At 41.0% G+C, this 576,716-nt stretch overlaps 1 protein-coding gene and 1 long non-coding RNA gene across 8 annotated transcripts; both read left to right on the plus strand.

Moving 5' to 3' along the window:
• The first annotated feature begins 3,371 nt into the window (after positions 1-3,371).
• Positions 3,372-350,373, plus strand: BMPER (BMP binding endothelial regulator). 7 transcript variants are annotated; one of them, XM_045062867.1, is made up of 22 exons: positions 3,372-4,585; positions 6,892-7,097; positions 21,654-21,818; positions 57,490-57,658; positions 58,395-58,487; positions 99,259-99,372; positions 99,478-99,628; positions 101,819-101,983; positions 106,866-106,951; positions 135,361-135,460; positions 163,849-163,931; positions 167,636-167,726; positions 169,901-169,983; positions 237,423-237,522; positions 242,076-242,185; positions 245,499-245,639; positions 247,771-247,875; positions 251,377-251,422; positions 271,213-271,542; positions 278,273-278,609; positions 338,275-338,405; positions 348,966-350,373. In XM_045062867.1, exons 9-22 carry the CDS (start codon positions 106,937-106,939, stop codon positions 349,145-349,147), a joined length of 1,854 nt encoding a protein of 617 aa, XP_044918802.1. In that variant the 5' UTR covers positions 3,372-4,585; positions 6,892-7,097; positions 21,654-21,818; positions 57,490-57,658; positions 58,395-58,487; positions 99,259-99,372; positions 99,478-99,628; positions 101,819-101,983; positions 106,866-106,936; the 3' UTR covers positions 349,148-350,373. The 7 variants fall into 7 exon arrangements, with proteins under 7 accessions (XP_044918802.1, XP_044918801.1, XP_012916927.1 ...); XM_045062866.1 differs by having other exon boundaries at positions 3,373-3,538; positions 4,491-4,585; positions 57,490-58,487; XM_013061473.2 differs by lacking the exon at positions 6,892-7,097 and having other exon boundaries at positions 3,373-3,538; positions 4,491-4,585; positions 57,490-58,487.
• Positions 350,374-411,622: 61,249 nt separating this feature from the next.
• LOC123394820 lies at positions 411,623-429,197 on the plus strand. Its single transcript, XR_006609546.1, has 4 exons — positions 411,623-411,833; positions 412,011-412,044; positions 424,755-424,838; positions 429,061-429,197. It is a non-coding gene; the product is annotated as an uncharacterized LOC123394820 (long non-coding RNA).
• The last annotated feature ends 147,519 nt before the right edge of the window (positions 429,198-576,716 follow it).

The following is a 576,716-nucleotide window of genomic DNA, read 5'->3' on the forward strand; positions in this document are numbered from 1 at the left end:
ACCCAGCCACGGAGACCCAACTCCCATGTCATTCCCTTGGACCCGTGTGTGTCTCTTAGCCCTCCGCTGGGGTCTCAGTTTGAGCACTTCCCTACCGTCACCTAATTTTTCTCTCCCCCTTGCCACTTCCCCACTGCTCTCTGAGGTTCTTGCAAGAGGCACTGGGTTTTACTTATCTCAGAATCCTCCCAAGACCAAGTGCTCAGGAAGTTACTGTTGAATGAACGAATGAACAAACGAACGAGCATGTGTGTGGCTCTTCCCCGTGGGTGTGCGTGTGGCTCGGGTTGAGATGGTCTGTGGTAGTGGCAGATAGACTCTGCAGAGGGGCCCCATTAATGCTGGGCATCACCCCTCATAGGCTGTTCCGCGGCTGTGTCCAGTAGCAAAAACGCTTCATTTTCTTGCCTCAAGAGACCCCGAGGGTCTGACCACACTGCCATTGCTAGCTCCTAGAGAAATGAAGCATGGCCAAAAGATCCTTGCTTACTTCCTCAGCCCTGGGTTGGGCCCCAGGAAAGGGTGGGCGGGGTGCGGGAAACACCTGTGGACTCAGGCCTCTGCCCTGTTGGCCCCGCTCTGGGGCAGCCCCCCACCCCCTAAGCTCTCGTAGAGCTGGGCTTTGTAGACTGGCCCCCCACACTCTGTGGCTCCGTCCGCATAAATATTGTTCTTTGAGGCACTCCACTGTGGTGGGACAGGGAAGGAAAAGTCATCACCAGGAGACACGTGTCTGCCGTGCCTTTTCCAGAAGACGAAACTCATGCTGGGTAGAGCCAGCATTGCCGTCAGGCTGCTGGGCCCTGCTCTGGGGGAGAAACCCTGCAGGGGGCTCTATAGGGGTCCCCAGCCGCTCCCCTCACCCGCACACGCACTAGTGGCACCTACTGTGCCAGGCCTTCCTTGGGGGCAGGCACGTGATGTGTTCCTGGCACCAAAGAGTTTTGGTAAAATTAAAGGGGAAAAGCCATTTGCTTGTGGCACGTTGCCCAGGCGGATTAATGCAATCCCTCTGAGAGAGCTCTTCCTAAACAACTTGTAATTAATCCGGGGAACTCAGGGCTGCGGGAGGTTATGAGGCCAAATCACTCAGTAGGTTTCAAAAAAAGGAGTTGTTGTCTATGTGTAAGAGTAATGTCATCTTTTCTTAGATAAGCAGGCAAGAAGTGTGCAGGAGCTATCTGTGGGTCCGCTGGGGGTGGAGAGGAAATGCAGTTTCAGGGTAGAATAAAGGTAGTGCTAATGGTTGTCTTCGCGGTCGCTAACTTTTAGTGAGCAGTTGTAGGTGCCTGGCTTCCTGAGCTAAGTACTTCATTTGCATCTGTTCCCAGAATTCTCGCAAGCAGTGGTTACTGTCGCCATTCCCATTTGACAGATGAGGAAAAAGGAGCCCAGAGATGTTAAATAACTGGTCTGTGGTCACACCACACAGTGAGGGTATGTGGAGATAAAATAAAAACTAGGGTACCGTGTCGCTAGATCAGCTCTTAACGGCTCGGTCTTATGTTCCGCGCTGCCATGGGTTGGAGTGACCTTAGCCAGGCCACACACATCTTTGCCCTGTGGTTTAGTGCCAGGTGTTAGAGAGAGCACTGGATTTGGAAAGTGCTGAGGTCATCAGCAGCATGGCCTGACAGGAGTTTGATTTCATTTAATCCTTGAGTTAGGGCCCTCATCGGATAAAGTAGGTATAGTAATTCCTCTCTTACCTATTTTGGGTGGTTAAACCTTATGAGGCATTGAAGGGGTAACTCAGCTGGTTACGCATCTGCCTTTAGTTTGGGTCATGATCTGAGGGTCCTGACTTCTTGCTCAGGGGGAATCTGCTTTTTCCTTTCCCTCTGCCCCTTCCTCCTCTCTCTCCCCCGCTTCGTGCGCTCTCTCTTGGATAAATAAATAAAATCTTTTTAAAAATGTTATGATGTATTAAAACACACAATAAACACAAAAGTACTATTCAACTGTCATGCTTTGTTATAAAATTATCTATTTGTCGTCATGATAAAATGAGAACATTAGACCCAGGTTGTCCAGTTGGTCTTTCTGCAATGATGGAAATATGCTTTATCTGTGCTGTTCAAATGGGAGTCACTAGCTACATGCGGCTACTAAAGCCATTGAAGTGTGAGACAGAGGAACTACATTTTAAATTTCACTTAATTAATTTAAATTTAAATAGCCACATGTGGTTAGTTGGTACTTTAGTGGGCAGCACAGGAGATGGTTTCAGCTGGGAGACACTCAGTCCAACCCTTTTGTTTCATAGCTAAAGAGACTGAGGTTCTTAGTGGTGCGGGAGCTTGCCCAAAGTCATGCAGTAAGTTAGCAGACAGCAGGTCCAGAACCAGGTCTCCTAACACCCTGATAATCTCCACTTTTAAAATTCTGAATATCAATGTTTTAGACCAGGAGATTAGAAAAGGGGATTGATCATTATCAACCCAAAGCTTACATGAAATAAGCTCCTGGTGAAACACCAGGAAGACTGGAGCAATTTTGAAGTTCCCTTGAGGCTCGAGAGGGTGCCCACACCCACTGTGTGAAACAGTGTGTGATGGTGTGATGACACAGTGTGTGATGGTCTCCACTCCACCTTGACCAAGTACAGTTCTTCTTCCTTAGAGTCAACAGACAGGAAAAGCTGTTTGCACTTGAAGCCCATCCTGACAGTGACAGAGACGCCCCTGGCTAAGTCCATCTCGCTGAGGAATGGCCTTGCCAGGAACAGAGGGCGCAGGGCTCCCGTGGACTGTAATGGTATATCTGTGGAAAGAAAGAAAAGGCCTGTGGGGAGCCCGCAGCCCCAGTGCCAAATCACAATGCATAATTGGCCCTGATTTTTTCCATATGTATCAACAAAAACAGCGTTGCTTTCATGGGAGATGAAAGCGACCCCTTTCTTTGGTCGTATTTCCTCTTTGCGTGTAGTTCCCGGGTCTCCACTGGGTTCATCATTCTCTGTGTAAAGCAAACCTAAAAGAGTAAAAGTCAGAAATTAGGGATATGGAAGGACTTAAGGAGAAAATACCTTTCTGTATGTTTGCCATGGCAAAGAGACAGGCTGTTTTCTTCCTTTTCTTAGCCAAAATAAAATTAATTTGTCAAAGTTGTCTTGAAATCATACTCTTAGAATAGCGGAAGCACCTAATTGCTTTAATAGCAGTAGATGAATGTGGATGTGTGAACTACCTTTCCGAAAGGAAGCTCACTCATTCATTCATTCAACACTCTTTTGTTTGTGTTCTGATTTATTTGACAGAGAGAGTGAGAAAGCACCATCAGGGAGAGCAGCAGAGGAAGAAGGAGAAACAGGCTCTCTGCCGAGCAGGGAGCCAAATGCAGAACTCAATCTCAGGACCCTGGGACCATGACCTGAGCTAAAGGCAGACACTTAACCGACTGAGCCATCCAGGCGCCCTCAACGCTCCTTTTGTATTCATCTGCTCAGGCTGCCACAACAAAATGCCACAGCCTGGGAGGACTAAGCAACAGAAGTTTATTTTCTCACAGTTCCGGAGACTAGACGTCCAAGATCAAGGTGCCATCAGGCTTGGGTTCTCCTGACGTCTGTCTCTTGCAGAGACTTCTTGCAGTCTCATCTTGCAGACGACTCCTTTCTCTGTGTTCCCACATGGCCTTTCCTCTGTATCAATGGTGTCCCTTCCTCTTCTTACAAAGACACCTGTCCTATTGGATTAGGTCTCCCCCTATGACCTCATTTAACCTTAATTATATCTTTAAAGGACCCATCTCTAAATAGAGTCACATTAGGGTTCAGAGGTACAGCATATAAACCTTGGATGGACACAGTTCAGTCCTTGATACTTTTATCGAGTACTTTTGTGCTGGGCACTGGAGATACAGGGAAAAAAAAAAAGATATAACAACCTGGCCTCTGGGAAGCTGGGAGTCTTACAGACTTGTACCAAAAAATGCAAAATGATATGCAATTTGTGTACACAAAGGCATCAAGGGAGAAAATCTACTTTGTTTTGGAGAATGGAAGAGGGGGAATTCAGAGAGAGCTTCAAAGACAAGGTGCAGAGTGAACTGAGTTTTGAAGGAGAGCCTGGCATAGGCAGAGTGGCAAGGAAAAGAACAAAGAATATAGAGGGAATAAGCCTGGCTTCTGAGTATTCTAAAAATACTCTCCCCAACTTCAAAGGCCTAAACTTCTATAATTTGAGATAATTTCTTTCATTCAGACATTGCTTCCTAAAGAGGGGAAAAGAAAGAAAAGAATAAACTATATTAGTAGGAATGATCTTAGTTACAAACATCATAAAACCACGATGCAACATGGCTTAAGCAGTAGGGACATGAGCTATTTTGCACGAGCAGAAGATCAGTGGTGGGTTGTTTTCCCAGCATAGTTTGATCACTAACTGAACGATGACATGAAAGACTTGCTTTTTCTCTCTCCATTTTGCCTTCCTCACCAGTTGGTTCCAAACCTGAAAGTTGTTAGTTTCTATTCCATTCTCTCTAAGGTAAAGCTATCGATTGAATGTCAAAATGATGGTTCAAAGACAACAACAGCAGAAGAGGCACTCCCTTGAGAGCTACAACCCTGGATCCCATAAGGGTAAGTCTAGGGGCATACCTTCTGGGCTTAAGAGGGAGTTGTGTTCCACTTGGAGAAGCCAAAGACTCCAGATACTAACATCTCCTCAACCTTGCAAATTTCAACATGACTTTTGCCACCTTTGAAACTCAAAGGATAGGAAGCTCTTGACATGAAGATCTTAAAAAGGTTTTGGTACCTTTTAGGAAACTTAAGAAGATTTTTAGGTTGAGTTAGAAGGAGCATTTCATTTAGCTTGTGCTTGGGTTCCAGAAGCATTCACTTTTCAGACCATAGCAATGATGTATGTTCCAAAGGGAGCAAACGGAGACTTCTGAGTGATTCATAAACTGTCCAAAGTCTGGGAAATGTCTTCATGCTAGAGTCTATTGACATTAGTGTAAAATAAGCGTACCCAAAGCTCTCCTTTCCTCAAGAAAGACCTCCTTTGACCTGCTCTCTCTTCCAGCTGGTCTTTATCTTTCCTCAATAGTTAAAGGTCTGAAAGGATTAGTTTTCATTTGCTGTCACAACTTTTTCTCCTTCTGTTCATTCCTTGGATTCTGTCTACAAATACCAACAGTGATGCCCTTGATATGTTCAGTCACCTTCTCATTCTGTTTGACTCTTAGGACAGCTTTTGGTTCTAGGCTATCTTCTCTGTTGTATGTTTTTTTGCCTCCTGTTATTTCCATAATGCCATGCTGTTCCTCCCACCCTTCTTCTGAATCCTTCACTGGTTCTCCCTTCTCTGTGCACTGCTTACATTGACATGTTCTCCCAGGTTTCTGTCCATTCCTGTTCTCTCCTTTCTTCTCTCTTGGGTCCATCATCTTCTCATCACCTCTAAACTCTAGGTGGACAGCCCTCAAGTCTATGTGTCCAGCTGTGGTGTCTCTCCTTAGCTCCAGAGGTGAGTGTGTTCATCTTCACATGTGTGTGTGGGCCACCGGTGCTTCAAAAACAACACATCACTCCTTACCTTTTATTATTCCTAGCTTGTGTTCTCATCCCTATCTCAGCGAACAAAACTGCTCTTCTTTATGACTCCCCGGCTAGGGACCCTAAGGATCCCTGAATTAAACTTCCCTGGTCAATGAATTCCATGGTACCACCTGTCTCTGAATCCCATAGATTTCGTTGCCATCATTTTCCTGGTATGCATTCCACCTTCTCTGCTCCCGGTACTCTAATTTACAACCCAGGTTGCCAAACATCTTGAAAGAGCTTGATAGTAAATATTTTAGGCTTTGCAAGTCATGCTGTCCTTGTGGCAACTATTGAACATGATAGTAGCCATAGGCAATATGTGAATGTGTTTCTATAAAAGTATAGTCACAAAACCAGATTTTTGGTCTGATACAGTCCATGGGACAGTTTGCCATCTCCTGGTTTAGAGGATTGTTACTTCTCATTTACTTTATCTTATTACTCAAGGAGCTGATCTCTCTGCTCCAGTTTTATTTCCCTCTAAATAATTATTTTTATCTTGCTGTCCAAAGTAAATATTTCTGGATGAATGTAACTTCCTAAAATGCAGGCCTGATTAGACACATTAGACATTAAGACACTAGATAGCTTGAGTATGCTGCCTGTTCAAAGAAGGCTAAGTTATCTATAATTCTCCCTTAACTGTGTTTCCCAGCCTGGAGTGCTCTTCCCTGTCCCCAATGCTTATGAGTGCCAATCTATAAGACCCAGCTTACAAGTTACCTTTTTTTTTTTTTAAGATTTTATTTATTTATTTGACAGAGATCACAAGTAGGCAGAGAGGCAGGCAGAGAGAGAAGAAGGGAAGCAGGGCCCCTGCTAAGCACAGATCCCCATGAGGGGCTCGATCCCAGGACTCTCTGGGATCATGACTGGAGCCAAAGGCAGAGGCCTTAACCTACTGAGCCACTCGGGCACCCCCAAGTTACCTCTTCTAAGAAGCCCTCAATACCTCCGGCCCCAACTCAGAACTCTTCTTTCTCCAATACCGTTAATACTATACCACTCTCACAGTGTCATCTCTTAACAAGTCTCATAGGGAAGTTCTTCTACCTATGCTTATCTACCTTAGAAGGCAGAAAGTGTCTTCTTAGACACTTTTTACTCAACATCCTACTCTAAGTACACTAGTTTCTCTACTTACATACTCTCCAATTTCAGATACAAAATGTACACATTTCCAACATATAGATGCAAAAAAGGTACAATCCAGAGCCAAAACAAGTCTACGTCACCTACCACCACCAAATAGCATTTGGGAATTGGTCACTTCAATCTTAACCACTGCTTGTTCACCAGCCCATAACTTGCATACTGAGTCTGTGATTCATGTTCAGGTTTTTCTAAATGGAAAAAAAAAAAGCATCAAATTATTTTGCAAAAATGAGTATGTTGAAAGGTCTAGGAAGATGAGACTGTGACGGAAATAAAAGGAAAAATTCATTAAAGAAAAATGAAAATGGAAGGAAAATGGAGAACACTGAATGCATGGATTAAATCACTTAACCATAAACGTGATTTGAAAGGACCACAAGTGAACAAGGTAATGTGTGAAGAGTGCAACGTCAATGTGATGTCAATGCAATTAGCTGTAAGCAGTAAGAGGGGAAGAAATGATAACATATTTTGAGGGTTTATCTAGAGCTGGTACTATTCGCTATGGTAATTACTAACTACAACATGATTACTTAAGTTTAAATAATTGAAATTAAATAAAATTTGAAATGCAGTTCCTCAGTTTCATTAGCCACAACTCAAATGTTCCTAGCTACTTGTTCCTAGTGGCCAGTGGACAGTGCAGGTCTAGAACTTTTCCATCAACACAGAAAGTTCTATTGAATAATGCTAGTCTAGGATCCCTGAAATCATGAGTCTCTTAGCTGGAAGTTGAGTGGATAAAGGGTGGAGCTCTGCTTGAGAGTGAACATGCTGGTGGTGAAAATTCATTCAAAAGCAACAGTTGGTTCCACAGAATTGAGCCCATTGGTATATGCTTAGTGTCCCTGTGAAATGGAAGAGAACCACCCTGGAATAGAGAACCTCAGAGACTCAATAGTTCCATGTACTTGTTGAGAGCCTCAAAGCATTACCAACGTTTTTTGCTTTCTTCTAGGTAGAATTTAAATGTATATTTGGGGAAGGGATACTCTACGATACTACATGTCAAACTGAGGGTCAAAGTTAATTAGTGAGTCATAAGTCATTTAGAGGGACACAAACAGACCTTTCTACATGAAATAGAACAGACTGGGAAATGTCAGGCACATCACACATTGTTCAGGCAAATGCTGTTTTGTGAAACTTGTTTCAGTGGTATTTGTATGTATTTCCTAGGGCCCTGAAGTTTGAAAGCCAGTGCTTTTCAGAACATAGATTAGCAAGGGAAGGAAAAATAGGTTTAGACAGACTCACACTCTTTTTTGTGGACCTTCCTATAAAGAATACAGACTTGAACCTCTCCCTGTCAGTCACCTGGGCTTAGGAAAAAGTTGAACTTAGAAAACAGCCTCATTGAATCAACCTGCTTATTCTTTCCTCTCACTTCTGGAAATGGGTGGATTGTTACCAATTCCTAGATGGTCTGCATCCCAGAAGACAGGGTTTTTCTGTTGTTTTGTTTTGTTTTCTTGACTTAGCAGTTAGCTAGCCACTGGGGATTGCCGGAGCTGGCCTGAGGTGGACTGACCCCAGGAGTCAGGGTCAACTACTTAGAAAGCAGGTGTAACGTGGGCATGCACAGGAGAGGTAAGACCAGAAAGTCCAAGATGTGCTTCCTAGCCACACAGCTCAACAGTCACCTTCCTACTTGGCAAAAACAAAAGCTCTATTAAATTTTGAAAGAAGAGAATAATGCTTGTCTTATTCACATATTAATATGATTTATTTAAAAACCCTGATCCTGTTGCCTCAGAATGACTTATAATGCTCTGTTTATCTCTTGGAACGTTGACAATGAGAGTTCAGATTTCTCCCTCTGGCCTTCTAAATGGTCTCTTTTGGAGCTCGTGGGAGCCCAGTGTACTTGCTACCCTATACATTACACAGTAACATGGAAACCTTGATTGCTGACTTAGGCCAATTTAATTAAAAATTAAAAGAAAAAAAAACCCAGTCTATTGAAAATTCCTACAGATGGCCACCCAAATTTGCAGAAACCCTGTAAACTTGATTATTCACTTAAAAAATTGCATTGATTACTTATAATTGTCATTAAAAGTTTGGTTTCAAAATTCTTTCCTCAGGTTAAACATCAAATCAGTTCTGAGTGAAATATATACATTTCCTTGTTCTAAATTATCTACATTTTCCTAGGCAAGAAACTTTTACTTCGATGGGGGTAGATATTAACTGAAATTGTGGAAGTAATTTTCTCAGGGCATTTGGATGGATGAGATATTCCCAAACTCTTTACCCCTGAGCTTTTACTAGACATATACATATGTATTTAAATGTTTAACAAAACCAACTTCAGAATGTTTCTATGTATTTGCACTGAACTCTTCAGTTTTCTCTAGGAGACGCTGTATTAGTAGGGCTCAGCTGCGAATGACAGGCATTATTTGCAAATTGCATTGATCCCAAATTAGTATCTCCCAATGAATTTAGACTCCAGGGCCCTATATTCCAGTGGCCACCTCAACCTGCATCTCCACCGGCACCTCAAGTTCAACATGTCTAAATCTGAGCTCATCGTCTTCCTGCCTACAAGTTTTTCATCTCCAGCTGTATTGCCTGTCTAAGCAAGTGGTGTAGCATTTCCTCATTTCTTAAATCAGCAGCCTTGAAGTGGTCTTGAAGGTTTCCCTGTCATCCATCAGCCCCCCATTAATTAAAAACAATGATTTTCCTGAGAAAACATTAGGGTTTGAGAAGTTCTTCCTCAAAAATGCCTTTTACGTCTCAGACTTCCCGTGGCAGGCCAGACGCAGGGCTCACTGTCTCTCATCTGAATTACAACCACAGCCCCTTAGTGGGGCTCCCTCTCCCGTCCAGTTCCTCTGTATTATCTTCCTAAAAAACTAACAAACATATTCCTAACACTCCATCATACGCCTCTCCCCTGTAAGACACTCTATTATCTGCTGTTGCCTGCAGGGTGAGACCAAACTCCCAAGCAAGGCAAATATCTGCCACATTGGCCTCCTGCCTTTGGCCCCCCTTCCCAGATGTGGTGCTTCAGCCCCACTGAATTTCCCTGCAATCTTGTAGTGAAAGGTGTTTTCCTGTTCTGTGCCTTAGCAATGCCTCTTTTTCTGGAATGCTCATATCTTAGCTCCCCAGAAAGACAATGTTGACCCTTCAACATTAAACTCACATGCTACCTCTTATGGGAACTTCTTGTAATTACTCCATGAAATTTGTGAGTTTATTGATCTTTCTTTTTCTCATTTCTCTATTATAGCACTTTTCTCATTGTATCACAATTATCTGCTAACATGTATGTGGTATTCATTAGGACTATTCTCCAAATGTTTCTGGATCTTCCAAAATCTAGCTTTAAGGTAGAATTGTCCTTCTTGAGGGGTGCCTGGGTGGCTCAGTGGGTTAAAGCCTCTGTCTTCGGCTCAGGTCATGATCCCAGGGTCCTGGGATGGAGCCCTGCATCGTGCTTTCTGCTCAGCGGGGAGCCTGCTTCCCCCCCACCCCCACCCCTGCCTGCCTCTCTGCTTACTTGTGATCTCTGTCAAATAAATTAAAAAAAAAAAAGAGAGAGAGAGAATTGTCCTTAGTTTCCTAATGGTTGGATGGGACCAATGACTAGTTGTGAACAATGAATTGAGAGTGGAAGAGATGAGTGTCATTTCTGGAATGGAGCATATCATTGCCTATGTAAGACTCTTCAGACATTTATCTTCTAGCATGTTGACTGGCAACGTTAAACATGGTGTCTGCTTCATCATCCTAGGCTCCTGGTCACTCACAATGGACATGTAACATGAACAAAAATCTTTGCTAATTTTGGCCAATGAGGTATTGGGACTGTATGTCACTGCAACCTGGTTAAACCTTCCTGAGACAATGTGTGTCATCCCTATGGGACAGTGAACTCCTCAGTAGGCTTCAGTGTACTCTCTTGGCATTCCTATTGTCTTGCAAGTGCATAGTAGGTGTTCAGTGAAATGTTGGTTGAAGGAAAGCATAATAAATATGGCATTAAAGTCCTAGAGATAAATAGAAACCCATTAATAAAAATAAAGTATTTCCATGCTTGTTAAAAAATAATGGCCACTTGAGAAACGTGCTTAAATCCAATTCAGAACTGTTCTTTTTGATAACAGTTTTCATTAAGTTTCCTGTGTAGTTTTGTGTTCTTGCTCCAGACCTTGCATTGCAATGAGGGAATGTTTGTCAAAGAAATGGCACAGGAATAACAAGTTTCATTTGCAAATCTCTGTATGGTTGGATGATTGGTCCTAATGGACCGTCAGTGCTTTTTAAAAAACAGCACTCAATAATGTACACATTGCCTTGATTAGTTGAGCTCTTAGACTGCCCTGAATGTTGTGGAGATCCAGTAACCGCCTTCAGATGTCTGCCTCGTTATCCCCACAGAAGTGAGGGGGCTAGATGTTTTGAAGCAACTAGTTACTGGGATTTGCATTTTTTTCAGTGATGGAAAATGACAAGCAACTGCCCTTGGGCCAGCTGTGAGTTTGCCTTTGTAAGTGACCAAAACTTTGTGTCAAAGCCCCACACACAAGCTAATCACTTGCATTTGGAGCTGCTTCCTCTGTCTTCTGGCAGAAGCTCAACATTAGGAAATTGTGACTAATGGCAAAGGGAAAGAACCCCGGGAGGCTTATCTAGCAGGGGAGGGCTTCAAGGAGATCTTAATAGGAGCCAGAGAAAAGCAAAATATGACTTGATTAACCAAGATAAGATAAGAATGAGCTAAGTGGACAGTCTTTTGAAAGGGGACAAGCACAGAGACAAGGGAGTCCTGAAAGGAGACGTGATTATTATTAGTGTCCCATGGTTATCATTTTATTGCATTGGAGCATGCACAGTTTATGATTCTTCAAACCTGTAATTCGGGCAAGGGGATCCAAAGCCTTTGCAAGCTATGAAGCTTCTCTCAATGTGACCTCTTTCCTTAGACTAAGAAGGGGCAAGGGAAGCAGTGCCCTTAACAGAAGAAGATTTGGTCTTGAAACCAGACCCGTCTGGCTGGTGGTCAAATCCCAGAGCGACTGCCTACTAATTGTGTGAACTTGGGCAAGGCACTTCACCTTGTTATACCTCCACGTCTTTATCTCTAAAATGCTGGGCTTAATAACACCGGAGTGTTGTGGCGATTCAGTGAGATTTTGCATGTAAAACTTTTGCTGTTCTTATGAAGCCCATACTAGATGCTCCAACAAGTGGTAGTGGCTATCCAGTTCTGAAATAATGCTGGGAAGTTCATCACCTACAAATCATGGTCTGCTCCTAAAAATGAATCAGAATGGAGAGTTCCATGAGATGGGGATGAGGGACCAAAGTGAAGCGTTGGAGGTAAAATACCCTCTTTGGACAATGTGGGCTTCTAGTTCCCTCTGAGGAAACTGTCCTGTTGTCTCTACAGCAGGCAGCAGCCGCTCAGAAGTGCATGCCTCCCGCTGATGGTAATGGCCTAGTAATCAAACAAAGCCCACAGTCTTTGCTTTCACAAAGGAGAGGACCGGGAGCTGCTGTTTTTCCAGAGGCTGTGTTTGAGCTTTGTCAGCTGGCCGGACTGAAGTTTATCCTGTGTCCACTTCCCTTATCAGCCGCCCATGGCAGGCACACGTTTCTTTGCTCAGTGAATGGCAGAACTTTAGGACTCCCTGTTGACAGAGGTAATCCATCTTTCTACTGCTGCCATCTTGAAATAACTTTGGAACAGCAGCTTGTCCAGGGAAATGGAAGCAGCCATGACGACTGGGAAGTTTTCTCAGGGAATGAGGAGCACTTACTTCTAACAGCCTCTTTCCGTGTGGAAACTCTGAGGAGGATATATTAAAAAGGTGCCCAAAACATCTGGGCTCATTTATGGGGGGGAAGGGGAGGCATTTTCACAGGAAAGCCCAAAGTACCCAACTCATAAACCGTCTTCACAGAGTCTTTAAAGGAGGTTTAATGAACAGGAGAGCCTATGACAAAGTCAAGACATCCTGCATCCCTCTCGGGCTCTTGGAACTACTTTTGGCGCAGGTCACACACTGTCACCAGAACAGAGGTGGGGCTTCCTGCTGTCCCTAGAAGATGCCTGTGGCCCTGAGCCCACCTGAGAACTCCCAGGCCTCCAGCACCTGCTAGGTGTTTGCAAGTGCTGTGCTATCCGGGCCCTTCCATGTGATCAGCCCTAGGTTTTGATTACTGTTTTCCATTGGACAACAGAAAACAAGAGGGGTGAAGACATACCTTTTCAACTTTAGTTTTTCCTCCTCTAGAGATGGGTCATAGTCTGTATTAAAGATTCCATGTTCGTAAGAAACCAAGCTATCCTAAAGACTGAGTAAAGTGAAAACCAGCACCCCTGTCTGCTTTTTTCTTCTTCCCCACAAAGCCAGAAGTGAGGTTAGGGGACTCACCTATAAAAAAACAGTCTGTCTAGTGTGGCCACAGGAACGTTTAGTCTGGTCAAAGTGGGCATGTGAGCCGTTCCAAGCTGGCTTTCGAGTCCAATCTATGCAGCCTCATCTCATTACACATTCCGGGGACATCATTCACATCCTAGGCTATGTGAATGGCAACCTCTGGAGTCATGTGATTTACAACCTGCAAGGCAGGATGCAACAACCTGAACTTGAGCCTCAGTTCCCACATGACCAATGATATCAACCTCAATGATCTCAACCTCATCTTATGTTCCGTGTACTGCTGTGTCCGTGCATTACTGAGTGGTTGCAGGTTGCTCCTCTCTAATAATAAAGTACACGCATTTTCTAACATGTTCCTTCTTGATTAGGAGTTAAAGAAAGCCAAGATCAGCATTGCTGGTTCACTCTTACTGTGAATTAGATCTGCTGACTTTGCTTTCCTTATTTCAATAGATATACGAGTGAGACAGAGAGAGAGAGAGAGAGCGAGAGGTTGTGAGAAAGTGGTGGAGGTATAGCTCCAGAATGTGAATTATATATAACTGAACATTGTGAGCATTTATCTTAGTGTTCCAGGGATATGAAAGTTATTACTTATGTCTGTTATGATAGAAACAAAGATCTCCAGAAAAGACCAGGAGCTCTTGGGGGCAAAGACTATATCTTGGCCATCTTTTTCTTCAAAGTTTAATATACTATCTGGCACAGAGGAAAGGTCAGTTGACACTGAATTTCAGTATCTACCACCCATACTCTTGGCACCACTCTGCCTCTCTGGGGCGAGTGAGACTCTAGCTCCCACACTTCAAAGAAGGGAAGAAGACTGAGACTGTGAGGTACCCAGCCCTTTCCTTATACTTTGCCTCGGATTGAATTCCTCTACTTAGTACATAGGGATCAGCAGTTTTAAAAGAATACTTTCAAAGAGGAGTGATAACCGTGTTAGATTTGGCAAAATAGTTTGTTCCCTGCTTTTTCTTATGACATTATAATCAATCTTTATTTTTTGTTTAGTTATAAATATGTCTCTCAGGAACGAATGTAGGATGTCTTTGGAGAGAAGCAAGTGGTGGTCTTGGTACAGGTCCTTTTTTTTAAAATGGGAAAATCAAGGCAGTTAATTCCAAGTTATATCGGAGGTGGAGCATTAAAGGCAATTTTCTCTACCTAAGCAGTTTGTGAAACCAGCCCCATCTTGGCTTAAAAATCACATGAAGCCTCTGGCAGTGCTGAAGTTTACAGGGTCCTTGGAGATCACCTAATACAGCCTTCCCTTCACAGTGAAGGTCCTGGGAGGCCAAGTGAAATTGATCCTTGAGGAAAAGTAATTTAGTGGATAATTATCTGCCTTCTGCAATGTGGGGTAGTAGAAACGCGGCTGGGCCTGCGGGTTGGAAAGCTTGGTGGTCACGTCTTTGCTCTTCGGCTTGCTGCTTGATCTCTGGCAAGTTCCTGAACTCCATTCTTTTTGCATATTAAGTAGGGGTACAGTCTTTCCCTATCTAAAGGGTGCAAGGAGAATTTGAGGAGGAAGTGTGTCTTTCACTGTGCTGGCTGCATGGTAGAGTCATTAGAAAGCACTCTCTACTAAGCCTCTCCAAGGCTATTCTTCACCCCTGATGAAATCAGTAATTCTAAATACTCTGGAAAAACCATCCTTCCTGCATAGCCAATAACTGGCAAATCTCTTTCTCTCTCACTGCTACCAATGTACTTGTAGAAAAACTTTTTGGACTTGGGGCTGACCAACATCCAAAACACTGACAACACCAAATGCTGGTGAGGATATAGAACAACAGGAACTTTCTCTCATTGTTGGTGGGAATTGAATATGAACAGCCAATGCAGAAGACAGTTTGGCAGTTTCTTGGAAAACAAAACTTTTTTTTTTTTAAGATTTTATTTATTTACCTGAGAGAGAGAGAGAGAGAGAGTGTGTGTGTGTATGAGCAGGTGAGAGGGGCAGAGGGAGAGAGAGAATCAGGCTCCCCGAGGAGCAGGAGCCCAAGGTAGCATTTGATTTCAGGATTCCAGGATCATGACCTGAGCCAAAGGCAGAGATTTAACTGAATGAGCCACCCAGGCATCCCTAAACATGTTCTTATCATACAATCTAGCAATTACATGCCTTGGTATTTACTAAAATGAATAGAGAAAAATCTTTTTTAAGATTTTATTTATTTATTTGACAGACAGCGATCACAAGTAGGCAGAGAGAGGAGGAAGCAGGCTCCATGCTGAGCAGAGAGCCTGATGCGGGGCTCGATCCCAGGACTCTGGGATCATGACCTGAGCTGAAGGCAGAGGCTTTAACCCACTGAGCCACCCAGGTGCCCCATGAATAGAAAATTTATGTCCACAGAAAAACTTGCACATAGATATTTATAACAGCTTTATTCCGAATTGCTAAAACTTGGAAGCAACCAAGATGTCCTTCAGAGGGTGAATGGAAAAATAAACTGTGGTATGTTCAGACAGAATAGTATTCAGCACTAAAAAGAAATGAGCCATCAAGCCTTGAAAAGACACAGAGGAATCTTAAATGCATATTACTAAGAGAAATAAGTCCATCTGAAAAGGATACATACTGTAGGATTTCAACTATGTGACATTCTGAAAAAGGCAAAACTATGAAGACAGTGAAAAGATCAGTGGTTGCGAGGGGCTAATGGGGAGGGAGGGATGAGGATGGGAGCACAGAGGATTTTAGGACAGTGAAATCATTCTGTATGATGCTATAATGGTGGATATCTGTGATTATACATGCCTCAAAACCCATAGCATATACATCAAGAGTGATACCTAATAAAAATCATGGGCTTTGGGGGATGGTGATGTGTCCACGTAGGCTCCTCAACTGAAAAAATGTACCATTCTGGTGAGGGAGGCTGAAAATGGGAGAGGCTGTGTGTGTTGGGGCAGGGGGTACATAGAAACTCTGGACTTTTTTTCTTGAATTTGCTGTGAGCCTAAATCTGCTCTAAAAAAGAAAACCTTATTAAAAATAAGGTTTACAATTCAGATTTTTCTCTAATTCAGATTAGCCTCTCTTTTAATAATTGCCTTTAAGATTTATAATTTTTTGATAGGAAATGGGTGGGTGCTATAGATCCTTTGATAATTCTCTTTTTTCCTGTCAACGTTACCATAGATCCTTCCTCTCTGATAAACCTTGGATGAGCTTGGTCTTGCAGATAGTTAAGTTAGAGCTTGTGGGTTAGGCAGACACCACAGTGAATGACAAGAAGCACCTATCTGTGGCGCATGGTTTGTACTAGAGTGGAAATGCCTAATACAGAAAAGTCTTAACCGCCAGAGCGTTTTCTACCCAAAGACTTGCAGGCAGGTAGGGCCTGTCGACATGGTGGTGATTGCTTCCTTAGTTTTGTCCTATGTTTTTTGGATCCTCTATTTGAGTCAAGATAACAACAAGATGAATAGCCTCACCTGAGCCTTTGAGGATGAAGTCTTTGCACCTCAAATACTTTGCGGAATAAGTTAGGCTATAAACACATCCCTATGTGAACACACATTTCTGTCAATAGCCCTTGTTGCTCATTTTCTTAGGTTGTTCTTACTGCTAGGTAGAAAAGTTGAGTTGCCATGGTTCACTCAAGGCCTGGGGGAGCTGTATGGCCAGGGCACTAGGAATTTTCATATAAATCTGTAAGACTTGCTCATTTGTTCCTTACACCTCCCTCTTTCCACACCCAAGAGCTCTCCCCTGAGCACCAGAATAGTAGGGAAAGGGCAGGATTAGGTAGGAGAGGGTATGCCTCGATGTCCCCTCTCATCCTGGATAATAACCAAGACACCCATTTCCCGGAGCATTCCTTACCAAGTGATGAAACCATAGCAATCAGGAAGGTAAGATGGTATTGACACCACCATGGTCCCAGATTTGTTCTAATGAGCACTCCATGAGTTCTTGTGGAAGACTTTTCCTGTTGAGTATATTCGGGAAAAACATTCTTGCATCTGAAGCTTTAGTCAGTGCGCATCTTAATGCTCTCTGGGCCTTCTTCCAGAATTTGGGTTCTCAGTGGGAGAAATCTTAGTGCATCAGGTGCAAGAACCCTTTTTTCCCCATCTTCTTTGCATTCACTGTGTCTCTTAATAGTGTGGGAACCTTATGAGTCCAAATGTTTCCCTAACAATGAAAGCTTTAGAAGAATTACAAATGTTTCTCCCCTAAATGCCTGATGCCCGGTTGGCTTGGTGTTACTGGGCAGTAAGGGAACTAGACTTTCAAGAGAGATTTGTCCAGGCTTCATTTTGAATGCACTAAGAAAATGGGACCTATATAAGAATGAAAGCAGCCCCTTCCCCTCAGGAAATCAGGTCTTCTGAAATATGAGTGTCTTCGTTTGTGTTGGCGTTGAGTTTTGGGTGAGGGTTCAGCTAGATTTTTGTTTTCCTTAAAATGTTCCTATCCATAGATATACTGGCTAGTGAAGCCGAGTCATGTGATCCAACTTGGCAGATGTTGTGCTTAAGTCACTAGAGTTTGGCATGAATAAAGATTGAACAAGGATTTGGGATTAACTTCCTTGGTCCCAAAAGGTGAACTAAGTTTTTGAGATTCTTGTTCAAGGGATTAGCATCCAAATTGCCATCTACCATGTGGGTATTTGACAAAAAAAGAGTTTGGATTTTTATTTTTATTTATTTTTTTTTAGTTCTCCCTTTGGTCCACTTCTAAACCCACATAAAAGCAGTTTGGGACTGGTCGGAGCCCCACAGAAAGAAATAGGAGACTGAGATTTTTGGATAAACGTTTTTCCTTTTTATGGAGATAATTTGCAATAATACTGACTTTCAGCATAGACTCCATAGCCTTTATCTTGATCAGAAAACATTTTGAATAGGGTGGTGGGGAGGGGGTGAGCTCATTGCCAGCAGGGACTCCCGCACAGGGACCCTGAATAAGACATTCATTGGCAGAAAAGCAGTGGTAACTGAAAAGGGCTGGGGGGAAGGGTGGAGAGAGAAGGCTGAGTAGGGCTTGGGTTCCTTCCTCCTCAGGGGAGCTATTTTTTGCTTTACATGCAAAGAATGGCTTTGTACAGCCAAGTTGGTCCTGATCTTGTTTACATAAAAGAAATCGAACATTTATTTTGTGCCGGGTTATTTTTTTCTTCCTTTGCCAGTCAGAGGGTCCTGGGCAAATCAATAAACAAAGACCCTGCTCTGTTTTCACTTTGTGGCTGGGGTTTGGACTGGGTAACCCTTCAATGGCTGGATTAGCTACTTCTGTGGGGACTGAGTCTTTTGGACTCGGGTAGATGGGTTGTCAGAGACATACTAACCCTGCCGGGAACCTGGACCTCCACAGACAGTGGGAGGACCTCTGGTTTCTTGGGTTCTGTGGCAGATGTGAGAGGAGAGGGAGAAGAAAACTGTCTCTTTGGCTTCTACAGAAACCAGCTGAAGCCCTGAAGTGGGTGGATTGGTTACTCTAATCTTTGCCCAGTCAACAGCCAGCATTGTTTGGGGGCATTAAATCAAACCAAATGCCTTTAAAAACTATAGCTCTGAAACTTGACTCTGCAAATATGGAATTCCATAGAAGGGCTCCATGCTGAGGGGCAAAAAATATTTTCTTCTTTTTTTTTTCCCCTAAATTTACCTGCCATGAACTTGGATTGACCCTTTGTTCTCTTGTTTTGGGACAACATGAAAAATAAAGGGAAACATGTATTCACTGTAAAAGCATTCCCTTAACCAATGTTCAGCTGGCTAGCTTTTCCCCTTTTAAAGTTCACAACAGTGAACTTTTATGGTAGTTCATCATCTCTAAATCTCAACCACTTAATTTCTTCTTTAGTTTCTGTTAGCTTTGGTTGAAGCAGCATGGTTGGGTAGGAAGAATAAGGGCTTTGGTATTAGACCCGGACTTGGCTACTTATTTCATCTCTTACTAGTAGGTTGACCTTCAAGAAGTCATATAACCTCCATAAGCCTCATTTCCCCCCCTTTAAAAAATAGAAATGATGAGACTTATTTTAGGGAAAATATTTATAAAGATCTTAGCATACCATGGCATACCACAGGCTCCCAATAAATGGTATTCATTATTGGTTTCATTCTTTGAACTTGGAAGTTTGTACAAGAGGGTCTGTGTCATTGATTGAGTGACTGTGGTGGCTCTTCACTCTTCCTTGGGGATCTAGAACGGTCTTTAGTGGCATGATCAATAACATGTCAGTCATTTACAATAATGTATTTGTGTATGTGTGTGTACAAATATATCAAACATACCTCACAGAAAGCCCGCACAAAATGAAATTAATTAAATTAATTAAATTACATTAAATTTGCTTTTTGCCAAATATATATTGTTACCCAAATTAGATATACATCATTACTTTGAGTATACACATGTTTGAGCAAGTATAAAATAGACAAAATTTTAAATTAATTAAGAAGCCTATGAGTCTAAATTCAGCCACTTACTAGCTGTATATATTTGAATAGATTATCTAACTGCTTAACCAGACAGAAAATTATGTGGAGTGCTAATTAAAATTAATAGCTAGTATTTATGGAGGACCTATAATAAGCCAAATGGTATTCTAAGTTTTTCACCTATATCAAAGTCATTTAACAATTACCTAAATACAATTTCATGGGATAGGTACTACTCTTAGCTTCATTTTACAGATAAGACCACTGAAGCTCAGAGAGATTAATTATCTTGCCCAAAATCACACAGATGAAAAGTTGAAGGGCCAAGATTTGAACACAGAGAGTTTGACTATAGATTCCATTATTTTAGCCACTAAATTATTCTCCCTGTAGGAGTGATAGAAAGGTCTGTGGGCCACAGATCTGAGTGTGGGTCCCAGCTGCATCCTTTCCATCTCTGTGATCTGTGTGAGATTTCTACCTAGACATCCTTCTGGGCTTAGCTCAGATAATGTGGTCATGACAACTTGGGTGTAATAAAATGACATGATAAAAATTACATGAAAGGACCAAGTTATAGTGAAGTCTTATGTCATGAAAGAATTAGAATCTGGGGGTGCCTGGGTGGCTCAGTGGGTTAAAGCCTCTGCCTTCAGCTCAGGTCATGATCCCAGGGTCCAGGGATCGAGCCCTGCATCGGGCTCTCTGCTCAGCGGAGAATCTGTTTCCCCCTCTCTCTCTCCCTGTCTCTCTACTTACTTGTGATCTCTGTCTGTCAAATAAATAAATTAAAAAAAAAAAAAGAATTAGAATATGGAAGTCATTGCCAAAGGTAAAAATCATGTAGAGTCAAGACTACCCTTGAAAATCTCTTAAATTGCTCACCATATTCTGTGCATACAGTCTGTTACAACAATGATAAACCATGAGGTGATTGGTTCTCTACAGATTCCAGTGAACGCTCCAAACATTCCGATGACTAGTATTTCCCTACCCATGACGAACAATATTTAGATATTTTCTTTCTTGCTGATCTATAGAATTGAATTCATGTCCTTAAATACAAGCTATGTAGCTCAAATGAGCTGTGCAAATTTTAGATGAGTTAGAGCCACTCCTTGCTGGTGAGAGCATTCTAGTATTTCCCAAGCTCAGAATTGTTATAAGGATCAAATAGGTGATTTAATACCCACCTTTGTGCATTTGTGTTCACCTTGAATCATCATTAGATGATGTTCAGCAATGTTTTCTTATAATCACAACCATCTGGCTCACTGGTTTGCTTGTTTGCTGGTTTGTTTTGATCTGATTACTTTTCTGACTCTCTTTTTCTTTCTGCCCCATAAATACAGTATTCAACGAGGTTTAGGGACACTCCTTGAATCTCTCCTCTTCTGCAACATGATTTTCAGCTTTCACATCCTGTTAAACCTACCACTTATTCAGTTCAACGTCATGCATTTATCAAAGGTCCCCTGTGCACCAGGTTCTCTGTTTTCTGCAACCCTCACCCTCAGGAAGCTCCAGATCTACAATTGCCTTCAGAATGTTTCCAGTTAGAAGTCACACCATCTCTTGATCTCACCCTGTTTAAACCTAAGCTGGGCATCTCTGCCTTTTAGGAGCTACTTCCTGACTTCCTGGTTTCTGTGGCTGGCAGCAACTTCTCCAGGTCAGATGAGCTTGACTTTTCGGCAATGTCGCAGGATCCTCATCTCTCTTCCCTCACACCTGCAGAGGCATTGGATCGGGTCCTGGCTTCCCTGATCCTTCTATTCCTTTTACCTCTAAACCATTGCAGGAGCCCCCCTGTCTCTTGCACTCTGCATCTCTCCATTTTCATTAGCATATGTATGTTTGTGAGACTAATTTTCCTTGAAAGTTCTTTGTACTGCTTCCAAAAGAAATCTAAGTTCCGTCTGGCCACAACCTAAGGATCCAGTGTTATTCATCTCTGCTTCTACGGAATCCTACAGGAATACCCTCCAATCACGCAGTTGTGTTTCTTACTGTTTCTCCAGATGTTCGCACTCCTATTCCTGAATAGTCTGTATTTATTAAGAGGATGGCAGCGCTTCACAAAATTAATCTATGATAGTACCCGCTTATCTGTATTTCCCTTTTCACAGTTTCAATTTTCCACGGTCAACTGCGGTCCTGAAAGCAGATGATCCTCCTTTTGGCAAATCAACGGCCGGTCAACAGCCGTCTAACTTACCTGCCCATGCGCACGTCATTCACCTACCTTCGTCCCATCTGGTGGGCGTTTTATCATCCGCTATCGTCGCAACAGGGTGAGTACGGTACATTGTTTTGGGAGAGCGCATTCACATAACATTGATTATACTATATTGTTATAATTGTTCTATTTTATTATTAGTCATTGCTGCTCATCTCATATTGTGCCAAATTTATAAATTTAACTTATCATAGGTCTGCATGTATAGGAAAAAACAGTATATATAAGTTTCAGTACTAGCCACGGTTTCAGGCACCTACTAGGGGTCTTGGAATGTATCCCCCTCAGATAAGGGGACAACTGAAATGCAAAGAGTGGTTTTGTAAACTAATAATAAAGTTTATCGGGAAGAATAGATGCCCATGAGTAGCAAAAATTTATTTAAAAGGAAGAAGTTGGAGGGGAAACAGAGTGGGAGGCAGTAAATTGTAACATAAAATTGCATTCAAATAAACATGCAGAACCTGTAACAGACTAAGCTAGGATAATGAAATAGATCCCCAATGCAAGGATATGTCTATTTTTAGTATCTGGGGAAAAAAGAAATCCAGCATTTTAAAATAATGTGAATGGGGGATTATCCAATAAATAATGCTACAATAATTTTTACTTAAAAAAAGTAAGTTAATCCTTGACCTCTCACCATACACTAAAACAAATCCAAGGAAGATTAAAAAAAAAAAAAAAGATAGAATATGCTGTAAAAACGCCAGAGGAGCGGTGCCTGGGTGGTTCAGTTGATTAAGCATTGGACTCAGTTTTGGCTCAGGTCGTGATATCATGAATTGTGAGATGGAGTCCTGTGTCAGGCTCCACACTCTGGGCTGACTTGGCTTGGGATACCCTCTCTCCTCTCTCTCTCTGCCTGTTCTCTCTCTCTCTCTCTCTCAAACAAATAAATAAATCTTAAGAAACAAACAAACAAAACCCCAGAGGAAACCTTAGTTCCCTGTTCATGTAATCTGAGTATATGATAAGTCTTTCCACATAACTCCAAGGCAGAAACTATAAAGAAATTTAGATGTGTAACCACATAAATACAAATCATCCATGAAAAGTTATCATAGGGATGCCTTTTAGTTTTTGTTCAGGTGGTGGTCTCAGGGTGGTCAGTGGGGAGACTGCTTGAGAGTCTCTCCCTCCCTTTCCCTTTGCTCTTCTTTCTGCTTGTGCATACTCTCTCTCTCTCAAATAAAAATAAATAAATCTTTTTAAGAAGTTATCACAAGCAAGGGGCACCTGGGTGGCTCAGTGGGTTAAAGCCTTTGCCTTCAGCTCAGGTCATGATCCCAGCGTCCTGGGATTGAGCCCCACATTAGGCTCTCTGCTCAAGTGGGGAACCTGCTTTCCCCTTTCTCTTTGCCTGCCTCTCTGCCTACTTGTGATCTCTGTCAAGTAAATAAATAAAATCTTTTTTAAAAAAAAGTTATAAGCAAAGGAAAAGTAAGTAACAAAACTGAGAAAAATATTAATAAGTTGAAACAAAGAGGAAATTACTATCTTCAATATATAAAGAATAATCACAAGTTTATAAGAAAAAAATTATCACTGTGTTAGAAATAAAGGGACAAAAGCTATAAATAGGCATTTCACAGTGAAGAAACAGAAATGGTAATGCAAATATGAAAACGTATTTCATATTCTTGTAATCAAAGAAATGCAGATTTAAATAAGTTACCCTAAGGGATAAGGCTTTTTTTTTTTTTTTTTACCTTCACAAATGTCTATATTCCTTAATAAATTACAAAAAAAGACATTCAAACAAAATAAAAAGAATAAAACTTGCTACCATGAAATTTGTATAAATCTGTCAAGCATTTACCATCTTCTTAACCCTTGAGAGTTAGGAGAGTACCCCTATCGTAGTGTATTTATTGGGAAAATTATCTGCCAAAAAATACATTGTTAAGAGAAAAAAGTAGCCAGCAAATCTGAATATATGATAAGACATTTCCCATTTTGGCAAAAATATATATGGTAATATAAAATCTTAATGCATATAAAACAAAATATCAACAGGAGTCTCTAGAAACTAGAAATGTGGATAATGAAAAATTTTTAAACTTTATTTTTAATTTTAAAATGTTCTTACTTTTGCTTATCTGTCTTCTAATTTTTCCACCATGAACTTGTATTGCTCTTTGAAAAATATAACAAATGTACATAAAAGTGTATAACTTGTAAACACCAGATTGATGTATTATCACAAAGCAAGCATGGCTGTTGTATTAGTTCCTAATCTTAGCATCCTTTGCGACTGGATATGCTAAGAACCTCTCACATCCTCAAGTGCTGCTTCCTTTTTCCTTAGCAAGTTCCTTCCTCAATTTATCCCTTTCCTTTTGAATTTTACTATAAGCAGCAAGGAGAGACCAGGCTGCATCTTCTACACTGTTTGGAGATTTCCTCAGCTAAATAAATATCTAAGTTCACAGTTTACAAGCTCTGCCCTCCACCCAATCGTAGAAATTCAACCGAGTGTTTTCATACTTTATAACATGGATTGCTTTTCTTCCAGTTTCTAAAAACATGCTCCTTATCAGAAGTACCTTTAATGTTTACCTTTCTTTTAAGAATCTTTATGATAACATATGTAGTCTTAAGAGGTTAGAAGATTTCTCTCCCTTGCCCTTAACTATTGTCTGACCTCACCAGAATCCCCTTTAAAGCCCGTATTTCCACCATCTCTTCAAGGCAGCCTAGGCTTTTTCTACCATGTTCCCAAAACTCTTCCAACTTCTCCCTATTACCCAATTCCAAAGCCACTTCCAGACTTTCAGGCATTAGTTACAGCAACACCTGACTCCTCAGTACCAAAATCTGTACTAGTTTCCTAGAGTTGTTATAACAAATTACCACAAACTTGGTGGCATAAAATAACAGAAAAATGTTCTGTCACACATCTGGAGGACAGAAGTCTGAAATCCATATTCTCAGCAGGGCCACACCCCCTCTGAAGGCTGTTGGAGTGACTCCTTCCTTGCCTCTTTGGCCTCTGGTGGCTGCAAGCATTACTTGGCTCACGGCTGCCTCTCTTCAGTCTCTGCCTCTGTCTTCACAGAAGACTTCCCATGGCCTTCTCCACTCCCTGTCTCTGGGTGGTTTTTTCCTTTTCTGTCTCTTAGAAGGACATCTATCATTGGATTTAGGGCCCGCCCTAATTCAGATGATCTCTCTTAAGATCCTTACCTTAATTACATCGGCATAGACCCTTATTCCAGATAAGGTCACGTTCTTAGGTTCTGGGTGGACATATCTTTTGGAGGACACAGTCCAGCCCACATCACCAATATGGTTACCACCAAGGTCAAGAAAAAGAAGGTCCTTTGATCCCCTGCCAAACTCTACCCCTCTCTCATCTCCATGGTAATTATTATCCCTCCTAACAGGAAAGGTTATTTTTAACCTGCTTAAAAACTACATAAATAGAATCATACACTGTGTTGTCTTTTACATATGTCTTCTCTTATTCCACATGGTATTTATGAAATACCCCTCTTATTGCATATAGCGTGCTTGTTCATTTTCATCGATACACATATATTTCATTGTGCATCACTTTTTTCATCCATTCTACTGTTGACGGACATTTGTGTTGTTTCCAATTTGAAGTTATTATGAATAGTGCTGTTTTGAAAATCCTTGCCCATATTGTTGGTGGTGCACATATGTAAGCATTTTTGAGAGGTGTATAGTTAGGAGTAAAATTGCTGGATCGTAGTGTGTGTTTGCTCGGATTTAAGAGTTACTGCCAAACAGTTTTCTAGAGTGGTTGGTTAAATTTGCACTACCACTGGGATGTGTTTGAAAATTCCAGTTGCTTTACATTCTGCCTTCACTTACTATTATCTTTTTCATTTTAGCCTATCTGCTGGGCATGTAGCAGTATCTCATTATGGTTTTAATTTACATTTCCCTGAAGACTATTGAGAATGAGCACTTTTTCATATGTTTATGTATTACTTTTTCTATATAAATACAAGCATGAAGGTTGTATTGAGAAATTGCTGTCTTGTCATAAACATTTCCGTTCAACCATCCGGGAGTGCTTATATTCAGATAATATCTCAAAAACAAGCTGGTGAGAGAAGGCTCACTGTTGTCTGGACAATAAGTCACTTTTTCTTCTCTGCCAGTTTGCCAGTTTTCTCTTCTTTTCCAGCTGGGAAAAAGTCATGTAGGTGATATACAGGAAGCTTTTTTTTTTTTTTTTTTTTAAACCCGTTAGTAGCAAAATTCTCCTGAAAAATTCTTAAAGTTTTCAAAGCCCTGGATGGCTCAGTTGGCAAAGCATCTGCCTTTAGCTCAGGTCTTGATCCCAGGGTCCTGGTATCGAGACCTATGTCAGGGTTCCTGCTCAGCAGGGAGCCTGCTTCTCCCTCTCCCTTTGCTGCTTCCCCTGCTTGTGCTCCCTCATTCTTGTGCTCTCTCGAGTGAATAAATAAAATCTTAAAAAATTAAATAAATAAAGTTCTGCCCTTTCTCCCTGACACACATCCTACTTCTATAAGAAGGGGTGTTCAGTGTCACAGAAGCCTTAGGGAAGCACAGCTACCTCATTTAGTCTCTGCCTACTTGTGGTTGGCTGTTCTTCTTTACTACAGCTAGTTTCCCGAAGCTCCTAGCAGAGTTAGAGAGCTGTACCTTTTCTGCAACAGATTGTAATGAATTATTTCAGTGACAAAGAATTTGCCTTGTTGAAGAGGACAGGTGTGTCTGTGGATGACCCAAATCTGGGAAAGTCAGTGAGAATGCTGAGTGATAGCTTTGGAACAAAGGGTGATGATGGGCTAACAATTACCAAAATGCTTCCTCTACACGGGGCACCCTGCTAAGCACTTCACAGACCTGGCCTAGGTATTCCTTAAAATAGCCCAAGATAGGTAGTGATGGGAAATAAGATGATTATTCCCAATTCTTCCTTCTCTTTTGGTTATAAAATTATATGTCCTTTCTGTTACCATGTGACTTCGCAGTATTAGTGTAGACGGAGTATAAGCTCCCACCCTATCAATGTTAGCTTTGGCTAAGAGACTTGCTGTGGCCAATGGGATATTAGCAGACCTCAAAAGAGCAGTTTACATGACTTTGGGGCATTTGGCATGGTTTCTTTTGCGACTGTGATCTGCATTTGAAGAGCAAGCTCCAGAATGCCTAGCCCTTTAGTGTAGGTACAAGTTTGGACTTTAGGTAAAGCAGATCTGAATGCAGCTGGAAGCCTGAGTCCAGCCTTCATTGCCAGAATCCCAGCCAATCTGTGGACCCATGAGTGTAAAAATAAATGTGTTGCTGTAAGCCATTGAAATATTGAGAATGTTTGTTATTATTCAACTGAAACGGACTTATAGGGCAATACCCTTTTTCCACCCATCTCCTCAATGATTAAATTTAGGTTTAGAGAACTTAAAACAATACCCCTAAATCACACACCTAATAAGAGAAAGAGCCAGGATTGAAGCCAGGACTGTCTGCTTTCTGAGCCCTCCGCTCTTCACCACTACACGATATCTCCTTTCAAACTTATAACAGTCTGGGGCAATGGACCAAAAGCAATAGCATGGAATTTGATTGGAATGAATACATGGCCCAACATGTCAGTTAAAACAACAACAACAAAAATAGCAGTGAATGATACAAGCGGAGAACAAGCAAGGTGTTCTTTGATTACAGAACCGGTGGTGTGGCTCCACGACTTTAAGCATAACTGAGCAGGGAATGGTGGCTCAGCACTCCGCCAGGTTGTGGAAAACACTGTCTGGAAGAAGGAAGTCAACAATTCTTCCTACTCTGGCTGGTCAGAGGATACCTGGACTATTACATCTGGTTCCAGACAACACATTTTAAGAGGAATATTCACAAGCTAAACTATGTAGATGAGAGTGAACAAGAAGCTGAGAAAACTCATAGCAGTTGTAAAGCGAAGGAGCTCAAGTATTTCACTTGAAGAGGAGAAGGCTTTGGGGGCGGGGCTGCGGTGAATGCTGTCTTGCGACATCGAAAGAACTAATGGGGAACAAGGAGGTCAAGTTAACATTGCCTCTCACCTGGAGTGCTGCCATTGCCTTCAGCACCCCATTCATTCCATTTACCACATGCAACCTCGTGTAACCTTTTCAAAACATGAAAGTTTTGAAAGTCAAAACATGACTTTTTTATGGTTCCATCTCACCAGATACACCCAAGGAATACACATGTACATACCCAGTCGCAGGTACATGCACACACATACATGTCTACATAATCCTACTATCCTCATACAGTTTCTCCTGAACACAGAGCCTGAAGTAAAGCTTTGTTGGAGGTCTGGGACAAAGAGTCATGTAGAAGAGAAGTAAGGTATGGAAAAAGGAAGAAAATATGAGGTGATGGTGTGATTATGAGGCTACCTACAGCCACAAGAAACACAGGTATTGGCTCAATCATCTGGACCTCTCCAGATGGGCTGTGTTGAACCACCAGGACTCTAACAATCCATAGGAGGGAAACAGCAAGTTGAAAGAATTTATTTGATGATTCCTTCCCATCTGTGGATGCATTTCCTGCAGAAGTCAGACAACAGACCTAAGACATGGCGTTTTCTCTGATCCAAGAAGTGGTAGGAGGAGGCAGAGCCCCCACAGGGGCCAAGTAACAGGGCTGGGCCAACACTGTTGACTGACATGCATGCATGTCAGTGGGAGGTGGGAGGGGGAGGGGGGCACTAGACAGTGGCTAGTGATCAGAGTGAGGTGATAGCTCCCACGGCTGTGTCATCCAAGGCTCCCTGAAAGTAAGCAGCCAGGGGTCTGGGAAAGGATTGAGACAGGAATCTGAGTACATGCATTATTGGGTCCAACACACACACACACACACATATACATGCACACACACACACACACACACACACACCTTTTGAGAATAAAGACAAAATCTTTTGCATGGCCTCTGGCTTCTGCACTTGCCTTACATCGGAATCATATGGACCATCTTTTGGTTCCTTGAGTGCATCATGAACCCTCCTGCTACAAATTCCTCTTACCACAAGCTGTTCTTTCTGGCATCTCCTTGGTCCCTACCTGCATTCAAGAGTTCACTCTTGGGGCGCCTGGGTGGCTTAGTGGGTTAAGCCGCTGCCTTCGGCTCAGGTCATGATCTCAGGGTCCTGGGATCAAGTCCCGCATTGGGCTCTCTGCTCAGCAGGGAGTCTGCTTCCTCCTCTCTCTCTCTCTCTCTGCCTGCCTTTCTGCCTACTTGTGATCTCTCTCTGTCAAATAAATAAAATAAAATCTTAAAAAAAAAAAAAAGTTCACTCTTTATTCATTGTTCAGCTCTCTGAGAGAGCTGAGGAGCATTTCCAGCTACCCTTTCCCCTGCCTCTCTACCTACAGCCTAAGTGGCTCCAGGCCATGGAACTATCCTTTCTCTTTCCTTCAGAGTATTTATCCCATACCCATCAGTCATGTTTGATTAATGTCTGTCTCCCCATCTAGACTAATAAGCCTCACCAGGGCAGAGAATGTGTCTCTTGTTTTGGAATTCCCCATTGCACCCCCTTTGCCCGATGCCTGACACCACAACAGGTGCTCATTAAATACATAAATAGTTTCAATATGAAAGAGAAATTGCAGAGGCTTAGTGTGACAAAGGAAGGCCAGTTTGTGCATTATAGTTATTGCAAAGGGGGTGTGGGATGCCTCAGGTGGGTTTCATTTCTCTGTTAGTAAAAATTTTCTGAGATTGATTTATTGATCAGATCAGGGCTGGTTCAGGCAACCTCTAAGAGTCAGCTCTGAGAATTTGTGCTTGAATACCCCTCGTGTTCAAATCACACCCTAGAATAGAGCTTATTGGAGGTGCTCTGACATTCTGTTTCCTGGCACTATCCTTTTTCTCTTTGACTCTCTAGAGTGGAGCATTTCAGAGCATCTGATGCTTCCAGCTGGTGATTCGGGAGCTGCGACCTTGTTGCTCTTTCTTGTTGGTCTCTCTGTTTCTGGTGGTTGGAATCTGTGATCTGAAGAATGGGGCTCCATTTGTAATCCGTTCAGTTTATTTTGCCTCTTTCAGCACCTACATTTGGAGAGGGTGGTGGGTGGGAAAGCTCACAGAATATCGGATTCAGTCAGGGTGGGATGCTGAGTGGAGACGGGAAGGAAATGAGCAGGAGGTGAGAGAGACAGAACAAGGCAATGTGTCCTGAGCTCGCAAAATCTGAGAGGTATCTGCAACTTCTCACAGGCTGGGTCTCAGGTATCCACAGATGAACACACATAGTGTTGCAGAGCACACTTCTGCTTTAATGTGTGGGCTCCAGCCAGCTTAGCATGTGCAAAAAGCAGGAATCACCAAAGGCTGGCCTGTGTAGCGGTGTATCTCTTTAAGAGTTTATTATTTCTACAAAGTTCTAATGTTCCTTGCCTATGGTTTGCCCTGGTGAATGCTTGTTAATGCAGTTTCATTGTTGCCTAGGGAAAAAGAACCCCAGTGACCTACCATAATAACCGCTTTAATGTGGGGCCTCTGCTTTGGGTCTGTGTAGTATCCTTTAACAAATGAGCAAAAGTGGCCAAAGTCGTATTAGGCTACGCTGCCAGAGGTTTATGATAAAATCTCCAGTCACTGCCAGGGACAGTGTGAACCCTGTCAGTCTGAGGATTAACTTTTCTGTAGTAACAACTGAGACCTCTTTTTTTAGGTCTCACTGTATGCCAAGCGTGGTACAGGGGAGTGAGGGTTGGCTGGGGGAGATGCTTTCATATGCATGATTTTAATTAGTGTTCCTAATAACTCTCTAAGGTGGATATTATTATTCCTCCTTTACCAAAGAGAAAATGGAGACTCAAACTCTTTAGATGATGTACCCAAGGTTACACTGGTGACAAACATTGGGACTGAGAGTCCGTTCCAAACCCACCTGTCCTGTACTAGCCTGCCCCCATGGTAACTTAAGAACTTAAAACCAGATGTCCTCAGGCTGATTATTTGTCACCTATTGATCAGTAGGAGCTGAAGCTGTTCCCACTTGACCTGAGATCGTGTGAATAGAGTGAATTAGAGGTGGGAGCCATGAGACTTTCAGCTGGGTATTTTCTACCTTTCCTAGGTAACATATAGAAGGTGTTGACAATTGTTGAAATAAATTAGGAAATTGTGAACCAATCATTTCTATGTTTGTTCAGCTGTCTCTTGTCTGAGATTCCCATTCCAGTCCCGAACCAGAAGTTCTCCTTTGTCTGACAGGTTCCAACATGAACTTTAAATCCCCCAAGTAATAGCCCCTTCACTTGTAAGGAGAAACTGAAAATTGTAATGAAGTATACCAATGATAGTCTCACCTATCACCTTGTTATATTATATGAACAACTAAGATCTGGAAAATGTAGTAAGTTAAAATGTGAATATATTGACAAAAGAGTCCTATACAGTATTTAATAATGAACAACAAATTTGGCAATTACTTGCCTACCGGTTAAAATAAAAAGGGAAACAAAATCAGGTATATGATAGTTTTCATGAAGAAAAAACTATAGAAAATACAGTTTTTCAAAGGAGATAGGATTTCCCTGGCACTTAAATCTGAAAAAAATTTTCTAGGAGATTAAGGATGACACTGTATCATATAGTGACCATTGTCCTCATCTCTCCCCTCGTTCCTGCTAAATTTAGTGGTATTCCTATGGTCTCTTCACTATCACAAAAAGGCAAAATACCAAAGCACAGTACACTGAGAATAATTACTTGAAAGCACTAAAAAAAAAAAAAAAAAAAAAAAAAAAATGTAGTCCATTGGCCCACTTTTATTGCTAGAGCTCCAGTGAATCCAGGATTGAAAGCTAAAATTTAGAAATGACTAAAATGCCTATGTTTCAATCCATCTTCTATAAGTGACATTTTTTTCAATGGAGCGTCAATCAAAAGTTGGGCAAGACAGCGTGGTGTTATGTAAGGAAAGTGGTGGCCTTAGAATTTCTTCATGGGGTGGAGGCTTAAGAGGGACAGTCTGGTTTGCAAGTGGGTGTTGGGTAGAGTGACCAACTTTTTCCAGTTTGCCCAGAACTTTCTTGGTTTGGGGACTAAAAATCCCACACCCCCGGATGCACCTCAGTCCCAGGCAAACCCAAACAGTTAGACTGTGCTCAGCCAGGAGTTTCAAAGCGGCAGTTATACAGCAAGTGCGCTGTTTTTACTTGGATTGTATGTTTATTTAGAAGTGGCTTTGGGGATACTGATGGATACATGTGTTCTGTGTCGCCAAATCTGAATGCTTTTGCAGACTAATGATTGGGTGGTGGAATCAAATCCTTCTGTGAAAACCAAGGAGCCTAAAGAGGACTGGTGACTCAACCTTGCCTTAGGGTGGGTATAAAAAACTAATGAGAACACGCATGGGGGAGTTTTCGCCTCTGAAGTTCTTTACAAATTAGAGAAAACAACCAAGTAGAGTGAAAACGATCATGAGATCTAGAGTTGGACCAAGCCTAGTTAGTGTCCTGTCTTTGTCACTGATGAGCTAGGGGATTTTGGGCCATCCACGTAACTCTCTGAAACTTAGTTTTCTCATCTGTAAAGTGGTCACAGGGATGTTCAGTATCTCTTTCCTCTCCCTTCCCCTTCTCTCTCTAGAATGAGGAGTTCTACTGCAGGTGGGATTGTTGAACCCAGATAAAAATTGTTCTTTAGATAAACCTCAGCTGTTAGAATAATCCCACTGCACCGAAATGAGGAATGGAGAGCTGGACTTCTCAGGGGCCATTCCTAAATGTGGACTGTCTTCTTGCCTGAGATACAATCTCCAAGGTACTTTTAAAATAGAAATAGAAAAATCTTAGTTCAGCCTTCCCTAAGCATGTTTGGATTCCAGAGTCTCTTGTTCAGCCAATAAAATGTGTAGCTATCCTTTCTCCTTCCCTTCCTTTTTTCTTCCTTCCTTTCTCTTTTTCCCTTTTTCTTTTCAGCCAGAACTACTTTTTCTCCACACTAGAAATGTTTCCTTTTTTTGTGCTGATCACCTCTCGTGCCTCCCATGTTGTTAGATTTACTAGATGGAGGTAAGCTATTTACCTTCAGCTGGCTCAGCCTCCTCATCTATGAAACGAAGGATGAAACCAGGTAGTTTGCCAGTGTCCTCACAGCTCTAGCATCCTCTGATATGAGGAATACTATTCTTTTCTTTATTCGGCAGATATTTATTGAGCACCTAGTGAGAACCAAGCACAAATGTAGTAACTGAGGATACAACAATAAACAAGATAAGAAATACCTTTGCTCTCATGGAGCCAACAAAATACAAATGAGTATATAACATGTCAGGGGTAGTAACAGCTAGGAAGTAAAACAAAGAAGGGTAAAATTCAAAGGAGTGAAAGTGATGGGAAGGGTGAGGTCTGATGGTGTTATCCAAAGGCAGTGATTGAGAAAGATCTCTTGAGAAATTGACATTTGAGTAGAAACCTAAATGATGTGAAGAACAAGCCATGTGGATATCTAGGGAAGAGTGTTCTAAATAGAGGAAACAGTAAGTACAAAGACCCTGGGGTTGGTGCATGCATGCATTTTCAAGGAATATCAAGGGGGCCAGTGAGGCTTTGGATTGTGTGAAGGCAGGGGAGAGAGGTAAGAAATGAAGTCAGGAAGTGCTTCAGTGTTGGATTGCATAAGATAACAAGAATAACACAAAAATTGGCTCAGAATCTGTGTCTAACACAGGTTCTCATGTGAACCCTAGCGGAGGATCAAAGGCCATCTGGGACTCTTATTGAATTTCTAGGTGCTGGCTTCTCACAGTCCCTCTTTACATGACACTGTGTCCTTTAGCCTCATCGGAGGCATAAAGAGGACAATCTTCAAAAACCATCAGGCAAGTTAGGGAACTAGAGACACTGAAGTCTGAAAGTCTGGTTTGCTATTCCCAGTACTCCCAGGGACTAGAGCCTGCCCCAACTCCTTCCTTTTACCACCTCCCTGCCTGAAATGGTCCTCAGAGGTTTGGAACATACGTGGTGTATTTAGTAAGAATTTAACAAGTGCTATTCTCTGTCACTTAAAAATTGAACAGTGTGATAGAACGCAAACTTTGGGCAAATATAAGCCTCAATTTTGTTAATGCCTGCAGGAAATTTCTTCTAATTTATTTGTCCCTCCCTTAAACTGGATGTACACTGAGCCTCCCAGCATATTTTTCTGTTATGTAAGAGAAACAAGTATATGAAAATCTGACTGGGCACTTACTATGATAGACTGAGAACCCCCAAACTTTCACCTTTGTGTTGTCCAATCTCTGTTGAGGCACAAAGGACTGTGGCTAAGGCCTCCTACACCCTGCTAAAGTGACATTATGCCCTTCAGGGGGATGTGGAAAACAAAGCCCCTATTTGTCAGAGCAACTGTGAAGGTATTGATAGAGTATTTCTTTCTGTGGAATTGACAGCCTTTTTCTCATGCACCATGGGTCTAGGAGAAACTAGGACCAGCCCCTCTGGCCTCACCGTCCCTAACCATTACATGTTCTGGGAATCCACTGTGTTCAGGAAGAAGATGTTAATAACCTATTTTCGAGTGGCTACAAAGTTCTAGAAACAATGCCAGGTATTGTTTACATAAATCATCTCCTTCAGTCTTGGCACTAGACTGAGGTGGTACACATGATGATCTCCACTTTGCAGGTGAGGCCCTAAAAGTCATAGAGCTCGTAGGTAAGAGGAGTTTTTCCTTTTGCTGCCTCCCTGTTATTCCTCTAGCCAGTATCAGCCTTCACTCTATGGAAGACTGGCTTCTTGACTTACTCTGTTCTGTCCCCAAATGCCAGCTGGATTGGAATGGAGGTTTTCAGAAAGGTGTGCTGGGACAGACCTGAGGTTTTAGATGGTGGTCTTTAAATAAAGGTGAGATAGGCCTGGTGCCACACGTAGCCTGGGCATCCCCAACCAAAGCAGAGAGAGAGTTGGGCCGCCATTCAGTGAGCTCAGGGCCACGCAACAGTGGGTTCTGCCTTCTCACCTCGCAAGTTGCCTCCAGGGATCGCAGGGACCATACCAGGGCCATTTGCTTCTTTTGCTTTCCTGAGTCTCACTAAATCTCCTAAGCAGTTCTTCCTATTGCTCTTCATTCAGAGCTGGGGGAGGCTGAGGCCGGTGGTGGGCCAGGCTGGCTCTGGCTCCAGCAGGAATGGAGGTGGTCTTTGAGTTACGGTTTCTAAACACCCAGATGTTTTAAAAACCAACACTTTCTCTTGTTCGAGTTCACCTGTAGGAGAACTTCTCTGATGAAGTCTGAGCTAAGTGAGCCCTCCTCTTTTGGAGATTGGGTCTGCTCCATTTTTCTTTCTGGACTCTTGGACTGATTACTTTGAGCTGGAACAGGAATTCCACATCCGCCGGTGGAGAGCTCAGCTGGTGTCATCCCTGTCCCCCTGTCCCCAGCTCCGTCAGCTCTCACTGGCAAACAGGGAAACTAGATCCATGTTGGACACAAATGTTACTCAGTTACTTACTTTGTCTCTCTGCAACCCCCCTGGTATTGACACATAGACCTCAGGGACACGGGCAGCAGTGACAGCTCCTGCAGACAGCATGTATTAGCATGGGCATTGACATTGGCCCTGACATTGGCCCTGACAGCCTGGGCACTAGGAAGAGGATTAAGCGATTAGTACTGTGTATGTTACAGCCGTCTTTTTATTCCTTGTGACTTTTCAGTTTTGCTCACTTCATCAAGATGTAAAATGGGGCTCTGAGTAAAAACAGATGCATTTATACATTTTTGGGGCGTCTGATGGGTAGCATATGTCTCAGACATTTGGGCAACGTTGAGACATTATCAGGTTTCTTACACAGAGCAAATTATCTTGCCTTTGCGATGAATGTTGGTTTAAAGGGGGCTTTGAGGTATTTTGTATATATTTAGAAAATGAAGATCTGTTTGAATCTCTAACTTATTATATTTGATGGATCAGTGTATGTAGGTTAGATATCATTTAATGGACTTTATTCCCTGGAAAGTTAGTAAAAGGTAGATTGATCTCAGGGGATTGTGCCCCTGAAATGAGTTTAATATGATAGTTAAATATAGCTCTTTTTTTTTGTATTTATTTTGGGTTTGACCAAATTCTCTGAAATATTCATCCACAAGAAGTAGCCCAAAAGAATGTCAATCATATTTCTCGGTATAATTTTTATGAGGGATGGAATTTTATGCATTTATAGTACAGAAAAGTTTATTAGAGTAATAACAAGTTAGGACCTTTGGTCTTTATTGTAGAGTGTGATTCTTATATTGTAAAATGCTGACCTCTTACATTCTTTATTTTAATTTCTCTTAATTTATTCATTCATTCATTCTCTTAATTTATTCATTCATTCATCTACTCTATGGAAGTGGCAGAAATCTAGAACAATCTAAAATATAGTCTTGGCTTCCAAAAGTCCATTGATCATAGAGCTGTCAAAAGATAGTTTAAAACTAAGTGCCAAATGAACTATGGCAATAGTAGGTAGAGTATAGTTGCTGTAGGGAAGAGTTAGTGATGATGGAGAAGAAGGTAGACAAGATTTTATAGAGGAAGGGAAATTAACATGGTCTTTGGAGAAGGAAAAGTATGCAGCAAAGAAGGGGGTGGCTCTTGTTGGGGTATGAGACCGATTAGTAATTCATATTTAGAGAACCATGTAAGGTTGGAAAGGGAGACTGGAATGCCTGATGTTGAATTGTCACATTTGGGGAATTTGGATTTTACCCCATAGGAATGGAGAGACTTCAAAGGTGTTTTCGAGGGCATGTGAATGAGAATGCTAGTTTGAAAATACATTTGGTAGGGGGTCACAGGATAGATAGACAGGTGGGATGAGATAGGTGGCACACAAACTGGAGAGGAGACCACTGCCGCAATGCAAGCGCGCAGCAGAGAGGCCCCGGACTCTGGTTACCAGAGAAGGGAGAGGGAGAAAGAAAGGAGAGGCTATACAGGAGAGGAAGCAACTGTGCTGAGTCGTTAGGGGAAGGAGTAAGAGCCCACCTTTTTGGACCGCTTCCCTGTGCCTGTCAAACTGCTAAGTACTCTGCATGTATTAATCCTTACAGAAGCGCCTGGGTGGCTCAGATGGTTAGGCATCCACCTCTTGATTTCAGCTCAGGTCTTGATCTCAGGGTCATGAGTTGGAGCCCCAGATCAGAACCTGCACTAAATGTGGAGCCTGCTTTAAAAAAAAAAAAAAAAATCCTTACAGAAACTCTATGAAGTAGGAACTATCATTAGTCCCATTTTCGGATGAGGAAACTGAGGCTTAGAGAGGCCTCAAGGAACTTGATGAATGCCACATTGTGGGGAGTAGAAGCACTGGGATCTGATCCCATGCTCCAAAATCCCAACCGTGGTATATGCCTTAGTGCCTGATACTGGAGGAGATTGGAGGAGTGGAGCGAGAAGGGGAAGAAACTTCTAAAACATATTGGATATGTAACATTTCAAAAGAATTATTAAATTATGATTATTTTCTTGGCCTGGGAAAAATAGCTAGCTTGAAATAGAAATGAATAAATTACATTTTCATATAAAAAAAAGGATACTCTATGGAGTGAAAGCAAAGTTCATCCAAAATGTTCTGTCTTAAAATAGATGCAAAATTTAGAAATGCAATGCATGATGTTTATCTTAATCTTTACTCACATGTTCTCTCATATAGAGTACTGTATAGTGTGAGTTCTGCCTGTGTGTACATGTGTGTAACTGTCACAGAGGGATGTGAGCAAATTTAACCTGGATTCAAGCTTGAAGTGAAAAATGGCTGTAGTTTCAACTTTTAAAAAATTATCTGTTTATTTCACTTTCTCTGCCGATAACTCTTAGTTGAAATGCTGAAATCTTATAAATACAGCACAGTTAACTTAGAAAATGAGCTTAGTGTTCTCGGGGCAGTGCAAGTTGAACAACACATAATTTGGCACAATTTGGTGGGCCTGAGTTTAAGACAAATACAAGACTGAGAGAGCATAGAGGCTTTATTATTTCTAAGTGAGTTCATGTAGTGTACATGGGTTGAACTGATCAGAAACCCCCACGCGGCCCTTTGCCACATCCAAGGCGTTCAGTCTTTATGCTTTCATAAGCTGTATTCACAGCACAACATTTCTCCTTCCCAAATAGGAATGTTGTTGTTTCAAATTACCATCTGTGCTTTTGGCAAAATAGTGAATGCCATCTCCCCCTCCACTGCCCTTCCCCCACAGCCCCATTGCTATCACAGAGAGGTTGGAAGGGCAGTGTGAGCAAGGCAGGGTGTGTGGAATCACATAGCTCTCGTGTTCTGTAGTGTTAGCAAAAGGGTAGTGGAGGGGGAATGTAGCCTACAGCTAGTAAATGGGAGCTTTGCTGTCCAGGCAGTGTGCTCAAATGACCAACTGGAGTACATTTAGAAACAGAAGAGAGAGACATTACTATAGAATTGCTTGAATTCTTGAGAAAAAGGAAGAGAAAGAAAACCAAGATTTGTAAAATATCTTTGCGCCGGGCACCATGTTGTATAACTTGGGTAGCCATATGCCACATCTCTGATTTTGCCTGTTGGCCTAGCATAAGTAATGGGACTCCCTTTACTCTCAGAAGTATCCTGGTTTGGACAATAAACTACATGGTCATCCTATGTAGAATCTGAGTAATATCTCCTTAGGGAAAGTTTCATTTTTCCACTATTCACATCTGGACACTGAGTCTCTGAGAACTAGTTCAACACATACAACTCCACACAACACAAAAAAGATGTGACAACATGGATTATTTCTGCTTCATCATGATACCTCTCAAAGAGTGTTTTCTCTATGCCAAAACAATGGTACTCATCTAATAATAGGGCAAATTAGCTTATTTGAAAGCTATTTGAAAGGGAGCATATTCTTTCAGTTGTTTTCCGGTGGGGAGGAGTTGGATTTATCCTATGCTTCCATGTGCTCTCTCTCATCTTACCCTTTGTGACCAGGGGTAAAGTTTGAGAAACAGATAAGACACTGACGATCATAGTTTAAGATGTAATATGGGCTCATGACCTACAAGAAAGGTAACAGATCTGTACAGGCATTAGACCCAGCACTGCCTCTCTCTACCATGAAGTCAGTGAGTGAACCAACCCAGGGGCCAGAATCAAGTAAGCTAGTATTTTATAGCATCATGTTTCTGTACAATTTTGTGTGAATAAGTAATAAAGTGCATTTATTCAGTTGGTGTTTGGTAGATCTTAGCCAGTCACAGACACCTAAGAGAGTCTTTCAAGCCTTTTGGGTAAAATTCCACTGTAGAAAATAGCACAGGGGTGCCTGCGTGGCTCAGTGGGTTGAGCCTCTGCCTTTGGCTCAGGTCATGGTCTTGGAGTCCTAGGATTGAGCCCTGTTGGGCTCTCTGCTCAGCGGAGAGCCTGCTCCCCCCCCCCCTGCCTCTCTGCCTACTTGTGATCTCTGTATGTCAAATAAATAAATAAAATCTTAAAAAAAAAGAAGAAGAAAGAAAATAGCACAGAGAATAAAGAGCTCTATAAAGAGGGTCTAGAAACCTTGATTCCTCCTCCTTCCCTCAGTTACTAGCCATGTGACCTTGTGCAAATCAGTAGAACTTTCTCGGATTCTGTTTTGTTAAAAAGAAAGAAAGAAAGAAAGAAAGAAGAAAGAAAGAAAGAAAGAAAGAAAGAAAGAAAGAAAGAAAAGATAAGAAAAGGAAAAGAGAAGGAAAGAAAGAAGAGAAAGAAAACAAAGAAAAAAAGGAAGGAAAGGAAGAAAGGAAGAAAATAAAGATATTAGATTATAAGGAGGCCCACCTTTGGGCAGATCCTGCCTATTGCCAGTTTTTGTGAATAAAGTTTTATTAGAATATAGCCGCTCTCATTTGTTTGCATGTTATCTAGCCAGTTTTCCAGCTACAAAGAGCAGTTGGAAGACTGTATAACCTGCCAAGTATTAAAGATTTACTGTCTGGGCCTTTGCAGAAAATGCTTGCTAATGCCTGGCATAAATAATCTCCAAGGACATCTTTGCTTTTTGTAAGCCTCTAACCCCAGGATAAAGAAGGAGAGTGAGAAAGGAGGGAAGGGGAAGTTAGAGGTATAGATCTGAGTCAATGAAAAAGAAAGCAACTTGCAAATAATCCACAAACCAATTGTCCTAAAGTGATAGATTGCAGTGCCCCTTGCTGGCCAGGAGGACCTTTTGGATGTAATGTAGACTCAAAGACCATAAGGTAACAAATTATACAGCAATCAGACTGGCAAACTCCTTTTCAATATGGTGGTCACTGCAGGTCCATAAGAAAGTTTCTATTCGCTGCTGAGTCTTTTGAATTCATAAAATACAAGCTTTAATTGGGGAAACTAGGGAAATTTGGGTCTTTAAACTAGAGTGTAAAGCTCCTTTGGAGAGAAGTAAAACCAAAAGAGGACAGGGAAAGCGTGCTTAAAAAGAACTTGATTATAGGGTATAAAGCCAAAGCTAATAAATAGTGCTGGATGGGCTCTGGTGGCCTCAGACAGTAGGTGAGGATGGTTACTGTTGTGATTGCATTAAATCATATTAATCCCAGTGCCAAAAGCCACTTTGAACGATGAAGTGAGGTGGCCTGCAGTGGTGACCAAGAGGCTCTTCATCGCTGTTCCAGTGGGGCAGGTCTGCTGTCAGCCCTCTCAGGCGAGCTCTGCATCCTGTCTTAGCGGCCCAACTCTGTGTTCAGAGACTTGTAGAACTGGCAGATTTCAGTTTGGTTTGGAGTTTTGTTGTGTGTTTCTTGGCAGGAGGGAACCATCCTCCATCCATGGAGCGTCCCGGATTAATGGCTAAAGTAACACCTACTGGCGGGATCAACTCAGGATGGGGGCAGCCTTTCTGCTGTTGACTCATGACTCCTCTTGACTCACAGCCTCACTCCATTTTGTTGGCTGTTTGTGGCTCCTGCCCTAAAGTTCAGACTGCTTGTTTCATGATGTGAAAAACATACAAAAAAGTACATGTAACTTTCTTTGCAGAGTGGAGCATGTTCTCCTTGGTGGGCAAAACTTGGGGTAGTCAAGGGGAAGTTGTTTTGCACTATGGTGAATCCTAAGGCAAAAAAGAAATTAGATTTGACCCATAAAATCTTGCATTGGTTGCTTTCTTTCTTGAATTTCCTTGAACTTCTGCTCAAAATCTTGGAAGATGGTTAAGATAAAGTCTTAAAAACCCAAATCCAAATGGGGGGCTGGGTTTTTCCTTTTTACCCCAGTGGATTGAGGTGAAAGTTGTCGTGATTTAGGTGTGTTTTCTTCATCTCCATGATAAATCCTTTTGGCAATAAGGTAGGATACAAAAAAGTATGGCTATATGTTCCCGTGCTTACTTTTTTTTTTCTTTTTGGCCTTTCTCTGAACCCATATTGTACCAAAATGTGCTGTTTTTTTTTTTTATTACTTTGTAGAAGGGTGGAGATATTTATTTTCTCAATCTTTTTCTCTTGGGAACCTAAAGAAAATCAACATGTTTCTTGTAAAGTTTTGAAATGGGTTAATTTAACTTGGATCACAGCAATTATACTCTGTTACATATAAAACATTTATATCATGGGTAGACATTGAGTAATGTGAATTTTCTTCATTTTTGAAGGATATAATACACAAACCAAAGGAATAGTGTAGCATCTGTTGAATTGCCTTAGTCCCCCACTTACGATGATGCTAAAAAGTAGAAAAAAAAATAAGAATGAAAAATGAACTAAATTTCAGGAAAACCAAATGATAGGTTCTTCTGCAAAAGGACCTATTAGGCACATGACTGACTCACTATGTGTGGGTGTGAGTGTGCATGCACCATGTGAGCTTGTGCAGTGGGGTGAGAAGTGGGGGAAAGGAGCCCTTGCCAGGCAAAGAGAGGATTCTGGGATTCCGGATGTTAGAGAGGCAGTGGATTCCATGTCTGCCAGAGTGGGCCCATGCTTGCTGGCCTGTGTAAGAGCAATAGCCATTACCTCCGAATTCCAGCCAGGAAATCTGACCTGGTCCCCATGTGCCCTCTCAGAGAAGAGACCAAAGTTTGGAGCATATAGGGGAATAAAATGGACTAGCACCACGGATCTCTGAGTAGAGGAAGGCAATGGGTTGTAGCTCAAAGGCTATTTCCATCCCACCACCTCTTACCTCTTGGCCAAGAATGGCTGGCCCTGGAATGTACTCAGGATCCCCAAATGAAGCCTTATCTGATGAGTGGCTTGATTGCCCTTGTCTGGGGGAAAATTTTTTTTTCTGCAGCATTCTTAATTCAACTGAAATTATCCTTTTATGGGTTACCTTAAAGCCAAGATTTTAAAGATGTCAAAACCACCTGCTAAAGTTAATTATTTTCCAAGTGACATAGACCTCAAAGAAGGAGATTTGTTTTCATCTCACCTTCTCACCCTCCAGGAGTGGCAGCCTATATATGGACTGTGGGAATTCCTGCAGAGTTGCCATTCTGGGAGGAGAGCCTAGCAGAAGTGGTGACCTTGTCATTGGAATTCATTTCAAAATTGACACTCCAGGGGAACTTTCCATATGTCCCACCTCCCAGGCCTGGTGCACACTTCTAAAACATTCAAAGACATTATTTATTACAGTGTCTGACAAATGGTGGCATTGCACCAAAATGTGTAGCTGTGGGTTTTCCTCTTGTTGGCTGTATTTGCAGTGCTGAGCCTCCCAGGCACATGGCAAAGTCTTGCTTTTGACATGAGCCAAGAAATTTCATCTGGTACTGTCTAAAGAAACTGAGAACTGAAGGCTTTTTTTTACACCAGTAGATGTATCCAATCAAATATTTTTGCTTTTACAAAGCTGAAGAACTTATGAGGAGGGGCTATTTTAAGAGAAAGTGACTTGCAAATGGGTCCACTCTCTTTAATTGGACTCTAATTTTGAATAGTACATTATGAAGTTGATGTTTTTTAAAAAAGATAGCACCCGACATTGGTGAGAGGTTGGGAAATGGGCATACTTCTACATTTCCAATAAGACTGAAAATTGTTATGGATTTTTGGATTAAAGTATTTGTATATTGTAATTCAGTAATGCCTCTTTTCATAATTTATCCTAGGGACATAATTAGTAATATACATATAGGTCTCTATACAGGGATTTTCATCATACCATTCTAATGAAAAATTTGGAAACAACAAAATTCCCAATATAAGAAGGTAGGTAAATAAATTATGATGTAAATATTTTGCAGACACACAAAAATCATTTTGAAAGACTTTTTAGAGATGGAGAAAGGAAATATTGTTCCTATATAATGTTAAGTGGAAAAAAGCAGGGAATGAAATGAATGAACTAAAAATCTTTGGTAAATAACAGATGTATAAGAAAAAGACTAGAAGTACATAATCACTAATATATTTTGGTTTCTATCTGGCTGGTGGGATTATGGGAAGTTTTTTTCTTCCAGTTTTCCATATTCACCATGTTATCCACAAGAAATATGCTTTATTCTTATAATTTAAAAATATGTAATTTTTTTAAAGAACTGAGCAGTTCATTAAAAGCTATGACAGAAGTAACATTATTTAACTGTGCCCCATTTTACCCATAAAAATTGAGGCTAATTGTATGAAATGTGTATGATAAAATGGTTCAACACAATTAAAAAATCAGGATTGAAGAAGAAATAAACTTAAATACAGTGTCAAGACTGACAGATAAAAATAGAGCCCATAGGAACACCTGGGTGGCTCAGTTGGTTGGACGACTGCCTTCGGTTCAGGTCAAGATCCCGAGAGTCCTCGGATCGAGTCCCGCATGGGACTCCAAGCTCCACGGGGAGTCTGCTTCTCTCTCTGACCTTCTCCTCGCTCATGTTCTCTCTTGCTGTCTCTCTCTCAAATAAATAAATAAAATCTTTGAAAAAAATATAGAGCCCACATTTGTAGACCATACTATCCTACTTAATTGCATTAATCAAGCTGAGATTGGGTATTTCCTAGTGGCTGAAGCAGAGCCTCTCAGTGGTGTAGAGGCAAAGTTTTGGAGCCCTCAACCTGAGAGACACTAATGTGGGACTTTATCTCTTGTCATCGAGAGATGAGGCAAACATATTTCCTGGCAATATCTCCACTGCAGGGGCCCTAAGACTGTTTTTGTAGCATCTTCAAGGAATGTCAGTGGAGGAACTAAAATGGGACGCAGTGAGCAATTAATATGGGGCCTGTCTAGTTTAGGTTCTGCTAAAACAGAATTTGTCAAGGATTTGGGTGCAGGTGGTTTATTTGGGAGGTGACCTCAGGGAGCAGGAGTATAAAGCAGGGACAGCCCACAAAGAGTTGTTTGTTGTTGTTGTTTTTGTTGTTGTTGTTTGTTTTGGGGTTTTTAAATAATAGCTTTATTGAAATATAATTGGAACATCTAAAGAGAAGCTTAATTCTCTTACTTTCTTAAGGGTATACCATACAATTCACATACTTAAAGCATACAATGCAATGGTTTTTAGTACGTTAAAGAGTGTGTTATTGAGCTGGTTAGCTGGGAAGTCTCAGGGTTCCATCATGCTGGGCCCTCTGAGGAACTGAAGAGAAGGCTTTTCAGAATTGTCCCCCAAAGGAAAGGAGGCTGGGGCATTGTCCTCCTCTGACTGAGGGAAGCCTGTGTGCTATTAACTTCCCTGCCCTCTGGGCGTGCCTGGGAACTGATAGTCACTTTTCTGTTAACTCTGAATTTAACTCCTTTAAGACACTTTACTACTCTAAATATGATTAGCTTTGTTTATGACTTTTAAAATTACTACTAACACCTATATTTAAGCTCTTTCCATTTTGAATTGTAGTTTTCCATTTGTTTACATATCTCTCTGCTATTAGACGATAGCACTTCAGGGACACGGACTGATTCATCTCTGTCACTTTGGCACCTAGCCCAGTCCTGACACAGGTTCTTTGGAAATATTTATTGAATTGATGAATAATTAATAGCTTCACAAGACAATGGAAACAAATCAACAATTCAATTCTGAAATTTTTATTGGTGTCTGCCATGTGGCATCTACTGGGCCAAGTGCCAGGGATTCAAACATGAATAAATCACCGTTTCTTACCTTAAAGTTGCCAGAATCTAGAAGAGGAGATTGAAACATAAAGAAGAATGACAACACAGAGCAGTAAACAAAATCAGAGGTGTTAAGTTGAACCATATGAAATGGCCATCTTTGTAGATGAGAAAAAATTAAATATGGGCAATGTCATGTGATTGAACCTACTAAATATGATGCCAGAACAGAAGGTAGAGTAATTGCTGAACCTCACATGGTCTTGATCAGCAAGGGCTTTAATTCTAAGGCTTGAAAAAAATGGCGAAGATACTTGAATCCCTAGCAGGCAGCAGAGGATCCCTTGGGCAGATAAACTCAAGAAGAGATTACATCATGAACAAGCAGGATGGTTGGTCCATTAATGGAGGTGAGGAGTGAATAAGGATGAGGTTTGAGGCTGTCGACTTCTGAGGAAAGACATCTTTTTATTTATTTATTTATTTATTTTCAAATCTTACTTCCCTAAGCTAGTTGCTATCAAAGTTAATTGTGAAAAAAATCATCCCGTGAAATTCTGGCTCAAGTAATTTGTGGTGTTACCTAATGAGCAAGACATGTGCCAGGTATATTAGTTACTGCCTCCTGTGGAATGAATTACCCATAATGACATGTATTATCTCCCAGTTTCTGTGAATTGGGAATCCAGGAACAGCTTAGCTGGGTTCTCAAGCTACCAGTCTCTCACAAGACTGCAGTCAAGGTGTTGATTAGGGCTGCGGTCCTCTCAAGGTTTGATTGGAGCAGGACCCACTTCCAAGCTGACACATGTTGCTGTCGGACTGAGGGCTTCAGTTGCTTGGCAGATTTTGGAAGAAGGGCACCCCTGGCCCTGGCCGTGTGGTATCTCCAGAGAGCTGTGCACATCATAGAAACCGAACTCCCATCAGAGCAAAACAAAACAGGGCAAACAAGGTAGAAGTCACTATCTTTTATCAACCAGTCCTGAAAGTAACTTTTGTAGGATTCCATTTATAGATTTTGAAGCCAGTAGTGCAGCCACATTCATGTGGAAGGAATTAACTCAGGATGAGAATATCACAAAGTAGGGGATCATTGGAAGCCATTTCAAAAGCTGCCTACTATCCAGACAATTTTCAGAATCTATCGGGGACTTCTGTTTCCTGGTCAGAATCTCCTGCTCCTTGGGTTTTGTTAATACCTTGTCAGTCTTTAAGAGAATGCTGTGACTATCAGGGAAGAGATCAAAAGGCTACATCCAGGAGAACAACAATCTTTGGTTAAGACCAGTCATGTACTTAAAATCATATCATAACATAAGAGAAAGAAATTCTGAGAAAAGTTAAGTTAGTATTCCCTCCTTCCCAACCCATTTACAGGCAATGAAACCAAAAGACCTGGTTGTTCTGAGACAACACAATAAATCAGCGTGAGACAACAGTGTGTTAGGATAAAGCTCAGGCTGTGTAACTTGAGTTATGGTGACCACCAGTTAGTAATGGTGTTCAAGGGGACCTCAGAGTCTGACCATTCCTGAAAGCATGTGCTTCCTTCTGGGCACTAAGTTTTATTTATTTATTTATTTATTTTTTAAAAAGACTTCATTTATATATTTGACAGAGAGAGAGATCACAAGTAGGCAGAGAGGGAGGCAGAGAGAGAGAGAGAGGAGGAAGCAGGCTCCCTGCTGAGCAGAGAGCCCAATGTGGGGCTCGATCCCAGGACTCTGATATCATGACCTGAGTTGAAGTCAGAGGCTTAACCCACTGAGCCACCTAGGCACCCTGGGCACTAGGTTTTAAAAGAGATATTGACAGCCTGGAGATTACATAAAGAGGACTGGCCGGGATTTGGATTATCTGAAGAGAAGGAGTGGAAGAACTGGTGCCTCTTACCTGTGGAAGATTCAAGGCCTCTCTCTCACAGAATGAAGGTGATAAAGCTGAGACTGGGCTATGCAAAGTAATAATAGGGCTCTTTCAGTTAAGTGACCAAAACCTAACTCAAGCAAGCTTGGGCAAAAGCTGGTTCTCACAGTCTAATGCAGGGAGAGCAGAGACAGGAAATGGCTTCAGGATTCTTCATTGTTCTCTGTGTGTCCATCAACTTTGCCATGAGGCAGGACCAGGATGTAGGCTCACATTTTTCATAGCTTCATGGTCATATAGGAAAGTTCTCTCCCAGCTCCTGCTCAAAATCCAAAATCAGTGGAATGCCCGCTCTGTACTGGGCACTGGCCAAGACATCAAGGATACAGCAGTGAGCAAAACAAACATCCATGCCCACGTGAAGATGACATTCTAGAGGAATTGGCCTGGTGCAGTCTAGATGCCCAACCCCTGACCTCTGCAGTCCATCACACACAGTTGCTCAGGGAAGATGACCATCGGCCTGCCTGCCCTTGTTCAAAAACTTGAATGACTCCACTTTCTTACAGTATCTGATTCAGAATCCTCAATATGGTCACAGGGCCCTCTACAATGGGCTCCAACTTACATTTCTACTTTCTCTGTCATGTAGACTGCTTAAAAAAGGAATGAAATAAGGGCCCGCGTGGATCCCCAAGCATTCTCTGTGCTTTTGTTCTCCATCTGTCATCAAATTGTCCGTTAGCCTGGACTGACCCTCTTCCATCTCTGAAAACACAACTGTCTTTTAAGGTCTATCTCAAAGACTTACCTTCTCTATTCTCTCCCCATCTTCTGTCATCCTGTTCTCTCTCTCACCATAGTTTACTTGACTACTATGCACTAATTCATCTTAATACCTCCTGTGATACCTACTAAGCCTGGGCTTGTCTTGTCTCTGCCTTTGCTCATGCAGTTCCCTTCGAAGAATCGTCCTTTCCCTTTTATTTCTGCTTGTGGAATGAAAACTCATCTTTTGCCTACCAGTTATTCTCTGATCCACCTCACCACATAATGTCCCATTTATACCTCTGCTCTGTATTTGACCATATTCTCCTTTGTCACCAAGTGTTCTGAGAAGACAACTTAATCTCCCAATCAATTATAAGCTATTTGAAGGCAGGATTCTCGACTTTTCATTTTTACCAATCTCCAAAGTGTGAAGTTCTGTTCTCTGTTCATGGATCTCATTCAATAAAATGTTTATTGGTTTGAATTTAACTGAGTTGAATATAAACCCCAGGAAAGCTGTACTTTTTGTGGGTCATGTGTCCATTTTGAGTAGTTAGAGAATGTTGATTCACACTAAAACAATACAGATAATTTTGTTTGTTAGTGAAATGTATCTTCACATGTACAGAGCTGACATGTAACACTGGCGGTTTGCCCTGTTACGTTGTTGCTGAAAGACTTGCTTGCTCATACAGTAGGAAAGCTCAGTATGGCACGGTCTGAATCTGAGGCTGCGCCTAGATGTCCTTCATCCTGTGACTGGGTTCTGCCTCTTTTCTCCATTTTCTCAGTCAAGAAAGATGGCCTATTACGGGTCTTACATTGTTCAAACTTTTGGGATGACCCTGAGCCAAATTGATGAGCATTTTATTCATTTATTTGGCAAATGTTTACTGAGTTCCCACTCAGTCCCAACTACTAAATGCTGGGGATGCAGTGATGTTAGGGGTTCAGTTGCCTCCCAAAATATAGGTTCGAATCAGAATAGGACTGTATTTGGAGATACATTTGGTACAGGGTCATTATGGTGGGTTCCCATTCAATATGATTGGTCTCTTTATAAAAAGGGGAAATTTGAACACAGAGATATATATTGAAGGAAGACAGTATGAAGGAATAGTTAGAATATCATGTGGACATGGAGACAGCCATCTGTGAGCCAAGGAGAGAGGCCTGGAACAGATTCTTCCCTCACAGCCCTCAGAAGGAACCAGCCTTACAAACACTTCATTTTCAGACTTCTAGGCCCCAGAATTATGGGATAACATATTTCTGTTGTTTAAGCCACCCAGTTTATGTGAATTTGTTGCAGCCACCCTAGCAAACTAAAATAAGTGGTGAATGAAATGGATAGATTTCCTATAGTCACAGAGCTTACAGTTCAAGTATATTAACAAGTAACCAAATCATGAATATATAATTAAAAACCAAAAGAAGTGCGCTAAAGGAATATCAACGCCCAGTGAACACATAAAGGGAAAAAACCCAACCTAGCCCTGCACATTCAGACCTGAAAGTATGAAGGAAGTAGTGAGTTGCATTCATTTAGCACAGATTCCTAGATGATTCCGGATAAAACTTTGCTTAGGGAAATTCCAGCAGGGAAAAGTATAAACACTGGATCTGCTGGGCTACTGTGTATTTTGAAGGAAGGGATGGAAATCCCATTTCTCAAGCCATTTCAAACGGCGCAGGGGAAAGCACTTTAAAGTCTTTTCTAGGGAGTCTTACGCTGGCTGGTTGATTTCATTTGGATTTTTTTCAGTTCTTTCTCGTGCAGTTCCCTAACTGCTTCTCAGATCATGACCTGACAGGTGAAGGGCTTATAATACCTCCTTTCCATAATCATGGCATGTCTTTCTTTATAAAACCAATCAGGCAAGGCTAATAATTTAAGACCCCCCCCCCGAAATAAAATAAAGTGACATTTAAAGTAAATTAAAGTGATTTAAGAATTTCCACATTCTGAAAGGAGTATAATTGTATTAAGAAGTTCAACCCTGAGGTGAATTTGGCATTTGGCAGCTTGACAGGCTCTTTTCAAATGTAACATTACTTGGTGCCAGAGGTTGCCGAAGCCATTCCCGTAGATGGTCTCAGAAACCATTTTGATTATCTGGTTGAAAATCACAGGCTGGCATATGAGTCATCTAGCCTTTTTGAGTGCGACACCCCAAATCGTGGATACTCAAACTTCAGCTGAATCGACCTTCAAAATCTGGAAAATGTGTCAAATGGTTTCAGAAAGTCAAAAGGCTCGCTTTCCTGCCCACCTCCTCAGAATGGGTGAAGTTTAGAAAACTGATGGTCTCTTTCCCACGTGGGCCCATGTCACTGATCTCCAATCTGTTGGTGACATTAGATTGTCTAGACATAGGTGTCAGTCTAGATTGCCCTCAATGTCATACCGGTCAGGGGCAGCGGAGTAGGAGTAAGCCTCAGGCTCCCTCATTCTGAAACCAAAAGATTTCAGCCTGAGCCCTGAAGCAGGGAGGAGAGCCCAGATTCCAAGCCTTTTGCTTTTCGACACCTGGAGTCTCTCTGCTCTGTCTCATGGGCCCGAATGTGCTCCTTCTTTCTGTCCTCTGAAGTGGCAGCCATCTTTTCTTCTCTAACACTCTGTTTCTCAGCTATCATTGACCCTGAAGGCCTGGAGCCTTGTCTATATTGGACATGTTTCCACACATTCTCGCTCAGATGATCTGAGCAACTCTCTTTTGCCTGCGGCTATATTACATCCTGTGTTCAGTAAGATATGTTGACATAGGGAAACCTTTATACTGTGATGGGCCCAACAAAGTACCAGTCACTGACTCCAGCCAGCTCTGTCCTGTGTCTCCAGTACCTGTGTGGCCTCTGATAACTAAGGATCATAAAAGGGTGGCCCATTTGAGAAGAAAAGCTCAGATCCTCTTGGAATTCAGGCAGCACAGTTTTGATAATGGTTTGGTGAGTGGTAGAAGGAAGACCATGGAGTCTTTTACACTACTGATATGCTTAAAGGTGACTGTATCAGACTGCTGGCATTTAAATGTGGTTGTGAGCCCTATATCTGTATCTTGGACAGCATGAAATCTGATATTAAAAGTTTTGCTTGGGGCAGAATGATAGCACATACTATGAGTCTTTTGAATTTTCTGTAAAAGGCTGCTTAACTTGATGTGCTTATTCTCACTCTTTCTCTCTCCTTTACACACACACACACACGCACGCCCACACTCACGCACACACAGGATTAAAGGGTGGTGAGGGAGACACTTGACCTGGGTGTAAAATTTAAAGGAATACCAAAAAACACACACATCAAGATAAATAATATGTTAAAGAAATGTTTTTAAAAATCAAAATTAATGCAAAAAAACCCCAAAACCCATGATGAATAGAATATAAAAAACTATAAATAGAGGTAGGGTCAATTTTATTGATTTTTCCTTTGCCTTAGTTTCCAAAATAGTGCAGCATGTGCATGGCACTGTAACTGATCCTGTATCTATTTAAATTTTTGATATTTTGTTTGTTATGTATTTTTTTCATAATTCCAGCAAGTTTATTGTAGAAAATAACAAACTTATTCTAAAACTTACATGGAAATACAAAACACCTAGAATATCCAAAGTAATATATTTTTTGAAGTTTTTCTTTTTTTTTAAATTTTCAGCGTAACAGTATTCATTGTTTTTGCACCAAACCCAGTGCTCCATGCAATCCGTGCCCTCTATAATACCCACCACCTGGTTCCCCCAACCTCCCACCCCCCACCACTTCAACCCCCTCAGATTGTTTTTCAGAGTCTATAGTCTCTCATGTTATGTATTTTTGTATTAATTTTTATTTTAAAAATATTGCATTAAAATGATGAAAGCAGTATTTATCTTGATTGCTGTAGTTTTTGGAGACCTCTTCTAGTCCTGGCTGTACAGACATGCTGACAGACAAATGTATACATGCACACGTACACACACACACACACACACACACACACACACTTGCACATAGAACCCTTTCTATAGTTCACAAGGAACATAATATTCTTTGCCTAAAACCTTATACTATCCATTATTTTGTTACCTCTTTCTCATGCTTTGATGAGTTCATATAACAGTTCTCCTATGAAAGCAATTTTGCCAGGAAATATACATGATATTGTTTTCTTTGTCTTAATACCATTTTTGAAAAACATTTATTTATTTGTGAGAGAGGGAAGTGGGGAGAGATGAATGGGGAGAGGGGCAGAGGGAGAGAATCCTCAAGCAGACCCCACTGAGTGTGGAGCCTGACATGGCGCTTGATCCCAGAGCCACAAGATCGTGACCTAGGCTGAAACCAGAAGTCGGACGCTTGACTGACTGAGCCACCCAGGCACCCCTGTCTTGATACTGCATTATCAAGTTGTAAAGAAATCATGTGCTTTGACTCTCAGGTAGAGATCTCTGATGATGTAAACATTTTCCAAGCCCTTCTGTCCAAAACTTACCTTTCAGACATTTGCACAGTGGGAATCCCTCTGGTGCCTTGAACATAACATGTCCCAAAACAAATTCAGCACCACATTGTCCCAAACTTGCAGCAGAGCTAAAGCCTTCAACTTTCACACATTTACCTATATTAGAGACCTGGGATTCACATTTCCTGCTCTCCTTCCCCATGAAAACCTTTTCTGTTCTGCTTTTGCAGGACCTCTTGATTTCTACTGTCTTTCCCATTCCTGACACCACTGCTCCATTTGGGCACCCCAGTCTGCTCTCCTTGTGACAGGCCTGTGCCTCTCTGTTCTGCATCTCCAGACCACCCTTCTCATTGCAGCCAGAAGGTCACCTACAAAAGCCAGGTTGGGAGAGTCCCATGTGCTGGTGAACTCTCTCTTTGCCATGATTATTGGAGGAGTGGTTAAGCTGTTTGTGTCTATTGGCTGTCTTCATATGCCTGGCAGAGTTTAGAGCAGGGAATACAGGAAGCCTGTGTGACCTCATCTCCCACACCTGTCCTCCTCCCTGCCCCATGTGGTGAGACCACACTGCCATCACCACCTGTGGTGGCGATGTGCTGTTCAGGGTGCTGAAGGTCATGAATCACTCTGTCCTCTTGGCTTTAGTGAAAAACTCTCCACATAGAACTCCAATGATTAGAACTGTGTTTAACTTCACTGTTTCCAGAAGCTGATCATTTCTACCTGAAACTGGTTTGGCGCAGTTACAGGTTAGCTTAGGTTTTAGGGATAGGATGAAGATCTAGTAGGAAGAGACCAGTAAAGGAAAGTATTAAGAATGCTTTGTCCAGAGGATCTTGTTGGGACCAGGCCTAGAGCTAATTTTTTTTTTTTTCAGACTATAAAGTATAACCCAACTGAGAATTAAATAGAATTGAGAACAGGTTTGGGGAGAGGTGGAAATTGAAGGCTAAATCTTCAGAACAGGAAACTGATGAGTTGCTGGCTAAAAGATGACATATGCAAGAGCATAAGGAACGGAGCCAGAAATCCAGGAAGCAAGGGGATAAATGCAAATGCAAGGACATCAAGAATGGTTTGAAAGGGGCATTGGGATGATTGCCCAGGTTGGGGAGGCCACAGGTTTTACCTACTGCCTGGGGCACATGCAGGCCTGCTGTATCCGAAGTCTGGGAACAAGAGTCCCAGTTATGATCCAAGGCCATAGAACTCCCCTATTACAGGGCCAGAAAGAGGGATATGTAGTTGGCTTGGGTTGCTTATCTACTACCTATACTCTTGGACCATGAGTTTTCTGCAGCTGTCTTCCCTGGACCCTTCCAAGATCCACTATTGATAAAATATCATTGCCTACTACAGTGGCTCCAGAAGCTTCTCTTGGGAAGGAAGAGGGAATTTGAATGATATTTTGTGTTTGTGTAAATTCCATGGAATTGATGAAAGGGAAAGTTGAAGTTATAGTAATAAGAATTCTTAGCATATTTTGTTATTCTCCACATTCCAATAGGTCAAGAATCAAATCTCATCTTCCCAAATATAGCCATACATTATCTACATTTCTGCATTTTGGCTTGGTCTTAAAAAATAAATAAGGAGGTAATGTTGATTCTAAGTACCACATTTAAGCATTTCTCTTTCAGCATTTTTCTCTTCCACCATTTTTACAAGTCTATTTATTGCCTGGTGAATGACCTACTGATATCAGAAAGAGCAGGGGGTTTCATAGCTGGACAAAGTGGACTGTGCAGCTTGGCTGGTGACCTGAACTCCATCCCCCTTTGAAGGTGTGGGCACAGTTGTGGGCAGGAAGCAAGGCACACAACATTCTCTAGATGTGGTTAGGGGCATGAAGGCCAGATTTGACCAAACATGTGGGTCCTGGGCACATCAGATGCCATGACCTCTTAACTCTACACAACATCACGTTCATTTCTTTAGTCATTCATCTGGTGGTTTAAATCTTTGAATATCTGTTTCTCATATGTAATTTGGAGATAATATGATAAGCACATACTGTGTCTGGCACATAGCAGATACCCAGTGGTAGCTGGATACCAACCAGCTTCCATTTTTACCTTCAAATCTTTTCCTTTTTCTATTCTGACAGCTCCCCTTCCTCTTCTAATCCTAAAAGGAAGATTTCTTATTGCCTATGCGCAGAGTATCTTTCCTTTTGAAACATCACTTTGTGGTGTATTTTCTCCTCCTCATTTTAGAAACCAGAGAGGAACAAGGAGGAAGCGAGAAAGCCATTGTGAGATATGTCTGTGACACACTTTTGTTAATAAGAATAAGAAACCTTGACTTGATTTAAAAAAATCATCTTAGAACTGGGAAGTAGATGCTTGAATCTAGTATGTTCTTAATTAACTTTATTAGGGAAAATGTTTTGAGAGAGATTCCCCAGATTGAGAGAAGTTTAAAAATATATACATATATTTTAATTTGACACCCTACTAGTGTCAAAGTAAAGAGGAACACTTCTATTCTCATAGGCAATTTTAGTAGACATTTGTTTCTTAACTTCTAATATCCAATCCCCCCGAACTTCCTACTGTCATCCCAACCTTCTGATCTTTGGTGGAATACCCTTTTGAATGTGAATTAATATGAGAACAATTCTAAGACTGTCCTTCACATTATGGAATCTGGGAGTCCAGACTCTTCCTCTCTATTGCCCATTGTTATGTTCAAGGGTCAAGAATGCAACCTAAAGGCCAACCATGTGATCTTAGAGCCAGGCAGATGACTTATGCTTGACCAATCAGAAATTATTTTTGGGACTTTGACTATTCAATAAATAACACAATAGAGAAGGAAATATTTCAAAGGCAGTTTCATTGCTGAGGCAGCAGAGGTGTCTGGGATTTGGTGATCCCAGTCACATGGCTTTTACCACGTGGTCCTTTGTGCTCTATTTGTTCCTGCCATTGCCCAAACCTAGTCCTTCAACATCCCTTTGGTCTTAAGAAGTCTCCCAGTTTCTTTCCAAAGTGTGTCATTTCTGCTTAAGTTAGTATGAGTTGGATGGCTATGCCATTACTCTTTAGGTATTACATTGGTGATAGGGAAAAATCAGGTGGAAAGTTTAATCTTTCTTTCAGATCTCTCTTAAAACAACAGTTCTTAAATACTCCTGGATTGTATCAACTCAGTGATTTGGTTGAAGAAGGTGACGAGGTGATCCAGTTTCAGGATGTGAGTCAGTGAGAATGTTGGTTACAGAGAACTCTGGAATCTGGAGCCTTCTGTATTTTATTACATAACTGAAATTCTCAATCTCTAAAGAGATAAAAGTTTGGGGTAATTAGTGTGAATCTTTGTATTGGCTTTATTGACCTTTTAATTATTTCATTTTCCTTTTGCTAAATAAGGTCTAAATAGAGCTTATTTAAGTAAATATTTTAAAAGTAAGTGTAAAATGCCAAGATACTTAAGTTCACAAAATGATATGAATTGGTCCACAGATGGAGGTTATTATGAACATGCATTTATGTTGTATGAATCAGTCCTTGCAGAGAGGAGAGTAGGAGGAAGAAGTCTCAGCAAAGGAAGAAACATTGGTCAGCATTTGCTGTCTTAATGGCATTTGGCTGCCTTCTATTCCAAGCCCTGTCACTCTGGGATTGTGTTGTTTTAGAGAATAAAATATACAATGTGTAACTGAGATGGTGGTGGGATGGGTCCCAATCACAATTCTTGCGGTTTTTTTTTTTTTTTTTTTTTTTAGGATTTATTTGTATTTTCTCTAACCTTCCTTCCTTCCTTCTTTCTTTCTTCCCTCCCTCCTCCCTCCCCTCCCTTCCCTCTCTTCCTCCCCTTCTTTCTTTTTTGAGAGAGAGAGAGCCTGTGTGCAAGCAGGGAGCAGAGGGGGGAGAGGGAGAGAGAGAATCCTAATCAAGCTCCATGCTAAGCATGGAAGCAGACACAGGGCTTGGTTTCAAAACCCTGAGATCATAACCTGAGCTGAAATCAAGAGTCAATGCCCAAATGACTGAGCCACCCAGGTGCCCCTGTTTGTGTGTTTTTAATTAAATTTAAAAAGTTTTTTTTTATTTGAGTATAGTTGACACAGTGTTACATTGTATCAATATAACATTGACACAATGAAACAATGTTTCATTCAATGAAATACAATGTTTCAGGTGTACAACATAGTGATTCAACATCTCTTTATCTTATGCTATGCTCACCAAAAGCGTGGCTACCATCTGTCACCATACAGTATCTAACTATATTCCCTATGCTGTGACGTCTATTCCTGTGACTTACTCATTCCGTAACCGGAAGCCTGTATCTCTTATTTCCTTTCACTCATTTTGCCCATCCCCCTATCCTTCTTCACTCTAACAACCTTCAGATTGTTCCTTGTATTTGTAGGTCTGATTTTGGTTTTTGTTTATTCATTTATTTTGTTTTTTAGATTTCAAATATGAGTGAAACCATATGGTCTTGTCTTTATCAGTCTGACTTACTTCACTTAGCATAATATCCTCTAGGTCCATCCATGTGGTTGCAAATGGCAAGATCTCATCCTTTTTATGGCTGTGGAATATCCCATTATTATATTATATTATATTATATTATATTATATTATATTATATTTTATAGATAATATTATCACATCTTCTTTATTCATTCATCTATCAATGGACACTTATATTGCTTCCATATCTTGATTATTGTAAATAATGTTGCAGTAAACATAGGGGAGCATGTGTTCTTTTGAATTAGTGTTTTTGTTTTTTAATCACAATTCTTTTGAGGGGGTCTCTATGCCGGAATGAGGCCTGGGATCAGAAGGAAAAAACAATTATAATTAAGGTGAATGAACAAGTAATCATTCAACATATATAAATTCAACAGAGAATTATTGAAGCCCTACTCTGGCCCAGACACTGTGCCCAAGCCAGAGGGTATGGAGATGAAATTCGTATACTCAGCAAGCTTAGAATCTCCTTTAACTTGCAAGTGTGGATGAAGTAAATTCATTTCACATAACTCACTTGAGATGCTTGCAGGGCTTAAGGTGCAGAAATCGTTTTCCCAGTCCAGACCTGGCATGCCCTTCAACTCTGACCACAGCTGTTTGTCTACCACCCACTGACACTGCCGGGTTTGCCAATGAAAGTGTATAAAAGAGACCAGATCTTTGTGTATAAAAGAGACCAGATCTCGGGAGGAGGACAGAGTGAGAAGATAATTGCAAAGCAGAATAGAACCAGCTTTAAAATGAGAAAAAGAATGGAATAAAAGTCCATTTCAAAATTCTAATCAGTGAGTTTGTGCCACCTTGGTGATATTTTATCATCTGGGCAAAATGACTGTGGTACTTAACTGTGTGCCAGTTTAAAGTTTAACCTTTACAGTTAAATAAAAACCTTGAAGAAGTTTAAGGCCTTTAGTGGGAAAGACTTACTTCTTTAAGGAACATCTTCTACCTAATTTAAAACATCCCCTCTTTTATGACAGCGTGTACTCATTTGTCAATTCCGAGAGTCCTCCAGAATACATTTCTTTGCAAAGTCTGGAAGTCAGGAACCACTGAGAAATTTGAGCACAGTTCCCACCACATGAGATACTTCTGCTCTTCTACAGGCAGGCATTTCTCAGAATGAAATCTCTCAGGAAATGACCCTACCTTCTCTATGCAGAAAATGAAGAGGAATTGGTTAATGGGATTCTGGAACCAAAACTTCCCTCACAGTCTGCAGGTAGAATACATTGGGCCCATCAGAGGTTTGAATTTGAGAAGCTGGATTGAAGGCAAGGGGTCAGACCAGTGTCCACAGAGCTGGCTCGAAGTGTGGTACACGGGAACAGGTGAGTCGAGATGCATCATATTGGGATTACTATGAATTTCTGTCTTCCTCAACAATGCCCTTCACCATCCAGCTGCAGCAAAACTAGGAAATTCCTCCCACAGCTGGGGAGGAAGGAGTTGCCTTCATTTTCTAAAAAGGCATTAATGTCCTTTTTATCTTTTCTTCATCTAAAACTGAAACTAGAAACCATACCTACTATGAAGCTAAGAGCTACTCTGATTGCACAAGCCTCCAAAACAGTATGCTTTCAACACAGGACTTCCTCTACGAATCTGGTGAGGTGAACTGTGCTTTTCTTTGGGCATTGACAAAGGCATTGAAGAACGTGTGGGAGTGGATTCACTGTGCTTCTTGTGGTACAGTGGGAAGCAGTCACCTTGCCCTCTTCTTTCTCTGCACGTCCACCTCAGTTGTAGGCTAAAAGGATCCCATTGCTTTTCTCCATAGGACTAAACTACAACTTGTTAATAGTCTTAATCAGTGCCTTGGACTGAACCACCGCCAAATTCAAAGGTTGAAGCCCTAACCCCCAAATGTGATTGTATTTGGAAATAGGGCCTCTAGGGAAGTAATTTCCGTTAAGTGGGGTTATAAAGGCCTTGCCTTTATAATCTCACTTATAACCTCACTTTATAACCTCACTAAAGTGGATCTGATAAGATTCATGTCCTTATAGGAAGAGGCATCAGAAACCTTACCCTCTCTTTCTCTCTCCTTGCCACGTGTGGCCCCAGCAGGAGGGTGGCCATCTCCAAACCAGGAAGAGAGCCTTCACCAGAAATTGAACCAGCCAACATCTTGATCTTGGACTTCTAGCCTCCAGAACTGTGAGAAATTTATATGTGTTACTTAAGCCACTAGTCTGTGCTAGTTTGTAATAGCAGCCAGAGGAGACTAATAGAATCAGTAATTATCATATAAATTGACCCTTGTTTCTTAAAAATGACATGTTAGCCAGAGGAAGTGATGAAAAATGACATGTTAGCCAGAGGAAGTGATGAAAGTCTTTTTTAGGCTCTACATTGTCATTGAGGAGACAGGTACTAACATTATTTGTATCTTTACCTATTTGCTAGGCATGTGCTAATTGTTTTCTGTGCACCAGATAAGTAGCTGTCGGTTAGAAGGGTTATATAACTTGCCCAAGGACACGGAGCTAGTAAGTCGAAGGCCCCAGGAGTTTATTACAGGTTTGCTGGACTCAGAAGCCAGGCTGTACCTGTTTGCTCTGCCTTCTGGCCAGCCTACCTCAGGCAGTGCTCTCACCTTTGCCATTTAACACTGCACTTTTGCTGTAGAGATTAAAACCACTTTAAAAAACTGGGGGAGGTTCTTTTGGAGATTTATCAAGATCCATTGTTTATATGATCCCAATTTTACAAGGATACAGAAAGAACAAAAGAAAATATGTATGCCGTATGTTGTATTATAAAAGCCTACAAAAGTGACATCAGATGCTAATGATGGGTCTTTGGTTGGTTGGATTTTTTTTTTTCTTTTCTGAATAGTAAGATAATGATGAATTTTATTTTGCTTTTATTACTTTTTGGAAGCTTTTATTTTTCACTCACAGCTTTTATAATCAGATAAACCATTTTTAACAGTGTAAAACAAGACACAGTCTCCTCCTCCTCTGACACTGTGTGCTCTGCCACTACAGAGGGGTGCCCGATGGCTCCTCGTTTGAAAGCCTGGGCACCAACATGGGGGTTGGGGAGAAGCACAGAAAAAAGTAAATGGCAGCAGCTGACCCCAGATAATCCCATTACAGAGAAGTGGGATTTTCAAGAGTGTCTGCTCATAGAATTAAGAATGCTGACACTGGTTCAGTTCCAAACCTAACTGGAAAAACATGAAAATGGTTACCATCTGGAGCTGTCTGGTGTTAGGCGGTGAGGTGGGGAGGCAGTCTGCGGCCAGGGCGCCCACGGATGGGACTCCCAACTGAGGCATTGCTTTCTTGGTGCCCTTGCCTTTCTCTGTGCTGAGAGGCGGGGGAAGGAATTACACCTTTCTGTGACCTTCAGATGACCCAGTGACTCAAACAGGGTGGCCACGGTTAAAGTGACATTTCCAAATAATGGAATGTTCCATAGAAGCTGGACTGTATCTTTGCAGATCTGTGTTTATCAAATAGTAAAGAACTGGAAAACAAATTCCCTGCCCGTGTTCTAGAGGGTATGGCCTAGATGGGTGGCATTATCCAGGGCTATCTTGGCAATAATCAGTTCATCTTCCCCTCTTACATCTTCTCGAGTACCACTTTTGGCAAAAGAGCACAGGAGAAATATTCTACGCTGAGGACAGGGAAATAGTAGGGCTCCTGTCCCCAGTTCTCCCTCAGTTCACTAAGGAAAAGCTGTTAATAGTACAGAGCTAGGATTTCTTTAGGGGGAAATCATGGTGAATGAAAGCTTCTTGTAAGTGCTAGAATATTCTGGAAGGGACCCTGCTGATTAGAAAGTAAAAGGGCTAATGTGTTTTCTCTAGGGAGACTTTGGAGGTAGGCAGTGACCTGAACACAGCAGTACTTTCTAGAAGGATTTGCAGCTTTTCCAAAGCAGGGCTCTTTTTTTGGGTAACTATTTGTGGAGGACTGTTGTGAAGGAGTGCAATACTTTGTAAGGGTCTAATTCTACAGGAATTTGTCCACATTTGCCTTTAAATTTTATGACTCTTTGAAGGCAGGGATCCTATCCTATTTACCTATTTGCTCCTTCAATACCCATTACTGAGCATCTGTTATGTGAATAGCTCTGTGCTACACATTGAAGATATACATGTATGAATATATCATACATATATTCTTCATATATACAATGTATGTGTATAGTAGGGGCTGCATGGGAATTTATGAGAACATATGAGACAGACTTAATCTCAGGTCAGGCAAGGCTTCCCTTAGGAGGAGTAATTTAAACTGAAAGTACAAGAATGATAAGAGGAGTTGACATTTATTGAGTATTTGCTTTGCACCAGACGATGTGTTAAGTGCTTTGCATATATTATCTCATTTAATCCTTTAAGGTAGGGACAACTATTATGTTCTGTTCTAGATAAGGAAACTGAAGCCTGGAGAATAAATTACTCAAAATTGCACACCTAGCAGGTGTTAGGATATGGGTGTATCTTTTGGGCAAGTTATGTTTATATGTATGTATGCATGTATGGATGGATAAGTGTGCACTAGTTTCTCCAGCACTCTGACTCTGGAGTCTTGGCTTTTGACCTTAATACTGAATGGCTCTTTACTGTGCAGGATGGCTAGTAATAGGAAAAGCCTCTCTTTCTAGTCAGAGGCACGGCTTAGCACGCTGTGAAATGTATAATAACTATGTACATGAACAACTCCAGTAAAGTCCACATCTTATTCTGAAAAAGAACTTGCAACAAGAGGATTGATCTCTTTCACAAATGGTCTTAGTTTGAGCTCCTATAGAAGCAGATACTATGACAAGGACTCTAATAGAGGAGATCCCATGAAACACTGGTGGGAGAGTGGGGAAGTGAGACAGGGAAGAAAAGAAAGCCAAGGTAAGGGCTCATTGTCAAGCAAGTTCCCACGGTGGGAAACTGAAGTTTAGTTCTGCTGTGGATTTCTGGGAGCCAGAATAGAGAACAGCCTTGGGTAGGATGTTCTCCCCCTGAGAGGTAAGGGAGCTAAGCTATTTTTACATCAATACCCATTGGTATGTTTTGGGGAGCTCTTCATGGGTGACATGAATTCTCTTGTGTTTTTGACCTACTGAGTAGCAGCAGAGGCCTTCCAGCAGAAACATCAGTGTATTTCCGGAGAGGCTGCAGTTTGGTCCAGAGGCACTGAGCTAAGAGGGGCACAGAGCCATGGGGAGAGTACTGAGAACATCTGCCTCAGGTGATGGGAGGGAATAATTTTCTAAAATTCCCAGTTCCAGCGCTGCATATGGAGAGAGGTAGGGCCTTATTTCCCAGAAAAATACCAATGCCCTAAACTAGACATACTGTCCTGTGGGTGTCCTTAGTCTCCCAGTTCAAACCCAGATTCAATCAAAATCCCCTCAACCGTGAGTGACTAAGTCAATTCTCTTGTTTTCTTCTTTCTCCTATTCCATATTCTCAAGTCGTGTTTATTGAGATTTGCACAGTGCCTCTATCTCAGGTGAAGTATTACAGAGAAACAGCTAACCGTGTTGGGTGGTTGGGAGGTGAGCTAGAAAAACATAGATAAGGAGATGAAACATGTATGTAGAGGTCACCTCAGATACTTCCAAATCCTGTGATACGGACTTGGCACTGGATAATTAGAAAACAATCTTTCCTTCTTTCTTTATTTGGGGGCGGGGGGCAGGGTGTGGACCACTGGAAGGGGTACAGTTTGAAGCCCGGCATCTTCCCGCACATCTCAAACCTGGTGGGAGGAGAATCTCTCGTCTCTGTGTAACTTTTGGAAGCATTTACTTGGCCTTCATAAAACTGAATGTAAAAGCGGGTCCTCTGTGTGTAGAAAACTGTTACCAAAACAACTCCTGAAGGAGTACCCAAAAGTGATGGGATTGGGGATGGAGGGAAATGGATCTCTTTGCTCACTCACACAGGTGACAGAGGCCTCTTTCTCAGGGAAATAGGGCCCCACTGAAATTAATTGTTTGGGGAAGGAAGGAAGGAAATGTTTTCTTTACCAACCCAAGAACCCTCCACATCCACAGAGAGGAGGTCATTTTAGAATCCTCAAAGGAATTTCTGGAAGAAGAGGTGTAACCACATCTCCATAATCCCTTCTAAGGATAAAATGAAATAAACTCCAGATTTTTGCAAGTAGTAACAGAAGTGAGCAGCCTCAGAGGGTGGTTTTCAAAAATAGAGCAAGGAATTGCTGGGATCTTGAAAGTTTACGTTGGGAACGTTACTGTGTTGCTTGCCTAGTGAAGGTAGACAAAAGGCCCTTGCAGGGTAGTGGTGGGAAGGGGTGGCAAATAGGGCACAGAGAAGAGGTGGTGGGGAAACAGAAGATTATGGAAGCCCTCTGGAAGAACTGGGGAATAAAACAACTGGAGATATGGTGCTCTTACCTGGTGAGAGAAGGACTACATGATTATGTAATAAAGTGTTTAATAATAGTTATAAAGTATATTCATAGGAAATTTGAGGTACAGTTAGGAGGTCAGCAGATCAGGAGGAAGATTGCCATTGAAAAGTTTCTTCTCGTTCCCAAGAGGAATGATTTGCCAATGGGGGGGGGGTGGGAAGGACAGGGGGCATTCGGAGAAGAACCGGGGTCAGTTGGAGGGCAGAGGGAGAGAGAGAACTGCAGACAAGAGCCTTTATTGTGGTTTCTGTGGGAAGGAACAAGCAAAGCAGGGCAAGCAGGCTTAAGATTGGAGATCGAATAATTTCAGTGGATTTAAGGGTGTTGGAGCTGTCCCTAGTTGGTCCTTGGCCCTGAGGTGATTAGATGGACCATGGCTTAGAGTATGAGGGGTGATGAAGGGGGTAGTTGGAGTGTGGGCTCTAGAGTGGTTGGTGTGTTTTTGAAAAATATGCTCATGGGTGAGTTATTTCTGTCTAGGAGTTAGCTAACCCTAGGACGGGCAGTCTCTCCAGGGTCAGTATGGCCCGGATGTTGAAGCATCAGAGTACAGAAACAAAAGACATGGTTAATACAACAAAGGAGTTGGGAGTGATGGGTACCATTTTTTTTTCCTTTTTTTCTTTTTAAGCCTTTCATAAGAGGTTAAAATACTTTACATTTTAAGTCACGGCCCCTAATGGCCACATGAGACCGGCTCTAGTGTGTCTACTCATGAAGGGAAGTGGTTATGTTTGTCCCAGGCCTCATTTAGAAAGGAATTTGAAATCCTTCTCTGTAGAAGGCCTCATATGCATAAGTACAAAACCTTATTCATTAATAATAAACTTCAATGGAAACTTTTAATCATGTTTTTAAGGGCTACTGTTTCAAAGTAATCCAGTAGAACCAAAGCCTTCATTATTTGAGAGATGTTTTTATGCAAAGTCTGTTGATAGCACACTTTGAAAGAGAATTAATGATGAGCTTGGGTGAGTTGGGTATTCAAAAAGATGTCAGGACAAGTCTTCCATTGGAAATATGGAATACAGTATGGTATTAAATGGGGTTCCTGTTCCAGCCCCACATGCTGCAGCTCTGAACTCTGGTTCCCCTTCTCTTTTTCTCTCTTGGAGAGCCCTGCCAATAAGAACCAGCCTGAAAATTACACATAACACTGTGTCACTATATGGCATTATTGTTGCTTCTATTTGTAAATTAATTTTCTAGAATCAGATGGTAGTGCAACTGCATATATAACACGAGGGAGCGTATGAAGAAGGGGTGGGTGGTGAACTACAGCACATAGATTCCTGTGTTTGACCTAAAAAAGAAAGCAATGAATACAAAATGTTTTTCAATAGGGGGAGGCTTAAACCTCAGTAGACTTTGGTTCTTCAGCTTGTTAGGACAGTTTGGTCTCTGAATCACTGAGTGAACTCTCAGGGAGAGCTCAGCTCTTGGATGCGAGAGCACATGCATGTCAAAGCCAGTGTTGGCTCTAGGACCTCAGGGTATCCTGGGGTGATGCAGCATCCAGAAAACGTAGCCAACAGCTCACTTGTGTCCAAAAGTCTAATGCTCGCATTGGAAAAGTCCTCTCAGGTCACCTAGTGCAAAGCAGCCCTCCTCAACTCCAGGCCCCTGCACCCTGCTACTCCCACCCAGTTAGCCTCTGTCTGAGGCCTGCTAATAAGGAGACTCTCCGTAGTAGACTGTGCGTCATGGGGACAGTTTGACTCTACTCTCTCGTATTGGCTCTACACCGCCATCACTGCACTTGCCACTGGTTCCCCCTACTTGTTGACAGTATTTCTAGAAGTGCAGAGTCAACTCTGGTGTGATGTGGTAAGAGGAACCATGCATGCCATTTGCAGAAGGAAACATTCTCATCGTCACTTGTCCAAAGGCAGACATCGTGGGGCGAGTAGAGGGAGAACTATAAGAAGTGCCACTCTGCTCTGGCTATGTCTTTTTGGCCAGGCCAAGTTACCCCAGGACCTAAAGACACAGAAATATAAGCCCTCATCACCTCCAGGTGTTCGTGCTGCCATGAAGGGAACACAGGCTTGATAAAATTTTAGTTTTGTCATATGAAAATTAAAAAGAAATCATTTTCTACTCCTCCCATCATTTCACAAGGAAAGGGCATTATAATACCCCAAAATATGAATACACTGTCCTAAATTTTCTCATGTACTCACCGTTTGGAGAAAAGGTTGGCACAGGTTGCTAGGCGAGGTAGAAGTGATTGACTCCTATTAATTGAGTGTTTACCAGGTGCCACTCTCCTAAGCCCTTACATATACGCTTATGTTTTCCTTTTTAAAGTTTTCTCATGGCTCCAAATGGTCTGTTGGAGTGACCGCAAATTATCACTTCTGTCACCCTGGATCCACTGCTAAGGCCTTGCTTGCCTAGGCATTGTGTAGCTGGGATCCTGAGATTAACCCACGCTCAGCTGGAAGAAGTGCTTGATTGATCAACAATGCCTGACAGTGGGAATGTGTGGGATGGATGGATAGGAAGGGTGGGTATTTTTCACCCCACAGCCATGCAGAAAAGTTTGCAAAGTTCTCAGTGGGTAAGACAATTGCTTTACAGTCCTTGGGGTACCTTTTCAGACTTGCCTCCTGCCCCCTTTCTTTAAATTCCAGTGTTTTGCTTCCCTAACTCTAATATGCCACAAATGTCCAAGGAATCTTGTTAAAATGTAGATTTTTACAGTAGGTCTGAGTCGGGGTCCGAGATTTCACCTTTCTTTCAAGCTCCCAGATGCTGCTCATCCAAGGATCACATTCTGAGTAGCCAAGCCACTTACCATTCATTCCTGAGACCTCCTATGTGTTTTCCATGTACCTTTACTCGTCAGTTAATAAGGGTTACCATTCATTACTTCTAGGTGGGAATCTCTGTGCTACGTTTTTTACATAAATCATCTTATTTAATCTTGACAACAAATCTCTTAGTTAAGTAATAGTATTATCATTCCATTTTACAAAGGACTAAAGCCAGGCTCAGAGGTTAAATAAGGTCCTCAGGTTTAGAAGACAGCAAGGGTCTTGAACTCCAGCCTGCATGACCACAAGTCATACATTCTAAGTCCTTGCTTCTCAGCCTATGGATTAGCAGTATTAGTATCTCCTGAGAGCTTGTCAGAAAAGCAGAGTATCAGGCCCCACCCCAGATCCACTGAATCAGAATCTGCATTTTATCAAGATCCCAGGTAATTTGTGTGCACATTAGAGTATCAGAAGTGCTACTTTTCATATTTTCTCATGCATCTCTCCCAAAAGACAAGGTCTTGAATCACAATTTTACAACACCATTTCAGTTGAGGATTTTTAAAAAATATTTTGCAGTTTAGATCCCACAAATTTGACCCAAAGGACATTTTTACTAGGTTTCTGGGAAAATTTTTGGCTCAGCAGAAATAATCAACACAAAATAAAACTGACAATGCCTAAAGATGCAAGTGGTAAAACTTAACGTCCATGACAACCTGCTTAAAGGTTATATGTTGGGCATATTGGATACTGTGGGAATTGGCTCAGGGAAAAAAATTATACTTGGTGCAAATAATAAACATGAAATAAAACTGTCAACAGCTAAAACTGCAGTGGCAAGATACAGATTTTTAAAACTGATATAATAATCAAGTCTTCTTAAAAAATCAATTAAATCTCAAAATTGGATCCAGAAACCCTGAACTAGTTAGAAACAGTGGCTTCAAAAAGAAGGCTCACAAAAGCATAGATTATTACTGAAATATTTCTAGATGCTATAAAACCCTGATTAATGATTCAGTATTAAGTTTCATTGAATGAAGGAATTAATAGCTGTCTTATTTACTATGTATTCCCTTCATCTAGAACATTGCCCAGCAGATAATAGTATTTCAGTTAAAAATATGTTGCACAAAATCTTTAAATTTACAAGGAATGTAATCTGACAAAAATAATTCAGTAGGACAAAAATGAAAATGGGAAAAAATCTTGAAAAAGTAAATGTGTGGTATAGAATTTGATCAAAGAAGGAAATGGATTTAATGGCATTTGAACCAGAGAATGAATACTTTGCATCTGAGAAAGACTTCATGAGAAGATGATTAATCAGTGTTAGCAAAATTTGGATAAGAAATTCATAACATGAGTCAAAATAGGGCTAGAAGAGTGAGGTCATACCATCCACCTGTTCAAATGGTGCAGTGAAAAATATGGAGCATAGCAGCTGCATGAAGCCCATCTGTATTCCTTTCTTCTGGCAGCAAATCTTAAGTATCCTTCAATGCCTAACTGAAATCTAACATCTTCCATTTGGCCTTTGCTGATCCAAAGTAGGACATTTTGTCCCCATTGTTTTTATCCCAACCATTTTGACCCAAAGACGTGCTGATTATACCATAGAGCCTACTGAAATTCATCAAAGTTGACAGAAGACTTTTGAAAACAATGAATGTATTTTCAGATCAGAACAACCTTGCAGTATTCGAGAAGAATTGCTTATAATTTTATTATCATTTAGCCAAGAAATAAATGCAAACTCTCAGACTGTTATTCGATTCATAATATATATTACTAAAGAAAATATATAAAATATAAAGTGTTATATGATTAACTGCCTGAAAAGTCACTTCTTGTTTGTAATATTGAAAACTATAAAAGTTCACCAAAAATAAAGAACTTGTAGAAATAGTCAATATAAAATAAAATGTTCATGGTTGAACTGTACATGGTAACATTCAAAATGATGGAAGAATAAAACTTCTTTCAAAATTTAGATCTGAATATTTAAACACAGGAAATTGGACTTAATGAAAATAATCACAAGATAAAGTTTACAGTGGAATTCAGTACGTATGCTTTTAAGTATATTCCATAAAGACATAAACTAAATATGAAAGAGTTATATTGTAAAATGCTCGTTAAAAAGTTGTTTGTAATAGCAAAAAATTAGCTAATACTGCTAAATACTGAGTATTTGGGGGAATATTAAGTAAACAGCGTCACCTTCTCTTGATGGTCAATGACTGTTTCCCAGAGCAGCTTCTCTGCATTTATATCTGATCATTTTTATTTCTATGGAAATGGAAATATTTTCTCCATTCTCCTTAACACTTTTGCAAGCTAGCATCTTTGTGGAGGGTTGTGTGTTGTTGCTAAGAGTGAGGGCCTTGGTAATGAAGAGGCCACTGTTACTGCTATTCACCCTGAGGATGCCAAACACCAAAGTGATGTCTAGGCCTTGAGGTGGGGCAGTACCGAAGGATCAAAATGTAATCTTGGTAATTGTCTAGCATCCTGGGATCTAGAGGTCAAGGACGGAGGAGCAAGACTAAGCAATATAAAATACACTCCACAACTTCGAGTAAAAACCTAATATCCTATCTTTCTTGAGACACTTACTCAATCATTCAATGATAGGAAGTGCTGGGGAGTGGGGCTGTAATTTTAAGTTGGGTGGTAAGAGGGGGATCTGATGAGGAGATGGCATTTGAGTAGACCTGAGGGAGGTTGACCGACCATGGAAGGATCTGGGAGAAGACACTCAGGTGGAGGAAAGAACTTCCCTCTGGTATTCTCTTGCTTTAGACTTCATCTCTGGCTCAGTCTTTGGTGTTAATAACCCAAATCTTGCAAATGGACTCTAGACTAATGAAGTTTTAGAATTTTAGAGAAGGAATCCTGGGAGTACAGAAATAGTTTAACCCTTGTTAGAAATTATTTCAAGTCTGTGGCTTTTCGACTGACCAGGAGGTTTTGAAGTCCCACACTTCCAATCTCAGCCATTAGAGTTTATGTTAATGTTTCCAAAACATGTTCTTCAAACTAAACTGATAGTTGCCTTGGTGAAAATGAGTCTTATTCTTAAACAAATTTGGGAAACACAATGTACTCTCTTCCCGATTTGAAAAGCTCTGCAATAAAAGAAACCTGTTGACTTTGGTTTAACCCTGAGCTTTCCTAACTTATTCTCTTGCAATGGCTATTAATATCTCATGACCAGATGCTCAGCAGAGCACCTTGGCCCACACAATAGGGTTCCGTGTGGTTGCAGACTGTCTAGTACTTGTTCTTTCCCTTCTCCAAATGTTGGTGTTGTTAAATTGTAAAGCAGGCCTAGGTGATAAAATTCTCTTGCATAACTACTTGGTCCTGGACACAGAGGACAAACAAGAGAAAATCTTTTTGCATGAGATTGACTTGTTGGCTAACTATTGCTTTAGGAGTCACTTTGGTTGGAAATGTGGCCCTATGAAAGAGGTCAGTCAGGTTCTTCTTGAAAATGAAGTCTTGGGGCACCTAGTTGGCTCAGTGGGTTAAGCCTCTGTCTTTGGCTCAGGTCATGATCTCAGGGTCCTAGGATCAAGCCCTGCATAGGGCTCTCTGCTCAGCAGGGAGCCTGCTTTCCCCCTCTCTCTCTGCCTGGCTCTCTGTCTACTTGTGCTCTTTCTCTCTCTCTCTCTCTCTCTGTCAAATAAATAAAATCTTAAAAAAAGAAAATGAAGTCTTGAAGACTTCAACAGAAACAACATATCTCAATGCACTGAATACAGAAGCAGAGAGAATCTATCTTTATTGAACCTGACATTAAATTTGCAAATGTGTAAAACAATGCCACTATTTTCTCTCTTTATTTTTTGGTTTTGGAAAATCTAGTAGTTTTTCATAAAACTATGTTACTTATGCTAACATGTAATTATTATTATTTTACAGTTAGGTAACTAAGATTTAAACATTTTCTCAGGGTCAGTTTCTAATATGGGAAATATTGCTAGCTATAACCTACATAAACTAAAGCTCTTTCGGGTCCTCAAGAACTCTTAAGAATGTAAAGAAGTCCTGGAACTAAAAAAACCTTGAAAATTGCTAAAATAGGCAAGTCTTTTTTAGTTTCTAAGAAGTTGAACCACTGATTTGAGGCTTGTGAGTACAAAGTTAGAATTTGAACCCAAGGCCATCTAACTTAAACACACATGCTTTTAACCAGCAGGCCTGACTATCCATTTTCAATTTGTTGGTGTGGGCCCAAGATGAGCTGGTCCATCCAGGTGTCAGTTCTATATAACCACATTTCTTATTTTGCTGCATATAAGATGGTTCTTTTTACCATGAGGATATATGTTCTTCACCTTCTTGAAAATAATTCTGCACAGAGGAGAAAGTAACATTCAGCTAGGTTGTCATGCTTATTTAAAACCAGGCAACCGAAAACAGGTATATATATAAGCACATACTAGCTTCTTCCCTCTCCCACCAAAGTAAACATAGAGGAAATATTGATAAACTCTTATTTCCTCCCACCCATGATGGCAATATATAAAGCAAATGCAAAAGTAGTAGGTTGACAATAACATAACATGGTCTCCTTCATAGGATCAATATCAGTAGCTAAAATGTCATAGGCTGTTGCCACCTCAAGAGAGGAGAAGCAATAGCCTGGGGTGTGTGTGTAGTAGTCACACCATAACTGTTAAGCTCTGCCTTTTGGGTTGAATGCACCAGCTGTTATTCCCCAATGCCCTAGTCTGCCTTGATTTTGTTCCCCTCAATTGGAGTCTGAATGATTGTAATGACCTATCCATTGCCTCTATAGAAAACACTTCTGTTCTTGACTGTTGGTTGCCCTCTTGTGTTGTGGGGCCTTGAGTTTGGTGTTAAAATTCATAAGAGGCATGGGGACATGTATCCTTAAAGCAGCCTTAGCATCAAAGGTATTTCTGTGAAAAGGGCCCTTCTCCATTACTACAGAACTGTTTATTTTTCCAATTAACGAAGGATAAGGTGGTTCACTGGGGAATTTTGGCTTGGAGTCCCAAAATTTAAATATGTATGTTCAGTGGGAGGCCAGAAAGACCTTAGATTAATCCAGTTCTTGCAACATCTGGGGCTTGGTTTGTGGTGGGGGTGACTAGTTTAAGTGCTGACTTTGGAAGGAGCCATTCTGTCCATGTTTGGAGCCATGGGCTCAGGTCACAGCTGCAGGCTTTGAATATTTCGTTGACCTGAATTCAGTTGACAAGGTGACAATATACCCTTTGGCATGCCTTGGTATCTACTCTCATACCACTGTTTTATCTTTTCTCTCCTCTTCAGCCAGAAGCACCTCATATCTAACTTGATACTTTGCATACAGACTTTAAGATATAGTCTGTTTTTTGATTTAAGAAAGAATGAGCCCCAGGTGGGTCTTAGGAAGGCCAAGGAACCCCTCAGTGATCCATAATACACTCCTTTCAGGTTAGACTGAATGGTCTTTTCTTCCTTCTCTCTGCTAGCTGAACTATGGAGTTTTAAAGAAAGTATATAGGTAGAAATTCTATAAATTGTGTAGCTCTGCTCTGGGAAATTTTCTGTGTCAGGAACGGGCACAAAAAATGTGGGAGAGTTTATCAGGAGCTGCTAAGATTACTGATGAAGGCAGAGTGAGCGACCACACTCTGAACACTTTTTATTTCCTTCTTTACCCTATGTCCTCCCTCCTCCAGTTTGGAAGTAGTGATGTTTCAAACTCTGCTAGGGTAGGGATGACCAGTGATCAACTGATCATGGGAGGAACTAGACTTTGCCTTGACCTTCAGCAGAGAGCCCCAATAAGAATTTTGAATTTTACCCTCAAATTCATGAAACAGAAATATTTATATCATTTAGTTATTTACAGAATTGTGTATGGTGAAGTGTTTCAGAGGAGATGCTTTTTTTCATTGTGGCATCAATACAGTTTATAACTGATAGCATCTAGTCCGTGATTTTGCCTCCTTCCTTCCATTTCCATTGATGTGAAGGAATGGTTTCTTAACAGAATGTGCCTGAAGGTCTTAACACTGCTGAACACACTGTAGTCTTCTTGGGGCCCATGCCACCTCTCCCCTGGGCATTGTGGAGTCTTGTTTACATAAGGAAACTCAAAGAAATAGAGGATGAGAAAAGCTTCTAGCTTCAAATTCAGTTTAGGTTTTGCACTACCATAAAATACCAACCACTGCCAGAAGGTGGCTTTCCATCTCAGCTCTGAGAATGCACAAATATATGGCGACTAGGCAAAAGTGTGAGTGGGAAGATTTGGTTTGCCTCCCAAGGCCCCACGACTTCCCTGCAAGTGTCCTACTCACTTCTCTTCCTCATTTCACTTCATTTGTTTCTGCTGCCTTCAAGCCCATAAAGTCTTGATATTAGGTACAGTTGGGTTTTCAGCTCAGTGCCAATGAATTTATTTCAACATGTTAACTTTCCTCTGCATTTATCTTGTCTTTAATTATGAGAGGAAGGGTTCTATCCTTTTAAAGGCATTGTGGGGAGCCTAGGGGGTTTTGTGAACCCAGTAAGGAAACTTCTTCAGGAACTCTCTACCAAGAGAAACACCATCTGAAAATGCATAAGCTAACAAAGCTGAGTTTAGGACATCTGCTCTTGGCCCATTCTCATTAACCACCATGTCCCTGGAGACTGGTTTTCCTCCTAATATGGTGAAATATGCCAAAAGCAAGTAAATTCTCCTGTGGGATTTAAAGGATTTAACTGAATCACATGGAAAGTTACCAGATCTTTTCGATGATTTATGTGGTGGAGGCATGGTTCGATTTGGATGAACTTCTTGCTGTATCACAGGAAAAAGTAAAATATTCAATGCATACTCACCAAGTAGTTCTAAGGATCTTGCTTTGAAAAAAGTCAGTTTGTTTTAAAAGTTAGTTTTAAAATGTTTTTAAAGATTATATTTTTGAAGTAAGAGTTATCACATTGCCAATCTTTTTCTTTGATGCTGTAAATAAAGCTATTTTTTTCTTATCATATCATTTAATTGCTCATAAGTGAGAAAAAGTTGTGTAAGTTTGGTCTTAATCTAAGTCTTAACACATTGCATGGAAATGTGAAGTCTCATAAAATTTATACCAAACACTTAAAACACATTGAGATAAATTTTAGAAGCTGGAAACCACCTGGGAATGCTGGGTCCAAGACACGTGTCCTCATTTGGTAAAAAATCTACAGCATCTCTTAAAAGTTGAAGCTCTCTGCCACTTAGAAAGTCATCATTTCCCTTCTCAGCCCATTCTGAAATAGTGGAGCAGAAACAGATTCTTCTGGGTTCTAGTCACATCTCAGTGACTCTAGAAAAGTCCACAGAAAGTCCTCTTCTTAAACCATTTAAATACCACTTCCTATGAAGACCTCAGAAAGTGTGTGCTATTTTTCAACAACCGTGGCAAAATGTATTGCTAGAGAGAAAAAAAATATACAACTTAAGTCTAGCTCTTCAAGACATCTTCAACTGGACAGGCAAGAATTATCAAAGAATCTTACATTATAATAAAGAAAAGAATGTTCTGTTTTTAAAAAAAAACTAGGATGTGGGGGATCCAAATGGAATTCAGGTCACCGTGGTTAGGTTCTGCACTCCTGTATGTGCTGCATGTGTCAGATGCATTGGCAACGCTGTGAGATCACTCAATCTACCTGCTCTGTATGCTTTACTTAGCAAGTCTCTACTGAGCAGAGTCCCTCACACCCACAAAACCATCAGTAGTCCAAGAAGGGTGTCTGGATGCTTCCTTCAGTAAGTGACTAATCCTCTTGGTTTAGAAATGTAGTTCTTAAAATCTTAGGTTTATAGATCATTTTGAGAAACCGATTAAAGGCAAGAAGAAGGGAACATATATCTCATATACACATTGTATTTTGTACTCAGTTCTGGAGTTCCAAGAACTTCAGGGTTAGAACATCACCATGGGAGAAATTACATTAGGTCTACTTAAAGAACATCCATGATAGGCAGCAAAAAAAAAAAAAGAAGAAGAAGAAGAAGAAGAAGAAGGATTCTGACCTTGGACAAGGATATAATTCCTTGTACTAGTGACCAGATGATTCAGCCCATCAGAATAACCGTTGCCCTTGCTTTTTAGTGGTTTATAAAAAGGAGTAACAGGAAACGGCACTGCTGGGAGATTTTCAGAACTGGAAATAGTATTCAAATGGCTCCGGAAACAGATAAATACAATACAGACCAAATTCAAGTTTTAAATGCTATGTAAGCCAGGGAGGCAAAGGAGGGAATGCTGATTATTTGGGGGAGAAAGAGTGGGGAGTGGGATGGGAAGGTAATAGAAAGGGAAGGCCAGATGTTCAGTTGTCAACATCAGTGTTTCTGAAGCCAAGAATATACTGCTGACCCAGGCATGATAAAATGTGCAGGGATTTCCAGCAATGCAGAGTCAGCTGACTCGTTTAAGGAGGAAAACAACAATTTTAAAATAATAAAGTGAGGCTGTAAATATAATTTTCTTATCTGGGACTCTAGTTATTTATATCACAAAATGAAGAGCCACATAAAGATCTTCTTGTTTCTCATCAGAACAAGCTTTAAGCCCAGAGACGGCCTTGACTTCATGAGGTTATCAGAAGAAAATGTTGTGTTTTTATGTGATAGACTGACATGAATTTTATTTAAAAGCCAATCTGACATGAATCAAGATGCTATCAATTATATCAAAAACAATAGGAACCTTCATCTTACTGCTGTTATATGGCAGTACTGCTCTCCTTCCAAAAGCTGACGGGAATGATTTCTTTTGCTTTTCATTTGAGCCACTTTACAAGTTTGTTATTGTTGTTAGAATAAAATATTTTACCGGCAACACTGAGTGAGCTATATGGTGCCTGAATAATGTGACCTTTTATAGGTTTGGCTGCCTGATTGACACCATTTAAAAATGTGTGCTCTGCCCACTGTTGATTTGCCCTTGCAATTACCAAACTGAAGAAAAATGGCTTTTATTAGACATGAATCCAATTGAAACGTTGCAATATTGGAATCATTTACTTTGGGGAGGTTGTGTTGCATCCAAAAGCCTTCTGTGGTTTGTGCACCCCAAGAATGATTTTCTATCCAAGTCATATTTGAATAAAGCAATGGATAACAACATGTCCTGTGTTTCCAAGAAACCTCATCTGGTGCAGGGGCTGGGAGTTCATTATCTTCTCTTTTACTACCCTTCACAGTACAGGCTGGTAAGCAGTTTGTCTGAAAGCTGGTCTGCAGAAAAAAATTTTGTTGCTTTAACCAAGTCATATAACAGAAGTTATCGATTCTATGTCAGGTATTAAAAATTACATCCTGAATAAGGATATTTTCTTTCTTGTCAAAATATACAGTTTGTATTTTTCAATACCCAAGAAGGAATAGATCATCTTCAGCAGAAATAATCCTGCTGGGTGGCTCAGTGGTTTAAGCCTCTGCCTTTCGCTCAGGTCATGATTTCAGGGTCCTGGGATAGAGTCCTGCATCTGGCTCTCTGCTCAGCAAGGAGCCTGCTGGCCCCTCCCTCTCTGCCTGCCTCTCTGCCTACCTGTGATCTTTCTCTCTGTCCAAAAATAAATAAATAAATAAATAAATAAACTAAAAAAAAGAAAGAAAGAATCCTGCTGGGTTTTTTGTTTGTTTGTTTTTCCCCTCTCTATTCAAGATAGACAAACATATTTCTGCATTTTTCTTGGAAAGAATGATTTCATTAACAACAGGTTTTTTCCAGATACAACTTTGGTAACCTCAGTAAATACATGGTAACTTTGTACTGCATCTCGTTACTGATGTGAACCTTTTACAGTAAAACAAAACAAAAAAACAATTTTCTAGGACTAGGGCCCATTTATTTCTGCACCTTAACCTGCCCTGCCTTTCTGCCAGACAAACGTAAGTCCTGTTCCAATCCTCTAAAACTGAAACACTTAACAAAAAAGTCAGTGATCATAGGGAACTTATACTGAGAAATAAAATGATTTTCAATAAAATCTGGTAAAAATCTGGTTTGTGCCAAGTAACGAAGGTGGCAGTGCTTTTATATTGTCTATAATCGACTTTAAAATATTTCAAAATGGACTTCAAGTTGATAAATACTTGTGTTAATTTCCTTCTGTACCTCAAGTTGGACTAGTTACTAACTGAAGCTACCTAACCAGAGGTGGTTGGTTAACATCTAAAAAATTCTAATCAAGAGTCTCCAGGAAGTTAACACAGGGTGTGGTAGGCAGCTTCCCAGTATTTTTCCCTTTATACAACCTCCTCCCCTTAAATGTGGGCTGGACCAAACAGCTTGCTTGAACAAAGAGAAAGCAGCGAAGGGGATGAGATGTCACTCTGAGATTAGCTTAGCAAAGATTGTGACTTCCATTTCCCAGGCATTCTCTGTCTTTCCTTCTAGGCTTGCTGGTGCTGATGAAGCCATTGCCATTTGGGAGAGGTGTACATGGCAAAGAAGTAAGGGTGGCCCCCAGACATAGAGAGAATCTGAGACGCTCAGTCTAAGAACCCACAGAGAAAGGAATCCTGCCAACCAGCATCTGCTTGAGCTAGGGAAACTAGCTGTTCCTTCCTGAGTTGACCTTTGATGTGAATAGGGACCCAGCCAACACCTGGATTGCAGCATATGAGAGGACCTGAAGCAGAGCACCCCACTGAATTGTGTCTGGAGTCCTGACACACCAAAACTAGGAGCTAATAAATGTCTGTGAAACCATCAAGTTTTGGGGTGATCTATTATACAGCAGTAGATAACTCATACTTCAAGGATCTTGTTTAAATCTGTACTAGATGATCTAACTATATACTTACAATTGAATTATGTCCCGATAAAGCTATAAATGTGGGCTAGAGCATTTGTCAAATACCATAAATAAAAGAAATGCATGTATATGTATCTATGAAAGGAGTAGTATATATAAAATGTATGAGTTGTCTAGAAATAATGTAGAGTATCTCTGCCTGTGTGTATAAGAGACATAAGAATATGGTAAGCTCAGAGCCCAGTACTCTTTTCGGTGGTACCTTAGACCTCGGATTCTTGTTCAGCCCTGGATTTGGCCATCACATGGAGGGATCATGTGGCTTGATTTGACTCAGGTTAGCTAAGATCTACTGTTAGAACACTGTGACCTTTGTCTCAAGTATAACCTTTAAGCAAACTACCTGTCAAGGAGTCTGAAGGTTGGAGTTGATAGTTTTCTGAGCTTGCAAGAGCAGATTCCAAGACCTCTTTAGGCGTGTTAAATGGTGCTTGTTGGAGAGGCAGACTTCGGTCAGAGACTTATTTTCATTGTAATGTGTTGCTCCTGAGGGTATGAGAGATCTGTAGTTCTCACCTTTTTGTAATAGGTGCTAAAGAAATCAACCCAAACAAATGGATGACTGAATGACCAACTTGACTCTGGCCATTCTGTAACAGTGCTGATGTGCCAAGAGGTTAATGCATCAGACAACTGACTGACTCCCTTGCATGATAAACTGGCCCCTGTGTGTCCTTTAGAATTTTTCTTTGTTATGGCAAATAATTAGTTAAAGTGGTCCTTCAGCAGAACCACCAGTTAATTTAAGCAAAATTAGGGAAATAGTGGTAGTTATTTTCTCACTCGGCAACCTTCCATGGCATCCTGTTTCCCCAAAACTAAGTCCACCTCCTTTGTCTTGAATGTAAGGTTCTTATAACTTCTTTTTTTCTACCATCTATCATATATTAAATTGGAAGACTTAAAAGTATATAGTTGTATTTTCTTGCTTCTCTGTCTTTGCTCTTTTAATTCTGTTTATCTGAATGACCTCCCCACCTATTAGCTTTGGACAAGTGGTGTTTATTTTATCTCAGGCTCTTGGATGCAAAGATAAAGTATGGTATGCCCATAAAAACGTATTGTTCGTTGTATGAGTTGGCCATATCAACAGGCAATTTTAATATAATTCAGTGAGTGATATGATAGGTTTCCTTGGATAGATTAAGTATAGCTGCCAATTCTTTGTGGCTCCTGCTAAAAAGTGGACTCTTCTTCCTAGCTCTTGAGCCTGGGCTATCCTTGTGTCTTGCTCTGACCTATTGAATGCAGTGGAAGTGACATCATGTCATTTCTGAATCTTGGTTTCCAGAGATACTACAAGTTTCTGCATTGCCTCTTGGAACGAACTGCCATATGGAGAAGCCCCGTTGAGCCTGCTGGAGAATGAGAGGCTATGTCTGTAGAACTGGGGAATCTCAGCGGATAGCAGCACTATCAGTCATGGTTTTTTTTTGTTTTTGTTTTTTAAATTTTTTGTATCTTGTAATGATTTGACATCTTAGGGGTTTCAGAGCTGGTGAGACACTGGCCCTTCCATGGCCACCTAATTCCTAGAGGTGGTGGTCAGCTTGCATGGAGCATGCCTTTCCCTTGTAGACCGCTTGATTCAATGCCAAGCCCCCACCTACCTGCTTATCTCATTCTCACACTCCAAGCCTGTATTTTCCCTGTCCCAAATCACTACAGGGGCAGCTATCAGATAGCTAGGGACAGCCCCCAGTCCCCAGAGCCTGTCGAAATTACTCAAATTTGCCGAGCCTAAATCCCAATAAAAGCCTTGGCACAGGCTTTCTTCTTGCTCCTGCTTTTGCTTTCTAACCAAAACCTGGTCCTTCCTCATGGAGCCCTGCATGGTGTGGCATGCCCCCTTCTCAGGTGAAATGTAAGTAGTAAAAATCTTCTTTCAATGGTATTAACCTTTCTGTGTCATGACTCAGTTATCAGCATAAATTAAAATCCTATAGGTACAAATTTTAGAACAAGCACAGTCAAGCCTTCATATGGCTGCAGCCACAGGAATGGTCTCAGGAGAAGCCAGCAGAGCCACCTGCCTAGCTGAGTCCCATTCAGATTATTAAGTTATGAGAAACTAAGTATTTGTGGTATATAGAAAAAAAAATGTGCTATAGTGAAAAATGACTTTGGGTGGGTATACTCTTTTAAGTTATCACATTCTGATTCCATGGGAGCTATTTCAGAACTCTGTAACTTGTTGACAACTGATCTCAATCCAGCATAATTCTTATCTATAGACATGCAAATGAGTTCTGCCCAGTGGATGGACCAGCAGCCCTTCCCCCCCAAAATTAATGTTATGTCCATTTTCATCGTGATTTAAACATTCCTTTACCCCATATAGACTTATGTTTCTTTGTCTTCTCCTTTGAATCAGTATAACATTTACCTGTTTCCCTCATTTAATTCATGACTTAAATCTTTTAAATTTTTGAATTTTTTTCCATTTTTCATTTAAATTCAATTAATTAACATTGACTTAAATAAAATCTTAATGCTCATTTTATATCTGTATGAGAGTTATGATTTAACCATATTCTGAAAATTATCCCTTACTATAACAAACATTAAGTTTTGAGGTATCGCAATAGATAAGCAAAAGCAGTAATAAATAACTGAATTGATTGCCGACATCCTGTTTGCTTATATTTCTTTGCTACCCATATGACTACTAGAAAATGCTATTTCTTTGTGACACAGATAATAAGCATTTGTATAGGAAAGCTTTGGGATCACAGCCCTGTAATATTCCAACAAAAGGGAGGCAGTAGAGTAATGAGGTTAAGGGCTTTCACCATTTAATATGCTCGAGTTCCAACCCATACTCCGCCTTGTGTCAGCTGCATAAGCTTGGGCATATTTGTTACTAACTCTGCGCCTTGTGAATCAAAGTCGTCCTTAAGGCATTGGATCATAATATGCACTAAATAAGATTGTCTAGTGAACATCTTTGGTTACCCACTTAACATCCACTTCCTCATTTCTGAACAGAGCCCCAGGTTAGTCTAGGGGTCCACATTATCTTCAGCTCCAGAGAAATGTCCAGACTGTGTAAATCAAAGAGTCCATGGCCTTTCCCCGGCATGTTCATTTGTTTAGAAGAGGCGCAAGATGGAGTTGACTAGTCATACAAACAGGAAAGATATGTATCCCATGTTGGGAAAGAGCATTCTTTCCTTTTTTCCTTCTTTCCCCTGCTAAGTGTGAAGCAGGAGGTATATGAACACCTATTGCTATAGGCAATCATCTTGTAACCAAAAGGCAAAACACCCTTGGAATAGAGCTTCTGCTGACAGAAGAGCAGAAGGACCAAAGCTGTAAGCTTAAAGCTTGACCTACAGTCAGGGTTCAGTGCATAGGATCTAAGCAGCGACCTAGGTTCTATTGAGTTGGAGAGAAACCCTCATTTGAATCTGCACCAAAAGGACTCTGGAGTGTTAGCTGGCAAAGACTGGAAGAGCTACTCTATTTCCCGTAGATTGTGTAAGGAAAGTGAAGTTTTATCATCTTACCATCCCTAAATGATTGTTCCTCTCAAAACCAAAGCTCAAGTACAATTGGGACATTGGCCTCTGTATTCATTGCCTGTAGTCATAATTCATTTGTGTCAAAAATACAGTCTTTTTTTTGCCAAATTGTTGAAATTGCAATTTTTAAGAGTCTGGCAAAGAAGCATTTTCCCATCAGAGATAGCATTTTTACTGTGATTTTTGCCCATTACATTATAAAATAATAGTCAAAGTCTTGCTTCTGGTAATAGAGTATCCTTTGAGTATCTGCTAGCACTACCACAAAGCGACACTTCCAATTCAAGTCCTCTTTTTGGGATCTGATAACACAGTTGGAAATTTTTGCTGCTGGCTAACACTTAGCATATTAGATTTAAGCTTCCAAACATTCTTCTGAGTACAGTTTTGCCAAAATGCAGGCATGCACGCATACACACATGTACACAGTGTTTTTATTTTTATTTTTTTTGAGAAAACAAAAACAAGCACATGAAAGAGGAAGAAAGACACTCTTTGACAAGGCACAAAGTCTTGCTTTCTTCCAGCCTTTTAAAAGCAGCAGCCTACTTTCAAGGTGTGGGATAAGATGGGGGTTCATCTAAAGTTTTGTTTTTTTTGCTGAAGTTTTGAACTATAGAAACCAGCTGGAAAATACTTAAATTTAGAAAAATGGCTAAAATTGCATGCTTTGGAGTCATAGGGCTGATTCTTGCATGACTTGTTCAATGATGTATTCTATCTCCTAATGAGATAGTATTTGTACTTTCATTTGAGCAGGTTTTATCTCTTCTCAGTAGTATCCAGGAAAATCACCACAGTCACATGTCGCCTTGGGTTCTACAGTAGAATCTAACCTTTCTACCATCATTCAGTGACTAGAAAGTCAAAGTCCCAGTTAGGGTTAAATGTAAAATCCTGTCTGTTAATACAATTCATTAAGAGACAATTTGCCTATAATAGCTACTTAATGTGTCTGCAGTTTATTTTCACCATAGACAAAATCAATAGAGACAATCGATAAAAAGAATTATCACAAATTTCCTGACAACTCCACGGTGGCAGCAGCTGGGAAGCCACGGCAGAGGGGCAGGCTGCTTTGTTGGCCTGCACTTGGAGGAGGAATGTCTCGCATCTATTGGAAGACAGTCTAGACTATTTATTTCATAGGGATAGCCTTTGGCTCCCCGAGAGAGTTGCTCACAGTTCCCTCTCCAGTGGGTCCACTACACCAATACCTTGATCTCCTCCTATTTCCTGCCCTGGCTCTAAACCCATTCCTATGTGGAGATGGAATAGGCTGAGGCCTTGAGTCTGTATTGTTTTGATGCTCATTCTTGTCAGGCCCATCCAGGAAACTCTTCAGCCACCAGCTGCTAATTCAAGGTAAGGGAGGTTGCCTCATGGAATTACAGCAGAACAAACATACTCTTATTCCTGAATTCTCCATGTTGTTGAGGGGTTTTTTGTGTGTGTTTACCTATTTTATCCATGCTCAAACCATCTGAGTAATGACAACACATATAATACAATATAAATAGAATAAGAAGTCAAGATTCTAGAGTAGGACATAAGGAACTGTTTAACGGCTACAACTGAGTTACACAAAGGGACATTAAAAAACAAACAAACCAACCAAACAAAACAACAAACCACCAAAACACAAAGCTTGCTGCATGGTTCTTGACTAAGAGGAAAAACACACCCGTTTCAGTCATGCCTGGCTACTTCTTCCTTACTCACTGAGCCAACTTATTCAGGTAGTGGAGATGTCCAAGTCTCAGAAAAAATAATCCTTTTCAGAAGGCCCCCAGGAAGCTTATCATGGACCTAAGTTTCCATTTTCTTGGGACCCATTTCTTCAACCCTTTGTCCAGGAAAGTGGCTGTGTTCAGATCAATGACACGTGACCTTAGTGTGGAAGCTTGAGGGGCTGTGTTTTTGTTGCCATCTTGCCGCTTTGGAGGAAGGGCCAGCAGGAGTGCAAAGCTGTAGAACCGTACCACCCTGGGATTACTCTCTCCAGACTTCTGGTTATATGAGAGAATCAGATGCTTTTATTATTGATGACACTGTTGGGAATTCTGTTTATTGCAACTGACCAAATCCTACTGATACAGGTAGGTACAACCATTAACTTGATAATATAGGACAGTTGAGGCCTCCCAGGGGACAGGCTAGTGAGTAGCAATGGTGTGTGCATTGGAATGCTCTTTGTCTGATCCCAGAGCCAGAACATTTACTCCCTTTCTTGATAATTGTTCAACTTCACCTGGGACTCTGTCAAAAATGGAGGTTCTTCTAGTTCACTCCCAGAGATTCTACTCAGTAACTCTGAGCTGGAGTCAAGGGAACATCCATTCTAAGTAAGCAGTGTGGGCGGTCCTGATGCAAGTTCTTTCTGAACCCTGGTTTAAGACTCACTGCCCTATGTTACCTAACTGCTCAGTCAAGCTCACTTTCCAAAGCTCAGTCTTCTTCTACCACTTTGGGCTGACATCACTACAGCGTCCATACTCCCACTCCTACTCCTCACCCTCCGCATAGGAGTAACTCAGACACAGGTCTACCTTAGCATGAAAACACCAGGTCTCACTTTGGGATCCCTTGATTGAAAAGTAGGAATAATTAAGGAGGAGTGAGAGAGGAATAAAGTCAGTGATGTTTTAATAGAAATGCATGGTGACAGATGGGAACTATGCTTGTGATCAGCACAGAGCAGAGTGGGAAGTTTTTGAATAACTATGTTGTACACCTGAAACTAATGTAACATTGTATGTCAACTATACGTGAAAAAGAAAAAGAGGGGTGAGACATTGCTTCCCTTCTCTTTTTAAGCAGTATTTTCTCATTTGTTATATTGGACATCCTAGGTGGCCACAGATTGAAACAACCAGCTCTAAGTCTTATTTATTCCACCACTGGCCAACTCATTACTTGGATGTCAGCTCCTTGACCAATAAGAAAGTGAAATTATCACATGTCTTTTTTTGTGGGGAGCATGTAGGGAAGGTATAGGGGAAGTAATGCACACATTCTTTTTTTTTTTTTTTTTAAAGAAACCCGTGTGGTTCATTGTCATTCATCATAGACCAGTTCCTCTTGGCTTTGCCTGAGAGACACGGAATCCAAACTGAATATTGTAGGAAGCTGTGAAACCAAAGTTTTGAATTTTACTCAAGAATTTTATTTTTAATATTAAAAAAAAACCCCAAGCCCATGTGTCCCATAAAAATAAATGAATGTTTTCACTCTTGAACCAATAAAGCAGATGAAAGTTGGAAGCCACATAATGGTCTCTGTATAGCTCATCCTGGCATGCAGAGATTTGGAGAATCAATGATTTTATGTTTTGCAGATGGGGGAAACTGAGGAAACACCAGGTTCATGTCCCTACATGTGGCTGTCAGCAAGTTGCCTGCCAGGTGCTCTAATTTGGAAGAGCAGCTCTCTTGAGGATTGGAGAAAAGCCCAGATTCTGTAGTGTAGCAAATTCCAGCCTCCTATGAGTTCAGCTACATTTTTGTTTAAGTCCTTTGTGCACCTAATGACCTGTGGTTCTGCAGAGGGTCCTGTTGCATCATGCCTTTGTGCATGCTGCCCTTTGCTGAAACACTCTCTTGCTCCTTTCCATGGAGCAAACACCCACTCGTCCATTGCTCACTCATCACCAGAAATTTTCAGTGCTTCCACATGGCTGTGCTCTCGAGCCCTACCACAGCACTCGAATACCTGATGATATTTGCTTGTTCTCATGTATCTGGCCATCCCATTATCTCCTGCCAAAGCACGCATGGGGCATCTTGAAGTCTGGATCTTGTTTAATTCATTTTTATGTGACCCGAGGTACATAGCCAGGCACAGAATAGATGTTCATTAAATGCTTGTTGAAGGCATAAACTAATGAAGTGATGCAGACAAGGGGTAATGTGGGGGGAACAAAAAGGTGACACCTTCAACCCCATGGTGTTCCCTAAAGGACAGTAGAAGAAAAAGCAGGAAAGAGGATGCCCATTTAACTTTCTAGTCAGCCTTTTCTTAAGAGTTTTGGTCTAAGGAATGTAAACATTCATATTCTTTTCACTGAATATAACTTCTTTCATTAAAAAAAAAAAAAAAAAAAAAAAAACGAAGAAGAAGAAGAAGGAAAACTGACAGTTACTTGGGAGAATGATTTCTGCTGGGCTGCCAGAGACCATGTTTGTGGCTATGATGGGTATTTGAGCAAAACACTACAAAGTTGGCTGGGATCACTTAAGTCTTACCCCATTTGGGGGCAGAATTTTTTAAGGCTTGTCTTCCCTTGGGAGGAAGTCACACCCCGGCAGCTGCTGTCACGCTATGCTCTGTTTAGTCCTGAATGAGAAAACCCTGGGCTTTGGCAACATTGCGCTTCTTGCTCCTTCAGTACAAAGGCTGAGAGTTGAGTAACAGTCATCCAGCAAGAGGGATTTTCCCTTTAGCCCGCGGGTGTCAGCCTCCCCACCAGGGGGCTGGAGTCAGGCCTGGTTAAGGTATTTACCCAGGCCTCCAGGCAAGGCAGCCCACTGTGATATGGGCAGTCCTGTTGATTTTCTTCGCAGGGATCCATAGATCATTTTATCTCTAAGCGACCTCCCCTCACAAAAGCCTCAGGTATTTGAATTTTCATAGTGGGAGACTGGGAAATTGAGAATGACTATTGGTGAAAGAGCCTCAGGAGATGGAGTTGGAAAGTAAGTTCTGAATCTTTAAGTAGACTGAGCTCTGTCCACTTCAGTGAGGCACAGTAGTACCAAAGCCGAAAAATGGGGGTGCAGTGGGGGCGAAGAGGGACAGGAAATGGAATTAACCTTCACAAGAGCCTGGTCTGGTGGTGCTGCTTTATGTGATAATTTCACTTTATACACAGAAATACCCTGGAGCCCTTTTTTATGCTCCAGTGTACACAGATGACAGACTGAGGTTCAAGGGGATAAAGGGACACCCCAAGGCTACATACCTAGTAGATGTAGGGGTGAGGATGTGAATGTGGTCCGTTGGGGTACAGACTATGAATCAAGTATAAGGAGTAGGAAAGTTGTAAAGAAAAAAGAGAAGTATGTTGGGCAGTTTAAGCCTAGGTCATTTTACAATTCTTGAGTATTTTTGATCTGCCAAGTGTCATCCCTTTTAATCGTTACAAAACTTCCGCTTTGTAGGTAAAGAAAGTGAGACTCAGAGATGTCATGCCACCTGTGCCAATGACTAAATATTTCTGGAGCTAGGATTCAAACTCAGGTCATCTGGAATTCTAATCATTGTGATAAGGCAAGGAGGAATACACATAAAAGAACATAAAGGAGCAAGACAAGTTAAGAGAGAGTTTCTGGAGTCTGATGAACCATTTGGTCAGTAATGTCTCCCAGAGTACCAAGTTGGGTAGGGTGAATCCATGTGGTTTCAGAGGACAAGTAACTGGGAGTGATGGCTAGAGGAAAAGGAGCAGAGAACAGATGCCAGCACTTCCTGCTGGAGAGCGTCACCCCCTACAGGTCATAGCACCCTCCCCTCTCCCAGATCTGTGACCAATGCATAAGACATGCCAGGGTATTTTAAGCTCCTCTGGTGGTTTTAAACATGCAAACAAATTCTTTGACCTTTGTCCTTTACCCTTGGGTCTAGGTGGGCTTGTAATTTGCTTAAAACCAATAAAATGCAGGAAAATTGACTACAAGAGTTTTGAGGCTGGGTCATTAACAACCACCCCGCTGCCACCTTTTCTGTTGGGACACTCAAACTTGGGAATCTTTGGAATCTTGAGCTTCCATGTAAGAAATCTGACATTGCTGCTACGCTGTGAGGAAGCCCAGGTCATGTGTTCTGGCCAGTAATCCCAAATGAAGTCCTTACCAATAGCTATAAATCATCTATTAAATATGTGAGTGAAGATCGTTCCAGATGATTTCAGTCTACAGATTTCAAGTTACTTTGCCCCCCAGTCTTTTTATTTTTCCAGTCAGACCCCAGATGTCATGGAACAAAGGTAAGTTATGCCATGTACCCTGTCAAAATTCCCAACACATGGAATCCACATACATAATAAAGTTGTTGTTTTGTACCACCAAGTTCTGGGGTAGATTGTTGTGCAACATTGGTAACTAAACAGCATCTCACTTTATTTATTTTTGGAAGCAGCCCATGTCTCCTTCCTTGTTCCCCATACCAAGCTCTTACTTTTCAATTAGTTGTCAGACACAAGTGCTGGCGGTCCTCCCACAAGTGCATGAGTTCATCTTATGCTTTGATGAGGGCCCTGGTAGACTAGCAAAGATGAGCCAGCGACTTTATAACTGCCTCTCCCCGCCAGTCTCCCAGGCTCCTTCCCAGCCCCTTTTCCATCCTTCACTTCTAGCTGACAGCTCCCCACCCGCTTCCCTGTGCCTCCCCTTTTGGACGGCAAATACCTTTCAGTCCATTCAGGCCCCAGGGCCAAAGCCTCACATCAACTCTAGAGCCATTTATGTAGTTCCCGCCTCCCAATTCTTCACAACCCCAGGGGCAGCACTGGGCTTTTAGTGGAAGTAGCTGGTCTGAAACCACCTTAGTGGGTATGGTATCTCTCTGGCTCAGGTTCTACCCTACTGGCATAATCCCACGGTTGTTACAGTTCTTCAAAGAACGAGATGAGCTCATTTCTCTTAAATTAGTGCCACGTAGGAGATGTCTCATTTTCCCAGCACATAGTTCATTATGGTACCCCAGTGTTAACTCACCATTAGCAGTAAACAGAGAAAGTTCAGCCAGTAAACAGAGAGGAAAGTTTAGAGTCCAAATAAGACTTTTCTTGCTCTCTTTTGTTTGTTTGTTTATTTTTTTTTTCAGAGGTAACTCTGCAGTCTGGTGTCCACCCAGCACTGTGTGCTGATAATGTTTTGTTGGATTTAAAGAGATCAATGTCTGCTCTACTTACTAGTTAGTGTCCTTAGCAGGTTACATAAGCCCTTTGAGTCCTATTTGCTCATTTGCAAAAAGCTGATAATTCCTGTCCAGGTTTACTATGAAGATGGACTGAGTTAATGTTGGTAGCTGAGTTGGCCAGAAATTAGGCTGGTTGAAGGATATGGTCTAAGATCTTGTTAAAATTTTTGTCATAGTTGTTATTATTCGTGGTTACCCTTCAGGAAGTCCCATCAGCTCTGTCTTCCAAGTAAATTTCAAATCCTGCCACTTCTCATCACCTCTGCTGCCAGTCATCCGGTCCAAGCACCTCTGCTTGCATGGTTGCCATACTCTCCCATCTGGTCTTCTGGTTCCACCCCACTTGCCTTTTGCTCCTCCACACAGCAGCCCAAATAGTCCTACTCCATCCCATCCTGTCACTTCCAGGCTCTAAACCCTGCCATCACTTACCTTCCTGCTCAGAGTAAAATTTTTGCCACAGGCTGCAAGTTGGTACAAAATCAGGCTCCTATTATCTCTATGCCTTCATCTTTCTCCCCTCCCTTCTGCCCTTCCCCCCTTTGCTATTCCTTCAACGGTGTACGCCTGCCCTAGAGTCTTTGTACCTTCTGTTTCTTAGCCCATGAATGCACAACCTGTGCCTTTATTTCCTTCAGAGCTTGGCTCATATGGCAGCATCTTGTTGAGTTCTTCCCTGACCATCTTATTTAAAACACATCCACTGCCTTTTTTTCTGCTTTATTTTCCTGCAGTCAGTCATTTTTCAACCTGTATTGACTTACTCATTTATATTTATTACTTATTTTCCTAACTAAAATAGAAGCCCATTGAAACCAAAGATTGTGATTGCTTCATTATTGCTACCCCCAGTGCCAAATACAGTGCCTGACCTACAGTAGACCCTCAAATATGAAGTTGAATTGACTGTAGACCCCAGAAACAACTTACTTGGCTGTTTACTGATAGTTTATATTAATGAAGATGACTGTGTGCATTCACAGCATCATCAATAGTTTTGTTTAAGAGCACTATCACTGTGCTGCCCTTATTTAGTTGGAGAATATGCTGCTGATAAAAGCCTTGGGAGAAAAAAAAAACAGTTGAAGTCAAAAGATGTAGAAATAAGACCCAGGTCTTCTCTTTGCAATTCAGAAGCCCCTGCCATAATCAAGTGTGGATTCTCACTGTTCGGATCAACCATATAATTTGCAGAGCCTAGTGCAAAATAAAAATGCGAACTGGCTCCTTGTTCAAAGTTGTTACAAATTCCAAGACCTCAACAACAGAGTATTAAACCAAGAGTAGGGTCCTTCTGAACACAGCTAACATGAGTATGATGCTGGCCTCACTCATTTTCTACAACTATCTATATTTTTGCATCCCATGAAAGCAAACCTTAGGAGGTTGGTTTACTTAGTGAACTTTTTCACACTATCTATTTAAATTGCGATGAGGCTAGAAAAGTGAAAGGTGTCTGTTCTGCCTGAGATCCACTGATAGTCAAGCTTCAAAATAATCCCCTTAAAAAAAAAAAAAAAGACTTATTTATTTATTTGAGGGAAAGAGAGAGAGCGTGAGCAAGCATGAGCTCAGGGGTAGAGGAATAGAGAGAGAGAGAGAGAGAGACTCTTAAGCAGACTCCATGTGGAGCCCAAGACAAGGCTCCATCTCACCACCTGAGCTGAAACCAAGATTCAGATGCTTGACTTGGCTGTGCCACCCAGCCACCCCAATACACTTTTGTCTTGTCCTGGATTGTGACAACCTCAGTTTTAGAGCAGGAAGATGAAAAGATAGCTGAATTGTTGTCCCTACCCCTTGAATAGGTTACAGTCTTCTGTGAATACAGTGCTAAATGCTGAGGCCAGAAGTGCCCTGGGGCAAGGTAAACAAGGATTGCTGCTTTTCAAAGAGAGCAGGTCATTCATTTGTGGTCCATCTTCACTGTCCTCTGGTCATCAGCAGCAGTCTCCGCATAGTGGTCTGCAAATATGGACCAGCCTGAGGGAGGTCTGAAAAAAATATGGCAAGGGGAACTGAGACAATGGTCCAGGCTTGAGGCAGGCCTGCAGGCCTCCAGGACCTCCAGGGACCAGGCCTCCAGGTGCCATCAGAGGTAACTCAAGCGAATGATGAGGATGCCAGCTGGAATTCACCAAGGCCTTGCTGGTCAGATCAGCTCCTTTCCTTGGGACTTATTTTTTCATCTTTCATAGGAGGACCATATTGTTCAGAGGTTCTTTTTGAATATTAACCAGACTTTAAACATTCACTTGTGTTTTGAGTTTTTTTGGAGTCAGGCATTATAAAAAACCCAAGCTCCTGGACCCCTTTATTCACATTTTCCTGAAAAACAAAGAGAAGCCTTTTGTGTATTTTCATTACAGGTCCATCTTGACCTCTCAGATATTTTAAACGACCTGTTCTTTGGCTAGGAATATGAGTTGGTTGATTGGAGCTGCTTCTAGGCCCCCTATGAGTATTTTTTGAAACCAAATTACAAACATCACAGTTGAAATAAAGAAAATGTTAACAGAAATACATTACTTAAATTCTAAAGTTATTTCTAGACTTTTAGAAAGTTCCAAAGATGAGATGATTTGGCCACAAAGCTTTTAAAAATATTAAATGAAATGAGCAGAAACATTAGTTCCACATTTCAAGGACAATTTATCACTAAACAAACGGATTTGGACCTTTGGAGATCTTTCTTTTACAAAACTTCAAAGTCTTTTTGTAAAGATAACTAAAATAAATATCATACACTATTTTAAAAATTCTGTGTACACTTATATCTTAAGTTGTTTTTTGTGGGTCAGAAGTAACCCATTTGTGTAGGAAAACATGTGACCATTCACATTTACAAAGGTAGGCTTTTCCTCACTCCCATTTTTTGTCTTTGATCAGGGCTGTTTAACATTTAAGGGTAGTTTGGCTTGTGATATTGCTTAAATGTGTCCATTAGACTGTGGGTGTCAGTTAATAGGGAATGAAATGTCACAAGGTACTAGCTTCTGGTATAGTCATAAGAATTTAGGCAAATATATTTGGAATCAAAGGTCCCCCCCCCCCGGCCCCACCTTAACATATATATTCTGGGAATTTAACTTTCTCTCTGGTTCTGTACAAGGTTCCCACACAAGTAGGACCAACTTTCATTTTGACCGTTGTGGTTCAGATATTGTCCAGGGAAGGAGACTGAGAGAGACTGGGACGTTCATGGAAGCCTGGGGTATGACTGCCTTGTTTCTTCACAACCTTAACAACACTGCTGCATTTTTCGGGATGACTAGCAGGGGACAAGGAATTCTTTGCCCTACAGAAAACTCGTCAAGAAAAGCCAGAGTTACAAGGGAGCTGAGTTGGCTTATCTTACTGCCATTGTTGTTCATCTGTCTCCACCAGGCCAGATATCACTGAGAGCCAGGAAGCCAGGACTAGCTTCTGTCCCCCTTTTCCAAGCCCAGCCCCCATTTCTCCCTTTTAGAGATCCACATTCTTTCCTTAGATATGTTAATGCCCTCTTCAAGGAGCTACCTGGGGCAGCCTGCTCAGTCTCCTGGAGAAGATTTTATATCTCTACTTAGATGATTTATGGCTCCCATAGCATTGAAGGCTCAGAAAGTAGCCTGGCTCCCCTACCCCCCAGGCTTCCAAGTTCCGGAGGGTTGTAGGCAGCTGGAACCACTTCTGTGCCCCAGATGTGTCTGATAGAATTTTTAAAACACTCATACTTGGATTGAGCTAGATTCAGGGCTAGGATCCCTAAATAGGCATTATTTGTACCTGATAAAAATTGAGAGTTAAATTGATAAACTAATTGATAATTGCTAAAAAAAAATTATTAGGTTGAACCATAGGAAAGTGCTAGTATGCAATCATTTTTACTTAAAAATACAACAGTTTCCTATAGTTCTACGAATAGCGTAAAATATTTTCAGACATCAATGGAGAGATATTGAAAGCTTTGTTTTGTCATTTCATTGTTTCATGTCCTTAACTTCTTTTTCTGTACCCTGCATTCCTGTACTAAGACCACCCACAGGCGTGCACGAGCACACACCCGCACACAACAGTGACTTAATCTTCCTCTTCTGGGACTTTGGAGAATTAAGAAACGAGATGAGAATGAGGTAACACATTTACGTGAATAAAAAGCTTGGACAGTTCTCATGATATTCTTTTCCTTTGTTCAGGGATATCCACCCTCTTCCACCCCTCCTCTCCCCCAGCTCTGCCTGAAATCATTTTATTAGCTTGAGAGCAAGGAAGGCAACCTCCTCACAACAGGCTTGAGGGCAGGCTGTGTGTGTGTGTGGAACAAGCTCCGATTTTGAGGCACAAAGATCTGGATTCTGCCTTTGGGTTATTTCTTGGTATGTTCGCATACCATATTTCTTGGTAGGTTCACATATACGAGCATACCGTATCTTGGGCATGCTTCTTCACCACCGTGTTCTTAGTTTTCTCATCCATAAGCTAGGGGTCATGATATCTACTTCATACAGTTGAAGGTGTCGAGTAAGATGGTGTATGTAAACAACCTAAAACTACCTGGGATATAGTAGGTGCTCCAAAATTCTGTAAAACCAAGATTAAATTTCCTCTCCCTTGGTGCTTCTAGCCTCCATGCCCACCCATCTACCACATGTCGCTCAGAAACCAAAGAGCTACTTTCGTTGAAGTGACATGTGGCTTGGGACATTGGCTCTCTCAGTGGTGACAAGTCACTGCCAGCAGAATCTCTGCTGCTCTGGGAACGAGAACTTGCAGCTGGGGAGGCACAGAAGTGGCTTTGTGGCACCAGGGACATTTGGGCTGGTCCTTAAGGCTCTTTAGGATTTAGACACACGCTCTAGGCCAGCAAGGTCTCATTAAACTTTCTGCAGTGTTGGAAATGTGCTAGAATCTGTGTTGTTTAGCATGTGTGGCTACTGAGCACTGGCAGTGTGGCTAGTGTGACTGAGGAGAGAATATTACATTTAACTTTAATTAATTTAGAAAGCCACATGTGGCCCGTGGCTACGGTACTGGGCAGGACAGGACTCACAACAGCAACAGTGGAGTAACAGAAGAGGAAAGCCATGGGGGCCAGTGTCGGTGCAGCACGTGCTTCAGCTTGGCTGCCGCCCAAGCTTTGTGAAGGACACTGGTTGTACCGGTAACCGGAGAGGGACATGGAGCAAACTCTGATAGTCAGTGTAAAGAGTTTAAATATTCTTTCCCAAGCCATGGAAGTTAGTGTAGGTCTGTGAGCAAAGGAATGACAGCATGCTGTTCTACATCAGAGCAAATGATCTGGCAGGAGGTAGAGAGGAGCAGTCTCTGATTGGACCAGAGAGAAGCTGGAAATGGAAGCCCCTTGAAAGTGTTACTGCAAGAACCCAGGTGAAGCTCTCACTGCTTCTGGGAACCGTGGGAACAGCTCTGCCTGGATTACCCCGTGTTATTCCAAGGCGGGTACTACCAGGAGATCCACTGTACAGACAAGGAAACGGGCTTACCATCAGTGAAGTTACATATCCTCAAGTAAGTACGGAAATAAAAACTTGAACCCTGGTCTGTTGAATTCCAAAGACATAAAAGAAACTATTTAACTCCTCTCTACCTCTGTTTTAGATCTCCCCAGGGAAAGTAAGAAAGAGACTTGGTCCCCCTCCCCCCCACCCACCCCTTCAGTGTGAAGGGATTGAGGACACAGAGTCAACCCTATAGATCATTAATCTGACTGGGTGTGGCTTTATTCAGGACCTGAGAAAAAGAAACTCTAGCTCTCCCAAACGCACTTCTGAATCTTCTGAATGGGACTCGCTGTTTTGCTGCCAGTCAGCCTCTCTCATCTTCCGCTGCCTTGCCTTGGTGAAAGGAAGGCCCAAATTAAGCCATTGCTGAGCCCATTACCTTGCCTGTTTGTGAGCCAGAAGAGTTCTTATCTGCATTTGGGGGAACTCTCCAGAAGAGTAGAGACTTACTTCCTTTTTGGGATCTCTTCAATTTGCAGGCAATTACCTTATGGCTTTTAAAATTTCTTTTACAATCTTTCCTTAAGAGGCAGCTCAGTGTGGTGTTAAAAACATCAATTTGAGAACAAGGATGCTCGTGTTTGAACCCTGGTTTACAGTCTGACTTTGAGCAGGTTACTAACCATACTACCTATCTCATGGCCTGGTTTTAGGATTAAATGAGTAAAGGTACCTAACGTGCATAGAATTGTGCATGACATTTATTATATATGGTTTACAATTTATTATATATGATTTGCCAAAAACTGGGTGGAGATGGGAGCATGAGTGCCCCAGGGTGGCCAGGGGGAGGAAGAAACCACCCTCAGAAGACCACTCTAAAGTATTTGGGTATGGATCAAAAGGAGCTGATCAGAGAGAGACCAATTTTCTGAGTTAAGTTCAGGCTCAGCATAATAGAGAAGCCAATCAAATGTAAACACACGCAGAGAAGTTACCCTGGGAGGGAAGCGAAAAGGAAATCTTGACAGGTAGTGGAAAGAACAGCTTCTTCTTGCGTGGGAGCAAACTCTTTGCACGTTCATACAGATGACTGGGCTTAACCACACGCCAAGTCGCCCGAGGAGCTTCTTAAATCGCAGCTTTAAGCTGTGCGCTCCTGTGGCCTCAGTGCTGCCACCTACAGGGCCTTCGAGGCAATGAGCGCCGTCGTTGGCTCCCAATCCTCATGAGCTGCTCCCTTTTTACAGGTTTTAAATGCTTCTGCCCTAGATACAACGATTCTGAAACACGTTTCAAAACATTATTTCTAAAAGGGGGGTTAGTGCAGAATAAACCATGGCAAAACTCCACACACAGAAATGTAGAAAGGTCTCTTTAAGCCTGTACCATATGCCAGGCACTTGAGTTAGTGGCTTGGGACATGCTATTGTATTGCCTTTTAGCCACATAAAAGATAACATCAGCATTATTATCCCCATTTCAAAGTAGTTTAGGGAGTCTAATACACAATTGTTCTGAACCTGTGCCACTCACATTCCAGAGTCCATATATATCACATAACACAGTATCCAATAGATTCTTTTTCTACCTTCCCTAAGCATAAAAGCATATACAGTTGAGTTGACCAAAGAGGATCAACAGGCACGAAGAGCTCCTGTTTGCACAATGACAAATGCTGCTTACTTTGAGCTATTGTTTTGAGAATCTGGGCCCCTCAAATAAAGATGCTATGGCAGAAATGTTCACATATGCAAAAGTGAGTTAGGTCTTTATTACCAGGGTCCAAATCTTTGTCCATTTGTGAATTAAACTATGTCTATTCATTCAAGCCAACCTGAATGAATTAATATTGTAGATAAACTACAGAACAAAGTGCCCCGTCTTGTTTTTACCAACGAAAACCCTATCAATTAATTGACATTTGAGCACACTTATGCTTTATTTATGCTACAAAGGTCATGTTTAAATTGACCATCCTATGGTACTAACAGTGCTTATCAAAATTTAATGGACACGCTCTTCAACTAGGGACCTTGTTGAAAGGCAGTTTCTGATTCAGTGACTCTGGGATGGGGTCTGAGTTTCTGTATTTCTAACAAGCTCTCAGATAATACGGGTGCTGCTGGTTCAGCAATCACATTTTGAGTTTCAAGGAATTTGAAGATCTTGATGTTCCTTTGAATCATGAAAATAAAAATTTAATTTATAGCGTATTAATTATATTTTATTGTTTCCTAATGCTTTGAGAATCAGTCTACTACATTTTCCATCTAAAATATTTTATCAACTATAACATTGAATGTACTAGCATATTCTATTCCTTCACCCAGGCTGGCTTATGAAGTGTTCACTGCTACATAAACCTCAAGAAATTTTGTCTTCAACCAAAGAGTAGATTAGCATCATGAAATTATTTTCCAAACTCTAGGGGAGAGTAATGATGACACTAACCTAAGAAAATTTTGTTAAAATTATATTTACCACTTTTTCAGGTTCTTCAAACTGACTCTTCTGCCATCTAGGGAGTTCACTACATGGAAGAGTAGAGCAGTAGACCCAGTGCCTTATAATGAAGAAGCCCATTTTCACATCACTCTGATCTGGGAGTTCATTTATGTTTATGCTTATCAGAGTGGCCAGATGTTGAGTGGCAAAAAGTAACACATTCACATGTGATACAGAGCAAAGACCTATTATCATGCCCAAAGGACAAGCTATTTATAGCAGTAAAGAATAAAGTGACCCATAAATAGACTGCCATTTACTTGTTTGTTTTGTCTAGGGTCCATTTAATGGCATCTGTTAGTGCTACGATAGCTAATGCCCAGCAATTATTTCCATCCTGAACCTCACTGGGGAAGAAAAATGCAGTAGAACTAGATCCTCTGTTTGGAATTGATTTCCCACCCCCCCCCCCATCAATTAAAATATTCAGTAAAGGTGTTCTGTTCTCCCCTACTCCCTCCTGTTTACACAAATAAAATATATACATTTAAATAGCTAAATATAAATGGCTGCCTTATATGTTCTCTATATCTTAGAGAATATAATGTCTCAAATTAGGGTAGTGGAAATTATGGCAACTTTAACAAGAAGAAAATGAAATTATGGTTATTTCAATGAGAACAGAGCATATGTTATGCATATAGTAGTTTCTCAATGAATGTGGATTGACTGCCTTGAACAGCCTTAAGATGGATTGCTAGGTGTACAGAGACTGACATGGATTATGAAGATAAGGGTCGACTCTAGAGTGGGGAAGTAGGCTCCTGGTATCTCTCCAGCAAGACCAGTTTCTTTTCTCCTCTGCACATCTTCCTCTAATGCCCCACGTTATCTACCTTTAGCTTTTGTGCTTTAGATTCAGGTATTAATTATAGTAGGTGATATAGTACTCAGATATTGGTGTATTAACTTTGCAGTTATTACTGTCAATAATATTTATGTTGGCTAACATATATTCAGGGCCAACTATGTGGCAGACTTCAGCCAGAGAGCAAAAGGTACTTCCCCCCCAGCTCACGTTTGAAAAATCCAGAAGAGCTAGGGTCATGTTTTCAGTGCCGGGCCAATGAGTGTGGTCAGAAGGAAGAGTCATTATAATTGGCCCAGCTTGGGCCACATGATCTCCCTGTTTGCAAGAAGTATGTGAGGATGGTAGTCGTGGGGGGGGAGGGTGTAGTAATGATTGTCAGGCTTCAGTAAAACCATATATTTTGAAGAATAATTCCCAAAGAAGGTCCTTGCCCTTCTGGAAAAAAAAATCATTTCTCCTACAGCTTTGGGCAAGTTACTTAATTTACTTGAACCTCAGTTGAAGAGTTTGTATAATGAAGTAGAATTAGATGCTTTCTCAGGGTCCTTTTATATCCCAAATCTCCAGTTTTCAGTTACTTTTTAAAATGTAGCACTTTATAAAATGAATTCACATCCAATTCTGACGAGCAAGCAGGGGTGATGCTATTTCACCCTCTTATTAGATGGAGACACTGAGCCTTGCAAAGTTAATTAATTAGACTCAAATCATTAGAATGTCAAGTGGCAGAACTAGGACTAGATATTAAGTCATTGGATTAGTTTCAAAGAATTCCCTTTGAATGCTTCCCGCATTAGTGAAATTGGTTTTCTTCATTCCTTAATGACAACTAACTAATCTCCTGGGTAGCAAACTACTATATAAATTAAGCTCTAGTTAATGGGATAGTTTTGATGGATTAAAACTTGGGCACTGGAGTTTCTTATTTTGCTGCCTTCTGAGAGATACTGAGATTGTTCATTAATGTGATTATTGTCTTTCTAATGGAAGGTACTGGAGAAGATGGCTTGGGGAAGGAAAAGCTATGCTGAATTCAAGTTGAAAGAGGATGCTTTTAGGAAAAGAGTGAGGGGGAAACTGGGAGGAACTGATTGTCACCTTGTAGCTCACAGGCACTTGATATTATGCCTTGAAGCTGATGGTGGTTAAGTAAGTCACCATTATTTGTTTTAAGATTTCCTTGAATAAATATTTACACCACACAATCAATGAAGTCTAGAAAGTCAATGGGCTGTGTTTTATTTTTAACAAGCTTTAAATTAATTGTATGTCCTCTGTATCTACAAACATCTATGAAGATAACTCTGAGAAAAGCTTAGAGCTCTTGATGACTTGCAAGTCAAGTCTGGCATATAAAATTTCTAAGACCGGGGCGCCCGGGTGTCTCAGCGGGTTAAACCCTTGCCTTCGGATCAGGTCATGATCTCAGGGTCCTGGGATCGAGTCCCCTGTCCAGCCCTCTGCTCAGCAGGGAGCCTGCTTCCCCCATCTCTCTGCCCTGGCTCTCTGCCTACTTGTGATCTCTCTCTCTCTGTCAAATAAATAAATAAAATCTTTAAAAAAAGATTTCTAAGACCAAAGGGGATAATAATCCTTAGTTAAGAATACATAAAAATATCATTCGGAAGCCTTAATGCACATGCCTTTGTTCTGTCAATTAATGAATTTCTCCCCAAGGAAAGAAATATGAATGATAAAAAGATGTTCAAGCAAGCATCTGTTCAAGTAGTCAAAAACTGGAAGTAACTTAGAAGATTAATTAAGAGAATGATGGTACCTTCATAAAATAGAATATTATATAGTTATTTAAAATGATGCAGCCAAAGAATAATTAGTGACAAAAACGTTCACAATAAATTAATAAGAGCATGGGTTCCAGAGTCAGCCAACTTCGATCCCAATTCTAGCTCAACCAAGCACAAGTTGTATGACCTTGAACAATTTACTTAATCTTTTGTGCTTAATATCACACAAACATAAAATGGGGCTAATGATAGTACCTGCCTCATAAGCTTGTTGGGTGAATTGAATGAAGTAATATGTAAACTGCTTAGCACAAAGCCAGTCACTTTAATAAGCCAGTCACTTTTTTTTTTTAAAGGTTTTATTATTTGAGAGAGAGAATGAGAGAGAGAGAACAGAGAAACAGAGGGAGAAACAGATGCCCTGCCAAGTTGGGAGCCCGCTGCAGGACTCAGTCCTGGGACTCCAGGATCATGACCTGAGCAGAAGGCAGTTGCTTAACCCACTGAGCCACCCAGGTGCCCCAATAAGCCAGTCACTTTAATAAAACAACAGTACAACAGGGATGCCTGGGTGGCTCAGTGAGTTAAGCACCTGCTTTCAGCTCAGGTCACGATCCCAGAATTCTGGGATCAAGCCCCATGTCCTATTCCCTGCTTGTCAGGGAGTCTGCTTGTCCTTTCCCTCTGCCCCTGCACCCTACTTGTGTTTGTCTTCTCTCTCTCTCTCTCTCTCTCTCAGATAAATAAAATCTTAAAAATAAACACACACAAAAACAAAACAAAAGCAGTGCAACATTTTCTTTCTTTGATAATCTGTATTTCCTACTTTGGGGGCCAATTATTATGATAATTCAGTAACGAAAAAGAAAATATAAAAGTTATTTTAAAATTTATCTTAAATATTTTAATTGTGGTAAAGTAGACATAACATAAAATTTACTGTCTTAACCATTTTTAATTGTGCAGTTTGGTAATTGTTATGTATACTCACTTCATTGTGTAACTAATTTCTAGAATTCTTCCCTTCTCCCAAAACTAAATCTGTACTCTTAAACAACCCCCATTCCTCCTTCCCCTCAGCCCCTGGCAGTTACCACCCTATACTTTCTGTCTCTATAAATTTGACTATTCTTATAAGTGGAACTGCACAGTACTTGTCTTTTGTGATTGACTTAGGTCACTTAGCATATTGTCCTTGGGGTTCATCCAGGTTGTAGCGTGTGACAGAGTTTCCTTCCTTTTTAAGGCTGAATAATATTCTATTTTGTGTATCTAGTACATTTCGTTTATCCATTCATGTGTTGATGAACACATTTTACCTTTTGGCTGTTGTGAATAATGCTGCTGTGAGTACAAATGTTTAAAAGTTGTTTTTTAGGGGCGCCTGGGTGGCTCAGTGGGTTAAATAAAGCCTCTGCCTTCGGCTCAGGTCATGATCTCAGGGTCCTGGGATCAAGTCCCGCATGGGGCTTTCTGCTCAGCAGGGAGATTGCTTCCCACACCCCCCGCCCCCGCCTGCCTCTCTGCCTGCTTGTGATCTCTCTCTGTCAAATAAATAAATAAAATCTTTAAAAATAAATAAATAAAAGTTGCTTTTTAAGATTTATTTATTTATTTATTTGACAGAGAGAGAGAGAGATCACAAGTAGACAGAGAGGCAGGCAGAGAGAGAGAGAGAGGGAAGCAGGCTCCCCGCTGAGCAGAGAGTCCAATGCGGGACTTGATCCCAGGACCCTGAGATCATGACCTGAGCTGAAGGCAGCGGCTTAACCCACTGAGCCACGCAGGCGCCCCTAAAAGTTGCTTTTTAAAAGAAAGAATAAGTTACCCTGAATTTCCTAAAACTCACTAGACATAAGTAAACTGGCACTACAGCTGGTTGGAATCCGGGATCTGTTCTTTGCCTCTGTAAGTGCTTCAGTCTTTAAATATCAGATTAATTAATACATTTAGCTTTTTATTGGGCACTAATTCTTTGTCTTTAGGTGTAAATTTTTCAGAAGATTGTATGCTCAGTGGAGAATAACAAGGAAAGATAAAACTAACAAGGGCCAGAAAAAGACACTACTTTCCTCTCATGATCAGGAAAGTCAGAAGTGGTGAGTCCAGGGCTCGTTTTGCATTTCATATCCTAGTTTAATCTTCTTTATTGCTCTTCCATGTCCTTAAAGCTGTTTTTGTTTTTGTTTTTGTTTTCCTGAAAGCTCTTTTCATGGAGAAGAGTGGTTGCCGGAGTTCCAGCAGCATCACTTATGCTCAGATTCCAGCCATCAGCAAGAAGGAAGGGAAAAAGGAGGAGTGTCCCCTGGGGTTGTTACCTGTCAGAGAGGCTGAAGAAAGAGGTGTTTATTGCTGGTAAGCCGTCCATGCACTGCACAAATTAGGGGTTACTTATTGAGGAAGAATGGATACTGGGGGACAGCCGGGGTCCCTGCCTGTCTCATTCACGTTACTAGCTCCTGGTGGTACACACTGTTAAGTAGGTGGTGCTGAACAGTTCTTCTCTGAGTCTATAGATAATGCAGAAATAGTTCTGAGGCAGTGGTGATTTTCTCTGTTCTATTGAGGTTTACTCCAAATGAGACTGATTTAAAGTCTTGCAGGAGAGCTCATAAGACCTTGAACAAAATGAGCAAGGCATTAGCTTAATATCCTGGTGCCTGAGGTTTGCGTGGCGATTCCTTCAACTGTATCCTGCACTCCAGATGGACAGATAGGGCTGTAGCTTTGGTGCCAGTAAGGCTGGTGACGGGGTGAAGCTGGTTTGGGGAGTGACTTCCCAGAGAGAATGTGGAGAAGAAGACCCTCTCTCAGAGATTATTCTCTATAAATGCGCAGCCCTGGTGCCTACTTACTGATGGAATCAAATTTATATCTGATTTTTGTAATCTCCAATATCAAGATGATTCCTTTATTAGATATTTTAGATATTGAAGGAAATTTTTAAAATCTTTGAAAAATAGCTCTTTTGCTTTAATTACAAAACTGGAGAATGTATGGCCCTCTAATGTGGGTGTTTTGGTTCATATATATTTAAATAAGGAAGTACTATGTGAGACAGGCACACCTTCCCTCATTTCTCATGGTGTACTATCATCATTGTGGGCAGGGTTGGGGTGAGGTCAGAGGTGGGTGGGAGCCAGGGAAGGAGTGGAGGGGACTTTATATACTACAATATTATTTCAAAAATTAAAAACAACAGTGATTTTGTTATTTGGATGGATTTTGTTGTTTTTGTCTAAAAATGCCTCAGTTCTATAATCTTTACCAAAATGCCCTGCTTTAGAAATGGATAAACTACAGTGACTACAGTCATATGAAAAGAACCTTGAGGTTACAAATAATGGAGAGAATGATTAATTGAGAAAAAGAGCAGATTAATGACTTAGCAATTCAATTTTAATAATGATCATTTAGATTAAATAGGCCAATATCACTGAAATGGTGCTTTTGTCATTGTCCCCACTCTCCACCCCCAAGATAAAGTAATTTCAGAGCCTCTGACTTTTTGGAACGACAGTAGAGTCCTCTGGCAGAAACTGGAGGACTTCTCCCAGCTCTCATGGTCAGGCACCCTTTTTCTGAAGGACCAGAAAATAAGCAAACCAGTAGCAAAGCCCAAAACAGAGTGCAGTTCTTTAACATTGAGTCTAGTGATCTAAAAGCACATTCACTGTATAACTTAGGTGACCTGGGTCGTGGTCTGCTTTTTACGGTCTTAGAACTTGTGTCATTGGTGCCAGTTCAGTTCAGCTGGTATTCGAGTACTTAATGCGTCAATTCTGAATTTTAGTTTGCGTCCTATCTAAAACAGCCCGTGGTGCTTTCCTATAATTCCTATGGTTTAAGAAGGCAGGACATTTGTAACAGAAAAGCCCCATGTCCGAGAATGAGAGGAACTCTGTGTCAATGGGCAGGAAGTTGGTTTATATGATCTCTAAGTGCTTAAAAAAACCCAGAAGCAGCAATATTATTCATCCCAAGAAGAATCCTGTAGCCATGCTGCAGAGGCTGAGAGACTGGTTCATGTGTATTAGACCCTGAATCATCCGAACCCTTTCCAACAGGTGCAGGTGGCAACGGCGCTCTCCCACAGAGTCACTAATAATGCTGCCTGTCCTGACTGCCGAATATGCCTGCAGGAATCGTTTCCTTTCTGCAGAAATGTAGTCTGGTTGTTGTAAAGAATTAGGCACTTATTCCATGGCAGACTTCGTGTTGCTTATCTGGGGTGGAATCTTGAAGCGCTGCCTCTAGATTCCTCATGATTTCCAAGGCTGCCCACGGCTCCTGCTCAGCCAACAGAGAGAACTCTTTGAGTGACTACTCCCCATTCTCTTTATAAACCCTGTGTCTCCTGGCAGTTCCTCTCTACTCTTGCCAGACTGCCCTTCACCTACTAACACTCCCCTTTTGCAAGGCTCAGCTCCTGTGCCACCTCCTCCAGGAAGCTTAATCTCTTCTTTAAACTTCCACAGCAAAGTCTGTTATCGCCTCCTTTTACACAGTAAGGCCCCTTTATCTGCAGTGTCCCTTTTTCTGCAGGTTCAGTGGCCAGGGGTCAGTGGAGGTCCAGAAACAGATAGTCCTCCTTTTGACAAATCATGAGAGGGTCAGTAGCCACCTAACTGACCTCACGATGCTTCTGTCATTCGCCTCCCTTTGACGCATCACGCAGCTGCTTCATCATCTCGTATCATCGCAAGAAGGGTGAGTACAGTATGATAAGATATATTGAAAGAGAGAGCACATTCACATCTTATGATAGTATATTGTTACAGTTGTTCTAGTTTATTATTGGTTATTGTTAATTTCTTGCTGTGCCTAATGTAAATTGAACTTTATCATAGGTATGTATAGGAAAAAAAACCCCACATATATATAGTGCTTAGTACTATCTGTGGTTTCAGGCACCCACTCAGAGTCGTGGACCTTATTTCCCTGCAGATAAGGGGAAATTAACTACACTCATTCCTACCTTCACTTACAAACATGCTTTATCTCCTTCACTAGATCGTAAGCTTCTTAGCAGCACCACTGCTTATCCTGATCAAGTCTAAAATGCCTAGCCTGATGTCTTTTATAAAGCAAAACCCTCTCACATTTATGGAGTACTTTTGGCCCTCCCTAGTGGTTGGTATCACAATTCCTTTACTCTGCTGCCTTTTTGATAGATCTATTTATTTCTATTTTTAGGAAGCTGGGTTGATGCCATTTCTTTTGCTAAATTATATATTTGGTTGGATTTTTTACTGTAAATTCACTATCATAGTTTCGCAAGGAGATGAGAATGTCTACTACCAGAGGCCTGATTTCCTTTTGGTTGGATTAGGTTTTATATTGTATTTCAAAGAGGATGAGATAGTACTTCTTCTAACTGCGAATGGAATGGGCCCTGAGTTAGACAATAGTCTTTGAGACCATTACCTCTTTCTCCTTTAAAAATCTTATAAATAGAGCCAAACACACTGCATTCTTTTGATTTCAGTCAAGAGAGTTTGGGATTTGGATGGCACCACCATTTATTTTAATTGTGAAAATAGACTTATGTGTTATTCAGAGAAGCCTCCGCTGCCTTTTCTTTCTTTTTTGACCCTGGACTATCTCAGCTTTGGGGAGACAGAGACTGTCGGGCAGTTGACAGACCATCATTTGAAGGGGGTGGTGGCAGAATGGTGCAGACACGTTCTGATAAGCCGTTTGGGGAGAAGGATGCTCTTACAGAAGTAGGCCCCAGTGGCTGAAAAGGCAGCAAGGGAAATCACTGGTGGCAGCGGATTGGAACAAACAGGAAAAGGAGACAGGTTTGCCAAAGGCTTCTGTACATCTCTCCCGTTTGTAAACTTCCAAGCAGATGGAAATGTTTTCCAGGTGGTTTTGGGATTTGTCCCTACAGAGAGAGTTTCAGTGCACCTCAAAGCACCATGCCCCTGGTTAGCGAAATCCACACACTTAGATTTCATCATGACGGATTTTGTCTCCCAGACCTCTGAGGATGCATGGCTGGTGCCAGGGAAGAAGACACATTGGAGTAACTCACACGTCCTCTTCAAATTTCCTCCAGTTCTGTAATGTGTGTTTATGCAGATCTACTGCTCAAGTCTGGGGGCAATAAAAGGTCTTCCAGCCTCCCTGTTATTCTGTTTTCCCTAGTAAGGTTGTGAGTAACGTCTTTATCTAAAAACCCCATGCAAAGAAAATCTTTTTAGATTGAGAAGGTAGTGGTTTCATCTGATAATACTTACCTGTATTAATAAAAGTTTTTATTTTATTTTTTAATCAGTATGGATTGGAAAGTAAGATTGGGTTTAGAGGTTTTTCTTTTTTTTAATGATCTCTTTCTTTATCATTAGTAAACACATTAGACACATTCTGATTTTTGAGAAGCTGCCTGGTCATGGCAGTCATCTGGGGGTAAAAAAAACAAAACAAAACAAAACCCTCGTCACACGTAATCTTTCTTCTCTTTTAAGTTTTACATTAAAAATCTGTTTTGAGAGGGAAATAGAGCGTGCTAAGCTAATGACAGCTTTCCCTTCCCTTATTTTTTCCATGTCAGAGCAGTGTGCTCCTATCAGCTCCTTGCTGTGCGGGACGTTGGCAATCCTGCATTCAAACAGGAAAACAAATAAAGAGCTTCCCCGCCCCCAGTCACGGAGGGTTTAAGATGGAACTGGACTAAATGGGTGCAAGCATACTAATTTATTTTCAAAGGTGTATTTTCTGAGACTGCAAACAGTCCACTTTGCCTGGAGACTGTTAGGTGCGTCCCACAGACAGAAGTACTTGGCTAGTCGAAGGTTGCCCTTTGGATCCACCGAGGCGGATCTGTCGGGAGGATCGGCGCGAGGGACCTGGTTTCCATCCTTGGGGGGAGGAAGCCGGCAACCCAAGGTGAACTCCGAGGACAGCTGATTATCAGATCCTAACATTTGCCAAATGTCCCCTAAATGCCAACCTGCGCCTTCGCAATTTGGTTACAAAAATTCTCCTCTCTCTTGCAACCCCGCTTTGAGCAGAAGGTGGTACGGCTTGGTCAGAAAGGCCGCGATCCGGACGGAGGTATCCGCGGTATTTGCGATCCGGCTCGCGGACACCCAGGGCTGCAGAGATCAGCCTGGCTGCGAGGGCGACAGAGCTCTAAACTGCTGAAGTCGCGGGGGTGCCCCCCCCCCTCCGAGATTAGCCGCCCGGCGGGTCCCTCCCTCTTTTGCGAGTGAATGAATGATTAGTCAAAGAGCACCTCCCGGCCCCAGTGCGCCGGAGGTTGGAAGGGAGGAGTCTTGGAGAGACGGTTCCTCTTTTCTAAGGGCGAAAAGCGTTCGCCTCTGTGCTTTTATTAGTCGACCTTGCATGTGGTTTCAACTTCTGTCCTCCCTAGAGTCAGGACGCGGACACAGAAGCACAAAACACTGATGTCGAAGGCGCCTCGCCCCTCTGTCGGCTCAGCCCGGCAGTCCGCTGTCGCGCCCCCGCCAGAGGGAAGCAAAGCTGGGAGTGAAAAGTTGCTGGGCCCCTCCTGCACCCCGTTTGTCGCTCCTTCCCAAAGCTGGGGCACCTGGGAGATAGTAGGGTGGTGAAGCGTCCCCGTGCCCCATTTTCTGCTTTCTCATAGGGTTGGGGCACCCCGGCGTGAGCAGGAGTGGTGTGGCATCCCCTGATAGGGGAGGGATCCCCAGGGAAAGGGAGGAGGCACCGAGCGCGCCGGGCGGTGGAGACACGCCTGCCCGGCTCGGATCTGCACCCCGGGGTTGGCGGCCTCCCTCGAAGGGCTGGGGAGCGGGCTGGACGCCTGGCTGAGACGTGTTCGGGGCGCGGGGTTCCTGCGCCCGGACGCCCCCAGCGGGTTCCGGGAGACGGCCGGTGCGCCCCTGTGTTGGGCGCGGGAGCGAGCGCGCGCGCCGGCCGGGCGGAGAGCCGGCGGGGCCGGCGGGAGGTGGGGAGTGCAGGAGTGGAGGACGCGGCGGCAGCGGCAGCGCCCGGGGCAGTAGCTGCAGCCCGGGCGGCGGCGGCGGGAAGGCTGTGCGCAGTCCGCACCGCAGCCTCTCTTCTCGGCCTATCTCCGGCTACTCCGACATCCCCTTCCTCCCGGCCCCATCTCTTGCGTAGGGTGGCCCACGACTAAGCCGCTGCGAGCAACTCCCTAAAAAAAAAAAAAAAAAAAAAAAGGAAAAAAAAAAGCCGCATTGGAGGAGCCTGGCCGCAGGACCCCTCCTCCCTGGCGCCCCTCACCCCTCGCTCCCCCCCACCCCCCGCTCCCGGGCGCCCGCCTCCCTCCTTCGCGGACTGTCTCCCGACTCGCCGGCTGAGAGCCCTTTTTGACTGCGAGCGGAGGTAGTGGAGCAGAGGCGGCGGCGCGGGACCTGCAGTCGCCCGGGATTCCCTCCAGGTGACGATGCTCTGGTTCTCCGGCGTCAGGGCTCTGGCTGAGCGTCCCTGCCGGCGCTCGCCCGGGATTACCTGCTGCGTCTTGCTGCTGCTCAATTGCTCGGGGGTCCCCATGTCTCTGGCTTCCTCCTTCTTGACAGGTAGGGGAGGGGGCGGGAGGGACCGGCCCTCCCGGACGCTGGCTTGGTACCTGGGAGAGGAGTCGCTGACTTGCCCCGGGGACGGGAGGGTGGGGAGCGAGCACCTTGGCGCCTGCCACTGGCTGGCGGATGGGGATTAAGCGAAGCCCGCCGTGTTAAGGGGTGGGAAGGCAGTGAATAGGTTAAGGGATGGACACTGAAACCCTGTTAGCATGAATATAGGGATAATAGAAATTCTGTTTGAATTTGAGAAATTTCTTTATATTTGTTATTTTCTTCAACGCTTGTTGAGATTTCTTCTCCTCCTGTCAATATCAAGGAAATAATTGCACCGTTTTCCACACATCCTTCTTTCTCACTCTATAAGGCTCCAATATAGCTTCTGTGTTAGGAGTGCTTTTTAAAGCACTGGCTCTCCAGACTATGAATTTGAAGAAACTGTCATATTTTAAAAAAGGTAATGCTAGCAGGATATAATAATGATGTACTTTCAGACAGGTGAAGACCTCAGCCGCTATTCTGAAGGACATACTTTACTGACACCTGGTGCAGAAAAGAAAATATTAAGTCAATTTCTAAGAGAAGAGGAGAGAAGATTGTTTCAAAAGGGATTTAAACTCAAAGCAATTTGAGGCAGATTCATATAAAGGCCTGCTCGTTGATGCAGTCCTGAATTTTGTTTAGCCCTAATGTCCACTTTGAATTTTTTTTTTTTTTTTTTTTGCGTATGGGTTATGTGTTTAGTTGAAATATCTTCATCAAGGAGAAGTATTATTAAAGATTCAGTGAAAGAATTGGATTTGTGCTTAAGCTTTCGGAGAGCAGAAAATCTCTCTCTATATGACAGTCTTTTTTTTTTTTTAACTTTAAATAAAACTATTTAAAATAATTATTTTGGGGGGGAAATTTGTTTTTGTTGCATTTGATCATTTAAAACTCATTAAGGATTTCTGAATTTGGTAGTTGCTTCAAAAAAGGATTAGTGTAAAAAGTTAAATGCTTGCAATAATGCCATTAAGCAAAATTTAAATGGTTTTTTTTTTTTTTTTTTTTTTTTCACTCAGGGTCTGTTGCAAAATGTGAAAATGAAGGTGAAGTCCTCCAGATTCCATTTATCACCGACAATCCTTGTATAATGTGTGTCTGCTTGGTAAGTATGAGGATCAGGTAATGTGAAGTCAGTTGCTCCCTTTGACAAGATGAATCCATTACATGTAATAATATAACCAGATCTTAAAAAGTGTTTTTAGTCCTTATAAAACTGCACTTAACTGTTGAGTTGAGTTCATCTGAATTTCTGAGTTTTATAACATTGGTACTTTCTGTTTCATCAGGCTTAGGATTCTTATTTTTTACATCATCCTTAGAGAAAAAAAAAATTAAGATGGACTTTGTACAGCACTGTCCCAGTGATAATTACTGTTGACACTGTCTGTTCCCAGAATGGCTGTTGGCACCAAATTGTAGGTGCCATCAAACTTTCTGCCTTGGTTCTGTCATCTTTGTGAGAAAATGATGAGATAACATTTTGGTATAAAGATCAGGGATAAGATAATGTGACAAGAGGAAAGAGAGGTGATAGTCACAAAGAAGAAACCCGAGGATAAGACATAATCTTGGATTTCTTTGCCTGTTATACCCTAAGATCTCAAAAAGAGTCTTTATATTTCTGATCTGGAAGCATGAGTCAGAAAGACATTCTCTTCTTAACAGAGAATGATACTTGGCTGCTTAGTTAACACTGGTAGTGGCTAATAGATTCAAAAACATAATTTGTTTCAATTTATTTTAGTTTAAGAGTTAATGATAAGATCAAATGAGTAACCACATGGGGGAGATTAAATTATATAAACAAGAAATTCTGAGGTGAAATAGGTATTCACAAGGAGCAACATTTTTGCTTGAGATTGTTTTATATGCCAATCACCATTGGCAAAGCTTGGTTAAGGACTACACATCACAAAACCCTGCTGGAAAAACATTCAGGCAGCCAAATGCAAAGCCCCAAAGTGATAGATGACTTCGAGTTATCAGATCAGCATGGTGTATGGAACTGGGGAAGGGAGTCTTCTCGATTTAGGTGAAAGCCAAGCCATCTGGGTTTAAACGACCCAAACTTTTTCATGACAAGGAATGAGGTCAATGTTGCAAAATGATAAATGAGTGAAGGTGAATGCCTGTATCAAATGATTAGCAATTTTTGAAGACTAAAGGAATCAACAGAGACAGAAGTAAAAATGTAGTACATTTGCTGAGATGGTATATATATTGTGCCTTAGTAAAAGCTGAGAGGGGGCTCTTTGGATTTTGTTTATGAGTTGCCATGTTAATTAGTGATCCTTCACTAAAGGACCTGTTGAAAAGAAGCTTTGCATTTAAATTTTGTATCCATTGTATATTTACTAACACGGTGTGTGAGTGTGGGGGGGGGTGTAAGAGGAGAGATAACCTTCCCCTTTCACTGATCTTATCTGTATAATGTGAGTGAATTATTTTACCGTAATCTCTTACGATTTCAGGGGGGAAATTCCTGAATAATATTTAAATGTGCTTGGAGCTCCACATGTGAAAATACCATTTTTCTCCTCAGCAGCCTTACAGCTCATGAAGTTTAAACATACAGTTTGCAGACTGTTCCCAAGTTACATTATGAAAAATTCTATACAGAGCAATCCCCCTTCTCAGTATTCTCCTCAGGGTAGAAATTCGTACCTTTCTCTGAAAGCACAGCCTTACTGATAATAAGATGGATGCTAGAATCCTGCCATTTTGAAGCTAAAAGAATGAATTTGAAAAGAAAAGACGAATCAGTTGGAATTCAAGTGGGGGTGATTATTTATCCTGGAAAAGTATTGATTAAGTTCACAAGAACAGTTGGTTCATTTATATCTAACAGTTAGAGGTATCTGCTTTGATTGAGAGCTGTCAGAAATCCTTTCCAAACATGTGAAGTCGTGACTCTGGCAATCCACCTCACTTGTTATTTGCAAGGTGCCTCAGAGTTCTTTCAGGAGCCAAAAGGTTTAGAGGTATAGGATTAGGGGACCCAAGCTATCATAGTGCTTCCCAAACATTTGTAATGACTTGATAAAATTGAGAAGGAATAGATGATTGGCCACTTCTGTATTTGTGTATGTTCTTGTATGTTTCCAAGGGATCCACTGCAGACCAAGGATTTCAAAGTACCCCAGACTGCTGTGAGGTTGGTTGGCATTTTTTTTTTTAAGATTTTATTTATTTATTTGACAGAGAGAGATCACAGTAGGAGAGAGGAAGGGAAGAGATCACAGAGAGAGGAAGGGAAGCAGGCCCCCTGCTGAGCAGAGAGCCTGATGTGGGACTCGATCCCAGGACCCTGAGATCATGACCTGAGCCGAAGGCAGTGGCTTATAACCCACTGAGCCACCCAGGCGCCCCGGTTGGCATTTTTATACTTAGGTTGGAATGTAGCCATATTTAACAGATAGGTAATAGTAGTAGTAACAACATTTATATTGCTGGCACTGATCTAAGCCTACATTATTTCATTTAACCTCCACAAAAATTCTTTGAGGCCTTTTACCCCCATTTTACAGACGAGGAGACTGAGGCTAAAGGTGTCTCCTTGCTTGTGAACTTCATATTTGAGTAGATAGAGCAGGAACTTGCTCTTGGTTTCATCTGCCTCTAGAGCACATCCCTATCATTGAGTGGAACAGACTATTAGCTTAAGGATGTGAGAAAGCAAGGAAAAAAAATTAGAAAGATCACTGAGTTATTTCTTGGTACTGCTTGAGTTATTTATTTTATTCTTTTTTTTTTTTTTTTGAGTCTTTCTGGAGTTCAGTTAGCTAACATTTGTTAATCGTATTATATGAAAGGAAAATCTCGTTATGATTTCAGTTGACCTGCAGGGAGCTTTAGTTGTGAGCTAGTTTTATGTATGTACATTAAGAGGGTATGTAATAGTCAAAACTGTACTTTGGATAAAGAAAATAGTCATATTTAGTTTGTGTTGGTCCAGCCTTTTGGCAAAAATGTACTTAAAGCTGAGCGCAAGCTCATATCTTATTTCATAACATGTACTAAAAAAAAAAAAAAAAAAAAAAAAAAAAAGCTAACCTCAACATATGCTTAAAAAAGATGTAAAATGTTACAGTTGGGAGGAAATAGGTGGCACAAAGTCCTGTATATAATTACAGTGTAAAAGCTTGAAAAACCCCACAAAATCAACTTGGCCTGATTTAAACTTTCAAGCTCCGAAATGTTTTAAAGGTGGAATGAGCTCATTTCTGTGGGAATTTTGAGGATGACAGCGGATGCAGTGGCCACGGCAGGCAGAAGTGAATAATCATATTCTCATTTATCCTCATCTGCTGAGGCCCAGCATCTTGCCAGAATCAGCTGTGATCCAAGAATAACCTGTCTGTTAGCTGGTGATGGATATCGTTTTAAAGTGTAGGAGTCAAGAAGCTTCAGTTCATCTATTCAAGGGGAAGGTGAGAAGTTGGACCACTGTCATGAAAAGGAGGGAATCCGGTGGGCAGTTGAAGATTAAAGATGCAAGTGCTCTATTGTTAGAAAGCCAAGTGTGGCTTTTCCCCACCTTAAAAAATGATCTTTTATGGGGCTGAGGAAGAAAAGGCCCAGACTTACTGCTGTTTTGTATGATTTCCCCCCTACCCTTTCGGCTAGAATTTTCCTCCACAGAATGCCTAGGAAAACACATGGGTTCCTTTCTTGAAGTACAGTGATAAGAGGTGGTCATGCTCAGAAAATGAAACCAAAGCAATTCTTGGGATCTTTTGGCATCTCCAAACCACCAACTGTGCCTGGGAGATGGTACTCCTACTTCTTGTCCCTTTCCACCTAACTGTCACATAGAAGGAAGCAGGACAAGCCAGGGAGTTCGGTCTGGTACTGGAAACCTGAGAAAGCTTTGGGGGCCAGGCCTCAGAAAACCAGAAGTCGGTCAGAGCTTAGTTTGGCATACATTTTGTTCAGCAAAAAACATTATTCTGAGGTTTAGATTTCCTCTTTTAAATCCAGAGGTGCAATGTAGAAATGGACCCTCTGCTCATAAAAAGCAATGTGAAATTTGGTGTTATAAGAAGTGGGGCTCCACCAATCTTGGAGTCAACCAAGTGGTGAGAACAGAGGAGACATTGTCTTCTCTCTTCTACTTTTTAATCACAAAAATCTTCTGTCACTAAACAAGTAGCTACCGGCATCTTCGGTTCTCTGGGGTGCCTTATCTCTATAAAATCCTCATGTTTTTTTTTTATTGTTTAAATTAACAGGCTAGAGAAAGGACATCTATTATCTGAACAAGTGTTAGACACATGTTTGAGAATGAGGGAGATAATATTGTGTCAGGATTCAATTTGTGTGTGTGTGTGTGTGTGAGTGAGTGTGTGTGTGTGTGTGAGAGAGAGAGAGAGAGAGAGAGAAATAGAGAGAGAGGGAGAGAGGGAGAGAGAGAGAGAGAGAGAGAGAGAGAAAGGAAATAGGAAATAGCCCAGATGTGTTGGGATACCGCCCTTAGTATGTGCATGTAGACGCAGATTGCCATAGTTTTGAAAATTGTTTCATATCAAGTTTAGACTTCGGATGCTCACTAAGGAAGTGATTGGGATTTGTTTGTTTATTTTCTGTTTAACAGGTGTTGTGATTAATTGCCTTTCTGTAAAACAGTATGTTCAATAGAGCAGTTTTAGGGAGAGGTAACTTATTTATAGCATTGCACTGGTAAGTTCACCAGTACCAGCTCTGAGGCGGTTATTTCTATCCATGCTTCATTGAGGCTGAGAGAGGTAGAGCAAATGTCCTGAGGTTTTACAGTTCCTTAAGAGACAGACTGGGATGTGAAGCCAGTGCCTTCTCCACTAAACTGATTTGCCTTTATTAGTTAGTTATTATTTAAAAACATCTATAAATACTTCTAAGTGCTTCAGAGAGTTATTTCCACCCCTGCAAAGCTGACTTTCTTTGGGGGAGGTTAGAGTGATTTTTGTCTTGTAGCACATACCAAGTCTAGAATTTGGGGGCTCACAGTTCAGGCAGCTTTTATCTGGCATTTCATCGTGTTTTGGCAAAGAGCTTTGGCACTGGCAGCAGACAGGCCTGGGTTCCAATCTAGGCTCTATCACTCAATGGTGACGGACTTGAGAAGGTCACCTTACCTTTCTAAGGCTTGGTTTCCTCATCTGGAGACTGGGATGAATCTCAGAGAGCTGCCGTGAGAATGAAGTGAGCGGCAGCATGGAAGGCTTGGCGCAGAGTTTGGTGTGGAGTGAGCTCTCTAGAATGATTCATTGTTGTTGTTGTTGATGATGACATGATTGTTTAAATTCTTATTTCCTCACATGGAATAGGATGCAAAGTTTCATCAGAAAAGGAAGAAGAAAAAAAAAAAAGAAGGAGCATGGGGATAATGATGCCAAGCCCACCCATCGTTATGAATGAACAGGGCTAAGTCAGGAACATTTGTGGGCTTTCCTGTCCCTCCAGACTTGGACTGGGCTGATCTAGGCTGCTTCCTTATTGGTCCAGTGGTCTGCGAGCCCTGGTGTAAGTTTTCCCCTTGCTCTCCATTAAATACTAAAAAAACTTTCCATGGAAGAGGGGCCTCGTTTTTTCTGTACAGTATTTACATCTCTATGCCTGTGGGGTCACCTTCACTTGTACTTTTATTGGCAGAGGGACTGAGTTGGGACTCAGGAGCGCCGTAATTCTGGAAAAACTGCCTAGTGGTCTGGCAGCATGGGGATTTTCCTGGCCTGCCTCGTGGAAGTCTCTCAACCCCTTTCCAGACCTGAGTGGGTTTTTGCTGCCCATTTACTCGTGGGCTCCCCTTCCCCATGCCCATCCCATTTTAAACATGCTTCCATTTCATTTGTAGACTCTGGCCTTTCAAGGGTACACCAGCAGTAAGCTGTGTTTTAAGTGAAGGAAGTAATGCTGAAGAAGGGGAGCCCTTCTGCAGACTGGGATATAGATACGGTAAGGCAGAAGAGGAGGGCATAGTTAGAAAAGTTAGGCAAAGCAAAACAATGGAAAATAAAGTCAATAATAAAAATCTGTGGCACCAATAAAAGATATCACTTTTTCGCACCCCCTTCTGTGGCACTTCTATCCTGCTGATGGTATATTGACTCCTTTGTGATAAAAAGAAGACAAATAACACCACCTTTCATGGCACTGGGAGGTCAAGTGTGCTTGTTGAACTTAGTTAAGATCAGCAAATGAGCTGGTTGTATATTTTAAGACCTCTTGATTCCCAGATCTAATTCTATAAAACACTACTCAAAGCACTAGGGATAGCAGGTTATAATTTCAATAATATTATTCTTTCTTCCTTCTCTCCACACTTCATTCTCCCCTTCCATTTTATTTTATTATTTTTAGCCTTTTCTGTGTTTGAAGCATTGTGCTGGTTGGGCACCTTGGGGAGGCAAAGACCAACAGGGCAGATTCTTGCCCACAACCTAGTGAATAAGTTCCACAGGAGAGACAGAAAAAGCAGTAGAATCCACTTGAACGCAAGTACTAAGGGAGGTGCAGTTGCATTCCGACTGGATTATCTGGGACCCTGTTGGGTGGAGGAAATCTGGTCTTGGCAAGGCATTGTTGGAGGAAAGGCAGAGAGGAGTGTGTTTCCGGGGACTGTGGAAGGGCCAAGTCCCAAGTGCCCGAAGCTCTGGTGGAAGCCGGAGTTAGAGAGCTGGTGGAACACAGTAATAAGGAGATCGGTTCCACTCATATAATTGAGAGGATTTCCTGTTTTGGAGCAGCCACATGACACAATCAGATGTGTTTTCTCTAAACGCCTCGAGGAGCTTCTGTGGGCACGTTTCAAGTGCGGAGAGGCTGGAGTTTGGACAACAGCCTCCTGGGATGTGTTGTGGTTAGGGGAGAGCAAACGGCAAGCAGGTGAGAGCAAGGAGCAGGGGCAGTGGGAATGGAAGGAGACGTGGGGGTAAGCCAAGGTTGCTCATTCTTTGGAATTTCTTTCACCACCTTCCAGTTACAGAATATGTAGTTTAAAAGACTCCAAGACACGCCCATCAAGACAGTAGTTCAAACGGTAGAGCGATGTGTGCTAGGCTGTCTCTGCAGCAGTCACTTTGCTAATCATTTGGTGTCTCCAGAGCAGGGTGCTGCCACCTGAACAGAAGAGTTTACTTCCCAGAGCTCCCTTTTCAAAATTCCATTTTTGCTCTCTATTGTTGCATGACTCATTTGGCAAATTATTGCATCTGGTAGATATTACCATGATAGTAGGTGCTTTCAGTGGTAGGACGAATTTATACAATAGTCAAAATGGGGTAGCTCTCCTTAAAAAAGTCTACCAATGTGCTGGGACCCCTAGACTTACAGAGGAATTTTAGAGCCCAAGTTGATAGAACTTGGCAACAGAACAGCTGGCAAAAGTGAGAGAAGGGGGTGAATTAGAGGGAATTTTGAGAGTTCTCCCAGTGGTATAGACAATGTAGGAAGAGAAGAGGTCACTGATGTGGGTGCGTGAGAATGAGTTTAGACCTGATGAGATGGGTTTGATCACCTTCTAGGTAGAAGAGCTCGGTAGGCTCGGTAAGGAAATCAAGACCAGTGGACAGATATCTGTTGACTGTTTGAGTTGAAATACACTTCAACACTTTGGGAAAAATTACTTGTCTACACTGAGATTTCAAAAGTAGGCCTACAAGAGTAATTAGAAGAAGGGTCATGTTTAAGGGAAAGGTAGAAAAGGAGAAGCCCATGACAGAGATTGAGAAGTAGTTATAGGAGACGGAGCAGAATCAGGAAAGTGCAGGTCAAGGCAGAAGGTGTTTGAAGAAACAGAAAGACCAGTGGTATTGAATATTGCAGTGTTAGACTGAAGACTCTAGGAGAGTATCACAGAAAGAACTTTCTCATCATCTTATCGGGCTATTGGAAATAGTCAGTGATGGTAGCCTACCTCCCTAGTACCTGCTGTACGTTTTCACGTGGAATAAAGTTCACCATAGATGGAATTTGCTGGGAGCCCATTTGATAGAAATCCAGAACTAAGGTTGCTGTAGGGATTTTGAAAATTTAGAACAAAAATCACAAATCTTCCCAACTTTGATTTGGAAAGATCTTAGTAAAAGTGAATAAATACCACAGGAAATTTTAAAAGGTACCAAAACAAAACTAATTTCATGGATAAAAGTAATATACTTTTCCAAACATCTTTGGAATGTTTCTATAGTTAAGTACAAAATGGACAAGGCCACATTGAGGCTTTTATTATTATTATTATTATTATTATGAATAAGAGCAACAATTTAAAAGAGCCTGGCTAATATAAAAATCTTACTATTATAAACTTTCACGTTTGTTCTATTAAACTGCTAATGGTGCTTTAAAAATATTATGATATAATTTAATCCCTTAGCTAGATCTTCAGAAAAAATATTTTTTTTCTTCACTAAGTGTTTAATATCTGCTTTGTCATTGAAGTACTGCTGTGGAGTAGCAGCGATGGTGTCTGAAATTATGGGTTCAAGTCTCATGGGGGCCACCTGCTAGCTGTGCATCACTGAACAGGTGACTTGTACTCTCTGAGCCTTAGTTGTGAGTCCTAGGCAGGTCGTAACGGTGTGTGCACCCTTTGGCTTCGCCTCTAAAGAGAAATAATCATGCAGACCCTACTCCGCTGACTGGAGCCATTTAACTGAGGTGATGTGTATGGGTTAAACGCACTGATGTTTGTGAAAGGCCTTTGCTGAGAGTATTAAGGGCAAGAATTTGAATAGAAGAAAGTGAAGTGTATGCCATAAGTCAGTTTTTAGCAGATACTTGAATAAGTATATTTTTTAGGAGCAATAATGTAGTGATTCCCATGTCTACTCCTTAATAGTTCTAAGGCTTTGGGTGAATTGCCCAATATTCTGTATCTCTTCGCCTTCATTGTGAGGCTTTGTTCAAAACTGCGGGTTAAAACATGTAAAGTTCTAGGGGCGCGTCTGTGGCTCAGTCAGTTAAGCATCCGGCTCTTGATTTTAGCTCAGGTCATGGTCTCAGGGTCCTGAGATTGAGCCCGGTGTGGGGCTCTGCACTCAGCATGGGGTCTGCTTGGGATTCACTCCCTCTACCCCTCCCCCCAAGCATACACTCTTTCTCTCTTTCTCTGAAATAAATAAATAAAATCTTTAAAATGACAACAACAAGAAAAGCATATAAAGTTCTTAGAACAGGGTTTGGAATGTGGTAAGCACTCCCGAAATGACAGCCTCTGCCCCTATCACCGTCGATACAGCACTTTTGAGAAGTGATGAAATGGACTGTTCTGATTTCAGTATTTGTCGACACTTGTGAATATGTTTACACATATTCTTCACATATTTACAGAAATGTGAATTTCTGTCAGGGTAGACAGTGGAACTTCAATAGACATGATTGTTACCTTTTCTGATAGAAGATGGGAAATACTGGTCGTATTTGGGCCTTAGCAAGATGGATTGGCTGCTCTGTTTTTCACCTTCAAAGGCCCATCTGCTTGGTTGGTGCCCATCTACAGACAGCTAATCACAACACTGCGTTCCTAGTGAGGCCCGGTTGTCCTTTTCCAGCGCTTGCTGTTGAGTTGGGAAGCGGCAGGTGGGAGGCAGGGATGTAAACCGAATTCTCGCGGGGACCTGCGGAGCCTGGCCCTTGTGAGCCCCTCCATCTGAGAGCATGCAGAGTCCTGCTGTCTGTCCGACCACAGTCATTCACGCCTGCCGGTGCCGTGGGACCTCACCTTCTCCAGGCTAATCCCAGAGTCCCCGATGTGACTGGATTTGGACTTGGGGGCCCTACAGATCCATGCAGCTTTGAATGTTTGCCACCCATGGTCCCGTCACCCGCTCTGAGGGTGGGCATCATTTTCTCTTCACCAGCATGCCCTGTGTCGTGGTGTAGTTATTTGGGTGAATTTACGTCTTACGAGATGAAGTCTGCAAGGCTAAGAACCTTGTCCAGTCATCTCTGCAAGTGCCGTATCTTCAGCGAGCAAGAAGTCCTCAACCTTGGGGCTTGAGTAGGAGTCAGCCTGGAGTTTCCTGTTTATAGTTTGGGTTGTTAACACTTGGGCTAGCTCCCCCTAGAATGGAACTCCAAGTTCCTAAACATGATTCTCCCAGAGAGTTTGTCACAGAAGGTCAACCCTCTCTATAAAAGACATCCTAAATAATCATTACAAAAACACATTTTCCCCTTTGAAAGGAATGTCCTTACATTTGAAAATTAGAGTCCTATAGACATTAAGACCTACTTTGCTTTGTGACAAAAGGAACATTCCCTCTTAGAGAAGTATCCCGCTGTCAAAGGTAGCAGCGTGCTGGACAGTACAGGAGGTGTGAGAGGGAAGGATCTGGGATTATCTCACTTTTGTTTTCAGAAGTCACAATGAAAAAACACCCCCCCATTCTTACCCTGCCGGAGCTGGTCATTTCTTCCCCTTTCAGTGAGGCTAGCTCCGAAACCTTGACACAAGCCTTAATGTTTATATTGGGTTTTGGATGTTAGCTCCCTTGGCTTCTGGAAGCTGAGTCTGTTGAAAATTATGTTTTTCTTTTAAGGACAAAGGCCTTATTGTATGTACATGTCGTGTAGTGTAATGAGGGTTTTTTTTTTTTTTTCTTTTTTAATGTTAGGTAATGGGTGGTTCTAACCCAGGTCTGCCAAATGAGAAGTTCAAAGGTAGGTCTGTAACCTCAATGGCAGATTTAAGGTTGCACACAGGTAACTCAACAAGAGAAAATGAGAGGGTGGGACATGTAGCTTCTTCACCGACCAGACCTTGTTCCCCGATGCCCTTCTTTGTTGGAATAACACATCAACTGATTCTGGGACAGGACCTGCAGCATGAGTGATGATGTCCCAGGGACACTTCAAAGAGAATGACAGTGATAATAAAAATAATAGAGATGACAACCAGCCCATTTTAACTTACAAAAGCAGCCATTTTCAAAATAGCTCTTGTATTCTTGGTCAGATGAACAGATTTTGGCTAGATGGTTTTTCATGGCTGCTGAGGCTGTTGGGCGTAGGCTGAACATCTTATTTTTGGAGCCTGTGTGGTGGGTCTCTCTGGTGGTGCTGCAGGCCCTCTCAGCTGTGGGTGACCTCAGGACGATGAGACCAGGAGACCGGGTCCAACCCACAGAAAGGAGTCAGGAAAACCAGAAGGCCCCAAGCTGTTCTTGTATTTCTTTGGGCCCCAATAAGAGGATTTTTTAGGATCCTTATCTTAATTTTTTTTTCTCTTTCTCTGTAAACATTGCTTTTCTTTTCTTTTCTTTCTTTTCTTTCTTTCTTTCTTTCTTTCTTTCTTTCTTTCTTAGGTTCCTAAGAAACTTATGGACCTCTGCAATGGCATCAAGGTTCCTTTCACCCCTCACTGCTTTCTTTTTAGTGAACAAAGTAATGACATTTGCATCCTTTTTTCATATTTATTTTTAGAGCTTCTTATTGAAAAATACCAGGGGTATTCCTTTGCTATTTTATTTTCTCATTAAGCAGAAGTGTCTGAGGCAAGATATGACAACTGCTCCCTCTTGGGCCAGAGGCACCTGCATTGTGTCTGTGGTTTGTGGTCCTTGAAGCTTCTGCCTCTGATAAAGCCTGGCTTGCCCGGTTTGACTGCCTCTTTCTGTCCCTTTACTTTTCAGAAATTCACAAATCCTGGAGGCTCTCACAGCCTGCTGGGTCTCTCCTGCTTTGTGGATTTATGGTGTAAAAGCAGTAGCGTCAAGACATTTCACATAACAGTGTTTCTTGGTCTCGGGGGGACATTATTTTCTGAATGAGAGGACATGAAAGATTAATCAGGTATTCTCCCGCTTGAGAGCAGCTATGTCAAAACAGTTTAGGGTCTCACCATGTACCTGTGTTTATGCTCCTTGTGGGGAACAGGGCCTATTGGAGTTGAGATGTAGTGATTTCCTGTTTTCAAGCACTTGTGAAGCAATGGTTTGGTGCCCAATGGGACCCACTAGCGGTCAGCTCCCAGTCCCATTAGCACATAGGTGAGCACTGGGATGGAAATTTCTTTCCCCTAAGAGGTGACTCAAGTCAGAATTGGGGGAAAAACTGGATGGCTGGGAAGGGGGCAGGAATATACCCTTTTTTTGAGTTTCATTATCTGGGGGTGTTTTCCTTTGTACGAACTAGCCCTTCTTTTTCCTTACTGGGATGTGCTGGGAAGGCATGTCCCAAAGAGCAGTGGCTTCCTTGTTCTTGTGAGGGCTTGTGTGTATGCATATAGGGGAATAGTTGGGATTTATTAAAAACATACACATTTTTTTCCTGTTTTGTATAAATCATATACTTGGCCAAATTTACACACTATTTGGCCAAGTGACAGACATATACGGTTCCCAGATTTTGGTGTTTGATTGAAGTGTTCATCAAAATTTTGATGTTTGGTGTTGACCTACATAAACAACATTTTTTGTGGTTCAATCTAATTCATACTTTGAGCATCCTAAGGCTTTCTCACTGGAAATAGTTACTCTGACAGGTTATTGCGATGTATCTGAAAGAGGGCCCTTTAAATTAAGGGCGAATTTATATCGGGTTCATAAACAAAACATAAAATGTGGTGATATAGTGAAACACAAACACCTCTCAATCTCGGAACCTCCAGCTCTGAATTAATGGGTTCTCTGCACATCCGCAGATGCCTTCTGATGGTGGAGGCGGTAGAGAGAGAAGCAGTATTCATTCACCTTCATACCAACGAGAGGGAACGCACAACACGGTGTGTGCTTGGCAGGGAACGTGGGAGCTGAGTTGCAGGACTGAAGGAGGAAAATGATTGATGGTCATCAAACTCAGCACATATTTACTGAACATTTATGTTAATAACAGCCCGAGGCACTTTGAGATTGGAAAAACACTTTTTAAAAAAATGAACAAAAAAATTAAATTATGTTCCAGATGGTTTTGAAGTCAGATATCTTATATTGCTCTAGAGGTCTTTGCAAATTGATGAACTTATGTAAGCCACAGATATTAACTCTTGGCTGGAATATTTGATTAATCAGAACAAACAGTATTCCTTAACTGTGACAAGTTGTACACACACACACACACACACACACACAAACACTCTCTGAATATATATGTACTTAATATGACATTAAGATAATGGATCTAGTTTGCAAGCTACCTTCTATCACTAGAGTCTAAAATAAAAGTGAACATGAGATTGAACCAGGAGCTGTGTGGCCCTGTGAGTGGAGTTTTGGGCACTGGTGACAAGGAGCAGACAATTGGGTTCCCGTGGCTGGTGCCACCCCCACTTTGTGGTCCTCACCCAGATACTTTGACGTGACTGCTTGTGTTATCTCTCACTGAAAGGTCAGTGGTAAGGATTTTGCCTTGGGCTCTCAGTTTGTAATGTACCTAAGAACCAGGAGGGAGCTTGTTAAAAATGCAGATTTAGGGGATCCTCCCCCAGAGACTCTGATTCCAAGGTCTGGTGGAGACCAGAGAATCTCTATTTTTAATAATCTCTTCCCGGGACTCTACACGGGGGCTCACTTATGGAAAACTCAGCCCAACTGAGGTTAGTGGAAAGAGAAGGATGTAAAAATAGAAATATAAATATAGGTAAATCCCCCAATGAGGCAACATGTTAAAAAGGGGTTTGGGACAATTGGAGTTTTGTTATTTGTATAAAACTTAATAGTAGGTCAGCTCTCATTTATAGAATATTATTTTCGTGGAGACTCTCACACAGTTCTCTTGCACATTAATAGTATTTATTGGAAGTCTACTTTTTCTCTTCATGTCCTTTCTCTCTCAGGGCTCCTCTAGTCACCCCATCGGAATTCATCATTTGTTCCTCGAAGACTTACGTTGGTCACTCCTTTTATAACCCTTACTCCTGCCCACCCTGGAGTTTTGTTGATTATTTACATGGCTGTCTCTCCTGCTGGACTTTAAGCTTCTTCAAGGCAGGAATCGTGTCTGACTTCTCACTACCACTAATCATCGAGAATAGCACCTCTTAACAACTATTTTATGAGTAAATTCTGTGTTCATAAATTAGGGGTAGCCTGTATTTCAGTTTCTTCAAAGCCACACCGTGAGGTAGGGTAGGTAGATTTTCTCAAGAAACCTATTTCACAGGTGAAATAAATAATTAAAGCTCAGAAAAGTAAAGCAAGGCGAAGCTCACACTGCAAGTGAGCTGGATTTGGGACTGGGATTCAAGTACGCGAGTCCTGCGCCAGCCTGTGTAGACGCCGCTGAGATATCTTTGAGGGAATGTTTCCTGACCACAAGGGTTGAGAAAGCACCCCGGGCAAGGGGGGGAAGTGAGAGACACCCAGCAAATAGCTTCCCTGGGTTTTAAGTTTTTAACGGTCATTGTGGTCCAGTTAGGTAGAGTCCTGACTGGCGCCTTTGGGTGGGGCAGACCGACGCTCTGGGTTGCTGGCAGCCTTTTCATGTGATGGATTCCCACAGGGATACGCTCTGTTTTCTGTGGTCTTTCTGTGATGGGCAGCAGCTGCAGGAGAAAGCTGATGTGACATATGTTTGTTGCTGCTTCAGCAGGAGCCAACGAGATGTAGCAACTGGACGAAACAGCCAGGGTTTTTGGACTGATTTGCTGGGATCCAGCAGCATCTGGAGGCAAGAGGCAGTTGATAAGAAGTGGAGGGTCGGATGGGGTGGGATTTGGAGACACCCCACTGCAACCCCTTCCATTCACAAGCCTCCCTAATAGAAGCTGTTTCCTTCTGCTGACCCTCTCTGTGCAGCAGGTACCTACTTCCATGCAGAACGGAGCTGTTCTGGGAGACTGGAGTTCTTTTCTCTCTCTTCATGCCCCGCTATTTGTGCTGACATCTTCCTTTCCTTGATCAGGGAGAACATAAAGTCGAGCGTTTGCCTTCTCTTAATTCGGGTCACATTGCTACACTATTTCCGTACCTTTAATAAGAATCCTTAAAAAAAATTTTTTTTTTTAAATTGGCCTGGCATTCCATTGTTCCAGGATTTCACCTTTATCATCTCCATCTTTATTATTTTTTACCATGTTATTTTCTTTCTCTGTTATTAGCTCAGCATTTCCATGATGTCACTACTCCTCAAGTTTTCTGTCTTGTTTTTCTCAGTTTCAGTTTCTAATTCTTGGTTTCGGCCTGATAATGAAACGCACAAACAGAATTACAGTGGGGTGGTTGTTCTTCCTACACACACCGTGGCAGCCAGATGCGTGAGGGATGCAGTGTCCAGTGGGAAGCCCTCTGGCACACGCAGAGTTGGATGAGCTGGTGGAAGACCAGGGGGAAGGCCATTTATGATAAGGATTAAGGGGCCAAGAAAAGGATGGCTAGAGCAGCTGAAGGGCTCGCTTAGATCAGAGCCAAATGCCCAGATGGGGGGTTAGTAAATATTTCCCGCTAATGATGATGTGCTGATAATCGTTGTGCCTGGTGGAGAGAATGCCCAGGGGAACTTTAACAGCCTTCCAGTATGTGGGAAGGAAATTCTTTGTGGAAAGGACAGAGAGGAGTATAAATCCTGCAGTTGCAACATATCTTTAGCTCCAGCTTCCCCGCTGGACTGTCTGCCTCTCTCACTTCCAGAGTGAGCCCCGAAGTGGTTGTGGGGTGTTGGCTTCTGTGCTTCTTGGCCAGTGCCTGCCTGTGAGTACAGGCCTCTTCCCTAGATCCCTCTATCCTAGTTACCCTGCCGTAGATGAGATCACACTCCCAGCCTTGAACCACATTTGCTGGGATCAGAAATTGAAAGCAGGGTCTCTGACTGTGGGCTCTATTCATCTCAGGGTTTTAGCTCTAGGTCTTAGTAAATTGAGAAGAAGAATTAAAATAAAGTGTTTCTCCCTTCCTTTTCTTTCCATTATTCCTTAGCATTCATGTTCTCTCCCTCCCACACTCTTCCTTAATACTCAGCTAGCCTTTGACCAAAAGCTCTGGTGGGTCCAAGCCTTGTTGGTCGGGGATATTGGTCCTAGAATTTTCCCCTGGCATTGTCAGCTCTTCTAGTCAGTCAGAATTTTCCTAAACTTGAGGCTGTTTCCTCAGAGATGTAGCTTGGCACAAGTATGGTGTTGATTAGCACTGGGGGCAAGGAGCACCAGCAGTGGCCAAGACAATATCTATTGAGCCTCAAGTGGCTGACAGTGACAGGTCGATCCTGAAGTATCCTGGTTCTAGGTATCCGGCATGGTGGCCAGTGCTTCGAGAAGGTGACCTCTGGTGGTCACTGCATTCGTGTAATAATCTCAGGCAGTGATGTAGTACAGGGGTGTGTGTGTGTATGTGTGGGTGTGTGTGTACTTACATGTGTAGTATTCCCTCAATGTTTGCATGATGGATTTATAAGAATTTTATTTATTTGGCTACTCTTTCCTGGACTTTTTTTTTTGCTGGGTCTTTCATACCTTCTCAAACTTTAAATATTGGAGGGCCCCAAGATCCAATCAAGACGTTTTCTCTATGTTCTTACCCTAGGTGATTTCCTACAGATGCATGGCTTAAAAGCCATCCATTAGCTGAGCGTTCCCACATTCATGCTTCCAGCTCTCTCAGCCTTCAAGTGCAGACTCCTAACTGACTGTGCCCATGGATGTCCAGGAAGCGCCTCCGACTGAAAATGCCCAAACAGAGATCTCTGTCCCACCCCTCCCCCAAATCTAGTTGTTTCTAGCCAGCAACGTCAGCTGCAGTGTTCCATTTTCCCAGGCCATCAGTCATGGGGTTTTTGATTTCTCTTTCTCTTACACCTTATGTTCAGTCTATTAGCAAATCTTGACAGCAAAACCTTGAAAATATATCTGAGAATTTCTGACTACCTCCGTGGTCATTTTGCCTCTGGATAATATATTATTAACAGCCACCATTTAAAAGTATATATCCAGTTGTTTCTGTTATTTATGAAAAACCCTCTGGTGGCTTTTCATCTCAACTCACAACACAGTCTGAAGTATAAGCATGCTGTGCAAGGCCCTCCGAGATCTGGCTCCGGCTGCTGCCTCTGGCCTCCCCTTCCAGTTCATCCCTCCGCCCCTCACTATGCTCCCACCTCACTCCTGGGCTCCCAGCACACATGATTCCCAGTAGCATCTCAACAAGGGGGCTTGCGTTACATGCTTATCCAATAATATTACCTATTCTCATCCCCTCACTCTGGTCTCAGAGTAAATGTTTCCTTAGTAGAAGGTCAGAAGGATTTGGGGGAGGGGTGGGACAGAGATCTCTGTTTGGGCCATCTTCAGTTGGACATGCTTCCTGGACATCCTTGGGCACAGTCAGTTAGGAGTCTGCACTTGAAGGATGAGAAAGCTGGGAGCATGAATGTGGGAACATTCAGCATATGGATGGTTTTCAAGCCACAAATCTGTAAAAAATCACCCAGGTGAAGGTATATACAGAGAAAGTGTCTTGATTGGATTCCCCTCTCCTTAATACACATTGTCATTCTGTGTCCTTGTCCTGCTTCATTTTCTCCACAGTCCTTGTCAGTGCCCATTATCATGCAGAGTTTGGTTTCTTCTCTGTCTCCCAACTAGAATATTAGCCATGGAAGGATGTCAAATCCGATGTTCATGCTCTATCCCCAGGGCCTGAGACAGTGCTGGGTCCAGTCAGCACTCATGGGTGAGAAAAATGAGTGTGTGCTATTTGTGTTTAATTTTTTTATTACATAGTTTGAAGATCTAACTAATTCCAGCCACCAAAATTAAATCAAGAAATTTCATTTCTTCTCCAAATTCTTTTTTTTCTGTAATGATTTGCCTTTTTCATATCTCATGTGATTTTGCATATCAAGTCTGATGATGGGGAAATTATACGAAGACATTAAACGATGAAAAGTTGTTTCCAGTGAACAATGGTATAGTCAGACTAGAATATATAATTAGAAGCAATAACAATTATAAAACGAAATTTTTCCTATAGAAAGCTATTTTTTCAAAAAAGCTCTTACGGCTCATACTTGGTAGCATGATTATAATCAGGTTTGGAATGTAGATTAAAACTCAGTGTGTTGGTATTTTTGTACTTTACCTAAGACATTTTATAGATGTAAGACCAGCAATGTATGTTACATCTTAGAATTTCAGAGAGCAAGGACAACATGGCCCAAACTATTTCCCCATGATAAACGTTCAGACGAACTGGTGTGCCATCCACCATGCTGAGCCATGAGGCTGCACCTATGTTGGAATGTGCTGGAATGTCCTCCATGAAGGAGGTTCCTTTCGTGGGTTGTCACGTCCTGAGGTGCTGACATATGTAAGTCAGATTCTGTTTCAGTGAGATGATTGTGTAATAAAACATTTTAAAGTCTCATTCAGTGGCCCAGATGGTCGTTCAGGAACCAAGATGAGTTGGGTGATCTCAGGGCGTTTGTGGCAGTGGAGTTTGGTTGACACTGACCTTTCCCTCTGAACTCAGGAAGAGCAGTGTGCACCGCTCATGTTGCAACACAGGAGGGGCTTTTGCCGTGTTTATGCTCTGGCCCGGCTCCCTCTTGGATTGTAAGCTCTTCTAGGGCAGAAGATGTATCTGATTCATATTTGCTGTTCCCAGCAAAACCTGGCGCAGCACGCAGCTGCCAGCAGGGCCCAAACAGTATTTGTTAAACAGATTCATGGATTTTTAGTCAGCTAGATTTGAATTTTGCAGTGCGAATGTTTAACCTACAGAAAAAAACAAGTGTAGAGCCAAGATGTCACATTTCTTAAATGGCATTTATTTTCTGTTGACGCTTTATTCTTAGATGTTAAAGATTTCAAGAAGCTGTTTTACAGTGAAATGAGGGTAATAACCATGATTGACCCCTTCTTTTTAAAACTGAGGTGCATATTGTAAATCCCTTTAGCAGCAAGTTTATGTAAGTAATATTTTGTGGGTAGCTAGCCGCTTTCATTTCTTTACAACACTTTAATCAAATGTGGATTATATGCAACATTTGCATTTGTTGATTGTTTAATGAATTTGAAAATGAAAGCTAGTGGATTAAAACTGCATTCTAAACCTATGAAATAAATCTGTGGCTTCTCTAGTTCCTCCTGACACCTGCCCCCGGCCCTTGGGAAGGCCTTGGTGAAGAAAACACACTGCTAATGGCCCTGGTGAATGAGTCAGACCCACTCTAGCTCGCAGAATTGTCTTCATGTGGAAGTGCTGCCTGGGGTTGACTTTTTCCGTTCCATCCAGCTAGAGAGAGGGTCCCCACTTCCCTCTGCTCCCCCGCCTGATGTTCTCGGGCTCACCGGACACCCTCCATAGTCAGTATCGATGTGAGGATGACCAGGAGTAGGAATCTTTCCAGCACCAGACGCATCACACTGCCTTACCGTTATCTGGCGGCGGGACAGTAGGAACCAGCTCTAAAGCCTGCCATCCCAGGGGTCCCTTTGAAAGCCTCTGTGATTGCTGGTGGTCGGGGTCAATTGTGCAGATGTCTTTAAAAGTGTCTCACTAGTGACCAGAAAGTTATTTTGTCAAGATGACAGATGGACTACGAGCAGCCCCTCCGCCTTGCCTCTTCCCTGTGATGTCAGCTCCATTTACTTGTCAAGAGAAGGTATTTTTGTAGCTCCCAGCAGCGCACCGGCTTTCATGGGCAACCTGTGAAAACGCTTCTGTTCCGTCCTGCGAAAAATCTGCTCGGTGGCTTGTTGTTGACCCACGGGAGTCAGGGGCGTTTGAAGACCTGGTGAGTCCCACCCATGGTGCGTGAGGCAGGCAGTAGCATGTGCTGACGAGGGGGACGTCTTTCAGGGCTGGCCACGGGAAGACATGGTTTGCCACCGCCAGTCACCAGGGCCAGACAGAAATGGGGTCCAAGATACTCCATGCCCATATTTCTGACATCTTCCTTTTTGGCAGAGAATCATCTATGTGCACGATTAAAAGGGCTCATTGAGCTCTTAGCCGCTTTGTAGAGCCCAGGAGCCCCACTTTCACACAGCGGGGGACCAGAAAAGGCACTGCCCAAGTCGTATCCCCAGCTGTCCTTCGCGAACGTCATATTGCAACTTTTCTGATGGGAGTTGCTCCGATTTTATTACTATTTTTAAGTCCGTCACCTTCACTCTTCAGTCTCTCCAGTACCCCTGGCCAGCCTGCTGGGCAGACTCCATGCTGTCCCCCAAAAGGCGGGAAGCTGGTTTCTGCCTTCTGCATCGTAGATCTTTCTGATGGTTGGAGGTGGGCTTCCACCATCTGGAGAGGAAAAGAACTCACCAGAAATGCATGCAAATGTTCCTAGAATTTTATCTCCCCTTTTCTTTTTTGTTTTCTTTTCGGGTGGAGGAAGAAGCGATTCATTATTCTTCATGCGCTGAAGGGTGCACAGCGATGTAAAATAATTAAAGGTGTTGGGAGAGGCGGCTGGACCGCTTGTGTTTGAGGCTGTGCAGCTCTGCAGGACTCCAGCCCCCCTCACCCCCAGTCAGGAATCCGTGGACATTTTCTCTGGAGCGCCGGCTCCATCCACATCCCAGCTCTTTGATTCCCTTTCGCTTGGGGAGGGGAGAGGAGTAGGCTAGAGAATTGGGGCTAAATAAAGAAAGGATGCCCACCTTTACTCTTCTCAGTTCACATATCTGGCTCCTGTCCCCTGGCAGGAGGGGACATAGTCTACCTTCTGGTTTTCCATCCTGCTTCTGGGAGCCTGAGTTGTCAGAGCTGCATCTGTGATGGGGCCCAAAGTGCTAAGCCCCTGGCTGCTTCATGTTCCATCCATTACAGTTCCGTGAACGTGGGGCTGCCAGCAGACCCCGTGCTTAGACGATGTACAGTCTAATAAAAACCAGGCAGTGCTACTTTCTTTGGGCTACTATTTTTATTTGGTGGTTATTTCTTTTGTGTTCTGCCATCTCTAATGTTTTGGTTCTTTTTCAAAATATGATTAAACAGAATGAGGAGCTGTTTGACACTGTCCTGTTTTAAATCAGAGTTGTACTTGACTAGCAGGGACATTCTAATGGCCTGTGTTTCTTTGTTCTCAGAGTTCCTTGAGAAGGCAAAAAAAAAAAAAAAAAAAAAAACCAGACCTAAATCCTTAAACGGCATAGGACCCCAAACAATTCCTTCCAACAAACTAAAGCCCATTAAAAAAGAATTGAAATGTTAGGTAAGTTAAATATAAAAAGGCCCTATTAATCCCCCGTTGCTTAAGCTGGCACGTGTCATATTTTCAAGGTACGATATCGGGAGAGCACTGTCACGTAGTGATGTATTAGGGCCATATATCACCAGAACATCGTCTTTGTAGAGGATATGGGTACTAAAAGACACAATTCTGGCCAGACAGAACAGCAGGGGGTCTTACTTCTTTTCTCCACCACCCCGCTGCCCCTCCTGCCATTTTCTTTAATCTCCCTCTGTTTTGTGTTGCAGAGAAGTGAATTTCTTCATGGGATATGACTTGTTGCAAAATAATCGGGGGGCCCCAGTGGGCTTCATAAAGTCTTTTAAATGGCTCAGCTTCAAGAGCAGCTTTGTTCAGTGTTTGCACTGTTAGCTGGGCCGGGGAAGGCGGCATTTGCCAGGGTCCAGGTCTCTGGGGTAAAGGCTCGCTGAGCCTCGACAGGAGGAAGAAAGAATAACACTCCCAGATGTAGTGCAATGAATTGTGTGATGTCCTTGCAAGATGCTCTCACATTAAATCTCCAAATATATGTTCTTGAAGGTATTTTTACCTCTAGACTCTGGGAGTCTGGAGTCTGGAGGCTGCCAGCCTCCCGGGAGAGGCACCCTCCTGCTCAAATCCAGGAAGAAACAGAGGATCTGGAGGCTTTGGATCCAGGTTCTGATCTGTCTTACAAATGACCGGGCCCTCGGAGTCTCAGACTCATTCTGAGTTTTAAGCCAGAGACTTAATCTGTCTATCTTAAAATGCACTATTTTTACTCGTGCGTTCCAAATGAAACCATAAACCGCTAACGTTTACAATGGTCTGAAAATGGGGAGTGCTTAGCAAAGGCAAACATTTAGAGTCCTGGTGAGGAGGAAGAGATGGCTCATAGTAGCCTCTGAAGCAAGCCGTGCAGCATGGTGGTTAAACCACCGCCTCTGGTATCACAAGTCCCGCCTTCAAATCTCTGCCCTCACTAGCTCTGTGTAAATCCGGGTAAGCATTAAAATTCTCTGTATTTTATGCCACTTCATTGTTTGGTTAGCAAAGGATCAGCTCTCTTGCTCTTACTGTGGAAGGGATTTGCCAAAGTGGTGGAAGTTGGAGGTTCAGAAAGATCTGGAAATGCTAATTTACATTAAAAGCAAGGGCCATTTACACCTGCCACCTTTCCTACCGACCTCAGACACCTCTCACTTCTTGTACCTGTCTTAGGACCTCACTCGATTGAGGAAGAAAAGGGGTGTTGGGATACAGTTCTCTTGGCTGGGAAGTTTGAGTCATTTCCCCTATCAAACACCCCTTCCTCACCTTAGAAATGGTTCTGTTAGTTTTTTTTTTCTTTCCATTTTGTTTCTGCTTTCATTGAGCTGAGAGATACGGCTCAAAGCCTCATCATGTATACTAAGGCTTTGTAGTGGACCAAACTGCCTTTCCTTTCTCTCTCTCTCTCTCTCTCTTTTTTTTTTTTTTTCCAGCTCATTCTGTGCAAGAGTTATGGGGAAGTCAATTGTGCTATCAGTAATAAAGAACAAGCAAATAAAAGCTTAATTAAAACAATAAATCATCAATCAAATTTAATACTGCCACTGGCAACCACTGAACTAGCGCAGATCCCCCCACCCTCGCAATGATCATTTTCTCAGAGATTAAGAACAGATTTTGTCCAAAGGAGACAGGCTGGAGCAGGTACAAACTTGTGTTGTCTCCTCTACGGGTGCTCCTGCTCACTTGCAAAGGATTTCCCCTGACTGTATGTTGCAGAGAGAGACTGACTATATTTTATGTCCCATTTATCAAAGCCACCGACAAGCAAGGAACCTGCCCCTTCGGGGTCTTTTCTTTCAGCCTTTGCCTGCATCTTCGTATTCTGGAACTGTGACATTCTGTAGTCAGGTCTGTTTGCCCAAGTCTCAGTGCAGCTCTTGTATGGCACCTTTAACAGGTTACCGTATAACAAGGGCAGGAGACCTGGCACGTCTGACCCAGGTGGCCTCTTGCCGGAAAATTTCCAGACTAGCTCAGCTCCATACTAATCTATTCCTAAAATCTCAACAGTGGAGTAGGAGCTAACCTAATTCTAATATGATACACCCATAAATTTTAATGCTGTGCCTTAGCAACTAACCTCCCCAGCTGGCCCCTTAATCCTGGCCTGGGAACCAGGTTGTTTTCCCAGGTCTACCGCTAGCTAGCTCTTTGAGGGACCTGAGACACTTAACTTTATTGTGTGCCATTCTCCCATCTGCAAATCTTAAGAAACCTGTGAGGGTTAATGAAATAATGTCTGCAGAGCTCTTTAGAAGAAAAGTGCTATGTAAACATGAAGTCTTATTCTTCTGTTTATGAGAAGTTTTATAATATTGCCTAGGAGAAATTGTGACCTGCGTTCAAAAGCACCGTAAAGTTCCCTTTGGCTCTTTGGGGGCTGGAATTGGGTTACAATGGGGAACTTTAAGGAATAGTTGACCCCTTCGACTTCATGTATGGGGAGACAAGAAATTCCACAGAGAACACATGTGCTGATGTTGGATTACCTTCCTCCTTGGGAAGCTTGACCCAAGACATTTGTATTCCTAAAAACAAATTCCTCTGTGAGCAGTTGCGAGAATCTCAAATAGTGAAACATCATTGTGTGTGCACTTCAAATAAATTCACTGATAAAAATAATCTGATGAAGGGGTCACCGTGTCCTATCTGTGCTCACTGACCACAATGGTTCTTGAGTCAAGGTGAAATTCTCACGTGATGCCAGAAGTTACATAGCAGTTTTTGTGTGGCTTGCCAGCATCTGATGTCTTGTTTCCTCCAACACTGTATAAGTTCCTGGACTAGAGGGGAGACTTGTGGCATGATTTCTCACTCCAGCAGCATGGAGTAGTATAGCATAGGTGTCAAGTCCTGGGTTTTTTTTCGGCTGCTCTAGAAATTCCACTGCTCAGTTCCTATACTTCTGAGAGTCGTTGTGGTGGGCATCCATCCTCTGCCAGTAGCTGATGATGAAGGGAACGGATTATTCAGGATTAATATTGGTTCACCCCCAAGGATTTTTTGCATTTGGGAAGGGGGAATTCTTGAGGGCAGCACAGTCTATAAGCCCATCCCCAAATAAGACTACAGTGATGATGTGAGACTGGGGCCTTTGCATCTATGGAGGAGGAAGGGAGAGCCTGCAGGGCTTCTAATTTAAGGAAGAGAGCCTCTGTTAGCTCCTTCATCTCCTCTCTGATGCTACCTGGCCTGTGGACTTCATTGACATACTGAGTGTTCTTCATTGGGCAGAAAGAAGTATGATAACTTTGCAGCCTTCTTGATTTTCTGAAAAAGGATCTGGCACTTAGAATTTGCTAGTTTGCCAAATGACAGCTGTTTGCCTCCAAGGCAGGCTTTGCTTTCATAAGAGACAACGATTGAAGGAAAATAATGCCATCTTCTAGAGGAAGAGACTCGTGGGGTCTGCCAATTTCCCAACACGGCTCTGGAGTCTCAGCAGGCAGGGCACCAGGTATTTTTGTTTTTATTCTTATTTCAAAAGATCTGTGATGCTGTTTCATAGTCTAAAAATAGAGTATCTGCCAGCTGACATTTCTCCCTGATCAGTCTCATCCTATTTGCTGTGTTTTCCCCTCCAGATTTCTATTTTATTATTATTTTTAAAATATAAATGAAAGGTCAGGTAATACTTTCCATATTTCATAATAGGATTGGTCCTGGAAGAATCTTAGAAAAAAATATCTTCAAGACATTGGCTTGAAATCGAACAAAAACATGTCAAAAACATGTTTTTCTAGTTGCAGAAAGCAGACAGGAAAATCTCACAGTGGTGATCTGCTATCTTCTCTATAGCACAGTGGTGATGTGCTATCTTCTCTATAACCCCCTTCAGTGAGAGGTTGTGTCCCTCCACACAAGACACTGAAAAATGCTCCGGAGCCACTATCACGTCTCATGGTCCCAATTTCGAAGCCCAGGGAACTCTGTGCTACCACCTAGTGGCAGACCTCAGACACAGCAAGCTGGCTGCTGGAATTCGGTTTGAACTTGGCTGTGGCTGAGGCTGTGGTTTGGCTCACATCCTTATAGAGCTTTGTTGCCAGCCATGTAGACTTTTTCTTTTTTACTCCCTATGCCCCTCTTTTACTTTTGCATGTTGGCACTTCATTTCATGTGTCTCCAGAGGCTGTGTTTTGGATTTGGATATATTTGGTCTTTCAGAAAGGAGGCAATAATGCAAACACCTTTGACAGCAGGTAAATCACAAACTGGCTGATGCTAGAAAGTGATAAGCACAAGGAGACAGACTAAGGATGGAAAATGTGTAAGGTTTATTACTTTTCTACACCGGCTAGGTCCATTTTTTTTGTTTGTTTGTTTTTTGTTTTAGAATGTTCTGATGTTTTCCTCCAGTGCTTTTCTACCATTCTTTTCTGTTGCTTAGATTTGGGGATCTTCAAACCCAAGTTTGTTCAAGGATGGCAGTCTGGCTTTCAGAGGTAGGATAGACACAGCTACCTATCAACATCCAAAACGGCATAACCCTCCTCATGGCCAGAAAACAGCTGGTATTTGTAAACCTTCCCATGGTTGGTGTTGACACAGCCCTGTGGCGTTCTCCTGCTTCTGTTAGAGAGCTCATTTCACACGTGCAGAACCACAAGGGAGGCGCCAATCTCCCCTGGGGCCTCTGGGCCCGGACATTGTTTTGTTCTTGTGCGTATCCTGAATGCCTGGGAAGTTGCAAAGTGCATCATTTAAACGTTTGCCTTTGGAGTCAGACCTCTTTTTGACTTCCAGATCTGCCTTTTGGGTGACGCGTGGGCAAGTATCTTAACCTTGGTTCCCCATCTGTAACATGGGGGTGATGTGGATGTGTGTGTGTGTGTGTGTGTGTGTGTGTGTGTGAAATAATGCATATGAAATTCTTAGCGCCGAGCCCAGTACATAGAGCATGTTTGGTAAGGATGAATCCGCACCAGAAAAGGTTTCTTGAGTGGAAAAGTGAACCAAATGAGACATGGCCTCGCTTCAGAGCAGAGGACACTTGGCGCACAGTGAGATAAGGAGGCCAGTAGAGATGGACGCCTACAGACATGGCTTTGTGCGCGCCGCTTCTCACCAGAGCCACTGGCTGGAGCCCAGTGCTTTTGTCTCTTGGCAAAATCAGTGAAAGCGAAGCAAGTGGTCTTAATTAACCTGTGCTTAAATTTACTCTGTAGCTGCTGGACTCAATTAAGGAGACAGAGGAATCGGGGTCCTAGGAGCAATTCTCTGTAGTTTTTCGTACTTTCTTCGAGGGTCTGGGAGTCTAAGCATGTGCTTCATATCCATGCCAGCCAGACATCAGGGAAATGAGCAGATATGGCAGTTTGGTAGAATATATATATAAAAAAACAACTCCAAATGTTATTAGAAGGGGGAAATCCCCCACTAAACCTACAGCTAAAGTTTAGATTTGGGGTGTGTATGTGTGTGTGTGTGTGTGTGTGTGTGTGTGTACACAAAAAAATTCCAGATGTGAAGCTACAAAACATCTGGTTGGAATAACTTTTGTGCTGGACTATAGTTACAAGCTATTTATTATGAATCTTGGGATCCTGTTATAGATTTTGACTGGCTCCCAGGTTTCTAATTTAGCAAAGAGTTCCTATATTTAAGAAAGTGTGTATCTTCCTATTTATCAGACCCCGAATTGTGACTCACACCACCTGTGTCCGCCCTTCAAGTTTCGAATTCCCCATGTCTGAGGATTTTTCCCTTCAGAGAGGAGATACACTTGGGGGTGGCCCTTCCCTGAAGCCGCAGCCAGGTTTGCATGAGCCGTCATGACAGATGTTCTGCTTAGAAAGCATGTTCACTTCACAGACGTCTTGGTGTGGGGGCGTCGGTATCAAACGACAGCTTGCAGGAACTGTACTTTGCCAGATGAAGTCACTGTTAATAATGCCAAACAGCATATACACCTGGTCGTTGTTCATGATTACTTTAGTGGTAGTGGAGGGACACTCTTAATTTTTTAAAACAGACCTCTTTAATTTGAATTGTGACCATACTGTGTATTATGTTTGTGATTTAAGAAAAATCACAAGAATCCACTGAAGGCCTGCGACTTGCAGGTGGTCTTGACTCCACCATCCTTAGGAAAGGAGAGGGTGAGGGAAGGAACTTGGGAGGACTTGGAGCTGGGACAAGTGGGTTCAGATGGTACGTCTGCCATCACTGAGGAACTGTGGACAGCTCCCAAACTCATCTCAGCCTCACTGGGCATGAGAATGCTCTTTGCAGAGTCATGGTTCTCAGCCCTGGGTGCACAGTGGAATTACCTGGAGAGCTTGGGGAAGCATCTAGGCCTGGTCCTTAGGGTCAATCAGATCTGAACTCCCACCATGGGGATGGGAGACAGTGCTGGTCTTTGTGAAGTACCACACAGAGTCTTGATTTACAGCTTAGGATGAGTACTGCAGGACTGTAGGGGTAAGTGAGGCTAGCTCCATGAATGCCCCCTTTCCTATCACAGACACCAGAAAGGGGGGAAAAGAAGAGAGTCGATTACTCAGATCTTTCACCTTCTTTGAGCAGTGTTCATGTCTATAAAGTGGGAATAGTAATAATACTTATCTCACAAAATTTTAATAGGAATGAAAGCTGTAGCACTTAGCGTGTAGCATCTAGAAGAAACTTACTGAAGCTCAGATCTTATTAAGTTTTGTGACATAGTATGTTCTGTGCACGTGCATCCAGCCTGTGTATAAACAGGCATATACATCATGTTTGGATCTTCTCTGAGACATTTTAACAGCTAACCTTTCAGGATAAAACCGAAGATGCAAATACTCACCACACTTCATTAGCATAAGTGCTAATATAATGCAGCTGTCCTGTGGCTATAAAACACTGACGACTGTGTCTCTGCTTGGCATGAGGAATATTATTTTTTCTCTTTCTGAGCTGATTCAATACTCAACTTTGTCATTATTTGAGTTGGAACTTTAGATTGCTGCATTTTAAAGCACTCTACTATTAAGGATTGTTGGACGGCTGTGTGCAAATATTTTTGTTCTCACGATGTAGTCCTGGCCCAGGTAGCCCAATGGGCAAAATATGATTTACACAAATATTATCGTTTCTATAGTGTGTACTGAAAAGAAACCTTAGAACAGAGTGGGAGAAAGCTTTACTCTTGGCATGCTCAGTTATCTAGGTGGCATTGGTTTCTAAAGAGGGGACTTTTCATTCCCCGCTCATGTGCGCCTAATCTCAAAAGTCCTGTGTTTCTGGATGAATATTTCTGTTCCAGGGAGAGAGCAGAACGCTTGCATGAGTGTTTCTGGCCAAGATGAAAGTAAGATAGGAAGAGGGAGGCTAGCAAAACCTCAGGCATGTGTCAGGATACAGGGGGTTCTGTTTGGAGTTTCTTTGAAATGTCTCTTGTCTTTTTCTGCCTAGAACAAGGAAGTGACCTGTAAGAGAGAGAAGTGCCCCGTGCTGTCGAGAGACTGTGCCCTTGCCATCAAGCAGAGGGGAGCCTGCTGTGAGCGGTGCAAAGGTGATTTATGTCTCCTCCGCCTTCTCTTCTGGCTGCTGCTTTGGGCATTTTTATTTCTCTTTTTCTCACCTTCCTCTTTACTCAGCTCTTGGCTGGGATGCGAGTGGGTGTTGGAGGGAAGCTCGTGTGTATGTCTGTTTGTGTGAGTTTGGGGAGGTCGGTAGCAACGGGGACTCTGCTGACAGAGGGATGAAAGTATGGGGGACACGTGCAAGTTCAACTTACTTTCCAATCAAGCTGCTGAAGTGTGGCAGAAAAACTGCAAACATGGGAGCAGCACCCGTGGGTGCGGGTTCGCGCAGGCGCACAACTTATTCTGTGTAGAAGTTGCAGCCATTTTCTAGGCTGCACGCCCGCCCTGTCTTCCTCTGCCAGAGGAGTCTTTAAATGAAGCCACAACAAATGAAGTTATCGTTGTGGCCCCTATTAATTTTTTTCTTTCCTTCCAAATTGAATCAAAGTTCCTTCCTTTGCCTTTGGAGCCTCTTAAACATATCCTTCCCCCAACTTTCCCGTGGTCCTCCAATGCCTCCTTCTGAGCCTGCTCTTCCTGGTGTTGCCTCTTGGCCTCAGCACAGGTCTCCCTTCCCCAGGGGTCCAGATGCTCAAGGTCCCTGGCTGTCCCTCATCCCTTCCCCTCTAGGTTTCTGTAGCACACAGAAGTCCACAGAGATACTTCGGTGATGTGCTTTTCCTTCTTCACCTCACGTATATTCAGTGAACTGCTAGCTCCTTGGGGACAGGAGCCAGGGCAGCTCTGACGTCACCTGGCGTGTGTGTAGATATTATCAAACAGAGTGGGGCCCTCTGGAGGCCCAAGAGCACCGCAGCTCAGGATGTAGGCCTGTGTGGGCCACTCCAGAATCCTGCAGTCCTGGGTGCAGAGTGTTTGCCAAAGTTTGAGTCCACTAGGAACTTCAGAACGTGACCTCATTTGGAAATAGGATCTTTGCAAGTGTTATTAGTGAAGATCAGGTCATACTGGTTGAGGGTGGCCCCAAATCCAATATGACTGGTGTATTTACATCAAGAAGAGGAGACAGACACACACACAGAGAAGACAGCCATACTATGAGAGAGGCAGATAGAAATACTTCGGCTCTGTGCCCTGGGACTCGGATTCATTTGTTCTGGGGAAGGGGCTGGGCATCTCTTTTTGTAAAAAAGCTCCCAAGAGTCTGGATGGGGAAACCACTAAACTAGATCTTGACCTAGTACCAGGTGATTTTTATCCCCCAGAAGAGTATACACTTTTGGTGTGTGTGGCGGCGGGGGAGGCTTAAAGAACCAGCAGAAGAACTTTACAGATACCGGGTCAACCAAAGCCCATGAAGAAAATGGTTTTTCAGTGAAGTATAGTTGAATCACAAAGTTACCTTAGTTTGAAGCGTACAGCACAGTGGTTCTCTGTGGTTTGCCACACTCTGTGTTCTGCTTTGTTCACAAGTGTCGCTACCATCACTTCACCATGCAAGTACACGCCATACAGTGCCATTGGCTCTAGCCCCGGTGTGTGCCACTCATCTCCATGACTTACTCGTCTCATAATATTCTAAAGCCCATTTTTTTTTAAAAAGATTTTATTTATTTATTTGATAGACAGAGATCACAGGTAGGCAGAGAGCCTGACGTGGGGCTCGATCCCAGGACCCTGGGATCATGACCTGAGCTGAAGGTAGAGGCTTTAACCCATGAGCCACCCAGGTGCCCCTCTAAAGCCCATTTTTAATGACATCCCATGAGTCTCAGTATTGAACAAAGATCCTGTGAACACTTAAAAACACACTATTACATAAAATCCACATTTCAAGAATTAATGCCCAGTTACTTATTAATAACCATGATTATCATAGCAAATTATAGTCGTTGTTAAAAAAACTAAAAGCTAAAAAAGCAAAATAAAACCAAAGACAGAGATTAGAATTGTGCCATCACAAGCCAAGGAGCACCTAGAGTCACCAGGAGACAGGAGAAGGCAAGGAGGGGCTCTTTCCTGGAGCCTTCACATGAAGTGTGGCCCTGCCAACACCCTGATTTGGGGTTCCTGGTCTCCAGGGTTATGAGGGAATAAATGTCTGTTGTTTGAAGCCACCAAGCTTGTGATAATTTATTATGGCAGCCCAGGAATTTCCACTGAGCATTTCCACATTTCCACTTGAGCAGGTGCAGACTTGGAATCTGTCTCCCCCAGTTCCCTCCCATGTGATGGGGATAGTAGCTGCGTTGGAGGGAATTGAGTGGGAAGGTCTCCATTCAAAGTGCTTAGCACAGTGCCTGGGGGGTAAGCATTTCTCAGTTAATGTAAGCATAGTAGGTGCTCTTGAAATACTTGTTAGGCTTGGGTTAGGGTTAGGGTTAGGTTAACCCTTCTGAAGCCTTTTGGGACAAGGACGAGTAGGGTGGATGATATTTTTTCAGAGCCTTCTCAATCAGCCATTTACCTATCACCCCCTTCCTATGAGTTGGGAGTCAGATGTTTTACCCAAGTGACTTCCAAGAGCTATCAATGCAAGGCCTGAAATGTTCATTTGTCAGCAGTCTCCCAAGCAGATGGTCAGATAAAGTGATTCCAGCGAAAACACATTAGCAAGCCAATGTGTGTCCAGCTTACTGTTGTTTCATCTTAAAGAAGTGCCTCTTTTCATTCTTCATTTTTAAACTGCTTGTTTGTCCTCTTTATCTTTCTGTCCCAGCGAGAGGCCAGTTAGACACCACAGACTGGAAGTGTCGTGTGTGTTACGGGAACATGCCCAAGGCTTCTGGTTCTGTTTGCCTGTTAACTGTGGTACAGAAGGGAACTTTCTGTTGCTGTAGTGTGTCACTGTCTTTCCTGATTGTCCTGCTGTTTCCTGCATCATCATTCTTTCCTCTGATTATCCTAATCTTCCAAGGGAAAGAGATACCCAAGACGCATCCGTTTCCCGAGTGTCTTTTTGAGCTTAAGAAGATAAGCTTCTTCAAATTAAACTGGGCCCAAGAATAGACCATCAAATTCAGTGTCCTGAGATCTCTTTCTGATAGTGGCGTCAGCCTTTTGGGGAAGATCAAAATCCCCAACCTGTCCTGAGGTGGTCATGTATGAGAGAGACTCATGAATGCATCAGACTTCTCAAGCTCTGGTGGTTGATGTTAGAGTTACCTACTTCATTTTCTTTATTTCTGCTTTATCACATAGTATTTGTCTTGTGGATTTTAAGAGACACAACTGTATTTGCTCTTAGCTACCAGTTTATGCTTTTCTGATCAGAATAGTAACATATGCTCATAGAAGAAGCTTTAAAAAATAGTCTGAACTGTGGGAAAGCAGAAAATAAATTTGCTCACAATCACACCACCCAAAAGTTACAATTGTTAATATTTGGAATATTTCTTTCTGTATTTTTTTCCTGTATAAAAGTGTTTATTTAGCTGATATCTTAGAACTTATATTGCATTATTAAAAAAAAATTTCCACTTAACCTCAGGGTATAATATCTTTTCAACTTATTTGGAAATATTGGCCCTTGATGGGTACAAATGATTCCATTGTGGGAAGGTAATACCATTCACTGGGTCATTTTCCATTTTGGGGCATCGAGGTTGTATCTTGGATTTTAGCTTTGGGCAAGATTAAAAACAAACAGCTGAAACCAAAGATCAGGTACAGTGAAGTAAGGACTGGAAAGAGAGAATCAGGAGGAGTGTTCCCTGGGTAAAGAGAAGACATTAGTGTGAACCCACAGACAACTCTGGGTTTGGTTTCCAAAGGAATCTGGATGGACCTCTCCTTAACCCTTTTGTGCCCTTTGTTCACACCGGGGAACAGCAGTAACACAACAAACCTTTAGCGTGCAGCAGAAATTCGGAGACAGTAGCTATGTTTCTCCTAAGTCCTCTTCCAAACATCGTCCTCCATGCCAACACTGTGAGTTTTGACTTTTCTGATTCAAGGAGGGTGACTCAGGAAGGAATTGTATTAATGAGAATTTTGTCAATAATACTGTATTTTAGAGCAGAATGATGTTTAGGCAAGATTGTCTCAGGGTCAAATAATTTTGATTGGATCAGGGACTAATATGCAATTAATTTTCCTTCGCAAAGAAAGGGAGCTTCTGGTTTTGGATGAGTTAACACATGGTAAAGAGAGAGCTGATGGACTTAATTCATCTGTATTTTGAAGGGCATTTATATTCAGGGGTACCACCTAAGGCTCATTCTAAAGCTGCTCACCAAACACACTAGGCCACAGTGTGGTCAGGACTGTTGGAGAGGTGAGCACAGCACGTATCTGACCTGGTGGGATGGGTAGACGGTGTAGATCTACCAGGCCTCCCAGCAGAGACAGCCCTTCTAGAAGAGCGAGGCATGCAGGAAGGTGAAATCCAGCATTGCTAACTGGGTGAAGCAGTAGTGACCTGGTGGGATGGGTAGACGGTGTAGATCTACCAGGCCTCCCAGCAGAGACAGCCCTTCTAGAAGAGTGAGGCATGCAGGAAGGTGAAATCCAGCATTGCTAACTGGGTGAAGCAGTAGTGAAAGCTGGCTCGCTGCTTTGACTTTCCCTTGAGTATTATTTTTTGTCAGTCCTTTCTCTTATCTGATGGAATCATGAGTGTAAGCAGTAATTCTGAAAATGCAGTGGACTGCAGAATCACTTGTTAGATGTAGATTCCTGAGCCTTACCCCCTAATAATAATCATAATAATAATAAACTGAGAGCACCATCCTCTTCATCAAAATAGCAGCACCTGCTACAGGCAATCCTTACTCAGAGCAAGGCATGAAGTCTCCACAGCTTAGGGAGGTAGGTGCTACCATAACGCCATTTTGCAAATGAAAACATGGTAGCACCGAGGGGTTTAGTGACTTTCCCAAGGTCACAGAGCTAGAAAATGATGGAGATGGGGCATACAGTGTGGCATCACCAGCAGGCTTGCAGGCCTGTTGTATCAGAAGCCCTGGGCCTGGGTCCCTGGGTCTACATTTCCAGCTCTCTATTGGCCCTCTCATGGGGGTTAAGGCTTGAGAATCACTGCTACCAGATGAAGAAAGGACAGGAAGACAGGGTGGACCTTTTTGTGGAGGGAATGAGAACCACATACTTACAGGCTGTTGGTTGATAGCTACTCTGATAAACACATCTTTGAGATGATTTTAAAAACTCTTTGCACTTTGTAGCTGTGAGGCCATCATGTTTCTCTGACTCTATGTACTCCTCTTATTTGGAAATTGTATATTACTACAATGACGGTGTAAGAGATAAAGTAAAATAGATTATGGCCAAAAAAATACAACTCGAATGTTTAAGGTTGGTGAATATTTATCAAAACTTGTTCCCAGTTATTCAGTTGTGTAATAAATGGGAGAGAGCTCAATCCCCCAGAATTGCTAACCCACCTCCCATCACTCGTTGGGACTTTTCTCTCTTCCTCTTTCCTTTTCTAGCATAATTATATAATTTTAACTTCAGTTTGATACCTGTTACATTAATATATTTTCATACCAAAAAATTTAAACAAGAGGGAAAAAAGTCATACATATATGCATATACATATATACGTAATTTCATATGTGTGGCTTATTTTTACATAAATGGAATTAAATGTTACATCATCTTTTATAGTTTTTTTTTTTTTAAAGATTTTATTTATTTATTTAACAGAGAGAAATTACAAGTACACTGAGAGGCAGGCAGAGAGAGAGAGAAGGAAGCAGGCTCCCCGCTGAGCAGAGAGCCCGATGCGGGACTCGATCCCAGGACCCTGAGATCATGACCTGAGCCGAAGGCAGCGGCTTATAACCCACTGAGCCACCCAGGCGCCCCTTATAGTTTTTTAAGAATATTTCAACAAGGGTGCCTGGATGGCCCGGTTGGGTAAGCAACGCCTTCGACTCAGGTCATGATCCTGGAGTCCCAGGATCAAGTCCCACATAGGGCTGTGTGCTCAGCATGGAGTCTGCTTCTCCCTCTGACCCTCTCCCCTCTCATGCTCTCTCTCCCACTCACTCTCTCTCTCTCAAGTAAATAAATAAAATCTTAAAATTTTTTTTTTTCAACCATAGTAAGACATAAGAACTTTCCCTTGAAAAGCTTTTTTTTTTTTTTTTTTAATTTATTTATTTGACAGACAGAGATCACAAACAGGCAGAGAGTCAGGCAGAGAGAGAGAGGAGAGCTTTAACCCCCTGAGCCACCCAGGCACCCCCAGTTCATGCTTTTTAACCCTTGTATGGATTCCATAGCATTCATGTAGAGTAATTTATGTAACGTCTCCCCACTGAGAGATGTTTAGCTTTTCAGTTATTTGCTAAGAAAGGAACCAGCTTGCCATGACTATTGTAGACACATGTGTATGTTTCTTAAGGACAGAAACCTGGAAATTGATGTGCCATGGGGGAGGCGTACAAATGCTCAGTTGAAAAGGACATTATTTGGAGGGCTCCAAAAAAACTCAAGACTAGTTTCCATTCCTATTCTCCTCATAGTTTTTAGGTCCTTTCTTCCTGAAAGGTGATGGACGAGAGAAGGGAGAGCTAGTGTTACACCTGGCAACATTTAGACATGTTGGCTGGCTTCACCTTAAAATCCTGCCCTGTCACTCCCGCTGATTCCTCATTTTAGACTGACACATGGATACTCGTATCCCAGTTCTTCCCTGTTCTCCACTTACGTCCTAGTACAGGGTACATTTTCCGTCCTCTTTCTGTGGTTCAATGAGAAATGGTAGCAAGTGTGAAGAACCTAGCTGAGGGCTATCAGTTGCTTTCGTGCTTTTCAGTGTATTCTAGAAAGCACTGATAGTAGTCAACATGTTAAAACTCAAATGATACTATTTTTCACAGAATTTGGCCCAAAGCTGCCAAACTGCAGTTTGGAAGTTGACTAAATTTAGAATAAAGGCTGGATAAAGAAAGGGGGAAATGTTTTCCTTGTCTCGTATTTCTGAGACTGATCTTTCGATGAGAAATGCCATTATTGGTATCTTTGTCATCCTAATCATCAACATACTCTGCATTTGAACCATTTGAAAGTACTCCGAGATTATCACTTATTGTTTGTTTTGATACTTCTAATATGTGGAAAGTATGGAGAAGAGAAGGCATATTATAGGCTCATTCTTTCTTGGACTGTCTCTTAACGAAGTTTGGGCCACATAAAAATCCCATATTATGGAATGTCTATGTTTATGCCCATATTTTATTCTATGTGTGCTGTCATATATTTGGCCACTTCTGTAGTTAGTGTTCATAGCTTATTTATGATTATGTGGGCCTAATTTCATTCCTTTAAATAATTACAGATGTTTATATTTATTGGATCTATGACCATGCCCATTCTTTAAGGGTCCTTCCAAGTTATTCCTTCTTTGTTTGAGCCTAGGCTGCTGATGAGGAGCACACATTTCTGATGATGGACATTGTTCCTGTAGGAAAACACAATCTTTTATACATAGATCACCTTCTGGTGTGATTAAAAGTGGAACCTGCTTGTATCTCCCAAGACCTCTGACTCCAAGGCTTGTAAAAGCCATGGGCTTTGCCTTTCAGTTAGTGTCCTTGACACCTTGTGTGTATGGAATTGAAGATTGGTTTTCAGACCTTAGCCTCATTATTACCTTCAGAATAGTAGTCCTGAAAGGACTTGTTTTTCTGAAATGCAGGATACTGGGTCGGTTGATTTACACTCACCACTTGGTACTCACAGTGGTGAGGTAATTTTGATCTTTCTCATTTTACATATGAAGTAGCTAAGGGCCCAGGGAAGTTAAATCATTCATTTGTCAAGGTGTTAGTGACCCACGGCTCAGCCAGAGAGTGTCCATACCCTCAAGAAGCTTGCTCTACTGAGGGGCAGAGGAATAGCATCCCCTGTGGAAGTTCTTGAGGGAAGCTATGCCAGACCTAAGGGGAGGTGGACCACTTGTGTGCAAGGGACTGCAGAGTGTTCCAGGGAAGGCTTTCCAGAAAGGGCAGCTCACTTGGATGAACAAGGAGTTAATCACATCCGAAGCAAGCGGGCTGTTCAAGGGAAACCTCCCAGGTGAAGGTCATGGTATGCACAAAGACGTGAAATAGTTCTTAGATATTATCAGCCACTCGTCATCATTTAGGGAACTTGATAAAATGCCAGTTTCTGGGCTGTCCTTTAGACCTACTGAATTAAGACAAATCCGGAGTAAGCTTTTGTTGATTTGTTTATTGTTCCAGGAAGAGAGAAGGGATCAGATAAAAATGTAATAGAATCCTATCATGCCCTGAAACAAATAATACATTATATGTTAATAATAATAATAAAAAGAATCCTATCATGACTTCAACTTATTTTCCTCTGAAAAAGATGTTAATATTGAAAGGAAGTTGTAGGATAGATCTTCTTTGAGATAGAAATATAACAATTCATATTTTCAGAAGAATTCTTAGAAAGGTTGTGTGTGTGTGTATCCATGTGTGCGTTTGTGTCCATGTTTCATTCATTCATTCAACAAGTATTTACTGACCTACATGCCAGGTATTTATGGGATGGCACTGCTTACCAAATTGTTTTTAACTCCTATGAAATCAAAATATTCCTTAAAACAGAAAAGTAAGTAAATTATAACTAGTTCTTCTCAAGCAAGTATTTCAGTGTACTTCTGAGATTATATTATGCTAGAGGAATTATAAATTTCATCCAAAAAGCCTAACAAGAGGGCAAAGATTAATTTAATTTGAAAAAACTCAAAATTGTTTGATGAAAACAGATGAGATCATTAAGAGACAAACACAGTTTGGGCAGCTTTTCTGTATTTGCTTGGACTTAGACTCACCATTTAACTTGGGGTTCTTTCATGAACAATAATGTATTTGTTATCTGAATATATGTTTGTTATTAGTGGATCATAAATGAATAAGGTGTGTTTTCAACATTTATGGGTCAAATTCCATCCTCTTCATATAGAACATGAAACATTAATTGTCTGCATTACTTTGATGAAAGATATAAGAGAATAGTCTTTCATTGTCAAGTGGAATTTATTTTCCACAATCTTCTTTTGTCTTTGATTTCTCTGTGCTTTATCTTATTTTTCTATGGGTCGTGATCCCATGGGTTGCATTTTCTTTTTTAATAGTTTAACTTTTATATTTGATTTAAAAAATATCCTATGATGTCTCATGAAATGAAAGAGGCAAAACATAAATATTTGCATACTAATTTCTAAAATCAGGCCAACCATCCTGGGCTCTGATAAATAAAGTTTGGAGTGCACAGCATGCATGGAGAATTTTAAGGGGATTGGGCTTGTTTATATAGACTGATTACTGACCAAAGTAAAAGGGAGCTATGAATAATGGTAAAAGAGTGAACATTATTAACTATAGGCTACCTTTGTATAGTTCAAGGTCAAGAATGAGGGCTTCTTTTGGTGTTGTTTGGAGAGGGACCTGGAAGGTGATCATGTCTTTTATAATACTGCTTTGGGGATGTTTAGAGGGAGGCAATCACTTACCATATAATAGGAATGAATAATAGGAATCTTTAAATTAAAAAAAAAAACTTATTTAAAAATGGTCACCCTCCCTATGTTGACAGAGTAAATTGTCCTATTGTTTAAACATTTTAAGATGGAGGGGCACCTGGGTGGCTCAGTAGGTTAAAGCCTCTGCCTTCGGCTCAGGTCATCATCCCAGGGTCCTGGGATCGAGCCCCACATTGGGCTCTCTTGCTAGGCAGGGAACCTGCTTCCCTTCCTCTCTTACTGCCTCTCTCTCCGCCTACTTGTGATCTCTCTCTGCCAAATAAATAAATAAAATCTTAAAAAAAAAAAAATCCAAACACCAAAAAAACCATTTTAAGATGGAAAGGCTGTTAGCCCTGTGCGAATCTGGTTGTTTTCTTTCTTTCTTTTTTTTTTTTTTCATTTATTTATTTTCAGCATAACAGTATCATTATTTTTTCACCACACCCAGTGCTCCATGCCCTCTATAATACCCACCACCTGGTACCCCAACCTCCCACCCCCCCTCCGCCACTTCAAACCCCTCAGATTGTTTTTCAGAGTCCATAGTCTCTCATGATTCACCTCCCCTTCCAATTTACCCCAACCCCCTTCTCTCTAACTCCCCATGTCCTCCATGCTTTTTGTTATGCTCCACAAATAAGTGAAACCATATGATAATTGACTGTCTCTGCTTGACTTATTTCACTCAGCATAATCTCTTCCAGTCCCGTCCATGTTGATACAAAAGTTGGGTATTCATCCTTTCTGATGGAGGCATAATACTCCATAGTGTATATGGACCACATCTTCCTTATCCATTCGTCCGTTGAAGGGCATCTTGGTTCTTTCCAGTTTGGCGACCGTGGCCATTGCTGCTATAAACATTGGGTTGTTTTCTTTTAACCAAAGTTCTTTTGGCCCTCCTAAGGGTAAATTGATTGTCGCCCAAACAAGAGTGGCTCTTTGCTCAACCTTTGTTTTCCTTTTTTTAGACATGACCAGATTCTGTGGTAATGATTTATATGTGCTTTACCCAGATGCAATTTGCCACAGTTTTCACATTGCAAAAAAGGAATGAGCTGTCCCCGGGGTAATGCTCTAATATTCATTTAAATTATATTGTGAACTATAGTTAGAGAAGATTTTGGAAGGAATGACAAATCCGAATCTTTAGGTTTTTATAGCTTTTTTTTTTTTTATATTTAGCCCTGAGGGAGTGGTTATTGTTATTCTGATGTAACAGATTGGGAAACTGATGTTTAAGGATATGAAGTGATGTTGTTGAAGATCCCACAGTTGCTGAGAGGTGGGGGAGGGGACTTAGACTCCCACTGCTTTTATTCCTGGTATTACATTGCCTGTGAGGTAAGAAGGGAGGAGAGACCTGGAGAATCAGTAGGGCTCCAGAAATGAAGGAGAGAGGGCCACGCTGACCTCCGTTTTCTTCTTTGCCTTTGCCATACCCCTTCTCCCTTCACGGGCTTTTATAGCCTGGGTGGGCCTGCAATTTCAGAGGAAATATGTGGGCTGAGTTTTGTAGAGGCGATTAGAAACAACATGTGGCTTAGGAGGCGGTGGCTTTTCTTACTAACTGACATTTGTTTTGGAACCCCTAACTTTTTTTTTCTCCTTAGTATTCATGACTGTTTATATGGCAGCAGTGCCCCCGTGAGACAATTTAGATGAGCTTTAGTCTTTTGTATGTATATACCTGCTTTCCTAAATTTTTTTTTTTTTAGATTTTATTTATTTATTTGACAGAGATCACCAGTAGGCAGAGAGGCAGGCAGAGAGAGAGAGAGAGAGAGGAGGAAGCAGGCTCCCTGCGGGGCAAAGAGCCCGATGCAGGAGTCGATTCCAGAACCCTGAGATCATGACCTGAGCTGAAGGCAGAGGCTTAACCCACTGAGCCACCCAGGTGCCCTAAAATATGTTTAATAGAGAATGGATTCATACAATTAAAACTACACAAAGCATCTGTGGTCGCAGTAAGGCTTTCTCCCCCTCTTCACTCTGACCAGCTGGTCCCCTTTCCTGGAGATAACCATTAACCTTCCAGAGCCAGCCTCTGCATACCGTGTGTATATGCGTGTTTCATTTTCAAACAAATGAAAGTATCCATTAGCTTTACTTCTAGCAGTTGTAATGCTGAAACCCTAACATATCATTTAAAACATCCCAAGAAACTGCATTGCCTTAGAAAACATTTCACCATTCAGCTACTCAATTCCAAGGCCACTGTTATTTTTACCATGATTTTGAGCTTAGGAGAATTTCTGGAATGTTTCTTGATGAAATTATTAGATTGATGGAATGCCTGCATATATCTTTTAACTTATACAGTGTAACTAATTTTATCTACTCAGCCCCAGAAATTTGAGTGGGGGGGTTGTTTATAGGTTTTTAAAGACAAGAAAAAAAATAACAAGACAAAGAACTAGAGGGCTTTATTTCCTCCCCTCTTTTTCTCTAACTGAAAAATATGTATAAAATGTTATATTACATAGATTGGTTTCCCATAATATAAACCAGGCTCTTTTGGCATTTAAATAAAAATGATCCTATTTGTTTAAAAATATCTTGTTAACATTAAAATCATACTTTACAAAAATCTGTTTTAGTTGTTAAAACGTAAAACAGAGATCGACTTTCCTTGTCAGACTTGTCCCAGCCCATTTATTCAGGGTCTTTGTTTTTAAAATTCTGTAAGATTTTTGGAAAGCAGTTTAAATGAAGAGTTTGTGGTTGCCTTTAAGTTAGAAGGTTAGATTTCCAAGGCTTATTGTGGGCTTGGGTGGATCAGTTTTCAATTTTTTTTTTTGTTGTTGTTGTTAAAGATTTTATTTATTTATTTGACAGAGAGAGAGACACAGTGAGAGAGAGAACATAAGCAGGGGGAGTGGGAGAGGGAGAAGCAGGCTTCCTGCTGAGCAGGGGGCCTGATGCAGGGCTTGATCCCAGGATTCTGGGGTCATGACCTGAGCCAAAGGCAGATGCTCAATGACTGAGCCACCCAGGCACCCCAGTTTTCACTTTTCTAAAGTGGGCAAGTTGAGCATGTTTTCAAGTTGGAGGCGCTGGTGGCCCTGGTCTCCCTTTTGTATCATATGCAAAGTGCTTCAATCAGGTATGGGCCTGATAGCTGTATTAGAACACAGGTGTTCTCACCATTCAGCTACTGATGCATAGTCTGTGAAGTTTCTATTGGGAAATAACAAGTAATGACAAATGTAGTGGCCTAAAATAACACTTATTTATTACCTTAAAGTTTCCATGGGTTAGGCTTCTAACACATCTTAGTTGGGTCTCATAAGTCTCCATTCAGGACCAGCCAGGGCTGGGTCTCCTCTGAGGCTCAAGATCATCTTTGAAGCTCATGTTGTTATTAGTAGAATTTAGTTCCTTGCAGCTATAGAATGGCTTGCTTCTTCAGGATCAGCAGGGCCCATATAGTAGATCATTTTAAAGGGCCCATATAGTAGATCATGCCCACTCAGGTTAATCTCCTTTTTTAATAACTCAAAGTCAAACTGATTAAGAATGTTAATTACAGGGGCGCCTGGGTGGCTCAGTGGGTTAAATCCTCTGCCTTCGGCTCGGGTTGTGATTCCAGAGTCCTGGGATCCAGCCTGGCATTGGGCTTTCTGCTCCGCAGGGAGCCTGCTTCCCTTCCTCTCTCTCTGCCTGCCTCTCTGCCTACTTGTTATCCCTGTCGGTCAAATAAATAAATAAAATCTTAAAAAAAAAAAAAAAGAATGTTAATTACACCTGCAAACTCTCTTTATCTTTGCTAGGCGAGATACTCTAATCACAGGAGTGCCATTCATCACATTCACAGGTCTTGCCTACAGTCAAAGCCCGGAGATTACACAAGGTGGATATATTAGGGGGTAGAAATCTGGGGGTCCATCTTAGAATTCTACCACTCATACTCAGAATCGTTCTGAGATGCATAACAAATAGACAAATCTATGGAGAATGGTGCTTAGAGCTAGAAGATAGCCTACAGATCACACTGCATACTGTTATGCTAACAAATGCTGACTCTTGGCTGTTCTCTTCCTCTGGTCTGGTGTCCACCAAGCCCTGCAGAATCCTGCTCCTGCCTGTCCTCTATCCTTCTCTTATTCTGGACTTCTCCAGAGAGAAGACCTTTTATCATTTCCCCGTGTTCTATGACCGACCGCCTCCTGCCATAGGCTTTTGCACATGCTGTTTTCTCTGCATGGGCTGCTTTTCCATCTGATGTCATCTAGTTAACCTGTACCTTTTCTTCAGTTCTCACCTGAGAACCGACGAATCACTTCCTTAACTCCACAGCCACTTTTAATAAAATTAAGTATCCCTCCTTCTTAAGAGGAGGCACAAATGTGTTTGAACATTTTGATTTTCTGTAACAGCCACTAAACTCGAGGCTTTGTGAGGGCAGCGTCTATAGTAGTCTCATCTGTGATCTCTACCTGGCACACAGTGGTGGCCTACTCATTAAATGTTGGAAAAAGGAAAGTTGGAGGAAGACAGGAAAATTTGGGCCAAATTTCAGCCTTCCCTAGTTAGGACTCATAAAGTCAGCTGCACATTCAGTGTGTTACTATTGAGTCATATGCATCTCAACACATCGTAAGTCCTTTGGGGATTCTGCATGGCTTTAAACAGAGTTGAGTAAGAATTCAAGGGAGAGAATAACAATGTATAAACAGGAACGAAGAATGGATGGATGTTTATAAATTAGCCCTAGATTCCCGTTACTTTACTGTTTCTTCACTGAAATCCATAAAGATTAAAAAAAAAAATCCTTAAAATCACCAAATCTCTGTGTATTTTAATGTGGTACTGACTCTAGTGTGTTTCAGTGTTAACAGACTTGGTGATAACCTCAGTGTAATTTTTGGTAGCTCTTTCCTTGTCTTGTGCAAAGTTACCCAATAATATTATGCAACGATGACTTCAGATTTCCTAGTCACCGTCAATTTGATATGATTTTCTGTTTCCTTTTATCACAGCATATAGAACACACCTCTAATTTAGCTTCGAGTTTTCTGTAGCTGCTCTTAAAACTATTCTGTGACTGCTTGTAACTTGCCTGCCATGAAGAGTAAAACCTCTCTGCACTTGAAGATGATTTTCTCCCTCTTGCTGTCCTATGTTTCACTATAGGAATGAAATCATAGTGATGTTTATAATCTGAAAATGTCTTGGAATCAAAACACTCTGCTCTCCTCTGAGGCTTCTAATGGCATTGTTTCATGGAAGCTATCCGACCAAGAAAAAAAAATCGAGGGGTTCTGAGTGGAAAGTTGGGGTGCATCATTTGAAACTATAGGAAAGAAATGATTTGACACAGAAGCCCCCAATACCTGTCTAGGTTCTCTTTGATTTCCTGCTTGAGTTTGGCAATTGCAAAATTGACAATATGTCTGTATTTGTGACATGTATTTATTTATGATGATGCATGGATGTACATGCATCTATGTCTTATTTTAAAAATGATAATCATGCTACAATTATAACCATTCTTCTTGGGCTTTGATCGGTGACTACTCTCTTTATCTTCAGAAAAAAACTGGCACTTTTTTTTTTTTTTCCTTTTAAGATCAATGTTCTAGGCTTTCTTTTTGAGAGGAGTCTCATCTTGAGAGCTATTGTGTATTTGTTTTAGAAATCTGTCTGCTGGGGAGGCTGACATTTAGCAGTACTGATGATAATGGTGAACAAAGTACATTGGTATGTCCATGAACTTGAGTGCATCCTTCACTCAGATGAGCTTATTTACACTGGAGCCAGCTAATTACGTTTCTAGTAGCTCGCTGGTTAAAGGGCTCAAGATGTTTATCTGCAGACATGCTTGGGCATTGACCAGCTGAGGCTTACCACACGAAGCAGCCCTCTGACTACCTGAGAATGTCTGGGCATTCTCTGAGCCATACCTGGGGCAGGCAGAGGGGTCAGATTTAAAAATGCACTTGGAGTTTTTGACGTTTTGGGTTCTGGGGACTGTGGTATGGCCACCTCGATGAGGCCACGAATGCAAGGGTGACAGCTTGAAACCTCCAGAGGGAAAGCCACATTGAGGAGCTAAATACAAAAGCCAGGGTAATATGTTCAGGCATCCAGACAAGGAAATTCTGTGCTCTGAGGCCTGTGGATTAGAGGATAAGCATAGAAATTCTCAGTCATTTGAAGAATGAAGTGAAACTGGACTAGACTTGGAATTAGATGCAGAATCAGTTCCCAGCACTGTCACTCGTTACTTGACCTTCGCCAGTCCACCTCTTTCTGGATCTTCATTTTGTCTTCTGTAAAACACAGAGGTCCTGAACCTAGATGCGCCTCAGCATTGCCAGGGCTGATGTGAGATATTCAGATTCTGGAGTCCCACTCCAGACCAAGTGAATTGTAATTTCCAGTGAGTGAGGCCCAGACATCTGTATTCTTTTTTTTTTTTTTTTTTTTAAATTGTGGTAAAATATATACAGCATAATTGCCATTTAAAAATGTATAGTTCGGTGGCATTAAATGTGTTTGCATTGTTGTGCAACCATCACCACTGTCCATTTTAAGAACTTCTGCATCATCCCAAGCTGAAACTCATCCCACTAAATAGTAACTCCCTATTCTCCATTCTAAGCCCCCAGTAACCTCTATTTTACTCTCTGTCTCTGTGAATTTGCCTCTTCCGGGTATCTTGTAGAAGTGGAATTATACCACATTTGTCCTTTTGGAACTGGCTTATTTCACCTAGCATAGTATCTTAAAGGTTCATTTGTGTTGTAGCATGTATCATAATTCCTTTCTTTTCTGAGGCCAAATAAGAATTCGTTGTGTGTAGATAGCATCTTTTGGTTATTCATTCACCCAACAGTGGATTAGGTTGTTTCCACTGAGTATCTGTATTCTTAAGTAACACCGATGTGGTTCTAATGTTCAAAAGGCTTGGAAACCACTGGAATTAACGTTCTTCTGGTTATTCTGAGTTTGTGTGTAGGAGGAGTCTTAGGAGGAGGGTGAGATATAAAGTCAAAACTCAAACGATGCGACTGTTGGTGTTCTTAAGTTATTTATCTAGGTATATAAAATAAACAGCCTAACCTCTGATGCCAATCAAATGCCCTAAACTCTAACCACGTATTCTTGGTCTGCTCTTAGGAAGAGAAGAAACTTCACAGATCCAATTGCCTCCAATGTTAAAATACATAGTTCTATGTACAGTGCTTGTTTTCCCAACTCTTTGCTCAGGAACATCATGGTAGTTCAAAATTGACTGTGGTGGGAGGATTTACACCTTGGAAACTGGAACACCCTACAAAATCAGGCTTTTCCCTTTTGTAGAGTTGATTATTAAACATTAGCAGTGCACCACGGACTACATGGTACGTGTTCAATGTTTTTCTTCTTTTTAACACTAACAAAAGAAACACATTTTAAAAGATAAGCCTTTGTTGACAGGCTGAAACCCAGAAATCCATGGTTTTAGGGTTTAGGAAGTGCAGACGATTGATAGTCCAGAGCTCCCCTTCAGCACCTCTCCATGAACTCCATGTTGGATGAGGTGCGGGTTTCTCTGTTGGTGGCGATTTCTCCTCAGCCCTCTTCAAGTATGATCATGCCTGTCGGTGACTGCTTTTCTTGTCAGATATCTGGCAGTCTCTTCTACAGCTTCTGCCCATAGGTGAAGGTCTTTTTCAGTTTTGTCCTGTTTTTAGAGGCTGAATTTTTCTTTTTTAATGCCCTTATCTACCCATGTTTCAAATGTAACGAAGACCTCCCTCAGTTTCCGTGGCAGGAGATCAGAGGGGAGCCACACACAGTCTCCCAGACGACTCTACAAATGTGTTTGGGCTGTTTAATCAGACGTCTTTTCTGCTGGCCACATAGTCCTAAAATCCTCCCACGCAAATGAGGCTCAGCTCAAACCTTCTAGAAAAGAGCTTAGGTAAAGGAGGTAGCAGATAAGAAGAAAAAGATGGGCTGTGAGAATCTGCATTTTTATGGCTTCCCACCCCCAACCCCCAAGGGATGCCCTTAGTCCTTGGACTGCTCTTTGACAAATACTTGCTAAAAGTGTAATTGGCAAACACAGGCAGGCTTCATCCTGCAGAGGAGAGGCTCCCAGGTAATGTGTGCATCAAGCCTGGTTTTTCCCATATAAACATTTTTTTTTAATGGTATAAAAAGGGGCATGCCCCACAGGGGTATTTTGTAGACATAGACAAGCTTATTCCAAAATTTATATAAAAAAGCAAAAGACCTAGAATAACCAAAACAATTTTGAAAGACAAGAGTAAAAGGGGAAAAATCAGTCTACCCATTTTTCAAGACTTACAATATAGCTGCAGTAATAAAGACAATGTGGTAACAGCAGAGGGGTAGACATATACGTCAGTAGAGCAGAATGGAAAGCAGAAATAGACTCACACAAAATACACAACTGACTTTGACAAAGGTGCCAAGGCAATTCAATGGAAGAAGACTGACCCTTTCAACATCTGGTGTGGGAAGAATTAGACATGCACAGGCAAAAAAAATGAACATGATTTAAAATTCATATGTTATATAAAAATTAATTGAAAATTGATCATGAACTTAAATGTGAAACACAGAACTATAAAACATGTACAAAAAGCATATAGGAGAAAATCTGTGGGACCTAGGGTTAGGCAAAGAGTTTTTTAGATTTGATACCAAAACACTGTCCACAAAATGGAAAAATTAACGAACTTCAGTAAACATTTTTGATTTGGGGAAGGCCTTGTGAAGAGAACAAAAAAATCTTGCTAGAAAATGGGAAAGAGATATGAGGAGGTATTTCACAATATTGCATACACAGATGGCAAGAAAACTCATGAAAAGTTACTTAACATCTTTAGCCGTTAGGAAAATGCAAATCAAAACCACAGCGAGATATTACAACTCACCTATCAAAATGGCTAAAGAAAAAAATAGCATGATTAACACCAAATGCTGGTGAATATGTGGAAAATCTCTCACATATTGCTGGTAAAAATATCAATGATTCAGCTACTCTGAACATGAGTATAATGGTTTTTAGAACTAAATACATACTTACCCTATAACCTAACAATTGCTCTCTTGGGTAATTCCAGTAAAATGAAAACCAGTGTGACCTCAAACCTCTGTACACAAATGTTCACAGCAGCTTTACTTATAATAGGCAAAAACTGGAAGCAACCCACATGGTCTTCAGTCAGTGAATGGTCAAACTGATGTATCCATACCGTGGAATGAAACTCGGCAATAGAAAGGAATAAGCTATTTATCTGTGCAAGACCTTCTTGGATGGATGTCAAAGCAATTATCCTGAAAGAAAAGAGCCAATCTCAAAAGGCTGCATACTGTGATTCCGTTTATATAACATTCTTGAGTAACAAAATTATATAGATGGAGAGCTGATTAGCAGTTGTCCAGGCTTGGGATGGAGGTTACTAAAAAGTGGAGTGAGTATACTAATAAATGAATAGCCTGAGAGGGCTTTGTTGTGATAATACTGTTTTGAATGTTTGTTGGTTACACAAAGATGCACATGTGGTGAAACTGCATAGAGACACACACACCCAGACACACAAGAGCACGTGTAAAGCCAGTAAAGTCTGAGTAGGTTCTGTGGACTGCATCAATGTCCATTCCTGGTTTTGATATTATATTATAGCTATGAAAGATATTAACACTAGGGGAGGTTGGCTGAAAGGTGCATGGAAAAGATTTTTTTTTGTATCTTCCTGTGAATCCATAATTATTTCAAAATAAAAGGTAAAAGAAAAATGCGGGTGGTAGATTATTTCTGACAATTTTTCTACAATAAGCCCTAAACATCCTATTTAATCAACCATAAAGGTTACATCTGTGTAATATGCTTCCCAAAGTGTAAAAATAGTGCAATGCAATTCATTAATCACAAGATGGCATTTCATATGTGTGTTGTATATAGCTCATTTTTCTTCATGTTAGTCAGTGATTTTCACTGATGTCCTTGAAATTACTGTGGGGAAACTGAGGGCTCCATTCACGACTCTTTGTGGCCACCATAATTTATCCTGTGATATTGTTGGTGTTTGGCTGTCTTCAAATAAATCTTATTTTCTTAGGTTGCTGCCGTGTGCCCCAAACTGCAACATGTTCTTGTTTTGAAAATTGCATGAATCCAACCTTAGATGTTTGAGTTTGAGCTTTTGATTCTTTATTATGTCTTATTATTTGTTGCTTCAATAAGCCTCAAGCATGACATGGTTGGTAGCCCAAGGTAAAGACCTTTGGAACAGAGTTTAAACATAGACCCACAAAATCAGGTCTTGCCTCTTTGGCCTCAAAACCTGCATTTATTTTACTTTATAATATTAGTTTTAGACATCACTGGAGCATGATTTTAAAGTATCACCGAAAGGGAGCATGTTGTGTTCTCCAGATATCATTTTTGCTCTGGAAGCTGCCATATTCTAAGCTTCCTCTGTGCGCCTGGCGGGAACCAAATAATGAATGGACCATGGATCTTTGAGCAAGATGAAAGGAATGGCTGTATGACCTGGACAAAGTAACTCAGCTTTTCTTGAGTTCTTATTTAAAAAACTAAGGGTAAAACTTTCTGTCCTAGAATTCTTTCTGTGAGGATAAAATGAAATCACATGTGAAAACTCCAAGGACAGTGCCTCACCTGTAATAATTATGCAATGATTTGTATTTTTTCTCTTCGTTCCTTTTCTCTTGTTGGACGATTCTTTATTAATATTTCTGAAAATGTTTTTTGGATCCCACCTTTGGAAATGACCTCTAGTGACATTTTGCCTGCCCACATTAGAAAACCAGTCTGAAAACTTGACAGGAAGTTTTTGCTCTTTTTTTTTTTTTTTTCCATATTTACTCCATATGAGCTCCCGTCAATTCTTTCTCCTTTGTCTGATGAGGAACTGTGGGTGTTGGTTGTTTAACAATGGGGTGCTGAGGATAGAAGGGCTGGCCAGCCATGGCAGACCAATTCTACTGAGAGAGAGAAGCACTCCCATGTTCAGAAGAGTTTATAGTATGTCATTTGCAAATATCTTCTCCCATTCTGTAATTGAACTATTAGGTATCAACCCCAGAGATACAAATGCAGTGATCTGAAGGGGCATCTGCACCCTATTGTTTATAGCAGCAATGTCTACAATAGCCAAACTGTGGAAAGAGCTGATATGCCTGTGGATAGATGAATGGATAAAAAAGATATGAGATATTTAGGCAATGGAATATTATTCAGCCACCAGACAGGATGAATACTTACTATTTGCATTGACATGGATAGAACTGGAAGGTATTATGCTGAGTGAAATAAGTCAATCAGAGAAAGACAATTATCCTATAGTTTCACTCATATGTGGAATATAAGAAACAGCACATGGGATCATAGGGGAAGGGAAGAAAAACTGAATGGGAAGTCATCAGAGAGGGAGAAAAAACATGAGAGACTTAACTATAGGAAACAAACTGAGGGTTGCTTGAGGGGAGGTGGGTGAGGGTATGGTGTAATTGGGTGATCAGCATTGAGGAGGGTACGAGATATGATGAGCACTGGGCGTTATACTCAACTGATGGATTAATTATTGAACTCCACATCTGAAACTAATGATGTACTATATGTTGGCTAATTGAATTTAAATAAAAAAAAGAATTTATGGTAAGAACAGATCAAATGCAGGAGTGATAGGTGATGTGGCTCCTATTAAAAAAGTCGTTGCAAGCACTTTTCTCCCTTAATGCATTGCATATTTCCTTTATTGTGTTAATTACACTAAAAGTTCAAAAACATATTTTATTGCATAGAAGCCCAATTTATTTGTGGCTCATAGAATCTGTTTTATTACCTTAATATCAATGCCAGATATTGTATATACTAAAATCTTACGAACTTACGAGACTGGCTCTATAAGCTACAATTTCCTCACTTGACATCTCCAATAAACACATAGATTAGAAGTCCAAATAAGGCACCTGGAGATTTTGTGTTCCTTTATACTGGTGGAGGGAGTTGAATTTGCAAATCATCTGTCCTCATCCAATATTTCTGCATATTTGGGATTTTATTCATAAAGCCATCAAAAACTAAGTAAAATTGCTTTCTACCATTTCTTTTTCTATTGGTGATTATTTCATTTCAATCACATATATAATTTTCTAATTGGAACACAAAAAAGCCATGAAAAAGAATGTTGTGGGGGGCACACATTACTTTTTAAGAACTCAGTTCATGGGGTTGATTCTTTCTCTTGGGATTGAGGAAATGGTTTGACTATAAAATTCCCATTAGCCAAAAATAAGCAGAATTGCCTGCAGGATTCAAGGTAGGTACAGCCTTGGAGAGTAATAAAAGCCTGTTTTAAATGAACTCCTAAGGACACGATATAAGCCTGAGAATGGCTAGTCAGATTTTATGTTTATCCCTCTTGATTATACTTCCATATGTTTCTGGAAAACAGTGTCTGAAAAGTGCTTCATTAAAAAATTGTATTGGACTGGGGTAATTTGGGGCTTATTGACCAAGTCTAAAGGCTGGGGCTACCCTATCAGGTGGCCTGGAAGCAGCAAAGAATGGCAGCGCTGTCTGCTCTGCTTCCCTCTACCATGTGGCATGAACTGACTTCAAAGACCCCAACTTCTCTTTAATTTAAGTAAGTATGACAGTTGGCATTCTAACCCTCCCCCCAACAAAAGACAAAAAGAAAACAAATTTGGGGGACCAAAATGGATTTTGGAAAGTAAAAGCACCCTCCTGAAAATTAACTGAAGATGAGGCTTGCACAGCCTCGGGGAGGGGGGGGAGCTGAAAAGTCTTGACATGCTTCTCCCTTTTAAGGTTCAGTAGGTACCAGATGCTCAAGGACTTCCTTTCATTATGTTCCATCCTAGCCTGTCTAGTCCGTGGGGGGATGGTAGGGTTAGTCAGTGTTCACAGAGACATACTTTGACATCTAAGTTGCTCTGGAAAAGCTTTGCTTTTTCTGGAAGTGGAATAGTGAATTGAATTGGTCCACCTGCCAAGAGGAGGAGACAGGAGGTCCAGGGAATGCCATCTTTTCAAAATTCTTTTCCTGTGGTTTACAGAAATAGCTGTCTGTTAGTACGTACTATGTATTCTTAGTGAAATTGGACATTTCTTAAGTACCTTCCACACACAAAGTGCTGTAAGGGACCTGGGCAGGGACATTTCAAAGTCCACATACACATGAAGAAAGAACACAGGCGCATATCCTGAGTGGGGAAGTTTCCAGGAAGGCTACCCAGAGGCCATGACCTTGAGTTGAGTCGTGAAGGAGGAGTTGGCCAAGCAAAGGAGAGGCTGGGTGACCTAATTGTCATTGATGGAATGATAGAGATGGAGTGAATGGATGAGATCTGGGTTTTTCAAGAAGGGAGCAGCATTTGCAAAATCATAGGGTGAGATCTTTTGGATATACATGGGGGGTTCTAAGTGCAGCATGACTGCAGTGTGGGGAGTTTGGGGATAGCAGATAAGAGAATGAAAAGTGAGTCAAGGCTGGGCCTGAGAGATCTATAGATGTTAAGAACTTTGAATTTTATAGTAAAGGTCAGTGGTTTTAAATCCTCCCCCACTTCCACCTTCCAGATGCTCTGATCCAGTTGGTTTAGAGAAGAAAGGTTGGGGATAGGTGTCAGTCTACACCTCAACCAGGCTGTGAACCATGAATCATTGAGTGCAAGCACGTGAATGAGATTCTGTGAATGAGATTAAGACCCAGATTTGAAAGAGCACACACTGGTTGTGGAACAGGAGGATACTTGAAAAATGCCCCCATCCCAGCCAAGAGGAGCAGTCAATGGGCCTATTGTAGTAGTTCAGGTGGAAAACCACCAGCACCTTAGTTGAGGTTGGAGTAGAGAATGGACAGGTAATTGAAAGAGAACATCTAGAAGGTATGTGGGTTGTGGGGTAGGAAGGGTGAGGGATAGAAGGGAAGTGTGGTCAGCCAGCCACAGAGAAGTCCTGTAAAGTAAAGACTGAATATCCTTTGGATTAGGTATGTAGTAGGCAGTTGTAGCCAGAGAGAGTGACATTTCAGTGGGATGATGGAGGCAAAAGCCCGATAACCCAGGTTGAAGACCTTGAACCTGCTTTAAGATGCCTTTAGGTTTGTTATGGTCAGGGAAGGTGGATAATCCCAGGGACCTAGATGGAGTTCCAGGAATGAAAGGAAAGGGCTGGGAAGGTAAGCTGGGGTTCTGTTGTGAGGTGCCTGCTGGATAGGGGATTTTATTGGTAATGGTGAGATCCAGTTCTCTGCTTTCAGGCTAATGGTAACCTGACAGATGAGGTTAAGCCTTTTAGGGTGAGAGTTAAGGCTTATTAGAAGGCCAGTGCCAATTTTTATGGTCCTGATGATTTTTAACAGCTATTTTAACAACAGAATGATGAAAATGTGTGGTATTCTTTCTCCCTTGGGATAATGTGGCTGCTGAAAAAGGTCATAACTAATAGGAAAAATGAGTTTTATTGCTTAATTGTGGATTCAGTTTATTTGTGTACTTCCTGTTACCATTACCATGTGTTTTCTGAGTTGACTAGTTAGTTGACTAGGCCAGGCTTCTCTACAAGAGTGTGTATATTTACCAAAAAAAAAAAAAAAAAAAAAAAAAAAAAAAAAAAAAAGCTCTGAAATTCCTTTCCACCCTGAAAATATTTAACATATAAAAACCCAAAAAATACATACATAAGTGAAGTATAGCTAGTTTAGGCTTGTATTTGTATTATTTTAGTTTTATAGAGAAGAGCTATTTGGGGATATGATGGTTTTGATCACGGCTTCTCAGTGTTGGCATGAATGATGTTTTGAGTTGGTTGATCCTCTGTCATGCCTTGTAGAATGTTTAGCAGTGTCCCTGGGCTCTACCCACTAGATGCTTGTAACACCCTTATCTCCCCAGTTGTGACAACTGGAAATATCTTCTAATATTATTAAAGTCTCTGGGATGGGGGATGGGGAGAAAGCAAAATTGCCCTGGATCGAGAACTGTGGATTTGCAATATATATCGTAGTGGTTTTTATCAGAAAATGGCTACATCCTCCTGCTGCAGTATGGATAGTTTTATTGAAGCCTGTGGAGTCTGAGAAGCTTTTATCACCAGAAGAAAACTAATGAATATTTATGAATTCTCTTGTCAGAAGTTTATTTACAAATTTTTAAAGAAAAAGGAGGGGCACCTGGGTGACTCATTCGGTAAGTGTTGCCTTCAGCTCAGGTCATGGTCCTGGAGTCTTGGGATACAGTCCTGCTTCAGGCTCCCTGCTTAGCGGGAGTCCGCTTTTCCCTTTCCCTCTGCTGCTCCTGCTGCTCCCTATACACTCCCTGCTTTGTGCTCTCTCACTCTTACTCTTTTAAAGAAATAAAGAAATAAATAATTTTTTTTAAAGATTTTATTTATTTACTTGAGAGAGAGACAGTGAGAGAGAGCATGAACGAGGAGAAGGTCAGAGAGAGAAGCAGACTCCCCGTGGAGCTGGGAGCCCGATGCGGGACTCTATCCCCGGACTCCAGGATCATGACCTGAGCCGAAGGCAGTCGTCCAACCAACTGAGCCACCCAGGCGTCCCAAGAAACAAATAAATCTTAAAAAAAGTTTAAATTAAAGAAAGAAAAAAAAAAAAGGAAGAGCTACTTTGCTGGTTGCTTGACCATTCCTCTGCTTACCCTATGTACCCACTCTTTTATTTAGTTCCTGAATATGCTGTCATTTAATTTTAATCTGGATCACAAATTTCTCAGTGCAAAGGACATTATGTGCTAGAAAGTGCCCAAATAATACCACCTTCTAAAACTGGGTGTAAAAGTGTGGATTTCATGCAGGACATGGATTTTACTATTGTTTCACACCTAATGCTTTCTAACTCTGACCAAGCCACTTTAATCTTTCTGTGCAAATTTTCTCATCTGTGAAGTGAAGGAGATTAAGTATATTATCTTTAAGTTTGCTTCTAGCTCTAAGGCTGAAATGTTTTGATTGTTTTTTTGGGTTGTTTCCCCTGCCATGTACGACACCCCCCAGTACAGTGTAACCCAAATTGTGTTTTCCAGGTCATCAGTGGTCTGTAGACTACATTGCTGGTCTACATTGAGATAAGTACAGACATAGAGAGTAAACAATTAGAAATGGTAATTATAATTTGACAGAGTCATTTCATGCCTGTTACACATAAAACAAAAAATTGAGCATGTATTTTGTCTTAGTCTTTTAAACTGAAATTTTTAGTAATTCACTTTTATTATGCTTTATGAAGATAGCAGTCCACATTGAATTGGAAGAAGAAAAATAAAACAAACTGGTCATTCACTAGAGGTAGTTTGAGAAGCACCACCTTGAGGTATGATGGAAATATTTTTTTTGCTTCTCTTTCTACCCTGGCCAATAAGAGAGTTACTTCGTATATTCCTCCTCTGGGGTTTCAATAAAGAGAGGGGCAAGATACTGCCTGTCTGCTTTATTAGCAGCATAAAGTTGGTGGCAAGGAGAGTAAGAGGGAATTCTGGAGTAAATACGAGGTTCTCTTGGATGGTACGCATATGTAAGTCTTCACATAGCTCATGTTAGTGTCTCATGTCAAATAACATGTTCATCTTAGAAACACAAAGAGCAGTGAAAATGTCCATTTAAAAATTATTTTAGCCCCACCCCAAAATTATTTTAACCCCAAGAATCCTCTTAGGTATGAATCTATTAGAATATTTGGTATACTGGGGCCCTGTACTAGCTGATGTTGGTGAGGGTAGGTAGAAAAAGGAAGAGATGTGGATTGTAGCTAAAGGGATTAATAGAGATGTTTTCGAGTCTATTCTCTCTTTCAGACTCATTCAACATTTTGGGAAATCTGTTACATGGACTCAGGTGTGGTAGACTGATAAGTGAACAAGGGCTGTTAAGGGATGAGCACTGCACAGTTGGACCTTGGTCTTTGTATGTTAAATTAAGCTGGAGGAGCCAGCCTTCAGACTGACCCTTATGTGAGGGAGAAAGCATAGCAGTTCTCTGCACTGTGGACCACTTGTTCGAATACGTTTTTTCCCATATTGAGTGGAATAATCCAGAGAAGCCTGTCTTACTCCTGGGAACACTTCACACGTGACCTGGCACTGCCATTCCTGCTTGGTCTATATGGGTTCTGTACTGTACTTTCTCCTCCAAAGTAAAAAAGGCAAGATCTTTGCTTGCTCTATTAGCTGCAGAAAATCACCCTTTCTTTCAGTTTTTTTTCCCCCCTTAAATCCAGAGGATGAAAATATATAACGTATTTGGAAACTCCACTGGTAGACTTGGCAGGCGTTTCATATTTACTTGGACTTAACATGAATTGGATTTGGTGCTCTGATTTCCCCGCCTCCATCTCTCGGAACAAGTTATTTATTATCCAAGTGAGTCTGTGTTAGTGGATCAGACATGCACATGGCACATCTATTGTAAGTGTGTTTGTTCAGTAAGATTTATGCTAGCCCAAATTGTTTTATATTGGTTTTCATTGTTGAAAATTTACTGTATTCATTTTTGGTTTGGCGTAAGTGTGCTAAGGGTTCTGTGGTTGAACATTTTATCACTATAACACTTCATGCAAAGGAAATTAAAAAATACATAGTGAAAGCATTTCCCTAATATGTTTCCAATCAGCTGTGTACTTCAGTAATTTGATTTGTAGGAACCAGAGAGAAGAGTATTCCTGTGCTCTTTACAATCATTCATAATTCTCTGGGAATTCAGATCATGGTTCTAAGTTTATGAAAATGTATCTTGAAATTCTCTTCAGTCCTTTATTATTCTGTTTGTGTGTATTGAGAGGGTATTTTATTAACACACCAATATCTAAAAGAATTCAGGGAAGGGGGCGAGGGTTCTATCTCAGACAAGAAAAACTGATGTGGATTGTGGTTGATTGGCTTGCCAGAAGTCAGTCATGGGTACAGAGAGGCAGGCCCTTTTATTTCTGCATTATCTTATGTGTGTGTTTTTGCTTCTGTACTCCTTGGGCTAAGCAGTCAGACTGTGCCTTGTAAATCCCTTTGCCTGGTAGACTCTCATATGTAGTGATGAAGGGCATAGCCAGGTGCACCTTCCCTGAAAGTGTAACACACGGATGGAGGGTGGTATTTGGATGAGCTCATGAAGATCTAGGCTGTGATCCTTGCACCATTATTTCTTTGGCTCTTTCTACAGGGACTTAAGCTAACTGGCTTGTTTCCTTGTTTTTGAGGATCTCTGGCCTTTGACTTACTTCGTTTTTTTGCTAATGAATGAGCATGACTTCCGTTTTGGCTGGTGAATTAATAATCCATACATTTATAGTTTCAGATTTTCTTAATCCAGTTCACTATCTAAGAGTAAAAGCAAAGTGAAATGTGAAATCATAGCTCTCAAACTGGGAGGCAAGACTTGGAAGGTTTCATTGGTGAAGATAGTAGATTGTCAAGGGTCTTAAGTGGTATAGAATTTTGCAATCATTTCCTTTTTTAATTTTCTGCTTTTATTTCCTGTCATATTTTAAAGTCCCCTCTTAACCTTCAGTTTTCTGTTCTTATGAAAGTCTTATGAAAAATCCCCTTGCACAGTGGTGATTTTAGCCCTGGTCCTCCTCCTACTTCACTAGGCATAAATAAAGTCGCAAGGTCATGCGTTTTGGCCAGGAGAGTTCATCAATCCATGCTTTTCCATTTGAAAACATTGTCTGGGAGATTAATCTTCTCAGTAGACAAAGAATTAATGTAAGGGAAAACCAAGTGGATATTTAGAAGGCTTAGTTGTGTTTTGGAGAAAATAGCCAAGGAATATCATGGTTCCTACTATCGCCAGTCTGGCCTTGAAGACCTAACTTCTTTTGCTCCAAAGATAAAAGAAGCACACATTCATTCTTGGTCTTTTTTCCTGCTTTTGTGTTTCCTGTTTAGGTTGCACCTATGAAGGAAATACCTATAACAGCTCTTTCAGATGGCAGAGTCCTACAGAACCCTGTGCTCTACGTCAGTGCCAGGTAAAGTCTATTTTCCTCTCCACTGAAAAGGAATTGGTGAAGTCAAAACAAAAATAAATTAAAAACAACAACAACAACAACATCTGTATAACTGTTACAGTATTACTGTATCCTTATACATATTTATTGTGACCTTAACAAGAATAGATACAGGTACAGAATAGATACTATATAGCACTCACTTCTAGAAACATGCAGTGGAATTGTTCACCATTGTTGAATTGTGCCTGGAAAAACTCTGGGAAGATATATATGTCCTTGGGGAAAATTCATGTCTTCCTGTGAGTCAGCTTTGAGCAAAACATGAATTCCTGTTAGCAGAAAGAGGTATTGTCAGAGGATATATGTTTTCCTTCTTTGATTTAGAAACATTTTGAACTGGAGCCAATCTGTAAGCTTATTTAAATCAAAGCAATTAGTACACTGTAACCTCAATGATTTCAACCTGACAAATTTGAGAACCACCAGTTCAGTTCCTGAGGACCCCATTGTGGCTGGTGCTTGCTGCATCCTGCAAAGGGCGCCGATTCTGTGAGACTCTAGTTGTTACAGGGCTTTAACAGAGCAAGATAAACGAAAGGAAAAATGAGGAATCTAAATGTTCAAACTCCTTTTCTTACCTCTAAAGAAATACTCAGTTAAAAAATGCTCATCTAATCTTGACATAATTTAAAAGCTCTCCATAGAGAAGATTCTGTTAAATCATTTTACCTCTAACCCCATTTTACTGTTCCAGGATATGCTCTCACATTTAAATGGGAAAGAAAGGGGTGTCCAGGCGGCTCAGTCAGTTAAGTGTCTACCTGCAGCTCAGGTCATGATCTCAGGGTCTTAGGATTGAGCCCTGCATCAGGCTCCCTGCTCAGCAGGGGAGTGAGCTGGTCCCACTTCCTTTGCCTTCCATCCCCTCACGCTCCCCAGCTCATGCTCTGTCTCTCAAATAAATAAACACAATCTTAAAAAAAAAATACAGGGGAAAGAAAGATTAATATAATAATGCATATTTCTTTTGGGTCTTATCTCAAGTAAGCTGACATTTAGTTTACCAAAGTCTGACTTTCATGCAGCCACACTGTTATATACTCACAGTGGGGCACACTTACTCAAAAGATCATCGGTTATTTATTTGGCTAAATGTGCAGTTCACTTGTGTAGTAAATCTAAGTTATTTGTGAAAATAAGCAGTAGAGAGAACAGATATAAATAATTAAGTGAATCAATAAATATTTGTGGAATTTTTGCTCTGGGTTATAGATTCAACCAGCTTCATGGGACAAAGAGTTGAGAGCAGTGGATTTTAGTAATATCAAAAGTCCACATTCATTCTAAAATTGGTACCATCCCACCCACACCCTGCTTCTTGACCAGTGAAATTTCCAGTCTGATAGGGGCACTCTGAAAGCCCTGCTTACCCTGTCTTTTAAGCAAGACAACCCTGCTGGAGTTGCCTTTTGGAGTGTAGTAGAACATTTTTATGCAACAGCCAGACCTCTTGAAGATCCTCAAATTGCATGGGCCATACTTTCAGATGAAGACTTTGTTTGAATTAAATGAAAACTACTCTCCGGGAGGAAATATTTTGTTGACTGAATAACACATGAGGCCATTTTCAAGTGTTGATACTGAAACTCCTATCGCCTATCATCTTTGGTCACCAGCCACTCATCAGGCCCATAGAGAATGATGCAGGAGTATCCCATTATTACTGGAAGCGGTCCCGAGGACCAACAGCCCTGGGAGTCAGGAAGTGCTGACTGCAGAGCAGAGCCCAGAGAGGGGGTGCTGCCTACCAAAGATGAACTTTGCCTTTTCGTTCTCCTTCTTTTAAAAAAACTTTGCATAAACAATGAATTCTGGAACATTGAAAGGAAATTTAAAAATAAATAAAAATTAAAAAACAAAACAAAAAACCAAACCAAAACAACAAACAAAGAAACTTTGCCTGAGCCCTCCTAGCTAGTTTAGAAATATCATTCCATTCAGTAGTCATACAAGCAAACCTCTAAGATAGTTATAAAAGCTGTTCCTCTGCTCCTCTAACACCTTCCCACTCCTGCTTCTGTTCTTCCTTCTTTAGGGAGTGAGACCTCCTCTGCCAGTGTGGGAAATAGCCACTTACTGGTACCTGTCGGGGAAGGCCTCGTGTAAGACATCCTCTACAGAACAGCACTGCTACAAACTCATTAAGCTCTTCCCTTCTCAGGGCACAAGATCAGTATCAGAAGAGAGAGTGCAGTGTAGTGAGTACAAAATATGGGCTCTGTCACTCACATAACTTGTTTCTTCATCTCTCTGGACCTCTCAGTCTCATCTCCTGTGATGCGTGGGTCTCCTAGGGTGATGGTAAACATCACTGAAGATGGTTCTGATAGAGACTGCATACACTGGGCAGGGCTAGGTACCAGACAGGTAACAGCTAGTCAGACTACCTGGTTTCTTTCCATTTGAGTTGAATTCTAGCTTCTTTCTTAAATCCTCCTACCAAAAGAGTTTCGATGGTGAAACATTTACCTTTATTTTCCACTTTTACTTTCTTACTAAAGAGAAAAATCTGAAGATCACGGACAGGAAATTCATGCTGGGAACAAACCTGAATCCTCCATCTGGATTGCAGATACAAAAGGGAAATTGATCTTGGGCCATAGCTTTTTGCATTTGCTTCAGTTGTGTAACTAAAGCACAGATCCTTTTTTGATTTTGTAGATTGTGATATTTTGATAGTTCTATCCCCCACCCCCGAAGTGTGATATAGACCACAATAAATTCCTCTGGTAGTGGAATCCTTGGACCTCAAAAATATGAAGACATCTAGGATGTAACATTCCTCGTTGGCCTGAGATAACGTGGTAGCTGATAGGATGAAAAAAGTTGTCTAGTTGTCATATTGTTACATTTTTTTCCGACCTGTGCTACCCTTCCTTGCAAAACAAAATAAAACAAACACACAAATCCATATATAAGATGGGTAAAGAATATGGAGGAAATTCTTCAAAGACCAACTCTGAAAATTAATCAAGAAAATGTTTCAACTGACATTAAAATATCTGAATCCCCAGGCAGTTTGCAAATGAATCACTTGATTTCATTATGAAGATCTAAAGGCTCTATTTTTCCATATATAATATGAACTTTTTTTTTTTTTTTTTTTATAATATGAACTTTAAAGTAGTTTGGTCTAATCTCGTCACTGATGCTTGAGAGCCAGGCTCTCTATGTGAGGCAGAATGAAATTTCTAAGATTGCAGAGCTGGCCTAGATATTTCCAGAAGAGTGGTAAGGAATTAGGTCTCCAGATGCCAGTCTGGGGTATTACACATGTACTCTGTGCCTCATCATTAACAGCTTTAAGTGTAATAACAATTATAGAAAATAAAGCAGTGTTGACAACTTAAAACAATTGTGAATAAGCAGCTAGACTCTGTCAGTTACTGACTGTTACTAGACCTAAAAGAAAGAACTTTGGACCAAAGAGATAGACCACAGACAGGTCAAGACAGGATTTGTGCTCCAAGTTTGAAAGCATCAAGGCCGTGAGCTGGGGAGATGGGACCTCAATGGTGCCACATCCTCTGGACCTGATACCCACCCTCTTTTGCACTTTTGGTGTTTGGGCTCTTCCCCTGATCCCTTGAATACTTTCCCAAAGTGAATCACTCCTTGGTGGGACTTCCGGGCTGACATGTTTGTGGCATTCTGTTTTTCAGGAAGGTGTTGTCACAGAGTCTGAGGTGCGATGTGTTGTTCATTGTAAAAACCCTTCCAGGCATCTGGGAACGTGCTGCCCCACCTGTCCAGGTAACATTCTCAGGAAGGGAAGCCTGCCAGGCTCCCTGCCATGGCACATGACTTTGATATCTCTGTGAGCTCTCTCAAGAAGGCAGGATACTCCCCCTCCAGACTGGAACTCGTCTCGCTTTGTGTCTATACATCATGGGTGTAGAGAGCAAACTCCTTTGCACAGAAATGTCCGGTTGGACTCTCTGGTGTGCCCGGTTGAATGCAATGTGCTGTAGGTCTTGGCATGTGGATGCTCCAGGCTCCGGAGGCCTGCTTTCCACTCTGCAGGGCCACAGGTAACGCTTACTTTGGAAGGAAAGGCTGTGGCTTTCTCTTGCTTCCAGAAATGTCTTTTTACTGCTTCATATTGCAATATCTTGGCTAGAACGCGTCTTGGTGATGAGGTGACCAGATGTTTTCTGAAAACTGAGAGCTGTGTCCCTAAGTGAATTTAGCTTAGGGTTTTGCTCGTCTCAGTTTTCGATGTGGTGCAATAAGTTGGACCTACTGTCTTTTAAGAGGGCCCCACTGCCTAGCTGACAGCAAAGGGATCTTTCCTTTCCAGTGGCTAGAGTGTTTCCTCTTACTTTTCTGAACAGGATTACAAAGGCCTCCTGCATCTTTTCTTGCCCTTATGTATGAGCCCAGGGATTTTGAGGTGAGAGATTTTTTTTCTGATCCTTTAAGCCCCTGGCCCATGCTCTCAGACAGATGTTCTGAGTTTTGGTTTTACTCTGAGTGCTTTTCCTCACTGGAGGCAGTACTCACAACTAGTACTCATTGCTTTTGAGATTAATCTCCAAAGGGCCATCTGTTCTGCAAAACTTCCTGGAGAATGGCTCAGGTACCATGCTGGGATGCTCTGTGAAGATGAGCCTGGCTCCCTTTACAGGCGGCTGCTCGCCTTTACAGGCCCCTCCCCTGCCCTGTGCAGTCTGAGATGCATCTGGACCTGAGTCCCTTCCAGAGAGTCCAGTTTTTTCTCATCTTTAAATGACAATGAGGACAGTTGCTCTCCACTACCTCTAACCTTCCTGAGTTCCCTGGACTGTCTTGATTGAGCCAAACTTCCTTTCCACATTGGGATTTCTGTGAAGCTAACAAGATGAGCTTCTAAGAAGGCCAAAAACTGGTTGAAAATAGAAGAATTCTTTCCATAATCCAGTTATTTTGTATCTATCAAACAGAGTTTGCTTGAGTTCCTTTTGCGTCTGAATGCATTAAATGCTCTGTGTTATGGAATCATACTCTTAAATGCCTAAAGTGTCATTACAAAGTTAGATCAGAGTTCTCTAAGCTGCACATTAGTATTACCTGAGAAGTGCATTGAGATTTGTTTTTTTGTTTTTTTCTAAGCTTCTCATGACATGGGGTGACTGGCCAGCCTGTGTTTTCGGTTGTTTGTGTGTTCTTAAGAATACATCAGTGTCCTGAGTGTCTTTCTGAATTGGAGATACCTCCTGGGCTTTTCATCTTATTTTTAGCCAAACTTGGTGGCTAAACCTCTTTAATATGGCGTAGGGTGGACATCTCTTTTCCTGCCTTCCCCCCTCCCTGCCTTGGTATGTGACCTTCTGGTAGGTCAGAGCCGAGTTTGAATCCCAGCTCTGCTACCTGTCAATTGGGTAAGTTACTTCCTCTCTCTGAGCCACAGTTTCCTCATCTATGGAGACCGCGACAAGAGTCCCTGCTTGGTGGGCTCACTGTGAAGGTGGAGTGAGATCAGGGGTACAAAGAGCCTGGTAGGGGCTGGACAATTCCTGAACATTCACCAAGTGACAACTCTTCATGTCACTTTTTCGGTAGCTTGATTTCTCTCACTTGGCCTTCTTTTGTTTGCCTCTTCCAGCCCCTCTGGGTTTAGGTGAGGCTGGTCCGGGTGGTCATGGTGAGCCCCTTAGAGTCATAGGACTCGCTGTTGTGTAGTGTTCCCCTTGGGCTGACCTGGCTTCCACCATCCTATTTGCTTTCTAGCATCTTCGGGTTTCTGGACACAAGTCAACCTTTTCCACTCCTTTTTTTTTTTTTTTTAACTATGAAAAAATCTTGTCCTCTGGTTAAAGAGAACACTCTGCTAGGTGGAAATGCAGGTGGGAGGTGAATAAGCAAGTTGGATGAGCAGTGGATAGAAGCATAGTGTCAAGCTGAGCAAAAGCTGCTGCCGTAATGCTAAACTTCTCTTCATTTTCCAGGCTGTGTGTTTGAGGGTGTGCAGTACCGAGAAGGTGAGGAATTTCAGCCAGAAGGAAACAAATGTACCAGGTGTTCCTGTGTTGTAAGTACTGCCCTGGATATTCTATGGGTGTTCCTTCTGGTGAATCATAGCTGGGATCTACCACGAGCAGCCCTGATTCTCTTTACCATCTCTTCCTCTCCCTCCTGACATGGAATCGAGGAAAAAGCTCATTACTCTAGGGCAGGTTTCTCAACCTTGTCAGTATTGACGTTCTGGGCTAGGTAGGTTTGTGCTGGGGGCATTGGGAATGGATGTTCCTGTGCATTGTAGGATGTTTAGCATTATCCCTGGTCACCACTCATCAGATGCCAGTAGCACTCCCCTCACCCCTCACTTATGATAAGCAAAAGTGTCTGCAGACATTGCCACCTGTCTCCCGGAGAACAGGATCACTTCTGGTTGAAAAGCACTGGTTTAAAGAGTGAGGGAGAGATGCTGGTTTCCCTCCATCTGCCTTCTTCTTTGGGAGGTTCTGGATTCTCTTTCCTTTTGAGGTAGCCATTGAGTTCTTCAGTGCAGTCACATGGGAAGCAGAGTGGGGATAAGGATAGCTTGCCTCAGTATATTTTTTGGGGTGAGAGAACCTGATAATTTGGTCAGGTTGGTCATTTTCACTGGGGGGATGGGTAGGAGGAAATGGGCGCTAAACTGTAGAGTCAGGGCAGAATAGGGATTAGTGAGACAATAGACTTGCCTTTCTAAGATTTGTTGACTTGTGAGTCATGTACTAAGGATAGTTTCCAAGTAATAGTAATGAAAGAAGGAACTTGGTATGTACCATAATTTTAAAGGGATCTTTTTAATTAATGTATTTCAGATTTGGAGATCATTGTTGGTGATGGTGGTAATGGTGATGATGGGAAGTCTAGTCTTAATCAGTGCTCCAAGTTACTTACTATAGGGAGTTATACAACCATATATTTTTAAAACTTTTAATCCTTTGTAATGAAGAACATATAGTAGGCATATCAGAGTATTTAAAAAAACATACATGGAGAACTCCAGTATCCTAATTTCACTAAAGCAGAATCTGTGGATCATCATGAATCATAACATTTGCCATTTCTCTACATATCTTTTCTAAGATCTTTCCCTTGTCCTACATCACACATTAAAGTGAACATGACCAAGGATGATGGTTTTTGTATAGGGAAGAAGAAGGAAAGGAAGGGAGGAAGAGAGAGGAGACATATAAAAGTTATGTAGTATGAGATGTATAATACCCATAATATTATAATAATATACAAAAATATGAAAGTGATTTCTTGATGAAGATGGATAAGAGTTTGCATATTCAGACTCAACTGTCATGTCTTTCTCCTCTTGCTAATTATGGTTAAATAGCTTTATGTTATTTTTTCACTTAAATAAGCCATTAATAATAAGCCCATTTCTTTTTTTATTTCTTCCATATTGGTAAAGTTTTCTGGTAATTTTTAAAGTAAACTGGGTAAATTGAAGAAAAAAAAAGGCACATTTCAGTAGGTAAATTTTATTTATTTTATTTTATTGGAAAGATATAATTTATTCATTAGAGAGAGGGAGCATGAGAAAGAGCATAAGAAGGGGGAGGGGCAGGCAGAGGGAGAGGGAGAAGTAGGCTCCCTACTGAGCAGGGAATTGGACATGGGGCTTGATCCCAGGACCCTGGAATCATGACCTGAGCCTAAGGCAGACTCTTAACAGACTGAGCAACCCACCCACCCCTCAGTAGGAAATTTTAAATCTGTACCTGCGTGAACTTTCCCATAAAGGTGTGCCAAGATTAGGCAGCTGAGCCTCCTTGGGGAGGAAATTCTGAAGATTGCAAGAGGATGGAAGTCTCCTGCAGTTTTATCAATGACAATCATACACAGTGATCTAATGTCAGGAACTGGAAATGAGTTTAGAAACTATACACACAGGGGTCACAAACTCAAATGTGTGTTTAAGGTATTCAGATTTCCTGTATTTGTAAGCACAAAGCATGTTGACCAAAACATACCTGGGGCCCAAGTTCAGGCCCTTGGAAGTCCTGCTTTTATTTTCAGTTTAAGAAATGAAAATCCAAAGATGTTACTTGCCTGAGCGTTCCTGCTAGTGAATTTTCTCCAAACCTATATTCTATATCTTTTCTATATTCCTGTATTTTAATCTCTTAATTTCTTAATCCCATATTCTTTCCAGTTCTGTGCACTACCACCCTTAGCACATTAGGGACGGTGAATGGCTTTTTCTTATGTTCCTGATGTCAGTCTCGAAGCTAATAGAAGAAGGAGAAGAGAGGAAGGCGCTCTCCCTTGGGGATAGGACATTTGTCTATAGGCTTAGATATGAGGAGAGCCATGAGAGCAGTTTTTCTTTTTGTGAATGCAAAAATTTAAAATGTCAGGTTTGGTTTTTTGTAGCTTGTTATTAAAATAATCTGGTTTTTAATATTCTTTCGTTTGTTACCTTTTGATGTGGTACACTAAAAGAAAAAAAAAGATAATGTCTTGGCAGCAAACAGTCCTGTTTTGAGAGTGGTAACCATAGATGTTTGCTTTAGAAGTAATATGGCAAACGCACAACCCGCCAGCCCTGGGACCACGAGGCCCAGAGTTTGCTGCTGAGCAGCAGGCTTGGAGGCTTTGGCGTGGAAGGTGCGAGAGGGAACGAGCTGTCATCTTTCTGATCGAGGGGGCAAAACTGGACAAATGCTTTGGACAGGACCAGTATGAGGCTAAATTCTGGGGAGGCTCTAGGAAGAGGTGTGGAGTATAGATTTCCCTGTGAGAAAAAGACGACTATGTATAATAACCTATGTGCTTTGGTAAAAAGGAAAGCGATGCTGTCCTGTGAGAGATCTGAATGTATGTGGTATCAGTGTGCACATGTATTTGTATGTGTATGTGTCTGTATCTGTGAGTGTGTGTATCTACATAAATATACAAGTCTATATAATCATGCCTACAAATAGAAATACAAACCCACACATGTCCATGAAATAGACCCTGAGACAAGGATTTGCAAGTAATTCGTTTCTGTGGGAGAGACACAGAACGCTGGCTGAGGAGTGTGGTGATGACATGAGGAGGGGAGGCAGTCAGTGGAGGGGATGTCACCAAACAAATACCAGTGTGCTTGGCCAGAGTGCAGTCCTGCTGGGCAAACCAGAAACCAGTGTGAGATTCGTGCCTCAGAATTTCCTGCCTGAGAGGACAGGGAGAGAAGATATATTTACAGTAACTTCCATCTGCTCGAGAGCGGGGTTGATCGGGTACCATCTGAGGCTCCCACTCAGGGGATGAAGTGACCTCTAGCCCAAGAGGAAGAAACCTAGGTCGGGGCAGCTGGAAGTCCGGCGTGTGCACTCGTGTGCTAAGTGTGGGAGGGTGGCGGTGGGGCAGCAACACAGTCAGCTACGGCATAGTTATTCATGTGTGTATATAGTACACAGACACACACAAACGATACTTTATTTTTTAAAGAGACAGAGTGTGCCCATGTGAGCTGGGAGGGACAGAGGGACGGGGAGAGAGAGAATCTTAAGCAGGCTTCATGCCCAGTGTGTAGCCAGATGAGGGGCTCGATCTCATGACCCTGAGATCATGGCCTGAGCCAAAATCAAAGGTTGGACACTTAACTGACTGAGCTGCCCAGGTGCCCCCAACACATGAATATATTTCTATCTCTGGATATGTTTGTGTATATGTGTGTGCATATGTATTATAGGTATAGATTCATATGCACTGGAAGGTACAACACTGGAGCACCTGTCTTTTCCTTTGCTCCTATTGCTACCTGGTCCAGAATTCCTTTCCTTTCTTTCTTCACCTGGTGAGTGTTTGAGATCTCAGAGTGATGATCACCATCCTTTGCAACTTGTTGAATGCATTGTTTCCCAGATGGTGGGAGCAATGTTTTCTCGTTTGTGTTGCCAAGGCTCAGGGCTCTCACTGGCTAGCTCGCCCGCCCTCTTTTGCTCCCTCCTTCTCTCTCTCACACACACACACACACACATACACTTCCAAGTGGCAGGCTGTAGCATGATTGCTGGTTTATCTTCCTTTAGTCTGTATTAGACCATGGGCTCCATCAGGAGAGAGCCACGTCTCCTAGGGCACATCTTCCTAACCTTGGTACGTAGTGCTGTGAGTGTTCAGTGATGTTAGCATTTTTTTATATTGCTGTCTTGTGACATTACAACCCAGTGATCTCTTCTCTTCCAGTGACAGTTCTGCCCTTTTGAGCTGGCAACCCCTTCTTGCCTGGGAGAATGGTTTTTGTATGTAGAAATCCCATTCTCATTAGATTTCTGTTCGCCTGGGAGACACCCTAAAGAGTCATGTACACACAAAACATCCCTACTGTATGTTAAGCCGTCTCTGATGGATGACTTGCCAACTCTCTGGGGTGTTCCTTGCTCTCAAGTAAATATTGCATGTACCATGTGGCTTATATTTTATATCTGACCCTTTTAGTTACACCCCCCAAATTTGTGAAAATTGGTCTACCCATGTTTTTGTGATGTGGTGACAGGAGCAGACCACCAGAAAGACATTTCATCTTCTTGAGATGGATTCCTTAGATAATGAAACAAATGCCTTATGCATGATTTTACATCCTTGATTTAGGTCAGGACAGTATATATGGCATTCCAGACAGTTGAGAGCATGCTAACATTTGAAGATATCTGGAGAGGATTTCACAACCTCTTGCTCTTACTCATTCCAGAAGCAGAGCATCTAACATTTTTAGGTGTGAATATCATCATGACTCACACAGAAAATGCAGTGCTTTCCTATCACTTGTTAAACTATATAATCCCCATCTACCCATTGCATGAATAAGAGAGCCAAGAGAATTACTTCTCCAGAGTCCCAATACTAATGGGGGCGGGGGTGAAAACTTGAGTTCCTTTGGCTGTTCCATACAGTTGGCTGAGTCCTACGGGAGTGCATTCCTTATGGCATATGTTCAGTGTGATTAAGTCCTACATTCATTTTTAAATGGAAAGAAGATGATTCTTTCCTAATACAGAGGCAAAGAATTATTTATAAAGTATACCAAGCATTGGTTAGAGCACACATCTGTTTCTTTTTGGTTTAAGCATGAGCTTTTACTGCCTGCCTAACTGGACAGCACACTGTTCTGTATGCCTTTGTTCAGTCAAATTTTCAGGGAGCAGGATGGTGGCAGTTGGCACAGACATTTCTGTAAAATCCGATGTCTACAGACTTGTAAGACTAAAGACCAAGGTGCCAATGAGAGATGTTTGTGTTCTCTTTTACCAAACTATTTTAAGAACCCTATGGGCTCAGTGTTCTTGGAAATTCCTCACTGAAGGGAGTAAAGCCCACAGAGTATGTAGGATACTCTTAAAAGAGTGGCAAGTCCTCAGTCTGTAAAACCAGCCAAATTAACTGGCCAAGATCAATTACTTTTGCTGACAAAGGAGTATTAAGTTCAGAGGATTTTTACTAATAAACATGGGTTGTTAATGGGCTGTCTGTGATGAAGGAGCTGTACTTTACTGGCTCTTAGAAGCCATGAAGTCCATAAACACCTTTGCTCTCACTTACACTTTAGATACTGTGAAGTGCTGTCTCCCAGGGAAAGTGAAACTCCTTGGAAGGTTATTTGAAGAGAACAAAGCAAATGGAGATCTTCATGGTTTCTACTCCTCTTAAACCAAATTCCTTAAGATGGTCTGTATAGCCTGGCATGATCTGACCTCTGCCAAGCTCTCTGGCCTCATCATTGGCCTCCCATGTTCTCTCTGCTTTGGTCCCTGGGCAGATCCTCAGAGTTCTCACTACAAAGTATGGACCCAACAGCCGTGTTGGTCTCACGTGAGAGATTGTTGGAAATGCAGAATCCCAGGCCCTATCCCATACCCATTGAATTGAAATCTGAAGTTTAATAAGACCCCAGGAGTATTTACTTGCCAGGTAAAGTTAGAGTAGCACTGGTCTAATATCTCATTGCCTTTACCTGGGCTGTCTTTTCTTCTCTCCTTTCCTCTCTGTATCATCCCACATACCCAGCTAATACCCACTCGTCCCACGATTGGAAGTCCAAGCATTCCTTCTTTAGGGAAGCTTGATCTGATTCTCCAGATGAGATCAGGTCATGTTGCTAAATCTTTTAGAGCAGCCCGTACTTTACTGCCCAAACATTTGAAGTGATTTATAATTAGATTTTTTATACGTGATGATTTTATCTAACTCCATGAGGGTACAATGGTTTGTATCCTTACAGCTTGATACGTAATGGGCATGCACAATAATTGCTGAATTCATGAACAAATGACTCCTAACTTTGCTTTTCCTTTCTTTCCCCATTGCCCCTTTCCCCACTCTGCTACTTTGGTTTCCCCCGGCACATTTAGTCTTTGCAAGTTCAGCAGGGAATAGAGAGATGCACATCATGGTAGATGAGCTCAGAAAGGAAGATGGATTGATGTTCAGCTGCTGTAACACTTATAATAAATTGCTTTGTATGGAATGCGGATGACTTCTCTGGAGATATCTTTGGATATTTTAGGAGCACTTTGGAAAGTGCTCCTAAAACCTCAAAGATTCCTACTACTCATGGCAGCTGGAAAATGCAGTGACAGGAAGTACTTGCCAATGTTCAGGGCAGAGCTTTGGAAAGAGTGATTCTGTACACTCAGAGTTGAACCTGCTCTGAAGTAAGGGGGAGACGTGCCCAACCTCTCCCTGTTCCAGCACGTTCAGCTTCAGATTTCTCTTCCCTATGATAGGAAGCAGTGGGACATCTCCCCATCTCTGTGGTCACGTGATGCCACGGCAATCCAAGTCCCATATTCCCAACCGTACCGCTGCTCCTCTTGCGTGGAGACTTGGGACCCTCCGTGCTTGAACCATCTCACAGGGCCTCTCTGACTTGTTGTAATACATGCAATTTGGCACATTTTAGATCCAGGCTGTCATTACATCTTTCTTGTCCACAGGGAGAAATTTGGCTACATCTGGGCAATAAATTGGAGAATTGAGCAATTGTCAAGTGAATTGGATTAATGTGGGCAGTTTATCTAAATGGTGTGGGCCCCAAGCCCTCACAATAGTTTTCAAAAGTAATCTGAAATATTGGTGTAATTGCTGCAGTGTATTTTGCACTGTGGTTGTACCGTCACCTTGAGGACAAAAAAGTCTTGGTTTTGAACAGTTGTTGAAAAAAGGAGTCTTTTCTTTAGGGTCTGGATAGAACTCGACCACTAGGAGGGGATTCCAACTTGTTTAGAAAAGTGGCTGGGGATATGCTTGGCTTTGCCTAGACCAGGAATTTCTGAATCTTGGTGTTTTATGTTTGAATGAATCTGAGCAGTTGTGATCTGTCAGCTGACTTGTATGGAAAGGTCTATTGTAATGCCATTCTCTTTATATTGAATCCATAAATGTACAAGTATTGTTAATGGCAGTGTTAAATTCTTGCTTCTTTAAAGTATCACCAAAATGATCTGTGTCTAAAGCAAAACCAAGTGTATTGCTTACTGTGTTTATTGATCATTACCTTGACAGAGCCTTAAAATTATGTCTTAGAAGGAAGGCAAAGATGAGATATTTATGAGATTTGGGGGGCATCTAGTTAAAGGTGGGTTTCACTGTAAGTTTTTCACTTGATTTGGATTGGTGCACTGATATATTAATATGATATACTAGTCTAAAATTGGTAGGAACAGTAAGGCAGGGGCTCCAAGGCATGTCTTAAAGAGTTCATGAGCCTAGATGAGTTGTCTATGTTACTAGTTGAGTACTTTCAACGAGTTCCTGAAATCAACAGGAAGCTCAATTTTTTTGATGTTAAAAAGACTGGGAATAATATTGTATATTTTAAATCCTATTTTGGCTCTGCCTCATGTGTTTTCAATCTAAATACTGGATTTTAATCCCTACTATGTCTTTATTTTTTGGTAGTTTCTAAGCTTTCTTATGCTTATTTCTTTATATAATTTATAACTGAAGCAGTCTATAAAGTTATTTTTCTGTGTAGGGAGCCACCATCTTGGAAATGAGCCCAATGGGGAAAATAGTTGGAAAGGAAATTTCTTGTATGACATTTGAACATTCATAGGAAAACACATAGTTTGAAAAGAGATCAGTGAATGATTTATTTGCAGAGTAATTATTGTTAAAAATAGCTGCTTTTACTGTATATGCTCTGTGCCAGATACATATAATGATTTAATGTTAATTTTCAAAATTGTTCTGCAATCTAGGGAGGCCTTAGCCCCCTTTTTCGATGAAGAAATTGAGATTCTGAGAAGTTCAATAGCTTGCCTAAGGCCAAAGAACTAATAAGAATTGAAATCTTGAACTGCTTGATTATAAAGCCACAAGTCATTTCTCTCCCATCTACCCTCCCTCCTCTGGACCAATCAGTATAATTTTGAGATATTATGTATGATTGTAGACATTCGGAAATGGGAAATGGCACTTGAATCTATGGAGTGAAGAGCAACCAGACTTTTTGAGGGGAAATAATGGTGAGTTGAGCATTTACAAAGAACCCCAGTTCTGGTGCAAGAGGTACAAACACAATAAAAGTGTGAATTACACTTCTGTTTCAGAGGCTCACAGGTTTAAGCAAGTTTAAACTCATACCAGATTTCAGCCTTGGGCGTTCAGCCTAAGGATTTGTCACTGTGATGCCAGAGTGGATGAAGAACATGTATCTGTTACCCTCACATCAGATGGAGAATGGAGACACTATGATCTATGGTGCATCTACTCGCCAAGAACTTATGAATACACAAAGAAAATGTGAGAGTTGTTGGGACAGAGCCATTCTCACTGCTTCTGCTTCCAAAGATGGATAGAAATAAATGTTTATCTGATGGGGCCCGTCTATCCCCTGCAGTAGTCACCAACAGCGTCGAAGCAGCAATTTGGGATAGCCCTCTTTGGAGATTATATAGAGGAGTTGGATTCAAGTGGACAAGAAGTTCAGTGGTTCTGTGAGTGGAAATTCATCCTCCTGGTAGAACGAAGCATGTGTTTAATTGTTTTTGAGTAATTGCTTTCTATTGTCCATCTAAGAAACGAATGCATTTGCATAATTGAGCGGAGTTTGGAATAGAGATTGAGAGCTGGTAGGAAAATGAGCTCTGTTGGTTAAACCTCCTCCCATTTATCCTTGCAAAGATCATTCATTTAATTTTTCCTTTACCTTTTATTCTCTTTAAGTTGTATCACCTGATGAGCTGTTTTTATCTCTGAAAAAACCCAGGAGAGAAATTATTTTACTAAATGCTGAAGAATTTCCCAACTATTTAGCCATTCCTCCGTTCATCTTTCCATCCATCATTTGTCTCTACAGCCAGCCAATCATTACTCATTTAATTGACTGTCTTCTATGTGTTAGACACTATATTAGGCACTGAGTGCTCAAAGATGAAGGGGGTTTCACTTTTTCTCTCCAGACAGTTATAGTCTATTGACTTTGGTATATTAAAAATAAACCCCAAGTCAGTCCATCATGCAGCACTTTTTGGTGTACAAAGTATCAAATGATATTATATGATAATATGTGCTAACTATAAGATGGATGATAATTACATAAATTCCAGATGGACTGAAAAATAGAAATAATGGTACAATTCAAAGATAACCATTGTTAATATGATTTGATATATTTCCTTACAACCTTTATTCTTCATATCTACATATAGTTATATAATTAGGTAGGATCATATCTTCTACATTGCTTTGCATGTTGGTTATTTTCATGTATCATCATATTGTGAATATATCTCCATTCCATTAAAAAGTCATTGAAAATTGAAAAATATTTTTAATAGCTACATAGTATTCCATCAGTATACTATGATTTATTTAGCTTTTTTTTGGGTATTAAAAAACTAATACTGTTTTCAGTTTTCACTGATATGAGTGACATAACAAATATCTTTGAGAATTAATCTTTCTTTGTTTCTCTGATTGTTTTCTTAGGCTAAATTCATAGAGGTATAATTAGTGGGTCAGGGATACAGACACTGCTCTGTGTGTGTGTGTGTGTGTATGTGTGTGTGTTGCTAAAATATCTCATGTAAGAGATGTCCTGATTTCTACTTCATTCTGTAGCCCATAGGTGTATATATTCCTGCACCAAAACTGTTTTCCCACTTCAGAACCTTGTTTTCATTGGCATTTGACTTCTGGAACTAAAAAAATTTTTTTATACATCAATTAGTCAATTGTGTTTATTCTGTAACTTATGTTTTTATTTCTCATTTTTCTATAGAGTGGTTCAAGTTTTTTTGAAGCTTATGTCTGTATGAAGGATATTCATCTTCTCCTACTTACATTAAGGTGCATTTTTAAAAACATTGAGAAAAATGCTGTGTGTGTAGTTTGACCTTAGTCTGCATGTTGATTGTTGGATAATGGCAGAGTTTGCTCAAATCCTGTGTGTTCTTCCAATCTTTTCTCTTCAAATCTTGATCCAAACATATTAATAAAGAGAAAAGTGAGTCAACATTGTTAGCTCCCAAACTTAATTAATCCAAGACTTTTCTTGATTTCAGCTCCTCTCTTTCCATCTCTGACCTCTTCATTTTGAGATAGTGATCTTCTGTACCTGTTCCCAGACTGCAGTGAAATTATTCTTTGGTTTCCTACAGTGCCTCCTCCCTACCCCATGGCTCTGCAGCCTCCCGCCTCTCTGTCTCCTTACAGTTTTCTCTTTCTCTCCTGGCTCAGAGTGAGAAAGATCCCTCCTGCTTTCCAGGCCTGTTCTTCCATGGGAGCTCTCGTCCCCATCCTTTCCTACCGTCCCTCCTTCGGTGTTTTAGATTTTGTTTTCTTGTGGACAGGCATAAAGTGCCTTACACCTTTGAGTGCAGTGTCTTGCACATAGGGAACAGTAAATATTTGACTAAATGTCTAGTCTTATAGTTTTTGATTTGAGTATCCATGTTCTTGAAAATGAGTTATATGATCTAGAACCTTCTACCTTCCTACTTGGGATTTTGTTTCAGTCTTGAAGGCAGTAAGCTACATATTCACTTTTTTCTTTTAGTAAGCATAGTGACATGAAGGGTTTATGATAAACCTGTAGGGGAAAGAGAAGGCAATCTAAAACATTAAAAAAAAAAAAAAAAACTGGCAAGGAGACATCTGAGTGTGAAGAGGTAGGGGTGGGAGTGGCTGAGTTCTGAGTCCTTAGCCTCATGGGAGGGCAAGTGTCAGAAAGTTATCTCCCTGTGGTGTGTGAGGACAGGAAAGGAAACATACATTAACAAGAGTGAAAAGAAATATCCCATTTGGTCAACAAAATAGAATAAAATATTAATGTTGTGATACTTTAGACTATTTCCAGACACTTTTGATCTTTTCTCCATTATGAGAACTTAATTTTTTTTTTTTAATTGATACTAGGGTCTTGCTCCTCTCTTTCTTTGTTTCCATGTTCCTGCTTTATGGCTTCTCCTCCCCTCCCTTTGCTCTACCACATCTTTTTCATTCCATCCTGCTTCCATTTTCCCTGTCATTTCCAGTCCCCCTGGAGCTGTCCTTTTGTTCTCATCAGTATCTTGGCATGATAGATAGCCTGTTTCAGTAAAGTAGCATAATTCACTTTCATTGCCATCTTGGTCTCTCCTTGAATAACTGTCCCAGAGTTCTGTGCGTGCTAGATATTCTGGAATTATCTTTTGAATGAGTTGATTACCCATTTTGGCACCTTTTAAATGTCATTCAAATGTTCGATTTGGAGGGTGGCCGTGCTTTTGTGGTCCTGTGAATGGCTTCAATTACCACCGTAATCTTTGAGTGGACTTTTAAATGGTACCACTTGTTTAATGTAAGCAATAATGTGTTTGGATTGCAGGGAGCCACCGTGCTCCCAAAGATTGGGGGATACCAGACCACAGACACACAGAAGAATATTTCCCCTAAATACATCCAACATTGTCTTCTAAAGCCCATCTCTGAGGCTGCACTGAGTCAGTGCGGTGAATCATCCCTTGTAAACTACCTAAATTCTTACTGTGGTTTAGAAGGGCCAGCTTGAAATATTGAGCAGATTTTGCTATTTGGAAGGGGGACAGGCCTCCAGGATCTGGATGAACCTTCTGTGCAAGGAGCACCATGAAATGTATAAACAACCCAGAGTTATATCCAGTGTCAAACATTATCTATCACGTAATTCTATGCACTGCTCTTTTGCCTTGTGCCTCTTCGGTTCTCTGTGATATGCATCAGAATCAGACAACGTGATCGTGATTAACAATATTCTGTTCCAGATGTCCTGTGTGGGGACTTTTTAAACCTCTGAGTATTGCTGGAGTTAAACACAAGGAAAAACTGCTACTCAGAATGAACGGAAAGAAAGGTCAGAGCTTGTCCATGACATTTTCTTTAGTGAGAAGAAAAAGGTACCTGTTTCATTTTTGGTGTGATTAATATAAATTTGTGATGTAGTCAAACACCAATAAAAGCAGTTACCCATTGTACGGCAGTATACTTTGGTTATATTTTAAGAATGAAAATTCAGTAATAGAAAAGCTACTTTTTAATTTCAAAATGAGTATGAAAATTTACTCCCACCGCATCATTCATACTGATACACATCTTACTTTTTTCATGCTTTAATCTGACAAAATAAGTTTTAATATACTTTCACATTTTGGTTGTCGGGCTATGTTGACTTTAGGGTTCTTTTCCCTCACCAATCTGAATTTATGAATGTGATTGGTAGATGACAGGAGTGACAGTTCTTGACATTGGTGGAAAATGTGTTTCTTTTCAGTTTCAAGTTCAAGCAAAGGAGAGGGAGAGTACTCTTGAGAATTTTTGGTTTTGTTATTAGGTTTTCAGCATCCATAATATTCATAGGCAATGGACACAGCTGTCTTTAATAACTAAGCACACTAACTGAAAGAACAGAACGCACGCCAGAAAAGCATCAGGCTGTAAGGATATTTTCCAATGCAAAAAAATTTTCATATATTGAAGCAAGATTTCATTTATAACCAAACTGGATGTTTACTCTGAATTTCTATCAGTTAAGTAAAAGCATTTGACCAAGTGCTAGGAAAAGTGCAAGGAAGTTTTTGGTATTTTAAAAAGTTTTGCCCTTGCTACTATACTGCTCTGGATGGTTTTAGAGCCTGCAGATGTGTTCTGTCTCCCTCAGGGGGCATTGTTGTGGGCAAAGGTCACTGGCCAGGCTGAGGAGAACTGGAATCCTGTCCTGCTTCTGTTACTGGCCAGTTTTGTGACCCAGAGCCTTCCCACTAACCTCTATGAGACTCAGTTTCCTCATAAGTAAAACAGGGGCTTGTTAGAACCTTCTCAGTTCTAGAATTTACTGACTCAGAAAACCTCTTAATTTTCCCAGGAAGCAGGTTATTTGACATACTCTAAATACAGGTTAATGGGATTATTTTTCTAATATAATAATAGGTCCTCACTACATTTTGGATTTTTTTTAAAAAAATAATGCATTAATTTTTAAATTATTCATAGTTAAATTTGCTCTTTGTTATACATATCTGTGAGTTTTGACAAATGCAGTCATATATTTTAAATAGTTAATGTTAGGGACGCCTGGGTGGCTCAGTTGGTTAAGCAGCTGCCTTCGGCCCAGGTCATGATCCCAGCGTCCTGGGATGGAGTCCCACATTGGGCTCCTTGCTTGGCAGGGAGCCTGCTTCTCCCTCTGCCTCTACCTGCCACTCTGTCTGCCTGCGCTCACTCTCGCTCCTCTCTCTCTGACAAATAAATAAATAAAATCTTTAAAAAAAAATAAATAGTTAATGTTATTATAAATTATATTCAGAGATGCAAAAAAATCTACCTATCATTGTAGCTATACCACAAGTTATATTAAAAAACTAGGAAGATAATCTAGTTTTGACTCTTCAGTCATAAAGCTTCTCTGAAATATCAAAACATGTCTGGTGCCTCCAATAAGTCTTGAGTGAGGAGAAAGAGGCTCTCATCCGTTTTGGATCTCATGAAGGTCTTCATTCATGAAATGTATTCATGGATTTTGTTTGCATAACAACATAATGATTAGAAATAGAAGAAGCTTTTCTCTCCCCCCCCTCCCAAAATAACGGGTAAGACAGTATAACAGGATGGTAGTGAGGGCCAGGAATAGAATAGAACTCTAGCGGCTGGGTTCTGTCACTTCTGTTGCTGAATGTGTCAGTTGTAGCTTATTATATGGCCTTAGATTCCTTGCTCAGGGATGGAAAGGCATTTCAGTGGCTTCAACATGTTTCCACATTGGTGTAAACCAAAGTAGTATGAGATTAAAGGTTTTCTGGTAGAGTTTTGAGGTTCTCTAAGGAAAGTTCCTTGGGCTCTTCAGCTGTGTTCGTTCCTGGAGACCTGTGCAGATGTTAAGTGTTGTTCCTTCCCCATGTTAACTCTTGTTTTTTTTCCTCATCCTGGGTATTGTCCAATCGTTGGTACAGAAGACGCTTGAGTTTAACACAGGGTGTGGGGTAGCCATGACCATAGTATTAATAGAGCCAGGGATTAACAAGTAAATTCTGGATATTCCACCCAGGATCTGGCCAATGGGCTCTGGTGGAAGGACATAGGCTTTGGAGTTAGTGGGTAATTCAGCTCTGCTCCTCTAGCAAATGAATATACCCCTGAGCCTCACTTTCTTCATTCATAAAATAAGGGACCCCTTCTTGGCAGAAATTATCCAGGAACATTATGTTTTCTTCCTCCATCTAAATATGGTTGCCATAGCAAATAGGACCTATAAAGCTGTTCCATGCCGGAAGAGTTTTACGCAAAATGAAAAGATAATCTCTTGCTTCTTGTTGTAGAGATAAAAATCAAAGATTTCGAAGAAAATTTAGGGCTTTGGACCCCCACCCCCATGTTTTTTTTCTTGTTTAAATAAAAGAAGTCCCAGATGGCTGTGAGGATTTCATGGGATGGTCCATACAAAGTGTCCTGCCTAGTTACAGCACTTAGTAGATGCCTTCCCTTTCTTGCAGGGCTGAAGAAGTTTTAGTTATAGTCCTTTCAGTGGTAACCTGTTTGAATTTAGGACTTTCATTTATATATCAAACCTAAATATTTTAAACCAGAATTTCCTGTATTGGTTTCCTGAGAAGAAACCGACCAGATAGCTTCTTGGTGTCTGATTATTGCCTTCCTACACAAGGTGGCATGAACAAGCTGCCTCTTTGCCGTGAAATGCCAGTACCTCTCTTTTTGCTCACAGGGAGACAGTATTCTACACTCTAAGTCATTCTTTCTCTTCATTTAAGGAGCTGCTCTGTCTCCTTAGTTACCTTGGGAATTTCTAAGCACTATTCTAGCAGTATTCTAACCCAGCTCTGTCCAGTGAAAAAAGGAAGTGAGCCACACTTGCAATTTTTAATTTTCTAGTAGACACATTGAAAGAAATAAGAAACGGGTGAAATAATTTTAATAATACACTGTATTTAACCCATTGTATACCAAATATTATCATTTCAATATATAAGCATTATAAAAATCTTTATGGAACATTTTACATTTTTTTTTCTTTTTTCATACTACATTTTCAACTTCTGGCATGTATTTCATACTTATTTCAATCTAGCTGCATTTCAAGTACTCAGCAGCCCTGTGGGGAGTGGCTACCATATTGGACAGCACAGGTATAACCAATGCTGAAAGGTACAGAAGAAGCAGATCCCACATTCACACTCGACAGGACCTTCCCTCCTGCCCAGTACCATTACATGCCATACTGATATTCCATTTGCTGTCTGCCTGGTTGATATTGTACCAAGAAACCAGGATGAAGTAAACATGGAAGTTAGTTATTAGCTAGAATAATCCTTTCTAAGGTTTGCCTCCTTTTGCTCTGTGTCCTCCATCGGTATCATTTCTTCTTCAGGGTTAAAGCTAAAGTTCCACCCCCAACCTTATCTTTCAGTGCTCCCCCCTCATATACACCTTTCCAGACACATTAGGCTTCTTGCGATTCCTCAGACATGTCAGGCACTCTCATCTCATGTCTTTTGTATTTGTGGACCCCTCTACCTGGAATGTTCTTTCCCAGATGTCCAGGTCTGGCTCCTTCATCATCTTTAAGGATTTGCTTGAAAGGCACCTTCTTAGTGAGCTCTTTCCCCACCAATACCATTTAAATGGTGACCCTACTTTGCTACCAACTACCTCTGCCATCTGACACTCCTTATCAAATAGATCTTATCTATTTTTTCCTATAGCTTTTTTACTGCTATCTGATAAGCTTGTTTTTTTTTTTTTTTTTCCCTCTATGATTCCCTTTCTCCCTATGCCCTGGTAGAATATAAGCCCCGTGAGGGCAGAGCCACTGTTCATTCATCACTGTATTCCTACTACCTAAAACAGAGCTTAGCACATAGTAGGAATTCAACGAGTTTTTGCTGACTGGATAAATGGATGAACAATACCAAATCTTTAATATTTCTAAGAATGCAGAATTCCAATCATAGTATTTACCAACAGTTGATTAAAATTTGTGAAAGTTCTGAATACCACCCTGACCAAGATAAGTAGCTTAATCTGGAAGATACAATCAAATCATTTATGCGTTAGCTTTTTTCTGGTTTGGAAAGCCCACTAACAGACCCTTATGTTGTTGTCCAGCTCAGCTAGACCCCTGTGGGAGTCTGGTCAGTGACCTCAAACAGACACTGCTCAGTTTTAAATGGTGACTTGTTGGAATGTCGGAGCAGATTCAAATTCAAATTCAAGCGAAGTTCTCAAATGCCTTTCCTTCTTTGGAAGTAGATACTTAGGAATTCTCAAAATTTAGGAACTTTCAACTTGAATATTTAATGGGAGCACATTGGATTCCAGCCTCTATCTTTATAAATCTTCAAACAAATCTTTCCCATTCAGTTTCAGCACGGTGCTTGAGAACGTTGTGAGCATGTGTACCAGGTCAAGGCTGAATGGTAAGAAGGGCTGTTGTTGGCCGGATTCCTGTGGGGAGCAGTGCTAACCATGGGCTTGTGCAGCCAAACAGTGTGATGTGATCCTCTGGCTGCAGAGAGCCCGCCAGACGCCCGAGTCTGGTGCAGTGGCTGCCTGGCTCTTCAGAGGAAAGGCCAATCTAATTTCGAAGCCAAAAAAACTTTCTTTTGTCTTTCACGTTTTTTCTCCAAGAAGGTGAAGTTTTGAAGGCCTCAGCAGGAGGGAAGTCTTTGGTGTCAGAGAGACTCTCAGGATTTTCTAACTTGTAGGGTGGAGGTTAGCAAGGAGCTCTCAGTATCTCTTTCCTTTCTCTCTGTCTGCTCTCAGTCCCTGAACATAAAATTGGCAATGACCATAAATATATTTCACACTAAGTCATTCTTTCTAGCGGTGGAACAGCCTCTTACCATTTTCTTACATGTTCCCAGAGAGGAAATCAAACCTTTGTCAACAGTTTAAGAGTCAAAACTCAAGACTGCAGTTTCTAGGCAATGAATCCTATTTCGACTTCCCTTTACCCTCCTGGGTGCTGGGAACACTGTGGGTTTCATACGCTGAGAATGTGCCATTTGGTGAATGAGAGCTTAGAATTCTAAGTTAAGAATGTCCTGTGGTTAGCTTGAAGTTTGGGAAGATAGTTTTGGATTAAAGCCAACAATCTCAAACTTTAAAAAGGTATGTCATCCCCCTATAAAAAAATAATCAAATATAGGAAGGTTCTTAAACCTTATTTTTATTATGTAATAATTCTTATACTCTCAAATTTTAATTAATATGAAAAAGGCCTTACCATACTTATTCATTTATGCCATTCAAGGGTTTACAAAATATATAGTTTGACAAGAACTTTTGAATTCATTCAGAGAAAGGATATTCTATCCTGGAATCAGTTTCTCCTTTGTTACGAAGAGCCATTCCCTCTGAGACCCTCAGTTCTGACCTTATAATCTACATGGGAAGATGATATCCAGTGTATTGACTGTTTTCTTTCTGACTTCACAGTCCTCATTGAATGAAAAGGGCTGATGTTGAACTATGCATAAGCCTGGGGCTCGGGGGTGATGGAAAGACATGATGGAGGGAAGGATAGAGGCCATAGAGAACTCATTTTATTCTCCAGTCCTTTTTCTTTTCTTTTTTCTTCTAACTTTCTATTTTTTTCTTCTAAATACCTCTTTGGTTTCTCCCACTTCTTCAAAATCTCGAAGATAACCATGGCTGTAAGCAAGTTGGTGACCTTCCCAAACCCTCTGGCAGAGGGTATCCTATCCAGAGCTTTACGGTCAAGATCTGTTAAGAATTTTATATTTGTCTGTCACAACTTGTTTAATAATTATATTATTTTTCTGATCTACTAAATGCCTCATTTGTAATTTTTTTCTGTAACAAACCTATGAATTATAAAATATTCTTAGGTTGAGAGAAAAGATGAGTTTAAAGACAGCTTAATCAAATTATATTTGAAAAGAAACTATGTGGCTCAAATATCCCAAGTTCTTATTGCCCCTGTGACTTCGGCCTATATATATTTTTTAAAGAAATACTTACTTATTTTAGAGAGAGGGAGCATGCAAACCGGGGGAGGAGAAGACGGAGAGGGAGAGAGAAAGATTCCTCAAGCAGATTATGGACTCTGCCTAGGGTTGGATCCCAGGACCCTGAGATCATGATCTGAGCCAAAATCAAGAGCTGGCCACTTAAGCAACTGAGCCACCCATGTACCCTGACTTCGGCATATTTTATTTTATTTTTTATTTATTTTACTTATTTATTTATTTTTTAAAGATTTTATTTATTTATTTGACACAGAGAGATCACAGGTAGGTAGAGAGACTGGCAGAGAGAGAGAGAGAGAGAGAGGGAAGCAGGCTCCCTGCTGAGCAGAAAGCCCCATGTGGGACTCGATCCCAGGACCCTGAGATCATGACCTGAGCCGAAGGCAGTGGCTTAACCCACTGAGCCACCCAGGCGCCCACTTCGGCATATTTTAATGAAGGAAGTGAAGCCATTCATTCATTCATTCACTTATTCATGTAATAAGAATTTTTACTTTGGACCTACTGGAATCTAGAGCCTGACTGTTCTAAAAGCTGGAAGCACAATAAGGAGCTAGAAAAATAAAAATGTCCACCCTCATGAGGCCTACATTCCAGTGGGCAAGGCAGGCAACAACCAGGAGAAAAAGTGAAATATGTATATGTTGAAGAGTGAAAAATGCTAAGGAGAAAAGCAAAACAGAGAAGGTGGAGAAAATGTGTTAGAGGGCGTGGACAGTGATCTTAAATAATGGGGTCAAGAAAAGGGCTCACCTTTTCCTCACTAGTGTATTAATGTATTATACCCCAAACTCTACTGTGTTTGTAACTAATAGAAACATGTCTGTTCAGTGAAAAGAGGAGCTGATAATTAAGAAATCTCCAGAGATTTGTCTAGACCAAATAATGAATTCAATGTGTATAAGTGTATGGATTTCATACTGCTTATCCCTTTATGAACTGTAAACTGACTCTTTGAGTCATGGCCGTTTTAGGGCTTGCTATTCTGTGATTTTTCGAGAAGTTACTGATGCAGAGGAATTTTGAGTAAACATGTTTTTGATATTTTGCCCACAAAAAATCCTTGCACAAAAATGAAGAAAGAGCACCACCATTCTAGAGAAACAAACCTGCCATCTTAAGTAATGGTTGAAACATTACCTATGTACTACTCCCACAAAAAAGGTTTGAACTGAACCTCATTATGAGGAAACAATCAGACAAATCCAAATTCAGTACTGGCCTAGATTCTCAAAAAATGTCAGTGTTGTGAAGGAAAATAGAAATTTGGGCAACTGTTCTAGGTGAAGTACATGAAAGAGACATAACAACTGAATGCAATATGTGAATATGGACTAGATCCTGGATTGAAGAAAATACTTTAATAGACATTATTAGGAAAATTGGGAAGATTTGAAAATAGACTATTTTCAATGACAGTACTGACTGATATTCAAGTTTTCTGAGTGTGACAGTTACGTTGTCGTTATAAAGGAAAAAGGAAAGTGTTTTTAGCCTTAGGAGGTACATGCTTAATTGCTTAGTTAAGGGTAAGGATGTCTACAAATGAGTTTCAAACAGTTCAGAAAAAAGTGTCTCTGCCTTGAGGTATTGCAAAATACTAAAAACAGTTGTTTCTAGGTGAAGGACTTGTGGGTGTTCATTGTATTATTCTTCCAACTTCTCTGAAGGCTAAATTTTTAAAAAATTAAATATTGGGGAAAGAATTGGATGTGGTTGTAAAGTTATTTTTTTGTAGTTTTATCAGCTAACATGTTTCACCATTAGTATAATATTAGCTGTGGCTGTTTTTGTAGATGCCTTTATCAGGTTGAGGAATTTCCTTTGTACTTCTAGTTCACTGAATAGTTTTTAATATGAATAAGTATGGGATTTTATCAAGCAGATCTTGTGCATTTATTGAGATGATCATCTGGTTTTTGTCCTTTGTTGTATAAATATGCTGTACTACATTGATTAATTTTTGTGTGTCAAAACAACCTTTCATTTGTGGGATAAATCTTAGTTGGTCATGGCGTATAATATTTTATATGTTGTTGGGTTCAATTGTTAGTATTTTGTTGATTTTTGTGTCTATATTTATAAGGGATATTATAAGGGATTTTTTGTGATGATGTTTTTGGTTTTTTTGATCAGGATAATAATAGCTTTATAGAATGAGTTGGGAAGTGTTCTCTCTTATTTTTTGGAAAACTTTGTAAAGGATTTATGTTAATTTCTCTTCAAGCATTTGGTAGAATTCAATATTGAAGCTATCTGGACGTGATCTTTTTTTCATGGGAAGTTTTTTGATTACTGATTCAGTTCTCGTTAGAGATCTAGTCAGGTTTTTTAGATCTTTATAGGTAAGATTCAGGAGTTTGTATCTAGAAATTTGACAATTACATTGTAGATCATCTAGGTAGTTGATATACAATTATTCATAGTATGCTCTTATAATCCTTATTTTTGTAAGGTCAGTAGCAATGAGGTTTCATTCTTTTTTAAAATTAATCTGTAATGTATATTTGCTTCAGGGATACAGGTCTGTGAATCATCAGATCATCAGTCTTATATAATTCACAGCACTTACCATAGCACATACCCTCCCTAGTGTCCATAACCCAACCACCCCATTCCTCCCCCCCAACCCCCAGCAACCCTCAGTTTGTTTCTTGAGATTAAGGGTTTCTTGTTTGTCTCCCTCCCCACATCCCATCTAGTTTCATTTTTTCCCTACCCTCCCCCCATGACCTCCACCCTGCCTCTCAAATTCCTCATATCAGAGAGATCGTATGATAATTGTCTCTCTCTGATTGACTTATTTCACTTAGCATAATACCCTCTAATTCCATCCACATTGTTACAAATGGCAGGATTTCATTTTTTATGGCTGCATAGTATTCCATTATGCATATATACCACATTTTCTTTATCCATTCATCTGTTGATGGATATCTAGGCTCTTTCCATAGTTTAGCTATTGTGGACATTGCTGCTATAAACATTTGGGTTCACGTGCCCCTTCGGATCACTACCTTTGTATCTTAAGGGTAAATACTCAGTAGTGCAATTGCTAGGCCATAGGGTATGAGCTTTCATTCTTGCTTTGAGTAATTTGAGTTTTTTCTCTTTTTTTCCCGTTCAATCTCTCTGTGCAATTTGTCAATTATTGTTTGTTTCTCAATCCCACCTTGACTACTTATTCTTTTTATTAAGTAGATATATTTTAGCCATATACATATATATATCTATACATAGTAATTTCATATTCTCTATACATGAAATAATACATATGTATATATAATTTTCATAGCCATTTTCTTAGTAATTTTCCTGCAGATTATAATAAACATCTTTTTTTAAAATTTATTTTTTATTTTCAGCATAACAGTATTCATTATTTTTGCACCACACCCAGTGCTCCATGCAATCCATGCCCTCTATAATACCCACCACCTGGTACCCCGACCTCCCACCCCCTGCCCCTCCAAAACCCTCAGATTGCTTTTCAGAGTCCATAGTCTCTCATGGTTCACCTCCCCTTCCAATTTCCCCCAACTCCCTTCTCCTCTCTAACTCCCCATGTCCTCCATGCTATTTGTTATGCTCCACAAATAAGTGAAACCATATGATAATTGACTGTCTCTGCTTGACTTATTTCACTCAGCATAATCTCTTCCAGTCCCGTCCATGTTGCCAGAAAAGTTGGGTATTCGTCCTTTCTGATGGAGGCATAATACTCCATAGTGTATATGGACCACATCTTCCTTATCCATTAGTCCATTGAAGGGCATCTTGGTTCTTTCCACGGTTTGGCGACCGTGGCCATTGCTGCTATAAACATTGGGGTACAGATGGCCCTTCTTTTCACTACATCTGTATCTTTGGGGTAAATACCCAGGAGTGCAATGGCAGGGTCATAGGGAAGTTCTATTTTTAATTTCTTCTCTTTTTTTTTTTTTAAGATTTTATTTATTTGACAGAGAGAAATCACAAGTAGATGGAGAGGCAGGCAGAGAGAGAGAGGGAAGCAGGCTCCCTGCTGAGCAGAGAGCCCGATGTGGGGCTCGATCCCAGGACCCTGGGATCACGACCCGAGCCGAAGGCAGCGGCTTAGCCCACTGAGCCACCCAGGCGCCCCTATTTTTAATTTCTTGAGGAATCTCCACACTGTTCTCCAAAGAGGCTGCACCAACTTGCATTCCCACCAACAGTGTAAGAGGGTTCCCCTTTCTCCACATCATCTCCAACACGTGTTGTTTCTTGTCTTGCTAATTTTGGCCATTCTAACTGGTGTAAGGTGGTATCTCAATGTAGTTTTAATTTGAATCTCCCTGACGGCTAGTGATGATGAACATTTTTTCATGTGTCTGATAGCCATTTGTATGTTTTTATTGGAGAAGTGTCTGTCCATATCTTCTGCCCATTTTTTGATATGATTGTCTGTTTTGTGTGTGTTGAGTTTGAGGAGTTCATTATAGATCCTGGATATCAACCTTTGGTCTGTACTATCATTTGCAAATATCTTCTCCCATTCCGCGGGTTGCCTCTTTGTTTTCTTGACTGTTTCCTTGGCTGTGCAGAAGCTTTTGATTTTGATGAAGTCCCAAAAGTTCATCTTTGCTTTTGTTTCCTTTGCCTTTCTTTCTATCTTGAAAGAAGTTGCGGGGGCTGATATCAAAGAGATTACTGCCTATGTTCTCCTCTAGGATTCTGATGGATTCCTGTCTCACATTGAGGTTTTTTTTATCCATTTTGAGTTTATCTTTGTGTACGGTGTAAGAGAATGGTCGAGTTTCATTCTTCTACATATAGCTAAGATTTTATTTATTTATTTGACAGAGAGATAGAGAGCACAAGTAGGCATACCTACAGACTGAGAGGTAGGGAGAAGCAGGCTCTCCACTGAGTAGGGAGCCCAAAGCAGCTCTCGATCCCAGGACCCTGGGATCATGAGCTGAACTGAAAGCAGCCACTTAACCAACTGAGCCTCCCAGGCCCCTGTAATTAACATCTTGATTTTAAAATACCTAATTCAGGGGCGCCTGGGTGGCTCAGTGGGTTAAAGCCTCTGCCTTTGGCTCAGGTCATGATTCCAGGGTCCTGGGATTGAGCCCCACATAGGGCTCTCTGCTCAGCAGGGAGCCTGCTTCCTCCTCTCTCTGTCTCTGTCTGCGTTTCTGCCTACTTGTGATCTCTGTCTGTCAAATAAATAAATAAAGTCTTTAAAAAAATGGCTTAAAAAATAACTAGTTCAGATTAATGCCACCTTAATTTCAATAGTATATAAAAGTATTATTACAATATAGTTCTGTTTTCTTCTGCCTTTCTACTGTTATTGTCATACAAATCACATTCTCTGTAACTTATAAACTATCAACACAGTCTATTATTATTGTTTTATACAGCTTCTTTTAAATATAGGGAAAAAGGAGTAAGAAAAAAATATGTATTCATGCTGTCTTTTATATTTATCTGTGTAGTTACTTTTAAGGGTGACCTTTAATCTTCATGTGGGTTTGATTAATGACCTTCCATTTCACCGTGAAGGACTCCTTTCAGTGTTTCTGGTAGAGTAGTTCTGCTAGCAATGAATTCTCTTAGTTTTTATTTATTTGGGAATGTCTTGATTTCTTCTTTGTTTTGAATAAGAGTTGTTCTGTATATAGAATTTTTGGTTGACAGTTTCCCCCCCCTTTTACTACTTGGCATGTGTTTTCTGGCCTTACTGGTTTCCAACAGGAAATCAGCAGTTTAATTTATTGGTGATCTCTTGTATGTGGTGAGTCACGTTTCTTTTGCTAAAATGAGAGAAGATTCTCTCTTTATTTTTGTCTCTCTATAGTTTGACTATTTTATATTTGTGGATTTCTTTAAGCTTGCCCTATTTTGTTGAATTTCTTGGATGTGTAGATGAATGTTTCTCACCAAATTTGGGGAAATTTTGAACATTATTTCTTCATGTATTCTTTCTGCCCTTTTCTCTCTCTTCTTTCCTCCCATTATTTATATTTACGACATCTACTGGTGTCACACATATGTCTGAAGCTCAGTTTAGTTTTCTTTATTCTTTTTTCTTTCTGTTTTTCAGACTGGTTAATGGCAATTGATCTGTCTTCAAGTTCCCTAGTTCTTTATTCTGCCAGTTCAAATCTGCTCTTGAGCTCCTTTAATGAATTTTTTATTCCGATTATTGTTCTTTTCAATTCCAGTATTTTTATTTTGTTCTTTTTTAATGATTTTTCTTTATAGATTTTCTCTATTTAATGAGACATCATTCTCATATTTTTCTTTTCTTTTTGAGACGTGATTTCTTTTAGTTCTTTGAACATATTTATAATAGCTGAATTAAAGTCTAGTAAGTACAATCTTTGAGTTTCAGCAAGGATGATTTATATTACCTGCCTTTTGTGTATATGTGTATATAAGCCACACTTATCACTTCTTTGTATGTCTCATTTTGTTGTTGTTGTTAAAAAATAGACATTTTAAATATTGCCATATAATAGCTCTGAAAATTAGGTTTCCTCTTTATGGGTTTGTTGTTCTTGCTGTTTTTGTGGTTGTTATTGTTACTTTTTGTTTATTTGGTAACTTTGTGGGACTAATTCTGTAAAGTCTGTATTTTTTTGTCATGTGTGGCCAATGAATCTCTGCTTAGTTACTTCAGTGGCCAACTCTTGATTAGATAGAGATTTCCCTGAGTGTCTTGAACCAATATGTCTCCCAGTCTTTGCCAAGGGGCTCTGTGTGTTGGAGCACGCTTTCAATATTCTAGCAGGAAGTTTACAACACTGCTCTGTCCTTAACTTCTTGATTGTGCAAAGCTTCAAGGTCAGCCAGATGTGAGAGATTTGAGCCTTCTCAGGTGTTTCCTGGGGGTGCATACCGTCTTGCATATGTGTGTGGCTTTCTAGATTCCCAGGATTATGTGGGATCTTTTCAAAACTCCATATAGAGAACCATTCCTCAACTTTTCCTTTTACGTTTTTTGGTCAGTGTTTTGTTAACCCCAAATGTTAATACTGCTTTAGGCAGCTGCTATGTTAAACAATTATTACTGATCATTTTTAACAAATGTCTTGAGGATACAATAGAGTGAGCTCTGAGTTGGAGATAAATAAAGACAGATTCTGAGAGTGAAGTTTTTCAGTAAGCTTTCAGACAGATGAGATAGTGACTGACACTTGGGATGGGATATTTGGGGAACTCCAAACCCATTTTTCTCACTCTTGTGAGTGGCCTCACTCAAGCTATTGTAATTGTGAGGTTATTGGCTTTCAAGGCTATAGTAGAGCTGAGTAGAGAGGGACAACATTAATGTAAGTTAAAATGCCATAAAGCTTGCTGTTCTTATTGGGATTTTTTTTTTCTTTAATAAATACTTCTCAGATTGTTGTAAGCCTTTATTCTCTAGAGCTGTGAAAATGATGATATAATTTTTGGTGATTTTCTCATTGCTTTATGGTGGTATGAATTTTCAGAAGTCCTTACTCTACCATTCTGAAATTTATAAACTGTTCAGAACCATTTTATGCTACTTCTGCAGTTCATTTTATCAATTCATTTTATTTAAGTACTAGGGAAGTCCTTGAAGTTAAATCTTTTCTTGTCTCCATAAGTTTTCTCTAAGGTAATATATTTTTAGAAATATAATCACTAGGTCAAAAATACTAATATTCTTAAAATTTTTGTCATGCTTTGTCAATCTGTGTTACACAGATACTCTCTTAATTCACACTTTAGCTCTTACTATATGTAATAAAGATGTGTTTTCCTGCATGCTTAGCAACTCTAAATATTATATGTTATTTTCTATTATAAGGTTAGAAACTACAGAGTTCTAATTCCATTTTTTTCTTATTTAAATAAATTACTGTAACAACTAGGATAATGGCCAAAATATGATCTAAATAAAATAATTTTCCTGAAGTAGTAATTGTATTCTCTATTTAAAAACATATATGTAATGCTAATTTTACTTTCAAAGCCCTAGAAAAATATAGACAAAATATGAAGAGTTTTTAAATTCTGAGAGAGATTTTGGATTATATCTTGTTAAGTGAGGATCAGGTTTTATAATGCATGAATGAACCCCTAAATTCATCATGTATTTTGGCTAGGTTTTACTGGAAAGGAAACCTTACCAAACTCTGTCATTTGCCAAAGAGAAGAGGAAGAATAATAAAACCAGAAAGCAGATAAAAGCAAACAGCCAGAGCTAAATTAATGAGTACTCCAGAAATCAAAATTATTAATCTATGATATTCTTTTTGGGTGATGCTACAGCTGCTGGGAATAGAAGGTGCTAACCCTAACCTTAACCTAAAGTTGGGTCACTGATATATTACGCTTTACTAGCAATTGGGTAGTTTTGACAGATGGACATCACTTAGTCATAAGAAGTTCCAAGTTAACTGATAGTGTTGGTGTATTATTTGGAAACAATGATGTTTCTTGAACACATGTATATTGTAATTTGTCTGTTCTTCTTTGGGATGCAGTCGGAAAGAACTTCAAGAATTGGGTGGCCATAGTTTGACGGTTAGCGCACGGTGGCACATTGAGAAAGCAACGAATTCATGTTTTATGTGATTGTTCCCTTGTTTGAGAAATGGAGAGAAGGCCAGAATGAGGGAGATTTGTTAAGCACATTGACCCTTCCATCTGTTTAAGAGTGAACGAGCCCTTATCTACCAAGATACCTTCTTAATATGATTTCTGAGAATTTTTTCTAAATTAGGTCAGGATTCAATGAGTGGTGATGAAACTGTGCCTGCCTATATCTAATTCATCATATTCCTTAGCATAAATAAAATAAAATAAAAACATAGAATCTTAGCATTGGAAAGGAGATTGAAATAGTCTGCCAGGATAGATCCTGGGCAACTTGTTTAATCATAGATGAATTTCCTTTTCCATAAAATGAAGGGATTTTCATAATCAGTGATACTCAAATCTTTCTATGCCCTGCTTTTAAAGACGTTGGAAAGTTTATACATATTGCATTAAAATTAAAATTTTAATTGTTTTAATATGTTTCAAATACACATATACATCTGTAAGATATAAGATGATAAACTGTGAAAATGGAGTCTCCCACTCACCTCTGTCACTTAGTCTGTTCAGTATTCTCTAGAGGTAACTGCAGTTACTGGGTTTTTGTGTATTCTTCACAAATAGTCTATGCATGTATAGTCATAAATGTCCATTTATATATACGTATTACCCTTGAAAGTGGTAGTATTTTATATACTGTGTTCTATATTACTTTTTCCACTTAATTACATATTGTATATGTTCCAAATCAATGTATTTAAGCATTGCTTCATTATTTTAAATGACTGCATATTATTCCATTTATAGGTAGAGGTAATTGATTCATGGGTATAGGGTAATTCATTTATGGATGTAAGTATATATTCTTTATAGTCATTTGATCTTATAAACAATTTATAATTAATACATATTCGTACATGTTTTATTTCACATATCTAAAAATATTTCTTTAGGATGAATTCCTAGAACTAAAGTTGTTGGATCAAAGTGTAGATTTTAATTATTTTTGGGTACTGCCAAAATGCTCTCCATAGAAATTATAGTCCTTTTTACCTCCACAAACAGTGTGCGAAAGTGCCTGTTGGTCTGTTCCTTGCTAATATAGTATTTTTATTGTTTTATTTTGCCAACATGATTGGTGAAAAATATTATTTCATTGTAGTTTTGATTTGATTTTCTCTCCCTATGAGTGTAGCTTAATTTTTTTTTTATATTCTGCAATTCATCACCTTTAAGGAACCATTGATTATAAGATTCATTCAGATTTCAGAAATGCTAACATATAATAAGCAAACTTAGAATTGATGAAATATGATATTTGAGCCATATATATTTCTATTTTTGTTAAGTATCTTATTATTTCCTCTACTATCCTGTTGATCTTTAGTATTGATGTCTAAGGGCTTTTTTAAATTAAGGAAACTGGCCCTATATCTGTGATATGTATTACATTTTGCAATTTTTCTTTTTTTTTTAAAGATTTTATTTATTTATTTGACAGAGAGAGAGATCACAAGTAGGCAGAGGCAGGTAGAGATGGGGGGGGGAGAAGGCTCCCTGCTGAGCAGAGAGCCCAATGCGGGGCTCGATCCCAGGACCCTGGGATCATGACCTGAGCTGAAGGCAGAGGCTTTAACCCACTGAGCCACCCAGGCGCCCCCATTTTGCAATTTTTCATTGCCTATTCTATTTTTTCATCCAGAATATTTCAGTTTTTATGTAGTTATATTTATTCAGATTTTCTTTATTAACCTCTGGATTATGTGTCATTAAAAGGAAGGACTTTTCCACTCTGAGATGAAAAAAATATTTTCCCCAGTTTTTTTCCTTACTATTCTGATTGTTTTATCTTAATATTATATCACTCTTTTCATAATTTTCCAGAATTTTCTTACTATTCTATCCATTCTTAAGCAGTCTGTTTAGTTCTAAATAGCATCTGGTTGATATATTTATTGCAGTTATGCTTGGGCTTTCCATATTAACCAACGTGTCATCTGACAATAATAATTTTTACTTCCTCTATAAAGTGTGTATGTCTTCCGGTTCCTCTCTTGTACAATTGCTGGCTGGCCTTTTAAGAACAATGTTAAATAATACTGGTGGTACTTGATGTCTTTGTCTTTTTCCTAAATTGAATGAAAATATCCCCATTGTTTCTCTGTTACCCATAGAGTTGGTTTTTGGGTTGACGTACCATCATGTTAAGGAAGTATCCATTCAATTCTATTTTATTAGGAGTGAAATTATATATGAAAATAGAATTCTTAAATGTATTTATTATCAAATTCTTTGAGATTAGACTTCCTTTTTTTTTTTTAACTCTTAAGGACTGGAAAAGGAGATGAAATAGCTCTTCTGAAATGACCCAAACTGCTTCATGAAAGTGCTCTATAGAGGAATGGCGATTGACTTTCCATTTCTCTAGTAGGGGCCACCTTTGTCATTGCATGCAAGATGACTGTTTTAATCATTGTCCCCTCTCCTGAAAGTAGCAGAGTTAGCTATTTAACAACATCATTACTATCCATGTAATGAAATGTAAAACATAAATATAATAAAAGAGTGAAAGAGTGTCCTATGATTGGAAAAATGTGCATCTCTACACAAAGTTTATAAGTATGTGAGAGAAATTATTTTTGGTTACCCTTTCCAGAGAGAAATGTGATGGAGAAGCCTTCTCTAAACTAAGGCTAAGATTTCTACATCTCCTCTTTTAATCTGTTCAGTTAGTTTTAGGCTCTGTTTCTAGAAAATTAAAAATTACCTGACAAATTTTTCTTTAAAAGCCTCACTTTGCTTTTATCTCTAGGCTTGTACTGTGATTCTATGTTGCCTAGTTGCTTGTAGCCAAGAGCAAGAAAATGATCAAGTATTATTGTTGAAATAACCTGATCTTAGAAGGAAGGTGACATTTCAGGTAATTCTGATAAGATGCCATGATTCTGTCTCCCACCTTTACCCCAGGGTCAGCAGGCAAACCGGTTCTTCCACCTGCAAATATTCTTATACATCCACTTTCTCTCACATGTCTTATAAACCGTACACTTCTTCGAGGGTGCCATGTCTTTCCCCCTCTATGACTTAGGACATGCGGTTTCTTATGGTTGCAGTGTTTTCCTTTAATTCCTTTTCTTTTTACCTTTGAAATTTAGCTCAGACGTCATCTCCCAAGAAGCTTTCCCTGGTCATCCCAATTACTTGCTCCTTCCTTTGTATGTGTTTTGTACATAGTTCACTGTTAATATTTATCACATTGTTGTGCAATTTTCTTTGGGAGGCTTCCCTCCATTTTTTCAATGAGAAAATTCAAAAGGAATTTTTTGGGTCAACTTAAATAAAAGTATTTTTTGCGGTGTTGATGGGATAGCCAAAATCTTCCTTTAATGTTTAGCTTATTAATTTAGGTATACCTACATATTGAAAAAAAATCACTTGTTATGTAAATGTTATTTAAGGAATATAGCTGTTCTATTCTCACTTTTTGTAAGAACAATTTTTTTAAAGATTATTTATTTATTTGGGAGAGATAGAGTACAAGCAGGGGGAGTGGCAGAGGGAGAAGCAGGCTCCCCTATGAGCAGAGAACCTGATGCGGGACTTGATCCCAGGATCCCAGGATCATGACCTGAGCTGAAGGCAGATGCTTAACTGATTGAGCCACTCAGGCATCCCCATAAGAACAATTTTATTTGAGCTAATTACATGCATCTTCATCATGGACCTTTGACATCACTAGGGCTACTCTTTGAGTCATCAGTCATGGTTTTCCAGAGTAAACTATCTTCATCTTCATTTAAGTTGTTTGAGATCCAGTATTTATTAAACCCATGAATGATGTTGTTGCAAGTGTCCACTAATACAACATTAGGGATATTAGTTTCTTTCATTCATCTCTGCTGAGGTTATAGTCATGAATTTCACAAGGTAACTACATGCTGTACTACTTTTCAATGTGTTTTAAAAATGTGAACTTTTGCTCTAGGAATAATTAATATATCCTTGTTAATTTTTTTTCTTTTTTATTGATTCCACTAATTGACTTCTTTTATCTGATATTGACTGACATATATTTGAGCGAATGGGTCTTTCTTAAATAGTAACTCAATATTCAGAATAAATTAATTTAGAAAATGCCTTCTAAGTATGAGAGATTTGTGACTACCTGACTTTAAATGGAATCCCTTTTTTTAAAGTATAATTTTTGATAAAATCTTTGGTTAAAAAATTCTATTTATACTGAATATCTGTGGGTTTTTTTTTTTTTTTTTTAGAACAAGATTTTTATCTTATGCTTCTTTTTATCCAGGTACTAATTCTAGTAAGGTTATTTGTTAGTAATCAGAATGATCAATCACTTAATCATTGGATTGTGGGAAGGTAGTAAAGTGAGAATTTTAATGAGAATTGTTTTGAAGTTGGCTAAATCTAGCTTTTTAAATTTTTTAAAAAGATTTTATTTATTTGACAGAGATCACAAGTAGGTAGAGAAGCAGGCAGAGAGAGAGGGGGAGGCAGCCTCTCCGCTGAGCAGAGAGCCCAATGCTCAGTCCCAATGACCCCGGGACCATGACCTGAGCCGTAGGCAGAGGATCTAACCCACTAAGCTACCCATGCACCCCTAAATATAGCTTTTTAAAATTTAAATTTTATTTATTTATTTGACAGAGAACCCAAGTAGGAGGAGCAGCAGAAGGAGAGGGAGAAGAAGGCTCCCTGCTGATGTAGGGCTTGATAGATCCCAGAACCTAGAGATCATGACCCCAGCCAAATGCAGAAGCTTAGCTGACTGAGCCACCCAGGTGCCTCCTAAGTCTAGCTTTGAATTCATGTACAGTATTGACTTCTTGTGTGATTTTTAGGTAGGCTCCTTAAACTCAATGAACCTCAATTTTCTTTCTCTATAAGAAACCTGAGGGGTGCCTGGGTGGCTCAGTTGGTTAAGTAGCTGCCTTTAGCTCAAGTCATGATCCCAGGGTCCTAGAATGGAGCCCTGAGTTGGGCTCCCTGCTCAGTGAGGAGTCTGCTTCTCCCTCCCCCTGCTCATGTGTTCTCATGTTGTCTCTTGCTCACTCTCTCTCTCTCAAATAAATAAATAAAAATCTTTAAAAAAATAGTTGAAAATGTATACTTTACACAATTGTTATGAAATTAAGAATTGTAATATATACACACACACACATATACATAGATATGTGCATGTGTGCATGTGTATGTATGAAAGGTCCTCATTATCTTTCTTTTCCTCCAGAACTTTTTGCTTCTACTGACCTCCAAAGCACCTTTCTTCAAATTCTCTACTTAAGAGGTTCTACAATTGCCTGATGTTGCTGTCTTGCTTCTGGAGACTCATTCTGGCCATCTCTTTTCTACAGTACCACTGTACTTTTTCTTCTTCCATTCTCTAGCCTCTGGCCTCTCAAGAGTGTAGTCTGTGGACAGCAGGGGCAACCTGGACTCTTGTTGGAGTGCTTCTCAGACTTCCTTGTGTATGTGAATCATCTGACGGTTTTGTTAAAATGCAGATTTGATTCAGTAGGTAGGGGGTGAAGCCCCAGTCTGCATTTCTAACCAGCTGCCAGGTGAAAAGATGTGGTTGGTCCATACTTCAAATGGCAAGGACAGGGAATGGTGCTGTATCTTTAAGAATTTATTAGAAACTCATGTGCCTTCCTTTGAAGGTATCACTGGAAGGAAATAAAAAGCATATTTTGCATATGCAAAGTTTCACAATAGACTGAGCTCACTCATCCTCATACCACTCTATGGAAGATGAGTAAAAATCTCCATTAAAGGAAACCCTTTTAAACCAGAATATAAATAAAAGCTTTGCTGCTTTCAGTTGGTCAGGACAAGAAAAGCAAGTTTACACTGTACCTTGAAATTCCACTGGATAAATAGAACAAGCACATTCCAGAGATCTGGGCCCTTGTTAGAAAAGACTGTTACTTTGCTGGGATTTTTACATTGTTGGAGATGTGAAAAATGAAAGCCAAATGCAAAGTGTAGCCCAGAACTCACTGCTTGAAGTTTAAAGCCAGTAATATTTTCTCTGTAAAAATCTCTTTGGGAAGGCTGTCAGATCTGAGTCAGCTAGGGTGAACCCATTTTCCGAAATTTTGTTTCTGGAAGCATTTAATTGAAAGGAAAAACCCCAAGAATGCATCCAGAGTTGAATGTCATGCAGCAATTGGGAGGGCCTCAAAATAGCAACAATGGGAATAAATGAAGCCAAATGAAGTCTGCAAATTATTAGGTTGAAATTGGTAAGGGGCATAGAAACTTAATAAGAGGGAAGTAGGAAAAGTCAGTTTTCCAATACAAACTGCACTGAGATGTTGTACAAAGGAGGATTGGGAACAAGAAACTTCTGTAAGCTGAAAAGATGGCAAAGGCTAAAAGCTCAGTGGAGACTAGATGCCTCTCATTTTAGTTTGATTTCTTATGAGGGATTTTAACCTTAAAAATCCCAGTTAAGAACATTGGGGTGTATATGGCCCTTCTTTTCACTTCATATGTATCTTTGGGGTAAATACCCAGTAGTGCAATTGCTGGGTCATAGGGTAGCTCTATTTTTAATTTTGAGGCATTTCCACACCGTTTTCTATTAGTGGCTATGCCAATTTGCATTCCCACCAACAGTGTAAGAGGATTCCCCTCTCTCCACAACTTCCCCAACATTTTTTGTTGCTTGCCTTGTCTATTTTTGCCATTCTAACTGATGTAAGGTGGTATCTCAGTGTGGTTTTGATTTGAATCTCCCTGATGGCTAATGATGGTGAACACTTTTTCATGTGTCTATTAGCCATTTGTATGTCTTCTCTGGAGAAGTGTCTGCTCGTCTTCTGCCCATTTTTTGACTTGATTATCTGTTTTTTGGGTGTTGAGTTTGAGAAGTTCTTTATGATCTTGGTTATCAGCCCTTTGTCTGTAGTGTCATTGGGGAATATCTTCTCCCATTCTGTAGATTGCCTCTTTGTTTTATTAATTGTTTCCTTTCCTGTGCAGAAGCTTTTTATCTTGATGAAGTCCCAAAAGTTTATTTTTGCTTTTGTTTCCCTGGCCTTTGGAGATGTGTCTTGAAAGAAGTTACTGTGGCCAATGTTGAAGAGGTGGCTGCCTATGTTTTCCTCTAGGATTTTGAAGGATTCCTGTCTCACATTGAAGTCATTCATCCCTTTAGAGTTTATCTTTGTGTATCGTATAAGAGGATGGTCCAGTTTCATTCTTTTGTATATAGCTATCCAATTTTTCCAGCACCATTTATTGAAGAGTTATTTTTTTCCCATATAATATTTTTTCCTGCTTTGTTGAAGATTATTTGACCATAGAGTTGGGAGTCCATATCTCGGCTTTCTACTTTGTTCCACTGGTCTATGTGTCTGTTTTTGTACCAATACCATGCTGTCTTGGTGATCACAGCTTCGTAATATACTTGAAATCAGGCAACATGATGTCCCCAGATTTGTTTTTCTTTTTCAACATTTCCTTGGCAAGTCAGGATCTTTTCTGGGTCCATACAAATTTTAGGGTTGTTCCAACATTTTGAAAAATGTTGTTGGTATTTTTGATTGAGATGATGTTGAAAGTATAGATTGCTCTGGGAAGCATAGTCATTTTGATGATGTTTATTCTTCCGATCCATGAGCATGGAATGTTTTTCCATATTTTCATGTCTTCTTCAATGCTCATAGCAGCAATGTTCACAATAGCCAAAATGTGGAAAAAAACAAAATACCCTTCAACACATGAATGGATAAAGAATATGTGGTCCATATGCACAATGGACTATTATTCAGCCATCAGAAAGGATGAATACCCAACCTTTGCATCAACATGGGTGGGACTGGAGGAGATTATGCTGAGTGAAATAAGTCAAAGAAAGAAAGTCAGTTATCATATGGTTTCACTTATTTGTGAACATAAGGAATAGTATGGAAGACATTAGGAGAAGGGAAAAATGAAGGGGGAGAAATCAGAATGGGAGATGAACCATGAAAGATTATGGACTTCAGGAAACAAACAGAGAGTTTTAGAAAGGAGGGGGTGGTAGGTAGATGGGTGAGCCTGGTGATGGGTATTAAGGAGGGCATGGATTGCATGGAGCACTGAGTGTTAAATGCAAACAAAGAATCATGGAACACTGCATCAAAAACTAATGATGTACTGTATGGTGACTAACGTAACAAAATTTAAAAAAAATCCCCATTAAATGGTAGTCCTCAATTCAGTCTCTTAAAATATCTCACAAAAATAACCCCCAAACCTCAAAGAATATGCTTTCAAGAATTTTGAAAATTGACATAGGCAGAAATCTAATTTGCTATTTCAAAAGAATTGGCATTAATCTCAAGGCAAATGGGGCTTAGTTAAAGAAATGGATTTACTTTTCAGTTTATGACATGGTTAATTTTTCCTTTGTTGAAACTAACTGCCAGAAAAAGAGCTGATGTCCTGAAATTCCTGTTCCTCATTCTCCTATCACACACACACACACACACACACACACACACAGAGAGAGAGAGAAAACCAGACACTGTTTCCTTCCCTATACTTGTGGATGCTCCCATGTAGGAAAACCTTAGAGAGAAATAAAATCAAAGCAAATATGCCAATAAACAAAATATACTATTGCCAAATTGCACCAGTAAAGTATTCCTATAATAATGGTCACAACGAAATAAAATGATCAAAGAAGTATGAACAGCAAGCTTAAAAAGAGTCAGAGAGAAGGACAATCAAAACTGTCAATCATGAGAGTACATCAAATTGGGTTAACTTTCCTCAAAAGATGGTCTCAAATGGAATCAATATTAAAAGTTTACAATCTATTGTTTCTAAAATGTATTTAAAAAATTATTAGCTCAAACTTTCTGAAAGGGCAGTGTCTTTTACTGCCTTCTCTTTTGACTATCAGATTACTCGAATCCCCAGATGAGTCAGCTTGGAAGCCCTCTCTCAATAGCAGGCAGACATGTCTGGAAAGAACCCAAGATCTAGAAATTCCCTGAGCCCTCTCTCCTGGGCTCCAGCTGCCCTTGCTCATGTCTGCTGGTTTATTCTTCTAGTACCATAACAGAACTCAGGAGCACTACCAGCACCCCACTCACCTGCTTCTCTGCAGTTCCCTGTCTCAGCAAATAACATAGCACTTTGTCTACTTGAAAGCCAGACAACCAAGGATGATACTCTGCACCTTCTCCTTTTCCCCACCTTCCACCATCCTCCAAGGCCTGTAGAGTTTGTGGCAAAAATATTTCTTGAATTTATTCCTCTCCATCTTCACTGCTTCCATTCCAGTTCAATCTTGTCAATCACTCAGTTGATCTCCAATGAAGGCTTCCTAACTAGTCTTCTTAACTTTGCTATTTTTATTTTATTAGTTCTGTTTTAATAGGCAGATTTCTTATTTTAATTCTTTTTTTTTGGATTCTTAAACAACTCTTTTGAAATATAATTACATACCATCAATGTATATACCATCAACGGCCATCAACACATTGTCCATCTTGTTCTGTCTAGACCTCCAACTACTTTCTTCATATATACTGAATTATTTTGAAGCATCTTCTAAATGTAAGATTATTTCATCTATAAATATTTTAGTATGTACTTTCAAAAGATAAGGACTCTTTGGAAAAAAGAAGCATCAATACATGATTGCACCTTTAAAAAGCTACCAATAATTCCTTAATGTTACTTGAATGTTCCATCAACATATAAATTTCTCTCTCACTTTTTTTTTGTACAATTGTTGTGTTTGGATTCAAACAAGGTCCATCTATTACAGTTGGCTTATATGTCTTTTAAGTTTCTTTTAAGTTTCTCTTAATTCAGTTTCCATCTCCCTCTTTTTTTGTCATTATAATTTATTTGTTAAAAAAATCAAATTGTTTATATACTAGAATTTCCCATGTTCTAGGTTTTCTGATGGCATTCCCATTGTATCATTTGATATGTTCTTCTGTCCTTTGGAAATTTATAATTCTATCTAGAGGATTGATTAGACATAGGTCTGATTTTCTAGAAAGAATGCATCATGGTTGGTACCATGAACTTCCATTGGGAGACACCCATTAGGTTGTACCTATTTTTGTGAAGTTAAGTTTAGTGTTTGGATTTAGGTGCTGTCAGCCTTATCTATCCATTTTAAAGTTTCTCATCAACCTTCCCTCTCAGAGTTATAGCAGCCAGTGATAACAATTGCCTGTATCCAAAAGGCAGCTGCCATGAAGTTTTATTACAAATGAGCCTTTTAAAATGAAAATCAGATCATATTTTTCTTCTGCTTAAAACTCTTAGAGGCTTTGCATAGCTCCCTCTCCTTCGCCTTATTGTACGTACCAGTGAATCTGATTATAATCAGGTGGTGTAATTTCATTGTCCACAGATTACTGTGCAAGTCCCATGAGGATATGGACTGTGTCTCCTGTTCCATGTCATTGAAAGCTTAGGACAATGTCTGACCAATACTAGTGCTCATGTGACACTTGCTGGGTAGATGAAATGAGTTAATGATGAGCTAAAAAATCGAAGGAGCATTACAGCATCTATAAAAAGGACATGTTTTATGTTTTTTTTTTTTTTTTCTCTCTTGAATGTGGGAGAATATTGGAAAGGCAAGTAGAGACTGAACAAATGAGAGGGATCAAAGTCAAAAGGATCTGGTTTTGGAAGAGTTGCTTTGTTTTTGACAGGTGACAGTACGATCAGAGATGTGTAGTAGTATTTACTGTTTACAAAGAAGGGGCAGCAGATGGGAAGCTTCCTGAAATGCTCATGATGTGTAGGGGGCCAGGTGAGGAGGGATATCCCTGAAATAAGACACGCTGTGCTTTGTGAATGCATGAGGCAGCCCTGGTCTCCTTTCAATGGCCCTTGAAGGCAGTATGTAATGCAATAAATTTGGGTCCAAGCAGCCCATTCATCTGTTGGTCTCTGGAGCCTCCTGGCCACATATTCAGTAGCCTGTTGAGGCCATTACTGTGGAGCATGGACTTTCCTCACATCTGGGGAGACTTGAGCCCTGGAAACACCTAGTCTAGGAATTCTAGTTGGGCAAGTTAAGGTCTTACAGGAAAATGATATTGAGGACTGAAGGTTATCAGGGAACCTCTGAAGACCTTTATAAATGGTTTGTATGTTCACTAAATAAGAGATTCAAGTCAGTACAATAGAGAGACTATCTGTGTATTTTACATCAGCAAGAATAGAATTGAATGATTCATTTTCATTTATCATTAACTTTAGCTTACTGGCATATTTTCGGTATTTCCCTGATATACTAAAAAGTTTGATTTGCTTTCTTATCAGTAATATGCCCTCTAGGAAGTAGCATTTCTATCTGCCTGTGATGTCCTTTTCCCTAGAAAGGAAGCAGAAAGTTGAATACCCATGTGATCTATAAAGAACCTCTCATTTCATGCTCTGTGTATGACTGGACATACTCTGAAAATTCATCTAAATGTGTGCTGAAATGCTTTCAGGCTAAGGGATGAATATATAGCAGTTGAATATAGCATGGAAGATTAAAAACAAACAAACAAACCCAAACTGGACTCTGGAGTCAAAATACCCGAGTTTGAATTCAGATTTTACCCCCAGTGAGCTGTGTGACCTTGGGCAAGTTACTTCACCGCTCTGTGCCTTTGTTTCCTCATCTGTCAAATAGGACAATAATAATAGTACTTCACAGTGTTGGAAGGGATTGAATGATTTCTTAAAAGTGCTTAGAAGAGTGCCTGTTATATAGTGAGAGGTATTAAAATAAAGAGATATTAAAGTAAGAGGTATTAAAGACTGACGTTGTTATTCATGAACTAAATCCATGCCCATGAGAATTTTACCTCTAGGGAATCTGAAGTGAGTGAGGAATGCTCAATGTCCCTAATAGCCTATAGATGCCTGTAGATAAAAGTACCTCCACAGTGACTTCTGTGACAGCACTGTCAACTCTCCTTTTGTGAAATGCAAAAAGCAGAAATGAAAAAGTTCAAAAGGGGACATGCACATTGGAGTACATGAAAACTTTGATTGATTAGAGTAATACCGGTTTTTCTCAATTATTTGGTATTTCTGACCAGAAAGGGGTTCTAGTGAAGATGAGTGAGTTCTCTAATCCTGTGGGGCTGAACAGGGAGGTGTATTTGCTGCATCTAGAACTCTTAAACCCTCTTCCCAGCAATAGGGCTCAAGCAGAGATATCTAAGGGTGTATACCCCATCTTGGGCCCAGTGCTTCTCGAAGTTAACACACATTTTTATGAGCAGGTACAGTAACATTTTGAGCTTTGGTATTTCATTCAGATATGAGATTAGAAAGCTAACCTCTACACTGTACCCCCAACCCCACCCCATGAGAACACTGTTAAATTTTAAGTCTTTTAAAGAAAACTTAGTTAGGACCATGATCTATTCCCAGATTGTATTTATTGCACAAATGAAAACTTCTGTATTGGGCGGTGTTATCATTCATCCCATATGTTTTTTATCCTCTCTCCAGGAAAGTAATGGGATGTTTGCCAGTTACGTACATACATACATATATACATACATGCATACATTTATTTATTTATTTATAGATCTTAATTTTATTTTCTTTTTTTCAGTGTTCCAAGATTCATTGTTTATACTCCATACCCAGTGCTCCATGCAATACGTGCCCTCTTTTCCAATTACCTTACTGAAATAAAGAGACAGCCTGGTTCAAATATCCTTTGATCCCAGGGACATATAAAACAGACCTTTTAAAATTTTTATTTTTCTAGATTTTATTTATTTATCAGAGAGAGAGAGAGCACAAGCAAGGGGAGTGGCAGGCAGAGGGAGAAGCAGGCTTCCTGCTGAGCAAGGAACCCATGTGGGACTCGATCCCAGGACTCTGGGATCATGATCTGAGCCAAAGGCAGACCCTTAACTGACTGAGCCACCCAGGCATCCCTATGATTGGTTTTTGAATAATCATTACCTGTGCCTATCACTTTACTTACTTCTGAATTTTCAAACCTGCCTGTTTGACGCAATGCCTGAAAAATTAAAGTAGTTATTAAACTAGTCTGAAATTTCTAAAATTCAGCTTTCCTTTCTCTTTCAAAATTAGGGCAGTGTTTGCCCTCGTCTCATCTCTGGGACTTTTTTAGCTCTCCATGATTCTGAGATTACCGACTGCATTTTAAGATGATATCTGCAATTTCTTTTCATTGCTGGGGTGGAATTAATTTAGATGTGGACTGACAAGTGTGTCTTTACCACCTTGCATGTATTGGATGTTAAATTCTTCATAACGTGCTGTCCTCGGTAGTTCCCAATTTTCCAGTTTTATTTGCGCAACTTCCTGTTCAGACAAAACAGATTTGTTCATTTTGCAGCTCTGCCAAGTGCAGTCTCCCAGCTTCTAGGAAAAGCAACGGGTGGTTTATCACTTAATACATATTTATTGCAAATTCAGAATTTTCAAGTAAAACGTTAATATTAGTCAATGTTATTGTTGTTTTATTAGAAGCAACAGAAATCAACGTAATTTTAAATCAGAAATCAACTTGATTTTAAACCAGAGGAGATTTGGGAGACTTCACAGGGACTGAGTAAAGCAGGAATTGGAAAATTGTCAGCTTCCCTGTGGAGTACCAGGCACTCCCCAGAGGTCGTCTGTTTACTGTGCTGGTTGAGTAATGTGAGTTAGTTGCTGCCATCTGTGTGGCTCTCTCCTGGGAGATCCAGTCTCTTCTGCTGGGTGCCTCCACCAAAGATATTTAAACTTGTTAACAAAAGCCACTAGTCCTTTCATGAATGAGTAGTGGGGAAGGGAGCTGCTTGAAATCTACTACTTATCTTGTGGGTTCTGGAATCTAGCTGGGGCTGAGCTGCATTGACCAAATTCGAAGTCACTAGTAACCATACCCAGTTTGCTCTTCAACCTTTGTTGGTAGGAGAAAACAGAGAAATATTGGTTTCAAGGTTCACATTATGGGTTGCAGAAAACTAGGTTGCCTTCAAAGGAGAGACTTGAGAATATAAGAGAACATTTCCTCTCTCAGCAACCAAATGGAAATCTGCTATTTTCCACCACTCCCCACCCCCACTGCCCTAAACGATAAAGGGAAATCTCACCTTTAGCACATACTGAGAAGTTTTAGATGGTTCTAGCCTTTAAAAGTTAGCCTGAGCAAGCAGAGATCTAGTATTAAAGGTGGGCTCAGTTTTATGACCTTCAGGTCCTCATTTAGAAAGTCTTTCTGAATCTTACCATCACCTTGGAAAGGCCCTGGCAAAATTCTGCACACCTCGCAAAAATTTAGAGATGAAACTGGACACCAGGACGGGTTCCATATTTCACTTAAAATCCTAAATGTGGCTCGCACTTGTCAAATACTTCCAAGTTTCTGATCCTTTTGATGCAAGTCTGCCTTGGCTTTATCGCAAATACTTCCTGAGATGTTTCATGCTGCAGAGAGCCCGTGTTGCAGTGGAATTTTTCCTTGGAAGTTGTTTTACATTTTCCCTGTAAATCTGGAAGATGAAAGACAGATTCCCAGGAGGTGAAAATCGCCAAACAAAACCAAGAAAGAAAAAAGACAAAAACGATGTGGCTTTATGCCTTGTATTCCTTGTCTCACCTTGGAAATGGTGTGCTGCTTGCCTTGACTCAGAAAGGGTTTGGATGGGTGAAAATACAAGTTAGCAACAGGAAGGACCCCAGCGCCTGATCTGCTTGTAAAATCCTCACCAGTGGTCGGAATGGGAAAAGAAAACTGCAGGTTTCCCGGAGACTGAGGAGCAATAGCCCCATGGATGGATGGTCTGGTTGACATCTAATTTAGTTATTCCATGGAAGAGTCAGTCTTTGGGGGTATGGGTGTCCTGCTTTGGAAAGAAGTTGCCTGCAGGATGGCATCACGGGGTCTAGAATTTAGCTTTGGAGAAACTAAAAAGGAGGATCACTCCCCCACCAACTTCCAAATAGCTTGTATACAATGGAGACTTGAGTTTTGAGCCTTTCATAAATCACATTGTATGGACAGCTGGGGTTAGAAGGAATGTTAGCAGACCAGGAGCCTTTTTCTGGTCAGGGGACCAAGATCAAGGGCTCTGCTACCCGAGGTTGACTCTTGTCTCAGCAGCCCCTTCAGATTTTACTTCTGGGAGCCAAGACCCATTTTTTCTTCCCTGTGATCTATGCCATTTGTACTCTCAGCCTCAGTAAAGTCCTTGGAGGATGAGCTCACGCAGCCTTCATGGAATGCTGCCTGATGTTGCTGAGTTTAGTTTCGTCCTTGCAGCGATGTCACAGGGACAAAGGCATCCTTCTCATATTCAGGGGAGTTTAGGTAGCAAGGATCACTCATTTGGTCATTGATCCATTTCACAAATACACATGGAACTCCATTGCATGCTGGGCCTTGTGCCTCACATGTGGGCACCATCGTGGATAGAACAGAGGCAGCTCCTTCTTCGGGGACCTGTAGTGAAAAATGGAAGTCTATAAACTAGCAATTACAAAACAGTGCAGCAAGAGGCATAAAATGGGATGTAGTTGGCAGCTCTACACATGAGTGAATGGTGCTCAGAGACTAGTAGAAGGTGCCAGTGAGTCTACATAGGAGGGGAACTGACCTTCGCCAGTGGGGGAGGGATGGAGAAAAAGGAGCTGTTCTTCAAGTTTTTCGGAAGTCACAGCAGGCTGAAATCTGGAAAATGAATGTGAATGTGCCAGAGGAAAGAAGAATTTGGAAGGGAAGAGCAGAAAGAACAGTGTGTGCAAAGGCTTAGGGACCAGAGAAACCACGAAAACATCTTAGAAATGGTTTAGGATGAGTGCAGAGGGCAGTGGAAGCAAGAGGGAAAGAGAAGTAGTTAGGGATTTCTTTATCGACTTTCCTCCTGGGAACAGGGATCCCAAGGCCTGAGAGGTTTAAGGAGGGAAAACCTGATCAAACTACCCCCTGGGGGATAGAAAATGGATTTGAGGGTGGAACAGTGGCAAGTGTGCTCAGTTTCTCTTGTCTCCTGGATATCCAGGTGTAGAAGTCAGCCAGGATCTCCAACTTGTCTGACGGTTGAGGCTGTGGGAATAGACGGCAATTACCTTTGGAAGCATATGCAGATAGGCAGTGCTCAAATTTTAGTTTATTTAAGAATCCCATGCAGTGCTTGTTAAAAATGAAAGCTCTTGAGCCCTACCTCAGGGATTCTGATTCTGAAGATCTGGGTGTTCCACAGGAATCTGTGTTTTACCCAAACCTTCTGCATTATACTGATGCATGTTGTCTGTGAGCCATACTTGGAGAAAATAAACCATGAAGATAAAATGAGAAGTCCTTGGAGAGAACTTGAGGGGCAGAAAGATTGAACTGAATTGCCCAGAATTACTTCCTTAGGAAGGTGTCTGCTGAGTCTCAGCAGGTGAGAGAGCCAGTCAGTAATGGGCAAAATGAGGACAAAACTCTTGTCAGTGTACTTTGCAGTCAGCGTGGATCTTCCAATGGGATTTTACATTTTATAAGTCCATTTCCCAACCAGGAAAATCAAATTATCCCTCCTCTCTGAAGAGCACATTTCTTGGGGCGGGGTGGGGGGAGGGGGAGAGCATACACACACACACACACACACACACACACGCTTATGTTATAGGTGTGTGTGTGTGTGTGTGTGTGTGTGTAGAGAGAGACTTGAGATAAATACAGGGTTAGTTTAACTGGCCCTTTACATTTCCAGTTTGTTAATTGCTTTATAAATACTCATGTTTGATGTAGTGAGATATGCTTCACAAACCTTGATGTCGTAGAATCACAAGCTTGTGGAAGAAACGGCTCTTTATTTGGACAAAGCTAATGGAAATATGGGGAGAGGATTTTAAACATTTTTTGAAACCGTTGGAAAAGTATTTTCGCATGACTAGCTCCTTAACACGAGTTCCAGCCACTGATGTTTATTATCTCTGAATTCTTTGGCAACACTGAATGATCAATTGTAATGAAGGTTTCTTTTATCTAATTAAGTGAGACTAATTGGTTTGTGTGCCTTTGTAATAGCATGTTCTTTTTTTAAATTCTGGATATTCCCTCGGTTAAAAGATTTCAATCTGACTTAATGAATTCAAATCTAATCAAAGTGAGCAATTCTATATAGTCATGACCCTAAGGAGAAGTAGTATTTATGGGGCTTTATATATGTCAGGACTGTGCCTGATATTTAGGCGACATTTTGCTTAAATTTTGCAACAACCGTTGGAGGTAAGTATTTTCATTTTCAGATGAAGCAGTTATACCCATACTCACATAAGAATTAAGTGACTGAGCTAGCTAGCACTGGAACTGCAGTCTGACTGCAAAGCAAATTTTCAAGAACTTGTAGAATTGTGACTCATGCATTCATTTTCTCATGCTTTGCTGAAGTGCCGGATTAGCATTCTTTTCTCACTGACTTGTATTGACGCAGTAGAAATGCAAAAGGTGTTTGTTGGCTCCCCTGTTAATATTTTATTCTTATGGACATGGTTATTCCAAGAAAATGCCAGTTTGTCTAAACTATACTTTGTGTTTGGGGCATTCATTCATTCATTAATTCACCCACTGAATATTTATTGAGTGCCAATGACTGTGCAAGTTTGAGATGTAGCAGTGAACAAGAGGTAGGTCCCTTGCCGTTCTTGTGGAATATTGCTGCTCTTGAGATAGGATGGCAGTGATGGGATACCAGTGAGTGATAGGGGGTATAATGACTCTTTAAAAATCTAATGATTATTCTGCTCCATGGTGCTTCTCAGTCATGGCTTCTAGAGTCATCTTGGCATTAATGAAAGCTGTCCAACCTATGTAGAAACTCCCAGAGCCCTATTATCAAATGATAGACCTTTTGGGGATTCTTTTTAAATTACAGGACTCAGGGAGCTGCTTTAATTTTGAAAATACTACAGACTTTTAACTGAAAATATGCTCATTCAGTAAGTGTCACTGTTCCTGTCTCATCTTGTTGAGTGTGCTGTGTGAGGGACTACTTCTAGGGGCCACACCCCATGCTTTGCCTTCCCTTCCCACCCCCTCTCCCCAGGTTTGGGGGAATTCACAATGAAGAGAGCTACTCAGGCAACCTCTTTTTCCATTTTCATGGCATCTAGGGAAGATAACTCTTAAATTCCCTAAGTTTTTTTTTTTTTTTAAGATTTTATGTATTTATTTGACAGAGAGAGACACAGAGAGGGAACACAAGCAGGGGGGGTGGGAGAGGGAGAAGCAGGCTTCCGCTGAGTAGTAAGCCCAATGCGGGGCTCGATCCTCGATCCCAGGACCCTGAGATCATGACCCGAGCCCTGAAGCCAGATGCTTAACGACTGAGCCACCTAGGCGCCCCATGAAAGTTTTCTTAATCAGGAAACTCCAACTCCGTGTTTAACACAAATCTTTTTTTAAAGTTCTACAGGACATATAATGGAGCCTTGTTATAGCCAGCTTTCTGAGATCTACTGCTCAGCCCCAAGAAGAAATGGCCTGCAAGGGTAATTTAGATTTGGCTTCACTTAACAAGATTATGACTGAGTGGACCAATCCCTTTAACATTTGCCAAGAAAAAAAAAAAAAAAAAACACAGGAGAGGCAAAAAAGGATCTATCATATTGGTAAAATGCTCAAACATCCCTCGCCTTTTCCCTGTAATGGCCCAGAGTTTTATCTCAGATACAGTAGTTGTCTCATGCTTTCTGTGGTGATAGTGTGACTGATCACCCTTCTGGGCTTCCCCTTGGAAGTCAAAAGTGAACAGTAATAAAATTCTTGTCACAAGGGTTGATATGTAATCTGAGGGGCTTCGAGCCAACTTGGAATGCTCTTTGAAACTAACAGTAAAATGAATTAAGACTGAGGGCCCCACAGTGAAAAGGTATAACCGAAGGAAGCATGGGCTGCACTTCACATGAGAAAGGTCCTCTCAAGTAAGTGGCTTCACTTTGGAAGCATCCGGTTAATCCTCTTCATGTTGAATGGAAGCCTTCACATTTTCCCTGGTGACACCACAGAAATATTGGCTTAGTGATACACAAATCACGTATCCTGTTTACACCAGTGCCCACTGTTATCACAGTTTGCCACCAACAGCTTGTCCTCAGATGTTGTTGGGAATCCAGACTCTTCCTTCAGAGCATCTCCTTGTTGTAAGGGTTGATTGGCGCTGATGATGTATGGTGAACCTGGGATGAAAAAATGGAGCTTCCTCAGTATAGGAAACAAATCTGGTATTTGTGGGTTATGCAACTTTCTGTGTTCTTTTGCTGGTAGAGGAGGATCACTGTTGCAGTGGTGGGGAAAGATGTTAGTTTTAAAATCTCCTTCTCTTAGCTAGCTGTCCTTTTCCCATGTTTTCTAAACATCCCATGATGTTTAGAATTCATTTTTGACCACTTATAGGAATTTAATGATAAGGGAAGTTTCTGTGAAATTTCTTTCATCATTTAAAGAAGTAGGTAGGCAGTTAAGCTAACAGTAAAAATAATATGTTGGGATATATTTTGTCTTCTATCAAAGTAAATCAGAATTGAAAAAAACAACATCCTTGATTGCTATGGTTTTTTTTCCCAAGGAGTGCCATTTTACTACCACAGATTAATGGGAGTAGAATGGAAACACTTAATCTGAATAAATTAAAAGTCTGAATAATAGAGTATTTTATTTTCTCTATTTGTAATACATTTTCATTTTAATTCAGTTAGTATGGAAGAAAAATCAAATGGTGCTAAAGGTTCATAACAAAACCAATAGTACCCTGCAGGAAACCTGTATCCTTTTTTCCCATAAGTGAACAATTCCAATGCTTTCAGCTGTTCCTTCTGGTATCTTGCTCCATATTACTCAGTAATACATTTGTAAGTCCTCATTTTTGATTGCTCAATTTAAAATATTACTTGCAGATTTCTTGGAGCGATTGGTAAAAATTATTTTGGCCCTTTTGCATGTTTCCCTCTTTATTCACTTATGTGATATACTAATACCACTAATAATACAAATCCTGAACATGGATGTGTTCATTAAAATTCCAGGCTCTGCTCCCGGATTCTGATAGAGTAGGTAGAAGGTGGCTTCCTTTTTATGCAATACGTATTTTTAACAAATGATTCCAGTAATTCTGATGAAGGTGTTAAAGAAGGTATTTAGAAAAACTCTAGCCAAGGGTTTGACTCCTGATTCTTCTCTTGGATTAGGTAATGCAGGATTTCCAGAACTGTGGAGGATATAAATGCATAGCAATTTATAAGCAGTGACTCAAGGGTTCTGTTGTAATGAATGTTAAAATGGATCTGTAGACTGTACACAAATTGTATTTATGTAATTGCCATTTATAAATAAGACTGAAAATGGTTTGCTCCCCCTAAACATAAAGAACATGTACCCCCTAAAATGGTTTGCCAATAGAAGCATGAACTTTAACTTGGCCTTTTAGTTAAGTGATTTATAACATTTGCATTGATATTACAAAACGCTTTCTTTGAGTTCTGAACATGTTCTTGTATTTGTCTAGGGAGTACAGTTGTAGGGAGGAGGCAGAGGACAGGCTCAAAAACTTGAGGTACAGCTAGGCAGAAGGGCAGGAGTAAAACCTTTACAGCTCATCTTCAGATAGGAGGTTAGTGCCTGGGACCTAAGGTGGAGAGAACCCAGGAGGCAAGGGTTGGATCATCTTTAGGAAGTTTTGCCTCTAAGAAGGAAGCAAATACCTCTTTGCCTGGGGTTCAGGGGCAGAGAGAACTGATTCTAGGTCCTGGATGCTAGGAAGAAGAAGTATTCATTGATTAAAAAGGGGCTCATACAAAAGCTTAGCCATAAAGAATGAGCCATGTTGGGTGAGGGTAGAAGGGAGACTAGTACTATTTTCAGGTGATAGGCATGTTTATCTATAAAAGTAGTAGAGTAGATTTAGAAAGTAGTAGGAGAGCTAATGGTGTGTTCATGAGTTGCTCGTGCCTAAAAGGAAAAGCTCTGGAGATAGAGCTGCTAAGAAATTTCTGACCTACCTGTTAGGGTTTACCTTTGTTTGGAACCTGAAACAGGGTTTATCAGTTAGCTTGTCCAGCTCCGGCGAGTCTGGTAGGGCAGGGGATGCCTGAGACTAGGAAGTGTTGGGGTAAGGCTCAAGAAGTCTTGGAATTTCAGGAACAATTCCAGATCACCTACACTGAGTTTAGCATTAGAATATTACTCCTGGGGACGCCTGGGTGGCTCAGTTGGTTAAGCAGCAGCCTTCGGCTCAGGTCATGATCCTGGCGTCCTGGGATCGAGTCCCACATCGGGCTCCTTGCTCCATGGGGAGCCTGCTTCTCCCTCTGACTCTGCCTGCCACTCTGTCTGCCTGTGCTCGCTCTCGCTCTCTCTCTCTGACTAAATAAATTAAAAAAAAAAAAATCTTAAAAAAAAAATTTAGAATATTACTCCTGGCCCAGCCTAGCAAGAAACGTGATCCAGTATCACGTACCTCTGGGCAGATGGGAAGGCAGAGGCTTGAGATTGATTGACCCCATACTTTCTTTTGTCCTTATTGGACTGGGAACTGGGCCAGGGCCATGGCTCTAGGTAGACACTTTTGGAACAGTGGTAAGGTAGAGGACCAGGTAGATTCAAAGGATGACTTTATTAGTCTATGAGACATTCCAGCTGCCATCATTGTTATGAATCACAGGTTCTCCATTGCATTATTTCTTCTTTGTGAGTCAACTTAATGCAAGGATTTCTAGGGTTTTAAAATGAGGGGAATATGGAAACTTCTCATTTATATTTCTTTAGAGAGAGATTCTAAATAAGGAGCTAAAAATGCCATGTTGTTGACTGTAGCACGTCAGGTCTGACAATGACCATCTTGAAAGCACACCCCGCCTGAAGCATATTGGAGGAGGTTTAGCTGATGTCTCATGGCCATCAGATCGAATACCAAGAATTCAGAGTCACTAAAATGAAAATGGGCACTGTGTTTATTTATAAAAGTACTTTGTTGGTCTTCTAGGTTGAAGTTGATGACAGATGTGTTTTTAGAGAAAAAGTACGAACTCTGGAGACACAAGCATCTGCTCTTTCTCAGTCCTGCCTCCTGGGTTTATACTCTATTTTTTTTTTTTTTTAACCCACACAAAAGGCTTTCTCTTTTTCTACTGAATAACTGAAAATATGGGTGTAAATGACTAATATGGATTCTTGACAGTTTTTCTGGAACAAAACTGGTGTTTTCAGACTCTGATTGCCTGTATATAGCTGGCTCTGTGGGTGGTGTTGATTATCCCTCTTTCACTCCATAGCCCATATGGTATTACAGTCCACTAAGTGAACTTGCTGACTTAAGTGATGATGTACAGTGTTTCCCTGGGACCATAGAGTTCATTTCTGTGACCCAAGTGCACTGCTATACATTGGTTTGTTTATCATGGTTATAAGAATTACTTCATAGAGGGAGACCTCAAGAATGTAAAAGTCAAGGCATTTGAGTCAGCGGTTCTCAAAGTGTAATCCATGGACCCCTTAGAATCCTTAAGACTGTTTCAGAGAGTTCATGAGTTTTAAAATTATTTTTATCATAATACAAAGACATCATTTGCCTTTTTTTCTATGTTCATATTTACACTGATGCTGGGTAAAAGTGTTAGAGCCTTAGTGTGGATCAAGGCAATGGCAGCAAAGTGGTCATTGTATTGGTAACCATCATGTACTCTTAGTTAAAAAATTTTTAAAGCCATTTTTACTTAAAACTATCATTGATGAAATTAAAAAATTATTTATTTTTAATAACTCTTACCCTTGAATACATATCATTTTAACATTGGAAGTGTGCAAAAAAAATACTGCTGAATATTGAAATATAGTTGATATCTCTAAAAGAAAAACACTTATGTGTCTATTTGAGTTGTGAGCTGAGCCAGACTTTTTTTTTTTCACGGAATACTTTTCTTTTTACTTGAAAGAATGACTGACAGGCAAATTATTCAGACTTCAGCATTTGGCAGACTTTTTCTCAAAAATTTTTAAAAAATGAGTATGTCACTTTAAAGAAAATAAGTGGCAGTCTAGTGATAGATCATCAGTGATAAAAATTTGAACTTTCATGTGAAAATTAGAATTTTGGGAAACTTGTGTTTACCACTGTGTGCCTGACATATTTCTCATACTTGAAGACTTCTATGAAGACATAAAAGTTGACATTAATAAATGTAATTTCTTTTTGATATTTGATAATGAAATATACCAACATTAGAGACATCTGCTTAAATTGTTATTTTCCAAATGACCAATAAATAGCATTACAAAAATCATGCATGGGGAAAATTTCCACTTAGAGTACAAGATATGGTTTTGAATTTCACATAACAACCAACCTTTAAGATTGTTGAATTTTTGGTACAGTATCAAAGAAGAATATCCACAATGATATGAAATGGCTCTGAAAATCTGCCTCTGTTTCTCAACTACAAATCTGTATAAGGCTGGGTTTTCTTTATACTGCACCTAAAATCACATATTGCAATAAATTAAAATAAAAAGGTAGGAAAATTCAGTTATCTTCTCTTAAGCCAGGGCTTAGAGAGATTTGAAAAAAAGATAAAACAGTGTCAGTTTTCTCACTGACTTTTTTGGTTTGTTTTGTGTTACTCTGGATGGCATAGATATTTTCATAAAAATGTGTTGTCTTTGTTAATATAATGGATTTTTGTCCCTTAAAAATGAACAAGTTTGTAAATTTTCTCAGTTTTATTGATACAGTAAATATTGATACAGTAAATATTGATAGATAGACATAACCCATGTAAACAAAAACTCTTTGATAAGTTTAGTAATTTTTAAGACTATAAGAAGATCCTGAGATCCAAACTTTGAAAACCACTGTTGTTTAAGTAAGTCTTTCCACATATAGCCTGGATTGGGAATCCATGTCTAGTATACTATAAAGCAAATCGTGTTTTTCCTATTTCCCAGTTTTCAGCATTACCTTGTCCTTTGATTGGTGTGTATCTGGCCAGAAATGCCCAAAAGATACCATTGCTGGCCTCTAATCTAGAGGCTCCCAGATATTCACATTGTCTACCCGGGAGGAAGCACCAGCCATGGGCTCCATCTCCCTGAAGGGTAAGAGAAGAACCCGTGTGCAGTTATGGACCCATTTACATTCTCTTTCACATCTAGCTAACTCCTTTTTACAGAAAAATGGACATCCAGCTAGGGCTATGGTGACTAGCCCGAGTGATTCTGTATGAGACCTAAGCTAAAGAGAATTAGAATTTAGAGGAGTGTTTATGAGTTCCTCATAAAGAATATCCTCAACATAGTGGAATATTAAATGAGCAATAAAATGTTAATTATAGAAAGATCATGAAAACTGCTTGCTAGGACTTTGGTGGGGAAGGTAGATTGTATTGCAGTCTATCAAAAAAAGCTGTAATTATTTATTAAAAAAAGACATCATGGTAGGCACTGAGGACACAACCCTTGACTGTGGATATAAAATTATACATGTATGTTGAGACAAAATTGAAGGTCATGGGTAAAAATGAAAATAATGGAGAAGCTACTTCCAACCTCTCACATTAATTAATTAATTAATCTACTTATTTCTTTTGAGAGCGAGCATGCACGCACATGTATGTGAGAGCCTTGGGTAGGAGGGGCAACGGGAGAAGGAGAGAGAAAACTTTAAGCAGGCTCCATGTTCATGTGGAGCCCTACTTGGCTTGATCTCACAAGTAGATGATCCTCTGGCCAGGGATCATGACCTGAGCTGAAATCAAGAGTTGGATGCTTAAGGGACTGAGCCACCCAGGTGCCCCCAAACCTCTCACATTTAAAAAAATAATGTTTTGCTGATATTTTTAAAATTTCAGTATCAGGAAATTAAGGGACTAGAGATTGAAATTCATGCTATTTTGATCCCTGCCTCTTTAAAACACTGGGAGAGGCACTGATCTTTCTTGATTGCTCCCAGCCCGCTGTCCTTGCCAGATCAGTAAAGCTCCTGCCTTGTTTTACCTAGTTTATACAGCTCCTTGACCTCACCTAGCCAGGGCTGTCACAGTCTCACTTGTGGTCCCATGAGGTCACACCCAAAGGGAGCTATAGGGATAAACAAGCCTTTCCTCTGAATGTTTGTTTCTTCCATTACCACCTACTGAGGAATCTATCAGGGTTCTATTTGTTTACAATGTGTCACTTTTTTAGGGCCACCCAGAGACAGATATTGAGGGGCAAGTTTGCTGAGGGGGAGGAAAAAAAAAGAACCCTGAAGAAAGACATGGTTGAAATATTCCTTAGCATATCCTACAAATACCCCTTTTAAAGCCATGGAAACCACAGATCCCACATCATCTGCCTGGGGAATTTGTAACCAGCTATATTTTCAGAGGATGTGGGAGGTAGAGTTTTCATATTATGGTATTTATAAATATTCCAGAAATGCCACATATTGGTAGGGTGACCTGGTTTATGGAATTGGAAAAAGGCCATGTTGAAGTCAAGAATTCTTTTCTTCTATAGTAAAATGTGTAAAAAAGTTCTGAAAAAAAAATAAAGATAATCCTGAAAAAAATGAACAGGAATCCTGAGATAACTTGTATTGACAGTATCCCTCAAAGAAACTAATCATTGTTAAAGTGGTTTTAGGAATCTGTAAAAATATAATCTTAAATTGAATTTGAGGAGCATATCATTTAGTGTAGCACTTATGGGGTTGGAAGGCTTTGGGAAATAAAATTCTTTGCTCAGTGAAGGAATATTGATTGCTCAATATAAGGACTTATTTAACCAAAAATTGTTGCTGAGAAATTTGCCTCAAAGAGGAAAGACCCTATCATTGTAGATACTTAGGACAGGTGTGCAGTAGTAAATTGAAGTGTTCCTAATTATATTGTACCAGAATATGTTCCTGTGCCATGACAAAAGGGTTCTATGGTCCAATAAGTTTGAGAAACACCATACCTATAATCTCCCTGTTGGATATCCATATGCATTAAAGGATAAGTCTTGCAATAAAGAAAGCGATTTAACTTTGTTTTACACAACCTTACTCATTTCTTTGTAGGAGTCATGTAATAGAAACCCTAGTGACTTCTTATAAAGCAGGATTCCACAAAGTACTTGTTTAGGAAATGCTGTAGGAGATAACTGAGTATAAATTACCTTGATATCTTTGAGGGAAACATTTGGCCAATCCAGACAATTCTTCTGGTGCTCCGAAAGAACACTGAGGTAAACGTTGGCATACATTGTTAAGGAATCATTATTGTCTTTCACATCTGACTGATTCCTTCATATGGGAAGATGGACATCCAGCTGGGGCTGTGATAATTTGCCTGATGGATTCTGGGTGCTAAAAGTCACAGCCATCTATTTCATTCTTCCTACTAGACCTTAGATGGATTGTGGCTATGGTGCCTATCAGTGCTGGTTTTTACAGAACGAGCATTAAAAAGATGGTTATGTATTGACTTCCTGGATCTGTGGGGTTGCCTCACTTATTCATAGGCCACACCAGCCCATTTGTGGTCCTAGAGCAGGGAAGGGTGCCAGCATGTATTACATTCTATAGTGAGATGAAATGATTATCCCCACCAACCCCCAAACATACCCCTCCTTAGGAAAACAAACATTTGCAAGTTTATTTTATAAAATCGGTGTAGAACTTACATAAATATATTGTGACAGCAGCTGTCATACTACATATATCAAGAAAGTGCTTTGAAACTTTATGCAAATACACGGGCAATGTATATACTACTGTATACCCCAAAGACTACTCCATGTGTTCCTCGAGCCAAGGAAAACATGAATGTTCTCCAACTAATTCAGGGGAAAAGTCACCACAACCCTGTACCTTTCACAGCCCTGTTCCTGGCCACTGAAACATACTTTGAATGGCTGATCCTAGAGAGAGCAGGGTGGAGGTGGTGGGGGGGGGGGTGCATTTTTGTCAGGGACTTTTGTAGCTCAACTGCTGGGCTGGGCACTTGAAGCATATTCCCTCCTAAGATTTTCACAGTAGCTTCGTGGGAAAAATAGCATTGTTTGGTAATAGAAGAACCAAGACTCAGATTAAATAAATTGCGCAGGGTCACTCATTTATTAATTTATGGAGCTGGCTGGGATTCAAAATTGATTTGACTTTAAATATTTGTTAGGGAGAACATTTAATGAACACTTACTATGCACCAGGCCCTGAACTAAAAGCTTTTTTCTTCCATCATCTTATTCTTTGCATGAACTCTGTGACACTGAGTACTGTTGTTTTCCTACTTTACAGATGAAGAAATTGAAATTTAGGGAAGTTAAGTAACTTCGGCGCAAAGTAATAAACTGGAGTCGGAGGGAGCCCTTAACGCCAGGGGTTTGTTCCTTTGAGTCATGTGGTTTCCCAGTTTTCCTTCTTGATTTAGGATCTGGAAACTTTCCTGGTTTGTACTGAGCTCAAGGCACAGATCTTCTCATGTCTTCATGGACTAGAATTTCATAAGCATTTAAAAAAGTCATTTTCCCTTGGTTCTCGATTCATCACCCAGTATCTGGAGTTTAGTATTGCCACATTAATGGATGTTGTTATTTCTGTAACTCTAATTGAATCTACTTGGAGTTTTGAACATATTTCAATGCATATACCTTATGTATAAATATTAGATGAAAGAAATGACCTCTTTACAAAGATTTGCAGTCTTTTGCCCACAACGTTGGGATTCATGTCTAACTAACTGAGAGTTTCTTCCTCCATTCCCATGTACCCTTTAGAATTGGGAATATTTGAGAATAGAATCATTTAAAATTTTTACTATGAACAGTTTTGGTGCTCACACTGCTCCTTTTATTTCCATGTTTTGAGAACTCCTGTGCTTTTTAAAGTCAAACCCTTGAGAGCCTTTGAGAACTATGGATTTTGAATCCCAATCTTGTGGTTGCTCAAGTTCCCCACCATTGTATGTTTTATTACTGTTGTCATGACTGCAGTCCTTTTCCAGACACCACTGATCCTAGGGAAATGTGCCGCTTGTGATTGCAAAGTTAGAGTCTGTTTGGGAGGGTTTGCAAAAGAGGGAGCAAGAATCAAGCCTAAAGGCCATCTCAGGCCAGATCAGTTAAACAGCTCAAGAGATCATACTCTCTGTCCTAGACAACTGGAAACACTTTCCTTGAACAAAAACACAAAATACTTTTTGTGCATGAATGTTCACAGAGTGAGTTTTTAATAAAATATATATGTAACATAAGTGTAAGTACATTTTCCACCTTAGCAATTTTTGGAGGGAGATGGACACGTTTGGTTTTGGAATCTCATCCACAGAGTCCCTGAACAGACCTTATCAAATAGCTACTTAGAATAAATCAAAATTTTACATCCTGTCTAAAATTAAAGAATACTTCACTTCAAGGGCAATATCCATAGTCTACATGCTTTTGAATATGACAGACATTGTTTTGATCACAAATATATTCAACCAGTCAGAACTAGCAATGTTTGAGCTACTTTTTTCTATCAGTTCTATGAACTTGTTAACCAAACTGTAGTCCTGGTGGATGAGGCTTTTTATAAATAACATTGATCAATTTAAAATGGCATTTCCTGGATTTCTTGGTCAAAAAAGGGCTGGATATTCTGCCTTCAGTATGTAGGCTTTCACTCAATCTGTCTGTATTCAGGACATTGCCATCATCTTCCAGTTGGTCTGGTATAATAAAATGATAGATATTTCTGAACTACTGTCTCCCTGAGTCCTAGACACCCCCCCCCCACACACACCCTGCAGTTTTCCCTTCAACACTGGTCTTTGGTCCACTCACCACTGAAGTCCTGACTGCTATTTTAAATGGGTTGGCTTTCATTTGATTTCTAATTAAAGGTGGTGTTCCACTCTCCCTCTTTTAGCTTCTTAGGAGAGTTCCAAGGAGACTATCCTTGCTTTCTATTGAAGTATTTAGGAAAGTTCTGACAAGCACTTGAACATCTGTCCTAGCTATGGTCTAAAAGACCCAGTCCTGAACTCAGTTCTATCTGTATCAATTTCTGAAATAAGGTACTTAATTGTGTTATTCAGATAGAACTTTTTCCTATTCCTTTCAATAAGATTAAGGATTTGACCTGTCCCATCCTGGTTCTCCATCATTCTTGGGGGAAAAAAAAAAAAAAAGGTCTGTGGTGCTAAGCGTGTTGTTACAGTGTCACAGTTATAGAGCTGAACATAACCAGGCAAGCTTTCCAACCAGCTGCTGCCTCACTGAGGCATCTTCCCCCTTCTGGCCTCTTGACTGCATGATCTGGCCAAGATCACAAGACAGTGCCTCTGAACCTGGTCTGATATTATTCCAAGAGAAGCTTGATTTAATATAACTCATTGTTTCTGTAAGAGGCCAGGCACTTTTTTTTTTCTACCTGACCAATGTATGAATTCATTTGTCAGAAAATATAATATAGCCATGCCTTGTCTATTAGGTGGCTGTTTTATACTGTTTTATACTGTCCAACCCTGGACAGTGATGGCCAGTCCTCCTAGCTGGTCAGAATTCATGATAGAGGAAATATCATTTTCCTGGACTGGGTAGGAGTCCATCTTCTGCTGTGTCTGTGCCATTGTTTCCTCTGTTTGGCACGACCACCATTTCATGGGCACCTGGCTTTTCAGCCTAGCATGGCTACTACTTCCACCCTCTTTGATAGCACATTTCTGCTCATGTCCCAGAAGCCTCTGGTGATAAAGCAGTGTGGAGGGGAAGTGGGAAGGACCAATATCACTTTCTCTTTTGTGTGGTTTACTCAATCATAGGAATCCCATATCAGAGGGGCCTGTACTTGAATATGTCACAGAGGTTCCAATGACACAGTTCTTTTAGGCTTTACTTTCCATGGCTTTCTCCTGTAGGAACAAAATGGGCATCCATGACATGACTTGGGGTGACTCGAGTGACAGATACCAAGTCCATAATGCCTTCCTTCCATAATTAGGCTCAGGAACTGCTGGTTGTGTTGTGCTGTGTCTCTTCCTCCCTTAGGATGGATTTTTTTTCTCAGGAGAAGCTAAACAGGTGAACCTCTGCCTTTCACTGGACTTGCCCAGACATGTCTGAATGTTAGCTTTGGCTCAAACTGGGACCCTCCCCCAACCCCTTCCACAGCTGTTTCCAACAGCCTGTACACTTCTTTTCCTTTGATCATCTTTGGCCTAGATTATGATCATCCCAAGAGCTTGCCAAGATTGGGTTGCAGCCTGTTTGTCTCAGAACACAAACTTTGAATTGGTTGACAAGACCAATGCCCAGGGGCACCACTAGTTTGAAAGCATGGTGCCAGAAATCTCTAGTCTCCCTGGACAGGGTCCCTTGATTGAGGTCAAGGTGTTTATAGGACTCCTTCATATTTTACTTACAACATTTAAGATTTGGTTAAAATTTTAGGAAATTGTCACTTGATACAAAATAGAGAACTGTGTAAAGGTAATGTATATTGAATGAAGATTTTGAAATTTCTCATTTAAAGACCACCGTGTCTAACATATAGATGTTCAAATGTTTGATGAATGGGCAAACAAAAGCCAAAATGCTGTGACTAGCCAATGGCCATTCAGAAGTTAAAATGAAGTGAAAAACTTATTTTTCAGTAGTGTGTTCAAACATACCAGATTTAGGAACGATCCCAAAGACTTGTAAAGTTTAATTTTGTCAATACATTGTGGGGATCCAGATACATCTTACTTAGGACTAGTTCATTTGAAGACCATAGATAATTTTGTGCCTCAGGAACCTCAGAGGAACACAAACATATGTGACTGACTTTCAGCTTTGGCTGACAACCAGCAAGTAGGTGTTTAAGTGAAAAACAAGCTCTTCTGATGGTACTGTGGCCTCACTGTAGGGGTAGCAGGACTGAGGCCTTTGTGGAGGATAAAGGAAATATTCACATGGCGTCTGCCCTCTTTCAACTCTCAGCCAAGTTTGGTGCAAGTGATAAACACAAATGAAACCCCGTGAAAACAAAATGGAACCATGTACAAAGCAGGCAGCGTACATCAGTTGTTTTTGGTAGCCAAACTTAAGTCAACTGAAAGGTTTTGGAGAAATAGTTCATCAGTGATGCTTGGGTTTCTCTCTTTGGGAATCAGTATTGGTAGAGCCTTGCCTCCTTCAAAGGCCTTCCTGGGGCCTCTTCCTCAGCTCATCTCCAGCTTTGCTGCACTGGAGACAACCTGAGGAAAATGAAAAACGTCCTTTCTCCTCCACAATGGTGTTATTTCCTTCCTTTCAGGAATGGCTCATACCTCATGGGAGGTGTGAGTTCTGAATGATTGTTCTTTTCATCTCCCTGGAAGTGGGCCAGACTCTAGATAAAGCGTTTGATGTGTCAGCAGTAGGCTTGTAACAGCTTTGACTACTTACATGATGATGAAAGGTTGAACTTTGATAAAAAATGGCAAGAAAAGGAAAAGGGCTCATTTTCATTCTTTTGCTTTGGGAGGGTGGTGGGTGGCAGTTGAGAAGCGTCCTACCGGGGTGGTCTGTGAGGTCTCCGGGAATCTGAAATAGTAGGAGGCAGTTCTCTCGTGGATTTCTTTGCTTGTTTATTGATTGTTTGAAGGGGGGGGGGCACCCATGCTTACCGGCACGGCTGGGCCAGATTCTCAGGGCCTTATTGGTAAGCCCCTACCTCTCCACCCAGTGAGCCCTGGAAAGGGGTATCACATTCCTCAGGGTGGATCTCTTAGGTTTCCAGCCATCCCTCAGCACCTGCTGGGAGACACCAAACAAGCCAGGCCTGGCGAATCTACTCTGACTCGTGGGGCTTTTCCCCCCACCCCCCGTTTCCTAGGGCATTTGTCTGGAGGTCTCGTCTGTGCATGCTCCCATAGGGTGGTCTTCCCTTCCCGCTTCTAAAATAGACAAAGAATGCAGTGAAATATTTGTGAAAACCCAGAACCAGTTGGATTTGCCTCAAACTATATCCCGGTCTTATCAGCAACTTGGTGTGTCAGTCTTCGTGCCAAAGCGGGGCTTGGGGAGGAGGAAGAATTTCGAAATTTTCTTTTCCAAAGCAAAAACACAGAAAAGCAAAAACAGAAACAACCACCTGTCATTCAGGTGAGTGACCAGACAGCGTTGTGAGCAAGGACTCAAAGAGGAATACAGATGAGTTTTACCCTGAAATTGGAGGCGTAGGCAAACACAGTACAGAAACCTCCTTTTAAAATGGTATTAGTGGGACAATAGTAAACATACTTACATCACCTGTTTATTTAAGAAGCTGATATTTATTTTACAAAATTCTGACCTCTGGCTCTGCATCTTTGTGTGCTCAAAGCCCAGCACTGTCACCATAGCCGGGCTGGGCCTGCTCATAATGCAGCCACTGGGACCTGGTCCCATGTGCTGCCAGTGGGCTTAGGCCTCGCTGCCGTGCCATGCAAACCCAGGGGCGATGCCAGGACAGACATTCTTCTGTAAGTGTCTTTGAAGATGAGGGGCAGCGTAAAGCTCTGTGGAGTGGTCTGTCTGGCTATCAGAGGACACTGAAGTCCCTCCTAGGGCTCGCCAGCACAGGCCAGAGGGTGACCAGCAGAGTCAAACGGCTTGGTGGGAGCTTGAGTTTAGGGGAGCAGTACTCACCAGCATGGCCAGCGTGCTGCTGCTGTAGAGGTCTCTTGGCCAAGACAGAAGCTTTCCCACTTGATGAACTTCTAAGACCTTGCTCTGTAAGCTGTCAAAAGAGTGCATAAGATGTGAAATTCAGATTGTCTGGGTTGGGTATCACCTTCTGAAAGTTACAATGAAATAACTAGAGAATAGCGTAGGAAAAACAAAAGGTGGGTATGGACTTGTTCGGTTCAGCAACCATATGACTAGAATTTAAGTAGAGATTTTTAGCGATCTCTTTCTTTCTGATTAAAAAAAGGGGGGCGGAAACTAGCTTTCTCAATGAGGGAGTGGCTGATAGAGTGGGTTATTGTAGTGTTTCGTGGTCACCTAAGGCCTCAAATATTACGTCTGGGACTGCACAGGTGCAATTCAATGTCATTTCTTTAACAATCATTGTTGAAAGTAGAATAATGGATTCCCAGACCCCCAAGATATCCATGTTCTACTCCTCCCAAAATGTGACTGTGGCCTCAAATGGCAAAATGGACTTTGCAAATGTGGTTAAATTAAGGATTTTGATGTGGGATTATCCTGGATTATCTGGATAGGCCCTCTCACAAGAGGCCTTATAAATGGAGGCAGGAGGGTCGAAGTCAGGGAGAGATTATGAAGATGCTATGTTAATGCCTTTGATGATGAAGTAGGGAGGCTGAGAGCCAAGGAAGGCTGGCAGCCTCTGGGAGCTGGAACAGGGGAAGGAAACAGATTCTGCCCTCGAGTCTCCAGAGAGTACCCAGCCCTGCTGACATGTCGATTGAAGCCCATACTGACTTCTGACTCTTCCAGAACTATAAGATACTAAGTGTGTATACTAAGTGTATACTAAGCCACTGAGTCTGTGTGGTAATTTATTATGGGAGCAATAGGAAGCCAAAGCAATACTATGAACAACAATACAGTCAGGCTTAGAGGTATTAATTGATGGGAAACATAAAAGGAATTTGGTTTAGGCTTGATTCTCGAGACAGAGTATCGTGTCATTGTTCTTTGAGGAGATATGAAGGACAAAGGTTTTTGTTTTTGTCAGTCCAGCGGGGCACTTCTCAGGGATGATGGCTCAAGATTTTTATCAGACAGAGTAGGTATTTTGGTCAAACTTTAATGTCATGTTCTTGACTCTCTTTGTGGAGAATCAAAGTTGTGTTGTATTTTATCACTTGAAAACATAAGCTTATGGGTAGCATAATGTTCTTACAGTAGAAAGTTTCCAGAGCCCTCACAGATTGTGATGTTCCAGCCCGGACCCTTTGGTGAATTCCACTCCATCAACCTCAACCACAAGTCCATCCCTGCCTCCGTTCCTGCTGCTGTCTTCCCTCTCAGGCTGGAGTATAGTGGCCTCCAGCCACCAGCAAGCTGAAGTAGGGTCTGGCTCATGTCTCAGAGAGAACTCCCCCAAATGGGAAATGTGCTCCATCATTCAGAATACATGTCTTGAGCACATGTGGTGAGCCATGACATGCGTCAGCTGCTGGAGGAGCTAATGAGAACAATAAGCCTCAAAACCTAGTTGCTGGAAGCTCATGTCAGTGAGGCATTTAGCAAAATGCAATGCCTTGGAAAGTAGCATCTGAGTCATCTGGGAAAATTATTGAAAATGCAGGTTCCTAGGCTGTGGCACGAGAAAACACTGGCTTAGTACAGTGGTCTTTAACTGGGAGTGATTTTGTTCTCTAGGGACAGTAGGCAGTATCTAGAGACATTTCCATTTGTTATAATAAGGGACAAAGTGTGCTACTGGCATCTAGTGGATAGAGGCCAGGAATGCTGTTAAATATTTTACAATGTACAGGATGGTCCCCTAAAACAGAGACTTCTCTGAATCAAAGCATTATTAATGCCAAATTTGGAAGACCCTGGTCTACTGGGTAACTCTCACAGACACACCAGTGTATTATTATACTACCGTGGTATTAGATATATATGTCAATATCGTGTGTGTGTACATGGGTGTACACAAGTCCATGTGTGTATGCATATCTATAAATAGCTTTCTCTCTAAGTAGGCTCATCACCCACGACAATTTGGGGTGTCCTCTCTCCCGTTGTCCACTCTACTCCTTCTCCCTCCATCAGACAACTCACCCACTGGCCATCTTTGCTTTGATTTTCTATTTTGCACTGGCCAAAATCAAGGGAGGCCAAGTACCAAGACCTTTACCCCTGGAATTAACTGTCATGCTCTGAAACTTTAGCAAAATAAATTTGCAGATCGAAGTGAGGCATGGCTGAAAACATCTTTTTTCTCTTGTGACCTTTTTTTGACCAATTTGCAGTTCAGAGTGGTTACTCTATTCAAGTCAGCTTTGCACCACTGGCTGTTAATATAAGAATTATGGTGCACATACAGACTCTTTTCACTCATGATATATTTCTCCCCTACACTAGCCCTGCCCAGTTTTCTGTCCCCTATTCTCACCTTCTTCTAAAATCAATGGAGGATTACATTCCCTTCAAACAATTGAACACTGGAGGGAAAAATCCCTCTAGAATGTGGCTGAGTGTAGCTGATTGTTTCTAAATGGTTAGAAATGTACTCTTCAGCTCCCCGCCTCCTGTTGGGGAACCAGACTGCATCCTGGTCAGGGGATGAGTGCTACGTCAGATGTTACAGTATGGTTTCCAGCCCTCAGTTCTCAGTGGTCTTTAGTGGTGGGGGAAGAAGCCACATGGCTGTGGTTTTTATCATCTTGCACTCATTACTATATTCAGGAAGATAGATTTTTATTATGCTGTAAGACTGTGGTTCTGGAGTAAACTTTGACACAAACCGATTGTGTTCTTGACTGAATCAGCTAAAACAAAAGTAAGGGGGCAGCCAATAGACTTGGGACAAGTTTCATGTCTTTCTTTTAAAAGCAGCTACTATCAGAGAAGCACTTGGATCTGCAGTTAGAAAAAACAACCACCTCTACAGAACAAAACTAAGGAAAAATGATGGAAATCGTAACTCACCAGTACTGTGGAAGTTCCTAGCATTCCTCTCCTTGTTGACCGTATGAGAATATAGTCGTTAATCCTTGGGTATTTTACCCATATAGACATTTTCAAATGTTTAACAAAACATGGGGTGGGGGTGTCCTAGGAATCCTGCCAGCGTATGAGATGATGTTAAGACTTGCTTTTTGATATATCGGCACCAAGAAACATTTAGGTAGTACCTAACATGTATAAAACCCAAGGAGATACAAGGTAAGCAGAGGCAGACAGCCCTGAAACTCTACCGTCTCATCAGGATCCTGTAGTTCAAAGTGGTTTGAGAAATTCATGGAGATTCTAGGGCTCTTCCTGTGTGGTGACTCTTCCTTTCATTAGAGAAATTTTTACTGAGATGTTCCCTCGAGTCTGTCAACTCTCCTGAAGTATATTAGGCTGAGAGGACTGGTCCCCGCTATCTCTAAAATCTGGTTTGGAGGTAAATCCAGTATTATCCTGCAGGGTTAAACTTCCATGTATGTGTCAAAAATACAGGCATACATAAGAGAAAGAAAAAGATACAGGAAGATGGAGTGGGTCACTGGGAAAGGAAGGGGTCTAGAAGCCTTCATAGGTGAGACGAGGCTCAAAATAGACCTGGAACAAAGCAGGATGTTTATAGCGGTCAATGACGGGGGGAGAGGGAAAGAGGTACACATAAACATGGCAGGCCGCAGATGTGCCTAGGGATAATAAAGCAGATACACTGGACCCCCCTCTCCAGGTTGGTATTGTGAGGAAAGGAGATGGGAGAGAAGATTATGGTTTATCTTGACAAAGTAGACTAACTGTGGTAATAAAGATCTAATGCATCTGAGTATTTTAACGCAGTGAAATTTATTTCTTGCTCATAAAATAGTTCATTGCAAGTGTTTAGTGGATAGACTTCCACATGGTGACACGGAAGTGAAAGCAGGCCCTTCCCATCTTGTATGATCGCCCCTCTATTCCTCTAGTAGAGACAGAAAGGGAGAACACGGAGCACTGAGATGAGAGATTTTTATGGGTCAAGCCTAGCAGCATGTTTTTTATTTCCATCTACCGCCTCTTGGTCAAAATCTATTCATAAGGCCTAACCACGAGGGAGTCTGAGAAATGTAGTGTTGCTCTATGTCAGAAGAAGAAACCAATTTTACTGAGCACATAATTGCTTCTGTAGTGGACATTGAGCCTGAATTTTGTCCCAAATGCAGTGGTAAATCATCCTCTTCAGCATGAGGACACGCTCCAGAAGGCAAGTGAATTTTGTATATTACATTTACCGCTGCCTCCTTAGCATATGTAGGACTTAAATGCATATATGATGCAGTATTGAAATGACAGATGGGTGTTAGAAAGAGAAAGGAATCCTGGACATATTAAACTTTCCAGGATGGGTTAGTGCAGGATCGCTGAGGCAGGGAAGCCTGTTAGCGAGATTGGGATAATCTGTAAGAGCCCGCATTAGTGTAGTTGCAGTAGGAATTAGTACATTTTTAGGAACAGAAATGTACGCTTCTGCAAATTTAACTTCCCTGGTTTACGGTACAGCCACATCTCATAGTTTAACCAGATTCCCTGCTGAGTTGAAATCATAGAAGCAGGTTGTGAGCCGAAAAGGGCTGGCACCTTCTTTGGAGGTATTAATTGGAATGCAGCCTCGCGACTGGGGCTATGCCACAACACTGCAACCCAAATAAAATAAAACTTGACTAAACCAGCAAACCCAGATTGGAGTTCAAGTTGCTTTAATGGGCTCTTGGGAAAGACAAACTGCAATTGTTTTACATATGCAAAATCTGCTCTTTGACCTTAGTGTAAGGAAAATGACCAGTGCCCACATAATCTCTTGGCAGCTTTCTGAAGCATTGGACAAGTTAACTCCTATGCAATTATGCAATCTTTTAAAAAAATTTTAATTTTAAAATATGCTTGAAAAATAGGTGCTGCTCCAACAAGAACAGAGACTATTGATGAAAAGACTATGTTCTCTGTGCACTTAAAGAAGCCAGCACACGGGCAGCCTCGGGTGGCCTGAGGCTTCCGGATTTTCGGAAGTGGCTCGCAGATGAATTTTTTTGAAATTAAAAGTTAAAAGAAGCATTCTGTTCTCCCTCTAGACTGAGCTTTTGTGGTGTATGTAGACCTCAGAGCCTGACCTAGACTCAGGTTATGTGCCTCTGAAGTCTGGTGAAAGGCCTGACTTTAGGCTTATGCAGAGTGGAGTGAGGAACGGCATAGAGAACAACCAGGGATTCTTAGGAGATTTTTAGTGATTCTTGCTGATCTGGAAATAATGTAAAAACAACAGAAGCGCTTTTTGTGGTATTTTTTTGCATGTTCTCTATTGGTTTGGGGACGAATCCAACGTGAAAGTGGCTTAAAAATAATAAATATTTAAAAAGACATAACGTGCCCTACCCTTTTCATCCACTCATACCAAAAAATGAACAGTAATAACAAAACTGGCAAGAAGAGGAGGGGAGAGCAGGAACAATGGATGGCGGCCGTGCATGGGGATAGGCGTGAATATGACCCAGACAGCTAACGTCTGGTGTTATTGCAGAAAGTGTTGGAGAAGGTGTGAGGAAAGGCTGCGGGGAATCTTTCCCTTCTCTGAGGCATGAGTTCCTCATTTCCTGAGGCCTCTTGAGATATAAATTACTGGTTTCAGACAGCAGGTACCTGAGGGTCTACTAGTCTGCTTTCTAGTTCAAATCCCAGAGAAGCCAATCCATTGGAATTCCATTTGCCTAGTGATCTATTGACCAAATCTACTGATTTTTCTTAAAATTAATTATTCATAAATTTGGTAACAATTCATTTTGCACCAGATAGTTTTCACATGAGCCTTACAGAGGTGTTGGATGTAAATTGACTGGAAAGTGCTTTTTTTTTTTTTTTTCCCCTTCCCCAGCTTTCTGAAGATTCAATTACAAGTTGCTAAGGCTGGAAAAACAGATGCCTCTGGTGAGGCATCGAGGAGGGGAAGGGGGCATGCTGCATCTTTGAGTTGTACAGAGGGGAGAGATGCTGACTGCCAGAAGAGGTGGGGGCATGCTGAGGTGAAAAGGAAGGAAAGCGTGTCAGAGAGGAAGAAGGGGTACAGACAAAAGGTTGATATCCAGGATCTATAATGAACTCCTCAAACTCAACACACACAAAACAGACAATCATATCAAAAAATGGGCAGAAGATATGGACAGACACTTCTCCAATAAAGACATACAAATGGCTATCAGACACATGAAAAAATGTTCATCATCACTAGCCATCAGGGAGATTCAAATTAAAACTACATTGAGATATCACCTTACACCAGTTAGAATGGCCAAAATTAGCAAGACAAGAAACAACACGTGTTGGAGAGGATGTGGAGAAAGGGGAACCCTCTTACACTGTTGGTGGGAATGCAAGTTGGTGCAGCCTCTTTGGAGAACAGTGTGGAGATTCCTCAAGAAATTAAAAATAGAACTTCCCTGTGACCCTGCCATTGCACTCCTGGGTATTTACCCCAAAGATACAGATGTAGTGAAAAGAAGGGCCATCTGTACCCCAGTGTTTATAGCAGCAATGGCCACGGTCAAAAAACTAAAACTGTGGAAAGAACCAAGATGCCCTTCAACGGACGAATGGATAAGGAAAATGTGGTCCATATACACTATGGATATTATGCCTCCATCAGAAAGGACGAATACCCAACTTTTGTATCAACATGGACGGGACTGGAAGAGATTATGCTGAGTGAAATAAGTCAAGCAGAGACAGTCAATTATCATATGGTTTCACTTATTTGTGGAGCATAACAAAAAGCATGGAGGACATGGGGAGTTAGAGAGAAGGGGGTTGGGGTAAATTGGAAGAGGAGGTGAATCATGAGAGACTCTGGACTCTGAAAAACAGTCTGAGGGGTTTGAAGTGGCGGGGGGTTGGGAGGTTGGGGTACCAGGTGGTGGGTATTATAGAGGGCACGGATTGCAGGGAGCACTGGGTGTGGTGAAAAAATACTGATACTGTTATGCTGAAAATAAATAAATGGAAAAAAAATTATAACCTAGGCTTAATGTACTGACACAAAACAATGACCATATTATCAAGTGAAAGTAGATTATTAAACAATATGAATGTGGGAAAAAAAAAAAAAAGAAAGAAAGGGCAGAGAACAAGGGGCAGGGAAAAATTCAAATGCTCTGTAACTTCTCCCGTAGGCAGTTGAGCCTTTGCCATTCATTCCAATACCAGCCATCATTTGCCTTCTGCTTCTGATAGAAACAGGTTTGGTTAGCTGAGTGAGTTTGGTGAAATGGTTCTCCTGAATATTGGCTTTCAGCGTATCCGTTTTCAGCAACCTGGCTGCTTCCTCAAATCTGAGGCTCGTTGAGTCATGCTAGCAACACCTTTAAGCAGTGGCAGGAAGGGAAGTATTCTTAGAGGAAGATGTCTGCAGAACTTACAGAAAGATGGGGGTGTGAAAGAAGAGGAAAAGTCTCTGTAGACTCCAGAGGGCTCCTTTGCTTGCTTGGGGTTGGAAAGGGAGGCCAACTTGTCCTGGTTTGACCAAGACTTCCCCATTTTAGTACTGAGAGCCTCCAGCCTCAGGCAAACTGAGACGGTTGGCTAGTCCTAAGAGGGAAAAAGATAAATAAAGGTGATATTGGGTGGGGAGAGGTGATGCTGTAATAGACTTTTCAGGGGCAGTCTTTTAGAGGGTGTAGTTCATGTGGCCTACAGGGAGAGTAAGTGGAGAGTTCGGAGAAATTACACAGATGTGAGCAGTCACCACAGGGACCTAATACCAGGAAAGGCCCTAGGTTTGTTCCAGACATCTCGATTATATGATATATATGCACTTACTTTTCTAAATGTGCTTTTTTTTTTCTCTCTCTCTCTTTTCTTCAGGGAGGCAGGACACAGTGCGTGAGAGAAGTATGTCCCATTCTCTCCTGTCCTCAGCACCTTAGCCACACTCCCCCAGGACAGTGCTGCCCCAAATGTTTGGGTGAGTGACTGTTTTCAGGTCAAAGAACAATGTAATTCCTTCTTGGGAGTTTCTACTGAGAGTCTTCATTCACATTGTTATGTTGGGGGTCTCAGGTTGTCCTAGTTCATGACTTATTAGGAATACTTGCTTCCTCTGATTTTAGGAGTTTATCTCTTTTCTGAGGTCTTTACAGGGCTCTTTCTTTCTTTTCTTTTCTTTTCTTTTTTTTTTTTTTTTATGTAGGAGGAGCAGTAGGCAGAGGGAAAGGGAGAAGCAGCGAGCCCAATGCGGTGCTCGATCCCAGGACCCTGAGATCATGACCAGAGCTGAAGACAGATGCTTAACTGACTGAGCCACCCAAGCACCCCATCTACAAGGGGTTTTTTTCTCTCTTGTCTTCCCCTGTAGCCATAAACCTGGTTTGCCAGACAACCTGGGGTAATAATTCTTGACGGAGAGAGCAGTAATGAAGAAACTGTTTTTCATTGGACATGTGAGGATCAGTAGAAATAATTAGTGTTTTAAAGGCATATGAAGTTAACACATGGAGGAATATAGACCAGTATTACTTTTAGAGGCAAAAACATGCAAGAGGATAACACCAAAAGCAAGATGTTTGGGAAGAACAATGAAAAAATCGCCCACAAAAAAGGAAGATTAGCTATTTCTTTTTGAGCATTTACTATGTCCTAGGCACCATGCAAAACACTTTATATGCTTTTTCTAATTAAATTTTCTGAGGAAACTGTGCTGTATAGGTGTTAAATATATCATTCTGATGTGTAATATTGGTGCTATGATTAGTATAATTGCAGGAGATTCTACCTCTAGTAGAATCTAGATACGACCTCTAGTAGAATCTAGAAGGTGGCACAGCTAGGGAGTTATGGAGTTGGTACCTGAGCATGAGTCCCTGTGATTCCTAAGCCTGTGCTTTAACCTGCTGCTGCTCAGCCTCCCTAGTGATGTGGAGAGTGGCACACACATCGCTAAGTGAAAAGAGATAGCCTGTGATGGAGAGTCTCTAGGGCAAGAGATCCTTTGGCGCTTGTTTATAATCTGTATGACAGCTTCTTACATGTGATCTTCAAGCTTTTGAGTTAGTCAAGGTCAGACTAATATTCAAATATACATGGCTTGACCCCATCATATGAATCCAATAGAACATCTCCCACTGGAATCCCCCAGCAACCCCACTTACATCTCCAGGGATCCTTGAGGAGGCTAACACATTTCCTGGGTACCACTGGCTTGTGTCTCTGTTCCTGCTGTTTGTCTCTTTATTTTCTTCCTTCTTCTCCTCCTCAGATAATAACCTCTCCTCCTTTACCTCTGCTTCTTCTTCTTCTTCCCCTTTCCCTTCCTCCCACCTCCTCCTCCTTCTTTTTCTTCTTCTCCTCCTCCTCCTCCTTTAACATCATTTTGTGCTTCCAGGGACATTCACTCTCCAGTCTTTTCACGTTCTGTGGTGCTATTGAATCAAGGCTCTTGTAGGAAATTTTATTGAAGGCTTGTGGTCAACGAGGAGGGTGATTACACTAAAGAGAAAGATAGCGAACAACATGAAATGGAACCTTAAACTCCCTTTATGCATAAAAGGTCTTAACTATTTTGCTTTTAGGAGAGAGCCACTGTTTGTCTTTTATTTGGGCTTTCGTCTCCTATTCAGTTATTGTCCACACCTTTTTTTGATTTCTCCCTTCTTTCTGTCATAGTTTGATTTTCTCAATTCCAGAACATCCTGTTGATGGATGTTTTTCATTCCCAGCTTATCACAGCCATAGCCTGAGTCTGTTTTTCTGCAACCAAGTTGTCAAATAGAGATGTCTTGTTAAATGAAGGCAGTTTTCTCTTCTTCGAGGGATTCTTCTGCCAAATCTTCATCTAATAATGTGTACCTTCCTGCCACATGTATACACGCATACACGCACAAACACACACACACATGCGCACACACATGCATGCACGCACATAATCCTTTTTAAGTAACTATGAAATGATTACAAGAACAAGGGAGAATTGTTTAGACATGCCTGATTAAAGACATTTCCACTGAGATATGTGCTTCTTGGGTTGCCAGTGTGTGCTTGTACCCCTGGCATGGAGTTAGCTAGTTCACTGTGGTTGAAATCATCATGCCTTTAGTCATGGTGGACACAGCATTCCATCTAAGCAGGAAAGTCTTCGCAGGGGAGTTGGCATTTGGGGTCTGACAATGAAGATAAGTAGGTTTGATTAATGCTTTGAAGCCCGTTACTGTGGATGTGCTGAGTCAGCTCAGAAACTTCTCATATGACCAATGGCTGTTGTATTGAATGCAGATTTTTTTTGTCCACTTGTAGTCATAAGACAGACTACAAAAGGAATGGCAAGTCTTAGAAAACTTGAAAAATCAAATTCTCCCAAATGAGACCTTTTTTGACTGACCTAAATCCCAGTGGAATAATGCAGAAATGGCTTAAATTAGGCTGTATATGGAGTCTCTGAACCACTATTTTGAATGTTTGTTCTTATTTTGGGCCATGATGACTTTGAGATTATGGTAAGATTTTGTGTTCCTTGGGGGTAAAAAGAAACATACCCAAACAACAAAAGACAGAAAAGGAAACATTAGGATACTTTCTAGGTCCTAAAATCTTAGAGTAATTAGATTTTGGCTGGTTGGACACCAATTTGCTGTTAAATATTCCTTTGACCAGGATTCATTTATAACACCTACTCTTGCCTTTTGCACTGCAACCTTCTCTTCCTCTCTTTCTCATTTTCAAGGAAGAGACCCATCAGAGGTTTGTGTACACTGAGCACTCAATGCCCCTCAGAGTGACACAGCCTAGGATCATAATGGAATTTACACTCTTGCTAATAATGATAATACCCATCACCTGCCACTTATGGGGGGTGCTTAATGAATGCTAGGCTCTGTGATTACAGCTTCATATCAGTGTTTTTAGGTAAAAATGATATTTTTATTGGGTGATAATCTAGTTCACATTTGTTCACATTTGTTCACATTTGTTCAGGGGGATAAACTTGTTGAAGGTTCTTTTTGTTCAGTGATCTACTGATGCATCAGTCCACCAATCCATCCATCCATTTGCTCGCCATTTATTCTTTCAGCCATGCCACAGTACTGAGTACTATAAATGTAGTAAAAGCAACAAGCTGTGGGAACATGGGAAGGGGCTGCTCATTCTGAGGTAAAAGGACCTCTGAGGAGGTCATTTGGAGCTCAGCCATGAAGAAGATGTCTTTTGATTGGTGGAGAAAGAAGCAGGACTATATTTATATATTTAGATCCTGCCTCTTCTAAAGTACATGAAGCACATGTAGATAAAAGATAGGAAAAAGGATGGGATGCCTGGGTGGCTCAGGGGGTTAAGCCTCTGCCTTTGGCTCCAGTCATGATCTCAGGATCCTGGGATCGGGCCCCACGTTGGGCTCTCTGCTCAGCAGGGACCTTGATTTCTCTCTCTCTGCCTACTTGTGATCTCTGTCTGTCAAATAAATAAATAAAATCTTTAAAAAAAGAAAAGATAAGAAAAAGGAAAACCAGGTTATCACATTTATAAAAATTGCAGAATTGAAACAGCACTAGTTTTAACTCTTGAAGGATAGAAAAATATCTCTGATAGATTAATATAGAGGACAGTGTTTACAACAGGGAAAAATGCATCACCTTCCTTTTTTTAGTAAATACAAAAAAAGAAAAAAGATATGGCTAGGGATGTTGCTTATTACTAGAATATCCTAAAACCAAGGTGTTATGTAACAGAAGTGATTTTAATGGGGGGGGGTGGGTGGCCAGCACACAGATTCCTGATGCTTCAGGGCCTAGAGAAAGGCTGAATTTCGTATTTTTGCAGGTAATCCTCCAATTTAGTCTGTAAGTTCTCACAAGCTTCAAGAAACTCAGGCCCTGGGTGTATGCATAGGAATTCCCATCTTAGTTGGGTTATCAATACTTGCTAAGTGTAAAATATAGTCCTTTAGCTAAATTTTATCTAATCATGAGAAAGGGTTTTTGGTTATATACTCTAGTATCAGAATTGTAGGTAGAGAGGGTCCTGTATTATTTTGAGGAGGCGTTATTGGTGTCATTTTACAAGTGACCAAGGATCATTCATTAGTGAGTTAACCCAAACATCTAAGTGACATGAATTTAGAATAATGCATTTTGGTGGTGATGGTGGTTGTTTTGTTTTTAATAGCTAAAGGGAAAGAGAGGGAAAGAGAGGAGTTTTGCTCAATGTCAGCTATGAGTCAGTGGCTAGGACTGTGAGCTCCATGAGGGCAGGTCGGCTTAGACCTGATTATCTTCGTCCGCTATGCTGGTAATAAAGATTTATTGAACTTAACAAGATTCAGTGTGAATCCAACTCTCTATAACAAAAGCTCTCTATATTAATGACTTCAGGGGATTCCCTGGGAACATCTGACCCAGGACTGTTTTTGTGCACCTGATTTACCTCGTCTTGTGAGAATGTTTAACAGCCCTGTGATACAAGTTTTGATGCCGAAGTGGGACTTCCTGGCTTCTGTCTTGCTTACACCATGCTGTTGCTTCCTTCCAGGTCAGAGGAAAGTGTTTGACCTCCCATTTGGAAGCTGCCTCTTTCGCAGTGATGTTTATGATAACGGATCTTCATTTCTCTATGATAACTGCACTGCATGCACCTGCCAGGTAAGGTGGTTCTGAGGGGCTGTGGTCCAGCCATGGTTACAGTTGGGGTTTTAGTGTGAACATTATAGCCAAACATGATAATATGTTACTGGAAGGAGGCATTATCAATACCATTTTACTAGTTGAACTCATACTCAAGGTTGCAAGGAAGTTCGAACATAAGATAAAAAATTACAATTCACTGTTATCTTCCCAGGACCTACAAGTTAGCTTCTGTAGGTGAGAATTAACTCTGAGGGGGCAATCCTGAGGTACTTTCTAAAATCAGACACATAAATGTGGCAGTATTCTCTGGCTCTAACTATCCAAGATAATTCTCTGACACACCTCACAGTAAAAATGACTTTAATCACATTGAGGAGGAAAGAAAGGCATGGATTTACAGTTCTTCACAAAGATAAACCTGATAGTTTGGGAAGAGAGTATTTATGCGTTGTTCATTGTACCATATCTTATTTGAGGCATTGCTTATTTTTCTTCCAAAGGCAACAGAGGTCTAATGACTGGTACAGAAGGAATGCCACAGCTCCAGAATTTTAAAGGGATGCACATTACACATTCATTGACTGTGCTTAGGTGGTGATTTATTTTTAAAAACCAAGAAGAGAATTATTCTAATGGGAGATACTAGGATCATTCATTAGTGACTTAACCCAACCATCTGAGTGACATGAATTTAGAATAATGCATTTTGGTGGTGGTGGTGGTTGTTTTGTTTTTAATAGCTAAAGGGCTAGAGAGGGAAAGAGGGGAGTTTTGCTCAATGACAGCTATGAGTCAGTGGCTAGGAATAGAGTTCAGAAGTTCCTGATTACTTGAGGGATGCTTTGGTAAGTAGCATGCACTACTTCCGGGGGAGGGGAGGTGGCTCAACAGGCGCTGAACTGTCTGTTCCCTGGCACTGAACACTGAGTATTTCCTAAGCCTGAGAATACTTTCCTCAGTCTCCTTCCTCTCGTCCGTGGTTTGCACTATCCTATGCTAAGCATTATAGCCATTTCTTCTGTTTGCTTTGGCCTCCATCCCCCAAGCTTTTCTTCCTCTCCAAGAGTTTCACAGGTCAGAGCTTCCTCTTGAGGGTACTGAACCTTTGATGAAACACATCACATCCCCAGTTCCCTTAATTGTAGGAAAGCGGACTGACAACCCGTAATGCTTTCAGTGCTTTAGATCTCATAGATTCTTTAAGAGAAGATTAGGCAATATGCCCCAGTGCTCAAAAAAGTATAATGAGTATTGTTTCCTCAAGAGGTTGTCTTTTGTCAGAGTATGCATTCACAGTCATCTCTGGGAAATTGGATGCTTAAAGAATCAGGCTACAGTCATTTTGGAGAATCAGTGTTATTTTCTCTGTGCTTAGAGCTTCCCTCCCCAGCATCTCCATCCAGTGCCACGGCAGGGGCAGGAAACTGGTTAATAGTTCTCTGAGCACGGTATGGTAGCAGGTCTTTGCGCCTTCAGATTTGACGTACCTGGAGTGTGTCCTCATCTTCTTTCCATTTGATTATCAAACTCCTCTTCATACACAACGGCCTACCTCACACGTTACCTCCTCTTGGGAGGCTTTCCTGACTCACTTATGTAGGTAATTACTCTTCTTTTCTGTTACCTCTATACCTTTACTAGTTTACTGTTTGCGACATTATATTGTAATTTATTTGTTCCCATGGTTCTGTCTCTCCTTTTGCTCTGTGAACTCCTTGTAGACAGAAGCACATCCCTCCATCTCCATGTTCTCCTTGCATAAACTACTCCCAGGCTTATGATCTAATGGGTATCCTCTGTGTGGGTGTGTGTGTGTGTGTGTGTGTGTGTGTAATGAAAGCTGGGAAATCTGCTACCATAAAGTATGTATTACGTGAGAGCTAGGGAGTGCCCTGTTTTCAAGCTAGAAATCAAGACATGCAGCTTGGCAGTGAATTTCTTTTCTAATTTATGAATTAACCTATAAGAATTTCTATGTGCCAGGAACTGTGCCGAGTGTTTTACATATTTCACTTAAATTGCACAGTACATCTGAGGGGTAGGTATTCTCACCTCCATTTTGACGATGGGGACTCTGGGCTCAAGGAGACAGATTTGCATAAGATAACACACTTAATAAATGAACTGTTCTTGTCCAGTGCTGAATCCTATCCATTGTCTGATGTGGTAGAACCTTAGAAATAAAACACAACTAATGCCATTTCTGGAAGGGTTATCTTATTGTCATATTAATCTTAGATGGATAGTCAGTAAGAGTATAGTAGATGAATACCAGGAGTACCTCTTAAAGTCATAAGATTAACAGAGAAGATTAACAGATCAACAGTTGATTTACACAACCTGTTTAAGTGCTCTCAGTGCTAACTAGTAGGAGAGGGCTTGGTCTTTCTTCATTTCCCTGTCATGGGTCTTCCACTAACTCCACAATGTCAGGGAATTGCCCATCTACTTGGGACATTGCTTTCCTCCAACCCTGCCTGCCACCAAGTGTCAGAAATGTTTTGCTCTTACATTCCTTCCAGCTGGCAACCTACTCCAGTGAAACTGCAGCTTGTTGGCTGGGGAACTGAAGAAGTTTACTTTTCTTAAACAGCTCTGAACGTTACTTCAATGTGTTGCTGAATAAATCAGTAGGCACAATTTACTTGACTACTGTGTTCATACCATGCCACTTCTTTAGAAAGCAAGCCATATCCCTTAAAGTTACAGATATAAACTCATCGCTCTCAGGGTGTAAGTGGCCTGTGAAGGTTACATACTTTATTGAAGAGCCCTAGAGCCCAGGCCTGTTTTGGAATTGCTTGTTCAGTTCTTCTGTGAACATAGCCCACACTAAAGAATTTCATCTTGAGGAGGAACGTTAGCTCCTAATGCTTACTTTTTTGATTAGATATAACGCCTTTATGCTAAACCCCTTGAAGGTGGCATAAAGTCCTAGAGGAGACCCAGGAGAGCAATGCTCATGAAGGACTTGCAAGAGGAAAAAGCCAGCAAGAAGGAAACTGACAGGCCCCTAGTGAGCCAGACTTACTTGCCACACGCTGGCTGGAGTGGAACCAGAAGTTTCTTGAACAATGAGTTATAGACTCATGGAACGTAGCGAGGGTACATCACACTTCTCATAGCTTCTTCATTTTCTTGTCCAAGTATCTCATCAACAAACAACATTTTGAAAGGAAAGAAAGATTTATTGCAACAAGTTACAGTGTGATATCTTCAGAATATGTTTAAAAGCAGTTAGTTGTGGGGTGTTAAAAGGAACGTCAGGTGGGATGTTTAATAGAGATGGAAAGCATTTTTAATTTCTGGTTTGCCCCCGGGCCCCCAGGACTCCACTGTGGTATGTAAGAAGAAGTGCTCCCACCCTGGGGGCTGCCTCAGAGGGGAGCAGACGTGTTGTGAAGAGTGCCTCCTGCGAGTACCTCCAGAGGACGTCAAGGTGTGCAAGTTTGGCAACAAGATTTTCCGGGTATGTCACAAGCCAAGCGCCTGAAAAACACTATACTATATGGAAATGTAAAAAGCTCCAGATAAAAAGCAGGCCAGAGTTATCTACATTTTATAGACACATATTTCGTGTGTGTATGCAGATGTAATTATTTATATTGCAATATTATATATACCTATATTTAAAATCAAGTACACCTGGGGCAGAGAGGCAACTATTTGGAAAAATGGTTTTCTTTGGCTTTATTTTTGTTTTACAAAGTATTTTAAGCCTGTGAAACATATGGCCCAGTGTGGTGGGCCAGTGATTGGGACTGAGCTGAAGATGCCCTGCCCTGGTGGTACTGTTATGGGTGCCCTAGTGACCAGGGCATCTCATTCAGTCAGAGACGCTCCATGTCCCTCTCCAAGATCCCGTGGTTCTATAGCTTAATACTTTAAAACTTTTTCACAAAGCTGCTTTTCCAAAGAGAGATTTTTTCTTACTTGGAAGATGTCCAGGTGAGATGTTTATGTCATCCCAACCATTGAGTGAAGATGAGAGCACCTTGGCCCAGCTGAGTTAGCAGGACTGGCCACCGACCCTCTGCTACTCATCGGCGGCTCCCCGTACTTCTCTGTAAGCAGAGCTGCTCAGTGACCACGTGAACATCAGGGTGAAGATTGTTGCCTTTTCCCAAAGGGCTTTCCATCCGGTCTGTTGGGTGGAGGGTGTCTTTCTGTACCTGAAGGTGCCACCTCAGGACATTCATGAGACCGAGACCCATGGAGTCAAGTCAGACATGGGAGCACCTCATGCTGCACTTAGCCAGATTTCCTTTAACGTTGACAGAATTGGAGGGAGAGTCTTGATCCCTATGGAATCAGTAAGAAGACATGTTGTGGCGTGCCAAAAGAAGAGGGTCATGTGTGTGCTGTAGTTACATAGGCTTCTCAGTGCCTCTCATGTGTCCTTTAAACATAAAGGTATCCTCTGTTTCCTGAGTACCCAGATGTAGTAGACTCCCTGTCGTGCTGGTGTTGTGGGCAAAGTGTTTTCAAGGCTCCTTGTACGAAGGGTCCTATATGTAATGAAGCCTAAAATAGTTTGCAGAGAGTCATCTCTGAAACACCAAGTCCTAGAAATGTGCACTCAGAGAATTTGGACTAGTCAGATGCCCTTTACGACAGTCAGTTAGGCCTTTCTCTCCTGAAAAATAAAAGGCCCTCACAATCCTGAAGATAGCTTCAAAAAATGAGGAGGAAGGGGAGAAGGGGCAATCGTCATCAAAATCTGAGCTACTTTCTCTGTTTTTAAGGAAATTTGCTGCTTAGATTTACCAACACAGGAAGGGTTTTATTTTCAGACTCATCTCTCCTGTGTGTAATCTACTTTTCCACAAGTGAGGCCGCACGTCCCTGTGTGTTCTCCAGAGGAATGGGGCTTCTTGGGGCTGGGTATTTGGCAATTGAATATTATAAATTCAGTGAGCCAGATATATTCCTCAGAAAGTCCTCTCTGGGCTAGAAAATGTGTTCCAAGGTGCTAACCAGCTTTTTGGGAGGAGGGTATCAGACAGGCAGGGACACATTATGTTGAAGAATTCTGTCTGGGCTCCACATGTTTGGATGGCTTGCTGCTCAGGTGTCTGCCTGGGCAATGAGAGTCCTTTGAATTAGCCTCTGTTCTTGGCATGTTCTTGTCCTATGTGGTCCATAACTATACCCATCTGGGAATAAACTAACTACTTTTGTACATCTCGACTTCTGGTGTCTGGGAGAGCTTAAACATTTCAGTTCTATCAAATAGGAAAATCAGACCTTTGCTGCTTGATCATGTATGAAAACTCATGTTTGTCTTCCAGGGTAAAACTAAGTAAACAAGGCAGGAACAGCAAGATGCAACTATGACTTGATTAGACACACAAGAATTCTTTTTATATCCTGGAGAGGGGGTACGCGCGTGCGCGTGCGCACGCACACACACACACACACACACACACACACATCCTCCAATCACATAGGTGGAGATAGACACCTCAGGATAATTTAGCCTGATGATGGATCCCTCACTCAGGGTAAGAAATGCTCTCCTTGGCAGAAAAATCCAAGCCTGTTGGATTAACTCCCATCAGCCTCCAGCTGATAGCAGAATCCTGTGCTCTCTCCTGTAGGATGGAGAGATGTGGTCCTCTGTTAATTGCACCATCTGTGCTTGTGTGAAAGGCAAGACAGAGTGTCGAAAGAAGCAGTGTGTTCCCATCAGCAGTTGCCCGCAGGTATGTCTGGAATGCAGGTTGATTTTTTTTTCTTTACCTTAAGATCTCGGGAAACATCTTACATGTGGCATGGTCCCATGCCATCTTCTGAACACAAAATCCAGATCTGTTGATACTTCCAGGTTCCTGAATAGCCACAACACCCTTTGCAAGGCTTACTCCTACTTTTTCTGCACTTCCCACCCGGATTCTAGTCTCACGTGAAAATAGCTCTAAACCTTGCACTTGTCCCAAATCTCCTATTCCTCGTTGACTTTTCCCACATTGTTTTAATGTCTCCAACTCCTGTTAGATCTGCTCTCTTTTTCCTTCTGCTGGGTTTTCCTTTGAACACCATAACCAACCTTCCCATTTTTCTCTTCTCTTTTTCTCTTCTTAAATTAGGGATTTCTTCCCTCAGCAGTTCAAAGCAATATGTAGTTGTTCAGTCATAAACTCCTCTAGGGGTTTCTCCGGTGGCCTAGCAACACCCCCCGACCCCTCTACTGCATTTTCCTCCCCTAACCCTGGCCTCCGTTGTAGCCCCAAATGGAAATAGCGCTCCTATGGAAATATCTCTTTTCAGAAACCTACAGTTCCAGTACTCTGAATAAAGCCACCATTATCTTCTAAAGCACGAGCTTCAGTGAATTCACCTCGGCAACTTAAAACCTCTCAAGGTTTTATGCATTTTGGGAAAATGTCAAACCTATTCAGTACCTTCCAGTGAATGAAAAAAATATATCCATATATTCAGGACATAGTTCTCCCTTCTCTGTTATGGACAGCTTTTAATTTTATTCACATCTGTTATTATTATAAACAAAAAGTTGCTGTTTTTACTTGAGCGCCAAATGAGACACAAAAAACAACAGCTGTTGCTATTGCACAACTGAATGAAGGGGGGGAGGGAAAAAAAAAACCCTAATTAGTCTTGCTTTAAAAAGCCTCAGACAGAAAACTGAAAACCTCCCATGAAAGCAAAAAAAAAAGAAAAAGAAAAAAAAGACACAATAAGTAGACTTGAACATGGTCTGCTTATAAATATTCATTGGGCAGAATGGGATCATATCATTTATGCCAGTCCTTGGGGAACCCTCGCTGCTAATGAACTCCGGTGGCACATGTTGGTAAGAATGGGCTTCCTTATTCTACAAGACAAAAACAGGATGCTTTGCCAGCCTGGTGGCTCAAGTAACTAGCCTCAGCAGGCCTCGGCGGCCTTTCCAGTTTGAGTCTCGCTGCGTGTGCCAGCCTTGATGGGTTTCATTGTCCTGTTGCTGGGGGGAGGTCAACATGCTGGATGGCGGCATCTCCTTAGCCTCTCTCCTCTGTGACTACCTCATCCGTCTCTTCAAGTGCAGACCTCTCTCCCACCTCACCCCCTCCTAGTCTTGTCAAAGCTTGTCCTGCCCCAGGGGCCACCTTTCTGTTTCTAGGCTTCCTTCCAGTTGTTCCTCTGGTTCACACTTTCCTTCCTCAGGGGCCAGCACAAGGACTTTGGAAGATAACTTAGTTCTACCATGGAAATGCTGTTAAATGCTTATTTCCCCTCCCTTGCATTGCCTGGGGAAATTTAAAAAAGTCCTTTTTTTTTTTTTTTTTTTTTTTTAAAGAAGCAGACTCTATTCCCAGCTCTATCCTTCCTGGCTGCTCTTCATCTCTTTTTCCAGAAGTATGTGTGCCTTGTTGAAGAAGGGTTTTATGGTGGGATTTCCTGTCCATCCTCCCTGGCAGACCCCTCCCTCTTTTACCCCCTCCTCCACCCTCCCCCCCAGCCCTGAGGCAAGGAGCACCTTTGAGGAGAAGGGCTGTGAGGGGTTCCAGTGGGGACAGATTGTTGTAACACTGCCGTCTCATCATCACTGATATGCACAGAGACTTTCCCTATAGTCGCAGGACTTCACCTGTTGAATGTTAAGACCACCCCTTGGAGTGGGTGCTATTACTAAACCCTTCTTACCAGTGAGGTCACAACGTGTCCAGAGCTCCACAGCTAGTTATGTGGACCTTGGGAGCCTAGACTTCTTAGCTTGTGCCTGATTTATTCCTTATGTGATTCTGTGAGATTACCAGTTCCACTCAGTTCCAGGAGAAAGGAGATGGCAGTTTCTGCCAAGGTACAGATGTAGGGGATCACATAGTCACCCTTTGTTGGGGCCTTGGTTCTGGTAGCTCTGCCTCCTCTGATAGAGCACTTTACTGCGCTCCCCTGGAGCTACCCCTCCATCGGCCCGGAGCCAAACTCAGTTGGTCTTTTCTTCAACTGCTTTCAGTCACAAGAAACCGAAGGGGGCCTCTTGTGCCAAATAGAAACAGAAAATAGAGCACGCCTGGGTGGCTCAGGCAGATAAGTGTCTGCCTTCAGCTCAGGTCATGATTCCAGAGTCCTGAGATCTGGTCCTGCCTGGGCTCTCTGCTCGGGTGAGAGACGGCTTCTCCCTCTGCCTCTCTCCCTCTGTCTCTCATGAATAAATAAGTAAAATCTTGGGGGGGAAAAAAAGCCGTAGATAATTGAGCTGTAGGCAATGAAAATATGTCATAATGCCCCAAACCAGGGAGGGCTGAGTGTGGCCGAGTTTTAAACCTCATTCAAAGTTCTCATAGCCTTTAATGTACCAGTTTAGGCCTGGCTGATGCAAAAATAAATGAGATGTGGTTCTAGTTCTTCAACTGTCAACAAACATTTTTAAAGTCTGTAGGATTTTTTTTTTTTTTTTTTTTAGGATCTAAATCTATTCTTCAATGCAATTGACCGCTAGTGGCAATTGACCACATTTCTTTTTCTCTGTGAGTCTCAGTGAAAAGACAATGCCATTCTCTGATATCAACCCTGAGAATGTGTTTCCTCCTTTTAATGCCATGCATTAAAAAATTGGAAGAAATGGAATATAGGATATTACACTGTATTTCCAGAAAGGTAATGGAAAATTATTCAGCATTTCAAAACCCTCAACTTCATTGGCTTTGACTGCTGAACAGTGACTTAACATGGATAGCATACCACTTTTCTGAAAGAAGAAATCTGACCGCATTTGTTCTGTAGCACAGATATCGTCCATCTCCATAGGCCTGCGCTTGGGGTATGATTTATTGTTTGGGCCCCTCTGACGAGCAAAGACAGAATGAAGCCTTCCGTGGATTGAGAGGATAACAGATGATTCCCATTTTTTTGTGTGTACGCTCACTCTCTGGGGGGTAGTTTGGATATCAGTGAGAAGGTTGAATCCAGACGGTCTCCATCCTCCCTCCGTGTAAGAAAAATCACACCAATGAGCCCCTTGGATATTACAGTTCTCAGAGGACAAGAATAGGAAAGCTTTCTCAATGACTTTGCCTGGCATTAGAACCTGATACTTCAAAGTTCATTTTTGCCATCATCATCACTGGGCATTAAGTTCAAATACAGCTTGGGCTGGTTTCATTGGTTTAACTGGTATTAGATTTAAAAACAGTTTTGTCCTCAGCAGACCCTGTTTCTTAACATTAAATTTGTTTTTTTTTTCCCCCCCTCTTGATTAGGGTAAAATTCTCAACAGAAAAGGATGCTGTCCTATTTGCACTGAAAGTAAGTTTATTCCTTTGGAAATTGCTATTAATATTTGTTTCACACTTTATAATTCAACAGGAAAAATGGTGGTGTAAGGTTTTGTACATTTTATGTCTCTCAGTATGGCATGGGATCACCCCACTTTCCTCCAGAAACTTTAAGTCAATTGTAACCCTCTCACAGAAGCACAGAATTGAGATGTTTCCATTCGAATTTGTTGCTAATATAAATTTAGAAGTTGAACGGTCTGATGAGGTTTTAAGAAGAACCAGATAGCTTAATATGCATTTAAACTAATAGCCTCTGTAGTCCTAGCAGTTAAGGGGATATCCAGTAAGACAAACACTATACGTAATCTGGGAGGGATTTTCCTTCTGTCATTATTAAACCAAACAGCTACACTTTCTCCTCCCCACCCACCCTCTTTACCATTTCACCTGTGCACATCCAGTGTTCCTGTTGGCAAAGTGAACAGAGGTCTTTAGACTGAAAATCGTTTGGCCATTCTGTTATTTTTAAACTGAGTTTTTGAAGGATCTCTCTAATAAGGCTTAGTCTGAAAGCTGGCTGAGACTGCACTACTTCTCACTCAGATGGAGTATAGCAACAAGTTCAATGTTAGCCCCACATGTTGACATAGGACTAGCAAATTGCCATTTTTGTCCATTTCAAATTCATATGGTTTTGAGACCACTAATATTTCTTCTATTTATTTATTTAGCTTCATGTGTACAGTTTTATAATTCAACATCTGTATACACTAAAAGTAATCACCACAAGTCTAATTACCATCCGTCACCATAAGTTGACTTTCTTCATCCATTTCACACACACCCTCCCCCATCTGCATCCCCTCTGGCAACTGCTAATCTGTTCTCCGTAACTCTGAGTTTGTTTTTATTTTTTTTATTTGTTTCTTTATTTTAGATGACACATAGGAGTGAAAGCATGTGGTATTTATTTTTCTTCATCTGACTTATTTCACTTAGCACAATATCCTCAAGGTCCATCCATGTTGTCGCAGATGCAAGAATTCATTCTTTTTTATGGCTGAGTAGTATTCCATTGTATAAATATACCACATCTTTATCTGGTCACGTATCAGTCACTTAGGTTGTTTCCATATCTTGGCTATGGTAAATAATGCTGCAATGAATATAGAAGTACATGTATCTTTTCTAATTAGACTTTTTGTGTTCATCAGATAAATATCCAGAAGTAAAATAGCTGAATCACAGGATAGAGGAATCTGTATACTGTTTTCCATGCTGGTTGCACCAATTTACACTTCTGCCAACAGTACGAGGGTTCCCTTTTCTCCATATCCTTTCTAACACTCGTTATTTCTTGTCTTTTTGATAATAGCTATTCTAACAGGTGTGAGGTGATGCCTTACTGTGGTTTTTTTGATTTTCATTTCCATAATAATTAGTGATGTTGAGCATCTTTTCATGTGCCTGTTGGTCATCTGGATGTCATCTTTGGAGAAATGTCTATTCTGAGCCTTTGCCTACTTTTTAAATTAGGTTATTTGTTTTTTTGTTTTTGTTGTTGAGTTGTATGAGTTCCTTATATATTTTTGGCATTAACCCTTTATCAGATGTATGGTATACAAGTATCTTACCTCATTCAGTAGGTTGTCTTTTCATTTTGAAGGTGGTTTTCTTTGTTGCGCGGAAACTTTTTAGCTTAATGAGGTCCCACTTGTTTATCTTTGCTTCTGTTTTCCTTGCTTTGGAGTCAGATTCACAAAGATGTCACCAAGACTGATGTCAAGGAGCATATTGCCTATGTTTTCTTCTAGGAATTTTGTGGTTTTAGGTCTTACAGTCAAGTCTTTAAATCCATTTGAGTTAATTTTTGTGTGTAGTGAAAGACAGTGGGATAGTGGTCTGTTTTCATTCTTTTGCATGTGGCTGTTCAGTTTTCTTGCAATCATTTATTAAAGATATTGTCCTTTCTCCATTGTATGATCTTGGCTCCTTTGCATACATGAATTGTTCATATATGTGTGGGTTTATTTCTGGGCTCTCAGTTCTGTTCCTTTGATCCATATTCTGTTTTTGTACAAAAAATATGATTACTAGAGCTTTATAGTATGGCTTGAAATCAGGAAGTGTGACACCTTCAGTTTTGCTTTTCTTTCTCAAGATTGCTTTGGGTATTTGGGGTCTTTTGTGGTTCCATTCAACTTTTGTATTATTTGTTCTAGTTTCATGAAAAATGCTATTTTGATAGGGATTGTAATAAATCTGTAGATTGCTTTGGGTAGTATGGACATTTTAACATTAATTCTTCTCATGTATAAGCATTAAATATCTTTCCATTTATTTATGTCTTCTTCAGTTTCCTTCATTAGTGACTTATAGTTCCATGTACAGGTCTTTACTTCTTTACTTCAATGCAATTATAAGTGAAAAAATTTTTAAAATATTTATTTTTGATGTTTTGTTATTAGTGTATAGAAATGCCACAGGTTTCTGTATATTGATTTTATACTCTGCAACTTTACTACATTCATTTATTAGTTCTAATTATTTTCTGGTGTATTCTTTAGGCTTTATGTATATAATATTATATCATCTGCAAATAGTGAGTTTTTCTTCTTCCTTTCTGATATGGATGACTTTTATTTCTTTTTCTGGCTTAATTGCTTTGGGTAGTATTTCGAAGAAATATTTCTAGATTTTCATGGCTGAGTATGATATTACATGTGGGATTGTTATATATGTCTTAATGTTGAGGTATGTTCATTCTGTATACACTGTTGAGGATTTTTATCATAAATGCATGTTGAATTTTGTCAAATTCTTTTTCTGCATCTATTGAGATTATATTATTTGTATTTTTAATTTTGTTCATGTGATGTATTCCATTGGTTTGTGGTCATTGAACCATCTTTGAATCCCTGGAATAAATCCTACTTGATTGTGGTGTGTGATCCTTTTAATGTATTATTGCTTTTGATTTGAGGATTTTTGCATCTATGTTTATCAGGGATATTGGCCTGTAATTTTCTTTTTGTGGTGTCCTTACCTGGTTTTTGTGTCAGGGTAATGCTAGCTATGTATTTGAAAACTTTTCCTCCTCTTCAATTTTTTTGGACAAGTTTGAGACTAGGTATAAATTTTTTGGACAAGTTTGAGACTAGGTATTAAATTTTTGAATATTTGGTAGAATCCACTACTGAAGCTATCTGGTCTGGATTTTTTGTTTGTAAGGAGGTTTTCAATTATTATTTCAATTTCCTTATTAATAATCTCTCTATTCAGATTTTCTATTTCATCCTGATTCAGTGTTAGAAGATTGTATGTTTGTAGGAATTTGTCTATTTCTTCTAGGATGTCTAGGAGCTCGTTGGCATATAATTGATCATAGTACTATCTTATCACCCTTTATATTTCTCTGAGACTGTTACTTCTCCACTTTCATTTATGTTTATTTCTTTGATTCCCCTTTCTTTTTTTCTTGGCTAGTTTAGCTAAAGGTTTATCAATTTTGTTGGTCTTTTCAAAGAGCCAGCTCTTAATTTCATTGATCATTTTTGTTTTATTTTTAGTCTTCATTTCATTTATTTCCACTGTGATCTTTGTTATTTCCTTTCTTCTTCTAATTTTGGGCTTTGTTAGTCCTTATTTTTTTTAGTTCCTTTAAGTGTAAAGTTAGATTGTTTATTTGAGATTTTTCTTTTCTTGAGGTAGGTCTGTATTGCTGTGAACTTCCCTCTTAGGACCACTTTTGCTGCATTCCATAGATTTTGGTATGCTGTATTTCTGTTCTCATTTGTCTCTAGTTATTTTTGGATTTTTCCTTTGATTTCTTTGATGACCCATTGGTTGGTTAGTAGCATGTTGTTTAGTCTTCATGTTTTTGTATTTCCCCTTTTTTTCTTGTCATTAATTTCTAGTTCCATACCATTGTGGTTGGAAAAGATGTTTGATATGATTTCAATTTTTTTTTAGTTTATTGGGACTTTTGTGGCCCAGCATGTGATCTATCCTGGAGAATATTCCATGTGCACTTGAGAAGAATGTGTATTCTGCTGGTTTGGGATGATTTGTTTTGTATGTCTATTAAGTCCATCTGGTCTAATGTGTTGTTTAAGGCTGATGTTTCCTTATGGATTTTTTTTTTTTTGTCAGAATGACCTATCCATTGATGAAAATGGGATATTAAAGTCTTCTGTTATTATTGTATTACTTTCAGTTTCTCCCTTTAGTCTGTTAACATTTGCTTTATATATTTTGGTGTTCCTATGTTGAATGCATATATATTAATTTAATTAAATCACTTATATAAATAAACACAATATTGACATAAAAATGTTATATCTTTTCTCTGGGTTGACACTTTTATCATTATGTAATGCCCTTCTTTGCCTTTTATCATAGTCTTTGTTTTAGAGTCTATTTTGGGGGCACCTGGGTGGCTCCATCGGTTAAGCATCCAACTTTTGATTTTGGCTCAGGCCATGATCTCAGAGCCCATGTGAGGCTCTGCACTCAGTGCAGAGTCTGCTTGTCCCTCTTCCTCTGCATCTCCCCCCACTCACGTGTGCTCTCTCTCTCTAAAATAAATAAATAAAATCTTTTTTTTAAAAGCCTATTTTGTCTGATATGAGCATAGCTATTCCAACTTTCTTTTCATTTCCATTTGCATGGGATATCTTTTTCTATTCCTGTTCTTTCAGTCTGTGTATGTCCTTAATTCTGAAGTGAGTTTCTTGTTATCTCTTGTAGGCAGATAGCTTTCTGAAGTGTTTCATCAAAACAGGAGTATTAGTACTGTCATTATCAAATTAGTTCCATTGTATAAGCAGGATTAACAAAGCCATGAAATCTCTTAATAAAGTATTTTATGAACTAGTTAGCCTTAAAGAAGTGGGCTTTGATGGTGGGTTGAAAGTAGCTTTCATGTAGAAACAAGTTTTTTCATCCACATGTTTAAAATCATATAGTTAAAAGTTATCCTGGCTTTGTTTATCTGGACAATAGATATGTATATGAGATATAATAAATTTATTCATTATTTTTATGTCTCACTATTTTCTGAGACTGAGAGTCATTAAATAATTACATATCATACACTGGATAAAAATGTTGATTGAATTAATGAAAATTAAACTGTAGATTTTACAAAATGATTTTTCTTTGAAGAGGATGCTGTATATAAAATAACTCAAAGGAAGCCAACCAAATATGACTCAGTACTGAGTCCAGCAGTTAGTGCAGGAAGAATTACCTATGATTAACATACCAGTTGATTTCAAACAGTATAAATTATTACATTTAATCATCGTCCCAGATACTCTCTGAGGAAACTTTGTTTATGGATGGTTTGGAGGCCACATCCAGCTTCATTCCTTTCTGGATGAGCAGAGTAGAGTTTAAATTGACAAGGTTCTCCTCTGTCTCCAAGTCAGTGAAGATGTTTGCTTTTCTCTAGAAATTATTTTGAAGTAGACATGGAGTTCAAAGAGCTCTTAAGATGTTCTCACTAACCTTTTCAGTTTGCATGAGTGCAGAGAGGTTACATCTGCTAATCACAGTGCTGTCAGGCAGGATCACTGCTTATCAGTTTAGTAAAAACATGACCATTCTTGTGCAGAAACACCTCAAAGATTGAATTATCTAAATTTATGTTACAAGAATGAAGGTGAAGATTACTGAGATAGTTGAGAGAAAAGTTACATTTCATCATTAGTCTATCCACTCTGAGCTAGTCTTTTCATATTTAGAATAATGGTGGCTTATCAGAAAGAAAAAAAGAAAAAAGTAGGATGGGCATGACAAAATCAAAGCCAGTTTTTAATCAGCCATATTAACTATTGTATTTGTAAAATATGGGAATGAGCCTGACTTCTGTCACTAAGAGAGGCAGTTGGCAAGGGGGAAAATCACCCAGCTGTTCGGGTACCAGGGAGACCATGGACTGTGCACCTGCATCCAGCAGGTCAGTGCGGGAAGAGCCCAGGCATGCGGTTCTTGGTCCAATCTGCATGATATCATCAGATGGCTATTTCTCAATTTCCTTTGGTGTTCTTTCCATCTGTTTACTCTCTCTTGCTCTCCAGCAGTTCTTCCATCAGTGCTGTAAAACACATTCTATTGGCAAGGTTTATTTATTCAGATTGAGTTAAGAGATGGGATGACTTCCAATTTTTTTCAGCAGTGCCCAGATTTTCCTAATATATACAGGTAGACTTATTCTGAAGTCCTTTAGCTATGGCCTAAAGATCTCCTATTTTGAAATTCCTTTGACATTATATCTAGGATCCAGAACAAACCGTGGTCTCCTTTTTTCCTGCTCTGTCAATTATAAAAGCTCTTCTGACCTAGGGGTTTCTAGAGCAGACCAATGAAAGCTAAAGTACAAACTAAGGCTAGTGTTTTCTAAAACAGAAAAGTGACTCATTTCTGTCTTATTCAAACAAAATCACACACACCCATAGACACCCCATTAGTTGCTGCAGAATTTTCAGCCTCAGTATTATATAATTTGACTAGATAGTTTGACTGTGTTGTGGGTTACATCCTGCACATTGTATGATGTTCAGCCACATCTCTAAGCTCTACTGGCTAGAGGCCAGTAGCACTTCTCTCCGGGAGATTATGGCAATCAACATTGTCTCCAGACATTGCCAGATGTCTCTGAGGGTGATTTGTACCCCTCTCCCCAGGACAAATGGTTGAGTACCATCGGTACTCCTCACAGAGGCAACAGCATGGGTGAATGCAGAAATAAACACCTGTGGTATTAGTAGCAGTAACTTACTCTCAACACACAGTGAATAGATGAAATAGGAGCCCAGAGCTGGTGTAAAAAATGGCAGACCAGAAGTCTTTGGATGCAATTGAGTGTGTTTGCATTTCCATTACTTAGCCCTACAAAAAATGATAAAGGTATAATTAATCTTGATTGATTAAAATTCACCATCTTTGCTTTAGTTGCTATGAAGCTAGAAATAAATTTGTAGCCCACCTCTAACAGCAGGCAGTTTTTGAATAATAAGTTTATTCCTGACTTCATTTTATATGTCTACCCTTACTTATTTTGAATTGTTTAGTATGTATGCCTATAAGCTACCCCAATTCTTTTTGGAAGGAGGCAAGAATAAATACTTAGATACATATATAGTTTCATATGCAGATGAAAAGGATTGATTATACAGCTTTAAATACTCTACAACTTACTTTTATTACCTGTTATTGTTAAATGAATGTCACATTATTTCCAGCAGAGGTGACATCGGATTGTCTGTTCCTAAAACCCCACAGAATTACTGCCTTGTCGACTGGGTTAGTCTGTCTTGGTAGTGTGTCTGGGGCTCTTGCAGACCTCGGAAAAGAACAGCAAAGAGGAAACTTGAAGTAAACGTGTAGAACATTCCTATAGGCCTCCCTTTGCAATAGTCAGTGATAGTGGTAATTTACAATTCAGTAGGTGAAAAGCAAGATTTGAAGCTCAAATTTGTTGTACTTCCCTTGGTAGTGCCATCTTTATGGGGTTGATCTGAAAGGGCAATTACGATTCTATCAAAATTGACAAAAAAAAAAAAAAATCAGACTTCATGTTAAAATCAGACCTGAAGGAAGAATGAGAAGCATTGTTGTCTTTTAATAACATGGATGTTCTCTTTCTCTTTGTCCAAATGAAAAGAATTAAATTTGGTTTGGGTGATTTATTTAAAATAAAATATTTAAAGTAAGCTAAACAAACTTTATAAAGCTTTCATGCAAATGTTGTTTCTTGCCAAAGTAAGAGCTCTAGCCTAGAGCTACTCTCACTCTGCCTGGGGTGGGCATCACAGGACTGCGAGTTGCGTGCCAAGAAGGCCACTGTCTGTTGTGCCTGCAGCCCTTGGTTTAAGTAAAATGTTATCTTACTGTGAGTTGGCAAGCATTAGGTGAAATCTCGACCGAACCACCCAGTCAGAGAGACCTGAATCAAATAAATTCTGCTCTGGCAGAATGTCTGTTTTCAGACATAGAAATAATACTCAGTGGCAAAGTTTTCACTGATAAGAGGTGTGTGTGTGTGCGTGTGCCTGCGTGTGTGTGCGTGTGTGTGTGTGTGTGTGTGTGTAGAGGGAGAGAGGGAAGTATGGAGGGAGGGAGAGACAGAGAGATGTTGATCATGGGAGAGAATTTAATCTCTTCACCATGTACAAGACCAGAGGCAGCAAAAGGCAGCCCAGATGTGGAAGCGCAAACCCAGATCCCATAGATTCGCTGAGCTATGCCTGTAGCCACGTTAGCCCTGACCATCAGAGTCCCAACTCAAAACAGAAGCTCACGATTACATAACACAGAGGTGGGTAGGGTATACTGAGCACAGATGAATATTTAATTGAAATAACCTTAGCTACATGTCCCACAAGTCACGGGAAATATGAGATTTCAGCAACTCAGGGTGCAAAGAGACTCACAGTTGCCAGGTGACTTTTTAAACGCTTCCAGGGTTAGTTTCCAGCTGTGCACCGCAATGGTGTGCCTGCTCCCGAGAGGACCCCCTGTCTGCTGTGTGCACTCATCAAGGGTGCTGTGGAATTGCCCTGGCTGGTTTGGGCACATCTTACCTAACTCCCCGGGCATGTCTACAGTTATCTCCAATTAAAGAGTGCTTGTAGGAGGGGGAACACAACAACAGTTTAACAAAACTGTGACCCCGGGGCCCATTTTATGAGAAATCTCCACTGACAGAGGTTCTGCAAATTAGTAGTTCTGTGTTTGAACAAGGTTCCTGGCCCCCAAGACTGTAAGCAACTCCAGGTCCCTTAACACCAAGAGTCTGTCCTTAACTCAGGAAAGCAAGGAAATTTGAAACCAGAGCTCAAGATGCTTGTAGAATAAGACTTTGTGGTGTTGACTTTAGCCCTGCCAAGGAGGTGTTAAGCTAAGTGGCCACTGAAGTTTCTGCTTGAGCATCTGGTGGGAGTTTGTCACTGCTCCCAAGGCCCAGCCAGCAGACACAGGTGGCAAATAAAACCCAACAGTATCACACAGGGTAGCTAGGAAGTCCCACCCCAGCAGGAGCAGCATTGGAAGGGGTGTGAGGACACCAGTTTGTTTTCTGTTTCATATGCCATTCTGTTCTAAGGGGTACTGTTGCTTTAAGTTTTCAGTCTGTGGGTTGACACAAAACTGAAAGAGGAGCCTGAGGTTATTCGGGGTCATCTTTTACCCACCACCTATTGTGGTTCCTACCATGTTAGTACTCCTTAAGTTCTGACTATTTAGTTAACAATCCTCCTCCTCCTCATTATCATCTCAAATAATAATAATGGCAAGAAATGCAACAGCAATAGTAGCGGCAACAGCTAATTATTTATTTAGCCTCTGCTGTGTCTAAGCATTGTCGAGGGCTAGCTCATTTGATCTTATTTATTTGATCCTCACAGCCCTCTTAGAGTCAGGTAATGTTAGGAGCTCCATTTCACAGCCGGGGAACTGAGGCCTAGTGGTTAAGAAGAATGCCGAGGTAAGTGTGGAGCCTGAGTTCCTACAATGAAATCTGGCCCCAGGGCCCAGCTGGAAGGTCTACCCCTGACTTGTCATTTGGTACAGTTTAATAAACCTTACAGTTAGGAAGGGGAGAGAAGGTCTGGAGGGATTTGTAATGGTAGGGATTAGAGGCTGGAGAAGGATGTTAGGAGGAGTTTCCAATTTCAGACCATTTCCCTCCACCCCACCCTGGAAGAAATGCCTGCTTGAGTTCCCAGGTTTTTGTCTTCCTGGTGACACCTTCACCTCTGCCCAGGTGCAGAGCCGTGGTAGTTTGTATGCTCTGTGCTCACTGACAAATGCAACTGGCTTGGTTTTCCATGTCCACTCATTTTTCTAGATATCCCTGCTTCTTGCTACCTTAGGTATTTTCAACACTAAGGTGAAGGCCTCTCCAAATTTTCTTACTTACAATATTAAAATACATGTAATTTTAAACTTGAAATAACTATAGAATTTCCACCAGGAATAAGGAAGAAGGGCAGAGTTGCTCTGTCACTCAAGACTCATAACCATTTCAGCATCATGGGATTGTATAAGTAGATGAACCTTAATACTGAGGTCAGCCCTTTCACTTCTCAGGTGAGGAAACTGAGGCTCCAGGTAGTATTCACTGAAAGAACTAGGTGAGAACCTGCTCTCTCTCTCTTTTTTAACCTTCTAGTCCAGTATTTGTTCTAACTGGCCTCCCTAGATCTTTGTTTGGGAAAGTATTCTTGACATAAATGCACCATTATTAAATCATTCAGTTAAAAGTTACTTTCTTGCTTAATTTTGAAAGAATATGTTTAGAATATGAAGAGATACATAAACTCATTATGAACCATCTGGTACATTTAGTCAAGTCTGCCATCTTGAATTTCAAGAAAGAGGCATATGCCTAGCTTTGACTGAAGAAACTGGTGACCAAAACCCCTTAGCAACGGTACATCTAAAATATAGAAAAGTGACCAGACGATGGAGATTCTGAAACCAGTATTACACTTTGTAGAAAATACCATATAATAAATTACACATTCCTGTACGGAATTATTTCCATACAGGGGGGACATTTATTCCTCTCTGGAGGTCATATCTACTATGAGCAAAATAAGAACAACAAAAGTTGTTACTTCTGTTGTCACTAAAGTTGCTCCTGTTGCCAGCAAAGATTTATTGAATGCAAGTGCATGACAGTCCGTGTTGTGATAAACATTCTCCATGTATCCTAACGTTGAACCCTCAAAATGATCCATGAAGTAGAAGCTCTATTTTACAAATGAGAGATCTGAGGGTCTGAGAAGTTAAATAGGGTGAGGGCAGATGATACTCTGCTCCATGAGACTCCAAAGCCAACACTTGTAAGAACTATTGCTTTCCATTGACTACATTTTTGTTTCAGAGGCTTGCCTCCAAACATATATGAAGTTTTCCAGTTTCTTTTCTCTCTGCACAACTAGAGAGCCATTGTATTTTCTTACCTTTTAAAAACTTACCTACATTTATGAGGTCACTTACCCTCCCATCTCTTGGGTTACAATACTTGAAGGTCTAGCCTTCATAAGTAGTGGTTTGGGTTTGGTTTCCCTTAGAGGTTGGAGAAATGACTCATTAGCTGCACTATGTAGTTCCCTTTGATGCAGAGTTTTAATTTATGAACTCTGTCATTCTTTCTTCTAATCACAGTCCCTTCCTGGTGAGTACTCCGCCTCCGCTGCAGCCACCATTCCACTCCTCTGCTCTGCCCTTCCACGTCTGTCCTTAGAACACGTATCTCTTCTCCTTTTGCTTTTCACCTTTTCACCCTGTGAGCTCATGGCTTTGCCTCCACAGTCCCTTCTATAGTTCCTTTCACATTCTGGTTTCTGATTTCTGATTTCTGAGGACCTTAATATGACTTCTTGACAAGATGCTGATATGGTCAATCTCAGCTTCTTACTTTTTTGGAGACCACATTCTTCTTTCAAAGTACTGCATTTGAATTTTAGTAACAGTTGCTACCTTTAATTCTCCTAATTGTCAGGGTTGGGAGTTGGATGGAAAAATGACTGGCTGTTTCCAGCCTCTATCTGTTGACTGAATTCTGGCACCCCCTTATCCCAGCTGCACAGGTTTGGGGCCTTAATGTTATTTCTCATGCTCTTGGCATTTCTCTCCCGTGTTGCTAATCAGTCATCAAGTCTGCTTGATTGTCTCTTTGTATTGTTTTTCTAATAAATAAGTTCCTTCCCATTTCCATGGCAGCCAGACCTTCATCCCTTTGCCTGCAACTGACCTCAGTCTTCTCTCCTTCAGCCCTTCCCGCATGCCACTGGCCTTCGCAAGAACCTACACCGGCTACCTTCACTGTCTCTCGGAGTTTCTCAAAGTTTGTTTTATAAAATGCTAGTCCTGAGGAAAAGAGATGAATAATATTTTCAAAACATGGCTCTGTGATTAAATACATGAGGGAAATGCTGGTTCAAATAAACTCAAATATGTTTCTTTGCTACAGAATTTGCAGAGCCCTTTATATGCCAATGTGCAGGGTAAACTTGCAGGAGGGTGATGGAGTATGGAGTACCTCCCGAACTAATTTGAGCTGCAGACTTTTTTTTTTTTCCTACTTATTTTGGCAGAGCAGCAGGCAAGATTGATGTTTCATAGGAAGCACATTAAGGAATGTTGGTTCTTTGGGATACATTTAAACTTCTCAGGCTGGCAATAAATCTCAGGCCAATTTATTTAGACAATTTGGGTGTCTCCTATCTCCCAAAGTTACTCCCCACTCTGGTCCGATCAGTCTCCCGCTCTCCTTGTGCGGGCTGCCACGTGACTTGATGAACACTACTCTTTTGGCCTAGAAGGCTTACTCTTCGCTAGTCCCAAATCTGCATTTTCTATGTCTTTCATAGATGGACTCATCTCACATTGTCTTTTCAACAGATCTATGTTTTATATGTATGTTACAGTCTTATTCAGTCCTATTTTAGCCAACAGTGGATGTCTATTTGCTGGAGTCATATAACATAATTATAAAACTAATAATATTGGAAGGGGAGGTGAACCATGAGAGACTATGAAAAACAATCTGAAAAACAACCTGAGGGGTTTGAAGGGGCGGGGGGTAGGAGGTCGGGGTACCAGGTGGTGGGTATTATAGAAGGCACGGATTTCATGGAGCACTGGGTGTGGTGCAAAAATAATGAATACTGTTATGCTGAAAATAAATAAAAAATAAATTTTAAATAAACTAATAATAACTACTCTCTCCAGTATTCTGGAGGGAGCTCTAAAGGAAATCGATAAAAAGCTGGTACAGAGCCTGAATTTAGGAACTTAACAATGAGGTTGGGGAGATGAAATATAAAATACCAAATAAGAGAACCATGTAATATATTTATAACTAACTTCTAGATAGTAATCTTAAATGGAAGTTGATGGATTCCTTGATCAGTCTTGGCACAGAGTGGCCATGAACCTCTGCATTGGAGTGGATATACTTGTGTGCATTTGGTAAGAATAGTGGCTACACATTTCTTCAGATTCCCAAAGAGCTCTGTGATCCCATCTAGTTCACAACAGCCTTGTAGGATGCTGTGGTCCAGGGTATCAGTGGAACCATCGAGTGATCATGAGGAAGGTACTGGCCTCAGAGCTGCAGAGACTGGGTTGGATTCTGTCTTTACTGCCTTTGGCTGCATGACCATGGGTATCATGGCCACTTCTCCGAACTCATTGCTAAGAAATTAGGTTGATGAAATACAGTGTGCAGAGAAGTAGTGAGGATTAAAGTAGTGAGGATTAAGTAGTGAAAATATGGAAAGCATCTGGCATGGTACCCGGCATGAAATGGTCACTTTAAATGACTCTTCTTGGCTATTGCCGAGTTCATTAGTTTCCTATTGCTGCTGTAGCAGATTACTACAAACCTGGTGGCTTAAAACAACACATACTGTTCTGAAGGTCAGAAGGCTGAAATGGTTCTGAATGGGCCAAAATCAAGGTATCAGCCAGGCTGCGGTTGTCTGGAGGCTCTGGGGGAGAATCTGTGTTTGTTTTTTTTTGTCTGGTTTTGTTTTGTTTTCTACTTTTTTCAGCACCTGGAGGCCACCCTCTTTTTTTTTTTGACTTGAGGCCCCATTCTGTCTTTGAAGTCAGCAATGGCACGTCCATTCCACCTCACACTGTGTCACTAGGACACTTATTTTCCTGCCTTTCTCTTTTGTTTATGGGGACGATGATGTTTGTCCTGCCTGGATTATCCAGGATAATCTCCCCATCTCCAGCTCAGCTGATGAGCAAACTTAATTTCATCTGCAGCCTTAATTCCTTTTTCTGAGAGCATTAATTAATTCTCCAATTAGTTAACTGATTAAGTAAGAAATCCTTTTGATAACTTGCTGTCTGCTAGTCACTAGATGTCTCTTTTAGTGAGTTCAGTGTGGGCATTTTTTTTTTACTAAAATGTATTCTTTAATTAATTAACCCACTCACTCAACAAATATTTATAGGTACTTCATATTTGGGAGAGCAGGCATCGCTATGAGCAATGCAAAGATGAATCCATGTAATATATATGTATACACAGGGCAGGGTGCCAGGCACTAAGAACCAAGTTTACATATAAGGGTTTAAAGCCTGGTTTAGGAGTTAAGGATACTAACTATAAGTTAGGGAGGAAATTGATTTATCATAAGCCTGTGATGGGTTTGGAGATAATATTTTTAACCCTCAAACTGAAAAATATCATGTGTCTATAGCATAGAGTGTTTGAAATAGACTGTCCCAGACAGTTTGAGCTCTATGGTCAGTTTTGCCTTTGGGATTTTGAGGGAAGAGAAATGTCTTTGGCTGAGACTTTGGGAAGGTGCTATGGGGAGTTAGCTTTTGAATCAGGAGGTGAAGGATCCATGTGCTGGAAACTGTGAAGTGTGGGACAGGTGCATGCATCTCTCTCCTCCCCCAGGAGCAAAGGTGAGAGATAGGGTAGCACTGAGCCCAGTTGGGGAGGTCGTAAATCAGCCATGACATTGGAGTTAGATTTATTTTAGATTATATCTTGAAGTTAGGGGCTGCTTTCTTTGCTCTTCTGTTTGGAGTTGGTGACTATATGGAAAATATGTAAGAAGAAATTTACATTCTTAATGGTATCTCCACTCAACTTTTTAAAAATGAGTTTTTCATATGTAGATTTGTAGATATGTAGATCTAGTTAATTATAGACTGGTGGAAATAGACCCATAACCCCTCTTCTGCCCCTCCCCCATTCACACAGTAAAGTTAGATTAAATTTTTACTTAAGAAGACAAAAATGCAAAATCTTCTAGGAATCCAGGTATCACATAGTGGAGCATCTCTTGGCCCTCAGGTCCCACAGGGCAACAACTGTAAGGGACTCCTCTGTGTGTGGCCAGAGCCTCCTGCATGGAGAAGATCAGTCCCTGCTGGGGCACTCATAGCCTTTTTACGTCAGAGACTTACATCGTGTACAGGGCTTGTATTAAGGGCAGTGTGTCTAATCCCAGCCTTTCCTGGTTCTTGACTCAAACTTGGCATATCATTGCGAATCTTACCCACCTGGGGTTCCCTGCATGGCCCAGTGACCCAGAGTCCCACAGGACCTTTTCCTGTGATTTGTGTTGAGAAAGGTTTAAAGCTGTGGTTTTTTTTTTTTTTTTTTTTTTTTTTTTTTTTATTTGATAGACTTTCTTGTGGTTAGAACGTTTCCAGACGTAAGCTGATCTGTGTGGTGCTATGGTACTATGAGTAGGAGAGACCATCCTCTTTGCAGAAGTAAAAGACTGAGGACGGAAGTCATTTTCTATTTTTCAAAGTGATTTCAATGATGGGGGATATCTTATGACATATTAAGTGAAGAGGAAATAAAATTTCATGTACAAGATAATCTTAACTGTGTTAAACTACACACAACACATATGCACATACACGCACACACGCAGACACATACCCAGCCCCAAACTGTAAACAGTGGTTATTTCTTGGTCACAAAACTATGAATGATACTTTTCTTCTTCTGTTGTTGTTTGGTTGTGTTTTGGGGTTGGGGGTTTGCAGTCTGTTTGATTTCTCTTATTTTCTTTATAACGTGGAATTGTATAATTTTCCCTTAATTTTCTTTGACAGAGGTTTTGGGAATAATCACTGCTCTCGGAAGGAAGGCATTTCATTAAAATATATTCATGGCAGAAATACATGTACCTGATGAGGTTAGGAGAAAAATATCAGAATTACATTTTTAGAAGCATCCTGACTCTCTTAATTCTCATAGCAGTCTTATTAAAGTATATAATATCAAACCACTGTGTTTTAGCCCAGTATTTTTCATTTTTTAAGAAAAATATTCATATTCTAAAAGTATACCTAGACATTGTAAATAATTAAATGTAATGTAAACAATACTATAAATACACATAAACAATAAAAGGAAAAATATGTCACACTTAATTCCCTTACTTAAGAGAAAAAATACTACTCTTAATATTTGGGTTTATATGCTTCTAATTTTTTTTTCTGTGCTTAGACATTGTGTACATATAAGGAAAACAAACCAAAACAAAAAGGCATTTGATGATTTGATTTAAAGGACTATGAAAAAACGTACCACTACTTGTAAATTGGAATTTTTCTCTCTATCCTCTTGACTTATACATACTCAAACAAAATTAATTATAGAACGGTCCATTTGTCTAGTTCTGACTATCCTTCCAAGCTTTCCAGAAGAGTGTGACTGGACATCTGGACATTTTGGACTGCAGCTCATTTCAATGGGTCTGCTGGAAAAATGCGCGTGCGTGTGCACGCATGCACACACACACACACACACACACACGAGTTTACAACATTCTTTTGTGTCCCTTAAGTGTTCTCTAGCTCTTTTCCTTTCCAGTTAGGCAGATTTGTATGACCCTGAGATTTTTCACTTCAAGCCATTTCTCTGGTGCATGTGTTCACTGTTCCTGCAGGATCTGGCACAGGGAACTTGAGGTGCCAGGAAAAAGGGCCAAGGTTTCAAAATTATTTTAGCTCATGATATAAATGTCCCCAAATATAACACATAATTCTCAAGCATCTTCCTAGTCATGAAATTTTGTTGGCCTCTTCTATCTTGCTGTTACAGAGAAAAATCATTCTGATCTCCAAACCTCTTTCTTCGACAAGGGCCTCTTGCAAAATATCTTCGCTGACAGCCCTGTTACATGTGATTTCCCTAGCCTGGTCTCCCTGATGTCCCTCATTGCTTTCTGCCCAGCTATGAGTAAGCTCAGGCTTCCCCAGGGCCACTGTAGGCAGTGTATTTTCTCTTGCTTCTTTGAGGATTTTCTTGGTCATATAACTGGTCTTATCTAAAGATACCCATATTTTGACTCTTTTTTTTTTTTAAGATTTTATTTATTTATTTGACAGACAGAGATCACAAGTAGGCAGAGAGGCAGGCAGAGAGAGGGGGAAGAAGGCTCCCTCCTGAGCAGAGAGCCTGATGTGGGGCTGGATCCCAGGATCCTGAGATCATGACCTAAGCTGAAGGCAGAGGTTTAACCCACTGAGCCACCCAAGCGCCCCTCACATTTTGACTCTTAAGAACAAAACCACCACAGCAAAAACAACAGAAAAGCAAAAGTAAGAAGAAAAAGAATCATTCATGGTTCTGCCACCAAGAAATTGACAATTTTCGGGTGTGTATTTGTGCATTTATTTTAAAACAGTTAAGATTATCTGATAGACAGGAGTGCCTGGGTGGCTCAGTTGGCTGAGGGTCCGACTCTCAGTTTTGGCTCAGGTCATGATCTCGGGGTCATGAGATTGAGTCCTGTGTCAGGCTCCCTGCTCAACGGGGAGTTGGCTGGAGATTTTCTCTCTCTCCCTCTTCCTCTGCCCATGCTCTCTCTCTTAAATAGATAAATAAATCTTGAAAAATATTATCCTGTAGGCAGAGTTTTTTTTCCTATTTTTCACTTACTATGTCATAAGTGCTTCCTCAATCACAAATATTATTCATACACTTTTTCAATGACTAGGTAATAGTTTATTTTATGGATTTACTACCAAGTGCTTAGCTATTTTAATTTTAAGACCGTCAAAATATCCATTTTCTAATGATGTATCCAGGAACAGTAGGCTTGTAGAACAGTGCTAGGTAATGAATTCTTGATAATGAATTCTTGATAAGTGCTAACTATTACTGGTTTTGTTAATGAAAATTTGGATGCAGTTGTTGTTAGAAAACCAGGAGAAGCCATGGATTATCCTTGGTACAAGGGGAAGGTTGCCACTTCAGACTCTGGGCAGAAGGTGTAGGCATTCCCTGTTCCTGATCCCAGCTGAGAGGAGATCTCTTCAGGAGTATCTCAGCTCCTTCATTAATGCCTTGCTCTTTCTGGGCTGAGGTCCATCTGTTTCAAGCTCAGAGCTCAAAAGCCTTGATAGATTTTGGATTTTCTTGAGTATGCAGAGTTAAGAACTCTGAAAAAGCCCTTCTCTTGAATTTGGTGCATCTGGTGGTCATGTTAATAGTCTTTTTCTGGCACATTATAGTATTAACTCAGAACTATAATTTTTCTGATGCCATTCAGTGTGTCCCAAAGAACAGCTTTACCCCCTTGTCAACCAAACAAATACCATTTGCATGCCAGGGAAAGATTCCTTTTGTTAGACTGTGAGGGAAATGTGTGATAGGACAATTTTGAAAGCAATCACATGGAGAAAGGACTGGCACTTACATTATGGGGTGGTTAGATAGAGGGGAATGGATATATTGGTTAGATAGAGGGGGTGGATATAAGATTAGAAAGCTAGAGGTGGGGTCCCATGTGAAGCAACAAACTGAGTATAATTGGAATCACAAGGAAAAAATCAATCAAGAGAAGGACAAGAAGGGAACAGCAATGAAGGGCAAAATAAATTTTGTGGCTAACCTCTCAGAACTTCTCTCCCCCTCCCATTTCTTCCACTCTCTTACTCCAGGTAGTGCCTTTGCATATTCCTTAAAGCATTTGCTCATTGAAACTACCCTACACACCAAAAACTATATCTTTTTGAGTCTCTATCAGATATTGACAAGGAAAGCTTAAAACAAATAATTAATTTACCAAATTCCAAATACATGTGATTTATATGGAGTCAAATGTACTTGACATATAAAATGACATAATATATTGTAACATAAGACAACATTATTCTCCAAACACTTTAGAAATTAAAAACACATGTTTTCCTTGGATCTCATTGGTCCTGTCAAATAAATTGGCACATCCTTCCTCTGTGTTAACTTTTAATTCTTCTCTTACATGTTCTGAGCAGTTGCTGATAGGATAGTTTCATAATCTGAACCTGTGCTGGTGATGACTGGAAATTGATCTTTTTATTATAGTTCTTTTATCATGTGGGCTCCTTTATCTAAATGAATTCCTCATTTCCTGGTTGTTCATGCCTCCCCGAAAATAGATAAAATATATTTACATCGAGAACAAATCATTGCTAAATATAATTAAAAAAAAGAAATATTTAATTTTCTATAACAATCTTTGAGGTGCTCCCAGTGTCAGACTTTGCCTGGGTTTTACAAATATTTGAATGAATAGTACTTTGAAGTGATGAATGCTTTGGAATTTCTTAATTTATTATATGATGGGTTTTATGATTTATTTTTATCCAATCTTGGATTTTGATAAACAGACCAAAATATAGGAATCTTGCACATGTAAAAAACATAGAAACTATTGATTTTGTCACTACTTTATTTCCTAATGGTATTAGGTATGTGTCTATTTGGCAATTCTATTTATTTGTCCTTAGTAAGTACATGGTGTTGAATACAATACCTTAAAAAATGAGTAACACTGAGAATACCATATTTCCATATTTTTTTATATCTGTTAAATGGAAATAATACTATTGTTTTCCTGTATTGTCATTTACGTTGTTGCCTTTTATTCATTTTTGGTTTTTGTTTATATGGGTTATGAAGTAAGGCCAGTTCTGTTTATGAAATTATCTTAGTTTCATTTCTCTAACCCTTAAAATAAAGACCATAGAGGCATATGAAGGCTTCAAAATAGAGATGGCTTAAAACTTTCAAAGAGTTATGAATAACTTTTCAGTATAAGAGCAGCCAAAGTATTGCCCGTCCTAGGACGTTTGGCACAGACTTTTAAAACAACCAAACGTATTTTTTGTTTTAAGTTGATTTCCACTAGTGCATCTCTGCTAAGGCCCTCCCTTACCTGGCAGGTGCCCCCATCCAGGTTAATATTGCAGGGACCTCTGATGTCTTTTTGAATCCTGCGCTCGGTTTATGACCTGCTTTTGTCTCTCACTCATCCGCAGAGCCCGGCGTTTGCACGGTATTCGGAGATCCCCACTACAACACTTTTGACGGACGGACATTTAACTTTCAGGGGACGTGTCAGTACGTTTTGACAAAAGACTGCTCCTCCCCTGCCTCGCCCTTTCAGGTTCTGGTGAAGAATGACGCACGCAGGACCCGCTCCTTCTCTTGGACCAAGTCGGTGGACTTGGTGCTGGGCGCCAGCACTGTCAGCCTCCAGCAGCACCTGACCGTGCGCTGGAACGGCTCGCGCATCGCGCTGCCCTGCCAGGCGCCGCAGTTCCATATCGACCTGGATGGCTACCTCTTGAAAGTGACAACTAAAGCAGGTGGGCTTCTGTGTCCCTCTGGCTCTCTCCTCTGCCTCACCAGCCCGCACAGCCACACCACCCAAGAGCTCTGCTTCTTCCGCGGAGGTGGCCAAGTGTTGGGACTACAGGTGTGGCCTCATGCCCACTCACTTGGGTTCCAAGGGGACACCTCCAAGATGGCACAAAAGAGCAGGAGAAATTTGCACACCATGGAGCTTTGAAGTTCAGTGCCACTCACAGCAGTCTTGCAATCTGCTGACTTCCTCGTCCAGAACAGTATTTGTGCTCTCCAAATAACCTCCTCTTTCTCTTGTTTTGTTGCAATGGTAGACCCTTGATGTCCAGTTTGGAACTGTCAGTGTTTCTCCCAGCTCAGCCAGTAATGTGCAGTTTCACATCTGTGAGAAAGACTGTTTTCTTAGTTAGCATCTGTCCCAGAAGTGGGGGAGTCCTCAATCCTAAACCACAAATGTGTGGGTGTGCAGGTAGGAGTGTACATGGCCAAGTGACCTGCAATCCTGTCCATTCCTGACCCAAGGGAAGGTGCTTGTTGAATTAGTGAATGGCTAAAACCATTGGCTCTGCTGGAGGAAGCTTAGGCAGCTCTGAGCGTGCTTCCCCCAGCCTTGGGTCCATGGACCAGCCTGCCACTCCCTTTTCTCAGCATCCCCTGTTGCCTGCCACATACTGGACTCTGTATTTCCCCTCCATAGACTGACACATCCCCCCTAGGCCAAACTGTTCGTAGCTGCTAGGAGGTTACTCCTAGGGGCTCAGAGAAAGGTCACATTCTTGGGAGCTACCTAAAGAGGCTTCTTAGAAGCAGAAGTTTGCCCTTCGATATCTGCCCGAAAGAATGAATTCAGCTCATTTACACCTTCAGTTATATCATGTCTGATTCCTTCCGCACTGCCTTTGGTTAATCCATATTGTTCGTCGATTTGATACTGAACTGCATGTTCTCCTGGTGAATGTTATTTCTGTCAGCATGACACTTGAGGAAATCAACATACTTCTTGCTTTTTATATTGATGAAAATGTAACAGTGTAAAAGCATCAATTACATTCCAGTTCCTTTAGATAATAAGGATCCAAAAGGGAAAGATTTGATAGAGCAGGCCCTTGTGAGGAACTCTAGAGACTGTTCTCTGCCGTACCTTCAGAACGCTGTTAATTATTTCAGTTCAAGCCAAAATACATTTGACAAATTGATCCGAGTTTATGGAATGCCAGCTTAGCTAAACAAAGGCAGGAAGCCAAGGCGAAGCCCAGGGAGCTTTTATTTAGAGAGCATAACATGGTTTTGGTGAGAAAAAGTTAAATATTGATGTATTGGAGCATTCTATAAAGGGAGAAGGACTCCCAACTTCACTTTGAAAGTGGCAGGTGTGAAGAGCTCTATTTATTCAATTTTAGAGGGATTAGTCCTCTTCAGAAAATTCAGACACCTGTTGTTTTATTCAAATGACATGTCACTCTGTAGATGTCAGCCTCAGCTCATTTCTTTAAAGAGAGCAACGGTTTGTGGCTCCCTATCAATTGTGCACAAGATGACTCATTATTACAGAGCGCTAATTAGAAGGACCTTGCTGATCTGTTTGCATCCCAGAGGAACACAGTGGATTCTACCGATACGGAAATTATTGGCCGACCCCAGCCCAACTTCCGAAGGGATCCTGGACACTGGAAGTCTGCTAGCAGTCTAGGAGCTTCGATTCTGTTCTGCCCATAGCTGGCAAAACCTTACGGAATAAGTGTCCTCTTGTCAGGATTCCACATCGTAAAAATGAATGAAAGGTTGAGGCTGCTAAGAAAATAATACTAGATCATAAACACCATAATTAGATTAGTGGATTTAACTCTTCTCAGCCTTGAACTCGATTTTACAATTTCCTTTCCTTTTTTTTTCACAATGCAAGTAAGTTATGTAATGCCCATAATACCCAGCTGAACAACTGCCCGTAGCATAAACTTTCTGTCTCCTAGGGAAGAACTGTATTCCTCTGGGCTCTAAACTTGCTTTGAGATTATCCTTGGAATGAAACGATTCCATTTCCAGGCACAAGTCTTCTCCTAAAACCAATCTCAGTTTGTACTACCCCTGAGGGGGATATTTTCTTTTTATTACCTATTGATTGTCCATTTAAAATATCACAATATATCCTTGGAGTGTTCTTCTCCCATAGATTATCTTTTAAATTTCATAAACTTGTATGATCAAAGGGTCCTTTCTTCAAAATAACAGCTTAAATCAAGTCTGCAGCTGGAGGATGAGAAATGGGGAGGAATGACTCTTTGCCCCTGTGGTTTCTGAACTCAGCACTTCAGGAGGAAATCGTTTGGCAGAGGAGCGCAGGTGGCTTGCTGCGTGGTGGGATTAGGCTGTAGTTGCTTACCTAATAACAACAGGGGTGGCACAGAGGGCACGGAGCAGGCTTAGTAGCTGGAGAAAGCTCTGCTCACCCCCATCACGCTCCGACCCCAACTCTTGGCAGTTAGTGAATAATTTAAAAATATTTCCTTTCTGCCATCTGTTCACTTCATCAACTCTACCTGAGAGAGTTACGTCAGATCCACCCGAAGGCATTAACACGTGGGAGTGTGGGGTTTTTTAAATTTTACTTTTGGTAGAGTTCTGTACTTTATGAACCTGGAGACTACACATATTTTTCTTATTCTTTTTTCCTTTGGTATAAAATCTGAACAGAAAAACCAGCCATTTTAAAGCATCATATGGATTTGTCTATGGGTTTTGTACCTCCTCTGTCTTTTAAGGAAACACCAGCAAAAGCAACAAGAACAACAAAATAACAAAACAAAGCAAAACAAAAATGACAACAAAAGAACAACAACTTCCTTCTCCCTTCTCCTCCCCGCCCAAAAAACTAGTGGTCTGGAGCCCGGCTACACATTTGAAGGGTAAAAAACAAGTTGGTAAAACATTCACTGTGTGAGGAGGGATCATTGGAAGGTGCTTCCAGCAGTGGAAAGAATGTGGCTGCTGCTCACACCCCCAGATGGGACATGTGCTTTGGCTTTGGCCTTCTGACTCTGCCAGTTATTTCTACCTAATTTCCCATGCAGAGGAACGGGGAAACTCATCCCAGCTGTAGAAAGGGCTAACCCCAGCCCCTACCACAATGTTTTCATTTCATAAGATGCCTATTTAAAATATCTCTTGGAAGAGCAATTTTTTCAATTACAACTTACTCATTATTTTGCCTGTCACTATTGTAATTTACTTTGCATGGATTTTACTCATGTAGAGGGTAATGACAATCAGGCAAACACATGTGTGTCTGGTACGGCAGTAGACAAAGGTCTCTATAGTTGGGTAAGTCATCCCTATATGATATGAAGCTTAGTATCGGGCACTTGAAAATCCTCTTATAAACAAAGAAAAGAAGAGGAAGAGAGAGTGGATTGCCAAGTATTCCTTTACTCTGGGGACCCTGTGTGGGTTTTTTGTTTGTTTGTTTGTTTATTTTTCTTTTTTTGAATGACTGAGAAGAGTTTGGAAAAGAGTTTACCCAAAAGAGTGGGTCTTCATCTTCCCAAACCTGCATGGACCACCAGTCCATTACCTGAAAAGAACGTACAGCTGATTTCTGACAAAATCCGTTGCCCAAAGTCTCAAATTTGTTATATCATTGTCAATAATGATGTTGGAACTCCTATGGATATACATTTTCAACCGTAGTGACATTTGGAAGAATAGTATTTGCCTACTGTCTAGGAAAGAGATTTGCAGTTTGGAAAATTTTGCAACATGGAAAGTCTCTGGAAGTATGCTCTTAAACTTAGAATGTTATATGGAATTGATTTTCTTCCCTCATTTCTCTTGCTGGGCAGCTGCTTGGCTACAGGCTTCTGAGGTCATGTTTCTTCTATACCTTAGAGAGTGTATTACAAATCATATTACAGTTTGCTTGTCTTTTTTCAAAATTGTTACTTCAATGTCTTGACTAGCATGAAATTCACAATTTCTTTGGCTTTGCAGATTCGTTGTGTCAATTTACAGGGTAATTGATTCATTTAGTGAGTATATACTATATACCAGATAATGTGTTAGATGGTGGGGTATGAAGAAATATAAATCACTTTATAAGAGAGTTGTGGTTGTCAGAGGTGATGCCATTGTCTCACAGAGATCCATCAAGGTCAGTCCAGTGTGTGGATCTCAGTGTGTCCTTTCTCAGATCACCTTGTCCTCTTGCTCTACTCTCTTCACCAAATTACTCCTAAGAGAGACCTTTTTTTCTTTCAAGTTTCTATTTAAATTCCAGTTAGTTGACATACAGTGTAATGTTAGTTTCCATTGTAGTATTTAGTGATTCCTCACTTACATGCAATACTCAGTGCTCCTCACAGAGCCCTCCCTAATCCCCATCACCCATTTAAACTCCCTCTCCCCATCCCCTCTCCTCTGGTAACCATCAGTTTGTTCTCTACAGTTAAGAGTCTGTTTCTTGGTTTACCTCTCTCTAAAGAGATTTTCTTATGACCTTCTTTCTTGCTTCTTTACCCAACTCTATTTAATTGCTTTTCTGAATCCAGCTCCTTCTCCAAACCAAGAAATCTTCTTTATCATTTGCCTTGGACCAAGAATGCTTCCATTCCTTTCATTGACCATGCAGTGATTTCCTCATGGGCCTTTCTGTTTATTTCTTGGGAAACCCAGCTTTAGACCACTAGTTTATTCTATCTGTAACTCCCTAAAGTGGATCTGTAACTCTTTCTTGTGGCAGTTGTGTGGCCTACTCATAGGAATGCTATTTGGCTAGCCTTCTCTCCTCTTGGATATGTTCAGACTTAAGGAATATTGGCTTTAGAATCCTACTTCTGGGCATTTCTTACTGATCTTACATCACTCTAATTTTGTCTTATGCCAATTTTACATCCAGACAAGATCCATTCTCTCGTTTGCCACCCCTTTCTACCTTCCCATCACTGCCTCATCTCCCAACTTCTGAACATCTTCTGGACATTTTCTCACCAGCCTAATAGTGTAAGATCTTCTAGGAGAAAAGTCATGTTGCTCTTTCCAGAAGCTCAGAACAGGCTAAATGAAAGACTAGAGTTTGTTAGAAACCCAAGAGGGTAAGATTTAAAAACACACATGGGAAGATTTTCTCTTTTTCTGTTAAAAAAGGGACTTTTTCCTTTGGCTTGTCACTCTTAGGAGACAGTGACAGTGAATGAGGTGAAGTCCCAGGGCAGAAATGCACACACAAGTTGTTGTAGATGTTCTCCTGGTGTTTGTGTCATCGAACTGGTACCTACTTCACCCATTCTCTGGAAATTCATTCACTGCCAGGGTATTATCAGTAAAGCAGTAAGAAAAGCTTCCAACACACATTTGAGACATAAAGAAAAACTCAGACCAGGAGAGTGTGTCTTTTGCTCTGGATTGAGTCTGAAAATGCTTTTCATAAAGTTCTCAGCTTTATCTAATGGACAGCATCTACACACACAATATCAGAATGTACGTGAGAGCATTTCTTCTTGACCTTCTAGTCAGACTGATCTTTGATCAGTCAGGATCTTTGACAGGATAACCTAGCTGTCCTATAAGTGACACAGAAATGTCACTATTCAGTGGGGTCATAGGCTGATGGATCTTGAAGTCTTGGGCCACCTATCTGAAAAAAAGAAATGAATGTTTAAAGACAAAGCCTCTAATATTTTAGATGGTCAGTTCAGCAAACCAAGAGGAGCCTATGTTCTCTACCTTCTGGAGCAAAGACTATTTCCTTGGTGAACAAGGTTGTTATGTCCTGATGATTCTTTCTAGCACATGAGGAATTTCTCTCCATGGCCTGGTAGCCTCCAGCGCCTCCTCAAATGTTGAAGTTTATGTATGATAAGCTCAGGGCTGAGGAGGTTGGAAGGGTTCCACAGCACCTCAACCCTAGGAAATGATGATTAAATAATTATCCTTCTCTCAGGGATGTCTGTAAAATGATGAGGAGGCAAATGTTTTCATTTCAGACATTTCTATACCAGTGTTTTTCTTTGAAGAGGATCTTTTCAGAAGCTATATATTTATTACTTTAATAATTTCACTGTAACAGATAATTTAGTATTTGACATTTAGTGTAATTACATGTGGGATTTTGGATTAAGAAAAAATTACATTAAAAATTATCATCTTTGGGACGCCTGGGTGGCTCAGTTGTTTGGATGACTGCCTTCGGCTCAGGTCATGATCCTGGAGTCCCGGGATCGAGTCCCACATCGGGTTCCCAGCTTCACGGGGAGTCTGCTTCTCCCTCTGACCTTCTCCTTGCTCATGCTCTCTCTCACTGCCTCTCTCTCAATAAATAAATAAAAACCTTAAAAGAAAATTACCATCTTTGTTATCTTTCCATATCCACATTTTACTTATCATTGGGTACATGAAAGCACAAGTTGGTCTAACACAATTACTAGAGAAAAGGGCAAAACTATAACCCTAAGAGGAGCATGGTCAATGAGTGGTCCTCTACAAGTTAAACAAGGGTATGTTAGGTATCATATTTAAGGGCAAACTTTGTACAGTTTTAAAATTCTGAGCCTCCAAAAGTGTTTCATATGCTATAATACAACATTTAATATGGTGAGATTAAACAGTAACCAAGAATTTGGATAGAACCTTTCTGTTCCTTGTTAGAGGCTAGTCATTTGTACTATGTAAGGATACATGTGCTTGGGAATTATTGGTGGATTTATGTGTGGTTGATCCTCTTTTCTTTTCCTTTTCCTCTAGGTTTGGAAATATCCTGGGATGGAGACAGTTTTGTTGAAGTCATGGCTGCCCCCCATCTCAAGGGCAAGCTCTGTGGTCTTTGTGGCAACTATAATGGACATAAGCGTGATGATTTAATTGGTGGAGATGGAAACTTCAAGTTTGATGTGGATGACTTTGCTGAATCCTGGAGAGTAGAGTCCAATGAGTTCTGCAACAGACCTCAGAGAAAACCAGTGCCTGAACTGTGTCAAGGGACAGTGAAGGTAAAGCTCCGAGCTCATCGAGAATGCCAGAAACTCAAATCCTGGGAGTTTCAGACCTGCCACTCAACTGTGGATTATGCGACTTTCTACCGGTGGGTACAGTGCTTTGGGGGATGGGTTTTGGTTAGAGACCAAGGACTGACTCAACCTTGAAACAGAGTGTATGAAATTTCTTGGCATACAAAAGAAGGGCACCCAGGGCACATGGTAAACACTTCTTCTTTCTTGTGTTGTAGACAGATCTTATCTTGACTCAGTCCCGCATTATATACCAAATTAAGAAACTGCAGGGAGTATTTCAGAGTTATCTCCTAGAGGTCATTCTGGTTTTTTGTGTCTGCAGGCTCACTGGGAAGCTAGTGATTTTTCTAGGTGTTGGCTTGACTCTAAGGTTGAGGAGTGCTTCCCAACTTCTGTCTGTACAGCAGTGGTACAGGACTGAAGAGCAGAGGTGGGAATCACAGATAACTCTGGCTGCCTCTGGATGTTTGAGTAAGCTTGGTTATTTGAAGCCTGAGAAAGAGTTCAGGTCTAGCCCCAAACCAATCTGCAGGTAGAAAACAAGGCAGTGAAATGAGAATCCCTTGGGTCTTGGCCAACTCTCAGACTTTGTATCCAAAGTCAGAGGAGAGTAGAAAAAAGGCTCAAAGATGGAAGTAGGAAACTCTCTCATTGAGAAAATGGATTCCATAATTTTTTCTTCCATACTGCAAGGTTGCATTTGTGAGTTGATGAGTCTGGCCTGGCTGTACTTCCATTTATTACACAATTCCATGGGTTCAAGAGCTATGACTGTCTATAACTTTAACCACTACGGGTGTGGGAGGAAACATGAGACGACACAGCCCAAAAGGCCTTGTTGAAGTGATTTGCCTGTGCCTCTTAAAATGAGAAAGCTCCTGTGGTCTGAAGCCACAGAGAAGTTATTTTTACTCTTTAATTGCCACCAGTTTATTTCCCCTAGTCCTCGTTAAATGTGATGTTTTTTTATTTGATCTTTGGACATAAAAGATAAAATTCTATAAAGGCAGCTCAAAGTGGAGTGGAAAAAGGACTGTCCCTGTCATCACGCGCCCCTGAACATGGCTGCATCTGCCAAACCATTTGGCTCCAGCTCCTACGTTTAGCTCTTTCAAGCCATTTTCCTGTTATAAATTTGAATTCTCTGGGCTCCCTTCTTCCTCCTTCCTGTACCACCCCCCAGATCGACCCCACCCTTGTCTACTGAAATTGAAGGATCTTAATGTAAGACTTGGGAGTGAGTTAAACAGCTGGACAAACAAACCAGGCTTCATTTGGAATCTAAATACCCATCACTTGAAGGTCTGAGGCAGAGCAGTAGAGCATAGCAATTAAGAGCTTTGTGGTCTTCCGGGGCTAAAAACCCAGCCCAGCTTTACAACCTTGAACAATTATTTAAGCTCTCTAAACCTCAGTTTGCTTATCTGTGAAGTGGGGATAATAAAAGAAGCCACCTTAGAGAGTTATAATTCAAATTTAGTGAGATTATGAATGTCAGTGTATGTGCTCAGCCCAGTGCCTGTACATAGCAAGTGCTCTGTGATTAATTGATGGCTGCTGTAGTTTCTTCTATTAATTAAATTAAATGGTGAACAAGTATAAAGACTTGTTTGGAAACCCCTCTGCCCCATTTGCGGGTTTGAATTGGACCCTTCTCTGTCTAACATAGATGGGAAAGGCTATGCTTTTCCCAGGGCCCCAACAGTCTACACCTTTGATTTTTATCCCATTTTGAAGGAGTATGTTGAAAACAGGAACTGTAGAGCAGGCCTGCAGAGATTAGTCCCTTTTTGCAAATTTCTGTTTCTTTTCCCTGTGGCGATTTATTTCCTCTCATGATCCCTGGACTGCAAACAGGAATCTGATGAGCACCTTGGCAGAAGTCGTGAGAAATGACATAGACACGAACAGAGAGAGGCGGAATGGTGAGGTGAACACGCAGATGCTTGCCTTCCGCCCTTGGAAGTTGCTGCTGCCGCCACAGCAGCCCAATGGGGCTGCTTATTTGCATTAGGGGCTTGATGTGCTGAGTTTGGGGTGTTTAGGAGAATGCTTCTGGGATCTCTGTGATGAGGACTGGAGCACTGGTTGTGGTGGCAGGTGAGCTCACGTTTGCTGTGCGTGGGCTAGTGGCAGAGCACCCTTCCATGGCCAGTCACCCCTTCCCAGAAGAGGCAGGGGAGCTCAGGAGAGTGGAGCTGGACAGTCCTGCCTGTCACACAGCCTGCTGATGATCTCATGCCCCAACCAAGAGTGTGTCTTCTGTGCCTTTTCAAGTGAAGCTGGCCAATGTTAGGGAGATCTTGGGTTTCTTCCTTTCTTTCAAGCATCCATGTGGGAGGAAAAAGAAAATGAACAAGGTCAACATAGGAAGGTAATTTTGTTCCCAGGGGATCTCCTGGGAGGACCAATCTTAGAGAGGCTTTAGGAAGCAATGGACAAAGAATGTGTTGGGTGATAGCAAGTTGGACCTAATCTCAGCTCTGCCACTCTCCAGCTGTGTGGCCCTGGTGGCAGCTGAGGTTCAGATTCTTCACCTGTGGAATGGGTATGACAGTAACTGCCTAGTGGGGTAGCTCCCCCAGGGACTGAGGTCAACGGACAGTGCCATGTTGTACATGGGAGATGACCGGTGCTGGCTCAGTGGCTCTTGTCCTGTGTCCCTTCCTTTCCCCAGAGAATCTCGTCTTCAGCTCAGCCACTTGTCTTTCTGATTGGCGATCACTTCCCCTGCTCATATCATGAAGAATCGATTAGATAGATTCTCACTGATAAATCCATGGAACAATTTAAAAATGAGCTGTTTCTCATTGGTGACACTGAGTGAGATAGTAGAAGACAAGACTCCATTTTGATCCTTTTAAAAACGTGTGTTTTGTCTTATAAGAGTAATCTATATGTTCATTGTATGACAAATATTAAAGTGAATAAAGAAGAAAATAGAAATCATTGATATTTCACCCATGTAAATTTTTGCCCATAAATTTTATGTTATTGGTGGAATTTCTAAGATGAATCTGAAAACATAGACATGACTGTAGCTGTGACCGTATTTATGAATCAAGGATTTGCCTTGATATCGTGAAAAGTCATACACATAAATTGTGTATGAATTTGATTCCTTGCATTTTCCCTTCACCCTCTAAAGAAATATGAGTATTTCCTGTAAGGACAAAGAATAAGGTCACATGTCTACAAAGGCAGCCTTCCAAGCATCACTGTGTTTGTGACATGGAGAAGGGAGAGAACAAAGAAGATAATTTCTCTGAGGAAATGTTACTCATCTGATAAATTCCACAGGGCAAATTCTATTATAAATATGAGATAGCTATTCTTATAAAGTGAAAATCATAATTCTCATTTCTCTGAATAAGAGTTTACTTTTGAGATGTCTAGGATTTAAAACTCTTGTCTTATGTTGGTCTTTTGTCTAGTCCAACATTTGAAATAGTAAACTGTCTATTGTCTAAAAACTTCAAAAACTTTGCAGATGAATAAGAAAAGCAGGATTTTTGTGTCTCTTTTGGGAAACTTTCTTGTTTTTTCTGATTTTCTTCACAAATCAGTTCTACCCATCATGGCCTCATTTGGCATAAAAATGTAATATTTAATTAAATACTAATTTAATCTTGGTGATCAGCCTAATTTGGTTTAGTTCAGTAATTGAATATGTTTAGGTGCAAGATAATTTAATTATGAATCACATAAAAATTTTAGCTGGCTGCGTTAATAATGTGTCTTAAGTCCTAGAGTTGCTAATTGTCTTTAAATTAGATAATTTCCTTTAATAATGTTTTACATTCTCCTTTACTGGTATGTTACAGAGAAATTCCTAGTAGCTAGGGGGGTAGTGTATTGTGGAAAAATTGATATGAATTCATTTGAATTCTATTTGGATTCATGCATAGGCTCCCCCAAGGGAAATATGTCGCGTATGTTCACACCTCTCTTCTCATGTCTCATGTTCACCTTACTTTCCGGGCCTCATGTTGCCCTCTCTATTCGTGTTTCCGATGCCAGCCGAGACATCCAGAAGGAATAGGCAGACTCCTTCCGCCCAATGCGCCCCAAAGTTTCCCTCAAAATCCTTGGCAACCAGCATCAAATCTGCTCCCCACTTGCTGTCTTGGGCCACACTGATGAGAAGCTTCAGGTAGCCCTGGGCAGGGAGAAGCCAGGAGGCGGGCTGGGCTGTGTGGGTCAAACTGGGGAAAGAGAAGACCTCATCGCTGCGTATGAAACATCAGCAGTGGGCTTTCTCCCTCATGCAGACCCAAAGCCCAGACAGAATATTTCCAACAAAGTGTAACCTGACGGCACAGCAGGGCTCTGAAGTCAGGGCAGGCCCACATTTCAGAGAAGTCAGGAAAAATGGCTGTGAACTGCAGCAAAGCCCAGGCACGTACAGACCATAGTCGTCTCAGGACCGTTTTCCTCTCTCTGCTCTCCTTAATGGGGTATAATTCACCAGAGCAAAAATTCTGTTCACTTGTTCAGTTTGGGAAAGTGTCTGGGGAGTCCCAGTCTAGGAAATGTTCTTTTTTTTTTTTTCCATGCTGTGGTTTGTACAGCTGTAAGGAATTGAAGGATTGCCAGAGGATTCGCAGATGTGTCCTTCCTGCAGAGGTACCGGGAGGTAGGAGGTGGGAGTAGCACAGGAGAACGCTGGAACTTCTATCGCACCATGGTGCTGGATATACTGGCGTCCGGGGACTGACAGTGGCTTCCTTCCAGGAGAAGATCACAGACTTTGGGGATGACCCACTTTGTGTTTTCCTATGAAGGAAACTAATCATTTATGATAAAACAAGAGAAGAGATCAGGCAAGAAGTTCAGGCTCCGTGTGACTGTTTGTGTGTGAAAAAGTCATATAAAACTAACTGCAATTCTATAATTAAAATCAGCCCAATCTTCCCTTGCTTCAGAGAAGAACATGCTGGGAACATTTCTGTTTGCTTCTTTTAATAACTTGTCTCAAATCACCATTAGAACTAGGACCCTAAATCAAATGAGATATTCATTTTAAAGTGTGACATTATAGGCCTTTTTTTTTAAATTTTTATTTTGGCACATTAAGCTTTTTGGATGATTAGTCCCTCTGAATCTGGCAATAAGGTATGCTGACAGCAGGTGGCAGTAGACACCTCAGTTATACGACCTACCAGCCATCACCCCTTACAAGTCCACCCTTAAAGTTTAAACCGTTTTCCCTACTCGTTAATGCGCTCTCTCTCTCTCTCTCTAACTTCTTCCCTAGGCTGCTCCTTTCACTGTATCTAAATATACAATGCACATTCCTGCCTCTGGGTCCATGCCATTCCCTTCCTGGATGCCCTCATTTTCTGCACTGATTTAAGCTGAAAGTACTGCTGAAGTCTCATCCCAGGCCACTTAAGTGTTCTTTCTTTGGTTTCTTAGATATGCTGGTTGTGTTTATCATTATTTAACATACACTCTGGTGCACTGCCATCAGCTCTCCAGCATTGAGTTTTAGGTTCACTGGGGAATGAGAGATGTCTTTTCTACCCTTTTGTGTTTCACCCAGCATCACCCTGGGAAGTCACCCCTGGAAGGAAATGTTTCTCAGCTCCCTTGCTAGCCTCTCTTCCATTTTTATCCTCTCTGATCTATGATTTCTACTTCCCTTAATTCCAAGTCCATTTTAGGTCTTTATTTCCACACTCAGTTACGCACTTATAGTCTGAGTGTTCTTGCTTCTCTGTGCTATCAGGGAATAGATGGGTCAGGGCAGGCAGGGCTTCTGGTCCACCTTCCATGCTCCAACTGTCAGCCCTTCTTACTGGGTGAACCCATTGCTGTGACTGGCTCTGGAGCTTACCACTACCTCTGCCTACTCATAACTCATTGAAAGCCACTTGGAGGGGCGCCTAGGTGGCTCAGTCAGTTTAGCGTCTGCCTGCAGCTCAGGTCATGATTCCAGGCTCCTGGGATCGAGCCCCACATTGGGCTCTTTGTTTAGTGGGGAGCCTGCTTCCCCTTCTCCTCCCCACTCGTGCCTCTTTCTCTATCTCTGTCTCTCTCTAATAAATAAAATAAAATAAAATCTTTAAAAAGAAAAAAGAAAGCCACTTGGACCTCCCAGCTCCTCTTTAGTCTCTCAGCCAGGATTTAGCCTCGCCATCTTCTTAATGCAGTGTCTTGATCCATAGACATTTCTGTGTTCACCTCTCTCAGTTGGTCTTAGGACTTTGAATTAGCCTTCTCTTATGAAAGCACAACAACTGACCTCCAATGGGGTGATCTTGCTGTGGCAGCTGACCCTGTGCCCTGGCACCCCTCAGTCTTCTCCCTGAGGAGTCACGCTCCTTCTGCCTTATTGCTGGGCCTGAGCCTTCTGACAGGTTGGAACCTAAGCCTTGTTGTGGTTTTCCCTCCAACTTACATCTGTTCTTTACCAGGTCAGCCACAGGTAGATTCTTTCCTGTTTGCTCACCAATAAAACCCAAAATAAAGATTTTCAATGGCCTTCAGAGTGCCTGGATTTCAGTTCAGAAAGGCCCTTCCTAGTTAGTCCAATTTTCTTGGGACCAACAGGGGGAAAAACAAAAACAAAACAAAACAAAACAAAACAAAAAAATGTGAGCACACTTAGAAAGGTCCAGAGTTGCTGCTTGGGACATCAGTGTATCCAAGTCTAAAGTCATCTCATGTTTAAATTTTCATATCGAAAAGAGAAACAGTATCCTTTAAAGAAGAAGTAAAGAAAAACAGTACCTATCTTAGCAGGTAGGTTGCTCGCTGAGGAGACTTTGGGCCAACTGTACAGCTGGCCAACTATGAAGGTGGAGGGAGCACAGTCCATAATAGACAGTCCTCGCCTTAGACCCCCACCAGTTTGGAGGTATTCCCCCAAATCACCTTCAGGGTCAATAATTTGCTAGAAGGACTAACAGAACTCACCAAATGCTGTTATAATCACAGTTATAGTTTGTTACAGGGAAAGGTTATAGATTAAGATCAGAAGAGACATAGGGCAGAGTCTAGGAGACTCTCATCCAAGCATGAGCCTCTGCTGTCATTTCCTATGGAGTCATGCACTGGCATTAATGCCTCTTGGCCTCCGTGCTGCAACATTCACTCTTCACAGGGAGTTTCCAATCAGGAAAGTTCATGTGAACCTTTGGAGTCCAAGGATTTTACTGGGCCTACCACCTGCTACCCGCATGGCTGACTTCTGCTCTCCAGCTCCTCCCAGAGCTCAGGCTGGTGCCTCTAGTATCCAGTTCCTGTGGAAGCTGGGACTTTTGTGATGCGGCCCAAAGCCTCCATCATAAATCACATTGTTAGAGTGACATTGTATCCAAAGCCCCCAGGCAAAAAGCAACACTCCCTCCAAGCAAGACCTTCCAGGGGCCTAGAGATCATGGCCCTGGGATCCAAAGTCCAAAGCCAGACTTTGGGCAAGGTGAATTCTTCACTGCACAACCTGTCTGACTCAAGGTTAAATCTAATTTCAGTTTGATTTTAATTTTAGCTTTGAGGTTATTTTCAGCATAAACTTCCTGGAATCCTGCAGTGTTTCTCCTCAGAAGATTACATTCTGGGATGCAATTAAATGAGGCTTTTGAACACATTTGAATGAGTGTCATTGTCACAGGTAAAACACTAATTATTTTGTAGCACCTCTCTTGGCTGCTTAGGGGATGTCTTGATTACTTCTCAGTAAGCAGGAGGCATTCTGCTGGAGCTTCCTTATAGTTTCATTGTTTTTTTTTTTGTTTTGTTTTTGTTTTTTTTAAAGATTTTATTTATTCATTTGACAGACAGAGATCACAAGTAGGCAGAGAGGCAGGCAGAGAGAGAGGAGGAAGCAGGCTCCCTGCCAAGCAGAGAGCCCAATGTGGGTCTCAGTCCCAGGGCCCTGGGATCATGACCTGAGCCAAAAGCAGAGGCTTTAACCCACTGAGCCACCCAGGTGCCTCATAGTTTCATTGTTTATGAGTGTAAGGCTTCCTCCATCCATGAGAGCAAGGCTGGTGTGGGTAGTGTTTTCTTTATTTCCCTGTTGAGCTAAGTGGGGCACTGAGAGATGAGGGGACTCCTGGGGGTCTGCCCATGGAGCCCGAGCAGCCATCCTGACCGGACACCCGGTCTGTGTCTGCTCTCAGAGTCTCTTGCTGTCCATTCAGCTTTTTCAAATATCCTGCTCTGCTATGATGTTTGGAAGAAGATTTCATCAGTTATTTAATTTCTTCCTTTTACAACTTTCAGCAGAGTACCTGCTGTGCGTCAGATACGGTTACAGGTTGGTGATTCAGGACTGAACAAGAGAGACCAAAGCTTTTCCCTCAGAGGACCCAGAGACTAGTGTGGGCAGACAACTATAAATAAGAATCAAGGTCACCGCCAACCGTGAGAGGAGGAATGGAGGAGATAGGGCGGGCTGGGGGAGGCCAACGTTGAATTAGGTCACAGGAAGAAGCTGCACAAGGAGCTCTCCTTTGAGTAGAGTCCATGGCAAGTGGGAAGGACTGGTGAGGAGCCCAGGCAGGGCAGGGGGAAGGGCACAGGCCCCGATGCCGGGAAGACTGTGGCCATTGTGAAGAACAGGAAGGAGGCTGCCATGACTCACACTTGTAGAAAGTGATGAGAGTTTGTAACTCTTAATCCCCTTCCGCTATCCCACCTTTCCCCCAAGCTTCTCTCCTTCTGCAACCACCAGTTTGTTTTCTATATCTGTAAGTCTGTCTCTGTTTCATTTTGTTGGTTGGTTGGTTTTGATTTTTAGAGCTTCTAAAGCGAAACTGTATGATATTTGTGTTTCTCTGATTTGTTTGGCTTTGCATAATGCCTTCTAGGTCCAACCATGTTGTCACAAGTGGCAAGATCTCACTCTTTTTTATGGCTGATTGATATTCCATTGCATATCTATATAGATAGATAGATAGACAGATGGACAGATAGATGGTGTATCTTCCTTATCTATTCATCTATCGATAGATACTTAGGTTGCTTCTGTATCTTGGGCTCTTGTAAATAGTGCTTCATATATCTTTTTGGATCAGTGTTTTTGTTTTCTTCAGGTAAATATCCCAAAGTGGGATAAATAAATCATGGGAACGAAAAGTACAGCGTAAGTAATATAATCCGTAATATTGTCATAGCTTTGTATGGTGACAGATGGTAACTAGACCCATCAGGGTGAACACTTAGCAGTGTCTATAAATGTTGGTACTATGCAGTAGCCTGAAACTAATATAATATTGTATGTTAACTATACTTTAATTAAAAATAAATTAAGTAATTAAAAAAACCACACACACTTGTCAGGGGAAGAAAAAAGTGTTGGTTATGCTGCCAACAACCACATGAGCTTGGAAGCTCATCCTTGCCCATTTGAGGCCCAGATGAGGCAGCGGCCCTAGCCAGCACCTTGATCACATCCTTGTGAGATGCTGAGCAGAGTCCTTATCTGGACTCCTGATCTAGAGGAACTGAGATAGTAAAGGCGTGTTGTTTTAAGCCACTTAATTTGTTGTGTAAGCCAGTAAACTTGTTGCACAGCAATACACAACTACTATACATAGAAATCAATTTTGACTCATCTTTGGATGCTGTTTCTTAAATACCAACAGAAAGTACAATATGAGCACTTCTTTTTTTTTTAATTTTAACCGTTTCAGACTTTCCTATTTTATATAGTTTGACATGACTCCTCAATTCTGGGCTCCCTGTCCCTCCTCTGTGATCCTAAAGTACTCTGTACTTCCCTTATCATTGTATATTTAACAGATGTATTGTAAGTGTCTTTTTAAAAAACCTTATCACTACTAAACCATAAGTTCCTTGAAGCTCCTATGTTTTTGTCATTATTGTATACCCAACACCTAAGAAGGAACATGGGGGGCGCCTGGGTGGCTCAGTGGGTTAAGCCGCTGCTTTCGGCTCAGGTCATGATCTCAGGGTCCTGGGATCGAGTCCTGCATCGGGCTCTCTGCTCAGCAGGGAGCCTGCTTCCTCCTCTCTCTCTCTCTGCCTGCCTCTCTGCCTACTTGTGATCTCTCTCTGTCAAATAAATAAATAAAATCTTTAAAAAAAAAAAAAAGAAGGAACATGGAGTATAAATGTTTTCTCAAAACATGTCTTCAAAAAATACATGTTGGTGGCCTAAATAGGGAAAAAAATGAATAAACAAAGACATATTTTTAGAAGAAGATTTTTATATTTATTTGTCAGAGAGAGTGTGTGTGTACAAGCAGGGGCAGTGGCAGGCAGAGGAAGAGGGAGAAGCAGGGAGGGCCTGGATCCCAGGACCCGGTGATCATGACTTGAGCTGAAGGCAGGTGCTTAACCAATTGAGCCACCCAGGCATCCCCAAAAGATTTTTCAATAAGTGATGGGATTTTTCAATAAGTGATGGATAGAGTGGTACAAAATGGGTGTGGCATAGTTGTCAGGCAGACTTTGGAAGCTGTGTCAATTTCGGAACTCCTCTACTTCTAACTTGTGTGCTGCTGAGCAGGTTGGTTCACCTGCAGAGGCCCTGCTGTCCTGTGTGGAAGAGGGTGGCGGGAGCACCTTCCAGATTGCTGTGAGGGTTTGCTAGGAAGCTTGCAAGAGGCACTCCACATGGATATGTACTCCAGGCCTGGGATATGGCAAATGCTCAGTCAGTGGCTGTTTTATTATTAATATTTTTTCATTACTGAACTAGAAGCATGTCTTGTGTGTAGCTTACCTTCAGTATAATCTATTTAACCTGGTTCCAGAACCTGAAAAAGTGTTTCAGTTTTATTTTCCATGGTCATTTCTAGACCCATCTGGAAGAACTTCTTCATATCTTGCATGGAAATGGGTGTTTTTTCTTAAAACAAAACAAAGCACACAAAACCAAAAGCTGATTGGGAATTCACTGAAGCACACACAGTGTGCTCTTTACAAATTATTTCACCTGACAGTACTGACCCAGAAGGGAAGTAAAAAAGTGACAATGGATTCTCTTAGATGAGTACTTACATGTGAACCTCGAAAGAAATTGGACTCATCCCCAGTGAGGGTACAGACTGAGAATGGAATGAGTTCATGTTCATGTGTCTTATTTTGTTCTTCTTTTTTTTTTTTTTTTTAATTTTAAGAACAATACAGAGTGTAGGAGAAGTGTATGCCAAATTCTGACTTTCTTCCTACCAAGATTCTTTGCCTTCTTTAAGAGTATCTGAGCATGGGGCGCCTGGGTGGCTCAGTGGGCTAAGCCACTGTCTTCGGCTCAGGTCATGATCTCAGGGTCCTGGGATCGAGTCCCACATCGGGCTCTCTGCTCAGCAGGGAGCCTGCTTCCCTCTCTCTCTCTCTGCCTGCCTCTCCATCTACTTGTGATTTCTCTCTACCAAATAAATAAATAAATAAAATCTTAAAAAAAAAAAAAAGAGTATCTGAGCATAATTTAACCTTCATTTGGTGATTCAAGGTTATTACTGGGGTATTAGTTGCACTTAGGAGCATTGTTCCAGGAGACCTAGGGTGGGGGTGGGACTCCTAAGCTCTGTTTGAAATTTAGATCTTAGTAACTCATGTCTTCTTATAGCTTCTCCTTGATCTATTTCCTTCACTTCTTTCTTTTTTGTTTTGATGTAGGAAATAATGTTTGTTAATACTGTTTGCCAACTAGGTATTTAAACGTTTTGAAAAAAGACCCAAGGCTTATTCCTATGAGAAAAGCACCTTAAGACACAGACTGTATTTATTTTACCCCCTTCTGCCAGTGGTTACCAGACAGCTCAGAGAAAGTTTGTGATTCATTTCAACCAAGTGTACAGAACTTCAGGGCGAGGATTTTATTTTTTCAATTAATCACAATTCTGGATTCATTTTTATCTTTCTGGTATTTCTCATTTACCATTTCATTTTATTTCATTCTGCCTGGAGTTTTATAAGTGGATTTAAATCCTTTCTGGAACAAGTTGGGAAATAAGTGACAGTGGTCATGGGCAAGGGCTCTAGGATCTCTGAACTTGCAATGTTTTTCATTATGAAATAGAGCAACAGGTTGCTCATGAGGCTGGGTGAGGTTTCCGCTGTAAAGCCCAGATGGAATGACCAAGGAGTCAACTTCTGCTGGTTGCATCACCAGCAAGATATTGTGCCCTTCCTGAGGGCAGGCCTGAGCCCTGCTGTTTCAGGTTGTCCTTGGAAAATCAGGATATACAGGATACACAGGGGGCCTGAACTCTGGATCAAGAGAACCTGGAGACAGTTGTCCTCGCGCTTCCATCAGGCCACATATAGATGGGGTGGAACTTTGATGTGTCATAAGTACATCCATGTGGCTCAATGAAGCCATAGGGACAAGTGCAGAATCTTCTGAAATTAGCTGGTGTCCTGGCTGCATCATGGGCTTCTCAAAGGTGTCATGGTGGCCCTCGTATGTTCTGGGAGCAGCAACAGGGCTTCAGTCCAGAGCCCAGGGCTGTACTGGGTCTGATGGCCCTCCAGGAATCTTTGGCTGTTTCCATCAAGTTGGCAAAGACTAAAATCAATGAAAAATGTGCAAATACACAGTATGAGATAAACTTTTGCATTCATGGATCCTCCTACATACTGTTCTCTATTTACATGGAAATCTAATATTCAATCTTATTTTTCTTCTGGCCTGGCAAATAAAAGGAGTAGTAGGCTTTCACACACAGGCTTTTGGAGGGGGCAGTGTGTATGTAAATAAATTCAGAACTGTGTATGTGGTGGGAAAAACAAAAAGACTGAGGGGCAGTTTAGTTAAAGAAGAAAATAATGAATTATTTTTTTATATATCCACAGTCCTCTTTTCTAGGTTTATATTCAATTATTCATGTCTGGGAATCAATGAAATCAATAAATAATAAATTAAAATAGATACATATTGTCTATTGTAAAAAAAACATAGATGATTTTATAGTCACTGTTGATTGATTAAATAATTCACTGGGCGCTGTTCAAGGTGCTGGAGATAGGATGGTGAACAAGATAAATGAGTCCTCTGGCTCACAGTAGGCTAGTGAGTGGGCAAGCCAAGCAAACAGGACTGTAGACAGGGAGGGATACATTTTTGAAAGAATATGTACAGGGTGCTGTTGGAATCTGCCAGGGGGTGACTTCCTGGAGGAGGTGACTTCCTAAACTGAAATCAAAAACATATGTAGAGTTTCACTGCACTAAAAGAGGAGTGAGGGGTACTAGCCAAAGGAACTTGCATGTTCGAAGCTGTGGAGGCCAGCAAGAGCCTGGCACAGCAGCTAGGAGAAGGCTATTCCATGGTGCGGCATCATAAATGATGAGGGGTGTGGACCGTGAGTCAGGAGGCAAAGGCCTCAGTCAAGTCATTACAGTTCATGCCCCAGCACCCATCAGACAATGGAAGGGACACACCATAGTGTCTTTTAGCCATTAACTGGAACAGGTTATTCTGAGCAGTGGTTCAGTAAAGCTGAAGCTTTGATTTATTCATCATTCATTTTTTAATTAGTTTTTATATACCTCTTATATATTGGGTCATTGATCTCAAACTTTAGCAGGTTTCAGAATCATTTCATGGGTCCAGGGCGAGGCCTCATATGCATTTGTAACAAGTTGCCAGGTGATTCTGGGGGTTGGGGACAACACCTGGGGAACCTCTGCACAGGTGAAGGAATTACAAGAAGAATTGCTTCCAGGGGTTTAGGGGTCCTTAAGGGACTCAGTTCTCTGAGATTTTGTCTACTCAACAAACTTTTTTTTTTTTTTTTAAATTATAGGGTGTGTGTGTGTGTGTGTGTGTGTGTGTGTGTGTGTGTTTGTCTTCTACAGTCTATCTCCAAGCGTTAGAGTTGAGAATGCAGAGTGGGTCCATGGTTAGGGGAGTAGGAGCTAAATATATGCCCACTTAGACCAAAGTGGTAATGGGAGCTCAGTGGCATTTTCTTGATGTGTAGTTCAAAGTACAAACACCAAAGCAAATCTTTTTATGTCTTTTTTGGTGAGTGAAAGGGGTCTGGTCTTACTGCCTCCTTGTTCATAAGGCCAAGCCAAGCGTAAGTCCTCGATTTGCTCTGCTGGGTTATTTGTGAGTCAGAATTAGAATCCAGAGTCAGAGTTCTGATCACTGAGATGTTTTCTGCTGAGAGCCTGGTGCAAGGAACCACCCTTGGCACTATTAGAGGACCCAAGGCCGGGCCAGTGAGGTGGGCAGGAGGGCCGAATACAATGCAGCTTTGTTGCTGGTCAGGATCAGAGCCCAGGGTTCCTGTGTAGAGGCAGGGCTGCCCACATCCTCTCTTCCCCCATGTCCTCAGACAGGCCTTGGAGACAGGGGCCAGGACTGTGTGCCCAAAACAGCCGACAGGATGTATCTGTAAAAATCTGTTTCCTCTCTACTGGCATTAGGCTTTTAAAGAGACTGGTCAACCAGCACAGAGAGTAGAGAATAAATGCTTTGCAAGGAAATGGGGAAATCTGGTGGCGATACTGGAATTAATAATTCTTTTAACATGAAAGAGCTGTTCCCTATGATCTTTACTGTCTTACCTAGTGTTTGGAGTTTTAAAAGAGAGAAGACAAGCTGGTTTGTTCATCGCATCGCAAGCTAACGGCCCATGTGTGAGCTTAAAGGTAGGATGCATTTGAGCTGCTCAAAGAATACAGGCCAGAAGACCTTTCAGAGCCCCCAAAAGCTTTTCCATATGAAGAGGAAACCAGGAAATTGGAGTCTTCGTTTTGTCTTTGTGATCAAAGCTGGGAAGGAAAGATATTAAACAGATACTGACCCATAGTTTTGTGGCCACTGTTAGGATTTATTGGCCTGAATAGCAAATAAGGTTTGCAGAAATCTGAAGTTGGTATTTACTTGAGGAGATAAAAAGCTTCAGATCCAGAAGCTGACTGAAAACAGAGGGTTCTATTTTATAGATAATGAGTCCGTGGGCTTTGACGATAAGAGTACCAGCAACTGTGTTAGCTGACATTGATTGACATGCATTATGGGCCAGAAACTCTGGGGGGGTCTGATAATATATTAAGACATTGATAATAATGGACAATTCTACCCTTAACTGGAGGAGTAAGAGCTTACGTGTTGGAGTGCTCACTATGGGCCAGGCAGCCTCTGAGGGGGTTTTGCCTGCATGTAGTGTTCCATCTGTGTGGATGAGAAACGGGGGTGTAGAAGAGTCAAACATACCACCCCAGGTCACCAGGCAAAAAAGTGGCAGTCAGGACTTGAAATTAAATCTGTTATGACCCAGAGTTTATGCTTTTGACCGTTACCATCATAATCTAATAATAGTTCCTCCTTGCCACCTGTTCTCGACCCTAAATTTTCATTTTCTTTTCTTTCTTTCTTTCTTTCTTTCTAAGATTTTATTTATTTATTTGACAGAGAGAGACACCGTGAGAGAGGGACTACAAGCAGGGGGAGTGGGAGAAGGAGTAGTAGGCATCCTGCTAAGCAGGGAGCCGGATGTGGGGCTCCATCCCAGGACCTTGGGATCATGACCTGAGCCGAAAGCAGATTCTTAATGAGTGAGCCACCCAGGTGTCCCTTTTCTTCGTTTTCTCAACTGAGCTAACAAACTTGGATTTTGAAAATGTTGCATACACTACAATTTATTTTTATTTCAAAGGGTGTTTTTTCTTTTAAAATATTTTATTTTAAGCAAAATTATCTGCTCAGGCTTTGGAAGCAATGTATTACAGTTTATGTTGGCTGAATTTTAAATAAACCAATTTCATCCTATTGGTCTTTTAAATAGAAATATATGAATTTCAGAATGGTGGCAATTTTTCTACTCCAATTTTTTTCTGGTCCACAGTATTAATGCTAGCGTGAAGACACACCAATGCCCAGTCCCACTGCGAAAGACTGAGTTCATCATGGAATGGCAGTGCTTGATTCTAGGGCTTTACACCTATAAAGCATTTCTAACTTTTTCATCTTTTTTCTTCTGAGACTGTTTAGAAGCAATTTCTAAAGAAAGAAACTGATTTTTATTTCACATCTTGCTTAAGATGTTCCGATTGATGTGATACTGGTAACTCAGTGATTCTGAACTTCTGGGAGGCCACAGTCCTTGTTGAGAATCTGAGGAAAGCTAATCCTTTTTCAAGAAAAATGTATGCACACTTGTGTATATGACAGGGAATCATCTGTGTGGGCATCAGTGGACACTGGGTTAAGAAATCCTGCCTCTTTCCTCCCTCCTTCTCTCCCTTCAGTTCTTTAACCCGTGTTTTTTGAGCCCTGCTAAATGTTAGGCCTGGTGCTGTGTGTTGGGATTACAGCAGTGAGTGAAATAGACATGGCTCCTGTCTGCATGGGGCTTATAGTGTCCTGAATGAGAAAGATAGTAACTTAATATTCTCACAAATAAATAGGCTATGATATGTATGTGGTACAGAGGAATGCTTTGGTGTATAAGCGGATCATTTCACAGGAGGGTCAGACCCAGTAGGGGTGTGTGTGTGTGTGTGTGTGTGCGCGTGTGTGAGGGAGGCACCTGCATCATACAGTGACTCCCTCTCTCTCCCCAGCAAAAGCTACTTGAGGTGAGAGCAAAGGATGGGTAGCAGTGAACCAAGCTAAGAGGCAGAAAGAGAGGGGCCCAACCAGGGAGTATCATGCCATATGTATGCCCCACTGAAACGCTGAGGTAGCCAACCCTTGGAACTACCTCCGTGTCCATCCTAAGGAGCTCTGTGTACTTCCTGGGTTCTTCTCTCTGTGTAATAAAGTCCATGACGCAGAATCTCACCTGTCAGTGATTCAGTCATGTCATGGGTTGAATCATATTCCTCCTGAAGATAAATCCCTCTCATGGAGCTTTAAGATGGGTTTTCTCTTCACCCTCAAGAAAGTCCATCTGACTAAACCTGTTCTACCCTGGTCAGGGGTTTACGTCACTTGCTGCGATATGCTTGGAGTCCGGACCCTGTTCCTTTGCAGCACCCATCTGGAATGATGCAGGCACCCTCGCTGCACGTGTGGGCACACGTACAGATGTGCACACGGGCCATGGCCATGCTGTCAGCATACATGTGTGGGTCGTTATGCCGGCTCCGACTCCAGACCCGTGTTTGGGCTGGCAGCACTGGGAGCTTTCAAAGTACAGCATCACAGTCCCTACTTTCACCCTCTGGAAACAGAATGTGCCATTTCCATAGGGTTCCCACATGATTTGTGTGCACACTGAAGTGTGATCTGTGCTGGTTTGGTTTTCTCCATTTCCACTCTGACCTTCTCTGTACCGTGTTGTTAAACATTTTAGTCTCAGTGCTTCCCTGAAAGGCCTGATAGCACATTGAAGACTATAAGTATCTATACTTTAATAGAATAATTCCTTTTCCTATGCAGAGAAAAGGAGGAGTCCAAGTTTCTGTTTTGTGGCACAGTTGGAATTTGACTGAGGGGCCGTGCGCTGTCACACTCTGCAAAGGCATTTCACCCATTCATGGATTGGTCACTTGTTAGTTACTGGCCTTGTTCTTCATTATTTACATCAGATGGAAAGTCTCTTAGAAATTTTCGAAGTGGTTGGTGATGCTGAAACAGCAGTTTTACACTAATCAGTGAAATAACTTCTGTTTGTGAGTTGTAAGGTCATTTGTGTTTGCTTCATGCCCTCTTAGAAGTGTCTTCCCAGACACTGAGCCACAAGATGACAGCGAAATGCAGCCCGGGCGTCAGCCTCGCTCATGCATTTGGCCTGGCTGGCCGGCCACACCCCCCACTCTCCACGGGGCCCATTCCCGCCTGTTCTCTGATTCCCAGGCTCTGTCCTTCAGTTCTTCATAATAGTTACTTATTCCCTACCTTGCTTGGCTAGCTAACCACCCATTTTGCTCCATTTTTCTTTTCTTTCCCTTGGTTTTTGCGTTGCTCACCACTTTGGGTAAGAGACCCTTCCCACAAGAGTTTCAGGCCCTGGGCATCCCTTGGGCCATGGTGGACCACAGCTCTGGAGAGTGCAAGAGCCCGTGTATTCAAGCGGCAGGATAGCTTTTCTTTGTACTTCGATGGCATCCTCTATGTCTAAGTTTTAGCTGTCTTTGATTAAGTTTAACTGATTAAGTTTCCTCACCTTATATGGATTCAGTCTTTTTTTCTTTTTCCAGTGACATCTAAAGAAAACCTCACTTAAGCTAGTCTCAATAGTAATGTGTTTAATCTGTAAAAACGAGGATTAATTGACTCATGAAACTGCAAAGGGTATTTTCCACGTACATTCATGGCTTGATCCAGAATAAAAGAGTTTGCCAGGGGCACCTGGGTGGCTCAGTGGTTTAAGGCCTCTGCTTTCAGCTCAGGTCATGATCCCAGGGTCCTAGGATCCAGCCCCACATCGGGCTCTCTGATCAGCGGGGAGCCTGCTTCCACCTCTCTCTCTCTGCCTGACTCTCTGCCTACTTGTGATCTCTGCCTGTCAAATAAATAAATAAAAATCTTAAAAATAAATAAATAAGATAAAAGAGGTTACCAGAATTTGTGCTTTCTCCAGTTCCTGCCACAGTCCCTCCGTGTTGGAATATAGTCCCCTCCACCCCAAATTCTTCTTGCTTCGAACTTCAGACAAATTATGTAGACAGGGGTGAGTCTCTTCTCCCCCAAACCCCAGCAGGTCTCATGCACCTCCTTGCTTCTGACTGAGTCTTGTACCCATCTCTAAAACAATCGCCATAGTTGGGAAGATTACATGAGTTGATTCACTTAGACAAGTGGTTCTCAAAACTTTGGAGACTCCTCTGGAGGACCCGCCCAAACACAGATTCCTGACCCCACCCTCAGAGTTTCTGATTCAGCGGGTCTGCAGTGGGATCTGAGAGTTTCTAATGAGTTCCTAGGTGGTGCTGATACTGCTGGTCAGAGGACCACACTTGGAGAACCACTGGTTTAAACCAATCAGAGGCTCATCACATAGATGTGCCAACGTAATTCAAGGTGCTCTTTTACCTGGGGAAGGGAGATGGCTATTTCTTCCGTTCCCTCTCTAGCATACTTGTGCTCCTCTTGAACCACAACTCCTGCCAGCGTGTCGTGAGGAACACCTCTACAATGGACTTTTTTAGGCTCAGGGAATGTGGCTATGACCAGACAGAGTGTTTATTCCCATGCCTGGAGGGGTGATGAGACTGGCAACAAGAAGCAAATACATATATAATATATGAGGTGATTTCACGTGCTACAAAGGAACAGGGAGCAGGGAAGGACATGGATAACGATGTCAAGGTCTGGGGGGGTGTTTCATGTTAATTCGGTGAGGGAAAGGCTGTTGGAGAAGGTACCATCGGCGCTGAGACCTGAAGGCAGAGAGGGAGTGGGCCCTGCCCCAGTGTAGGAAAAAGGCCTTCCAGGCAGAGTGCACGGGGCTTGGAGAGATTGAGGAAGTCACTGTATCCAAGGCAGAAGGAGTGAGGGAGAGAGGGAGAAGAGGTACAGAAGCATAGGGCTTTGCAGGCTGTAGAAAGGGCCTTGGGTTTTTTTTTTTTTGTTTTTTTTTTTTGCTGTGACATGGAGCAGCACCTCTGGGAATAGGGACTTGAAATATGACAGAGTAAACATGGGTGTTGAGAGAATGAACTGTGCCCTTATTTATATTCAGTTAGTGTCCAACAACTGAAAATCCAGACTTGGGCTCTAAGTGCACGTGGCATTGTTTGCTCCCTCCCTTCACCATTTCTCGTCACCATGTATTTTGAAGCTCAGTTATCTACCGAGGACAGGAGACATGAGCTGTCTTTCTGCTGGTCAGTGCCTCTTGATCCTCTGCCTGAGTTCTTTTCTAGTTAAGCCAAATGTAAGATTGTTTTCTTCTGAATGTAAGCTCTGAGCGATGACCCACCATCACATTAACTTGGAAGTCCACCATTTCTCTCATTCTTACTGCAGGCACTGGGGAGAGGGATGCCTGTTGAATTGTGCTTGGAAAAATTTTTTGGAAGCACTTTGATTTTTTAAAAATAACTTCTCCTCAAAGGAAAGGAAGAAATGAAAAAGTGGGTCTGATTAGAATGCAGGTGTCCCAGAAAGGTGATATGTTTAGAGGTCTGTAAGACTGCTGGAACGGGAGGCCTCTTGGGACCTTCAAGAGAAAGAATCATGAGGGCTGATTGTAACAATAAAGCTGTCCCCGTCTCCCAAAGGGCAGGCTTATCCAGGGGGCTCTAAACTCATCCAGAAGCTTGTGGTGCTGGGGCCAGCAGTGAGTCCTAGTGTCTGCCATCTGTGGTGCTCAGAAGTGCTTAGTGACTCTATCAATTTATTCCATCAAGTTCATGTTCCAGAGTGTGGTTGTCAAGGCTCCATGCCATCTGGCAATACCTTCTGTTTTGAGATTTGCTCACTTTTACCTACATTCTATTCCAGCCAATCTGGCAACCCCTGAGTGTACTTGGTACTTTCCCATGAATATGCCTTTGTTTTTGTCTGCTGTCACTTGCTGGAACTGTCCTTCCCTGCTTCTCCCTGTTCCAGCCCAGTTTAAGGATCTTTCCTTCCTAAAAGCATTCTCTTGAGCTAAAATTGATTCCTCCTCCCCTATGCTTCTCATGCCATGGTGGTTCCATTTTATGCACTGATTCTATTTGGTCTTGGATATATTACCACGATTCCTCTACAAGTTCTTAAGGGAAGAGGTCATTTGTCATTCAGGTTTATGTCCCTCTCAAACACCTACCACACCCCAACATATGACAGAGGGACTCAGAATTCTCAACAAAGGCACAGTGAATTGCACTAAACTGAATTCTGGCTCTCGGTGAGTGATGGTAATTCTGGGCCATTTTAATCCTGGGGCTTGCCAAGCAATTTTCTTTTCTCCTTTTTTCTTTCTTTTTCTCTCCTTCCCTTCCTCGCTCCTTTTCTCCTTCCCTCCTTCCTTCCCTCCCTACCTTCCTGCCTTTTGTGTTCTTATACAACCTCTCCTTTTCTTTTTTCTTCTGGAACATGTGGATTACATGTTCTGAGTGCTCAGGACCACTTTCCCTTTTTTTTCCTTGAAATTTCTAGAACTGTTCTAGAATGAGAAGTATGGTTCAACCCAACCAAATAGTCTGCCCCTGGGGTTGAAGTATAAGTGTGCAGTGGTGTTTGGAGAGGCCCAACAATGAGCTCAGATACACTCTGCTCTCTCTTGCATATGCTTAGTTTCCTGGCTTCTTGTCGCAAACTTGTCTTCCCTCCCTTGGCCCATTGCCAGGGTAGGAGAAAGGACCCTTGTTACCATCAAGGGTCTCCCAACCTGAAAAATTGGAGTTGGGCACGCTTGGAAACACATTTCATATTGGAAAGGAGAACAGAGAGAGCGGATATGTGTATGGCCTCGGGGCTGTGGGATCCTCAGAGATGTCCCTTACTACATCCATGTAGCTTGATTTGTTTTCTTTTGCTCAATGATCTGTCTTCTGGATTTATCTTATCTACACATCTCCTCCTATGTGGAGAGATGATTGGCTAGGAGCACGTATTTTGAATGAAGAAAGGAGGTATGTGTCTTCTATAGAGAGGAGAGGGGCAAATAATGCAGTATGCCTTTGTGTCTTTGGGTTCTTATTTCTTTGTGAGTGTGTTGGTTAGAGTCATTTTTGTTCCTAACTGCCTGTCTTGTGTGACTCTCTTCTCACAGATGAATTACAAGTTGAGGCATGTTGTGCATAATTGGGCTGTCAGGGCCATCAAGTTGTGTGAATTCTGAATACATTCCCATACGTCTGCAGAGGCTGGCACCAGATTGTGAGCGTGCCACTGGAATAATACACGCCTTCTTGTCCTGCTTTGGACTTCTTCTTAAGAGAGGCCTGAGAAGACAGGTTCAATTTGGGTTTTGTTCTTCTTCCCTCAAGATGACACTGGGAGGAAACTAAAAGCACCTGAGGACCTGTCAAACTCAATCATATTTATGCTTAGTAATCAGGTTCACCACAGAGGGCTAATCAGTAGTGTCTGGACTCACCAGTGATGAGAACAGTTTGATCTTTGACTCAAGTCAAGTTATTTTTCCAGTGGAAGATGAAATGATTTGTGATACGTGGATTCCTCAGTGAGGATGCAGTTAGTCCCTTTGTAACTTCTAGAGTATGAGACAATTTAAGGGACAAAGTACATGTTTACTTTGCAGTTCTATTTAAGAAAGGTGACTGTGTCCTCTCTAAGGGTCCATGTGCCTTGAAGTGAGTAGCGTAAACTGTCTTCCATGAGAATCAGAGATACTGTTTCATTCAAGCTAACATTGCCTCTGAGCCAAAGGAGCATTGAGACAATTCTCATTGTTGACCTTTAGCAGATAAGGAAAGGGGAGTGATTAGATTGCAGACCTATTTTCCAAAGATGGCCCAGTCTATGAGAGGCACATAAGCATTGGATTGATATTCAGGCCTTCAGTGTCCAGTATCTTCCAGAGGTTATTGTTGATTCTTATCAATATAATACTCATGTGAACCTGACCCCAGGTCCCATGAGATTACATACCCAAAGCTTATGCCAGCTAGGCTTAGAGGGCTTAATTTCAAGCCTGGGTGGGAACAGACAGAATGCAATCTTCTGTTAGGGGCACACTCCACACACTTACAGACAAAAATACCCTAGAAAGGGGGCCCTACCTTTCTTATGTGCTCCTGTTGGTTCATATTTTGATTGGGAAAGGCATAGTCTTTTCTGCTTATAACCTTGTAGGCATGATTAGGCATAATTGACTCCATCTTGCTTTTCACACCCTCTTCTGTCGGTTACCATGTCTGCTGGTTTATCCTAAGAAATTATGCACATACCACTTCTCCTTAACTGGCTCTATGATTGGGTGCTTTCCTTGGCTGTGAAATGGGATGAATACTAGCTCTATGTTGGGTGGTCGTTAGAACCCAATTGGACATGCACACAAAGCATCTAGGCATAGAGCTTGTGTGTAGATAAGGCTTAACTAGAATCACTGCCCTCCACTCCCCGCCTTTCTCACTCACGGGCACAGTGAGGCTCTCATATCCACGAGCCTGCACTACTTCCCCAGACTCTTCACATGTGGCCCCTGCTGGACTCTATTTTCTCCTCTAAAGCTCTCTGCCTGCTGAACTCCACACACAGGTGCTGCTTTTGACCTCTGGTATTCTCATCAAAATTCTTAAGTGGCTCCTTATTTGATGGACAAAGTCCAAACTCATTTGCTCAGCATTTAAGGATTGCTCCAGTCTCTACCCCACAAACTTTGTAAAATGAATACTTTGCTATGTTGAATACAAGTGGCAAGAGTGGACATTCTTGTCTTTTTCCTGATCTTAGACGAAAATCTTTCAGTTTTCATCTTTGGATATGATGCTTACTGTGGGTTTCTCATATATGGCCTCTATTATGTTGGAATGTGTTTGCTCTTAACCCACTTTGTTGAGATTTTTTATCATGAATTGATGTTGAATTTTATCAAGTGCTTTTTCTGACTTCTGTCGAGATGATCATATGATTTTTATTCTTGATTTTGTTGATGTGGTGTATCACACTGATTGATTTGCAAATATTGAACTATCTTTGCATCCCCAGAATAAATTTCACTTGATTGTGGTGAATGACCCTTTTAATATATTGTTGAACATGATTTGCTCGTGTTTTGTTGGAAGATTATTGCATCTATATTCATCAGGGATATTGGCCTGTAGTTCTCTTTCTTTATGGTGTCTCTCTCTGGTTTTGGTACGAGAGTAATGCTGGCCTTCGAGAATATATTTGGAAGTTTTCCTTCTTCATGGAATTTTTGGAATAGGTTGAGGACAATAGGTTTTAACTCTTCTTTTAACTGTTTTATAGAATCCACCTGTAAATCTCTATGGTCCTAGACTTTTACTTATTGATAGGTTTTGGATTACTGATTCAATTTTGTCACTAATAATAGTCTATACAGGTTTTTTATTTCTTCCTCATTGAATTTTGGAAAATTCTATGCTTCTAGGAATTTGTCTGTTATTTCTAGGTTGTCCAGTTTGTTAGCATATGATTTTTCACAGTATTCTTTTACAATCCTTTGTATTTCTGTGGTGTCAGTTTTTAACTTTCCAAACACTCTAGTCCAGCCAACTGACAGGCTCTTGAGTGTGCCCTGCTCTGTTGTGCCTCTGGCCTTTTGCGTAGGCCTTTTGCCTGGAATCTGCTTTCTAATCTCACCAAATCTTACCCACCTCTCCATCTCCAGCTCAAATTTCATGACTTTTTAAAGTTCTTCCTGTCCACCAAAGACACATACTTTTTTCTTTTTTTCTGAACTGCTACATGAATTGACTACTCCATTGATTGGCCAATAGCCAAACTACCTAGCCTCTTGTTGTGGACATGAAATTGGAATTTAGATACTGCATCATTGTTTTTCCTTTCTTCAGTTCATTTCCTATCTCCTGGAGCAGAGGGTGTTAAGTGTCACAAAATTGAAAACTATGTCACATTTATATTTCCCATCTCCTAGCCTGACATTCCTTGCATTGGAGGCTCCCAGGAGTTATTTGATGCAGGAGAGGTTCGTCATGATTAGAATAAATCTTTTCTTTATGGAAGTCTTAGTTTTTAGCATATGTAAGCAGTAGATGTGACAACTCAAAGTGCAGCATCTTATTCTCGATTGGGACATGCCAATTTGAATGACTTATTAACTCTGCAGCATTCTCAAATTCATTTGCCATTGTATCCTCTGGACATTAGAATGCTAATTCTCTCAGACTTTTTAATTTCTGCCAAACCTCTGAGCATGGCTCTGGCTGACGTCCTCAGAGACTAAATTGGAGCAGAGGCAACTGACTAAGTAAGCCATTTGGAGTGTTATGTAATTTGGACTTAGATTTAGTTTTTTTCGGAAGTAAAATAGCAATATGACACCGACTCTGGTCCAGGTGTTTTTCTCCTCTCTTGTGTGTTCTGGTCTTTAAAAAATAAATCTAGAGCAGCTCTCGATGTTTTAGGATTGTTTTTCCAATAGGACTCCTTTTCATTTCGTGTTGTATCAGGCATCTTTTATTTTTGGTAGAAACTGTGTGGTATATAAGGTTATATACTTTTGGTTCTTTGGTGTATTGCATTTTGATTTAATAGGTAAAAGTGAGGGCTTATTGTCTAACCATTTGGGCTCCAATCCTGGATGCACCATTAACTGTGTGTCATTAGGAAAATGACTTAAACTTTCTAAGCCTTAAACTCCTTGTCTCTAAAGTACACATAATACAATATTTAGCTCATAAGATTTTTGTAACTCTTATATGAGATAATATATTTAAAGTACTTAGTACAAAGCTGTGATATAGTAAATGTTCAATAAATGTTTGTAATTAGAAAAAATGTTATATATTCATTTGCCAGTGTCATGATAGGGAGTAACACAAAAACAGAACAAAAAGAAACCCTTCTCAGATTATGATCCTGGATCTTCAGGATTTTATAGAGGTCTAAAAGTATCAACAGAAGGCCTGTGCTGATTCTTAAAGTCTCATTATTAATAACAATTTTGACAGGTGAATGGAAAATGTTCATCTTTCCAACTACTAATCCCTGGCGTAGTAGTCCTACATTTGTACATTTTTGGCTATTCCAGTGTGATGAAATGAGCTTGGCTTATTAGAAATGGCCTCCAGTCATAACCTTGGATAAGCCAAGGAGTCATGTAGAACCAGCAGAAGACACTGTCATTATGGTTCCCTGAATGTGAAGTCAACTTATTAATGGAATCTGGAACCTACCCATTCACTGAGGTCACACCAGATCTCTCAGTTTCTGTGTTAATTTTCTTCCACTGCCTTCTCTTGGTCACCAATCTTCAGAATGCTAGAGAATGACATGATGTGTTGAGTGGCATATAGTGTGTTTGTTGCTGACTCTCTTAAGGATGATGCTCCCGGTTTTAGGGCTTCTCCATAACATTATCAGGGTTCCTGAGTATCAGTGGAGAAAAGGAGAGTACTTTTTGACTGCATTGTTTCTGTCTGTATTTTTAGATATATACATAGCAAACATGAAATTTAGAGTTGTTTCCACGTGATGCCAAACTCCCGGGTTGAAAGGAGAACAAGACCCTGACAATCCTTATGGGTTTTTTTTGAATGTTCTTAAACATTGAATACTCCCTTGAGTATTATGTAGTTTGAGTTTTTACCCCAATATGGGCTACCAGATGGCCTTAGTCTTAGATTGAGCCTAAAATATTTCTTGTGAGAGTGGGCAGGCATGGGAGAGGTTGGATTATGGATTCTTAAAACTTTATTAAGTTTTTTATTTTAATTCTAGTATAGCTAACATAAGTGTTATATTAGTTTCAGGTGTACAATACAGTGATTTGAAAGTCTATACATTGCTCAGTGCTCATCATCATAAATGTACCCTTTCATCCCTGTCACCTTATTTTATACCCCCTCAACCTGGATTATGATTTTTGAATGGAGTGGTATATTAGTCAGGATTCTCCAGAGAAACAGAACAATAAGGACAAATGAAGAGATTCATTATAAGTAACTGATTTCCATGATTATGAAGGCTAACAAGTCCCAAGGTCTGCAGGATAAGTTGGCAGGCTGGACACCCAGAAGAGCCAACTGTGTAGTTCCAGTACAAGGGACAGAAGGCTCACAAGAACCCAGGAAGAGCCATGTTTTAGTTCAAGTTCATGTTTAGTTCCTGCAAATGCAGTAAAGAACAATGCCCCCATTGGAAAGCAGTCAGAAAGAATTCAACTCTTACTCAAGGTAGGGTCAGTTCTCCAGGTCCTCTGATAGCTGCCCTATTAATTTGTCATTCTTTTTCAGATTTCTTGACTGGCATGATATATAAAGTAGTAAAGAGACTTTAGCACCATAAGAAGTTATTGAGTTCCCACTGTATGTGGGTACTGGTCAAGCCCTGGGGGAGGCAAAGCTGCACTAGTTATGTTTTCTGCCTCAAGATTAAAACTTCCTTCATGCCAGATGCCTGCTGCCAACCTGGCTTTAGAAACTCATTTTCTTTAATCTAATAGATCCAAAGTGAGCTAGCAATTAAAAGAATTCTTTCAAAATTTGACTTTCTCGTGGGGGAACAAATACCAATGTATTGTTTCCTCTCCACCTGCTCTGGCTTCTTTTTCATCCTCGCAGAATGAAGGAGCTACTCTTGATCCTTCTGGTTTTTAATGTTATGTAGAATCTGCCGACAGTCACTATACAGTGAGGCAGAAAATGCCATCCAAGGAAAACCCTCCACTGCCCCCGAAGGCTTTCAGATGAAATCATGCTTCTGATGAGATTTCGAAGCAGCAACCTGATTTTGAACCATGTGTCAAGGCTTCTGCTGGCTCTTGTGGGCAGTGAATTTTGCTGGCTGTGTATCCATTGGCTTTGTGCTGTAGTTTACATTTTTATCATCTTTGGTCTTCTCACGGGCAAAGGCCACCTGGCTTTATAAGCACCAAAGTCTTACTGCTTTGAATCGCCAGTCCCGGACCAGCATGTGCCAACAACTTCCCTGCTCCTCCCCGCCCCCATTTCCCCCGCCCTCTCAGTTTCTGTATTTGTTGGGAGTGAGGGTGTGGGGCAGCAGGGAGAGAGAGAAAGTAGATGTCCAGGTTAGCGTTTGCTTCCTGTTCCGTGCGATTAGTGTAGCACTGAGGGTCAGTGCCAGATTGCAAAGCCTCCGGAGAGTTGAGGAAAGGATGTAGTGATGAGAACAACAGCTGGCCTGCTGGTCTGGAAATCACAGAAGTAGTATGTTTGTCACTTTCCTCATCACTGTTGTATGTGCTTTCAGCCTTTATATACTGCGTGTTCCTGTGATATTTGGAAGTATCGGTACAAATGAACGTAGGGTGGAAAGGTTTAGTTGTGTCCTTTGGAGACCCTGGATGAGCTGGATCTGGGAGGGAAGTTCCCTGTGGGAGCCAGAGGTGCTGGCCTCGGCCTCGAAAGCTATTCTTCCTAAGCCAGTGCACGCTGTCTTTTAATTTAAAAACTTATCATTTGAAGGGAGAAATGCAGCCAGATTGAAAAATCAGATAAGAGCGTGAAGAATTAGGAGTAGAACAATATTAACCTTGGGGTCCTGGGAGGATGGTAAAATTCAGGATTAAGGTATAGGAAGGACTCTCGAGTGTGCTTGGAAAGATAAAGATCCGTTTTGCTCTTAAAATGTTTCCAAGGGAAAAAGTACTTCTGCTTCAGTGGTTTTCCTTTAAAGCTACTGGCTGAACCTGCTTTGAGAGCAAGGCAAAGAGAAAGTCAAGGGCTGTGATTTCCATATGAGAGATTAATGCTTAACTTAGTTTTCAGTGACATGATCCTGTTAGCAGCTCGTTGGAAAAATTATTGAAGGGAGATGGCTTTATTTATTTATTTTTTTCTTAAGCTTTTATGAACTCTCCGGCTGTTTCATAGAATTTGAAATGGGAAATCAGAGACTTGGTAGCATAATATTTCAGTTCTAGATTATTAGCAGAGGTTTTGTCCTGGTGAGCTGTACTTGAGGTTTTACCTATCTCTGGCTGTGCATCAAATCTTTTTGTTCAAGTTTAATTTGTCCCTCAGTTACTTTTTTATGAATATGGTCTGTCTGCACAATCAATCAAGTGGAATTCACTGTTGATCTAATTGGATTGTAAAGACTTCATTGGTTGGCTGAGGCCTGAATGTTACAATCGTTTGGAGGCAGTTGGGTGGTCTGCTGGAAATAAATCTCATTTGGGGATAACAAGATGGAGTAAATCTGGATTCAAGACTTTGGTTTGGATCTCAGCTGGCATAGGATGATGATAAATAATTCCCCGGTAATCAATGTGGAGCTCACGGGTTAACACCCTTCTCAGCCCTGAAGAGAAAATAATTTAAGGCAAAATTATTGTTTTTGGGAATTTCTGTCAGTTCTGAAATGAACCCAAAAGAAAAAATCTTGTATTATCTAAATGGTTGCTAAAAAATGGATATGACTATTTTTAAATAGAACTTATAGAAACTTTTTCTTAGGTAATTTTACTTTTTTTCAGTGTTCGAAGATTCATTGTTTATGCACCACACCCAATGCTCCATGCAATACGTGCCCTCCATAATACCCACCACCAGGCCCACCCATCCCCCCAACCCCTTCCCCTTCAAAACCCTCAGTTTGTTTCTCAGAGTCCACAGTCTCTCATGGTTGGTCTCCCCCTCCGATTTCCCCCAACTCCCTTCTCTCCAACTCCCAATGTCCTCTGTGTTATTCCTTATGCTCCACAAGTAAGTAAAACCAAAACCACACTGAGATTGAAACTTTTCTATAAATTCTACATTTAAAATCTTGGGAAAGTTTATAAGATTTATAAAATTCTTCCTTTTTTGGCAAGTTAAAATTCAAACAATATGCTTTAAAAATGTATTACACACATTTCATAAATGCTACAGGAGAATTAGGGAACACAGAAAATGTAGAGAGTAAAGATAACTCTACCAGGATAACTGTTTTTTATAATTCTTAGGTATACATGTATATATACACATATATACACTTACTTTACAACAGGCAGATCATATTGTGTATACCACATACTGTGTATCCTATTGTATAACCTGTTGTTTTCACCTAGCAATCTGTTATGCATATCCTTCCATATCAGTAAATGTTTTCCTATACTGTTATTTTAAATGCCTATATAGTATTTCACTTATTTTTGTTTTCATTTACTAAATAGTTACATAAAGTTTATTATATGATGGGCAAAGTTTTAGTTGCTTTATAAATATTAACTCATTTCTTATAAATGTAGATATAACAGTTCATTTGACCATTTTGCCAATGTTGGGCATTAAGGGTTTTTTAAAAATGATTTTAAGTATCATTGCCACAACCTTGCTACTAAATAGTTGTGCTTAACCTTACAGCTAAATAGTTGTGCTTTCCTTAGGATAAGCTTCCAGAAATGGAATTTCTAGTCTAACAGCATAAAGGCTTTTGCTATCTATATAGCTGTCTGTATATATCTATATTTCTGAATATAGATAAAGAAATATATATGTGTGTATATATACATATATGTGTGTGTACATATATATATATGTGTATATATATATATATATATATATATATTTCTAAACTGCTGCCAGAAAGGCTAAGATAATTTTATGTTTTCACTAGCAATATGTAAGCAAGCACCCTTTCTAACAGAGTATTTTAACTAAAACAAATGAAAACCTGAAAGAAAAATATAAACTCATGAAAAGATTTTAAAAAATCTAAAAAACTCAAAAACAAAGAAAAAAACTTCTTTTTAAATTGATAGGTAAAAATTAATTTTTCTCATTTTTCAAAGTATTTATCTTGGTTTACTGATTTGGGGGAGTTCTTTTGATTTTAAAGATCTTAACCTTTTATGATATGCTTCAGGTTTTCTCCTTAGTCGATTGTTTTTGTTATTCTGGTTTAGTAGTTTATATCATAGGCAAGTGTTACTTTTTAGTAGTTGAATCTGTTTTTTTTCTTTGTGGTTTATGGGTTTTCCTTTTGTATTTATACTTATATGGGTTTTAGTTGCCCTTAGATTGCATAAAAACATACATAAATTTTTAAGTACTTTTATGGTTTCATTTATTTTATTTTAAATCTTTAATCCATCTGGAATTCATTTTGATCAGCATACTTTTTTTAAAATTTAGAATGCTTTCATGGGGCACCTGGGTGGCTCAGTCTGTTAAGCATCTGCCTCAGGCTCAGGTCATGATCCCAGGGTTAGAATGCTTTCAGTACGACAGGCGCAAATGTTGTCTGTACAGTTTGGTAGCAAGTTGTACAATGAAATATCACCCCTTGAATTTAATAATAGTAAGATTTTAAAAATTAACATTTATTAACTTTTTTCCATGTGCCATGTAGTATACTAAGGGCTTTGCTTATATTATTTTATGGATTTCCAGCCAGAAGCACAGTTGAAAATATCCTGTAGTTACTGAATGTGGTATCATGGTAACTGGCCATCTTCCCCAAATGGCCCAGAACACTGCTTGGTGAAGGGCCTAATTACCCAACCACAATCCAGGGTCCACCTGTAGGTTCCCTCTTCCTTGTGTGTACCTCCCTGCTGCTGGGATGTAGTCTGGGCAACGTCCCTGTCTCTTCTTCTCCTACTGGAGTCCTCTAACGGTTTGTCAGCGCAGCTGTTCCTGTGTTTGAGTGTTGGCATGTCTCCTCTCTTACTGACAGCATTTATTGACACAACTGGCATATTTATTGCCTCTCTGTTTTTAATCTAGGGGAGATGATGCCTGCCGAAGAAGCCTGCGTTTCCCTTTTTGGGCAGCTGTCTTCATATGGCCATGTGCTTCATCTCCTTCCTCTTAAAAGTTCTACCACTAGCAGCAACCTCTGCACATGTTTTTCCAGTATCTCTGGGGGGGGGTCACTTCCATCCCCATGGGCCCAAAGCCCTAGGGATTTACCTCTCAGGCTGTGATGCTGCACGTACAGCCAGCCAAGGGCTACGCTGTTTGACTTTTTGACTCTGAGTGTGTCCCACAGTTCCATTTATGGATTCTCATTGTTCCTCTGACTTTTGTTCTTGAAACCAGATTCAGCGTGTGAACTGTGGATTTATGAAGTCTTGCTCTTATTAGCATTGAGGTTCTTCTGCACTTTGTTTTTCTTTATTGATCATTAAGAACCCAATTCATGAATTCATTCAAAAGTATTTCCACATGCCTAGTAGGTCCCAAGGCTTGGGAATGCTTAAGCAAATAAAAGAGGCAGGATCTCTGTCCTCACTGAGTTTACGGTCTAGCAACGAGAAAGGCCTTAAGTGATCACACAGGTATATGTTGCTGCAAACTGTAAGTACCAAGTGTGATTTTAAAAAAAAAAAAAAGTGACAAGTGTTGTGAGATGCAATAATGTGGCCTTGGGCCATAGGAAAGGTGTTCTGAGTAAGGGAGCCTTAAACTGCCATCTGAAGAGAAGTGGGCATGAATCAGGTAAGGGAAGTGCAGAACTCCAGTGCAAAGGTCCTGAGGTAGAAAGGAGCAAGGTCTATTTTAGGAGCTGAAAGGAAGCAAGTTAAAGACAGAAGATGAGTCAGTGAGATGAAGCTGGAGGGATGGGTCCAGACCAGACTGCAGAGATCCGAGTAATGATTCAGGTCATCATACTGTCACACTAAAAACAGGAAAATAAGGCAGTGAGAAAGGTTATCATTCACCATGTGTTTAAAAAATTATCCAATTATCAATTAATCAAATAATTCTTAATTTTGAACTAATCAATGGTTTGATCACTCAAAACTATATTGGGCACCTGGGTGGCTCAGTGGGTTAAAGCCTCTGCCTTCAGCTCAGGTCATGATCCCAGGGTCCTGGGATCGAGCCTCGCATCGGGCTCTCTGCTCACTGGGAAGCTTGCTTCCTCCTCTCTCTCTGCCTGCCTCTCTGCCTACTTGTGATCTCTGTCAAGTAAATAAACAAAATCTTAAAAAAAAAAAACTATATTAAGTGCTCACCGTGTAAGTGGCTTTATCTGTGGTGCTTCTGGGGTTACAAAGATGAAGCAAATACAAGTGCCCTCCAGATGCTTGTATTCTAGCAGGGGACAAAAACATATGCACAAGTAACTTTAATACAAGTGAGAACAAACATTACAGATAAAGAAGCATAATTATTTAGAAATAGGTTGGTTGCCTTCAGAGCAAGGTGATTGATTTCTTGAGAAAATGGCCATGGCATTAGTTCTTTTTATTTTTTAAAGAGTTTTATTGAGATATAATTCACACATATACAATTCATCTATTTAAGTGTACAATTTGGTGGGGTTTTTTAACATTCACAGATATGTGCAACCATCACTACAGTAGATTTTAAAGCATTTTTATTACCTCAAAGAGCAACCCTGTATGCTTTAGTTCTCACACCCTCCCCTCACTGTCTCATCCCACCCACAGACCCAGGCAATCTGACATATTTGGGACCATACAATATGTGCTCTTTTGTGACTGGCTTCTTTCACTTAGCATAAAATTCCAAGGTACGTCCATGGTGTGGTATGTATCAGTATTTCAGTCATTTTCATGGCAGAATACTATTCCATGGTATGACTCTACCACATTTTGTTTATCCATCCATAAGTTCACGGACATTTGGGTTGTTTCCACCTTTAGGCTATTGTACCATACTGCCTTGTCCTGAATAGAACTGCTGTGGATAGTCAGGTACTTGTATTTATTTGATTAACTGTTTTCAATTCTTTAGAGTAAAATTGCTGGATTGTATGGTAACTGTTTAATCATCTGAAGGACTGCCCAACTGTTTTCCAGAGTGACTGCCAGTTTTCGTTCCCATCAGCAGTAAATTTGTGTTCTGATTTCTCCACACCCTTGCCAATACTTGTCATTATCTCATTTTTTTATGATAGCTCATCTAGTGAGAGTGAAGTGGTGTCTCATTGTGGTTTTGGTTTGCATTTCTACGACAGTTATTGGTGTTCAACATCATTTTATGTGATGGCATTAGTTCCTATTTAAAAAATGAATAACTCGGGCCCCTATGTGGCTCAGTTGGCTAAGCGATTGCCTTAGGCCCAGGTCATGATCCTGGAATCCCAGGATCAAGTCCTACATCGGACTCCCTGCTTAGCGGGGAGTCTGCTTTTCCCTCTGACCCTCTACCCTCTCATGCTCTCTCTCTCTGTGTCATTCTGTCTCTCAAATAAATAAATAAAATCTTAAAAAAATGAATAACTCCTATAATTTTGCATTAATGAAAGAATGAGATGAAAAGGAGGTAGAATATAAAATCCATGAGGATAGGAAACTTCCTGTCTTATTCATGGGTATAATCTTATTACTTAGTAGTAAGCAGTGGTAGAATACAGCAAAATATTGGATGGATGGGTGGATGGATGGATGCACGGATCCCTGGATGTCTTATTCCTTCTGAAGACTGAGTCGGCTAAAATAGAATATGTTTTTTTCCATTTGCCTTTTGTTTTGCATTATTGGGTGTATTGACTTGTTCCTGTATTTACAAAGAAAGAAAACTTGTCAGGTATTAGATCTCTATAGCTAATCTTCTTAGTCTCTCTAAGTTAGTCACTTTTCATAATTACAGAATTATGGAAGTTAGGGGAGACTTTTGAAACCTGACAACAATAGCAAAAATACCCCAGTCCAGAAGTCATGCATTAATAAACTTCCAAAGTCCATTGGGATTCTCAAGTCATCATTTTTCCTTAAGGGGTATTATTATTGTTACATAGACACTAGTACTTACTACATGTGGGAGGGGCAGACTCTGAAAATTAATGTATATCTATATCCTCTCAAGCAGAATCTCATTTCCCCTTAAGTTTGGGGAATTATCTATGATACAGTAAAATGTTGGAGCTTCAGGTCAAATTGCCTCATTCATCAACAGCAAGGCCACCTCAGAAACTCCGGTAATTCTGAATTTAAAACTGTGCTCTTTCTGCTTGTCACAGTCATTTTTATAAGGCCACCAGAGTCAAAAGTACTAAGCTCACATTCTTATCAGGATGTCTCCAGGGTCTCTTGACTCAGAAGCACTGAACTCAGCTCCTTGGAAAGTTATATGAAGAGGCCATATCTTGTCCCAGGCCCCTTCAGGGTCAAAAAGTTGTAAGTAATAGGAAACAGGCAAGTAAGCTGTTAGGTTGACAATCACTTTTGACAGCCAGTCTCTTTTAAAAGCAACAGTGAAATCATTATCTTATTAACCCAGGACCTTTATGATAACTAAAAGAAGGAGCTTTCTTAAGCATTGTTATTATTGTCCTGTTTACTAGTATTTTTAATTTTCACTTTTGCCAGCTGTTATTTAATACCTTGGAAGCTGTGGGTCTCTGAAAAGTCCTTGCACGGCACGAGCCAAACTTGCTTCAAAAATCATTTTTCACCCAAAACCAGAAGGTTGAGATAGAAGACGTTCTGCCAATTTGGCATCAGAAAGGTTGCTGTAAGGCCAGTTAAAAGGACACTCTGCTAATGTAATAAATGCAGGCCATCCTAAGGGGATGAAAAAGCATTTTCCAGAACTTTTATTTCTTGTGTTAAAGATTTAAGCATAAACCTCTGAAAATCCCTGAGAACTAAATTTCTACCTTCGTTGCATTGCTTTGTTATGGTTTTCCACTTTCTTTTTTCTTAGAAAAGCCTTGAATTCATTTACTCCATTTTATTAAAACAAAACAAAATAAAACTTAGAGCTATAGAAGGTAATTTAAAAGAAGTTATCCCACTATCTCTGCACAATGTTACTCATATTTTCATATTTGCATCTCCCTTTTTAAATTTTTTTTAAATTTTATTTTATTTTATTTGTTTTACAGGGCCTTCCCTGCTCAACAGGGAGGAACATTTCCAGAGCAGATTACCTGTGGGTGGGAGGGTAGTAAGTCAGAAGATAGTAATGCCTGGCATATATTTGGTATTCAGTGAGAATCTGCTGGCTGGATGGATAGATGAATGTATAATGTTAATCTGAGTGTGATGGTTAATTTCATCTATCAATTTGTCTAGACAGTGGTACTCAGATATTTGATTAAACATTCTAGATGTTTCTATGAAGATACAGTTTAGATGAGATTAACCTTTAAATCAGTAGACTTTGAGTAAAGCAGGTGATGCTCTGTAATGCATGTGGGCCTTGTCTAATCAGTTGAAGATCTTAATAGAAAAAGACTGGAGGTGCCTGGGTGGCTCAGTCAATTGAATGTCTGACTCTCCATTTTGGCTCAGGTCATGAGCTCCTGGTTGGGGGATCTAGCCCTATGTTGTGCTCCACAGTTAGTACAGAGTCTGCTTGAGAGTCTCTCTCCCTCTTCCTCTGCCCCTCCCCTGCTTGCACGTGCTCTCTCTCAAATGAATAAATAAACACTTAAAAAGAAAAGAAAAAAAGACTGACCTCTTCAAAGAACAGGGAATCCTTCCAGCAGACAGCCTTCATGAACCACAGCATCCCTGTATCTCTGGCTTGCCACCTACCCTGCAGATTTTGAACTTGCTAGCCTGCATAATATTGTGATCCAATTCTTTACAATAAGTATGACAAATCTCTCTCAATTTTTCTCTCTTGCTTGCTCTATTATTTGTCTGTCTGTCTGTCCATCCATCCATTCATTCTGTTAATTCTGTTCCTCTGAAGAACCTTGACTAATACAGTAAGTATAGGAGAATTTTCTGGATGAGTATACACATCATTGGCTAGGACTGCTAGGGGTTAAAAGCAGGAAGGGATGAGTCAAATGTTCAAATCCCATGCGCCAGGGCACCTACAAAGCGCCCACAGCAAAGAAGGGCAATGCTGCTTAAAGAAAGCAGATGGACTGAACGTCTTCCTGCCAAACACCAAATTATGTCTACGTGGTTGCAGTGTAGCCATACACCTTGGACTATATGGAGTTTGTATTCTGCTTTTCCTCTTAATAGAACATCATGCAACATTTTTTCCTTATGCTACATAGAATGCAAAACATTTGTAGTGGTTATAAAATATTTTGTCATGTTCTCTACTGTTGGACATACGTTTATAGATCAACATTATAGATAATACTTCATGGGAACATCTTCATGTACAAATGCTTCCTGATATCTTCATTATTTCTACAGAGTAAATAGCCAGTAATGGAATTGCTGGGTAGGACAGTAACAACATTATGTTGTCCTAAACAGAGAAGGTAGGAAATGGGGAAATAAAGAAGAAAAACAATTATAAATAGAAAACATAAGAACCTAGAAAACAAAAATCCAATTAGACCAGTTATTGGAAAAATTTTAAATTTACGGGCTCTAGAATTCCATTTCTAAAAAAGTAGTCATATATAGTATATGTGGTTTTTAAGAGGAATACCTAAATGAATGGCACAGAAAGACTGAAAGTGAAGGGACAGAAAAAATGTATCCTTAACACTAACCAATGAAGGCTGTTATAACAATAATATGAGATAAAATTAAAGACAAAGAAAGTCAAAGTACAAAGTTAGACACAGAATCCACAGTCTCTCATGGTTTGTCTCCCGCTCTAATTTCCCCACAAACTGAGGATTTGGGTAAGCCTGGTGGTGAGTATTGTGGAGAGCATGTATTGTATGGAGCACAGGGTGTGGTACATAAACAATGAATTTTGGAACACTGAAAAAAAAGATAAAATAAAATTTAAAAACAAAACAAAACAAAACTCAAAGTTAGAAACAATATGTCAGAAAATGCCATGGTCGTGGACATATGTATTTCCAGTCACATTGACTTCGTATATCCATCAAATGTTGTCTAGCTTACAAGTAGAATATGACAACTCCTAATCATAAGGAGAGATTTGAATACACTTGTCTAATAAATGGATAGATCAAACTGAAAAATTGGTAAGAGTATAGAAATTTGAACAATTAGAATCAAGAGTGATTATTTTTAAAATATTTTATTTATTTATTTGATAGAGAGCACAAGCAGGAGGGAGAGGGAGAAGCAGACTCCTCGCTGAGCAGGGAGCCCAATGCAGGGTTCAAGCCCAGGACTCTAGGGTTATGACCTGAGCTGAAGGCAGACACTTAACCAACTGAGCCACCCAAGTGCCCCTCAAGTGTGATTTAATGGACATATATAGAACTCTGCATTCAAAAGGTGGAGTATACATTTATTATGGCATATGTAGAATGTTGTTTAAAAAAAAGTGTCATTTATTAGACTTCCAAAATCTCAACATGTTCCAAAGATGGACATTACATACAATATAATTAATTTTTAGTGTTCAAAAAGCAAAATATATAGCAAAAAGATAGCAAATATATATACATACACATACACACATACATACTTGGAAGTATTTTTAATAGTCACCCCAAATTGTAAATCTCTGTTGTCTGTGGTTTGCTGGATGACTTTAAAAGATGAATATTATACATTAAAATGAATGATCTAGATGTAGTGGTATCAACATGCATAATTTTTCAGAACATAATATTGTGTAGAAAAATCAAGTTCAAGAGGAATATATATACACAGTGTGGTCCCATTTGTGTCAAGTTAAAAATATAAAAGAATACCACTTATTTTTCATGAACACAATTATATATAGATAAAAATATAGAACTATTATAAAGAAAGGATCATTTACTTGAGAAGAAAAGAAGGGGAATGGAATTAAGGATAGAGGGAATCAAAGAATGTCTACTATAATTCTAAAGTTTTGTTCCTTTTAAAAACCTATAACAAAGATAGCAAAAGGTTAACATTAGTGAATTCTGCATGCTGGGTACATAGCTACTTGCTATATTACTCTGTTCTTTTCTGTTTGAAATATTTCATTATGAATAAAAGTTTGAGTTACTCGTCCAGGGATACAGAGTTTTTGGTATTTTAGTTTCAATATTTTGGTTTCCTTACTTTTTATTGTACAAAAGTCCTCAATGTTTATAATTTCCAACTGAATTCCTTCCATTTCTCCTAAGTTTATTTATACTTAAAAAGTGACTTGATTTTCGGTCTTCTACTCTTAAAGTTTGTTCTTTGTTTGCATTCTTATTCACTTTTCTCCTTGACTCCCGAGAGTTTGGGTCATGAATATTAAACAAGAAAGAATCATAGAGTCAGCTTTCATTAGGAGAACATTTAGTATAAAGAAGAAATTCTGTATGACCAACTCAACTCTAAGTTAAGCTTGATTGCTCTTCATTGGGTATCTTACAGGACCTAGGAGAAAATGAGTTTTCTTCTCTTACTTTTCAATCAGATAATAATCACATTTACTAAGAATCTATGGTAGAATCCAATGCAGTATGTCAAATCTAGAGCACTGTGGAGGACCAAAGAAATTTGGAACAAGGGCTTTTCCTACACTCAGAAAAGGTGATAGGCTGCTTTTTCTTCTCTAAAGAAAGCTAAATGCTCTCTCATAGCAAGGAAATAATAGAATTGGAAGGAGCTAATGAAACCCCGGTTATCAGCATTTTGAAAGAAAAGTCCTTTTTCAGGCCAGCTTCAGAAATTCCATCCCTGACTTCCCAGACTGAGTTTCATCCTCCTCATCGGTGCCCCCAAGCTCAGGATTGGGACTCAGAGGAGGTCCATCCTGCAACATACTTGGTAGCTCTAACCATACCCCTTAACATACTAAGTGTCTTATTACTTAGCTGTTCCTGCCCAGCTGGAAGCCCCATAATGGCTGGGACCAGGTCTGCCTTGCTCAATGTTCTACCCCTGGCCTCACATATAGGAGATGCTCAGAGCATGTTTGCTGAGAGAAGGAGGGAATCAATGAAGCACACAGTAAACCCCTTGAGGGATACAGCTGCATTTTCCATACAATGAAATCACTATGAAAATATGGGAAAAAATGAAACTTACCAACAGCAATGATAAATGAGTATCTTAGAGATACTGCCCATCAGAAGATTTCCATTACTGTGAAGGTTCACTTTTAAAACTCTTCAGATATCTGTAGTGGGAACAGAGGTGGGAAAGTGGGGCAAGACCCAAACTTTCTGTTAAAAAAAAAAAAAGAAATTAAAGGTATGCTCCGCAATAATAATAAGAAGAAGACTGAGATTTCAAATCACTGGATTTATCTTTTTGTTCTGAAATTCTAAGGAGTGAGAACATAAGGTCCATCATCAGATGATGGGATCTTGGGCTGTGGCATGGATGATGGGTGAGGGACCATTCTCTCTGAAGCTGCAATCCCTTCTCTTTCTTTCCCATTTAACTCCTACTCATCCTTTGGTCTCAGCCCAAATTATCAAACTGTAGAGAGTAAGTGCTCAGGAGGAGGGGTGGGTAGAGCAAAAACCTGCTCGTGACTCTGTGTCTTAGTTTCCCTATTTTAGAAAAGTGAGTTTTCTGACAACTTCTTAAACCTGGTTGTGTACCAGAATTACCTGGAGTGATAGTTAAAATGCCGTTTCCCAGGCCCCAGGGCCCACTCCCAGAGCATCTGATTGAGTAGGTCTGGAATGGAACGGATCCCAGTAACTTGTCTTTCTACCCAACTCCAGGATGGTGCTGAAGCTACTGTTCCTCTGACTGCATTTTCGGTAGCGGTATTCTAGACCAGTACTTCTCAAATTTCAATGCACGTTCAAATCCCTAGGGATCTTGTTAAAACAGAGTTCGATTTCATAGGTTTTGCGTAGGGCTGATATTCTGCATTTCTAACAGACTTCAGGTGAGGCATTGCGTGAGGTCAGGCTGCTGGTTTAAGTAGAAGGGACCCCAGGGCACTGAGTTCAGCTGGACCCTTAGCTTCCTAGTGAATTTGCCTGCACAGGGAAGCCAGTCAGGGCAAAGCCAGAGAAATGCTTTCATTGGAGGGAAACTCTTGCTAACCAGAAATCTCAGGCAGCCCTGTTATTGGACCTTAATTCTTTCCTTTCTCTGATCATTTTGGTTTTGTGACTTTCAGTTGAAAGACAATTGTGAGTACAGAGCTTTGAGGGAGAAGACTACAGTTCTTTCTTTGGAATTTCTAATAATGACCCAGAGTGTTCATTTTTCTCTGAGGTTATGATATGTACACAGGGATGATTTTCATCAAAAGTCTGAAATAACATTTGCCTCTGCAATTACCTGATTTTTGTGTAAAGGTTCATGGGCAAATATAACATTCTCAGAGTGCACAGAAACTCTTCCAATTAGGATTTATCGTGCATTCTTTAATATCATATTCTTTCTTTCTAGAATACTACATAGAAGGAAAAAAATTATAAGAGCTCAATGCCAACCACTATTTCTAAGATTAAGTAAAAATTATTTTAGTGAAATCTTAGGGGAAGCAGGATTATATTTTGGCCCCCCAACTTTATTTAAACAATAAAGATGGAGGAAAATCAACAGACTATAATGTGCTTTTAACGCTTTTGAGGTTGGAAAAGCTATTTAGCTTGTAGAAGATTGTAAAACTCTGTGTCTTAGTTTCCCTATTTTAGAAAAGGGAGTTTTCTGACTATGATGGAGGATTCCTATGGAGAATTAGGGGGTAGTGGGATCTGTAAACCCTAAGAATAGGGCCTTCTTAGTGATGTCTGATTGCACTAATTATCTAGACCATGAACAAAGATCTAGCTAGTGATGAGGATCTGACCCTCCGCTTCTCCATTAGAGCTGCATAGGAGAGTTACCTGAGGGTTTTCGGGTACCCTGGCCACACCCAGGCCAATTAAGTCTGACTCTCTGTAGCCTAAAGCCCATGGCATCACTGTTGCTTAATGCTCCCTGGTAATTCTAAGGTGCAGTCAGGTTTGAAAACCAGTGGTCCAGAGGTCTGGATCCTCTTCTGCTTCTAAATTTCATTCTGGGGTGCCTGGGTGGCTCAGTGGGTTAAGCCTCTGCCTTCGGCTCAGGTCATGATCTCGGGGTCCTGGGATCGAACCCTGCATTGGGCTCTCTGCTCAGCATAGATCCTGCTTCCCCTGCCCCCCACCTGCCTTTCTGCCTACTTGTGATCTCTCTCTCTCTGTCAAATGAATAATAAATAAAATCTTTACAAATTTCTTTTTGGATTATTCCTCCTGGATTATGATTCTGGCTCCTCTGAGTTTGCTCAGTCTGAGCCAAATTCACTGTTGAGTTTTGCATCTGCCATTTTCTGCAGTTCTAATGTTCTTCTCCACTCATTAAACACTTTGAGTCTCCTCTGGCTATTCTTTCATTCAAAGGCATAATTTCTTCATAATTTCCAGCTAATAAAGTTCCAGATTGGATTTTTATTTTTGTGTCTACTTTAAGAAATATGTGAAGGCTTCTTGTGGGTTAGAATTATATCTTTTAATGCATTCTCTTTCCTAAGAGGGTGCTGAATTTTAATATATGTTCTCATCTATTATCCATGGTTCCAAGTCTCTCATTTAGTTCCTGCCCCATAAAAGGTACTCAGCAAATATTTGTTGAATGTACATGTCACTCTTTCTTCTCTCTTCTTTAACTCTTATGCTATGCTCAAATAGTCAATCAGTTTCTGAATCACACTGATGGAAGCTCTTAAGTATATCTAAAATCCATTTTCTTGGTTGCGTTAGCAACCATCGTTGCCTTGGTGTAAACCATCATTGTCTATTTGTGCCAGTTTCTCTCCTTCCTCCCTCAGATGTATCCCTCTCCCACAATGAACACGAACCTTGCCTCTGCACCCCAGCTTCCACTGGGAAGCCAAAGAGATTTAAAACAATTTTTAAAAATTTATTATTTTGATTTTTATCACATGAATGCTTACATAAGGAGAATTTTTTAATATAAAGGTAAAGTCTACTATATTATCCCAAGAAATGTCTTTTTATTTATACAAGTACATTTTGTTGTTTGCTTTATAGAGTTTGCATTTTCTAAGTCTTCTCTCTCTCACATTGACTGGTTGGTATTGTGAATTGGGTCTTTTTGTGATTACAGTTCCTATGCAGCTATTGCTGGCATTTGTAAAGCTGTTTTTAGAACTTCTCTTTTTTCTGAAGTTTCTTAATTATACAGTCATATAATTCGCAAGCAAAGTATAATTTTGCTCTTTCTAAAATCTATGTCTATTATTTGTCTTCATGCATAATTTTATTTTTTAAGATTTTTTAAATTTTTAAATAATCTCTACAACCAATGTGGGACTCGAACTTATAACCCAGAGATCAAAAGTCACATGCTCTACTGAATGAGCCAGCCACGGACCTCATTCTTGTGTAATTTTAGTGGATATAACTTTTGAATGCTGTTACTTAATAATGGTAATGAAGGACAGCTTTTGCTTTTGAATTTACTGACATGCCTCTAGGGTTTCATCACAAAGAGTAATTCTGATTTCTTATATTGAGATAGACACCACTCATTGCATTAAAGAAACATCCTTTTGTTTCAGTTTTACCATGTTTCTAAAGTATTAAAAACCTGGGATAAATGTTTAACTTATTATGTATTGTATTGCATCTGTCAACATGATTGCATAGTTATTCTTGTTTCATCAATTAATGTGAAAAATTATATTATTAAATATCTTGAGCTCAAACCAACCTTGCATTTCTAAAACAAATGCTCCTTGGTCTAATATGTTATTCTTTTAAGGTACTGTTGGAGCCTGTCTAATTATACAGTATTTTGGGGCCTTATTTTTCTAAATAGCTGGTCTTTAGTTCTACTGATTATGCCCTCTTTGTTGTATTTTGATAAGATGAAGGTCCTTCCCTTGCATATATGCAACACCTCATGCCATATAAAATTAATTGTAATTCCCTAAGTTGCTAGGGCTATTTTAGGGCTTAATGGCTTTATATTTGCTATTCTCCCTACTATCCTTCCTTCCCGTTTGCCTTTCAAACTCATGCAAGACTGAGCTCATTGGCCATTATTGGTCCCCCCCCCCTTGATGAAGTTTCCTCAGATATACTGCCCACATTCTTTTTGTTTTGTTTTTGTTTTGTTTTGTTTTGCTTTAGAGAGAGAAAGAGCATGAGCAAGGGGAGGGGCAGACGGAGAGAGAGAGGGGGAGAGAGAGAAAGAGAGAGAAGCAGATTCCTCTTTGAGCATAGAGCCGGACACAGGGTTCAATCCCACAACTCTGGCATTGTGACCTGAGCTGAAATCAAGAGTTGGATGCTCAACTGACCGAGCCACCCAGGTGCCCTGCTGCCCACATTCTTAACTCCACTGATCATTCTCTCTTCTGCTATCTCTCTGTACTTTCGTCATCTTTCTGTTATAATACTATAAATACATACATACACACATACACACGCACACACTATATATATACACACACACACATATATATGCACACACACTCTATATAATATTATATGCACTATAATCAAATTATTTTTATATCTGTTTCTCTCACTCTATTTTATATCTTTGATGGTGGAGATTTTGACTTCCCATCTATGGATCAGCACAATGTTCTCAGCACAATGCCTCTGTGTAGTAGGTGCTTAGTAAATGCTATTTAGAGGAATGAGTGACTGAGGGAACTCATCCTTTCATTCTTCTCACCTTATTGCAAGGCTTCCTGGAAAGTAATGTAGGTTGCTCTCAGTATGTCATGGAAAAATCAGCACATACAGTCTTGGTTGTGTTTCTTTAAAATGGTCTGTCTGTGGTTCTCCGCAGGATCAGACATCATGTATTTAAATATTTAAGCTGCTGTGTTACTTTAATGTGGCATTCCTGGTGGCAGGCCATTCTATTTAGACCTAATGGAAGACAGGATGGTGGAGACAAGACTAGTCATTGTTTCGTTGTTCTTTCATAAAAGTATGTCCAGTTAAGGGGAATGGGATCCTTTTTCATTCATTTCATTCATATTTACTGAGCACCTTCTACATGCTAGCGACTGGGCTGGTGATTCAGCAGGAAATTCGACAGACAAGGTCTTTCAGCAAAGCTTACATCCTCGCTGGGGAATGTGACCCAAACGAAAGCAATAATCAGCTAAATAGATTGGAGAGAGGGTGATGGAGTGGAGGTAGGGGATTGTTGTGGATGCTTGTGGTCAGAGAAGGAATGTCTGAGGAGCTAATAATTGCCCTGAAAGTTAAGAAGGTGTCAGCTGCTGCTCCAGGAAACCAGAAGGTTGTTTCAGCCAAAGGCAGCAGTGAGCTCGCTATTTTTAAGGAATGGTGGGCAGTCTGGTCTGCTTGGAAGGTAGTGAGCTGAGGCTGGTAAATAGAGTTGAAAATGTAAAGCTGGAAGGGTTTAGATCGTCAGGGGCATATGGACCATAATTAGGATTTATGAAGATTATATTTTTAATGTGATGAGGCATCTTTGGAGACTTTTGATTAGAGGAATGACATGATTTATTTTATATTTTTAAAAGATCATTTGGCTGCTATGTGAAGAATGAGGAGTTCATGTTCCCCTAAGTATTATTATAAGAAGTGTTTGCACAAAAATACTTGACTTGCTGCTGTGACCGGAAGAAAGCATATGATGATATCTGTGCTATCGCTGGGAAGATAGGGGTGAGAAATTACCATTTTTCACTGCTGAGTCATGGTAAAATCTTTTTTGACCACTCATTTAACCCCCTTTCCTCCTATCTTCTTCCCCAGTGCATGACTTTCAGTCACTGTGTTTATATGAGCTACCGCTTTTCCCACCTTCTCATTTTCTTATTCCAATGCCTTACCAACCTCATAGCATTACTGATGGTCCCAATATTAATCAGTCATGTTGCTAGATTTTTCTACAACCTACAGAGAAATAAAGAGTAGTTTATAGGGTTTTTTTTTTAAGCCAAATTGTATCCTATGATTGACTGAACAGCATTATTATGAGCCATTATAAAACAGTAGACAGCCCAGAGGTACTTGCAAAGGTGGCAATGGAACAAAGCAACCTTTAAATTGATTTAACAAAACACTTAGTTACTATTTCATGGTAGGCAAAACAATAATAAATCTTAAAGGAGGAATCTTCCTAGGACATTATGAAAAATAAAACTAGCATAAACTCATTGGTTGCTGTCAGCACTCATTTTTATGGTGTTTACATGAACATTGGTAACAAAGAATGAGATAATTTATTTGTGACTTTTGGCTGACGTTAGAACACATCAGTAGGGATCCTCAAGTCTGCCTGTAGCCATGGTGTTGGTTAACTTTGTCTCACAAAAATGAAATTGCATTTTGTTTACTGAAAAATAAGGAATCCTCTTGGTCGGACGCGTGTCTGCCCTCTCCATGCCTGTTCCACATTGTTAACCGGGGCCAGTGGTGGGCTGGGGCTGGCTTCTGGTGCCTCTCTCGAGAGGGTTGTTAGAATCTCTTCCCAGCACCATGCTTTGTGATCTGGGATTCATGTTGGTACCCTGCAAGCAGCCACAGTGGGAGAATTTATAACCTGGAAACTGGCACAGGGTACAGATCTGGGGTTCTATTCTCCCCAACTTCCCAGGAGCTGGTTGCTAAACATTTACCATCCCTTCTGGTAACAGTTTCTGCTGGCTGTTCCAGCAGAAACTCAGAGTGTTGGATTGCAAGCTCCTTGTCTCTCTTTCCACTCCTCCTTGCTGTCAGCCTACTTCTCCTGCATTCCTTATTTGTTGACAGACTTTAAACCCAGGCTCAAATCTCCAGAGGCATCTGTGACCCTTCCTTTTCCCTTTTGCCCTGACATGACATCCTTTTCCAAATCCTATAGATTATCCCTTCTCCTATCTCATGTGCTTTATGTCTCCTCTCTGTTTCTGCTGACAGCCTCTCCCCTCCCATCCCCCATCAATAAATCCCTAGTCGTGTCTTTCTTTTTTTTTTTTTCCTCTTGTAACCCCTGGTTGGATCATCCTCAATAGATGCCTAACTCCCCCCAACCCCGTTTAATCCTCTATCTCCACTTTCTCCGGCCTATCTCACATATGATTATCAGCTCACCTTCCTGAGCTGATGTTTTCTGTTTTCTGTTTTATCCCTTTTCTGCTCAAATCTGTCAATGACTCCTCTGATCTCCAAATAAGGCTCGTGCTTCATAGCTTGGCATACAAGGCCATCCATGATCTGAGCACAACCTACCTTTCTAATGATTTCCTAAGACTTTTGTTCCTTCTCTTGATGCTCAGGAATTTTCAAATGGCACACGTGGCTTTTCAAACAAAAGTATTTCTAAAATACAAGTTTTCTGGAAAGCCCGTCCTTCCTCGTTGTCTGGGTAAAACCAGCTCTTTCTTTTAAGATGTAACTCGAATGAAACCTCCTCCTTGGAATCTTTTCTAACTTCTCACTCTCTCCCCTCCTTGCCAGCACACACTCTCTCCTGTACTCCCCTGGTAATACTGAACTGCTTTTTATAGCACTCATCGATTTCCTCCTTTTATTACAATTTATTTTAGCACATTGTGTAGCTGGAGTAGAAAGCCCATCTTTTTCATCTTTGGCCCTACTGTGGGGGTGAACACTGTGCCCTACTCAGCAGAGATTTGTTGAAAGAATAAATAAAAGGGAAAGAAGGTTTATACTTAACTTGAATGCCCTTTAGCTGCTAGGTGTAAAGAAAATAAAAGCATAGGAAGTACAAAATGGTATAATAGCCATATTTCTGGAAGTTCCCCAAAAGTTAACTTCTAAGTGGAATGTTTTTTTTTTTAACTTTTTGTAATGCATTTGAAGGGGATATCATATGGAAGCTGGAAAAGAATAGAATAATTCCACAGTGGAACAGAAGGTAGAATCTGAGCAAATGGGTTGAAGCTACGGAATGCATTTTCATTTAATATGTAAGAAAACTTCCTGAGAGGTAGAAGACTTAATTGTTTATCACAGGAATGATATTCCTAAAAAGCTACTGAGCTGTTGTCACAGACATGATGCAGATGCATGACCATCTGCCAGGGAGGTTATAAAAGGAATTCCTGCAGTAAGTAGATGTTCATTAAGGTCTTTTAAGACTCTTGAGTGTATGAATTGGTGACTGTTTATGAGTCACCCAGCCTATTGGTAGGGTTTTTGAGCACTCACTGTCCTAAACCAAGATAGACTGCCACAGTGATGGTTTACTATTCAGACAGGAGGCATAAAATATTTAGGAAGAAAGCATCTAGAAAATCTCCTCTACCCGCCCCCCCCCAAAAAAAAACGGTTTCTAAATTTTGGGTCCTCTGATGGGGAAAATTGTTCCACCACTAATTTTAGATCATAAAATTAAGGTTTAAGAAACCTGCCATATTGTTTTTTTTCTCCTTAGGAGCCAAGGACCAATTTCTTCAGCACTAAATTTCTGCCTGATTAAAACTTTGGCTTAGTCGTATTTTATTTCATTTGCTATGGGTCTCAAAGGTCATAGACTTAGAGAGAGTGGACCTCTTATTCTGCAATGGTGGGAACCCTGTCCCTCATGTGTGGTTCTTTCTCACCTGGAAATACCATTTGCAAATTTCACTTCATTCTACCCCCTTCTTTGCTAGGTGTTTGCACTGGGTCATTGATCTTCACCCAGCTGCTGATTTAGAACATAGTCTTGATTTTTCCGCCTTACCCCACTCTGCTGTGTATAAGCAAGAGCGTGTGTGTGTGTGTGTGTGTGTGTGTGTGTTTTCTTCCAGGAATTTTTTTCAGGGTCTCCTACATTTTTGACCCCATCTTTACCTATTTTTCTCCAGACATTGGTCTCCCAGTTACCTAACCCCTTCATCTCTTTAATTTCAACATCTTCTCTTGGACTTCTTTTTCCTTGGTGCCAAACATATCCATGTCTCTTTGATCCTACCACATGTGCATTCATGCACACACAAGTGCTCCACATGTCCCTGCCTCCTGCCATTCCATTTCTCTCCTCTTCACTGCCAACCTGCTGGAAGAATGGCCTTCACTCAATGTCTCACACATTTCCCACCTTCCATACCTTTGTCCCCACCCCATGAAACTATTCCTACCAAGGCCTTCACTGACTCCTGCTAGCCTAACCCAGTGGCCTGTTTCTAGTTCTTACTCCCCTAGGCCATTGATTGTACTTAAAACCATGGGATGCTCACTCTTCCTTGAAACTTTTTCAGGTCGTTGAACTCTCTGATTCTCATTGTCACCTTAGAATTTACTTTATCCGAACTTGACTTTATAAATACCTATAAATGATTCATTCAGATAAATGGTTTTGAGCATCTCCTCTTGACCAAGGCTGGCAAAATATACTGAACAAAACTTGCCCCTCTGGAGCGTAGGGATTTGAATGGAGTGGGGATCAATCAGATAAGAACAGAGCTGCAGGCTGTGACGAGGGCTACTCAGGAGTACCATGAGAATGTCAAGTAGCAACCTTGTCTAGCTTGGGGATTTCATAAGCCCCCCTGAGAAAGCTTTTGGTCTTCTCCTTCTAACCTGGAGAAGGGAGAAGAAGGAACAGCATGTGTCGTATTAGATACTGTGTTGCAGAGCAGAGAACATGGACCCAGCTTTGTCACTTATTACCTGCATCATATTCAAAAACAAAAACAAAAAAACCTGCTTGACTTCCTTGGGTCTTAGTTCTCTCTTCTGTTAAAATTTTTGCAGTAAAAAATACATGTATTTACATATGCAACACAGCCGGCATATTATATAGTAGGTACTGAGGGAATGTTGCCTTACCCACTTCTTCCACTATTGGGGGTTATGAGTGTTCTGGTGCCTTCAAAGCAATATTCTCAGTTGCTTCTAGGAAAGAGGCCCCACATCCCACCTCTCTGGAGCTTATATGAGGGTGCTATCATTTGAGCAGAGGATGGGAAGCTGCAGGGTGGTTGGCCCATGCTGTTTATAGTTTGAGTTTGGGGAATGTCTGGTCCCTGCATGTGCCATCACCCACTGATGGGAATGGGTGGGCTCCTCAGGAAAGATACTTCTCTTAGGTCTAGGGACTGAGTTTTCCCTGTACAGTCAAGCAGACCAGAGTACAGAGTGCTAAAATCCCATCCTGGTGCGGCGACTGGATGTGGATACTGGTTTATTGTGGAACCAAAGGCACGGCAGATGCTTGATGAAAGGCACCCAGCATCTGAAAAAGTTCGTCCCAGCACTGCATCCTCTGGGGGCATGGCCACCGCTGCCGCCCTTTTATTAATGCACGTAGTGGACTTGGCAGCCCTCCACTGCCTAATGTGAACAAGGCCTCTGGAAGGATCGGCCCCTTTGAAGCAGCTGGGCTGGTGGTGGCTGCCACGTATGGCCAGGGTGTGGCCTCCAGATGCTGGATGCCTTCACTTTGACAGATTTTCCTCACTGCCCCTCGTGACCGCACACTGCCAGTGCCTGCCTCTCAGCCGGCAGCTGTGGTCTAGAGCTGAACACGTGTCCTGGCATGCTGGGCCACAATTGGCAAGATTCCACAGAGGACTGCTGGGGCTGGGAGTCCCCTCTCGAATGAGAGAAGGTAGCAAATGCCAATTGCCCGTACCCCTCTCACATTGAGTTTCGGTGGGACAAAGAGAGGAGACCCTGCTTGCTGCCTGGCGTCTCCCTCATAGCATTCATGCCCCTGTATAGATCAATTTCTCTCTCCTCCTTAACAATTGGACCGTCTGTTTTCTCACTTACTTTTCCTGAGAACCCCATGAGAGATGACACATGGAAAGGGGAAAGACTGTACCCAGATAGGCTGTTGCTTTTGGCCTCACCTCACTGCCTCTCCAGTCTCCCTGATGGCTTATCCTGTGAGAGAGCTTTCCTCTCCCCCAGAGCACCCTGCTCATCTCCGGGCACCTCCCGAGTGCAGTCCCCCACTTGCCAGAGCCCCAGATGGAGCCTCCTTAGTTGGGCTGCCAGTGGCCTGCTGCCCTCCCTCGTCTTGCCCTGCCCTCCCCATGACACTGTGCAAGTCCCAAGATGGAGGCAGACTCCTCTTTGCTTCTGGATTCCCCGCTGAGCCCAACCTGTTGTTTTGCACACAGCAGGCACTCAATGAATGTTTGTCCCATTGAATGAAACAGTTGCGAAGGTGATGTATATCTATGTTGGGGATAGAAATATAATGAGGTGGGCTTGTAACAAAGAAGAGATATTGAAGATTTTCTCAGTAAAGATCTCCCTCTCATTTCTGGAAGGTCTTTCCAAGTGTGAATATCACCTAGTTTTTAGGGCTAACTAAGGGCTAGACAAGTCCATTTTTAGACATAGAGTCCGGAATGCTAGTACAGTAATGATACTGCCATTATACTAATTAGGAAGCAGGAACGTGACTGGCACCTTTGGCCTCTCATTATGTTACCACCTCAGACATGGTACATCCTCCTTAGGTGAAGGGTCTGGTAGTCTTTTGTACTTGCTATTCTTTGCAAAACAAAGTAGGTCAAGCTAGATACAGTGCATAGGTAAAATGAGATTTTACAAAAAACAAAAAAGCATAGGTTTTTTCCCACTGATGCTCCACCTCACCTGCCCTCCAGCGGGGAGTGCCTCAGATAATCTGCCCTCTGTGGCTCTGTGGCTGGTACCCAGGAGGCTCTTAGTTTACATGGGGATGTAGTCCACCAGCCAGCCTCACCGTTGTTTTACAGCGAACATGATGGTGCTGAATTGAAGATGTTTAAGAGAAAAGTGATTGATTTTCTGACGAGCAGCCATTTTTATGTTCTGCTTTATCAGCCAGCCTCCTGCTCCCACCCCCTACCCTCAAAAGTGGAGTAAGAAGCAAATGCTGGAATAAGAATGGAGGTTACTTGGCACTCTACCTCTCAGCCACTAGAGGGGGGTAGTGACCAGGCTTCCCCTTTCCCGGGCTGGCTTATGAGACATCTTTGCCTAAATTGAAATAATGAGTTATCCCTGGGAGAGTGACAATCCAGACAATGTTCGCTAATCATGGTCACCTTTTCCCCTCTGTGGAGCTGGTGTTTCATACTTAAGCAAAGATATTTCATTTTTCCCAAGAGGAGTATTTTCGAACCCTGTTAGTAGTTCTAGAGTCTCTGGATTTGGTCTCTTTGAAGTTGTAGTCCCTGGGCCTGGGGCAAATAGCAGGACAGTGCACACAGCTTCCCCAACCCTAAGGCACAAGAAAGCTTAATTATGAGCCTGGGGATTATAGTCTCCACATATGGTCTGATAGACGGCTTTATCAAGGGACAAAATATTTTAGGCTCCAGACCGTGTGTGACGGTTGTTTGGTCTCTGCTCAGAGCAAGTGCTAAGGAGTCCTGTTAAAATTGGCATCTATGGAAAACTGTAAACATTGCTATCTTTAGAGGAGGTCTCTGTGCCTCCTGTGTTATTCCACAAAACAATCTCTATCTTTAGAAGGGTGTCTAAGGCTGAGGGCCATTTCTGGAACTCCCATGCCATGCTAGCTTCTGCCACGCAGGCAATGCCATTTGCCCCCTGGGGAATTTAACCTGGGAGAGTGAAAGCAATCAGTATCGTTCAGTGTCTGGAGAGAGCACATTAGCTTAAAGTATAGAGTCCCTAGGTTTTAAGTTGGAACTCTGTCCATGTTAGTAGGCAAATGTATACACGATAAGACCAGAGTGCAGGTGATCCAAAAAAGGATCGTTGTGAATAATTCTCAAAATGGTTGGTAGGTTTTTCCCGGTGACTTCGATAGTTGTGTTTTTAATTCCTGTCAAGGCAGAAAGAGAGCAGCTACAGAGGGAAGGACACTAGACATCAGAAGCTGAAGAACACACAAAACTGATGGGGGAGCTGGGGCATATCACTGAGGCATCATCACAGGCATGGGCTCACTGACTGATTCTGGGTGGCTCTCCATGTCACCCCTGTGAGTTCAGGTTGGAGATGATGAGGACTTGGATCCCTAGGAGAAAGAAATGTCTTCACATCAGGACCTGCCAGGCTGCTGTGTGAGGAAATGGGCCCTTAGTGAACAGGTTCTGTGACTGTTTGTCAAAGGAATCTTTGTTTTGTCTTGTTTTTTAATTAATATTGGAGATTGAACCACATGACCATCAAATCTGAGATATGGTGATTTGGAAACTTAAAACTTCTCCTTTTGCCTGAAATTTCCTTTTCCTCATTCTGGAATGAAGCAAAATTCCACACATGCTTCGAGATCCAGCTCCTGTGTCTTTCCTACTGTGTGAAGCCTTCTGTACTTAGTCCTCAGTATCCCATTTGCACAAACTTCCTGCCCATAACAGCTTTTGCTATGTCATTTGGAGTTTGAAGGTGTGTCTGTCTCTGTTGATGGCTGTGCCTCCCTCCATACCACAAACAAAAAGGGCTCAATGAATTCATTCTTCCCACTTAAGAGTGGGCTAAGTCTAATGTGTGTATGTCTGTGGGGATGGGGATCTGATGAGGCTGGGTTGCAGATAGGTTTAGTATCCACAACCAGAGAAGCAGCTAGACTCCCAGGTTGTCCTGCCCCATCTCCTTAGATTGAGTTTGTGAGATAAATAAGCTCATGCAGAGACACCTGGCCTGGTGGTACTGTCCTGGAAACCTAGGCAACTGTGGAGCCAACATTTTAGACGATATTTGACATCAGATATTCTCACCAATCTTTAAGCCACCGTGGTGCCAAACTATAGCTGGCTCAGGAAGGATCTGGAAGGAGCAGAGTGGACTCCCTGCTGGCTGGCTCTGCAAGTTTGCCCCACCCTTATTAATAACTCAGTAAAGGAACCTCATGTTTCCCATTATTGAATCTTTTGGCCTTGTTTTTTATGCCAGTAGGCTGGGCTTTTTTGTGAATTGGTGAGGGTGCCCTTATAGTATTGAGAAGAGCAGAGGTAGTCGCTACTGAGTTAGGGATGACGTTATTTTCTTCGGTATAGCATGACATGGCTATGCCTTCTTATGGCTACTACCTGTAGTTACTTCTATGCAGTTCGGGTTAGGGAGGTTGGGGCAGAATTTCAAGGATTAAAGTGTAAGTAAATTTATTAATAGTCTCTTGGTAGTTAAACACATTTCTATCCATCCAGCCAGGACTGTCTCCCGAATCTTCTCTACCCCACCCCCCCAACACACACATACACACAGATCTGCAGCCACTATAGTACAAGCCTGGGATGCTTTCACCTGATTCTGTGAACTTCCTTCCATGGAGCAAGGAAAGCCATACGAACCCAGTATGGTTTTCTAGTCAGCTTCTGGACTAAACAACATGTTACTGTTGCTCTCAGGAAAGCTGACTTCTAAACAGAGCAACACAGTCCGGCCAAAGACCCCACCTGATGGCAGAGGGGAAGGCCAGGCTCTGGCTCTGGCTCCCAGATGGAGCTGGCTACTGTCACTCCTGGCCTGCCCTTCTGTTCTCCCAGAAGCAGTGTGGAGAGTTCCCAGTGGTTAATACATCTGTCTTTCAAAACTCTGTTTGGGTAGCAAATGCATGAACACTTACCTCTCTCTGACAGGGCTAGCCTGCGTGCCAGAGAAAGCAGAGGGAAAACCACTCAGTATGCTGTTGCTAGGAAGCAGAGAGATGTTTGATGTTTTGATTTTAGCAGCATTTGGAGGCTTGTCTTTTTAATAACGCGAAGAGCTATAGGTTGTTCTTACAATATTGAATATATGCTTTTCTGAAAATGTGTTATTAAAGCAGACTACTCAGACCAGATCATTTATTCTGCCATTCATTAAATTAAAAAGAAAATCCCCTGGGATACCAGAGAGGGGTGCAAGAAGTTCAAAATGAAGATGAAATGTTCCTAAGGAAGCAGCTTAGCTCACAGGTTGCAGTGGTGGGCAGCCCAGGGGCAGAAGCCACATTAGGCACTAGCGGGAGGAGGAGGGGCAAAGAGAATTCACACTCCTAAGATATCAGGGTCCAACTGTGACTCCATGGAAGCTGGGCAAAGGTCATCAAGCCATTCTCATTCACTCTTTTGACGATTCACGGTATTTACTGAGCTGTGGGTTCAAGGCACTGTGCTTGGCCGGATGAATAAGATACAGCTCCCCTCTCTAACCCACAAAGAGGTAATTAGGATTCAGAGGGTCTGTGCCAGAATAAAGATGTAGAAGGGACAGGACGCAGTAGCAAGGGCTGACTTCTCCCAGGCCAGTCAGAAAGCATCATGGAGGAGTTTGAACTGACTCTTAAATGATAGACATCAGATTCTTTCAGTAGAAAAAGATGGGGAAGCACAGTCAAGACAAAAATGGCAAGGTGGAAGGAAGCCTGAGGATTAATGAGACATTCCCTATGACTGGGTAAAAGAATGTGCGTGGCTAAGAGAAAGGGATGATCTAGACCACTAGCAACTATGAATTTAAACTTTCTCTGGAAGTGCCCAGGAAGAGCCGGAGTGAGCCCGATCTTGATCTCACAACATCTGTAAGCCTCTCTCTCTGGGAGATCCTCTCTCTGGGGAGAAGGGGAATGGTTTCCCACCACAGATGGAGCTGCACACTTGGCACCACTATCCAGTAGAACTTTCTGCAGGGATACAACTTGTGTAAGTCAGCACTGCCCAGTATGATGGCCTCTTGCCACATGTGGCCACGGGACACCTGAAATGTGGCTCATGTGACTAAGGAACTGAATTTAACATTTTTCTTAATTGTAATGAATTTAAATTTCCATTTAAACAGTTCCACTGGCTTATGACTTCTTTCTAGAGCTTTGCAGGAGGCAGTGGTTGTAACCTAATGGTGGGGAGAAGCTGATGGGGGCTCCCCCGCAGCTAAATGGCAATAAGTTGGGTGGGTTCTGATTCCAGTATGGTGCTGCGTGCTGTGAGGAGAGGTCTTTGAAGTGTCTTCCTGAGACATGACACCCATACAGGAAGCCATTGCAGAAGGGAGCAGCTGGGGTGCAACAAAGGGCTGTGCTAGTGCACAGCACTAGCCTGGGAGGGCCCTGGGGTAGCTCCTGGCACCCTCTTTTTGTATTGCTACGGTGCTCAGCTGTGTGAGCCCCAAGGAGCAGGAATCCTGCCTGCACCTCTTGCCATCAGGAAAGGTGCCCGGAGCAGGGTGCGGAAATCAGAACGTCATTTCTAAATGCATTCACCAGCTCCTGTGTCAGAAGGCACACTTCAAAGGGCTCCTCAGGCAGCTGATGATTCTGTAGTACCAGTAGAGCTTTTCTGGAAAAGCCCGATTGTAACGCAGCCTATGTTTTCCCACTGGAGCAATGGACGCCTATGTTTCCTGCGTAGGAATTCAACATCGAACAGAACAAAATTGTGACAGAATCATGCCACCAAGGCAAAGAAACCAAAGCCATAAATCTTACCACTATAAGTGATAACGTTCTCCCCCATGTTCTATAAAATGAATATGAATGCGTGGTATCAGTGCATACTAAGGAAAGAACACCAATTTTCCATTACCGCATAACAATTCAACTCCACTGTCATAAATTAGATTTTTCTCATGCCGCACTATTAAGTGTGATCAACACAAATTGAACACTTGAATCACAATAGCTTTGCCCCTCCCTGAAATCTGGAGTGCATTTGAGGATGCTTTTACTTTTCCCTTCATAAGTTCTTTTTCTTAATAAATTCCTTCCAGCAGAAGCATGCCCAGTTATCCCATTATCCATTCCAACCATCTGGATGTCAAGTTCATGGCATCGCTTGACCAATGAGGTGGGAGTCTGAGGATGACCCCCAGTGAATAGAATCAAAGCCTGTGCAGGAGGCCTCAGATTCACAGATTGGAAAACTTGAGCTAGAGAAATATTTAATAACTAAGACCTACCCATGGATATTTTAATTTCCTCCCATTCTTTGTGCTTTATTTTCCTGTTCTAGTCCCTACATTCTGACTGAAATACTAATATGTCTCATGTTACTCTTTTTGTCGACTTAAAAATACACCGATTTTTATCTTTTTAGAAAAGTGATATGTGTTTATTGTAGAAAATGCAGATATGGAGAAACTAGGAAGAGCCACAATTCTACCACCTCGAGCTGACTGCTGTGAACATTTGGGCATATCTGTTGTCAGTTATTTTTGTCTTATGTGTGACCACGCAGTACTGAAACAGGTTTGCTCTTTTTCAATCAATCCTGCTGGAATGTTTCCTCATATTTTAAAAAACATCATTGCAGTGTCTGTAGGATATAAATGTCACCTAGATGTATTTAACTATTTCCCTGTTACAGGCAATCCGGTTTCTCCCCCTGCCCTCTTTTTCATTTCAAATAGCACTGTGGTGAAGTCTCCTGTATATATAGCCTTTGTCCACATCCACATGCATTACTATTTTCTTGGGTATGAAATGTCTCTGCCAGAGGAAGGAGCCTCCTTTGGGCTATTTATAAGTATTGCCAAATTGCTCCAGTAAAGATCTTCTAATGCGTTTGTTAATATGGCTGTTGAGATGAGAAAGACCTGAATCGCAGTCTTGGTTTTGCAGTTCCAGATCTGCGATCAGCCATGTGATCTTGCACAAGCTAAACCATCCTAGCTCCAGTTTCCCCAAGAGTTAAGTGGGCCAGGAGTAACAAGTGCCTCAGACCCCTTTGCTGTGTGGACTAGATGCGACAATCCCCGTACAAGCCGACGGTAGCAAAATGCCTGACGTAGGAGCTAAGAGTTGTACACTTGGCCAGCAAGAGCTGGGACCCTCTCTTTCTCCATTCTCTCATAAACCCTGGGTAGAGTTTGGTGTAAAAATCATCAACTTGACAAGTGAATAAAAAAGATATCTTGTAGTTTTAACTTCTGTGACAAAACACATTTCTCTAGCCTTTAAATATGTTTGAAATATTTCAAGCCAAGGGTGGCTTTGACAAACGTTTTTTCCTCCAGTGTTGTTCATCATGAGTGCCAAGTAATAGAATAAGCTCAACTCTTCCTTCGTTTTAAAGGGCAGATCTGCTGCTGGCTGTGTGTGTGCCCTGCGTGGCCTGTCATGGACGCAGAGGGTGGGCAATACGCGTGGTTATTAAATGTGGGCTTCCACACGAAATGTGAGCTCACCGCGTTTTCTCTCGACAGCTCAGTGAATTGGATTTAGCTGTCCCTAGTTCACTTGAAATCGCATAAATAGCTTCCTAAGACAACCAGTAGAAAGAAAGAGAAAAGAAGGAAAACATTCCCCAATAACCCTTGCACTTAAACCAATTAAATTCTGTTTACTTTCCACAGTTCTACAGAGTCGCATTAGATGTACTTTCAAACCAGAGGATGTGTTTCCTCGCGCAGAGACCACCACATTCTCACAGGAGAACCATCATTTCACCGGGCCCACTCGGTGGCACTCCATCCCCATCGCGTTGGTGGGACCCGTGCCCAAGGGAGTAATACTCCATAGGCCAGGGAGGTCCCCAGGGTGTGAAGCCAGGGTGGGATGAGAGGCTATAGCACTAATTCACCAAAACCTGGCTGGGGATTCAGAATTGAGTGGGACCGTGATGGGTGTAGGTTGGTCTGGAATGGAAATGAAAACAGCGAAGACAGTGGTATTGAGGAGGGTTCGTCCTCAGACCTTCAGAGGCCATTTTAAGAACAGGCTTTAGTTGGCTGTTCTCAGAAGCCTGGAGGCTCTGCATGAATTTGAAGACACAGCACTGTGTCTGGTATGTGTTTGCCAGTGAGCATGATTTCACCGGGTTTCTGTAATGCAAGTGGGAGGAGGTATTTAGAAATACAGTCTTGGGGCACCTGGATGGCATAGTCAGTTATGGGTCAGACTCTTGACTTGGGCTCAGGTCACGATCTCAGGGTCCTGAGATCAAGCTCCACACTGGGCTCAGTGTGGAGTCTGCTTGTCCCTCTCCCTCTGTTCCTCCACACCCTATTCTCCATCTCCCCCACTCATCTCTAAAATAAATAAAATCTTTAAAAAAAAAAAAAAGAAATACTATTCTTTATTATTACAGAGAGGAAAGGGATCCATTTTTCTGTTCTGTATCAGTCATCAGATAATTTTCTGTCTTAAGTATCAGTCATCAGATAATTTCTCACTTGATGACACGGAAGAGGCTCGTTAGGTTTCAGTACAATTGCTTCTTATCCCTGTTAGTTTCTGTTTCCAAGGCTGTGTTCTTGAGGGTTGGGCTATAATAATTGGGTACACGGTGAGTCTATTGATTCTTTAATATGGTTTCTGCATTTAATTTTTGTTCCGGGCAGGCAGTGCACCACCTTGACACAGAGCTAGCTGGCCACTCTCTGTGATCAGATATGTACACATGTCCCATGTGAGATCAGATGTGTACACACATCCCACAAGAGAAAGTGCTGGCATATTCACATTGGATTATCACATCCTCGGCACTTTTCAAGATCATCTGTGCTGTTTGTAATCTTGAGTATTATAATTATTTGTTTTTGCTTTCAGCCTTGAATTTGGTTCTATAAGGAAGAGGTTTTGCTGAACATGAGTATGGGGAAAAAAAGGGTAGTTTAATGTTCTTAATCTTGAGGGCCTCTTGCATAAATGTGAAGTCCAAACTGGGAGGGAGTGAACTTGCTGGAAGGTGAAGATGAAGAAGGTTCTCTGATTCTAGGGCATAATAGGAAGAGCCCCAGTCTAAGAGGAATTTGTTTAATTCATTCTTTTGCCACTTTTTAATGGGACTTGGGCCCATCTATTCATTTGTAAAATGGCCTTTTTATTTATAAAATATGGACTGTGTTTTGCCTATGTAGCACTCAGTGAAAGACTGAAGCAGAAGCATTTTGTAAATGATAATAGGACATCCCGATGTAAATTCATTACCGTGTCCTAGAGGTCAAGGTGCTTGAAAATTTGTTGGTTTACATTGAAGCCCGTTTCAGTTCCCCTGATGTCCTGGCCCATCATTTCCATATTTAAACTTAAGCTATGAAGCTCTTGGCTCAGTCTTCTTTATCTTTTAGTCTAATTAGGAGTCTGAATGTTTTGCTTTATTTGGAGTTTGTCACCCCACATTCTAAAGAATGAGGTTCAGTATTTCTTAAAAGACTAAGATTCTAAGCTACTGTAAAAATAAATCTTAATTGTATGTCTTCAGAAAGCCCTGGGATTTTTATACTTTCATCATGTTAGTCACTATTTTGGTTATATTGAATTAGAAACTATGTTTCCTATGTTAGAGCTATTCACAAAATGACAGCACTTTGAACGGTGACTGCAGCCTAGGAGCTGTGTTTCCAACATGGTAACCTCTAGGCATATTGATTATTTGCATCTAAGTGAATTAAAATAAAATCAAATAAAAAATTTGGTTCCTCACACACCTGGCTCAATAGCCAGGTACAGGTAGTAGAGACTGCTTCGGATAATGGAGATTGTAGAACATTTCCTATCATTACAGGAAGTTTTCTTGGAGAGTCCTGCTCTAGAAGAAAGGGAACCTACTATCACATTGTTCAGACATACCCCATAAGGCTTCATGCAGAACTTTTATGCCATTTTTAGATTTCCAACCTAAAATATCAACCTTTAATGGCCAATCAAGGTTTGACATCCACCTACCCACCCCTGTCTACAAGTCACATTTAAGGTATGTGATGACATTTGATATTTTTACATGTTCATTTCTTTCTGTTGGGTTCCTTAGGTCCTGCGTGACAGACATGTGTGAATGTCCAGTCCATAAAAACTGTTACTGTGAGTCATTCCTGGCATATACCCGGGCCTGTCAGAGAGAGGGCATCAGTGTCCACTGGGAGCCTCAGCAGAATTGTGCAGGTGAGAAATTCCTGGCATATCCATCCTTCGGAAGTTCACTACAGCTCCCAAAATAGCAATGGAAGAGACTTGCTGATGTGGGCCACATTTCCCCTTGGCTAAAGGGAAATTCCATCTAGAAATTCCAATAGTCCAACTAGATTGCAACTTGATAAAACACCAGGGCTTCCCACTAGGCAGGATAGAATGCACTTAAGAGAAATGCTTTGTGACAAGCACATTTGAACAATTTAAGGATTTCCACTGTTGCAAAATCCTCCCAACCTCAAGCTACCCCAGCTGTTTGTACTCAGCACATGGACAATCACAGCTGTGGCTTAGGTTATGTGTGGAACAAAGACGATTCATGATGATTACAGTCATGTAAGGTCTTCAGGATAAGTGTGATTTTTTTTGTTAAACCCTAGAAGAATGTTCTTTTGCCTGTGAGAGATAGATTTTTATATTCCTTGTTATAGCTCTTTGATCTCAGGCAGGTTAATTGGCTTATTTGAGATCTGTAAAATGGACTTCTTTGTTCATTCAAGAAATATTTCTTACCCAGTGGCTAAGTGCTGGGCATTGTGCTGAGCACAGCTGGTAATCGGTAACTCAAAGAGAAGAAGCCTTTGTCATTGAGGTGCCCACAGCCCAAAAAGAGAACCAGACAAAAATGGTAACTCTACAACAAATACTTGCCAAGTATGTTAACTGTGATGAAGGAAGCAAATAAGGAAGAGCCAAAGAAAGCAAATGGAGAGGGAGTGGGTGACTCCTTAGGTGGTGACAAGGGTAAGTTTCTCTGTGGCTGTGACATTTCAGCTGAGTCTGGAAGGATCGAAGGGAGTCAGGGCAAGCATTATATGCAGAAAAAACCATATTTTATTGCCACAAAGTAGGAACAAGATAGCATGCTTTTGTACTGGAAGGGAGCCAGTATGGCTCAAGCATGGTTTGCGAGGGGAGGAGGGTGGAGAAGAAGCGGCAGCTGCATCGGGCAGGGCTTTTCAGGTCTCTGGAAGGTGGGTAGCCTTTACTCTAAGAGGAGTGGGAGCCACTGCTGGGCTTTAAGCAAGCCTCGTTTTGCTTTCCACAGTTCACCCTGTGTTCGGGCTACTGTGGGGGGAATAGATGGGCTGGGGCAAGATTGAAAGCAGGTGACCAGGCAGGTGACTGTTGCCGTAGTGGTGGTGAATGGTGGTGGTTTGGATTAAGATGGAGGGAGTGTATGGGGAGAGAAGAAGAGAGATTCCCACTATAGCTTGGAATTTTACGATTGTATCTATTACACAGAGTGATAAGCATCCGTGATATATATATGAGACATCTGGAAGAGTGTCCAACTCATAGAAGCAGCTGATGCTATTCAGATTTAAAGATGAGATGACTGAATATTTGTCACTTACCTCAAGGGTTGGCAGACATTTTTCTGAAAAGGGCCAGATTTTGCCTGGAATGAAGAGCCTGGAGTTTGCCCTCATTCTAGGCTAATCCTAATGACCTTAGCTCTCATATTAGGAAGGATGGCAGTTGGTGGCACTGCTAACCCTAGAATGCCTGTATTGGTGGAATGCACAAGTGGTCATCTGGTTGGAGAATGGCCTTGAAGAATTGTGTTAAAGCTGTGTTTTCAGTGCACGGTCATCTTGTTTACTTTGACCAGTGGGTCTCAATCTGGCTGGACACTGGAGTCACTAGGGAGTTTAAAAAATAAACCAGAAACCTATGCCTCGGTCCCATGCCCAAATATCCTGCTTTAACTGGCCTTCTGTAGCTTTTAAAACTTCTCAGGTGAGGGGCATCTGGGTGCGCCAGCCGGTTAAGTGTCTGACTCTTGGTTTTGGCTCAGGTGGTGAGGTAACATCAGGGTCCTGGGATTGAGCCCCACATCAGGCTCTGTGCTTAGTGTGGAGTCTGCTTGAGATTCTCTTCTCCTTCTACTCTCCCTCCCCAATGTGCTCTCTTGTTCAGATTAACAAATAAAATCTTAAAACAAAAGTTTCTCAGGTCATTCTGACCTGCAGCCAAAGTTGAAACCACTGAGTTAATTTTTATGCCTATTTGGGTGCTTTGAGGGGAGAGGATGACAGGTATTTTGGGGTTACTAAAACTTCTCTAAGCTGCCGCTTGACAAAATCACTAGTCTGTGTCCTTGAAAAGCACCAAACCCTTTTACTTCTTTCTGGTTTTTCTTTTGGAATTTGCTCTCCTCTGCAAACCCAAGTCCAGTCTTTGTATCTGAGTTCACTTTCCACAGCAAGAGTACCTCTCTGTTGATGCCACCCTTCTCAAAGGAGTATTGATTGATAAAAATAACTTACATAATGCCAGCAGGCCAGGCCTAAGGACCCAGAAGGGATCCTGCAGGACCAACCAAGATGGTCCTTGGCTTCACACAGGATGGAAAGCAAACATGAGCCAGCCGGAAGTGAGAGCGGAGTTTATTGAAGATATATATATATGGAAGATAGAGACAGAGCATATGGGAGGCTCAGAAAGGAAATGGAGGATGAGTCTAATCTTTGCGTGGAGTCTGGAGTCTTTACTGACGGTTGTGATCTGGTGCACATGTCTTCTCAGGCATGTAGGAGCTGGTCAGAACAAGGACAGGGTCCAGGTGTCCATCATGAGTCACTCATTCCCTGGAATCAGGGTGTCTTGGCATCTTCACGATGTCTAGCGCTCGTGGTCTGGTATATGCACATGATGACCTTGCCCTATCATTTCTTAGATACCACCATTTGTGCCGGAAGGCTCCAAAGAAATAGTTAACTCCTCATCCCTTACAAGGACTTACATTAAGACATGTGCATGGTGGGAGGTGCAGGTCCTAGCAAGAATAGAAACAGAAAACGGAGCAAAATGCAGATTTTTGTGAAGTCTTTCAGTTTCCCTAGCTCAGTAGTAAGGTGTGGCGGAGGCTCCTAAAAAGTAAGACCAGATGTCTTAGCTCTCACTTAATGTATCAGTGCGGGGTTGCATAGTGAAGCTGATGTTTTGAGGGACCTGTCCTTTCAGTGCGTCTTGAATAGTCCGGGTTCCCTTTTTCTCCTTTGAGTCCTCCTTGCCTCACATCTATCAGAAAATGATCGAGATATATGGAGGCTAGCCCCATCCCTCCACCCTCTGTGATTTAGAGCTCTGCAGAACCTTATAAACTTTATTAGCTGTGGGGGTGCCGTGGTAAGGCTTATATTAGATACACAACCTAGGAACACTCTCTTCCTGGCCCGGAGCTCTGTATAGCCCCATCTGAGGGCACACACTGTATCTGAGGACGGCGCATTTCCCCCGGCATCCTGATTTCAGGGACCAAATGTCAGGAGCTAAAATCACTTTTCTAACGGACAAGGAATATGGCTCTTGAAAGGTTCCATTTACCACTTAAAATTAATGGACCCATCTGAGTGAGGCCTGATTGCACCGTTGCAGGGGAACCCTTACACACGCACATGTACACACACACACAATAAGATTCCACAGATTGGCAGCTGGTAAATGAAAATAAATATACAGAGACATGCAGCACCTTTCAGTAGATCCAGTTCCAATTAATCAGAAATACTGAAGACCCTAAGAATACTCCTTCCTTGTTTTCAGCTCCCAGATCTTTTTCTTTCTTTCTTTCTTTCTTTTTTTTTTTTTTTTTTTTTTTTTTTTTACAATTTATTTGTTTATTTGACAGAGAGAGGGAACACAAGCAGGGGGCAGGGGGAGAGGGAGAAGCAGGCTTCCCATTGAGCAGGGAGCCCAATGCAGGGCTTGATCCCAGGACTCTGGGATCAAGACCTGAGACGAAGGCAGACACTTAATGACTGAGCCACCGGTTATCCCCTCCCAGATCTTTTGACTTATGACAGCACTTACGGCCACTTAATACAGAGAAGAGAAATCTTCCAGAATAAAAAGCCTGGGAGTTGAACAGATAAGAAGCCAGTCAGGCTAGAAACTCTGAAAGAGCAAGTGACATTTGCAAGGCTAGAGTTGGTTTTAGCCCTATCATGACTACCAGCAGGAAGTGTCCATGTGGCTGAAAGGACAGATGGCACCGAGGTTTAGCATGTGAATTACCGAGTACAATACACTGTGCAAAGGGCCATCACGAAGGTCTATCATAAAAGCTTAATAATGACCCTTTCTATTAATATTCGCCATTTTATAAGCATTTCCTTTGCCCTGAGGACTACACTAGTACTTTTATGATATTTTATCTGGTTAAATCTGCATTATAGTCTATGTGGTAACATTCTATTGCCCACATTTTAATGATAAGGACATTGAAGTTTAGAATATTTAAGTGATTGGCTGCAAGTCACAGAGCTAGAAAATGCGTAAGTTGGGAATGAAACTCAGGTCAATTTGCTTTACAGCCTCTGTTGTTCATCATTATGAAAACAGACCAGCAAGAGCACTGCAGAAAAACACATTTGAATATGAATATATATTTATTTGCATATTTCTGTAAACATCAATGAATTTGTTCAAACATTTGTTATGTAGAGCTTTCTGATTTCTCTTGATTTGTGTCTTATCACTGATGGTGGTCACTTGGTAATCTCTGAGTTTAACTTTGCTGTGATCTAGGTTGCGCATCTCACTTGGCTATCCTTAGCGGATTTTCCACCACCTCCCTGTAGCTGATGCTAATTGTCACTGCACTTTCAATGATACATCTTATAAGTGGGAAAGGTGCTAGGATATTCAAAGTGGTGTGTATCTTTCTGTAGCACATCATATAGACTGCTGGGTTCTATGAGCATTTTCCCGTTTTGTTTTGTTTTTTTCCCTACAAATTCCGGGTGATTCTAGCCCCTTCTGTGTAGCAACTGCTTTCCTTATACACAATGAGCTTTTCCTTGGCCAACTGGATGCCTCCTTTAACAGTTTAGGGGATAAAGTCAGTATGGTCATCTTTAACACCAGTAGAGGGACATGAAGACAGCTGAGTTCCAGAGGGCGCAGAGCCATGCTTATTGAATTTACAGATAAAGCCAACACCTAGTGCTTTTATGGGCTACCACATAAAGTAACACACACTGCTGCTTGTATGTGTTACACAGTGGCTGCTTGTGTGCCCTCTTGAGAACAAATACATGCCAACCCTAATCACTTCGGTAGTTTGCTGGCTTATAAAAAAAATTAATTTAACCAGATGAATCCTTTTTTAAATGTCTATGTGCATATTGGTCACATTTAGGTTTTAAAAAATTATCTTTTGCCTATTATATATTAGAAATCATTTTGAATTCACAGAAGGGTCAAACGGTCTGAGTCAGTATTCGCTTTCTAGGATCATATAAAAGTTGATGATCAATTTGAAGGCAAATGTAATTACATCATCCCCCAGCTAAAACCCTCACAAGATTCCCCTTTGCCGAGACTTACAGCCCTTGCTTGCTTGTCTTCCTTTGTCTCCCCGTCTCTCCCTCCTCAAATTCTGTGCTCCCATCTACCAAACTGGGATCCTCATTCCCTGATTGAGCCAGACAATTTGTTGTTGCCCACATCCTGCCCTTGCCCTCTCTCTACCTGGGCAACTCTTCCCACCACAGCCTGTCTGACAGTTGCTACTCACCTTTTAAGACCTAAGTGGGCTCTGTTCTCTGAGGTCTTCTTAGATGCTGACCTACCCTCAACGTCAGGGTGATATCTCCCTCTTACTCCTCTATAGTATTTTGTTCCAGTGATCTAATATGGTACCTCTTGCATTTTATTAAGAATCTGTTTACATGTCACCTTCACCTGTTTGGTTGTATGCCCAGACTCCTGTAACTGGAGATCAAAGATGATATCTTACTCACATTTGATTCCCTGGCCCAAGAAAATGCCTACCACATGGCAGATAGGTGGGAGAGATTTATTAATTTGAACTGAAATGGAAATGGTATTTATTCAATGAGAAAAGAGCCCCCCGCTTTTTTCCTAGTAGTTCTCCATTTTCTACGTTCTACTTTCTAGCCATAGATTGTGAAGGAAATAATCAGTGTTCAGGTAGTCAAAGGTGAAATGTCATAGCAGAACATCAGTAAGTTAAGTGCTAGAGCTAGAAGGAATCATTGAGAGGTCAGAGAGAGGAGGAGAACATGAGAGAGATCATGTTTATGAGAGCATGTGGGAAAAGGAGAGAATATGGGTAGAAAGAGGAAATTCTATCAAGTTTTCATGTTATAAGTGATCTTTGCAAGATTTAAAGGGAAGCAAAGTATCTGGCGGGTAAAGCGAGTTCAAAGAGGCTTTCTGGAAGCAGCTGAGTGGAAAATGAACTCAAGTCCAGCCAAATGTAATCCACACTGGGAAATGAGATGATGGATTGAGCATCATTAAGATTAAATCATCATCCAACAGGCACTAACATTTATTAAGCTGTTCCTCTGTGCTTGGCCTTGTGCCAGAACCTTGGGTCATGGTAGACAAGGACTCTGCCCACAGGACCAGGGCCTCAACAGTTCACTTTTTTCAACCATGGGTCCTTGACATTGGTAACTATGACAGGCCATACCCAGAACTTTTATAATCTACAGCCGCTCGGGCCCCACTGTAGACTCAGAGCAAAAATCTTTGGGGAATGGGGTTAAGGAATAATACCTTTTGAAAGATCCTCAAGGGACTGTGATGAGCATCTGTGATTAAGAACTACAGCTGCACTGGAACTGGGGATTAAAACAAACAAATAACTTTAACATGAAAAGTGCTGTGGGGTGCAGAGAGAGAAAGGATATTTTGGGGGCGATCCAGGAAGCTACTTGGAAGAAGCACCATTTGAATTAAGACTTGGAAAATGATGAGATTGGGAAGAGAATCAGAACTAGAAATTAGAGATGGCACTGTAGTAGCTGATAGAAAGAGAGAGAGAGTGAGAAGGCAAGACAATGTAAGGGAAAGAAGAAAGTAGACAAACGCAGGACAGAAGGTGTCCTTAAGGTGTTAGAAACTGGGGGGTTCAGTGTCATAAGATAGAGAGTAACACCAAATATTTTGTGGAAAGGTTATGGGAGAATGGGGCTTACCAGTGTATCGGTAGACAGAGTCATTATGAAAAATTTTGGTGGGAACTGCTTCAATAAAGTGGTAGCTGAGAAAAACAGGTCTATTAATGTTGATTAATTGCAGAGGAATTGGATAGAATGACTATAAACTCTCTAATGAGATTTAGAGGTAAAAGGAAGAAGGCATTAAGTCTGATACGTTACAGAATCTTTTTTCATCAAAGGTTAGCATTGCTCTGAAGATGTTTGTAATATTTAGAAGATGGAGCCAACAGAGAAGAGGATAAATATGCAATGAAAAGGACAAACAACTAAAAGAGCAAGTTCATGGAGAGGAGAGGGGTCAGAACCCAGGAGTGGCAAGTCAAGGATGGGTGTAGATGCGGTGGAGCGGCGACAGGGAAACGACGTATGGGTGCTCGTGTCGGTGACCTGAACCCCTCAGTAAGGAAGGATGGGGGCTCTGAGTCTGCGGAGGAGCTCCAGTAGGGTTTTAGGTGGCAGACGGTGGGAAACAACAGGAGCGCTCATTGCGCTCTTCCTTCCACTTTAGAAATAGTTGCTTTCTCATTTGCTAAAAAGGCATGAGTCTCTGCAGTGACTGAAGCATGGATGTGAGGGTTGTGTATAGGATAAGTTCTCAGTTCTGACGGCATATGAAAATTACCTGGGCTAGGTTTTTGGGTGGGGAGGGATGTCAGGCGTCAGGAAGCTCCCTGATCATTCTAATTTTCAGTGGAAAACCTAACAACACGGGGAAATAGTCATTGTGGGTGAATATGCTATTCAGCTAGGATGTTTCCAAATTGTTAGACATAAATAATGTATAGGATATTCCGTTAGCCACTGAAAGGGGAAAAAATTTTTTTGAAGGGATCTGTCAAAAGCCAAAAGATTGTCAGAAAAGCAAGCAAGATTTAAAGGAAGAGTTGTGTTGCTCTGCCCACTCACTCATCCATATAGCGCTCGGTAGGCCTCTGACTACCTGCTGCATGTTAAACAGCACACTGTTGTTGAAAATAAAGAAACAAGATAGCCTTTCCCTCTAGTGGCCGAGATTTAATGGGAGAGAGAGAGAGAAGACAAGGAAACCTGTGAGTACAGCTGCACGTTGTAAAGGCAGGAATGGAGGTGGGCAGCAGGTGCTCTGAGCAGAGAGTGAAGGAAGAGCTCATCCAGATAAGAGAGGTGGAAAAACAAACTGGGAAGTGTCTAGAACCGCGGAAGATGGGCTGGATGGTAGTTAACACTCACCAAGCTAAATAATGGCACTAGATCAAGGCAGAGGGTGGGTCTCAGGCTTGGCTTGCCTAGAGGAGGTTCCTAGTAGCCTAAGGAATAAAATTAAATCGTGAAAAGCTGAAACAATAAAGTTACATGGTAGTGGTAATGTTAGGGAATGTAGCATTAACAAGCAGCAGTAATTTTTTACTTATCTACTACATCACTTGGGATCCAGTCAGAAAACAAAGGGCACACTCACATTTACTAGTTGAGGTAATTTTTATAGATGGGCTTCTTGAAAAGGGATAAATCGGGTGTAGGAGAATAACAAAGAAAAGCCCAGTGCCCTGGAAATGAGCTGTTTATACTCACAATATTTCGACACTGAATGTGTGTGGGTTTTTCTCATACCAACCAATTCTCCAAAGTTCCAGAGACCAACTGGGCCCCCTACAATTTAATTGAATTCTGACACTAACTACACAGAGCTGGTATCAGACTCTGTCGGCTTAAGGTCTCAGTGTCACAAGACTGCCCTCACTTTGGATGCCAGTTCCAAGTGTTAGGTCTCTCGGTTACCCTCACTTCTATCTGCTTTGGCTGCAAAGTAGGGGGAGAGAGGTGTTCTTAAAATCCCCCTTCCTTTTCAGACTTAACAGCTAAAATGTCTCACAAAACTCTGGAAAACACTATTTACTAACTGGTTTGTTATAAAGGATACAAATGAACAGACGAAGAGGTACATATAGCAAGGCACAAAAGGGTCTGGACGAAGGAGTTATGGTCCCAGTGGAGGAAGGACACCACCTTCCCAGTATCTTGATATGTTCCTGAGCTCTGGAGGTTTCTGAACCTTGTTATTAGTCATTTGAGAGTTTTTATGGAGGTTTCCTTATGCAGGCATGGTCAATGAAATCATTGGCCACTGATGATAAACTCAGTAGCCACCCCATCTCCCCTTCCTGGAGTTTGGGTGGTGGGGCTGAAAATTGCAACCTTCTAATCAGACCTTGTTTTTTTTTGGTAACCAGCCCCGATCCTGAAGCTATGTAGGGTCCCCTAGCCACCCGCCATGTCTTTAGCATACAGAATACATTTATTACTCTGGAGATTCCATGGACTTTAGGAGCTGTGTGCCAGGAAGTAGGGACAAAGACTATTTATTTTTTTTATTCTATCATTCCCTGATATCAGAGAGGTTGTGATCATTCGGGGGCCTAAAGAGGCAAGGGAGGGGTTGGCCATCAGAACTTGGGACAGAGAGAGCTCCTACTAGCTTATTGTAAGTTAGACATGGTCAAACATGAATGTTCCATGGTAACTCTAAATCTCTAATTGGAAAGATTGAGCTTAAGGTGCACTTGCTTGAAAGCCAGTTCAACTTTTCAGTTTTAGAATTATGTGATTCTTTACAAGGTATTATTTTGCAAACGACATAAGCTGTAGTAGAGAGGTTTCAACAGATCGTCTTGCCTTGCTATTCATTTTGTTTGGAGCAATGTCAGAGGAAGGTTAGATTGTTGCTGGTGTTTTTGAAAAGCCCCTCTTCTACTTTCCTCTTCATGAGAATGGGGGGCGGGGGCTTCTTTGACCGTCCCTGAAAATAACCCAGATAGGAAAGTTTGTATGTCATAAAACTTCTAGAAGGTTTGCAGCATTTTTTCCTGACAAATCTATTCATGAATTTTCCGGAACTCTCAGAGTATTGTCAGAATCATTATAGCTCTAAGTAAACAAAGATAGCAAATGGGTGGTGATTTGGCTAGATCATCATTTTTATATTCTCTGGCCAGCCAGCCACGTATTTCCCTCTCCCCAGGTACTCATCTCATTTTTCCTTCCTTGGTTTTTATCCCACTCTTGTTCTAATTTGCCTCAAATTGATTACTATGATTAAAATATGTCACGTATCGTTGGCAGGGTTTTTTTTTTCCCCTGTATGTATAATTCTGTGTATTTGAATATTGATGTGGTTGCATAAAATATTCCTATTCATCACAACTTGATAGCTTTCAGCACTATTTGGAGTTGATTTTCCAGACTGCTCTCAATAACCAAATAACCTCATAGACTTCCTGGGAGCTTTACTAATATATAGTTTGTCTTCTCTGGGAATAAAAAGCTTTCCATTTTATTTTATTTTGAGGTTCACTAGCCCAGCAGGTGGACCTTAGATACTGTTTTTTTCAGGTGCCAGTGATACCCAGAGTGTTTGAGGAAGGTCGGAGGTTGGTTATTCCTTTGTTAAAATGCAAAAGTGCATCTGTGCTGTGGAAGGGCTGTAGCAGTGGTTGACATGGGGCTGGGGTTGAACTGACGTGGCTGTTTATCCACGTCTCACCCGTGTCTGCCTTTTTTTTTTTTTTTTCAGCCACCCAATGTAAGCACGGGGCTGTGTACGATACCTGTGGTCCAGGATGTGCCAAGACCTGTGACAACTGGAATGAGATCGGTCCATGCAATAAGCCATGCATTGCAGGCTGCCACTGTCCAGCAAACTTGGTCCTTCACAAGGGAAGGTGCATCAAGCCAGTCCTCTGTCCTCAGCGGTGACCTTTGTTCTGCTTTTAAGACTTTGAAACCTGGTGTCCTTGACACTGAAGTGGAAGAGCCAATGAAGGACTGCAGTATTTGTGTGCGGATTCTTCACATACACACACAGAGAGTATATATGTGTACATATATAGATATATAGATATATTCAGAAACATTTCATCATTTATATAAACTATAGGTGGATTATTATATGTATATTTTTTGCTATAAGACATGTATTATTTCTAGGATCCTAACCTGTAAGCCATTGGAATCATTGTATAAATAAACCAGGTGTTGGTAATTTAATAAGGCAGCATGCAGACATATTGGATGGCTTTAACATCACATACATTTGTCATTTTTAAGAAGTTTCTAAGAAACCCAAATTGCCTGCCTGCATTAATTTTAGCTTTGAATCAAGACTTGCAGTTTAGTGGAAAATGTGTTTCTCTGGAGAAGGGCAAAGTTATCCAGGGGCATTTCCTGCTTCCAAGAAGAGGAATGTATGCCTGAGAGAGATGGCTGGTGATTGGTGACAGGTCCTAATGGTGCATGGAAAGCAAGGGATAGGTTGTTAGACTTTCTTGGGTCATGGTCCAATATTATTTCCAAAACCGATTGGCTTGTTGCCAAGAAATATATATTTGTCAGTCGAGCATAGCCAAAGAATTGAATGGTTTCTTGCCATCTTTGCATATTCTTTGAGTCACCTAATTATGAATGTGTGTATGATGGATGTCCATTTATATGTCACAGTGAGATTAAAGAATGTTTGGGTGATATGTTAGTTTTATTGAGCATGAGCAGATATTTGGAGAAACTTTTGCACAACATATGAGAAAGTAACCATTTCTTTGAATCTTAGAGCAATTGAGGATGGGCAAATATAATAAGTTGATGTAAGCCATCTACCTTGTGTGACTATTCCATGTGTAAAATGAAAAAATCACTAATTAATTCCAGGGGATCCTAGTCCAGTGCTATTTGGAGACTGTTAGTATGTCATAATTATTATGCAGAAAGCCTTTACTGACCAGTTGATTTAACGTCAGGCCAAACAAAGACTGGTCTCTGTACTTGCTCTAATTTACTGGTAGTTTACTACTGGTCATCACGTGAGCTTCCTGAATTTTGTTTTCAGTTAATAAATGAAAATGTCAACAAAACAAAACTTACTGATGTCTAAAAATACTATGTTCTACAGTGTAGTCAATAAAGGGCTTAATATTTAAAACAATGTATTTTCTCTTCCAAGATGTGCTGTGTTATACTTCATAAGTAAACCATATCAGCTTTGGGCTCATCAATTTTATAACGGCTTTATTTAGACATATTTTATATAACCTACAATACTTAATTTCTGTAGAGTACTATTAATAGAGAAGAGCAAATCCCCAAATTTTTGACAATCCGTATGTTGCCATTGCCTGTCATGCATTCGTGACAGCTCAAGTATTAATTTGGATTCTTTGCTGGGACATTTCCAGCTGTTTGAGTAAACTGAATAAAGCACAGAGTGTAATACTGACTGGCTGGGACACCAGAAAATGTGGTTGTTGTTGTTTTCCATGGGTCCTAAATATCTTAATATCTGGAACCCAAGGTAGCCTGGTCATTGCTTTAGTGCTACATTTGGAAAGAGAGCTTTTTAGGGGACTTAGGTTCCAAATATAGTTGTGACCTTCTCCACACTGTTTAAGCATTTGGAGCCACACTTTTGCTTATCTGTAACACAAAGAGGCTGGGTGGCATATGAGCAAGGTTAAGAATCAAGAAAACGAGACACCCTGCCGCTGATAGGATTACTTGCACAGAGATCTGAGACCATCGGAGTTCGCACAACTCTTAGATTTATAATCTCATGTATTTCCCCCTGTACTGAAAGGAAGGATAGGGCAGATCAGTGGACCTCTTCTGATTGGTTCCTTTTTAGATCATCTTTAATTCTTTTAGATTATCTTTAAATTCCTTTCCATTTCACACTGAGTTTTCACTTTATGAAAGAGAGACCACAGAAGGGAAAATTGTGGATGGTTATTTACTACTCATGATTCATCCAAGGAGTGAGTGACGATTAATAGCCCCTATCTCAGCATTTTCAATCACGTCTGACCATGGTGAAGGAGATGAAGACTCTTCCTCATGGACCAACTCTGGCAATTTGGGTGGCTTGATTACAAGTTTGTGTGATGTATTTTTATTCACGGCTAGTTTAAATATTATAAATTTTTTCATTCCTAATTCTAGAAAAAAGAGAAGGCAGAAAGGGCAGAGGGTTATTGGTGCCTACTAATCCCAGCAGGCAGCTCTGTGATGGGGGAGCATGGTAAAATGAGCCGAATGGTCCGTTTGCCATGTTCTGGTTTTGGCCATGGCTATAGATGAACAATGATTTTATCAAATGATTGACCAGAATGGAGGTTAACCAAATGCTTCAATGGCAGTGGCCTCATCTTAGTTACATATTTTCAATGGATCTCAAGGCCAAACTCCTGCAGGGTTAGAGAAGTGGAAATGAATATTTATATATATGTATCCCAGGCTAGTAATTCATGTTGGCGACACAGTATATATAAAATTAAAAGATGGGCTAATATCACGCTACTTACATGTATAAAATCCTTATTTTAACTATGCTATTAGCTATGAATATTGAATTTGATGAGGGACAAATGCCCTTGAGGAAGAACAAGCACAATTATGATTCCAATTGCAAGTAGCTTGTGCTCAGTAAGAGGAAGTCCTTTCCTGTCTCCCTGTGAAAATAGGAATTTAAAAGATTTTGAACATAAAGTTTTGAACTTGGAATAAAAATGAATACTGGATGTTGACAACAGCAATTATTGATGAAAAAGTTGAGAATCATCAACTCTTCAGGTAGAAGGTCTCCCTCTAACTTGTTGAGTATTGCCTGAGTATCTGACCACCAGATTGTAAAGGCCATCTCCTGATGAGATGAGAAGAGCCCAGTGGTTGACTCCTCCCCAGCTTTTGTTGACCGGATAACCTATTTTGACTGGAAAACTTTTTCTTATTATGAAATGTTTCAGACATATAAAAAGACATAGAGAATAATGTAAACACCCATGAATACATTACCCTAATTAAGAAAAATAACCTGGTAGGTAGTCAATAAATTTTTCTTACATAAATAAAATCAAGCCAAGCCTCATGGTTGCAACAGCTCTGTGTGGCACTCTTCCTTGTTGAGTTTCTGTTCCTTAGCTGCTCTTTGTCACTCACATTGATATGGATCTGACAAATACTAAAGATGTGAGCTGGAAAGCTCCTGGTGTGGGAGAAGGAAAATGCCTTAGGGGACAGGTGCCAAGATATTTTAATTAGCTATCTCCTCCAAACATAACCCTCAGGAGCAAGCAAAAATGGTTTCCAATTCTAAATCCTGAAGTAAAAATCTTTTCAGAAACCAGGATTTTAATTCTGAAAATGGAGAGTGTTCAAGTGGCTAAGAATGAACAAAGAAGGAAGCGAAGCGAGACCAATTCTGCTGATTATGTTGACCTTGAATTAAGAACCCAGACGTTTAGCCTTTAAGGGGGCCCTTCGGGCTTTAAAACCATGTTGCTATATCGGGCTTCATTAAACCGATTGAACAGCACACTCCTGCATGAGATCCCTTTTTACCGCGGTTCCCTTTCAGATTAATTTTGAGCCAGCCAGCTTTGAAAAGATGAATGGCGGGGAGAAGCTTGGGAAATCCACACAAACATGAGCCTTAGAGGCGAATTCAGAGTGAGCCTGGCCAAGCAAAGCAGGAAATGTGTTCCGGGTAGAGGGAGAACAAGGCACCAAGGCTGCACCGGAAATGATGTGGTATAAAGATGTGAATGGATGGCCTCTTACGACTCTGCCAAGCAGCCTGAGTTTTACTCTTCGGCGCAGTACTTCCCAAAGTACTTTATGTCACAGTGCGTTCAAGAAAACCACATTTGTCTGGGATGGGGTAAAAATACAGGGCTGTTTGCCCCTAGCACTTCTGTGATTAGAGCTTTGTCTCGGTGAGTGGAGGGAGGTGGGATTTTTTCAGGGCAAAGGGCAGGTGGGAGGTGCGTGAGATGATCCAGGTGAGACGAGATTAGCTCCCAAAACCAGAATAAAAGCAGGAGAACTTTGTAAGAGCTTGGAAGGCGGATAGACAAGTTGGTGGCTTGCGTGATGGGGGGTGACAATGAGTGCCAGGCTGTCACATAAGGAACAGGGGGAGGAGGGCAGATTTACAGAAATTCCTCTTGCAAATCCAGATGTTTTCTTTAGGTTGTGTTTGGTTCAGTTCCCTAGACATTCTGAGCCTTCAGATGAAGATACAGGCCTTAATACTGTGACGATCACAGTTTAGGTCTTGGGACTTGTGGTAAACCAGAGAAGCACACGGCTGGCCGTGGAGCCCCAGAAAGCCCAATTTGGGGTTTTGGGGTTTTGTGTTTGGGAGTACATCAGTGAAAGTTTGCTAGAGAAAGTGACTCCTCAGCTGAGCCTTGCTAATCTAGAGAGGTTCTATTTATTCCTTACTAGGTCCAACAGGCTCTATGCAAAGAGGGATGTGTGTGTGTGTGTGTGTGTGTGTGTGTGTGTGTGCAAGCGCGTGCGCAGGGATAGTGCAGTTTAAGGCACTTACCCTGCATGGATAAGGAGAAACATAAGCAGGTAGCCTGGGCATGCAGAGAATAACATGTGTTTTGGTACTTTGGGGGTAAAACAAATCCAGAGCTTTCCTGAGTTGCAGCAATGTGGCTCACACCCTCCAAGAGGTTTTACAAACTCCCCTTGATTTCTAATGGGATGAGCCCAAGCCGAATTTGAGGACATTCAGGCATTTTGTTCTAAGCCCTTTTTTGCTTCCTGTGCCTGGGTCTGTTCAAGCATCTTTGATGTGTCTTCTGAGCATCCAGAGAGGGAAGGAAGTGAGAAGAGAAGGCTTCTAGTAAGACTGTTCTGTGTGACCTTCAGTGTTGACCTGTCTGGCGAGGAGACATCTTTCAGACTCATTAGGCACTGGTTGCTTTTATAGGGCTATCCAAGGCAGACACTCTTAACCACTGCTTTTACTGAGTTGGCTGTGGCCTGATGGCAGGAGTAGGGGAGGCTCAGGGTCCAAACACTGGAAACCAGTGTCAGCAGCTCTGGTCACACCAACAGGTAAAATATCTGGAAAACATAACTTACTCAGAGTTCCGGTTGGAACAATCTTGTCATGTTTTAGCCACATTATGTCATAATCCAGTTTATGCTTTAAAAGCTGACATAAACTTCTCTGCTTCCTCCAACTGGAATTTGGCTTTCTAAGTAATTCCTCTGAGGGGTTCTTTCAGCAGCAAAATTTTGGGCTTTAGGAAATGTTTGTGGTGATGAAAAAGTTTCACTTTGGCTCCAAAAGTGTAAATACCATTTGTTATATTGCCATTTTCACCATGTTCCGACATATAATTTAAAGAATTGGATCCTGAACAGCTCCTTCTGGCTCGGGTACTGAAGCAGGCATGAAGGGGCGAGGAAGGCAGCAGGAAGCCCGGCCAGATCTCTCCCTGCGCTGAGCCGGCTGCTCTGGGAGCCCGCGATGTGAGGTGTTTCTGCTGGATCACCTGCAGGCTTCTGGAAGGAGGAGATTTGAAGGATCCTCACTATGAATTCCCACTGCCCTCCTGAAAAAAAGCCAGATCAGAGGTACCCTGTCTTAAGGAACAACTCTCTTGTTCACTTAGTTTGTTCTCAGAACTAACTGGCTATGATAAGAAATTGAAGTGGGAAGAAAGTGAAGCTGAAAAGACAGGTTTATCCACAGCATCTGCCATGCCTATCCCCCCCCCCCCAAAAAATACCTCAGGGAGGGCATAGGACGGGCTGCTTGATCATGCTGAAAACCATTCTCCACTCTGTTTCATGTGATGACATTGGGGGAGTGTCTGTCTTCACAGAGCAGCTCAGCCTGAGCAATTTCATTTCCATGACGGATCCACATGGCTATGTTAATTCTGTGATTCTCTGAGATGCACTGGGAAGGATCCTTCCAAGGATCTCTTAATTTACTAGGCCACCCCATTCAAAGGCGCTGACAGGTGAATTTAGTTTTGATTTGCCTGTTGAGATCCCCCATAATTCACGGTATGATTGTCTTGCCCTTCTTTGCTTTGCCATTAGCTCGGGCCACAGACTGGTTGCATTGTTTTGGTTAAAGGAGATAAAGATGGTGGCCAGAGGAGGATCCCAGAGGAACTGGAATGTTCAGCTTGGCTGGGCAGTGTTTGCTATGCCCAACCATGCCTGAGGATCAGAGTGGACCCATCAGCTTCACCCTTTTGCTTGGGAATAGAGAGGGCAGCAAGGGAAGGAAGGCTTTTTCCATATTAATTATCTCTAGATTTGCTATTTATTTCCTTTACTCTGAGGGGGAAAATATCAAGGAGCAGTATGGCATACACATTTTAATTTTTTTCCTTAAAAGAACATGGGTAAAATAAAAATTGTTGTCAAATTTGGGGAGTTTTATATTTCACTGGCTTCAAGTTCTACCCAATAGAATGTATTGAATGTTAAAATTTTCATATTTACTGATTTCAAGTGCATACATTCTGAATGCAATTTCCAAAGCAAAAGTTGTTTTCCTTGAAATTGGTTCCATAATATATTGTTCATAGGACTCACTCATTTGGACTATCTGTTTGGTGATAGCCAATGTATGGAAATATCTGTCTACATAATGTATACACATTTTATTTTTCTCACATAACAACGTTTATTATCTTTTCATTGGTAGTGCATGTGACTTCCATTTGTTTCTTCTCCTTCAAGCATAAGAGGACAATCCTTTCTACTGGGGAGGAAGAGGCCCGGGAGGAGACAGGGCAAGGCTGTGAGTCAAACAGCAAACATGTAACAGAAACAGCCCTGTGTACCTTTCTGCAGCCCCATGGAAGTGCGAGAGTCAGGCAAATGAAGCTTAATCTGTGTTGCCTTCAGACAAATGGAAGGAAGTGAAGTACAGTTTTGAGCTTTCCATCCTATGAACTTCATGGCCTGATGCACATTGGCTTCAGGCACGAGCCTTTTATGACACAGGGGAACAGAGTCCCCACGTCTAAAAACCTCCACTGAACTCCTTCAAAGCTGTGATCTGTCATCCAGATGTCTAGGCAGCGGGGGGCAGAAGCAAACTTCCCGATGACTGGTCTCCATCTGTCCCGAGCCGGCGGGATGTCAGGGACTATGTGGGCCTGGTCCCACTGGGTGCTTGAACCGTGGATGTGAGCAGTTGCCCCAGGTAAGCCATCACAGGTCATGGGCACCAGTGTGTACAGGCCTGGGGAAGGGTCCTGCCAGATGTCCATGGAGCTGGCTGTAGGACTGGCTGGCCTTGCTGTTTCTGTTCATGCTTCTTCCCGAGGAGGAGAGGGAAGGTTTTCCCTCACAGACCATGGATCTCAGCATTTCCAGCTAAAGATCCCAGCAGTTGGAGTAGAGAGTGCTGGGCTAACGGCAATGCTTCCTTGAAGAGAAACCGATCGCAGTGTAGCTTCTGGACACCTTCTACCAGGAGTTCAAACCAGCTGTCCTGTCAGCTGTTGATCTTTGACAATTCCCTTCTACGGCTGTTCCTTCCTCTCACCTTCCAGTTCTGGCCCTTATTTTTACTTCTTTCCTTCTCTCCCTAAATGGAGTTTTCCCAGGCTTCTCTCTCCATCTCCCTGTCCCTGTTCAAACTGGCCTGCCCTCCTGGCAACCTATTATGTTCTAGTTCTTTCCTGGCCCTCTTTTTAAAAATGTAGCTGACTGAGGCCTATGCATTATCGGTTTTAGATATCATATTTATATTGTCATTTTCTTATCTTGAGTCTTCTGGCATTTAACATCTTTAAGCAGTTGCCTATTTCTAACGTAGGTATTTAAGGCACTGTGTCAGATCAGAATGGAAGAACTTTAGAGGGCAGGAGGACTTTCTGTGGCCCCAAGCAGTGTAGAGGCAATGTGGACCCTACCTCCACAGAGGACTGGCTGTCTTTGCCACATGCTCTGTGAACCATTTTTTGAAACTTCTTCTGGTTGTAAAGCATTCTTTCCATTTTTGTTTTGTTTTGCTTTGTTTGTAGAATATCTACAGTTTCTGATGTCAAACATTCACTGAAGAAAGAATTATTTCATTTTCTCCATTTTTGTGTCCTGACCCACATCCCTCTTCCAACGAACGGTGGCCTCAACTATTTCCCTACAGCTGTATGAGTGAATTTCGCAAAATTTTTCCTTCTAAGGGTCCTGGATGAAATTCCAGGGGTATGACATCAAAGCACAACTCAGTAAAATCGACTTTGTGGCATGTCTTAAAGATAATGTCATCCAATCAATCCAAGGATAATATACAAAATTTATTTGCCATCCCTAGGCTTCTCTTTCAAGGAAGCTCCAAGTGAATTTGAGTTGTTGTTTGTGTGCTGTAGTGGGGACTGTGAAGTCTTTCCCTGACTGTTGGAAAGAGGGCCATGAGCTAGTGGCAAGAGTTTCACGAGAGGGGGACCAGTCTGATCTGCCCCCCTGGACCTCAGTGATGGGTTGAACTCCACCATTACCCAAGATCACCCTTCAATCATTAATAAAGACATTCTAAAACACACACACACACACACACACAATGGAAGAAATTCACTACTCCTTTAGGAGTCTTTTGGAGAGAATTTTATGATCCATTCGACCTTTTGAGATACAGAAATTCCTGAACATAAAAACGTAGCAAGGCAGCTCAAGCTGCTTGTCAAATTGCAAAGTGGAAACCTCAGCTTACTACAAATTGGTCTAATTAAGCTTTATTAAAACCGGTACCCTGGGTTGAATTTTTATCCCTTGCACAAAGGATGACACTGCAGATTTCCACATACTACGCAGGCGAGTCTGATGCTTTTACGGGTGAAGTTTCCAAATGGGGGTGGCAACTCTGCCAGGGACAGCATCCCCGAAGCCCAGGGGAATGTATAAACTGCTTAGTAATTGCAGTCTTCATTCGGGCAAATTAAATGAAGTGAAAACAAAAGCCAGGTCCTGTCTTTGCAGCGTCTGTGTGAGCAGGCTCGGGCTGGGGGCTGGGGGCCGGGGGGCCGGACGGTCACAGGTGCTCCTGGGAACACAGCTGCTGCTGCTGCTCTCCTCCTCCCCCAGAGGCCCCTCCTCTCACTCCCCGTCCTCCTGCCCTGAAACCTCCGGGGACTCTTAGTGGAGGGGAGAGAATCCCACCCGACGCGGTCGCCGCGCTGACGTTCGACGACAGGCTTTCGTTCAAACGTGAGCGCTCCACGGCGTGAGGACGCCGCGTCGGCGGGAGGCCGACGTCCCAACACAGGACACGCTGTCGTCTTCTCCAGCTGCCCTGCCAGGGCCAGGGAAAGAGTCACCGGCCTGCGAACAGTGGGAGGTGGACACGCGTCCTCTGGGTGAGTCCGTGAACGTGGGCGGCGCCGGCCACCCCCGGGGCCCTGGGACCCTTGGGGACCAGTAGCCCCGTCTCCTCCGCGCGCGATGCTCCCGCTTCCAGACTCAAGCTGTCCAGCCGCCCCCTGGCCAGCTCCCCCTGGACGTCCAGCCTGCGCCTCACAGGCCGGCCCAGCTCCACATCCGTTCTCCTCTCGGGCTCTCCCGCCTTCTCTCCCTTCCGGCAATGGAGGCCGCCGCCAGGTGCAGAGCCTGGGGGAAGGGCGCGCTTGGGGGACGTTTATTTTGGGAAGGGAACCCAGGGAACAGTAGTGAAAGATTGGGGAGAGTCAAAGGGGAAATCCCGCCCGAGGGAGTATGGCTGGGCTCTTACCACTGTGGGCTCCGGGGGCTCAGCTTCTGGTGGGTTCTCTCCGGAGAGGCGGCGTGTTAGCCACCCGTTCCCCACCACCGCCCGTCAAGGTCAGAAGTTGCCCCCGCGGTGTGAACGTCTGGGATCTTCTGGTTTACACAGGTCCCAGAATGCCTGGAGCAGAAAGGGCAGGAGATGCAAAGTGCAGGGAGGCCAGAGGCGCTGCCAGGCTGCGCACTGCCCCCCACCCCTTCCCCGCTCTGTCCCTCCTGTGTTCTCTGCCTGGCAGGTAGTTGCCATAGCAGCTGCCAGAACAAAAAGGAGGTGGAGAGGTTATGAAGGGCACAATAGCTGGGAGCTGTCCTTAACACCACCTCGTCTGCACCTCGTATTCTACTCCTTAGTAATTCTTGTCAACTGTACTTTTCCTTTTAATTATTCTTTTTAAAAATTAACCTATAATGCATTATTTGCCCAGGGGTACAGGTCTGTGATTCATCAGTCTTACACAATTCACAGTGCTTACCATAGCACATACCCTCCCCAATGCCCATCACCCAGCCACCCTATCCCTACCCACCCCACACCCCAACAACTCTCAGTTTGTTTCCTGAGATTAAGAGTCTCTTAAGGTTTGTCTCCCTCCCCCATACCATCTTGTTTCATTTTTTCCCTCCCTTCCCTCCACCACCAACCACGTTGTGACAAATGGCAAGATCTTGTCTTTTTGATGGCTGCATAGTATTCCTTTTCATATATATATCACCTCTTCTTTATCCATTCATCTGTTGAAGGACATCTAGGTTCTTTCCATAGTTTGGCTATTGTGGACATTGCTGCTATAAACATTTGGGTGCACGTGCCCCTTTGGATCACTACATTTGTACCTTAGGGTAAATACCCAGTAGTGTAATCCCATTCCTACGCTAATTTCTCTTCTCTCCCCACCCACCAATGTATCCTGAAGGTAGGGGCCAGAGTAAACTTTTAAAATCTCTTATCAGGGGCGCCTGGGTGGCTCAGTGGGTTAAGCCGCTGCCTTCGGCTCGGGTCATGATCTCGGGGTCCTGAGATCGAGTCCCGCATCGGGCTCTCTGCTCAGCAGGGAGCCTGCTTCCCTCTCTCTCTCTCTCTCTCTGCCTGCGTCTCCATCTACTTGTGATTTCTCTCTGTCAAATAAATAAATAAATAAATAATCTTTAAAAAAAACATAAAATCTCTTATCATTGCATGGTCTGCCTCCTTTCAAAATCCAGCAACTACTTGTCTCAGCTGGAATAAAATCCTAAATTCTTCCCTGGATGTACAGAAGCCTGTATGTTTTGACTCTTGGCTCCCTTTCAGATCCCATCAGTTCCTTCTTGGACTCCTCTCCCCCTTTCACTCTGCTCTAGATACTCAACTCTCCACAGACCTATCTGATGTCTCCAGGTGCCCAGTTGTTCCCACTTCCAGGCTTTTCCACTTGCTATTTCCCCTCCCCAGAATGCTGTTCCTGCAGCTGCTTGTATGTTTCTCTCATGTGACATACAAGTTGCAGAGCCTCATGCAAGGGCTTGGGGTAGAGATAGGAGGGAATACCAGAAGCCTATTTGCCTTCCCAGTCCTCAGGGTCTGATCTCTTCTGTTTCTGTGGTCATTGTTTGGCTGTTTCCATCCTTTTCTGTCTCTAAAACTTTGGAGAGTCTTTGTTTTTTGTTTTGTCTTCTTTCTCCTCCTCAAAGCACCCCTGTGTATTTCCAGTGACATCAGTGGGGTTCCTGTAGCCAGTGCCAAAATCATGGGATTTGTGGTTAGAGAAAGTTAGCTTTATATTCCAGGTTCCCTATTAACATGTAGCCTGACCTTGAAAAAGTTGCTGAATTTTTCTGAACCCCTGTTTCATCAACTGTAAAATGAAGACAATCCATTCTCATTAGACTGTCATGGGAATTTTAATGAGGTTGTATACTTCCCCCCCCCACCCTTTCTCTGCCCTTTATAAAAATAGATCATTTACAAATTAAAGTGTTTTTAAGTCTGAGGCAATCTATTGTCATTTTCAAGAGATAAATTCCTAGTAGGCAGAGTGATTTTTTCTACCTTTATTCATATATGTATGTATACACACACACACACACACACACACACACACACACATATATATAGAAGATATGGGGGAGTTTACCACTCACTGTTTTTAGAACAAGCTCCCACAGGTCTGAGGATGTTTAAAACAGAAATGTGTTTAAATGTAGATATAGATCATAGGAGGACAAAATCCTTCCATGGGACCAGATGAAAGTCTATTTAGTGAGGGAGCAGATAGCCAAGAATCCCCAGATGCCCTGGGCTTTCTCTCCGTTGTATTTTCTCTGGAAGGCCTGTGTCAGGAGAATCATAGAGAAGCCAAAGTCCCTGTCAGAGTAAACTGAAAATTCTAGTCACAGGAGTCATTTTTTGTTTGCCAGAGAACATTAGTACTTCAATGGGTGTGAACCCAGGGCTCTGATCTGGAAGCTTCTAACAGGATATTAGCATTCTTGGAACCATAGTATGTGCATCATGCATTTGAGGGAGCCCTCACTTCTTAAAGATGAGCACAATGAGGGTTAGAAATGTGGAATAACCTGCCCAAATGTATGCAGCTAATAAATGTCAAAGCCAGGAATTAGAAATTCCATTTGAGTCACATGACTTACCTAGCCACTGTGAAGCCCCAGCAGTATGGGCCACAGGAAGTAGATATTCTACTGAGTTCAAGCATCCTGTTTGTTACCTGAAGGAGGAGGAAGGTGAGGAGGATTGAGAAATCAACAGACATTGCCGTGGAACCTGAAGACAGTTGGTTAACCCATCCCCTTACTCAGAGAACCAAAGCACAGGTAGCAAGTTCCAGACCAATGGGATATGGGAACACAGATGTTAGCAAGGGAGGGAGCAGGGAGTCCAAATGGATGACATCAGAGACATAATCTGCCTTCCTCATTGCCCCTTCCAGTTTGAGAAGAAATAGGCTATGCTTTAAATGAAAGCTCTAGTGGGTCATTTTCCAGCTGGACCCAGGACATGGGGCTTGTAGGGGTATAGTGCTTCAGAGAAGGAGCTGAGGGGACACGAAAGGGGTCAGCCAGGAAGGTGTGCAGAGTCCGTGTTAGGATGGTATCAGAGGGTGGTTCTCTACCAAATCCACTGATGTGCTCCATGAGAAAGAGCTGCAATTTGGATACTTGCTATGCCTCCACAGCTGAAAGTAAACTACAAATAGCATTAGTTATGTAAAAACAGACTTCTGTCACTTTTGCTGTAGCTCTCCTGCCACTTTCCCAGCTATACCCCACCTGATGCTGCATCACCAGAATCAGAGTCAAAACAAGGGAAAATAGATGTTGGTCTAGGGGATGTAGGGGTTAGACCTTCAATGTATGAATGGACACGGGACATGATTTAGTCCCAAACAGATGGCTCCCACGAACACTGCACAGACAGAGTTCTCTTGTTCCTGCCAGTGGTGGTGGGGGGGCATGGTCTCCATTTGCCACCCTTCCCTCCAGGGGCAGCTCATGGCTGCTTTTGGAAGGAGTGAAAATTCAGGCTACCTACTAGACCTCTGCCAACACCACCAGGCTCAGAGAGGAGGCCCCTTGTTATTGCTCCCCACATGGCCTCCACTAACACTGGAGAGGTGCTCCTTATTAGCATTAGTGAGTAGAAACCTCTGGGTTCTCTAATACTACCCAAATAGAGGAGTGAGGCATCTCATTACAGCCTGGTGGGTTTAGAAGTCTATGCTTCCCAACTGACCTTGGGTCAAAACTGGGATCCCATCAATTTTGCTGTATTCTATGTGTTAGAAGCAAGTCACCAAGGCCTAGTCCACATCTCAGGGAAAAGTGTTATAAGAAGGGTCAGGGATCATTGGGAGCCCCATCTGAAACCATCTACCACAGGGAGTAGAGCATCCGTTAATAGTGCTTGACTAAACCATTATTACTCACTTAAGTCAGACTCACTTAAGTCAGTAGAGGGGATCTGCAGGTACAGGAAGCACATACGCTGGAAGCAGCAACTGAGGCTGTTGTCTCATTGGCTGCATGGTCTGTTAGGACAACTCTGCATCTCTGTCTCTTCTGCTATTCTTAGCTAGTTGGCTACTTTTAATTAGTCTTGCACTCCATTTGCCTTCTACAAGCATTCTTATTCTTCCTCATCCTGTTTCTTCTCCAGAAGTCTACACTGAAGGATTCCCTTTCTATGTGGCTTTAGACTGGGTTTGGCTACTAGTAGGACTGGCCAAAGTCAAGGGAGAATAAACAGAATAAGGTCTGGTACTTATTTCTCAGGTCTTCTGTCTACCAACTAAGATCACAAGGCTGTGCCCACACAACTCTTTCTAGATTCTAGTGACTGCCCCTCTCTTGTTCCTTCTTATATTTATTGGTGATTGTGTCGCAGTGACTAGACCTGAGATATTGAATTATTCCTTGTGGTTTCCTACCCCCACCCACACCTTTATAAGTAGCCCGTTTTAAAAACTGTCCTCAAAATAGTTGATTTGAGTATGCCGTCTGTTTTCCTGCAGAGACCCTAACCAGTGTAGCCTTATTTGACCTCAATCTACCTTTTGACATTAGGGAGTCCGTTTCTTCTGACTCAGTCTTTCAACTTCTCTTTCAGATCTCCAAGAGCAGAATCTAATTATTCCAGAAATATTTTTGATTGCTCCTGCCACTGTGGGGTAAAGTCTCATTCCTAGTCTAATTAACCCTTGGCTGCAGATTGAGGATGGGATGGGGGTCCCAGGTGCCTTGGGAAGTAGAGGTTGCCTCAGAAATACAGATATGCTACAAAGGACATTATTGTCATTTCTATAATGAGGTAAGGGGACTGTAAGATCCCCTCTCTATAAATTCTTGCCTTCAGTGGCATCCCTGATTTGACTCCATCCTGAGTCTACTCTTTCTGCCTGACGATAACTTCACGGGGGACACTTTCACAGCCTTTGTTTCTCTGATCCTCATCAAGAATCAAGTAGAGGAGGGATGCCTGGGTGGCTGAGTCTGTTAAGCATCTAACTCTTGATTTCCACCTAACTCATGATCTTAGGGTTGTGAGATGGAGCCTTGCCTCCGGCTCTGCACTGGGCACAGAGCCTGCTCGAGACTCTCTCTCCGTCTCCCTCCATCCCTTCCTGCACCCTCCCAGCTCTCTAGTATATGTGTGGGCTCCCTCTCTCTCTTTAAAAAAAATTGAAAAGAAAAGAATTAACTACAGGGGCTGTGTTTCTTTGTCTACAGTGAGGAAAAGGAGGATCTGATTAGGGGTATGGCAAACCTAGAATCCTACAAAAATTAAATGGAAGGATTGTAATAAGATCAATTGAACTGAGTATTAGTATTTAATATAGCTTTCTCGTATTCTTTTCTTTCTCGTATTCTTCACAAGGACTGCCAGTTTCTGGGGGGAAAAGGTATTAGTTCTTATCTCTCCTGGGGTGTTTATATGTTACTGTGGAATAAAATCCATGTGGTGAGTAGATGAAGCTATACTGGAAAATATTTAAAGGGAAAGAGGTTCTCCTGGGACTTTTAATATCTCAACAGATGGACACATTGATGCCTATTATTGGGTCTGCTCTTGCCAAATAGGTGAAGGGAACTCTGTCTCTTCTACCCATGGAATGGTGAAGTTTAACACCAACTATCTGAGCTCTGTGGATGGGCTGAAAGGTGAAATCTAAAGCATTCCTTTAAGGAAGGCTTCTCTCATTTCCTGATTTGGACATTGGTTCTGTTTTTCCTCTACTCCCAACTGCACCAACAAATTTCTCTAATACAGATTTATCATTCTGCAGTTTAATTAATGAATTAGAGCTCCACAGTCCCCAGGACTGTGTGTTGCTCATTTCTCTACCACTGAGGTACCAGGTCGTATCCAGAACATGACTTTATTCCATGAGATGGGCCTTTAAGGCTGGTCAGATAGAGTGGTTCCAAAAATACCAGGCAAGAGAGCTTTCGTGTGACTTTGCAGTGGTCAAGTCATTGGAAAATTTAGTCAGGAGGAATTGGCTTTTCATATTACTCAATGAAAGAAGAGATCATAGGTGATTTTTCTAAGTGGTAAAGACATTAACAAAAGTTGCACAGATTTCAAAAATCAGCTTAAACAAACCTCATCAATGTGTAGACAATTTCAGAAATGAGCAGCTCACCTTTTGTAAGCCTCCTCCTATATACAGAGGATTATGAAAATCCTAAGTAGAAAGATAGAACGTAAGAATTTAAGAGTGTATGTACTATGGAGCCATAGACTTCATCATTTGGACTTTGGGAGCTATGTGACTTTGGGCAAGTAGCTTTCCTTTGAGCCTGTTTTTCCATTTCATGTAATGGAAGTAATGCTCTCTAATTACACTGGGAAGATAGATTTAAAATGTATGCAACTTGCTTAGTATCGTGGCCAGCACATGTTATTCCTCCAAAATTGGGAGATATTAATGCTATTACTATTATAGACATCAACCATCGACCTAATTTAGATAGCCCAAATCTATAAATGTTAAAAATGACAGCAAACTGCCTCATGTCCTCCTCTGACAGGATGTGGGCTACTGCTTCTAAGGAAATCTCCATCCCATGGTCAAGGAATGGAATGGTTGGAGTTTCTCCTATCAGAGATTTTATTCCTCCCACCATAGGAACAGTATTTTTTGTTTTTTTTCCTTCTTCATCTACTTTTTCCGGGTGTTTCATGGGACCAAAGCAGGCTGGTACCGGTTCCATTTCTTACTGTGCCACTCCAGAGCCCTTGATTGTTAGATGGGTCACCTAACCAAAATGTGTTCCCAATAAATGTGCATTCCCCTCTGGTATGACTTCTGACTCCCCTGTACCTACAAGATGCTGCCTCTCTCTGTCTGTTGCATGGGGGCTTATTTTCTCACAGTCCTACCAACTGTGTTGTATGTGGGGAGAAGACCTCTAGGAAATCCACATTTGGAATGTTCAAGGCAAGCAGATAGGTTTCAGTGTTAGGAGAAATGAGAAAACAGTTGGTTCCAGAAAATAAATAAGCCTATCCAGCTCACCTCTCCCCTGCACTATCACCCTGAGAAACTAGTGCAGAGATGATGCTGGTCACTTTATCTGGATTTGCATGTGTTTTCAGGTGTTAGAATTAGGTAGACCCCTTATTTACTCCACCATTTACTGGTTATTTGATCTTGGACAAATGACATGAGTTTTCTAAGGAGAAGGGAGGCTCTGAAATAATGCATCAGATCTTGGCCTAAGAATTTGATTTTAACTCTTTACATTTTTAAGGAGAAACTATAATTTCAAAACTTTACAGTTTCTTTGGGCAAAAATTTCCATAGTCTCTATTGATTGTGAACATTCCCATTCAAGACTAGGTCAGATTATCTTCAGGCATGTAGGCTGGTTTCTCATATTATTACTTGGATAATAAATAGATGGATGTGTTCCTGATATGCTACATAATTTGGAAGAACTCAGGTGACATAAATATACCAGGAAGAAAAAGAAAAGATAATAAAGATAAATGACTGAAATGTTGCTTATGTGTCAGATGGAATGGTGGGGGCAAGACCATTTTTTTCTGCTAAGGACAAGTAAAAAAAATCAGGATAAAATATAAGAATAGGGGCACCTGTGTGGCTCAGTGTGTTAAGTGTCTGCCTTCGGCTCGGGTCATGATATTGGGGTCTTGGAATCAAGCCCTGCGTCGGGCTCTCTGCTCAGTAGGGAACCTACTTCCCCCTCTCTCTCTGCCTGCTATTCTGCCTGCTTGTGATCTCTCTCACTCTCTCTCTGTCAAATGGATAAATAAAATACACACACGCACACACATACACGTATGTATAGGAATAATTAAAGGCAGTGGGGATCTGCTGAAGCAATGGGGACTGAATGGTTGAGGCTGGAGCGGTCAGAACCACCAAGAGTCTGTTGCTGCTTTTGGCCTGTGGCCATTTGCCACATTGTGGGCAAGAACAAGAGGCTGACCATCCAGCTAGGCTCAAGCAGAGAAAGGGAAAAATGGATGACAGACAAATGACTGGGGCTTTTTATGATCTTTGGGGCTGGAATGAAAAGTTAGAGATAAGATAAAAACATCTGAAGAGTAGTCTTGTTGTGCAAAGAAAACAGTCAAGTTTAAGAGTCACAGACACAAGCACACTGGACTCAGTTAAAAGCTCTGGGTGCCTGGGTGGCTCAGTGGGTTAAGCACCTGACTCTTGATTTCAGCTCAGGTCATAATCTCAGGGTTGTGGGATTGGGCCCCGTGTTGGGCTCTGTGCTGAATTGCTTGGAGTTCTCCCCTCTCCCTCTGCCCCCCACCTCCCCTGCCTGCTCCTAATTTCTCTTTCTCACTAAAAAAACAAAAAAGGTAAAAAAAAAAAAAAAAAAGAAGGCTCTGAAGTGATGTACCTTAGAAACAAGGGTGAATCAGAAGTAGACTAAAGCCTAACAAAACTTGCAAAGTAGCCCAGATTCATCTCAGTTTATGACTAGAATAAAAAGATCAGCATCCCCACCACCTTTTCTGACAAAAAGGAGAGTTCTTTGGAACTCTACATTTAAAACAGAAAAGCTTGAAAAGTTTATCAGAGTAATGAAAATCATTTGAAAAAATTAAACTGAATATTCTAGAGCTGAAGGAGATCAGTATCTAAAAGTAAGAACTCTAAGGTAGAAGCAGGTAGACATGATGGAAAACAGGGTTAGTGAACTAGAATGGGTCGTTAGAAAATATCCAAAGTAGGGAGAAGATGGCTGTCCTGAACTCCAAGGCAGGCACTCTTAACTCTTAGAAGATAGCTTTTTTTACTTAGGAAAACTTTTTTTTTTTTGTTAGTATTGTCATTATTTAGGAGTCTCTTTATTTCTAGATTAGGGGTTCTTCCTTATGCTATCGTTCCTTCCTCCCACCAGAATCTCTCCCCAAAGTACCTAGAGATGTCCCAGCAGGCTTCTGAACAATAATGAGAAAGCCATTGGTAATTAAAAGAAAGCAGCTGTGGAGGAGCACCTGGCGGGCTCAGCTGGAATATCACGCAACTGTTGATCTTGGAGTCATGGGTTTGAGCCCCACACTGGGTATAGAGATTACTAAAAATAAAAATAATAAACTTTAAAAGTATTTTTAATTAAATAAATAAATTTAAAAACCAGGTGTGGAGAAAGGGTTGGCATTCATTAAGTGTGACCACATAACAAGAGCTGCTTTTTCCTTGAAAAGTTGAACATCATGAAAACAAGAGGTAGAATGTTCTTTCACTAATATCACTAATATTACTTTTCACTAATATCCCTCTGGGGATAGATGTGTTGTGACATCACTTTTTACTCCATCACTTTGTGCTTATTTTGAGCTTATAATTTCACCTGAGAACTTTTGGGACTTCATCAAAATCAAAAGCTTCTGCACAGCAAAGGAAACAGTCAAGAAAACAAAGAGGCAACCCACGGAATGGGAGCAGATATTTGCAAATGACAGTACAGACAAAAGGTTGATATCCAGGATCTATAATGAACTCCTCAAACTCAACACACACAGAACAGACAATCATATCAAAAAATGGGCAGAAAATATGGACAGACCCTTCTCCAATAAAGACATACAAATGGCTATCAGACACATGAAAAAATGTTCATCATCACTAGCATCAGGGAGATTCAAATTAAAACTACATTGAGATATCACCTTACACCAGTTAGAATGGCCAAAATTAGCAAGACAGGAAACAACATGTGTTGGAGAGGATGTGGAGAAAGGGGAACCCTCTTCCACTGTTGGTGGGAATGCAAGTTGGTGCAGCCTCTTTGGAGAACAGTGTGGAGATTCCTCAAGAAATTAAAAATAGAACTTCCTTGTGACCCTGCCATTGCACTCCTGGGTATTTACCCCAAAGGAAAACTCTTCAAAGGATCTCATGGGCGTGAAACAATAAACCCTTGGTTTGGTTTCAGTAGGAGAGAAATGAGAAAACAAAAATAACATTTATTCCACATAAAAAGTTATACAGAAGTTTGTGACTGGTGCCCTGGGAGTTAAACATAGTCAGACAAGTCCTAAAAAGAGGAATGGCACCCAGGTGAGATGTGAACAGGAAGATACTCTGTGGTCGGGTTGGTATTATCTTCGTGCCTCCATCAGATCATGGAATACACTAGTGTGGGGGAACCGGGGAGGAAAGTCTGGGCCGGATCCCGCAGAGTGAGAGCAGCAGTGTGGGAGCTGGGACAGTGGAGAGCTGTTGAGTTTAAAGGCTAGAGCTGGAATTCCCAGCAAGCTGACCTGGAGTGAGCCAGAGCCCTCTGGGAAATTCCCTGACATCTCCATGATTTTTGTACATGCTGTGGGTTGATGGGATCCCCAAACTTCCTTTGGAGCTGGGGGTTTCAACCCTTTCCCTGGGAGACTGAAGCCCCCCACACCACTGTCCATGGAGCCTGCTCGCTCCATAGGGAAAGTGCTCCTGTCCGCCGTAGCCCTCCCGCAGCCCCACGGCTGTCATTGCAGCCATCCACAGAAAACGTAGTGTGAATTCAGTTCTTCTTCCGTCCCCCTCTTGCCCTTCCCCCAATCCTACTTCTCCATCCTTAAGCTGAATGGGGATGTCAAGTTAGGGATCTTTATCTGGAATCGAAATGCGGGGGCTTAATTATCGCAGACAAAACCACTAATGAGGAAACCACATTATTCTTCACACACAAGGCTGTTTTGATGGAAACTAATTTATGGCAAGTGCTCTATCCTCTAGCCTTCATTATAAAAGGGCCTCTGTCCTCATGTGTTCTTCCCCCTTTCCCTCCCACCAACCCTCCTCCCCTATCTCCCACCACTGGCCTCCCACAGCCTGCATCACTTCGCTGTTTCATTAGCTCAGTCTCACAGGAGATCAGAAACAGGAGATAGTGCTTTCCGCACTTTTTATGGGAAAGGAAGTGATGAAGCAGTGGGGTTGACTCCAGACAAGCTCGCCAAATAGCAACGCTTTCTTTGGGAGTCTCTCACTTTTCTTCTTGGCTGCCTTTCCCTCCCGTCTTTCTCTTTCTGTCCCTTATCCTCTCATTGCCACTTACTAACTAGCTGGTTGAAGCCTCTCGTTGGCCCTCACCTAATCAACCTCTTCCAAGCTCTTTAGTTCCATAGAAATAAGGATCTGACCTGGGCTGGGTGCTGGCCACTGGCGTGGGGCCGCTGGTGTAGGGGTTTTCTTGCCTACAGCGGAAGAGAGGACAAGTAGCCTTCAGGAGGTGGGGGTGGGGAGGTAATAAGGTTCAGAAAGCAAAGCCAGTTGGTGGAAAACCATCCATCCAGGGTGAGGAACCTTCCCGGTGGGCTACTGCAGGAGAGGCTGGGAGCCACCAAACAGTGACTAATGCAGTTAGAGAAATTACTGGTTACTGGCCCTCTACCATCCCTGTTGTCATATAGCTTTTCTTCCCCAGCAGCTTTCCTGTAGAATCAGCAATGAAACCCATGCACTGGCCTTTGTGGCCACAAGCAGGCTTGGCCAAGACACCTGTGTTCCACACCAGTGCCCAGCTCCTGAGAGGTGAACTGGAAGCTGGCTGCTCCAGAGATGGAGGAGGGGTTTGTGTGGGATGGCCAGTCTCCAGAGACTGTGACCCAGAAGGAAGGAGGGAATTTTGTGTAGGGCTGGGCAGTGCATCTCTTCTTCTAGACTGAATCCTCCATAACAGGGCCACTTCTTTCTACTTTTGTGTGCTCATTTAGTCTTAACATACACGACAGGGCTCAAACCTGGGAGTGCAGCAAAAAAATAAAAGAATAAATACACGGATATATCTTTCTCTTAAGTGACGTATGCCCATCTTGCACCTGGTATGTGTTGGTCTCTCATGGCACTTGGTCTCCCACGTTCACACATGGTAGCTCCCCTCTCCTCCCCTCTTCCTCCCTCTGCTCCCCTCTGTGTTGGTAGCTGTCAGAACCAGGACAACCATTACATCATGTGTGTCTCCTTTGGAAGCCGGGGTCCTAGCTAAGGGCAGCAGTCCAGAAGGACCATAGCGGAAGCCAACAGTCTGGACAATATGAAGGCTAGATAATGGAGGGTGAGCTGGAGTGGACTGGTGGTCTCCGTCAAGGCCAGTGTGGACATGGCCAGTGTCTGGGATGCTGCCATGGGTTCTGCCCCGTCAGGCTGCCTGACCTTGAGCCTGCCACTCACTTTTTGCCAGATGAAGCCATGCAAAGTGGCAGGAGCAACGCAAAGCTCCTTTGGGGGCGGAGACAGGGAGGGACCATGTTTTCGGTCACATGGCCCTCCCTTCAGTTGGTAGGGGCTTTCTGGAAGGCTGGGCTGATTCCATGCATCAGATCTTGGCAGGAAAGGGAACTCTGATTCCTTCACAGAGCCTGCCCTTGGAAGTGAGGAGATGGGTCCCTCAGGCAGAGAGTCTGCTGATTCTTTTAAGCCTTCTGAATGTCCCATGCTGGATTCAGACCACCGAGTCCACCAGCAGTGGTATTCACAAGTATTTTGGACACCAGACAATGCTGTTCTTAATGCAATGACACATGAGTGGTGAATAAATCAATTCCACCTTCCCTTCATGCTGGGCAGGGAAGCAAGAAACTCCCATAGTTTTCTGTCTTCCATTTGGAGCTAAAATCATTTTTTTAAAAATTTTAATTCCAGTGTGGTTAACACACAGTGTTATATTAGTTTCAGTTGTACAATATAGTGATTCACCAATTCCATACATTACTCTGCTCATCGTGATAAGTGTGCTCTTAATCTCCTTCACCTATTTCACCCATCTGCCCCTCCGCCCAACTTTTCTCCCCTCTGGTAACCATCAGTTTGTTCTCTAGAGTGAAGAGATCATATTTGTGTATAGGAAGAAAGAGCCCCAGAGACTCACCCAAAAGGGTCAATGCTCAGAATTCTCCCAGACCAGGCTGGAGACAGGGCGATATCCAGCCCCTGGGGTAGGACTTACGCTGCTTGGCCAGAGGCTGATTGCTTACCCAGGCCACAAATCTGGAGCCAGCTTTCTCCCTGCTGTGCCAGTCCTGCTAACACTAGTTACTCACAGGGCTTGTCATTACTTCCAGATTGCCAAAGAGAATAGGGCTTTACCTTTCTTTAGTTCTTGTTTTCTTTATTCAGTGGCTCAATGAATAGGCTTCCAGGGCTGAACAGTAAAGTGTGGCTCTTGCTGCTGGATGTTCACGTAGCAGCTCTGTTTTTCCACAGTGATAGCCTGGCTTGCCAAGAATGAATTAAATGGTTCCACAGAATCATTTGCTCCATTCCTAATCAGCTTTGTAAAGTATTTTCCTTCCTCCCACTAGTTTAAGAGGGACATGCTGACTCCCTTGGTCAAACACCTCAGGCAAGGGTTTTTGGGAAAGGGAGAAATAGAAAACTATGAGAGGCCCTTCTAGACATCTAGGGGGGAATGGAGCAGTCTGGGCTGAGTACAAGCTTGGCCCCAGAACAGCAGACAGGACAGGAAACACAGCAGGGCTCCACCCGGGCTGTGGAGACAGAGATGCTGGGAAGCAGAGATTTCCAGGTCCATGGCCCTGGGGCACAAAAAAATCACCAATGGTAGTCACAGATCCCAGTTCCCTGACTTACTCCCACTGGAAGATCCTGAAAGATCCTTCCAAACCTGTTTCTCTGCCTCAGAGGAGAGACTTCCCAGAGTAACTGCCTCATTGTTATCTTCCACTTTGTGGCTTTCTGACTACCAGTTGCCATGGAGACCATGTGCATCTTGACAGGTCTGTGTATGGCCATTCTGCTACTGTGATGCTTCTCTCCTCTCTATTATGGGAGACCTAGTTGGTTCTCTTTTCCAGTCCAAAGACCCCATAGTGGGAAAGTAGGAAGAAGAACTGTCATCTCCAAGAGTGTCATACTCTTAGAACCACAAAGCAGCACTACCTGTGTCTTTTCATGTCCAAATTCTTCTCTGGCTCTCCTTCCCCTTAAAGCTCTCTCTTTTGAGGACTCCAGGAGCCCAGTGAGAACCACGTGAGAGGCCAGTCAGAGGGTCACAGCTCTGGGCTACAGCCCATCATCCCTCATGTCTTTCCTGGGGAGCAGTCCCTTACTGAGGTTTGCACATGGCTCTCTCCATCAGCTCAGTGCAATTCTTTACTGGGACATGACTTCAGCTTGCTGTTCTGCCATGTGGGGGGTCTTCAGGAACGAGGTTCACTGTGACTTTTAAAGCAGTAAGAATGCATCTTTCTCCCAAACCTCCTCCTTTTCTCACATGTGTGGATCATCATTGGACTTGTCCCACCAGCACTGCATTCCAGATAGCTAAGAAGAGCAGAGGGCTCATGAGTTTGATTATGACACTTATGCTCTGGCACCATTCCCACTTCTAGCACTTATGGTGGACATGGCTAATGGAGCAACTCTTTTCTAGTGAGCCTTAGAATCCTTCTCAACACCATGTATCAGACTACTACTACCACTATGTGGGTGTTGGTTTTCAGACTGACACCTTTCCACCTTCCTCATCATAAGCTCCCCATTGACTCCCCTCTCCCTCCAGCCAGCACACCAATGAATGGTCCAAAGTAACAGATGTTTAATGCCACATTGACCCTAATAGGATGTACTCTCTGCTTGGGGCGAGGGGAGGTTGCATTTTTAACTCAAAAACATTAGTAATAGGTAAGCATGCTTGACTAGGGGGTGGGGGATGTCCTGGAGTACAACACTATTAAGGATAGAATTTGTCCCTTTTCAGAGTTGATGGATGCACCTCTTCCCACCATTTGTTTGTTTCTGTCTCACTGGCTAGGTAAAGGGAAGTTGTATTCTAGAATTTATTGGTCCAGATTAGCTGTAAGTGTCCTGGGAGGTAGAGAGGGCAACTTGAGTCTTAGCCAACAACATCTCTCCTATAGTAAACCCTGTCATAATCAGGCCAACCCCTGGTCATAGGAGCAGCTGTTATAACTACAGGTCTTGCCATGTGGACATTTTTTCCTGACACAAAAGAAGGGGGAGGTGATGAATTGCAGCTCAATTATTTTTATGAGTTGCCTTGTGTATTGGATTCATTAATGGGTATCAAAGGTAAACAAAACTGGAATTTAACATACAAAATAGCTAAGATATGTCTTCATAAATGCATCAAAAAAATAACAACAAGAGCAAGCAGGAATCAATAAAATAACATCCTCAGTTTCAGCCTGTCTTGAAATCCAAGATTTAATTATGTAGCTCATGGCTAGGAATCCATTCCTTCTGATTTACCCCCACAATCTCATTACTACATGGGTTCTCTTACCCTATTATTTGGGACTTTAACATTTGATTGCATTGCTTCCCAGGCTTTTTCATGCTTATAGCACTTCTGTTTCCAGTTTGTTGGCTTTGCTTGGGTTCTTGCAGGCCGGTCCCATGTTGTACTCAAAGATTGTAAGGATCTCAGGCTTTAGATCCGCCGACCTTCCTCTGACATTGGACCTCCCTGAACACTTGCCTGCTTCCTCCAATGCAGCCCACAGTATTGTCCCAGGCCTTGTAACAGAATTCCTACTTTGCTTCTCTGCCCATCAATCCCATTGCTCCAGGATTGGGGCTCAAGTAAATTTTCCTTCGTCAGGGGCTGAATCTGGAGTCATTTCTCTTGCAAGTGGTAGATGGATGTGACAGCCACCATACAGCTTTAAATTCAGGAAGATGTTGGTATGGCTCTTGGATGGACTCTTCCCTAAATGCATGAACCTAGATAAGTAGTGTCTTCAGAGACTCTGTTTCCCCATTTGTACAATGGGTTAATGGTGACCATCTCATATATGGATTTAAAGATTAAATAAGATAACATATTAACATATATAAAGCATTTGACCTGGGATAGTTCAGTGAATTCTCATTTCCTTTTCCTCTTCCTTCCCTCATGAAACCCACAGAGCATGAAAACTCTGTTTCCAGTTCCTCTCCTTTAAAAGGAAGATGGTCTATGATATGCTTCTCAGTATTCTATCTTAAAATGGATTCCTGATTTTGCATCCCGAACATCTACTAATGTACCAAAAAGGGCTGAAATCTAATACATTAAGTGAAGTGCTTTCAATGTTTGAGACTGAAAGGAAGATTTAGCTTATAATCCAAACATGCAGGAACATGAGGTGCATTCAGAGGAAGATGCTGCTAGATAATATGAATGAGAAAGATTCGATCTGTGCTGGACCATAATGAAATGACTGAGAAGATGGCTAATGGTTTTAGGATGAAAGCTTTTAGCTCCAGACCACCAGTTCCCTTCCCCCATCCAGGGGAAACTCATGGATCTATTACCGGCTGCTGGGAGAGACTGGCCGGAGCCAGCTGTAGTGCCATGGGGAGTGTGCTGTCAGAACGAGGTCCCATGCCCTTGAGTTGGTCTCACACACTTGCTCAACTTGTTTCCTCACCCATAAAATGGGTACAACATGTGCTGAACGGGAGTGTGAAGTCCTTGAAATGAGAAACAAAACAACCAGGGCTCCCCCAGAGGCCTGGCTGTGTGCCACTATCTACTACAAACTGAAACGGGTTAATGAGTGAGTTCGGTTTGGCTTCTTTGGGAATTTGACCTGGATCTGGAAAAGCATATGTCCTGACATCTCTTCTTTTAACTGTGACTAGATTTTTCTGCAGTTTTTTTTTTTTAAGGATTTATTTATTTATTAGAGAGAGAGAGCACACATGCATGTGCACGAGAGGGAAGAGAGGCAGAGGGAGAGAATCTTATTTTTAAGCAGACTCTACACAGTGTGGAGCCCAACTCGGGGCTCGTTCCCATGACCTATGAGATCATGACCTGAACTGAAACCAAGAGTTGGATGCTCAACCTACAGAACCATGTAGGCTTCCCATTTTTCAGTAGGGTTTGAGGAAAATGGCTGATTTTTAGAGTTTTGGGGCCTAAGCATTTAACAGCAACTGATTTTAGGGGCACCCAATTAGCAATCCCTGGGCCCTCATCTGGTCTCAAAAAACACTGGTTTAGTGGGACTTTAATAGTTGTTCCTCCAAAACATGGATGCATGCTCTAAAGTCTTTGGAAATTGCTGAGTAAATAAAATGAAACAGATTTCTTACTGCACAGCTTTCCAGATATTCAAATAAGCCACTATACATCTCCAAGATGGGGCCATGTCACACACATTGTCTCTCAAATGTGTTTGACAGTGGTCCCTGTACTTTTTGTATGTGGGATATTTTTAGAGACCAGTGGTCCTTGGCATGCTTTGGCAAGCACTATTCTAATAATTTTTTATGGATCTGGGAAAAAATGTTTACATTATAATATTAAGTATGAGAAACCATGCTACTAAATTTCATGTACTGTAAAATCATGATTATGTTAAAATATATTTAAGAGACTGGCAGGAAATATATCAAAATATTAATATATTAACCAAAAGCAGTAATCTCAAGAGGGAAGAATTATGGGTAGCTTTTATATTTACTTTCATATGCTTTCCAGTTTCTCTACATTGAACACGTATTACCTTTATCATCCAGAAATTTTACTTTGATTTTTTTTCTTTTTGGTCAAACAATCTCAGAAGGGATTGTTTCTTTTCCAAGTACAATGTTGGATCCACCTGAATGAAATATGCCTTTCACTGCACCCTGAGAAGATGGAAGAAACATAAAAAGCCTTTAGAAGCCCTTGAGGAATTTCGAGGGCAATAAAAGCAAAGACTGTAAACCAAAGGAAAACACACAAAGTTGTAAGAGCAGTCAGAGAAAAGTGGGGGCAAGGGATATTGAGTATCTAAAGAGAAAAAAATAAGAAGCATAGCCTTTCCTGGAAAGGAAAAGAAGGCTCATGGTAAAAAACAACTGTGGGGTTTTTGTGAGAACCCACCAAGGTAAGGAAGAAGCCAGCCAATAGCCCAGAGCCAAATGGCTGACCGGAGGTTCATGCTCACAGCCTACCTTCCTGCCTCCGGGCAGACCACCTCCAAGTCATCATCGGGTTTGTTTACATAAGGACAATACATGGTATTAGTTTATATATGGGCTCCCCAAACCCATCTCAGGATCCTGAATCAATGCAATGAGGCCTGACGAGGAGAAAAACGTAGAAGAATGGTCTATGGCCAGGGCTGGATGAGTGGGAGGGAGGTGTGAACAGTTTTGTAAGCCCCACAGATTCCAAAAGTGGCAGTTTAATATACTCTGGAAGTTGACTGTCTGGGTTTAAATCTTGGCTCCACCATTTACACGTGTGTGGTTTTGGATGCTTTTCTTAACTTCTCTGTGCTTTAGTTTCTCTAAAATGAGGATTATCTTAATAACGGTCTCTTTTTGTTGTTTTGAGGCTTCAGTGGAGTAATATATGCAAAAGACTTGGCAGCAGGCCCTTTATAAGTGGTAGCATTAGTATTTTCTTAAAAGATTTTATGCATTTATTTGTCAGAGAGAGAGAGCATGGACAAGCAGGGGGAGAGGCAGGCAGAAGGAGAAGCAGGCTTCCTGCTCAGCAGGGAGCCCAGTGCAGAGCTCGATCCCAGAACCTCAGGATCATGACCTGAGCCAAGGGCAGACACTCAACTGACTGAGCCACCCAGGCATCCCAGTGGCAGCAACTGTTTTAATGAAGAAGTGAATAACACCTGTAAGTAATTATCCAGGTTTTCCAGGATAATTATCAGGATGGGAATGTCATCCTGATTTCTGGACTTCAAATTACTTCTCTAATAAGTGGCCCTGTCAGGCCATACTCAGGCCACACTGAGCAAGTGAAGTTTCTTAACTTGCCCTTCTTGCTCAGCATATTATGAACATGAGCACAATTATCAGAGGAGTTTAACTTTTCAGTCAGGTTTAGAGCTTTTGTCAGTTGAAGGTCTATTACTCTGGTAATTCTTGTCCTAGTCAACAAGTAAATGATTAGGTGAATGAATGGCCCTCTGCAGAGGTACCCACTGACTGAAGGTGGGAGGCCAATGAATACCAGCCCATGCGTTCCAGACTCTCCTCTCATTCTCAAGTCATTCATCTGGGATTATTTTCTCTCTCCTGTAACAGTTTTCGCCCCTCTTCCTTGACCATTCTATCTGTCCCAAAGATAGAGTTTAAAGCTGTGGAATCTTTTCATTCTTTTATATTTACAATATTATTTCACATCAAAATGACTACATAGACCCCCACTCAGAACATTGGTATTCTCTTTCAAGTTTCCTTAGGCAACAGTTCTTTCTCAGGGCAGTGTCATTTGCTGTTTTATCCTCATGAGCTGCAAGAGCGCATGTCCCCTCCTGGCGGGGGAGAAGATCATTCCCAGCCCCTGACAGCTGTTGCTGCTGCCTATTCACTGTGGGCCTGTTTGGCCAAAGCACTGTGTGGAGGGCTGGTCCTTCCCGCTTTCCAGGGCGGGGATATCCTCAGGCTTCTTTTAGAACACTCAGCTCAGTACTGCATCTCCGGACTGATGAATGCTCCAACCAGCTTGTGAGAGTCACGTCTGTCGTATGCAAGCAGACAAGGTGAATTATTGAACTAACAGCTTTCTCAGGTACGGCTTCTGCAGTGTGATCAATTATGTATAATGTTCACTCAGGCAAAAAAAAAAAAAAATGAAGTGGCTACACGCCGGAGAGTTTCAAGGCTGCTGGACACATCAGGCTTGCCAGATACAGTGTGCTCCCCGCTGTTTCCCTACAAATGTGGTGTTCGGCCCCTCAAGGTCCCTTTGTAAATTTTGTCTAATTCGTCCGATTTGCCTGATTCATCTGATTACGTGCATGGCACATAACAGTAACAATGATAGTAACAGCTACCATTTTATTGAGTGTGTTAGGTGTTCTGTGTGTGATTAAATCCTCCTAACGAGTCCCTGAAGGAGGTCCTATTATAAGCCCTGTTTTACAGGGGAGGAAATGGAGCCTGGGAGGGTTTGCATAGCTGAGAAGGAGAAAAGTCTAGTCTGCCTGGCCCCGGAGCTTACATATTATACACTACATTATGTTGCTCTTTGGCACTTAATACATTTTAATTAATGTTGGTTGCGTGAATAAATAGACACATGAATAAATGTCAGAGTAAATGGTCTCACAGAGGGGATATGAAGGCAAAAGGCCTGTCTGAAAATGGAAGGAGGGTTTATATCCTGTTTGATTTCTGGAGACAGAGAACAGCAGCTGCTGTGGAGACCCTGACCATGTGCTCTTAGAAGTGACGACAGAGTAAATGGAAGGTTCAAACCCCAGCTTTGGTAAAGGCTGTCTTATTCACCACACATCCCTTGTTTCCAGCATAATGGGTGTATAAATAGGAATTGAAAATATCTGATGAATAGATGAATGAATGAATGAATGAAGTTTAGGAATGTCACATGTTCCAGTCCCATTCAAAAACTATATATAAATTTCCAAGTAGAGGGTCATATTGAGACCTCCGGGTGATGGCTTCTGACAAATATAATGTCCTGCCTTTCACAAAATCAACTTTAGGAAGATTTTCTTCCTGCTTTACATTGGGGGTGAGGATCATCGTAGAGCCTGCAAAAGATTGCTTGAAGAGCCAATAGCTCTTGAAAAGGTTTTTTAAAAATTTTAAGCTAATGAACAAGACACATGTGGAGCCTATTTTCTATCAATTTCACATGGCTTTTTTTTTTTTTTTTTTTTTTTTTAATGAGCTTATACACTTGGCAGAACATCTTAAAGTTTGGTTGACCCCAAAATATCCAAAATATGATTTGAGTCATTTACCCAACCTCTCTTGTCCCCATCCCATGTCAATAACTGATACATGATTTTCCTTCCTTCCTTCCTTCTTTTTTGGGAGTGGGATGGGTGGGGAGGTATCATAATTAGCTTTGAACTTTGAACTTTGAGCTTTGAACTTCTCGGCAGAGTCTTTAGGTTGACTTTGGTTTTTCTTTTCTGTTACTAATTTTTACTTGGTAGCCAATTGAAAGGAGCATAGATATCATTTTACTAAGATTTGGTGCTTTACAGCTTTGTTCCTTGAATTATCTGAGCCTTGGTTTCTATTTTTATAAAATGAGTATCAAATGCCTTCTTCCTGGATGAATAGCCAGTGCCAGGCACAGAGCCCAATGGATAGTCTGCAGTCAACAAATGCTCCCCTGTTTCTTCAGCTGTGCAAAGCAGGTAGGCCTGAGCTTACTGCATAGTATCCTCCCAGACCGGATGTGACCAAACTGGGGGTGGATTTTAGGAGACAGAAAGAAGGTCATGATATACATGTGCTCTGTGTGCATGAGGCACTCAATAAAGACCAATTTGCCTGTTCTGCCAAACAGAGCAGTGAGCCAGATTAATGAAAAGGCGGTAAAGGGAGAGTCATGCTGTTCATACACGCAAACACAATTGTGTTCTTCAGTTCCACGTCACAGAAATGCTTCATGGAAGACCCCCTAATCACAAGGGTCTCCTGCAGCAGTTGAGGAATGTACTGGAAAGACCTGGGTCTGACTCCTGCTCTTATTATATACACTTGAATTCTGGCAAGTGGAGCTTACCTCTGTGAGTCAGTTTATTCATGTGTCACGTGTGCCTAGCCAGGCTCCATGCATTGTAAGAGGATTCAGTAGCTAACTCGGAGCATGCAAGACACTCCCCTCAGTGGAAAACCTGCCGAAAGTGCTCAATAAACGTAGTTACCTACTTCCTCCCCTTTTCTTTTTCTTCCTCATAAGTAAAATGGGAATAATGGTAGGGCCTTACTTGTAAGAGTTGTTACTAAGATTAAATGTAAAACATTTAGACAAGTGCCTCTTCCTTGGTAAATGCTGTATGGATTGAGGTTAATTTATTTTCGGGTGTACTTCTGTGATGGAGACTGGGCAGAGAAAGTCTGTGTTAGAAATCTTTTTCTACTTGGATCTGGACAAGAAATACAAATGAAAGGAAATAAATAACTCATGTATCTTAGCAGCTTTTCTTCTTTCAGGGCATTTGAGTTTTGGTTGTCTTTCCACGGCATTTCAAGGTTGGTCAACTTAACTTGGAAATATTTAAATAAACTACACTGGAAAACATTTTACATCCTGCCCTGGCCAGATTCTCCACGCAAGGGCTGATCCCAGATGCCACTGATATCCTTGATCCAGACCAGTATTTCATTTATTGAAATGTGGTGTCTGAAACTCAAGTACAAGAAGATGTAAATGAGGAAAAGATGTCCAGTGTCCACAGGGCGTGACCTAAATGACTTCCATGCTCAGTATGGAAGACCGATCCTTGGCGCATATGACTTCCCTGTGTGTTTCAGAGCTGCGCGATCAAGACTGAGTCCCCAGCATGGTCACGTGGATTCATTCCTACTTTGGAAAGGGTGTAATGGGACTGAGGGATTGATTTGGAGCCCCTGGTTCCATTTCTTCCAGGCTGTGTGATCTCAGATGAGACGTCTCCTTTCTTGAAAATGTTCTAAAAAAATGCCTACCTCAGGGTCTTCCTGAAGATTAAATGGAGCAAATATAGGAAAGCTCATAGAAAGCTATAAAGTGTTCTATAAACATGGGGCCTTTTGCTCTGTGGACTATTTAGGTCTGTTCTTTTTTTCTGCTTTGGCCCCTTTCTGGCTTCCTTCCCACTTGGATGTTTCCATAACTGCCCAGCAGTTTCTCTGAGCAGCTCCCTTCTTTCTTCTGCCTCTGTGGCCCTATCTCCCTTGAGGTTCATTGGCTAAAGGCCTAGGAAGGGCAAAAGGTGAGGTTGGAGATGGGGCTAGAGATTGGGAGCTGGGCTATTTGCTTCCTGCTGCCTCTTTTGGAAGTGAGTTAAATAAAAAATAGTAGGAGATATTTTCAGTGACTTGGGCAGAGCTGAAATGGGGCAGGAACAGGACCCTAAGAAATGTAGACTTCCACAGCAGGCCTCAGGTAGGCAGGCAATCAGGAGGGAAACTTCTAGGCTAGTGCCAGTGAAGTCCACAATTTCCTCTTATTCCTGTTCCAGTCTCAGTGTTAAGCCATCCTGTGCTCTAACTCTGTTTTTTCTGTGTGGATTATTCTTTTTTGGCCTGCTACTGGGTCTCTTTCACTCAGGAAAGACTAGCAGAGTCCTCATGGCATTATGCAATATGATAGAACAAGATTCTGAAGATCTGTGTAATTTATGTGAGTGTGGCAGAGAGTTTAATACATGTAGAAGTGTTGATTTCAATACTGTAATCCACAGGCCTTCACCCTGCATATCATGCCAACCTGGGATACACATGCCAAGTCCCGCCTCTCTGTTCCCTTAACCACCTCCACAATTTCAACCCAAGCCACCAATTTCCTCACTGCACCAACCCGGTAGCTTCCCAGCTCCTGCTCCAACTTCCATTTCTTTCCTCTTGTAATCCCCCTCTAATCCATTTTTCACAAGCACCCCACAAACAGTGACCTTTTAAAAATTTAAATCAGATATTATTGCTCTCCTGCTCAAACCTTCCAATGGCTTGGAGTAGAAATCCAAGGTCTTTAATCCTACATTACGATCTTTTAGATCTGCCCTCTCATATTCAGAAGCACTGGCCTCATGTGGTTATTGAGCCCTTGAAATGGGGCTGGTCCACACTGAGATGTGCTGTAAGTGTAAAATAGCATACTAGATATTGAAGGCTTTGGATGAAAAAAGGGAAATGAAAACATCTCAGTAGTTTTTATATGGCTTATGTGTTGAAATGATGTCTTAGATATGTTGGGTGAAGTGAAATCTATTATTAAAATTAGTTTCACAAGTTATTTTACATGTATGTATATATGACTACCAGAGAATTTTAGATTATGTATGGTGGCTTGCATTATGTTTGCATTGGACATCACTGATCTAAATTAATCTGAATCTCAGCCACACTGCTCTCCTTTCTCTTCCATGAATAGGCCGTGCTCAGTTCTACTCCAGGGCATTCGCTCTCGCTGTTAACTCTCCATGGGATGGTTCCCCCAGTCTGGGCATGGATGGCTCTTCATTTAGACATCATCTAAATGTCACCAGCTTTGAGTAGCAATGCTGTTGTTTTTATTCCCACATCACCCTAGTTATTCTCTGTATAACATTGGTCATGGACTGATAACTTTCTGCCTTCCTTTCCTTACCCCTCTTTTTCCTTCCTTACCTCCCCATCGTTATGTCTATAAAAGAAGACACTCTGTCTTGCTTGCTGTGGAATGATGGGGATAAGAATAGATCCTAGCATATAGAAAGCACTAAAACAACATTTGTTGACTGAATGAATATGCTTTTGAGTCATGGAAGCCATGGAGACAGAATAGCCAAGGAAGCATTTATTGAGCATGTCTTACATTTCAGACATTGACAAAATGACTATATTGTCAAAACAACACAATAACTCTATGCTATCTCATTTGGTTGGCAAACTATGTTTTTAGGGGTGAGTGGATGGATGGATGGGTAGGTGAATGAAACAAAGTGAAGAGTAGGTTCCGCTCACTTGGACTTCATTAGGCTCTGGGTGGAATGAGCAAGTAGTCAGTTTAATGTTTGTTCTACTTTGCTGTTTTATAGTCTTCTTCAGTCAGTTCTAAAAAGCATGAGATATCATCTGCTTGGTCTTCCATGACAGAACACATTAACCAGTGTTGTTTATTTCGTGACACTCAAACTATAAGCTGTCAAAACCAATCTGCCCATTTAATCGATTTTGGCTTATTTCCGAAAACTGAAATTTAGCCTTTTACTCTTGTTAGCAGTTATCCGTTTTCCAGTTAATCTGAATTTTCACAGGTCAAGGTATATCACAAATGGTGTGATTCCATTGCACTAACATTCACAGGCTCTGAGTAATTGAGAGTTGTAGCTATGGAGGCTCTTGGCTTGGGATGTGCTCTAACTTGTGGTGCTGACATAAGACAAAATCAAGTTACATTCACAGGGGAGAACAAGCAGGGTGGGAAAATGCCAGAAATAGCATCTCTTGTTTAAGGTTTCCTTACTTGATAAATGCAGCATATAAAATGTATATATAGAAACTGCTTGGGCTGCCTGCATTGGCTTGTTTCATTTGGAACACCATTTTTATTTTAGCCTCTGTTAGCTCTATGTCTGTACCTCAGTTTGCCACCTGTACCATGAAAGAAAGTCCACCACAGACTGTCAACTACAGTACAAGCGTGTGGTGTGGTGTGTGTGTGTATGGTGTGTGTGTGTTATATGTGGTGTGTATATGGTGTGTGTGTATGTAGTATGTGTGGTATGTATGGTGTGTGTATGTTGCATATGGTGTGTGTAGGTGTGTGTGGTATGTGTGTAGTGTGTGCATGGTGTGGTGTGTGTGTATGTGTATGGTGTGTGTAGTGTGTGCATGGTATAGTGTGTGTATAGTGTCCGTGCATGTGTGTGTGTAGTGTGTGTATAATTTAGGTGCATGTGTGTGTGTGTGTGGTGTGTAGTGTGTCCATGGTGTGGTGTGTGTATGGTATAGGTCTGTGTGTATGGTGTGTGTGGGGTATATGTGTGTGTGTGTGTGTGTGTGTACGTGACCTGAAGAGTCAGAGAACTGGTGGGTGGAGCTGGTGGGTGGACACCTGGAAGCCCTGGTGCCCTGACACATCTCAGCCATGTCTGGTGTCGTGCCTGCTCTGTTATGCTATCCCTACTGCAGGATTAGCTTCTGGAATAATACCCTGCATGACATCAGCAGAAGGTCCTTATTTTTTAGGAAATCCTGGGGGAAAGGCATCAAGAGAGCCCCTTCTAGTTCTAGAACTTCTGTAGGAGGCATTGTGGTTTCATTCCTCCCGTGACTGGGGGATGGAGGGGACTGTGGGTAGGCTAAGCAGAAGAAGCTACTTCTCTCTCTGAGCACATAAGCCAAAAAGAGGCCTTTCAACAACTTGAGGGAATGTACTGTCATGACTGTTGTCAAAATCACAATGAAAGGACCTGAGTAAAGGCAAGGTGGAAACCAGAAGTGCCCAAAGGAGGCAGTCAGAGGTGGCACCTCCTCCTGAGGGCACAGGTCCTGCACACAGGCTGGTGACCATTGGCCATGTTAGAACTTGACTGTACCCTACCTCAGTCCCTACCTTCCCTACAGCAGGGAAAACTGGGTCTGTATGGGGACATCTGTTTTCTAACCTATGGGTAGTAAGTCGACTGCAGCAGCTTTGGCCCTGGAAATGTCACACTGGAGTTCATTACCATTATTTCCTCTGAGAAGATTTTGAACTTTTAAGGTGATTGCTTTTAGAGGGCCCAGCACCACTGGAGGTGGTGACAAGACGTCTGCTCTGCGCTGGTGAGTCAGGCCACAGCTCTTGTGCTGGGCTCAGCTCTAAGCACCACCTGAAAAGGGACTGCAGCAGACCAGGGAGGGAGCAAGCAGATGGAAGGAGGCTAAAGGCTGGGGTATGAGGCTTGGAAAGGAACATCAGGGGTAGGACATGTTCTGTGTGGACCCAGGGAGTGGAAATGGGCCTCAGGAGCAGGGGTTCAAGGGCACTGCAACTCCACTGGTATATTTGGTCTAGTTTAGAACTGCTCCTTATTTGAGTGGACTTCCTTGGGGATAGAAATGTTGCTATTGCTTCAGGCAGGGATGGTAAGGGAGGTAAACGAAGGTCTCAGGGATGATCCAGAGTTTGTGAGGCCCAGAGTTTATACGATTTGGGGATGCCTCTTAAAAACTACAAAAATACATGGGACTCCTGGTTGACTCAGTTGGTTGGGCTGATGCCTTCACCTCAGGTCATGATCCCAGGGTCCTAGATCGAGTCCTGCGTTGGGCTCCTTGCTCAGCAGGGAGCCTGCTTCTCTCTCTGCCTCTGCCTGCTTGTGCACACTCTTTCTCTCTCTCTGTCTGATGAATAAATAAATAAACAAAATCTTAAAAAAAAAACACACAAAAACACAAGCATGCAATTAGGTATAAATGTAAATGTTTATTTAGAATGTGAAAAGAAGCCACAACAGGTTACTGGGATCTTGGAGATTCAGATCTCTTCCCTTTGAGATCTTACCAGGCAATTTACCAGGGATACTTATCCAGAAACCCTTTTGCTTGTAACAATGTCTTCCCATGTCCACATAAAACATTCTACAGCTCTCAGCAGAACTCACAGCTCTCCAATGGGCCCCTGCAAGGAAGAGCCCTGAAGCTTAAACCTCATGACTTTGGGGTCCACACTTCTTGGCTGAACTTGCATCTGGGTTTAGAGTTCTGGGCCTGAGCAATGGCTGAGCAGACCCCAGGCCCCTACAGGGAGGGGAATAGGCAAGTCACAGACAGTGTGGGAGTCTGGGGAGAGAGAGCTAGTGTTGCTAGTCCCTGCCAGCATCCTGGCATCGTGCAAGTCAGATACAGTTTTTTCTCCCTTCCTCAGTTATAGAAGACTTAAGGCTCTGGGATGTTAAGGGTCAAACTTGGTTATGTCCTAGCCAGTTTTCTTTTTCTCCCCTGATGCTGCTAAAGCCTTCCTATTGTGTGGGGGGAGAACGATCTCTTCCTTTTTTTTTTTTAAGAATTTTTAAATTTATTTGACTGAAAGAGATCACAAGTAGGCAGAGCAGCAGACAGAGAGAGAGGGGGAAGCAGGCTCCCTGCTGAGCTGAGAGCCCGACACGGGGATCGATCCTAGGACTCTGAGATCATGACCTGAGCCAAAACAGAGGCTTAACCCACTGAGCCACCCAGGTGCCTCAGAATGATCTCTTCTTAAGGACAGATTGGGCTGGAGGGCAACGTGCACATCTGTCCAGCGTGAACCATGATGAACATGCCAGTGTCTTACCATCGACACACATGTGTGTTCAAACCTCAGAGAACATGCTTGTACACCCAGGGGAGAGATTCTTTTGTGGGGGCCAAATGTTGAGGCTCAATGTGATGCAATGACCACTGACATCCATGGGGACATCAACTTTTATTCAAAACAACAGTCTGGAGTCTGGCATTTTTTTTTCTCAGAGCTGCCTCTAATTCTTCCTTAAGCCCAAGAGAAAATGTCACTGCCTGTCTGGCCTCCTTTTCTCCACTTACAACACAGTAGTCCTCAGCCTTCCTCCAGGTCCATTGTGAAGAAGAAAAGGGGCTTAGCCTTTTAGAAACCCATTTGGATACAGATCACAGATAAAAAGCCATTGGTATTCATTTTGTGGGTTATTAAGAAAAAAAGCACAAGTAATAATAATATTAATTTAGTACAAAATAATCCAATCTCCCTTTGATGAAAGTGAAAGAATGTACTATTTTTCTTTCTTGTTAGACATATTACATAATTAATGTCCATTATAGAAAACTTAGTACAGATAAATTATAAGGAGAAAACCCCTCACAATCTCACATCCCAAATATAATAAGCTATCGACTATTAACTTTTTGATGCAAATTCTTCCTCTGTTTCATTCCCCCATGTGTATATGTGTGTATGTGTGTAAAACTTTCTAGTTTTTATCTTTTTTTTTTGAAAGGATATCATATACTTTTGTAGCCTGCTTGTTTGCATAGTAATATATTATGAACATTTTTTTAGGTCAATAACATGTATGTAATTCCATCTTTGAGTGGCTGAATTATATTTCATTGTTTTGGTGTATTATCACATTTTGAAATAATTTTTACTGTTAGAACTTAACAAAAGATCAATCATCATGAATAATGATGCAAAGGACATCTTTTGTTTGCTTGTCTGGTTGTTTTCTTGGGAAGCTTTCCTGGAAGTAAAGTTACAGGGCCAAAGTGTATGTGCATTTTATGGTTCCTGATACTCAGGGCAACACTCCTTCCAGAAGGCTGTCCATGTGCTACTCCCACCAGAATGTCAGAAAAAGCCAGTTTCCCCATGCCTTTGCCAATAATAGGCATTTTCATTCTTTTTAAATTTTGCCAATTTGAGATGTGAAAAAATGGTATTTTGTATTCATTTGCATTTCTTGCTTAGTAGTGAGCTTAGACATTTTTTTTTCATGTGTTTCTTAGCCATCTGTATTTTATTTTATCTATTTCCTTTGTTCTTTTTTTTTTTACCCCTGGGATATTTTTATTTTATCTAATCTTTCCTGATAAAATATACTCAGCAATACTTTCCCCAACTAATTTTAGGATATCGAGTTCAGGTTCTCTTAAAATGTAATTTCCTCAATGCAATATCTCCTCACTGAAGAAAGACAGGCAATCATTTTAAGAAGCAAAACATACTGGCACTGAAATTTCCATAAAGCATATTTGATGTTTTTTAACTAGTGTTTTATCCCTCAATTTTTAAAACATGGAATTGTCCTGTGTGTGTGTGTGTGTGTGTGTGTATCACATTGTATTTTTGGTTTGGATTCTAAAATAAATAGGCTATCTGATTTTTATACTCATTTTGAGTCCAAGAATCTTCTATAATAATGTGTCTATCTGTTCATGTGGGTGGGTGGGTGGGAATTGGGTATAAACTACAGTGTCCTGAAGGGGTCTGTTTACATCAACACCTGGAGGGTTTCTGCAACCCAAGCATTTATGATAACAGCACAGGCGAGTTGTTGAAATTGACAGAACCTATATTTTGGTACTAAAATAAGAACTAAATACATAATTCACTATACAGACAATTTAAGGAAAATTACACATAACACATTATAAATGACACACAGTAGCTTCTGGCATAAATTGCTAAGTCTCCACTGAGAAAGGCAAAATCCTCTGCCTTGCCTGGTTCTTCTGTCTCCTTGGATCTCTTTAGTTTCTATCTTTCCTCTTGTCCCCTGGGTCCTTTCTCCTGGGCCCTGTACATGACCGTCTCCACCATTGACTTTGGTCCTCTTCGTTCATTCATTCACTCTTGAAATGCAGCAGTTTGGAGACTACTTGGAGGACACCTGTCCTGGTAGTTGGTAGCCAGGGCTTCCTGGTCCTGAAGTGTCCTCCCTCTCTGAGCACACTGTCTGCAACCCTGGGCCTTGACCACGCGGCTTCCCGTTCCACCCATGCCGTGGCAATAGAAATAATTAGGTTTAGTGAAAGACTATTTTCCAGGCTAGAGCCTGGGTGAAAGTTATTTCTCCATTCTCATTATGTAAAGACCTGAACACAGTGTGTCATTTCAGTGGGACACCCACAAAGAGTCTCTCTGGTTAGTTAAGCTTATATCTCTTGAAATTATAAGGCTTATTCATACCACCAGGGGTATCCTAGATCTTGTTTACTTAAAACCAGCCAGAAGGCTCTTTAAAGCCTCTAATGAGCCATATATGTAGCTAATAATTTGAAAATATGTATCAATCCTCTGCCTCTACAGGGGATCTCCTGTTTCCTTTTTGGTAATCCATCAGTTCATACATCTGTGGCTGGGGTAAGAGATAGACTGACTTCACCCAAATATGGACAATCACACATTGAAAATTATTACCTCAAGCCATTACTAATACAAGGCAGGTCGTATATAATTGACTTCTATTGAAAATATTTGTGGATATTAGATTACAGCACAGAACAGGAAGCTTCTCATTGCATTGTGAGGAGTCACTATTCTTAATACATTATGTGCTTTCTCTAACCCACAGAAAACTCACTACATGTCTCCTTATGGGAGCTGGTTTCCCACCATAGTCCTGACTCCTCTCTCTTCCCGTAGGAGAGCTTTCTCTTCTCTCTTCTCTCAATCCCAGGGTCCTTATTTCCAATTAAATGTCCAAGATTCCCATTTTACTATTAAGCAGAACAAGCAATTTATCTTTGCTTTGCCTTAACCCTTTTCTCTCAGGCTGTGCCAAAGCCTTGTCTTTCGTATTCAATAGGGCCATTCATAAAAGAGCTACTTGCCATGAGATTAAGCTCTCTGAATGCAGAATTGATCACAGTCACTAGATATATTAAATGTGCCCTCTACCTGCCCCCCGCCCCCCAACACTGAACATTAACCAGCACAGCCCTTGGAGACTGACTTACCCCAGCTTCCATCTTGGCTATCCACATTCCAACACACTCCTTTCACATTCTATCCCTCTACCTTCCACTCCCCTTTGATTCCACTTAGCCAGCCAACTTTGCAGCCCTTCCTGCTTTGCTGGGACATCTGACCCAGCAAACATCTGACCTCTCTGGTTACTCTTGAAGAGCACGCACACAGCCAGGATGTTTCATGCCATTCTCCTCAACACATACTATCAGCCAACATCTACTTCCTCTGTTTCCACCTCCTCTTGCTCATGAGGTTTCTCGAACTGCTGGATGCAGTCCAAAGGGTACAATAACCGGGTCTTCTCTAGGGTTATTTTTCTCTTTCTTTGACCTGCACCATTTAGTAAGTGATTGCTTTAGCGCGCCACACAGTCGGAGCTGCCTCATGGAAGTGCTTCACCTCATTCTTGAGAAAATCCAATGTGATGTTTGATGATCGAAGGAGGCCTTTGCCATCGCTGCCAAATGTTCTTACCCTGTTCTCTTTCAGAAAAGTCATACATCATGTGGCCTGGCCCAGTGCTATTCGGCCTAATGCTGTAATTGCTCTGTGATTACCCGCACTGGCCCCCCTGTCTGCCTTAGACGGGATCGTTTCTCAGGAGTGTAATTCATTGTCGTCAGAGAGGGCTTGGAGGTGATTCATTTCTACTGTCTCCTGTGGCTCCTAAATAAAACATTTTAAGCAAAGAACAGACAAAAGGGGAGGCCGAGAAAAGTGATGAATGCCTACATCACTCTTAGCTGACATGTTCCCCTCCCAGACCAGGACTAGTGCATTAAGAGTAAAGAGATCACTCATATCATGATATTTTTGTAATAAATTGCAGTGTTCACTGTAGTGTGATTGAGCCTTTTTTCAAGAAGGATGCTATTGAAATGGAAAAGTTTGCCCTCATTCCATTTAAGATTATACTGACTTTCGGAAAGTCTTACTGGTCAACCTGACAATAAGCGTTCAGCCCGGATGACACTGCCTCCGTCTAAGATGCCTGGACCTTAGTAACACTTTGATGCATCTTTGCTTCCCCTACACCTGAAACCCAGAGATCACCCCAGAAATTGATGGGTTTACCAAAGATGGGCCTCGGGGCTGTCTAAAATAGTTTTTCCCTTTGCTGGTTACTGTCAGGTATGCTCTCTTTTTATTCTTCAGGAGGAGGAAATGCTCACCCTACAAAGGATTCTTGGCATGGGGTTGGAGGTGGAGAGAGTGTGCTCTGGAAAGGGGAGTAGACAAGACTAGGGATGAGAAGCTGTGATGAGGCCTCCCAGGCTGTGCTACTCGAAGAGTGCTTGTTAAAACAGCAGAATCCCTTCCAGAACCATAATTGACATTCTTGATTGGTCTAGTCAGTGTTTTGTCAGCAGTGATCCTGGGGCCAGAAGCATCTGGATTACCTGGACAAAATAAGCTTCTTCTTAAACTATAGTTCTGGAAATGCAAATTCTGATTCTACCCCTACTGAGCCACAGAAGGGGTTCAGTAGTTCAGCCCTACTGAACCATAAGCTTTAGCAGCCAGACCTTCCAGGAGATTCTAGGGCAAACCTAAGTGTGAGAAACATTGGTTTTACACCCTTGTCTTTGCTGAGAATTCGTTCAGAAACCCAGGCCTAACCCAATCAATGGTCATATGATTACTACAGGAATGTGTGTATGGGACACCCACACAGGCCAAAAAGATGCCAGTGGAAGGTTATTCAAGGTTTTGGAGAAAATTTTTGTCACATTTAGACAGAGTTGTAGCAATAAATGGTTTCTCTCCCTGTAGAAGATGCGAGGAACTTGCAGAGGCAAATATGGCCCCAGCAACCTTGTTTCTAGCCTGAAGGGGAGTTGGCACAGGTGTGAGGATGGAGGAGAGGGGTTAACAGGCAAATGAACTGAGCACCAGCCTTCCTCTAGATTATCACTATGTAAATCATTTTTTCACTTCAGCCAGCTTCCGTTGACTGTTATTTACAGTTTAAAGCATCTGACAGAGTTTGGTGCAGTGAAGCAGCAGCATCGGCCTCATTTTGCTAACAGCCTCCACACTCCTCAAACACAGGAGAGACATTCAGACTATTTCATAGCTGCTGCACTCCAGGCGCTGACCCATCACAGGGACAGACAGCAGGGACGTTTGTTCTACTCAGCAGGACTTCCCCAGATCAAACCTTCTTTCTGATTACTCCTGTAACAAAGATGGGACCTCTTCTATAATATTCCATCAGAGGAGACCTTGAGTTTCCCCTTCTTTAATGCACCATTCCCTTCTGAATTCCTCTGGGCTGATAGGCAGCCACAGGAACACCTCCTACTGAGAATTTCCTTATGCTTTCATTTCAGTACTCTTTTTACTTCCCATTTCTCCTATGAAAATGGAGTAGCTAGTACTCATATCTTAACAAATCATGAGATACTTCCTTCTGCTTTCTTCCTCCCTTTCTTTCTTCAAGATTCAAATTTTTGAGAATTTTTGTAAAATCAAAATTAATAAAACAAAATGGATTTTAAAAGATGTGTTAAGATTAAATCAGGACTAACATAACCAAAGAGGCACAGAATCTATACTCAGAAAACTATAAAGTACTCATGAAAGAAATTGAGGAAGACACAAAGAAATGGAAAAATGTTCCATGCTCCTGGATTGGAAGAATAAATATTGTGAAAATGTCTATGCTACCTAAAGCAATCTACACATTTAATGCAATTCCTATCAAAGTACCATCCATCTTTTTCAAAGAAATGGAACAAATAATTCTAAAATTTATATGGAACCAGAAAAGACCTCGAATAGCCAAAGGGATATTGAAAAAGAAAGCCAACGTTGGTGGCATCACAATTCCGGACTTCAAGCTCTATTACAAAGCTGTCATCATCAAGACAGCATGGTACTGGCACAAAAACAGACACATAGATCAATGGAACAGAATAGAGAGCCCAGAAATAGACCCTCAACTCTATGGTCAACTCATCTTCGACAAAGCAGGAAAGAATGTCCAATGGGTAAAAGACAGCCTCTTCAATAAATGGTGCTGGGAAAACTGGACAGCCACATGCAGAAAAATGAAATTGGACCATTTCCTTACACCACACACAAAAATAGACTCAAAATGGATGAAGGACCTCAATGTGCGAAAGGAATCCATCAAAATCCTTGAGGAGAACACAGGGAGCAACCTCTTCGACCTCAGCCGCAGCAACATCTTCCTAGGAACAACGCCAAAGGCAAGGGAAGCAAGGGCAAAAATGAACTATTGGGATTTTATCAAGATCAAAAGCTTTTGCACAGCAAAGGAAACAGTTAACAAAATCAAAAGACAACTGACAGAATGGGAGAAGATATTTGCAAACGACATATCAGATAAAGGACTAGTGTCCAGAATCTATAAAGAACTTAGCAAACTCAACACCCAAAGAACAAATAATCCAATCAAGAAATGGGCAGAGGACATGAACAGACATTTCTGCAAAGAAGACATCCAGATGGCCAACAGACACATGAAAAAGTGCTCCATATCACTCGGCATCAGGGAAATACAAATCAAAACCACAATGAGATATCACCTCACACCAGTCAGAATGGCTAAAATCAACAAGTCAGGAAATGACAGATGCTGGCGAGGATACGGAGAAAGGGGAACCCTCCTACACTGTTGGTGGGAATGCAGAATGCAAGCTGGTGCAGCCACTCTGGAAAACAGCATGGAGGTTCCTCAAAATGTTGAAAATAGAACTTCCCTATGACCCAGCAATTGCACTATTGGGTATTTACCCTAAAGATACAAACGTAGTGATCCAAAGGGGCACGTGCACCCGAATGTTTATAGCAGCAATGTCCACAATAGCCAAACTATGGAAAGAACCTAGATGTCCATCAACAGATGAATGGATCACGAAGATGTGGTATATATACACAATGGAATACTATGCAGCCATCAAAAGAAATGAAATGTTGCCATTTGCGACAACATGGATGGAACTAGAGCATATCATGCTTAGCGAAATAAGTCAAGCAGAGAAAGACAACTATCATATGATCTCCCTGATATGACGAAGTGGTGATGCAACATGGGGGCTTAAGTGGGTAGGAGAAGAATAAATGAAACAAGATGGGAATGGGAGGGAGACAAACCATAAGTGACTCTTAATCTCACAAAACAAACTGAGGGTTGCTGGGGGGAGGGGGATTGGGAGAAGGGGGTGAGATTATGGACATTGGGGAGGGTATGTGCTTTGGTGAGTGCTGTGAAGTGTGTAAACCTGGTGATTCACAGACCTGTACGCCTGGGGATAAAAATATATGTTTATAAAAAATAAAAAATTAAAAAAAAAACAACCTCAGCCTACAAATAAGAAAAAAAAAACAATTAAAACTGCAGTCTGTCAGAATTTAAAAAAAAAAAAGATTAAATCAGGACTTTAAAAGTGTCTATGAGAACAGTGTATATACATTTAAGGTATTAACGTTTTTCAGGATTATTTGAGTGCTGAATTGATTTTATTCTGATTCTCTGAAAATTGGTCATGCCATATAGTGTGTCTATACAGTATTTACTAATGAGGATATTTGATTCACCAGAAAATAATTGCCTAACTCCCAAACCAAATAGTATGGGATTTTAATATATTCTAGAAAGAGGTAGAGAGTGCTTAAATTAATTTATTAAAATCAGAATCCAGGGCCTTTAACAGAATGATCATGGGTACTATGGTGCATGAAATGAGACCACATGTTTTAATACAGTTTTTGCATTCATAGCTATTGGTAATAGCTAGAGCGTGATAACCTGAAATTGCAATCTGTTTGCTGACTCCTGTTTCTCCCGTCCATCAAAGGTGATCAGTTTCACTTGAGTATAAGCTATGAGAAATGATGACACCAATGACTAACAGCCAGATCTGTCTTCTGGAAGCAAATAATATGAGTATATCATATCTTACTATTTTCAAAAAGAAATGTCATGGTGGGATTCCACTTTAACTCAGATTTGGATGTAACCCTGATGACACAAATAGCCTTGCAGACCTTGTGCGGTTGGGCAGAGCTGAGTGAATTATGGTAATAACATTTTCACTGCTGACTACTTTGCTTTATCTCTCAGTGATCAGTCACATATTCTGGTCCCACTGACATGATAGTCTTATCAGACAGGTAGCTAAGAGGATCTCCTTTGAGTTTTGATATAAAGTTAAAAAATAATAACCTGGTTTTTAAAAGAATCTGTATAAAATTGGTCTCCAGTATTCCAGATGAATGAAACATGTCATATCAAGATGTTTCCTTGAGACCTAATAGCCTGTATCCAATCATCATGCTGTGTCACTAATAGATGATTTTGAATCTAGGTTTCATAGTAAGTTGCAGCCAGTATCCAGTCTCTTAGAATGATGAATAAGAAACTGTAACTTAATCCAGCTCTTATGAAGAACATGACCTAGAGATTGGAATTTATGGTAGAGTTTTCTAGAACCACTTCTTTCTTTTTTTTTAATATATACTTTTTAAAATTTATTTATTTTCACCATACCAGTATCATTATTTTTTCACCACACCCAATGCTCCATGTAATCCATGCCCTCTATAATACCCACCACCTGGTACCCCAACCTCCCACCTCCCCGCCCCTTCAAACCACTTCTTTCTAGAGCTTTCAGGCAATTAAGAATGGGGCTTTTGGCACCTGTTGTTTCTTGTGCAGCTGGAATTATAGAATCTGGAGTAGGAGGTTGATCCCTTTAATCTTAGGTTCTTGGGGGATGTCTTTTTATTTCTTTAATCATCAATTCCCTCTATCACTTTGATCTTCTCCTTCTAGGTTTCTTGTAGCACATGTATTGGCTTGGTTCTCAGATCTATACTCTCTATATTCAATATCCATCTTTTGCCCCTCAAACTCTGCAAGAGTGAGCCAGACTTTAACTGGATTGACAGGTTCTACTATTCAGAATATTTCTCTCCATTAGAAATATTTTGAGAAATTGTATATATGGTCTGAATGTACTATTGCCTGGTCTTGGGTTAGCCCTTTTAGATTGATGCAGGTTCCCTCAAAATGTGATACATTTCTCATGTTTTTTATTTCATGTGTGGGTTAGTTCAGCTTCTCTGCTCAATACACTCCAAGACAGGAGTGTATATTTTTTTTAAAAATTAGGGGAAATGCCTGTGAAGGATAAAGGGGAGGAAATAGGAGAAGGTGGGAAATGGCTCCAGCCACGAAGTCTGACACCGTGCAGGAGGAGGAGGAGGAGAGGTAGGTTCTCAGAAATAGTAGAGGGTCCTTATTAAAGAATAGAAATCCAGGCAAAGACCATAGGAAAACTTTAGATAGATTTTGTGTGTAGATATTCTCTACTTAAATAACCTTGTCTCTTGGGGTTAGGAAAAGAACACGATTCAGAGGCACAGCTCAGCAAGATTCTTGCCACCTCCAAGAATTTGTCTTCAAGTCAAAGTTACTTTGACAATGGCAATGCCCCTATTGTACCTGGTGTGACCACGGAGGGGCTGTCATGCTTTATTAAGCATGCTCTCTGCCCTAAGGAAAAGCTGGGAGTGAGTGCTGCAGTTAGGTACTTCCCATACTAGCCTTGAGATACTTCCCCAGAGACACTATTATCTTTTGCTTCTCATCAGCTGGGTGGTAGGTTGTCTTCACCTCTGGCTCCTGCCAGTTTGAGGCTGGTCATATTTGGGTGTGTCCTGTGGGAATTACTATTCTACTTCCTTTCCACACATACCATCCTTTGTGAAAGGTACATCTTGTGCTTACCAATTCTTTCCTCAAGCCCATCTTTTCTCCATTCAGTCCTACCAGACATCCCTGGTATTCAGATGACATAATTCTCAGTTTTAGTTCTGATATGGAATCCCCCCCTTTTTTTAAGTTGTAGCAAGGATTGATACAGAGTAAAAATGGTTTTGGATTTAGCTGGGGGTGATCTCCTCTCTCACACCTCTTTGCCCTGATGATGTATATAGGAGGTCAAACAGAAGAATGGCTAAAAAATAAAGTTTGAATTCTTTGTCTATGCTGTGTCCAAGGTGATCGGTGGGGGCACAGGAAAAACGGTAACAGAAGTCAAGTGGCATGGAGTGAGCACTTGCTCCCGAAAGAGCATCCACTCTGCCTGAGGGAGGGTGAGTTGAGCCAGTGACAGCACAAGGCTCCCCAAAGGAGGCTGAGAGCTGGGGAATAGGAAGTGAGCCAATGGCACTCTAATGGTGCCTGCTCAGTCACTCTGGGAAGATGCAGTGTTGGGGGGTGGGCAGGGCCCTTGCAGGGGGCAGGGCCCTGGACCAGAGCTGGAAGAGCTAGCTCAGGAGATTCCGCCACACTTTAGAGTGGGTACCAAACAATACCGGAATAACGTTCCCTCTCTCTGTTCTCAAAAGACTGATGAACCTCCATGACCCCATGAGAATTGAGGCAACCAGGTAAAATCAACAAGGGTCATTAATAGAGACAGAAGTCCACACTGGACAGCGGAAGCCATTGGCAATGTAGACAGTAAAGGTGTGTGCCAACATATTTCTAGAAACACAGAAGGCACCTCTTAGGGATTCCCAGAAATTCACACAGGATGGGGATAACTTTAAGAGACTGAATTATAACAGGTATTAAACAGAGTCTTGGAGCTATTTGGATTCATGTATAAATATAAATATGACCTTATTAAATTTGTTACTATAATTATTTGAAGTGTACAAAAGAATCTTTATAATATTAATATGAATTTGAATCATGATTTAAATTCTGAAGACCCACTACCCATAAAAAAACTCACATTATGGATTACTGTAGCCAAGTCATAATTAGATTGGTAATGATTGTATGATCCAAATAGGTGTTTTTGATTCAATAATAGAATGGAAAAGAGTAGTCTCCATTTTCTACTTCTGGTTTTTATTGGATGGTATTACATTTTTAGGTCAATAAACTTATTTTTAAGAAAAAAAACATAGTGTTAATAATACCATGGAATATATTGCTTCTCCTGACCCAGTCCTCTTCTCCTCTCATTAGGTAACAACTACCTTGAATTTTGTGTCAATACTATCATTTCCTTGCTTTTAGAATGTTGTTTCTATGTATTGCTTGCATTCCTGAGTGATGTAATTTTTAGTTGTCTCTGTATTTGAACTTTATAAAAATAGGATCAAATGGTCTTTTGTGTTTTGCAAGTTATTCTTTTTATTCAATTTTATGTTTCAAAGATTCAGCCATGCTGTTTATTTATCCATTTTCCTAGCCATCATATTTGGATTGCTCTGGTTTTGTTTTTAAAAATAATTCTGCTATGATTATTCTTTCATATGTGTCTTGTTGCACATATGTAAGTATTTATTTAGAGTGGAAATGCTAGAATTTAGGGCATATACATGTACAGTTTTATAAGAAAACGCCAAACTATCCAATTTGTGCTACTAATTTATTCTCCCTGAGAATGATTAGTTTCTTATGCTCCAAATTGTACCAGGTTTGGTATTGTCAGAATTTAATTTTTTCTAATATTGTAGGTATAAAATGGTTTCTTCCTGTGACTTGGTGTGCAATTCCATGATTACTAGTAAACTTGAGCTTATTTTTATATTTATGTTGCTTTTCCCTGATGAATCCATCTATAAGCAAACACAATTCCACAGCGAGACTATGTTCTCTTCAAAAAACAACACAGACTGGTCTCCTACGAGTCATGTATTTTGTCCTTACTAAAAGGAATTCCCCCGTCTCTGAAAAGGAGCATCTGTCTCCTTCTTAAGGATGCTCTGTGACATAGGTTTCCCCTCATGTGAGTCACCTGCTCCCTCTGAGGAGAGCGATGCCAGCCCGAGACAGATTTTTTCTGGTAGCAAATCTCTCCCCTTAGTGGTGCTTGAAGTTGATCTCCCCACACCATGTTGCCAAATCTAAGGTGAGGGAAATGTGAAGCTGGCAGAATTTTCCCCCAGCCACCCCCTCGCCTCCCTTTCCTTTGCCCCTTTCTCTCTTACCACATCCTTTCTCCAGAGTGCTCCTGAGGACCCTTTCTTGCCACACATGTTCTTATGGTTTCACCGGTCAAAAGAATAGATGATTAAAATTTAGAATAAAGTCAGCTCATGGGGGCTTTCTCATTTCTCAAAGAGAAACACAAGGATAGATGTTTCAAGGAGTAGTCCCTAAATAATAAAATGATGACATTTCAGACACTGCATCCCTGAGGAAATTTCTTGATTACACCACTCATTGTGCTGCCCCGTATGTCAGTTAGGAAGGCTGGATGCTGACAGAAGGTCCAGATCCTAGAGTCTGAGCTACCCTGGTCTTGCCAGCAGCCACGGGAAACCTCCTACTTCTTGTCCCTTATCTCCAGCCCACCCAACTAAGGAACCTCGGATTCAATTCCAACTAAATGGTAAGGTGAACCTATGTTACATATTATGTGCTTCCATTCATCTTTTCTCACACTCTTTTATGTTCTGGAGAGAAGGTGGCTGAACATCTCGACGGTCAGTTGACTTAGGCGAAGCCACACTGCCGGTAAGGAGTACAACAAGAGCTCACCCTGAACTCAGCACTTGCTCTTTCTCCATATCTTATCATATTAGAATATTACATTATCTTGAAGGGCTTTCTAAAAAAACCCTCTAGATTCTGAGATATGCTTTGTTTTGACCAGCTTTTCCAAAAGAACATTTCTTGAAGTTTCCCACCTGCAGCAGTTATGGAATCTTAACTTCTAAGCTCATCATTCAAAGCCGGGAAGACTCTAGAACATTCCTGCTACCATTCTGATCTTCATGAGGAGTCACGGGGTCTCAATACCTTGGCTTCTTCTCTTTTCATAGGACCCCTTGAGTCATAAGGAAGCTCTTTTTATACCATATATTCTAGTTGAATGATTCTCAAACATGATTCCACACACTGATTGCAGGAGAATCACCTGTGGAATTGTTCTTAAAAATACAGATTTCCAGGCCCCCTTTTAAAGTTCTAACTCAGTAGGCCTGAGTGTTTTTAAAGCACAGCCATGTCTGGGAGCTCTTGGACTGGCTGAAAAGCCTAATCACTTGTTAGAGACTGGAAGTTTGGCTCTAGCATTACTGTGACTCCCTGGGGCCCAATGTGCTGCTTGTGAGCTGGGAACGAATAATTCCTGCCTTTATACACCCTCTGAGGCAATGTGTGGGAGCAGATTATGTCATGGGTATTAACACACGTGGTGGAAATGCTTTACAAATAGGAGCTTATTTCTGTTCTTCTGTGCAACAGGCATTGCCAGGAGAGCATCTCGAGCATGTATCAATTCAATATTTAATATCTACCCAGTTTTTATCCAAGCAAGTAAAGAGGCTGTGACTCCTTCCTCCTAAGGGGCCGAAAACAGTCTCCTTGAGATCTCCTAGCTGATCTGCTTGTCAATACCTAGTCGTTTGCCCGCTTCCAACTCTCAAACGTCATGACTCACTCTTTTAGCTTTAATCCCAATTTTACGCAGAGGGAAAAGCTTCCTTTGCCTTCAGGGAGATGTCCTCTGAGCTCCTTTGTCTGTAGGTCTTGTCCATAAGCCTCCAGGATCATCATTCCTCTCTCAATGCTTAGGCTACTCTACTTCTTAAACTTGATCATGCATGACAAGAGCCTACAGAGTTTCTCATAAGTACAGCTTCGAAGGTGCTGCCTCCTACAATTCTGGACCCCGAGGGCTGAGGTGATGCATTTAACAGGCGCTCCGGGGAATTCTGTGCAGATGATCCAAGGAGCACACATTAGGCAATACTATGCTACCTCTTCTGGGTTCCCATTGAGTCAGTATGCATTCATTTTGACACCATGGTGGGATTTGTGGCATTTAGACAGGATTGGCCAGAAGATGGCCTTTTTTTTTCTTTTCTTTTGAAAAAAAGTTGAGCTAAGCACTATAGAGCCTTGCTACTCAACTCGTGCTTTCCAGACCAACAGCCTCTTCCTATCTGGAAGATTGTCACCTATGCAGAACCTCAGCCACCCCTCCCCCCAAGACCTTCTGAGCCAGATCTGCATTTTAATAAGACCCCAGGTGAGCTTGTGCTCATAAAGGTGTCTGGAGCACAGCCGTACTGCCAGGACATGGGTTTGGAATGAATCTGACTTGGGTTTTGTTCTGTCAGCCATCTCTTGTCAGTTCTGTGAACTGGCTTAGTGGCTTCACTTCCCTGAGTGTCTTCTTCCTAACGAGAGAGACGGATATAACAGAGACCATAAACATGGTTTGAGTTAATCCCCATTACAATCTTGATGGTATTATTGTCTCAGAGAAATCCTGACAGAAAATAGTGCCTCATAAATACTTGTTTCTTAGCCCTTTCTACCTTTCATTAAGTAATAGTGTTTAAAATTTATATGGGGTATATGGAAATTGGTGATGAAACTAAATTACTGTTTAAAACTGCAGGTGGGCAATTTAGATAGATTTCTACGAGGAAGCGTTTGAGTGACCTGAAGGACTATGAGAGAAGAGCAGGCCCCAGAGACTTTTCGTGTGACTAAAAGATGGGAAAAATGAGAATATGCAAGAAAGGATACAGGGGTGGGCACCAAAAAGGACTGCATTTTCCTGCCCCACCAGGACTAGGCAACGTGGAATTGGAGACTGAGAGAGGAGGCCAGGCAGCCATCCGTGAAAGCTGGCTATGATTTTCTGGCAGGTGGCTGAGAAGTGGCAGTTACGCCGTGAGTGAATCATGAGCACATTTTCCACCGAAAGCCAAGTCGCAGCATGGACAGAGTCAGGATAAAGCCTGACGAGGGGGTGAAATTCATAATTTTATGGTAATAGTGTTTGCTTATAATTTAGACATTTCCAGGAGTGTCAGAAAGGGGAATTGGTATACAGTGATAGTCAATAAGGCTAATTACTCAATTCATGAAAAATTGCACTGATAAAGCTGCTTCCATTCTGTTATCTCTCTGACTTATTAGCAGGGCCTGGTAGAGGGAGCGCGTCCATCTCTCACTCCTACTGCCCGCTGTCATTTCTCACTCTGCTGCTCAGAGAGCATGGCCCTCCGTTAGAGGGTCCAGGTGCTCCACCCCAGGTCCCCATTAGGGGACTCCCCCTCCCTGCAGTCTCCTGCCGCTCCTGCTATTCAGATCTAGGCCAGGTGGTCTGTGTTCTTGGCTGAAAAATATGCCTCATTCTTTTAATTAGATCCCTCTAGAAAACATCTAAGGACCTGCATCTTTGGCTGCCATCAGAAACTGATCACAAGCTCTCTGATTATAGAGAATGGTTTTATAAGCCATTCAAAAATGAATCCAACTGAACAGTGGCCATTTCTACGGGGCGGTTCTAGAATTTAAGATGACATTGTTATCAGAGAAAAGACTTGTATTAAACTCTTGGGGGAGGATTAGTTTTGATACTTCACATTGTATCTTTATAATAGGATGGGTTTTTCACTATCTGGAGGGCAGAACATGAATCATCCAAAGCTGCCATCGTGGTCACCAGCACCACCATCATCATCATCGCCTTAACATCGTGACAGTGACTTTTTATTGAGCATCAGGCACTCTGCCAGGAATTTTTACATACAAAATTGAAAGTTTAACCTTAAGCATTTACTTCCTGATAAGCCCTTCAGGGTAAATACTTGTAAAACTGTACTATGGGTATAACTAAATAATTTAATCTGCCCTTAGAGAAGTGAATATAAATCTACTGAATCTTGGAGGATGTCTGCCAAACCTAATGATTTTGGCTCAAGGCTATTATCCTAAGCCATTCTTTTTGACCATGATCAGATAATAATGCAAATTATATATGCAGGCCATTTATATTTTATCATGATAAAAAGAGGAGGGAAAGGAAAGAATGTTTACGTTCTTGACAACAGAAAAGAATATATACTTATTCTTAACCACAACTAAAATTAGGGTATAGTCATTAAGATAGAAGTTAAAAGGAACCAGGGCCAGAGGAAGCTCTGTTTCTCACTGCCAAGAATTATTGTTAATCTGTCACAACTGTTTCCACCAACCCTGAACATCACCCTGTTTGTTAAAGAGCAAGCTCAGTAAAGACATGAGTAACTTGGGTCAGTATAGCTTCACCAAGTCAGAGGCTGGGGAAAGATCAGTACAGACCTATAGTAGGTTACTGAATTGTTTTCCGACAGATTGCTTCTCAGTTGATAAGGAAGTGGACAGTGGCCAAGCATATCAGAGTTATGCTTAAAGACTTTTTGCTCCTTAAATTAAATATTAGCTTAAGACCCGCCAGACTGCCATTTGCTCATGAAGGGACTGGCGTAAGAGGGAGAAGGGGGGCGTCCAGTAAACTGCTTGGTTTATGGTTTTGAAGGCAGAGAGAAAATGTTCTTTAATGGGTGGAATAATTATACTTGACCTACAGAAAGAAGTCAAACAAGTTAGTGAAGGGAGGGCTCAATGGAACACCAACATTCTGGGGACAGAAAGTCTTCACTAAGCATGTGTTAAAATTTGAACTTCTTGATCACTAATGTTATCTGCAAACCAAATAAGGTTTGTTCCCTATAAGGGACCCAGTCCCCTATAAGGGACTGGGATCCACAAATCTCCTAAGATTATAGATTATGAAGTTGAGAAAATGGATCTCCTAGATATCAGATGGGATCTGGTTTCTAAGATTTTATTTACCAGATTCATGGATAGCTCCCTTAATCTGCCTTTATTCTCAATTTTCAGTAAACCCAGGTCTTCCCAGAAATATATGTGAGTGTTTTGAAATTTAGTATTATTCTGGAGTAACTTTACCAAATCCCTTTCTAAATTCCGTTTCATCTGTCACATCACCAAGCTGGCCTGTTTTTATCTGACATACAATAATTTTTAAACCAATAACTAAAGGAGTGATAATAAAATATTACCAATAGAAATGGAATATTCCTCATTTCAATCCAATTTTTAATCCTCAGTACTAATCCTGGTTCAATTATGCATACACATAAACATGGGAGCAGCTATGCCAAGATTGCAATGAGGGGAAGATTATCACCTATGGTCAATTCAAGATGCTAACCCTTGAAAAAACTAGCACAACTTCAAGCCACATTTCCTCTATCTGTCAAAAGTGTTACCATTCAGCAGAACCAAATTATGAATGACCATCTCTTCTTTCTGCAGGGACTGCACATAGAGGCTTTATAAAGCTGTCCATCAAGGACATCTTCAGTACTGTGAGATATATGGAATATTGATTTGACATCAAAGGTAACTTTTTCTGATGGCAAAGTTGCATCAGAATATTGAAACAAAGCACTTCTACCTTCTTAGAGAACTGAACTAGCATCAGAAGGAAAACACCCAGTTAGCGTGAGCTGAGGAGCTTAACTCACATTTCCTTGATGCTTGCATTTCTTTAAATTTGCGTTTCCTTTAATCTTTAATGTGAGGCTTGGCCAGTCTACCCTAATTCCAAAAGTGTTTCTCTTTATGGTTCAGGATTAAAAAAAAATAAAGAGTTGCCTATGTCATAAAATTTAAGGAAACAAGTTTTTTGGAGCTCAAGTGTTATAGTAACATATAATGTTAAACTCCATTTTGAAAAAGTTAGCACATGAGAACTTTTCTTTGGAATTCCATCTAGATCAGTTTCAAGAGAAGCATGATAATCTCTGGAAAATCCATGCTCTCAGAAATCAACCAGACATAAAAGAAGATAATAATTGTGCATGTTGAGACATTGAGTTTGAAGTAAAATTATAGCTGCTTAATGGATAATCTGATTTGCAACTCTCTAATCCAATCTATTCAAACCCAAGTTTGTCTTTCTATTGCTAACTCAGGTCTCATACCACATTTTCAGGGCATTTCTTGAGGTACTGTTTCTGACTGTGCTCTTAGCTTCCAGGATCGTATTGTTTCTCTGACTTCTTTTATACTGGATTAAATCTGGATTCTTCTTTCCCTCCCTACCCTATAAGCTTGCTCTGCCATATAGATAGTGTGTGCCTGACTAGTTCATTTTGCTTTTCTCTGAGAGGTGGCCTCTCTCAGCTCTATACACTACAGCCTGTGGTCAGGTGTACCAGAACTCTACAGATGTAGCCAGCCTAGCCCAGCCAGACTCCAGTGCATCCAGGTGGGGGGGTCTAGGAATTGACTTTGTGTACATCAAGTTCTGTGTGCTGTGTTGGGGTAGAGGGCAGTAGTTCCACTTGACTAAACAATGCAAAAGGGACCTTGATGAAATCTATTGGGGGACACCTGTCTGTTACTGGAGGACTGAGCATCACGCTAGAACCCTGACTACAGGGTTCAGTCAGAAAAACAACATTGAGAACATACCTGCATTGGAAATAGCGTTACTTGGTCAGAAACCAACAAGCACATTAACATGGTTGGTGTGGAGGGTTTATGTGATGGGATTGGGTTGGAGGCGAGGGGGCGACTAGGAAAATAGTAGCAGATAGTGAGTGATCTCTTAAGCTACACAGGGGGAGGAGGCATTTGACTTGACCTTGTACATGTTGGGAATACTATATATTAGGGTAACAAGATCAGAATCTAACGTATTTCCTGGTCAAATTTGTGGAGTATATAAAGACACTTCTGGACATCTCAGTGATTAAAGTGACTTTACAGGAATAGAAATGTCACAATTCAAAGCAGCTATGAGGTTAGTACTCTCCAGCTCCTCTCCTACCAATAATGGCAAAAACTCTACATTTGATTTTCACAATACAATTGCTCTACTAATCATTATTTGAATTTTTCCAGTACGTGCCCTGTTGGACACACTTGCTTCCCTTGGGAGTACTTGGGGTCTTCTGTGCACTTGACTACTGTTTCTACCCTGGCTCTCCTTTTCATGCTACTTCTCACTGTAGCTTCTCTAAACAGCATTTAAAGCTATGACCTTTAAAATAAGCACTTACAAGTCTTGCTGTGATTTACATTCTGAGCATGAGCCAGCTGTTTTTACCTAGGCATGCTGTGGGTATGAAAAATTGCTAGAACAATTTAGGTTAGAACTTTCTATTTCCAGTTGGTGGCAAAAGACGATGGGTGAATTACACTTTTTATCTCTCAGTGTTTTTCCATTTTTTACAATTCATACTGTGTCAGGAAAAAAAAAATCAGAATTCACTCCTGCTGCATTTTGATGCACTTCCTGAAAGATTATTAGCCAGAGCAGTCATACTCTCAGAGAGATGATGTGGTCCCAAGTATTCTCATAACTTAAAGAGTTTGGATTTATTTTTCCTTTGCTCTCTTCCAAGCTATTACTTTATTGGCAGTAAAAAAAAAAAAAAAAAAAAAAAAAAAAAGCAACAATAGAAAACCCAGACCCATTGAGCTATCAAATATTACTTTGGGACCTGTGTCATTTTCACATTCATAAAAGCCTAGCTAAAAACCATCAGCAGCATTATCAAAGTAGTATTTATAAATGACTAGAGATGATTGAAAGTCCTAACTAAGGAATTCCTGGACTCAACTAGGGTAATGAATTATGATTTAATCTTTATTTTGAAACTGATTATCCTAAACTAACTTCCAGGTCATATCAGAGATTTCAAAGAAAATGGGATACGTTTTACATAAGGTTAGGCCCCTGGGTATAGTCAGATAATTCTGTATAATTGCTGGTTACATCTCCTGAAACACATGGTCCTTGTACCTGAAAGAAACTATTTGCCTTTAGTAGAGTCTCTGATTATTGTTATTCTTAGTATTGTTAGTGTAATGAGGGATCTAAGGGTATGTGGGTATGCGTGTGTGTGTGTGTGTGTGTGCGCGCGCTATACAGAACCCTGGCATGTCATGTCAGGTGAAGTTGGGCTTCCTATGATTATATTCATAAATGGGATCCTTGAGTCTTTGGGTAGAGAAGACGGCTGTGTATGTCCAATCTGACAGTAGGGCTTGCAGATAATAACAGTGGCAAAAGACACAGCCTCCCATATCATGTGTCCTTAGTTAAGCAGGGAAATTGCCCTAAGCTCAGAGAGGTTTCCACCTCTTATACCAAAGATCTTCTTCTACCATTGCTCCTGGAGCAATGGTAGAAGAAGATCTTTGGTATAAGAGGTGATGGTACCACATACATTATTCTTTTTTTCGTGTTCAATTTTTTAAAAATATTTTGTTAGTTTATTTGAGAGAAAGAGGGAGAGAGAGTGCCAGCACCCTGGGATCATGACCTGAGCCGAAGGCAGACATTAAACCAACTGAGTCACCCAGGCGCCCCTGCTCATATCAAATTTGGTTCCAATTTAGTTGTAAGAATCTGGAAAGGTGACTCAGTTTAAGAGTCACAAAAGAGTGAAGAGCTAAGATAGAATAGTGTTTGTTTGGCATTCTCCAGTAGAGGTTGGCACAGCCTTCTCAGATCTCCACTAGAGTGGTATAGACAGAAACAGGAAGGACAAAAAGAACTTTGAGGCACTGTTCTAAAGAACACATTTACAACAGCTGTGTTTTCAGTTTTGAAGGGGAAAAAAACACTTTACTGATATTACAAAGTAAAAACCTTGTGAAAATAGAAAGAAGAAAAGGGAAATCTGCACATAGATGAGGGCAACACTAAGCAGTAAAGGAGAATGAGACAAAGTTACATCAAATCCAGTACTTAAGACATCCAGCCTCATTAGCCGGGGAGGCCCCATGGAGACAGCCAGCCTGCGGTCCTGATTAAGAAGCCTGGGTGGAAAGCCCTCCCCTCAGGTGAGACTTCCAACTGACCATCCCCACAAGGGCTATATTTATAGGGCAAATGATGGCATCTGAAGTTAAACATCTGTTCACTGATGTGTGGTTTGGAGTGAACTGCATTCCTATGTTATCATGTCTTCACATGATAAGCATGTGGAGCCTGGGTCATATGTGTTTGCCTCTCATCCTGGATTCCATTCTGGGGACTCAGCCCAGCCTGGAGCCAGAGAGATTGCAAGGCAAATTTTATAGCTCTTGGTGTCCAGACCAGAAGGGTCAGTTCTGACCAGGAGGAAAGTTAATGTCAACTGACCATGTTCCTATGGTCACTCATGCAACACGAGTGTCACACACAACATTCCTTAACCTACTTGCTTACATGTGGTTCACGGTGATCGGTTATGCAGGACACATCTCAGAAACTTCCATCCAGACAATGGAGGCACCAACCAAACTCTTAGTTCTAGTTCTAGTTTCCTGAATCTCTAAAAGTCTAAAAATCTAAAAAATCCATTATCCTTTCTCACTCAGTATGTTTTATTCTTACCACATTAACTCCTTAATTCCCTTTCTTTATTCCTTTTCATCAGTGAGATATCCTTTAATTCTCCCAACCCCCGAATGTGGAATCATTTTTCATTCTTCTTATGGAGTTTTCTCCATACCCATAAAACAATATAGCCTTAAATTATTCTGAACATCCTTTTTTAAATATTTCAAGTTTTTACTTAAATTCTAGTAAGTAACATATAGGGTAATATTAGTTTCAGGTGTAGAATTCAGTGATTCATCACTTATATTTAACACCCAGGGCTCATCACAACAAACACACTCCTTAATCTCCCATCACCCATCTAGCTCATCCCCCTGCCCATCTCCCCTCCATTAGCCATCTGTGTGTTATCTACAGTTAACAGGCTGTTTTTTGGTCTGCCTCTCTTTTTTCCCACTATGTTCAGTTGTTTTGTTTCTTAAATTTCATATATGAGTGAACTCATATGTTATTTGTCTTTCTCTGACTGATTTATTTCACTTAGCATAGCATACTCTAGCTCCATCCATGTTGTTGCAAATGGCAAGGTTTCATTCTTTTTATGGCTGAGTAATATTTCATTGTATGTATATACTACATCTTCTTTATTCATTCATCAGTGGATGGACATTTGGGCTCTTTCCATAGTTTGGCTATTGTTACAATGCTGCAATAAACATCGGGGTGCAGGTGCCCCTTCAGATCAACATTTTGTATCCTTTGGGTGAATACCTAGTAGTGTACTTCCTAGGTCATGGGGCAGCTCTATTTTTAACTCTTTGAGGAACCTCCATACTGTTTTCCAGAGTGGTTGTAGCAGTTCACATTCTTACCAACAGTGTAAGAGGGTTCCGCTTTCTCTACATCCTTGCCAACATCTGTTGTTTCCTGTTTTGTTAATTTTAGTCATCCTGACAGGTGTGAAGTGATGTCTCATTGTAGAGTTGGTTTGCATTTCCTTGATGATGCGTGCTGTTGAGCATCTTTTCACGTGTCTGTTGGCCATCTGGATGTCTTCTTTGGAAAAGTGTCTTTTCATGTCTTCTGCCTATTTCTTAACTGGATTATTTATTTTTGGGATGTTGAGCTCAGTAAGTTCTTTATAGATTTTTGGATAGTAGCCCTTTATCAGGTATGTCATTTGCAAGTGTCTTCTTCCATTCTGTAGGCTGCCTTTTAGTTTTGTTGATTATTTCCTTCACTGTGCAGAAGCTTTTTATCTTGATGAAGTCCCATTAGTTCATGCTTTTGTTTCCTTTGCCTCCTAAGACAGGTCTAATAAGAAGTTGCTGCAGCTAAGGTTGAAGAGGTTTCTGCCTGTGTTCTCCTCTAGGATTTTGATGGTTTCCTGTTTTACAATTATTCTTAAAATGGGTCAATGTCTTGTTTTTTAATTGCTGCTGAACAATGATAATTCATCCCTATGTCACTTCCTCTGTTCTATATGTCATTGATGCTTCCATTTAGCCCTCAGCAGTTCAAAAATTTAGTGTGCTTCCCCAGCACCTGAGCAGTCAAGCCCAGTCTCATGTCCCCATCAGGGCTGCTTGGTCTGTACTTCCCAAATAGTGAAGTCCTCACCTTTCTTAGGAATTACCTTCCAATCTGGCCAAAGTCTATGCAGATCCCATGCACTACTGCATCAACACAATTGGTTAGCTAATCCCTGCAACTGGCAAATCTTTGTCCTCTTCCTAGTGTTAGCCTGGTTATTTTCTACCATCATATAAAGCTATTTTAATTCTCTCCATGTCGCTGAAGTGATCCTTTGTAACTTTTGCTGCTACCAATCTTGAATAGCTATGAGCTACACATTTTTTTGGCTCATAGTGGGCATTTAATAAGCATTTGAATTAAATTACATTTTGCCATATTAATCTCGATCTCCTTCATGTGTGAAAGTATTGTCCTTTAAACTGTAGTAGAAGGTCTTTGAATTTAATAAATACTTGCCAAATTGAATTGACTGGCTCATAGGTTGGCTCATAATTTTAATATTTAAATACGTGCTCAGGCATAGTCTATCAAAAGTGGCCATTTAAACAGAAAGGAAATTTAAGCAAATATTTCTCTTCCACAGTTTATGTGAGAAGAGGAGAATTGATGTGATTCCTCTTTTTCCCTTTAAGGCACATGCTATTCTCTTAGGAGTCAGGATGCATTCTGTCTTATCTTTCAACAGTATTATTGAGCACATGCTCTGAAGCACACCACTGTGTGGGAAGACAGTTGAAAGAATGGTCTCTATTTTCTGGACTTCCGCATTCTCATTAATAACAGACTAATAGAACGATGCGAGACTTGCTCCAAAGTGGATGTTTTTGGCAGTATGCTAGAGGAATGCACAGGAAGGAATGATCAAGAGTAGATAACAATCAGAGAGAGGCTTGCAGGGAAGACAGACAATAGAGGTGAGCCTTGAATAAAGGGGGAGTAATGAGGGTTGATGTAAGACAGTTATTTTCCCTGTGTCTCAGGATCCCCTTCTATAAAATGAGGGGCTTGTGTAAGAATATTTTCTGGGGCTACTTTTAGGAATCCAAGTTAAGGAAGTGAGGAAATTGGGGTCATAGTGGAGGAGGGACAGTGACACAGCAAAATAAGTGACTGAGCAAGACAGAGCAGTGAAGTGGTAAGGGTTAGGAAAAATCTTTGGGTAGTGTTAGTCTTGAAGACATAGATAGCTGGCGCCAGGGATTCAGGATATTCCAGGCAAATAGAAGTAGTAGGTGGGGCTAAGGGTACAAAAATAATTATTCAAAGGGGCACATGCTCCCCGATGCTTATAGCAGCAATGTCTATAATAGCCAAACTATGGAAAGAGCCCAGATGTCCTTTGAGAGATGAATGGATAAAGAAAAGGTATATACACACACCCACATATATACACAATGGAATGTTAGTTCTCAAAAAGAATGAAATTCTGCCATGCCATTTGCAACAACATGGCTGGAACTAGAGTATATAATGCTAAGCAAAATGAGTCAGTCTGCAAAAGTCAGATACCATATGATCTCACTCATATGTGGAATTGAAGAAATAAAACAGATGAACATAGGGAAAGACAAGGAAAAATAAGATGAAAATAGGGAGGCAAACCATAAGAGACTCTTAACTCTAGGAAACAAACCAAGGGTTGCCAGAGGAGAGGTGGGCATAGTGATGGGGTAACTGTGTAATGGACATTAAGGAGGGCACTTGATGTGATGAGCACTGAGTATTATATGAACTGATGAATCACTAAATTCTACCCATGAAATTAATAATATACTATATGTTAACTAAATTGAATTTAAATAAAAATTTTAAAATGTAGATAAGGCTGTATGACTTCTCTTGGTTAGGTATACCTCATGACACCAAAATCCTGAGGGTCCTGAATCTTTGAGTTGTAGATAAATGTGTATGCTAAGGGGGAAAAAGAAAATTCTCCTGGTTAGATTGTAAAACTCATTTTGAAGAAAAGAGTAAAGTGAAATCACGCTAGTTACATTTCAAATGCTCAGCAGCCACATGTGACCAATGGTTACCATATTGGATTGTGCAAATGTAGAACATAGCCATTATTGCAGAGAATTCTATTGGACAATCTATGCTCTAGATTTCACAGTGAATTCATTCAAAGTTGCAGAGTGAGGTCAGAAAAGAAGAAAAACTTTCCCTCCACAAGCTATCTTTGGTTTTATGATACTTCATTCCCAGAACACCTCAGAAAATGCCACCAAATTATTTTGAAGTTAATTCATTCCAGTTCAAGTCAGTTTAAGCTAAAAAAGTCACACTCCATTTTTTTTTTTTTTCCTGTGAAGAGCAAAACTTTCCTTGTTCACATCTTCTCAGAAGAACTCTTTGAGCAGGTCTGAAAATAGAACCTGTTTAGAGCACACGGTCTTATTTGTTCTACCACTTACATCATTAGCACAGTTTGGAGATGGTAACATGCACATGGCCACTTGGTGTTGTTCAGATGTTGTTTCATTGTCCAGAACCCCTTTTTCATCTCTCCCTTTGTGTCTTCTGCCTTTTCTGTCTAGACTTTCTGGTGCCTTCCAAGGAACAGCATCCAAGGTCAGTCAGTGACTAAACAGTGAGTATACCCGTCCACAGGAAACACAGGCATGAGAATGTCAAGTTGGCATGGGGGAAACTTCCCACATGGACCTGGTTCATTATAACAAAAAATAGTAATGATTTTTAGGACCAAACTTCCTCTCCTTGTCACGTGACAATTTGGGAAAAGAGTTTCAAAACAGAATTAAATACTGGTTCTTCATGTCCGAAAGAAAGGGCCTTTTTGGGGATGAAACTTGGATCTACCAGGAGGTGAGGTGCAAGAGTAAATGGGTGAGGGAGCTGAAGATAGTCCTGAGAATCAGAGATGAAAGCAATAACAGGAGATGTGGCTTGCACTCATCCATCCCCCTCAGGTGGGTGCCATCTCCCGCTCTAGTCCCACCCTCAACGCATCTGCTGTTATTTCACAATGCAGGGGCACCTGTCTTTAGCCACAGAAAGCAAGACTTTCTGCCATGTTTCTTTTGGCTCATTACAGAACAGAGGAGAGAATGAGTCATGTGACTTGCTTTTCCTCTTCCCCGCCTTACCTTACTATAGACCCTTTGATCTTTAAGGTACTTCTCTCAATAATGTACTTACACAACAGTAACATTTTGTTCAATGGACTAAATAAGGCACCACATATACTAAGATAAAGAAGATGTGGTCTCTGCCCTTGCATTCAGAGACAGAGGGTTGTAAAGTATCTGTCCCAAATGTCACCACTTTCACCTCCCTTACCATAAGACTGAGCCAAGCATTAGAAATACCAAAGTATAAAAGGCAGGGAAGGTCCCTGCCCTTAGGAAGTCTGCATTCAACATTCTCCTGGTGAGCTCACCTGTCGTCTCAGAATCCTTCTCAACACAGTGCTCTGGGTAGTACCACTGACTCCTTAGATGAGTAGAGAAGAAACCCATTGTCTAAGCTATAATCTGGAAAGTGAGATAGATTCATGCATAAAACAATGTATTGCTGAGTGACTAAATACTAGAGCAGAAGTACACAGTATTAAGTTGTATGGGGATATAGAAATTAGGTGACTGAATTGTGCCCAGGGAAGTCAAGAAAATTCCTGAGAGGAAATATAGTTTTCCAGGACTTGAAGGAAGCATAGGAGTCTGTAAAGCAGATCAGAAGTGGTTGGTACAGGGGAGGGGAGGATTACAGGCACAGGGATGAGCCAGAGCAGAACCCAAGGCAGGAAAGGGCACAGGTGATGTTCAGGGAACACAGGATGAGAAACCAACATGTGGTCATGTTTGTGAGATACTGAGGTCAGGAGATCAGAAGAGGGGACATGTAGAGATAGGATTAAGTTCCATTGCCAAAGGTCATCTATTCCGTGTTGTGAACTTGGGAATTTATCCTGGTGGCAGCTAGGAGCCCAGGAGGCAAGAGGAACACTTTTAGTGGAGTGACCTGCTCAAACCTAAAAAGAGAAGTAGTAGAATTTCACACTTAAGAGAGCACAAACACTGAGCAAACAGCCTAGGTTTGAATCTGCATGTCAGTTAGTTCTTCTGTGCTCAGTTTTCTCATCTGTAAGATCAACATGATAATGGCATTCACCTCACTGTCAGAATTAAATGAGGTAATCTATGGGCACTGCTTAGAACACTGACTGGCATACAAAGCCCTCCATGTGGCTGTTTTCCATGCTTATCACACTGTTGGGACAAATTTGGAAGCTGGAGCACAGAAAGACAAAATAATTTACTCAGGATACAATGCTCTTTTGTGGTGGAGACTGCATACCTATCCATCACGCCAAACCACTTTGAACATGAGCCTTATCAAACATTCATCTCTCCCAATGGATCCTCGCAGATACATTTTTTTTTTGTTTATTTAGATGATGAAGAGGAAATTAATTCTTCTTAAAACTCTTTGTCATTTCTATTTCCCCCTTTTATCTTAAGATGCTCCAGCTGCTTCCCATATTGTGTTTTCCACTGTTGTTTTTTTTTAACATGTACTATTTCATTTTCCCAAAACACAGTGCAATTCATCATAATGTAAAAAAATAAATAAATAAACCTGAGCAGAAACACAAAGCACATTTTTCTCCAGGAAGTTTCCCTGTTCTCAAGCACAGGGAGAGAGAGGCCAGTGGCATCTTCAGCAAACATACGCATCAATAAATGACTTAATCATATCAATGTACAAAACTGGTCCAGCTCTGCTAGAATCTTTTGCTTGCAGGTGAGAGAGAAAGCACGTCTTTGAAGATGGGCCAAATCTGTCCAATCACTGCACCAGTCCAAGGCATTCATGTTTGCAGTGCTTCCCACATTTGCTAAACAAGCACACTGGTTATTAGACTGTTCTCAAGGAGGCAACTTCCTAGGTTACTATATATAATAAACAAAATCCTTTGCTCCAGAAATGATTGCTATAGTATCTGTGGTCAGAGCCACCACTTGGTGTTAAAATCAGGCTGTATCTGCCCATTCTCAGAGTGATGTGACTGATTAGGAGTGGGGGCTCTGTGATCAGGAACAAGAAAAGGAGTCAACATGGATGGGAGAGAAGAAAGTGATATTTTTAGCTGTGGGTCTTTGGGCCAGATAAATGTTGTAGAGGCTTAGTACATATAGCCCTTAGAACACTAGGTTTTTGCCTTTTGTGGGAGGAAACAGCCAAGGCTTATTTAAAAGAAACTGATGTAATGGGGTATCTGTTTGATATATTCTAGTATTTTCTAGAGGAAGAATTTTATGAGTGGAGTGCAGGCTATAAAACTCCATGGATCAGAGCAGGAGTAGGATTCTAGATCTATGTTTAGGTGAGGAGTCTCCATCAGCATCACTCTGCCTAGTGGTACTCAGCACCCAGAGTGTCCAAAATGCCCTCGCTGGCCAATGGCACAATTAGTCTAGCTGGTAGGCAGCGTCTCCCAAACAGCGGGTGGTATGAAGAGGTAAGGACATTAACCTAAGTGTCAATGCAGCCCAGCTCTGTAGCACTCACACCTGGGGCACATTAGAGTCTCTGGAAAATAAATATTTTTTTTCCTTTTCTTTTCTTTTTACATTTAAAATATAGAAGCGTAATATATACCTAGAAAAGTACAGAAATCCTAAGTGTATATCTTCATGAATATTTCAAAAGCCATCTCACCCGTACTTCACCTGAATCAGGATACAGACCATTGCCAGCACCTCAGAAGCCCCCTTGAGCCCTTTCCTAGTTAGTACCTGCTGGACCCATGAAGGAACTCACCATCACACTTGCCTCACCAGAGTTGTTTTGCCTGCTTCTGAACTTCATCTAAATGAGATTATGCAGTGTATACTCTTTTATGTCTGGGTCTTTCATCAGCATGATGTCTCTGACCTCATGTGGGATTTTGCTCTTTTTCACAGATGTATAATATGTATAATATGGTTGTATAATATGGCTATGTTATATGGTGTATGCTATATATGGTGTATAATATGGCTATGTTATATGGCACACAAACTTGTATCTCATATTTTCTTGTTAAATTATGTTATTTTGTATCTTGTTGAATTGAAATTTTCTGTATCATAAATGCCTCCTTCATCACTAACAATATTTCTTGCCTTAAAATTTGCATTGTCTGGTCTTAGTAAAACACTGCTAGCTTTTTAAAAATATATGTATCAGAGATTGTATGTGTTTTTCCTATCATTTTCAACATTTCTGTGTTCTTATGTTTAAGATGTATTCTTATAAGGTATATTCTTTCTACATATTTATATTTATGTAAATATGGATGATATATATGTAAGTTATATCTGTATTTTGTTTTTTTAATTTGGGCAATTTAGTCTATCTACATTTAATGCAATAACTGACATATTTGGATTTAAATATACCATCTCACCGTTAGTTTTCTATTTATCCTATTTTATTCTTGTTCTTTTTTTGCCTTCTTTTGTATCAATCTAGTATTTTTAAATGCATTTTTATTTCCATTAGTTGTACTGTAATTTATTTTTTATTCTTCTCTTAGTGGCTACCTATAATGCATGCTTGACCTAATAGAATCTATCTACAGTTAGTCCATTTACTAACTTCTTAGATAACACAAGGACTTGCAACACTTTGGACTATTTATACCTTTCCTACCTTTTTGCTATTGTTACCAATTCCTTTAGTTCTATATTTATTGTAATTGTCATTAGACATTATTTTTGTTACTAAAAAGGAATATTCATTTACATTATCCACATTCCTCCCATTTTAGTACTATTTCCTCCTACTTTTAATTGTTTCCACCTGGGATTATTTCTCTTCTGCCTGATAAACTCCCTTTACCATCTATCTATCTATCTATAAAGAGTCCTGCTGGAATGAATTTCCATAGTTTTGCTGGTCAAAAATCTTTATTTTACTTCATTTCTGAAAGATATTTTTGCTAGCTATAGAATTCCAAGTTGACAGGCATTTTCTTTCTATACTGTAAAAATGTCATTCTCTTATTCGGTGGGATCCATTGTTTCTATTCAACATTCAGATGTCAGTCTTATTGCTGCTTCCAGAAGCTTGTGTGTTCTTTATCTCTGGCGACAGCTTTTAGGATTTTCTCTTTGCTGTTATAAGGTGCCTAGGCATGCTTTCCTTTGTATTTACCTATTTAGGTTTATGGAGACTCTTAAATCTGTGGCTTTATATTTTTCATAAATTTCAGATTATCCCTGGACAGTTTTCCCTCACATATTTCTTCTGCTCCATTCTCTCTTCACATCTTAGGTCTTTATTGTAAAATAGAGGAATTTTTATCATGTGCCATTTGGGTCTTGCCCTTTTTAAATTTCCATTCTTTATTTTTGTAATCTAGGTATTTTCTACTGACTACCTTCCAGCTTCTTAATCCTCTTTTCTGGTTTGTCTGCTGTTACACTCATCTACTTAATTCTTAATTTTAGTATTGCCTTCTTTGTGGTTCTTCAGTTTTAATTATCTGTATATCTTAGTGCACTGAAGAAATAACCCATCTCTTCATCTGTTTCTTGAACTCATTCACTGTAGCTATTTTAAAATCCGTGTCTGATAACTTCAATATTGTGATCACCTATGGTCTGTTTCCCTTCCATGTTTTTGTTCCTCTTGCCTTGTAGTCATTTGGTCCAGTTTCCTGGCACATCTCTTAATTTGAATGCCAGACATTATCCATGAAAAATAATATGGGGTGCTGGAAGATTTTATCTTCCTCCAGGGTGGATTTAATATTCTTTTGGCAGACTGATAGAATAGACACAAATCACCTTAATGCAAGCAGCCATTGCCCTGATTTTAAGTTTTCAGGGGGCATGTGTACTTTCTTTTTGTCCTTACTTCTAGGGAATAGCTCTTGGAGTGTGTGGTAGGGAGGGTCTCAGCTAAAATCCTGGTATATTTATAATGGTCTCACCTCCTTAGCAGGCCCACCTCCACTTTTAGTATTTCCAGTGCCAGAAGACTGCTTGAATTCCTGTTTAGCCTTTTATAGCCTCTCAGCTTTTCACTTGGTTTCTGGATCTCTACCACTACCCTTGCACCCCCCCCCCCCCCGCCGCCCAAGCACTACTTAAGAAGCATTTTTTTTCATAGTACCTTTTAGAAGCATTCATGTAGTCTCTTAAGAGTTTTCAAATCTACCTCACATTGCTGTCTCCCTTCTGTTGCACAAAAAGATATGTTGGAGTCCTAACCCAGGTACCTGTGAATGTGACCTCATTTGTTAATGGGGTCTTTGCAGATGTCATTAGTTAAGACCACAATGGCTTAGGGAGGGCCATAAATAAGACCAGAGTCATTTTAAGAAGCAGAAAAGGAATGAAGACACAGACACATAGAAAGAAGGCCATGGGGTAATAAAGGCAGAGATTAGGCTTTTGTGTCTGTAAGCTGGGGAAGGACAAGGATGGTCAGCAACCACCAGAAACTGAAGGAAGGATCTAGAGCCTTCAGAGAGAGCTTGGCTCTATTAATACATTCACTATGGACTTTTGGCCACCATGCCTGAGAGAATACATTTCTGTTTTCAACCACCTCACTTGTGGTCATTTGTTATGGCAGCCCTAAGAAACTAATACTAATGTTGATTTATGTCCTATATATATTCTTGATTACATTTGTTTATTTGATTAAGAATTGGGAAGAAAAATGTTTATTTTTATTTCTTTGAACTCACTGATTTATGCTTGTATTATTATTGTTATTTATTATCATTTTCTCCTTACTGTCCTAGCTTTTTTTCTGACTCTATTCTTATAATCTTTAGAATTGAGTACTTAATGCTGCTAGGACACAAAAACTCCAGGGGTTGAACCTGAAAGATATGTCACATGTCAAAAGTCCAGTGAGAACTGGGCAGCCCTCCTCCACCCTGTAGTTTCGCCATCTGACTAGCTGCCTTTGTTACTGGAGGAGCAGAAGAGAGACAGGAGAACATAGTCTCCTAATGGCCTCAATCCTGGAGAAAACTTCATCCACTTGCAGTTCATTGGCCAAGAGTAGTTACAAAGCCTCAGTGTGACCACAGGTAGGATACGCAATGGAAGGGAGTATTTGGAAAACTGATTTAGTACTGTCTATGTCTGCCACAATCTTTTTGGTTATTATTCCCTTCAAAATTGTTCAACTGAATAAAGCTATTGATTTTCCTGTGAACATAGCTTAGGTACATCATATATTTTAGACTGTCTTCAGCTAGTATTCCCTTCAAATATGTATTTGTCTCCAATTATACATATATGAGATCATCTGCAATTGTCCCATAGATCTTGGATGTTCTTTTCTGGTTTTTTGTTTTGTTTTAATTTTTCCTCTGTACCTAAGTCTGGATAATTTGACCCATTTTTAGGTTCAGTGACCTTTTCCAGTCTCTGTGGAAAGCCTAGAATGTTGCCCAAGGTGTCTCCCTTCCAATGGGTCAGAACTCCAATGTCTCCTGGCCCCTGTGTAACCTCAGAAATCCCTGTTATTCCATCGCCCCCAGCAGCTACCCTCTGGTAGGCCACATGAATCTTGCTCAGTGCCTGCACAGTTTAAGATTCTGCCAAGGATGGAAGCCCCTGTGACTTCTGGGTGTCCTCAATAGCTGCTTTCTCTCAGGTGGCTTTCTCTCTAGTGGCCCAATCACCATTCCCTTACCCCAACCAGACTTGGTTCTACACGGTCCCCACTTCTACTTGGAAAATGCCCAGAGAAGAAATCCAAGATGGCACTAAACACCTACTTCTCTCCTCCAGCAATTGCATCCCCTGTGGGCTGCTACCCAACTCCTGAGGAGAGTCACAGGCGCCTACTTCATTCAGTTACATCCCTGCTTGCTGTCATACCAGCTGCTCTGTCGTCCTCAGAATCACAAATCTGTATCATGTATATTTTTAAATGTGATAGTCTCCTTTTCAGTATCTTCCAAAGAGTATAATTCAACTTTTCATTTTTTATGAAATGAAATGTTTCCTTAGGTTTTTTTGTCCCACTTTTCTTTCATTTTTATATTTTATATCTTGACATCAAATAATATAGCTATACATTTACAACTTTTTGAAGTGGATTGAGACCTATTTTTGGTTTGATAGATCAGTTTTAAGATAATTATTTTATAGGTCTATGAAAGTATTATATAACCCTTATAAAATTTAGTATTCATTGAATCATTTCAATTATACTATTCAAGACATCTACATCTTTATGTGATTTTGGTATATTTGATCACTCAAACACAAATAATATTGTGCTGTTTTATCACCATCATTGCATTTTCATTAATTTCTTTCTCTTTTTTCCTTTCAACTTTTGCTGTATATTTTTTATTTGCATATATTTTATTGTCCAAGCATGAATTGTTTTGTTAAAATAGGTACTTATCAAATATTGCTGCCATATTTAAAGTGAAGAACTGAACTATAAAGAAATAATTCTAATTTGCGCGATGGCACCCTTCATCAAATGACATTAATCATTTATGCTAATGTAACATTATTCTCAATTAATAAGGAAACCACATAGTGGACTTCTATTAAAAAAAGATAGGTCAATGTAATTTATTTTAATATGAATCACTGGGTGCCTACTATGTGCCTGATTTTTCTTCCCTGAATGAATGGTACTTCAGGTCACAGGAAATATTTGACCAGCTCTGGTCAAACAAATTTACTGAGCACACTTTATTATCTTAACCAGTTTTTCCTTTGCAAAGGTAGAAATTGTATTTTCTTTCTTTCTATATAGCTTACATTTAAGTCACATTCATGAAAGCTGACTCAACAGCAATTTCACTCTTAAAATAGCAGTTTCTCTTGGGGTACCTGGGTGGTTCAGCGGGTTAAAGCCTCTGCCTTCACCGCAGGTCATGGCCTCAGGGTTTTGGGATCGAGCCCTGCATCAGGCTCTCTGCTCACGGGAAGCCTGCTTCCCCCTTTCTCTTCTGCCTGCCTCTCTGCCTTCTTGTGCTCCCTCTGTCAAAACAAAACAAAACAAAACAAACAAACAAACAAAAAAACCCAGAAGTTTCTCCACTTGCTCACTGTCCACTAGCAATAACAATTGCTGTAGATGAGGCTATAAGCTACTAACACAATAGCCATACTCCTAATTTTCTTTACTAATAGTATTTTAATACTATTTCAATACTATTTCTTTACTAATAGAATTTTAATACTATCTAGTGCCAACTAGATATTGCTAAAAATTGCTTCTTGGATTCCCTTGCAATAAGAGGTGATTGTGTTGCTTTATATATTTTGATGTTTTGTTATAGGTTGAATAAAAGTTTATGCCTTTCATCTTAATTTTATATTTTCACCCTAAGTTATAACTTCTATTAATATAGAACAATCTTCCTTATTCAATTTTAATAATTTTTGCTTTGGTTTCAAAATGATTTGAAATAAATTTTGCCATTTCAATTTTTTGTTTTTTATTTTTGCCAGATAAACCATTTTCTTTTAAACTTCAAGTCATTTTGTTTTAGAACTGTTATTTTAGGCAGTGTATAGCTCAATTTTATTTTTTAAAACAATATGAGTGCCTTTGTCTTTTGACAGTTGTATTCAGTCATTTAAGTTCCTGTCATAACTGGCATGTTTGAGCTAACATTGTCTTACAACATGCTCTGAGTTCTTGTTTAATGCCTATGTAATGCTACTTAGTCTACTTTTGTTATTAAGGTTTAGCATTTATTTTCAGTAAGTGGTGGGGTTTTATTTGCTTTTATTTTCTGTAGTGACTTGTAAGGTACACATCCACTTAAAAGATCTACCAGTGGTTATCTTTAAGTTACAAAAAAACACAAAACTTTTTATAGTAGACATTAACAGAGGTGGTAGGATGCTACCCAATTTACATTTCTTTTTCTGTGTGTATTTTCCTTATACAGTCACCTAGTGCAGAGGTTATCAACTGGAACAATTTTGCTCCCCTGAAGATAGTTGCCAATGTCTGGAGACATTACGGTCCTCAGAACCTGGGGAGAGAGGGTGCTAAGGGCATTCCATGAGTAGAGGCCAGGCACCCTGCAGAATATCCTGCAATGAAGCGGGCACTCCCCCACAACGAAGAATTATCCAGCCCCAAATATCCATGGTGCAGAAGTTGAGAAACGCTGATCTAGTTAAGCCTTTTTATCTCGCATATGAGGAGTTTGAGACTCACAGATGTGCAGCATCCTGTCCAAATTCAGTTAGCTAGTTAGGTGCCAGAATGAAGACAATAATCCAACACTCTAGCCTTTTCTGCTGCAACACCCTACCTCTTTAACAGATGCTTATTTAATACAAGCCACTCCCTGTATATGTCGCAGAAGTGTGTAGAAGATAAAAGATGACAGCAATAGCTTCTTTCATAGTAAATCTGAGACTGTTTCTGCTTATGCAGCTTTTTGGCTGAATAAGATCAAGTAAAACATGGTTGGTACTGCAAAGTTTTAGTGAGTTAGAACAGCCATGTGATCAGGGAGCACTTTTGGTTTTCTGCAAAGTATTAAATGTAAAATACACAGAATGTGAGAGAAGGAAGTTTACTTAGAGGTCATCCCATTCCACCTCTCATCCATCATGGTCCTCTAGACTGACTCTGCTTGGACAATTTCAGGGAAGGAAAGCTTAAGACACTCAGATGCAGGTTATAATGGTGATTACTCTAAATGCAAGGCAGAATAGAAATTACAACTGTGATTACAGTGACCATAAGGTAACAATTGAATTTATGTTCATAAATCAGTCAGGAGAGAGTTTGTCAAACAGAACAATGTGGGTGTTGTTGCAAAAGAGATTCTAAGAGGGTTTTGAGAAAGGTACGAGTTTAGGAAGTACTCTAAGATGACAGGGATACAATCACACTTTCCAGGTCCTAAAAGGAGTCTCTGCCTTTGTCCTTGGAGGACAACCCACCCTGAGTTCCTGGATCAGAATGATTATTTCTTCAGGGAAAACTGTAGGGAGAATTTCAAGATTTAGGTGTGATGGCTGACTTAACTCCTGAGGTGATCACTGGCTACAAGAGGGAGGAAAATCCAAACGATTTCTGGGAAGGACTCATACTGATAAGATCTCTAGAATATGGTCTGTCACCTATGTGGCAAAAGAAGAGAAGTAGAAAAAAACTCTACTTGGATCAATGTTTTGATTGTGGACAGATAAAGAAATCACTAACAATTAAAATAAAAATGTGAATTCTGGTTTTAAAAACTATTCATTTACAAAAGTGGACTTTTTTCTAGAATTAAATATTATATTTTATTCCCACACTCCAACCTGACCTCCTCCCCACTTCCCCTTAGTCCTCCCCCAACTCAATTAATGGTACTACTATCTACCCAGGTGTGTAAGCTTATAATTACCTTTGAGGTTAGTCTTGATTCCTTGCTCCTCTACATCCTCCACAATGAATCCAATACCATAGTATATGGATTCTATCTCCTAAAATCATCTCAACTGCAGACACTTGAAACATCTTCACTACCATGATTGAGATACAGGCTACCATAGTCTCTTATTTAGAAAACTGCTGTGATTTGTCTGATTGCCCAACTTTGACCCCTTATCCTCTACTCTCCGCATAGCAGCTCAAGAGATGGTTCTTTGTTTTAAACAGAAATCAAATGATGCCACAATCTTCTTCCTGGATATGGCCAAATGTTCCACTGAGAGCTTTATATAATAATGATGATAATAATAATGATAACAAAGTAATAATGCCTTTAATTTAGGTACTATTGTTAGTTGGTCCAAAAATGATACTATGATGTAGTTCTTATACTGTGAATGAATATGTTCAACAAGGGGAAGGAACTTGTCCAAGATCACAAAATTAGGGAATGCCTGAACTGCGATGCAGGTCTGTTTGATTTCAAGATTATACTGGCTGCTCCTGCTCTGCTCTGGGGAAAAGGCAAGTCCTCTTGCTTCTTCCTTGCCAGGAAATGTTCTTTTGTATTTCCATAGCTGACTCTTCCATAAGCACAAGGGAGAATTTCTACTTCTTATGTTTTAACACTGGGACTGTAAACTGGCTGTTGCTAAATTTTTAGGAGTTCCACATTATTATGTAAAAAAATAACAGAAGGAACAAAAAAAATAATTATGGCATTTCTGAAGCTAAGCTTCAATGATTCTTTTCTTACAATGAAACATAATTTTAATTTTTCTCAAACAAATGGGCTTTAACAAAGAATATCAGCCTAATAATGAAAAAGTGAATTTTAAAATGCTTCAGTTTATTTTTCAAGTGAACTTGGGACATTATTATCAAGAAAATTTAGTTTTGAATGGTATTTTGCATTTCACATTTGGTTAAATTCAATGCAAGTAGAGGAGGAGGACAGGCTTTGGAGAAAAGGAAGCTGTTGTTCAATGGTAGACCAGATTTGAGCCAAAAACCCATGTTTATCACCTGCTGATGTAGGAAAAAATATAAGCTAACTGCTCTCTCTAAATATCAGTTAGAAACCCTGAATAGTGGACACTAACTCCTACTTCCAAAAGTTACTTGGCGATTAAGTGGGATGACATATTCTAAATTATGTACCATTGTACCATGCCCAGGCCATAAAAAGATTTCAAAAGAATGGTTGTATCTGAAATGTAATAGATGCACAAGCAATGCAGCTTTATAGAGAGTGGAGGTGGTCATAGTAAATGTGTGTTATAGGAAAGATTTCATGGAGTAAGTTACATTTAAATTGGCATTTGAAGAACGGTTGAAATTTCAACAGGTGGAGTTCAGTGATGACAAAATTCCAGTACAGAACGTGTATTAAAAAATGGCCAGAAAGTGTAGTGATTCAGGAATCACTAGTGGTGAGGATTGGTTCGGTATAAAAGGTTAGTGGAAGCAGAGGTGAAGAATTAATACTATGATTAGATTGGTAGATTCCATTTCAACCAAATCTCAAAACACTATCCACTATGAGATGCAATATTCTTTCCTGCTCCATCCAGAAAAGAAAAAACCCAGCTAACTAAACAGCAACACAAAATATTGACTTTATTTTATTGATGCAGCTCTCTTAGATTTGGACATCATGTTATTCTCCTGCAGAAGTAGGAACGACAATGAAAAAGCAGAAGCTGGTTTGAGAATGCCTCAAGGCCCACCACTTTCAGCATCCCAGGTCATGTGTGCATTCGGTACAATATTGTCCTCCGTGCCCCCAGGAGGTCTAAGAAAGAGGTGTTCTTCACAGAGTGCTCCGCTGTGGTCTCAGGGGCCTCCTCCACGCTGCCGGCATCCCGTTTACAAATTCTGCTGTGTGTTCACAGGCAGCAGCAAGCGTATCACTCCCACCACACGGCTGCCCGAGATGTTAAGACACAAACTGATTCCAGAGATGTGAAATTGTGGGGGTAAGTGTGCTTTTCAGAAAACCTTTGCAAGTTGGTGGCTGTGAAAGCCCTGAGAATATATTCTACCTCACGTCTGTACTTTAATCTGTAGCCAATCAGGAAGCTTGGAATGCTTTTGAATCAGATGGGCTTTGGGGTGATTCATTCCAGCAGCAGGGTATGGGGGGCGGGGTGCAAGAGTGGGGAGCTCCAAGGTCTGTGGGTTGGTTAGAGATGGATACATTCTCGACCAAATGAACAGCTGAGACCATGGAAAGAAGATAGGAGAACCTTCCATGGGAATGCCCCTCTCTTGAGCAAGTTCATACAATTTCCCATTGTGCTTTATGCATAAAGTTGGGTCTTTTAAGTTAAATTGTGTTTTTCAGCAGTCTTATGCATAGGCCCTGAAATAAGACTGGGGAGATTTATTAAAGAAATTTGGGAAGCAGTAGTTATCCAGACTGACAACAAATGGTTTCCACTTTTTGATTCTTTAGTGCCCCCTAGGCCCTGAGCTAGTATAGAATGTGCAAAGATGGATCTGACTCAATCCCCACCCTTGAGGAGCCCAGTCGTATGGGGAAGACAGAGAGAACAAGGTTAGAGTACCCCTGGGTGTATTCGGCACAGGGGACGATGGTCACATGGAGGACAGAGCATCAAACGCTTCTAGAGTTGGGGGTGGTGTAGAGGAAGCAATAGAGCTCTTGATGATCAAGATACACAAAAGCAGAAACAAGGATAAGACTTAGTGGGGTTTTCTGTTCAGAATTCAAATCTCTTTTTTTAAATTTAATTTTATTTATTTCAGTGTTCCAAAATTCGTTGTTTATGCACCACACCCAGTGCTCCATGCAATATGTGCCCTCCATAATACCCACCACCAGGTTCACCCAACCCCCTATCCCCCCCCTCCAAAACCCTCAGTTTGTTTCTCAGAGTCCATAGTTTTTCATCATTTGTCTCCCCCTCTGATTTCCCCCAACTCCCTTCTTCTCTCCATCTCCTCATGTCCTCTGTGTCATTCCTTAAATAAGCAAAACCATATGATAACTGACTCTCTCTGCTTGACTTACTTCACTCAGCATAATCTCCTCCAGTCCCATCCATGTTGACACAAAAGATGGGTATTCATCCTTTCTGATGGAGACATAATACTCCATAGTATATATGGACCATATCTTCTTTATCCATTCATATGTGGAAGGGCATCTTGGTTCTTTCCACAATTGGTGACTGTGGCCATTGCCGCTATGAACATTGGGATACAGATGGCCCTTCCTTTCACTACATCACTGCTGGGGTAAATACCCAGTAGTGCAGCTGGAGTTTCATAGGGTAGCTTTATTTTTAATTTCTTAAGGAATCTCCACACTGTTTTCCAAAGTGGCTGCACCAACTTGCATTCCCACCAATAGTGTAAGAGGGTTCCCCTTTCTCCACATCCTCTCCAACACTTGTTGTTTCCTGTCCTGTTAATTTTGGCCACTCTCACTGGTGTAAGGTGGTATCTCAATGTGAATTTGATTTGAATCTCCATGATGGCTAATGATGATGAACATTTTTTCATGTGTCTGTTAGCCATTTGTATGTCTTCTTTGGAGAAGTGTCTGTTCATGTCTTCTGCCCATTTTTTAACATGATTATCTGTTTTGTGTGTGTCGAGTTTGAGAAGTTCTTTATAGATCTTGGATATCAGCCCTTTGTCTGTACTGTCATTTGTGAATATCTTCTCCCATTCCGTGGGTCGCCTCTTCATTTTGTTGACTGTTTCCTTTGCTGTGCAGAAGCTTTTGATCTTGATGAAGTCCCAAAAGTTCACGTTCACTTTTGTTTCCTTTGCCTTTGGAGACATATCTTGAAAGAAGTTGCCGTGGCCGATGTTGAAGATGTTACTGCCTATGTTCTCCTCTAGGATTTAAATCTCTTTCAGTGGTTCACTTTCTTCCTCGGTTACTTCAGGGCAGGGTATGCATAGAGGTTCCTAGGTCAGGAAGTCCTGGAGACAAGGAAAACCCTCACATCATTTGTATGCCCCATCTCCCTGGAAGGGTCCAGAAAGTATCAGAAATACAACATGGGCTTGGACAGTGTTTCTCCCCGCCTCTGAAGTATGAACTTAGTTGGAGACCTCTCTTCACCGGCATGCCACCGCTCCAGGAATGTGCACTCCTTAGAGAGGAAGAACATCCAAGTTGTTCTTTTTACAAGCTGATGTGTTTTTGCCTTGTGGGAAAAATTTTACCTCTTGTGAATTTACTGTCTTAGTGTGGAAGTGGATTGAATTTTCTGCTAGATCAACATGTGTGACTTGCACCCAGAAAAATTTCCAGGGAGGGAATGTGGCAATGGATGTAGGTTCTGCTGCCTTGAGTCATGTGAATGATTGGTGTGGTTCTCTGCAGGGTTTATCTCCCTGAAGAAAACCCCAGATTGGACGTAAAGATGCTGCTTGAGGCTAATCTTCTGTCAATTACTGAGAATAGCTCTGCAAATATATACATATATATATATGATGCTAAAATAGGGAGTATGAAAATTGAGAATAAAATTTGCCTAAATTCAGCATGCTGCTGATGCCTAGATATTGGTGAAAGAAATAAATCTCTTCGGTGAAGTTATTATCCATATGTTTATGATATTTTAGATTTAATCTTCTATTTTTAATGCTGAAGAGGTTTTCTAGCTAGGGTAAATCCAACTGTGGTCATGAACAAATGGCAGAATACAAAATGGCTCAAAGCAAAATGACTAGAGAAGTCTATTTCTTACTCACATGAAGTTCAAAATGAGTGTTTGTAATGGGCAAGCAGCAATCAGTGACCCAGGTTCTCTCTTGGTCTTTCAAAATTTACTGTGCTCACTTATAAGAAGCTAACAAGCAGACAAAGACATCAGGGATAATGCATGGATGGTTTCCAGGGGACAGGATTGAAAATAACCCATGTCACTCCTCACATTTCAAAGGTGAGAACTTAGTCACCTGCATACACTTGACTGCAGGGGAGCTTGTGAGAGGTAGACTAGTTGCATGTTTAAGAAGTAGAGGAAATAGGTGATAGGTTAACACTTAGCCAGTCTGCAATGGTTTGCCCTTCTGTTCAGCAAAGATGGTATCCGTCCCTCCATTCTTCCCACAGAGAAAATACACTCAGCCTCCTCATCAAGGGAGGGAACTAAAGTTCCACACCATCACCACATCCAACTTTGATCTCTGTGTGGTGTACAATCCTCTCCATGGGTCTAGATGACCCAGTGGAACAGTTACTCTATGAATAAGCCATTTGAACTTGGCATAGTCCACAAGAAACACTGGAATGTGGGAAGGGTAACAGTGAAACTCCCATCCCAAAGAAGAAGACCCTTGTCTTGCAACAGCCCATAGTAATGATGGAATACTGCTGGGCAGGCACTGTGAAGATCGCCTAATTTGGAAGTTTCTCACTGAAGCCCCGATTCTGCTCTATAGAAGGAACAGCATGGATCCTGGTGCCTTCCTCAGGGAGGTCTTTCTGACATACTTTGCTCTTCTACTTCAAAGTGAGCCTTGGAGAGCAGGCCTTCCTTGAGGGATATAGGGCTTTCAGAGCCCATTTTCTGCTTGTGTATGGTTGATTGCTCAAAGAGTGTTTCAAGGGTTAAACTGTCAAAGAAGGTCTTAAGCCCAGAATCATGGTTTCTTTGACAACATAAGTCCCACAAAAACTGTGTGGGCTTTTGATCTGTTTGCTTCAGTAGATCTCATGTATCAATAATTATACCCAAATCTTTTCTTAGACTAATTTTAAAATCAGCTTTGTTTCCTTATCTCTCTTTCTCCTCCTTTCTCTTCCTCTCTCCTGTCTCTCTTTCTATAATGTTAATAATAGCCATATTGAGCTATCTAAAACAATATGTTTGGGGGAAAATGTAATATGCTTAATCTGTTTACTATAGAACTTGGTCATTCTGTGCTGTTACCTCTGGACACTTGATGTTACTGGACAGCTGGACTCTCAATGTCACCACTACTGTGAATAATCTCTTACCTAGTATTTTAGTGTCTTTAGATCAGAAGCCCTGATTGGGTTAAACTCCTTTCTACCTCTCAGGGAGTATGGAAAAGAAACCACTGGTCTCAGTGGTTTCCTATGTATTGAGAAGTAAACTTCTGTCTTACCAGAAGTTTTTATGAGCCCAAGTACCATATGTACCCTCCTCTTTTTCAAAACCAATGTTCTCATGTAACTATTCTCCTTAGGGAAGAAAATGCACCCAGAAGTTCCCCACAAGGAGACACCTCATGTTACATCAGTCTGCCTGTTCTAGGCCTGGGATTTCCACGTTATACTCTTTTTTCTTTCACTGTTAATCTACAGCTATAAATGAAATTGGAAAATTCACCATCAAGAACCCATAGAGGGAGAAAGAAATGAAATAAAATGGAATTTAGATAAAATAAATAAAAATATGTTTTTGAGAATAAGAGGAGGGGATTTCTAGTGGACGCTGTGCCTCTAGGGAAGAGATTATGGAGCTGTAGCTGACTAGGATGGCTGTTTCTTATATCTACCTTCTCTCCTGAGAGACAGAAGCCCCTGGTGGTCCTGCTTGTATAGTACCATGGTACTTTTCTATGAAATTTTGCTGGTAATTATAAGGACATCATCTGGGTTCCATCCATATCCCTCTCCAGCTAAAGTGTGAGGAGTGTCCTTGATAATTATAATCAATAATTACAGTCAACACCATGACCTCCTCTTATATCTATTTCCTTAGTGCTTGAAGAACCTCAAATGGCCATGTTCCAATTCAGTGTAATCATTGCTGAGTCTCCTGATGAGAAGCATGACTCCTTTGTGATTCTATGTATGCAGTAGACCGATTGGTTTGTGTGTTAGTAGAATGGTAAACCTCTCCATAAATAAACTGTGGTGTCCATCTGCAGAGGAGAAGTAACCCTGAGGCAAAACATACTAGTCCCTGTCAGGTAAAAGTGTACTGCTCTGGTTATTTGTCCTGTCAGTTTAATAATTATATACCAGGTACTGGAACTATCTCCCTTGTGCCAATTCTCAGCTGTCATTGAGCCACTCCATGTGATCAACCTTGTAATAATCCCCTCTTTCATAGACCAGTGTAAGTTCTACATTTTTAACTGGAGACACCTGGCGATGGGAGGGGCGTCACCACCCCTGTGAGTTTTCAGACTGAATGTGGCACTAACTCTAAATCACACAGGGGCGCAGTATTGTGCTTTTTGTTAGTTTGTTCGATTGTTTACTTATTTAACACAAAGGAAGTGCGCCAGGGTTCCTCTTTTGTCCTTCCTGCCACAATAGCTTCACTCAAGGATCTGGGAATCAATGCAGGAATTCTGCTTGTGGCTCAAGAGTTTATTTCCATCTCTGCACTCAGGAACAAGAAGTACATCACAGATTAGATTGGGTCTCACTTTGCCTACCAGGGAGGTGGTCTAGAGTCATAACTCTTAATTACTTGATTTTCATAGTCTCCCCCACATTTCCTTGAGAAAATCTAGAATATATATTCTTATGTTTTAATTTTAATTTTAATTTTTTAAATAATCATGGTTCTAGTATGCCTTCTCAACGGTAAACTCTCAGCTCCATTTAAGGAGCTGTAGGTCTAAGAATGGATGAGTAGTTGTTATTAATTATGTGGATTAGCCACTGTGGAAAACAGTATGGAAGGTCCTCAAAAGTTAAAAACATAAATACTATATAATCCAATAATTCCACTACTGGGCATTTTTCCCAAAGAAAATGAAAACACTAATTTGGAAAGATACAAGCTTCAACCTGATTCTACCATTGACTCCCTTCCTCCTATAAGTATCCTCACAGAAAATCTTTATAGATATTTCTTATCTTTGTCTATCAAAATCAGCAGTCATTAATGTTCTTAGCAGTTTTCTATGGAAATTTTCCATAGAAAGTAACAAGGAAAGAATTCCACAGTGAACACAGATATACCCCCTACCTAGATTCTATCATTAACAATTATCATATGTAAACACATATCATCACATATCTGTTTCTTATCCCTCTTGCTTTAATCTATAATGCTTTTATGCATTCAAGTAAGTTGCAGATTTGATACAAACACTTGCCCCTAAATAGTTCAGCATACACATGAGTTCTGACAAATACATAAACTTGTAAATCCCAACCTATGTATATAGAGAACTTGAGTCTTTCATATGCAAGTTTTCAGTTTCTAAGCTTAATTTTCTAATGACCTCTGGAGTATGTTGAGTTATTAATTTACTTATGACCTGGGGACAGTGAAAAGTTGGCATGGATTGGCATATGAGAAGAATGGATTTCCTTTTATTTAGCTACTTACTCAGGCCAGGGGAGCCCATCACTAAGCAGAGGGTCTGGTTCAGCAGTCAAAGGAAGGTCAGATTTTGTATATGAAGTAAGATTTTGATAGGTTATCATTTGTTCTGCCATCTTATTCCTGTTTTGGGGTTTGTTTGTTTGTTTGTTTTTTCTGTTTCCTGTCTTACTGTGGGTTACTTGAAATTTCTCTTGAATTCTATTTTAACTATAGTTCATTTTCATGCATCTTTGTATAAAATCTTTGTTATTTCTCTAGATATTATATTAAATATACATAACTTATCAACAGTCTACTACTGTGTACACTTTGCTGGCTCATATAAATGGTGGAAGCCTTACCTTATATTAAGTTCCTTTATCCTTTCCCATTTGCTTTAAATATTTCCTCTACATATACTGACAATTGAACAAGGCTGTAATTTTTGCTTCAAACATCACACACTATTTAGAAAATTCAAGAGGAGAAGAAAGTATGTGATACCTACCCATATTTACTTTTTTTCTTGTTCTTTCGTCCTTCTTGATGTTCCTAAATTTGTTCTTTTACATTTCCCGTCTGTTTCAAGAACTCTCCTTAGCCATTTTCCCAGGGTAAGTCTGCAGGTGACATATTCTCTTGGTTTTCCTTCATCTGAGAATGTCTTGATTTCTCCTTCAAGCTTGGAGGATGTTTTTTCTTGCTGGTTATAGAATTTGGACTTGGTAGCTCTTTCCTTTCAGGACCTCAACAAATTATGGTGCCTCTTCCTCCTGATTATTTCCAAAGACATCTGCTATCCATTCAATTATTTCTCTCCTATAGGTAGGGCATCACTTCTCTCTTACTATTTTCAAGATATTTTGTCTTTGGTTTTTAGAAGCTTGACTCTACTGGGTCTTAGCATTTCTTTGAATTTATCCTATTGGGGTTCCATAATTTTCTGGAACCTAGGTTTATGTATTTTGCCAAATTTGGTGATTTTTACTTATGATTTCTTTGAATTTTTTTCAGCACTGCCCTCTTTCTCCTCTGCTTCTGAGACTCTCGTGACACAAATATTAGATCTTTTGTTATATCCAAAGACTATTCCTTTTATTTCAGTGTATTTTCTTTCTGTTATTCAGACTGGGTGATTTCTATTGTTCTACCTTACAGTTCATTTATTCTTCCCTCCATCCTTTTTATTCTACCATCAAGCCCATCCACTGAGTTTTTCCTTTTGGTTATTGTATTTTTTAGTTGTAAATTTCCCATTTGGTTCTTCTTTATGTCTTCCATTTATTGGCTGAGATTATTTTTCTCTGTTTCATTTGTTCCAGGTCTGTTTATAATTACTTACTAAAACACTTTTTTTGATGGTTGCTTGAAAATCTTTGTCAGATAGATAATTCTAACATCTGTGAGATCTTGGTGTTATGTGTTGATTGTCCTTTTTCATTCAAATTGAGATTTTTCCTGTTTTTAGTGTGACAAGTGATTTCTGATTGTATCTTGGGCATGTTGGGCATTATGTTAAGAGACTCTGTATCTTATTTTTATTATTAAATCTTCTAGTTTCAGCATGCCTTCTCTGACACCAGACTGTTGGAGGGAGGGAGTCCCCCCTTTGTTACTGCCTTATCCAATCTTCATTCGACTGTGATATAAATGAGAAATTTTTATTGTGTTAGGACACTAAGATTGAGGTTGTTACAACAGCTAGTATTAACTAATCTAATTTTTTAGAAAAAGTTTATTTGTTTATCCGATCTATACAGGTCACTGACTCATTTCTCATTTTTTTTTTTCATTAATGGGCACAATATAGCATGTGGGTAGGAGATGTGGGGTTGTGAGTGGGGAAATTTGGAGAGAGGGAACAGCAGCTTCTATCTGTGCTTACTCAGGGGTATTAAGTAAATTAGCATTTCTTTATGGTGCCATAAAGCTCAGTGTGATGGTTTTTCCCAACCACAACCACCCCTGCTTCTACATCCAAGAAGAAAGTAATCTCCAGTTGTGCACTAGTGAACATTTTCCTTCTGGAATATTCTTCCATCCTTGGGCTCAGGGCAGCAGTTCTCATGGTCTGAAGAGAGAATGGTATACCCTACATTGAAGAATGTTCTCTTCTCTGTAGGATCCAGCCTGCTGTTTGTAATAAACTCTGAAATGTGTGTCTAGCAGATGCTGTTGAGACAGGAAACATGTCATGAAGTACAAGCGTACGGCTGTGGCCCGATGGAGCAGGTGAGAGTGTTCAGTGACACAATCTGCTTCCCTCTTTCACATCAGCACTCAGATCCTGGTTTCAGGAGAAGCCACCAGAGCCTTCTCTTCTCCAGACTGGATTTTCCTCTTATTCCTGGCTAAAGGGAGAGAGTACGGTGACTGCCTCTACCCCCTCTACGAACTCTGCTGTCCGGCTCTGAGGGAGGGCCCTGTGCTTCATTCATGTCAAGTGACATTAGGTAGGTGAGAGCCTTTCATAACCTGTAACTCTCAAGTATGCATGGTGTGAGGCAACAAGGCATTGGAGTTTTTGAAGTCAGACCCACTTCTTTCTCAAATCCTGTCTCCACTGCCTTCTAGCTAGGAAATATTGGGACTATTCCTTGACTTCTCTGATCTTTCAGTTTTCTCCTCTCTAAAAGGGAGCCTCTAAAACCTATTCCTAGGGTGGGATTAAGAGAAATCACATGTGAAGCCCTTAGCTCTGTGTCTGGCACATAGTTATGGCTCAAAAAATGTTAGTTCTCCTTCTCTTCTCCCTTTTCTACCCACACAATGTCCTCCAGGTGCTGTACAGAGACCATTCTTTCCTGTACCCCTGCCTGTCTCAGTACATTTCTGGATATCCGGAAAGAGACTTCTTCAGTTATGATTACATAAACTCCACAGAGTAACCGGCTACTTTACTGAAGTAAAGTAAACCCCTTGAATCATGTTCCAGTCCTTCTCCACCACAGACTCCACTGCATCGAGAAAGAAGGAAGGCGGTAGAACAGACAAGGCACTAGACTAGGTGTCAGAAGACCGGCATGAAGATCTCCTTTCCAGCTGTGGCAGTATTGACTAAATTAGAAATGTCTCCAGATCTCAGTTTACTTATATAGAAAATGGCAGTAAGAACATCCATAGACAACTTTGTGAAATGTAAGACTTAGTACACATATGAGGTATTTTGGTAAGGATACTCTTTTGTTTTTTTGCTTGTCCAGTTTTTCTGTATGTCCAGGTATCTGTACCATATGCATCTTTCCCAGATCATGGGAGACCTGTGTCCTGTATACAAGGGCCATGCTTTGGCTAGAGCAACCATGAATGCCCCTGGACTTACATCATCTTTCTTTGCTCATGTCAAGAATCTTTGGGGGACGCCTAATTGGCTCAGTCGGTTAAGCATCTGCCTCCGACTCAGGTCATGATCCCAGGGTCCTGGGATCGAATCCCTCATTGGGCTCTTTGCTCAATGGGGAACCTGTTTCTCCCTCTGCCTACAGCTCCCTCTGCTTGTACATGCTCACTCTCTCTTTCCCTCACAAATAAATAAATAAAATCTTAAAAAAAAAAAATCTTTGGCTTTAAAAAAAAAAAAAAAAAAAGCAAATTTTCTTTCCCTGTATGCTACTTTAAAACACCTCTATCAGGGAGAGCAGAGGGAGAATGTTCTATCTTTCCACGATTTTATGTTTTGTATACTTGTTTCAATTCAACCACAGATCCCAACATGAGTTGTACATCTTTGTTAAAATTTACCACTCTCTCCCCCTAAGTCAGTGCTGGCCATTTTACAAATAGGAGAGTTTAAAAGTTAACACAGCCAGCGGATGTGAAATACACATAAGGATAATGTGTATGAGATATTGTCACCAGGGGAGTCATCTGTTTGAATTTTCTGACTTTACTTAAAGAGCCTAACCACCTTGATATTTGTTTAAACTTGAATTCAATTCCGTGAAGGTGTAACGTTCCTGTTGTCCCCATTCTATGTTAACAGAGCTTTGATACATTTGAGAATGTATTTTCTTACCGTCGGAGTCTTTCGAACCTCTGTTTTATTTCACAGCTGTCTACACTAGAGGCCACATTTTTTAGACATCCACTTTTAATTTTCCTGCCTTCTGCCTCTTTGGAATCCATTCAAGTTCTCCTCCAAAGCTATATGGGGACTCACTCGGGGGGCACCATACATTTTTCCAAGGAAGAATACTGAATTTTGAAAAGGGAGTAAAATAACATTATGAAAATCTTATGTTCCAGCCCTGTTCTGACTCATTAATTCTCTCTGTGTGATTCCTCGATGATCCAAATCATCTATATGCTTTCAAATAGGCTTTGCTTTCTTGAGTTGAGTTTGGTTCCTTTGTACGCTTCCTCTGCCATCTAGAGAGTTTTCCTCAGTCCTTGGGCTTTGATACAATGTAAGCTCATGTTTGACTCCTGCTGCTCTATTTTTTTTTCTCCCTTTTCACTTGGGTCTCCCGAGCTAAATGGATCCTGCACAATTTCTCTCATGCCTTATTGCAGCTGTTACCACTTTGCTCCAAAAATGTTTTCCTCATATTTGATTATTTTGTCACTCAGGCTTATCGTTATGTTGACATATTATTCACTCTTGTGTCTCGTTAACTTAACATTCTGATGTGCTGTACAAAAAGCAAATGTACTTGATGTCTTGAAGCTTCAGTCCTGTGTGGAAAAAGGGTTTATTTGTAAATTTGTGACTCTAATTGAACACTTTGCAAATTTATTCTACCATCATTTCATTTCTTTTGATTCTGTTTAAGAAGCAAAGAATAATGTATTTCTGGGGACTAGAAAATTCTTTTATGCAGTAATAGATATTCCAGAAAGAAAAAAGTCCATTCATCTTTGTCTCCTTCCTTTATTCTTTTTACATGTTTCCATAGGCTTTTTTAGGATGCTTGCAGTGTATGCCATGGTATTTGTCAGGATTTATTTTGAAATTTCTTTAACCAAGGAGGAAACTTTCCCCTTCGAAAACAATTCGATATTCCATTAAGTTCTTCCTAAGCAGAACTATCTCCCACAAATAACCTTAGTTTTAATGTTCCTAATTTTATCCTATTGTTTCTGGTTAGAATCTGGAAGAATTTCGTCTTGTTCTTTGTTCACAGAATCTTAGGATGGGAGGGAAACTTCCAGAATGTCTAGTCCATCTTCCCAGGTTTTCAGACCAGGTTTTTCCCTGGTCTGTCTTAGCAGAACTGGAATCAAAGCTCATGTCTTCTGATTCCCAGCCCGAAACTTTCCAGCTCTATGATGTTCAAGGACCCTGAGTGTTTTCACTTACTATTGTCAAGTCCCTCAGTCTCCATAATGCCCTAGTTGGTGAGTTTCTCTTTACAGTGATGGAACTCTTGAATAGATAAAGACTTGAGAGGCACTGATTGGTTCCTTCACTTCTTGAAGCCAGGAATGGATTGTCTTCATCTTGGTAGCTCTAAGCTGAGAACCATTCCTAGAACTAAGAAGATTTTTCATAAATAATCCTTGAAGGAATGAATGAATTTAAAAAAAAATCTCTTGTCTTACAACCCTGTGTGAACTATGAGACATGTAAAAAATGGAAAAAGATTTACTACCAACCATGAAAAATGTAATCTTGAATCTGAAAGCACAGGTGGGAAGTAGCAATGTAAGAAACTATATTTAATTGCCAGAATCCAAGTGCTGTAAGAGTTCAGAAATGAAAAACTAATATAGCCAGAGTCTATAAAAATATAAGTAGTGTGGATAGAGTCAACACCAGTATATGTGGTAGAAAATAGAAAATGTCTGTAGTTTGAAGGGCATATCTTCTTGACAAAGAAAGGAGAAATAAGAGAAAAAAGTGTTTTTCAACAGAGAAAATAAGAGGAAAAATACCAGGAACTTAGGGATGGGAGAGGGAAAGAAAGCAGAAATTGCTTGACTAATTTAAGTCATTTCATGAATAATAGATTCATAGCTTTTAATTCATGGTTTAAGACTGTAAATCATTTTGTTATGTGGGTTTTAAGAGCATCCCAAGAATGTGCCCCAGGGCCTACAGTCTCACTACTGAGACCTTCTACTAAGTAGGGCAAATAATTTTCCCAATTAACTAATTTATTAAAGGCTAAATTCTCATTAACTTTTAGAATTGAATTGGGAGGGTCAAATGTAGTTCTTTACTCATGATTCAGAACATAAGGTTGCTACTTAACTTGGTAAATTATTGAGGTTTTTTCAGTCACAAGTCTGCCTGGGGGGCTCAGTCGATTAAACATCCGACTCTTGATTTCAGCTCAGGTCATGATTTTGGGGTCTTGGGATGGAGCCCTGCCCAGCGTGGAGTCTGTTTAAGATTCTCTCTCCCTCTCCCTCTCCCCTCTGCCCACTCTCCCTCTCTAAAAAATATAAAAATAAAATAGATATATTTTTTTCAGTCACAATTGGAGCATCTCTGTAGAGAACTTCATATTGGATATGAAGTTGGATAACTTCATATTGAGGCTTGCCCACTCTCAGGGTCTGGGTTATTCCTGAAGATGGCAGCATTCCCCCCTCCATAGGCTTCATTTTCCCCATCTGAAGAATGAAAATCCTGTCCTCAGACTTGCTTCTCCTTTGGAATAGAGGAAATTCATTGGGCTGAACATCAGAAAGCCTGGGCTCTGATTCTGCCCACACACCTGGAACAATGAAACTCAACTGCCCACAGCCTCAGTCTCCTGTGCTCAATCAGAACTATACTGGGGGGCTACTTTCTCTCAGAATTTACATATTAGTTAAGGCTCTCTGGTTGTAAGCACCAAAGGAGTTCCCTGAAAGATAGAATCGGAAGCTAGAAAGAAGTCACATAAGCGGGCTTCAGAAAGGGGAAGAGTAGGCAGGGTCGAGGTTCAGAGGATCGAGAGGTAACCCCTTACTCCCTCAGCATTTCTAAGGGATGCATGTCACACCATTGGAGCATCAACTTCCTATGCCCAAACGTTTGATTGTCTGGTACTCACTCCTGGGCAAGAGATGGCCTCCAAGCCCGGCTAAGCCTTACCAGTGCTCTTTTCCTAGAGGTAGAACTTCAGGAAAAATGACTGACAGAATACAAAAACAATGAGATAAGCTATCAGGGGAGTCAAGGCAAATTTTAAGGAGCAGGTCCAAGGTCTTGTCTGCGAGAGACTCTAACATGTATTTTCTTTCTTTCTTCCTTTTTCTCTTTCTTTCCTTTTCTTGAGGGGACACACCACAGGACAAGAGGAATGTCAGTAAAACTAAAATGTACATAGAGAGGAGCCCAGAGGCACCACACAGAAAATGGTGACACATACGTGCACGGACACAGGACCCACGTACACACAGAGACAAGCCCAGGGGCACAAGATACACAGATATACAGAGATACACATAGAACCAACATACCTCCCCACCCAGCAGGTGCACAGTTGTGGGAACACCAGACACACACAGATATATACATAGGATAGGAACACACCCACAGAGACATGCCAAGCACACAGTCTCAGGGACACACACAGACACTCAAAGGTCACAGACACACAAATACAGTAAAATGCTAAGGGACATAAGTCAACTAGAGATAAACAAATAGAATATGATTTCACTCATATGTAAAATTTAAGAAACAGCACAAATGAACAAAGAAAGAGACAAATCACAGCAGCAAAAACCCAGACTCCCAATACAGAGCACACACTGGCGGTTGCCAGAGGTGAGATAGGTGGGGGGATGGGTGACATGGATAAAGGGGATTAAGAGGGTACTCAGCTAACATCTATTTTCTTCCTCAGGATATGCACACTTTTGCTAGAAACAGTAACCAGATTTGGCTTTAGGGAATGTTCTTTCCCCATCAGATACAGCTTTGGAGATGTTGTAGCAATCTCTCACTGCAGAAAAGCCATCTGAAACTTAGTGGTTGGCTGAAGACACAACCAAGACATTGCCCATGATTCTTAGCGTCAGGACTCCAGGCAGGGCTCCGTGAAGATGCCTTCTCTCTGCTCCACGTGGTGTGTCAGCCATAGATGCTCCACTGGGACTGGGGCATCCACAGTGACCTCTTGTAAGCCAGGCAGCCTGTGCTGGCTCTCCCCTGGGAGCCCCAAACCTCATCCGTGCTGAGTTTCTTCCTTTCCCCAGCCTGCATCCCTTTGCCAATCCCCATCTCAGTCCCTACTTCTAGGAAGCTTGGCCCCTATCCCTGGACTTCCGTGTCCTGACCCCCACATGATGGGGATGCAGCTGAATTATATGTCAAGCCTCTTCAGGCTGGGCTTGGGCATGCTGGTCTCTCGTCTTCCACTCTCTCCTCTTCCCTGAGTGAAGGGGGAGTTTTCTCCAGATCCTGAAATCCAGAATGTCAATGGGCATTAGAAAGTTTCTAGTCTTCCAAGTCACATAGATATAAATTACTTCTGGTTCTGAGGCTGTAGACCTGCTCCTTAACTTTTCCGAGCCCTACTTTCCTCATCAGGACAATGGGGATATCCATATCTATCTCAGAGGATTGTTACGAGAATTAACTGGGAAAAAAAAAAGAAAACAAACATGTGGGGCACAACTATAGGACCTCGCACACAGAAGGTGCTTAATAAATGTTATTTCCTCTTTCTTCTTTTGCTCTAAGACTCCATTACTTTATTACATTCCACTAGGAAGAAAAAGATTAATAATCCCGGTACCATGTATTTTTCCCTGACATACGTGGCTTGAGGGGTAACATTGCTTAAATGATGTCCTTGGGGAGCACAGTGCCTTGGTGTGAAGTGTCAGCTACTGAGATTTGATCCTGACACCTAACCCAGGGCATGATTCCTTAGTTGTTTAAAAGGAATAGAAATTACATTAATTTCAACTGTTTTGTTTCCAAGGTCACAGGACTTAATTCAAAAAAATGAGAAAAGGGATTTCTAGCTTTCTCATATTTATTAAAAGAAACCCATGCCTACCAACCTCATTCCTGCTGCAATTTGGGCAGAGCAGGATGAAAGTCAAAAGCTATTCAGACTCCAAGTTGGAACTTCATCCAATGATTTACCTATTTGCTTCTGAGTCAATAAAAGCTCGGCACTAAACCTCAGAAATGAAAACCACAAATTTGTTCACTCATTTTACTACCAGTCTCTCAGCTTTTATGTCCCCTAACTTATAAGCCTTTTCTAAGTTCCCACATTTTTAATGTTTTGCCAATAAAAGTGAGCATGGCTTCTTTCTACAGGTAGCAGGCCATGGTTACATTTAAGCGAGGGTTCTGAGCTCCTGGCTCCATGGCTGAACTCATGCAGTCCTGGTACCATCCAATGTAAAGGAGGGCCGTGGAGAGCAGTTTTCCGTAATACGTCTCATGGAGATGCTGCTTTCTCGCTTACACAGCTTTCCTGAAAATTGGAGTTTCCTTCCTTCACTAGAGAACCACAAACCCTAATTGTTCAATTAATTTTACAGTGAGATCAGCATGGGAGTCACTAGGGTGTTGTAGGATCATTTGTTAAGCACCACGTCTCACATATGAGATAGTGACTTGAACCAACTTTCAAAGCATTTAATTTTATTTACACTCATTGCAGATTTGCTCGGCAAGTGAGATGGCGTGTGGCAACCTAGAGGTCAGGGAAATGTAAGAAATCACTTAAGAAACTTCAGAGAATTTGTGGACTGGCACAAGGGTTTGTGTATGATTTATATTCTTATGTTCATAATTTCAGGAACCTTCATGCTTAATTCTCTCTCTGCTCTACTTGAAGACAAGGCATAGAAAAATAAATGAAAAGGGGGAATTTACATATTTAACCTCACTAATAATCAAAGAAATACTACTTGAAATAACTGCAGTATTTCTGTCCATTAACTTGGCAGATTTATATCATGTGGGGAGAGTCTGTGGAGCTGGGCATCACCATACCCTTGTGACGTGGGATTTAATGGGGAATAGCCATTGGGGAGGGCTGTTTGGCATTCTGTGTCAAAACCCTTGAAAAGAAAACCTTTGACCCAGTTGCATTTCAGTAATTAACTTTACAGAAATCTGCAGACATAGGCAATGATCTTTTGGCAAACCTATTACAAAAAGTATCATCCTGAACAATAAAAACTAGAAAGACATGACCAACAGCAAAACAATTAGTTTGATAACCTGTGACACATCTGTTTAGTGACATACTAAAGTGTTATTATGAGAAAAAGAATTACATAAGGCTATAGTATGGTAGCCATTTTATGTCAAATAAATAGAAACAAATGTATATGTAGATATTTCTAGGTGGGTATACATATATTTATGTATGTATATAGATGTGTATATTTATTCATGTATGTGTGTGAGCTTAAAACATTATCTTTTTCCTAGACCATTCACTAAACTCATTTTCCTGCCTCCATTTAATTTCACTCTAGTTAATTCTCTATAAAGCAGTGACAGTGACCTTTTTTCTTTTTAGGGTTTTATTTATTATTTATTTTAGAGAGAGCACAGCAGGGGGAGGAGCAGAAGGAGAGGGACAAGCAGACTCCATGCTGAGCCTAGAGCCCAATGCAAGGCTTGATCCCATGACCCTGAGATCATTACCCCAGCTTGACCGACTGAGCCACCCAGGAGCCCCAGGAGTGACCTTCTTAACTGGACCATAGCTCTGCCTTGCTCTGAGTCTCTAATTCCCTCTTTTTACATTTAGAATAAAGCTAAACTCTTTACCAGTACCTTAAGGGCCATGTGTGTCTCCTTCCCATCTTTCTGTCCTCATCTCTTTAACCCACTGTCTCTGTGTCTGTAGAACAATAAGTGTGCAAAACAGCTCCAATACTTTGTGTGCCGTGCTAAGCTACAGGTGCACCGTTCTTCAGGTGTGTTGCGTCGAAGATAGATAAAAACATGAGAGAACTAGAAGACAACTGACTCCGTTCCTCTCCACTATCCCCAAGGACTCAGTGGTGCCCTGCAGTGGGGCTGGGATCAGGGCGGAGGAAGAGGAACAGAAGCCAATAACCTTATGATCTCTATTCTCAACTTTCTCCTCCAGCTGGCAGGAAATCTCAGGGGGATTGTTAAAATCAACTTTTAAAGACCTTTTGGGTCTGCTTTGAAGAATGTAGCCTGAGGGGGTTCATTTATGTCATCCTTCTGCTATGGTTAAAATCTTATTTAGCTAACGTTACTTTCCACAAGTTCCCTCACATTTTCAAGTCAACTATTAATATGAACAAGGTACCATTTTCTTTTTGTTTTCTGAAGCTCCATTTATTTCATATTTGGGCTTTTTGTCCAAACAAGCTCACCTCGTTGAGTATTTGCTAAGTAAGGAAGGAGGAAAGAAAGAAAATTAGAAATATAGATCTTTACTTAAATTTCCCATAGTCTTACCAACCAGAGATAAATACATAGGCATATATAATTCCAGTCACATATTTGTGAGTACAGATATGTATATTTCCAACAGCACACACAGTTACACGTGCGTATATAGAGAGAGGATCATGTGTATGGATCAGAATGGGGTCATATGGACACATAAGAACTTCCCATTTATAGGCTAGTTCAGACTCCATAGAAAAAATCCAGCAAGGTCATCAGGCTGATTTTTCAGTTTTTCTTCAACTTTTCTACATTTTCCCAGAAGGATCTTTCCCTGGCCTCCACTGTAATAAATGGGCATAAAGGACAAAGGCCTAGCTAGACACTGACCGAGACTAAACTTTACTTTGAAAAGCCAAAAATTTACATCTTGATTCAGCCAAATGGAATATGCTCCACAATTTCCAACCTCTGACATTTTGCTTGTGCTTCACCTTCTGCCTAGACTGCCTTCCCCATTCACTTTTTGCACGTTAAATCGTATCTTTCTCTAAAAGCCCATCTCAAGTGACCCCTCTACACGGTTGTCTTTTCTGGTCCAAATGCCATGCCTTTTCTTTGTATTTCCTTCGGAAGACTTACTGTAAACTGGTGTCAGCAGATTCTCTGCTTGACATTCCCCTCCACAGCATGGCAAAAGCCCCTTTGTGCTGCTCCTCAGAGCATCACCAGCCTAACTGAGGAGAACCAAGCTTCAATATTACATAGTTTACCTTTTTTACATGTTGTGTTAGATTTAGGTGTGAGAGGGACCAAGAAAAAAATTACTAAGGAGATGGATAGAGAGAGACATAGAACCTACCTTGCTGGGGAGGGACTAGTCTCTGGTGAAGAGAGACCAGCGAGCAGCACACCTCTGTGTGTGTGTGTGTGTGTGTGTGTGTGTGTGTGTGTCTTCCCAGCCTCTGGGTTAACTGCTAAAGGAAGAAATCCATTATTGGAAACACTAAATTATCAACACTTACGAGGAATCAGCGCTAGCATGAAGTACTTAACCTACATCATCTTGTATAATCCTTTAAAAAAATCACAGGGATAATCAATCCATTTTAAAGATGAGGCAACTGAGTCTCAGAAAGGTTAAGTATTTTTTCAAGTACACTTCACTAAAAAGCAGCAACTTGGAAGGTAAGCCCAACTTTATGAGCTTCTGAGCCCCTGGTCTTAACCATTTCATCGCCCTGCCTCCCAGCTGAGATGGTGGTGGCGGAGGTTTGGCAACATGTCCCTAAAAGAGGTAGGGTGGGAAGTAACCTGATGCAAGAGAGGCAGTGATGGGCCTGGAGCAGGACATCCGTCCTCTGCAGGGTGGTGGATGTGTATTGTGCACGTGTGCGTGAGGGTGTGGATGTGCATACTTGTGTGCACATGGGGGTGTGTGGTGCATGTGTGCGCGGGTATCTTAGGGGAAGACAGGTGGCAGAGTCCGTGCAGCAACTCTTCCTGACACTTTATCAAGGTACACACCCACTTCCTGAGGACACGGCCCAGGAGACCCATGAAGAATATAGCAAGTGAGAGCAGTTTGGGATTCAACTGGTTCCAGTCCAGTGACGACGGTTGTCAGGCAATTGGTGGCTTCAACAGGAAAGAAGGTCTGACCAGTGAGACCGGGGAAGTCGGAGGGCCGCCGTACAGGGAAGCTGCTAGCTCATGCCTGAGCCAGGAGCCACTGACCCCGTGGGCACTGAAGCAGGGAACGCCCCATGGTCCCCAGGAAGCTACTGGAGAGAAGGGATTGTGAGGGTGGGCAAGAGCTCTGGATCTTGCTGCTGAGTTGGTGAGTTGAGCTTATTAAATCACTAGTTCAGTGTGATGCTCACCATTTACTCTGTGCTTCTTAGTCCTCGATATTTGGGTTTCTTGTGCTGCCAGGCTCCACGCGAATATCTCTATTAAAAGAGGGGAGAGGCACCAGGGTGGCTCAGTGGGTTAAGCCTCCCACACTTGATTTCTGCTCACTGATATCAGGGTGGTGAGATCAAGCCCTAGTCAGGCTCCATGCTGAGGGTGGAATCTGCTTGGGATTTTCTGCCTCTCCCTCTCCCTCACCACCCCCCATGCAAGCTCTCTCTCTCTCTCTCTCTCTAAAATAAATAAATAAATCTGTAAGAAATAAATTTTAAAAAAGCGTAGAAAACCCTCTAACCTCCATGCAGTTTACTTTGGAATGTAAGAGAATAAAGATTCCAGCATGGCCTCACGGCCTTGCACACACTTTGTGCTGGTAGTCACGGTTTGGAGGAGGAAAGCCCTCTAACTTTGACCTTGAGCAAAGCCTAAAAAGTTAATCAGAGGTTTGGGAGGTTGTCAAAGTAAAGCTGAAGTGGAGAACACACAGACTGCTCATTGGGTCCAAGAAAACATTAATTCTTCCACCATGAAACAGAAAAGATGGGAGACGATAAAGCACAGGAGGCTAAGTTGCTACCAAAAATATTAATAGGAATTTTGAATGTTTCCCCTGGTCAGCTGACAGGACAAGGCTTTATGGCCCTGGGACATGGAGAAAAAGGAAGATAGAAGAAAGATCTTAGAAAAGAGAGTAAAAGCAGCCCCCCCAAAAGTGAAGACGGACAGCTGGGGCCTCAGGAGGAAGATGTCACCAGTAAGGGTCTTTTTCTAAATATGAAAGCCTATGAACTTAATATTATTGTCTGGCATTTTGTTTAAGTTGTGTGTTACAGTGCACTTTTGCAATATGTATGAATTTCAGAAGTTCAAAGGCAAATGCACAAAAAAAAAAAACCCTTCAATATTTTTTTCTAAAATTAAAAAAAAACACCTATATTTTCTTGAGCTTCCATCTCACTGACGGCCAGAAATGTAGTCTAATTCAGTTTGGTTATCAAGAGAGAAAAAACAGTTTTGCCTCATCTCTCTATCTCTCTCGCTCTCTCTCTTGATTTGCATCTAAGTTTCAGGGGAATTAGGAAGCCTCAAATCATCAGGACAGTAGAAACACTGCGTCTGTAGGAACTACATTTGGTTGCAAGTAGGAGAAAATTCCATTAATTAGTGCATTATTATAATCAAGTACGTCTTTCGCCTTACATGACAAAAACTAGAGTCAGGGAGTCTAGGCTTGATGGGAGGCTCCATGAGGTCATCAAGGACCCAAGGACTTTATTTTTCCTAGCATTGTGAATTTTGTCCCCATGCATGTCTTCTGCTTTACCTTCAGCATCTTGTGTCCACTCCAGGAAGAAATAAGAGGAAGAGCAAAAGGTAATTAATTAATTAGTTAAACATAGAAGCATATGTTAGCTGACTCAACAGGTTTGGGGAAAAATTTCGCATAATCTGTTTACATCTCAGCAGTCTGAATGGTGCCCCACCATCGCTCCAAACTTTAACAAAGTTTGGAAATGTAATTTTTTTTTTTTAACATCTCGGAACAAAGCAATTGTGTGGTACTAAAGACCTAATGGAACAACAAACAACAATAACAACTACATTAACAACAAAAACCTAATGGCTATTAGCAGGCAACCGGCCATGTCTCTCGGGTCATCAACTGTCCACACCAGGTGGATTTTGTGCAAGAGACTGGCTGGTTGGAAGGCTTGCTGATGTGAGCATCTAACACCCAAAGAGACCTAAGTGCCTTGTTTTAAAAGCTGCTCATTTGGGTAAATAAAACCTCAATAGTGTTCAGCGTACTTTCTTCTATTCTTACTCTTGGGACCTGGGCACTGCATTAACATTTGCAATTTACTAAAGACCAGAATAGATCTAAATCCCATGGAAAACAAATTGCTCCCTCACTTGTTACTCTCAGATAAATGCTGGTGTTTAGTTAACCCCAGCCCTTCAAACAACACTGTGAATTCTCTGTCTCTGAGCAGTGGAATCTTGATGATGTCCTTTTGTTCTGGAATGGGAGTTTCTCTGGTCAAAAAAGACACAAACACATCACCTGTTTTGTTCAGCTTTTGAAAAGCAGGTCTCCAGATAATTTAAAAATAAAATGAAGTTGCTCCTGCCCTCTGTCAAGGTCAAAACCTGATCTGAAAACGAATGAATCATGATTCTTGCCTAAGGATTATCAGTCAGCACATTACCCCGAACGTTCTTTAAGCTACTGTATCTGCTGTGTCAAAGGAATACTTCGCGATCTGTAAGTTTGTACCGTGTTTCGTGAGTTTCTCTTTGGCAAAGTGACTGTTTGGGCTCCTTTAGGATTCTCAGGCAGACTGAACTGCCTTTTCAGACATCCAGCAACCTCTTCTGATTAACACTGGACGTGCAGCGCGTTTGGAGAATCCTCCCTTAAGACACTGATGTCTGCAGATCTTGGCCTGTGACAAAAGGGATGATGGTTCAGGGAATGGATTAAAAATATATATATGTATCACTCTGAGAGCTTTGAAAGGAATAGGATTCCTCTAGGATTTGAGAGACTAAAGCAGCTATCACTGACCTCTTCTCAGTCACAGACCTCTGAGAAGCCTGTCAAACCTACAAGTCCTCTATTCAGACACACAGTGCCCTGGGCTCCTTTTTCGTGCATTCTTTCAGGGGAAGCCAATGATGATTTCAGCTGAGGTTAACAGCCCTTGCTCCATGAAGATCATTGTTGGGTTGATAGAAAGTGTGGCCATGCCTTTCCTCTCACGGCAGAATCTGGGGTGCAGTAAGGAAGACAGGCTGAGAAACAGCAGTAAGAGACACGCTGACTTCTTCCCGCATGGCTTCTCATCTGCAAAGCTGGGGATCTCACCCCCTCCTGCAGTCCTGTCCAATCTCAGACGTGTAGACAGAGCCTGGCACTTTGTCAGCTCTGTTCTTTCCAGTGAGGTCTTAATCTAGGAACCAGATCAAGGAACCACGCTCTTATGAACAAATCCCTGCCATATATTCTGTTTTCAGGCTTGAATTTCATCTTTTGACTGTGTGTCTTTCTAGAGTCCTGTCCCCAAGGTGTGAATGGGTTTTGGATTTTTTCTCACAGCCCACTTCTAACCTTTCCATGCTGTTGGCTCTGATTACAGGCTGATTATATTCATATTGTTTTCAAATGACTCTGGGAGAGAGTGCCAGCAATGAGCAATGGGCTTCTCTTAAGTCCTCTGGAGTTTTTCAGGTTCAAGTTCATCAGTGAAATAGGTGCCCTTCCAATACCTTTGTACCTTCTATCTTTTCCTTTGTGAAACATTATTTTGTCAGATTCTATTAGATGCAAGGTCATATCTACTGTCTTTAAGAAGTTTATGCTCTAATGGAACCAAAAGAGAAATATAATGTGATACGCATCATAAAACTAAGATAAACAGTGAGGAGAGACTGATACACAATTCTCTGAGGGGGGGAAAATACTGGCTTTGAGCCAAAGGGTCTAGGAAGTCAGGGATTTGAACAGATCTGATAGATGGTGATGTTCCCTATGGGACAGCAATTCTCAATCTTCTCTTTTATAGACCTTTGAGAATCTGATGAAATGGGGAGGAAAAAGGCTGAAAAGGTCTTTGAGAGCTGTGGTAAAACCAGCTCAGAATTAGTTCCTAGATTGTGGTCACAAAATTGGAGTGACCTGGACAAGTCCTTTTTCAAGATGTGTCTTGATTATTGTACCTATAAAATGGCATCAAAGGGGATATGATTAGATGATAATTCAGGTCTTCACTTGCTTTAAAATTATATAATTTTAAAATTCTGTCTAGTTCATCACCCTAGATAACCACCCTAGATACTTAGGCTATTTCAAAGAAATTACACATTTTCCTATCGAAAGACAAAAGTAACCCATCTACCTCATCCAAAAAATCATAAAATTATTGGAAAGAGTATGATACACACACTGGGATTTTAAAGAACCTAATATTTTACACGTTTGAAGGAATTCCTCTCAGTAATAAAGTTCAACCTTTAGGGAGCAATTAATATATGCTAAGTAATTCACTAAGTGCATTGTGTACGTTGTATCGTTGAATCTTTGCCTGAAATCAGGGGATTAAGTGCTATTGTTATCATTCCTATTTTACAGTTGAGGAAACTGAGGCTTGGAGAGATTAAGTTACTTTGTAGAGAATCTCAGTTTGAAGTCAGGTCTTCCAACTCTTCAGCCTAAATACCCTATTGCAGCTGTGGCTAGTTTTTCCGGTGAAGTGAGATTTTTCCTCAGTGCTTTATGCCATTTCTCAGGTCCCAGATACTGTGAAAATCCCATGAACTGCCAGTCTGTAAGCCTTCATCAAAAAGGCCAAATACACCCCCCCACACACACATGCTCTTACAAATGTGCACATATAGATACATTCAGAATCCGACAAACTCTTCTGAAGGCCATTGCACAGACTGAAGTTTTCCTGCTGAAAGCCTAGGATCGCTGGAGCGGACTCTGGAAGGACTGGCGGAGGTTAGCCAAGGGCACAGAGGACGCACTTTGTCTACCTTTTTGGAAGGGAAGGCCTGGCTGCTCGTTCAAACAGGGGTAGAGTCGGCAGAGGGCGCTGGTCCAAGACCGCCCCAGGAGAGAAGGTCAGCCCGGTGAGGCTGCTGACGTGCCGCTCTACGAGGGACAATGACATCGGGACTCATTGTGTCCGCGAAAACAAGATCATCCTTCTCCAATCACTCTTTATTTGCCACAGATCTCCTCGGCTTGTCCCCCAGTACAGGGCCCCCTCGAAAGGGACCTAGGCCTGGCAAAAGCCGTCCTAGAAAACGGCATTCCTTTCCGTGCTCACTCTTCACAGCGAGGCGCCGCGTCAAGTTCAACCGAGCGTAACAAACGTGCCAAAGGTAAACCCCTCCAACGACGTGTAGAAACCCCGGCTCGGCTTCGTCTTTCACTGAAGAGCCCTTGGACCTGAAGACCGACTGTGTGTCAGAGTACGCCACGCCCCGCTGCCCCCGTCGAGGCTCTCCTGGAGCCTTGGTGAACGTCTGGTCCGCGGGGACGAGGCCGTCGGCGAGGGAAAGGTGACGCCGTTCGTCCACGAGGGGGAGACTCGCGCTCACTGATGGCCTCGACCCGCGGCGCGGCCGGCCCCTGCCTGCCGGTGCGAGCTGGGACTGGAGATGACCGCCCGGACTCCTGTGCTCGGGTTGCTTCACTACGCAGGGCGTCCGCGTTTGAGCAACAAGATTTTTCATGGTCAACTCTCATGTTCAGAAGCTCTGAGGACGGGAGTAAGGACGATTATGCAAATAAGCTAGTGCCCCCGCCTCCCGCAACACAACCTCGGTGTTCCCAGGCCCTCTGAGCTGAGCGGCTCTAACTGGACCCCGGGGCGCCCGCAGCCGGCGCCTGGTTTAGGGAACGCGCAGCTGCAGCCCCGCGAGCTCCAACGTGGGCAGGGCAGCCGACCCAAAATACGCGCTCTGCAGCCGGCCCCGCCGCTGCCTTTTTTAGCTTGTTTGCGGCCAGGCTGACTCACACAGCTAAGACAGCAAAATGTACCTGAGGTGACGCCTGGCGGTATTCAAATATCCCTAGTTTCTTTTCTATTTTTTCTCTCCTCTCCATCACCTCTGCCAACTTACGCCTCCTGCCCCGGGGCCGCCTTGGCCATGGCCTGTCCTGCCATTGGTTCTCGGCGGTGAGGGAGTTGCGGGCTCCGACCTTGTCAAGGTGACTCCCCAAGTTCCTGCATTTTCTGAGTGACGTGCATTCACATGAGGTCTGCAATGTTGTCTCTCCTATCAAGATGTGCAACAGTCACACATACACACACCCTTCGCTGAGTTTCATTTTGCTGGCTTCGGAAGTCATTTGAATTGGAAGAGTTTTCTTTGTGAAACCGGAAGGTAAGGGAACTGAATGGTACATAATGTTGCCACCATCCTTCCTCCTCCCTGGATTTGAATTTGTAGTGGGCATATGCAGGGAAAGAATACCCAGGGAGCCTATCTTCATTTTCTTTTTTTCGCCCTTCAGAGGTCCTCTTTGATTCAGAAGAGGGGAGACTATCCTTACATGCCACTAGGCTCCATATCCTAGGACACCTTCCTAATTTAACATCTACCTGAAAGCGATAAACCCTGATTTTTTAAAAGTTGTTTTTACACTGATACCAATAGTAGGTATTTTGCCTTCTAAGAAAAGCAGTGTAGTTTGTGTTGGTGGGGAAACCCACCCTGTCGGCTGATGCTTTCCCGTTGCAGAGAGTGGGGGGGACCGTTTACCAAATGGGGAGCATTGACAGGTGTGGAAGACCGCGGAGAAGCCCCTAGCCGAATGTGGGTATAAGGGCAGGAGAGTGGGGTAGTGTTCTTCCACGGGATGCATTTGGGTAGGTGTGCTCTGAAGGGAGGTGGCGTGGAGGGGGTTGGAAGAGGAGAGAATGGAGCGTGGATAGTGGAGTTTCCGAAAGACGAAGTTCATAGGGGCTCGAAGCTATAAACTTCCTCTCTCTCCCCTAAACCGTCAGTCACGTCTGTAGGGCCAGAGTGTTCTGTTGATAATTTTTAAAATGGAAACCAAGAAAAGTGTCTAAGTCCCATTTTTCACACGTGTTCATTCTTTCAAGCAAGTAGTTCTTGAACATCTCCAGTGAAGCAGGTTTTATTCTAGGGGCTGGTGATACAAGGGTGAACCAGGCAATAGAAGATTCCTACCATCTTAACCCTTGCCTTCTGGTAGAGGGTGGGGAGACAATAAACAAATGAACAGCAGTAAACAAGATGGTTTCAGAGACCACTCAGTCCTGCAGAGACTCTCAGAGCAGAGCTGGTTACAGAGTAACAGGGACAGGGAAGAATGTGTGCTTGTCAGTATCCAGTCAGGAGAATGGAAACCACTCCAGGATATTCAAACAAGAGAACTTTGATACATGGCATTTATTATAAAGCTATGGGAAGGCCTGGAGGAACAAAGGGAAGATTTTGCCTGTGGGAGGGGCACCTGGGTGGCTCAGTGGTTAAGCCGCTGCCTTCGGCTCAGGTTATGATCTCAGGGTCCTGGGATCGAGTCCCGCATCGGGCTCTCTGCTCAGCAGGGAGCCTGCTTCCTACTCTCTCTCTCTGCCTGCCTCTCTGCCTACTTGTGATTTCTCTCTGTCAAATAAATAAATAAAATCTTTAAAAAAAAAAAAAGATTTTGCCTATGGGAGGCAAGCAGGAGATTGGAAGAGGGGGAGGGGAGACTAGAGACTTTGGTGGTGGCAGCAGCTCTGTGACAGCTCCTCAAGCATCACAGTTCCAGACAACAGCAGAAGACTTTGACCTTGGCTTCTCCATTTGGTGGGTGATAGCAGTTTCTTATTCTTTATCTCTAGGTGCCTCCCCCCCAAGAGGCGTGGGACTGGCTTGAAATTCTGTAGACAGCAGGTTCCTCTTCAGTTTCCACAAAGCCAGATGACAATTCTAGCCTCCTCACACATGCCCTATAGGAGAAAGAAAGATTTTTTTGGTTCTAAAAAAAAAAGCAGAGAGACTCTAGAATAAGAGACACTACACCATGTGAGGGGCCGAAAATAGGAGGGTTTGGTGCCAGTCTGCAAATGGGATAGAAATCCTCAAGATGCCTTCCCTGGGTTGCTTCCAGATCACTGGTACACGGACATGACTCCACTGCCCTTCCTCAGATACAGGGTTACTTACATTCATGTTCTGTCAAATCCTGGACATTTGATGCTGACATTTGAGAGCATCCCAGTGAGAAGGTGAGCCGTTATCATTTCTTTACACTCCATGAACCTGTTAAATTGCAATAAGGGACGTGAGGAAGTGGAGACACTGAGCACAAATACTGAATGCTTCTCCATGAGCAGGAGCACCGAATTTGGCCAGCAGCTAAAGCAAGACATACGGAAACTTTCAGGAGCCTGTTGCTCAAGGACAGGAAGAAGGATGGGTGGAGAGGTGTGGAAGACACATAACAGAAGAGCTGCAAGACACAATGTGAAAACAAGGATTTAAGGCTGGTAGAAAACCAGAGCCAGAAGTGAGGATGACTAAGCACCCAGGAATTAGCAAACCTCTCAAGAAACACATCAGGCATTTAGTGGGGTGTGGAATGGTGGCTTGAGCAGATCTTAACTAGATCTTAAAAGATAGGGTGACCCCTTTCATCTCTGGGTTTATTCACTTCTCAGAGGTGGAAGTTTTAAAGCTATTTTTAATGAAAGTTTTGTCTATCTAGTGCTTTTTTTTTTTTACCATAACTTTCCCTTTTTCCCTTTTTCTTTTCTTCTTTTTTATATATACCTATGTTCTAGCCAAATTGGCCTATAGGAAGTCCTCAACAAGTATTTATTGAATTAATAAGTTGGATTTACTATCTCTTTGGCCTGGGGGAGCTCCCATTTTCTGCACTTCACATGTTCTAAGATCTGCACTTTTATTTATTTATTTTTGTACTGTTTTCCTCCCAAAATACCTTCTTCCCCACCTCCCTTTTATGCTTCTGGAAATATTCCTCTTTCCTGATCCAGCTAACATGCAACTTTACAAAGTCCTCTTGACCTTCTCACTCAAATAGGATATCCCACTGCCTCCCCCTTTACAGTCTATGGAATTTTCTTTATCTGGCTGATGTCTCTTCACATTCTGTGTCCAGGGTGATGGCTGTTTGTGGACTTATGCTCCCCACTAGACTGTGAGCACATGGAGGGCGGTCAGCATATTTGACGCACCTTGTTCACATTGAACCGCTAGGGCGCAGACGCCGCCTACTCTTGTGAATAGAGGGTCCTCAACAAATCAGAGTGAGCTTTTCATTCGACTTCCCTCCCCAAGAGTGAGGCCTCTTTAGCACCCTGACAGAAACCAGCTGGCCTCCTGTTGCAAACAGACTTCTTTTCATCACTTCACTTTCATGATTAAAGACTTTTCAAACTGAACCACCTTCCTCATAACTAGAAACATGCATACCTGCAAAGGCACACAGGGCAATGTACCTGGGCACACACGTGTTTATCTGCACACCGATGTGCACACACATGTACACTCTCTCTGTACATCCTAAAACACAATCCTGGTCAATGTTATGAATGACGGTGCCTGGGTGGCTCAGTCGGTAAGCGTCTGCTTTTTTTTTTTTTAAAGATCTTTTTTATTTATTTGGCACACACAGAGCACAAGCAGGGGGAGTGGCAGGCAAAGCAAGAGGGAGAAAGAAGCTCCCTGTGGGGTTGATCCTAGAGTCCTGAGGATTATGACCTGAGGCAAAGGCAGACACTTAACTGACTGAGCCACCCAGGTGCCCCTAATCTCCTCTACTAAGAGTCAAATGATTTTAGGTCTTAACCATATCTACAAAATACCTTCACAATAACACCTAGATTAATGTTGGACTAAATATCTGGGTACTATACCCTAGCCATCACATAAAAGTAACCATAGGAGACACACAGCTGTGTAACCACTACCACAGTGAAGACACAGAACCATTCAATCATCCCAGAGAATTCCTTCCTGCCTCTCTGTAGTCAATATCCCCCAACTCCCAGCCCCATCCCCAGCCCTGTCCTGTCAACTCTTGATCTGTTTTTTTGTCCTTGAGCTTTTGTCTTTTCCAGACTACCTTATAAATGCAACCACTTAATACCTGATCTATTGAAACTTGCTTTTTTTTCTTAGTATGAGGTTTATCCATGTTGTTGCCTATAGTAGCTTGTTTCTTTATATTGCTGAGGATATTGCCTTGTACCATGATTCTAAATAAGTTTAGTTAATAGGAGAGGTATTATCTCCTACAATTTTTAAAATCACACATTACTGAAATTTGAAATTTTATAGGCATGCACATTAAGTTTAAAAGACTAGGAAACCCTCCTAGACATCACTCAGTGAGAAGTCAGTTATGAAGTTCTCTCCCCCAGAGCCTGCACAGGTATTTGGCCTTGAAAAAAAAAAATGATTTTGTTGGCCACACAGAGTCAAAGCCAAGATGTATTTTAAGGGCATCGTTTATCATAATCTTTTTATTGGCCATATGGCACAGCAAACCATTTCAGGACAGACTCAGTTGACTCTGATTTTCATAATGGCTAATGGCTAAGCCACAAAATCACATCAGGGAATGGATGGATTCCTGAACTAGTCATGAAGATGCTAAAAGGTGTAACAGTGATGGTCAGTCATGACAGATGGTCAGAAATGACAGACTCATGTGTTATAGGGTAGCTGTCAATCATGCTGAATAAAGAGGAAGTGTGACTTTTATTCACTTGATCTGACATAACAGAACTTGCTAGGATCCATGCTCAAGAAACCAAGGGAAGTCTATGACCTAGTCTGGTCCAGTTGGGCCAGCCCCTCTGGACTTAATGGACCCTTAGTCTGCTATGACTAAATTCCCTCCATCCCTGTCTATGGTGTAGAAGTGTAGAAGTGGGGCTTTTTTTTTTTTCCTTAATGGATGGTAGGATCTGAAACAAGATCTAAATGCCCTCTAAGCTCTCAGAAGTTTCTAGATGGATGGCAAGGAGAATGGGCTGGAAAGGAAGTCAAGAGAGAAGTGATTCAGCAATGAAAGAGACATCTGTGGGACTGAGTTCTGCTGAAGGAATAAAGGAAATCAGGGGAAGCAACTGGGCCCTGATTTTGGAAACCAGAATGTAGCTGCTGCCCCTTGGCAAGTTTGGACAGAAGGACGTGGGTGGCACTTTAGAGAATTGGAGGTAGGGAAGTGGAATTATGGTGCATACAGACAACTTCTTTAGAAGTTGTGCTGTGGTGTTGAGAGGAACAATGGCAAATTCTCTGAGGGCAGAGGGAGTTGGGAAGGATAAGGTGTAGTCTATCAAGATGGAGGATACTCAACTCTAAGTATACCTGAAAAGAATGAGTCCTAGTAGAAATGTTGGCACAAGAGAGTGAAAAATGATGGCTGTAGAAGGCAGGGGGGATGGACCTGGGGCATGGGCCTTTGTTAGGAAGAGGGACATTTCCTCCACTGGGACTGAGGCAAAGGTGAAAATGGATGCACATGCTTATAGTGTTGTACTGGTAGGATGAATTAAGAAGCATGGCCATTATCTTAGAGATGAGGGGAAAAGGGAGGTTGGAAAATGTCAGGGGAGGGGAGAAAGTAGGAAGGGTTTGGTTTTTTGTTTTGTTTTAGCAAATTCAAAGACTGGTGAAAGGTATTGATCACATATTGATAGGTACAACTGAAGTCTCATGGGAGATAGAGGGTCGTGAATTTATGGTGAAGCCAATCATCTAAGTTGTGAGATTTGGCGCAGCTGTGTATCGTGTCTTCTAATTTTTTCAGCTGTTTTGTTCAGCTGTGCTGGTGTAGACATGGGAAAGGAGGATGCAGGGTTCATGTAGGGTTGCTGTTTTATTAGGTAAATAAGAAGAAAGGAGAATGAAGGGAGTATGTAAGTTTGGAAATGACAAGCCATGGATTCAAGATTGTGGGAAATAAAGCCAAGGCAGAGTGATGGACAGTGAGGAAGGGATGGCGCTTAGTATTCTACCTGGATACCATCCTCATGCCAGGAAGCAAAGCCACAGCTAAAGATTTCAGGTTTCAGAGGTCACATTGCCATGCTAAGAGAGCAGGGAGCACTGCTATATGAAATTTATAAGTTCTTTTACAACCTGTTATAAGTGATGATGAGTTGACCCCTTCCCTGTAGATTAGTCACACCCTTGGAGAAGTATAGAGCCCTGTGCTTGCATTTGGGGCCGGAAGGGGGGAGACTGTCCCACTGCACAGCTGTGGTGAAACCCTAAGGGTACAGACCAAGAGGGGCAGCTTCCTTGAGGAAGAGAGGAATGCCCAGGGCCTGGGAAGGAGCCTGGGTGTCAAAGCAGCTGGGTAGAAAATTCCGAGTAAATCCTCCCACAGGGACTCTGACAACATATGATGGAGGTCTGATTTTGTTACTGTTAAATGTGGCTTAAGTTAGCAACTCAGTTATACTTAAATAACTCCCGCCATCTCCTTAGTAGCACCTAGTGAATGGTATTCTTTCCTCTATCAGAAAGGCAGCATTTCATATTGAAGAGAATACATATCTAGCCCAGACACAGGTATCTAACCTTGATTCTTGACTCTGCCACTGTTTGGTATGTATTCTTAGGGAAATTATTCCACTCCTCTGAGTCTCAGTTCTCTTATCTCTAAAGCAAGGGTGATAATATTGCCTTTTAATATATTCTAAGACATAGGTAATTAAGGTAAGGAAACAATTTTGAAAATTGGGAAGCTATATGCAAGTTAGTATAGTAGGAATGAATCCTCGTCCACAAACATAGATGTGTAAGAAAATTACATTTCATAATTTTCCTTTACATCATTGAATTTTTTAAATTTTAATTATAATTTAATTTAATTTTAATTTCAGCATAGTTAACATACAGGGTTATGTCAGTTTTGAGGTATACAATATAGTGATTTAATAATTCTAGGCTGCCCTGCTGTCTGGCCCTGAGAACAGGACCCACAACCCGACCCAGCTCTGGCGAGCTCTGCAAAGAAAGTGGTTCACCAGCTCGGTCTGCGAAGGGCTCAAGCATGTGGAGGTTTCCCAGGCAGCTGCAGATCCGAAACTATTCTGTCTACAGAATGCTCAACACAACTCCCTGCTGACTTGAGTAGGCCCCCAAGGACCAACCCCCTCAGACCTCAGAAAGTCTGTTCCTTTTTGTAGTAAAATGAACCTTTGCATGGTCTTCTAAACCACTTTTCATGAACCAGTGAATATTTAAGAGAGTTAAATCTGAAGCCTATACAAAAGCTTATCCCTGTAACACGTGCCGTACTATATAAGCTCCTGCTTTGTCTGAATCTTTGTAAATTTCTATTTCACAAGCTGAATTATTTTATATACACTGGCAGGAGCATTCAATAAAACAGTGTGAAAAATTCTACAGGTTACTCAGTACATAACTGTCCTCTTAATCCTCTTCACCTGTTTTGCCCATCCCCCCGACCCGCCTCCCCTCTGGTAATCATCAGTTCTCCATAGTTCAGAGTCTGTTTTTTGGTTTGTCTCCTTTTTTTCTTCCTTCATTTGTTTTGCTTCTTAAATTCCACATATAAGTGAGATCATATGGTATTTGTCTTTCTCTGACTGACTTATTTCACTGAGCATGATACTCTATAGCTCCATCCATGTTGTTGCAAATGGCAAGATTTCACTCCTTCTTATGGATGAGTATTAGTTCATTATATATACTCTTTGACATAACTTCAATTATGAATCTGAGCTTCACCCACTTCTGAAAGTGTTCAAAATTCATCTTCAGACATTATTGAACTGTCATCTCCTCTTCCTTTAATAGTCCAGTCAAGTTTCTTGGGGTTTTCCATAACACCACAACATTGCTTTGTTACCACAGCCCCTACTGGTTACTATGGAGACACCATACGATTCCTTTAAGCTCAGCATCTTCTCTGGCACACTTGGGTGGGGTCAGCCTCCCAGGATGGACTATGCAGCCATTCTTACAGAGGGGCTCCTTCAAGGGAGAAAGCCCAGGCCTACTAGAGGGACAGGAATCTCTTTTCCTCCTCAAACTTGGGCAATCTTTCCTCTCTTTCTCTGCCTTCAAACAAACACAAACAAACTTTCAATCCCTATGGTCTACTTCTGGGACACTTAACATTACTTCCTCAAAAGACTTTGGATTCTACAGGTTCAGGAAAAATCATCACCTAGAGGTCTTTTTGCTCTCAGCTCTACCAAAATTACTAACATAAGGAAACCCCAAGTACCTGGATAACTCTGTGAAAAGAAGTAGGAGGAGGAAGGTAGCGAAAGGACAACCAAAGCTATTTTAATAAATTATATTCTTTGGTGGTTACTTTTGTAATTGGAGTGGAATCTTTGGTGATCTTGTTGGCTGGTTTGCCTCTAAAGGGACTAGCTGATACAAGAACTTAGAAAACAATGACTTGAGGATTAAATGAGATATATGTGAAAATTTCAATTCTGTCAAAAAAGATACGGTCTAAATACCAAGCACTGAATGAATGAAGTGCTGGCCCACTTGCTAACACAGGTACTACCTTCTCTTAATTAGGAAAAATACCCAGTAACTAGGGACCACTTGAGAGATCAACACATATTAACGGAACACACAAATGGGTAGTTATAAGCTACCTTATTCCAAGAATGGCTGTGAAACCCTGAGGCAAATTTCCTGAGGGTCTGGTTGCCATGTTCAGCCAACTGGGGAAATGAGCATCACTTGGACTAACTGTTAGAATCAGTCCTACTCGACCAGACAGTGTCCATTTGGCTGAGCACACAGTTCTATCCTCTCCCACATTCCTGTGCCTGAAACAGCAACAATAAAGACCTCATTTAAAACATTGGCCTTGTGAGTACAGAGCAGTGACAAATTGACTGTCACTACATGATGTGTGCAATTCATCAACATAAAGGCTGTAAGGAGATACCAGACACCAGCAGAAAAGGAATCTTCCAGAAATAACACATAAGAATGAAAATTCTTGATCATTATTCCAAAATCAAAACAGGGAATCTTCAAATATTACCTAGTTTTATTCCCTGCCTCCATACAGCTTGAACCCACTACAGCCTTACCAATGTTTACCCCAAATGTCCAAACAAAGGAAATCTGTTGAGGTACCAAAGAACCCTCCCTTTGCCTTCTGAGCCTTCCCTATTTATTACTACTTCAAGTGTCTGAGTAAAAGATCCCAAAACTTAATGTAAGAGATAACCTCAGATGGGTAATGAGATAAAGGTCTAACAAGCTAGCCTTCGGTTTGGGAGAGTTTAGTTCTATTTTGGAAGCAGATTATTCAATTTGCAAAGAAAACAACAATGTAATACATTTATCTCGCAACATAATGCAGTACTCTTCCTCTTCTGTCTGCTTAAAAGAAGACAAAATAACTTCTACACCCAACGTGGGGCTCGATTTCACAACCCTGAGATCAAGAGTTGCACGCTCTACTGACTGAGCCAGCCAGGCACCCCTCTGCCTAATTTTTAAAATAGAAGATTGTATATAATAAAACTTTTAAATATAAATCCAATAGTACATTCGTCTTGTGAACTCCAACACGTTATTGAAGTAAGTTTTAAAAAGAAACTGAAGCCCAAAATGATAAAGGAAATGGTCCAAGGTCTCACAGCCTGACACAGGAAAGCCTTGATTTAAACCTAGCTGTGATTAAACGCTTTACGGGGACTGAGCATTTTAAGAATGTTTCCAAATGCTTCTTCTTTTTCTTCTTTTTTTTTTTTTTTAAGATTTTATATATTTGACAGAGAGAGAGAGAGAGAGATCACAAGTAGGCACAGAGGCAGGCGGGGAGAGGGGGAAGCATGATTCCTGCTGAACAGAGTGTGGGGCTCAATCCCAGGACTCTGAGATCATGACCTGAGCCAAAGGCAGAGGCTTAACACACTGAGCCACTCAGGCACCCCTCAAAATGCTTCTTGTTTCCTGTCTCTCCCCATTTGTCCTTGGTTTTCATTCATTAGAGTTTGAACGCTGACACATACTCCCGTATATTTGCAAAAAGAATGAGTCCCTTGGCTTTCCTTATTACTCCTGAACAATGCATGGTGGCAGGGGTCCTCACAGCTGTGCCAGATGCGGGACATTAAGACCCACCAGGTCTACAATTTCAGCCTAAATTTCCCAAACTTTTTCCCTCCAACTGGCACAAGTTAGTTTTTTAAAGCTCAAGACACTTTTGCTGAACTTGTGTGTTAATCCCAACTGTGAGAATAAACAAAAACACTGTGAAATGGAATAAATGGATGAAATATGGTGTTTGGTTGGGAGGAAAGAAGCAGAATCAGAACCTGCTTCTAGAAAGAGTGAGGACTCCACATATACACCTACATCTAGGACACTCCAACTCTGGCTGACCTCATTTTGCTCAGTCCATTAACACCTCTTCCTACAGCTGAAGGACTAGTCTAGTCTAGACCCAGTGGGCACCCTCACTGGAATTATCCAGCACCACCCTAGGATCCCCTAACTTGCAAACTTCAGTGACCTGCTTTGCTAACCCTCAGATTAGCATCTTTCTCCAGTGCTGGGGGCACTCAGTACTGTGCTTTTTCTACTCAAAGCGCACATTCCTCAAGTTGAGGCACCCAATGGCTCAGCAATACTTTAAGTCACCTTTCATTGACTCCATGGTGTAACGATCTTGTCCTGCAACTTATTGCAGCCACTCATATCCAAAGATAAACCTTGGACATTGTCCTTAATATCAACGGTACAGTCTCAGTTGCCATCATCCCACTTCTGACAGTCTCTACTTCCTAAATTTCCAGCCCATTTCTTCTACTACTCACACCTTAATCATTTCTCAACCCCTTAAAGCACTCAATCCATTAACCTGAATACATTCTCTCTGTTAACCTCCTCACATCCTGCATCCTTCATTATCCCACTTAGATTCCACAGCTCATTATAATCACTCTTGTGCACAATCTCAAGAGTATATTACACTCACTTGGAAAATGCCAGCTGTGGTTCAGTCTCCACCTACTCCACACCTGCTTCAATGGGCTGAATTTGGGTGGAGAAAAACATGAAATCAAGATGCCTCATTCCACTTTAAATGTGTGACCACAAACCTCAGGTAGGCCCCTTGTCATGTCATATTCCCATCCTCCCAAGGATACTGGACCATTTGCACTTCCCTTCTCAAACCTCCCCCAATTTTTTCTTTCACCTCACCTTTAGAAGATGACTTTGATTTCATTCCATTGAGAAAATAGATTAATTTGAAAAAAGATTTCCATACTCCTGCCTCTGGAACTCTATGCTACCTCCTTGTTGAAGTGGTTCAAGTCTAAGGAAATCCCCTCTTCCTGACTTTATAATCTCTCTACTACACATGGGATTTGCCTCTGCAGTTATCCCTTCTGTTCTGCGTCATCTAGCTCTACAATTTTTTTGTTGAGATATAATTCACATACCATAAAACACACCTCTAAAAGTTCAATTGCTTTTAGTTTACAAAACTGAGCAAACATCACTGCTGTGTAATTCTAGAATATTTTCATCATCTCCAAAGAAACCCCTTACCTTTTACCCCACTCCTCTATCTCCCAGTCCCTAGAAACGACTAATCTACTTTCTGTCTATGGGTTTTTCTACTCGGGACACTTAATATAAATGAAATCATACAATGCATGACCTTTTGTGACTGGCTTCTTTCACTTACCATAGTGATTTCAAGGTCCGTCCATGATTGTGGTATGAATCAGTACTTCATTCCCTTTTTGGCAGGGTAATATTCCACTGCATGGATACATGTGTTTATCCATTCATCAGTTGATGGACAATTTGGTTGTTTCCACTTATAGGTACTATAAATAATGCTACTGTGAATGTTCAGATATAAGTTTTGAGGCAGATATATGTTTTCAGTTATTTTGGGTGTATACCCAGGAGTGGAAATGCTGGCCCTATTGGAGCTCTATAACTTTTAGGCACTGCCAAAATGTTTTCCAATGCAGCTGCACAATTTTACACTCTCATCAGCAATGTGTGAGAGTTCCATTTTCTTCACATTCTTACCAACACCTACTGCCCATCTTTTTGATTATAACCACTCTAGTGGGTGTGAAGTGACATCTTATTGTGACTTTGATTTGAATTTTCCTAATGACTAATGATGTGGAGCACATTAGGAAACAATGCCCTCTTTCTGCTTCCCTTCTCTCTGCTTACTTCACTGGATGCTGTAACAGTCTGTCCTGAGCTAATCCACTTCCCAGAATATTTCTTATCTCCTCCCCACCCACCCAGCCCCAGCCCAAGGTCTCTGTCCTGTTTGTCATTTCTTTCCATCATGCCATCTCTGTAAGGAATGCCGGGAAATGTTAGGTCGCATTCCAGGTAACATATTTGCATTTCCCCAGAATCCTTAGATGACGTACTATTTTACCCAACTGATGGGAACATATAATGATGCTGCAGCCGATTGTTAAGGGAGTTGCTTGGGGACACACGATGCTTTCCTCAATCTGAGATTTGAAAGCCTAGTCAATTTCATCCCAGGAAGTCACTTAAATATGTAAGCCATTTTCATGTTCATTTAAAGGAGATATATTAGGTAATCATTAATTGCAATCAAAGCATTCTCTAGCTGTTTTGTTGTTTTTAACTAAATATGAAGATAGTTCTAAAAGTCGTTTAAACCTTTCAAAGAAAAACATAGACGAATAAACTAGACGAAAGGGGCTCTCTTGCACATATTAATGTCCAAAATCTTCTGATTCCCTGCTACTAAGTACAAGTTTCATTTCAAACAGCCTCGGGTTCCAAGGACGGTGACTAATGATTTATAAAGGAAGGTAATTAACTTCCTACATTCCCTAAAACCTTGCTTCCTGAGATCCTCTCATAATGAAGACAGTAACCTCTGATTAGCATTGTTAGGAAATTGCCTACTTCTCTGCTATTTTCAGACTCCTCTCAGACTGGGGGTGTGGATCCAGCAGGCTATGGAAATTTGGGAGCCTATCTGAAAAGGAAGTGTGGCATGTCATTGTTTTGCTATTAACCAGCGGTGCTGTTGGGGGCAAGTCCCTTAAACTCGGTATGCCCCAGGCTTCCTTCTTTGTAAAATGAGAGGTAATACAAGATGACTTGTGAGTTTCCTTCCACGCCTTACGTTCAATGATCCAAGCTTTCCCATCCAAAGGCATATGAAATGTTGTAGGATGCTCCACAGCTCACGAGGATCTAAATAACACTTAAAAGAAAAATCAAAAGCAAACAAACTTTCCAACCTGGACACCTTCTTTTTATGACATACTGGGACATTGAGAAAGGAGACTGATTTTCCTAATGCAACTGGCATAATGAACAAGCTCCATGTGTGGATTGGAATTAAAACACAATCTAATTTTTATCCCCCATCAGAATTTTAAATGTTATTGCCTGGTGGTAATCTTTTGCCCGTGACAGTCTTTTTCCTGCAGACTCCTGACTTTCCCTTCATTTTAGAAAATAATGCAACATTTGCTTTAAGTCATAAACACTCTCAATTCAGAATATATGAAGTTCAGCAACTTATAATCACCAAAATGCCTTGGTACAACATTTCCCATTTCCTTCCCTTTGCTAACCTGGACCTGCTTCTCAGAACAGGGAACGTGGCGCTGGCCACTTCCCTACCACTTGTGTTACTCTCAAGCAAGGTCCTGGTGGGGAAAGCCTAGGAGAGTGTGTGTGAGGTGGTGGGGGGGCAGGGGAGGGACTGTCGGAAGGGACAGAAGAACAGAGAGAATCTTAAACAGGCTCCATGTCCAGAGCAAAGCCTGACCAGGGGCTTGATCTCAGGGCCCTGGGATCATGACCTGAGCCTAAATCAAGAGTTAAATGTTTAACCGACTGTGCCACCCAGGTGCCCCAAAAAAGACAGCAATTCTCTCCAGGCTTGGGAAATTTTAGGGGCCAGTCCCCACATTTGGTGAAAGTGGTTTTCTGTTTCTCCTATAAAGTACTTTGGAGGAGCATTTTATCTTGATGAAGTCCCCCAAAGTCCATTTTCACTTTTGTTTCCTTTGCCTTTGGAGACATGTCCTGAAAGAAGAGCCAAATTGTGGAAAGAACCAAGATGCCCTTCAACGGATGAATGGATAAAGAAGATGTGGTCCATATACACTATGGAATATTATGCCTCCATCAGAAAGGATGAATACCCAACATTTGTATCAACATGGATGGGACTGGAGGAGATTATGCTGAGTGAAAGAAATCAAGCAGAGAGAGTCAATTATCATATGGTTTCATTTACTTGTGGAGCATAAGGAATAGTATGAAGTACATTAGGAGAAGGAAAGGAAAAGTGAACTGGGGGAAATTGGAGGGGGAGATGAACCATGAGAGACTGTGGACTCTGAAAAACAATCTGAGGGTTTTAGAGGGGAGGGGGGTGGGGGGATGAGTGAGCCTGGCGGTGGGTATTAAGGACGGCATGTATCGCATGGAGCACTGGGTGTGGTACATAAACAATGAATCTTGGAACACTGAAAAAATAAAATACTTTGGAGGACCCTTTGGAGGTTTCCTGTTGGGAAACCTTTCTCTTGCAGTTTCCTTGACTCAGGCAGAAATGAATGTAATCTGAGCTGTTCAGTGAGACTCCTCTGTTAGACCTCAGTCGCTGGAGGTAGGCTCCCCACATCCACAGCCCCTCCAGCGCTGCTCTGTTGTGACCTTATCCCTCAGCTGCTCCTGTGGGACAGGACCCCCAACAATCCCGTTCCAGCTTAAACTCCACACCTTCTCTCTCTCACTGTGGGGAGACTTCTATATTCCTCACCCCTCAAAACCCTGGGAGACCTGCCTCATCTCAACAAAGCAACTATTTGGGGCAAGATTTCTGGAGCAGTCTCAGACTCTATCCCACTCTTGGCTTCACTTTCTCAGCTGTAAAAAAGGCACTAGTTCTCTGTGTCTTCTAGTGTCAGGGGACAGATTCTCAGCACTTTCTGAGTGGACACCTTGGAGGCAACCTACCCCAAGGCGACCACCCTGCACGCCTCTGATGGCACAATGCTGCCCTCTGACAGCCCTACATGCTCCCTGAAGAGGATTATGAAGAAGCAGAACAAGACAACACGTCTCTCTGAAAAAAAAAAAAAAAAAGAGAGAGAGAGAGAGAGAAAGAAAGGAAAAAAAAAAAAGAAGCAAAAACAAACAAACAAAAAACCCATTTCATCAAACTCTTCCCCAAAGCTTTTTTTCTAATGCTTTATATACCTCTGATATCATTGAACTATTCAAAATTTGAGAGTTTTTTTTATTAACTTTATAAATTCTGTGTTTGAGAGTGATGGGCAGGTTTGTAACTCTGTTGTAATAATAATGTGATATTTATTGGATTGATGCTTCTGCAATTGAAACCAATTCCAGGAAAAGTCTCATTCTAACATCTTGTGACAGTCCCGTTAACCCTAGGGGTGACATGCTATTACAAAACAACAAATTTGGACAGTTAATGAAAATATCTTAATTGCTCTGACATAAACATATATTTTTATGGTTTTATTTATGAGTCTAGAAAGCCATCCTTCTTTTATAGCTGTGATCTCATTGTACATACACTTCTGTAATCTGTTTTCTTTTTTCAAAACGTATTCCTCACAAAGGTTTTGTTAAGTCATGTTTGGGATCTCAGTGTGTGCACTATTACTCCGTATGTTGACATGCCATTCATTCATCAGACTCCTTGAATGATGCTGGTGAAGGTGCCCGGGCTTGCTGAAGTTGGGAGAACCAGTCAACACTCTGCTTAGGGGAGTGCAAATTATTACAAGGCGGCACTGTATTTGTGAGGAGACAGTAATCCATATGAAGTGGGAGTAGAGAATGAAACATATCTATGTGTTTTTTAAAGGAAATTAGGAAGAAACCACAAAGGAAGTGTTAATGTGAGATGTTTGCAGAGCGTGTGGGAGTCTGCTAGGCAGACAAGCAGGGGGAGGGCATCCCGGTGGGTGGAACAGCCGAGCAAAGGCCTGGGGTTTATTTTGGTCTTGTGAAAGGTGTGACTGCTTCTTGCTTGCTTTTCTTTTCTTTTTTCTTTCTTTTTTATCCCCCCATAATTGTTATTGACTTGTTGTAAAATCACTCAGTGAATAATCCATTCTCCTCAGGTGTACTGAAAAGCAAGCTTTATCATTAAGTTTACTGTGTTGCTTCGGCTCCTTATAGTGTCTCCATGCAATTCTGAGGGCGGGACATCTTTTGGGAGGGTCAGTCCCACACTCCTGAAGGCAGTGGTTCTTTTCAATGATTTCCAATACCTAATAAGCTAGTCTCCTCTCAAAGCTCCCTGGTCAAGCAATTCTTCTCTACATTGTTATAATTCTAATATTTCCTTAAGGAACCTAGCTCTCTTTCAGTATTTTAAGATGTCAAAACTATTTTTGATATTTAAAATACTCCAAGGCAAAATCACTTCAGATCTTAAACTGAATTAATCACCAGTTTCATTACATTCTGTCTGCCTTTGCTTTAGATAAAAGTCTTACACAAAAGGTGTGAAGCTTACTTGTATACATTGTTGGAAATTGTTTAGTGGCCTTCGCCGCTCGTGTTCTGTTTAGATTCTTCACACAAGCCTCCCTATGTGTACCTTCACAACCCCCTGGATGCTTTCAAAATAGCTCCTTTTTCCTTAAAAGCATAGGGTTTATTCTGAATCTGCGTAATTTAATGTGTGGAGCAAAATCACCAGATAATTGCCTACTTCTCTGCTTTACATACAGAGGCGCTCTGCAGGGGCATTTGAAGACCGTTAGACCTCTTACTTTAGGCACTGTATTAGGTTTGCACAAATTCATTTCCACAGACTTCCTTCTCTCCTTACTCCTAAAGCTTAGGAAAAAAATACATGCAAAAATAACATGTTCATAGTAGAGGACCCATTCTGGGCCAAAGGTTAGCTTCAGATGTGTCCCCAAAGTCCCTGGTCAACTAGTGGGGTGGGTGTCTCATCACCGAGTTGCATGGGGACCACAGGCTTTAGCAGAGTGAGGGTGGGGATGGGGAGCGTTTCCCGAGGGGATGACACAGCACCTGGAGTCTTTCCCTGATTTTGGAGCATAGACCGTATACATTTTCCAAACGTATATGCTGTGCGATTTGTGGGCCCAAGCAATATTACCAAAATGACAGAAAGACTTTGGAACTTCAACATTGCTGCTCTGGAGTAATTCTGGAGAAGTAGCCTTCGCAGAGGCATAGCATTCCTGAGAGACTCACATGGGGTGCCATCCTTCAGCGGCCTTTGATGCAATCGTGGATATGACAAGATGGGGGAAAGAACAGGAACAGAGGTCACCTGGTAGCAGAGAGTACCCTCAAAACACTTAGGTGAGACCAATCTAGGAACTCTGTAGTTTAATTGGATGGGACCTAGAGAGGGCTCATGACCTGGGAATCCTTGTGGGTTAATAATCAGGACAAAAGGAGCTATTTAAGCTCCTATTAAAGCTATTATTAAGGGAGTTAATTATATCCATTTGTACGCAGAAGTTAATGGGTTCTGGCAGAAGATGAGTTACATGTAAACACTATTTGAATAGCTTACAGTTAATAAATGTTAACTAGATGATGCTGGACACTTTCATCAAGTTCTATAATTCTAAAGATTTTTGAATTGTCCTAATACCAAAAACAAACAAACAAACAGATAACCCTTGAATATTTTGAGACAGTTACCATCACATAGGAGGAAACTCAGTGACTTGGAGACTGAGGGCATTATTTCTAATATAAGTTCTCTCACTAATTTGAGACACTCATTCCACCTTTCCGGCCTCATATCCTTTACTCGTAAAATGAAGGAGTTAGGAACATGTACAAAATTAAAGAAACTCGATGTCAATCTCTTGCATGACCATAAAGGGAAAATTCTTTAACAAAAGGCTAACAAATGGAATCTGCCAATATATTGAAGAATAATGCACTTTGATGGTAGAGGGTGCTAAGGTCTAAATGTTTGTGTCTCCCTAAAATTCATATTTTGAAATATTAACCCCCAAAGATGATAATGTTAGAAGGTGGGACTACAGGAGCTGCCTTGGTCTTGAGGGTGGAACCTCCATGAATGGGATTAATGCCCTTACAAGAGCGACCCCACAGATCTCCCTAACTCCTTCCACCATGCAAGGCCACAGTGAGAAGTCACCATCTATGAACCAGAATGCAGGTCCTGATTAGACGCCTTGACCTTGAGCTTTCCAGCCTCTAGAACTGTGAGAAATAGATTTTTATAATGTATAAGCTACCCAGTCCTCAGTATTTTGTTACAGTAGCCTGAACAGATGATGACAGAAGGTTTCTTTCAGATATGGAAGAGGGTCCAAGCTTGGGAATTCTGTGAATTAATGGAGTTTATTATATAAATATTTTAAAGGGAAAAATCATAGGATCATTTTTAGAAATTCCCAATTATATTTGACACTATTTAGCATCCATTCTGATAAATAAAACAGAACAAACCCCTGTGCATTTCAGATCCCTCCTTATCTTAATAAAGGGTAGAAACCAACAACAAATATCAGTGTAAAGCTCAAGACATTCTTATTGTAGACAGGACCAAGAGCAAGACCAAGATGTCCACCGATGTAACTAGTATGCAAAGATACCACCCAATGAACACATCTCCTGGTATTCACACCCTTGAGAAGTCACTCCCTCACTGACTCTGACCAGCTGGTGACTTTGCTTGGTAAATAGAACACAGAGGAAGCAATGTGGTGCCACTTAGAGGGTTATGCCTTAAAAAGACCTACAGTGCATACTTCTGTGTGCTTGGAAGCCATCTGCCATGTAAGACATCTGACTACCCTCCCATGGAGAGACCGTGAAGAATGAGATGCCACCTGGGGAGAGGCACATGGAAAGGCACCAGGCCTGGGAGTGATGAAGGCCAGAATATGAGGCAATACCTGCCATTGTGAACTTTCCATTATAGTGATTGAAGAAAGCTAAAGCTAATCAGCTTCTGTAATTAAGTCATCATGACATGGGTGTAAGACTGGATAATATAAGTGGAACTTGATAAAGAACCTAGATGCAAACCCAGGTATCTAAGGGAATCTGAGGCATAGATACACACACATGCATGAAATGTGTGCATATATATGTAAATAGAAATCAAGCTAAAAAAGATGAAATCATGTATGTAATACATGTTGTTGGTTGAACCATTGGCATTCAGAAGGATGAAGGGAAAAAAAAAACAGACTTAGATTGTGCCCATCGTAAATAAAATAAATCCCAGATAGATTAAATATTTAAGTGTTTTATTTTATTTTATTTTATTTAAAGATTTTATTTATTTATTTGATAGAGAGAAATCACAAGTAGATGGAGAGGCAGACAGAGAGAGAGAGGGGAAGCAGGCTCCCTGCTGAGCAGAGAGCCCGATGCGGGACTCGACCCCAGGACCCCGAGATCATGACCTGAGCCGAAGGCAGCGGCTTAACCCACTGAGCCACCCAGGTGCCCCAATATTTAAGTGTTTTAAAATGGGACTCTGAACATGCTACAGGAAAACATAGGAAGAAATTTTTTATATTCTTGGCCAGGGATAGCTATTATAAGCAAATGAAAAGCTCAGAAACCATAAATGAAATGATATGATGAAATTAACTGAATAGAAATAAAAATGAAAACTTTGGCATGGCAAAATTATACTCTAAACTAAAACTAAATTAAATGACAAACCAAGGAGAATGTTTGCAACCTGTTGACAGATAGATGGATAATATCCTTATAGTATAATGTTCTCATAAGTCATTACAAAAATGAAGAGTACTCCATAAAAAGCGAGAAAAGGCTATGGATAAGCATTCACAGAGGATGAATAAAAATACCCAGTAAATCATTACCAACTAAAAACAAATAAAAATGAGATTTTATTTATGTATATATTTATTTATGCATGCATGCATGCTAATGTTAGCAAACAACTTAAAGAATGAGAGCATTTAAATAAAAAGCGGTCACTCTCTCTAGGGTGCCTGGGTGGCTCAGTCCATTAAGCCTCTGACTCTTGATTTCAGCTCAGGTCATGATCTCAGGGTCATAGGAACCAGCACTGCATCAGGCTCTGCCGTCCCCGACTCTGCTTGAGGTTCTCACTCTCCCTCTCCCTCTCTGTTGCTCTCCACCCACACACAAAAACTCTCTCAAAATAAATAAATTAAACAAAAAAACAAAAAAACAAAAAACTGGTCAGTCTCCAGTTGTTCTCTGGGGTTCAAGATCTCTTTCTTAAAAATACATTTTGTTGGGGCGCCTGGGTAGCTCGGTGGGTTAAAGCCACTGCCTTCGTCTGGGGTCATGATCCCAGGGTCCTGGGACCAAGCCCCGCATCGGGCTCTCTGCTCAGCGGGGAGCCTGCTTCCTCCTCTCTCTCTGCCTGCCTCTCCTGCCTACTTGTGATCTCTGTCTGTCAAAGAAATAAGTAAAATCTTAAAAAAAATTTTTTGTTGAAGAATAATAGATGTGAAAAGTATTCAAAACCTAATGTAGCCTAAAAACCTAAATGTAACTCTTCATAAATTATCATGAAGTAAACACCTGTGTAATCAGCTGTAATCAGCATCAGGTCAAGAAATAAAACCTTGCCAACATCTCAGAAACCCACTTAATGGCTGCCCCAATTACTACCCCACCTTCCTTTTCCAAGGTAACTAGGATTCTGATTTCTTTTTTCTTTTCTTTTTTTCTCTTTCTTTATTTCTTTAGAAAGAAGAAGCATGTGAGAGTGGGTGTTAGGGGCAGAGGGAGAGGGAGAGAACCCTAAGCAGACTCTGTGCTGGGTGTGGATCCTATGTGGCATGATCTTATGACCCTAAGACCATGACACCAGCTGAAATAAACAGTTGGTTGCTGAACCAACTGAGCCACCCAGGTGCCCCTGGCATTTGGATTTCTAATATTCAAGTTAGTTTCACTCATCTTTGGAATCCTTCTCTTATGTCTACCTTGCTTTACTCAACACTGTATTTGTGAGATTTTGTTATTACATGTAAATAATTCTATTTATGAAATGTTTAACTAAATTTCACTGTATGTTATACACAATTTTCACCTTACCCTTGACATTCAAGGTGTTTCTAGTTTTTGGCCACTATGTATACAAATTACCAATATTTTCTTTTATACTTCATGCCTTTTGTGTCCTATTTAAGAAAGCTTTTCATGCCACAGTCTAGGAAATAGTCTTGCATATGATCTTTCAGAATTGAGCCATCTGTGACCGTCACAACTAACAGCATGTGACCAATGAAGTTTAACTGATTGAAATTTTTTAAAAAATGCAAAGTTGAATTCCTTGTTCATCCTAGCTACATTGTTAAGGGCTCAACTGACACATATATAGAATATTTCGATCATTGTAGAGAGTTCTGTTGGTTAATTATGTTCTAGAAGGCCATCTTGTTTTGCTTTTTGTGGCTCTAAATCATAAAGTGATGATTATGACATTTTAGACAAAAGCAAAAAAACAAAACAAAAATAAATGAATCTTTATTAAAAATTATCAAATTTTATTTTAGTACTGGATTAATAAAAATAAAACCTCAAAAATGGAGAACTTGTGGTAAAGGCCCTGAGGGTGAGAATTAAAATACATTTGATTGTAGACCTAGGCAAAGTTATTGTGAGAATTAGTGATGTAACAGCAATAAGAATGTGGGTGGGAAAGTGGTGGGAGGAAATGTGAGAATGTTAATTTTTTCATCTTTTACAGGAATGCAATCAGTGTTCTCTAAAATGAACACAAGTAGAAAAATGTGGTTTTTTGAGATTTTACCATTTTTTAAATAGTGGATTCCCTTAGCTTTAGCAAGAATATTTTAGGAAATAAATATTTATGTTGTGAAGAAATACTCATATACAGTGTGCTAATTGTTTTAGTTTTGTTCATCCCTTTGCCTTCTATTAAATTCAGGTAAAATTAAATTTAATAATTGAGTAAGTTAGGATGAGCCCTGTAAATGAATCATGACAGAGCCCTGTCTTCCTTGCCTTGACCCTTGCCTTGACCCTTGCTTCCTTTCCTTCTTTTTCCCTTCTGTTGTTTTTCTGTTTTCCTTTCCCTCTCTCAAAACCTGACAAACTACAAAACTGACAAAAATAGCTCTTGAAAGAACTGTTATGACAGTTGTTCGAACGGGATTATATTAGTGATCCTGAGCAAGCATAAGAAACTAGAACATTCGTTACCTCTTGCAAGCACCATTTTTGCAGCAGTTAGAGATTAAAAAAGAAAAAAAGAAAGAAGGAAAGAAAAACAAAAAAAAGCAATCCAGGCTAATCCAGGCTAGGCCATGGAGACACATATCCTTCCCTTTTCCTTCTCCTGTAAAACTCTAATCATCATTTGACCCGGGGAGTAACTTGATTTTCAGGTTTTCCCTGGTGTGCATCAACTAATAAAGACTCTGGTTTTTATTTGAATCACTTAAACTATTTTTTCCTTGACATTCTATTTTTTCCAAAAAAATTAATGTATGCCTTCATTTGCATATATATGCAGAGAGAGAGAGAGAGCAAAAGATGGTTACTGACAGTTTTTTTCTAAGCAGTTAAATTTTGGGTTTAATTGGTATTTTTCTACATCTTAGAATTCATTATAATGATCATAAATTATTGAAAGGAAGCATATTTAAAAGTAAGAGGATTTAAATCTTTATGTTCTGATGTTGTACAGAACCCATAGTACATTGTTAGTAAAAAGCAGTATTATTATATATGTATATGATTTGTAGAGTAGGATTCTATTTTAAGGAAACAAAGCTCAAATGCCAAACTACACTATTAGAAAGTATCTGAATTGCATATGCATACAGAAAGTCTAGAAATAGTATATCAACTACTAAGAGTAAATTAGAAGATCTAAGTAATCATCAAAAGCAAATAATAAGAGAAAGTGGTATAATATTCTGTGTTTTTGAAGGAAAAGGAAACAAAATGTAGTCATTTTATATTTGAATTAGAAATATTAGTTTGTAGGGCTGTTGCAGTTACCTGCCAAAAGGGCCATTTATATAGACTACATGTAGCAAAAAGCCCTATCCATGAAAACTAGAAAGAAATGCGCTCTTCAGTTCTGACTGCTAAAGTAGCCAAGAAGCAGGCACCGTCTTGTCCCCATTATACATATGTAAGAGTCTGGGCCCAGATCTGCTGTTTAATATTATCTGTCATGAAAAATAAATATAAACCCTTGGAGAGTGGCCAATGCCATGTCTTGGAGCTTGAGAAAAAGTTGGGAGTAGAACATCTTGTTTTGGCCAGAACATAAATAAGCTATCAGAAAATCCCCAAGTGTTGCTTAGAGGGCACATAGTTGCCAATGTGTGGCAACTTCATCATCAAAAGTCTGAAAGCAGGTTCCATTTAGTAAAACATATTAAAAGATAGCTGTAAAAGAAAAGTGATAACTAAAACAGTAGATGCTTATTTTGTTCATTGTAGTGGATATGGGGTAGTTGATATAGGTGGGCAAGTGTGGCTTCTATTTAATATATATTAAATTTTTATCTATGTAGTCAGGAACGGGTACATTTTGGGAATTGTGAGCAAATCAGATATTTCTGAGAGAAAAGGGATTTTATTAAAGATAGGAAGGACCAAGGGAACTTGGAGCTCAGGTTGAAAGAGACTTCCAGAGAATGCATCAGGATGGTGAACCCAAGGGGAGAGAAGTCTGCACACAGTTAGGTTCTCATCTCTTGGATCACAAAATCATGGATAAGGCTTTTAATCATAATAAGATTTGAATAAAGTATACTCAAAGTTCCAAAAATGCTAACAGAAGAGAATGTGTAAAAGCTGGTAAAATCCAAATAAGGCTTGTACCTAATGGTATCCTATCTATGCCAATGTCTTGGGTTTGACATGTATTTGTTATGACCTGTATTTGACACGGACGTGGTTATGTAAGATATCACTGGAGGAAGCTGAGTGAAGGGTACATGAAAATTCTTCATACTCTTTTTGATATTTTGTATGAACCTTGAACTATTTGAAAATAAAATTGTTCTAAAGAAAATATACAGCCATCAATTATCAAAAAGGCATAAGCTGTCTTAGTGGTGCAGACAGGTGAGTCTGCCAAGCCTGTGTCAGCCTGTTATTGTCCCTTTGCCTCACCTGGCTACTCTGCCTGTGAACTCAGGTATCAGCATGACCTATGAAATAAATCTTGTGGAGTCTGCTAGGCCCAGCTTATTATTTGTTATTGCTATTAATGCTCTTGTAGGATTTAATGTAATAGGAAACAGACACTAGCATAAATACTACAGAAACAATCATATAGAGTAAACCTTCCTTCTGGATCATGCCTACTTAGAAATTAATCTTCAGGCAACTCCTAGACCATTCCTCCCCAGTAAAAAGCTTTTGGACTATTAAAGTTGCACTCTCCCATTTAAGACCACCCAACTGCTTTCTCCTGGCACTGGGAAAAGACAGTGTCTGTGGGACTTATAAAATCTGCCTGTGGCTGACATTTCTGTATCATCTCGTACACTCTTCTTCAGAGCTCCTGAGCTACACCAACCCCTTGGCTGTTCTAGAACTTACCCAGCACATACCAAGCACGCTGCTGCTCATAGGCCTTGCGTTTGCTGTTTCCTTTGCCATGTAAAAACACTCAGTCTGAAAATACCTCATTTGTCACTCTACATGGAGTGTACTCTAACTCACTGTTATTGTATCTCTTTGTAGAACTTGCAACTAACTGAAATTTTTATTTTATTTTAAATATCTATTTATTATTTTTTCCTGCCTGTTTTGATCTACAGAGCCTAGTACATAATTGGTGCTCAATAAATATTTTGGAATGAATGAATGAACAAATGAATGAAAGCTCCTACTAGTGGTGCTTATTCTGGGAAGTATGGTAGAGGGATAAGACTTACTTTCATTCTACTTTTCTCACATGAGGGCAATTTGACATTTTTTTTTTTTCAATTTGACATTCTTTTATCAAGTGCATGCTAATTTTGCAACAAAGTTTAAAAAATGTGTAACCACATACTCAAGTTTTTCCTTGGAACAGAGGATCACAGAGGTCTTTTCAGATTTAGCATTCTATGGTCTTAGATTTTCCACATTATTCTCTTAAGTATAAAAACAGATGGAGAGATGGGCCTGGGTGACTCAGTTGGTTAAGCGTCTGACTTCAGCTTAAGTCATGATCCCAGGGTCCTGGGATCGAACCCCATTTTGGGCTCCCTGCTCAGGGAAGCGCCTGCTTCTCCCTCTCCCTCTGCTGTTCCTCCTGCTTATGCTCTCTCTGTCTCTCTCTCTCTCTGTCAAATAAATAAATAAAATCTTAAAAACAAAAAAACCAAAATAGGTGTAGAGCACAGCTTAGCTCTAAATGATAAGACATCAAGATAGACTCAATGGGTTCCATTTTCCTTTTTCTCTAAAGATTTTATTTATATTAAAGTGAGAGAGAGCACAAGTAGGGTGAGGGGCAAAGGGAGAAACAGATTCCTTACTGAGCTGGGAACCCAGTGTGGGGCTTGATACCGGGATTCCAGGATATGACCTGAGCCAAAGGCGGACACTTAACTGACTGAGCCACCCAGGCTCCCGACTGGATTCTACTTTTCAATTGAGAACCAATGTAAATGCACAAATCAGTGCTAATATCTAGAAGATTGTCCAGGCATCCCTTAATATGCAGATTAATATGTGCACCTGTGTTCTCACTCTTAATTCCTACAAAGAACAGGTCAAGAATATCAGTTCTTTCTGGACACCAGTAATGTGTAAGAGAAAACAGAGGTGATATGATTTTGGAGGGCGAAAGTGTGTATTGAAAGAATGTGATAACTGTATGCAGATTGATTTCTCCTTTCTTCCTCGGGTCTCAGCACACGAGGATCCAAAATGTATGTTCCTGTATCTTGGCCCCCACTTTGAGAGTAACTGCTGTTAAGTTTAGATGATTTGATTTATCTACCTAGAGGTAGGCAGATAAGAGTTCAAATAGAGTGATCATTAAATTTTTGGTAGGCCCTTTCCTTTTCCACAAACTATTTTGACATCATGCAAAAATACAGAAGATACACCAAGACAAGTTAAAAGCAGAAGGCAAAGAAAAGGACCAGAGGGGCATAGATACAAATGGAACCAGAAATGAGGGTGAAACAAAACTGTGTCACTCAAAGACGTACACTCTTGCAGATGGGGTACAAACATTGGCTGTACCCTTTCTCACATTCAGTGTGGAAGGGAAATCTGGATCAATGACACCTTTTTTTTTTTTAAAGATTTTATTTATTTATTTGAGAGAGAGAGAGACAGTGAGAGAGAGCATGAGCGAGGAGAAGGTCAGAGGGAGAAGCAGACTCCCCATGGAGCTGGGAGCCTGATGCGGGACTCGATCCCGGGACTCCGGGATCATGACCTGAGCCGAAGGCAGTCGTCCAACCAACTGAGCCACCCAGGCGTCCCTCAATGACACCTTTTGCAACATTCCTGACATAAGTGAAATCAATTGCTTGTCAATCTCAGCTATGCCCCATCGTGAAGCTAAAGGGATTTCTGAAAACTTCTGTAAAGAAAATGTTATTCTTAATCTCCTTTTTGCTGTGATGTTTAATCTTATTTCTTTTGATATAGGACAATGGCATAACTCCAAGAAGCAATTAGGTTAAGACAGTTCTGTGGCGATGGGAGTGATGGTGGGTGGGAAGTGGGAGTGGAGGTTGTGAATGACATTTTTAACACCTTTAACATAATTGCATACATTTCCTTTCTCCAGTTGGGAATTGGCAGGCGTACTTTTTTTTTCCCCCCTTTTCTGTACCAAATTATTATGCGCCCCTAGGACTAAGGGAAATAGAGCTGGGGAGCTTGATAGTTAAATGCCAGTAAGAATCATTATTTCTGCCTCACTGGTCAGGCATATTTTGGGCAAATGAGTCAGCACAGTGTGAGAGGGATGTTTGGGCTAGACTTTATCAGCAGTTACATACATTTTTCAGAGTGACAAAAGCTGTCCAGGCTGGTTATTTAGGGCTCTGGGGAGGATCAGGACCGAGGAGGTGAGGAAGCAGAATGTATTTTGTGACCGGGAAAGCTCGGATTGGGCAACCCCTCTGTTCCAGCACTCTCTGAAATGCCCTCTTTCTGGGGTTTATACTATCACTGTCTTCAGTATAAAGGGCTCAAATTGGCCAGAACCCCTGGGTTCACAAGTCTGGAACATCTGACAAGAGCCCAGCTGGTCAACCCAGTCTTCAGTATGGTATCAGTTGCTCAGGGCATTTGCTGGTTGGGGGTAGACTATCTTCGTGATTTGCCTTGATTCCTCAGACGTCAACTAAGAATATTCTATGTGCTTAATATGTATGTGGTGCTTAAGGAGATGGGGAAGATCCAAATGGGTTTGCTGTCCTCAGGAAGCTCATGATACAGTGGCAAAGACAGGCATGAGGGCAATGCTTGGAGTACAGAGCAGAATGTGATCCCAGCAGAAGTGCTGGGATTCTGGAGTCTAGAAGAGAAGGGAGTGGATATTTAGAAAAGGCTCCCGTGTCTCTCTCTCTCTCTCTCTTTTTTTTTTTTTTAGGGGTCTAACATTTAGCAGACACACAATTTAGCAGACATTCAGAATTCACCAAGTGGATGAATTTATAGGAGAGGTGGGACTGTTAGCTGGAAGAGACATTTGAGAGGAGAAACCGCATGAAGGCATGGAAAGCGTGGTAGGAGAGTTGGCTGAATGGGGATAAAGAATAGCCTGGAACATTGACAAAACTCAGAAGAATTCGTTAATCTTTAAAGAAACGCTCACCTGTGCTTTAATATTCTAAAAGTTTTAGTTTTGGAGCACAAATAAACCCTCAGAAATGTAGTTTCTCAAGTGTTGATGACAGGGGGCTATGATATCACTAGGGAATGATGGTACCAGATGAGCACATTTATAAACCCTTGGAAATGTCGTCCCCAGAGTTCAAGGTCTTGGCAGAGCAGGCAGAGAAAGACAGAGAATGACCCCAGAGCCAGCCCAGCCCATGGGGAAAGACAAAACCTCAACGTCCTCACCGAATCTTGGGTGGGCCCATCCTACTGACCTCAGGACACCTTTGATTATCACGGCATCGCGGGGGTGGTTTTAATGGATGTTTCTCCGTAGAACTTAAAGGAGAAAACTCCCCACATTTCAATAGGCAAGGCTTTCCATCCTGCAGAATTGTCTGCAGTCTCTGGTTCACTCAGTCTCCTGCGGCCGAGGCGCTCATTCATGTCTCATAAGCCGGTAGGGCCTTCATCATTTTCTCAAGTGTTGATGACACGGGTGGGTATGATATCACTATGGGGTGATGGTACCACCTACGACAGGGTGATGACATGGAGGTCTCCCAAGACAGGTGGCTCCTGTGAACGTGCTGCCCATCTATTTGTCTCCTTCAACCCAAACCAGCCTTTAGCCACCCAGATGCCGAAATCGCATACATCTATCTTATCAAGCTGCAAGGGGATGAAGAATTATCTATCTTTAATTATAAGGCAGGCTGTAAATAAACCTCCAAGTAAGATATTCAGATGTGTGTTCCCAAGGTCAGCACAATATGCCAGATGTGGGGAAAGGCGTTTTATACGAAACAATGTTTTTCTAGGAGAACAAAGGGAGTGGAGGAGAGCTGTCAAGGCTTTGAGAAAGTGTTAGTCATCTCGGAAACCTCCAGCTAGGATACAAAGAGAGAGAGTCAGATATTCGAAATACTCTCACCCTCACAGAAGTTCATTCTGGTTTGGTTTGAATATTCATGTATTAAGGGTAAATTCTCAACCACAAACTCTTATATAAGAAATGTGACACTATTGCCTTCACAATAAACAATATCTGACTTTGTACTTCTAAAATGCTGGGCGAAAAGGACATAAAATGTCAACCCAATAACTATGCATTTTCTCCACCTCCACGAACCCACATTCTGGGCTTTAATTCTCCTCAGGCACCGCGGCAACCCCCCCTTCCCCATCTGGCTGCCAGGAATAAACCGCAGGCTCCGAGATTTGGGGAAACCACCACTTGCATTCTCTTCCATGTGCTGGGAATTGTCCAAAGGCACCCACTCTCTCCCCTTCTCCGTAACATAACCTCAGTGCATTTAGCTTTTCTTAAACACTAGGAAGAGAGGTTGCTTTCCAGAAACTTAGACTTTGAGTACCACTAAGTGGGCCAGAGATGGGTGAAAATAAAAATAGTAAACAAGATAAAACACCTCTCATCCTTTTCCAAATCTTCAAGACAGAAAGAACCATTCCAAATTAATATGTATCAAAGTTATCTGGCTATAGTGGGCGAGTGCTGAAAGGGAGCTGCTCTCTCCAGCTCTAAGGGGCTCAGGACTGGAAGGGGTTGTGCTAAGTCTGGGGTGACAGAGAGAACTCATACCTCCTGTCAGTGAGTTTACTACTTAAGTGCAGCGACCATGCCCAGAGCTACAACATCTGGGATAAATGTTCAGAGGGAGGAAGGTACAGGAAAGAGGGGTGCCAGCCATCAGAGGAGCAGCGAGCTGGAGGACATGATATGGGGACTGTAGATGATGCTCAGAGCCAATATGACTGACACGGCAGGCATGGGACGGCAGAAGAGTTCAGAGCGGAAAGGACAGCCTAGGTAAAGTTATCAAACAGAAGCCCAGCGTGTTATGGAATTAAAGGTGTCCCTCCCCGTCGCAGGATTGGGCTGCTCTCAGGAACAGAGGGGGGGGGATGTAATTTTGGGAGAGGCAATTCACTTTGGCTGAGGAAATGCCTGGGGAAGAACTTCGTGGTGGGCCCTTAGCAGGCACCAGTGATGAAAGCCAGGGAAGCACGGCCTGCGGGAGGGATCTGGCAGCGCTCTGGGCAGTGCTCCGGGCAGTCCTGCCAGTCCAGCCCTGCTGTGTGGTGTCCAGTGGGACAGGAGGAGACAAAGGACTGGTTAGGGCATGTGAGGCTATGATGCAGGAACAGACACTCTCCACATCTCATGACATAGCGACTCTGAGTCTTGTACAGTCACTTACGGTAACTTAGGGATTCTGGCTCCTTCACTCTCTCCAGAGTTGCAGTAGAAGGAAAAGAGGGAGAAAAGAGGACCATGCAAGAGGCTTCATAGCCTCGTCTGCAAGGCGGGTACGTTCCTTCCTCCTACACCCCACTGGTGAGACCCAGTCACGTGGGTCTGAACTGCAGGGGAGACCGGGAAATGCATCCTCTTCTCTGTTCCCAGGTGGGGCCGGGAGCAGCTAGCCAGTCTCCAATCCAGGCATTCTTGCTTGGTGTTCCGTGGGGAGGAGTACTTGCTAACACCGAGTACTGCCCAGAATGATTCGGGATTTTTCCTTTGTTTATAAAAATGAATATCTGAAAATCTTTCAGGCTTGTGTTTTCTTCAGTGACACAAAGAACTGCTCTAAAGTTAGACAAGTTATCTTAAAAATTGAAAAAGCTCATCAAGTATATAGTGCACATTATTTATTGAAATAAGCGGAGCAAAAAATTTTAAGCTATGACCAGGGCCTCCTTCCTGGCTGGTATTTAAAGATTTTTGTACAGAACGTCTGTCAGCCCTAGGAGCGCAGAGAGGTAGGACAGATGTGAGGAAGGGGTCTGGCGGGTGGTGGAAATTCAGGCACAGACTGGAGCCTTTCCAAGGGCTTTGAACACTGCTGCAAGGGTGCTGCAATGTCTGACGTTTCAAGCAGGAAGATATAACCTGGCCCCTCCCATCTGGAATATGGGCAGCCATGGAAGTAGGCACACGTGGTGATTATCCAGTTAGTCACGTGACCATTTGCCAGACATTTATTTTACTTTAAATCAAGATATTAGGGATGTCACTGTTTATAACAATTCAATGTTATCCACAGGAAAATTCCTTTTGTGTAACCTTCTGAACCTGTGTACTTCTAGAATTAAATATGATCACATGAAGCCAACTCTTTTCAAGAGAGAATTTCAAGAGCTTTCTAGCCTGGAGTTCCTAGCATGCAATCTTTTCCCTTCATCAGTGGAGAGTGGTGGATGTTTCACCCACGTCTGGACAGCTTTTAGGAATCTCTTAACCCTCTTGGAAACCTGGGACAACAAAGCTCTTCCAAAAGGGAACAGATTCCTGAATCATGACTGAGGCAAAGTCCTTGGTGACTGGCTTTCTTCTGCTAATCAGACTGAGCGTGGAATGAACTTCTGACAAGAAGCCTTTATGTGACTTCTCCCTTCTCCCTCCCACTCCTGAAGGGACCCCACCTTTAACGTGTTATATGCACCATGCTATTTGACAGAGCTCCATACCCGTCCAGGGATAACTGTATAAGTCCAAGAGTGGGACCCAGGCTTAACTAGAAACTGCTTGTGAGACCCCACTCAGCAAATCAATTAATGTTTTTGGCCCTCAGTGTCCTCACTTAAGGGTTGAATAGGTTGGATGTTCTCTATGTACCTTCCTGCTCTCAAGTTCATGAACACAGCAATTTTGTATTTTGGGGGAGACTGGTGCAAAGCCACCTCTGGTTCAGGAAGATCTGTGCTGGAATCCCAACTCTGCTATGGTGGAGTGGGGCTCCCAGGACATGTCTTTAACCTCCTTAAAGAAAACGTTTTCAATTTCACGACTTCCTGGTGAGGAGTGTAAGACATTAAGGCAAAGAATCCAGCTCATAGCAGACATTAGCCAAATACAGTTTTAGTACACGAGCCCAGATGTCATTCTAGGCTAATATGAGATGTCTCCAAGACAAAATTTCCAAATGCAAATCATGATGTTGGTAAAATCAACTTCTCATTTCAGGCATCCCTAGGGGTCAGGCCCCGGGTTTGATGCTGGGGCGAAAAGATGTATACATTTACTGAGAAACCAGACAATTAAGCAGATGGATATAATTGATTGTGATGAGAATGCAACAGATTGCTTTTTATTTGGGCTGCCTTCTTCAGAAAGCCAATAACATAAGGCAAAGGAAAAACAGTCCTGAAAAGCAGGAACCATTTTACAGAGAAGAGAGCCAGAAAAAAATATTTTTCAATATTTGAATAAGACATGCTAAGGTTGATCCCGGCCTAGACCTTCACCAATCCAGTGAGACTGCGTGTACTGGTGTGTGTGTGTGTGTGTGTGTGTGTGTGTGTGTGTGTGACTAAGTGTGTATGTATGTGTGTGTGATCCTGCGTGTGTGTGAGTGGCTGTGCATGTGGGTGGGGGGTGCACGCACACAGACGCTCACACACGTGTCCCTTCCAGCAAGCACTCCCAGGCTTTGCAGGCATATTCACACACTCAGATGGCAATAGCGTCAGCGTCTGTCATCTTTTCCCACCAGGAGCTGTCTAGCACATTGATGCAAAAAGAAAACACATCCCTCAATCAGCTCTGGGTAAAGGGCAGAGATCAATAAGTGTATTTCTCAAGTTGGTAACACTCGGCCTCTTTGAAACAAGGCGGCCAAAAGCCTTGCTCACTCATAAATACACAAACTCAGCTGCTGGGAAAGAGGTAGATTTGCCCAGCAAGGTGCCCCCACATGGCCACTGTCTGCAGACGGAAGGCAGGTAAGGGACTGAGCTAATGTAGCCATTGTTCGTGCCCAGCTTGGCCCCCTGGTTGGGTGTAGCCATGGAATAGCAAGGTGGGCTAGAAGCCGCAAGGTGATGTGTATGGTTTCCACCCACAGAAGTTCTGGGCATCACAACAACTTCTGGGGACAGAGCCGATGAAGATTATGTGTGGTGTCTCGGGAAATCACAGTCCTCCCCACGCTTCATCTCCACAGGGTGTCAAAACCCACATAACCTCATTCTTTGGGGACTTTGTGTGCCTGGACAATATTTTCAGGCATTTATTTATTTTGCTGGTTTTGTCTTCGCTGAGTTCCCTTTTCCTATTTGCAAGCTGTTTGCTCGGTGCTTCCTGGGCACAGGTAAGGGACATGGCAGAGAAGAGCACGGAAGTCACTGGCCAGAATGCCCAGTTTTTCCTTTAAAAGCACTTACCAGAAGCCTAGAGGTTTGAAGAAGAAAGGAAGAGGTCAAGGGTATTTATTGCCAGAGGCAGAGTGATCCATAGAAGCAGAAGGAAGAGTGAGGCTCACCCATGTCCTCCCATGGTCCACAAAGACCTGGGCTAAGGGAAGAGAATGGTGGAGTCAAGGCATTCTCAAACAGTGGGGATCAGTCTGGCTTCCCAACAGCATCCTGATGAGGGGCCAAGACCCCAGAAAGGAACACCATCTGCAGTCTTGGCAGATAAGGCCAAAAGAGGTGCTAAGAATGGGTCCAAGCAGACAGGGAAGATTGGCATCTGCAGTGTAACCTAGATGTGCCTAGACTCAAAGAGCAGATGTCCCTACCCATCACCACTAACCCATCCAGGCTTAACCCTGAAGATAACCCAGGTCAAGTGTCACAACAGGCCTGGATTGAGGGAAATGCTAGAATAAAATTTGGGTTGGCTTCTATAAAATAAAGAGATACAATTTTGGGGGGCATACCTGAGTTTATGAGCTGACATTCCTAATACATACATAAGATGAACATTCTCCAGATTAGCAATTGTTTTTTATTGTCTGTTTTGATGCTGCCTTAGGCAACTCTGAGGTCCCCTCTGCATACCTGAAGAGGAAGCCCTAAGGAGATCCAAGAGTCGTGCTGAGACCATGAACATATGTGTTTCCCTCTGGTGGTAGCTGTGCCTTTTCTCTCCTTCCAGGAGGTGGTTGCTTCTGTTAGTTGGGACGGTGTGCCTTGAGGGCACAATAAATCTCCGGCCAACACCATCTCCACCAATTTCTGTTGTTTTCTCCTTTGGCTTAGTATCTTAGGTCTCTGTAATATCTGGCTAGTGCAGGTATGTTGGGCAAGGGGCACAGTTCCCAAGGACTGCTGTCTCTAGAAAACAGGGCTTGGGGAACCAGCTGTTTGCGGTCTTCTCTCTCTCCCTTCCTCACTCCCTCCCTTCCTTCCTTCTTTCTTTCCCTCCTTCCTTCCTGCTTTTCTTTTATGCCCTTTTCATATTCATTGAGTTCCTACAATATATCGTGCTTTAGGTTCAGTGCTGGCAATACAATGATGAGCAAGATGGACATAATTGGTGCCCTTTGGACTATATTTTAATGGGTCAATACAACTAAGTGAACAGGCAACTACTGTCCTATATCATGAACATTCCTATATAGTACCCAGAGCTAAGAATCTCATAGAAGCACAGGAAGTTTGTTCATGGAAAGGGTGGGAACCAGAAAAAGCTTCCTAAAGGAAAAAATTACTAGAAAAATGCTAGCCAGCTGTCGGGAATCCGAAGTGGAGGAGCCGTGTTGAAAGAGAGGGAATGGTGACCTGGGAAGAGAAAGGGAAGGCATAGAGTGTTAGGGGTATGTTGTTTTAAATATATTTAATAAACCTCTAGTGTTTACTCTAACCATGGAGCAGGTTAGCATTATTATCTACATTTTGTAGATAGGGACATTGAGGCTCGAGGATATTAAGAAACTTGCCCAAGGAGTTCAGTGTGGCTGCCCTTGTATTAGAGGGATTGCCTGTACCATGGTTTCACAGGCACTGTCAGATTAGGAGAGCCAAAATTCTCAAGATCAGGGATCTCGGCACAGGGTTCAGTGACTACCAAGACGGTGCCTCTGTGGAGAGCCAGGACACTCTGGGCTGACTCGTTAAGCTCTGTTTTGTCCTCAGATGCTGGGCCCAGCCAGAATCAATTCTCTTCAAAAGTCCCCTTTGACCCAAGCATTTCTTATTACCTTGAAACTTATTTTTGTCAACTGTTTGCTGAGCAAGGCTTTTTCACTTAGAGAGTTTAAAGAGGAACATGTAGCCAAGACTCTATCCATACGCTTCGAGGAAAAAAAAAGTCTAAAAAAGCAATTTGTAAGTTGCAGATTCATCATGATCCTCTCATGAGTTAATCAAATAAAGTATAGTTTGAAGAACAATAACCAAGTTGAAAATAACTTATGTTTCAAATTTGGCAATTTTGAACCCCCACCTCAACAGTTATCCGCTTCATTTGATCACTTTTGTCTCATGGCTGAGCCCTGCTCTTATGGTTGATGTTCTCTTGCTTTACAATGTCTCTTATTTATTTGGTTACTTGATAACATTTGGTGAGACGAGGACATATCTAAAAATAAAATCCTGCAAGTGGGCTCCTGGGTGGCTCAGTGGGTTAAGCCGCTGCCTTCGGCTCAGGTCATGATCTCAGGGTCCTGGGATCGAGTCCCACATTGGGCTCTCTGCTCAGCAGGGAGCCTGCTTCCCTTCCTCTCTCTCTGCCTGCCTCTCCATCTACTTGTGATTTCTCTCTGTTAAATAAATAAATAAAATCTTTAAAAAAAATAAAATAAAATCCTGCAAGTAATATTTGGGTAACTTTCAAATTTTATGATCATGTGACTCTCTTGGTATTTTATAATTGAGAAACTTGTAAGGAGGATCCTGCCCAACAAAGTTTGCATGGAGCCAAGTCAGACGACATATTCCCTACTCCTCTCAACAATTCATGAGAGAATTTGGTTTATAATGACTGTTGAGGACTATCCTGAAGTCTCAGAAGGCAACCGAGAGTTATAGACCAAGATGCCTTTTTTTCTTTTTCTTTTATTTTTCCAAGATGCCTTTTGATGTGAGGATAAACGTTCATTCCTTCATCCATTCACCCAGCATTATTGAGTGCCAAATCTATGCCAGTCCCAAGTGTACTTAATCTGCCGTCAGCCGACTAACAGGTCTACAGACAGACAAGCTCTAAAATAGATATAAGTGTGAAGTGCTGTCTGCAAGTGTTGGCAATGCTTTTTGAGAGAAAGGAAACTGAGCTGGCCCTTGAAAGAGTAGAAAAAGCAACAGAAAATTCCAGGCAAAGGGAACATGCAAAGTCACGGAGGAATGGTCGGGAGGTAACAGTATACGGGGTACTTAGAAACTCCCACAGTGAAGCAAGGCTGGCCTGAGGGTCTAATAGACCACTATAGAGATGATGGCACGTGACTGGTAAGTCTAGTCATAGAAGACATTGTGTCTTCCACCTGGGTCTTTTGGATTGCTCACTCTAGGGGAAGTCAGTTGCCGTATTGTAAGAACAATACATGAGCCTCTATGGAGAGGCCCATGAGGGAAGGAAGTAGTAAGGCCTCCTGCTAACAGCCAACACTGGGTGGGCCATCTTGGAGGAAATAGATCGTCCAGCCCTACTCAAGACTTCAGACGATTGCAGTCCTAGCTGACCTCTGACTACAAGTGTATATGGGACTCCTCTGAGTCCGAAGTCCCAAGTCAAGTGGCTCCTGAGTCCCTGACATACAGAGACCATAAGACAATAATTATGTTGTTTGAAGCCACTAACTTTTGGGGTTATTTGTTGCACAATAAATAGGCAATACCAGACACCTCAGTGCATTTCAGCCCCACCAGTTGTTCACAGCAATCTCCCCGACTGGTCAATGTCATATGTTAATGCCAATAACTGTTAGTAAGTATGAACCCTTAGGCCATTCATAGGGGTGATTTGGCCTGGGTGTGCTATGCCAAAAAATAGTCATTTCAGCTATGGGTTGACGTTCCTCCTTTATTCCCAACTTTATATAAAAAATGCAGATTATTTCAGAATTTTCTCTTCTTTCCCCTCGTTTGTGATTTGGATAAGCAATGGTACCCGGAGGCTGAGCAAGAAGAAACAAAAGGGGAAGAAACAATGGCTGTGACTAATCTGTAGACTGGAAAATCCACTCTGAATCGCTAAGAAGGAATTAAGGAATCTGTGCAGGGCACAGCAGCTCAGCCCTAGTGCTCCTCTTTCTTGTGAGTTCCTGGGCTGTGTCCCCAGGCATTCTTGCTGGGTGCCTCAGAGAGTCTATTTCTCAGGCAGTGGTTGCTCCCAGGACAGGCTCTCTGCCAAGAGTCTGCTTGCTGCTGCTTCTACATGCTTGGACCTCACTGGTATTCTGGGGTCATTGCTCCATTCCTCTGACTCCTCCTAGCCCTTCTAGGGTATGCCCACTCCCACCAAGGCAGGTCCGAACCCAGGCTTATTCATCCCCAAAGACAGCCCCAGTCAGAACAGAAATCCCATGAGAGCTCTGCACTTACAGGTTCATGGAGTCTGTCATCTTGGAGATCTGTCACTTTCTCTTTTCTCCTGGCACTGTGCCAGTCTACTTCTCAAGATGGGGCTTTTACCTCAGGTTCCCTGATAAGCACTCTTGATCCCTACTTAGGCTAGCACCCTGTCCCACAATTTAGAAGTATGCGAGGTCCCTGCATTGACGCCTGGCTTTCCATAACCCCTTCCTCTCCATGAGGACTAGTTTTTGTAGCCCATCATCTTTTTCTCTCTCTCTCTGTCTTTTAAGATTTTATTTATTTATTTATTTATTTATTTGAGAGAGAGAGAGAGAGAGAGAGAACAGGAGAGAGAGCAAGTAGAGGGGAAGCAGAGGGAGAGAGAGAGGGAGAAGCAGGCTCCATGTTGAGCAGGGAGTACGTGGCGTTCGATCCCAGGACCCTGGGATCACAACCTTGAAGTCAAAGGCAGACACTTAACCAACTGAGCCACGCCGGTGCCCCTAGATCATCATCCCTTTCACAAACTGCTGCCCTGTAAGTAGAAGGAATACTACCTGGAACCACAATCTGTTGGTCTGTCTGACTCCTTTCTTGTCTTTTTCCACACACCACACAAGATTCTTCTCAGAAACAGGAATTGCCTGGGTCCTATTTAAGCTCATCAAAATTTTTAGACACTGGACAAGTCCCCATCCTATCAGGTTTCCTGGCTGGCCCACAAATACAGATATTTCCCCCCTCTGTTGTAAGTTGCCCAAATAAGCCCTTAGGTGTCCCAGCATGCCTTGCACTGGCACTCTGTGACTGATAACAACACTTGGGCTTCCCAGTTGGGAAAGAAGAGCATTGGATTTAAGGTTTACTCCTTACTGCTCTTACCTTACCATGTAAGGAGGGGTTTATGATGAAGACTTGCTTGGTGGAAGCAAGACTGGTGGTGAGAAATTCCAGAAACCCCCTGGAACCTGGTGAGAGGCTATGGGACCAGGCTCCTTCATGGCACAAGCCCCAATTGTCTGTCTTGGGGAAGGAGGCTTCCAGAACTCTAGAGCACTCTAGTTCTACTGTGAGCCAAGCCATGGGGAAGGAGTAGGGCAGATTTTATTTCCCCATAATCTCCATCTGCATGTCTACACAAGCCACTCCAAATAAAATCCACATACAGTAGTGTTACAGAAACATCACTTCAAGACCAAAGCCCTGGTCTTCTTTGAAGGGTTAAGCTGTGGTTCTACTAAGCTCCCCAAGCCTCCCCCAGGGAACCCCCTGCTCCAATCTTTTTTATCTCCTTCAAGAAAATGAGTATTCCAGTTTCACTCTGCCTAGAATTCGGACTCTTTCACCTGAGAAATTCTTCAGTTTGGCAAGACCCAGCTCAAAATTCATCTCTTTAAAAAACCATTAGCAATCTGAGCTTTGACCTCTTCCTTGGAGCTTCCACAGATCTTTCCTCATATCTTTATGATGGTGCCTCTTATATTTTAATTCATTTTTCTTCAGAATTATATTTCTAAGCTTGTTAATTCATAGAGGGCGGGCTTCATTCATGCCTTATTCAATTTTGTCACCCAGCAGTTTCTAAGTACCTAAGTACATAATAGGTGCTCGCTTTTTTAAAATGGTAATTGACATTGGATGGCTTAAGTCAAGTCAGCACTCTCATGCCTTTTGAAAGGCTGGATGAATTTTTCTTGTATGCACACACTGCCTCTCACCTTTGTTACTTGACTCAGTACCTGAACCTGGAATGTTTCACTCCCTCCTTCAGCTGGCTAACACCTCCTCATTCTTAAGACTTGGTTTTGGTAGTGCCCATCAAATATGGGGAGGCTTCCTTGACCCATTCAAATTGTTTTACACAATCCCTGTTGGGAATTTATGTAGAACCCTGTGAGTATACTCCTAACACTCCTGCCTATTGTCCTAGATTATCTGTATGTGATTGCTCCTTTGTGAGACTGTGAGCCTCTGTGTAGCAATTTCCGGTGCACAGTTAAGGAACAAGGAAATGTTTATGGAATAAATAAAGGAGTGAATGGACCATTTTTGCTGACTACCCTTTTTGACCTCTACTAATCTAGGACAACCTGTCCACTGGGAGGATTAGTATCTAGTGGCAATTCTGTAAAATTCTGATCCTTGAGACCGCCAGATTAGATGCCACAAACGATGCTGAAGGAGAGGACAGCTTTCTTCACAGAACCCTCACCCCTGCCTTTCAGCTCCTGCATTCACAGTTCTAGGCTTGAATTTAGAACGAGGTGGCAGGAATGAATTGTGTCACAGGCTGCTTGCTCTCAGTTGTAGTTCAATTATAATTTATGGATCGCTTTGGTCATCCAGGGGCCATCATCATAACCAAATGCCATGGCCTTATTATGGCACCTGCACTCATTCATCTTGTACAAATGGACATTCATATACTAAGCGCCTATTGGGAAGGCCATTCCCAAGCTGTGCAGGTTAATGCTGATTTCTGATTAGTCCCAGATTATGTCTCTGGGCTGACATTATAATTTGCATTCCTTATTTTGGGAAAAAATGACAACACAACCTGTTATAGGATTTGCATGACTTTTTTTTAACCTTCTCGGTTTATTTCAACATCCCTCTCACTTTCCTGTAAGACTACGACAATTTCTTCCTTTTTTACTCTATTGGTTTTTCTTCTTTCAAAAAATCTGGTTATAGTTCTTATCAATCTCTAGTGTGCCCTAAATTTTATTGTCATTTAAGAATGGGATTATTGGGGCACCTGGGTGGTTCAGTCAGTCAGACTGACTGAAGCATCTGACTTCGGCCCACGTCATGATCTTGGGGTTCTGAGACTGAGTCCTGCATTGGGCTCCACTTTCAGCAGGGAGTCTGCTTGTCCCTCTGCCCTTCCCCCCAGTCATGTTTTCTCTCTCTCTCAAATAAATAAATAAAATCATATAGATATATAGATAGATATGTGATTGTTGGGGCACCTGGTGTGCTTAGTCAGTAGAGTATGCAATCTTGATCACAGAGCCTTGAGTTCAAGCCCCAACGTTCGGCGTACAACTTACTTAAAAAAAAAAAAGAGTGGATATATATATTTTTAAATATTTAGATTTTTTTTTAAAGATTTTTTATTTATTTATTTGACAGAGAGAAATCGCAAGTAGATGGAGAGGCAGGCAGAGAGAGAGAGAGAGAGGGAAGCAGGCTCCCTGCTGAGCAGAGAGCCCGATGCGGGACTTGATCCCAGGACCCTGAGATCATGACCTGAGCTGAAGGCAGCGGCTTAACCCACTGAGCCACCCAGGCGCCCCAAGAGTGGATATTTTTAAAATAAATAAATGAATAAAAAGGGATCATTTGTGGGTTTTTTCCTTTTAAAAAATGTACGATAGCAAAATTGAGATGACCTAACACTTTATGACATATAAAAATCCTTTCATATCTACTCCATGAAATTTGATGGATTTGGGGGTGCATATGCACCTGTGAAGCCATCACCACCATCAAGGCCACACGCATTGCACATATTACCTCCTCAAGATTCCTCCTCCCACAAAAATGAGATATACAGACTACATAATAACATATATTGATGTTATATTTATCTAAAATACCAGTTCTGTACTCACCAGGGGAAAAATCATTTAATTAAGAAATAAGGTCTCTGAGAGTTGTTTGTTCTCAGTAAATGTTAACAGATGATTTGGAATTTACACTTTGCAGGTCGATGTTTCTTAGTAAGAAGATTTGCCACCTAAAAAGCATTTCCTGTCTATTTCCAGTGAAAGTGTTGCAGTCTGGGGCTCTTCCTGTGATAAGCACTTTCCAATCACAGTGAACATGTTCCAGGTGGCCTTGTGTGGTTGCACGGGATGGAGGCTAATCTCAGAATAACTCCGGTAAAGAAAGCTTTATTTTACTTGGCAGGGAGCTCAGCATCATTGCACCTCATGAGAACAGGGCTGGAACTCACTCAACTACACGGCACCTGCTTCTCACTGTACATCTGCTAAATGGCTCTCTCTCCACCAACTGGCATCTTCTCCCCCTGCTCTGCTTTCTTGTATGTTAGACACATGTATTTTGAATTGCCATGTCTTCAACTCAGCATCGTGAGTTTGATTTACTGTCTAGCCCTACATCTATCACAGGTTTATAATTGTCTGTATCCAAATTCCCAAGAATGGAATCTGACCCATTAAGCCCATCTTTCTGAGCTAGAGCTCGAACGTGATTGGTCACTAGCCAGCTTGTACATGCCTCCCTTTGGGTAAGATGTTGACTTTCCTCCAATCAGCCATGACAGCAGTGGGGGTGAGGGGCCATGCAATATAAACATGAGCTATGTAAGCAGAGAAAGTGGACATGGTAAAGTGCATTACAATGAGGTATTGCTGAGTATAAATTTATCTGTAGCATTTGCATAGGCATGAAAACAATGATTGCTTAAAAAGATTTTATTTATTTATTTAAGAGAGAGAGAGCACTGGAGAGTAAGAGCACAAGCAGGAGCGGAAGGGCAAAGGGAGAGGGAGAAGCAGGCTCCCCACTGAGCAGAGAGATGGGAGTAGGGCTCCATCCAGCACCCTGGGATCATGACCTGAGCCAAAGGCAGATGCTTAACAACTAAGGCACCCAGGTGTCCTGAAAACAATGTTTGTTTGCACCTATATCGTTTATCTACATGGGAAATCAGAACAGGTGTGGTTATCACTCTCCACCACCTGCGAAGACTTAAGATCCTCCTACCAAGTAGTCTGGTCTCAAGAGCCTCATGCAGAAAGAAATCCTACCGGAAACCCAGTCTTGACTTCCTGCCAACACCAAAAACTTGCTTGCAAGTGATAGAAGTTCATTTCAAACTAGTTTAAGCCAGGTTTGCTGTCCACATAAACCAATTACAGGAAGAAAGGGATTACAGCTGACCTCAGAAACCCCTGGACAGGGCTTGGGTGCTCTCTGTCTGCCAAGAGTCTCTGTCTCCACCTTGGACCCTGCATTCCTGCATGGGGGCTTCGTTGCTTTCAAACTGGCTGATCTTCTATAGAACAATCGCTCAGGGCTCGACCACATGAAGATTCACAATCACAGATGAAAGATTTTTTAAAATCCTAGAGAAAGATTCTGATCGATTCAGCTTAGTCATAGCTCTTTAGAGAGACAGAACAAGAAGGATGTGTGTGTGTGTGTGTGTGTGTGTGTGTGGTGTGTATGTGTATGTGTGAATATATGTATTTTTTCAGAGTTTGATTTTAAGGAATTGGCTCACCTAACTGTGGATACTGACAAGCCTGAAATTTGTCGGGCAGGCTGACAGTCTGGAAATTTAAGTAGGAGTTAATATTGCAGTCTTGGGAGAGGATTTTCTTTCTTGGAAAACCCCAGGTTTTGCTCTTAAGGCCTTCGACTGATTGAATGAAGCCCACCTATATTATCAAGGGTAATCTCCTTTACTTAAAGTCAGCTGCTTTTAGATATCAATCATATCTATCAAATAACTTTATAGTGACATATAGATTTAGTGTATAATTAAATAACTGAATACCATAGGTTAGCCAAGTTGACACATAAAACTAATCATCACCCATACATTCATTGTTTGGTCCAAGTAATGGCACAACAGAGGAACTGGGTACTGTGATTGGAATAGTTTGGATCATTTGATCACTAATGTGGTCCCCATAGCTGGCGACTCAACTAACAGAAATGGATTTAGTATATATATGAACACCTGTAAACCCATTAACCCTTCAATGGTCTATCCATGAGCACACTCTTTTGTGGTACACAGGCCCTTAAAAAGTCGCACTGATGAGGGCAATCTTCTGGAAACACTATTACAGACACTCCCCAAAATAATGTTTTACCAGCTATTTGAGCATCCCTTAGTTCAGGTAAGTTGATGCACAAAATCAACCATCACACACAACAGTGACAGATCTCATGAAGAAACTGAAAGGAAGACCATGATGGAGAATGACTAGGGGGTCTGGGCCACCTTGGCCTGAGTGGTCACAGACGGCTTCCCTGGGGCATATCTGAGCCATGATAGGAAAGCAGGAAGGAGCTTCCCATGTAAGGATGCGGAAGAGCCTATTGACAACCACAAATCTCCATTTCTATGCAAATATATGTGTATATGAGCTGATTACTCATTGTTTCTGTCTCCTTATATCTTTTTCCTACATGGTGTCTGGACTCTCAGCTTCTCAGGAACATTAGATTTAGCTCCCACTACTGATGGCTCTCACTGGGTTCATTTCTTAAAATTCATTCTCCTCAATCCTCAAGGAGATAACCTGTTTGGGCCAGCTCCTCCCCTCCTCACATGTGCCGGCCATCCAGTGAGTTCACTGCTCTTGGTCACATGCCCCACTTTTAGTCTGGTCAGCAATGACAGCCGTAGATATCTCACATTCAGAAGGGGCTGTGCATTCAGCAGGGGCAGATGTGGGCTGCTAGAGCTCAAAAGTGTTACTGGGTACAGATACCATAACTGAATTATCTGAAATAAACACCTACTATGTGCCTGTTATCGTATCAGAGATGAATTAGACATGAAGTTTACATCTAGTCGGCATCACTTTCAACACAAATGTGTCCTGACCTCCCTAGTTGTCCCAGTGTCTTCTTTCTATATTACTATCCTGACCTCTATTCCCTGTACTGCTTATAAGTCTGTGTATCTACCCCATTCTACTTAAAACTGAAACCAATGCAGTTCAAGTGAATTGCCAAGAGTTGAGATCTTCCAACTTTTAGCCCAAGGCTATTTAAAAGGTGGTTTATAGACCACATCCCCAACTTTGCTTGGGAGATGGTGAGAAATTTATATTATATTATATTAAATATATATTTATATATAGACTTACTGAAACAGGTTCATCAAGACATCAGACTTACTCAATTAAGTTTGCTGGGGATGGGGTCCAGAAATCTGTTTTAATGAGCTCTCCAGGTGACTCAGGGACCACCAAGGTTGGGGAAACACTGTTTTATGCCACTCGTCTTTGCCCATTGCACATATGCTGTGTATTAGTAAAGTTTGCTTTGGCTTAATCATTTCACTGTCCCAAACTGTCTCAGAAGAAGCTCTTCAAAGATTTTGAAACCTCTGATCTGTATTGTAAGTCATGCCACCACATCAGCCAATCAGCATAAGCATTGCCCTAAGCTGATGGTTCTCAGCTGGGGGTGATTTCATCCAGCAGGGAACGTTTTGCAAAGTCCATAGACATTTTTGGTTGTCACAACTTGGGTGTGGGTGATACTATTTGCATCCAGGAGGCCACAGACCAGGATGCTGCATGCATGCTTCAATGCACAGCTCCGCACAGCAAAAACTATCCAGCCAAGAACATCAATAGTGATGAGGTTGAGAAACCCTGCCCTAGAGGATCCTGAACGATTGATCACCAAGATGCATCAAGATGGCATTTTGACCTGTTTTTCTCCTTCTTCACTGCCCAAATTATTAATAGCCACTTGGAAATGGCTTAGCTTGCTTGCTTAGCAGAGAAGTATTCTGATTTCGAACTTGATTCAGCAAAAAACCTGCTGCTTGATAGGGAAACCACAATATATCATTCCACAGACATCCATCATCTTCCTCCTCTTCTTCTTTTTTTTTTTTAACATTTGGAATGAGTCAACAGCACTCCTATTAATATTTCACATAGGCATGTTATACATTTAATAAAATGCATGGCCTTTGAAAGTCATAATGTCCCCACCAGGACTGGTATACGATACCATATAATTTTTCTTGAAACTGGAATCTGGCTTAGAGAATGACTTCAATTTGTTTTCCAGAAACATGTGACACAAATCACTGTTTCACGGACTCTGATCACCAGACCATTGCTGGCCAGCGATAAATGTTTCCCAGGCTGTAAACCTTTTAGTATGGAAACTTCTTATTTTTAAAAGCAATAAACTGAAATGATGACTGTTGACAGGCAATGAAATTTACAACATGACTTGCTTAAGTTCTAATTTTTATTATATTTTAGCAATAAAACAAATAATTGAATAGAGAAAATATAAGTTAAATAATTCCTGTCTTAGCCCAGTGTCCCCCAGAGCAGAATCTAAGGTGAAGGTTAATGATGAGTCGTTTTATCTGAGAATGTGATTGCAGAGAGCAGAAGCCAGGGAAGGAAAGAGGGAGGGAGGGGAGGAGGGACGCCTAGCTCAAGCCTGCAGTAGAAATTGGCCACCCAATGGACGACCAGTCCCTTCATACCATGGGCCTTTGGGAAGACTTTTGAAAGGGAATCTCAGAATCCTGGGTCTGGATAAGCAAGGGGAAAGCTTTTGTCTGGTAGCTGCAAGTCTCATCAGTCAGGGTGGTTTTACAAGTTGTCTGCTTCTCAGATTTCATTTGTGAATGGTCACTGTTCTAGAGATGCTAAAGGATAGGAAGCAAGAGGGGCCTAAAACAAGAAAATACTAGGCCACATCTGTAAGGAACTTGCAGAAGGCTGTTCAGAACTTGACCTTGTAGAGGCGGCTGTAATGAGAGGTAAGCCCAGAGTACCTGAAGAGGTGAACAAGAGAGGGCTAGCACAGAATCCATCAGTGTCATATTTAAATTAGGTTGAGTTATATTACTCATCCATGTGAAGTACATATGATGAACATACAGATGGCTGAGCCATGTCCTAGATAGCCATATGTATCTATATACTTATCATTATATATCCTTGTTTAAGTATGGGTACACACATACACACATATACTCATATACATGTGAAAATATAATTTATAATTATATGATTTAAATTAGTATTTATGCACACATTAACTACTTATATAACATCTACAAAGATAATAGAGATTTTCACTATTTTTCTTATCTGAAGCTTTGTGTTGCCTAAGAAGTATGGTCACTCTCATCACGGCTTCATTTGAAGGGAATTTCCATTTGACTTTTGCATGTATGGCGGTACTTCTTCTTAGAAGTCCCAGACAAAGTGTGCCTTACTGGTGGATGTTATCTTCTTGTATTCTTTGGATGAGATATGTATTATTGAATCTTCCTGCAGCTTAAAAATCTGACTCCTTCTGTTTAAATCCTGTCCGTACACCATACTAGTTGTGACCTTGGGCAAGTTGTTTAACTTTTCTGGACTCTAATTTCCTCACCAGTAAAATGGAGAAATAGCACCTAACCTCATGAGATCATGGTGGGAGCAAGTAAGTGGAACATGCAAGATACTGATGTTGGGTCTGGTCCATGGTAGTAATATCTGGTGTCTTAACCTAGTCACAGCTAATAAATGGTAGCAAGTATTACTTTACACATGCATACCAAAACTGTGTGGAAGGTGATAGAAGAAGAAAGAGAGGATGGAATTAGTTGGTCTTACTTTTCTTGGGTCATTTCCCATCAACAAGCGATCTCCGATGTATTTGGAAGCTGAGCAAACACTTTAGATTGCATGTCTTTTGTTTGTTTTTTAAGCACTTTCTCATCCTTAGTTTTATTCAGAGATATACTTTTAATGTATTTGAGAACATTTTGTTGTCGTTTGAAAATTGCTGAGTCAGACTAGGAGGATATTGAATGGAACTGAGCCATTAAAGTAAAAATCCAAGAACTGTTAAAAGCAAAATGTGTGTTAAGTGAGTCCTGATGAGTGGAGTTGGAGGGCACATGTGCAGCCCTGCGGCCAGACGACAGGAAAACCCTCAGATAAGACAAATCAGAGATGGTCCCTATACCCCTCCTTGCACTAAGACCTATGCCAAGATGGGATGTTCAAAGCCGGGTAAGAGAGTCCCCAACACAAGGAACTCATGGTCTAGTAACCCTGCCGCTTAGTTTTTACACCAAAAGTATAAAACAAGTATATGAACCAAACATATGGACCTGTTTTAGGTTTTAAAATAAATAAATAAATAAAGCAATCAGTTGAAGTTTTACCTATGTGGTCTTAGTAAAAATTTAGCCAAACTAATTATTTGCACAAATATAGGATTCAAGGAAGATTTTATGGGGTTTTGGATGTTAAGGAGGGCATGAAGATCTAGAGGAGGATGGGAAGGAGGGTTGTAAAAGAATGAAAGTTCTAGGGCCCTTGCAACTGAAAGACTCACAGTCTGTCTGAGGCAAGAAACATCCCGTTAACTGAGCACCTACTATGTATCAGCTTGCCAACCTCTTTGCAAGAGTCGTATCACCATTTCCAAAGCAAGATCTCTAATACTGCTGCAGGTAAATCAGCAATCTAAGAGATCACTAAGATAATAAGTAGCCAAAGCAGAATTGTAATCCCTGCCTGTCTAGCACTCATATCATGAGACTGCTTTTTCTGTAGGCCACAAAGAGTGAACACCAGCTCGTCAAATACACAGTGGCCTTTCAGATCCAGCTGGTCCACGCCAGCGTGAGGTCATCAGCAGTGACCTGGGGATCAGCCATTTTTGAGCCCTGGCACTGAGCGAGAAATGATATACCGTGAGCTTGCCAGGGCATACAAAACAGCTGATACCAATTAGACATAAATTAGGATTTTCCGGCCAGCTTAAAAAATAAACAAATTGTATGCATAGCCATCCACAACTTGGAGTGGGAATCATGTATTGAATCCAGTAATTGCCTCTCAGAGTCTGTAGCTGTTAACTACCTAAGGAAAATGAAACAAAACACCCTAAAGGAAATTGTGCCTGTTTGTCCTGTCAGGTAGACTTTTAATGGCATTATTTCCCTCTCCAATCTCTTTGACATTTAAAGGCTGGTGGTCCATTCTGTACTTATGACTCATGTTGACAAAAGTTTACACAAGACAAAGGGATGATCTACTAATGGTAAATTCTGTAAGAGAAAGCAGAATGGTGCAGACAAGGTGCTCTGTCTCCTGCTATGTATTAGGAAATCGAAAGTGCCTTCTTTCTAGAGGTATCGGGGATGGAGCAGGGGTCCTTTACCAGAACCCTGTGTCTGTCACTGCTTGGTAACCTTGGGGAGACCCTTAAACTCTCTGCTTATTCAGATGTAATCGGTAGTCATTTGTACCCTTGGTACCTGGCAGAAATTTTCACACATACAACCTCATTTACTCCCTGCATGCATTCTCCCCCAAATCCTGCCACGATGATGATACTGCCCCCTGCTGTTCAGAGAAGAAGACCAAGGTTTAGAGTGGGGAGCTGTTTTGTTCCAGATTACAATAAAGAGGTCAGCCAACCTCAACTTCCATGCACTGCCCATCATTCCGTGTTGGTCATGGCCCTCTCTACTCTGGTTAAGATTCAGTTCTTCTCATTTCAAAATAAGGAGCAATCAGCTGTTAAGACTGTTCAAACTTGCTCAGTGAACTTTGTTCCACCAGCAACAATCAGAGACTTTGATTTAATGCGCCCCTCCCTCCGCGCCACCACGGTATGGAGCATTACAGCCTTTGATTCTCTGTTCTAAACTTTTTTTTTACTCTTTCTTCTATTTGCATCCCTCTACCTTGGTTCCGAGACAGTCTCCTATTGCTGAGCAAGGGCCTTTCCTGGCCCTGCCCCTTCATCACCTCCCTCCAATGTATTCTCTCCACACTGTTGACTGCTTGGCTTTCTGGATTCCAGTTCTGTCTGTTGTGAGAAACCCCTGAGTCACTCCCCTCCACTCTCCCAGCGTCAGCTGTCATGCAGCCCCTTGTGACCTCTCCCAGCCCCAACAGTGAGTCAGCTGCTCTCAGTTCTCCAGGCTTCTTCACGCCTCTTCATGGTTATCTCTGCCTGGAACCCTGGTGTCCCCTTATCGAACCAAGGACTTTATTTATCCTTGAAAGCTCAGCTAGTCCTGAAGATGTTCCTCCCCCTCCTTCTCCTCCTTACCCACACCCCCCTCCTGCTGCACAGATCTATTGCTCACTCCCAGTTGTCAGCTCCCAAGGACTACAGTGAAGAGTTCCCCCAAACTGATAAACAAGGCAAGTAAAACTATTCTCTGAGAATTAGACCTCAAAACCAACAAAGAATGGATCAAGATAAGTGCAAAGTCATCTTAAAGAGGCAGAGGAGTTTTCAAGCTTGGAAGATTGGGTTATAATGAGTCTGAAACCCTAGAGGCAGGATTTGCTTCAGAATTTAGATTGTTTTTTTGCAAAACAATGCATATGCCACACATTACACAATACTCTTAGCATAATGTGTCATGAAAATCATCAATATTTGTGCAATGGAAGATGAATCTCACACCAGGATGCATAAATGAATATTATAAATGGCTTCATGTTATTTCGGGTCAGATTTTCCCTAAACTTACTACAGTTTCTGGTTTTCAGGGCTTTGGGGATTTCAGAATCATGGGTAATGGAATGTGGACTAGGGTATATCTTTAAATAAAGAAATTCTCAATCAGAAAGGGGAGGAGTGAAGCATAGAAGTGTAGAAAAGTGAGAAGCATGGGGAGCAGTGACCATTCAAGCACTATACAGCAAGAGGCAGGGCTTGCTATATTCTAATTCCATTGTCAAGGGCAGCACTGTAAAAGAGAAAAAAAAGAAGAGGAAGGAGAAGAAGGAGGAGGAGAAGGAAAAGGAGAGGACGAAGGGGGAGAAGAAGAAGAAGAAAAAGAAAAAGAAGTAGAAGTAGAAGTGCTGAGCCCCCTCAACAAAGATCACTCAACAGTTGGCTCATTGGACCAGCCTGTCTCCACTCCTGTACTCCCCAAGCCACTGGATTATTATCAACCTTGGCATAGATAAAATAGCTGCAGAAGAGAATACTCTTTTCACGACTTTGAATTCCTACTCCTAGAGCATGTATGTACATGTTTACACAGAAATACATATGTATATATTAAATTAATACTCTGACACTGGTTTCATATACCAGTCCAGCCTTGAGACACATCTCTCCCTCCATTTATTCATTTATTTGGCAAGGACATACTGAGCACCTTGGTAAGTGGACAACTCAAAGCCTAACCTTGGACCACACACAGAAATCTGCTCACGTAATGGATATGTTTAACCAGTGATGTTTGCCAGGAGCCACGCTGCTGGGGTCCCCATCACATTTCAAGCGTAGCATCCCTGGATGGAGGAGACTTATAGGGGCTTCCTTCTGCTATTTAAATTTCTGTAGTAATCACATTGGTTTCCATTATAACAGGTCATCAATTATTTCCCATTTTGCAAAGTGCAAGCAATGTTACTTTTTTAAAGACTGCCCTTAATTTAACGAAGAATTGATTTGATCCCCGCTTCTACTTTCCCTGGACTGTCGAGAAAACAAAACGTGAGACTGTATGCGGTCCATAGTATCTATGGAGAGGGTTCAGGAGATGATGCAAGGGGTTTGGCAGTCTGACTTTCACAACCAAGAATGAAAGATCCCTGTTTGTTATCATTGTCACTGCCCCATAATGTCACTGCCCCTCTGACTTGTCACTGTCTCTCAGCTGCTCCAGCTTTGTGACATCTTGACTAGCCAAGCTTGTGAGGTCTTGCACAGGAAGATGGGTTTCCATGAAGAAGATTCTTATTCCTCTTGTGTAGGCGGCCATGCCAGGGCTCTGAGTCCTTGAAGAAGTTCTTGAAGGAGCCACCCACTCTCTGGCCATTTCACCCAAAGTCTTGTTAGCCCGAATATGCTGGACTCTGGTGCTTCTGGATGTTCTTGGAAAAGAAGTCAAATTATAATAATTTGAAGAAGACAATTAAAGGACTATTTACAAAGGTACAGCCAGTACGTTGGGAAATTACAAGGTATATCAGTTATTTATTGCTGCATAAGAAATTGCCTCCAAACCCAGAAGATTTAAGCAACAAACATTTATTACCTCACAGTTTCTGTGGGTCAGAATTCACAAACATTTATTACCTCACAGTTTCTGTGGGTCACTTGTGAGATAGCAGTCAAGCTGTTAGCCAGCATTGTGGTCTCATCTGAAAACTTGACTGGCGACAAAAGGGCTGCTTTCCAGCTCACTCACATAGTTGTGGACATGCATTAGTCCCATGCCATGAAGGTCTCTTTGTAAGATTGTTCTGGGACATGGTGGCTGGCTTCTTCCAGGCAAGGGATCCAAGCAAGAATGCCCAATATGGAATTCATAGCTTTTCATAACCTCGTCTCAAAAGCGTCGTTCTGTCTCCCCTATGTATTCTATTAGAAGTGAGTCAATAAATCTAGGCCACATTAAAGGGAGTGAGATTCTACAAGGGCACAATTACTAGGAAATAGGATCTTGGGGTGGCGGGGCATCTTGGAGGCTGCCTAGCCCCCAAACGGATTGTGAAGTCCTCCAGGCTTAGTTACAGCTGAGCCTAGGGCAAAGAGTCAAGGACAGAGAGCACTTTACAGAACTTGGAAGCACAGTGTCATTGGAGAGGGCAGACTTGAGAGACACTGTGCCTTTGGGTCAAGGGAACAGACATTTCCAGATGACCTCATAGGGAGGAAGCAGAGGTAATAAATACCTTGACTTCTCTCTTCTCTCTCCCCCCCATCTCTCGTTGGGCCTCTAGACTAGCAGAACCCAATCTTATGTCATGAAGCAAGGGAGCACATTGATGTGATCCATACAAGTCAGACTGCCAGAGCAGCATCTGGACGGGGAAACAGGAGACGCTGGCACATTATGCTCTAGTAGCTGGCAAATTTCCCATCAAGGACACTCAGTTTCCAGGGAATCTTTATTTAAAAGGTTAATTTGAATTATTATTTGTTTTTGAAGCATGACTTAACAAATATATTATGAAAATAGTGTCACATTTTTCTTCGAATACTGTGCACAACCTTGCCCACGCCAAATACAGGTTCTTAACAATCACAGCCACAGCATTTGCAGGCTGGAGGGATCCTTAGATATTATTTTGTAAACACTTATTTTAGGGATGAGAAAATTGCTAAGATGTTAACAGAATTGCTTAAGATCACACAATGCTAAGCCCACGTGTCCCAACACTATCTATAATTTACTAATTCCTGAATAGTCATGATAATGATGATAATAAATTGTAAGTGCACAACATTTTAAAGTTTACAAAGAGCTTCCACCCACATCATCTCATTTGAATCTCACAATAGTCCTGAAGTACCAGAAAGGTAGGACAACTAAGAAAGTGACCTGCATAGATATTAGTTATTTTTGACAGAATAAAGAGTGCTATACCAGGCACCCAAAAAGACGTTTGGGGCTTTTTGGACCCACCTGTTCAGTCTCATCAGACAGACTCATCTCTTCTAACTGACAAACGCAGACTATGAACTGAGGGGCTGCTCATTCAGAAACCAAGTAAGACACTCCTGTATGAACACAGTGCAGACTGAGGCAGACCTCAGAGAACGTTCGGAGAAGAGAAGGGGAATGAAGCAGCCTTGTTAGGGCCCTTCTTTCTCTACCACTGAAGAAGCTCTTTCTGTGATTCCTGCTGACATCCCCCATAGCAGTCTTCAAGACACGGAGCCTATATTCTCTCTGGAGAATGTACACAGTGAGCGTACACATAGGAAAATCCCAGGAGGCGATGAGGCAAGAGGAGGACGGGGTTGGGTAGACTTGGGTAGACTATGCGGTATGTGAAGCCTATACTGCTGTACTATTTATCTATTCCTATGTAACAATTTCCCAAATTAGTAGGTTTAATACAACAACCCTTCATATTGTAGTTCATAATGGCATGGGTCAAGAATTCACTCAAGTCTTTGCTGGGCAATTCTGTTTCACGTGGTCATGACTGGTTGATCCAGTGATATTCAACTGGTCTGGTCTGGAAGGGTCAAGAGATTTCAGTCACACAGCAGGGGTTGGGGTGGGGATGGCTTGAAAGCTGAGCTCAATTCAGCTCCTGTGTAGTTTCGGGGCTCTCTAAGAGATATCTCCAGTAGGGTAGTTGGATTTCTTGCATGTCCACTCAAGACTTCCGGAGACTTAGAAAGCAGTTGCTAGCTTTTTTTGAAGGTCAGCCCCAGAACTGGTGTAACATTAGTTGGGTTGTCCACTTTGGGTCAAAGAAGCCAAGGAAAGTTTTAAATTGATCCCACCATCTGATGAGACCAGTGCCTAAGATTTATGTCCATCTTTAATCTGGTATAATTCTCACATAAACTACTCCCATTTTCCCCATTGTTTTTCATGCTTACTCCTCTTTGCAATAGTTTTACATTAAAAAAGGATATTCTTAATCCTCCTAACCACCGACATGCCTTGCAATTACTAACAGATTCCTTCCTCCCAGATTTTAGGAGTCCCCAGACCTGCTTCCCCATGTGTGATGTTCGCCTTTTTGTGTCCAAAGTTTGGGTTTGTCCCTCTGAGCAGCATTCTACAGTCAGACTGACTACTGCTGCTCTCTTGGTCTCTCGTCTTGATTCCCATTCACTGCAATTCACCACCTGCTGCAGCATCTTGGTACACATTATTAAGGAAATTCATTGCTGTCATTTCAATCCCCATGGTGCTATGAAAGGGTGAACCTTCCTTTCCAACTGAAAAGGACAAAGCTTCCTCCTTATTTTTTATTCTTAAACAAGATGTGTCCCATCAAGAAGGGGCCCGAGTGCCCAGGACTCTCATGCATCTTATGCACCTGCACAGAGCCGGACACTGTGAGGTCACTCGGGCAGCCAGGGAGGCTGACCCTGGATAAGTTCGAGCACCTGACTGGCCACATGTTCTATCTGGATCCCCACTCCAGGCTCAGACAAGTGTGCCAGCTACAGCTCAGGTATAATTTCCCCTCCTCTTACAGTGTGTTCTCTCCCAGGTTTGCCTCTGCCCAGCCCAGCTCCCCTCCTGGATTCTGCTGGAGCTTGCCTTCCCCACCTCCCTCTAATCTGCCATGTATGTCTCTATGTCCTGGGCCACAAGGCTCACAGGGTTCCTGACTGTGTTTTTCTTTTTCTTTGGTTCTCCCTAGGGACCTCTCTCAGGCCCTAAATAATGTAAATGGGTACATGATATGTGTTTGCATGTCTGCAGGTGAGATTTAGGGTCTATACCCTTTTAACAGAAGCATATTTGGGGCACCGGGGTGTCTCAATCCAACTCTTGATTTTGACTCAGGTCACGATCTCAGGGTCATGAGATGGAGCTTCACGTCGGGCTCCACGCTGAGCTGGGAGTCTGCTCTCAGGGAGCAGGGAGATTCTCTCTCCCTCTCCCTCTGCCCCTCACCACATTCTTGCTCTCTCTCTCTCAAATAAATAAATCTTTTTTTTTTTTTTTTTTAAAGAAGCATCTTGTCCCAGTCCTGTCTCTCAAGAGCTCTGGATACTTGAATCCTAGTCAAACCATCTACTTACTCTACCTTCCCCTTGCCTACAGACATAATTTGGGAGAAAAACAAGTTCTGCAAATATTCCTTGATATAGAGATATTCTCTCCACTCTTTATCTCTCAAGAGAAGAAACCAAATCTACTATCCCCCTGAATCAATTTGCATTAATTGGTTAGGAATGCAGATGGGTCCATTGGCTGCTTCTGCCCAGCCCAGGGAGTAGAAAGGTGAGTACAGGGGAGGAACTGCAGATGTGGGAGCTACTGCCACCTCGAAGGTTAATCACAGCCCCTAAGACTTTTTAAAACAAGTCCATCTTATTCAAATATTTAGCCTGTATATATTTAGGTGTGCATCTCTTTTCCTCGGTTTGGTCTGCTTAATACTTTTTGTTTACATATAACAGAATTGGATTTTTTTTTTTTTTTTGGTTCATACACTTTTCCTGATGAATTTTGTCTAATTATGCATTTGCTGCTTTTTTACAACATCCTGGCTTTGTCCTGAGTCACACCTGAAACTCTACCTTGAACCTGTGTTTTTTGCAGTTGCTGTTGCTTTCATTGGTTTTGTTTTCCGTTTGGGATCTAACCGCTTGCACTGCTTTGTCCTTTCTGTCTGCATTCTCAGGGAACAGTTCAGGCTGTCCTCTGTTTCAGTGATTACCTTGTCCTCAGTATAATTCTACTCTTCACCAGCTCCCATGGTGGTGCATTTACGGCTTACTGCTGCATACTTACTTTTCTGGCAGTCACTCCGTAGAGATCCCAGCTCGTGTTTTCCATATGCTTCATTGCTTTTTACTTGGTTTGTAGCTTTTTAACCTCTTTTTTTCATAAGACTGCATTTTCACCGAAGTCAAGGTTTTTCAATAATATTGAAAAAAATTAATCTTCCCCCACTCCGTTCTAGTTTCAGTGAGGAATCACATTTGGGGATTTTCTTTCAGGTTTTTAGAATGAATTCAGCTTTTCCTTCTACTGCTTTTTGTTTCTTTGTTTGATAGTTTGTAGGCTCCATTTTTCTGCTGTTAATTTTCCCATGCTTTATATGAGGCTTATCCCATCTCAGAGCTTACTGCAGAGATGGTGATCATTCTTAGCCCCAGCATCTGTTTCCTTTTGTGCTACTCACTTACTGCCCTTGGTTCAGCTGCTGGATGGAAGATTGATGGCCCAGTTTCTATTCTAATTCCTGATATCCAGCTGTCTTTGTGTTTTATAGTATTTCTAAAATGAGGTGAAAAATTCTTCTCGACCACAGGTTATTAACAGTTACACCATAGGCTACAGAGGTGTGTTATTTGATTAGCATGGTATTTTTGGTTTTGTTCTATGTTAAATTATTTGGCATCTTTTAAATCTGATTGTGGTCTAGCTTGCACAAAGGGTACAGTCTTAAGGGCACAACTTTTTGGATTTTGATATTTAGGTATGTCCATTTCACCACTACCTAGATCAAGATAAAGACATTGTACCCCTTCCCAATCAACACCTCCCTCCTCAGCAGTAACCTTTGTTCTGACATTTTCATTGTCAATTATTTTGCCTGATCTGAACTTCATGAAATTGGATTCATACAGAATGTACACGTCTGTGTCTAGATTTTATAATTCATCATTACGTCTGGGACTTTCACCCATGTTGGAATACACAGAAATAGTTCTTTTTTTAATTGCTGTGTAATATTTTGTATGGAAATATCACAATTTATTTGTATCTGCTTCTACTGCTAGGCATTTGGTTTGTTTCCAAATGCTGCTCTTATTAAAAATAAGATGCTATGAACATCCTCGTACACATCTTGGGTTTGATTTTACCTCCCATTTTTTTTTTTCAATATACGCTTAGGAGAATTGTTAAGTAAGAGAGAGTGGTGAGCACAGTGAATTATTTTTTAATAAAACTTTTTATTTTGAGATAATTATAGACTCACGTGCATTTGTAAGAAATAATAGAAATCCTACGTACCCTTTTACTCAGTTTTCCCCAGTGGTAACATACTGCAAAACCTCAACCAGGATATTGTCATTGATGCACTCAAGATATAGAGACTTTGTCTCACAAGGATTCCTTGGTTTGCCCTTTGTATGGACTACCCTTCTTAAACCCCAAGAGCTACTACTTTGCATTTCTATAATTTTGGAATTTTGAGAATGTTATATTAAAGGGGTTGTAATCTGTTAAGACTGGTATGTTTTTAATTCAGCATGATTCTTTAGAGATTAATCCAATTTGTTGTGCCTATGAATAATTTGTTCCCGTCCGTTGCTGAGAAATACTCCTGGGTATGGAGGTACCATCAGTCGATAACTATTCACTCACTGAAGAACATCTGGGTTGTTTCCAGTTTTTGGCTATTATCAATAAAGCTGTTATGAACATTTGTGTGCAGGTTTTTGGGTGAATATGAGATTTATTTCCCTGGGATAAATGCCCAGTAGTACATTTATCGTATGGTCATATGGTAGTTGCATGTTTGGTTTACTAAGGAACTGCCAAACTTTTTTCCAGAATAGTTGGATTATTTCCTACTCTCATCAGCAATGCATGAGTGATCTAATTTCTGTATATCCTTGCCAGCATTTGATGCTGTCATTATTTTTTATTTGATCTATTCTGGTAGATGTTTAGTGATATCTCATTGTGGTTTTAATTTGAATTTCCCTAATGGCTAATGACATAGAACATCTTTTCATGTGCTTATGTGCCATCTGTATATCATCTTCAGTGAAATGTCCTTTCATATCTTTTGCCCATTTTCTAATGAGACCGTTTTTTATGTTGTTGTTGTTTGAGAATTCTAGATATTAGTCTTTTCTCATATATATGGTTTGCAATTATTTTATCCCACTCTATGACTTGTGTTTTCTTTCTCTTAACAGGGTACTTCACAGAGCAAAATGTTGTTAATATTAATAAAGTCCAATTCACCAATTTTCCTCTTATAGATCATGCTTTTTATGTCCAGTCTAAGAAGTCTTTGCCTAGTCCTAGATCATGAAAAATTTTATCCTGTCTTTTAACAAAAGTTTTGCGTTTGGCATATAAATCACTGATCCATTTTGAGTTAATTTTTATATTAGGTGTGAGGTATAGATAGAAAATAAATGTCTCACTTAAGGGTGTCCAACTGCTCCAACATATTTTTTAATTATCATTCCTCCATTGAATTTTTTGCAACTTTGTCAAAAGCCTGTTGGAAATATTTTCTAAGATCTCTATTCTGTTGTGTTGATCTACGTGTCTGTCCTTTTGTTAGTACCATACCATCTTGATTATTCTGGCTAAATAGCAGGTCTTGAAATTAGATAGATTAATTCTTCCTCTATTTTTCTTCTTTTTCAAAATTATTGAAGCTGTTCTATTCCATTGGTCTTTCTATATGAATTTTAGAATAATATTGTCTATATCTATAAAAAACCTATTGGAATTTGGGTAGGATTACATTAAACCTGTACATCAGTTAGAAAGTAATTAACATCCTCAGCCATGGGCACTTCCATCTCTCCATTTAAATAATTCTTTAATTTACATTTTATAATTTTTAGTATGTAAGTCCTATACATGTTTTCTTAGATTTATACCTAAATACTTCATTTTTTAGCTAATATTATGATAAATAGTATTATATTTTTAATTTCAGTGTCCAATACACCTGTTTGTTTTTCCTCTCCTTTTTTCCCAAGCTTTTTGAAATATAATTGGCAAATATCATTGTATTAGTTTAAGATGTATCGCATAATTATTTGATATATGTACATACTGTTAAATGATTACCACAAGGATGTTAGTTAACACCCATCACCTCACATAGTTGTGATTCTATTCTTATGATAAGAATTTTGAAGATCTACTCTCTTAGCACCTTTCAAATATACAATATGGTATGGTTAATTATAGTCATGGTGTTGTCAATTACATTCCCAGAACTTACTTTTCTTATAGTTGGAAGTTTGCACCTTTTGACCACCTTTACTCATTATCCCATTCCTCGCCCCCTTATCGTTGGCAATCACCAATCTGATCTACGTTACTATGAGGGTTTTTTTTTTTTTTTCCAGTTTCCACATATAAGTGAGATTATGCAGTATTTGTCTTTTTCTACATGGCTTATTTCACTTAGCATAATGCCCTCAAGGTCCCTCCATGTTGTTGTAAGTAGCAGGATTTTCTTCTTTTCTATGAATTATATATATATATATATATATATATATATATATATATGTATAAAAGAGAGAATGTGACATATATATATTTATTTTCTTTATCCTTTCACACTTTCTTTATCCATTCACCTGTGAATGGACACCTAAGTAGCTTACATGTTTTGGTGATTCTAAATAATGCCACAGTGAACACGAGAGTGCAGAAACTTCTCTGAGATAGTGATTTCTTTACCTTTGGATATTTGCCCAGAGATGAAATTTCTGGATCATATGGCAGTTCTATTCTTCATTTTTTGAGGACCCTCTATACATTTCTCACAGTAGCTGCACCACTTTACATTCCCACCAATAGTGCACAAGGGTTTCCTTTTCTCCATATTCTTACCTTGTTATTTTTTGACTTTTTTATGATAGTCTTTCAAACAGATGTGAGGTGATATCTTTGCATTTTCCTGATGATTACTGATGTTAAACATCTTTTTATGTACCTGCTGACCATTTATATGCCTTCTTTGGAAAGATGTCAATTCAGTTCCTTTGCTCACTTTTTATTGGACTATTTATTATTATTATTTGCTTTTTAATTGCATGAATTCTTTATATATTTTGGGTATTAACCAAACTGGTTTGTAACATATATGATTTGCAAGTTTTTTCTCCCATTTGGTATGTTGCCTTTTCATTTTCTCGATGGCTTCCTTTGCTGAACAAAACCTTTTCAGTTTGATGTATACTACGCCTGTTTATTTTTGGTTTTGGTGCCTGCTTTTGTTGTCAAATGTTAAAAAAAAAAATCATTGCCAAGACCAATGTCAAGGAGCTTACCCTCTATATTTTATTTAGAATTTATGGTTTCAGATCTTACATTCAAGTCTTAAATCTATTTTGAGTTGATTTTGTGTATAGTGGAATATGGGAGTTCAGTCTCATTGTTCTGCATGTGACTGTCCAGTTTTCTCAACATCATTTTTTAAAAAGATTATTTATTTGAGAGAGAGAGAGAGAGAGAGAGAGCACGCACACAAATGGGGGAGGGGGCAGAGGGAGAGAATCTTTAAGCAGACTCTCTACTGAGCATGGAGCTTGACACAGGGCTCAATCTCAGACACATGAGATCATGACCTGACCTGAAAGAGTTGGATGCTTAAACGACTGAGCTACCCAAGCGCCCGCCAACATCATTTTTGAAGAGACTGTCCTTTTTCCATTGTATATTCTTGACTCCTTTGTTAACAATTAATTAACCATACATACTTGAGTTTATTTCTGGGTTCTCTATTCTATTCCATTGATCCATGAATCTCTTCTTATGCCAACACTAAACTGTTTTGATTGCTAGAACTTTGTAATACAGGTTTAAATCAGAAAGTGTGATGACTCCAGTTTCGTTCTTTTTCAAGATTGCTTTTGCTATTTGAATTATTCTGTGGTTCCATGCAAATTTTAGGGTTGTTTGTTTCACTTCTGTGAAAACTGCCATTGGAATTTTGATAGGGATTGCATTGAATCTGTAGATTGCTTTGTGTAGCATGGACATTTTTACAATATTAGTTTTTACAATCCATGAGCACGGGATGTATTTTGATTTGTTTGTTACTTCTTTAGTTTCTTGCATCAATGTTTTATGCTGTGTCTTATGGCACATTTTTTTTTTTAACTGATTTTGTGTTTATGGGCTTACATTATCTAGTTTGTCATACATCTTATCACTGCCCACCTGAGCCATGCAGATGTTTCTCCTACATTAATTTTGTAAATCTCTGATATTTCAACAGAAAAAAAAATCCTGAAAAATCTAAAATCCCAGAATAATCCTGGTAGCAGAATTTTTCCTGTTTCTGACACCACATATGTCACTTTGAGAGAATGTAATCTCCAGGATTTAGCCCAAGAACTTCATATAATAGAATTAACACATCACCTTAATCTTTGCTTTTCTTTCATTTTTAGTGTTTTCTTCCATTTGTCAGTGAAAAATGCATGAAGGGGTAACATCTCTGTATGGACTCTTTTTTAGTGTGCGTGTGAATGTCTATTCCAGCACCAGGTGTTTCAAACAACTGTCTTTCCTCCATTGTGTTGCTTTTGCTCCTTTGCCAAAGATCAGTTGACTATATTGCTATGGTTCTATTTCCGGGCTCTCTGTTTTGTTCCATTGATATATTTACCTATTCGTTTGCCAGTGCCACAGTGTCAAGATTACCATAGCTATTTAGTTAAGTTTTGAATATAGTGTTAATCCTCTGACTATTCTTCTCCTTCAATATTCTATTGACTATTCTTGGTTTTGTCTCTTCATATAAACATAGAACAAATTTGTCAATATCCACAAAATAATTTACTGGAATTATTATTGGGATTGTATTGAATTAGTAGATGCATTGGGAATTAACTGATGTCTTGGTAATATTGAGTTTTCCCATCCATGACCAAGGGATATTTCTCTAGTTTTTAAGTTCTTTGATTTCCTTCATCATAGTTTTGTAGTTTTTCTCATATAATATATATTTTGCTAGATTTATACTTAGTATAGTATTTTTTTTTTTGGTGCTGCTGTAAGTGGTATAGTATTTCTAATGTCAAGTTCCATTTGTTCTTTGCTGATATATGGTAATGAAATTAACTTCTATATTAATCTTTTATCCTACTTGTCTGCTATAATTTAACATTATTAATTTCAGGATGGTTTTTTTTATTGATTTGAGGGGATTTTACATATAGACAACAATGCAATCTGTGAAAAAAAAGAGTTTTATTTCTTCCTTCCAATTTGTACACATTTTGTTTCTTTTTCTTATCTTATTGCATTACCAAGGATTTCCAGTAGTGTTTAAAATCAAGGTGAGAGGAGATATCCTTGCCTTGTTCCTGATCTGAGTGGGAAAGCTTTCAGTTTCTCATCATTAAGTGTGATATTAGCTGTACCTTTTTTGTAGATATTCTTTATCAAGTTGAGGAAGTTCCTCTCTATTCTTAGTTTATAAAGAGTTTTTATCATGAATAAATGTTGATTTTTGTCTAATGTTTTTCTGTGTTTATTGATGGGATCATGTAATTTATCTTCTTGATGGAGTGGATTACATTGAGTTTTGAATATTGAACCAGCATACCTGGAATAAGTACCATTTGGTTGTGGTGTATAATACTTTTTGGCATTGTTGGATCTGATTTTCTAAAATTTTGTTGAGGATTTTTACATCTATGTTCATGACAGATATTGGTGTGTAGTTTTCTTTTCCTGTAATGTCTGCCTAGTTTTTGTATTAAGATGACCCTGGCCTCAAAATGAGTTAAGTTTCTTAAGTTTGAAGTTTATATGATTGATTTTTGATCTTTCTTTTCTAATATATGTATTTAATTCTATAAATTTTACATCCTAAATTTGATTAAGTTTTATTTTCATTTTTATTTAGTTCAAAATATTTTAAAATTTCTTATATTTTTTTCTTTTCTCTATGTTTTATTTATAAGTGTGTTGTTTAATATCCAAGTAGTTTGGGGTTTTCCAGCTATCTTTCTGATATTGATTTCTACTTAAGTTTATTGCAGTCTAAGAGCAGACACAGTATGATTTCTTCTTGTAAAATCTGTTAAAGTGTGTGTTATGGCTCAGAGCATGGTCTATCATTATGAATGTTCTATGTGCGCTTGAGAAGAAGATGCATTCTGTATTGTTGGATGAAGTAGTCTATAGATGGCAATTATATACACTTGATTGGAGATGTTGTTAAGTTTACTGATTTTCTGCTTGCTGGATCTTCCCATTTCCAATAGAAGAATGTGAAATCTTCAACTCACTGAAGTAGTGGATTTACCTCTTTCTCCTTGCAGTTCTATCAGCTTATGGATCACATATTTTGACACTGTTGTTTAACCCATATATGTTAAAGATTTTAAGTGTTTTTTTAAATCACTATTTCTTATTCATGCTTTTTTTTTTTAAAGATTTTATTTATTTATTTGAAAGAGAATGAGTGATACAGAGCATGAGAGAGAAGGTCAGATGGAGAAGCAGATTCCCCAAGGAGCTGGGAACCCGATATGGGACTTGATCCTGGAAATCCGGGATCATGACCTGAGCCAAAGGCAGTTGCTCAACCAATTGAACCACCCAGGCACCCTGTATTTTTTTTTTTAATGTATCTTTAGTGTTTAATATCAATTCTTATTTAAGTTTCTTTGTCCTTTCTTCATGTGGTGGGAAAGTTTGTTTTGTTTGTCTTCTCCTTCATCAACTTGATTCTTAATAATACCCATTCTGCTCCTCATTGTCTCCAACTAATGGGTTCACTTACTGGATGCGGATATTGGGCTCTTGATACTCACAATAAGAAGCTTTATTTCTATGTCAAGTCTTCTTGGCAGGCATCTGTTCCTATGTTGTATTCAAGTCTTCTCTGGTCATGGCCTGCCTAGGACAGGAGTCATCCCTGAGATCCCACCTTCTTTGATTAGTGCAATCACCACTCATTTTTAGAGGTAAGAAGTCAGTGATGTGTTTGGTTCATAATAGCTCATGTTGCCTCTCACCTGCAGCCCCTGCTCCCCTGAGTTAGAACATGTTTCTGAAGATGTTTTCAGGACCTTCTCTTTTCTTTACTGTTCTGTGTCTCATTATGTCCTTGTCTCAAGTTGATATGCATATCTATTCTCAATTAGTATCAGTACATCTTTTAATAATTATGGAAAATGCTGTCTTTATTTTCTTAAATCACTGCTTAAACACAGATTATCATGATCTTTCTAGGAAGGTTTTTTCTTCCATTTCAATTATTATTATCATTACCTTTAATATCAGGGATTTTGTTAAGAAAATGGTTACCTATTTGACTGAGGACATTTCCTGGTTTGCCTGATTTTTTTTTTTTTAAGATTTTATTTTTATATTTGACAGACAGACAGTGAGAGGGATCACGAGCAGGGGAAGGGGCAAAGGGAGAGGGAGAAGCAGGTTCCCTGCTGAGCAAGGAGCCCACAGTGCTGGAGATCATAAGACCATGGATCCCAGGACCCTGGGATCATGACCTGAGCCAAGGGCAGATGATTAAAGACTGAGCCACCCAGGCGCCCCTGGTTTGCCTGATTTTTGTGGTTGTACTCCATTCTGGAATGATATCATGGCTTCCCACTGGGAAGTACAGAATTTAAAAAAAAATTTGGTTGCAGACAATAGTAACCAATTCTCAATAATTTAAAAGCAAAAAGATTAATTTACCGGCAGTATTCCATGGTTAATAGAACTGACAAAAGCCTGAACAGAGAGGGTCAGCTTAAAAATTCATGGAAACCAAGGCTACTCTCTGGCTAGGCCCACCAGGAATTACTGACAGTCAAAACACAGTGCTGCTGCTGGAATGAATGAACTCCAACTACATTTTTCCATCCTTGATCCCTAGGCTCAAGATTCAAAGTCCCCAAATGAGAGCCTTAGCCTGGTTTGAGAAGGTCAGGCTGGGCATGGTGATTCACAACCTCACTAATATTGCATGCCACAGATAAAAGGAGGTTCCCTAAAAGGAAAAGAGTGCGATTACCAGAAGAAAAATGAGGGTAGGCAAGGTTGCAGAAAACAGCAAAAGACCAATGAAAATTGTAGCTGGGTATTTCAGTTGTAATTGGAAGGAGCCATGCTGTATTGTCTTGCTGAAAAATCAGGAGGCAAGAGCGGAGAGCTGACACTACTCTGGCATCTTTCTCTTCTGTCCAGTTATGCAGGCAAATAACATTTTGCAACAACTTGGATTTCCTTATCTACAGTTAATGCTGCCAGTTGACATACAACCTGCACTCTATTTTATAAGTGCACTTTCTAGTGCACTTTTATACTTGTTTTGGATTTGGAGTTGTTACACATTCAAAAGGGACCCTTTACCATTCTTATGTTTGTAATGTATTAGATCCACCATCTATATGATGGTGATATATATATCTACATATATCATATATCTACATGATTCTGTAGATCTATATCATATATCTATATGATACCGGTGATCAGTGAGATCCTCAGATCATTGAATCAGATGCCCAGGAATGGACACAAGTACTTGCAACAGCCCTTCTCCTCTTTCAGGACAAATACCACCTCTTCGGAAAGTGAAGAGGTGCCTCATGGTGTCTATAAGTCACCGTATCTATCCTCACTTGTTTAGTTTCTTAGTAGTCTTTATAACAAAATAAAATTATTTAGCTTATTTGTTTATCTTTGGGCTCCCTCCATGAAATCAGATACCATGTCTTTCTCACTCACATTGTATCCCTAGCACTTAGAACAGGACCCCTGCATATATAAGATGTTTATGTTACCTGAATGAATGAATGAAGGAATGCATTAATGAAGTGGAAATATATATCTATCATTATATATTATATATTTATTTGTAAATAACATATATTTATTTAATATATAATATTAATATATTTTATGTATAATATCTATCTATCTATCTATATATAAAATAGCACATGTAAAATTTCTCCTTTCTCCTACTAAATGAGTTTTAGTTTTTAATTTATGGTCCAAAGCAAAGAATAGCAATGCTCTTCACAATCCAATTTTGAAAACCAGTTGTTAGTTTTCAGGTAAACCATTTTTTCCCAAAGAATTAATGCATAAAACTGTTGGCTGATCTTGAGTTCCTAGTGTGAAATGGAGGGTTTAAAACAGTTAAATGTAGTAGATTCTCTATGCTTTACAAACAGCTATCCAGTACTTTACAACCCTCATTATTTTCTCATTCCAAATGCCTGGATAATTTAACTTCCCCAAAGAGTAACATAGTCAATGAAATAATTTTGACAGGTTTTCTAACTACACTCTTCACTGATCAAAGTAAAAACAAAATTTTCTGACATCTTGGAAGGGTGCTATATATTATACACTACCCATTACTTACAAAAAATAATTCTCATGATTTTGGTCCCACCCAATTACTGTCTCAGGATACTCTTATAGATAAGGTGAAAATTGCACACTGGAATTTAAATGGCATTGTCTGACATTTCAGGAGGCTGACAATATTTTCAAGAATTATCATGGCAAAGTAATGCACATAACTGCATTCCCAAACCAGTCACTCTACCAGAATATAATGCACTCCACATATAAATTAGAGACCTGGTGGGATGACAAAGGAACACCACTAAACTGTTTATGTAACAAGTGATTTCTACAGTGGCAATATACTCTACTCTCATGTTAAGTAACCCCAAAAGGTGGCAATACAAAATGGTAGGACAAATTACAAATTAACTGTTCTACAGATGATCTCTTCTATTAAAATCTGACTGGCCACAAAACTTCCACCTTCTCAGTGACTTATTAACTAGTATATATTTAGGTAATAAGTTACTAGCCTGCTTGGGAGGAAATTTGTCAATGAGAGAGAAAAAAATATCAACTAAATTCTTAAAAAAAAAATCAAGGTCAGGAGTTAAAGGTTATTCATTCATCCAGTCAAATAACATTATTGGAGATGAAGTGTTATTAGTATCAAAGATCAGATATGGGGATAAATCATGAGCTGTATATGTCAGAGCCACTCACGAAAACCTTGTGCTATAAATTCAGTAGTACTAAATCCAAAATTGTGTAGTAAGTCAAAGTAAGATTTTTGTTTCCTTTCATTGGGAAAAAGATTAGGCACACCACACTGTGTCCCTCTAAGACCCCACTCAGATTTGCTAGAGAAGATCAAAAAGTGCTATTCAGAGGGAATGGCTTGAGCTCTACGGGGATTCCAACTACTTTTGAGTAACAGGGAAATTTGGATTTGTAGATATTTCAAACTCATATGGCCTGCATTCTTCTTCTATCTCTCCCTTAGCCTCTGGTGAAACGTTGGAGAGCCCATCTCTTGCTGAGCCCATTTATTTGTTTGTTTGGTGATACTGCAAGTGGTTTCCCCTTAGGGGCAAGAATAAAACAAGGATGACACTATCATTCCAGTCATTTGATGCTATTTTACCAGCACTGCCCAATGAAAGAAATTAGAGAAGAAAAAGGAAGAACTGAAAATAAGGCAAATTTAAGTTTTGAGGGTATTTTTTTTTTTGCTTTGCTTTACTTTTCTTTTGATTTTTTTGATGATTTAATGATCTACCAGGAATAACTAAGGAAATAAAACAAAAAACATTACAGTTGATAGAAAATTTTATAATTTGCTTAAAAAATAAATACATAAGGAACTGATACTTTTATATATATCAGCAATAGTCAAAATGCCTTCCTTAGTGCATTATAGATATTCAGTATAAATTGAAGTTTGGGGCTTTGGGCAAAATTATGGCCAGGATAGCCATGAGGAGTTGATGTGAAGACATAACTGTCCTGGTATGGGAAAGGAGCTTAATTAACATATAATTAAAATTATTTTTCCCTCAACTTCATAAAATAGTATCTTTCTACAAATTTTGATACATATATATACATGTATATATCATACACACACACACACATATATTCCCCTATGTACAATTACAATGTTATATAGAAAAATACAACTCTTAAATTGAATCCTTACAGTCAGAACTACATGCTCAACACTTAGCACTGTGAATCACACACAGTAAGTCATAAATGAATCTTTCATGCTTTAAAAATAATTGAAAAATGTTATTGTGTGGATTTTTTTCCTATGACACCAAGAGGGAGCTGTAAGCAACCATTTTGCAGACAGTCCCATACAAGCATATTACTATATCTACTTTTGCATGATTTAGAAAGAGGCAGACTCCAGAATAATAGGATTAGCAGCTTGGGCCTTCAAGCTTTCCTCATATACATCCAGGATCCCACAGGACTATTTTTACTATGTCTTGTATTGAGGTACACTATTAATAACCATTCAGATACCTTACGTTAGTCATAAGAAAGTTTTATAACTTTGCAAAAACTTTTCATCTGCTGTCTTCCCCATTTCTTCCAGGCTTTACAAAGCCTGTGGTTTGGAGAGGGCATACACCTTGCATAATTTCTTTGGGTCCTTTTATTCCTAGCTAATTGAATTAGAATGTCTATTATATCATTTAGGATTATATTTGGTTACAAGCAACATGAAATATGAATAATGGGTTTATTGCTTTCATAGAAGAGCAGAAGTCCAAGGGTAAAGCCTTCAGGGCTGATACTGCAGCTCAACAATGTTATCAAGAATTCAAGTTTTGTTTTTTTTTTATGATCCTTTTGCTCTGCTGTCCTCAGCACATGGCTTTTACCCTGATATTGCAAGAGGATGGGTTCATTTCTAGACATCATTTTGTTTCAGGCAAAAAAGAAAGGGAAGAGGATAAGGAAATGGCAAAGAGCCTAAGAAATATGCCATCTGAGTCAATTCTTTAAAAAAAAAAACAAAAAACAAAAAACTTTCCAAGACATTGAATTCTTGGACAACACCTGAGATCTCATTGGCCAGAAACTGGACTCATGGTCACCTCGTGGTCACCATATCTTCTGGCAGGTTGGGGGTGTGAGTATTTTCATTTTCCCACCTCGATGGTAGACAAAAGTAAGAGATGTTGGAATGGCTTTTGCACAGTCACTGCCCTTCTGATGTTTGGGTCTGAGGACATATTTTTGCTAAGGATAAAAAAGGATAAAGGCAGAAAAAGCCAAGAATTTATGTTTCTTCGTATGTATCATATAAAATCTAAGAAGTTTAGAATGGCTGGTATGTATAAAGACACATACCAGGATAAGAAAGACTCATCCTGGGCCATATTATATGTCAAACTGTAAGATTACTGAGAAAGATACGCACAGACAACTTGCAGGAGAAACAGCAAATGTGCAAACCATGGTCTTTTCTCCTCCAGTAAAAGTCCCATTGAGTCCCTCGACAGTTGTGGAATTGTGGAATTGTGTTGGTCAGGGAGCAGAACTAATGGCAAGGGACAGCTGAAGCTCAGCTTGTAGTCACTGTAAATTTCTTTCTCTCTTCAAAATAGGCTTCACTGGGGGCTTAAGAAGAGAGGAGGAGAAGAGGACGAGCTCACCCTGGCACAATCCATCTGTACTGTAAGCTGAACGCTCTGCTAAAGCGCTGGGGGTTTACTAACTCATATAACTCTCAGGACACCTGTTAGGAGACAAACACAATTACTATCCCCAGTTTACAGACAAGAGACAGGTTTCTACAAGGAAATTTAAGACCCTTGCTTCTGACCTCACAAATGGCCAGTGACAGAGCCGGCACTGGCCAGGGGATGCTCCTGGTTCCAGAAACTGCCAACAATCAGCCACCTTCTATACCACCAAATCCCCTGCTATTCTGTTTGGCAAACATTCTGTACTACTTCACTTTACTCAATACTGTCAAGAGCGCCCTTCACCTACAGAATAAATCCTGATCGCCATTACGCCTTGAAGTCTAGTGAAAACACACTTCTCTCTTGGGTGGCAGGAAGAGGATGTCCCGCCCTTTAAGGACATGAGCTCAAGGGCTTTTGGCTAGACATCAAGGAAGTGGGGATCTGCTCACTCCAGCTCTCACCCTGACCGTTTCCATTTTCTAAATCCCCCTCTTCTCCTTTGTAAAATGCAACAGAGAAGATGGTCTCTCGGGGCTTTGTGGTTTTAAAGTGCTGCGGTCTGTTATTTGATACCTGCCTGGAGGTGTTGGGTAGGGCCACACTGCAGTTATGGCAGACAGATACAGAATTTTTCCTGCAAACCCGTGTGCGCGCGCGCGCGCGCACACACACACACACACACACACTCTGCATCTCCAGCACAATGTCGCGTCCCTCTCCAGATCTACAGATGCCATATTTAACAAGTGTTCGTACAACATGGGATTTGGTGAATCTCAGATTTCCCAATTCTAAGCTGTCGCCAAAATTTGATAAGATGTGGAGGCCTTTTTTAAACAAGAGGAGTTATGCTTTAGGTGGACAGTTCTTCATTTTAGGAAGTGGCAACTATTTAAGAGTCATAAAAGATTTTTAGGTCCCTTCCTTAGAAACATCTATGTGTGCATACACATACATTTTTCATAAAAGCATCAAAGCTCATTCAAAACTTTCAGGTTAAAGACTTCTACTTCTGGGAGCCTGGGTGGCTCAGTGGGTTAAGAACTCCTACTTCTGCTTTATGTGTTTTATGAAATTACATATTTTGTTTCGAGAAGGTATAATTTTGGATTTTAGTTTTTTCACTCCTCTCGGGCAAATTTTTACATGCACCCTATGCCCACATATGTTTTAAGTGTAAGCAGCATAGCAACACATATGTTGAAAAATATTGTTTTGTTAGGCTATAATCCAAAGTAAAGAATAATATAAAAAAGGCAATTTTATTGCAATATCTATTCTCAACCCTATTAAAATAGTTACTTGCGGGGTGCCTGGGTGGCTCAGTGGGTTAAAGCCTCTGCCTTCTGCTCAGGTCTTGATCCCAGGGTCCTGGGATCAAGTCCCGCATTGGGCTCTCTGCTCAGCAGGGAGCCTACTTCCCGTCCTTTCTCTCTCTTCCTTCATCTCTGCTTACTTGAGATCTATGTCAAATAAATAAATAAAATCTTAAAAAAAAATAGTTACTTGCTTTACTTGTAAGATTATGATTTTTACTATTGTTTTGTTCACTTTTATCACATTTGTCAGTTACTAATTAATAATTGTTAAATGGTTCATTATTTTTCATTATAATATCAACACTTTTCCATGAGTCAAGTTTTGGTACAAATATTTTATCTCTATGTTTTTAATTTATTCAAAATTTTACCAAATGCTTCCAAGTGTCAGTCACATATACTTATATACTTTATTGTTTGCCTGCCTGGTATTGTAGTTTGCTAGAGTTGTCATTACACAACACCACAGACTCGGTGACTCCAACAACAGAATTGTATTTTATCACAGATCTGAAGGGTGGAAGTTTGAGGGCAAGGTGTCGGCCCAGTTGGTTTCTTCTGAAGCGTCTCTCCTTGGCCTATAGATGGGCTTCTTCTCTGTGTATCTTCACATGGTCTTCTGGGCACCTTATTTACAATTACCTCTTTAAAGAGCCTATATCCAAATATGGTCATATCCTGAGGTATTCAGCATATGGTTTTTTTTGAGGGGGGGTCACTTTCAGCCCATAATACCTGGAGATGGAGAGATAGCCTCTCAGTAGAAAATTTGGTGAGTCTCTGTGCCTAAAGGGGAAAGGCAGGATTCTGAAGAGCTTGAATGATATTGAATGACAACTTGAATACCATTTAAGTTGTCAAGGAGAGGACTCTGAGTCTCCTTTGGGAGGGGTGTACACTGGTTCACACCATCAAGTCTGGTTCACATCATCAAGTCGCAGGCACAGCTCTCAAAGGCGAGCCGCATAACCCATAGAGCCTCAGAGTCATGGCACAGGCACTCACACGAGCGTATGCTGGAGAGTTGGCAGATTTTTCTCTTCAACGTATTAATTTAAGTTTGTAACTTCCTAATGCTTGGAAATCTCTTGCCAAAACGAACTATCAAGATAACCTGAGAAAAAACGTTAAAAAAATCCCATTGTTTTTCCTCTACAGTTACATCATGTACAAGACAGGAGAATCAGCTTAAAGACCAGCTCAGTTTCCCATATCAACTCCCCTGGGCCCTGATGGATTTTCTTCCTTTTACTAAGGTTGTTAGTTTCAGGATGAAAGCTTACTACACACAGCAGTCTTTGCACCTTACACGAACCAGGTCTTTGGGGTGGAGACTCTGATAGCCAATTTGAATGGGAAAAAAAAAAAGTTTGTTCTCATAGGATTTGTTAGTTTTCTTTTGTTTGTGCCAAAGAACTTTAATCCTAATTGAAGGCTTAAAATGTCTCAGGACATTCATTTTGCAAGGGAGTAAAGTTAAGGAGCAGATCTTTTCGGGATCTCGATTAAGTGTAGGGAAAATGGTCTTTAGTCTTGATCTTTTCTTGTTCCCTAAATTCTGGGGTAAATATTACAATTTTTACAAAAATTACAAGTAGCTGTTGTACTATTTGAAGAATCTTCGAATCAAAGGATGCAAATCTTTTAGGAAATGTTAGGCAATAAGAGATATCCATCTACAGGATGGTCAAAAATTGATCTAACTCATTTCTCTATCCCCAGCTGCCTATATATGGACAATAAGTGACCAGCAAATACTTACTTAGTGATTAAATTCTAGACTTACTGCACATACATGGCTGGTAGCAGTAGGTATCAATGAAGTTTCCATCTTAAAGGAAAAGGGATGGAGATGAAGAGATAGACATGCATCGCATTCAAAGCAAAAATAATTTTACCTCGAAGTGGGTATCTGTATATCTGTTAATTGACCAATCAGTTAGCAAGCAGAGCTGGTGAAAGAATCTTGCCATGATTGGTGTTTTAAATAAGTAAGTTCTTTATATTTTATAAAAATTTTTTTGATCAGATAAGTTAGTATATCACCTCCTACACTTTGTCAGTCTGAAATGTTTTGGTATAAACGCAGCTTAAATGCTCATACTTCTGAATCAAATCCTCTATCTTTTTGTTTCTGTACGAGTATTTGAAATACCATGAGCAAAGATTTTTGAAAGGTCTTGAAGAGGCCAGCCAGGGTCAGTCTGACTCTGAATTTCAATGTGGGTAACTTGCTAAGAGAGTCAGGTGCTTTACAAGTGAGCAACTAGGAACTAGGAGCCCCCAGGACAAAGGTTTGCAAACAGGAATCAAGACCAATTTTCTTAGCTTATCAGAGTCTTGATGCTGTTAGAGGAAATCTGGGAACAGAGTAAAATAGTAAAGATAAAATCAAGATGGAAATTCACTAAGACGTGAATCAGATTTCATTTGAGCCCCAGGCGACTATCTCTGGAATTACCCTGTTCTGTGGACAGATTTTATTTCTTTGTTTTGGCATGTTTTAGCCTTCTGGCCTCCACCTCAGATTCTTCCAAATCTGGTTGCCATGACAACTCATTGATTCTAATTTTTTACTTTTTTTTTTTTTTTTGGCCTGGGTTGGAGGGGAGAGGAAGGATCCAGCCCCAGCCCACTGCAATCCACTCCATCTCTGCTCCGGAGGGCCCTTGCTCTACTTCTCCAGTCCATTCTGGCACATGAGAAAGGCAATGAGTGAGCAAACACATGCTAATCAGAACAACGGCTCCCCAGCGCTCTGCCAGTGCCCTTGAAACTCTTCATGGGAAAGGTAGCTTCAGTAGAATTGGAAATCAGTATGTCAGTAGCATATCCAGGGCTCCCAATTTGGGGCAGTGCAGGCTTTAAATATTCAAATGTTTAAAGTGTTCAATTCCATCTGCTTAAGATGGATCTTGGCCTGGCTGCATTTCAAGTCAGGCTATGAGTAGTGGGAAACTGCCTACTCTTAACCTGTCAAGAGTCACAATTTCGATAAAGAAATAAGCAGTTTGGGTTCATCTGAAAAAAAAGTAAAGTTTTTTTCTATTTCTCGTAGCTTATGCATTCTTAACGGTAGAGATGAATATTTGGCTTTTTTATTTTTTTACTTTGCTTGTTTGCTGGTGACCTGGAGTTTGCTGTGAGGCCGCTCAGCAATTGATTTATTTCAGGAAGTCCCAATGTGCACATGTGGGATTCTGAGCACACCGAGTTCATGGGTGCACTCACGACAGCAACTGGTAGGAATGTATTAGTGGGAAATACTTTATCATATTTCTTTATAGCCGAGATTTTTCTCTACCTTCTCCACATGGAGAATGTTAAAGGTGATGATGTTTCTAAACTGCTGAGCTCACCCTGACTCCCTCTTTCCCAGTGTAGGATTGACTTTTCTGTTGGGACACTGACATGCATTTGGCTCTGCTTACATGAGGTCTGGTCCTTGACGAGGAAAAGACAACAGAGACCATCTTTTTCTGGCCCTGTCCATTCTGCTGGTGCCTGAGAGTTTAGGACAGACTGTGCTCTTCAGCATAACTAAGTGGATAAGTGAGCTCGGAGTCTTTTCAGAGAGAAGTCTTTCTGTGATGAGGTTGTGCCAAGTTCTATATTCGGCCTGAATTTAGGAGGAGAACACAGGAGCTATCCTTTATGTTCCTGGATGTTACCATTTGAACGTAACCCAAGGAACTCTATGCTTTACGAGTTATTGGATCTTCACGAATGATGATGTTTGCTCTGCACTTGGCTGCTCTGCTTTTTTGGTTCTCCAGTGGGTAGGATCTGGTTGGAAGGAGGCCCCAATCTTCCATTAGAACATAATTATTTCTAAGAGTTCTCAGAAATAGTGCCTTGTCCCCAGAAAAGTCAAAACACTTCTGAAGATATCTTCAATAGAATGCAAGGTTTGGCTGCAATTCTCCATTCATTAAAATTGCAGGAAAAGAAAGGTTACTCAAGCTTGGAGAAAATAAAATCTGATTAGACCGTGTGTGGAAGCTATCGTAAAATTTGCTACCTTCTGAAATCCACTCATATGTTTTATTAATAGAATTGGGCAGAGATTCTGGAGGTGCTACTTATTATTTATAAGGCATATTCAGAGACACCTGAATTGTCAAGGCTTCTCATGCAACTGGTAATAAAAGTTTATGGGATGGAGATGATTATTAGGAAAAAACATAGGGAATGAATGCTTTTGTGAAGAGACTTTGCATCAGCTGAAGTTTCTATTTTCTGACTTTTTTGCAGTAGATTTGTATGTTTGAAATCTTAATTTTTATTCTATCCTCACCTCTAATTTGGAGAGTGTTTAGTATTTGGGATCATCCTGTTCTGGGAGATTGTTATGCTCTTTTCTGTACAGTTTCTTTAATAGACAGGGAAGGTTGGCAGAAGAATGGCCGGTGTGTCCTATTTCTCCTTCATTTTACCAGGATCCTTCACTTTCCTCTCTTCTTTTTTTTCTTTCTTTTCACTGCATGTCTCCAAGGTGCACCCCACCTGTTTTCCACACCTGGTCCTTTCTGAGAAGCAGTGCTTCTCCAAGGCTTCTACTTTGGGTCTCATAACAACCCAAGGAATGGAATGTAAGAGAAAGAATCATCCATGGTCCATGGCTGGGACCAGCATGCAAACAGTCCTGTGGATAACCCTATGCCAGGCTTGTTGGCAGGAGACTTATAGCAGAGACTTCTCACGGACAATCATAGGAGTTAACAAAAAGGAAACTACTGGAAATTAGCATCAGAACTTTGCATCATGCCTAATGTCATTTCCCTACACTTTAGAACCACTGCCTGACACATTCTTATGTTGCATGGTATTTGTCTGGGATTTGAGACAGCTCTTCTTGAGAAGAGCTCACACTCTGAAAAAGTTTGTTTGCTTGTCTGTGCTTGCTAAGTGCACAATGTAGGTTAAATATATTTCAAGGAACAGAATTCTGAATGGCCCCAGCTCTGCAAGACATGCAGGATTGGGTATTTGAGGAAGTTGACCTAGATGTTGCAAAGGTTTAGAAAATGCAGTATTATTTCTATATTAAGGTTTGGAATAATTCATCATCTTTTCTACCTTAGAATGGAAACAAGAGCTGCATTATAGAAGCTGAAAGTGGAATTTTAAAAAAATTATTATTTCTTTCATTCACTGGGTGGATACTGATACCTGGGTGTTCTCCTTGAGCAGTTTATTAAAGTACGGTCTTCATTCAAACAAAAGATAACTGGAAGAAATTCAGTAAAGGGATGCCTGGGTGGTTCATCAGTTAAGCGTCTGCCTTCGGCTCAGGTCATGATCCCAGGGTCCTGGGATTGAGTCCCTCTTAGGCCTCCTTCCTCAGTGGGGAGTCTGCTTCCCCCCTGCCTGGTACTCCACCTGCTTGTGCACTCTCTCGCTCTCTCTCTGATACATAAATAAAATCTTTTTTTAAAAATTCCCCAGTACAAGAGCAGCCAATGAGGATTTAATGTTTTTGATGGTACAGCGAAGACTAAAACAATATGGAACATGGATTAAAAAAACATATGTAAATATTATTAATTCTGACAAAGTAAGGAAAACGCAATTTTTTAAAAGGTGAGCAGAAGGGGCAGAAAACAAAGACAGTGGAATAATATCATTGGCTGACATATAGGTCATAGATAGCGTCAACAGATGTTGTTTGAACATCAGAAAGTAAAAGGATAAGAAAGAAAAAAGGATGTTAAGAGCAGCATAAGTAGTGTTCATACAATCGGAAACTTCACACTAAAAATATATATTTTCCCAAGGACCAAAAGCAACCGAGGTAAAGCACAAGAGAAAAATAAGGCAGGGAACTGAGACTGAATTGATTTTAAATGTAATGTATTTTTAATAAAATTTCTCATGAGCTTTTAATTTTTATAGCCTATCATGTTGACACTAAGTTTTATACAGAAAAATCAATTTAGGAATGGATAGTGCTCTGAGTAGAGATTAGCTCCCTCAGCTAGCAAAACATACTACAAAGCTTCTCTAATAAACACAGTGTGGTCCTGGCTTTTGCCTAGGCAGAAAAACTAATGCAATAAGACAGACAAGAGTTTGGCAAACAACAGCTCACAGGCCAAAAGAGATGCATCACCTGTCTTTGTAAATGGGGCTTGAGTGGAACACAGCCATACCCTTTCATTACATCTCTGTGGCTGCTACTGAGCTGTAGCAGGTGTACGGAGTATTATCATCAGAGAGCACAGGGTTCCCAAAGCCAAAACCTTCACAATCTAGCCTTGAAAAGTTCCCTGACATGAGTTTAGCATTTTGTTTTTTTAAATAAATGGTATTGGGTGAATGACTAACCATTTAGGGGGGAAAAAAAAAAAGATAAAATCAGGTCCATTCGATATACATAGTTACAAACTTCAAATAGAGCAGAAATCTATATTAAGAATGAGCCCCACAGACCTTTGCAAGCACGAAAAGAAAGCAGATGAATCCCTCTCTAACTCAAGTATAAGAAAAAATGTTCTTATTATGACTAAAATTTCAGACACATAAAGAAAGTATTGTTTAACTTTGGCTATGTAAAAAAAATGTTTGAAAGACAAAAGCATCATAAGCAAACCCAGAAACAAATGACAAAGTGGAATAAAATGTTCGCAGTCTATATTACAGATACAATCCCTCCTGATAAATAACTTCTAAAAAATGAATTTTTAAAAATCCCCCAAATTCTATAAAAAATGGTCAGAAGACATGAGCAGAAAATTTACAAAAAGATAAAGATGTGGCCCTTAAACACATGAGAAGAGTTTCAACTTGACCCAGAGTAAGATTTAAAAATACACTGACATAATTTTTCAATCCATTAGATAAGCAAATATTCAACAGCTTGTCAGTGCAGGCAATATATGCTGGTGGGAGTGCAAAATGCCATTTTTTTGGCAATATCTAATACCATTTAGCATTCAATTCATTAACTTCAGTTCTAGAATTTTACCTGGAAGTTATACCTCCAACAATCAAATATATACAGGTTCAAGATTATTTATCACAGCATTATTATAACTGAAAAATACTGGCAACCACGCAAATGTCCAGGAAGAGGAGACGGTTGTGTAAACTGAGGTACACGGACACAATGGGGTCCTGTGTGGCTCTATAAAAGAATGAAGAAGATCTCTATGGACTCATATGGAGTGATTCCTAGATGGTATCCTTAAATGAAAAAAAGTGAAATGCTATAGAGAATGTCTAATATGCTACCTTTTGTGTAAGAGACAAGGAATCTTAAGAAATTATGCTTATATCTCCTTATCTTTATGAAAAGAAATGCATGAAGGATAAACCAGGACATAAGGAAGTAGATTACCCTCAAAGGGATGAAAGAAACATAATGGAGGTGGTCTAAGAAGGACACCCTTCCAAAAACGCATCTCGTAGCCTTTTAACTTTCAGAAATGTTTCACCTTGTCAAATAAATAATAAAACTAAATCAAGAATCACAGGGAAGGAAGGATCTTAAAACTGAAAGCAGTCTGAAACAAGCTAACCCAACTGTATTAGTAATAAATATCATAACCATGCTGAAGAGCAAGCAAGAAAGAACTAATCCAAAAGAATGGATGCAGGCACATTATTAACATAATATCTGAACACACACGTCCCTTTGTCTGGGCAGGTGGGAGTGAGAAAGGGAGAGGTGAGAAGTGCAAATAGATCCTGAAATTGGTTTTTTTTGGTGGGTTTGTTTATTGCTATTGTTATTGTCTAGGCATGGGGGGGGGCAAAATATTTAGATATTAACATAAAAAAGAACAACAGGAGGGGAATCTGAGTTGTGGGATGGAGAACCCTGTCAGGCTCTGTGCTCAGTGCAGAGTCTGCCTGAGATTTTCTCTCCTTCTCCCTCTGCTCCTCTCCGTGTCTCTCTCTCTCTCTCTCAAAACAAATAAATCTTTTTTAAAAAGTTAAATAAGCAAACGAAGTGTCATGTATGTCAAGTAAAGAAAACACCCTAAAAACAACCACCATGGGGCAGACTATAACTTTAAATATTAGACTAAAAAGAATGTAATGTACTCAAGCATTTGAGGAAATAAAAAATCACCTAGAATAAAAAATTCTAAACCTAAACCGGAATGGACAAAATGTATGGAAAAATACAAAAAAGGTGACGGAGTTCAGGAAAGAAGTGGAAGAAAAAGACAAAATTTTCTTAGAAATGAAAAAAGAGGGGTGCCTGGGTGGCTCAGTGGGTTAAAGCCTCTGCCTTCAGCACGGGTCATGATTTCAGGGTCCTGGGATCAGCCTGCATTGGCTCTCTGCTCTGGAAGGAGCCTGCTTCCTGCCCCATCCACCCCCACCCATCCCCGACTGCCTCTCTGCCTACTTGGATCTCTGTATGTCAAATAAATAAATAAAATCTAAAAAAAAAAAAAAGAAAGAAAGAAAAAAAGAAAAAAGAAGTAGTAGGTAGGGCACCTGGGTGGCTCAGTGGGTTAAAGCCTCTGCCTTTGGCTCAGGTCACCATCCCAGACTCCTGGGATCGAGCCTGCATTGGGCTCTCTGCTCAACAGGGAGCCTGCTTCCCCCTCTCTCTCTGCCTGCCTCTCTGCCTCCTTGTGATCTCTGTCTGTCAAATAAAAAAAAAAAAGTAGCAGGTGCCCAAGGGAGAAGAGACTCAAATGAAATTTTAATAAGGAGCATTGAAGAAAGGTAAGAAAACAACCAAAAAATTTAAATGGCATAAAGAATGAAGTAAAAACTAAAAGTCAAAGAGGAAGTAATAGAAATGAAAGACTGGCAGAGAAACAATAATATTCATATTATTGGAACACGTTAAGAGGAAAAATAATGAAAGAGGGTTAATAATTAAAATAATAATTCACAAAAACTCTATGGAAATAGAAACAAAACATCTGAATCTGTACATTGAAATGGCTCCCTGAGTACCTGGAAAGATTAAACCAGAATGATTCACTCTGAAACATATCCCAATAAAGCAATGAGATTTCAAAGAAAGAGATAAATTCTTCAAGGTCTTGGGGGGGGGGGTAGGGGGGAGATAAATATTTACAAAGGCAAAGGAATTAAAGTAACCATTTCTTTTCAGAATCTGCATGGAAAGTAACGGTGGAATACCACTTTTAGAAAACTGCATGAAAGGAAAGGTTTTATGTCCAGCCAATCAGTCCTTCAAGCATCAATGGATGTCAAAGCCGTTTTCAACATGCAAGAACTTGGGGAATCCTGAGCCCATCATGTCTTCCTGAAAAATCTACTAGGGGATGAACATGATGCAACACAGTGGTCACTGGGGAATACTCAGCAGGAGGACTGGAGTAAGCATTATAGAACACACACACACACACACACATTTAAGAATACAGTGAAGGTGGAGATGAGGTGGGAGATGGTGATAGAGCAGAAACAACCCAATGTTGGGAGGAAATGGGGGAGGGAAAGAGGAAAGCAGATACAACTCATTGTTCCATGCTAATAGGTGGTATTGATATAAAAACAAAACCAAAACCCCTGATACACCATGTAGTAAAAGGCCAAGTAAGAAAAAGGGGATTAAGGGCATTTAAAAAGGTATAGATACAGGAGCTCTTGGTGGGGACCGGCTCAGTCAGTTGAGCATCTGACACTTGATCTCTGCTCAGATCTTGATCTCATGGTCCTAAGTTTGAGCCCCACATTGGGCTCCATGCTGGACATGGAGCCTACTTAAAAAAAAAAAAAGAAAAGAAAAGAAAAGAAAAAGAAAAGAAAGAAAGTATAGATACAAAGGAAATTACTAGTGCAAAAATAGAAATTTTCCTGAATACCAAAAATAGGACATATATATCAATACAATATCCATGTAAGTATACATCATATATTACTTATAAAAATGCAAATGTTTATATTGTATTTTTGTATATATATGCAAAGGAATACACATCTCTTAGAGAAAGAAGGATAACAAATAAACCAAAACACACATAGTCATAAAATATTATGATACAGTTGGGATGAAACATATTGGTCATAATAAAAAAGTACCTGATAAACATATAAGTTTTTCAGTTCAGTTCACAAAATGCAACCCAACTCTGTGTCAAGAGACACACTTGAAACAACATGATTTGGAAAAGTTCTAAATAAAGTAAGGGACACATAGATACCAAGCCAATGGAAATAAAAAAAAGAGCAAGTAGCAATGCTAATATCAAAGCATTCAAGCCCCAAATATATGACATGACAAAGAAGGATACTTTTTGGTGCTAATGGCTACTACCCACAATGCAGATGTCACATAAGGATATTTATGTGTAAATAAAATAGCAACCACCTTTATGAAATAAAACCACAGAAAGTGCAAGGAGACATAGAAACACACTAACAAAAGGAGGCTTTACTCTTCCTCTTTCAGTAGGAGACAGATCAAGAGCACAAAAATAACTAATGAGATAGAAGATCTGAACCATATGAGTAGCCTCTGTAGATACACATCAAACATGCATCACAATAATAGAGACCACCTGTTTTTCTCAACTGCCTCTGGCAGAGTCACAAAAACTGATCAAATGTTGAGAAACAAGGAAAATATCAGTAACCTCCCTAAAGTATAAGTAATGTAACCAATGCTCTTTGGTTACAATGTAGTAAAACTAGAATTTACTTAGAAACCAATAATAAAGGGCGCCTGGGTGGCTCAGTGGGTTAAAGCCTCTGCCTTCCGCTCAGGTCATGGTCCCAGGGTCCGGGGGTCGGGCCCCACATTGGGCTCTCTGCTCAGCAGGGAGCCTGCTCCCCCACCTTCACCCTGCTCTCTGCCTGCCTCTCTACCTTCTTGTGATCTCTGTCTGTCAAATAAATAGAATCTTAAAAAAGAAAGAAAGAAAGAAAGAAACTGATACTCATAACAAGGGGAAAGTCCCTTCTACCTAGGAATTTTTAATACCTATTAAACACTCCTGGATGAAAGGGGAAATGCAAACTGAAATTACTGATTTTTTAAAAAGATTTTATTTATTTATTTGAGAGAAAGAGAGAGAGCATGAGGAGGAGAAGCACAGAGTGGGAGAGAGAAAGCAGACTCCCCGCTGAGCACAGATTTCCTACACCGGGATCAATCCCAGGACCCTGGGATCATGATCTGAGCCAAAGGCAGATGCTTAACCGGCGGAGACACCCAGGTGCACCTGAAATTACAGAATTTTTTAAAATGACAGTACAAACTGCCACATATCAGAATCCATGATAGGCATTTCTGAGAATGTGCAAATGAAAATGCATTGCTCCAAACACCTTTGTTCATAAAAGTAGAAGGAGGCAAACAAGTGAATTCAATTCCCAGCTCAGAAAACTAGAGAAGGCAACAGCAATGCAAATAAAAATAGGGCACAGGAAAACTCTCACAATTGTCCCCTTCTGTTTTAAGCGATGCAAATGAATGTTCTCTGCAGCATCAGAGAAAAATAACAGGACAAGTTCTAAAATGGCAACCTGGTCTTCTAGTACTTTCTGTGCCATACCTCTGTTCCTGAGACCACCACAGCTCAGCCTGGCAACATTTTCTTAATAGCACTTAGGCTTTCAGCCCCCTCTAGCAAGACATTATCACATGTGCAATTACCGCCCAGTGAAGTAGTAACTTTCAAAATCAAAGAATGTGTAAATGATGACATGTTTGGAGGTATTTGCTGCTAATTGACTGCTATGCAATGACTTTGATGTGTAAGGGAGAAACGGGTCAAGACATTCAGGAAGAAGTCTTTTCCCTCAGCTACTTTTTTCCTCTACTTGTCTTGTAAGAGAGCAATGCATCTGAAAGACTCTTTTCATATACTAGTGGAATTAGCCAGGATCGACCCAAGAACCACATTGAAGCCATCCCAAGTGCAGAGTCCAGGAGAACCACACATGCCTGACCAAGCACAAGCAATCCTTTGTGCCCAAAGTTTTGTCTGATTCCTTCTTGAGGAAGAAATTCCTTGTTTGAGAGTGGCCATAAAGACATGTGACTTGGCATTTGTATAAGTAAGAGAAGAAGAAATTATATCAATTCATCTACTAAGTGCTTTTCTATGTTATTTCATTTCATATTCTCCCAAATAGTGTGAAAAAGATATTATTTCCTCCTTGTTTTATATTTTAGGGATCTGATTCTTTGAGAGATTCGTAAAGGCAGAGAGCCAATACGTGATTGAAGTACAATGTAAGTTTGTATTTTTCTGCGTCTAAAGCAACATACTCATAACTGTGCCTGTGTCTCTCTCCCTTCCCCCCACCCCTCCCTTGTTCACTCAATAAATATTTCCTGACTTCCAGTGTGCCAGGGAGTGTTCTAGGCACCAGGGATAGAGTTGTGAACAGGATAGAACATTTCTGCTCTCACAGAGGGTAGAGTCTAATGGAAGAGAGAGAACGCCTATCTGTATAAACAGAAATAGAATCAGATCTCAAGATGAGATAGGATGATCATTAGGCTAGCACAGTGAGAGTGAGGGTGGTTGGGTGACTGTTTTTGGTTGGAGGACAGGGCAGATCTCTCTAAAGAGGTAATGTTGGGCCAGGCACAGACCCCAACTGGGAATGAGTTGGTCTGTCTGAGGAGCAGAAGGAAGGCTAGTGGCTCTGGGTGTAGGGAGCAAGGGCAGTAATTAGAAATGAAATGAGAGAGCGGTGCCTGGGGAGTTCAATGGGTTGAACGTCTACGTCTGGCTCAGGTCACCATCCCAGAGTCCTGGGATCTAGCCCCGCATTGAGCCTGCTTCTGCCTCTCCCTCTGACTCTCCCCCTGCTCATTCTTTCTCTTTCCAAAAATTAATAAGTAAAGTCTTTAAAGAAGTGAAGTAAGGGAGGTTTGTAGGAGCCTGATCACGTGAGAATTTGTAGACTGGGGTAAAAAATTGGGGTTCTAGGGGCACCTGGGTGGCTCAGTCATTAAGCGTCTGTCTTCAGCTCAGATCATGATCTCAGGGTTCTGGGATCCAGCCTGGCATTGGGCTCCCTGCTTGGCAGGAAGCCTACTTCTCCCTCTCCCACTCCCCCTGCTTGTATTCCCTCTCTCAATGTGTTTCTCTCTGTCAAATAAATAAATAAAATCTGAAAAAAAAATTGGGGTTCTATTTTGAGGCTGGTGGGAAGCTTTTGAGGGTTTTAAGCTAAAAGTTGAAGAGATCTGCTTTAAGTCTTCAACTACCGAAGAGTGACATCATGATGAAGATGTAGCTTTCAATCACTGTAGATCATCTCCAACCAAATGGACTGCCTAGGATGGGGGGGGGGATGGGGGAGGAGTTGGGGGGGGGTGGGGGAATGGGAGGTGGGGAGGTGGGAGAATCCCTCAGACAGCGTCTTTAGTAAAACAAAGGGCAAAACTTGGGAATGCCTACTTGGGGTCCAAGGCTTGGGAAAGGGCACAAGCTGCACGTAAATATACACAGATCAGTGCTGCCACAGTCTGAGCCTGCTCCCCAAAAATCTGAGCCTCACCTTGAGCAACTAGGGATGAAAATAGAATAAAAATTGAGCAAAAGACAACAACAGAGAGCTAAGGAAAAAAGTGGCCCACAAGAAGCAGATCCCAGAGAATACTGAACAGGAAAATTATCCTTTCTAAAGGTGAGAGCATGCTTTGGAAGGTGAGGCCTTTTGATCCACATACACTCAGGGATAGAGGCAGAAAACCCCTTGAATGGGCTGCAGCTCTGAGAGCGAGAAAGCTGGCCATATATGGAGACCATGCACTGGTCCTTCTTGCTCCCTTGAAGCTGGAAAATCACTGGCCCATCTTCTCCCCTCATGGGAAAACCTATACCATTTAAACACGGAAACAAAGAAGGAATCGGGCATAACTCCATACAGAATCATAAAAAGAAAAATGGATCAAAATGTACTGAATAGCATTCTGAAAGATGACGAGAATGCTCCAGAAACATGACCACAAAGCAGACAAACACTGTTACCCATATTTCAAACAAGTTAGAGGAATTTTTTAAAAATGACTGGAGCTTTAAGAAATGACACGAATCAGAACTGGATGAACAAAAAATGATAAAGTTAGGCTACAAAAAGATATAAAAGGAGAGCTAACCCAGGAGAGAAATTTAAACAAAAAATTCTGAAATGAAGACCAAACAGGAAGGTACATAAGAAAGAATAGATAACAGGTAATACTAGGGCACTAAAATTGTGTAGTGAGGGAGAAGAAAGGAAAAAGAAGTGTACTAATAAGTTCAGTAATGGTTGTAATGGTGACTGCTGGTACTATCTAAAGAAAGAGATGACTAAGCATGATATAAAGGTATTTGTAACCATTAGAACAACAACAACAAAACCTTTCTAAACACAAACATACACACCAACACACAAACATTCCTCCCCATAAGAGTAAAGAAAGCAGACGTGTGATGAAAGATTTTATTGTATCAATAAATATTCATATTATCTTAACTATCAAAGAGCAAGGTTTTCAGACAAAGGAAACCCACCATTATGCTTGATTCCTGAAATGTATCTAAAATAAATTATTCACAAAGGTGAAAAACAACAGGATACTTAAAATTTTACCAGAGGCATTCAAGGAAAAAGAAAATAGAGGTCCTAATCTTGTTAGCAGACAAAGTAGAACTCATATCAGAGAGTATCAAATGAGATAAAGAGGGACACTTTATACTGCTAAGGGCTACAGTTTACGATAAGATGTGATCATTGCTAACATCTCTGCACTCAGGGACAGCATCCGTTTTCATAAAGCAGAAATTACGGGGCAAGAGAAATAGAACCAACACCTAAAATAGAAGACTACTAGTGTTCTCACAGATACAGATAGATCACACACAAAACGTCCCTGAGACTAGAGGTCTAAAAACTTACTAAAGCGGGCCTTTATAGGTATATATTAAATAATGTAACCTCTTTTCAGTTCCATATGAATTATTTATGAAATTGATCATCTAATCAGTAGAACTCAAGGAAAACTTCAAAAGGTTCCAAAGAGCTTAAAAAAAAAAATGTGTGTGTGTATAAAACAAGAAGGCCCTTCCACATGCATAATCAAGAGAAACAAATTACTAGTCTGGTAAGCATGGAGACCCCAGAAAGTACACAGCTACACTAGAGGCTTTGGAGATAAAGGAAGAAGGACTTTCTGATGGATTTGGTATGGACAATAGCATCATGAGGGATCAAGGGCATTGACTACATTCTGGGCTTCATAAATGGGGAGTCAGTTATTGAGGTGGGAGAGACAAGGAGCAAGGTTAGGGAGGACAAGGTTCTATTTTGATCATGTTAAAAATGAGCTGCTTATTCCACATCCACTTGGGAACTGGATACGTTCATCTCCATCCCAAGCCGCCTATCAAATGTTCCTTCTGAGCACACCCCGTAATCTTCCCAAAAGGAGGTCTGCTCAACACATTTTGCTCCACCTCATTACTTTCCCAAGACGGTCTAGTGCTGCAGTGTTTCTTCGTTCTGTATATTCTACTGACCTCAGCAGCTGCCCGGCCACCCTACCCTTTGCTCTCACTCTCTGACTTAGCTGGTGACTCCTTGTCCCTTTCTCTCATTAATGGTTCCAACAGAACCTAAGAAAAGCACATTTCCAACAAATGCAGAGCATTTGTTCTTGCTAAGGAGAGCTGTCTTACATTTTCAATACCACTTTACCCCAATATATGTGCAACTGCCTCATCTTTCTAAATTTGGTTTTCGGCAGCTTCTTTGGCATTTACTCCAGAGCCGTAAAGAATCTTATTACCTGCTGGTACTGGAAATAGGTAATCTAAGATAGATGTCCTATTATCCCTCAGAGCTTAATTTCATAGCTTCTCTGTTTTTCTTGTGACAGAATCAGTTTTGTTTCATATACTTCCTTGATATTTAAATCCTATACGAGTTCTCAGGCTAAGGATCTGAGGCCATCAGGAAAAGAATCAGAATGGAAAAAAGGAATCTGCAGGACTACTACACAGGACAGAGAAGTCATGACTTCGGACAATTTTCTAAAAAAGACTCCGGTAAGTCTTACCTTAGGTCATAGCACCCAAGTCAATGACAGAGTGAGGATGAAAGTCTAGAAAAAGGGGAAGAGCCAGGGCATCACCACATCCTTCTATCATCACAAATCTTAGACACATCTTGAAGGATCACTTGGAATGGAAGCTCTGGACTGTGTGGAAGTAACGGGTGTTACCTTTACTTTAAAGATAAGATACTTCAGACACAGACACTTAGCTAAGTGGTGGGATGGTTAGAATTAGATTCCTGACTCTTTGCGTGGTATTTTCCCCTGGACCTATAATTAGAGTTGCCCCAGCTGTTGTCATGACGGCTAATGGGGATCACTGATCTTACAGCTTCTCCACAATAAAGGACATGAGGGCAAGAGGCTCGCTGGTGGGGCTAGGGGGAGAGGAAAACTGAAATGGAAAATAGAAGAGAAAAAATTTATAATGGCACCTGGGTGGCTCAGTTAGTTAAGCATCTGACTCTTGATCTCAGCTCAGGTCTCCATCTCAGGGTTTTAAGTTCAAGCCCTGTATTGGGCTCCATGCTGAGCATGGAGCCTACTTAAAAAAAAAAAAAAAAAATCAAGTATAAATTCTATACTTAAATCCTTGGTGTCCATTTTGTAGGTGCTATCTAATTTAATTATTATATGAATCCAGTTGAGTAAGTATATCCCCAGTTTATAGGACAGGAGAGATTAAGTAATTTGCCAAGCTACACAGTGAAAAATTGGACATCAATCCCCTGTGTGCTGTTCATTGTGCATAACTGACCCTTTTGGATGATGAGAATCGAATGTTCCTGGATTTTCTCTCCAATTTATGTTTAGTCTAGCATGGAAAATTTCCAGCTAGGAAATTAGGCAAAAAGAAAAAACAACTAGCTTAGGAATCAGTTTGAAAGTCTGAATTAACATAATATCTTTTGGAGCAAAATTTAAAGAAATATAAACATATAAGAAATGTTGGACCATATTTTGAATTAATTACTCTTTTTGAAATGAACAATTACTTGGTCAATTTTAGAAGTCTTGCTGAGATTTTGAGTGAACTGACATTATATCTACATATTAACTCACAAAAATAATCAATGTGTTTTCAGCACTCAAGAGCAAGATATGTCTCTCTATTTATTCAGGTTTCCTTTTATGTCCCTTAGAAAATTTTGTAGTTTGTATATGTCTAGAACGTTCCTTTTAAAATGTATTTCTAGCTTTTAAACACATTATTGCTACCATAAATAGGATTTTCTTGTTATAATTTCCATCCCATTTTTCAATAAAATATGAGAAATATTTTATATTTTTATATTTATAACTGTAATCATACTTAACATATGATTCTTGTGAGGTTTTAGGGGGGTTAGAGAGGGGTAAGTAATCGTATAACTTGCAGACGATGATAATTTGTCTCCATCACCGTAATGTCTCATTTCTGGTTGTAGTCTTATAGTTTTAGCTGGAAATATAATGGACTATGTTGAGATGATTAAGCCTTGTCCTGTTTCTGGATTCTATGGAATCACTTGTGATATATTTTTAGATTTTATTTATTTATTTGAGAGAGAGACAGTGAGAGAGAACATGAGCGAGGAGAAGGTCAGAGAGAGAAGCAGACTCCCCGTGGAGCTGGGAGGCCGATGCGGGACTCGATCCCAGTACTCTGGGATCATGACCTGAGCCGAAGGCAGTCGTCCAACCAACTGAGCCACCCAGGCATCCCGTGATATATTTTTAAATATGATTGTTGAATATTAGTTTAAGTTTTTCTCAATTGCTTTATAGATACTTTTGTACTTATGCAATCAGTCGAATAGTTTTATCTTTTGGCTAAATGATGAGAAATTGGTAGATTTTCTGTATTCCATCATCCCTGTATTTCTGGAGTGAAGCCAACAGAGTCATGATTAGTCATTTAAAACACTGTTGTGATTAGTTTATTTATTCTATTTAAGACTTTTTTAAAGTCTTTTTTTAAGACTTTCTTTTTAACAGATTAAAGAGCACTGTGTTTTCCTTTTTTTCAGACAGAACTTGAAATTAATTTTTATGTCTCTTTTTAAATGAATTTGAAACATATAATCATTTTTTTGAGGGACGGGTCATAAATTATTGGCTCTAGAGGAGATTAAATACATTAACTTAAAGAGCTTAGAAATTCAGACACACCTTTTTTTTTAAGAGTGTCTTAAATTCCTTTGTCAGTTCTTGATATCTTCATGCTTTTTAGTTCACTGAATTTTTAAAACTCACATTTTCCTGGAAAATAATCCATCTCATCAAAATTGTGTGAATATATTACCAAAACGTTGATAATTACACATACTAAATGCTTTCAGGCTCCTGCATAGCTGATTTTTCATTGCAAATTTGCTGAATTTGTATCTTTTTCTTATACATACTTGAAAGAATTATGTCAGTTTTGTTATTCATTGTCCTTTTTCAGTGAATCAGCCTTGCATTTATAAATTCTGGTTCTATGTTTTTCAATAAATTAATTCTCATTTATATTATCATTATTTTTATATGTCAAATTAAATTGCTAATGGATTTACATCATTTCTTTTTAAAATAATAATGGAAACATTTAAAAACCAGGAATTTACTTTTTAAAAAAGATTTTATTTATTTATTTATTTGAGAGAGAGTAAGCTAGAAAAGAAAGAGAGAGAGAGAGAGCATGAGTTGGAGGAAAGGAAAAGGGAGAAGGAAAAGCCGACTCCTGGCTGAGCAGGAAGCCTGAAGTTGGACTCAATCCCAGAATCCTGGGATCATGACCTGAGCCATAGGCAGACGCTTAATCAACTGAGGTACCCAGGCACCCTAGGATTCTAATTTTTAACTACAAATTGAGTACATCATGGGTTTTTTTTTATGTGACTTTTTCTATTTTTTTCTTAATTTTACATTTGCCTCAAATTCTAGAATACCATTTTTTAAAAATTTTATTTATTTGAGAGAGAGTGAGTGAGAGAGAGAGAGAGCATGTCCAGGAGTGGGGGGAGGGGCACACGGTGAGGGAGAGGGGAAGCAGGATCCCCACTGAGCAGGGAGCCAGATCTACCACTGGATCCCAGGACCCAGGATCAGAACCTAAGTTGAAAGCAGATGCTTACCCAACTGAGCTATCCAGGCATCCCATCGGATATTTCTATAAATATTTCTTCTTGGTGGATTAATTTTATTTACTTAATTTTTAATAAACTCTAAGAATGCTTTTTTCCATTATGTTACATAAATGTAATTATTGTTAATTAGTAATGTATTATATATTATTTATTACTCTTTGTAATATTTATTGTTAAAGGCTTATATCATTTACAATTACTCATAAACTCAGGAATCTGCTTGAAGGACACAAAGTTAGGAACACATATGCTTATATTATTGTTGCTATTATTTACACAGAGCATTAGCGTCAAGTGTACAGGCTTTAAAGTGTAGCTGACCACAATTATACCCACGCCCTACCTTTCTCTTGCTATGGAAACTTGTGTGTTACTTAGGATCTCAAAAATTTGTGGTCAAACACATTTTGTGACAATAATTGTAAATGGGTAAAAATTCCCTGATAAAAACACGTTTTTTAATAAAATGTAAATATACACTGTCTACAAACAAAACATGTAACAAAATGGCAGAAAAATTTAAAAGAAAGACATATCAAGGAATCATAGATAAAACCAAGGACAACTAACACAATGTTGCATATCAGTTTTATCTCCCCTTTAAAAAAAAACAACAACAACAGGAAAAGGAAAGTCACTATCACAGAAAACAGAATTCAAGGCAACTAACAATACAGTTGCTCCACAATTTGCCAAAGCTTGATGTCATCCGTGCTTTTGCATTAGCTATCCTGAATGTCAGAAACACATTCAAAGTCAAAGCTCATTTGCACATCTCTCCAAGCTTGCTGGGTCCGCTGGGGTCTCAGGTACACATGGGTAGTCTGGCAGTTCTGCAGGAACTCATGGAACCTTTAGTATCTGTTCTTCGACAGACATCTTGGCCCTCGTCACCAAAATCTTCCTGAATTCTTAGCTGCCTTGCAACCAAACTCCAAACTAAACCTAATTTCTTTGTCTGGTGAAGTGGTGAGTTGTAACTACCTAGGCATGGGAGGGGTGGAAACAGTCTTATTGCAGGAAGGCCACTAACTCACCATTATTTAGCAATGGAGCATTAATTACTCCTGAGCAAGCTTTTTCAAGTTGTTGCTTGCCTTTGGTCAGCTTCCTACACCTGGAAATTTTTGTTTTTACTAATGTCATCCAGTTTATACTTGTTTTTTGGAGAGAGAAAATCTCTCCCCTCCCTGCCCCAACCATGCTACCTACTGGAAGTAAGACCATTAGTCCATTTGTGAAATGGGAAAGAATTGGTAACACACATGCCCCAAAATGATGTTAAGTGCCATTTCCACTGCAAGTGGGCTGTGTAGGCTTGGGAAGGAGTGTGGCTGAGGCTAGGGAAGTAACAGTATTGGGAGTTTTCAGGGGCACGCCCACAAGTTTACTCACACCTGGTCAGAGGAGAGAGTACAAAAGGATAGATCATAGCAAGAGTGAGTTTTATCATGAGCTTGGGAGAAGAGTCAAGAAGAATACGAAGAATAAAAATGATGAATAATTTAGTTATCTGTGGATGTATTACACGTTATTTTAAAGATAACAGCAGTCCATTACTCCTTCTCCTCAGTTATGATTCTAATATAAAAGAAAATGGCCAAAAGTAAAATTAAGAATAAAGGGAAAGTTTCTTTGTTAAATATTTAAACAGGCCAGAGGGAGAAGTTATAAAATTCACTTTTCCTTTAGTACATTAAAACTAAAAAAAAAAAAAAAAAAAAAAAAAAAAAAAAAAAAACAACTTTCTGGCTTGGAGGACTGAAATAAAAATAAGATAAGCCTGATAAATACTTGATACCATTTCCAGGTGTAAAAGACTATAAACTGTATTAGGCAATAAATTCTGATAAAATTTTGGATAGTAGTATAGTGGCAACTACTTATAACTGTTTCTAAGTATATAAGATACTGCTATGATCATTATTGCATTATTTCCTACCCTCTCTCAATTGATAAATATAAAAACACATTATAGACTAGACTTATTTGGTTACTCAGGATCACAAGAGAGCATTATGTAGCCAGAACATGGATTTCAAGCGGAAAAAATAGCATGCAGACAAAGCCTTATTCTTATCACTACTTCTGTTATTATCTGCCAACCTTCCCTCTTTCAGACTCCAGTCACTGTATCTTCTGCCTTTCATAAAAGCAACTGTACCTCTGAGATAAAGCAGTCTTCACGGATAGCTTACAAATGGGCAAATCACTATCTACCGTGAGTATTCTCCAAAGGGTCAATGTTGCATGTAGCTCTGACGAAGAGAGGAAAATTCTATGTGCGGCACGAAACTGTCCTGATGATAAAGGTAATGAAATGTAAGCTCAGCCATTCCAAATGGAAGAGAATGACAGTTCTCTCGCCCATGGTCTACAGTTTTTTGCTGATTAAGGCTCGGCTTTTATTTTCTCATTTGTGTTTAAGCCAATTTTTCATTTAATTATGTTGCTAATAATTACTATTATATTAATATTTCCCAGTGCTTTATACCTTTTGAAACTTTTTCACTTGATGTGTTTGATCATAACAACTCTGTTATTACCCTCGTCATACAAATGGTTTTCAGAGGAGCAATGTAAGAAAATTGGTGAGTGACTCTATTAGTCATAATTCTATCCAGTGGAAAAACCCAGAATTTGCACCAGGCTATTTTTTTTAAGCCACATCAAATGCATATTTTTTCCATCTTGCATGCTGGGATGATCTCTGGAGAAGTCATTGTTTCTTTTATAGTCAGAAAAATGGAGCCATTCAGAATCATCAATGAGAGGTATCTTTTTTTTTTTTTTAAATCTTGTTGTTAGATGCAGAAATTCTGGCACGAAATGATTCATCCAAAGATTAAGTGCAGGGTAAACCTCCATAGTAAGGGAAGGTCATTGAGAAAACTCACAAACTTTTAATTTGTTTCTGCAGTACTTTATCTGTACCTATCTGACACCTTTACCCAGTATCTAACTTGGTCATAATTTTCTCTCCAGATATGTTTGTTCTCCTACTGAACTATAAAATTATGAGAGGCAGAGTTTATGTTAAGAATTTTATACACTGCTTACCATAATGCCTCACACACTCTAATTCACAAGACTTGTTTAATGAATTAATTGCACCACCCTATTCTTGTTGGTTTTTGTATAATTACATTTCTTTAGTCTATAAAAAGAGCTCTCAGTTTGGATTAGCTAAGATGGAACTGTATAATAGGGGGACAGATGACAATGAAACAACGTGGATGATATGAGGGAAAGAACTAGAGATGTCAGGGAAAGGAATGAGTGAAAGTCACGGAGAACTGGGAATTACAAGAGGAAGGACAGATCTGTCCAGAAAAGGCTGGGGGAAGGAACACTGATTGAACTTGACCATCCTTGCCTTTAATGGAGTTTAAGTGAAATTCCTTCTGAAACCACTCCAAACTTCCACCTTCCTGTCCACTAAGTTTTGAATAATTCATCTTTATGTGGAGAGAGGGGAGTTACAATGGACAAAGCAGCAAACTTTTGAGTAAGAAAAGGTGGATTTGTACTGACACTGTCACATTCCTCGGCAAATACACAGAATGCCAAAACCACTGGTTTTGTTAGCTACGCTCGCTTTCCCATCTCCTTTTGCCTGGTGACAGGGTATCCCTGTCCTTTGGCCGGCCTCTCCCTTACTCCCCATGGTACAGTATCTTCCTGGATAAGTCCACGGGATAAGCCCGGGGTTCATACTCTGCATGTTCCAAGCTCCTCCCTAGAAGTTCTAAATTAGACATGGGGGAGACCATGGACAGGTCCACTTAAGGTCCCTTCTCAAAAATGGTTTGAATAAGAGTCCCAAAGAGAATGAAATTTTGGCTGGGTTTAGGTTCAGTTCAAAAGATATTTTGAATGCTGATTCAGTAGCTATAAAAATAGATTTGTTCCAGCTCAAACTGGTTTACTATTTTTGTTTAAAAAAATGTTTAAATAATTGAGGGGAAGAAATGAAGACTTGGGTTTATTAAGAAGCTTTCACACAAGGCGGGGAGCACAAGTGGCTTTCATGTACGGGTTGCATCAACCCCTTATTGGGAACACAGACATCTAGAAAAGGAAGAACACAGATGAGACCACGCACATTGTTTCTCAGGCTCGTTGTGCTCCCCATGGACTTGAGAAGAGAGTGGAGAAAGCTGGCCAAATTAGCTGGCACAGAATGTCAAAGCCAAATGAGGAATTTTAAAAGGCAGAAAAGACTTTTAATCAGGAGGCTGTACCCTGAGGGAGATCAAAAGCCCGTTAGACACAACTGTTATGATTGAACTGAGTGCTAAAGGGCCATTTGGATCATTAAAGCCTCATATATGACTTTTATTTCCTCTACCCTCAGAAGCCTCTGGAGAGAACAAAGCCCCTGTCTGTGTAGATGGAGGTACAAACAGGAATCCTGGTACAGAGACTACACTACTGACAGCAATGAGGTTTGAAGGCTACTGATGACAGGTGGACCACTGATGACAGGTCACCCAGAGGTTAGAGCCTGGCAGCCTGCCCACCACATTCTACCTGAAGATAGGGGTATGTGTGTGTGTGTGTGTGTCTGTCTGTCTGTCTGTCTGTCTATGTGTCTGTGTGGGGTGTTTTTTGTGGTTGGGGTTTTTTGGCTTGCCCAGTGTTTAAGATACTCATGATGAAGTGGGGGAAAAAATCCAGTTCTATGACATCCCTTGAAAAACCAGACCTGGAAGCTGGCTCTAAATTTCCTCACCGCAGCAGCTAGATGGTTCTGAGTAGCATCCCTCTCTTTATACAAGTCACCACAAGTCCAGTGCCTGTATTATTGCTTGTTTTATTTTATTTAAAAATTTTTTGACTGAATTCATTAATTGATTATTTACTATTGGAGTACATCTGACACACAATATTACAATAGTTTCAGGTGTACAACGTAGTGATTTGACAACTCTATACATGTCATGCTGTGTTCACAAGGGTAGCTCCCATCTACCACCATACAACGCTGTTACCATACCATTAACTATATTCCCTATGCTGTGCCTTCTATGCTGGTGACTTTTCCATTCCATGACTGGAAGCCTATATCTCCCATGCCCCATTATTGCTTATTTTTTTAAAAAAATAGCCTTTATATCCTTGTCTGCATAAAAATAGGAAACTAAACAATTGAAAATTAAACAAAATGGAACACAATTTTTCCTACATATGGTCCATGTCACCTGTTTGCTTTATCTGCCTAGTGTCTGGTGCAACATTTGATTTAGTCACTCTTTTTTATTAAAGATTTGTTATTTCAGAGAGAGAAGAGGGTTCGGGTGGGGGGAGGGGCAGAGAGATAGGGAGAGAGAATATTAGCAGACCCTCTGCTGAGTGTGGATCCACATGTGGGGCTCGATCTCATGACCCTGAGATAATGACCTGAGCGGAAATCAAGAATTGGACACTCAACTGACTGAGCCCCCCAGGTGCCCTTGATTTAGTCACTGGTGATATAGAAAATGTTTACACATGAACTTGTTGAGATTTAATTGACCATACCAATGAATAAAATCTGATTTTATTTTTTAATGTATTTTTGACAGAGAATGGGTTGTGACTTTTTTTTTTTTTTTGGTTGCTTAATGTGAGATGATAGTGTGATGTGGAAGAGGAAGACAGGGCTTGGAGTCAGGCAGCCTCGGCTCAAATTCCAGCTCTGCCAATAATCCCAGGGCCGCTGGAGGAGAGTCACAGCCTCCTCATCCCTAAAAATAGGTGTGATAAAACTGATCACACATAGAGACTTTGAGGGTGAAGGGGAGCATTGCACCAAGATCCTGTCACAAAAAAAAACTGCTCAATAAATGACACTTAACCAATTAATCATTAAATTTTATCTTCCAGCTCCAGATTTAATCGAGATTCAAGGGCAATAAAATCAGGCAGCCGGGAGTAAGCTGGGTGGAAACAGGCTGCATAGTGTAGAGAAAAAAAGAAAAATGAGGTCACTCTTTGAGAGGCTAATTAATAAAACCAAAATAATGAATGAGAGCAAAGGTCAGCAAACTTTTTCTATGAAGCACCACAGTAAATATTTTAGGCTTTGCTGGCCCCGAGGTCAGCATGGCAGCTGTGCAACTCAGCCATTGGAACATGGAAACAGCCACCATAGACCAAAACATAAAATGAATGAGTGTGGGGGTGTTGTAGTAAAACTTCACTTATGGACACTGACAATTGAATTCCATTTCATTTTCACATGTCACAAAATATTATTATTCTTTTGGGTTTTTTTTCCCCCAATCATTTAACAAAGTAAAAAACTCTTTGTTCTTGGGCATTATGAAATCAGTTGGCAGCCTGAATTTAGCCTGTGGACCATAGTTTGCCCACTCCTTCTTTAGGACAGTAACATGAAGAGGCATTAGGAAAACATTCTAGTTCACAGAGATAAAATTAACTTAAATGAACTTCTATCCAAATAGTCAGAAGCAAACAGAAAGTCACAGAAGCAAATGTTGGCAGAGTAAATCCTCTGAATGTCTGCCTGACCCCAAGCCCTGCTGGAAGGACTAGTCCCATCTGGAAATGGATGTGTTGGACTAACATGGTCTGCTGTTCATCTACAGCCAAACTACCCTCACTCACCAAGTCATCTGAATTTTTATTTGGCTTTTTTCTATAGAGTTGCCCCACAGGGAGGGAACAGGTCAGGCTGACACAGATATCTATTTTGTTTGACACTTCTTTCTTACTGCAAATAGATAACATTGTGATTCTGATGTGCTCATCAGACTTTTGTAAATTCTCTTTTTTCTCCCCTTAAGCCTGAATCAGCATTTCCAAATCCAATGAACTCGGGGCTATATGTGAGAGTGTTTTTATGAGCCTACATGGCTGAAAGCCAGTTCCTCAACACTCATTAATTTATGAAGGTAATTTCCCTTTAAAGGGCCTTTCTATGTGGCCAGTCAGCCTTCCACAGGAAGCCCTACACTCACGCTTTGCTACCCATTCTCCGTCAAAACTCCAAACTCTTTTCAAAAGCTTAGTGTTGAATTATTATGAGTCAAGTCACAATGGCACATCGGGAGTGCTCAGTTAGTATTCGCTATTATGATGATTATGACTTCAATTACTGACACTTGATGTCGCTTTACCTTTGCATCTGAATTGTACCCATTAAGAGACCTCACTCCGTCTTCCTGTCCCTGATGTTAAAATAGTACAAGTCATTTGATAAGAGGTGCTGAGATAGAGGGAAAGACAACAGACTGTCTCAGATTCTTGAATTTAAGGCGGCTCTTTTTTCTGATCTATGTGGCGTCAAAAGAGTTTTCTACTTAAATCAAGGTCACATATAGAAGAAAAGGAAGAGGGCCTCCAATGCACTGAGTGCTTACTCTCTCTTAGAACCACCAGGCATTGCCACACACATTTCCCGTTCTTCAGAGTCCTGTAGGTGGACATAATTCTTCCCTCTGTACCAACAAGGAAAAAGGTTGCTCAAAAAAGTGAAGTCATAAAGCTGGAAATGTGTGGCTCTGGGGTTTGAATTAGAATCTTTCTGTCTTCTTTTTTTCCTCCTTCTTTTCTTTATTAATAATTTTTATTAACATATAATGTATTATTTGCCCCAGGGGTACAGGTCTGTGAATCGTCAGACTTACACACTTCACAACACTCACCGTATCTTTTTAACAGGATAGTTCCGTTCATGCACACATTCTTTGTGCTACGGTTGTTGGAAAACTTACAACTAAATAGGCTATAAATTTTCCCACACAATGCTATAATTTTGCTCTAAGCTGCCATGTCTTTTTAAAAAATTAAGAAAGGGAAAGGATGATGTTTGTATTCATGTTCACACAGCTACAAGTTCCGATATGGGTCTGAATCTCATTGATTGCGAGCTTGAAATTCTCTGATGCATAATGACAGAGAACTCCACCAGGTTCCCAAGCTCTGATTTTCTCCTCTTTGATGCCTTGGATAAAGGATGAGTCTACTACAGCGTAAGGGATAGACTGTAGGAAGGGGCAAAGAAAGAATACACTACCTCACAACTTTAAGCCAACAGTGATAATAACTAATACATACTTGGGGTCTATAATGTTCCAGGATTCTTCCCAGAGCTTTATGTGTACTTTCTCATTTAACTGTATCACCATTAACAAGAAGTAGAGGCTGATAGGTCCCCCAATGATAAGTCTGTGATCAAAGGAGCAAGACTGATACAAAGGGAAGATCAAGCAAAGCTTTATTTTGCATCAAGCATTGAGAATCAAACCGACCAGTGGGGGGCACTCTTACAGAGAGGGCGACCCCTCCAAGCCTCACAGACTAACTTTTATAGAGCAAAGGCCATGTGGTTGGGCCTGGCCACACACAGGTGGCCAATGAGATTGCGGCACACAGAGAAAGCTGCATAGTCATGCTAGGTCACACATGGGTGGCCAATTGAATTACAATTCACCCCACAGTAGCTATTTAAACTAGCCTATCACCTTGGTCAGAATTGGCACCCAAAAGGCGCCCAAAAGGCGGGGCCCGCACTCCTCGGTAGCTAGGGAGACAGTATGTGCGCCCCACTGATTGGATGTCTCCACCTGGCCCGACTCATCCCTGCATCTGGGCTCTGTTATCTCCACCTGACCTGACCCACCCTTGTATTTGGGCTCTGTAATCAGGGGCTGGTCGACCATATTTTACTACATAAACAACACAATGGATGTTTAATCCGAGAGATGGAACTGCTCTGGCTAAGTAGGTCCTTACAGGACTATTAGCTCTATTTTATAGATGAGAAAACAGGGTTAGTGAGGCAATTTGCTCAATATGAGTCTGACCTGAGATTAAAATACAAGCCTATTTGACCCCAGAGCCTATACATTCACTGAGATGTCTCCTGTTAGTTTGTATTCTGTGTTGCAATTACAATTATATTACTGTGTACTTATTCAAATCAATGAACACAAGTGTCATCTTACAATATCCTAAACAACATTCTTAAAAAAAAATTAAGATATATTACAAATATAACATGGTATCAGTTATAAGATGACTTCCAATTCCCTCAGGGGCACCTGGGTGGCTCAGTGGGTTAAGCTTCAGCCTTTGGCTCAGGTCATGATCCCAGGATCTTGGGACTGATCTCTGTAAGGGGCTTCCTGCTCAGCGGGGAGTCTGCTTCTCCCTCTGCCTGCTACTCGCCCTGCTTGTGCTCTCTCTCACTCTCTCTCCCTGTCCTCTCTGACAAATAAATATAATCTTAAAAAAAAAAAAAAAGGGAAGATTCTCTCAGAGGTTTTTGGTTTTTAGGTTTTTTAATATACACAAAACTTTGGAATGTAATTAACTAGTTAATTGTCTCATTATTTTTAGTCCATCAACTCACTTATGCATACATATGTGTATATATTTAAGTAACTATAGAAAATCAGGTACTCATTAGAACATTGAGATTTTTATTTCACTATTGCACTTCATAGAATGATTTCTTTCAAACTTTTCACATGCCTCTTCAACACCAGCCTGTATCTACAATGGAACCACTTTTTCTTTTTTTTTTAAAGATTTATTTATTTATTTGAAGGAGAGACAAAGAGAGCAGGAGTGGAAGAGGTAGAGGAAGAGGGAGAGAGAAAATCTCCAGCAGACTCCACGCTGAGCATGGGGTCCGACATGGGGCTCAATCCCACGACCCTGAGATCACGACCTGAGCTGAAACCAAGAGTCAGAACCTTAATGAACCTCACTACCCAGGTGCCCTTAGAACCACTTTTTTATTTATCTAAGGGTTTTCCAGAACACGTTGTCTTCACTTCCATATAAATTACTTGAGTTGCAGAGAATTTTGAGTTTTAGTTTGAGTATAATGGTACTGCTATAAAATTCTTCCCAAGCCACAAGAACTCATTTTTAAAATGAGGAATTTGTTTTTAATTTGCTGTGCAATCTCTTTGACATAATGAACTGACTGTGTTGTGTTTATGTACCTAAAAACCTTTTTATTTTTTTTAAAGATTGTATTTATTTATTTGTCAGAGTGAGCGCAGGCAGACAGAGTGGCAGGCAGAGGCAGACGGAGAAGCAGGCTCCCGCTGAGTAAGGAGCCCGATGTGGGACTTGATCCCAGGATGCTGGGATCATGACCTGAGCTGAAGGCAGCGGCTCAACCAACTAAGCCACCCAGGCATCCCTGTACCTAAAAACCTTTTGCAACAATATCCATCACTGGCAACAAGGCAGGCAAATTCCAAGGCTTAATTATTAAATCTGTCTAAGTTATGTATCTTTCTTATCTTTTATTACTTATTTATATTTATTTTATATTATTGTTATATTATTATATTCATATTCATTATTTATATTATTTACTTATATTTATATATAAATAAACATTTATATATATTACTTATTAAATAATCACACACTAGAAAAAAGTGAAAAATACATCACAAATAACTTTTTTTCCTGAATCATTTGAGAGTTAGTGGCCAACCTGAAACCTTGCCACCCCTGAACACTGAGTTTGTATATAATACAAACCAGGGCCATTTTTATATGCCACAAAATGTCCATAAAAATCAGACAATTAACACTGACATTGCACCACAATCTGAGCTTCAGACTCTATTTATGTTTTGCCGGTTGTCCTAATAATACTTTTATAGCAGATGGATCCAGTTCAGAATCACACCTGTCTGTTTTGTCTCCTTCAATGTGAAGAAGTTTCTTGGCTTTTCCTTGCCTTTTTTAATGTAGACACTGGAAGTTTATAAGCTCATCTATATTGTAGATGCCCTCAACTGGAGTCATGTTTCCTTGCAGTTACCTTCAAACTCTATAATGTTGGAAGGATCATCGCAAAAGTAATGCTGTGTTCTCTCAGTGCGTGCTATCAGGTGGAAAATCATTTCCATTTGTCCTATTATTAATTATGTTCACTTTGATCCCTTGCTTGAGGTTATGTCTGCAAGACTTCTTCATAGTAATGTTAGTCTTTCCCCCTTTTGTAAATAAGTATTTCTGGGGGAAGGAACTTTGGATATATCAATATCTCATTTTCTTCAAACCTTTAATCTATTCACCTATTTATATCTATATGGACTTACGGTTTCTGATTTTATATTTCTTATCAAATGGGTTATAACCCTTTATTATGCTTATTGTTTAATCTTTTAAAGATTTATTTATTTATTTGACAGAGAGAGAGAGCACAAGCAGGGGGAGCAGCAGGCAGAGGGAGACAGGGAAGCGGGCTCCCCATCACTGAGCAGAGAGCCCGATGTGAGGCTCAATCCCAGGACTCTGGGATCATGACCTGAGCCAAAGGCAGATGCTTAACCAACTTAGCCACCCAGGTGCCCCTATTATTTTTATTTTATTTTATTTTTTCAATATTCCAATGATTCCTGATTTGGCCAGTGGGAGCGCGTTCAAACTGACTTTTTCATCCTTCTGACCTGTCACCATCATTCTTTGAATGCTTCCTTATTTTCTCACCCCAGATGTTCCAGAGGTCAAACCGTATTTTCCCTAGCCAGCTGTGCCCACCTAATTCAGAATCCACTTTTCCTATTAATTCTTCCTCCACCCTCTTTTCTGCTGGCCTCACAGTCTGACTCCCCCTTTATCATAGTCCATTTCCAGGTGGCTTTGATAATACCCAGATTGCCGGACCAGCTCCTAGTTTCTGATTTAGTAGGTCTACGGCAGCACCCCAGAATGGCATTTCAAACAAGTTCCCAGCTGCCGCTGTTGCTCTGGGAACCACACTCAATGAAAGACCGCAGAAGACACACACTCACAACACGGGGAGATGGGCTTAGAGTCAGAAGTTTGATCCTGGTGCTGCCACTTGCTGCTTCTACAATCTCCGGCGTTCTGAGCACGCCTGCCTTATCTATAAATAGGAGTAATCCTGACAGGATTATTAGGAGGCTCAAAGGAGTTCACAAACAAAAATGTCTAGAGTGTTCTACACAGAGTAGGAACTCCATTATTATTAGTTCCACAGACCAAATGCAGTCCAGGCTACTGATGAAGGCAATTTTCTGACTTCTGTTTTTTGTGGCTATGGCCCTTTTGTCCTTGAAGGAAGCCCTTGATGGATCACCACCTTTACAACCAAGACACACAGACGCAGTGCCCTCAGGCTGCTTAGAAGGCTGGCTGCTGTTTCATCTGCTTGTAAGCTGGTCACTGGGTTCACTTGCCCAGAAGGTCTTAAAGTGTTCCTCTGGGTTTATTTTCCAGTGGTTCCCAATACTAAAAATGATAATGATAATAATCATAATTTTTCTGATTTAGCTGGAGTGATGCAATCGGCAGGGTACTTTACATGTGGTAATAGTGTTTAACTCTAACAGCGAGCCTGCAGTAAAGATATTATTATCTCTTATTTCCGAGATGAGAAAATTGAAGTGCAGAGGTTAAGTAACTTTCTCAAGTTCCCAAAGCTAGTATCGAACAGCTGTCATCTAACCCCTTTGTATCCAAAAATGAGCCATGCTGGGCAAAACCTATGACGGCCGCTATGTTCAAGAACAATGCAATACACATCACCCCTTTCCTCTTTCCACTGTCAAAATAGGATGGAATTCAAGTAAAAAGCTATAATAAAAAATTAAACGAAATGGAGTAAGACTATGCTACATAATTCTCTGCACAGAAATAAGAATCTTTGTGGCCAAGACAGTTAGTTTCTGGATCATAGGAAATTCTCAGACAAGCCCAGTCAGGCCATGATGGCTGGGCCTCTGGCTTTAGAGTATTTTTTCCTATGTTGGAATGCCCTTTCTCCTGTCCTTTTATTCTCACTGTCTGGTAAACTTCACAGTCTTGAAGAACCCAGCTCATACATGGTATCTTCTATCAAAGCTTTCTCAAGCCCCGTAGGAAGAGATAGACATTCCTTATATGTGCTACCATGGTCCCTGTGTTCTGTGGCATTTGAAGTAAAGATTTATTTCTTACTTTTTTCCCTGTGCCTGACAATGGTGTAGTGTTTGTATAGTGGATATTTGATGGTGTTTCTTTTGGGAACCTGCCTTTTCCTGAGTCAGCCCACCTGGTTTGGATAAGACCTATCTGCCCTCAGCTCTGGGGGTGGTTAGAATGTTTTTTAAAAAAACAGTGTATCCCATATAGGGCACCATGTTTGATCCTGGAAGAACAGGTGGTCCAATTCAGGTCAACAAGACACAGGAATGCTAGAAGCATCTAGAAGGGATAGAACCTTCCTTGATCTTTTGGGAAAACCAATGAAAAAATGTCTCTCGTCCTCAGGACTTTCAACCCTCTCAGGTAACCTCCTGAAACTCCTCCAGACACTTCAGACTCCACACATGCCCAGCAGAAGCCACCACTCTCCAACCTTGCTCATTCTCCTATCTTTCCTGTGTTTGTGAACACCACCGAGATCATCCAGGTACCCTGGACCCTGCTAGTTATCGTGGGCTCCTACCTCTTCCTCACCCATAACAACTCCAGCAGAAAGTCTTACCATTTTTCCCGCCTAAATATTACTATAATTTCTCACCTTATTTTTCTTAGCCGCACTTTGGGCTGCTGTCACATCTTGCCAGGACTATTTCAGCTCTTCCTAACTGGTCTCCTTCCTTCCAGCCAGACTCTATCCAATTAGACATCAACACTGTCTCCAGGTTCAAATTTGATTATGATACATTGCAGCTCAGAAAATATCTGTGGGTTCCCATCAGATCCAGGATTAATCTCAGCTTCCTTAAAAATGACATGTGATTCTCTTCCTGATCTGACCTCTCCTTACTTCCACAGCCTCATCAATCCGCATTTTGCCCATGCCTTAATAATTAAATCAAACAATGCTGAATGCATATCCCACTCTCTCTTGCTTCAATGTCTACCCATGTTGAGCCTTCCATCTTTAATGTCTTCCTTCCCCACGTCTATCTGACTAGCATATTCTCTACTTGCCCAAACCCAAAAATCAAATTAAGAATTAGCTTTTCTGTGAGCTCTTCCATGATGCTGCAGGTAAATGTGGGTTTTATTTTGCCCTCCATCTTTTGATTACAACCTTAAGTATCCCTAAGTCTTTCTGCCTATTAAGGTCACCTTTCCTTTATAGACAACATTGCAACCCTCCACCATCTAACATCTAAAATTCTTTGCAGGATAAACCATCATTTATATTTCAGCAGTTGGGTCTGCATATCATTCTCCCACAATCCTCACAGTTGTCATCAGTTGATTTCCTGGTTGTCCCCCCTCCTTTTATAAAGATACTAAGAGATGGGGTATGGGTCTCTTCTTCCTTCTCAACACCTGCTTTCATCCTCAGAGACCTCAAGGTTAATGCGGGAGACCTGGCTAATCCCTCTTCTTAATTCCTTTACCTCCATATCACAAAAAACTTTCCATCACTTCACTTTAGCAACTCAGTTCTAAGGGCACATCCTGGACTTGTCATCCATATAAACTAAGCCACTTCTGAAATCATAAATGCTTAACATTATTTTCTAACCACAGCCTTGTAGCCTTCTATCTCAATTGTCCAAATTGCACAACACACAGTGTTCACCACATCCTTAATATTGGGCTCCAAAGTGCACATAGCTCAGTAGATGCATAAGATAATGTATTGGACTGTGGGAAGAAAATATTAGAAACTCTATTTTTAATTCATCTTTTTTGCATATGTTTTATCATGGACATGATATACTAGTAGAATAATTAGGTTACTTTTATGCACACAAATAAGAGCATGAACCCTGCAATAACTCCGTGAAGTCAAATCCTGTGGCATTTACTAAGTGTGTGGCTTGGAGAAAGTTACCTAACTACTCTATGCCTAGTTTTCTTATTTGTAAAATGATATGTTTACAGTTTCTACTTCATGGAGTTACTATGAAGTTTAAGATGCTCAAGGGATTTAATGTTTGTAAAGTACCTAGCTCAACATTGGAACATACTAAGTATATATAAATGTTAAACAAGCTAATACCCATGCATGTATGGGTATGTTTTCACTTACATAGGAAGACTATTTGTAAAGTATGAAGGCAATTCCTCCTATCCATTCTTTTTCAAATAAATTAATTCTTTTTATTGAAGTATAATTGACATACAATATCCTGTTAGTTTTAGATGTGCATCATAGTGATTTGGCATTTTTTATTGATATTTTTATACATTATGAAATAATCCCCATGGTAAGTTCAGTTACCATCTGTCACCATGTAGAGTTACTATAATATTGACTATATTCCCTGTGCTCTACCTTATATCCCGTGACTTGTTTATTTTATAGCTGGAAGTTTACTCTTATCTATTCTTTTCTTTTTAAGATTTATTTATTTACTTTAGAGAGAAAGAGAGAGAGCACAAGTGGGAGTGGGAGGGGCATAGGGAGAGGGAGACAGATTCTCAGCAGAGTCTGCTGTAAGCATGTTGTCCAACCCGGGCTCTATCTCACAACGCTGAGATCATGATCTGAGCCAAAACCAAGAGTCGAAAGTCCAACAGGTGCCCCATTCTTATCTATTCTTAACACCATTGTCTTCCCCAAAATTCTTTTCTCCTCTCATTTTCCTCCACATCCAGCTGAGATTACACTACTCTGAACTCTCCTCTCACTGTCCCCCATCATACTTCCCTTTATGATTCCAAAAATCTGAACAAACTTAAAAAAGTGTCACTGTTGGACTTGTCCCCAGGAGGCCAGTCTTAACAGAGAAAAATTATGTGGTGGGCAGGCTGGTGTCTCTCCACACTGGCAATTACTAGCTCCAGATGGACTTTCTGCTCTAAGTAAGTGTCCTACTCAGTTCTTGGCGACCTGCCTCTTGCTTGTTCATTACTGACTATTTCACGTCTTTTTCTTTTCACAGTGCTCAGCCTTTTTCTCCCTATTGTATTTCTAGCTTGCAAAATTTACCTCTTGTTTCTTTGGGAAAAAAGTGAACTCTTTAAAGTAGATCTTCTCATTGTATAATGAGTAGGTCTAGAGACCTAGTGTGTCTTTCTACAGTTTCTCCTTCACAGTTTATGGGGAGGCAGAGCTCTTCCTCAGCTCACACTTGGGGTCTGGAGTCCCTAATTTACTACCCCAAAACATCATTTGATCCTTCAGTGTCTTCCTCTTTTTCCCCTACTGCTTAACTGGACAATACTATACAATACCAAGTAGGCTTTGGCATTTCCCATCTTAGAAACAAAAAAGGACCATGTCTTCTTTATCCATTCATCTGTTGAAGGAAATCTCGGCTCCGACCACAGTTTGGCTATTGTGCACATTGCTGCTATGACCAAAAATGTGGTCCATCTATACCATGGTTTACTACTACTCAGCCATCAGAAAGGATGAATACCCAACATATGCATCAACACGGATGGAACTGGAGGAGATTATGCTGAGTGAGATAAGCCAAACAGAGAAAGACAGTTATCATATGGTTCCACTTATTTGTGGAAGATAAGGAAAAGCATGGAGGACATTAGGAGAAGGAAGGGGAAAATGAAGGGGGGAAATCAGAGTGGGAGAGGAACCATGAGAGACTATGGACTCCAGGAAACAAACTGAGGGTTTTAGAGGGGAGAGTGTAGGGGGATGGGTGAGCCTAGTGATGGGTATTAAGGAAGGCATGGATTGCATGGAGCACTAGGTGTTATACACAAACAGTGAATCATGGAACACTAAAACTAATGATGTGCTGTACAGTGACTAACATAACATAATTTTTTAAAAAAGAAAAGAAGGAAAGAAATGCCCTTCAACAGATGAATGGATAAGGAAGATGTGGTCCATATACACTATGGAGTATTATGCCTCCATCAGAAAGGACAAATACCCAACTTTTGTAGCAACATGGACGGGACTGGAAGAGATTATGCTGAGTGAAATAAGTCAAGCAGAGAGAGTCAATTGTCATATGGTTTCACTTATTTGTGGAGCATAACAAACAGCGTGGAAGACATGGGGAGTTAGAGAGGAGAAGGGAGTTGGGGGAAATTGGAAGGGGAGGTGAACCATGAGAGACTATGAACTCTGAAAAACAATCTGAGGGTTTTGAAGGGGTGTGGGGTGGGAGGTCGGGGTACAGGTGGTGGGTATTATAGAGGGCACGGATTGCATGGAGTACTGGGTGTGGTGCAAAAATAATGAATACTGTTAATGCTGAAAATAAATAAAAAATAAATTTAAAAAAAAAGAAAAAAATCTTGGTTTCACAATACAATTCAGCTGTTGTCCCATTTCTCAGATCCTCTTTATATCCCAAATTCCTAGAACACTATCTTTCTACCTCCTTCCATTCATTCTTCCAACAACTCTATTCTGAATTTTGTTTGGGACTGTACTGAAACTGTTATTTTTAAGAATACCGGGTTCTTCAAACTAAATGCGAGTTTCCCTGTTCTCATCATCCTTCACCGCCGCCCCCCACCCCCGGCCCCAGCAGGATCCACACGAGCGACAACTCCTATGGCTTCCATACTTTCTCTCCTGCTTTCTCAGTCATGTTCTTCATTTTCCTCAGTCCTCTTTGGCTGATTCTTCTAGCTTTTTCCTGGGGCCTTTAAATTTGCCCAGCCGTCCAAATGTTGAAGAATTTCAAGCCTTTCTGAATGGATGTCAGTTCATCTTTTTTAGTCTCCCTCCTGACCCACTCCCCAGGACACTGCCTCCATTACCCCTGGCTGTAAATTCTATTCCTACCTTCTTGAATTCTACATTTACTCTCTTCTTGGAGCTTTATTCTTAGATATCCACTTGTCTACTTGATATCACTTCTTCAATTTATTATAGTCACCAATATTTACTATGTTCAATGGAGGCTTCTAGTTTTGTCTCACCTAGAGTAAATTGCCATCACCTTTCAACTGACCACAGTTGTAATGTCATAATGGGTTTCTCCATTTCCTCTTTTGCCCCATTTTTATGAGCATTTTAAACAGCAGTGAGAGTGATCTTCTAAAAGCATGAATTGTTTAAAACCATTCAGTTCCTCATCACATTTCAAATAAAACTTGCCTTCCCTAAGTCAGCCTGCAAGACCTCTACGTGTCCTGGCCCCCACCCACTTCTTCAGTCTGTTTGTGCCATTCTTCCCCTTGGTCACTAAGGTGCAACCCATGGATCGCACCTTAAAGCCCAAAAGGCTTCTGTGTGCACAGCTATCCCCTGGGCCCGAAATGCTCCTGCCAACCTTGCTGCATGGTGTGGCCCCTCCCCCCCATCCTTCGGGTCTCAGTGTACAAATCACTATCTCAGGCATGACTTCTCCTATCTCTGGAAATCAGTACCATTCCTCCACCTCTTTACTCATTCCAACTTCCTGTGTGTTTCCTTCTTAGCTTTCTCCTCTTTACAGTATCTTATTTGTTTATTGTTTATTGCCCATCTCTTGCACTGGTATGCATGGCTGTGTGATACACTCAGAGCTGAACACAACGGAAGTCGGTAGGGCCTCACACATTAGAGCCAAATACTTACTCCAGAACTTCAGTACTTACTATCCGTGGAAATCCAGCAACATATTTAACACCTCCATGCCTCAGTTTCCACATCTAGAAAATGAAATGGTAGTATGAAGACTAAGAAAGACAACATACCTAGAGCATTTAGAAGAATGTTTGGTACACAGTAACAGCACTGCTACTACCAGATCTGCTCCTATTACTACTGATGATGATATTGTTATTTGTAGCCTTCAATAAAATCATTCAATGAATAAATTAAATAAATAAATCTGAATAAAAACTCAGATTTAGATTATCGTACAACTACAATGTGCGAGACACCATACTACTTACTGTCACATACACTTTATGTCTCACAACTTAAAGAATAGACAGTTTTATGTCAAGATAAGTTGTTCAAAGAACTTGATGTATACAGGGATGTATACAACAGAGAGCTATAGCTCCTGAGTGATAGAACCAGAATTTGAAACCAGTTTGCCTCCAAGTCTGGTGCTATTTCTAACAATCCACTGTCGATGGGTCAGGGCCAGTCTTCCCTGAAGAACGACCTAGAATCACTTTAAATTACAGAGTCTTTTTGTTTTTTAAAGATTTTATTTATTTATTTGACAGACAGAGATCACAAGGAGGCAGAGAGGCAGGCAGAGGGGGTTGGGGAAGGGAAGCAGGCTCCCTGCTGTGCAGAGAGCCCAATGTGGGGCTCTATCCCAGGACCCTGAGACCATGACCTGAGCCGAAGGCAGAGGCTTTAACCCACTGAGCCACCCAGGTGCCCCTACATAGTCTTTTTTTTTTTTTAATTATTTATATATTTATTTTTGAGAGAGAGAGAGAGAGAGAGAGAGCGCTCATGAGCATAAGCTGGGGAAGGGCAGAGGGAGAAGCAGGCTTCACTGAGCAAGGAACCCAATGTGGGGCTTGATCCCAGGACCCTGGGATCATTGCCTGAGCTGAAGGCAGATGCTTAACTGACTGAGCCACCCATATGCCCTTAAGTTGCACAGTTGCTCTCATCCCTGGAGATAGGGGTTCTGTAGACTAACACAGGACTCTGAACTCGGTGGCTTTCAAAAGAGCTTCAGTGAAGCTAAGACAGGAACTGTTGCCCTGTCCTTTCTTTGGCACATGGTCCCATGGTTTCCCCTTGTCTCCACAGTGATGCGTGAGCCCATTCAGCAGCTTAGAGCAAAGTGGTAAAGAAGCCACCATCGTGAGTTTGGTTCTCTTGGCAGGTTTTTCACTTTTATAGCTGTACCTGGACTGCCACGCTGGCCTGAATGTGGGAGAGGCTGAACAAGTAGCTGCGTGGTAGTGCTAGTTCGGATTTTTCTCTTAAATGTGGAGATAAATCTAAAATCAACTTCCAAGAGGACTTGAAAGCAATAGCTTTCTTTAAATTGGGTAAGAAAACAAAGTGACAAACAAATGAATTTCCAACTGATTCTTTATGTTAATTTGTTAAACACTCAGGAACACGGTGTGCCTGGGAAAAGTTTAGATGTGATCAGGAAGAGGCAGGCAACAAAAAGCCATAGGGAAATGTTTACCGAAAGCTCCCTGTTCAACTAAACAGAAGACCAGATGTTACCGCAAACTGCTCCATGTTTGAAAAATTCTTCTGCAGAGTTCTGGCCAGGAAAAATAATTGACATCTTCTTGAAAACATGGGTAGCTTTTAGTGCTGGCAATTAGGTACCTCAGTTCCTTTCAGTTATCATGTAGAGTTATCACTCCTCTCAAGCCAAATCATAATAGGGTTGGCCATGTTTCAGTATAAATTGGAAACGTTCAAAGAACATTGGGATTATAATTCCTAGTGAACCTTTCAGCTTTTGTCCCTGCCTCACAACCTCAATTATGCTCAGAAAAAGAAAAATGAAGTTGTTATCCTTAACCATATATAAATTCAGAGGCCATCCAGGGTAGACCAATAAAACTTGCCTGGAAACATAAGGTTTTCATGTAACCGGTTATTAAATCCTTTGGGGAAGAGTTGGGTCAGACATAAGAGGAGGAAGAACACTGGCAAGGATTTAGGATCAATGTCTGTGAGGGGGAAAAGGAAAGAATGTTCCGACTTGTTCCTGTGCCCAGTAGGGTAGGTAAGCCCACTGAAGGGACCCAGGGCTGAAGCAGGCAGCATTCACAGGTATAATTTGTCTGGATAGACTAGGATGTACTGCAGTAACAAAGCCCAACTCTCAGTAGCTTTAAAAAAACCAACCAAACAAACAATTAAAAAAAAAAAAAAAAGGACTACAACCTGGACACGAGCAGTTGCGTAGACGTTCTCCAAAGAAAGCTCAAGGAAATGAGGTAATAAGGCAGCAGCGACAAAAAGTACTGTAGAAATGAGGTTCTGGTACTCTGAGACTAATGAAGGCTGACATTGATTGTGGGCTGATTGTCCTAAATGTTCTCATTTATTGATTCAGTATGTATCTACTGAGTGATGACAGTATGCGGGATTAGGAGACAGCAGAGGATAAACCAAAGGGTCTGGCTTTGTGCACTTGACATTCTAATAGCTTTATGCAGGTCCCTTAGTCCTCCAGGGCACCCCATGAGGTGAGCAGTACTATTATCCCCATTTTAGTGCTGGAAATCAGAGGCATGTAGAAGTCTCATCCAGCTAGTGAGTGGTAAAACGGGGATCTGAACCTCAGCAGCCTGACTTCAGAGCACACACACATTTTTGACTGCCATCCTACATTAGTGTCACGGATATCTGATGAGGTCGATCATTCTTTGCTGTTGTCAGCATCTGGAAAAGGGAGCTAAAGAAAGTAGGATGTGTAGAGGAAAAAAAAAAAAAAGAAAGTAGAATGTGGAACCCCATTAAGTCCGTTGGAGAGTCACATGATACATGAAGTGCCAAATCGTCCTGGGTGGACTGGCACAGAGAACCTCAAGGCATCAAGGTTTCTCCTACTGCTGTTCATCAAAGGGATGGGAACCCTGGTTCTTATGATAGTGAATTCAAGAGTCTGTTCATTTCAGAAAGCTATGGACCAGGGAAAACTGGCTCCTACCCTAACCTCATGTTAGGGCAGTGTAGGGCATTAGCACCCATATGGCAATCATTTGGATTTCAGCCCAAATACCCATGCCCGTGACCTTGGGTAAATCACTTGTCCACTTGAATCTTTGGTTTCTCATCTATAAAACGAGCATGTGTATAGTATTTTCACATAAATGTGTTATAAGATTAAAAGTGATAATGCATGCAAGTGCAGTTCTGGAACATAGAATGTCCCCAATAAATTAAGATCCAAAGATGTCAAATTGGCCCAATATTCCTTAATAATAATAATAATAACAACAAAGATAGTTAATGGGAACTTAGCAGCCATTAGTTGAAGAAATTCAAGTGAGGATTATTTTAATAATTTAATTTAAATTAATTTAATTTAAATTCAGTTTAATTAATATATACTGTATCATTCATTTCTGGGTAGAATTTAGTGATTCATCATATGCATATAACACCCAGTGCTCGTTACTTCAAGTGTCTTCCTTAATGCCCGCCACGCAATTACCCCACCCCTCACCCACCTCCCCTCCATATTATGCAGCCATCAAAAAGAGTGAAATCTTGCCATTTGCAATGACGTGGATGGAACTAGAGAGGATAATGCTAAGCAAAATAAATCAGTCGGTGAAAGAAAAATACCGTATGATTTCACTCGTACATGGAACTTAAGAAATGAAACAGATGAACATAGGGGAAGGGAAGGAAAAATAAAATAAGTTGAAAACAGACAGGAAGAACGAGTTTTATCTTAGAACAAGGGGGTGTTCAGAGGATTATGTCCACACACACGGCCCAGGCCCCTTCTCCACTGCCCCGGTCACAAGTCCTTATCCCTCGTTTCTTTCCCAGTATGCTTTCTCAGGCTTCTGGCATTCGTTTCTGCTCTATCACATTTCGTCTAATTAACATCAAATTCTAATCCACCATCACTACAGGGAAAACTTCCACCAGGAGCGACATCTTAATCCCAGGCGGCGTGCGAGCAAGGAGGGTGTTCGCGGAGCCTGGGACAAGCTTACTAGCCCAAGAAGCAACCAGGTAGGCATGGAACCCAGACACCAGCAACTGAGCTATGATGGTGAAGAGAAGCTTCCCTCAAAGGCTATTGGTTTCCCGAAGGAAACATATCAAGCACCACCGTAGAGAGAATTTAGGACATTTTGCTCTCAAGGGGCTCAATTATTTCTAAATATATTTTCAAATAAATGAGACTTTCTTAAACCATTTATCACCATAGCAACTAAGCTGGCAGAGTTGGTGGGAGTTTTAGCTTCTATCAACTGTGAAATATGCTTGTTGCTTGCAAGTCTTTAGGAAAAAAAAAAGTGTTATATTGAATAAGTAAAGCAACAAATTCGTGAAAACTCACAGGAAATTAATGAATAAAGGGATGACAAGAGCATTTGCAAAGATGCACAATCTTACTCTGAGAGTTAAATAATAAAATTCCGTTGGACAGGATCTCTTGATGTCCCCAATCTGGTTATCTCATAGGTAAAATAATTATCTTGAAATGCAAATACTTTTCTCTAAGCATACGTACGTTCCAGCATGTGCAGTGCCTGGAAGTTGGGGGCCCAAACATCAAGAGATCTGCATTCTAGCCTTAGTTCCGACGTTAATTAGCACTAGGTAGCGAGTAAGACTTCCAACCTCAAGTCTATTTCCTTTTCTATCTAATGAAAGGATGTGGGATTCTATTACTCGCTTTGAATTAAGTGAGGTAAACATTAACTTTTAAAACTTCTTTATGGCCTTCAAAATTTTTTGTTGTCATTTATTTATTTAGTTTTTAAGTTCTTGGAAATGAATCAGGATTCAGGCTTACGCGGACTCTGTGTGTATGGCAGACCCCGGCTCCCCGCTTGTCTTTGCAGAGGCTCAAGCACTACCAAAGGGAAGGGAAGGGTGACCACAGCGAGGCATTTTTGAAGAAAGGAGGCCAATATTTACATTTCTTGAGCAACTCTGCATGTACAGGCACTTCCAAACATTATCTCCTTTCATCCTGACAGACTTGTATGTTAGGGACCACAATTCCCATTAGAGAGCTGAGGAAAGAAAACATCTCATCTAGCTGATCAGTGTCCCACACCAGCCAGTGGTGGGGCTGGGGCTTTAGCTCACGTCTGCCGGACTCCTGAGGCATGACTCACTAGGCCGCCTCTCCTTTGAAACCATCTGGTTCAAAGACACAATGTGGTGACAGGAGGCTTGGTAAGGGAGTCAAGACTTGGTGACAATTTTGGACTCACTGTGGCCACGGGCCTTGCCTGCAGAAAGGTGGTGAGGTGATTTCATGTAGAGGGGTAGTTTCAGCCTTGGGAAAGTGAGGATAAGTGAGCTTTGGGAGCACAGGTTTTGAAAGGGGTTCACTCAGCATTTGCAACTGGAAATAGATGTCAGACACTGAAATCAAATAAGCTAATAAAGAGCTTTCTGGCAGCTGTGACAAGAGTTAGGTTGAAAGCAACAGGCTGCATTCTGTTGTCTCGATTTTTCTCTGCAGGTGAGTTGTTTTCAAACGGACCAGGTGTCCAGACATGAGAGGAACAGAATTTCTTGGAAGAGTAGACTTTGTCTGAAAAATTTTAATACTATCTTTTGTGAGGTTTCCTTTTCCAATGATCTCACAGTGCGTTGATATTTGATAGTAAGTTTTCACTGAAATCCCATCACTCCCTTCTGTTTCTGTACACTCCAAAGGACTAGCCAGCTGCATTGAGGAGAAGAAAACATACCCAACCTTCCCCTCAATCCTGGCACATCTTCATCTAACCTTAGTAACTCTGGCAAACACAAGCTCAGCTTCCTTCATTCATGAATTAGAAGAGAAGCCACTAGATGCCTTTCTTGGATATCATGCCTCTGGATACAAATGGAAGAGAGAACTTCTGCTTCAGGAAGAACACAGTACAACACACAGACCTGGGGTCAGCCAGCGGTGGGTCCGTGCCTGATCCCTTCACCTCCTAATTGTGTGACATTCATAAATTAGTTACTCCATACTTTCTTTTCCTCACATGAAGGTGACTTGGGAAGTTCTAAGAGCTGTCATTTTCCAGAGAGTACGTGTGGGGTTGAAAGTAAAAGATAAAAGAAGGAGTCAAAAATGAGAATTTTGGGGAAAAGTTAGGGAATAAGACTCAAAGCAGGATGGTGTTTTGAGGCCAATACAGCGGGGGCATTAGGAGCCTAAGTATCCAGAGCCCATGCACAGGCATGGATGGATTGGCAGAAGGGGAGGACCCAATTACCAGCCAGGTGCAAATTTGTTGGCAGCTTGGTGCTGTGACTGTCCATCCGCATTTTGACCAAATCACTAAGACAAAGGAAAAGAGGAAACAAGAAGTCCTCAGACTGTGAGAAGCAACCACATGAGAACACTTCCAAACACAAGCACTTCCAAAGGTAAGAATGATCCCAAGAGGACATAGGAAGGGGCTCAGGGACACATTGCTTTATTACTAACACTGTTTGCATTTGCATTCCGTGGGCCTGCAAATGCGGAGGAAACCACGCAAAGCCCTCCAGTTCCTCAGTATGTTCTTCCTTTTGCTTTCTGTCAAGCATCTCAAGTATGATACTCACACTTCTCTGCACAAAGCATCCATCCAGACCACCCTCATTCCTGAACCGAGGAAGAAACAGGGAGACTCTGGGAGTGGTGTTCTGAAATTAGCAGGACTGGAAGGAGCAAGAGCAGTCCTTCCATCCACAGGCAGGGGCACCGTGCCTCCCTCTGTCTGTGCTGGGTGATAGGGCATCGCTTAGCTTCCCTCTATGTCCCTGTCACTTTGCCCACGTAGCTATACACCCGGGCCTGGGAGTGTGCGCACAGATTATCAGCGGTCTGCACATGGACCCAACAGTGGCAAACCAGATGGACAACCCTGAAGGGGGCTTTTGGCGGCATCTGTGCCTAGTCGTGGACCACTCTCTTCCCTTATGGCTGGCCTTTACACTTGCACAGTTAATAACCATCCATGTAGGCCAATTCCAAACACAAGTCCCTTTTTGAAAAAAATAATTAGTTTTACTTTCCTTGTTTAGCTTTTGTTTTTTCAAATAATTCCAGACTTACAAAAAATTACAAAAATGATACAAGGTACTCTCATACGCACTTCACCCAGATTTAGTTTCAAGGGGCAAGAATTCATAGAGAATTCTCATATACGCTCTACCCAGGTCCACCACCTGTTACTTTGCCACATTTGCTAACTATTTTCTATCTCTCATGTTATATATATATATATATACACACACATATATATAAATTTTTCTGAACCATTTGAGAGTAAGTAGCAAGCATCATACTCCTTTCATTTTAACCTGTATGGCATATTGTTCTTAATAACAGAGCATTCTCTTATATAATTTCAGTACAGTTATCATTATTAAGAAATTTCACCTTGACATAATACTATTTTCTAATCCACTGGACATATTCAGATTTTGCCAATTTTCCTAGTCACGTTCTCTGTACCATTTTTTCCCCTATTCAAGCATCATTGTTGCCTTTAGCCCCCACATCTCCTCAATCCCCTTTAATCTGTAACTATTCCTTCATTTTCCTTTGTCTTTCATGACGGACATGGAGATTTTCAGAGAGTACAGTGCACTGTGCTTTTTAAAAATGTTTCTCAGTTTTTGTTTACTGTGTTTCCTCATGAATAAATTCAGGTTAGGCCTTTTTTGGCAGGAATATCATGGTCATATTGTGTCCTCTGTGAATCACAGCAGGAAGCCCAGGACCTCTGTTTGTCTCATGATTGGGATGTTAACTTTGATCACTATATATTTTGTTTGTGTTTGACCTGGACATTAGGATTTTTTAGAAAAATTTTATTTATTTATTTGACAGAAAGAGAGAGAGAAAGAAAGAAAGAGAGAGAAGGAGAGAGAGCACAAGCAGCGGGAGGGGCAGAGGGAGAGGGAAAATCAGATTCACCATTGAGCAGGGAGTCCCATATGGGGCTAAATCCCAGGACCCTGGGATCATGACTTGAACCAGAAGAAGATGCTTAACCAACTGAGCCACCCAGGTGACCCTGGACATGAGGATTTTTTACAACTCTCCATGTCAAGGGAAGAAAAAGAATCACTGCTTTGGCCAATTAAGCCAGATTTTCTGAGAGTGGGAACCAGAATGTTTTCAAAGCTCTCACCGATATCTGGGTGTATGGCCGGGATTGAGAACCACAGGTGCACACCTGCGAGATTAGCATCCACCTTCAGTTGGTTGTACCCGAGTTTTCGAGTCTGAGAGACCACCAAGGAGCCAAGCACTGATGCAATCACAGGAGGGTTTATTTGACAAGCTTAAGCTTGGGCCCAAGTATACCTGACACAGCAGAGTAGGGACTTGGACCCCGAACTTAGTTAAGGCAGGGGTATTTATGGGTTCCTGTTACTAAAGCAGGGTGGGGGGGGTCTCTGGAACTAAAGTAGGGTGGGGGTTCCTGAAACTAAAGTAAAGTAGGAGAAAGTTCAGCCATTGGGCACAGGGGTCTGAGATGGCTGTACTTATGCTAAGGCTAAACCTGAGGTGAGATGGCCTTGATTTTTCTCGGCCTCCACATTTCCCCTGAACAATTTTGACCCTTAAATCTTTAAGGTTGTTGAAGGTGGAAGGTCTCATCTTCTGTAACTTCTTCTTGATGAGTAGGGGCGTAGAGTTCTCCCTACCTACTCAGGTCAACAATGATCAGTTGGGGAATGTATAGGGGAGTTGTGAAAGACAGAGGCAGCTGAGTCCAGGGGTTTAAATCAATCATTAAAGGAGAGAGGGACTGTTTAAAGTGCTAACCTGAGTAGGTCAGAACCCAAGAAATATTTTGTGACAATCTGGAACATCAAGATGGCTGCACTTATGTCAGGACTAGACTCGAGATGGGTACAGCCTTGTTTTTCTTGGCCTCCACAAGTCAAAGAGGAAACCTGGAGCTGCCCTGGTTTCCTCAAGAACACAGAGCAGATTAGTGGTGGGGCCATGACTACTAACCCTAAGTCTTCCCTGAACAAGTCAGAAGTCAGACAGTTGACACATTTTTCACCTGAGAGAGGACCACAGAAGGTATTTCTATGCGTCCAGCCCAGAAAAACTAAGACAAGTAGACAGTTGTGTTCTGGTCGCTCCATAAATGACCACCTCCATTCTACTAAAAGCAGGGCCCAGGGAGTAGCCATGCGGGTAGCAGACTTTCAGCCCCCTCTCAGACTTGTGGGACCAGAATCTGAACATCACAAGATCTCCAAGCGTTCTGAATGCAAATTAAAATTTGAGGAGCACGGGGCCCTGGCACAGGGGCAATGATACAGAAGCTGGTAAACCTTCAGATGCTGTAGGTCACACAGTCTTTGTCACAACCACTCCTCCGGCCTTTAGAGCACAAAAGCAGCCACAGACACTGGTGAGTGAGGGGGAGCATGTTAACAGCAACAGGTAGTGGGCCAGTGTAGCCAGTGGACCATAGTTTGCTGACCTCTGCGCTAATGCAATGAGGCAGGGTTGAGAGCAAATAAGATGAGCTCACGAAATAGGGAAATGAAAAAATTTGGATCCTAGCTCTTCCAGCAACCAGCTTTGTGAGCTAAAACAAATTACCAAGCACCTCCAGGCCTCATCTGTAAACTGTATAAAGAAACCCCAATTGTACAGGGTCAAGGATGATTAAGAGAGAAGGCATGCCCTAGGAGTGGCATGAAGAAGGCCCTTGGCAAAGGTCAGTTTCCTTGCTTCCTTCCAACTCTCCTTGTGTACAAGCTCAATGAGTCTGCCAGTTTGCACCAGGGCACTGCAACACAGAGAAGCCAAACACACTTTTTTTTTTTTTTTTTGGTTCAAAATAGCATTTTAATTTGGCTCTGGAATGTTCTTTTGTTTTTTATTTGATTATAAGAAGTCTGATCACTGGCACATCTCCAAATGTCTAATCAAATAATGATGCCAAACTATAAAAATCCAGCTCTCAAAAAGCAGGAAAACCATCAGCTTTATTCCTCCCCACATTGTCCCTTCTCTTTCCCTTTCTCTACAGCTCATTCTGTCTAGAGGATGAAAGCACCTCCCCATCCAACCTCTTTCTCTAAGCTGAGGTTTTTCTGACTCATAAGTTCCCTAAGGGAGAGGAGAAAATAGAAAGTGAAATGATTTTGCTTGAAAGACTTTGGTAAGGTAGGATGGGGGAAGTGAGCTGTAGCTCCTGTTGAAGGATGAGATTGCTAAATATATTTAACAGGATGATTCAACAGGAGAGAAGAATGTTGAATGGGACTTAACAGTGTGCCCAGGATGGCCTCCCGGGGAATAATGACAGCGTTAGAGAGGAGGCAGGCAGTGAGCAGGGACATTGTTGACGGACCCTCACCCTGGACTAATTATAAAACAAGGGTCCACTGCTTGGCACTTTTTCCAAGCAGCTTGGAAGTCAGCAAGAAAATATAGTTCTTATTGTGGCTGTCATTAAATTGGGACCAGAAGCTGATGGACAAATATATATGGGCAAGCACAAAAATAAAACTTGATGCGGCCAGGAGAGTGATAAAACATCGACTCAGAGGCTTATTCAGAGCCGTTCAAGTAATCCCAATGTAGAACATCAGAAAAATAGCCCATGCATGTTATTTGGTTATAGAGAGCTTAAAATTTGGTGAGACATGTAATTGATTATAGGGACAAGGAGCCTTGGGGATGTTCCTTTATGATGACAATTTGATCACCCGTATGTATTGTGCTTTTCTCTCTAATTCACGTGCATCAAAGTGACCAAAAGAATATAATAGGCATCTCTGGATCCCAGAAAGGGTCCTATTCACATTTGGAAACTCTGGAGAGCAGGCAGATGGGGAAATGGGAATGGCCAGACCTTCCATATTACCATTACCATACACAAGGGTAGCAGCATTCTGAGCTAGAAGAGATATGGGAGGCAAGAGTGGGCTGCAAGAGAGAAAGAATCTGATCTTGATTTAAGAAGTATACCAGGGTTGAGACCATGGATCTCACTCTGAAGTTACATCTGGTCTGCATGCCTTCCTGAGAATAGAGAAGTGTGGGAGAAGGGGTCTATCTTTAGGTTGTACATAACACAGAAAAGCATGACTGTGATGTTTCCTTTCTGCTCTTGTATATAAGAATAAACAAATAAAAATCACCAGATGAAAAGATTTAGCAGTTTCAAGAGAAAGGAAATAGAGGTAAGGAATTAGAATAAATATAAATATTCATAATTAAATTTTCAAAGATATTTCAGATGACATTGCAGGAAGATGTTAGGAAAAGAATATTCAATTTCAGGATAATATTGTTTCAGATAATAAACCCAATTGCCACATTTTTGAAAACACTTTGGAGGCAGTCAGTGGCAAGTTGAATCATGAGGGAAACTGAGAAACTGAGAAAAACTGAGCTAAAAGCATGGTCCCAGAATTCAGAGGAAACGGATAATGATAAGAATATAATGATGAGAAGAATGACAAGAGACAAGGAGGAATGATCTAAGAGATCCAACACACGCGGCAGATATAACACCAGAGGGTGAAATGGAGCACAAAGAAAAGCAAAATCAAAGAAATAATTGAATAAAAGTTGCCTAAGTTGAAGAAAAATTTGAATCTTTACCAGGAAATGGATCATTAGCTATCTGATGCTATTAATAACAAAAAGAACCAAAGTCTTGCCTTTCAAAGAAAAAAAAATCTATAGAGGGGGGAAAAAATCTCAGGATAAAGCCAAGTTTCTTCTTTACTGCTCTGAACACTAAGTGAAAATGGAACTTGCCTCTGAGATCTTGAGGGAGAAGTTTGCCTGCCTTTTGAGAGGTAAGAATTCTATACTCAGCCAAGCTACAATTTACAAATAAGAACCATGGTTTAATTTATTTCCTTTCTTTAAAAACAAATATTCTTTTAAAGATTTTTATTTATTTATTTGACGGAGAGGAAGAGAGCACAACACAGGGGGAGCAACAGGCAGAGGGGGAGGGAGAAGCAGGCTCTCCACAAAGCAGGGACCGGATGCAGGGCTCCATCTCAGGACCCTGGGATCATGACCTGAGCTAAAGGCAATCGCTTAATGACTGAGCCACCCAAGTGCCCAAATGTATATTTTCTTAAGATAAAGAATAACATGTTGCTTTAAAACAATCAGACAAAACAAACAAACAAATAAGAAACCTAAATTAACAAGCTTTCCTGTTTCTACCACCACAATCTGGACTAAGATCCAAAGGTAAGCATGTTATTTTTCTAACAGCTTTAATATGGCTTTGCAGCTTGGTAAGAATGAAAAAACAAATTTTTTGAAAAATAGTAAATATAATTAACATGATTATTAATGATGATAATTGGGATGATCCTGATTAAATCCCAGATGATCCTAATTAAAACTACTAGGACAAGGGAACAAATAAACTGTAGACAGAGCCTACAGTTTACAGCTTGCGTGGTACACAGCACTGGATACTATTCCTAATCACAGTAGGGAAAACGGGCTATTTAAAAGTTATTTCCTTTCTTTAAAAATAAATATTGCAGGGGGTGGGAAAGAACTTGATTGTCTATTGAAAGAAAAATACCAAAATGCTAATTACACGTTAGCTAATCTATACATAAACAATGTTAGAAAGCAACACCTGTGGGACATGACAAAAGAGGTAAAGAAGAAAATGTCGAGCCTAAAATCCTGTCATCATGGTGACTCTTACCTTCGGTGGCCCAAACTGAATGATTAAAAGCAACATTGTGACTGAACTACTGAGTGGGCTGAGCTTCAGGGAGGTACAAGGTCATTCCTGGTGTCAGTACCAGTGTGAAGTGAGTCCCGGAATGTGTTCGTCTTTCCTAGCCCTGCTCCCTTACGGCCCGCTGGGGTCCAGTGACTAGGGCCCCACTCTAGAACTGTGTAATATCAAATTCACTGTTATAAAGAAATGTTCCTGGAGTGCCTGGGTGGCTCAGTCAGTTAAGTAGCTGACTCTTGATTTCATCTCAGGTCATGATCTCAGGGTCCCCCCACCAACCCTGCCCCTGCCTGGTGGGACTCTGCACTCAGTGGGGAGTCTGCTTCCAGACACTCTCTCTCTCTGCCCCTGCCCCCGCACCTATGTGTGTGCTTTCTCTCTCTCTCACTAAAATAAGTAAGTCTTTTAAAAAATAATAGTAATAATAAATCCCTGCTACAAAACCCAAAACACAAAAGACTAGATGCCCAATTGGGAAAGAGCCGTGTGCAAGGACTATTGGGTGAGAGCAACACCCAACAGCAAGGGTACTGCAGTGTCTTTTCAAATACATAAATCACACTAACCTTTTTAAAACAAAAGTGTCTCAAGTCAACTTGACATGTCCTCTTTTAAATATAAAGAAGAGCTCTTGTTTCCTGAGATGAGGCAAGGTGGACGTGAGCGTTCTCTATCTTTGTATCAACACAAGCCAGAACTCCGATGCATCATTTGTTCAGGCTGAGTGTGGGAGCCGGAAGTGAAGTTTAAGAATCACAGGGTTTGGAAAGGAAGGAAGGAAGGAAGGAAGGAAGGAAGGAAGGAAGGAAGGGAGAAAGGAAGAAAGAAAGAAAAAGGAAGGGTCACAGAGTTCACTAAGGAAGGTATCTAGAGACAGAGTCCCAAGGAGGTTTGGCTGAGGGAGGGATAAAAACACAACTGGCCATAGCACCAAATCAAATAACATATAGGAGTCAGTGTATAATTCAAGATGATGCACATTCTTCACATTTTTTACATTCTTGCAATTTCCAAAAACTTCTTTCATAATCTTATTTTAGATACACAGCTGGGCCCAACACCTACTGTCAGGAAAGTTTCTGATGTAGTCATGTCTACACTAGTATGAATCCAGAGATCACCTCTGCCAGAAGCCCTTGCACTCTAAGTCTCATTAATTATTACAAAACTGAAACTCCTACAGCTCCTCAGAAAAAATTCTGAGCACCGGCAAAATGAGTAGGAAAAGTATTTTAAAGAGCAGAAGATAGTTCTTAATTTGAAAACTCATGTCTGTGCAAAATCCTGCACATGGATGTTTATAGCAGCTTTATTCATAGTTGCCAAAAATGTGGAAGCAACTAGGATGTCCTTTAGTAGGACAATGGAATATTATTCAATGCTAAAATGAAATGAACTCTCAAGCCATGAAAAGACATGGTGGAACTTTAAATGCATATTACTATGTGCAAGAAGACTATTTGAAAAGGCTCTATACAGTACGCTCCCAACAATACAACATCATGAAAAAAGTAAAACTGTGGAGACACTAAAAAGATCAGTGGTTGCCAGAAGTTAAAGGGAAAAGAGGGATGAATAAAGCAGAACACAGAGGAATCTTCAGGAAGCAGAACTACTCCTTAAGACATTATAATGGTGGAGACTTGTGCCATTAAACATTTGCCCAAGCCCATAGAATGTACAACTCAGTTGTATATGGTGGACTTTGGATGATTATGGTGTGTCCGTGTGGGTTCATCAGTTGCAACAAATGTACCCTTTTGAAGGGTACACTGATGGTGGGAGAAGCTGAGCATGTGGAAATAAGAGAACTCTCTCAATTTTCCACTCAGTTCTGCTGTGATCCTAAAACTGCTCTAAAAAATGAAGTCAATTAAAAACAAATTTCAAGTATCAGCAAATGAGTAAGAAAAGCGTTTTGAAGAGCAGGAGATATTTCCAAGAGCCTCTGCCTTTTACAACACTGGAAGCTTGCTAAGGCCTTTCCTCTCAGAGCAGTCCCTGGGGCCACGGGGTCAACATGCGTTCTTTGCTTTATCGGTTCAGTAATGCCAGCCATGTGACCTTGAGTGCAGCATTTAACTTCTTTCTTCCCTCCTTCATGGAATTGTTACAGTGATAGAAGAGTGCATATCCTTATAGACTAGATCAATGAAGAGTAGTCACTGCAATTTTTGTCATTATTTAATACATCCTAGGGGAATTTCATGGGTTGTAATAGGGAAATTTGAAAAAGAAAGAAAAAGCCATAGTGTTTTATGCCCATCACACACATATGTGCACATACACACACAGATATACATCCAATGTGTATAGATTCTTCCTCTACACGCCCTGTAGCTGGCTCATTAAAAATCCACTGCATTGGGACACCTGGGTGGCTCAGTGGGTTGGGCCTCTGCCTTCAGCTCGGGTCATGATCTCAGGGTCCTGGGATCGAGCCCCGCATTGGGCTCTCTGCTCAGCGGGGAGCCTGCTTCCTCCTCTCTCTGCCTGCCTCTCTGCCTACTTGTGATCTCTCTCTCTCTCTGTCAAATAAATAAATTAAAAAAAAATCCACTGCATTTATGGAAGTGTTTTCCCATAGAAAACCACTATCATTTATCGGATCTGATAGTAATGGTTCAGAAGGAGACCCCTAACACTTTAGACCTGTTCTCCCAACATGGTAATTTGCTCATCAATTAGTGTAAAGGAAAAAAGAAAAGAAATAAATAAGACAAATTTTTAAAAGTGTAAGTGGGGAAAGAAAACATGGTGTAGATTTTTGTGCACAAATAATAAAAGGATGGCTTGATGAACAGGAAAAAATTATATGCAAGCACAAAACACTTGTCAGCTACAAAAAGAGGCTTTGTTTTTCATTTTCCTTCATTAAACCTTTTGTTACTATGGAAATTTCTTTGTGTTGAGGTTTTCAATACTTGCTCAAAATTTTTAAAAATATTTACTAATTATCAAGCTCCAGAATTCACGTTTATTTTTAATGTTTTTTAGGAGACTGGGTTTTAGATACTGGTGTTTTTAGAAATCAGGATCATTGTTTGACAGTTTTGTTACTCATGTTTCTCCATTACTTGCTCCAGCAAGCCTCCTCTCCCAGATTGAGAGCCACTTTCTAAAGGGGTCGTAAGCAAGCCTCAAGAAAAATCAGCCCAAATAGCTTTATGATCCCACGCTCCAGTCCTGACATTTGTGAAATGCCATTGTTCTGACCTCAGTGCAGCAAAACAATGACACTGTTTCCACTGAGCTTCCCTTCTACTTGGAAGAGAAAGACACACAAAAATTTGGACAATTTCAGATAGACTGAAGTTCTATGAAGATGAGGAAACAGTGTAATCGTGTAAAGGTAGACTCTGGGCAAGAGAAGAAAACTTTTTAAGGGGGTAGTCAGGGAAATTCTGTGAGAGAGCCCCACCTGAGGAGAACTTGACTGATAAAAAAATATTTCAGGGAGAATTCCTTACGGATATAAAAGCTCTAAAGCTGAAATGTGCCTGAACTGTGTTCCAGGGAGGTCAGGGCAGCCATGATGGCCGGGAGCACAAGGGAGCTATGGGGAAGTAGTACGAGACAACGTCTGGCAAGAATAATACCACGTAGGGCTTATAGGCCACACTCAGGGACATGAATTTTATGTTGAGCATCAAGGTAAACCATCAAAGAATTTTTAAACTGGGGAGCAAAACTTTCTTATTTATATTTCACAAAATATACTCTGTTACATAACAATGGATTCCAGGGGCAAGAGATATGCAAAAACCAGGAAAGAGGTTATAGCAGTGGACCCAGGAAATAAGGATAGAGAGGCAGAGTATTAACATTGGATATGGTGAAAAGTGGTTAGTTAAGGGATACATTTCATAATGTTATAGCATAGGACTGTCCTGAGGAATGAATGGATAATTTATATTATTATTATTATTATTAATTATTGTTCAAAAAAGATGAAATATAGGGAAAACATTTTCAAAATTAATAGGGATAATATTGTGATTTTTTTCCCTTTTGTTTTTATTTTAATTTCAGTATAGTTAACATACAATGTTATATTACTTAGATGACTGGATAAGGAAGATGTCTCACACACACACACACACACACACACATCACACACACACACACCCCCGACAGTACATAGCACACTGGAATATTATTCAACCACAAAAAGGAAATTTGTTTCCCTTTTGATTATTAACAGGTATTTAACATTAATTAATTCTTATATTTCTGAGATTGTATCTCCTTGGTCTTGCTTTATTAATTCCTTCAAAGTACTTAATTTGTAGTACATGAAGTACATTTCCTTAGCTAATAATCTACTTGCAGATTTTTAACTTATTTTATTTTTTTAAAGGTTTTATTTATTTATTTGACAGAGAGAGACACAGCGAGAGGGAACAAAGCAGGGGGAGAGGGAGAGGGAGAAGCAGGTTCTGGAGCAGGGAGCCTGATGCAGGGGCTCTATCCCAGCACCCTGGGATCATGACCTGAGCTGAAAGCAGATGCTTAATGACTGAGCCACCCAGGCTCCCCTACTTATAGATTTTTAAAAGGATATTATAAGTGTAATTAGCTTGTAATTTTTATCTTTATAGGATTTTAAAAACAGTATTTAGGCATGCTTTAGAATTGAGAAACTTTCTTTTTTATGCTCTGGATTAGAATATTTCACATGGCTTTAAATGATAAGTTCCATAATGGTTTGGTAGAATCCCCTTGTGAAGCATTTGAACCTGGTGCTTTTTGTTTAGAGGTAGTTCAATAACATTTCGAATTTCTTCTGTGGCAATTAGTCTGTTTCAGATTATTTCTACATCTTATAAAGTCAATGTACTAATTTATATTTTCTTAAAAATGTAACCACAGCAAAGGAAACTATTAAAAGTATTTCTATTTTCAGATGCATTATTTTGATTTCTAAGTGTTACCTTAGATTTCCAGGATTATTTGTTTAACTTTTTTTCTATTTCAATATTTAATTTCTAGTTTTGTTGAACTGTGACCAGAAAATATTGTCTGTAACTTTCTACTTTGAGGATTTAGTTGATGTTTCATCCGTGGTCTAATAAATGGTCAGTTTCTATGACTTTCTCATGAACTCTACTTTTTGGTTCAGATTTCAACACATGGTTAAAAACCAATATTTCTTTCTTGTATATGAATCTGCCATGTTTTTTATTTTATTTATGGAAAATCTTTGTATCTACCAGTTCTCCTAGTCATAGTTGTGGGTATGTTCCCATTCTCCAAAGAAGAGGGTCTGAGGTAAAGATAGAGTTGTCAGGTCCCTAAGGATACCAATTTGACTATTCCATGGTGGGGGGGAAAGTGGAGGGCACATAGTGGATATATTTACCTAGACCTAAAAGTATGAATGCCAAGTCCAGACTTATGTGATCAGATGTGTTCCTATATTGGATACTTCTCTTAAAATTACTGTATCTTACAAATGTAGTGATCCAAAGGGGCACGTGCACCTTTATAGCAGCAATGTCTACAATAGCCAAACTATGGAAAGAAACTAGATGTCCATCAACAGATGAATGGATAAAGAAGATGTGGTATATATACACAATGGAATACTATGCAGCCATCAAAAGAAATAAAATCTTGCCATTTGTGACAACGTGGATGGAACTAGAGGGTATTATGATTAGTGAAATAAATCAATCAGAGAAAGACAACTATCATATGATCTCCCTGATATGAGGAAGTGGAGATGCAACATAGGGGGTGTGGGGAGTAGGAAAAGAATACATGAAACAAGATGGGATCGGGAGGGAGACAAACCATAAGTGACTCTTAATCTCACAGAACAAACTGAGGGTTGCTGGGGGTCGGGGGGTCGGGAGGGGGGAGTGGGGTTATGGACATTGGGGAGGGTATGTGCTATGGTGAGTGCTGTGAAGTGTGTAAACCTGGCGATTTACTGACCTGTACTCCTGGGGATAAAAATACATTATGTGTTTATAAAAAATTTTTTTAATTAAATTAAAAAATTACTGTATCTTCATACTTTAACATACTATTCAGTTTTATTTAAAGAACTTAAGGACTCTTTTTATGCACTATATGGAAATATCTCCATGAAAAATGTGGTGAAGAAAGCCAGGTGATATACAGTGTGTATATTATGTGCAAAGAAAATCAAAGAAAGAGAAGGAATTTCTATTTGTAATAATTTGTATAAGCATACTGAAATTCTGAAATGACCATCTGAACCATTAGGAATTGATGTGAAAATTAAGAGAAATGTGTAGAGGAAATACTTTTTCATTATTTACTTTTATGCACATTTAAAATTTTTAAACTATACAAAAATTGTACAAAATAAAAATTTTAAAAATTAAAATAAATTGATAAAAATCAATATCATAAATGACAAACCAGTCCACAAAAAAATGCATCTAAGTATTTCCCAGGATCCAAAGGACCCCAATTTGAGAAATTCCTATTTTGTAAGTTTGTTTTTTATAGCAATACATGGACATGAAAAATATTCACAGAGTACAAAACTAAAAGTTAACTTCCCATCATGTTGTCAGAAATATCTCTGTGCATAACTACCAGCTTTCTGGGTGCATATCTGTGTATGTGCTTCTGCATACATTGTGTATGGGTGGATACCTGAACATTTCAGGGTTGGAATTGACAACACTTGTAATTCCTTCCGTAATTTCCAGTCCCTACTGGTTTCTACTTCTAAAT

The sequence above is a fragment of the Mustela putorius genome, unplaced genomic scaffold (assembly GCF_011764305.1).
Source record: "Mustela putorius furo isolate JIRA1106 unplaced genomic scaffold, ASM1176430v1.1 tig00003845_pilon_pilon_pilon, whole genome shotgun sequence".
Classification (NCBI taxonomy): domain Eukaryota; kingdom Metazoa; phylum Chordata; class Mammalia; order Carnivora; family Mustelidae; genus Mustela; species Mustela putorius.

What these genes read in the sequence shown, in the direction of transcription:
- BMPER (XM_004762634.2), top strand. Translation starts at nt 105,669, where the DNA reads ATGCTCTGGTTCTCCGGCGTCAGGGCTCTGGCTGAGCGTCCCTGCCGG. An exon ending in GCACTGCATGCACCTGCCAG is followed by an intron (nt 242,186 to 245,498) that starts GTAAGGTGGTTC and finishes CCGGGCCCCCAG; the next exon opens with GACTCCACTGTGGTATGTAA. An exon ending in TTGGCAACAAGATTTTCCGG is followed by an intron (nt 245,640 to 247,770) that starts GTATGTCACAAG and finishes TCTCTCCTGTAG; the next exon opens with GATGGAGAGATGTGGTCCTC.